Source organism: Macaca nemestrina, chromosome 2, assembly GCF_043159975.1.
Source record: "Macaca nemestrina isolate mMacNem1 chromosome 2, mMacNem.hap1, whole genome shotgun sequence".
NCBI lineage: Eukaryota > Metazoa > Chordata > Mammalia > Primates > Cercopithecidae > Macaca > Macaca nemestrina.
In genome coordinates this window covers 183,439,932-183,881,046 of record NC_092126.1, presented here as the reverse complement: position 1 = coordinate 183,881,046, position 441,115 = coordinate 183,439,932, and the positions used below count along the sequence as shown (strand labels likewise).

Below are 441,115 nucleotides of genomic sequence, written 5' to 3'. Positions count from 1 at the left end.
AATACCATATATATTTGTAGTGTTGCAGGGGGTCTTCCTCAGGGGGATCCAGATTCTTTTTAATTGATGAGCTCTGAGTTTCCAAACTGGCTCACATCTGGAAACCCGTCCAGAGATCATACTATTCCATTTTGGCAGTTGACATGTGCCTTCTGTTCACCAGCTCAAGTTCACTGTTATTGCTGTTATATAATTCAATCAACACTTTCATTAGCTTTCTACCTATCTTGCCCCTAAAAATATCATAGTCTATGGAACACCACAGATATCCTGAATATCAAGGACCTCTGACTGTAATTACATCCATTTTGCTTCTGATGATTCCGCGCTGCCAAATGCCTTTGCTATTCTAGGATTCTATGGTACCTATTGATACTAGAGCATCTCCTGCTATCATTCCTAGCCTGCACAGGACAGTCGCCATTAAGACTCTCAGCCAAGTTGGTGCTCAATCACTACTGCAATCTTATTGCTTTAGCAGAAAGATTGTCCTCTGGCCCTCCCAGGGGACACAGTGAGCTGACAGGTTCTTTGGTCTTAAAAAACAAATACATTCTAAAAAAAAGTCCAGGGCTCTGAGCCTTCTGACTCTTTCCCTAATAACTTGCCAAGGCAGTTCTGACGTCTCCATCTCATTTACCATACATCACCACTGTGCCTAAGCTTCAAGTTACCTCACAAAATTGTTGGTTCTTGCTGACATAGAGAAAACCTATAGCTTTTCTCATGAATAAGTAATTTTCTCCTGTAGTAAGCACTATATTTTCCACTCCATCTACGCTGAGATTTAACGCTAGTTCTTGGTGAAGAGGAAATTTAGAGAGGTGAAAGCAGATCCTAAGACAACAAAAGCATCATGTTTGTGAGGTGCTCAGAGACGGAAGCTATCAGCATGATGGAAATGGTCAATCACAGCTGCAGAGGAGCTCAGACACGGGTCAAAGGAAAATGGAGCAGGTTATCAACAGTATTGAAAGTCATAATGAAAGAAGAGGGTGGTATTAAAAAAAAGAGGATTTTAACAGAATCCAAATCTTTACATACATACAAATACATGTAAATCTTTACATACACATACAAATCTTTCCAGGAAATTCCACCAAGCAACCAGAATTGAGAACCATTGTCCTAAATTATTGGGTTTCAAAATTCATAGAGAAAATAGAAGTCACAAGACAGGAATAGCTTCATCGTCCTGCCATCTCAGGAATCTTCTTAAAATGAAGTGACCCTGCTTCTATCAGATGGCATCTCCTGCATGTGTCTCTGAATTTCCATCTGTTTCCCCTTTGCAAGAACCTGACTCTTGCAATTATCCCCCTTTCCTTGACTCTCAGCAGTGCACCCTTGTCTCTGGACTACTCTTCTCTCTTGATTTGAAGGGATCATATTTGCCTCGCTCTCCTCTTCCCTCTGACTATTTTCTCCTGGCTCTTTGGCCTCTCCTCCTCCACCTGACATCTAAATAGTGGAAGCCCAGGAACTCTTTTCTGCTCTCTACACTATCTCCCTAAGTAATCTCATCCAGTCCCACTTCTCTTCATTTCCATTTCTACTATCAAATTCCAAGACACTGCTATCTTGCTTTGATGACTGCAAGAGCCTCCAACCCAGTCTTTCTGTTTGTACTATTCCTACACATCACCCAGCTTAAAAAACATAAGCAGATCTCACAGCCTAAAAATTGCCCAATGGTTTCCTGCTTGAAATCCTTATGATTGCTGAGAGGCTCTTTCAGGTATGGCCCCCATCTACTTCTCCATCCTCATCTCTTGCCACAGTCCTCCACTAACCCTCCCACCTAGGTCACAATTGCTATGTAGTTCCTTTATAGCACTTTTATCTTTTAGCTGAACTTATCATTTTTATCTGAATTTATTTATTCATTTACTTGTTTTTTGTCTATTTTGTCCTTATTGTTTATGGCCTGTTTTGTCCTTGTCTAATGCCTACCTCATCATTTTATCCCCTAAACTGTTCCTTCCTCCTTTTACTACTCCCATCTATGATGTTATGTTATTTTATTTTTTTAGTTTTTAAGATATGAACCTATAGTTTTTTTGACTTCTGTTTTCCTCACCATCCTATTTCCAAAACATTAGCACAAATTGGTGGTAATGCTCCTCACTTTGGCTCTTCCTTTTTTTCTATACTATTGTTACCCTAGTCCAGTGAGTGTGGGTCATTTTGGGGACACAGACCACATTGAGAGTGCTGTGAAGGTCATGGGGCAGACGGGAAATCACTTACTAGTAACTCAGCAAGTTACTTAATTCTCTGTGCCTTAGTTTCATCATCTACAAAATGGAAAGAAAAACGGTATAAACCTGGAGCAGATGCTTTCTATGCCCCTTTGCTCACTTTCAAATTGGCTCAGCCACGGAGGAAAGCTCTGGGCACACTGTCATCATCCCACCTCAAGTGAGCTGAAGTGTGACCGCTCTACTCTTCTGCCTCAGGGCTTTCTCCAACAGCCTGGGAATATCTGCCAATTCATATCCCTGGCAACAACCCTCACTCAATAGTGGATGACAGTCAGTGGTAAGTGTCCTAGCCTTCTGTCCTTTTGAAAATGCTATGTTGTCTGGGGTGTATACCCTGGGATTCATTGATGTGCACCAGGAAAATGTAGGACCTGGGCACACACGAGGAGTTTAGGAGCATACGTTTAACAGGCAGAAGAGAAGAGAAAGAGGTCTCTTCTTTACATAGAGAAAGGGGTCTCCCTGCGGAAAAGACTGGCTGGTGGCAAATGTGCCGAATTTTCTAGTCCAGTTTGAGGAGGCGGTGTCTGATTTACATAGGGCTCATAGATTGGTTCGACCAGCTATGATGTTTACGTAGCACACGGGGAAGGCCCGTCACTCCACCCTAATCTTATTATGCAAATGGACTTTCCAGTTGATCAGTGCCATCTTGTCTGCTCCTTGCAGTACACGTGGCTGGCAGAGACGGGAAGATGGAGGTGCCATTTGAACATGTCTAGTCCTTAGTTCCTGCCAGCATTCATTCGTGCAGGCTCCCAGCTTGCAGGCTGCTCTTTGTTAGAAAATGATTTGGGGCTGCTTTTCATTAAAAAGAAAAGCCTTACTGAGGACTCCCATACCCTTACTATCTATCTAAGTAATTTCTTCTTAACTCCTGTATCACTTTGTGAGGCTAATTCTGGGGTATATCCTATTTTTTTCAGAGGGTCTCCAACAGGATAAAGAGCCAGCTATTGTCTATATCAAAACCAGTTTAATATCAATCCTCCTTCCTTGTCTCACTCTCTCTGCCTTTATTCCTGCATCCAGGGATCACCTCCCAAATAAACTACTTGCACCCAAGCCTTTGTCACAGGCTCTGCTTTGAGGGGAATCCTAAGTAGGCAGTGATTTTATCAGTTGGGGTCCTACCATGCAAAAGATGACCCATTTAAGTTGGAAAACTAAAAAGAATTTAGTAAGGGGAGTATTTCTGAACATGAGGTAGGGTTAGGGAAATGAAACATGGTGTAGAACCCCAGGACTAGTAATGGTGGGGAGCACTTACCACTCCTAAGTCTGAAGAGGCAAAGGCAATAAGTAGTTACTAGACTCAGAAGAAAGAATTGAGGAGAGCTGCTGAACTAGAGCTGTGGCCTTCAGTAAAGGGACCAGCATCAGGACTCAAGTGAGACAAGCATTTTCAGGTTGGTGTCGGTGTCAGCCTGAGAGTGACTGCCTCCTTAAATCCGGTGTCCTAGGTCTCTGCTTGCCTCACCCTAGTCCCAGCACAGCATCTCATGGAGTTATGATTAGATGAATTACGATATAAAAGGCATAGAGAGGTACCTAGAACATGCTATTGTTGATATTGTTACTACCATTATTGTCTACATGATGCAAAAGTTTGAATACATTATGAAGTACACTTATAGGCTGGGCTTATTGACTAAGAACCTCTGCACTGATTAAGACCTTTTCATTGTGTGGTGAACATTCGCAAAACAGCCTTCAAACTTTATCGCTCTCTTACTAATTCAGTTCTTGCCAACCTTTCACATCATGGCATCCACAGAAAATGGTGATATTTGTACAACACTAGAGTGAAGATGATGGTCCCCTCAACCTGAGGCAACTGCCCCAAGGTCACTGCTTCCTCCAAAGGCTGTGGGGTCGGTCTCCGGCCCACCCACGCCAGGTGGGAAGCTCTGCTCAAATCCATTATCCATCCTGCACAGTAATACCAATCTAGCTTTCCTAAAACAATACTTCTAGAATGTCCTTTGCCTCTAATAACAATGATAAAAATCCAGAATTCTTGGTCTGATACTCAAGATCAAGACATGGAGTTGGAAGAGACCACAGGAATCATGAAATCTCTCCCCTTTATTTTACAGACTCACAAATAAAGGCCCAGTAAAGTTTAATAACCTATTCAAAGCAACATTCCAATCTTTCTGCCAAGGAACTATTATTTACCCTATCCATTTTTGCCCACAGACATCCATGGTCAAGTGCTACCTCCCAGTTCACCCCACTGGGAAATGAATGTTTCCTCCTTTAAACTCTGATAATACTCATTCAGATACTGAACAGTAAGAGGGAGCAGAAAAAGACCTAATAGTTATTTCAGCCTGAGCTTCCCTGTGTTAGATGATACGATCAGATACTGGAGAGTATGGTTTAACAATACACTGATTTATAAACCAGGATGCCTATTCACTAATAACCAATTCACTAATAACAAATAGAACAGAAATGAATGCTACAACTTAGGTTGGCTATTCAATATAATCTGGGGTCAGTAAACTTATTTCTGTAAAGTTAGAGCAAATACATGAGGGAATAAATAATAAATAGTACATATATGAGGGCTACAGTCTGCTGCATATCTTTACCTTTTTTTTTTTTTTTTTTTGGTTGTTTTGTTCTGTTTCTTACAATGCTTTAAAAATGTAAAAAATGGCTGAACACAGTGGCTTAGGCCTCCAGTACCAACACTTTGGGAGGCTGGAGTGGGAGGACTGCTTGAAGCCAGGTGTTTAAGACCAGCCTGGGCAGCAAAATGAAACACGGTCTCTACAAAAAAAAACCAAAAAGAACAACAAAATAACTAAGCATGGTGGCACGTGCCTGTAGTCCCAGCTACTCGGGAGGCTGAGGCGAGGTGGAATATAATGTAAGACCATTCATAGTTCATGGTACTAAACAGGCATCAGTGCCCATTGATGCATAAACGTTCCATAATTTAGTATTGCCAGACTTCTTCTTCCTTTTTTTTTTTTTTTTTTTTTTTTTGAGATGGAGTTTCCCTTTTGTCAGCCAGGCTGGAGTGCAATGGCACCATCTCGGCTCACTGCAACCTCCACTTCTCGGGTTTAAGAGATTCTCCTGCCTCAGTCTCTCAAGTAGCTGGGATTACAGGCGCCCGCCACCACGCCCGGCTAATTTTTGTATTTTCAATAGAGATGGGTTTCGCCATTTTGGCCAGGCTGGTCTGGAACTCCTGACCTCAGGTGATCCACTCACCTCGGCCTCCCAAAGTGTTGGAATTACAGGCGTGAGCCACCGCGCCCGGTCCATACCTCTTAATTTTGTGATTTATTGCCTGAAAAACCGTCTCGCTGTGGTGTTTTTTGTATTTCCCAGATTAATAATCAGACTGAACATATTTTCATATTTATTAGCCATAGCACTTCCTCCTCCACACTGGCATTTCTTACCTTTCTTTTTCAATAATCTATTAATCACGAAAATCTCCTGTCATCTACATTTCTTCACAAAAGTCACATTGTTTTTTATCTTTATAGATTATTTTACATTTGCCATATTTATACATAATATCTTCCCTTTTGGGGCATTTAGAGTGTGCTGACAAAGTCTAGGCAGCAATGCATTTATAAAACACCTATGAGCTGGGTGCACACGGGGTAATTTTCCACATATGGCTAATCCCGTCCTCATCAGATTAAGGTTCCCTGTCTTGTCATTTCTGAGGATGTATCCTATTAGAAGCCTAGCCCTTTATTCTTACACATTACACTTCCACTACTGTAGGGTGACATCTGAATGGACTCATCTTACTATTCCATGCATAGTACCAGGCACGTTGCGTGCTTTTAATACATTCTGTATAATTTTTACCTCTGTGTTTGACGTCCTGAAAAATACCGTCCACAATTACTTCACAGGTAGCCCCAACACTTGGTGCCCAGCGCGTTTTCCTAGTCCCTCCCTGCCACTTCACGTTGGGAATGGGACAAGAGGCACTGTGGGTCTCTTACCTATAGTTACGAAGCAACGGGCTCCCTTATACTTCGTTTCCCAAATAGGGGGTGGGATACACAACCGAGGGAGTACGGGCAAAACAACTTTCAGGTCTTTGGCCACTTGCGTCTTACTGTGGGCGAGCCTTTCCAGACCAATTACATTTTCTTTACTCATATTGCATAAATAGCAGAACTACATTTACTACAAAGGCCAGACATTCATGGTCATGGATCCTTGTGCATGTTATTCTAAGAGCAAACTGTACAAACACATAAACTCTGAAACATTGACGCACAAGCGAAAACACACGCACGTGTTTGTGTCTTCTCCCGCGGCCCAAGTTCTTTGAAACTGAGCGGAGAAAAATCGTCTTCGCATCGCGTCTCACACTTTCGACACAATCTTATCGGGAAACAGAACACCTAAACAAAAATTTTTTAAATACGTTTTTCAAAAACGATGACAATTCCTTTCGTCTTATGTTCCTTTTTGTCTTTAAGCTTTGGAAAGATTTATTTTGCGTTTCCAAACTGCTTCTGCCTGTCGGCGCCTGTGTGAAAACTGCGACGAGTCTGGAAGTAGCTGCCGGAGAGGCGGGGCGGAGGTGTGACGTCATCGCCGCGGGGCGGAGGCGACAGTGTCTAGCCGGGGCTCCGCGTGTACCTACGCCGACAGAACTGGCTTTGAGACAGCGTGATTCTCCGCAGCTGGCCGCCTCCCCGTGGTGTTCAGCCCACGTCGAATCCTGAGCTGAGATGGCAGACGATCTCGGAGACGAGTGGTGGGAGAACCAGCCAACTGGAGCAGACAGCAGCCCAGGTACCCACTCTGTACCCGCGCTCCTACGGGGCCTCTCCCGGAGCCCTTCCGTGCGCCTCAGCCCTGATCGCTTCTGGCGGTCGCGGTGTCAGCCCGACAGGGGCGCGCACAGCCGTGGGAGGGAGCGCGCAAGCATCTCGGGGAAAGTGGTGCAAGAGACTTTTTAACACGTGAAACAGACAACGTGACATTAACTCAGATCTGTCTGCCAGCCAGGAAGGATCCTTTCCCAAGCTTTCTCTTTTCATTATTTCTTGAGAATGGATAAGACAGTTTTTGTGACGAGAAGCAACTTTGTGTGATGGGTAAGGGTGACCCATGAACTGCTTCAATTCAGGGTTACCCTTCAGACTGAGGTCAGAAGCAGGGGTTACTGGTTCAGACTGCTTCCATTCAAATCACGACTGCAGTATTCTGATACTGTTTAGCCTCTTTTTTCTCATGTAAAATAATGATAACAATAATGTCTACTTCATAAAGTTGTGAAGACAGTACAATAATGCAATTTAGCGTGGTGCTTGACATATAATAGATATGCGGTAAATATAAGTTACTGTATTTCTTGTGGTTATGATCCTTATCATGTAATTTGGAATATTAGAACTGGAAGGAGGCTTAAATAGAGATCATCCTTTGAACTCACTTATTTTACAGATGAGAAACGTAACCTAAAGATGTCAAGTAACTTGACAAGTTCACAAAGCTAACTCCTTTGGGAAACAATACTAGAATTCAATTAACACAATTTGAATAGTTTCTGCTATGCTTTGCTATGTTTACCGACTTCTGACGGGCATTTTATCCCCAAGTAGAGTAGCATTAAGTAACCCCCCATGTCAGGCTGGCCTTGAACTTTTTAAGTTCCATCACACCTACCATGCAATTATTGGTTGGTTGGTTGGTTTTTATCACTCCTCAAGGTCTGTCTCCCTTCTCTACTAGAGAAGACAGGTCCAAAGTTGGATTCATACTTCTGTTATCTACAGGGCCCTGCACGTTAGACACTTGATACCTATTTGCTGCAAACAGTCTTGAAATATTAGTTGTGAAATATCCATTAAAAATAACCAACTTTAGTTGTTGCATTGTTTCCAGAAGGACAAGCCTTCAGGTACAAACTAAGCAGATGTCATTTTTAGAAAGGTAGCCAATACAATATTTCCTTGATTAAACTTCCTGACTCTTTTGCAGCCCTGTGGTGTTCCACATTTACTTTAATAACTACCCCTACCAACTCAGGTGTTAAAAAGCTCTATTTTATGATATGACTGAAGACGAATAGTGGCCATTTAAGAAATAGTTGAATTCTGTTTGAGTGGTAAAGGGGATCTCTTGGTTCTAGTCCTCACTAGCTGTGTGACTTTCAAGTTATTCATCCCTTGAAAGAAAGGCAATCAACATGTTTTGAGTATCTATTATGTGACAAATGTCGTCATAAATATGAATTGATTTAGCCTTCATAACATCCCTAAAAGGTAAGTATTCTCTTCGTTTGTATAGGTGGAGAAACAGAAAAAAGTTAAGTCGTGTTCTTAGGAACACACATTGAAGAAGAGGTCTGGGAAGAGTTAAGTGTGATTGATTTTGAAAGTCATACTTTTCCCACTACTACTATGTGACTTCTCTGGGCTTTTGTATCATAATCTGTAAAGAGCCCTTAAAGATCATCTTTTTTAGGGTTTTACCAACCAACAGTTTTAAACACTGAATCTAGTAAAACTTTAAATTGCTACAGCCTCCTTCATCTAAGTTGCCAGAATTCCCATGAAGACAATGTGTTGGAGTGCCTAAGATTACTCTACTTCTTAAATTCCTTCTAGCCATAAGACTAAGCTTTTTTTTTTTTTTTTTTTTTTTGAAGCACAGTCTCGCTCTTGTCCCCCAGGCTGGAGTGCAATGGCGCGATCTCAGCTCACTGCAACCTCCACCTCCCGGGTTCACGCAATTCTCCTGCCTCAGCCTCCCGAGTAGCTGGGATTACAGGAGTCTGCCATCACGCCTGGCTAATTTTTGTTTTTAGTAGAGACGGGGTTTCACCACGTTGGCCAGGCTGGTCTCGAACTCCTGACCTGAAGTGATCTGCCCGCATTGGCCTCCCAGATTGCTGGGGTTACAGGTGTGAACCACCGCACCCGGCCAAGAGTAAGCTTTGAAAATTGCTGACATTAAATTTATCATAGGCCTTTGCTTTGTTCGCTGCTCCTAAGCAAAGTAAATATATGCATTTGTTTGAAATCTCCTTGAGTATTCACTGGCAATTTGCCTAACTGTAATCTGTACACTGTTTCTAATTCAAAAGGAATCACAGCTGAACCATTTCAGATTTCCTGATTCTTCTTATGTTGATGGGATCTAGCCTTGATCCTAGAGCACAAGGCTTATTTACCTGGCTGCCTTCTTGAAGTCTTAAGTTATTTGACAGGGATGTCAGATGTATTCAATTGTTATTTCAGCCTAAAATATGTGAATTATGTTTTGTTTCAAAAGTCAAAGGAGAAATAATACGTTAAATCACAGAAAGGAAAGATAGTTGTATTGGTGCTTTTATTCCTATTGTGGATTATGCTACTTGCCTATAAAAAAAAACATCTTTCGCTATCACGTGTTCCCACTTCACATCCATGGTAGCAAGGCAGTGGAACATTTCAGTCACTTACAAGTATTTGTTGGTTATACATGGTTTATAACATCTAATGTAGCTGTCTGTTTGTTGTCTGTCTAAGGAACTGTACTATTTTTTGGCTGTTCTCTTGTCTTCTTAGATGTGGTATGTAACACAACGTTTTTATGGCTCTTTAAAACCTGTCATTTTTGTGCTAGAGTCCTGCATTGCACTGGAGCTCACCATGGGTCCTGGCACTTATTCGGTGTTTGGTGTATGTTAGCAGAATAAATGTGTGTGTGTATGCATGTTACCTGCTACAGAGTATGTAGGTAGACATATAATTTCTCATCCAATCTAGAAACTTTTGTGAGTGGAAGGCTATGAATTTAGAATTTTGCAGGGACTCTCCTGGTCCTTAGGGGATGTCTAGTCACTCCATTGGTGGCAACTGGAGTCATGACCCAACATAAGGCAGCTGGGAGTCGCAGTGCTGAGTGTGCAGCCCAGGATGCCTTAGGCATAAGATCCCAGGAATCATCTAATGACATCTTATATTTGATTTATTTCCTTATTCCCTGTAAACCTTCAGAAACTGTTTGAAGTGACTTATAGTAAGTAATACATTCAGTAGAATAACGATTTGAAAGGCCGGGCACGGTGGCTCAAGCCTGTAATCCCAGCACTTTGGGAGGCCGAGGCGGGCGGATCACGAGGTCAGGAGATCGAGACCATCCTGGCTAACACAATGAAACCCCGTCTCCACTAAAAATACAAAAAAATTAGCCGGGCGTGGTGGCGGCGCCTGTAGTCCCAGCTACTCGGGAGGCTGAGGCAGGAGAATGGCGGGAACCCAGGAGGCAGAGCTTGCAGTGAGCCGAGATCGCGCCACTGCACTCCAGCCTGGGCAACAGAGCGAGACTCCGCCTCAAAAAAAAAATAAATAAAATAATGATTTGAAAATATTAATGCTGAAATGAGTAGATACAATGCCTGAGATTTTAATGTAGTTGACCAGTCTGGGTACTTTCTCAGTGTGAAGGTGAAAACTGAGAGAATGTCAATTATAGCATGGATTTTGTGACTTATGGAAGGGAGTCGAGAGATTCTGCAGTTCAAAATGTCACTTGAGGGCCCGTCATCCCAGCACTTTGGGAGGCCGAGGCGGGCAGATCACCTGAGTCCAGGAATTCGAGACCAACCTGGCCAACATGGAGAAAACCTGTCTCTACTAAAAAGACAAAAATTAGCCAGGTGTAGTAGTAGGCACTTGTAGTCCCAGCTACTCAGGAGGCTGAGGCAGGAGAATCACTTGAACCCAGGAGGCAGAGCTTGCAGCAAGCCAAGATCGCACCACTGCACTCCAGCCTGTGCTACAGAGTGACACTCTGTCTCAAAAAAAAAAAAGAAAGAAAAGAAAAAAGAAAATGTTACTCGATCATCTCCTTACAGAAGATGAAGAGAATACTGATTGCTTTCCCTTTTTATTTCAATGATATACCTATTAAATTACCAAGTCGAGTACCCAGTAGGCAGCTAAGTATGTGAGTCTGGAGCTCCAGGGCCAGATCCAGGCTGAGATGCAGATTTAGGAATAACTGGCATACAGATAGCTTATTATTATTATTATTATTATTATTTTTTTTTTGAGACGGAGTCTCGCTCTGTCGCCCAGGCTGGAGTGCAGTGGCGCTATCTCGGCTCACTGCAAGCTCCGCCTCCCGGGTTTACGCCATTCTCCTGCCTCAGCCTCCCGAGTAGCTGGGACTACAGGCGCCCGCCACCTCGCCCGGCTAATTTTTTTGTATTTTTAGTAGAGACGGGGTTTCATTGTGTTAGCCAGGATGGTCTCGATCTCCTGACCTCGTGATCCGCCCGTCTCGGCCTCCCAAAGTGCTGGGATTACAGGCTTGAGCCACCGCGCCCGGCCAGCTTATTTTTAAAGAGCATGTTCTTAGCAGTCTGTAACATTGAGCCTCCATGTCTTTTAAGGAGGGTCTTTCATATGCTTCCCCACCTCATTCTGAATCTTTGATGCCATCTCTTCCCAAGCATCTAACTAGAAAACTGAAGTGTTAAGACACTTCTGTGTACAATGCCAGGAGACTGCAGGTGATAATACCAGCTTGCGGCCGGGCGCAGTGGCTCACACCTGTAATCCCTACACTTTGGGAGGCCGAGGCAGGTGGATCACCTGAGGTCAGGAGTTCAAGACAAGCCTGGCCAACGTGATGAAACCCTGTCTTTACTAAAAATGCAAAAAATTAGCTGGGCTTGGTGGCACGCGCCTATAATCCCAGCTACTCAGGAGGCTGAGGCAGGAGAATTGCTTGAACCCAGGAGGCGGAGGTTGCAGTGAGCCGAGATCGTGCCACTGCACTCCAGCCTAGGCAATGACAGCAAAACTCCGTCTCAAAAAAAAATAATAATAATAATATACCAGCTGGCATTTGTTGAGCGCTTACTACCTGCCAGATACTGTTTTCATTGCTTTACACATTCTAGTTAATTTAATCTTCATAAGTACACCAGGGGTAGTTACTGTTGTTATCTTTGCTGATGAGGAATTTGAGATACTGAGAAATTAAGTGATTTACCTAATACTATTTACTTTACTTTACCCAATACTATCTATTTAATTGGTAAATGGGGGAGCTGTGATTCATATGCAGGCAGTCTGAAACCAGAGCCTGTGTGCTTATATTTCGCATTCTAATTATCAGTGGTAAGAATGTCATCTCTAAAGGAATAATCTGTTGTCGGTTTAAAGAGACTCATAATTTAGAAACTCTTTTGTTTATATATCATTATCAAATTGTGTCTGTTAGTCTTCCAAAGTTTACTCTTTTAAAGAACACTGGTTACTTGGAGCTACAAATAAGCAGCTTTTCCATTTGGGCTTTGAGAACCATTTCTGCCAGTAACTCAAACCTGATCCTGGAGCTCAAGGCTTAACATATATGGCTGCCTTCTTTAGATCTTTAGTTATTTAATAGGGATGTCAAATATAGACAAGACCCAGCTACTGAATTACTCTCCAAACATGCTTTTTCTCCAGACTTTCCTGTCTCCATAAATTAAACCACCAACCACCTAATTTCACAAAGGCCTAGCAGTATTCTGATTTATTTATTTTTTTCACCCCTATATCTCATCCATCAAGTCCTGTTGTCACTACCTCCAAAACGTATCCTGAATCTTTCTTTGCATTTTTCTTCTCTCTGCCTCCATTGGAGTATACGTTGCCTTAACCACTGCAGTAAGCTTCTAACAGGGCTCAGAGTTTCTACCTTGTCCCCCACTCACCAGCTAAAGGTCTTTTTAAAAGAAGTCAGGCCACTCTCCTGCTTAAACCCTCCAATAGCTTTTTCCCTGGCACATAGAATGAAATTCAGATTACTTACCATGGCTGGTGGCCACCAGGTCTTCTACTATTTACTCCCCTATAGTTTATGCTGTCCCACCCACTCCAGCCTTCATTCTGTTCCTCAGTAGGCCACACTCATTCTGTCCTAGCCCTTTGCCTTAGCTGTTTCTTTTCCTTTCTGTCCTGTCCTTCTGATTGGCTGGTTTTCTTTTTTTTTTGAAATGGAGTCTCGCCCTGTCGCCCAGGCTGGAGTGCAATGGCGTGATCTCAGCTCCTGGCTTCAAATGATTCTCCTGCCTCAGCCTTCCAAGTAGCTGGGATTATAGGCGCCTGCCACCACGCCCAACTAATTTTTGTATATTTAGTAGAGATGTGGTTTCACCATGTTGGCCAGTCTGGTCTCAAACTCCTGACCTCTTGATCCGCCCGCCTCAGCCTCCCAAAGTGCTGGGATTATAGGCATGAGCCACCAGGCCTGGCCAGCTGGCTCTGTCTTAACATTAAGTACTCAATTCAAACATCACCTACTCAGAGCGGCACTTCCTGATCAGGCAGTCTAGAGTAACTAGGTGTTCTGTTACATTATCACAATATCTATTAAATTATTATGTTATTGTAATCCTCAGCAGAGCCCTTAGCACCAACTACTATTTTTCCTTGTTAAATTATTACTTTTTCCCAACACTAGACTGTAAGAGCTCCATGTGAGTGGATATTTTGTTTGTCTTGTTTGCCTTAGCTTCAGGGCCTAGAGTAGTATCTGGGTACAGAGTAGGCACTCATTAAGTATTTGTTAGTTAACTAATTAGTTCTTAATATTTCATAGTCACACCTTGAAGACCTCAACCTAGGAGATCTTTATCAGAAGGACCTCGATCTGCTAGCAGAGTTGTCAAACTCCTGTCCAGGCTTTTGACAGATTTGGCAAATGCCACTTTTCTCTTTTCAAAATTACATTAGTAGTCCTTGTAAAACTGTGTCTTACTAACATTTTATTGTAACCATATTTGGATTTAATTATATAAATTACCTTTGGAAAAAGGACAACAGACTCTTCGTAAATAAGCCTGTAATGTTTACTGGTGACAACTTTTGTCACCTAGAATCTATGTGCTTATTCTTTTTGAGATTGCTGAAATGAGCTTTGTAAATATTTTCGTTGTAATATCATTTTATGGTATATTCTTCAAATTATATTGCTTTATCCATGCTGAATTCCTTCTGGAAATGGAGTAGGGGAGCACCTTGGATCTTTTCTTTAAACCCAAATACCCAGGCTTTTTTTTGTTTTGTGTTTTTTCTTTTTTCACACTGAAGTTAAACCTTTACAGTATTAGTTTTACATATAGACAGTCACGCATTGTAGATGTTGTAAGGCATTGTCTCTACATATAAAATTCAGACTTGGAATATTTATAGGCGATGTTAATAAAACACAAAAGAGGATTGACTTCTGGGCATGTTGTTTTCAAAATCATTTGTCAAGCTCTCGTGCTTAGCCTTGTTTTAGACACTGTACCAGAATTAGAGGGAAAAACATAATCAGCTTATATTATAGGATTTACACATTGATGTGGTTCAGTCAAAATGCAGGTAGTATTGACAGATATTCAAGGGCAAAACACAGGGGCAAGATGAATTTAAAAGGCAAGGGGAAGGAAAGAAGAAAGAGGAGGGAGAAAAATGACTATGTTATTTGTCATTGTTCTATACTTGAAGGCTGTAACAGATGGACCCTTAGATAACCTTCATGGTCTGGTTTAATTTACTGCATATAATTTCTGCAATTCTTGCAAATGATTAAATGAGTGGTTCTTGACAACAATTATGAACATTTAAAGGTGGAGATTTATGCATATTTCCCTAAATTGCATGTCAGGTAGTTCCTGCTGTAATTTTGCTAAATGTTCATGAATCTCTTGAAAAATACTACTGATAAATGTGGAAAGCCTATACATAACTTCTATTTCTTCCATCAGATTCAATAATAATATGTTATTTTGTGGCACAAATCTTTTTTTTTTTTTTTTTTTTTTTTGAGACAGAGTTTTGCTCTTGTCCCCCAGGCTGGAGTGCAATGGCGCAGTCTTGGCACACTGCAACCTCTACCTTCTGGGTTCAAGCGATTCTCCTGCCTCAGCCTCCCAAGTAACTGGGACTACAGGCACGTGCCACCACGCCTGGCTAATTTTTTTCTTTTTAGTAGTGAGGGGGTTTCACTGTGTTAGGCAGGATGGTCTCGATCTCCTGTCCTCATGATTCGCCTGCCTCAGCCTCCCAAATTGCTAGGATTACAGGTGTGAGCCACAGAGCCCGGCCTGACACAAATCTTTTATCTGTTGTTCATCTGATGTTCTTTAGTTGAACACTTCAGATGCATTCATAAAATTATACATTTTACTAAATATATCACAGCTTGAAATATAGTTTCCCCATTTTTATAAGATTTCATAGAGTTCTTAATTGATTTTTAAATGGCTAATATTGCTTATAAAAATTAGTTGATGAAGCTCTTAAATTCTTATTTCTGGGTTCCTTGTTCTAGTTCATACTAGACCAGAGGTCAGCAAACTTTTTTCATATAAATCCAGATAATAAATATTTTAGGTTTTGCAGGCCCAGTCATCACTGTCATAACTCTGCTGTTGCAGTGTAAAAGCAGTAATAGAAAATAAATATGTAAACGAATGAGTATGGCTGTGTTCCAGTAAAACTTTATTTATGGACAACAACATTTGAATTATATGTAATTTTCACATCACAAAATAGTCTTATTTTGATTGTTTTTCAACATTCACAGTGGGTCAAATCTGGCCTGTGAACCACAGTTTGCAAACCCTGCCCCAAACTCAGTCACATCCTGAATTGTATGTCACCTGTCTTCAGGAGAAGACATTTGAAACAAATCCAGAGAGAATTGTGTTACTCTATTACTTAGTAATTATCAGCCATGCATTAGACCAGTCACATGTCTGTTAAAATCAGATATTTGATTCTAAAAAATCTCAAGATTAGTTCAGAAACCTTGAAGGTAAGTAAGTGAAGGACCAGGAAAATACTTCAGCTTGAAAGTATCAGGTTGTTGACATTTTTGTTACAAATTGGATTTGTTTTCACTCACTTGGATTTTTATCTGCTTACTTTAAAACATTTCATCAAGTGAAATCACTCTAGAATTATTAGGTCAGCTTCTATTTTCATTGTTCGTCAGAGGCCACACTTTTGCGGAAACAGGATGCTCAGGAGGCAATATTCTTTATGTGTCAGTTGTGTTACATATAGGTCAGACATTACTGTTTTGAACTCCAAATAGTATTCTCACTCTTTAGTTGTATTTGCATTTTTATTATATTATTATTACATATTGCTTGAAATAAGCATGGTTTTTGGTTGTTAATCCTTTTGTTAAAATATAACTTTATTATTATTATTTTGAGACAGAGTCTCACTCTGTCACCAAGGCTAGAGTGCAGTGGCGTGATCTTGGCCCACCGCACCCTCCGCCTCCCAGACTCAAGTGATTCTCATGCCTCAGCCTCCCGAGTAGCTGGGATTACAGTCATGCACCACCAAGCCCAGCTAATTTTTGTGTATTTAATAGAGATGGAGTTTTGCCATGTTGACCAGACTGGCCTCAAACTCCTGGCCTCATGTGATCTGCCCACCTTGGCCTCCCAAAGTGCTGGGATTACAGGTGTTAGTCACCACAGCTGGCCAATACAACTTTACTTTGAAGACTTTTGTCTTAATGGGATTAGAACTGCTTTACCACTGAAAGATGAGTTTCTGCTGGTTCCCATAGAAGTGTCGACATTTTTCTACCCAATTTTTTTTTGGGGGGGACGGAGTTTTGCTCTTGTTGCCCAGGCTGGAGTGCAATGGCGTGATCTCAGCTCACTGCAACCTCCACCTCCTGGGTTCAAGCAGATTCTCCTGCTTCAGCCTCCCGAGTAGCTGGGATTAGAGGCCTGTGCCACCATACCCGGCTAATTTTGCGTTTTTAGTAGAGACGAGGTTTCTCTGTGTTGGTCGAGCTGGTCTCAAACTCCTGACCTCAGGTAATCCACCCGCCTTGGCCTCCCAAAGTGCTGGAATTACAGGCGTGAGCCACCACGCCTGGCTTCCACCCAAATTTTTAGTAGTTTGTATACTATGTTGTCCCTCTTTTTGTGCTTCCTCTTAAACTTAGGCCAGCTTGGATAAAAATGTACTTTAGGGAGTCTCCTGACATGGGAGAAAACAATTTTGAAATCTTCAATATACAACATGTTTTGTGCTTCTCTTCTGAGTAAAATTTCTCCCAAGATATTTTGTTTTTTTCTGGGACTATTGTTAGTGCATGTTGTTTTTCCTGTTTATGCTTCTTTTCAACCTGTTTGGTTTTCACTATAGGGATTCCAATGAGTTTTTTTCTATTAGCATAATTACCAATGTTGAATGTCACCTGGGCATAACTACTTTTCCTAATCCTGTCATACACTATTGCTATCTCTTAGTGTATTTTCTCAAGTGAGAAAATGTCTTGACTGAATGACCTTCTCTTCTTCATTTACTCATTCTCTATTCACTCAAGATTTATCAAATACCTGCTGTATGTCAGGCACAGTACTAAACACTCTGTACATACATTTTTTTTTTTTTTTAATGTCAGAGCTTCATCACCCCCCCCACTTTTTTTTTTTTTTTTTTTTTTAAACAAACAAGATGTTGCTCTGTCAGTCAGACTGGAGTGCAGTGGTGTGATCATGCTCACTGGAGCCTCGGACTTGTGGGCTCAAACAGTCCTCTTGCCTCTGCCTCCTAAGTAGCTAGGACTACAGGTGTGCACCACCACACCTGGCTTTTTCTTTCTTTTTGGAGAGACAAAGTCTTGCCAAGACGGGTCTTGAGCTCCTGACCTCAAGCAGTCCTCTCACCTCAGCCTCCCAAAGTGCTGGGGTTACTGGTGTGAGCCATCATGCCCAGTCTTCACCTTCTTTTGCAGTCCATCCCCTTCTGCTGTTCTCTTCCTGCTTTTCTTTCACTTAGACTTTTCCACTTCAGGCTTTTAATTAATTTGACTTCCCCCTACTGCCGTCTGCCACTTGCCTGCTGGGATTGCTGCCCATCATCCCTCTTAATGCTGCCCATCATCCCTCTCAATGTGCCCATCATCCCTCTCAATGCTGCCATCATCCCTCTCAATGCTGTCCATCATCCCTCTCAATGCGCCCATCATCCCTCTCAATGCTGCCTATCATCCCTCTCAATGCACCCATCATCCCTGTCAATGCTGCCCATCATCCCTGTCAATGCTGCCCATCATCCCTGTCAATGCTGCCCATCATCCCCTCAATGCTGCCCATCATCCCTCTCAATGCTGCCCATCATCCCTCTCAATGCTGCCCATCATCCCTCTCAATGCTGCCTATCATCCCTCTCAATGCGCCCATCATCCCTCTCAATGCTGCCCATCATCCTTCTCAATGCTGCCCATCATCCCTCTCAATGCTGCCCAGGCCTCTAGCCCCTCCTCCTCCTTGAAATTGCAGGGGCCTGGGGGTGTTTGTACAGTGGCGTTAGTGCAATGAGGCGGACTTAGTTAGATAAGTATGGGGAATGGCAGTTTCTTTGCTCTTGCTCTGCTGGCTCCAACCCAGGACACCTGGCTAAAGCAGTCCTTAACCATGAAGATTTCTTCTGGGGTCATGCTTCCAGTTTTTAGTGAAGGATCACAAAAAATATTTAGTGTCGTTCCATTGATTTTTTTTCCCCCCCTCGATTGAAGCTTTTTGAAATGTTTTTTGAATGGCCTTTTGTGTCAAACATGCCTTGTCTTAAAATGTCCTGTATTACTCTGTCCACACTGAATTACAGGCTCACCTTTCTCTCAATTCAATGAGAGAGTTTTCAGTGTGATGAAAAGAATTACTTTAGCTTTCTCCCAGGGGCTCTGTCTGACCTTATAGAATTCAACATTTTGTCTCAATAGTTGGGCATGCTCATAGCTTATCGGAACTGGAAGGGACCTGAGGAATTATTTCACTTTCCTGTTTTACATATGGAAACTCAAGGCTTAGATTGATGAATGCAAAGCTCGGTGTCACATGAGTGAAAATCTAGGATTGGAATTTGAGTCTCCTAACCCCAAGCTTTTGTTGAATCAACTGATTTTGTATAGTGTTTATTCAGGGAAGAGATATGAATAAACAGTGTCCTATGAGATGATAAATTGTGTATTTTTTCGAGCACCTGGAACATTGATTCATCTCTCCCTAAAAGATCTCAATGTTACCTTTGATTCAGATATGTCCTTATTGCTACTGAAAGCAACAATACCAATCTAAAATTTTTGTTAGTTTTACAAGCTTAGCAATATGATTCTGAGGCCTGGTTTATACAGAAGCGGAAACATACTGGAAAAATGGGATAGGAGACTAAGTGTCAGTAGTAAGGTATGCTCACTACACTGGTGATTGTCAGATATTCTACACAAAGGACATATTCAGCTGTTACTCACTTTTGTTATGCTTTTCCTCCTTGTAACTAAGAATTATCACTTTGTTTTTTTCCTCCTGGACATAAAGAAATCATAGTTTTAGACCTTAAAGTGTGATTTTAATTGTCCTGCCACCTTGACGGAAATAATCTGATTTTCTTGACTCAGATTAGGAATTTTTGCTATCACCTTTTCTTAGCAAAATATGATTAATTAGCAAAGTTCTATAGAATGAATAATTACGTCTGTGTTCATCAGAAAACTCTTGAATTGTTCTAGTGAATTTAGTCCTATATCAGGTTGACTGTAGATAGTCCATCTTTGGGTTAGATATATGAGATATATGTCGGATGAGGAAATGGGTAGATTTGGGTTTAGGCCTGTGAGCGTGTGTATGTGCATATATACATATAGAAGTAAAATAATTGTAGATGTGCTGCTTTTTTTGGGATGATCTTCATTAGGTCCACCAAGCTGCCTCACCGTTTCCTGGAGAGATGGTCCTTTGACCTTTCATAGTGGTAATTTTAGCTTTCCACATATTTCTGTAGATGAATGTATCCAGGCAGTGCATTGATGTGAGTTACCTTCTCCCTCCCATGTGGAGGAAAGTGTTGGAGGTGACAGTTCTTACGATGTGTAGCTTCTCAAGGCCATTTTTGTAAATAGGCTTATCCATAGGCACTGTGGGGGCTTTAGTGGAAATCTTGGTGATGCCTGTAGGTTTTGGTTTAGGGATCCGTGTTGGGATTCTCTGCTTGCATACCTCCTTGATCTTGAATTAAACAAGAGAACAAAAGGTAATTAATGGTACAGTTGGTGGAGAAGCAGTCACTTCCAGCCTCCTTAGACTCCATTGTTTAGGACATGGAGTCAGTTTGGAGGATTTGGCTTTGAAAGTACCAGTTTCTGGGGATATATCAGATTAAAGATTGTCAGGTTGAAGAAAACAATGTCAGGAAGTAATCAGGTGTGTGTTGAATATGTGCTGTGTGCACAGTTCTTGATAAAGATAGTGGTAGATACGGAGATTAATAGATATTTGGCAATCACAGTGTAGTGAGACATAAAAAAGAGTAGTGTCCCAAATTAATCTCAGCAAAGAGCCATGAGATTGCCAGAGCAAGGTTAATTTCAAATGAGATTGTCTTTAAGAGTGCTTCATGAAGAATATAGCATTTGACTTGGGCCTTTAGACTTTTAGAAGTTTTCGCAGTATGATTTTGCTGGGATGGGCAGCTCCAATGATGATTAGGGGAACAGCTTGGTAGTATGTATCAAGAACCTTATGAATCTTTTCTAGGATGTAGAGAAGCAGGCAAGGATATTTGATTTTAGCATTGTTTATAACGATGAAAAATGGACAGCTAAATGGATAGTATGTGTTAAATGAATTATAGTATAATTTTGACAATATGCTATGTTAATGAGGCCAAAGCATCAGGAGAATGTTTACTTAGAAATGTTAAAAGTAGAATTTAAAACTGTATACATGCTTTAATTATTTACACACGAAAAGAAAATGCCAAAAGAAAATGCACCCATGCTATTGGTGGTTAACCCTGATTAGTGGACTTTTTATTTTTCTTACATTTTCTGTGTTCTCCACATATTTTATAGTAAATATGCTATGAGAAAAAGCAACACTAAATTGTTTTAAGAGATAAGAAAGGAAGGAAACAACTCAGAGATCAGGACATTTCTGTGAACAACTGTATTATCCAAGCCATGAGCAGTAGAAGGTGCAGTTGAAGTCAGTGACGGACTAATCAAGTCTGCTAATATTGTGACTGTAGCATTAATAATAGCCTTCCCAAGATAGGTTTCTGTGATGTCCTGTAACTTTATCAAGATTTAGATTGGTTCTCCAATTTAGTGTACAAAAATGTATGTTGGGATCCTTTTTAAATTGTAGATTTCTGAATCTTACACTATACGTTGTAATTCACTGGTTTGTGGATAGGTCCAGGAATGCACATTTTTAATAAACTCTCAGAGTGATTTCTTTGACTCAGGTGGTCGGCCTACCACACTTGGAAAAGTACTGCCATAATTGAACTTCCTTTAAATGTAAGCTTTATGTTTTCTTCACCTGAAACTCTGGCCTACCTGGGTATGCATAGTTCAATACTGTGAAAGGCCAGGACAGATTGGTATGACACACAGTATTGGTGGATCTCGGTTTTTTTGAGCAACACTGATATGTGTTGGTGAAGAAAATGTGTCTTGGAACGGTGGTCACTGATAACTTTCAGGCCCAGCTGACTGAAAGTTACTGGGCTACTACTTGTTTCCACACCATTGATGTGCAAGCTTTTGTTTTTTAGGTAACTCTTAATTTCATTACATAGTTTTTACCTCTAGATGGCAGCAAAGGCTTGTTATTTTATCAGAACACCCCAAATTGTCATTACCAAATCTTAAAAAAAAAAAAAAATGAGCCTAGGGCAGTGGCTCTTGCCTGTAAGCCCAGCACTTTGCAAGGCCGAGGTGGGCGAATCACTTGAGGTTGGTTGTTTAAGACCAGCCTGGGCAACATAGTGAAACCCTGTCCCTACTGAAAATACAAAACAGCCGGGCGTCATGGCGTGCTCCTGTAATCCCAGCTACTTGGGAGGCTGAGGCAGGAGAACCACTTGAACCCGCAAGGCGGAGGTTGCAGTGAGCCGAGATTGCAGCATTGCACTCCAGCCTGGGCCACAGAGCCAGACTCTGTCTCAAAAAAAAAAAAAAAAGTGTTTTTTTTTTTTCTTGGACATGTTTCAGTAAATGAGGTATGGAGCATTAAAATGTGTCATCTCTTGGATCATTTTTATACAGCATTATGTCAAATAGCTCCAAGAAAGTTTTGTCCAAATTTGGAATGCATATTACAAGAGAACTCCATGCATCTAGCTCTTTTAAAAAGACCACACAGTGAATGTTCTACTCAGAGTTGGAGGCTCCTGGGTTTCATCAGAAAGCAGATGTCCTGGAGGAGATTAAGCAAGTTGGAAAACTCATTCATAGAAGAAAACGATTTTTTAAAAAACGCTTAACCCAGTTCAACATGAAGACTGGGATTTGGAATGGATTAAAAGTCTGAAGGATGTTGAGTTCAATGAGGCAAAAGAAGTGGTTCCACCTAGGGAGCAGTAGAAAGAAGAGGAGTATATTTGTGGAATATATTAAATTTCAAAGGTGCTAGTTTGTTTTATCCATAGATTCTCAAAAGAAAACTAGCAATCGGCCGGGCGCAGTGGCTCACGCCTGTAATCCCAGCACTTTGGGAGGCCGAGGCGGGCGGATCACGAGGTCAGGAGATGGAGACCATCCTGGCTAACACGGTGAAACCCCGTCTCCACTAAAAATGCAAAAATTTAGCCGGGCGTGGTGGCGGGCGCCTGTAGTCCCAGCTACTTGGGAGGCTGAGGCAGGAGAACAGCGGGAACCCGGGAGGCGGAGCTTGCAGTGAGCAGAGATCAGGCCACTGCACTCCAGCCTGGGTGACAGAGCAAGATTCCATATGAAAAAAGAAAAACAGAGGAGAAAAGAAAAGAGGAAGGGAGGAAGGGAAGAAGGAAAAAGACTTAGCAATCTAGAAGACTCCCTGTTTATAGAGAGTCATTAGGAGGCATTGAGTCATAATGATCAAAAGAAGTATGGAAAGGTGAAGTGTTTTCAGTTGTATTCAAAGTCTCAGATCGATAGCCCAATTTCTACATGACTCTTTTGTTCTTTCACATTATCATGGAGCGCAAATGTACCAGAACAAAATCAACGTTTATGGAGAAACTATCAGATCTCAGACAGCTGGAGTCAGGATGTTTCATTTTCTGTAAATGAAATTAATTTTGTAAGTGCTTTGAACTTTTTGAACTGTATTGGCAACATGTTGTGTAGAAAGCAGTGTTTTCTCAGGAGTGGTCCTGACTCCAGGGACTGCATCACACTTTAGCTCTAGAGGTTGAGAAGTTGAAGACTCCCAGAGACCTCTGGTCATTTTGATATGTGGTAATTCAGGTGGCGTGGGACGGTGGTTGGATTCAGGGCTGCTTACTCCCTCGGGGACTCAGCTGTGGAATGCTTGGCCAAGGCCGTGTGTTATCAGAATTGACAGTGTTTTTGTAGTTTTGTTTTTATCTCAGTGTTTAATGGGAAAGTATATAAGTAATGATGATGGATATGGTGATGAAAAGGAGGAAGTGCTAAACTGAAGAAAAATATATTTGAAATATGATTGCCTTCTTTTCTTTTGTCTTTTATATTATTTGACAAATCACTGCTAATTTATGGGGAGTGGTGGAATGGAAATAAGAGATAATCTGGCAGCTAGCCCAAAATTTCATAATGATGCTTTGGCTTTTTTCTCTTGATTTTCTCAGAGCTCCCCCATTAAACAATAAAACTTATCAGTACAAGTTTTACACTTTATACAGGAAAGGGTCTTTCAAAGGGAAGCCCTTTGATTTGATTAGCTCATTCTCGTTAACCTCTTATGAGAGATCATTTGGTTTTAAATAGTGTTCTACTGCTGTGGTTTATATTAAAGAGTTGTCCAGTATCTGATGCAAAGGTTAGAGTAAATAGGTGCCTTTATTCTATAATGTATCATGATTTGTGGTTGTACCTAGTCACCTCCCAATCTCTCTTTCTGTGGAAATTATTCATTCGGCAGTGGGGGCAATCCAAGAATAAACATTGAAATAAAGTTTTCAAAATCCCTCCAAACCCCGTTGCCCCCACTTTGTGTCAGACCAAGCATCAGATGTAGCAATACTTTGTTAAAATAAAATATACTAACCTTTAATACTTGTCTTCCTCATTTGTCCTCTTTTTATCCATCTGTGAACTTTTTTCCTTTTACCTCAGCTTTTCTTTTTTTGTATCCTTTCCTCCCTCCCCTCTCCTATTACTTCCTCATTTCTTCATTTGCACCGATTTAATTGTTTTAGTCATTATCAGGGTTACATCTTATAACAGCCTTTGGGCAGTATCTACAGCACAAGCAGTGGAGCCAGTCTTGGGTCTTAATTCTAGTTTTGGCACTAACTTGCTGTGTCTCTTTGAGCAAACACTTTACCCATGTAAACCTCAGTTTCCTCATCTGTAATCTTCATCTGGGGATTAAAATACCTACTTGTAAGTTTTCTTTGGGGAGTAGAGACATTGTGTAGTAAAGTCCCTGGCCCATCTAAAGTTTCGGGTAAGTGTTAGTCGTTCCTGTTGTGATCATCATCGTCATCATCTTTGTCTTTTTCCTTATATCACTTCTTAAGATGCCTATTTCTTGGTCATAATCCTAACTTCTTTGATGGTTTTTACCTTTCTTGTTTTCCTGCTTTATCTCTTAACTATCCTCTCTCTAATTATTTATGGGCAATATGTTACTAAGGGTAGAAATTAAGGCAGCTGAATAAGCAGCACTGATTGCTGGGCTGTACTTCTAACCACCTTTGACCCAGAAATGGCCCCCTCACATGTCCTTTACTCTCCTTACGCTACTTTGTCTGGTCCTTGTGAATCTTTCTTTTTTAGAGTTCACCTAGAGACATTATCTGTTCTTTCCTGTTTTCATGTCTTTTGTTTGAAAAATGCAGTAGTTCTATTAGATCACCTATAAAGTCCTTTGGCCTTGACATTCTGTGATTCTGTGAAAAGAACAAATGCAGGCCAGCTATGGCTACCAGGTGCCTTATTAGCCATATGAGCCTTTGTTGAGCACCTACTGTGAGCACTATTTAAGTCCTGGATAGTATAGGACTGTCTTAAATTTTATATGCCCAGAGAGCCTGTTAGGATGCAGAATCCCTGCAGTGGGAATTAATAGGTCTGGGAATGTGAAATTCTGCAAAGTCATATGTGTTTCTGATGAAAGTGGTCAATGACTGCATTTTAAGAAACACTGATATAAGGAGTTAAAAAATAAATGATAACTAATTCTTGCTTTTGAGATGATAGTGTAGGAGGGGTAACAAATAATTATGAGGCAGAATGATGTGCAATAATAGAATTACAGACAGCAGTTTTGGAAACTCAGTGGAAAACTAAAAAGTAAGGAAGATTTTCCATAGGAAGTGACACATGAGGGATGAGTGGGATTTTAGTATGAGGTACAAAGGAAGAAGAGTATTTCAGCCCTACAACCAGCATGATCAAAGGTAAGAAAGCCCAGTAGTATGTGGGAGGATAGTTAGTATGTTGTCCTGGTGAAGGTGTGGGGATATGTCTAGAGTTTCAAAGGGAGATGAAACGAAAGATGAAGGCCATGATAGAAGGTTTGGACTTTGGGTACTAAGCAATTTTAAGTACTATTTTCTGGGAGGCTGGAGAATTGCCAGGATCAGAATGGTATTTAAGGCTGGATTATAGAGGTGAGGATTTAAATGTAGTAGATTAACTATCTTATAGTACTATCTGTCCTAAAGTCTGAACTTGGGGAGTAGTAGTACAAATAAGCGGGGAGGACAGAGGAGGAAATAATATGACAGAGAGGAGGATAAGCAGAGAAGTGGGGAATAGTTCCCAGATGTTGAACCTGAGCAGTGGGGAAGGTGATGGACCATCATTAGAGGTGAGACAAAAAACAGTTCAAGAAAGATAGTAGATTGGGTTATGGGCATCTGCTAAGTTTGAAGTGTATAGTTGGGCCTTCCATGTGGAACTGTTTGGTAGAGTTGAAATATTGAAGATGTTGCTTTGAGGATCATGATAGAGAAATTGTTGATACTATTCAAGTGTCTGAGACAGCCAGAGAGAGAAATGTAATTCCCACTCAACTGCCGCTCTTTTCTTCTCCCACCATAGGTACTTCTACATCCCTTTCCCAGAGCCTGAGATGAATTTTGTGGGATCCTCCCATGTGCCCACATCCTCTGCACAAGGCCACTTTATCTTACTGATAAGAATGTAACTAGTTCTGAGAACAGCCACCTAAGGAGGCATTTCTTCCCACTACTTGAACAGTGCATGGTGATTGAACCATTATCCAGGCACTGATTGGCTTGCTAGGGGAAAGGAAATCCTGCACCTCTCTTCCAGTAACCTGGCTGGCCCCTCGGCCATTGTGTCTGATCCAAGCAGACAGATTACCTAAACTTGTACTCTCAGAAGGGTTTGCCACTTTGTGGCACAGAGCCATGCAGTAAGGACAGGATAGCCTCCCCAAAGCATATTTACTTCCTCATTGGCAGTCTGAGAAAAACCTGGAATAGGACCATATTTGATAAGTTTGGCCTAAAAAAATAGTAATCGTCCGTTGTTCTCCCTAGTCTTCTCATTGTCCTTAGAAGCTATAATCAGCAGCCTCAGAAGCATTTATATTTTTCAGTTTCTGTAATTAATATATACTCTTATAATCAGAAAATTTCATATGAAATAAATGGGCTGCTTATGTAAATTACTATGAGAGCTGTTCTCAGGATGATCCCTACTCACTGATTTCCTCCCTGTTGTCCTAAAGGAATAACTGTCTGTCTCTTGTGTTATGGAACTTTTGAGGACCTCTTGCAGTTTTTAGTTAGCTCCTGTTTATATAAAACAGTGGTTTTCTAAGGCTTAAAAAATGACTGATCTCAGGCATAGTGAATTCAGGCAAGAACACCATGAAAAGGCATAAGAATAGAAAAAGAATAGCTTTTTCTTGTTAAAGAGAAGAGAGGAAATAAAAACAGAACAAAACAGCCAAACCACTAATTGTAAAGGATAGTAATGCATTTTTAAGGAATTACTTTGAGTTGTTCGAAGAGTGTCTGTGTTGATGCAGATTCTTGTATGGTGAGGGGAGACATAGGAGCCAACTTGACAACTTTCCTTTGCCATGGCAGTTTTTACTTGGGATGCTTCCTTGGTTTGCAATTTTGTACTCCTGAATTTGGAGACTGACAAGGTTGAACCCTAACACTTCTCCTTCTGACCTGGGAAGATACATAGTGATTATTTCTAAAAAATGATTCTGAGAGTGCCAGTCTTTCCTTATTAAGTTACAGTGTTCCTTGAGAAATAGAAATCCAGATTTAGAGTGTACCATCTGGGAAAATTTTCTGTTTCTGCAATGGCAGAATCACACCAAATGTGGCCTAAGTTGGTGGTGCTAGTCTTTATAATGGCTGGACCTTGACCCCTTGATTGCCTTTTCTGAAAGTCTTGGGTCATTATCAGGATTGTCAAGGCAGCCACCTGCTTATGAGCTTAGGTGTGCAATGGTTGTGATGCTCCTTCCATGAGTCATTTTCACTCACTTCTGATGCTTTTCTCTCCCATCATCTCTGAGGCTGATCAGGTACCTCCTGCTCTGCACATATTGATGTTCTTCATGCTTGGCATTTGTGCCCTTTGCTTACAGAATCTTGCCTTAGGATAGAGTGAACACTGACTGCACCTTTTGTGTTCTGAGAACAGTGTCCTAATGAGAACATGAGCTTCTCTTTGGACTTGCTTTCTCACATCTCCTATCCCAAGTGCCACCACCAGGTCAGTCTTCTCCGTGCCTGCCCATTTGTGTGGGGCTTGGCTTCTCACATTCATTATCTCTTGTCACCCTAACAGTGGCTTCAGGGAGGCAGGTGGAGTTGGAAGGAGAGGCCAATCACTATTGGCTATGGTGATCATGGAAGGTTTCAGAAGAGGCGAGCATTGATACAGACCTTTCAGTGTGGGTCTTATTTCACTTGACAAGAGATGAAAATTGTGTCCATGTAGAGAAGTGGGGAGGAGAAAGGGGAAAGCCCTGCATATGTTTAGGGACATTCTGAGTGTTCTGGCTGAAGTGGCAGATTTGTGAGGTGTAGCACAAGGAGGCAACATTAGACAACCTGTCTATCACCACAGAGAGTGGAAAGGATCAAATTCAACTTATAATGAATTTAAAACCCCTTGCAACTCAGTGTGTTGCCATGGAAAGAGAATGGGGCAACAGAATCAGACCTGTTTTCACTCCTCAGTTTTGTGACGTACTAACAGAATGACCTGGAACAGCTTTCCTTATGTGTCAGAGTTTTAATCTACTTATCTCTAAAGTTGTCATAATACCCACTTTCTAAGGTTGTTGTATAATAAAATAATGTTATATAATGGATTTGTTTTTTGCCCTCTCTTTTTTAATGTTACCTCACTACGCAGAAGCCTTCTGTGAAGACAGAGACTCCCTAGTGCTGTATTCATGGTTCTTCACAATCTAACCGGTCTGTGCCCTTTAAGCCTTACCCTGCCCCAACCATCTCAACTTCATCCATATTGCACTGCTCACTGTTCCTTGAATGTTGATTATCTGCCCTCCTGCCTGCCCCCACACCTTTACTTTGTGGGCACCTCTTTGGAGCACCTTTCTTTCTTCTCTGTATCCTAGTCCTCCCCATCCTCCATCCCCTGCTCAATCCTCCTCTGTTTCTGAAGCCTGATCCCCAAATGCCACCTGAGAGTAACCTGCTCTTCCTCTAAATTCCTGTAGTACTTACTGTCTATACAGTTCCTTCTCTGTGTTGAGCTCTTAGTTACCTTTTAAGCTACCCCTTAACTCCTGCCTTTTATTCCAAACTTGAATGTCTGCATAGCTGCCTAGCACAACAACGAGCAGTATTGCGTGCTTCATAAATGTTTGTTGGTTCATTCTTGTAGGTGAATGGTTGAGGAATGAAGGAAGCCTGTATCCTAATAGAAGACGTTAATGCCTGTAGTGGTTATAAGCTAATAATACAGAGGGAATTGCAGCTTCTCAGAGAGGACCTTTTAGAACGGTCTAAACAGTAGAGAATTATCTCTTCAGTTCTTGGGATTCCTGCTGAAAACTAATTCCCTTCTCCCCCAACTCCATTTAAAGCCGGGGTGGTTGATTTCTAGACTCTTATTTCTCCCAAGGGCACATGAGAAATGGAAAGCTCTAGTTGAACTGAAAATTCTAGTTTAGAATTCAGGTATCTTTGAAAGAGACAGAAGTACAAAATACTGTAATAAATGTTCAAGTATGAACATGCTCTTGGGCCAATCTGTCAAGTAAGTGGAAACAATTATGCAACAAAACTCTTCAGTATAGGTTTTTAAAGTTGCTTTGAGGCTTATGTTTAGTCAGATTCAAGGTTCTCATCTCTAGACACCAGACATGAGTTTTCATATGAGTTGTCAAATTTTTCCCGCAGTAAGTTATGTAAGAGTGGAACTGGCTTATAGAGTCACTTGGTCCATCTCTTTAATGTGGTGATTTTTAACCAGAGGGCAATTTTGCCCTCCAGGGAACATTTAGCCATGTCTGGAGACATTATTATCACAGTTGGGGGATGCTACATGTTGTGTAAGTAGAAGCCAGGAGTGTTCCTAAACATCATACCGTGCATAAACACCTCCTGCTTCCCCACAACAAAGAGTTCCTGGGCTGAAACCATTAATAGTCCTGAAGTTGAAAAAATGCTCTAATGGGGAGAAAAAGCTGATATGATTAGGGGTAAAAAATTAATTTGTAGAATCTGGTTTTTTTTTTTTTTTGAGACAGAATCTCAACAGAGCTGTGAAGCTCTGTTGCCCAGACTGGAGCGCAGTGGCACAATCTTGGCTTACTGCAACCTCTGCCTCCCAGGTTGAAGTGATTCTCCTGCCTCAGCCTCCCAAGTAGCTAGGATTACAGGTGCCCGCCACCATGCCTGGCTAATTTTTGTATTTTTAGTAGAAACGGGGTTTTACCATGTTGGCCAGACTGGTCGTGAACTCCTCACCTCGTGATCTGTCCGCCTTGGCCTCCCAAAGTGCTGGGATTACAGGCATGAGCCACCATGCCCAGCCAATTCATAGAATCTTAGAGAAAGAAACATCTACTAGTTTTGACACCTATAAGTGAAAAAATGAGGAAGAAGTTTAATTTCTGGAGGAAAAAAACTCATGTAGGTTGTTGGCTTATTTATGCCCCGACCTTATTTCCCAAAAGGAATTTTAAATGATTTAAGGAGGGTGGCAAGATTTCAAATTCAGAAGTCACTGGAAGTTAGAACCAAATGTGATCTTAAAGATCACCAAGTTCAATTCACTTATTTCAATTCATAAAGGTTAAATGACTTGTCCAGGGCCTCACAACTGACTAGAAAAGGCATAAACCAGAGCCTGATCTATTTGCCTGCCTCCAGTGCTCCTTCGCCTAACCACTTCACTTAACTGAGTCTTCCTCTGTGAAGCTTTCTAATCTACTGTAGCCTTCCTTAATCTCCAGTTTATTGGTAGAGATTGACAGTTTCTCACTTGATTAAATGTTGTCTGATACTCTTGTTTCTTGTTTCATTTCTTGCCCAGGTTAATAAGCTCTTCAAGGGCAGTGAATCTTTCATCTCCATAATATCTGCCCCAGTGGCAAGTAAGAGGTACACAGTTTAGTGTGTCATGATCAGTGGATTGATTGTGTACATGTGATGCTTTGAAGAAAACATATTGCACACTAAGATGCTGTGCATGTCACTGAGACACAAGTTTTGTTGCATAAGGATCATTTCTACTCACTTGATTGACAGATTGGTCCAGAGCATGTGCACATTTGAACATTTATATTTGTGTTAATACCTTGTACCTTTGTCTCTTTCAAAGATATCCTATTATAAACTAGAGTTTTCAGATAAACTGGAGCTTTCCATTTCTACTATGTCTGTGGCAGAAAAAGAGTCTAGACAACCAACCACCTTTACCTTTTGCCAGAACAGCAGATAACTCCCTCTACAGACCTTTCTAAAAGATCCTTTCTGAGAAGTCTCAATTCCCTATGTCTTAGCTTGTAACCACCACAGGCATGAATGTTCATTAGTAACCTACCCTCCACCTATCCGAAAACCTCAGGAATGGCTGAGGACGAGGTGTAGGCTTTGTAGGTCTCTAGGGTTTATATTTGTATATCGTAGTTGTCCAAACATGGCTAGCCTTTAAAGAGCTAAACAGAGGCACAATCCTATCATAAAAATGGACTAAGGACATGAATAGACAATTCTCAAAAGAAGATATACAAATAGCAAACATATATAAAAAAATGCTCAACATCACTAATTACCAGGAAAATGCAAATCAAAACCACAGTGCGATACCACCTTACTCCTGCAAGAATGGTCATAATCAAAAAATTAAAAAATAATAGATGTTGGCGTGGATGTGGTGAAAGGGGAACACTTCTACACTGTTGGTGAGAATGTAAACTATTAGTACATCCAGTATGGAAAACTGTGGAGATTCCATAAAGAACTAAAAGTAGATCTATCATTTGATCCAGCAATCCCATTCCTGGGTATCTACCCAGAGGAAAAGAAGTCATTATATGAAAAAGGTATTTGCACATGCATGTTTATGGCAGCACAATTCGCAATTGCAAAAATATGGAACAAGCTCAAATGCCCATCAATCAATGAGTGGCTATAGAAAATGTGGTATATATACATGGTGGAATACTACTCAGCCATGAAAAGGAATGAAATAATGGCATTCGTAGCAACTTGGATGGAACTGGAGACCATTGTTCTAAGTGAAGTAACTCAGGAATGGAAAACCAAACATTGTATATTCTCACTCATAAGCGGGAGCTAAGCTATGAGGACACAGAGGCGTAAGAATGAGACAGTGAACTTTGGGGACTCAGGGGAAAGAGTGGGAGGGGTGTGAGGGATAAAAGACTACACATTGGGTACAGTGCAAGTGATGGTTGTACCAGAATCTCAGAAATCACAACTAAAGAACTTACTCATGTAACCAATCACCACTTGTTCCCCCAAAAGCTATCGAAATAAATAAATAAAAACAGAGGCAAAAAAAAAAAAAAAAAAAAAAAAAAAAAGATGGTCTCAGGTAGCCCCTTAGATATCATACCAGGACCGTTTGGCTGTGGGGAGGAAGAATAACTCACTAAAATAAGAAAACTAGTTTCAGTTTTTCAAAACAGATTGCCTCAAATAATAAGATAAGTTTTATTTATCTTGATCAACAGCTTTGACAATGAAATTTTAAATGATGTCACAAGTGATTATCCCTGGGATGGCTGACTGCAATGCCAAAGGTTATTCCTGAATACATTTTTATGGCAGCATTCTAAGTGTAAAACCTGGTACCTGATGGAATGTTGACAGATTTGTAAGTGCTCCCATGTAAATGGTGTTAATTCATTATCAAATTATGAAGTACTTAGAGGTGTTGGCCAGTTAACTCACTATACTCCCTCAAGATTCCTTAACCTACAGTGTTGCCTTTGAGGGATGCCTGCTCTGATGTATTGACTGCCCAAAAGCTTTACCCTTCTTGATGTACCTTGAGGAATGGAAAGGTCCATCTGCTGGAAAGGAAAGGGCTTGGAGTTTAAGTAAAATGAATTTAAGTGGGGTTTAAGGTTTGAGAACCTTAGCAAACTACTTGTCTTCCTTGCTCTTTCTTGTATTTGCTTCACTGTGCCATAAGTTGAATGGAGTCCTTTGTTTTGGTTCATCTAACTGCCGTATTTAATGTGTGTTCTGGACCCTTCCCAAAAAATGCTACAGAGTTAAGTTGAGGGCCTGGGATCTGAGAGAGAAACAGACCTTGTAGGTGTCAGACAGCCTGCTGCAGCTCAGCCAAAGATTTAGGCATCTATGCTTTGCTACAGTTATAAAACTGGGAATCTTCCCACCCAATAAAATGGGAGTTTTTATTGAGCTTTCCTTTTAAATAAAAAGAAAACGTGGAGAATAAGCCTTCTGTTTGTCATGCCAGCCACTAGAGGGTAGAATAGCCACACTTGCTAGGACAGGTGTAATTTAAACAGAGGGACTGTGGTCAGAACACATTTGCCAGTGCTTGTCAATACAGATGCTTTTTGACTTATGATAGGGTTAAAACCACATAAACCCACTGTGAGTTGAAAATATTAAAAGTTGAAAATATGTTTAATACACCTAACCTACTGAATATCATAGCTTAGCCTAGCCCACCTTAAACATGCTCAGAGAACACTTTCATAAATCTACAATTGGCCAGAATCGTCCAGCAGCACAGCACACTGTAGAACAGGGGCCCCTAAAAAACAAGCCATGGACTGCTACCAGTCCGTGGCCCGTTAGGAGCCGAGTGGCACGCAGAAGGTGAGTGGCAGGCAAGCGAGCATTATTGCCTGACCTCTGCCTCCTGTCAGAACCAGTGTGGCATTAGATTCTCATAGGAGCACGAACCCTATTGTGAACTGCACATGCGAGGGATCTAGGCTGAGCACTCCTTATGAGAATCTAGCTAATGCCTAATGATCTGAGTGGACAGTTTCATCCTGAAACCTTCCACCCAACCCCCCGGCCATGGAAAAATTATCTTCCATGAAAACAGTCCCTTGTGCCAAATTGGGAACTACTGCTGTACAGTATTGGTTGTTTACCCCCATGATTGTGTGGCTGACTGGGAGCTGTAGCTCCCTGCCACTACCCAGCACTGGGAGAGAGTATCTTACAGCATATTGCTAGCCCAGAAAAAGATCAAAATTTGAAGTACAGTTTTAGGGTACAACTAACCAGCAGAAGAGTTTGTTAAAATGCAGCTTTCTGGGCCTCTGCCCCCAGAGGTTCTGATTTGATAGCTCTGAGTAGAACTTAATATCAAGGGATTCTCATACAGATATCTTGGATTTTACTTTGAGACACGCTGATCTGTAAGAGTTTTGGGGCATGCATTTTTTCCTGACTATCTTTTCTCTTGGGATTACAAAGCAAAATGATTATCTGGAGGAAAAAAATCTGAACAATAACAGAAACCAGGGTATAGGAAAAAGCTAGAGTGTTGGTTAATTTAAAGGTCTTTCCCTGCCTTTGTTTAACGTATTTTAAAAGAGACTTACTTTGTAAATATTCAGAATCAAAGAAACTACTAAAACGTTTTTATTGGGAGTTTTACTTCAACCAGTAAAGACCATGGAATCCTTAGACTACAAATCTCTAAACATTTTTGATAAAATATCCCTTCTATGACCATCTCACAGCTCCCCTAATTTTATCCTTTATGGGTTATGTGGTTTGGCTCTGTGTCCTCACTCAAATCTCCTACCTGTAATCCCCATGTGTCAAGGGAAGGACCTGGTAGGAGGTGATTGGATCGTGGGGCGGTTTCCCCTGCTGTTCCCGTGCTGTTCTTGTGATACTAAGGGAGTTCACATGAGACCTGATGGTTTAAAAGTGGCAGTTTCCCCTGTGCAGTCTCTGGCTCTCTTGCTGCCTGGTAAGATGTGTCTTGGCTTTGCTTTGCCTCCTGCCATGATTGTAAGTTTCCCGAGGCCTTCCCCAGCCATGAGGAACTATGAGTCAATAAAACTTTTCTTCTTGATAAATTACCCAGTCTCAGGTATTCTTTATAGCAGTATAAAAATGGACTAATAAAAATGGATGTCATGAAGACCCCAAGCCTAATGTCTTAGCATTGTAAAATATAGTTGTGGAGACCTTACAAAGAGTGTATGTAATTTTATCATGATCTTGATTGAACAAGTATTGCAATTCTTTCTTATGTGTAAAGAGTAAAGATTCAAGTGTAGTAATGCACAATGTCCTTCTAGTAAGGATGACAATTTTATTTTTGTCAGTGCCCCTAGAGAGCAGTGGCATCCTCTCGGGGAAACTTTTGCCATTACTTTTAAATAGAAAAAACATGATAAAATCATTCAAATCTGTGATAGGATTCTACCATTTAAAGAGTTAAAGAGTTAGTGGGAATGTGAGTAAAATGAAACTTGGTTCTGAAGCCAGGACTTAGACTAATGAAAGGTTGGTATGAGTTTTTCAGAGAGACGAAAAAACAGTCTGTCTTCTGTGAGCACTCATGGACCAAAGAATACAACCCTCCACCCCCACATATTTCATATGAAGATTTCTGAAGATTTTCCAGTGTCACTTCCTGTTTCCTTCCTGGTTTTTGGGGGAGTTCTATGATTATATGTTAATGAAAAAGGAAGTTCTGTAATCTTCCAATCTCTTCTCTCTCTCTCTCTTCTCTCACACGCACACAAAAAAATATAAGAAACCTTTTTAAAATTAAAGGCCAGATATCTACAGTGTGTCATTTTAGGTGAAATTCTATAGAAAAAAAGATGTTTTGCAGAAATTATGCTGCTGTTATGATGATCTTTAATTAGTAACACTTGTAATAATGTACACGTTATTAATCTGTCTTCTAAAATTTATTTTGATGCTGATACAAATTATTATACTAAAGGAATCCTCCCAGTAGAGGTACTTCTGAAAAAGAGGTGTTCCTTGAAGGTTTGGTGAATCTCCAGTTATGTTAGATTAACTACTTAGGAAGCCTCTATATAGTTAAAATCTGGAACAAATGATTAAATGAGAATTTGTGCATTATAATAATAGAACACAGGACTTACGGTGTTAACTTTATTATAGAGAATTGCTGTGGCTCACATAAGAAATTGAACCCTTTCAAAATGGGTGGGCTGATGAATAGCCCAAATTTGGCTCCCAAACTCTATTAGTTACAAGTGTGCCAAGAATGGATTTCTACCCTCCTCTCATCCCCCACCAGCACTTGGAGCAGCCAAGAGGAACCTGGGGTGATGGGAATCCCTTGGCTGGTTATCTCTGCCTCTTTATCTGTTTCCCCCAGTGCCACCCAAGCATGTGTTTTGTTTATGCCATTATGTGACAAAGTTGGGAAGACTTTGTTCTTAAATTCTTTGTGATTTCCATTGTTCATAATTTTATGACTAGTTGATTGATGCCTTCCAAAATATTACATGTACCCGCCCTCAGTAACTAGAAAAAGATCTCATGAAGCAGCAGCATTATCATTGTCTGTTTTGAAAGAGCTAAAATTAAGTTGGCCATTCCTTCTAGAGTTCTGGCCCAAGGTGACTTAAAAATAGTTTTAATAAACATTTAGACCATCTTGTATTTTGTAATACAGTTGGGTCACTGCTGATTCCTAAGATAAATGTGTTTAAACAGAAGCTTTCTCATTCATCAGCAACCTCAGCTTTCATCCAAATTTATTTAATGATGATGCAAGCCCATAGCGTTGGTGTTGCAGTTCGTCACCATGGAAGTGTTTCTGTCAACAAATCCTCGCTTTACCATCATGAAATTGATTTTGCAGGGGAAAGGAGGATGATTGTGAAAGCTTTCTTCTACTCTTAAAGATCTTCACAGTTTGCCTGGATGTCTAAATGAATTGTATTTAAAATCAATAACTGGCAATAAAATTAACCACACTGAATTAACAGTTATGAGGTTAGAAAAAGGGAAATGGCAATAAGCTACTTGGTCTGAAATCGTCTTTTTGGAATGTGACTTGGAGACCACACTTGTAAGTTAAAATGTTCCCTGAAAGCTATTGTTCTCTGCTCAGAAGTATAGATTATCCCCAGGGAGTCCCGTGAAGCAGATATCAGAATTTCTAGGATGATTTGGCTGAGTTTTTCTCATCTATATTATAAATGGCATAATAATCACAGAAGAAATTCACACTATATTACTTCTTTCAACTAATATACTGTATTTTTTTTTAAATATGCCTTTTCTATAACTTATGTCATAACTATCTTTGGCTTTTATGTGCTTGTTTAAAAAAAAACTGTAAAAGTTAAAAAAAAAAAAAAACCTATAAGCTTCTGAATACAGGCCCTTTATGAGCAGGGTAGGTAGCACCTACATTAAGTAATTCAGACTATTTTGGGAACCACATAGGTAAGAAACAAGAATGACATTTTCTTTTTTTTCTTTTGCTTTGAAGCAGAGTGTTCAGGAGTTTATGTCACAGTGGCTGGTTCCAGATTTGGTTGCAGACATATGTGTTCTGTGGGAGTTTTGATCTCTGGTAGAAATACAGTCGACTCTTGATTGTCAAGGTTAACTACATTTCCAAATGTACTTTCTCTGGCTTTCTATCACATGTCAGAGCTTTTAAATTTTACCATCTGCTTATATGTGCTCATGAAAACCAAAATTATTCAGTAGTATTTTATTTCATTATTATCATAAACATTTAAGTTCCTAATGTAGTCTAAGCACTGTGTTGGGCTCTAGAGATACTGAGATACATCCCAAGCATGAAGTTATGTTTGCTTCTGAAAGATCTTATAGTTCACTTTGAAATCAAAGAGATGTAATTTTTATTTATTTGAACCACTTTTCCCTCTTCTAATATGTGATTAGAAGTTGACCGTAAATGAGACATAGGTCCTGTTTGTTTTTAAGGAAGAATTAATAGAGACTATAAGCAAAAGACAAAATTCTATTGTACATGCAGAAATATAACACAGAATGACCAAAAGAAAATTCAGCAAGCAATGGTAAAAATAACAAATTATTTACTGTTTTATAATGTTAAAGTATTTTGCCAAGACAAGTTGCAGTCAAATTAAAGTGAGTTATGGAAAATGAAATACATAAAGATGTATTTATACAAGTGCAGACTAAATATATTTTCCATACAAGTTTGTAAATGAAAAGATACACAGTAAGTGCACACTCGATATGACTATGCAGGCAACAGTTAGTTTCAGATACTCTTGTATAGTTCATGCACAAACCTTCCCAAAGTACGAGTTCAGTCAGTCTTGGGGGATATGGAGGGATGATTAAAAAAGGATTGAGTTCCTTGCAAAAATATCAGTATGGACTGGATGAGGGTGAGCGTGGTCAGTTATATATATTACTTACTGTAATTTGTGATTGTCGAGGAAGAGGTGTGGCTGTTGGTGTGATAGTAATACTGCTGGTGACTTTATTGGTTGTTTTGTTTAGTGCCCCGTTAATTAAGCCTTGAGTTCGGTTATCCTGCAGTGGTGCTGAAGGGCTGGCAGGTCTCACAGGGCTGGCTACAGCTTGCATGTAAGGACTTCCTAAGTGAATGTGGATTTTATTATCCTCAGTAGTTATCACACTTGAACTATTACTGTTTGAACGCTGAAACTGCCATGATGACTGCCGGTCCGGGGAGACTCTGAATATCGCATGCTTGGCACTGATTTCTATTGGTTCTGGAGAGCGTCCCTGCTCAGGAGAGCTAGCTGAACCAGTCACAGCCAAAACCTGAATAGGGGACATTGTCCTTTCTGGAGTTAGAGAACCACAAGACTCTGGGGTCTGTGCTCTGGCAAAAGTTGCCATGGTAATTGGGGACATGCCTTGTTCTAAATTCATGAGGTCTTCGGTAGAGGTTTTGGATTTTACTGGTGTTATGGAGGCATTTTGGAGGATGGTTATCCTTTGCTTTGGCGTGCCACAGTTCGGTATCACTGCAGTACTCGTGTAAGAGTGAGGACTCTCTGTAGTCGGGCTTGTGATTTCAAGAGTGGCTGTGTTTTGTACATGGTCTGGAGTAACCTTTATATGAAGTGGCTGCCCAGGTGTGTGGCTTAGGACTAGATCTCCAGGTTGCACAAAGTTGGCATTGGGTTTAGTTTGTATTTTTCCATTCTGAGGATGGCCCTCCTTGGATTTCATCCAGGGAATCCATAGCTTTCTGTTAACAGGACATGGAGTAGACTGGCTGCATTTGAAGGACAGCACAGATCCCTCATCATTAGGGTCCTCGTCTTGATCCTCACTCTCCTCATATAACTGACCATTGATGACTGCACGTTCCAGAGGAATGAGGCTCTTGTAATCAGGTGGTTCATTGTCTACTGCTTCTGTCTGAACTTCTTTAGAAAATACTTGAGTATCGGAAATTCTTCTTCCATTGAGACTAGGCCTGAGGCTCTTACTGAAATGCCGGTACCTCTCTAACTCCTTAGTGAGGTTTTCAATCTCTCTTCCTAAATCTCTGTTCCTGTTTTCTTGTTGATTTAGTTTTTTTTGCAGGACTGAGTGATCTCCCTGGAGGTGACATATTAGGTCTTCAGTTGCCATGTATTCATGAATTTTCTCTTTTAATGCATCCACTTCTCTTGAGAGGTGCCCTGACTTAGCTTCTTCTTCTTGAAGCCTTTTGAAAAGCCATTGTTCATGGCTGGTCTCTGTCTTTTCTGCTAATTTGTACTTAGTAAGTTCCATTTTAACATGCTCCAGCTCTTTAGATAAAAATTGAGCTTTGTCTCTTTCATTAGCGTACCTTCGTTCTAGAGTCTCATATTCATCTTCTGTTTTCATGAGGTCGTCCTCAATGGCTTTCATGTCCTTTAGCTTCAGTTTCAGTCTTTCCACTTCTTGAGAGAGCTCCTTAATCTTATTGTTTTCTTGGTGTAATGCTGTTGTGGATTTCCCAGAGTCTTGATTTAATTTGTTTTTTGGGAAATCTTTCTCAATTGCTTCCAGTGATTGAAGCCTATTTTTCAACATATTAACTCTTGACAGGAGATCATTTCCTTTCTCTTCTTCCGCTTTCAATTTGTTTTTTAAATCATCTCTCTCCTTGGTTACGCTGTACATCTTTTCTTCTACATCAGTTTTGGACTTGAGCGCCCTTTTAGTTTCCTCAATTAACTTCTCAGTAACTGTTGTTACTTTATTTTGCTCCACTTGAAGCTGAGAAGCAGCAGCTTGTAATTTATCTTCAGTTTTCTTTAATTTTTCACTCATTGTTTTGCGTTCATCTACAAACATCACAGTTAATGTTTTCAGTTTAGTTAAATCCTCTTTTAGAGTGAATTCTGTCTTTTCTAGCCGACTTTCAATGGCTTCTAGCTCTTTAATCCTTCCTTTTAAACTCTCCAGTTCTTGAGACAACTGTTTTGTGGTCATCCTTTCTTTTTCTAAATTGCATTTCAGAGAGTAGCATTCTTGTTTGCTTTTGTTGAAAGCGTCTTCTAACTTTTCCAGAGCCATAATTCTTTTACTGAGTTTTTCAACCTCTAGTTTAAAGTCTTTACTCTGTAACGTCTCCTTTTCAAGCCTCTTATTGAGATCTCTGCACTGCTCTTCCATTTTTATGAGCTCTTCATCTTTCCCTTCCATATCTAGCACACGTTTCCTGAGCTCTTCCACTTCAGCCATGATACCAGCGTTTCCATATTCTCCCTTACTGATTTTTTCTTTTATATCCTGCAGCTCCTCTTCTGCTTTTCGTAAAGACCTGTTTGTCTCTTCTAACTCATCAATCTGCCGGCTGAGTGCTGCCAGCTTTTGTTGAAGCTGGCGATTTTGACTGTCCTCATTGGTGAGCTTCGCCATAATTGTGTGTTGGTCCTGGTGAAACTTTGTGGTCTGTGTTTGCAGTTCCTTCTCTAGTCTGGTTGCCTTCTGCTCTTCCTCCTGAACTCTGGCTTCAGCAAGGGCTAGTTTGGTATGTGTTTCCTTTGCATTTGTGGTCAGCTCTTGGATTTTCTGTCTTTGAAGGGTGAGCTGTGCCGTCAGCCTTTGTTGTTCATCCACCACCATCAAAGCAAAAGACTTCAGCTTGGTCAGCTCCTCTTTCAGGGTGGTGACCCTTTTCTCCTTTTCTTGCTCCTTCTCCTCCTGAGACTTGATTTCTTGATCAATTAGCTTCTTTAATCTGAAAAATGTAAAGTGCATTTTGTGATTGATGCTTTAGTAACTCATCGACTGTAATTAAATATATATGTAACTTAGAAATTATGTAATTGTATGAACTGTGTCAGTTCATATACAATATGCAAAAGAGTTCCTGAATTTGATGACAGAGGAAAATCTTGATAAACAGTTATCTTGCTTTTTTACTTGACTACTATTGATCAGTAACAGCTGCATTTCACCAGGAGCCTTAGTAAAAGAGTAAAGGCAAGAATATTTAGTTTAAATTGCTTGGGTAACATATAATTATTAGGCAGTCTGGCCTGAAGACTATGAAAATAGGCACAAGCTTGAGATGATGCAGTTAGACCTGGCTGCAAGACTGACCCTAATCTTACCAACTAATTGATCTGGGCAGTTATTTAACATCTCTGAACCTCAATTTCCTCAATGAAAAATGGGGGCAATAATTATATTTACTTCAGGGGCTTTTTATGAAAATTAAATGAGATGATTCATCTAAGATTCTCATTGTCCTGACACATGGCAAGCATTTGGTATTAGTTCTTGCTGCTGTTCTTTTTTTATTAATAGGGTTATTATATTTATCAAATAGTTTGCTTGAACCAAAGTATGTGGTGCATTAATGTTTGATGTTCAACTCCTTCATTCTTAGTTAAGAAAAATTGTATTCCCATTGCTTAGAAGTTATGCACTTCACTGATAGACATCTGTGCCAATTAAAACTTGGTTTGCACTGGCACAACATTATTCTGAGAACCACTTCACATATACCTTATCCTCATAGTGGACAACAGTTAAGTGAGGAGAATTGAGAGGCATCTGTTTGGGTTTGGTGTTTTCATAACATTTGAGAAGAGCTTGGGGTTTGGTAGGAAAGTGCTTATTGATGAGAGTCTGATGCTAGACATGATGGAAGAGAAACTCTTATCAGGAACATAATCCCTCTTAAATGACGACTACTGTGACATGCTGTTTTCTTCTTTTATGTTTTAAATTTGTCTGCATAACAGGAGGATATTTTACATGTAGTATAAACTGTCTCTTCCACCTCAGTAGTGAGGTCAAAGCTTTAAATTTGTGGCACTCTCAGTTACATTGTGAATGGGCTGATTATAGAGGATGTAATTACAGCTTTGCAGTTAAACAGAAGCTAAAATAGAATGGAATCCCTGAGGAATTGAACTAAAGGACTTGTCATGGATGAAGTTATGAATATTTACATTCTGGTAGGTATAGATAATTCATAATACTTTAATGTATCTTTTCTCTTAGGGATGAGTTAACTATCAAATGCATGTCTATCATCCTTATCATAGAACTTACTTTTTGAAAGTTGTGTAAGGATTTGAGAGAACTTATTATTTATTTTATTTTATTTTAATTTATTTTTTGAAACGGAGTCTCACTGTCACCAGGCTGGAGTGCAGTGGGGCGATCTTGGCTGCAACCTCTGACTGCCTGGTTCAAGTGATTCTCCTGTCTCAGCCTCCCTAGTAGCTGGGATTATAGGCATGTGCCACCACGCCCAGCTAATTTTTGTATTTTTAGTAGAGACAGGGTTTCACCATGTTGGCCAGGATGGTCTCAATCTCCTGATCTCGTGATCCGCCCGCCTTGGCCTCCCAAAGCGCTGGGATTACAGGTGTGAGTCACTGTGCCGGCTGAGAGAACACTTTAAAAGGAAACTAATTTAGGGTCATCTTCTTGGAAATTGAGTCCTTCTTTTTGAGATTCTAATCTGCTCTTTTCTGTAATTTTCTGTAATTACATTACACAGGAGGAACATGTTTAAAATAATCATATAAGAATTCTCCATCTTTTTTGTGGGAATCCACTTTTAGTTTTTTCTGTTTTGAGGACTTAACAGGAGGCTGGCCCAAGGGCTGTGGCTTGTAAAATTCAGAAGATGCTCGGCGGGATGCTGGGGTGTGGTTGATGATGATCTCATCCAAGGTCTTGGCAAAAGGCTTGCCCATGGTTTCTGGCCATGCCCCATCCCTATTTGAGACACGTGAGAGCCTGAAAAGATAAGCATGGCAGCTTCTTCTCGAATGGTCATGGGACTTCTCAACCCAGTGGCAGCGTCCACGGGTAAACTGCTTTGGTGGTGAAATAGTTAAAAAGAACTTTGGCAAAGTGCTTCCTCCTCCTGCCTTAGCATTAGAATTCATTCGATTTAATGGTTTTGACAATGCCTTGAGCATAATTACAGTGAAATATTTTTCCCCTCTCTACACCACAGTTCTTACAGTTTTATTAGAGAGCAGTTTCACAAAAACTTTTAAGTATTTATTTTCAGTTTATTAAATTATAGCATGTGCTATTTCAGTTTCATGAGAAGGGGGTATGTTTTCTTAGGATATGAGGGAGGGAAGACTGTTTCACAGTATAATTAAAAGAGTATTAAAAGGGAATGGTGATTAGTGAGTGCAGTGCAGTAACCTGCAAAAAAGGTTTAGAAGAAAATTCAGTTGCTTCCATTTTGTTCAGTGTTTTTGGAGCAGACATGATGCATATTTTTCAGCCTGGGGCATGATGCATATTTTTCAGCATGATGCAAACATAAGCATCTTTTTCATGGTTTTTGCAATTTGGTTGCATCCCCATCTGTTCCCCAAGCTCTGTCTGATTTTTTTTTTTTTTTTTTTTTTTTTTTTTTTTTTTTGAGACGGAGTCTCGCTCTGTCGCCCAGGCTGGAGTGCAGTGGCCGGATCTCAGCTCACTGCAAGCTCCGCCCCCCGGGTTTACGCCATTCTCCTGCCTCAGCCTCCCGAGTAGCTGGGACTACAGGCGCCCGCCACCTCGCCCGGCTAGTTTTTTGTATTTTTAGTAGAGACGGGGTTTCACCGTGTTAGCCAGGATGTTCTCGATCTCCTGACCTCGTGATCCGCCCGACTCGGCCTCCCAAAGTGCTGGGATTACAGGCTTGAGCCACCGCGCCCGGCCTCTGTCTGATTATTTGAATGCATTTTCTCTAAGCATTTCCTTACTACTTGTTTTCCAATAACCTGCTGTTTCCTTGGGCCACTCTCATGAGCACACCATAAGACAGTCAGCTGTCTAGTCTGGAAAAGCCTGTCGGGGAGGTAAACAGGAATTTATTTGCAGAAAAAACTGTACCCATAGCCATCAACCTGGAGCGCAGGACAAGGATCCAGTGAGAACTGTGAGCAGGAGGCCCTGATGGAATTGTTTCAGACCCAGTTGGATGCGTGTAATGCTGTTACACGTTGTGTGGTCGTGTACATGTGTGTGAGAGAGGGAAAGAGAGCTGGTTATGCTACTGAGTTTGAAGGAATTAGCACTTCTCATAGTGATGAATGGGCCACTCTAAATCATTATTTCTTGCCTGATATCCAGGAGCATTTGAAGGTTGAAGTTTGAGGCTACTTTTTAGTCTTGAAGAAAGTATAGGGTGAGGAGGGTGTGGAGTTGAGCCTCCTAAGCCGGCTTCCTACTTTGAGTAGGAATGGACTTTAGACAACACAGTCACTTAATTTTCTGTCTGCATTATTTTTCTTTGCATATTAACAGGATTTAGCATTGATACTTGCATTATATGCTAATGCAGGTTATCATGAACTCTAGGTTTGCTAGCCAAAGCAGATAAATGATTTTGATTGCTTTTAACCAGGGTTTTTATAATCTTCAAAATAGCATAGATCTTGAGGTGCAGAACTCTGCAGATCTAAAATTCATTCCCTAAAAGCTGTGTAGTCAAATTATGACTCCTTTTTCCATTAATAGTTACAGTTTAGGTGCCTTTATGCAGGAATAACCTATGTTAGGGTTTCTCCATCTTCAGCATTATTGATATTTGGGGCCAGATAATTTTTTCATTGTGGAGGTCTTCTTGTGCACTACAGGATGTTTAGCGGCATCCCTTTGTTGTGAATTAAGAATGTTTCCAGACATTGCCAGATGTCTCCTAGGGGGCAGTCACCTCCAATTGAGAACTACTGATCTGTGCATGTGTATGTTTGTGGCATGTGTGTATGTCAGTCTGTCAGTAGAAGCTGGACTCCATCATTTTGCCTTACTCAGCTTTAATTAAACAGGTGCAACAGAGAGCTCCCACCTAAATTACACGTACACTTGGTGATTTGATCTTCCCTGCTAGTGGCCTATTCTTTACCAGTGCTTCTCACAGTGTAAAGTGCATTTGAATCACATAGGAATCTTGTTAAACTGCAGACTCCAATTCAGTAGGTCTGGGGTGGGCCTCACAATTTGCATTATAACAAACTCTCAGATGATGCCAAGTCTGCTGGCCCTCAGACTGACTGTGGGTAACAAGGCTTTACCATTTACATGTCAGATGTTTCCTGGAGTATTAACTCTGCCAATTGTTGTTTGTTATTGATTTATACCCAATCTGCAGTACCACAGGCTGTATTCCTGACCTACATGACCACCCACTTTTTTCAAAGAAGGTATCAGGTGAGAGAATATGACTAAATTAACTAAAATCTGTTCCCCACATTTCTGGGGAACAAAATGACTCGAAATGCATACCATAGTTGGTGGGTCAGTAGCTACATTTTCATGCAAAAAGAGCACTAAATGATTTTAGCTCCAATTTGTGTTTTTTCTCACAAGCACAAAGACTAAAATATAGGAGACTATATAATAGCTGCCATTCTTTACTTAGTGCCAGTGATGTGTTGCCAAGCACTGAGCTGAGTCTGTACATCTGTCGGTTCTAATTCTCATGATAAATTTACAGGGTTTGGGATTATCTCCATTTTACAGCTGTGAAAATTGAGGCTCAGAAAGGTCAAGAAGGAGCAAGGCTGTGCTACTGTGCTATTTCCCCACATTACATTGCAAAGAACACAAACCATTGCATAGGGCTGGTCCACACAGAAGGATTTTTATCAAGAACACTCTGAATGGAGAACTATCAGCTTAAAAAATCTTACTTATCATTGCGTTTGTATTCTTTTTAAAAAGTGTGTATCTCTCAGAGCAGGGGTTTTTAAATGTTTGTTCTTGTATCTGCTAAAAGAATGTTGAAGAACTAAGTACTTCTTTTCACATTTTTTAACTAGCATCTAGATTTTTTCATTCAATGTTTAAATAGTTGTAAAAGGATATATTTTAACATTTGCCATCTAATCTGAAAGTCCTCATTAACAAATTGGACAGCCAAACCAGTCATTCAGGAAAAGTCTGACTTCATTTTTCAACCTAACGAAATGTGTAAATACACATCCCTCTGGTACCCATCTCATTTCTAAAAGATAAGGCATGAGGACTTGCCCTGCATTGTCCCCAGATGAAGAAACAAGGCACTGCTTCATCCATTGTTTGGTTCTAAACCTGTTGCTGCTGCTGCTCTTGCTGCTCTGCTCTGCTCTTTTCTCATAGGACTCTCAGGATTAAAGCTTTCTATAGTCATCCCTTTGTCTGATGCCCCAGAGGGGTTTCCAACCCAGGAAGAGCCACTTGATAAGAGTTTGCTAAGAAGTTTGTTTTGAAAATGTTGTTAGAAAAGGAGAACTCATAGAACACAAAGAGTATATGTATGAATGGTGGACACAGACGTTGATCCCTTAAATCTCTCCATGCCTGTACCCATAGGAAGTCTTTATGTACCCTCAGGGGTACATGTACCCCAGTTTAAAAGACTACTGTCTTGGAGTACTCATATTCATGTTCTAGTACTGACACCACAGCATTATAGGAACATTCATTGAATCCTCGCCAATAAAAACGGGTTTTGGAAGCTGGTTTTATGGACACAAAAGTGAGGTAATTAAATCCAAACTGGCTTAAAGCAGTATCTTATTACAGCTTTTCGTTAGAGTTTTTATTATGGCTCAGAATTGTTATAACTTACTGTGGTTTATCACTATTATTATGTGCAATACCAGTTCCTTGTTTTTTCAGAAACATCACATCTGTCATCTTCAGTATTCTTTGGTACTAACCATAATTCTGGTTCTTCGTTACAAAGGATACACTCAGAGGGTTTTTTCAGTTTTTATTTGCAGACACATATGTCAGCACAGATGTGCACCTACACTTTATCTCCTCTGTGAGACACTGAGTGTCAGTAATAATGCAGCATATAATACACATATGAAACACATGGTATGTCTAAATGCTATAACACCAGTCATACCTATAATAATTTATATTATAATTCTTACCATTTTTGATTTTGTTATTTTTGTACATTACAGTCAACCCTACTAAAATACAGACTTCTTGAGAACAGGATGAGTATCAGTGATTCATTTGTGTGTCCTACAGTGTCTACCACAAAGCCCTTACATGTAGAGGGAGCCACATGAATATCTTTTGAATAAATTAAAGAATGAACAAATACTCCCTTTTGTGAAAAATACTGTAGCACTGTCCTAAGTAGTTTTGTTCATTTTTTAAGAAAATGCTCTAATATTTACCATGTACATGTTTTTAGGCATTTAAGAAAATGAGGTATGAGTGGGTTTCCCATCAGTGTTCTCCAAGAACATTATTTTCTCTATTTCATAGCTACAGAGCCTCTAGAAAGAATCAAGACTGTTGGAACAGGTCCTTTTCTCCTTTCTTCAGATCCCTGCATTAGAACTGTATGTGCTTGTTTGTTTGAGGAGAACAGGGTTAGGTGGTAAACTAACCCTGGCTAGGATGTCCATATCCTAGCCCATCAGTCTCCTTTGGCTGTATCAACTCTGCTAACAAAGGAGTGACTATTTTATGTCTTCCTCAGAGTCCAGAGATCTACTGGACGAATATGTTTGTTTATTACATAAGCAACATTATATCAACAGCAGTGACAGTGGAAAAGAAATATCTATAATCTGACCACCCTAAAACATCAATTATGTTTCTGTTTTCGCAGATCGTTTTGCAGTTTTTCAGATGCTTGGTCCATAGAAATAAACTTAGGGTGATCATCAAGCAATAAAACCAATTCCACAAGCCATTAATGGTACTGTATTGTTTCTATTAGTTCCAGAAATCAGCCTGTAAATAGAGAATAACTTCAGAGTCAGCTTAGCTTCTCATCTATCACTTTAAGGAAACCAATTTTTCACTGTATTCACTATGTAAATCTTGAATTTAATGTTTTTGATGTTATGAATATGGCAAGACTTTTGTCCATTTAATTTACAAACAACAAAGACTATCATTAATACTAAGGCTATCCTGAGATGAACAGGGGATACAAGATCCTGTTTTCAAAGTGTTTATAGGCTATTAGGAAAGAATGAGGAGACAGTTCCAGCACAATTCAGTAAAGGCTTCAGAGCAATAGTTCTCAACCTTTTAGGTCTCATGACCTCTTTACACTCAAAAAATTTTGAGGACCCTAAAGAGCTTTTGAGTGTATGGGCTTTATCTATCTCTTTACTGTATTAGAAATTTGAACTAAGATTTTAAAAATACTCATTCGTGCTTACGCTTGTAGTCCCAGCACTTTGGGAGGCCGAGGAAGGTGGATCACAAGGTCAGGAGATCAAGACCATCCTGGCTACTAACATGGTGAAATCCCGTCTCTACTAAAAATACAAAAAATTAGCCAGGCATGGTGGCACATGCCTGTAGTCCTAGCTACTTGGGAGGCTGAGGCAGGAGAATCGCTTGAACCCAGGAGGCAGAGGTTGCAGTGAGCTGAGATCACACCATTGCACTCCAGCCTGGGCAACAGAGCGAGACTCTGTCTCAAAAATAAAATTAAAAAAAAATCATTTGTTAAAAATAATAAATAATAAATCCATCATCTGTTAATTTAAATAACATATTTTTATGAAAAAATACTTTTATAAACAAAATTATTTAGTGAGAAGAGTTACATTGTTTTACATTTTTTGCAACTAATGTCTGGCTCAGATCTGTTTCACACATTCCATTAGCTGTCAGAGAAATATCATCATACATCATGGAGCCTCTGGAAAACTCCATATACACTTCTGAGAGAATGAGACAGAAAAAGGTTGTGTTATTGTGAAGATATCTTTTTCACTCTCATAGGGGGCCACACTTTAAGAACCATTACTCCAGAGGATAGACAGTTGTAACATCAGTGGCAAATTTGTCTTTCTCTGGAAAAGCATCTGGTTTGGGCTGTCACCATGTGCTTCTTCAGGCTGGTCAGCCTTTTGCTTCATCCTGATGAAGCCCCCAAATTCACTGGCTTAGTCACTGCTTTGATGTTTCCATCATTAATAAAGCCAGTCATTTGCTAACCATCAAACATAGATGGGAGATTCTCTGCCTTCAAATTTTCTGTCTCTCAGTCCATAGAAAAGTCCTAAATGACAAAACCGTTTTCATAAGACATTGTATTTTGTTTGAAACCCCAATTTGAAATAAGGGTATGGAAACCACTAAGTTGCCTGGTTTTTATAAATGGTTCCATCCATAGTGCTATGCAGTTCAGCTGACATTTAATTCATTTCAGACCTTGATGAGACAAATACAGTGACAGCTACTATGTTCTAGGCACCGTACTTGTTGTCAGTTCTTTTTTCCCCCAAACTTGCCTGTATTCTTGCACAGATCAACCTGATCATAACTTACAGTATTCTCCCAGTAACAACCAAAGCTGGTTTGGTCTTAAGATGTTTGAAACAGTGTAACAGTCACCCTAGTCCTAAGTATGTAACTTCATTTTGATGGGCTTAAATTCCTGTATTTGTTCTCATTATTCCAGAGCTAGTTGAATACATTACTTTTTCTTCCTGATTTATATGTTGATTACTAAACAGAAAACTGCATACATCACACTCCTTTATTTATTTTTATATCTGCTCTCACAGCTAGACTTTGATAGCCTGGTTATGATTATATCCCATTTTATCTTTTAGCAATTCTTGTCTAATACATAATTTTAATTGTGTTGCATTGATAGCAGCTGTGTTCATGGTCAAATAACCATGGATTTCTGGCAGTTTGTAGAGTAATTACATGGAATTTATTGGAAAGCTTCTTTATTTGAGATAGATTTTGGTAATTAGGCCTATAATTTATGTTTCCTTGCTTTCCTCCCTGCTTTTTCAATGGGACTTTTCACTGTTTAGTCTAAATTTTAGGAGCACTCATAAAAATAGCTATGACCGGTCTTTTTTATTCTGTGTATGCTGCTTCCTTTTATTTCTCTCACAAGTCAAAGGTTTTCTAAAAATTACAGCTACAGCATACCATAGCCATAATGTAATGTACAATTCATTTGACTTGGTCAGCAAGATCAGTAGAACAGTAACACTTTTTTTGGCATCTGCTAGTTGAATGAGTGTACATCTGTGTCTGCTTTATGTCCTTGTTACTGAAGATCCTGTCATCATCATTGAGATCCTTTAGAGACACTATAAATGGGTCCAGACCCAGCAATTTGGGTTAATACTATTTTCCTTCATTGTGAAAGAAGAATTAGGGCATGAAGTTACAGAGGAAGCTTTAGCTTGGTGTCAGAGGAATATATGGTAAAAATGGGACACTGTTAGTCAGGACTCTTCATCACCTGAACTATTAATCTTACTAGGCTCCCCAGAGGTCAGGAGAAGTGAAATAAGATGCAAATAGTCAAATGACCCATTACTTATAAGGAGCTTGGGAGCTTTTAGCAGAGAAGTAGGATTCTAAAAAAAGAGTTACTGAAATCCTCAAATTGAGCCCAAGGACTGGAATTGGGGCAAGTCTCACTCTTTTAAGAGCAGAAAAAGGAGCAAAGTAACTGAGAAAAAGGGTCTCCGAAAGGTGAGGTTCCAGAACCAATAAAAGGCCAGTCTGGGAGTCCATAGGCACAGAGCTTGGGTAGTTAGGCAGCTAAAAGGAGAATATTTTCATCTTGAGAACAAAGGAGGTGCCCATGAATCTGGGCTAGAAAAGACACTGTCCATGCCCCTGTGAAAGGGCCAGGTGGAGACTTGAAAGGGTGCTCAGGCTAGGCCTGGAAGAAGAAATTGAACTGACAGGGGAGTGACAACAAGTACAGCACATGTAAATCTGTACCAGGGTAATTATCACCTAAATAATGTGTTTTGACTTCTGCAATACTATATTGTTAGGGAGCTTTCTAGTAAGAGCCTTTGGACAATGGATGTTCATTTAATACCATGAATATTGTGCCTCTCCTATCACTCTTTTAATTTTTCTTATTAAAAATACCTACTCAAATGAATTTTTCTTTATGCCATTTACTCAGATGATATCTATCAACAAGGAACTTTTAAAAAGTTAATTACTGTGAATACACTGCTGTGCTAAATAGAAAGCCCACTCATTTTTCTCACTTTTCTTTTTGTTCCCCCCCTCCGCCCGCTCCCACCACCACTCTGAATTGGGGTTCTTGCGTATTTAGAAAAGCTTCCTTAAATCAAAGTTTCTTGTTTTGCATACTTTCCATTTTGATTGCTAATACACCCCCCACCCTCCCAAAAAAAAATGCCTGTCTTCCAACAGACTAAGACTTTAGGTCTTTGTCAGACTAACAGTTTCAGGTAGATGTCCCTTAATCCTCCAAAGCCTACCTGGGCCTTCTACAGCCATGATGCCTTCCCCTGGCTGCCCTGTCCCTCTAGGGAGAAGTATTCAAAAAGCCACTCAGCATGTGATGCCTTGTATTATCACAGATGTATGTATATTCCTGAAAGTGCCTCCTGGTTCATGGCATGCAGAGCTGCCTTTACATGTAACGTGGTGATGGTGCTCCTGGGCTTGTCCTCAGGTTCCTAATACTTTCATTATGTCTCATTGTCTCCATTCCTTCTTCCCTCTCTCTGCAGTTGATTTTGTACTCTGTGATCTACATTCTTCTGTATCTCGTCTGTTTGCCCAAGGTAGCCTTCTTTAAGGCAGGACTGATGTCTTCCCTACTGCCTGTTCCCTATTACCCCAGCAAGAGATTGCAGTAAACAGTACAGGTGGCAGAGGGCAGGTGGAATGACTGACAGCATGTACACTCTCCAGCACTGAAGCACCAATAGGAGTAAGACAGTAGAAAACTATGAGAGGCAGGGCAGGGCAGTACAGAGCAAGAAATTCAGACTCTGGAGTTCAGTTTTTGCAGTTGAATCCTGGCTTTCCAACTTCTATCTAGTGTGACTTGAGCAAGCAATTTAACCTCCCTACAAGTCTCATTTTCTTCATCTGTAGAATGGGGATAATATTAGAGCCTCCCTCACAATAGGGTTGTTCTGAGGATTAATAAAAAACAATCCATACAAAAAGTCCTTATCATACTGCCTGGCACAATACATGTCAGTTCTCATTAGGAGTAGGATGGTGAGTACTAAAAGAGTAGGTTTTAGATGTTCTCACCACAAAAAAATGATAAGTATGTAAGGTAACAAATACGTTAATTAGCTTGATTTAGCCATTCCATGATGTCTAGATATATAAAAACATCATGTTGAAGGCCCTAAATATAGTTCTAATTTTCATTTAAAAAATCAAATAAAACTTTTTAAAAATAAAAGTGCTACTTGCTTGCCATATTGGAAAAAAAAGTAGGACAGTGAGACAACACAGATGAGCACATCGGTCACAATGTGCTGGCCTAAAGTAGGGGTCAGCTGGGGGAAAATAGCACAAATCACATTGGAATGAAAGATATGACTACATAATGTTTATTGCGATCTATTTTAAGGCTTTTCGTGGATCTTTTCAGCTATGCACATGGTTAGTCATAATGATTGTCATTTTAAGTCAGGGTTTTTCAGCCTTAGCATTGTTGACATTTTGGTTAATTCTTTGTTGTGGGGGCTGTCCTGTGCACTGTAGGATGTTTAGCAGCATCCCTGGTCTCTACCTACCAAATGCCAGGAGTAACATAGTATCTCCAACTCAGTTGTGACAACTACTGAATGTCTCCAGATATTGTGAAGAAATTGAGTCTGTTTGAGAAGTCACTATTTCAGGGGATAATTTTTGGGTAGACTTAAGATTCTTTGTATTCATTGTCTCTGGCCTGTATAACTCTTAATTATCTGCTACTCAAATGTATTTGGGATCAGCCACTGTCTTCCATTTCTCTTTTGCTCATAGATCTACTCCACAGCTCTTCTCCCTTCCTGGAAGAGAACGATGCTGTGAATGTTCAATATCCAATGAAATGCCAGCATATCAAAATGGATGCTAATAGTTGACCTTCCCAAAGCCTCACTGATGCTCTGCTCATCTTACTCCTGCTCTTCATTTTTTGGATGTGAATATGTACTTTGTCTGCTGGATTTAGATACTCACAGACATGGTCTACTTGGGCAGCAGTCCCTCAACCTTTTTGGCACCAGGGACCAGTTTTGTCAAACACAGTTTTTCCATGGACTTGGGGGAGGGTGGTGGTGGATGGTTTGGGGATGAAATTGTCCCACTTTAGATCATCAGGCATTAGATTCTCATACGGAGCATGCAACCTAGATTCCTCACCTGTGCAGTTAACAATAGGGTTCACACTCCTATGAGAACCTAATGCTGCTGCTGATCTGACAGGAGGCAAAGTTCAGGCAGTAATGCTGCCTCATCCTGCTGCTCACCTCCTGCTATGTGACCCAATAATAGGCCTCAGACTGGTATACTGGTCTTCGGCCCTAGGGTTGGGGACTCCTGTACTTGGGGACTCAAAGTCAGGCTGGGTTGACTGGGTTAGTACACTGTATATACTATTCCTGAGCTTGGTTTCCATAGTCAAAAATGTCAGGAAGACTATGAAGGATATTTTATAATGCTTTTTTGAGCTCTTCAGAAGAAAATACAAAGCAACAGATTGAAAGATACCCTAGTTGTCTGAGAAATAGGTCATTTGGGGTTTTCATATTGTTGGATAATTAATTTTGCAGTTTATTTTGTGTACTTTTAACTCTTTAAATTTCAATTGTGGATTTTTAGATTAAATTAGTATTCCTAAATATTTGATACATATTTCAAAATGTGTGTATTAAAAGATATACTAGGAACAGTCTTCCTCTTACCACATCATTTATCTCCCCAACTGTAACCACTGATATTAGTTTCTCTTATGTACTTGTAGAGTTTCTTTATGAGTAAATAAGCAAATATAAATAAAGATTCTTATGCTCTCCCCTTTTTACACAAAAGTAGCTTACAAACACTGTTCCTCAGCATCTTGTTTTTTGCAGCCAAACATTTGTTGGAGATCTTTCCATTAGATCAGTGTTCTTAAGCAGGGGCATGAAAAGGGAATAAAAATAAACGTGATTGCTAAATACATATTTACAACTTCATGCTAAAGAAATTAAACTTTGTAGGATCTATTTTTAATGGAATTAATATGTAGGAGGTATGGGAGACATATACTTTTGCTGTTTTGAAATTATTAAGATAGATTGTAACAGTAAGATTATTTTCTATCTTTATAATGTCTGTGTATAGCACCTGCATTTATTTTCTTAGTTGAAAAACTGAGGCCCAGGCAGATTAAATACCAAGCAAGGCCATCATTATGGTGGCCCCGGAACTGGAACTAGAGTGTAGACTCCAATTCCCAGTGTGAGACTTGGCTTATAAAGAGAAGGAAGTAAGCATATTGAAGGGCTACTCTGTGCCACTAGATCTCACTTAATACTTATAGCAACTTTATAAGGTAAGTATTACTATTCTCATTTTGCACATGGAGGAGAAACCAAACAACTAAAATTTATAGAGGTTAAATAATTTTCCAAACAGTACAGGTAACAGACCAGAATAAAAATGCACTGGCTGCAAAGTCTGTGTTCTTTCTACCTAACCACAAGGTTATATGCTAGAACCCCAGACAAAACAATGTTGACCTCAGAAGAGTTTCCTCTTATCCCATACCATGTTTTTGGTGTTCATTTGTTCATTCCCATGCTTTCTGCTCCACCCACTTGACTCCCTGACCCCTTCCACTATTCTCCTCTTTGCTCACTCTGCTCCTCTGCCCACTCACCAGCTTCCTTGCTGTTCCTCAAACAGAACGCAGCATGGTGTGCTTTTGTGCTCGCTGTCTCCCCAGGAGCACTGGACTCCCCTCACCTCATTAGTACCATCTGGCATACTATATTTTATGTATTTATTGATTACTGACTGTCTCTCCTACTAGAATATAAACTTCATGCAGGTAGCGGTGTGTGTATGTGTGCACACACGCATCTTATTCAATGATTAGTCAATCATTGGTCTGTTTTATTCAATACTATATTTCTGGTAGGGAGCAGTACCTGGTACTTAATTGGGGTTCAATAAATATTTGAAAAAATACTTCTTCTATTTTTGAAATAGGTACCATATTTGAAAGTATGGGTATAACTAAGCAATAGACATATAGTAGGCCCTCCTCTCTATAGTCTACGAATAACAGCTGGTTGAACAATTTTTATATACCATATACCATGTTAGTCCTGGAAACAGTCATAGGAGGCAGGTATTACTGTCTTCTTATTTTACAAATAAGAACTGAGGCTCAAAAAAGTTAATTTGCCACAGGTCCTGGTAGTAATTGGCACAGCCAGAATGCCAGTGTAGATTTTACTCCAAATCCTGTTTCTCACCCCATTACATGTACATTCACACTTCCTATCTCATACATTATATCTCATGAGCCATCCTCTCCAGTGAAATTTGTGTGTTGTAATATTCTGCCTGTCAAAGATCCCAAATCACCACCACTAGCAATCCAGTATTGTGTCACAGTATTTCCTGTAGGTTTATGGCTACTTTGAGCCTTGATCTTGAGACATTAGCAAATATTCTCTTAGTCATTATAATAATATAGCAAGTTTCGTCATTTGGCATAAATTCATAATTATTTTTGGATGGTTTAAAAAATTGTGACTTTGCCAGTAATAACATCTCATGTTCCCCAGAGGAGGTGGGTTTGTCATAAATACTATTTCTATAGAACATTTCAAGGAACCTAAAGTTCTTGGAAAATATTTTTAACAGGCAGCCATTTCTCAGACAGACTTCAAGGGCATAATACTGTATATATATATCTCCTTAGAAATATGTGTGTATGTATTTTATTAAGAATATATTTTTTTATTGCTCACAATCCATTTATATTTCAATGATCCTTTTGTATTTTAGCAGATTAAAGAATCCAGGAATGATTCTTTAGAAAATCATTCCAATGTAGCTGTTAAATTTTGTTTTTAACCTCCATTAGTCCCTTTTTTCTCTTCCCAGGTCACAGGTTATTTTCATTCAGATATTGCATATGGGTATTTTGGAGGATTTAGTATGATTCCTTCTCTTAATCCTTACTCTTCAGTGGGCTGCTTTTCTTTCCTTTATTCTCTCCTTTTTAAAAAGTAGATTACAAAGCGTGTATCCTTTTCGAGAACTTATTCTGAACAAAAAGTTAAAACTTTTTTAAGCTTCTGTTTTGTTGTTGTTGTTTTTTTAAAAAGGGCTTTCCTTTTTTACGTGGCTTTCTTACCTTAATTGTTGTTGAGTTCACCATATTTAATAAAAAGCCAAAAGAGGGACCAGTCATGTGCCAGAATGGATAAGTTCACTGGTTTTCACCTCCTTGTACTCTGGCTGCCTACACAGAGGCAGTGGCTAAAGTGGTATGCTTGGGAAACCAAACGTTTCCTAACTTGTTAGTGGGAAATTCAAACTTCAGAAATTTAGAAACCACAACAACAGATGCCTGTGTTTTACTGTGACTACTGAAGTCACAGTTTGCCATAGAAACAGGATAGATAGCAGTCTGAAGAGTATAAGATGTGAAACATTTTGATCCCTAGAGGACTTTTTTGGGTCCTCCAGTTTTGCTGTCATAAGTCAGTAAACAAGGAACAAGGAAAATAGGGAAATTTAATACATTTAAGAGTACTTAGAGGTTCAGGCAGTTAGAGGATGAGGGTTAATGTGTGGCTTGGCTTCCTGCTGAGCAAACAATTAGATCATGAGCCACAGTGAGTATCCTACTTCTACCTTTACCTACTCTTCCTAGTTCCTGCGGATGATTGGTTTAAATCTCGTCCATGATATTTTTAAAGCTGGAGTTTGGGCCCTATGCAATCTCTAATTACAGACAGGTGGAAAAGTTTTTATTCTGTAATCTGCTGGAACATGAATGACCATTTTTCTTGTGGTCTCTGTTTTGCTTGTCCTCTTGCATGCTTTGTACAAATTAAAATTATTTTGGTTATCTGAGCCTTGTTTAATTTTCCCTTGACTGTAAGTCCAGAGCATTTGGGTTATGTTTTCCTTTTCAGCAAGTTCTGAATACTGAGAAGACAGAATGCATAAACAGTCTGATCGTACTTCCTTTCCTGTAAGTTGGGTTCTTTTAAGATGAACGTGTTTTAGAGGATATTAAGCTTGCATAGCAAGGAGTAATTCCATCAAAATAATGACAGTGGTCAACAGCATATCTGCTAGAGGTGAGAGCAATGACTTTATACCCCACTTCTCTTGGCCCTGGGTCTGCTGCTTATGCTGTCCCTAAGCAGGAGTTTCCTACATTTAGTTTATGTGAGAAATGTTGTTTGTGGCAGTTAAAGAAATGGCTATAGTATACCTCATGTGTGTGCTATTTGAATACCATCCATGATTGCCCTGACCATATCTTACCTTGTGATTTGAATTTTAAGAGAAGGCAAACTATCTCAGGTTTGAGTAGCTGAAAAAAAAAAGGGTTTTTGAAAAAATCTCTGGCTTCACTATTCATCACTTTTTAAAGTTTACTAATTCACAGCTACAAACAAAGAAAGCAGAACCTCAGGTGTTAAACATTTGAAAAGCCACATATCTGATGGCCAGGAAATCTTGGACCAAAATCTGCTAGTGACTTAACTATCTGACCGTGCCTCATCTGCTTGTCACCTTAGCTGCAACATGGGGAGAGCAGTGCAATTTTGACTCTAAGGTCTACAAAGCCTTTGGCAATCTTCAAATCTCAGTTCCACAAAATAAATACTCCCAACAACTTTTAAAGTCCTTTCCTCCCTTCTTTCCTATATAACACCGTATACAGATTCACATGTCAAGAGATTTTATGGTTCATCAAGTCTCAATGGTTCAAAAGAATGGAAAACTGTAATTGGAATTCCATGGGATTCAAGTTTATTTGCATCGGTTGTAGTTCACAAGTTGTAAGTATGCTGTAAAAGCAAATAAGTACTTAAAATGTTATACTAAACTGAAAGGACAATTAAACTGAAAAATTAACACTTGGACAAAAAGTATTTACATTGTTAATTTCAAAAGGGACTCTATTGTTTGTGGCTAGGATCTGATATAAGCCATTTAGCCCAAATTGTAAGATTTGTCTTACAGATTTGTTTTTTGTGGGTGCATGGTAAAACAGGGAGATTCCAAACTAGCTTTTAAGCCTTTTGTAGTCACCAGCTCTCTTTGGTCCTTTACCTGTTCAGGAAGTTGTTTCTTACTTCAGATGAGTAAGACATTTTTAGGAAAGTTCTTGTGGGTTTCTGATAGGGGGGACTGCCTTGTAAGCAGGGAAATCAAGGTAAAGGGTAACCTCTCTGTAAAGAGTGGCTAAGGTTAGGCACTCTAGAGACAGATCTTCAACAAGCTTAATCCTTTACTCCACTTCACAGCTGGGTGTCTGAGAACAGGAATTCTTCATGACTGCATCCTACAAAGCACCTCCTCTTTGGCCTGAGACAGTCCCTATATGTCAGTCTGGCGGCACCAGATGATGAAGGAGCATCATCCCTAAGGATAGACTGGCATAACTAGAAGAGTAACAGTATCTGCTATGGGTCTGGCACTGTACCAACTGCTTCATCACATTTAAACTTCAGGTTAAATTGATGTTACCTTAAGCTGCCTTCCTTTCTGTGTAAGTCCAGGTTGTTCTGAAGGCTAAATAATGGGCTGGGTATTCTGATCTTGGCACAAACCTTATTTCTCTTTTAGCCTCAGGTTGTCCTTTCATAGTAGACTTCTGAAGAATAAGTCTGCCATCTTTTTTGAAATGCTGCATTCAGTCATCTCCATTTACATTTCAGTTCCCATCTTTTCCATGAGTGTTTCTGAACTTGTCTAACCCTGGCTGATTTTCCTTTTCTAAGTCCCCACAGCCCTTACAGCTTTATTACCTAAATAGTCTATATTATTTTGTACTGCTTTCTAATTTGTTTTAGTACATTACTTTTGCCGTTAAGCCAACTGTAAACTCCTTAAAGGAATGATATCTCTGTATCCCTCATATGGGTTTGAACTCTGTACATACTTAACCAAATGATTGAGAGGTAAAAAGAACCACTTCCTAGGGGAGTAGAACCATCCCTTAGGCTGAGTAGTACCTAAAGTTCTCAGAATTACTTGTTATTAGAATGGAAGATGGACAAGTAGAGTTTTGTTCCTCTTGTTCTTGTCACTTCTGGAAGGAGAACCATTTGGTGAAGTGAAGAATTCACTTGGAGACAAATTTAATTAAAGTCCAGATGGGGGAAATTGGCCAGAGAATCTTAACTCTGCCTGTGATTCTTTGCATCTGTGTTCAGCCTAATGAATTTTATTGAACTGTAAAAATAATCTTATGGGGCAGAATTTGGGGGAGCCCCAAATTACTTGACAAAGTTACTGTCACTTTTATTTGAAAGCCTCAAGAATAATATGCAACTTCAAACATAATGTATTTATTTTAATAACATGAGTGTTTGAAAAGTAGTTAATCTTCTTTTTAGCAGGAGTGGATTCATTTTCACAAAATTCCACAGAATAATTCACTTCTTCTGCCATGCCCAATTAACAGACTAACAAGTTAAGACTAAGGGACTTCCACAGTATCTCACTGCATGGGTGTTTGTCTTCAGCAAGAAACCAGCAACTCTCCCTAGGCTCCTAGACCAAGCAACTCCTTCCTTTTCTTCAAATTTAACAGGCAGACACTTAAGTCTTGCCAGCCCAAATGTGATGTTTTACATTCCACTTATGATCTCTGCTCAGAGATTTGTTTTTGTTTTGATTCACATAAAAATGAATTTTAAAAGGAAAGAGAAAAACTTATTTCACCTTTAAACTTTTGTTCCAGGACTGGTGGGCCATGAGACACAATAAATCTGGCAGATTTGCTTCTGTCAGGGGAGCCCATCTTAGAGGACTGACCTTATCTTTGAGGCTGCTCTAGATACAGTGATTTGGAGCTCTCACAAGCCCAAGTGCTACAGCCATGTTCATCTTTTCTCCATTTACATGTGGACTCTTTTCCTCAAATTACCCTCATTTTCTTCAGCTAATTTGTCTCTGTAGTGATATAATCAGTAGCTTGTATTTTTATATTGTCTCTTCTCTACTTGATCAGAGTTCCCATGGGGGTTATTGCTCATTATTCAATCTTTATTGGGAACTGAGAAATACTTGGGGTGGATGACATTGTTCCCTTTTTTGTAGTTTGTAGAAACCAAGGGAACAGGAGTCTCACCCATTAAATGGATGGCAGAGCTAAGAAGAGTGGAACTCTGATTTATCGACCCATTATTCTTACTCTTTTAGTCTCACCATTGAGACACCAACATTCATCCATGTCAGTTCAGTGTCACTATTCAGCAAGGTTGACCATTGACTATATTCTGTTGAAGTTTTTATAAGCACTCTCCCACACTGTTTATCTTTACTTAGTTTTTATGTGTAGCTGATCTCTCTTACCCGCATTGCATTACCAGTCCGTTAAAAAAGAGCAGGGATGGGACCATAATTGAAGTTGTTGTCCAAGAGCTGCTAGTGATCTTAGTCCTTGTCATTAATGTGGTACCAGTCCATGCTAGTAGCTATAGCTGGGTTAGTGACACGGTATGGTGTGTGGTGAACTTAGTTGCTGGGCCTGTTGTCATGCCTTGTGCTTAAGCTCAGTAAATGTTCGCTACTGCTGAGGAGAATTACGAGCCCTAGGCTAGCTTCACAGGTTGACACTGGAGTAATCTAACTTTGAAATTAAAGAAAAATCACTCTTCTGTAAAATCTGGGAGATACACTGGGTTACCCACAGAAACTTTGGAATTAGGTACATGCTTGGGAAAGGCAGTCTGCTGCATGGCAAAGATAAGCCATTTGTGCCCCATAAATGCATCTTCACCTGAAGCACAGAGATTAGAGAAATTCAGAAGAGTCCACCCTTCATTAACCACTGCACTGTGTTCTTCCATATTTTGCTTGAAGGCCATTCCATGCCCCAGGGTGACTCACCTGGTACTCCTTCACCATGTATACAAAGTCTTATCTTATTGGGGAGGGAGTTAAACTGCGGTAGATGAAGGTGGGCAGAAAAGCATCTGACTTAGTCTACCTATATAACACATACTGCCGTACAAAGCAGATTTCACTGCCTTGACTTAATCTGAGCCTAACTTGGTTTCTGGTTTTTCTGACTTAACCTGAGCCTAACTTGGTTTCTAGTTAAGTCACTGCCTTGACTTAACCTGAGCCTAACTGATTTCTGTAAGTCACTTCCATATGGTTGCTTTAAGTAGTGGCTGAGATTTGTTTTCGGCTCCTAAACAAAATCTAGAAGAAGGGGCCCTCCACAGCCCATTGTTTGCAGAAACACTTTTTTTTTTTTTTTTTTGGTATCAAATAAGCATCTTCTAGGTTGTAATATGTTCGTATATTTATCCAACACCTTTTTTGTCCCAGCAACACACCTACTAATTGTACCTGGGTACCTTCCTAGGCACTGGAGGTAAAGCTGGTTGTAAAACTGACCCTGAATGAGTTTATAGTCCAAGAGACAGAAAATAAGCAAAAAATCATTAATGAGTAATTTAATGTCACATCACAGTGCACAGTTTGAAGGAAAATAAAGCAGGGTAGGTATCACCAGGAGCTTATAGCCTTTATAGGTGACTTCCTCTGCAGTTTTTGGGGAGGTTGTTTTGAAGGCACTGAGTCACTTTGAATTTTGAAAGGGATCCTGCTAACTGGGGACATCTGAGGAATGCAAAATGCTTAGCTGTAAGATAGTAATAGAAGGTGATTTGTCAAGTTAGTGGTTCAGACCTAAATGTCTTTGACCACAGAGTACATAGTCTTTCCAAGGCACCTCTCACCTTCCAAGTAGAGTGGGATTTGCCAGCCGGAGGACCTTTAAATACACTTATTTTTTGTTTTCTCTTTCCTCCCTTTATCACCTCCCTTCTGTTGTAGCCTGATTAAATTGTATTGATTTTCACAATGCTTCCTTATCCTTTGCTTTTTTATTGCTTATACTTAAGAACTTTGAACCTTTCTACTTTCTTTTTTTAATGGATTTTATATCTAAATTAACACCTACAGTACGGAGGCTTTTTCTGGGGCTTCTGTTCTCCTCTCTTCCTAGCATTAATTAAGGAAAAACTACTGGTGAGCTGTAGCCCAAGAATGCAGGGAGCCCTGGCCCTACTTCTGCATAGCTGTGTCTCTGGGTCAAGTCACACTGTGGACATCAGTTTCTTCTGTAAAGGGAGGCATTTGGATCAGATGACCTCCATTGCCCCTTCCAGCTGTAAAATTCTGTGTATATTCTGTGCCAGGACTCTCTGTGTGTGTGTGTGACTCTGGGGCCTGGGGTATCCCATTTTCCATATAGTAAAGTACCTTATCAAGGTACTTCTCAAATTCATAGTTGAATGTTTGCTGTTTTGATGTAATATATGCTCTCTTTTGCTGATAATAACTCCTTTAGGCTAGAATAAGTAGTTATCATAAACAGACACAAGGAGTTGAGGTATGTCTGCATCCTGTTTGTCCCAATCATACACTTTCCTATCTACTCTACTTGCCTCCCTACTGCTCCCCCGCCTGCCCCCACAAACACATCATTCCCTAAGCTTGTTAAAAAAAAAAAAAAATCTATACTTAACAATTAATCATATTTTGGAGCCAGTAGAGCATAGAAATGTGAGGATGGTCAGACTGGAAAAAAGAATACTGCTAATGTGTTCTCGTTCTTGGGCTCAGACTTAAAACTGCTGCTGTCCTATCTTAATCTGCTAAAGCATCTCAGAGAACAAGCATGAAGAGGGAGTGTTTCTCTCATATCTGAAAAAGAAACAAGGGACTTTCCTTGGCGAGCCTTCCCATCTTTCTTTGCCCAGCTTTCCCAGGCAGAGACGATGTTAGTGCAGATGAAGGTCAAGGAGAATCTCACTTTTTTTTTTTTAAAAAAAAAAAAAGAGGGATGTGCAAGGGCTTATAAGTGTTGGTGATAATCTGCTAGGAATTAGTGCACCTAACAAAGTGATTCAAAACATGAATGTCCCACCTCATTTTAAGTAGAAAATGATCAGCCAGCCAGAGGAGGTTCTAAAAGTCATTGCAGCACACTTTAAGCATATGTGACTTGATCGGTGGCTAGAAAATGCTGTAGTGATGACAGCAGCAACCACAGAAATACTGCTTTGAAGGTTTGTGATGCTGGCTGCATATGCAGTGTCTCTCCATCTTTAAATCCTTATTTAAATATAATTTACAGAAACTAAACAATCAGTTTAAATTGAAGCTGAATTCATAGTCAAATACAAATTAAATGGACCCTAAAAATCATGTAAAATTAATATGTCCAACAGATAAGGTAGGGTGTATTAGATTTTTTCAAAGATGACAGGCTCTGTGAACAACAGATGGGGCCATTTCAGTTCCTGAAGCAGGTTGAGACCAATATTGCTTTACATCCACAATATCCAGTCTTTTATAAACAGTTCTCTTCTTGCCCCCCTTCCTTTTTCCTTTAAATAGGAGAGGCTGTATTTTTTTTTTTCTATTCACCTTGTAAAATGTTCACTTTGCCCTGAAGCACTAGACATGGACAGAACATGACCTAGGAAGAATTATTGGAATCTTATTCTTCCTCATACATTTTCACTTTTTTTCTTAAATCTCAAAATGCATTTATTACCAAAGGCACTTTTTTGGAGGGGAAGGTACAGCAGAGAACCCTTAAACAAAATTTACAGCCTTTTGAGAAGGCAAATTAATGGGAACTGCAAGAGAACTGGAAAGTTAAGTCAAGGCTTGATTTGTGTTTTCATACTGGCTGTTACTATAGTCTCCATCACAGCATTAGGAAAGTAGCACAAAAATACCGGGGCTTAACAGTTAAGGTTAAACACCACAAAAGGGCAAATGAACTTACTAAGCGTAAAATTATTATGTGCTTTATTTGGAAGTGTAGAAATTCACATTCATTCTATCAAAAACATTTTTCCATCATACAGATTGTCCCAAGGACTAAGAAATGCTCACCCAAAGAGCCCACTGTGAGATAATGTATCCATGATAAATCATACTTAGCTTTCAGTTTTAAAAGAGGTCTTAATATGCGATTGTTCTTTGAACCATGCTTTAATAAATGGGAAAAAGTGTGAAATATTAAAAAGTGTTATTTTAAAATTTTTAAAAATGGATGCTTGCCTGCTTTAAAAAAATAAAAGGCAGACACTGGAAACACAGCTGTTAAGAGTTTTGATGGAAGTTACGATTTTCAACAGTTGAGTTATAGTTTATGGTACAGATGGTACCCTGGGTATAGCTGGAACAATAATTGATGGTTTCTGTTTGTCTTTTCCTCTGTTAGATTCAGAAGAGCAAAATATCTTTTTTCCAACGCAGGAATTTTTCAGTTTCCAATTACTGCTTATATCAAATAAACAACTCTTCCACTGCATATTCTGTACTTCTCCACGGTGACATGGGTGTTGGCCCCGCGCTTCTCATTATGGTAGGCTTCCCTCGGTTAGAAATAATAGTTTGTGGAAAATCCTACTTCTCAGTACTAACCTGCAGTTTATGTAGCCTTATCCTCAGGCCAAATAACATACAATTTTTCTTTTAAAATGTGAAAACCAAAGTCTTGCATTGCTCCACACAAAATTAGCAAAAACAAAAAAACTCCTATGAGGCAAAAATGATAGGCACCAACGTCATATACTTTTAAAAACCCTCCAATAGAAATTATTAGAAATACACAGATATAACCCACATTTTGAGTATTTTTTTTAATGCTGTGTTTCAGTGATAAATCTGGGATCTGACATTTTCTTCTGACAATTAAATATTAAAAACACGAATTTGTGACACACACATACACCTCAGTGGTTATAGTGTGCTGCTCCTCTGTTAAACTTTTACTGTATCTCTAGTTATCTTATATGGTCATTTTAGTGCCAACTAAAATGCCGGCATTTTTATATCTTGAAGTAAATATAAATGGCAGCCTGTGAATTCTGAGTTTGAATTGTATATACTCATAAAACATAGAGACTGTTTTAAAAGGGACAATTCTGTCACACAGTTGTTAACATTTTATTTTACAATATATGTTTAGACTAGATAAGGTTTGAATGATGAATCAGTTTTTCATCTCCTATTCCAGTGTTCTAAAGTTGACATAACCTTTTATTTTTAATTCCTCTGTTGACTTTTAGTTGGAAAAAATGAAGTGAAATATTATGAAGATTTTTCTGCCAAGTGTTCAGTTACCATACTGTAAGAGTTCACTAGTAGCAATAGCCTCTTCAGGATTTAGATGTAACTAATTATGGTTTAAAATGCTACTGATTAATACAGTTATTCTATAAGTTTTACCTTTTAAATTGGCATTTTTTACATAATATACTACTATATACTACTATCCAAAATATTACTCTAGAAATGATAACTGTGAGGTTTGTCATTTTTCCAGTATCTGCACTTGAAGCAGAAAGTTGGAACTCAAAACTATGATAGTTGCTTCCTTGTACAAATTGACATATGCTTTTAAGACAAAATAGCATTTATACGATTTTTTGAAGTTTAAAAAGATTTTACTTTTTAAGTTAGGTTCGTCTTAATTCCAAGATGTATTCCTAACCGTGTTTTTCTAGTCACTTATATTAACATTTACAAAAAGAGGGGAAAACCTGGCACTAACAAATTTTCACATTCTGCTCATGTAAGACAAGCGAGTTTGAGTCCGGGGGAGAGAGGATCAAGAGATAGGGTTGCTGCCATACAATATAAGTCTCCCCCACCCTTTCCCCAAAGATTTCTCAATATGGGCAGAATTCAATGTGTAGCTCACTTGGAAAGCGTATGTAATACAGTCAGCTCCCACCTCTCAACATTTAAAATTAAATCTCTAATCTGTTTTCTCCGCCGGAGAAAACTTTTACTTTCAAGTTTTGTGTGAGTTGGAAATGGTTTTGAACCTCGAATTCATTGGATGCGCTTTGTGAAACCTGTCTGCAGTTTGTGATGCTGAGACAGCTTTAACAGCCACCCACAGACTTGCTACCTGGCTCTCTGACAGCAGTGCCCCTTGGTGGAGCGGAGTTGTTCTCCCGGGCTTACCTGAGCTGCCTGCGCCGGGGCGGGCGGGGGCCTGGCCGGGCCGCTGTGGTGCCGCGCTGCTAGCCGGCTGTGCGCGCTCCAGGAGTCGCCCGAACAATGCGAGCGGGGCGCAGAGCGCGCCCGGCCTATGGGCCTTACGTCACTGCTCCGCCTTATAAGGCGCTCCGCGTGTGCGGTGCGGTCGGCGGGGGCGCCGGTGACCGCGAGACCCGCGGCCGCCGCAGCGCAGCAACGCGCCCCGACTCCTGCGGACGTTCCGGCCGTGTGAATGGACCGTGGTTCCCGGCTCCCACCGGAGGGAATGAGCGGTGGGCCGGAATGAGCGGTGGGCCGGGACGCCGGCGCCCGCCTGTAGTGCTAACCAAGTCATTGGGAGGCAGGGTCGATCTGCTTGTAACTTTTCTCCCTCTGGGTCCCTAAAGCTGTTACTGCTCCAGGGACTTCAATACACATCCTGTTATTCTTATGTAAACTTTTGTAAATTCATTATACTTTTTTTTTGGTTGCTGGGGGTAGGCGGGAGAGGGAAAGGAGAAGTGTGGGGTTTTGTGGAGACATCTCTGGGGGTAATTTAGACTTCAAACCGTCTCTTTCCTCTTTGTAATGAGTAGGGGTCCTCAGAGGATACTGTTTTATTTCCTGATGATCTAACTACCAAACAATTCTTCAAGTGATGATGGGAAGGCCAGATGAAATCTTATTTTTTTTTCAGTGTTTTTCCTGAAAGAACCTCCTCTTTCCCCATTTCTGCATGCCTGTGTTTTAACGAAAGCAGTTAAAACTAATCATTTTTTGGCAGGGAAAAAAAATTAAAGAAATTAAATGTTTTGTGCTGTACTTTCAACACAATGTATAAAATTATAACTTTAGAGCCAGTTTTAATGTTTGTTCTCTTCTACGGGCAAACAAAATAAAGACAAAAATAACCATGTGAAGAAAAAAGAAATTAGCCAAATATGATTGAATTAAGCATATTATCCTCTAGTCTGGGGTAGATTCACTTGTACAAATCCTATTTCTTGTGAATGAGAATTCACCTCTGAATTATAAGAGAAGTCATACCTAAAGTTCTAGCCCAACTATATGAATCTGCTAAATAAATTAGGGACGTGGCATTCTTGTTTGCAAGCTTCAGATGAGTAATTTTAGTAGCTTCAGTCCTTTTAAAACCTCTTTTAAAATTACATTAAAATAGGATTGCTTCCTATTATGATGTACATATGTCTGTAGAATTATTGTTTCCATATGTTTTGTCAAACTGGAACGATGAAAATAGTCTGCTTGCTTCATTTTCTTAGTGTGGAGTGGAGAAAGGATGTTTGCAGAGTTGTTAGTGGAAATGGTGTGGAATAAAGATGCAGGGCACAACATTAAATGTATGTCCTCTTCGCTAAATTGGGAGTTCACTTTATCATTATTCTAGATCACTCTGAGTACCTACTGAGAAACCTAAAGTAAACTCACTCTTGCTTTTCATATACATTGTGGTATTTTAAGAGAAGTGAGTTACACATACTCTTCAGCTGAACTTAAAATTTAATATTTGATTTGCAGTTGTGTACTAACATTTTGGATGTTGAGTTTGTTAGTTTTGTTAGTTTTAACTCTCTGCCCTATATTTGTGAATTGCATTGTAATCTTTTTAGTCTCCTGTGCCTACCTCATACTTATTAAACATCCTTTTTGAGATTTTTGTGCTACATTTTTTATTACAAATGAGATTAAATGACTTTTATGAAAGTTGTATGATGCATAAACACCTGAATCTCAGCCCCAAACTGATAGCATACTTTTACCCCAGAGCTAACAGTTTTGTAGCTTGTTTTGCATCTTTTTCCCTCTGATAGGCAAATACATTTCCTAACATTTAACACTGCCATTTGTTTCTTTCTCACATGTCCATCCTCAAGTATTGCATTTATTTTCACTCTTTTGACTTGCTGGTTCCCCATGAAAAATGTTAGTTTTATTTCCTCCTTTTCTTTAGCTCTATTCTGAAGAATAGAAAAAAGAGGATTAGGGCTTCTACTCCTTGTATGCCCTTGCCTGGTACACTACTTGCCTGGTTACATTACTAATGTGTTACTCCTGAAACATCGGTCTCTTGACCCAGCTATGACTCAGCTTTCCAAGTGAGGTCATAGTTATGTGACCACTGTCTTCAGGAACCAATATTAATAGCCCTCATTTGTTGAGCTTTTAGATCATACCTACCACCATAGTTAGTGATCTACAAGCATTTCATCATTTAATCTTCACAACACATTTTGATGTGATATGATCCATGCTTTTCAGATAAAGACGTTTAGAAAGCTAAAGTGGCTTGACCAAGGTCACACTGCTACTAAAGTAATGATGCAGGGATTTAAAGCAATGTTTACATATATAGCCTTCTTGTACATATATAGTCTTCTCTTAATGGTTTGCTCAGAATCTCTCAGAGGTGTATTTGGTAAAGGAGTGTTCAGATTTAACTGAGAAGTTTCTCTCTATTTTCTAGACTGAATCTTGAACTGGGAAAGCCAAGAGTCATCCTATTTTTTTGTGGATTTGTGGATTTACTGACAGTTTTCTGGAAGGTGGCAGCAATGTATCTTGTTCTAGTAAAATTAGAATATCATGACCATTTCACTTCAAATGAACGTCAAGGGTTTTGAGGGAGCAGGACCTTTATCTGATACAAGAGTACCCTGGGTGGTGTATTGCAAACTCCAACCAGCTGTTGGCATTGTGCGCCATTGACCACATAAGTAGATGAGTAGACTTTTATTTCCTTCCCTCTTTCAACCAAAATTCTTTCTGAGATGTAATTTTTATTCTCTTGGTTTCTGAAATTCTCTTCATTTGTGAAATTCTCTTAGTTTCTATTTGTGAAAATAGTAGAGTTATGATCACTGCGCCTCAAAATTGGTTGAGAGAGTTTTACTTCCTAACCTTGTTCTGTCCAATTACTGTGTGACTTTCTTTTCATTTCATAATCAAGAATTTCCTACAAATAAGCATACTTAGACACTAAGGTCCTTTCTACAATTAGTAATCTGAATTTATGATCTAAATCAAATTACTAGCTTTAAGCTGTTATTTAGAAATGATACAAAGAAATTTTTCTAGCAAATTCATTGCTTTCTAATGTGGGAGAAGGGGTTTGTAGGTAACAAGGCTAGAAACAAGGAGGTATCAACTAGATTTAGCCATATTATATTATGTCAAAAACAGCTTAATATCACCAGTTTCCCTGGTTCAGGCTAATTGTCAGGAGGCCATTACAATGACCACAGTAACAGGTGTTATTAGTGAAGTCAATTGCTACTGACCATAATTACAACATCATCATTATTTAACTTTTAAAAAATACCATTAATGTACTGCTAATCACATCAAGCCAGTTCCTCTTTTTGAAGTAACTGCTCTTATTTTCTTTCATGTCTTCTCTCCCTACCTTTGTTTCTTCTTTTGACTGGTCAAGTCTTTCAGTCGTCCAAATATAGTAAGTGCCAAAGAAGAAGCAATAATTAATGGGATGTTTCTTGCAGCTGCCCACAATTTTCACTGCTGGTTCTTTGATCAGTTAAGCAGTGGTGTGCTCTGCTCCCTAGGAGCTCTGCTTTGAGCTATGAGATGGTAATGCTAACTTTGTATATGACATGTTGCTTCTTTGCCTCTGTGAGATAGTATATGTGGAAACACTGTCATGTACAAAGAAAAACAGCAATTATTATGGACCTGGTCCTGTATGAGAAGCTGAACAGAGTGGGAACAGACCCAGGATTGCATAAGGAAAGATAGAGCTCCATGGTCCTGCACTGCTTCAGACTACAGTTGGATTGGCCAGAATATGAGCTTTCGGTGTTTATTCCACCCCACGCTACCTTCTACTACCTTACCCACAGCCTTCTTGCAAAGCAGCTTTGCCACTGAGCACTGGATAACCTTGCTGTAGATCCGATCGTGTGCTTGTCCCTTCTCCTCTGCTGCTGCACAACTTAGGATGAAGGCTGAAGGGATATGTAGGCAACTGTGAATGTGGAGCCAACGGGAATGTCTGCAGTAAAAGCACCTTCTCTCCATGCCCTAGACAGTCGTTTTTCTAATCAACCTCATTTCTTCACTCTTTCAGTTCTTTGGGTGCCACCTATCTGACTCTGTACATGTAGATACCCACATGAAATACATCACATCTCCGCACTTAAACTGTATTTTAAGAGCCTTTAACCAGCAGTTAACTGGTTAAATCTTAATATACATACGAACTGCAGTAACTGAATATACATATGAACTGCAGGTCTATATATATAGACTGTCTTTACTTTTATCTGTAGCCTGAATCTCTGGTCCCAGGCCTATAGTCCGCAAAGTCTCCAGAACCCTTGCAATTATTCTGCTCACACTTCAGCTGACTATGACTCTAGAATAGTGACCCTTGAGAACTGATTACAGCAGTAGTGTCCATGTGATGCTAGGGTATGGAAAGTCCTTTATTATTACAACATTAAAATGATGATATTTTGTGGTTTTAAAATTAATTTTAAAATTTTTAATTTTATTTTATTTTTTATTTTATTTATTTATTTATTTTTTTGAGACGGAGTCTTGCTCTGTCGCCCCCAGTGGCACAATCTCGGCTCACTGCAAGCTCCGCTTCCCAGGTTCACGCCATTCTCCCGCCTCAGCCTCTGGAGTAGCTGGGACTACAGGCGCCTGCCACCACGCCCGGCTAATTTCTTTTTTTTTTTTTTTTTTGTATTTTTAGTAGAGACGGGGTTTCACCATGTTAGCCAGAATGGTCTCGATCTCCTGACTTCGTGATCCACCTGCCTCGGCCTCCCAAAGTGCTGGGATTACAGGCTTGAGCCACCGCACCCAGCCAAAATTTTTTTATTTTAAAATTAATAGGCACCCTTCATAATTTGGAAAATGCATAAAAGTAAAAAATTTTACATGTAGTCCTACCACACGAATACTGCCAACTATTAATAATTCAATGTACGGTGTTTCTTATAGTCTTTTTCTGAGCATTTGTAAAGCATCATTTTCATAATGTGGATGAACCCTGTATATGTATGTATATGTGTGTGTATATATTATGTTTCTTTTTGCCTTTATTATATATTTCTGAATCATGTTAGTGGCTTTTCTGTAGACACTGGGTTATTTAAAAGCACATATTTACATATTCTCCCTAGCATTGGTGTTCACAAAGCCAACCACTGCCTGTTGGCCCCCTAACATTGCCACGGTCTTGTTCCTCATCAAACAAAGCAAGGAAGTCTGTTTAGTAAGGAATCATCTGTTGCAAGAGACTTCCTACCCTTGGTTTACAGGGAATACCATAAGTTGGCTATGTACTCTAGTGAGCATACTAGTAGGTGAGTAGAATGACTTAGAGAGAATGAAGAATTGATAATGTGACGCCACCATAAGATTATTAAATGGGAAGCAGGAAAAGTCTGTTATTTAGGTCCAGTCCATTTGCTTATTTATTCCTACAAACATTTTGTGTTTCCTTGGTAACTAATAATAGTTTTGAGAAAATGTTGAACTCACAAGTATTACTGCAGAAGTGAAAAAAACCCTCAAATCACAGAAATTAGAGATGGAAAAGACCTATTAGGTCATCTTCCCTGTCCCTTGCCAGTACAGATTGTTCTCAGTGCTTTGTTCAGTCCATTTTTTAAAGGGCCCTTGTCATATAATTTGTAGCCCATCTCTTTTTTTTTTTTTTTTTTCCTTGAGACACAGTCTCACTGTGTTGCCCAGATTGGAGTACAGTGGTGCAATCTTGGCTCATTGCAACCTCCACCCCCTGGGTTCAAGCAATTCTCCTGCCTCAGCCTCCCTAGTAGCTGGGATTATACATGTGTGCTACCAAGCCTGGCTGATTTTTGTATTTTTAGTAAAGACGGGGTTTCACCATGTTGGCCAGGCTGGTCTTGAACTCCAGACTTCAGATGATCTGCCCGCCTCGGCCTTCCAAAGCGCTGGGATTACAGGTGCGAGCCACCACACCTGGCCCATCTCTTTTTTAAGTAATACATTTTTAAAGAAACCACTGACAGATTTTCCCATGTAGATGTGGAGCTTGATTTCAGGGTAAATACTTGCAGAGAAAGACCTGTGGATTCAAAGTACAGTTGAACAAGTTTTATTAGTTGGAAGTCATTGGAATAGTTTAGGATGTCTTTGGAATAGTTGACCAACTAAGAGTAGAACAGTTGGGTAAATTGGATTTATATGTTTTCTTTTATCTTTGGAACTCAAATAGAGCAATTCCTGAGCATAAATTTTAATTATAAACTTCTAGACTCATTGAAATGGGCTTAGAAAACCTGAGAAAATAAAGCATCCAGGAAGTAAAAAAGTAAGAGTAAAACTATTCTAAGATAATTTTTATAAAAATTACATTTTATAATATCCCTTTCTGTTCCAAATTCTGCTTTTTCCATTATTTACATAGTCAATTGATTGATATGAAGGTGGCTTCTAATTGTAAAATCCTTTATTTTGTCCAGCAACTTCTTCTAGACTCTAGAAGGACAGAATAAAACTGTCTCATAGAAGCAGTCAGTGGTGGTGGTAAGACTAAATCTTCCACTTCCTCATGTAATGGCTGGAAATGTCTTCACTGAGAAAAATGAACAAATTAAGAGTAAAAAATGTGCTTAGAGTTTTATTAAGAAGAATGATCCTTTCATAAAATCATATTTTAGAGTATAAAAGGCCTTAGAAAACATCTGATCTTCTTATTGCCACTCTCTGTTCCCAATTTTTAAATAAATGAGATAACTGGAGCTCAGAGAGGTTAAGGGACTTGCCCCAAGGTCACACAGTAAATTGGTGACCCAGTCACTGTGTTTTCTGGGACTGAATGTTTCTTTTGGGAAACATGAAAAAATGGCATAAACAGTATGATTATTTTCTGAAATCCCAATTAATAATCGAGTAATTTACCTAGCTTATACTAACTGCAAAACTAATTTAGAACATTAATGAGCTAGTTATCTACTTTATGGATTAGAAATGTTATCTTTTGTTGCATTTGTTTTAAATTGGAGATTTATAGGTTGCTGCTTATCATCTCAGGCCACCAAGATTGGCCACATGTCAAAAACCTAATGGAGATGTCTGAACTTTTAATATAAATTTCTGTGTTATCAAGGAACACCATTATTTTGCATGCTTGCCAATTGGTGGTTCTGTACATGAGAAATTCTATTATAATTTATGTCACTAAGCATCCAGTCTACATCATAAATTGTAGATTTGGAAGATATGTCAAAAATCTTGTGTCTACCCTTAGATTGAATTCTCTCTCAGAACTTCAGTGTTTTGTCCAAGAATTGGTACATGCACAGTCTAGTTGTCATTAATCAGTGCCAAACAGCTCCAGAGATTTTTCACTTCCCCAACAAGTCCATTCCATTCCAAACTGAAGACTGGCTGCTTCTAACTTCCATTTATTGTTCTTCATCTTTCCATGACGCCATGTTGAACAAATGCATTGCTTTGACATAAAAGCCTTTTAAATATTTGAAAAGTTTGTCTTGAATCTTCAGTTATTCCTATATTATATCATTTTAGTCTTTTCACACCCTGTGTCCAAATGGTTGGTGCTTCGAATGAACAAATTATTTCATCATGATTATTTTAGCATTATCAGAGTTATCCTCCCCTTTTATAGGCTATGTGAATGTGTGTGGGTGGGGGGTTGTGTAAACAGATTTTCTTACCATTTTAGACAACCATATCACACTGTTGAGTCAAAGAGCTTACTGATCATCAGTCTTCTAATGAACAACCACACACCCAAATATTGTCGTCATGTACTGCTTGTATGATAATCTAGGATAATCACTTCTATACTGATTTTGTTTGTGTGACTGCATTGTTATAATAATAACAAAAACAATAATAGGTGACACATTTAATGTTTAATAGATGTCAGACACTACACGCTTTACAAATAATAACAACTTAGATCCACATAATAACCCTATGGGATAGATAGATAACTGAGGAACAGAGAAGTTAGGTAATTTGTCTAAGATCACAGAGCTAGGGAATGATGGCACCAGAGTTTGAACTGCATACTGACTCCAGCAACTTATGGGGAAAATCACACTCAGTGTTTTGTGGTAAGATTTGGATTTAGGGGGTAAACAGTACTAACAGAGAGTTACAGAACTTTGTTCTTCTCTCATCTGCCATTTGATTCATTGGACTTGAACTATGGACTAGGAGAGTGAGAATGAATTTTGGAGATTATCTAGTTAGCAACCCTTATACTTCATGGAACTAAGACCCAGGCTGTGCAGTAGCCTGTTCAGGGATATGCAGATGGGAAGAGCTCAAGCCAGAATGGAGTGCTTTTTTACTGAAGAATTCTAAAATGTTTCTGCTTCATATAATATCCTCTCTGTCTTTTTCCCCTTCTTTCTCCTTGTCTTCTCTCCATTTTTATTTATGGTGCTGTTAGTGTTAAAGTAAGTTTCATAGCTCAAATATGGGACCTCTATAAAGAAGTTCCCGGAGTGATAAGGGAAGGGAAAGGAATCACTATCATTTATTAAGAGCCTACTGTATGTCAATCACTCTGCCTACCTGCTGTCTCTGATGTCTCAAACTTCCTTCCCACTTTATGGGATTCTGTAGGAGGACCAGCACAATACCCTGCACAAAGTGAGCATTCTGCAACCGTAAAGAATGAGGAAATGAATGAAAGGAAGTGCTTTGAATTCAGCAGAAGAAAGAGGTAACAATCATGTGCGAACTACTCCCACCTATTGCCGATTGACTGTTAGCTTTCAGTTCATTTTTGTACAATTTAACCATTGAGGCAAATGTGTATACTGGATACCATGGAATGCTGTTTACAGTTAGAGATTTTGGTTCTTTTACTTTTGAAGCAGCTGAATACTGATAAGGCTTGGGTCCAGAAACTATTTTTTTCCTTCATTTAATCAGGTTTCTTTACTTCCTTGACCACAAATATTATTTGCTAAGGAAATTTCTTCTTTGGAGTGGTATTTAACCATGCAAGTAGGGAAAATTGTGCTATGATACTGCTCTCACAGCCTGTAGGAATAAAAACTGCAGGAGCAGAGTTTCCTTTCAGCAGTCAACTGTAGGCTCAGTCACTTCTCGACAAAACATAAGTTAAAATAGTGCTGATTTCTTTTTAAACAATCAATTCTAATGGAAACTGTTCCAGCTGAGTTTGGAAACACACAGAAGCAGCCTTCAGTTACCATTAAGGCTATTGCCCTAGTAATACCAAAGAGACTCTTTCAGCCCACTTATTTATATTGGATGCTTGTAGGGCTATTTCATGGAGACCTGATGTTGACTCTCAGCAACTTCCACTTTGACTCAGATTTATCTCCAAATGCTGATGCATTCTAAGATTTATAGAAGCACAAGCTTATCTTATTATTGCTAATTTGTCCCATTATTAGACTATGCCCCTTAGAGTTGTAATTACTTCATGACTAGCCCAGTTATATTTTATTGTGCACTTTTTTGGCAAATAAAATTTCTTTGTTAAACTCAAGGATTTAAAATTTAGCACAAGTTCATAAACTTATTCTGATACTTCTTCACTTCCTTTTTAAAAATACATTAGTAGACTCAAAATATAAAAGTGGCTTAGGGCTCACTTGACCTCTGAAAGGTGCTGACTAACTTTTAGTTAAAAACAATATTTGTCTGTCTATATCTCTGTCATCTATTTGTGGCTATTATGTGTTGAAACTTTGTGGAACAAATATCTTTCTCCCTTCTTCCTCCCTCCTCTCTGCCCAAAACAGACACACATACACACACACACACGTACACACAGAGACTTGAAGGCTTTTGTGTACATTTACCAACTACAACAAGAAGAAATGAAGAACAATACAACTCAACTCGGTAGGTCTAGAATGGGGAATCTACTTCCCAAAGGCTGTATGCAATATCTTTTCACTGAGTCATGGTAGCCTCCAACAACTAGTAGCACTCTTTGTGCATGAGTTTGTTTCTGATTAAAAATCCACCTTTATTGATAATGTTTGTTCACTGTAAAGGAATTGAGTGGATAAAAGAGGTATTACATTTTCCTTTCTAAATCAAGGAAGGTGGACTATTCAAACAGAACGCTCTGTATGTGTGCACACATGCACATGGACGTGAGTGAGAGATGATTTATATATATATAAGAGTTAGTCCTACTGTATTATTTTAAGAGGTATTCAGCAACTATTTGTTGAATACCTTCTGTGTGTCTATCACTATGCTGAGTTCCTGGTGAGAGGGGAATGAGTGTAAAGCAGGAGTGTCTAATCTTTTGCCTTCCCTGGGCCACACTGGAAGAAGAATTCTCTTGTACCACACATAAAATACACAAACACTAATGATACCTGATGAGAAAAAAAAAAAATCGGAAAAAAAACTCACGTTTTAAGAAAGTTTATGAATTTGTGTGGGGCTACATTCAAAGCTATCTTGGGCCACCTGCAATGCATGGACTACAACTTGGACAGGTTTGGTGTATAGCATATTCCTGCCCCGATTTTGCAGAGGTGGATAGAACAAACAAATGAACAAAGACCAAAAAAAAAAAAAAAACAAAAAGTTAACATTAAATTAAGATATTGAGTTGGGTGAAGTAAGAATATTTTTAAAGTATCAGGCGGCCAGTGTGGTGGCTCGTGCCTTTAATCCTAGCACTTTGGGAGGCTGAGGTGGGCAGATCACTTGAGGTCAGGAGTTCGAGACCAGCTTGGCCAACATGGTGAAAACTGTCTCTACTAGAAACCAGTGTCTACTAAAAATACAAAAATTAGCCAGGCATGGTGGTGGGCACCTGTAATCCCAGCTACACAGGAGGCTGAGGCAGGAGAATCGCTTGAACCTGGGATGCAAAGGTTGCAGTGAGCCAAGATCATGCAACTGCACTCCAGCCTGGGCAGCAGAGGGAGATTCCATCTCAAAAAAAAAAAAAAAAAGTATCGGCCAGGCATGGTGGTTCATGCCTGTAATCCCAGCACTTTGGGAGGCCGAGGTGGGCGAATCGCCTGAGATTGGGAGTTTGAGACCAGCCTGACCAACATGGAGAAACCCCATCTCTACTAAAAATACAAAATTAGCCGGGAATGGTGGCATGCCTGTAATCCCAGCTACTCAAGAGGCTAACAGGAGAATCACTTGAATCCAGGAGGTGGAGGTTGCAGTTAGCCGAGATCAAGCCATTGCACTCCAGCCTGGGTAACAACAGCAAAACTCCGTATCAAAAAAAAAGTATCAGGCCTCAAAATATCTGGTAGATCTTCATCAGAAGTTAAAGTTCATTTGGACCTTGAAGGGTGAGTAGGGCATTCCAGGAAGGAGAATGGCAGAACAAGCGAACCATGGATTGGCTCTCATGGAGCAGAACTGGGCCTCTACAGGCAGTTGTGCATGTGGTGGATATCACAGCCATGGTTGAGAGATCACATAAGATGGGTCCAGGCTACGAATAGATCTTAAAATTCAAGTAGTGGGGTCTGGGCTTTAACTTCATGTTATAGACAGTCGGGTGCCATCAGCAGCTTTTAAGCAGTTGAATAACATATTGAAAGCAGTTTTCAATGAATCATGGCATTGTTAGAAAATTCTTTTTCAATTGCTTATATAAGTGCAATATATTCATATGAAATGGAAATGGGAATACCCAGATATATATATATACTATAGATATGGATATACACGTAGATGTTGAGACGGCCTCATTCTGTCACCCAGGCTAGAGTGCAGTGGCACAATCACGGGTCACTGCAACCTTGACCTCTTGGGCTCAATTCATACTCCCTACTCCCATCTCAGCCTCTCAAGTAGCTGGGACTACTGGTGTGCACCACCACATCTGGCTAATTATTTTTTTCCCCCGTAAAGATGGGATTTTGCCATCTTGCCCAGGCTCATCTTGAACACCTGGGAAGATTCAAGCAATCCACCCACCTCGGCCTCCCAAAGTACTGGGATTACAGGCATGAGCCACCATGCCTGGCCTCCTATTGTGTATTAATGCTTGTCTTAGGTACCATCTTCAGACAAGCGGTGATGTGGAGCAGCATCTATTGAAAAATTTTAAACGTCTGCTCTGAGAATAAAAATAAAATGGGTCTATGACATTGTAATTCAATAGGAGACTTTATTTTAGACTTATTAAATATTAGAATAGCTGCCAGAGGGCCAGGCACTATGTTGTGCACCTGTTGCTACTTGGGAGGCTGAGGTGGGAGGATCACTTGAACTTGGAAGTTTGAAGCTACAGGGAGCCATGATCATGCCACTGCACTTCAGCCTGGGCAACGGAGTGAGACCCTTTACTTGATAAATAATTATGATTTACCAAAGGTTCTTCCCAGAGAAAAGTTGGTGGCTGGGTAAAGATCTCCCAGACTACAAGAAACAAAACAAAACAAAAGCACCTCCGAATATTAATGAATTGGTTCGTTGGTTGGTTTTGTAGAGGTGCCTGTTTGATCCATCACTGAAAATAGAGAGAGGCTCTTTATGTTTTAGGTATACCCTCTTAACTCCTTCCTGTGAACAATTTTATATACTGGCTGTGGAAGGTAAAGCAGAGAAAAGAATCTTCTTAGACTGCTTTTTGTGGAGATATAAACACTTTATCTTTGTTTTTCTCTCTTCCAGTGAAAGAAATTCTGTAACCATCTTTGTTGATTCATTTTGATGTTTCATAAATTTCATTGCAAAAAAATAACTCTGCTAAGAACTTTAGATTGTCTCTTTTCTCTCCATGATCTTATTGGGCTTTCATCTCTTTACTTAGTTACTTAGAATTGTGCTTCTTAATTTTTTTTTTTTTTTTTTGAGACGGAGTCTCGCTCTGTCGCCCAGGCTGGAGTGCAGTGGCACGGTCTCTGCTCACTGCAAGCTTCGCCCCCCGGGTTCACGCCATTCTCCTGCCTCAGCCTCCCGTGTAGCTGGGACTACAGGTGCCTACCACCACGCCCGGCTGATTTTTGTTTTGTATTTTTAGTAGAGACGGGGTTTCACCGTGTTAGCCAGGATGGTCTTGATTTCCTGACCTCGTGATCCGCCGGTCTCGGCCTCCCAAAGTGCTGGGATTACAGGCGTGAGCCACAATGCCCGGCCAATTTTTAAACACATATTTTTAGGTAGAGAAAGAACATCTTTTTTGTCATTGATTATGTTCTATTCAGAGAATATGATCAGTATGTTATCTATCCTTTGACATTAACGTTTGTTTCATGGCCCCACTACATGGTGACTTTTTGCTCAGGTTCTCTATCTGCTTGAAGAGAATTTATGTTTTGTGAAACTTAACAGTTTTGTTTATATAAATAAAGCTTGTTAATTGTGTGGTTAAGATCTTCTGTAACTTTACTGGTTTTTGTCTGCTTGGTTTATTAATAACTAACAAGGATGTGCTATAATCTTCCACTGTGATGGTGGATTAGTTTGTCCTTGTGTTTCTGGCAATTGTTGCTTTACATATTTTTAGATGCACACAAATTCAAACTGTTCCTAGGAAATGGAATCTCTTCACATTATATAATAACCCTTTATAGATGTTTTTAACTTTAAAGTTCACTTTGTTTGATATTAACATAGCTACACAGGCCGGGCGCGGTGGCTCAAGCCTGTAATCCCAGCACTTTGGGAGGCCGAGACGGGCCGATCACAAGGTCAGGAGATCGAGACCAGCCTGGCTAATACGGTGAAACCCCGTCTCTACTAAAAAATACAAAAAACTAGCCGGGCGAGGTGGCGGGCGCCTGTAGTCCCAGCTACTCGGGAGGCTGAGGCAGGAGAATGGTGTAGACCCGGGAGGCGGAGCTTGCAGTGAGCTGAGATGCGGCCACTGCACTCCAGCCTGGGCGACAGAGCGACACTCCGTCTCAAAAAAAAACAAAAAACAAAAAACATAGCTACACAATCTTTCTTTTAATTAGTAGTTACTAATGTCTTTTCTGACCTTTTACTTTCAGCTTTACCATACCCTTATGTTCTGGTGAGTCTCATAAATAACGTATAGCAGGAATTATAATTGTTAAAATTGCTTTAATCTAGTTTTACGATTTTTGTCTTTTAACAGGATCATTTTGTCTATATTGTAATTATTTGCCATCTTATTTGATAATTCCCGTACCACCTTTTTGTTGCTTTTATCTCACTTCTTGACTTCTTTTGAATTTTGTTTTTATCCATTTTCTCTCTCTCTACCTTGTAATACACACTGTATTCCTGTTCTATTAGGGATTAATAACCCTATGAATTCCATCTCGCAAGTTAAATTCTCAAAGTCGAAAGCTACTCAGTGTCTTAATCCTCCTCCAAAAAAAATCTAAGGACTCAAAACACTTTTAATTCTGAGCATACCCTCCCAGTTTTCATATTATTGTTATTATATATTTTAGTTCTATCTTTAATTCCATAGGACATTATAATCTATTATTGTTCTATTAGTCAATTATTGGTTTAGATATACCAATATATTTAACACTTTCCTTGCCTCTTATTTCTTCTTTTATTCCAAACTTCTCTCTGGGACCACTTTCCTTCAATCTAAATGCATCCTTTTGACGTTCTGTTAGTGGAAGTCTGCTCTTTGCACACTCTATTTGAATCTGTCTTTATTTCACCATCATTCTTGAGGATTTTTACTGGATATAGAATGCTTGGTTGAGACTTGTTTTCTGTCAGTACATTGAAGATATTATTCCACCAACTTCTGGTTTCCCATTTTACTGTTAAAAAATCATCTATCTAATTGTCATTCCTTTTTTCTCTGGCTGTTTTTATGATCTTCCCTTTGTCTTTGATATTATACTATTTCATTTGTATATACTTAAGTGCAGATTTCTTTTATTTTGTCCTTCCCAGGTTTCATTGAGATTCCTGAGTCTGTAGATTAGTGTCTTTCTTCAGTTCTAGAAAATTCTTAATTTATATTAATATTTCAAATATGGCTTCTGAACAGTTTTTTCTCTCCTTAATCTCTTATAACCTAGATTAGACACAAGTTAGACTTTCTCTGTCTTCACATCCCTTAACTAGTCTTCAGTTATTCCATCTGTTTGGCTTTCCAGACTATATTCTGTATAATTTCTTTGAATTTTTCTTCCAGTTTACTAATTGTCATTCCTTGATCTGCAGTTGTTACCTATTTCATTTCCCAAAGTTTCTCTGTTTTTCTAGTTTAACCATTTTCTATAGTCTTTTACTTTTTAAACTAGAAATATCAATCCCCTGTTTGTTTGTTTGTTTTTAACATATTAAATATGTCTTACATGCTGTGTGATTATTTAAATATCTGAGGTCTTTGCAGCTCTGATTCTGCCATTTTATGTCACTCACTGGCTTTCAGTAATTGTATATTATTTTCTCTATGGTTTCAGATTTTTTATATGAACTCACGTATCTTAGAATTTTATATGTAGGAATTCTTTGAACCCAGAGTTTAAGGTAGTTTCCTCTAGAGAGGATTTCCATTTGTGCCAGATGCCAAGGGGTATTTTCAGCCTAAAATCTTTTTAAACTAAATTTTTTGACCTGGGATCTTTGGGATTTTTTTCTTTTGTTTTGTTTTTGTTTTTTGCAGACCACCCAGTTAGTATGAATCTGCAAATTCTCATGTGGGCTAGCTTGCTGGTATATCTTCTCAGTGGAGTTTATTTCCCTCTAACTCCCAATGCCATAGTTCATGGAAAGCAGTTTTCCTTGCAGTCCTGTAGAGGTTGATTTTGTTTCTAAATTACCCTTTCATCTGGGTAATGTGGGTACTTCCATCTGGGCATTCTGACAGGTTAGCTCTTTGAAGTCTCAGCTTTATGTGGGGCTGGGAGGACCCTGGGCTTTGTACTCTGTCTACATGCCCTATGATGTCATGAAAACTAAAATTTAAGTTTATAGAGTTTAACAAAACATTCTCAAAGCAAAAACCAGCTTTGGTGCTTTGCTTACCTTTCCAGGTTTTCACTTTTATTCAGTCTTTGGCCTTAAATATTCCTAATATTACTTGCCATCTTATGGATGTATTTTTTAAAATATTGTATATATTTTATTTTGCTTTTTAATATGTGTTGGGTTTTTTGTTTGTTTGTTTTGTTTTGTTTTGTTGGTGATACAATAGCTTAGGGTAGCTAATCCATTTCACCATCAGCAATGGACATTAGAACAATAATAATCTCATACTGAAAATCAGCCTGAAAACTGTCTAAAAGGAAATATATCAAATTAAGAAATGGAGTTTTAGCTTAACCCGGTAAAGATTTACATCACAGCATTTCCATTCATTGCTCAGCTTACTAATAAGCCACCAGTGATTTTTCAGTTGCCTAATTATATAAACATTGTGTCTAATATAAGGTCCAATTATTAACAAAACTACACTTTTTAGGTTCTAGTCTTTCTTAGGTCTACATATTAATAGAAGAATCAGTCTGCTATCTAGAATAGCTATGATTCACTAATACTTATTAGCTAAATTTATATTAAATATAATAATTTTTCTGATTTTTCACAGTTGTTACTTCTCAGTTCAGGCAGACACATTAGTCAGAGCCTGATGTAAAGAGCAATGGTCTAAGAGCTTCTGCTATGCTTTTACCAAACCTCTGTGAAAAATAGAATATCACTGGAGTCTCATTCCAGGTACTTCAAAGGGAAACTGTTCTCATGTGAATGATGCCACTTTGAGAACTGCATCTTGAATTAAGAAGTTTTTCATAGTGCACTAGGCAAGTCTCCAGTTTTGTATAGAGAACCATGTAATGTGAGGGCTTCACATCTTTGAAGAATTCCCACCATTGGCCTTCACTGAGAACTGTCATGAAAATGGTGCCCTGGCTTCTCCAAGTGGTCTGGAAGGTGAGTAACCAAAAAATTATACTTTGGCTAGGAAGTGTCCAACTATAATCATCCAAAAACCTGAACTCCCATTGGCTCAAACAATAGTGAAATATATCACCACACAGTAAAAAATCCAGCCTTGCGGCAGGTTCTAGACATACCATGTTGCCTCTGACTCCCTGGTTCTTGTGGCTTTGATCTCTTCCCTTTGATGGCTTCATTGTCACACTGATAGCAAGACGACCTTGGTAGTTCCAGGCATCTCATCCAAACCTGCAACACCCAGAGGTGGAGAAGGTACCATCTCTTCTGGTGTCTCTTTAGGAGCCAGGAAGCCTTTCCCATAAGCTCTCCCCCAATTCCCTACTCCATCTCATCCACCCTCAAAGACTTGTCCTTATGCCTTATTGTCTGGAACTGCCAAAGGGAAAGAGAGTAACATAACTAGCTTATATATCAATCAGATTTTATCCCTGATCTAACCATGGGTCTAGTTCATGTCAATCATGTGGGCTCAACTGATTATTCTGTTATCTTTTACATAAATTCTAATTATACTATTGGCCTGTATTTTTCTTCACAAAGAAGATGAGGCCCCTGTTGGTGCTGATCCCCCAAAACAGAGCTGAATTAGAAATGATCAGGACAGTGACTGGAGGAGGAGTGGCAATGTCTTGCTAAGATGAAAGCAAGATGCTCTGTGTGTCTGTTCTCTCAGGTGTTACTGGGAGGAAATCTGGGGATTTTTAGAAGACATCTTTCTGCTTTCAGGTATCTATTTCCAGTAACAAAATTGGCATCTAGACATTTTTTAATAGGCATTTAGTAACAGTGAAAAATATTATTGTTCATTTTATAGAATTTGAAGTCTTCTCAATCTAAGACTAGATTTTGGTTTTTTAAGGTATGAGGTTTTATGGATCTTTTTGCTGTCATGTAGATATCTAAGAATTATGTCATTTGACAAATGCAGATAGCTAATTCCTTTAAAGTTATCAAAGTTAGCTATTTTAAAGTAACCTTCAATTGCTTTAATCTCCAATCATTTATGCTCTACAGATAATTTATTTTTCTGTGATGAACAGAAATAGAGTTTCATGCTGATTGAGAATGATTTTTGTTTGCCAGCATCCCTTTATCAAATATATAGATACTTAAAAATATCTTTAGGTTATACTTCTCTCCATCCCAACCCAAGACATTTTGAAGGTAAAAAATCTGGCTACCCCTTTGCCAAATCCATAAATATTTCTGTGAGTTGCTCTACAGTTTTCTTCTTTTTGAAGCTGGGTGTCAAGATATTCAGTATTCATTTGTTAAGGACCTGCTATGTTAAGTGAGATACATTTTGGAGGAGGAAAGCCAGTTAACATGGAACCAGCATATAATAAGCTTCAGTAAATTTTCTTTCCTCTTTGCTATGATACTCAAAGCTTTTTTGTGATGTTGCAGAAAGGAAGACAAATCTCCTGCTTTAGGACAATTACAGCTAGGAGTTGGTTGGAGAGGTATTAATAGAAAAGGAAATAGGATGGTTAAAAACTAAGTAGATTCCACAAGATACATAAATAAAGTACTCTTTCATTGCTGAGGGAGAAGATCTGTATCTGAAAAGGTGTAAGAGAAGGTGGCACTTAGCAGTTCAGGTGAAGGTCTGCCCCATTTGTTCATCTGTTGTGGATGCCTAACAGGAGCTAGTCAGGTGCCGGGTCTGGCCAGAGGTGGATTCACTGGCCCCGTTAGTTTTGTGTGCTGGTGTGCTATTTTCTTGTTTCCACTTTTAGTTATCACCTTTTTGTTTTGAGTTTGTTTTTTGATACTTTTAAAGTCTGTGTTGCTTATGATGATTTCTTTTGCTCAACATAGGATAATGCTGAATTTACTCTGAATATAGATCTTAGGGCAATCTGCTTTCTTATAGCAAGGAGGAAAGTGATTACTTTAATTTTTTAAATGTAGGAAGTTTACCATCTTGCAGAAAGACTATTTCAAAGGTTCATTTGTAAGATATTTCCTCATAAAAATGATATTATTAATCAGGGAGTTGATTCCCAGACTAGCACAAGGAGGCTTACTCAACCCATAATAAAGCTGAAAACCTACATTTAGGTAACTGATAATATGGTGATTTTATAGCACTATAATAGCACCATTCATAAGGTTTATATGTACTCTTATTATTACAGTATGGAGTAGAGAACAATATTCTTGCAAATGTATAGACTTCAAGCCCTATTTGGGTCAGCTAGCTTTTTGTGGACTAGCTGGGAGCCTATGTGTTACATGAAACATGATATTTAATTAGCAAATGTGTTCCAGGTTCCCACTTTGGATTCTAGGTGAATACCTCCCTGTCACATTCGTGGCAGCCTCAGGCCAACTAACCTGAAGAAAATTCAGTAGCTCTGGAAATACTCTTGCCCTCCAGGTGCCATCCTTCGAGCAGGATGTAGGCTGGCTTTTTAAATAGAGAGAATGTTCACTAGTCAGGTGTTCATAACTCAGAGAATGCTTATATATATATTATGTGGCCAGGATGGTTAAACTTAACTGTATTTTATTCTTAGCTGTCTCAGGTTCAAGCATGATTGCATGTTGTTTTAGGCAACTTGCAGTCACTCATGTTCACTGCTGGAAAAGTGGAAAATATCTCCCTTTAAAGAATGAATCATAATCCAACTAGCTCTGTAGTTGGTCTCATATATGTAGCGAGCTTTCAGTCAGCAGGACTTTTTTTTTTTTTTTTTTTTTTTTTTTACTATGTATCCCACAACCTATGAATGGTAATGTTTGTGGGTTATTCAAGGTACTATATTTCCTTCTGCTCATGGACAAGAGCTTATTTTTTGGCTGATCTCCTTTTGCAGAAGAGGCCAAGTTCCTGGTGGTGTTTGCTGGATTTAGTTTAGGAACTTAGTTCATAATAGCATAACTATGAACCATGGTAATTTTTTTTAACCTATAGATTGGTTTTCATAAACCAAAAGGGGATGATCAATGCAGATCAAAATAAACATTCATTTCTTATTGTTGTACATGTAACACCACACTTCCACATGTTGTCTTCCTTAATCTCCTTCATCTTTGATGAAAAACCTCTTCCTTTTAAGTACTCTCCATCATGTTTTCTCTTGACTCGGGACAATACCCTAGCAGCCTGCACCCATAGAACAGGTGCCTCCTTAAAAGACTGTGGGTTAAATGTTGGCTAAACTCTAGCAGTGATTGCTAGAAAATAAAACAATGTTAATGTTTGGTGAGGATTGGACAAAGCAACCCATCACCTATGTTTGGTCAAGCTGTAAGCTGTAAAGATAGTCTTCTGTAGAGGAGACATGTGGCTCACTGGAGGAGGGAACCATTCGCTTCTGCAGGGAATTGCCACAGTTCCATATTATAAAGCATGAGTCATGGAGGTCTTTGTGATTACACATCCTTAACATATGCGGAATAAACTTTTAGAAAAAAAAAAAGGAAGTTAAGGGAAAACAGAAGTGTGAATAACTGCTAATGGTGCTCTCACTGGCTCCATTCCGTCTGCTATTTCATGATACATAAAGGGAGTAGGTCAGAGATTCCTTTCCTGGCAAGTAAGTGGCAACATATGTTTGAAACAGTGAATGGAAACTATAGGAGGAAAATGACAGGCATATGCAAAAGGAAGGCAAGGGAAAATTTGTTGCCCTAATGTTAGCCACATAATTGGTATGCTTTTCTATAGAGGGGCTGTTTCATTTTAAACCGTCTGCATGCCCCATTAGTACAGCATTTCTGTGTGTGAAATGTGTATATTTTCTAGGCTTTGGGGATTTTGGTTTTTTTCATGAATGGTAGTCACCTTAAGCTACTGAGGCTTCATACAGAATCCTTGAGAGAAAGGTTCCCAAAAGAGAACCTAGTTAGGAAGTGAGACCCTTTATTAAAGTAGTAAGAACAAAAAGAGAGGAAGTAGTTAACACCAACTATTTTGATGGGCCAAGAACAAAGGAACAGGCACCAAATTACTATCTTCTGGAGTGCTCTTCATTTAAATTATAATTCTACAATGATAGTGTTAATGATTCATTTGTTGCCATAGCAACTGAACCTTTGTTCTGTAGAGTTTTGAGATTCTACAAGGTTCCAAAGGACTAGGGTTTAACGGTTTTTGTTCCACAATATATTCATAAGCAATGTTACCTAATAATCAGTTGAAAGCACAGTGATTTTCTTTGAAAAAATAATTTTCATAACAAATCACTGTATACAACAGGTGCTGAAGTCCATTTCCACTTACCTGTCACATACATGGCTAATAAATAAAAATTGTGTTTTAAGTCGCAAAATTTAATTATGGCCAATTGGAGAAAAGTGCTAGAGAGAAACATGGTTTCTCAGAACAAATTTTTTTTCTTTATTTGCTTAGAAATGAGTGTGATTAAGAATATTATCAACTTTTGGCCGGGCATGGTGGCTCATGCCTATGATCTCAGCACTTTGGGAGGCAGAGGCGGGTGGATCACTTGAGGCCAGAAGTTCGAGACCAGCCTGACCAACATAGTGAAACCCAATCTCTACTAAAAATACAAAAATTAAACGGTGTTGCGGTGCACACCAGCTACTTGGGAGGCTGAGGCAGGAGAATCGCTGAAACCCAGGAGGCCTCCTTGGGAGGAGGTTGCAGTGAGCCAAGATTGCGTCATTGCACTCCAGCCTGGGGGACAAGAGTGAGACTTCGTCTCAAAAAAAGAAAAAAAAAAGTTGGCTGACTTGTTCTATACCTTTGACAGTAAATAGAGTTCAAAACAAAGCAAAGAAAAACAACTGAAAGTTTCCATTATATATCTCAACTAATTTGTGTTAATTTGCCTGACACCAAATTTTGAATTTTCTTTACTAGTTACATTTTAGATCTTGAGTAGTCTATATTCTCTAAGGCTTAATATTATTGCCAAGACAATGGGATGCCTTATGATGGAGTGCTGGGGTATTGTGGTGTATTTGAGGAGAAATCCAGAATACTGAAAGTAGAAAACCAAAATTGTGTTTTTGAGATTTGGGAAGCAATGAGGTTCTGAGCTGGTTAGTTTATTATATTTTTTGTCATACCACTATCTCATATTTTACCTTGACCAGATGGGGATGTCCAGGATGGGTGATGGTGGTCATAGAGGGTTCTGTAAGAGAACTCCACTACAGAGAACCCCCTATAATGTGTCAAAGCTTTCTGCTTAAATACAGGTGGGAAAACAAATGACCATGAATATGTCCATTGTTCTTGGTTAAATGAAGTTTTCCTTGTTTCTAATCACCATGAATAATTGAGAACCAACTCTATTAAGAAAAGATATCCTACCTCCATTTCTGATTCCTCATACTAATGTTACATTTAATTTTCTCACATTGGTTTTTTTTCTCCAGTTAGTCATCAAAATGTATTTATTTCTCAATAGGCTTATCTAAGTTATTAGACTCTCAAGGAAACTTTCAAAAGCGGGTAGGCTTGATTTAAATGTAGCTTATTTGAGGGTTTAGGTATGATACTATATTTTTGTTGCATATTTTGACATTTTTGGAAGTTTATTAGGAAAAAGGTATATCTTTATATTGTAGGTGGCATTATTTTTAGAGCTGTATTGTAGGTATATGGAATGAAAGATTGCAAACAAATTATACTATATGGAATTGCACAATGACCAGGGCCTGTGTTTGCCTTGATTCTTTATGCCCAACTTCATCCTATCCAATCTCTTCCATTATAAATAGAAACCCAGAAAGATCAGCTAAATAAAAATTACATTTCATGGTGACAGATTTCCATCTGGAATTATGACATGCACCCACTCACACATTAAAAATGTATGTGCAAGTCAGGCACGTTGACTCACGCCTATAATCCCAGCACTTTGGGAGGCCAAGGCGGGTGGATCACCTGAGGTCAGGAGTTCAAGACCAGCCTGGCCAACGTGGTGAAACCCTGTCTCTACAAAAATACAAAAATTAGCTGGGCACGATGGCGGGTGCCTGTAATCCCAGCCACTCAGGACGCTGAGGCAGGAGAATCACTTGAACCCAGGAGGCGGAGGTTACAGTGAGCCAAGATCATGCCATTGCACTCCAACCTCAGCAACAGAGCTAGACTCCGTCAAAAAAAAAAAAAGTGCATTTTTCACATCATCCTAGTAGTTTTGTTTTTGCTTTGTTTTAATAAGGTTTGAACTGTTATATATGAATATCACAGGAAGGTAAAATTCAGTGAGATATATTGTATGAACACTGAGTCTGAAGCTCTAATGGAAGTTTAATTTTATTTCAAGTTGCTCTCTTATTAGATACTTATTAATACCAATCAAATTTCTATTGCTAGTTTCATCACCTGAGAAGGCCGGAACACACATACTTTAAAAACATGTGGTTATTCCTTCTTGCTAGGACCTCAAAAACAGCTACAGTGAATGTGCTTTGGTTATATTAGATGGAGATTTTATGTGTGCATTTATTTAGAGACTTACACTGGGAACTCATTTCTTTTTATCTGAAAATATCTTTTAAAAGAATGTAGTTTCTGATGTTTGTTGATCTTTATTTTGCATCGTATAAAGAGCCTGCTCAGTTTTATTTTGAACAGGACATTTGGTTATAATTTTCAAAAGCAGATTTTTGGTTTCCAATACCAAGTTATTACACTTTATGGGTGTTTTGGTCATTTCTTATAATGATGCATTCCTTTAGCCTTCATGAGCATTACTAATGCACTAGAGTTAAAAGTAGAAATCACATATTTTAAGGTCATATTGGACATCTTCTACCTAAATCTTTTTACAAAGTTTTCCATGAATTATATTAATTACACAATTAAACAAGTTATTGTATATAAAGGATTTAGTTTTTTTGTGAGATCTAAATGGTAGCTGTTGTGATTGCTGTTGTTGCTTTTTTCTAGCAGTTTCCTAACCCCTGTTGCATTCTTCAACAAACTATTTCTAGGACAAAGTACTAGGAATCTCACATAAAGTACACTGTTCCTGAAATTGTTATGATAGATGCTTTACTCCCACCTCCTTGATTATGTTTCCATTATGGTCCACCTTCAGGGCATCTTTTCTTAACACACGTTAATTCCCAGGGTGATGAACCAGTCTCCCTGAGTTTGAATTGCATAACTTCTCTGTGCCACTGTTTTCTCATCTGTAAAATGGGGATGGTGAGAGTACCTTCCTCATAGGGTTGTTGTATATAAATGAGTTGTAACCTTTAAGAGCTTAGAGTAGGGCTTACACATAGTAAGTATTCAACTACTTAGCTGTTATTAGTACATTCCTAAGGTGCTAAATGTGGTGTTCTGGTTGTACTGGATATTTGAAACCATATAATTCTGAGGTCAGAAGCAACTTGTCAGGATTTTAGGATGAAATATATATAAATGTATGTGAAAGCTTTTTGAAAAGTTAGTATGTAACATATCTAGAACAGTATTTCACACATAGTAGGTATTCAGTAAATATGTATTAGATGAATTAATTTAAAAATTAAAAATATTATACATGTATAATGGTGATATCATTAGTAAAATTTATGACTACAGGATGGAAGTCAAAACCACTCAACCTCCTTGAGTTTAAGACAGAATATTCAACTCATCTACGCTGATGAGATACAAAAAACAAAGATGGTGATAATGAGGATATTAATAACAACTAACACATACCTGGTGCTTCCTGTATGTTAAACACTATTTTTAACCCTTTATATTGATAGAAATTAACTCATTTAATCTTTACATCAACCCTATAAGGGTTATCCCCATTGAATAGATGAAGAAACTGAGTCTCTAAGAGGTCATAAGTAACCAGATTTCAGACGAGATAGAGTGCATTCAGGGTGGTGTGGCCATAGACAAGATTTCAAACCCAAGAAGTTTAGCCCCAGATGCCATACCTTTAGCCCTATGTTATAACTAAGGTGTAATTTCATAGAAGTTATTTGTTCCAACCATTTCTTAACACACTTAATATTCATCAGAACTTCCATAAAGTACCAAATGGGCTGATCATTGTGTAATCTTCCCTCTTTCTTCTCTTCCATGCAAGTCTAAAATGCTGATACTCAAACTGAGCTGCACATTGGAACTACCTGGTGTGAGCTTTCAGCACAGTTGATGCTTCGACCTCAGAGATTCTGACCTAATTGATGTGCCCCAGGTATCAAGTTTTTTAAAAGCTTCTCTGGTGATTCTTATATGTAGCAAAGTGTTAGAAGCACTGATCTAAAGGAAAATGAAATTGGCCTAGGCCCTAGAGTGTGCCTGAGGGGAAGGGGCATGATGGTGGTAGGATCTGGACCCTGGAGAATCCAGGAGTTGAAACTCAAGTCAGTTTCCTTTGCTTCTTATTGATAATTATGAAGGCAGGCAGGGAATACTGGGTGGAAATACTGGATAACATTTGGTGTAGAATTTACCAAAGGATTAAAATGTATACAACATTCTTTTAACTTGTTATTTAATACAAATCAAGTAAGCTTTAGTATTGCTTTAAGGACTGGGTCTTAGATGATCATTACAAATCTTAAGGAAAGTGTTGTTTAGAAAAACAAAATGGCTACACGTTGAAATAGGATAGTGCCTTCCTTTAGAGATGCCAACTTAATTGCTCCAATGAGAAGAGTAGTCTCCCTTTACTAAACTGTTTAGGAAAATTGATATTTATTTCTAATGTTTATGGTTTATTGTCTCAGAAGATTAATGCCAAATGCTCAAAAATGTAGTGACGAGCGATGACTCATTTTAGCTCATGTCAAAACAATGCGCTTTTGTAATTTTCCTGTCCCTGGAGAAGCTATTAAACACTAAACAAAATGCCTCAGAATGAAACTGATTGAGTGTTTCAAATTATGTACTTTTGCTTGGCTATTAGCCAGATGTTCGTCGGGAAAGCTCACTGTACATCAAAGCCTATGATTTGTGCTGACAATAATATTACACAGTTTACACTGCTTAACTATCAGTGATGTGTATTCTAAAGCTAAATAGTCAAACACAGTTCAGTCTCTTTGCATAATCAAGTTGTGTAACTCTGCTCTCAGCCAAGTGATTTTTCCTTTGTTAACTCTGGACGGGATGTACCTAATGGGTAAGGTATTTTTGTCTGCATTATCTTGTTGATAAATAGCACAGATTCCAGCTAGCTTAGGAAGAGAGTCACACACACACATACACACACATTTTTAAGATTTATACATTTGGTTTTTTTTGTGAGTGGTACCACCTGTCTTGTCCCTAGTAGAGCTCAGCATAATGTTTTATGTGTAGTAGGTACACAAAATATGTGTTGCTGATAATGATGCCAATAAACAAAACAAAACACAAAGTGTTTTTTTCATTAATTTCCTATAATCTGTCTGCCAGTAATATATGAGGTGTTATAAGAATCAGTGTTAAGTCAACTATGTTTTATTTTTTAGGGACAAAATATTTAAATGATTGGCTTGCTTTCACTGACCTCCTAAGTAATAGAAATATTTATGATGTTATATTAGACATTTGTAGAAGACAATAAAATTAGTGTAACTGACTCTTAGTATTCAAGACATTCTTAGTACCATGTGACATTTTTTTGAGTTGGAATTTGGGGCATAGTCTCTTGACAACCAAAAGTATGAGGTTACTTATAACAGTTTCTGTTACACCCAGCACCTGAGAAAGAGTCAGTGCTGAGTAGATACCTGTTGAAATGAACTGAATTGAACAGATATTCAACTCATTCTCATTTGCTTATATTTTACAAGAAACAGTTTCTCAGATGCATTTCCATGGAGGATGTGGAAAAAGGTAGTGAAAATGAAATACCTTCTGATTCTATGGCATGGTAATAGGAAGTTATCTTGATATATAAGGGTATCTAGCTGTTAGCCCATTCTAAGAAAATGGTGTGAAGGGTAGTAATTCAAACTATTTCTGAAAACTACAGTTTTGGTCCAGGGAAGAAACTTTGGATTATAGTTCATTGTTACCAGTAGACACTGGACAACCAAAAAGATTAACAAGTCAACAAAATGCTTGTCAGGAAGAGATTCACACTAAATCAATAGTGTGATCTTATTTTTTATTAAAAATGGGGCATATCCATGTTATGCTTTCTACTATTCTAGTTCCCTGTCATGGAAAAGGTTTAACAGAATTTGGAGGCTACACAGACAGAATGGTAATGGGGTAACTTCAATGTGAAGATAGTCTGAAATTTAGATGATAAATTGATAGATTAAAGAGAAAAAAAATCTATGAAAGTGATTTATTTAAAGCAACTAAAATCTATAAAATCATAAGCAGTATGGCAGGACAAATACTCTATTCACCTAAACCTAAAACTATTAGATTCAGAGGTTTGATGATAAAGGATGTAAACACATGGTCAAACTGCTGGGTTTGATTCCTTTCCTGCCCATTTATAGTTCTGTGTCCCTAGGTACCTTATTTATCATCTCAGGCCTCAGTTTCTTCATCTGCAAAATGCTGCTTATAATAGTAACTCTCTCATAGGGTTGTTATAAGGATTAAAGTTTAAGAAAGAAGCACTTAAAACAGTAGCTGGCACATCGTAAGTCTGTGTATATTCATACATATATGTACATATATAGACATATGCATGTTTTAAAGAATTTTCCATATTGGTTAGGTGGACCAAAAAAAAGTAGATTTAGAAGAATTTTGATTGATTTATGGGTGATTCCAAAAATTGGCTATTAGGAGTAATTCATCTTTTAGGCTTGCATCTTCACAGTACCCTACACAACATCCTTGTAGCCACCATGAGAAACTGAGACCCTGGGCTGGTTGGATCAGACGTGGCCCCCAAAAAAGTATGTTTCTCTTTTTACTGAGATGCTTCATATAGAAAACTACACAATGCTTTTTTCTTATTTTTGAGGCGGAAATAATAATAGAGCTATCATCCCCTGCTGCTTCATGTAATGGTACTAAATTGTCCTAAATAAAAAACTCTTCATTTGGTAATAGAAAAATATGGCTTCAAGTAATAGAAACAAGCCCAAGCTAACTGAGTTAAGCAAGATCTCTGGCCAGGAAGAGTAACTGTTGAGATATGCATGTTGTTTTTCTAAGCAAATGCTCCTACTTCAGAATCTGGTTGGACCTTAATCTGCTTACCTGGTTTAAGCTGCCCAATTTTCAGACACGTAGTTTACATTTCTGGCAATAGTGAGTGTGATGAATGTTTTGGTTATTATTGCTCTTAATAATAAGTATATGGCTTTCATTACAATAAACAAAGGTCTATAAGGGCCATAGACCAGACTGTTTCACCATTAGAATGTGCTTATTTTATTTTCATCATTTGCTAGTATTTTTGTTCCTAATTTTGGAAGAGATCTTTCAGTAGGGAGAGAAAACATTGCTTTCCAATCAAGTATTTGTAACCATTTTAAGTAGTAGAATCTGCCTGGTAAAAAATTATTTGGTTTCTATGAAGGCAGTGTTTTTAGCACTGGCATTTTTGAACTATCAAATTAAAATAGAGCTTTTTAAATATATATTTACCATGCTCCTTTAGCATAGGATATTCTGTTAAAATGAGGTCAAAGAGCTTCCAAACATGAATTTTCATTATTTTGACATCTTTTTATTTCAAACATAGCCTTGAGGTTTCTGTACTTTTCTCGTTTGTTTGTTTGTTTTTACTTTTCTTTATGGATGCTTGTTGCCTTCCAGTCAACCTTAGATTCATGCTAATTGTACCCCCTCATCACTGTAGCAACTACCTCCTCCTTGCCTCCCACACCCACTTCTCTTCTGTGAGACTTTGTTCTATCCATCCTCTTTTGCTCTAGAATCTTCATTCTCAGTTGGCTTTTCCCCCTAATCTCACTGTTTCTGCAAGTGACCAGCCTCTCTCTTTTCTTCCAGTCCTTGGCAAACCTCTTGGAGAAGTATTATTACACTCTTTACGTCTACGTCCTTACCACCCTCTTTGGGTCCTTGAAGTCTGGTTTCAGTGTCTACCATTCTGAAGAAATTGTTCTTTCAGAGGTCATTGGTGACATCCTCAGACCCAAAAGCCTTCACTCTGACTTCATCCTCTGCCACTGCTTCATGCCAGTTAACGTACTTGACTGCCTGGTGACTCCCTGAAATTCTGTTTTTGGCTTCTAAGACACTGGTCTTTCCAAGTTCTCTTTCTGTTTGATAGACTGCTTCTTGTCTACCTTGCTAGATAGCTTATCCCCCTTTGAATGTAGACATTTGCCAGGACAGGCCAACTCCTTGCTTTCCACACTATTTCTCCACTGGGACTTTCATCTACTACTGTTTCAACTTCCCTTCTTTGCTGAAACTCCCAAATTTTTACCTTTAGCCAATGCTGGCCTGAGTTCCATCTAGTCCCATGTATGCGCTTACTCCTAGATATCTCACCAGATCCTCAAGCACAGGATTCCAAAGCCAAACTCTCTTGTCCTCTACCAGTCTTCTGATTGCTCTTATTAGGACTAATCTTCTTGTCATCAGGGCCCACAACAATTGCTGGTCTAGTCATTGTATGTCTTGCATCTTTAGAACATGTAACATACTCCACTTTACATCTTATAGCATAATCATTATTTCTTCATTTTTCTCATTTATTGAGGTGTAATTTATTTTTACTAAATGTGCACAAATATTAAGCATACAGATTGATACATTTTACATATGTATATATCTATATAATCTCTATCCAGATCAAGTTATAGATTTCCAACTCTGCCACTGGCCTGCTTTGTGCCACATTCCAGTTGATATCCACTTTCTTACTGAGAGGTTACCACCATTTGATGTCTATTACTGTAGATTAATTCTGTCTGTTTTGGACTGCATGCATGTGGACTCTCATATTAATGGAAATGCAACTTCATATAAATAGAATTTACATTGCCATCAGAAATGTATGCAAACTCTAGTTGCTTCACTTCTTTAACATTTGGTAATGTCTTTTCATTTTAGCCTTTCTGGCCAGGCACAGTGGCTCACGCCTATAATCCCAGCACCTTTGGGAGGCCGAGGCGGGCGAATCACTTGAACTTAGAAGTTCAAGGCCCGCCTAGACAACATGGAAAAACCCTGTCTCTACAAAAAATACAAACATTAGCTGGGCGTGGTGGTGCATGCCTGTGGTCCCAACTACCTGGGGGGCTGAGGTGGGAGAATCACTTGAGCCCAGGAGGCAGAGATGGCAGTGAGTGAAGATCATACCATAGTACTCCATCCAGAGTGGGTGACAAGGCCAAGACCTTGTCTCTAAATAAATAAATAAATATTAGCCTTTCTGGTAGGGCTGTAGTACTCCCTCATTGTAAATTTAATTTGTATTTCCCTGATGATTTATAATGTTGAAACTCCCTTTCACATGCTCATTTGCATATTCTCTTTAAGGCCCCTTGAAGTCTGTTTCTTTTATATTGGGTTGTCAGTCTTATTTTTTATTTAATTATTGCTTTGTAGGAGTTCTTCATGTATTCTGTATGTATTGCTTGGTTATACGTAAGCAAATATCTTCTCCCAACCCGTAACTTGCCTTTTCATCCCATTGTGTATTTTGATTAACATAACTTATTTACTTCAATAAAGTCTTAATTTTTTAACCTTTTATGGTTGGTGACTTTTGTGTTCTTTTCAAGAAATTTTTACCTTCTTCAAGGTCATGAAGATAAAACTGAAACACAGAAAGGTTAAGTGGTTTGCACTAAGATTGTGGCAGACTGAGTTGTCCTCAAAACTTTAATTGTCCCCATCTTCCTGGGTATATGGATGCCCAACCAGACATTTCTAGCTTTTCCAGTACTGAGAAGTGGCTATGTGAGTTTGGATTGCATCAGTGAAATATAAATAGAAGACATGGTCATCCCTAACTTGAAAGCAAGACACTTTTCATGTATTTTGCCATTTTCCCCACCCACCCCCTAACTCCCTACCATGCACTATAACAGAGATATGGTAGAGTTTCAGTATTGATCATGTGGATGAAGACAACGCTGAATGGTCTCATGGAGCGGAAAGATTTTTAACTTTATTTAGATAATATTTAAGGTTATTTAAATAATGTTTAGATAATTTAAAACTTGTTTGAATAATTAGAGTATATTTAAGCCTAAATAAACACATTTTGGGGACTCTTACTGTTATTTAGACTTAACAAATATACAGTTGGTTAGCGTATAGTGGAAGCAGCCCTTCAACTCAGATCTTCAGCTTCTTGTACTCTTAATACTTTGTCATATTATCATAATGCTGATGGAATGGTGTGGAATAGTTAAGTACCTATTACCTATTTATTTATCTATCTATTTATTTATTTATTTATTTATTTATTTTGAGACAGAGTCTTGCTCTGTCACCCAGGCTGGAGGGCAGTGGCACAGTCTCAGCTCACTGCAAGCTCCGCCCCCTGGGTTTTTTTTTTTTTTTTTTTTTTTTTTTTTTGAGACGGAGTCTCGCTCTGTCGCCCAGGCTGGAGTGCAGTGGCTGGATCTCAGCTCACTGCAAGCTCCGCCTCCTGGGTTCATGCCATTCTCCTGCCTCAGCCTCCAGAGTAGCTGGGACTACAGGCGCCCGCCACCTCGCCCGGCTAGTTTTTTGTATTTTTTTTAGTAGAGACGGGGTTTCACCGTGTTAGCCAGGATGGTCTCGATCTCCTGACCTCGTGATCCGCCCGTCTCGGCCTCCCAAAGTGCTGGGATTACAGGCTTGAGCCACCGCGCCCGGCCGCCCCCTGGGTTTATGTCATTCTCCTGCCTCAGCCTCCCCAGTAGCTGGGACTACAGGCGCCTACCACACCCGACTAATTTTTTGTATTTTTAGTAGAGACGGGGTTTCACTGTGTTAGCCAGGATGGTCTCGATCTCCTGACCTCATGATCTGTCTGCCTCGGCCTCCCAAAGTGCTAGAATTACAGGAGTGAGCCACCGCGCCTGGCATACCCCTTTAATTTGACATCTGCAGCTCTTTGTTTGCTGAACCTAACATTGCACCCATAGCTTCCACTGTTTTTTCACATTATGTGTACTTAAGCCAAACCATGCTCCTTGCTTTTTCCTGAATTTGATTGCTCTTTTTGCAATAATCTCCTTCCCTTATGCTATTAAGTCCACCTATAATGATTTTTGTTTTCCCTTCTCTTTTTCTCCTTGTCTGAACTATGTCTATCTTTTAATATGCAACTCTAATGCTACCTTGACCCATTAGGGGATCAAGCCATTCCTCATCCCCTAATCAGCGATCACTTCTTTTTCCACCACCTGAATGCTTTTCTCCTCCTGAGGTCAAGGGCCATATGTGTGATCCAGTGCCTGGCACATGGAAGGAACTCAGTAAGCATTTTGAAGTGAATGAATAAATGAACTAGATGATAAGTGAATTTTTCAGGTACTGAAACTGTGTGTTGAATATTTGTAAATATTGATCTGGCTATGCAATGAGTATGGCCAAGGATTTTTAAACTGTCCAGTTGGTTTTGTGTCTTCTCTATCAGTGAAGTTCTGACTCGGCAGTTCTGAATCAGCAGAATTTCTGTGCTGTATCACTTTCATCTTCCATAACATAGCCCATGCAGCCGGGTAAGTCAGTACAAATTACTGACATAGTATGACCATGACCTCATTTGACCTTTTAGCAAATAAGACTTTTCTATTATAAAGTGAGAAGACATGTACGTGGAAAAAGAGGTGCTATTTTCTATTCAAGGCAGATGATTTGACTTAGAGAACTGTGTGACAACTGGCTTCACTCGTGTTCTCTTGGCATCTTAACAGAACATTTGAGCCATATTTGAAATACCATTATGTTCCTATCTGCAAGTTCCACTGTTGGAGATTCTCATTCGGTATGTTTGGGGTTGGGCCCAGGAATCCATACTTTTAAGTATCTCCCCAGACAACAATGATGATCACTTAGATTTGGGAACCACTGGCAGAGAAGGGTTAAGATCTCAGATATGAGAGTCCTTGAGTCCTAATTCTCCTCTCTAGTTACTAGCAATGTGATCTTGGGAAAGTTACTGTCTTTGAGCTTCTTCAGGATCATTATCTGAATATTATGTGGACAATAATATTACCTCCTTTAAAAGGTTGTTAGGATTAAATGAGATAATCTACTGCACTTAACACAGTGTTTGACAGTAAATATTTAATTAAATGTAATTGTTATTATTATCACTAATTATCAAGTTCTTTACAAGGGACCTTTCTTTGTATTTTTTGTATAGAATATACAAAGTAGAAACTAACATCTACAAAAACAATTCCTATTGTGTGTGTGTGTGTGTGTGTGTGTGTGTGTGTGTGTCCTTTCTTTTAATGGGAATCTTAATTTAGCTTCAGGGGTTTAGTTAAAATTCTATGTGAGATTACTCTGACCCCATTTACTCTTCATGAATAATTTGCCAGTTAGCAACTCTATACTTAAAAAAATTATTGGAGAACTTTAGTGTGTATGTGTATGTGCATGTGTGTCTGTGTGTGTGTGTGTGTGTGTGTGTGTGCGCGCGTGCGTGCACAGGCTATCAAAGGAATGCTTACCCGGAAAATGTAAGACCAGATGTTCTAGTGCAGCATTTCTTGAACAAGTAGATGGCTAAAGTGTCATAATTTAGGAGCTACAAGTTGAGGCTGTGGGTGAAAGACATGCAGGGAGACACCTATTTCGAGTTCTGGCCTCTTCTCATAAAATTAATTTTTTCTCTGATCCAGTATCAAACAGAAAATGGAGCAGAGGTACTCTGAGCTAGGGTTTGGTGGTGCTACCTGCAAAATAAATTGAATTTTGATTGTATGTATACACTGTACCATGTGCTTGTGTATGTTTCATGTATCCATGGAGGAATGATGTGGAAGCCTTGGGTCAGGTGAGGGGGGCTGGGGTGTGGGTGGAGTCATGGTATCAAAAGGATTTAGAGCCACCCCTGGTACAATAGCTACTTGTTAACAAACTTACTCCCAAGAGTCACAGTGAATAATGGAAAGTCAGATTTTCATGCAGAAATACTTATTCATGGCAGGGCAAGATTTCTTTTAGGTGAAGCAGAAACTCTCTAGAGTAAGAGAATGAGTAAATTTATTTGAAAAATCTTCTTTGCATAAAGAAATAATATGGCTAATAATGGGGTATGAAGTATGTCATGTTTTTCATCTGTATAGATTAAAAAGTCCATCACACTGCTAATTTTAACTCATAATAACTTAAAGTTGCTATCAGTTCTAGTTAATTTAGATAACCTCAGTGTATATTTTGCCACATTTTTATTCCATTTCCATTCAACTGCCTATTGAATTCTCAAATTGCATGGAGAGTAGGTGATGAGAGTCGTAGTCTGCAACCCCTTTCCTGTTCTTTCACTTGAGTGAACCCTTCATATTCAGAGTTCATTTATCATTGTCAACAAGAGCTGTTGTCATCTGACCAGAACAAATGAGAAATTTCAGTTCTTGGGGCAAAACGCATATTCAGAGCTGAAATTTTGATTAAGTACAAGGCTGATTGGTTAACGGTGAAGGGCTTCAGTGTGGGGTCAGCTCACCCTTATTGCACATTCAAGTACAATATTAGGTATTCTTAGATGTCCAGAACCTGTGAAATTCTTAATAGAGTTGGTTTATACATTGGTTTGACTTATAAGAACTTAAATCTTGTCTAAAAACCTATATGGATTTCAAAGACTTAGAGAGGATTAAAAGGCTATAAAAATTTAAATAACTTCATCCAGTGAGTATGTTTACCTAAATGTGTCATCAACCTTCTCAGTTTTCTGGTTAGAAAACTGGTTTGGGACACACTGACTCACACTGTCGACTGATAGAATGCAAACACATTCAGAATTCTCCTGGCAAGACTAATGTAACAAAAACAGGGTTCTGGGAGCTTTTAGAGGTGAAATGTTTCATTTCTTCAATAAATCTTCCTATCACTAAGAGCTTTTAAAGTAAACAAACACATGTCTTCACAGTTGTTAGGTGCTGGGTGAAGTGGCAGATGCATATTGTCATATCCAGTACCCCTTGCCACTTTCCAAGGAAACAATTTTTATAGGTGACCTGGGGAGTATTATGTTTTAGCCCTTAGATTGACAAAAAGTAATACCCTATAATTCTAACTATTATCTCCATATGTAAATAAACATTTTATGGGGTTTATATTTTCCCTTTGGCCTATAGATGTCAAATTCTTTGCCCAAATAATTACCTATACTCTTCTCAGGACCCTCATGCAAAAAAGTAGATAACTAGAATATTTTTACCCATTTTGTAGATGGAAACATCAACACACAACTAGTGTTATTTTTCTTAATGTTGCCCAACCAACTTGGGCCCAAACTCAAATAATGGCCCAAGACAGTTATATTCTCTAAGTAAGGTTAGCTGAGCAACTCTTTTCAAGAGATGGAGACTGGACTGTCTTCTTGGCAGAGCTCAGGGTACAGTTAAAATAAATAGACGCTCCTGTTTCTTTCTCTTTTCCAGTTGGTTATATCTCATTGCCGTTTGTTCATTCACATGTTGCTGTAATTAGCCAATTTTAGGCTAGGCAAAGGGATTAGGTAGCGCATTACACACCCACATCTCCCTTTCTGGGATTTAGGATGAAATGAGATTTATTTTTCCATTTGCTTCATCCGAATGGAAATGTATTTCTTCAATCCTATTTGGCTGTAAAGTAAGTTTTTATCAGGAAGTTGTACAATAATGGATAATGTGAAATCCATTTCTCTTGGGTGTTTTGCTCATAAGAGTTTTCTGGTTGTTGTTGTTTTTGTTATTGTTATATATTATATAATAACGTATATATTATATATTATTATAACAAAATAATAATTGTTATTATTAAGTTGTTTCCAAATTTGACTCTAGACACACCTAACACAAGGCCTGTATACACTAACAAATTGCCAGTGGTGGGTTGAGATTTTTCTGCATGACAAATGTCTCATGGTCTCAGGATAAAGGGGAAATCCAAAGTTGTGGCATACAGGGTCTGTATGCCCTGGCTGTAACATACTCATCCTCAACAGAGGCTTAGCTCCACAAATTTATCTTTTTAATGTACCTGTGAGTGCATTTCTCTGCCTGCTAAGTCTACTCAGCCTTGAAGCTAATTGCTGCCTGCTGAAACCTTCACATTCCCTCCATGCAGAACTAATCCATCTTTCTAATCAGATCCTTGAGCACTTTTGTACGTGCCTTTGTTACAGCTCACAATTAATTACCTCATACTACTTACGTTTCCACCTGGGCCTCAAAGACAGGATCCACGTCTTCATTTTTTTTCCCTAGTTCCTAGTTCCAAGCATAGTGTTAAGTTAAATGAATGAATGGATAATAAATATCCCCATTTTCTCTCTTTTCATATATAACCTAAATGTTCGTTCTTTTTTTTTTTTTTTTTTTCCAGCAAATAATCATTTTCTTTACGTTATTTCTTTTTGGTATATCTTCATTTACCTTTTTCCAAGTCTTTATTCTTTGCTTCTTAATAACATTAAAAGTTTTAACTTTTAAAGTGTTAAGAGGCCGGGCGCGGTGGCTCAAACCTGTAATCCCAGCACTTTGGGAGACCGAGGCAGGTGGATCACGAGGTCAGGAGATCGTGACCATCCTGGCTAACATGGTGAAACCCTGTCTCTACTAAAAATACAAAAAACTAGCCGGGCGAGGTGGCGGGCGCCTGTAGTCCCAACTACTCGGAGGCTGAGGCAGGAGAATGGCGTGAACCCGGGAGGCGGAGCTTGCAGTGAGCCGAGATCGCACCACTGCACTCCAGCCTGGGTGACAGAGTGAGACTCCGTCTCAAAAAAAAAAAAAAAAAAAAGTGTTAAGAACACAGCGAAACTTTATCTCATGCCCAATCTACATTATCATTAATAGTTTTATTATCTATCTTGGTCATTTAAATCAACCAAGTTACACATCCATCCTGACTTTTTTGGTTTTATTCAGCCATAAAAAGGAATGAAGTGTACTGATACATGTTACAACATGTCTGAACCCTGAAAACATTATTTTAAGTGAAAGAAACCAGGGACAAATAGCGACATCTTGTATGATTCCATTTATATGAAATGTCCAGAATAGGCAAAACCATAGCAACAGAAAGGAGATCAGTGGTTTCTAGTGGCTGTAGTGTCACTGCTTAATGGGCACAGGACTGCTGCTTCTTTTTTCTTTTTTTCTTTTGAGACAGGGTCTTGTTTTGTTTCCCAGGCTGGAGTATAATGGCGTGATCTCGGCTTCCTGCAGCCTTGACCTCCCTGGACTCAGGTGATCCTCCTACCTCAGCCACCCAAGTAGCTGGGACTGCAGGTGCATGCCACTCCACCCAGCTAAATTTTGTACTTTTTGTAGAGATGAGGCTTTGCCATGTTGCCCAGGCTGCTCTCAAACTCCTGGGCTCAAGCAGTCCACCTGCCTCAGCCTCCCAAAGTGCTGGGATTACAGGCATGAGCCACCGCACCTGGCCCACAGAGCTTCTTTTTAATTGACAAGTAGTATTCCGTTACATGGATATACCACAGTTTTGTTTATCCTGGGATTACAGGCATGAGCCACCGCACCTGGCCCACAGAGCTTCTTTTTAATTGACAAGTAGTATTCCGTTACATGGATATACCACAGTTTTGTTTATCCTGGGATTACAGGCATGAGCCACCGCACCTGGCCCACAGAGCTTCTTTTTAATTGACAAGTAGTATTCCGTTACATGGATATACCACAGTTTTGTTTATCCATGCCTCAGTTGATGGACATTTCGGTTGTTTTTACTTCTTGACTATCATGAATAATGCTGCTGTGAATATTTGTGTACAGATTTTTGTGGACATGTGTTTTCATCTTCTTAGCTCTATACCTAAGAATAGAATTGCTGAGTTGTATGGTAACTGCAATGGATTGAATATTTGTGTCCCCCCAAACTCTTATGTTGAAATCATCAGTGTGATGGTATTAGGAAGTGGAGCCTTTGGGAAATAATTAGGTTTTGAGGGTAGAGGAGCATTCATGAATGGGATTAGTGGCCCTTGTAAGAACTTTCTCACCCACTTTCCATCATATGAGGAAACAAGGAGAAGACAGCAGTCTACAACCCCAGAAGAGGAGGGACCTTACCAGAATACTGCTAGCACCCTCATCTCCAATTTCCACCTTCCAGAACTGTGAGAAATAAACTTCTGTTGTTTACAAGCCACCCAGTCTCTGGTATTTTGTCTTCATAGCCCCAGCTGACTAAGGCAATAATTCTACACTTAACTTTTTGAGGAACTGCTAGACTATTTTCCAGTGCACCATTTTACATTACTACACAGCAGCATATGAGGGTTCCAGTTTCACATCCTTGTCAATACTTGTTATTATCTTTTTGATTAAAGTTATCCTAGTGGATATGAAGTGGTATCTCTTTGTTACCAGTGATTAACCCATTTCTAAAGGAAAATAGAAAGTAAGAGGCATTTGAAGTTATTAAGAGTCAGTTAACCAAAGAATGTTGAATAGGAAATAAAAATAATACAATCTAAAGCTCATAAGGTGGCCTGGCTAAATGACTTGCATCTATAAATTTGAATAATATGGAACCACTTAAAAAAAGAATAGGAAAAGTATTATATGATCTTCATGAATTGCTGATGTATGCTTGTAATAATCTTTTTAAACATAAATACGAGAAACCATTCACGGTGGATTATCTTTGAGGAGTAGGAAGTGAGAGGAGGGCTATATGTGGGACCCTGAAACATATATTCAAGATATAGAGTGAAAAAGCTTGAATTGGAAATTACTTATTTTTAAGAAAAGAAAAAACATAGAAAACACATATTCAGTCTTATGAATCTTGCTAATGCATTTCTTCTGAAACATCTTCTGAAGCTTCAAGTTACCTGTTTGTCAGGTATCTTGGATATTTCAGAGTGTTATTGAGAAAATCATGGAAATAAATGGAGTGTATGTGTATGATAAGTAGGGAGGAAATACAAAGAAGTGAGGATTGGCAAGTAGAAATTAAGTTAAATAGGAAACTAATGTAGAATTCTCAAACACTCCAAACTAACTGAATTTAAATTAGAGAGAGAATTTGGTAAAGTGGGCCTTAGATCCCACTATTTTCAACAAATCAGACTTTTCAGGACCATGTAGGGCCAGTACTAAGTGTTGTGAACTGTTGCCAAATATGTCATGTGGTGAGAAAGGTGAGCCAGGATCGTGGATTTGGACTCTAAGGCTTGATACAGGATATATGAAGGAGGAAGCCTCAGACATTTCAGAGAATGAGCAACGGAAATTTTTTATTTTTGGAAGACCAGTGATGCTAGGCTATGAGAACCTGAATTTGAAAGAGAAAAGGAAATATACTGAAATTATATTGACAAGGTGAAAAAACTCTTTCAATAAAGTGTTGTAATCTTTAAGTGTTTTTTTTGATATGTTAAGATTTTTTTTTCCAGAAGCAACACATCTCTAAACAAAGCCCAAGTCAGTGGGAAAGTCTGATTCATGTCATTAACATTCACTTTATACTCTTTATAACATCATATCATGTTTAAATTGAGGTCAGATTCAAGATTAGTCTCAGGTAGAGTTATAAAGTAAGAAATTGGCTCTCTTCTTCATTGTTAGTAATGGTATAAATATCTTTTACAACAGGCAGTTTAGCTATAGGTTTTATAATCCTTAAATAGGTTCATAACTTTTGACTTAGCAATTTCATATATAAGAATTCTAAAACAGGGCCAGGCACAGTGGCTCATGCCTGTAATCCCAGCACTTTGGGAGGCTGACGCAGGCGGATCACGAGGTCAGGAGATCGAGACCATCCTGGCTAACACAGTGAAACCCCGTCTCTACTAAAAATACAAAAATTAGCCGGGCGTGGTGGTGGCGCCTGTAGTCCCAGCTACCTGGGAGGCTGAGGCAGAAGAATGGCGTGAAGCTGGGAGGCGGAGCTTGCAGTGAGCAGAGATCGTGCCACTGCACTCCATCCTGGGTGACAGAGCGATGCTCCGTCTCAAAAAAAAAAAAAAAAAAAGAATTCTAAAACAATAATCAGAAAGGCATAAAAATTAATTGGAATATGAGGCCATTCAGGATAGTGTTCTTTATAATAGTGACAAAGGAGGAATAGAAATGCCCACAATAGAGAATTTGTTACATAAGTTGTGATGCATCTGTGTGATACAGTAGTATTCATCTACTTTAATTGTGATGTAGAGTAGTTGGTGATTTGGAAAAATGGTCATGATGTTTTTGTTAGTGAAAAAATATTGAATATAAAAACTACAAAGTATGAGTTGAGTGAGTTGCTTTTAGTGATGAGTTATTGTCTCTGATGTGTTTAATCTTAAAATCCCCTTTTAGGATCATTTTTTTATTCTAGCTCCATGGTAAGAGCACCATACACTCTTACTTCTGCCTTTTTGGGGGTAGCTCTCAAGCTCATTCTGCTTTCCTCATCAAAATGGGCTTGTCTTGTATCCCATTCTCCCATGACCATGCTAACCAAAGGGAATGAATCCAGAAGCTAATTCATGATGAGAGATTAATGGAAAATAATAGATTAAAATGTAGCCAACTTTTCCTACATTTCATTCATTCACTCATTCAAAAAAATATTTGTTTTACCTCTCCCATGTTCTTGGTCCCGTAGAAGGGGCTGTGTAACAAAATATATCAAAAGTAAGCCCACTTGCCTTAGAGTGGGGAATATTTGATTTTTCACAATAACTTTAGACAAGAAGATGCAATTAGTGTGAGGATTTTTGACAGTGGCAAGTCAGAGGAGCACTGGAGTCTTTGGATGTACTTAAAAACCCTCACTTTGGTTCAGTCTTGATTTCGCATATTTGGAAGGCTACGTTTTTCATAATAACCACCAAACTAACATTTCTGTTTCTCTAAGTAGATTGATTTACCAAAAAGAAGAAATGAGTCTTAATGGTTAAAAAAAAAAAAAAAATTCACAGAGCACTGTCTTGCCCAGCTCAGTGTTATACAGTGTTAGATCATTAGGACATTCAGTAATTCTCCTACACTAAAGAAAATAGGATACAACCATGCCTTGGTTATGAGCCCTTATTTGTGCCTCCTCTGTATCCTTTGTTGTCATTAGCCTGCAACTTTGCATTGCACTTACTTGATTTTGTGTCTATCTCCCCTACACTAAACAATATGCCCCTTGAAAGCTCTTATTAATTGTCACATTATTAGAACCCAGTATAGGGTCTACTTAAATGCTTTCTTGGCAATTCAAAAAAATGTGCCCATTGGTATCATGCAGAGTACGTAAGTAAACTACTTTGAAGAAAGGCAAATTTGAAGAAAGATACGTATAATGGTTAATTTTATGTGTCAACTTGACTGGGCCATGGGATGTCTGAATAGCTGGTTAAACATTATTTTGAGGTGTATCTGTGAGAGTGTTTCCAAAGAGGTTAGCATTTTAGTTGGTAGACTGCCCTCCCCAGTGTGAGTAGACATCCTGCAATCTGTTGAGAGCCAGAATGGAACAGAAAACTGAAGGCAGGTTGAATTAACTGACTGGATTAATTGCGCTGGAACATCAATCTTCTGTCCTCTTGCCACTACTGATTCTCAGGGCTTTAGATTGGGAATAGAATCTATACCATTGACTTTCTAGCTTTCAGGTCTTTCGGCTACATGACTGGCTTTCTTGAGTCTCCAGTTTGTAGACAGCAGCTCATGGGACTGCCCAGCCTTCAGGATCATGTGAGCCAATACTTTATAATAATGGTTTATACACACACACTCACACACACACACACACACACATATTCTGTTTCTCTGGGGGACCCTGACAAATACAGTGCTAATGCTCACTGAGTGCTTTGTATGTGCTAGACACCATACTTAGCACTTGCTGTGCATTATATGATTAGTAATCACAAGAACCTATGAGATCTCCATCATTTTTTAAACAGATGGTGAATTGGAGACTTAACAAGATTAAAGGCTTTGCCCAAGGTCAAATAGCCAGTAGGATCAGATGAGAGGATGGGACCATGCTTTATGGTCCATGCTCCATGTTTGTTGTTCTAACTCGAGTCTATGCTTTTAACTCTGATACCCTATGCTCTTCCATAAGGCCTTTCTGTTCAGTGATAGTCACTCATCACTTGTGCCAGCCATCATCTTCATGGCTGGCCAAGGCTGTTTGGCTTCATCTTCTCATCTGAGGAATTAATACACTTGCCAGGAAAGCTTACCTGTGAGTTGCAAATTCAGGATACAGTTTAATTCTAATATCCCACCTTGATTTTCACTTATGAGGCAAAAATTTCCATTTTGATATGATTTAATGGCTCTTTTTCCTCTTTATATTTTTTAGTCCAGATGGAACAGAAGTTTGAGGTTGCCTTTCCACATTCAGTTTTTGGCTACCTGTTTTATAGGGTTGTTAAACTAGTAACCACCAGCCAGTTAGTAGATGTATTTATAGAGTATTTACTGTATGTCCTGCATTCTCCTAGGGCTGTGCGGGCTGTTGGATAATTGCTGTCTTTAATCTCCTTTTTGCCTGATCTTCCACAGTGTTGCAACAGTGGTGTCTGTGCCACAGAACGGACACCTGCATTCTTCCTAAATTATCTGCAGATTATTTTGAGCGTCTTGTCTTTTCAACTGTATTTTAGTTGTGTATTAGATTTATCTTGGACCTCCCGTAACACCAAGCACATGGTTTGAGTACCTAGGAATGATTCTAGGGAGAATAGCATCAAATATATTGTCAGGAGAACTGGCTTCTGGTCTGGCTCTGCAACTATTTCGCTGGAAGATTTGGTGACTTTTTTTATCTTGGACTTGATAGGCCTCACTTTTCTCAATTCAAAAAATCAAAGCATTGGTCTACATTGCTAGGTCTTTTCTAGCTTAAATTATTGACTTCTGAGATTTCTATAATTTTTTATAGTTATCTGATAGATTGATTCATGGTGGTTGTATTAACAGGAATAAAAAGGTTGTGAGTAGACTTCGATGTGCAAAGGTGATATTAGGTTCAGTTCCAAATATGTGGAAGCAGTAGGGTATACCGAAATCTAGATGTCCTTTAAGAATGGACACACAGATTTGGATTTAAAGTTTTGGTGGTAGTCACTGTCATTCTCACTGACCTCTTTTGGTAGTGGAGTTAGAATCCTAGACTTGAGGTAAAAGGTACTTGTTCATGACAGTCACATAATCACAAATTTTTAGGTGTGAAAGAGACACAGAAATCATATAGCCTGCCCTTGTTTTTTTTGTTGTTTTGTTTTGTTTTGAGACAGAGTCTTGCTCTGTTGCCCAGGCTGGAGTGCAGTGGTGCGATCTCGGCTCACTGCAACCTCAGCCTCCCGGGTTCAAGTTATTCTCCTGCCTCAACCTCCTGAGTAGCTGGGATTACAGGCGTGCGGCACCACACCCAGCTAATTTTTGTAGTTTTAGTAGAGACAGGGTTTCATCATTTCGGCCAGGCTGGTCTCGAACTCCTGACCCCATTATGTCCCCGCCTTGGCCTCCCAAAGTGCTGGGATTACAGACGTGAGCCACCGCGCCCGGCTCCTTGTTTTATATACAAGAAAACTAAAGATTTTAGGAATGGAATTTGCCAAAAGTTATACATAGCTGCAGATCAGGTCTGCAGACCAGACTCCCGCTATCTCTAAGCTCTCGGTTCATCCCTCACTAGGCTTGTTAGTGTTTTCTTTTTAGCGTTCATAGTATTCTTTTGTAAGCAATAAATTCACTATCGTGTACATTCAAATACACATTCAAAATTATTTATAAAATTTAGTTCAAAAAACTAAATTTCTGGGTAGGAAAAGCAATCAGGTAGTATTGTCACTCTATGTGAATTTTGACCTCTGAAATTAAAAGGCATTGTATGGAAACCGCTGAATTGTGCAGTTTTAAGAGTATGGTTTTGTGACATCTGTTGAAAGTTAAGTCATCATGTACCATCCTAAATGGTTTTTTAGTACCCACATGAGGTAATTAATCTCTCTGCATCCCTTTTTAGATCCTGTGTTAGGTCTAGCATGTATCCCACAAGGCTGATCGTGTTGTAATTCTGTATAGAATTACAATAACAAAATATGTGTTTGTGGTGGATCTCCATTTTGTTCTGGTAAAGAACTAGATACCCATGACAAAGGTCAAGTGGAGATCTGGCATCCATTTCAATGCTTGCAAGACATAGTCTTGAGAATATGTAATACAAATAACTCCTTGCCAAAAAAACTGAAAGGAAATGATTGCATTTGAGTACAATGTATTCTACAACAATAGTTTAGTGTGTATGAAAATTTAAAACTGCTGGCTTTCAAAATATTTTTTTAAGTAGACTTTATTTTTTTTAAAGCTTTGTACCCACTGTGTATTGCTTTGTGGGATATCCTTAAAAGCTGAGATTTAAGACCCAAGAAGCTGAAAATCTTAATGGCACGATATTGAATTCTCTAGTAAAGTACTTTAGTTTAATGTGTTTATTGATTTCTCCTGAATGTTCTGTCTTCATGAGCATTAATGTTATTACATTAGTTTACCATAGTGGTGCCTTTTTTTCTACCCGTCATGAACTCGTAATGCCTTAGAAGAATCAGTATCAGGTCTTAAAGCCGGCAGTGGTGTCTTTGTTTTACATAATGAACAAATATTCAGGATTGTATGTAGGTGAGGACTATATCTACCTTATTCGCCCAGTATCTAGTATGGGACCTGGCTTGCAGTAGACATATATATTTAATCAATTATTGTTTTTGTTTTGTTTTATTTTGTTTCAGTTAATGAATGGCAAGTAGCACTAGCTCCAAACTAATGAGTTTAACCTAAAAATTGGAGAAATTAACTCATTCATTTACGTATTTCAAAGGAGTATCCAAATCCTCTAGAAAGAAAATTTGATGTTTTTGAGAGAAGCCTTTAAAAGTGGTCTGATTTACTCAGTTAACAGTAGGGTCAAATATGGCTCAAGCAGTGTTTTAGTCACCTTGTCTGATGGCAGTCTGGAAAAATAGGCCTGTCATAATAGAAAAGGATTGATGGTGAAAATACTTGTTTATAAAGTTGTTTCAGACAAAGGGAGAGATGGAAGTGCTTTGTTCTTCATTAAAACTTAACAGCAAAGAACTTCCCAGGGTGTGGTCAAGGCAACAACACTTGAAGCTGGACCCCTGGTGACTTTCCTCTAAAGGGCTCTAAGGCCTCTGCACCACTGTTCAATCCAGTCAAACTTGGACAGAAAAAGGAACAATAGATTAATTCTACCTTGACTCCTTTCTTTGTGGCTTTTGAGAAGCTACCATTTGAACTTCTGATTTACAAAGTTGAACTATCAGTGCTAACCTACTTGGCCAAGATTTTATGAAAAGTGATTTAAGGCTTTAACAAAATCCATGGTTGAAGCCACAGTTTTATACAGAGCTGTCATAACAATATTTGTTTCCTGCTTTAGTTGTTGTTTCAAGACCAGAAATGCAGCAACATATATGGGTAGCATACATAGTTTGTTTTAGTATTCTAAGAAAGAATGCATGGTTTAAAAAAAAAAACAACTTTTTTTTTTTTTTTTCCTTCAGAGCCTTTTCCTCCATTGAAACTGAAAAAGAAAAAAAAATATGCAAGCTTTTTTGAAAGTACAGGCAAAATTGGCATTTCACTTATGGGAAAATTTTGCAAAATTACATTGACTAAAAGTGACTTTTGTTTTGGCTTTCCTGTGAAGCCATACAGAAAGGCCAAAAATTATTGGCATTGCTTTTGTGTAAAAAACCTTTTACATAGACTCCACCTGTAATTCAGCCAAGTACATAATTCAGGTCATTGGTGACACAAGTATCCACATGTTGGAGCTGGTCAGTGAAAGCTGTCATGAAACGTGGATAGAATATTACCATATGGACAGACCAAACCGCACAGATTACAGCTAAGGAAACTTTGCATTAACATGCTTGGGAACAGGCTTTCCTGAGCGGATCCCTGCCCCCACCCACCCTCAGTGGGAAAGCCAATTGCTTACTGATTACGACAGCGACATCACTTGGCAAACATTTTGGCCTGAGCTCAATGTGTGACATCAGTCTCCTTTAGGGTTTTCCACATAAAACAAATTCTCCAAAGAAAACACAGAAATTGAACCTTAATTTGAAATCCATTATTACATCCTCTGAGGTCTCATTAACTACCTCAATCATGTATTTCTTAATTTTTGTATTATTTGCAGGTAGATACAAACCAACAGAATGTGAGCACAAAACCTTTACCGTGTTTATTTCAGAGTTTCAACCAGATAGCCCTTTGTATCTGTTTTCAACCAACCTCCCTTTTACTGGGGTTATGATATCTTTGTTTCACTGCTGGGAGGGTTGCTACTTTGGGAGTGGTTTACAACACTTTGTTTGAGGAAGGAAGTAAACATTGTTTTTTGACCCTTCAGGATAAGTTAGCCTCACTTTTGTGCTAGGCAGCTGTGTGCTTGAGAGAAAGCACTCTCAGTGAAGTTGGAAGGACTCAATCATGGTGTGTTTTGCCATGTCACTTGAAAGCAAGGCACGCTACAGGTATTTCACAGTCTTGTGTGTAAGCACCTCCTCTGAGCATTTATTTACCTGAAGTCATTAGTTTCTCCCACTTCCTGTTTCGTTAGATAGTATTCATTTAATACTACTTTGATGCACATGGCTTTAAAGCAGGTAGAAGTCAGTTATGCCTTATGAGGCCTGCAGTCTCCCAGCAGAAGGCAGGAGAGCAGGAAGGGTGGGTGTGAATGGGCCCACAGTACCAAGATACGGGAATTGTGATGTTGTTCAGGCAAAGCAAGGGAAGTCACATTTGCATCAAGTGAGTTGAGAATAAATTTAATATTGTCACATTCAAAGAATTCCATCTGGAAGCTGTTCCTTGGCATATAGAAACAGATGAATATTCTCATATCTTCTGGAATGGCTAAACAGAGAGTGATAGACACTTTTTCCTACTTCTTGTTAATTGCATGTTCATTTTAATTATTCTTCAAGGCAAAGAATCCTATAAAGGAAACTTTATATCCTATAAAGCAAATCTCTTAAATTCTTTCTCTTAAATTCATTTTATATATTTAGAAATATATTCTTCATATATCGATTCAGTGGTATACACTTTATATTTTTCTCACAATTTTTCTTTTCCTCCAGCCCATGGCCTTTATTCCCACTGATCTTTTGTTCCCATTTATCAGTGTTGTTCCTCCTTGCTCTCTTGGTTTAAATAATCTTTGCCATCTGCCTCCCAACATTCCAGTATAACTTCAGGATAGCCCCCTCCCAGCCTTCCTCCAGAAGATAGTAGAGATACACAGTGAATATCAGAACTCTCCTCCAATAGCCCTTCACATTCCCACCATAAATCTGTATCATCTTGCCTTTTCATTAATGTGGTAAGCCCCCTGGGCAGGGACAGCCTGTACCTCTTTGTTCTATGCCAGGCAACACTCTGACCGTGGTCAGTAAATGTTCATAATAATGAAAGATGAAAGAAAGTATCTGTGTTCAGCAAGTTAGTGCCAAATAAGTATGGCGGCCAAATGAGGCCACTAGTGCCAAACCACAGAGGTTCAAAATAACGTTTAATATAACATTGTCTCATTGAATAACAAATCTTATATTGTAATGTCTGAGTCAAATCTTTCTTTGGTGTCAGATTTCTTGTGCTCCTTTAATCTGCCCCTGTAGATATTTCAGAGTTCATGAGGAGCAAGTTATTAAGACCTTTCCCCTGCCCCCTCTCTGCCATGTAGTGAAAAATAAACCTCCTGGAAAAAATAGAGTGAGTATAAGTGCCATGGTTTCTCTGGCACTCTGAACAAATGTCTACCATAAAGTATGTGGAAAATAAATGAAAGTTTGCTATTAGCCTGGATATTGAGGTAACTAACTTAAGTTCCCTAGCTGAAGTATGAATTGGAAGTAGTTGAATAAGCCATTTGAGATTGGTTACTTTCCATTTTTTCAGTATCAATAGAGAGGGTTAATTGTCCTTTCAATTTCATATGGATGCTTATACTGTCTACAGTGGTTCAGAATAGAGGGTCAAAGTAGAACAAAATAATCTACCCTACATATGATTAGAAAATACTTACCAACCAAACTCTCCTTTTTTTCAGCCGTACTTCTCAAAATACTAGTTCACATTTTAAGTTTCTACATTCTTGTTTCTTATTTTGTTTTTCAAAGCATTGCAATTTGGCTTCTGCCCTTACCGCTTTATTGAAATGGCTCATTAAGTTCCTCAGTATCTTCTTCATTGCCAAATCCTGGGACATTTCATTCTTTTCTGCATTATGTGGTGCTATTTGACTGTTCACTCTCTTTTTAAAGTCTTTGCTTGCTTCATTTCATTGCCTTCTTTAGTCTTCTGGTTCTTCTAAGCTTCCACCATTTTTTTTTTCAGCTTCCATTTTCAACCCCTTTTTCTTCCAGAAAACTGCCAAGCCTTGAGGTATTCTAAGGTTCCCTTTCAACATTCTCTCTTCTCACCACATCAACACCCACAGTTTCACCTATCACCTACTGCGGATCCATATCACCAGCCCATCCTTTTACAGACCTTTTATTTCTGACCATGGATTGACTTTATACATATTATTCTTTACACCAGATACTGTAATATACCAAGGTACCTTACACTCAAGGACTAAACCAGGACTCATCTCCTACCCACTCACCAAGTATAAACCATCCTGCCTGATCAAAATCCTGCAATACAGAAAACTGTGCCCCATTCCTGTATTTCATATGTTCCTGAATAGCCAGGAGTGCGTCTCAGTAGCTCCTTGTTTCCCTTGCTCTTCTCTCCAGTCTAACCAGTCACTAATTCATATTGACTAAACATCATAAGTAGTTCTGCGCACACCCCCTCCTAACCTCATGGCCATTGGAACACATCCCCTTGTCTTTCTCATCTGGATATTTGCCTCCTATGTGAGTTTCCTGTGCCCAGTCTAAAGCTCCTCCAGTTGTTCCTCCATGTTCCCTTAACTGTTCTTTAGGAAAGCGTAACTGATCTCTTATTTTCCCTTTCACAATTTTCCATTTGCTCCTTCAGGCCAACAGTATAAAGTCCAGCTGCTCAAGGCAAGCCTTTCCTTTTCTCATCCTACAATCATGCCCTTTGCTGTAGCCATGTGAAAAGCTTGAGTTCCCTCAAAATGCAGGTTCTTTTCCCACTTCTATACTAACATACTTATTTCACCCCTTCCCATGAATATAGTTTCCATTCTTGTTTGCCTAGGGACTAGATCCCTATTGCATGGTCTTTGCAGCCTTCACAGGGCACTCCCTTCAAGAGTTAGGGGCCCAACATTTATGGTTCCACAGTCCTTATCACACATCTGGTTACCCATACGTTGTACTGATAATGTCTTCAAACATATCCTTTTCCTCACCCTGGACTATGAGATCTTTGAGAACAGAGACTGTATCATATTTACCTTTGTATCCCTGACACCTGGTACAGTGGCCAGCTCATAGATTGCAGAATGGGACACTGTTTTGTCCAAAGCAGCCTTACCTTTCACATTCCTGTTCTAGTAAGCATATGAATTCATCACTCTTCTCCATATATTCTTTATGTTTTCTCTTTTCTTCCTCCAACTCCAATATGGTTTGCCTATGGGATTTTTCTACCACTAAAAGCTGTCCCAGGATTCGTCTGTAAGATTCTTTATGTTTTTCCACAACTTTGTCCAACTACGAAAGAAAACACATTTATAGCCTGTTAACAAATTGTTTATATACAGCCATCTTTCAGTCTTTTAGAAATGTCCCTGTTTTGATTAATTCAGCAATGGGTTTTTCTGTTTTTTCGTTTGTTTGTTTTGAAACAGTTTCACTCTTGTTGCCCAGGCTGGAGTGCAATGGTGCGATCTTGACTCACTGCAACCTCCGCCTCCCGGGTTTAGGCGATCCTTCTGCCTCAGCCTCCCAAGTAGCTGGGATTACAGCCATGCACCACCATGCCCAGCTAATTTTTTTTTTTGTATTTTTAGTAGAGACAGGGTTTCTCCACATTGGTCAGGCTGGTCTTGAACTCGTGACCTCAGGTGATCTGCCTGCTTCGGCCTCCCAAAGTGTTGGGATTACAGGCGTGAGCCATGGGAGCCACAGCGCCTGGCCAGCAATGGGTTTTTTATCTCCTTGTTTAGTGTTTATTCTCTTTTAATTGATACTTTTGGGTGCATTTCAACATAAATGTAGTCTTTTTATTGTAATCAAATTTTTCTTGAGAGAATAATCTGTGTCCCTGTGGGTATCAACAATTTCCACATAACCTCTTTCTGGCACTCTTATGTCTCTGTCCCGAGGAGCTACATTAAAGGAATGGCAGGAAGTTAGAGAATCCTTGCACAGTGTTGGATTCGCAGCTGCCCTAGCTGATCTTTCTGCCCCAGCCCACCCTATAGTTCTCTCTACCAGTATATGCCTCTTGTATCGCTCTGCCAGGACATGCTCATGATTTTCATTTTATTATACATCAAAGTATTTCCATTAAAATAGATATATGGATAGATAATCTGTTATGCGTTGGTGTAGTGTGAATGTCACCAAATGTAAGCACTAAGTCTTTTCTGATTTTCACAGCACCATACTTACATCTTTTTTACAAAATGATCAACCTGTGCCTCTGTGCCTGATATACGTGTTTGTCTCCCCTGCTAGACTGTGAACTCCCTGAAAGCAGGGCCTACATCCTTTGTATTTATTTATTTTATTTTTAATCCTTGGTGTCTAACAGAGTGCCTTGCTTATAAGAGGTGCCCCGTTTACAGATTGAAAACAAAACAAGCAAGCAAGGAAACTGGGATTTATTTATTTATTTATTTATTTATTTTTGTTATGCATCTGCCTTTATTGTGAGCAGCATGTGGGACACTTCCAGCAGTAGTTTAAAAAATTTTTTTTTGATTAGCAAAAGTAGGGATTCAGAGAAGCTGTCCAGTTGATACCCTTAGGAGCTTATCCATGGATGCTTAGCCACAGCAGCAGGACAGGACTCCATAGCCTAGGAAGAGTGAGACCCCCAAGGACATGAGGAGCGCGTGGCAGATATCCCAGGTGCACAGGACTCCATAACCAGGAAGAGTGAGACCACCGAGGACATGAGAAGCGCGTGGCAGATATCCCAGGTGCGCTTGGTGGAGATGGAGGTGACCTCATAAATGAAGAACCAGGCAGTAAAGAACATGCCAGCGGCCAAAAGCATCACAGTCAGATGGAGTTAGACAGCCAGGCTCATTGGGCTGGTTTATCAGCTCCTGGCCTTGAGCTCCATTTTTGTCTGGCACAGGGTAAGCTGCCACCAGAAAAACATGTTGGCAAGAGCTAACTCAGGATCTTTTGCTAGTGATAAATTAAGATCTATTAAGAACTTGGTTTTGAAAACACCCGACTTTCTAGATTAATATAGATGCAGTAACTGATAATGTTGATTGATTTTTACAGTTTGCATTTGTCATAAAAGATTTAGAATGTGTGACTCAGTGTGAATTTAAAACCAATTTAAGTTGTGTATCCTAAAGAGCATGTGTTTGACTAGAAATGTACTTGACTAGAAATCTGGGGCACAAAATGACCTAATCATTTCAGAAAAAGAATACAACTGAGGTGTCCCAGCATATAGGACCCAATCGTTTCTCTCTGACTTCTAAATGCTTAAATTCACAAAATACGTGATTATGCCACACTACTGTTGATGATTTTTAATAAATGTAGCCAGTCCTTTTGTGAAAGCTGACACTGCTATGTTGTATTGCCTGCTGGCAGAGGCATCTTCTGAGAGGGGGGCTCTTGTATTGATTGTCATGGAAGTGTGTCTCCAACCACTGCAGCCCTCTGAAAATTTTATCTTCAGTTGCCCAAACATTAGAGTCCATTGTAAGGAAAATTCAAATCAACTCCTTTTGCAATTTGAGAGTGAAATAGTGATAGGATCAGCTTTACTTTAGGGAAGTTATTAGTTGACTTAGAAAATACATTCAATTTAATTTGTCACAAGATTGACCTTAGAATTAATATATGAATAATTATAGTAGGTATTCAGTAAAGCATAAATGAATTACTAAAAGAGGCTTTTCTAAATCCAAAAACAGTATTTCCTTGGAAAGCTTGTTGTAATTGTCAAGATATGTATATTAAACTTTATTCAAACCAAAGAGAGAAAATAGAAGGTTTATTTAACCCACTCTTGCTTTCCATTGTGTTTTTTTTTCCCTGTATATGTTGGTGGTTGTTTGAAGGGAATGGGAAGGAAGGCTAGAAGGAATCAGTGCCCTTCATTTATTCTGTGACCCCTTAAGTGGTCTCCCTTCCTCTAGCCTCACCTCCTTGCAGTCTGTCCTCATCACTGACAGCATGATTTTTCACCAGTGGGACTTCACTCTCCTGTTCAAGGCCAAAAGACCCTTCACCATCTGAACCTCCTGCCACCTTGGCCCCGTCTTCACTCCATATCTTCCCACCGATCCTACCCAACTTTCAGCCACACTGGACTTCAGGCAATTCTTAGAACTCACCATGGTGCTTCAAGACTACTTTTTCAATGCCAAGACCTGGAAACCTTTTTTCCTCTTTCACCAAAACTTTTCCTATACATGAGCTTTTCAATGCATATTAACTAACTAGATGAATGAAATTAAACTTAAAAGTTTAATTATACCATTGCTTAAAGTAAGTATTTTAAGATTTGCCCTAGGTTATGCTAGTAATACTGAGACTCTTTTATTATAGTGCCTTGGTAAATCCAAAATGTTGTTTTTATATATATATATATATATATATATATATTTTTTTTTTTTTTTTGAGACGGAGTTTCACTCTTGTTGTCCAGGCTGAAGTGCAGTGGCTTGATCTCGGCTCGTCGCAATCTCCGCCTCCTGGGTTCAAGTGATTCTCCTGCCTCAGCCTCCCAAGTAGCTGGGATTCCAGGCATGTGCCACCACGCCTGGATAATTTTGTATTTTTAGTAGAAATGGGCTTTCTTCATGTTGGTCAGGCTGATCTCAAATTCCCAACCACAGGTGATCCACCTGCCTCAGCCTCCCAAAGTGCTGGGATTACAGGCCTGAGCCACGTGCCTGGCCCATATTTTCTGTAACATATTTTTTGGAAGAACTAAGAATACCTTAGGCTATTAATTTTTTTAAGGTAAATTCTGTTATAGAACCCTAGGCTGGAAAGGAATAGGAAGTCGAAACTCTTGTGGACTGAGTCCTTGACTCTTCCCTCCCTCTTGACCACACCTCTGCTCCTAGCCCCAGCCCCAGCCATGTTCCAGCTCACAGGCTTCCACCAGTTTTTCATCTTAAGTCAGTGTTCCTGTCGTGTCATGTAACTAAGAGCAGTTTGTTCTTCTAAATTATTTTGCCTTAAGAATTAGATAAATCACCTCTAGTTTACCCTAGACATGATTGAGATTTTTTAGATTTTTCAAAAAGAACATTATGAGGAAAATAAAACGGTGAAGGGGCTGTTAACACTTCAAGATGGGGGAATGCAAAAGAAGAATAACTTTAGCATGCAAGATGCTTATTCTCATGTAATTAGGGTACAGTCACAGCTGGTCTCAGCGGGAACACTGCCCTCTCTCCCTTTATTTTCTTCCGCCCTATTTAGGAAAATCCTAGGCAGAATTCCCCTTTACTGTTTATTTTCTAGGCATTCCCCTCTCACCTAGTACTTCCTAGACCGAGGAAAAGGATAGACAACTGAGTTGTGTGTGTGGAGTTATTTTGGCTTCAAGGAATTGCATAAACTGATAGCTGAGGAAAGAGAAATCCATAAGGGGGAAGTAGAGGAAAGAGAGGAAAATTGATAAATTATGGAGGTGGGAATGTGAGAGATGTATGTGTATAGGGCTGTCTGTTGGAGGAGTAATCAAAAAAGGTTGGACTTGTAAAGCAGGGCCAGATTGTGGGTCATTTTCAGGGGCACATTACAGAGCTAGGATTGCAAGCATTTGTAGAAAGGGGATATTTCCAGTTTTGCATGTGCACAATAGAATTATTTTGTAATTAAAGTTTTTTCCACTGATTTCAACATAAGTTTGGAATCAAACTGTTTCATTTCACACTTAAGTGTTGAGGGGTTATGCCATTTATAGAGTTTTGTTAGGGTTATGTTCAGAGATCATTAATTTGCATTTGAGCTCACAGGGGCTGGGGAATTTGTGCCTGACACTGTTTCATAGTTAATATGTTGGGAGCCAGTTTACAGTTTTAACAGTATTCACTTGAATGCAGCTCTGGTTCCTTTTGTTTAAAATTTGGATTAAAGTGCAAGTCAACAGACTTTGGGTGGTCTCATCCTTACCCCTTAGAGAAGCAGATCCATATGACCAAACTCCTTCACTATTTGGCAAGACAGTAGTCTCTTCTCTCATGAGACACCAAAGACGAGAATAGCAAGGACATTAGAGGTCAGTCCTGAGGTAGGTTGCCAGTTTATTTGAGTTTATTTGAGGGAAATTTGTCTGAAACTTGCTTTCACTCTCCAGCCTCAACTCATGTTCCTAGTTCTTTCTTTTCTATAAAAATGAAAAATTATGAAATTTTCCATGAAGTTCTCAGAGGAAAATAGAAGAATAAAATAATAATTCCAAAGGGTTTCAGAATGTCAGCAAGTGAAAGAGCAAGCAGTACTGCCTTTTCCCCAGTGGTGGCCGTGTTGGGACTGCCCACCTTTGCGATTGTAATTGCTAGGCACACTTGGTGGGGGAAAGGTCTTTGCTGTCATTAAACTTTGAAGGAAAAAGAAGGTATGCACTCATCTAAAATATATGTTTTTAAAACCTCTATTTCTTGGACAGTTCTTCAGATTATTTCCATTCATGCTCAAAATTTCTATGACATAATACCTCAGCGTTTTCAAAAAATTAACCTCTATGGTTGAACTTTATCTGTTTTTTATTACAGCCTGGGTACCCTGCAAGTTCCCAGAGGGTGTGTGTGTCTGTTTGTGTGTGCACATGTATGTGTGTGCATGTGTGTGGTTGTGTGTCTGTGTGTGTGTGTGTCTGCACATGCATGTGAAGGGGGGAGCATTCTCTGGCATTTGGTAGATTTTTGTTGAATTCAAGAAACAAACCTAGTGAATGCATCCTGTCTATGATTCATTCTTTTCAACTTTCCTGTTGAACTTGTTGTATTTCTCTATTTTGTGTAGGCTTTAAGTGCGTTAGAAAGTAAAACTGTAAGGAATCAAAGAGGAGTTACAGATCGTGCTCATCTGCAGGGCTAGTGCTTGGCTGCCTCCCAGGTACACACCCCTGATGTGGTACATACCTCATTCATTGGTTTCTCATAGATGTCCTCCTGCCAAGGGGCAGATTTCGCTTGAAAAGCATCTCTCTGGAGAGCCTCTAACACCTTTTTTGGAGTGACAAACCCATACTGAGCTTCCAGCAAAGCCAGGTCCATTTTTTCAGCCTTTAAAATGCCTATGACCTCATCTCGAGCCTGTAGGAACAAAAAGTATTTCAGAAAGCCTGCTGTCTCTACTAGCGGTCTCAGCAAGTGATTTTTGTGATAGCTGGCAGTGCTTTCTCTTCTCTTTCAAATATAAATGAATCATATTTCATTTTGACACTTCTGTAAAAAGTATCAAAACTATATCCCTTCATCCTTCTTGTAGTCTAATAACACAATGTTTTAAAAAGTGATTACTATACAACATTGGAGGACTACATTTTTTTATTGTGTTTGATGCAGCTATCATGATATCCGTCAATGTACTAGCATTTGGATTTTCAGGGGGTAGGAAGTAAAATTCTCCTATATGTGTATCAGCTGTTTTTAGATTTTCATGTAGGTTAATAATGCCAGGGCAAGTCTAGGAGCCAGTTCACTTGGGGTACGAAAGCACCTATTGCTTAAACCAATCCCGAAGTCATCTGGCATTGTTGCTGTTGATGCATGCACGTGCACTGAAGCTTCTGAGCAGCATGGGCAGAGGGCGTGACCTTTCACAACCTGTACGCCAATCACATGTCATCGTGACAGCCCCTTTAGATGGGATTAACTGCACTTTGAGTTGGCAGAGGAGAATTATTTGTATATGTACTTATGCTTTGCTTTTGTGTACACACACGTACGAACCACAGATGAACCACAGATATCTATTTCTGAGGCAGCAGGAACACCAAATTCACAAGCAGCCTTCTGTTTGAAGCATGATGGGGATAACTACAACCCAGCTGACCTGCAGTTCTCCCTCCAGAATGCTGAGGAGAAATAACAGGTCATCTCTTGATAGGTCTTCTGCTTGGTGGCCATTACCACTGTGTGGCTTCTCTGCCTTGGGACATGGAACTATTACATCCGACTCACTGGGGGGGTCTTTGTCTTGCTGTCTGTGCTTCATGTTTTGAGGCCCTTGGAAACTGTGGCCTTTAGTATGTCTTGGAAATTTCTTGTGGGTTGAGCCCTCGGTGTCACTGCCTCTGGAACGCATTCTGTAAAGCCTGGAAGGAGGGAAGACAATTTGTAACGCTTAATGGAAATGGGGTTTTAATAAGAGTACCTATTACTGCTTTAACAAGTCTGCATTCTTGTTATATTTACCACAGCCCCAAACTCAATTTTTTTGATGTCTACAGCAGAGAAGGGTATTAGCAGATTCATAAATCACAGTCTTATTTACACTTTTGCTTTTAAAGCAAACATTTTAAAAAATGTGTTCTGCTTTGATTAAGGCCACTTATGTCTGTGGGTAAACAGGCCGTGTTTGAACTTCATCCCCCGAGCATTCCACCTCCGGAACCCAGGTCAGACCTCCAACCATGGCCTAAGTGCTTGCTTAAGATGTACTTAACATAATTATAATATTGTAAAATGGTGACTTTGCTAATTCTTCTGACTTTCTTCAGATTTACTTTATAGTATTTCCTTTAAAAATTGTTGGGGGTTTTTATGGGGTTTTTTGTTTTGTTTTTAAAATTTGTTAGCCTTTAAAAGTGCATTAGGACAGAAATGGCAGGATTACTGCTACAGAATTACTGCGTTACTTTGTTTTGAAGGCCAAGTCTAGTATTAAAGGAATGAAGGCTTGGTCCCTGGCTATATTCCTGTATTCCTGACATTCTTCTAAAATTCTAGATCTGTCCTTGGGTAAGCTAAGGGCTTATATTTAGGACCCTCATCTTCAAAGCAGAGACACTGCTACCTAATGTAGTTGGCCATTCTGGAAACAATATAAAATAAATTAATATTTAAAGGACACATTAGCTCCGCATCTGATTATATAATCAACCAAATGAATTTATAATAGGAAGAAAAATTCTTCCACTGTTGAGGTTTCTAACTAGAAGAGAAAATATCAGTTGAACTTATAATTGACTCCGTGGCATATAAGCAGATTATTAATTTTACTCTTTGTCCTTACAAATCATGAAACTTTCACCATCGCCAGTACCTTCCTTTTAGTTTGTAGTATTTCTTTAAAAATCTGAAAAACTCAAGTGTCCAGAAAAGTGTAGAACTATAACGAACTGCTACATGCTACCACACAAATTTATAAAATTTTAATAATTTACTATATATTAGAAAACAGTTTTTAAGTACTGTATTATAGATGTATTATAACGTATGTATCTCTTCTGAAACCCGTTCTCCTCCCTTCCCACTCCAGAAGTAACCATGTACTCTTGAATTTGGTATTTATCATCCCCCTGCATGTTTCATACTTTTTAAAAGCGTGTATATATTGCTGAACAATGTATAGTATTGCATGTTTTCAAACCTTATTTGTAAACAGCATATTGAATGTATCTTTCTAAAACTTGCTTTTTCATCCTAGATTATATTTTTGAGATTCTTCCTTGTTCCATTTTACTGTAGTTTATGTATTTTGATTGCTGTAAGAGTATTTCATTATATAGTACATCATTTACTTGTTCATTTTACTGTTTTTGAATACTTTTTTTTTCAGTATTCAAAAAAATGCTATTTCAAACATTCTTGCACATTTTTTCCCCTTGTGTTAGGTGATAAGAATTCTGTCACAAATCAGCTGTGGAACTTAATTAAGACACTGACCCATTGCCAGGCACAATGGCTCACGCCTGTAATCCCAGCATTTTGGGAGACTGAGGCGGGCAGATTACCCGAGGTCAGGAGTTCAAGACCAGCCTGGCCAATGTGGCGAAATCCCATCTCTACTAAAAATACAAAAAATTAGCTGAGTGTGATGGCACACGCCTGTAATCCCAGCTACTCAGGAGGCTGAGGCCCAGGAATCACTTCAATGCAGGAGGCGGAGGTTGCATTGAGCCAGGATCGCGCCCTTCACTCCAGCCTGGGTGACAGAGTAAGACTCTGTCTCAAAAAAAAAAAAAAAGACATTGACCCTCTTTAGGTCCAATGACCTGATCTGGAATTAAGGGAGCACTTATTATGTGTGCTAAGCATTCTTCTCAGCATTTTCCATGTATTAGCTCATTCAAGTCTCACAACAACACTGTAAGGTAAGGAATATTACTATCTCCATTTTACAATGAACAAATGGAAGCACGAGAAACTTACTGAAGGTTGCATAGCTAGTAAGTGACAAAACTGGGATCTGAGTCTAGGAAACCTGGCTCAGGGACTCACACTCTTAAAAATCATGCCGTAATGCCATTATGCTGTATTGCCTAAGACAAATGCATATATACACTGGTATAAACACCTTGTCCGAAAAATGCCTATAGCCTTACTGAAGAGACTCTTTACAAATACAGTATGGATGGACAATGATGTGTGACAGTAGTTGTCACTGGCTCTTCCCTAGGTAGCCAGGGAAGGGCTCATTTATTGGAGAAAAGCAAAGGCATAGAAGGGATATTTTTGTGTAGGAATGGGAAGTTGGGGATGTGTAAGAGATAAGATTGGGAGAAACCTCATTGTGTGTATATTTATTTATTTATAAAAATATTCATGTACTACCACAGTATATTATGTGCTCTATAAAAGCATTCAAAAAAAGAAAAAAATGAAAAATTATACATAAATAGGATTTCTAATGATCTTTCCCCACCCCCATTGTATTTTCTTGAACACCTAGGAATATCCTTACTCTGGGCTATAGAAATAATGGAAGGTTGTTACATAAATATATTTAATATAGGTAAATATTACATTCTGCTTTATTTATAGATATATTCACACATGAATGATAGGGTCATCTATGTCCTTTGTCTTATATTTTTAAGACAAATGTATTCTTCATTCACATCTCCCATGGTGTATCTGACCTGGTGCTCCACACATAAAGGGCATGCGTTAGGGTGACTGGCTTGCTCCTTTTACTTTGTGCCCAACTGTCTCAGGTACATTTTAGTGTTTAACAAATAACCCCAAAACTTGGATGGAAGCTAAATAACAATGGCTCAGAATTCTCTGGGTTACTCCACAGCTTCAGCTTTCTTACAGCAATTCTGGGCATGGATGGTCTAAGATGGGCTCCCACGTATCTGACTGTTGGTTAGTTGGACTAGGAGAGCCTCAGCTGGGTCCTCTTATCTCAGCAGTATGTGGACTCTCATCCTCCCCACATGGTGGTCTCAGGACAACATTCCAAGAACATGAGAGTTGAAACTCCAACGTCTCATTTGTGAAAGAATGTCACAATGTCAGCCCAGATTCAAGATTGAGGAAATAAATTCCACCTCTACATGGAAGAAGATAAAAGGCCACATTGCAAAGGAATGGAAGGAATTAACTGCAGCCATCTTTGAAAAAGTTCGCCACACCCACAGATTCAGATTTCTGTGAAAATCTAATAAAAGCCTAGTTTAAAAGAGGAGCGAAATATATTTGGTTCTTTACTTCTTTTCATTTTCTGAAAGTAACACAGGGTTTGATTTTTGTTTTTTCATTTTTACATGATGAATTCCTATGCTTTCCTCTTGCCCACACAGTCCTGTGTGGAACAATAGCCTACTGATAAGAATCAACTTGTATCCTGCTGCTAATCAATGAGAATTTCTCTGCCCTCATCACCTTAATCTAGGATATCCCTTCCAGAATACCAAGATAATGTAAGCTTTTATTTAGCAGGGTAATTTGCTGAACATTGTTCATAAGTAGTGCCCTTTTAGCTTAAGGCAGCCCTGAGCTACAACAGAAGACTGAATGGAGCTCTATATACATTCTAGCTTCCTCATCTCACTCTTAAAGTGGGTTAGATGAAATCTGACAGGAGAGCATAGATCATTTGCCAGTGATGATATTCATAAGTAGTAAAAAAAGGAATGACCTGAAACATTTTTATACTGTGTTTGTTATTCTTTTAAAGAGATTAGAGTTTTACTGAGACCACCAATTCTCTTTGGAGGCTGGGGATAGTAGCATCAACATTCTCACTGATTAATGAAGTGGTGCTCACACTGGATTTGTGAACAGACCCATCATGTGCAGACTTGTGGTCTACTGAGGAGCATATGTCTCTTCATGTTTACAGTGGTGGAGTTTCCTTGCCCCTCTGCCAGTAACCGCAAAATGATCAGTAATGAGAAGTAATTAAGTATCTAGAGGAAGCAAACAAAGACATGAATTTCATGATACTCTCATGCTTTGTATTATCAGTGACTTCATTGTTTCTCTTGGCAAATTTTTAATGCATCTGTGCTTGGCCCAGGGGTGCATAGTAGTGTAAAGAAAAATTTTGTAATAGCAACAGTGGTTTGGGATTTTCAGGGTACCAAAAAAAAAAAAAAAAGGAAAGTTGCTTTTGTGTATACCAAATAATGATGCTTTATTCTTTATAAAGTGCTGACATAGTACCTGGTGAGTTTGCAAGGGAAGAAAACCTGCTTAGTTGTCAGTTTAACACAGCCTAATGTGTTGTTATCTGTGACTGTCATAACCATAGAATGATGACCTTCAGGAGTGTAGCCTGGGAATCAGGAAACCCAGCCTCTGATCCCAGCTCTGCCTTTAATTAGCCAGGGTCTGTGTTGTTGCTTATAAAATGAGAATATTGGGATAGGTTGGCCCCATGAGGTCATTCAGGCTGGAACAAGGACCAAGGATTGTTTCCCTTGACCTCTACCCTGTTCCTCACCCGCTAATGGATTCCCCTGACAGCAGGGTTAGGACCTGAGACTAGAAGATCTTTGAAGTCCCGGGATTTCCCGCTTTAGAATTCTGGGATTCTCTGTTGTCTTGTATCTATGGATACAAATACAGTGCAGTTGGCAGTAAGAAGTAGATCCTGCTTTGTTTTCCTATGTAGTTCCTTTAGTCAGTTTTACTTGGGCTTAAGTTAGTTGAAATCATGGTGGATCTTGGTAAGGATGTGTCCATACAAGAGGACTAGAAGAGAGTTTGTAATTATTTACTTAATTTATTTACAGGAAATGGCCAAATGTAAATAGAGGTCTATTCTACTCATTACCTTCCTCCAGCAGCCCCCCCAGCCAATTCCTTATTATAAAAGTTAAATTTTAAAAATCATTCTTTATTAATGTTGTATATTAAAAATTACTCTACATAGTTAGGTGCTATTTAGACATACTTTTTAGTCTTCATTTTCCTACTCATTTTTGTTTTAGAATTGTGGATGTGACTAGAGGATATTTTTGCTTGTATCAAGTAATTGAAAAGCCTCAATAAAAGAAATCATTTTTGGTCTTGGTCATTTAATATGATATTGAGGTAGCCAAGCAAAACTACTCCAATTTAGAGAAAGAAAATAATAATAATAATGATAGCTAGCATGTATTCATTCCTGATCATATACAAGCCCATCCTAAATGCCTTCCTTTGATTAACTCATTTAATCCTCTCAAAAAACATTTCTTATTACCTCATTTTGCAGAGGAAGAAATTGAAGCTTGAAGCCTTTTTTTTTGCGGGGGGGGACAGATCCCACACTGTCGCCCAGGCTGGAATGCAGTGGTACGATCTCATGTCACTGCAACCTCCGCCTCCCAGGTTCAAGGGATTCTCCTGCTTCAGCCTCCTGAGTAGCTGGGACTACAGGCGCATGCCACCACACCCAGCTAATTTTTATATTTTTACTAGAGGCGGGGTTTCACGGTGTTGGCCAGGAGGGTCTCGATCTCGACCTCATGATCCGCCTGCCTCGGCCTCCCAATGTGCTGGGATTACAGGCATGAGCCACCTGCGCTCGGCCCGCTTGAAGCCTTTTTAAATAACTTGCCAAAGGTCATACTGCTAAAAAGTGGCAGAGTCAGAGTCAGGCCATAATTTAGGCAGTCTGGCTTCAGAGCCTACTAAATCACTATGCTGTATCTACTTAGGTCTTATAAAAAGGTATACATAGTAAAGGAAAAATCCTGGTTTAACATTAATTTATTCAACAAACATTTATGAAATGAAGCCCCTACTATGTCAAGTACTGTGCTAGACAATTTTGTTTTAACTAGCTCTTCTTTTCTTTTCTTTTCTTTTCTTTTCCTTTCTTTCCTTCCTTCCTTCCTTTCTTCCTTCCTCCCTCGCTCCCTCCTTTCTTTCCTTCCTTCCTTCCTTCCTTTCTTTCTTTCTTTCTTTCTTTCTTTCTTTCTTTCTTTCTTTCTTTCTTTCTTTCTTTTCTTTCTTTTCTTTCTTCACTTTTGCTCTTGTTACCCACGCTGTAGTGCAATGGCATGATCTTGGCTCACTGCACCCTCTGTCTCCAGGGTTCAAGCAATTTTCCTGCCTCAGCCTCCCAAGTAGCTGGGATTACAGGCACCTGCCACAATACGGCTAATTTTTTTGTATTTTTAGTAGAGACAGGGTTTCACCATCTTGGCCAGGCTGGTCTCGAACTCCTGACCACAGGTGATCCACCCACCTCAGCCTCCCAAAGTGCTGGGATTACAGGTATGAGCCACCGTGCCCGGCCTACCTTATTTTCATATCTGGACCAATCTCCAATTTGTTGAATTCTGAGTATCCAGAATTGCACAAAAATGTGAGTAACGTAAATTCACAAACCCCTAGCCTTTGAGTCTATTCAGTAAAGTTACTCTGTTTTCATATATTGTTTATGTGCAAAACCTATATATTTGAATATGTAGTTATTTTTAAGTTTTCATGTGCTTTTCTCAACCACTGCTATCATCTTGAAGTGGCAGGAGACATGTCTTAATAGAAAGACTATGAGACTGTGGAATCAAATAAAACTGTTCTTAAATCACAGCTCCAACATTGGGCGTCTGTGAGCCTTTAAATGTAAAATGGAGATAATGGTACTTGCTAATGGGTTTATTATTAATATTTGGTGAGCACAGGGCCCCTGTTGTTCATGTCTGTATCCCCATGTCCTACAGAGTTGGACCTCAGCAGGGATTTTTTGAGTGATTGAATCGTGCAGTCCTCAGCAGAGCTGGTTGGCTCTGAATAGGAGCTGCCTCATGGTAAAGATGATTCATTTGTGAACCACTGGCTAGAAATTTAGAAAAAGGGTACTGAGAACCTACTGAAGTAGCTGTGTATAGACCTCTTACCACATGCCAGACACTGTTTTAAGCGCTTCAGTTCATTTATCTTATTTATCTTAAAGAATTTTAGCCTGAAGTAAATGAAAAAAAAAAAAAAAACCCTGTAGGAAGAGGGTTGGTAAAGGTGAATTAAGCGTGGAGACTCTCATAAGAGATAGCAAAGACAAATGAATTAATATCAATTTCAGGGCAGCACTGGTGGCTATAAAAATCTCAGGAAGTGTGTGTGTGAGTGTGAGTGTGTGCACACGCACACTCATGCTGGGTGGGGAAGAAATGTTAGATCCACGTAACTTACTGGAAATCTCCATTCAATTTCACTGAATTTTGTAAACTTTTGATCATAAATACCCTGATCTGCTATCCCTCACCCCCAGCCCTCTCACAGACACCCTCACATGCATGAAATGAACTGAGTATGCACTATACTACTTTTTTTTTAAATTGACAGCACCATTAACCATCATTAGTTCTGTTTTTAAGCATGTAACACTTTATTAAGGCAGTGTCGTTTAAACTTGGTGTAGGGGGAAATTTTAGACATAACTTGTTTGTTTTGATGGCAAGAAGACTGCGTAACACAGAGTGAGTCTGTGCTAACTGTAGGACACTCATGGCCAAGGAACAAAGCTGGGAGTGATCCAAAGCTTTAAGTTTGAATATATTTAACACCCCATACTTTGCTGAGTTTAGAGGGCAGACTGTCTGTTGTCTTTACATTTGCACTTGCATTTCCCCCTATCTTTACACAGAACCTTTAAGCTAAGATTTAGTTCCCTGAAAGGAGAATGGAAAGAGATGTATTAAGATTATGGGGTTCTCAGCAGAGCTGGTTGGCCCCTTTAATATTAACTGACGTATGGTAAATGTGATTCATCTATGAAAATAGTGGCTATAAATAGATGTTAATAGTGCTCAGTTGCAGAACGGCCAGGTTGTGCTCACATGGCCAGATTAGGGGAAAAAATCCTGTTGGGTATTTTATGTGGTCTTTCAAAAAAAAAAAAAGTTTCCTTTTATTGCCCTAGTCACCCACATTTGAAGACACTAAACTCAGCCAGCTGCAGTAAAGCTATCTGATGGCTAAAAAAAGACAAATTGACAACAAGATAACCTAATTTAGCAATAGGCCTCCTTGATCTTTTTTCTCCCATTTTCAGTAAAAATCATTGAAACATTTTCTTAGTGATATTTTTCGTTGTAAGGCATAGACAATTCTTTAGACAAGGGATTGGAAAGTGGGGATGTATATGATTCAGGTTCATATTCCCAAGGATTCTGAGTCCTAAGAGAAAGTCAAAGCCACAGAGAGAAAATCAAGAGCTTCAGAAGGTGGTGCAGTAGTCATCTCATCCATCACCCAGAGTATCAGGCACTCAGTATTTTCCATCATCACCTGCTCACTTGTTATATACCTGGGAGTGTCCCAAAGTGCTTCCTTGTTGTGAGCTGAAATCCAGCTCCCAGGAACTTTGGTTCATGTATCCTGGTTCTACCTCCGGAGCTAAAGCAAGCCAAGCTACTCTTCTTGCCACAGTGTAGTCCTTTAACCAAAAGGACTCTATTCTTCTTTATTCCAAATGAAACACTCAGTTTCTTTATCCATTTCTTATACCACCTAGTTTCAGTCTCCTCCACCCACAACTCACAAACACGTTTTGATTGTGCCCCTTCAGCCCAGGGTCTTTCTTAAAGATATGCGTGGGGGCAGTTCCAAGATGGCCGAGTAGGAACAGCTCCAGCCTCCAGCTCCCAGCATGAGTGACACAGAAGATGGGTGATTTCTACATTTCCAACTGAGGTACCAGGTTCATCTCACTGGGGTGTGTTGGACAGTGGCTGCAGGATTGTGGGTGCAGCCCACCGAGCGAGAGCCTAAGCAGGGCGAGGCATCACCTCACCTGGGAAGCACAAAGGGGAAGGGAATTCCCTTTCCTAGCCAAGGGAAACCGTGACACACAATACCTGGAAAATCGGGTCACTCCCACCCTAATACTGCACTTTACCAAGGGTCTTAGCAAATGTCACACTAGGAGATTATATCCTGTGCCTGGCTCAGAGGGTCCCACGCCCACGGAGCCTCCCTCAGTGCTAGCACAGCAGTCTGAAATCTAACTGCAAGGCGGCAGCGAGGCTGGGGATCTGAAGTTCCTCTTCAAGGAGAACTACAAACCACTGCTCAGTGAAATAAAAGAGGACACAAACAAATGGAAGAACATTCCATGCTCAAGGATAAGAAGAATCAATATCGTGAAAATGGCCATACTACCCAAGGTGATTTATAGATTCAATGCCATCCCCATTAAGCTACCAAGGACTTTCTTCACAGAATTGGAAAAAAACTAAAGTTCATATGGAACCAAAAAACAGCCCGCATTGCCAAGACAATCCTAAGCCAAAAGAACAAAGCTGGAGGCATCACACTACCTGACTTCAAACTATACTACAAGGCTACAGTAACCAAAACAGCATGGTACTGGTACCAAAACAGAGATATAGACCAATGGAACAGAACAGAGCCCTCAGAAATAATACCACACATCTACAACCCTCTGATCTTTGACAAACCTGACACAAACAAGAAATGAGGAGAGGATTCCCTATTGAATAAATGGTGCTGGGAAAACTGACTAGCCATAAGTAGAAAACTGAAACTGGATCCCTTCCTTACACCTTATACAAAAATTAATTCAAGGTGGATTAAAGACTTAAATGTTAGACCTAAAACCATAAAAACCCTAAAAGAAAACCTAGGCAATGCCATTCAGGACATAGGCATGGGCAGGGACTTCATGTCTAAAACACCAAAAGTAATGGCAACAAAAGCCAAAATCAACAAATGGGATCTAATTAAACTAAAGAACTTCTGCACAGCAAAAGAAACTACCATCAGAGTGAACAGACAGCCTACAGAATGGGAGAAAATTTTTGCAATCTACTCATCTGACAAAGGGCTAATACCAAGAACATACAAAGAACTCAAACAAATTTACAATAAAAAAACAAACAACCCCATCAAAAAGTGGGCAAACAATATGAACAGACACTTCTCAAAAGAAGACATTCATGCAGCCAACACACACATGAAAAAATGCTCCTCATCACTGGCCATCAGAGAAATACAAATCAAAACCACAATGAGATACCATCTCACACCAGTTAGAATGACGATCATTAAAAAGTCAGGAAACAACAGGTGCTGAAGAGGATGTGGAGAAGTAGGAACACTTTTACACTGTTGGTGGGATTGTGAACTAGTTCAACCATTGTGGAAGACAGTGTGGCGATTCCTCAAGGATCTAGAACTAGAAATACCATTTGACCCAGCCATCCCATTACTGGGTATATACCCAAAGGATTATAAGTCATGCTGCTATAAAGACACATGCACACGTATGTTTATTGCTGCACTATTCACAATAGCAAAGACTTGGAACCAATCCAAATGTCCATCAATGACAGACTGGATTAAGAAAATATGGCACATATACACCATGGAATACTATGCAGCCATAAAAAGGATGGGTTCATGTCCTTTGTAGGGACATGGATGCAGCTGGAAACCATCATTCTCAGCAAACTATCACAAGAACAGAAAACCAAACACTGCATGTTCTCACTCATAGATGGGAATTGAATAATGAGAACACTTGGACACAGGAAGGGGAACATCACACACCGAGGCCTGTTGTGAGGTGGGGGGATGGGGCAGGGATAGCATTAGGAGGAATACCTAATGTCAATGAAGAGTTAATGGGTGCAGCACACCAACATGGCGCATGTATACATGCGGGATATAACAAACCTGCACGTTGTGCACATGTACCCTAGAACTTAAAGTATAATTAAAAAAAGAGAGAGAATTAAGAAGCCATTGAAGTAATTACTATAAAGCGTTGACAATATTGTGGGAAAATATGAATGATATAGTACTAACTGAGGAAAACATGATCCAAATTGCCTGTACATTATGATTTTAACTATATAAAATGTACATATGTGTATATAAAGGCAAGGAAAGATGGAAAAGTGAAGTCAGTTGATATTTGAATAAACTGAATTATGTTTCTCCTTTAACTTTTTTTCAAGATTAGCCTGGTGTTGTTATATAATGCATTTTAAAACAAATGAGTAAATAATACAAAAAAGATATGAGTGGAATTGGGTATAATTTCCCAGATATTAAACACAACTAAAGCAGTGAATTGGTGAAAGTATATACTCAGGGAAGATCTTAGCAGCTTTTCTGATAGTGGTTCTGTTGGAATTTTAAGTATGGATCCAAAAATTTGATAGTAGGTGTTTAATGAAAACTTCTTGCAGTTTACATTATCAGGTGAATGTTTGTAATGATATCTTTCACTTGTGTGTTTCTTGATACGTCAGGAGACAGGATATTATTTCCCCAGTTTGCAGCGTCCTCATCTGCAAGATTCAGGAATCTTCAACAACTTTACCTTATAAACAATGGACTAGAGATAAAACGCTAGGTATTCTGACTCTTTTTTTCTCTATGCTCATGCTAAATTAATTGACATTTACACTCTTTTTGGTTTGGAAGTGTTCTTTGGTTTCTTGTTTTCTAAGTGCTGCAGTCAGAGAAGCTGCTGCGCTGTAGATACAGAATAAACAGCCGCTGATGAAGTCCAGTAGGGCAGACTTACATCATGGCTTTTCTTAGCTGTGTGTTGTGAAGAAAGGACAAAAAGAAATATAAAAATCTTCAAGTATAAATAGTGATTTATCCAAGTTTTCCATTACAAATCAGTGACTCTTTAAAGATTCTTTTCTCATTTAAGGTTGAAACAGGACTGAGAATGTTTTCCAGATCTTTGTGGAATACAGCAGAAAAAGGAAATTATTTTTATGTAGTCCAAGTTAGGTTTAAATTCATTTTTAAATGCCACACTTCCAACCCTAGATCAGAGCTCTTGAAAATCATATGATTCTTTTAACAGTTTTCAAACTACATCACTTTCCCTGTTTCTTCCAACTCCATGCTCTGGTTTTTCTTAGAAGTACAGTGATATTGAGCCAGTCACTTAACTTTTCTATTTTCTTTGAATTTTTGTCCATTTGGACCTTAGAGCCAGTTTTGTCCAATCCCCTTATACTGTAACCAAATCCCAGCAAGGTTAACTGATGTGCCTATGGTCATGCCCTGAGCCAACACCAGAAGGCAGGTCTCTTGCCTACATCTCTGTTGCTCTTTCCATTGCATCACTTCTTGTTCATAGGCCAACCCCTGTTTCCTCCAGCTCTAAGAAGATGTGAATCCTAAAAGATAAAAATGCACCTTTCAGAGCACCTGAAGTTTCCTACAAATTTTTATTTTTGTGAACCATCTTCTTCACCTTTTAGGTAACAATAGGTCACCCTGAGTGCCTTTTGGCCTCCTCTTGCCTAGGCCAACCCAGCATAATAAGGACCTTGCGGTAAACAGTTGATTCAGAGGAGCTCAAGCGTTTTCATCTTTACATTCCAATATGAGGTCTTCCCTTTCTTTCATCTAAGGAACTGTGACTAGAATAGAGATGGGTCGTTGTAGAGAAGATGTTGCAACCCTTAAAGTGCCTTGGGCAAACCCCGACTTCTAAGCCATTTGGCTCCCCTTTCCCAGCATCTCAGGTATACTCCATTTATCTTCCTATAACTGGCAGAAAGTTTAATAACTTCTTGCCTCTGAAGCATATAAGTTTAGTCTGAAACATTTACACTTTCTCTTTTTAGGGGAAGAGAGGGAAACTAACTTTTGTAAAGCTTCTGTTTTGTGCCAAATAACATGATTCATGCTTCCTATTCCTTACGTCTTTTTTTTAAGACACATGGAGTTGATATTATTCTCTTCATTCTACCAGTGAAAAAACTGAAGTATTGTAAAGCTCACAGCTTATTATATTAATAGTAGAAATACAGGTTCACAAATAAATACAAAACATTAGAAAATACTGTAAATAATGTTCAATGCACAAAGTGTTTTGGGAGGATTTGAGAAAGAATGACTAATTCTGCCCAAGGGCCTTAGCACAGCCATCTCAGAGATAAGCTTTATCTTGGAGAATGAAAAAGGGTGCCCAGGTCATATGAGTAGGTAGCAGGTGGATGAAAAACACAGTAAGTGAGGAATATCAAATTGTCCCTTTGCCGAAGCACAGGAGGTATTCAGTGATGAAAGGTGAGGGCAGAAAGGTCAACTGTGGGTAGTATGTATCACAGGGCTGTTTATAATAAGTGAGATGAAACAACCATGTATCCAGCAAATAGTGGGGAATAATTAAATGGATCTTAGAATATCTGTGCACATATTCTGTGGCCAGTGAAGCAGCCAGTAAAAGTCAAGTTTTCAAGGAATATTTAATAATGTAGGAAAATATTCATAATTTGTAATAAGTTTTAAAATTTGGAAAAAAATTTATTTATCTATTACGTTGTTTTCACATTTGTGAGGTATTTTTCAGAAGAGAAAAGGGGATGAATGAAATAAAACCTTGAAATTTATCAACAATGCAATAGCATGTTGCCTTGATAGCAGCTGGTTTGATTATCCATGAGGTGAGAAAAGAAGACTAAGGAAATTGGAATGTAGACTATAAATTAGATGATATTAAGAAGTTATTGTTAATCTTATTAGATGTGTTAATGGCATTGTGTTTATGTGAAGAATGTGCTTTTTATTTTTCCAGATGCATAATGAAGTATTTAAATGTGAAATGACATGTTCTCCTGGGATTTACTTTTAAATACCCCAGAAAAAAATAATGGCAGGTGATAGAGGTGAAATAAGTATGGCAAAATATTGAGGATTGCTGAAGATGGGTAAAGAGTACATGGGTTTTATTCTTCTTTCTACTTTTTGTATATTTGGAAATATTCATAATAAAAGATTTAAAAGAAAGCACTAGACACGTAGTATTGGATACATAAACATTTTAAGAAGTGGTTTTCTTGGCCGGGCGTGGTGGCTCACTCCTGTAATCCCAGCACTTTGGGAGGCCGAGGCAGGCGGATCACCTGAGGTCAGGAGTTCAAGACCAGCCTGGCCAAGATGGTGAAACCCTGTCTCTACTAAAAATACAAAAAAATTAGCCGCATGGTGGTGGACGCCTGTAATCCCAGCTACTCGGGAGGCTGAGGCAGGAGAATCGCTTGAACCCAGGAGACGGAGGTTGCAGTGAGCCGACACAGTGCCACTGCACTCCAGCCTCGGCAACAGAGTGAGACTCTGTCTCAAAAAAAAAAAAAAGAAACAAGACGTGGTTTTCTTAAAAAGAAGAAAAACAAAGTGCCATGGGGGAAAGGGGAGAAAAGAAGGAAGGCACCAAGCTTGGATATCAGGCATACACAGAGAAGCAGGAGAGTAAACTATGTCCCAGGAGCCAAGAGAGAATTATTTCAAGGAGCATAGAACTGCTGTGACCTCATTTTAACAACATTACCACTGCTTAGAACAACTTTGGAACTCCACTTTTGGAGTCATCTGCTTTGAAATATCCCTCAGCTGGGACAAAGCCTGGTTCTTTAAAGGCGAACTCAATTTCTGACAATAAGAACAGGTTCCTTAAAACCAAATCTAGTGAATCTAGTGGTCAGCTCATGCCTATTTTGGTCAAAAGAACCAATTGTGACCTTTAAATAACGGGACTGGCTTTTATGTGTGACCTTCAAAGGAGGTTTGAAGACATTTCCAAAATATGTCAGCCCTGACACTTTTTCAGAATAAGCTTCATAAGATAAAACCTTTGATAACATTACACATTTGGATTAATAACTCAGGGCTTTTGTTTTTCATATTCCATCTACTTTGGTTAAATGTTAAATCTTGCCGGGTGTGGTGGCTCATGCCTGTAATCCCAACACTTTGGGAGGCCGAGGCTGGTGGATCATCTGAGGTCAGGAGTTTGAGACCAGCCTGACGAATATGGTGAAACCTCTTCTCTACTAAAATGACAAAACTTAGCCAGGCGTGGTGGCATGTGCCTGTAGTCCTGCTCAGGAGGCTGAGGCAGGAGAATCGCTTGAACCTGGGAGGCGGAGCTTACAGTGAGCCAAGATCACGCCACTGAACTCCAGCCTGGGCAACAGAGTGAGACTCCATCTAAAAAAAAAGTTACATCTTTGGTGTCTTGGAGCTTCAGTCTATTTTCTATAATCCAAATAAGCAAAGCAGTAAGAAACAGCATGGTGGACAGCAGGGGAAAGAGCACAGGCTCTGGAGTCAGCCTGGCCGAGCTATAATCTTGCTTCCCTCACAACTTCTGCTGTCCAAATTGGGTCAAACTACTTCATTTCTTCAGGATTCAGTGTTTTACAGGTTATTGGGAGGATTAGAGATGACATATGTAAGATGCTGTGCCTGGTACCTCGAACAGGATAGGAACTCATAACTTATCCTGATGGAGATGTCATAATGATACAACTTTATCTCCTGGTTCAGCAGACATGCCTTCCCTCTTGGAACATCGAATGAGATAAGAAAATAACTAGTGGATTTTTAGCATCACAAGGGGAGTACAATACTCAGGCCCTACCTCACCAAAGGGAGGGAGTTCTTCTAGTCAGTGCTAAACAAGTATTTTAAGAGCGTGTGTTATTTTGTGCCTAACTGAGATGGAGATTGGCAAGCTGAAGAAATTGGGATTTGACCAAGAACCGGTGCTTGTTGTTTAGTAGAGAGGTGATAGGGAACTATGATCCTGCTAGTTTGGAGGGACTTAACATGAAATGACTGCTTGGTCCAAGCTGGCTACAGCTGTTCCAACAAAGATGACGAAGGCTACTGATTCAGAGGGGGATACTCACCCAGGCTGTCACTGGTCTCTCTCTTCCACCAAGCAAGACTGTTTTAATCCTTCTCTAACACAACAGCAACACAAAATTTACTGTCTGCAGGCACAATGCTCAGGCACTTTGTGTACACTAAATCGTTAGGCACTGAAAACAACCCTGTAAGGTAGATACTGTGATTCATCTGCACTTCATGGGTTAAAGTAACCTAAACCTAAAGAGGTTAAGTTAATCTGCCCCAAGCCACAGAGCTGGCAAGTGGCAGAACAGGAATTCAAACTGGCTTCAGAGCCCACCCAGTCTTTGCAAGCCTACTTTCTAATGCCTGAATTCCTTCTCTTCAGGAAGAATGATCTGTGTAAAGTTGGGAGAGACATCTCAGCAATTATGGTACACCATTGACTATATCAGTAAAATTGAAGCAGCCAGTGTCTTGCACCAAAGACCTGCATCACGAAGTGGTGAGAAGAGAAAAAAACATAGATCACCAGGGAGAAGGAAAAAAGCCTGGCTTTGCTCAAATCTGCGATTAAGGCACAGAGTGAATTAAATTCAAGCTTCTTCATTACTGTTCATTATTCAGCTCATTCTAGGCAGTAGGGAGGGAGTTATTATAAAGCAGGAGCTTATAACAGCTTTTAGACTCTGCTTAAGTCAAAAATCATCAAGAATCATCAAAAAGCATCAAGGAAAATACATAGAGCAAACAGTCACCCTGCTGTGCTTTTCTTGATGCTTTTTGGTGGTAATGTGACTGTGACTAGACCCTATGAATTTGGGTTAAGTCCTGGGTTCTTCAAACTGATAAAAGGTTTCTTCTCATGTCTTCCTCTAAGAAGGGCCATCTCCACCCTTTCCAAAGTCCCACTCATCGCTACGAAGGAGTGCTTTCCCCATGCTCCCTCATGAGGTGAGGTTGGCTCACCCAGAGTACTTCCCAGGCTTGTTGCATAGATCTGGACCTCAGACTCTCTGAGGTCTGTGGGAATGGGGATAGATTGAGCTTGGGGGTTCTACTCACTGTGTATGGTTCCATACAGCCCTTTGTTAGAAAGTACCCAGGGCAGCCAAGAGTGTGTGTTGACTAAGGAGGGTGGCTGCTGCTAGGAACTATAAGTAAATAAGTGGATGTCAGAAGCTTACAATTAAGGGGGGAAACAAAGAATCATTACTCTCCCTTAAGCATGTTGCTTTGGATGTTTTAGCAATGATTATGAAGCGTTTACACACAGACTAAACTAAGCTCTTTGTGTTCCTTGCAAGGTAGAGAGCCTGCCAAGTCAATTTCAGCATGCAAAACCCAGACAATTATTCTTTTGGCATTTAGGAGCCGCCACTGTTTTTGCTAGGGGTGGGGGATGGCAGCCTGTTGACACAGGAAGCCTTCATGAGGAAAGAGAAGTCAACTTTAACCCCAATTTTTTAAAAAAGAGAAATCCTGTCAGGGTTCTCACATTCCCACCTCTTATGCTAAACCTCTTGTCACAGAGCCAGTGGGAGAAGCCTTTGGGCTCAGAAGTGCCACACACGCTTTGATGCCCACAGCGTGCAACTCATTCATAGCTGTTTTCATATCCTCTTCCTAGCAGCTCATTTGTGAGTGTGTGCATGCAGACAGTTGGTAGATGTATTTCTAGTAATAACCAATGAAAAGATAAGTTCTTGAGATTATGGTTTGGTTCATCACATAATGTATGCTTTATCATAGTTGTTCTCAACCTGTAAGCCCAGAACTCCTGGGAGCTTTCAGAGTTGACAAAAGGGGACCTGCAATCCATATAGCAAAAGCATTGTGAGAAATGAGTATGTCTATTATGTCTTCAGAATAGCCCTGGATACTATTGTGATTGATAGCTTATAAGCTGCTTTAAAGTTTTCTGAATTTGTTTTAGGCTTTTATGACTATGTCTTCACTCAGCCAATGAATAGAAAAAGCTACAACTATCAATGGAGAATTTGGAAATTTTTTGTTACAGAAAAGGAGTTTTCATCCTAGAAAGGGTGTGTAAGCAGTATCCAAAGGTCTTTTCTGTGTGGCTGCTAAACAAAAGACTCCTTTCTTATTATTGAAATTTTGGTGGTGTTTTCTGACGCAAATGATTTCATGTCTGTATCAGAACTGCCCTGTTGATGTAGCTGCAGCTAAAGAATGGGCTGAAGGCATTTGGTCTTACAGACTGTTAATCTGGAAAAAGTAAATGATGTAGTTTTTTTTTTTTTTTTTTTTTTTAATGTTATTAAAGACTTTATGCATCTAACCCACTCTCTTCAGTACAAGTTACCATGCACATCATAATTACTTGCAGGTATTTGAGAGATGATTGTAGTTTAACATGGTGGTGGCTACATCTGGAGGCCTGAATCCAAAGTATTCTTATTTTTAGCCTTTAATAGGGACTGCTTCTTCCGGTATGTTGGCTACGGTATTTAAAGTAGAGATTTGCTGGCTCTATACTACAAAGGACCAAATCACCAATAGGCACTTGCTCCATCAGGGATACAGTCATTTGTTGCACAGATGCTAACAGAGGCGGGCAGATCACCTGAGGTCCAGAGTTCAAGACCAGCCTGACCAACATGGCGAAACCCACTCTCTACTAAAAAAAAATACAAAAATTAGCACGGCGTGGGGGCAGGTGCCTGTAATCCCAGATACTCTGGAGGCTGAGGCAGGGAGAATCACTTGAAACTGGGAGGTAGAGGTTGCAATGAGCCGAGATCGCGCCACTGCACTCCAGCCTGGGTGACAGAGCAAGACTCTGTCTCAAAAAAAAAAAAAAAAAAAAAAAAGTAATAATATATTCAGCACTGAAAATGGGGAAGCAAGCACAAAGAATTTTTAAAATTTACCTTTAATTCAGTCATGCAGAGATTTATACCCTTGACCTTTTGTATAGTTTCCCATAGACTTTCTTCTCTTTGTATCTGTTATACTATGCATATTGCTTAGGGAACATTAGCTATTGTCATAAATCTTCCATACCATGATATTTGATAGCTGCATAGTATTTCATTGTATGGACATGCCATTATTTATGTAACCATTCTCCTATTATTGGATATTTAGTTAACCACTCTGCAATCCTTCCTGCCCCACCCTTTCACCTTAGTGGCCTTTACCCTATGGATCCAGAAGGGACCCAAAGCTAAAAAGAAACTTTGACCTTGTCTGGACTTTACAAAACTGGCAGGAGTCCATGAAAACTGTCCTTGGCTCAGAAAAATATCTGTTTGTTGTTTTAAAGTCATGATTACAGTGTCTGCAGGATTTAATCACAACTCATAATCATTATTCTACCTCCCCTCTAAATTCTTTTTCCCTTACCAAATAAAAATATAACATTGTTTTGAATACTTTTAATAAGGTAAAAAGAAAAATAGAAGGCATGGATACTGCTGGGGTAGACCACTATACTACCTTTCTAGGCCCTGAAAGTTGAGAATTTGAAAATGAAATAAGAATTTAGAATATCTGTCCAAATAATTCATTTTTAACAATAGAAGGGCATTTATTTGCACATTTTTTCCCTTCATGGAGGAAGTTGTTACTATATTTACAGATTACCTCATCATATAGAATTGAATAAAAAATATGAGAATCAGACCTGGAGAGTATATTTCAAACAAAATTAAAAGCAGAACTGTGTAGACAATGGTGGTGGTAAGATAATAAATATTTTTTATTCTAAAGCTATATAACATTCCGTTTCTGATTTGTAGAGTGAGTATGTCATCATTTTAATGCTGTCTTATGTCCAAAAAATAAGTACTTAACAATAGTGCATTAGAAACATGGTTACCAAACAGTATACCAAAACTAAAACATTGCATGGTATAGGACATGGAGAGAAGAACCAAAGTTTGTTTAGAAAAGAGAGTCTCGGGCCAGGCATGGTATCTCACATCTGACCGCTTGAGTCCAGGAGTTTGAGATCAGCCTTAGCAACATAGTGAGACTGTCTCTCCAAAAAATAAAAATAAAAATAAATAAATAAATAAATAAAAATTTAAAAAGAAAGAAAATAAAATTAGCTGGGCAGGGTGATGCATGCCTGTAGTCCCATCTACTTATGAGGCTGAGGCAGAAGGATCGGGATAACCTGAGTCCAAGAGTTGGAGGCTATAGTGAGCTATGATTGTATCATCACTGCACTTCAGCCTGTGGCGGGGCAGGGGGAAGGAGATGGGGAGAAGAAGAAGGGGAACGGGAAGGGGAAGGGGAAGAAGAGGAAGAAGAGGGGAGGGGAAGGGAGAGAGAAGAAGAAGAAGGAGGAGGAGGAAGGAGAGAGAAAGAGGGGAAGGGAAGGGAGAGAGAGAGAAGAAGGAAGAGGAGGAAGGAGAGAGAAAGAGACGGAAGGGGAAGGCAAAGGGAAGTGGAAGGGAAGGAAAGGAAAAAAGAGGAAAAGGAAAGGAAGAAGGAAAGAAAAAGAGAGAAAGGAAGAAAAGAAAGAAGGAAAGAAAAGAAAGAAGAGAGCCTCAGAATCATAAGACATCATTAGGGTTGGAAGGATCTGGAGATGGATTTGCCCCACTCCCTCTCAGCAGGACTTAGAGACTGGACACCCTCATTGTAAACTGCACCCTGTAACCAGCACACATCCATACTATGAGGGGTCTTTTTGCATAACTGTGTGGTCTTAAAAATGTGGCCAATTCTTTCAAGATATATCCAGAATCCTTTAGCCATTTTATTTCCTAGCACACGGCTGTTAGTTGAATGCCACCTGACATAAATTTTGATGAGTAAATTCCAAAAACATTGGGAGGAAGATTTCCTAAATGTGAAAGCAGGATAAAATTCCCAAAAACCTGTGAGCAAGTGACCAGAGTGATTTATTGTTAAGACTATAACTAAAGAAAAACTTGCCTTGTAACCTCCTGGTTCGAAAAATGCTGAGTCTAGGCCTACAAAAAAACTTTAGGCTGGTTTCCTCAATTTTTATTTTGACATAGTTGTGTGATTCAGTTTGTTTGTTTTTAATAGATAAATTTAAGTAAAACCCTTCATAGTTGGCAACTGGCTTCTTGCTTAAATATTTAAATATACTTAGGATTTTTGTTCTTCAGCTCTGTCTAAAAAGTCAGTTGTATAGCAGTTCTTTACTTGGGGAAGTCAGGAATGCATAACTCTCTGTGCTTCCACATATAGTCCCACCTTCAACAGGCAATTTTACTCTCAGTACCTTTTATCAGTTGAAAGAAGGAAAAACAAACAACTCTATAGCAACCTTGGAATCTTTCTCAGGGCACTAACATGGCTGTATTTCAAAGTACTTAATATTTTCCTAAGAGAGACAAAGAAGTACATGGTGCTTACATTATAATTTCCTAATCAGAAAGGTACAACAACACTTAAAAAGTGATTATAGTTGCACAATGAAACATTTGTGTGGTTCTTTTAGCCATTATGTATCTAAAGTAGAATTTTTTACTTTTTGGTCTTCTAAGTTCTGAGAATCAGAATGAGACTTACGTTAGAATAATTCTTTCCTTTGATTTGTTCATATTTTCCTTAAAATCAATCACAATTATTACCAAGGACATTCTTAATCAGCTGTGTGTGCATGTTAGGGAGGTATCAGGCTGAGTTGTTCCGTTGCTGATTTATGCATATTCTTAATTAATGATATGTATTTCCCAGAATAACCTTTACTTTCATAATCAAAGGTATGCTTCTACCTTCAACTTTATATATATTTTTTGCTACTTGCTAAGGAGAATTGGGGATAAGGTCATTTTAAGGTGTCACTTAGTCTCTTGGAACCATTAGGTTAGAGAACAAAAGTAGTTAAAGTTTACAAAGCACAAGGAGCCACCTATTATAACTGTAGATAAGACTTTTTTCTCATTTACTTCCTTATCTATATTTTCTCTTGCTACTTGCTCTGGTTTCTCTGTCCATGCTATGCATCGGAAATAGACTATATTACTGGAAAAGGAAGACAGTTATACCAGAGCTCCTACTAAATGTTATAAATTTTTACAGCATCTCATTTAATCCTAACAATTCTGTGGTGGATGCCTGATTATTCTCAGTTCTATAGGTAGGGAAATCAGAACTTAGAAAAGTTAAGTAAGTTGCCCAAAGCCACAAAGTTAGTAAGTGGCAGGGTCATGATGCACATGTCCTATTCCTGAGATTTTTTCACTTATTTATATTATTTTCTGTTTTCACTAGTCTCCCCTGGTGACCTTCCTTTTTTTTTCAGCTACAAAATTTCATTTATCAGATAGTATACTTGAAGTTTTAAAATGTGCTATTCCTAGCAGGAAGCGGCCCATGGCTATATGAATATTCCTCCCCACTCACCATTTCCAGTATTTGCCTCCCCAGACAGAAAGAGGAAGGGAGGCAGCCCACATGATTCTCTTGAAATGTTTCATATGTTCAGAAAAAGCTGTGTGTTAAATTCTTTGTTATGTTTTCCTTTTTGCTTTGTGCTCATTGAATATGATGCTGGAGATTTAGGTAAATATTCAAAACAGAGCTATGTATTTGCCCCAGGAGTAAAAGGAGAGGAGAAAGAAAAGAAAAGGAAAAAGAGAAAGAAAGAGGGAAAGAGGGAGGGAGGGAGAGAAGGAGGGAGGGAAGGAAGGAAGGAAGGAAGGAAGGGAGGGAGGGAGGGAGGGAGGGAGGGAGGAAGGAAGGAAGGAAGGAAGGAAGGAAGGAAGGAAGGAAGGAAGGAAGGAAGGAAGGAAGGAGAGGGAAAAAGAGAAAAACTGATCACGGAGACAGTAGTAGCTGGAGGAAGGGGAAGGCTGTCACCCAGGGATTATTGGGTTTGACTGCCCTTGGAATAACTCAAAACTTGTTAAAAGGGATCCAAGCCCTGCTTGGTTTGGCCCACAGTTTCACCTCATGCCCCTCCCTTCGTCACTCTTTCTGCACCTAACGTGCTGGCCTTGAGTTAAGTCACTTACACTTACCATTTTCTCTCTCACTTCTAGGCCTTTGCCTGTGCTGTGCTCACTGCTTCGGCCTCTTCCCTCAGCTGTTCACCCAGCTTACTCCCACTTAGCCCTCAGCCCTCAGCTTTAGTGATACTTCCTGGAGAAGTCCTCCCTGACTTCATAACCACATTATACACTCTAGTAGCACTACGACCTCCTTTTTATAACAGTAATTACAGTAGCTGTTTTACTTACATCTATATTATTACCTAAAGAATTTCAACCTTCCCCACTGACCCCTTAGTCCTGTGGGCACAAGACGTTGTCTGTTTGCTCACTGATACCTTGTGCATAGTATGTACTCTGTCAAATGAATGAATGAATGAATGAATGAATGAATGAATGAATGAGGTTGTCTTGAAAGTCATCAAATGACTAGATTTTGTTTTAGTTCAGTCTCCCTGGTAAAAATCACATGGACTTGACCTGGTAGAGCTTATATATTTGCAACTCTGTGAGATAATAGACTAAGAAAGATGAGAAATAGTGATGAAGCAAGTGTTTTTGTACTACCATTGCTGCCTGACCATAAGTAAGTCAATCTGAAAGAATACTTGCCCATACACCCTTAGTTGAAATTTATTCAAAAAATTACTGTTTGTTCCAGCAGACCATATGTAACTGCACATATGACCTAGGGCCAACTCTGAAGCTGAGAATATATAGATTTGGCACAGGCATCACCAGAGGTTATAAGAGTCACATAGACCACAGTCTCTTATAGATGTGTGTGTGTGTGTGTGTTTTGACTTAATAAGGGTCAATTTCTATTTGAGATCTGATATACTCTCTGATCACAAAATTTGTTTCCTAAATCAAATTAGGGCAGTTTCAATGGGATTATTTTGGCTTAAGCTAGACATCTGAAGTATTTTCATAATGAGCAAATTATCACTATACAATTCAAACATTTTCCTCAGCTGTTCTTCTGCCAGTCATTTTGTCTGTTCAAGTTGAGGAAACAGAATAATGTTCTGGCTGATCTTACCTCAGCCCAAAAAATTCCAACTCTGAGAACCACTATAAAGAATTCAGGATCTGTGTGGCGTTCATTCATGGTTGGCTTAGTCATTGTGGAATAGAAGCCACAAGGAATGGATCATTTACGTTCTCAGTACATTAAACTTCTGGTGCTAGAAAACACTGTGCTTTGGTTCTTATAGGCAAATGGTTCTTATAGGCATAGATACACGGCTTTTAAACACATACACACAGAGAGAAAGAGAGCTGTTCTAGAAGCATGAATTCCCTCTTTCTACCCTATATTTTTAAATAATATCTATAGTTTACTAGTTTTGAGTGAAGGGAAAAAAAGAGAAACAGTTATTATTAAATTGCTCATGAATATTCCTAAGAAAAACAAGAAAACTTGTCTTACAGATTTTATTTGAATTAGTTAAGGATAATTTCAAATGTATATGTTGGATTGTTTTTCTGCATAATGAAAAAAAGAATACTATAGAGGTATACCCCCAAAATGGGCAATGGATTGTAGATAGTTTTGGAAATAACCCAGAATAGCCTCTCATTGATTTGGTTTTTGTCACTGAACTGAGTGGTCTGTGAAGGTGGATTTTCTAATGACTGTCCTTTACTCGGAAGTGCCAGAACTTTTTAAAAATTTGTCATCTTGATAAAAATATATTTTAAAGTAATTCATACTTAGCTGCATACTTAAAGGTCAATGCTATGTATATGAACAGCATTTGAAGTATTAAATAATATCTTTTTGTATTTCATTTTCTACCTCCTCTGTGTTGTCACCAATCATTTATTTATATTGGTTAAGTTACTGGTTAAGCTATAACCGATCATTTCTTTGTTCCTCTCACTTTCTACCCTATGTGTAGTTTTTGCTTCTAATCTACCATAGACTGAGAGATAACCAATGAGATTCTAAGGAAGTGAAGTACTTCAGAGGTTCTGAGGGTGCAGTTTGAGGTACAGATGGCTTTATGTCATTTTGTCTGGATTGGAGTTGTATAATGATTATGTCCTAGGAAGGTGGCAGTTGATCTGTCTCTATTTCATGCCACAGTGGACCATTTTACCTTTGAATGGGGTCCTAAATCCTTGCATTTTTAAAAAACTCAATAAAATCCAACCAATCTTTTCTAAGATTACTCTAAGATGACTTTGTGAGGGCTGTTCCTATTGTCTTGCTCATAGAAAGATGCTATAAATATGTTTGAAACATTGATTTCTTGTCATTTCCACTGGAATGTGCTTTTCATAGCTAATGAAACCACAGTGATGGCCTCACCTAAAACTCAGTCTATACTGACAGAGAACTGCCCAAAGAGTCCACATAGGCAATTAGCCAGCTTATTCAGTTGTGCCCTTTCATGGGGAATCCTGTCTTCCTTGATGCATAAATAGTCTGCCCATGCTGGAGGCAGAAGGCACCAAGGCATACCTCCCACACTGACCTGCTCTGTGGTTGACCAGTGCCTCCCTTCCCACATTGTAAGTCTCTTAAAACTCCCCTGCAGTCTTCTTAGAAGTTGCATTCTCTATTTTTGTTGCACCCTTAAGAGAGTTACTTTGTTGTACATGTGACCCTCAAGGAGGAGAAGGAGGTAGTATCTCAGTTTGTAGCAGCCTTAGACTAAGCAAGCTGTATGAGGGCTCATCTCACTTAACCCTTCAGTAACTGTGAGGTACAAATACTGGTCTTCATATTTCACCGGTGATGAACTCGAAGGTGAGAAAGCTGAAGTCCATGCCCAACATCACATAGCTAAGAAGTAGTAGAGCTGGACTTTGAGCCCAGGTCATCTAATTCCACAGCCCAGGTTCTCTCTAATACCCCATCCTGCTGCCAAGAGGGTAATAGCATATTCATGCTAGACACACTTTGGGCCAGTATCTCACATAATAATCCAACCACACTGTGAGATAGGTATCATAATGGCTCCCAGTTTACACACAAACAAGGGACATTAGGAAACTTGATGACAGTCACTCATCATTTAATGGCAAAACCTGAAAAAGAACTCAACCTCTGACTCTCAGTTTCTCTAAGCCACAATTTCCTCATTATAAAATAAGAATAATTGGGCTGGGCACGGTGGCTCACGCCTGTAATCCCAGCACTTTGGGAGGTGGAGGTGGGTGGATTACTTAAGGTCACGAGTTCGAGACCAGCCTGGCCAACATGGTGAAACCCCATCTCTACTAAAAATACAAAAATTAGCCAAACATGGTGGTGCCCACCTGTAATCCCAGCTACTTGGGAGACTGAGGAAGGAGAATCGCTTGAACCTGGGAGGCGGAGGTTGCGGTGAGCCGAGATTGCACCACTGCACTCCAGCCTGAGCCACAGAGCAAGACTCTGTCTCATTAAAAACAAAAACAAAAACAAAAAAAAAAAACAGACTATTAAGATTATTGTTAGGACAAAATGAAATAATTTTTGTGAAGTGCTAAGCACCATGTCTGGCATAAAATAAGCCCACAATAAATGTTAGCAAAGGCAAAATCACTTTGAATAGAAAAATCCTGCCATTCTCCTCTCATCTGTTTTGACTCTTACAAAGATTCCATTATATAATGGTAAATGAAAGGGTATCTTCTCTCACTTAAAACAGAAAATTAGATCAAGTGCTGGGTAATTTGTCCTTCATCACCTAAGTGATTACACAAGTGGTTTCAAGGCCCCTTTCAGTTCTGTGGCTATATCATTCTAGCAATGGGGTGCTGTTTTTCCTATTAAGAAATTGCAGGTCAGAACTCACGTCTTCTCTGTAGTAATAAAGTGGCATGCTCACACAGAGGATGGAACAGAGCCCATTATCAAAACTTAGTAAAGACTTTGATTTTCACAGTTGTAAATGACGAGGAGTATAAACAGAGACCTACGGAATATTTGTTTCTCATGGAAAGATAAGATACCTACAACGTTTTTAAAAGGTGAAAACAAAGGCTAGATCATTGATTTTTTTTTTTTTCAGCAAAGGCATTTAAGAAAATATTTGCTTTGTGCTTGGCTCTGGGAGATAATAGAAGTAATTATTAAACCAGAATTTAGTGGCCCAAGTTGAATCAGGAAGCCAGTTCCTCAAAACAGTTCCCAGCAATGCTTGAGGACTCTAACAAGATATACAGCCAAAGCCAGACACTTTTTTACTTGTGAAAGACTGTGAAAAAACATTAATCATATTTTCCTGGAGCTCCGTTAGTCCTGCCTATCAAACTCTTTCATGATAATAAAATTACATCCTGGAGAATTAATGATTAAGATCCTTCAGTGCCAATGTACTGAATTGCTTGATTTTACATAGAGTATGGTTATATACCTTCCATATTAGTGTATCCTGGAAGGAAATAAGATGGAATTTCAAGTGGCCCATTCTCCATTTTTGCAGACTACAGATAGGCTTCAGAAACTCCCCCTCCAGGAAAGTACATCGCATCCCACCTTCGAATTAAACACATCATCTCTGTTCTCCCATATAGCCTATGTAGACTTCTAACGTAGCACGTACCACACTGTTATGACATATTTACTTGCCTAACTCCCAGACTTGACCTTGGAGTCCTTGGCTAGGTTGTAAGGTGCCTGGCACTTCAGAGTTATTCAGTAAGTGTTCACTGACTGACTGACTGACACGTTTTTAAGTTTTCAGCTTCAAACGGGCCCTTACTGTCAATAACAGATTTATTCATTCCTTATTGCCTCTGTCTCATTGCTAAACCATGATTCCAAAGCTTTAACACTCTTTTCATGCCCTTTCTTCCACTTATTCCCTAACCACTCTCACCCTTCACAAACACCTTCACCTTCCTTACCCTTCTTCTTTGTTGCTTTCCTTCCTCTGCCCCCAACACCTCTTCACATCTTTACACATGTTCTCCTTTTCCTGTCTTTAGAAGTATTGCTCTTGGTTTCCAATTCTGTCCCCTCCATCTAAGTTTGTTTGTTTTTGTGAGATGGAGTCTTGCTCTGTCACCTAGGCTGGAGTGCCCTGGCATGATCTTGGCTCACTGCAAACTCTGCCTCCTGGGTTCAAGTGATTCTTGTGTCTCAACTTCTCTAGTAGCTGGGATTACAGGAGCCTACTACCACATTCGGCTCATTTTGGCCAGACTGTTCTCGAATTCTTGACCTCAGGTGATCCACCTGCCTCGGCCTTCCAAAGTGCTGGGATTACAGGCGTGAGCCACCACGCCCAGCCACTTCCATGTAAGCTTTGGATCATAAGCATCGCCTCTTAAATCTTGCCCATCAAATACCCCCTTCCCTTCTGTAGCCTAATTTCTTTCTCACTGTTGGTTCTTTTTCCACAACTTTGTAACATGCCCAGTGGTCCCACTTTCTAATAAAATCTCCACTTTCCCTGCTTCCCACTCTGCCAATTTCTCTTCCATCTTCACATTGCCTGAATTCATTGTACTCATCTCCTAACTTCCCACCCCCAACTTACAGTCCAGATTCGGCCCTCACCAATGGCTTCCTAATTTCCAAATCCAGGAACATCTTCTTAAAGAGGTCTTCCTACCTATTTCTGTCCAGGACTCTAGCTGGATTTAATAATGCTGTCTTTTTCCCAGCTGCCCAGGCTAGAAATCTTGGCGCTATTTTCTACCTCCTCTTAACCCTGCTTAACATTCTGTAAGAATAAAAATACTTGTGTTTATGTTTGTACATTTATTTTTTATTTGGTATACAGCAAAAAAATACTGTATGAAGTAGAGGAGTGATGAAACATTCATCAGGGTGATCTGCTTTGGCAGTGAAAGGGCCAAGCTGGTGATAAAGCATGGAAAGTAGTAAAAGCAGTGAATGAACCACATGCATTGTATGCATAGCAGCTATTAAGAATTCTGATTTCCACATATTCTAAGCACTAACAGAAGGTATTTAGCTGGGCCAGGCGCGGTGGCTCATGCCTGTAATCCCAGCACTTTGGGAGGCTGAGACGGGCGGATCACGAGGTCAGGAGATCGAGACCACCCTGGCTAACATGGTGAAACCCCGTCTCTACTAAAAATACAAAAATTAGTCGGGCGCGGTGGTGGGCGCCTGTAGTCCCAGCTACACTGGAGGCTGAGGCAGGAGAATGGCGTGAACCTGGGAGGCGGAGCTTGCAGTGAGTGCAGATCGCACCACTGCACTCTAGCATGGGCGACAGAGCGAGACTCCGTCTCAAAAAAAAAAAAAAAAGAAAAAAAGAAAGTATTTAGTTGAAGAAAGCCAACCCAACCAAGACTTGAAGCCAGAATGTTGTTTTTTTCACAAATAGTTGTGATATTTTTGAAATGCTAACACAAAATTATGTATCTACACATATATGTGTGTCTATATATAGAGAGACATGAAAGATCCTCTTTAGGTTTCTATGTGGTAATATCATCAGACATCTTTTAAGGAACAAAACAATGCTCTTAATCACTTCTTTTTTTTTTCATATCTTCTTTTTTTAATTATTATTATTATACTTTAAGTTCTAGGGTACATGTGCATAACGTGCAGGTTTGTTACATATGTATACTTGTGCCATGTTGGTGTGCTGCACCCATCAACTCATCAGCACCCATCAACCAGTCATTTACATCAGGTATAACTCCCAATGCAATCCCCCTCCACGCCCTCCCCATAATAGGCCCTGGTGTATGATGTTCCCCTTCCCAAGTCCAAGTGATCTCATTGTTCAGTTCCCACCTATGAGTGAGAACATGCGGTGTTTGGTTTTCTGTTCTTGCGATAGTTTGCTGACAATGATGGTTTCCAGCTGCATCCATGTCCCTACAAAGGACATAAACTCATCTTTTTTTATGGCTACATAGTATTCCATGGTGTATATGTGCCGTATTTTCTTAATCCAGTCTGTCACTGATGGACATTTGGGTTGATTCCAAGTCTTTGCTATTGTGAATAGTGCTGCAATGAACATACGTGTGCATGTGTCTTTATAGCAGCATGATTTATAATCCTTTGGGTATATACCCAGTAATGGGATGGCTGGGTCATATGGTACTTCTAGTTCTAGATCCTTGAGGAATCGCCATACTGTTTTCCATAATGGTTGAACTAGTTTACAATCCCACCAACAGTGTAAAAGTGTTCCTATTTCTCCACATCCTCTCCAGCACCTGTTGTTTCCTGACTTTTTAATGATTGCCATTCTAACTGGTGTGAGATGGTATCTCATTGTGGTTTTGATTTGCATTTCTCTGATGGCCAGTGATGAGGAGCATTTTTTCATGTGTGTGTTGGCTGCATGAATGTCTTCTTTTGAGAAGTGTCTGTTCATATTGTTTGCCCACTTTTTGATGGGGTTGTTTGTTTTTTTATTGTAAATTTGTTTGAGTTCTTTGTATGTTCTTGGTATTAGCCCTTTGTCAGATGAGTAGATTGCAAAAATTTTCTCCCATTCTGTAGGCTGTCTGTTCACTCTGATGGTAGTTTCTTTTGCTGTGCAGAAGTTCTTTAGTTTAATGAGATCCCATTTGTCAATTTTGGCTTTTGTTGCCATTGCTCTTGGTGTTTTAGACATGAAGTCCTTGCCTATGCCTATGTCCTGAATGGTATTACCTAGGTTTTCTTCTAGGGTTTTTTATGGTATTAGGTCTAACATTTAAGTCTCTAATCCATCTTGAATTAATTTTCACATAAGGAGTAAGGAAAGGATCCAGTTTCAGCTTTCTACTTATGGCTAGCCAATTTTCCCATAACCATTTATTAAATAGGGAATCCTTTCCCCATTTCTTGTTTTTGTCAGGTTTGTCAAAGATCAGATGGCTGTAGATGTGTAGTATTATTTCTGAGGACTCTGTTCTGTTCCATTGGTCTATATCTCTGTTTTGGTACCAGTACCATGCTGTTTTGGTTACTGTAGCCTTGTAGTATAGTTTGAAGTCAGGTAGCATGATGCCTCCAGCTTTGTTCTTTTGACTTAGGAATGTCTTGGCAATGCAGGCTGTTTTTTGGTTCCATATGAACTTTAAAGCAGTTTTTTCCAGTTCTGTGAAGAAACTCATTGGTAGCTTGATGGGGATGGCATTGAATCTATAAATTACCTTGGGCAGTTTGGCCATTAAATCACTTCTTTAATACCATAAATAGTTGGAATTTTCATACTCTGCAGAGTAGTTCAGCCCTCAGACTAGAAATTAAGCTAATCAGTAGTTACTTGCTTGACACTCCCCCTCCCCCTTTTCTTTTTTCTTTCTTTCTTTTTTTTTTTTTTTTTTTTTTTGGTGTGTGTGTTTGTTTGGAACCTGTTTAATGAAAACACAGGTTCCATTCAGTGATATAAAACAGCACATCACAAAGCTTTTTCACACATAGCTTGTTTTTAGTTCTTAGGCCTGGATATTTGTGTGTTCTTAATATAGGCCTAATAACTGCTGAAATGTCATTTTTTAGATTCAACAAAATGTGTGTTTTGAAGCTGTTTAATGAAAACACAGGTTTCATTCAGTGATATAAAACAGCACATCACAAAGCATTTTTCAAGATAGCCTCTTTTTATTTATTAGGGCTGGATATCTGAGCCCATTGAGCCTTTATATAAATATGAATATGTCACTTCTTTTTTTGTTTTCAATTTAATTTAATTTTAATTTCCAGGATACATGTGCAGGACGTGCAGGTTTGTTACATAGGTAAACCTGGGCTGTGGTGGTTTGCTGCACCTATCAACCCATCACCTAGGTATTAAGCCCTGCATGCATTATTATTTTTATTATTATTATCATTATTTGAAGGTAAGATGGAGGTTTAGTTTGAATTTAAGAGAACAGTAACAGAAAGGGAAAAAACCAGCCACCCAGGGTCTATTTTTAACTGCCACGGCTTGAGCAAAGCCATGAAGAGAGAGAACTAGGGCCTGTTAATGCCAGCCATGAAAAAGCTGCTACAGTGGCAATGTGTGACAGAGCCTAGCAGGAAAGTGCTTACATAGCACTCAGGCCCACCTTTCAAGGGCCTTGCAAAGAAAGGAGACATTTAAGAGCCAACAGGAATTATAACATGTATGTGCCACAGAAGGGTAGGAGGAATTCCACGGGTAAATGGTCACATGGGTCTACAGTTAGTAGAATTAGACAACATTTCACCATACACTTCCAGTGAAGCTTGGTTTGAATCTTGGTACTCTTGCAAGAGAAGAAGAGAGCTGGGGGCAGAGCAGGCAGTGTGAGGCATAGAGGCATGAGCCAGCAGGGCTTGTTCAGGGAACAGCAGTGTAGATCATGAGGCTAGAGCCTGAGGTTGTGGGGAGGCTCATGATGGAGTAGAAGAGGCAGAGAAGGGACCAGAGGAGATGTCAAAATGAACTGGAGATAGCTGTACTAGTTTGGCATCTTAAAGAATTTTGGCTTTACACTTAGGCAGTGGGAAGCTATTAGTTGTTTCTAAGCAAGTTTTCTTATCTGTAAAATGGAAATAATGAGCTCTGTACCACTGGATTCTTGTGCGTAAAAACATAGCAAATTGTCATCCCTTGGTAACTATTTGTTCCTTCATTTTTTTAATCTGATAATTGAAATAGGTTATAAATGTAACAGAATTTGAAAGCACATCAGGATATGATGGTAATTTAAAAAAAATTCATTGCATAAATGTTCAAGTAGTTTCCATTTTCCCCAAACTTTATTTGTTTATTTTATTTTATTTTATTTTATTTTATCTTATTTTTTGAGTCAGAATCTCACTCTCTTGCCCAGGTTAGAGTATAGCAGCACAACCTCGGCTCACTGCAACCTCCAGCTCCCAGCTTACAAGCGATTCTTATGCCTCAGCCTCCTGAGTAGCTGGGATTACAGACGTGCACCACTGTGCCCAGCAATTTTTGTATTTTTAGCAGTGGCAGGGTTTCGCCATGTTGGCCACGCTGGTCTTGAACTCCTGGCCTCTTGTGATCTGCCTCACTCAGACTCCCAAAGTGCTGGGATTACAGGTGTGAGCCACCGGGCCTGGCCATTTTCCTCAAATTTTAAATATTTTATTTTCTATATAAATATTAAAAAGAAGAGGAATTAAGTCATTTAATTTGTCTGTAACTCTAATTCATTACATGGTTTGTATCCATTTTCTGGACTTTTCTGAGCCTTAATTTTTCATGTGTGTAATTTCTTTTGCAGTCGGATAAATTGAATTTAGTAATCTGTAGACCAAAATGCTATAGCCTTTTAGAGATGGAACAAAATTAGTTGTTATAAAAATGTTTATTTTCTAACAGACTCCAATAAATAGAACGATAATGAGTCTCCATTCACATTAGCTCCCAGAGGACATGGGATAATTGTATAGAAAACAATTAAAGGAAGGGATTGTACTAATGTAATTTTTTTAGAATTACCCAACAGTAAGATTATGAGCATGGTTCTTGACTGAGCCCCCAGCCCACTCAGTGTAGGAGGACTAAAACTCAGACCACTCCCATTGTACAAAGGAGTTGTGTTCAGAATGCATTCAGATGGCTAACATCTGTCACTTGCAGAAAAAAAAGGTGTGAGTTAGGCCTAGCTGTTCCTTTCACCTTTCCTCCTTTCCTGCCTCCTTCATTTATAAATTGTCTGAAGTGTGTATAGCATTATGCCTCCCAATAGTTATAATGATTGGCTCCATCGCAACCTGGGCTAAGTTTAACATTGAAAAATTAGTGGTAGCTCACAACCTGCCAAGTACCAGAGAGAAGTAGTTCTTTTCTGTCCAAACAGACAAATCAGTGGCGGTTTCTGTATGTTTTTCTAGTTAGAGTAGCCACCTTTACACACCTAGTTTTAGTTATTCCTCTCAACAACACTCTGAGGTAGGTTTTAGGATCCCCATTTTACAGATGAGGCAAACGAGGGCTCGGAAAAGTTAAGTGGCAGAACCTGGATGTCAGGTCAAAGACTGTAACTTCCAGCCCAGCCCTCTTGCCACAACTGCGCCTCAATTAGGCAGCCCAGGTGTTTGTCCCTACCCACAGGGGAAAAATCAAAGATTGCGAACACTAGTAGAAGCAACATTCCGATTAGGAATATAAAAGATTACAGCATGAAGTCAAATAATCTCCCTCCTCACCTCCTGTAGGTCTTGCCCAAATCGTTATTTAGCCTCTTCTTCTATCCCTGCCTCCTACAGTCTTTTTGCCTGCTTCCTAATCATTAGATTGACATGTCAAGGTAGGGGAGAAGTAGGGGAGTCCGGAGTCCTGGTACTGGGATTAAGGGGAGGAACACTTTCACTTTCAGGGCTATTGTTCTTGCTTCCCTTTGGAGGAAGTAGTATTTTCTGTTATTCATTTTACATTTACTTACTGTCTGAATTGAATACTGTTAATTTATGTGCCCTTTGGCTCTAAACCTCTGGTTATATATTTTTGTGTTGTTAATATTTTTAATTGGTGTTTCTAAAGTAAATGTACTCTGTGTGTTTGGCAGACCAACAAAGTGAAATGTAAAAAGAGTCTATTTTTAAAAGTCACCATATAAGGTGAAAAGGCCCTTTTTGTGTGGGTGTGTGCGTGCGTGTGTGCAGATCGCAGGTTTTATCAGGAACATATTCGTTACTATTTATTGTCACAGTTTACAGTGTGCCCCTTGAGTCCCTCTGGATTATGCACAGCCCAAATGACGTAACCTTGGAAAATGCAATAAATCTAAAGTTGGAAACCACTTCTAATGGGAAGTTTCTTGAAAGTTGTAAAGTTAAATTGCCTCTTCCAGGATGAGGGAGGTGGTGCGGAGAATGCCCGAGGGGATCCGGACTTGCCTCTTGCGGGTGTTATCCCCTGTGTTGGAATGCTGGGTTTGTGGGTTGGATTATTTTGTTTTGTTTTGTTTGAAATCCTCTGAGTATTTTTTAACCCCAACACTCCATGGGGTGGCAAGCTTATAGATATGTATACCTTAAAATGTAACCTTTGATCATCCTTTTATGTATCTAGAATGACTCTTATGCTGTATATGCATACCCAGGAGCCCAGAAGCATAATTCATCAGAATCTTAACTTTGCAAGGAGACAGGCATTATGTAGTTCATTTTGCCAGCCCATATTTGAACCCATCCAGTGCTGTGCAGCCAAATACCAGTCAAAGTATCCCATGTTTTACATTTTAGGACATTCTTTGCCATATTATTTTGGGGAGCTGGAAAGGCTCCTATACCTTTGGCCCTGGTGTCTCTTTTTGAAGCTACATGGAATATTCTCTTATAAGTGATTTAGTCTAAAAAATTTGTTTAAGAATATTTATCTCCTTCCAAGACATTTGTAGATATTTAAAGATAATGGCAGTGATCTTGCCTTTCCCCCTTTCTAGATGCCAAACATCTTTAGGTCTGCCAACCTATTTTCTTATGTCATAGCTCATTTGTACATTTGTAGAGCACAACCCATGTATATATTGACACAGCTAGAAACTAGGGAAGCACTGAGGACCAATTAGGCTGTGATTCCGCCCTTCAGGAACTTCTGATCTATTAATAGCAGAGTGGCAAGGGCTATTATAGGGGCCCCAAATTTAGACTTGGTGATTGGGGGTTAGGGATGTCAAGGAAATTTTTCTGCAGGACACATCACACAAGTGAAGTCCTGAAGAGAGAGTACTATGAGTTACCCGAGGAAGCGACATCAATGAGGAGAGGAAGGTATTCCAGGAAGGACTGGCTTGCTGGAAAGGCTGAAGGTGAGGGGATGCATGGTGAGTTCAGGGAAGTGAGGGTGGTTCATTGTGGTTGAGGCACTAAGTGGGAGATGAGGAGTAGGGAAAACATGCAGAAATGCTAGAGCAGAAACCAGGGCTAACAGTGGGGAGATGAGGTCACATGTGAGGGGAGCGTGGAAGATGATGGGCAGTCCTCATCAGGAAGGATATTTATTGTTCTCTTGGGTACATAATTACTATGGGCAACATAAAAGGTTCTGCATGAGGTCATTTAGGTTTAGGAATATTTTGTATATTATCTTTTGTTTTTAGAGAAAGGATGTATTCAGTCGTTAGGGTTAGACAGATACAGCTGTTTCAGTAGCATGACCATTTCTCCAGCAACAATATGTTTGGAGAAAGAAGAGGAAGAGATAATATTGTTTTAACATTCTTATGACTGTGAGAAAGTTTGGTGGCTTCAATACACAAGATTATAATTAATAATAACAACAACAGCAACAAACACATATAGCACTATAGGCCTGGTCCTGTTACAGTAAGAAATATAATGTCCACATTAACTCTATGAGGGAGGTATTGTCCCCAGATACAGTTAGTTTAAATAACTTACCCAAAGTTAGAAAGCTAAGTGGGAGAGCTAGGATTTGGCTGCAGCCCCTAAGAACAAATGGGGAAAGATTTAAGTCATAGATGAAGTACTCTGAGGATGCCTTAAGACATGGCTCTAGCCTGCTGTTTATGGTCACAACTACATACTCACTGGAATGTTCATGACCGAGATAAATAAAGCAAGTATTCATCCATATTTCACATTTTACTCACACACATTGCTACATGGAAGAGATTGCTCTCTTGATGGCTTTTAGGAGCTAGCCTGGGTTTTACCAGCAGTTGAGGTTGCTTGCAGCCTTAGTTTCTCTCCCTGCCTCCTGCCACTGTCAAAGAGGATTTAGCCTGCCTACGGAGGGTAAAATAATTAGGATAACAGTGCAGCAGAGAAAATTCAAAATGCTCTTACTCTTAGGGAGACCTTTCCAGATCAAGCCACTTAATGCTAGCAACCATGAAGGTATAGTTGCCCCAGAACAGTGTGTGGTTTTCCACCAGCAGTGATTTTGCCCTAGCGTTGACTGATCCCATGTGGTGGATATATGTAGGTAAGTCTTGGGAACAGAAGGGATGAAGATAAATAAGAGAAAGTTTGAAGTGATGATCCGTGGAGCCTGTGCTATATAGGAAAAAAAGTAAAAATAAGAGTGGGCTGTGATATAAGGATATAGCACAGAAGTAAGGGGATGAGGGTCTCTGTGGGTCCAAAAAGAAGTGAAGTGGGAGCAACTGCTTGAAAGTATTAGAAGGACAGCAAAGAATGTTGAGTGAGCAGGATATTTACATTTTGTATCAGAGAAGACTTTTAGCACTACTCCTTGCCTTAGTGTTACCTGAATATGTATCCTTTATTATTATTATTGTTTTTGAGACAGATTCTCGCTCTGTAGCCCAGGCTGGAGTGCAGTGACGTGATCTCGGCTCACTGCAACCTCCACCTCCTGGGTCCTGGTTCAAGCAGTCCTCCTGTCTCAGCTTCCTGAATAGCTGGGGATTACAGGCACACGCCAACATGCTCAGCTAATTTTTGTATTTTTAGTAGAGATGGGATTTCACCATGTTGGCCAAGCTGGTCCTGAACTCCTTACCTCATGATCCACCCGCCTCAGCCTCCCAAAGTGCTGGGATTACAGGCGTGAGCCACCGCGCCCTCATCCATTTGTTAATGATTTAATTAAAATGTATCGTAGCAAAAATGTTCAATAGGCCAGGCTGGAGCTCCCAGGTACAACCAAGGTGAAGCTGATTTCACATGACTTAATAATCTTCAAGCCCATGTTTGAATATTTGAACATAATGATTGTTGTGTGATTAAATAAAAACAGAGGTCGTAGACTCATTCTGTGGTGCAAATTTACCCTATAGATTTATATGCTTAGTAGGAAGTACATTGAGTTATTATAAGCAGTGATAATTCTATCTTCAAAATCCATTATGCTTCAGTTAGATTTAATTTTTACTTATCAATATTTATCTTGATTAATGATCTTACCTCTAGCTAGCTTACAGGTTCCATGAGAATAGGGACAGTGTCTGTGTCTAGTTTCTCCCATGTTACCTAGCCCAGTACAAGGCATATGGTACTCAGAGACTTAGGGGTACCATATGCCTTGTACTGGGCTAGATGATGTTTAGGATGGGTCCTTAAACAGGATCAAGGCCAAACCATTTATATTAGAGTGAGGCAGTCAAGGTCCTGACAGGTAAGTGATCTGCTCAGGGCTCAGAGCCTGTGCCAGAACCCAAATCTCATTCCTCACTCTGTTCTTTGTACCATATCACTTTGACATTGAATCAAGTTCTTATAGTGATATTCTCTGTGTGTGTCTAGGGCCAAAAGGAAATATGTTCCCTAAGCTAGAGCTTCCCAACCTGTTTCTCAGTATGACTCACAGAGAAATTGGGGATATTTGTCTAGAACAGTATGGTGAACAAAGGAGGCTTCGGAAGGCAGCTGAAGAAAGAGGTCCCCTAGGACACTAATGCCCAGAAACCTCCAGGCTACCCCAGGGGGATCATACCTTCACAAACCTCTTATCCACTATGCTCCCTGTAACTGTTAGAAAACTCTTTCTAAGTTAATATTAGATCACTTGAACATCAGTCCCATAGTGCACAGATACAATAGTTTCCCAGGCTTTAAGACTGTATAAAAATTGTTCTTCAAACCAAAAAGAAACATGATCCTTTTCATTGTATTTCTTGAAGTACCTGATATACTTAGATACTGCTGTATCTGTAAATAAATTATGATACCTTATAAATTTTTAAAGGAAATTTACAAATGTTATTTTCTAGTAATTACCTTGAAAGATTCCATTGGTCCAGGAAAATGTTTTCTGAAGCAATGTTAATCCTGCTAGCCAAACATATCACTTAGTCCCCACTGTGAAATGAGGGATATGTGCTTAAATTGTGAAACAAATATATGAGTCAGGTATTTTTCCTTTGAGTCTAAGTGGTTTATGACTTCCTTTCCTGTTCTTTGTATATGTGGGAGTTCTATAATTTTTTATCAAGATGAAAGGTTGTCCTATGTTCTTACTGGTGCAGGCTGTCACATTTCTCTCTGTTGCCCAGTCAGGTGCTATGGCATGTGCTGCTTCTGGCATAGTGTACTCTGTGGATGTACCAGCATGTTCTTCAGGGTCGTGACTGATTTTCCAGACCTTTGGAATTGAGATAAATATTAAATTTGTAGCTGTCTCTGAATGTCTTCCAGATACTTTTCTTCATTTGTTTGTTTGTAGGGTAAACATACCTGATAGCAGCAATTTAAGCATACCTTTAGAATGACCCTGTATGGCCAGTGCACCTGAATGTGTGTTCCAAGGTAGGGAATCCAGGAATGGCCAACCCGGAGATTCGTTCCTTACTATAATAAATATCTGAGCCCCCTGCTCATCCTGTGGAACATGGGCTTATTGGGAATTGCGGCCCTGAGTTTTAGGTTAAATGAAGGTTGCCAGATGGAGGTCATTAGGGGGAGGGTGTTAAATGAAAATTCTCTGTGAACTGCACGCTCTTTACAAGCAGTTGTGGTTTTCCTGCCGAGCCCGCAGCCACTGGGCCATGCAATTATATTGTCCAGCCTGCTGCCACTGGACCATTTCTATACATAAGGCGGTTCTCCTGTCCAGCCTGCCACCACGTCTCCACTCTCTCCCCGTACGTAAGCCCCTAGTAAACCCCTGTCTCATTTGCTGCCTCTGGGTCTTTTCTTCAGCCTCTCTAACCTAGTGCCTTCCCTTCTGAGGTTAATAGGGGTTCAGCACAACAGTGTTTTAACAGAGAAAGTGATATTTACAGGGATACATCTCACAATATCTCTTAGGAAAGGTAAATAAAATGTTCACAACTTGTAGGTGAATAATTCCTTAGATAAATTGTTTCTTAACTTGGGAGGAGTTTGGGAAGGGACCTAAGCAGGCTGCAGAGGCTGGGCGTAGGAGCTTGTAATGAATGGCTGGAAGTTGAAATGGTCAACTCCAGGCAGATCTCCTGGGGTGAAGCAGCTTCTGCCACCAGTAGCCCTTCCTTTCTGTTCCTTTCATAGCCCCACTGCTCTATCTGAAGCCCGCACCCTTCCAGAAAATTGATGGGTAGATTTTTTTTTTTTTTTGGCTATATACAGTTTTAGAGCTTAGAACTAGATGTAATTCAGTCTAGCATATTTCTCCTTCCCCAGAAATGATTGTTTTTGTGCAGAGCCCCATCACAATAGTATGGAGACTTAGACTGAGTTCACTCATCACTAACAATTAACTTTATAAACATTCAACAAGTAGGACAACTGTTATTACTGTTACTCAGAACCCTTCGCTCTGTATCTACAATTTGATTTAAGATGCCACATTTACATGGCATTTTCAACCTTCAAACTCTAGCAGATTTTAAAACTAGGTGGATGAGAATAGAATCATTCTAGTAAATGTAGTGTGACAGATGTGAAAAATCATTTGGTGAGCAGGATCTCTGTGAAGTTATATGGGCCATGTGTACAAGACGTAACTGAAGAAAATTAATTCAACAGAGTATGCTGTACTTGAACGACACAGAGATTTACTCGAACTGAACTAACTTAACCTGGCAGAACTCTGAGCAGTGTTGATTGTAAAGCCTGGATGAAAATAGATGGAGTATGCCTGACTGAACCTCTGTACTGCCCCACATGCTACACATGTGGGGGACTGGATGGCTGTTAGGTGATCATTGCATTCTCTTTTGGATCCCTATTGAGAAGAAATGATAAGAGAGGGAAAGGAGATGGGGCAAGAACAGTCTGAAAAAAAAAAGGATAAAGTTCTCAGACTCTCTTCAGACTCTAAGAAGAACTTTCTGAAAAGCTTGGATTAGGTCTGGCAATGGATATAAGCAAAGGACTCTTGGAGTGTATTCTTGGCTCTTAGCCCCACCTCTGACTTTGAGCAAATCAGCTGACTTCTCTGTCTATAAAATAATAATCCCTCTGACATTAATACTTACCTCATGAGGTTATCTAGAGGATAGTGTTGGTAATAATGTCTTGTGTTTACATTATTCCTTTCACAGAGAGCTCAAAGCACTTTACATACATTGAGAGTGAAGCTTCTTGTGAGGAGTGAATAGAAGTGTTCACTTTCTGGAAATGAACTTAGGCCATAAGAGCCCGAATTTAATGCATTGCAGGAAGAAATATGGTACATAGTGATCCAGTGGGCCAAATGAATTTTTTATTCCACGAAGATTCCCATCCTGCCTCCTTATTTTGTGAATTGAGGAAATATGGTGAGTCCATACACCTGGATGGGAGATCCCACATATGCAATTAGAATGGTCTCTCATGACACATGCAGAGATTGAAGAACAGTCTGGACATTTTTTGATAACGTTCTTTGGGCCTTGGTAGTAACTGAAAGGCACCTGGGAAATCTTAGCTCAGAGCTACAGAAAGACACTAATGGATCCCAGAAATAAAAATGTAGATATGGAGTGTTTTATCTATTTATTTCACCTCAATTCAACCAATATTCCTTGAGTGCCTTTTATATACATGATTTTGAGGGATGTGGAGAATGAAAGAGACACAGCATGCTCAGGAAAGTTAACCTGGTATTAGCAAGGAGAAGGAGTAAGATTTACAAATAGTTAAGTGCAGCAGTATGCGGGAGTGTCAGAAAAGCATCACAGTACTTCAGTACATCTACTTGGGCAATCTCAAACATGTATTACTCATGTACCAAGCAGTATGCTCTTCACAGAGAGGTATAATCTCTGACTTAGGGATCCTTGGGGAAAACATGTGCAAAGAGATAGTTTTAGCACATTCTAGTAAAGGCAGTGATCAAGGGCACCTAGCCTTACATGGCAATTTAGGGAAGGTACCTTGGAGGATGAGACTTCTCCTAAAGTCTTAAGAATTGAAAAGAACATGGGAAGGGAATTCCAGGCTAGGAGAGTAGTATGTTCATAGGCCCTCAGTGTTTAGCCTTCTTTGAACAAAAAATGGCAAACTACAGACAGTTTGGTCTTATTATAGCCTAAATTGTACTTAGGGTTATGAGTGAGAAACAGGGATTAAGATAAAGGAGCTGTTTTGCTGTATTGTTTACTGTTGAATAGTAGTACGAAGTAGGTCCTGAAAAAAAAAATGTTTTTGGAAAAAAAAACAAAAACAAAAAAAACTGAATGATATGTTGGCTTTAAGTCCTTGCAGCCAGGCTATCCAGGCAAATAAACATGGAAGGTGATGGCAGGTAATCAGGGCTGGAAATACAGATTTGGGAGTCACCCCATATCAGTGGCATTTAAAATCAAGAGCAAATGAAATTGCACAAGGAGAATGTACAGAATGAACAAATTACCAAGAGTGAAGCCTTGAGTAATATAGACGTTTAAGAAGCAAACAAAAGAAGAAGAACCCATGGGGAAACTGGAAAGGAAAAAACAGAGAAATAAGAAAAAATGAGAGGAGAGAATTGATACATGTTCTTCAGGTATGGCATTATGGAGTTCACTGGTGTCTCATCAGAGACGTTTCAGTGCAGTGGCCAGGGCAGAATTGACATTGTGTCTTGCTTTAAGGTAAATGGATAGAGTGAGAAAGTTGAGAAGAGTTAGCACAGACCTCTCTTTCAAGTCACTTGGCTTAGAAGAGAAGGAAGAGTATGGTTTGTGGGGTGCAACCCAGGTTCAAGAAGCAAAAAGAAAAAAATTCATTTGATAAAAGATTTAAATGGGTTTCTGGGTTTAGAGGAAAGAGTAAATAGGCACTGAGAATTTAAAGATTTAGGAAGTAAAGGGGATAATTAATGGAGCTTGGTCCTGGGAGTGCTGAAAAGGGGGGCCATGTGTGGAGGGCAGGATCTTGACCTGGAGTAAGAATACCTCATCCTCTAATTGAAAGAAAGTGCACAAGGACAGGTCCAGGCATATCTAAAAAGGGGAGGGGAACAATATTGGGATAATGTATGTATAATTGTCTTATTGAAGTAGAAAAATGATGTCATCTGCAGAGAAGGATGTAGCCTTGTTTGGGGTCTTGAGCAATATGACAGTTTGGAAACATTGCTTAGTAAAATAAGAGCAAGCTAAGCAAGAATGAGTAGGAGGTTGAGCCAAGTTGATGGCCTATTTGTGACTGAGGAATGCAGATTTATATAGTTGCGTCAGTCTGAAAGCTGACTTTTTCTTCCAGCTGAGCTCAGCAGCTTGGTCACAGAAATATAGAAGTCTGTGTTTGAATTGATTATAAAGATATTAGTGAAAGAATGGTTTCAGTAATGAGCCATGCTATCCCAAATGGGTAAAGCAGTGAGGCCAGGAAAGAGGTCAAGGAACTATGGTTTTCCAGAGATTGGAGAGCAGAGGTAGTGAGAGCAAAGGCATGGGGGGCCTGGAAGGATCAGAGATTGTGGTCATCTTCACATAATGGATAGGAGGCAGCCCCACTAGATGATTAGTTGCAGGGTATGACCTTGGAAATCCATGACCATGGAGATGAAGGAGGTGAGGAATTTATAGATTGTTGGATGGCTTGTCTAGATGGATACTGAAGTCACTCAGGATGGTGAGAGGACAAAGGATATGTTAAAGGTTGTTGCCAAGTGCCCTAGTCATGAATAAGTGTTGTGGAGGGACCAAGATATTAGTAAGGGGACATCAATGAGAAAAGATAATTGGATAACATGAAATGCAACAAATGAGTCTGTTACATCAGAGGCATTAGGGAGTAATGGTTTAGAAGCATTATAAAAAGGAATAATCAGTTAGGCATTGTCTTAAAATTTGGTTGAGCCATATAAACTTGTTGATATTGGAGTATTTTGACATATAAAAATAGTAATTTCATGTGGTTCGACCTCATACTTTGTGTGCATTAAATCATTCATTCTCACAACTACCTTCTGAAATGGTTTATCATTTTGCAGCTGAGAAAGTGGAGGCACAGAAATAATAAGTAATTTGCCCAAAGTCATCTGATAAGTTTTTGAGCTCAGTTTCAGACCCAGGCGTTCTGGCTTTAGAGACTACAATTGCTCTCTGAATAGGGAATGCCCACCTTCCCCGCACTGCCCTTCAGGCCTTATGGTGTGTGAGGTGGATGAGACCGAACTCCTCTTAAGCATGTAATAAACTGAGATAAATGCTGTAAAGGAAATGAATGTAAAGTAAATGTAAAGGTTCACTAGTCAGTTTTGAAGTCTCATCTCACATACTCTGTGCTTCCCCACCCCATCTGTGTTCGCTTTCACTCCGAAACTTCTACCTAATTGCAGAACACTTTCTCTACATTTTGCCTAACTGAAACTTAGCATATCCCTGCTTTTCTTGTAGTTCACTAGTAGATAAGTAGGAAACAGTTCTAGACATTGCATGTACAGGGTCACAAGAGTTTAAAAAGAGCAAGGAAAACAATTCATTCAGTAAATGACAAGACATTCTGTATATGGGATATGAACTGGGCTGGGAGAGAGGTAGAGTACTTAAGAGAGAGTGCTAGGATAGACCTCAAAGGATTTTTTTTACCATTTTAAATACCTTAAACATTATACTATCTGCTACAGCTAGCCATGGAAAGATTTTAAGAAGCAAATGTTGTGAGGGAAAAAGACTAGAGGTGGGAAGATGGGTTAGGAAGCTGTTGCCGTCATTCATGTGAAGGAATAGGATTTGGCAGTGCTCCTACCTGTGTGATTGAAGAGGAGGGGCTGTATTCACAAGATATTTGACAGCAAGGATTGGCAAGTTTTGGTGTCTCTTAAGAGAATATGGGATGCTGGAACCCATAAATGAGATCACCGCACAAGGAAAGAAGTCCGTTTGAAAGGAGAGATGAGGAGTCCTCTTTTCTACATGTTGAATATGAGATGTCTGTAGAATCCGGGTAGAAATACTGGTATGGGACTCAGGAATGAGGTCTCACAGGAGATGCAGATGAAAATATATTAGTATCGCTTAACCTCTCTGAGTCTCACTTCAAAATTCCCACTTCCCCCATCAGCTTCTGTCTTGCAGCCACTCTCTGATCTAAGTTGGTACTAGAGTATAGGGACAGAGACCTGGGTGAACTGTGGCTTTAGACCTGCTTTCATCAGGACCTCACACTGTGGAATCACAGGAGTCTGTATGGTGGGGTCTAGGATACACACTGACCCTCAAACTTTTGAAAGGAGTCCTCTCCCTGCAACACCATTCCCATAAAAGAGAACAGAATTGGTTCCTAGCATGAATTAATGAATGAATAATCACGTTGGGGCCTCTGGATATAGATCATTCTAAAAAGCACCTATACACTCTTTTGGTAGGATTTGGTACAGGTAAGATTATGTAAACCTGGTTGCTGACCTGGATATATGTAGTCTTGATGGGAAATATGGATTAGTCATAAAATTAGCACACTGACATGGAGTATAGTCAGCAAATGGATAAGATTAACCATATATAGTTTGACTAAGCAGTAAGTGAATCGGTACGAATATTAGTGAGAGGAACCTGGTTCTGACAGATAGAGGGTAGTGATATTGCAGACATATAAAAATAGAGACTAATATGCAAAGTGTGGGGAAAGATGTCATTCAACCAGTCTTTTTATGGGCTTAATAAATTTGATAAGGGAATAGGAAGACAGCTAGTCATCTCTTTCCCTTAGGTTGAAATAAACTTGACCCAATAGAGTACCCTAGTTTTGTTCATTTGCCGAATTGACTTAGATTAGAAATTAGAAACGAATTCCATGGCAGGATTACTAGGCTGTAAATTCATTAAGAAGTCTGATGATATCATAAACTGCGAGAAGCCTCTGTCTTACAGCCGCATCGGAAACCTCCGCATTTGAGTAAGTGCTGGTAATCCATTTTATTTCTCTCCATTAGTTATTATAATAATAACACATTGGCGACACAGTCTCGTTTTCTGCCTCTAGTGCTGTCTACTGCTGGGCACAGCTGCTCCCAGTCATTCTTTCCAGAGTAAATAACGGTTCATGTTTCCACAGGCTGTCGCGAGAGCTTTCTATGCTTATGAAATGTGCCCATGTCACCACCCTGTTGGGAAAGATTGAAGGTATGGGCAAAGCCAAGGAACTGCATGGGAAAGCCAGAGCTTTACCCCTACCCTAAGATATGTTTTTTGCTCTTGAAGACATTTAGATTAACTGGGTGTTAATGATGTGAACTTCCATAAGTGTGAGGCAAGAAAATTCCATCACTTGCATCTGTCTGATGCAGGCCTTTTGCTTTGGAACTTTTTCTTTCATGTTAGATGTAAATAATGAACTCCTTTGTTGTGAGACGGTTTGTTATAAGGAGGTAAACACGTCAGCAGAGAGCATCTTTTGATCTTCACGCCTTTGGCAATAAAAGCTGAGAGCAGAAATAGGCCAGAGAATTTGGGACAGAAACCACTAAAAGCTCTCCTTTTATCTATTCACAAAATTAGGTGCAGAACTATAGGAATAATGGATAGAATGACAATTATTAAGAAAGATGAAGGGCAAAATGAGGCCACCTAAATAATAAAAGCCAAGGTTTAGATTTTATGATCTGCTTTAAAAGTCAGTGAATTCTCTGAAAAACTAGGAGCATTATATGGAAACATCATAAACAAAATGAATAAAAATGTTTTTTTCTCTCTCTTCCTGCGATCTCATTAGTGGATGTTAAAAAATGTTAAATACTCATTTGAGAATACATGTTATAAGAACACTGATTTTCTGTGTGTGTGCAAAATTGCAAAAACTGGTATGTTTTAATGCCTTAATTCTGTGAATCTTGTCTCATGATTGTTAATCTAGTCTTCTTCTAAATATTAAACCACATATTCATATAAAGTAGAAATCTAAAATATGCAGTTATAAATACATATGAAAATTCTTCTTTTTTTCCCTTATTTTGAAAGTTTAAGCTTTATTGCCAGGTTTTATTGGTAGAAATCTAATGTTGCTTTACTTCATGAAACTTATCAACATCCTCCCTTCAGCTCTTATAGAATTTATACTCACATCCTATAGGTAAGTAAATAGATTGAGGAGGAAAACCACTTCTGTAAGAAGAATAATAAATACACTTCAAACATGATGAAAAATAAATGGATCTGCACTCAAAAACCTGTTTAAGCTCACTTTTTCCCCAGTTTGGGTAGCTTTATAATGAAGGCAGAGATTGGGATGCAGGTATCATGTTACATGTTAAATACCTCTATTCTTAGGCCTGGTGTTCGTTGTTGGTGGCAGGTGGAGGGATGGTTGCTCTAAGTTTTAGGTGTTCTTGATAGACAATATATAATTGATAAGTAACTTTTCAAAGATCTTGCATTGTTTTCTATTTTATTCCACTGTTTCCTGTAACCCACAGTACCAAATAGCTGGCTCAATTGCTGTGTGATAAAAGGAAATCTGAGACTATGTACCAATTCCTTCCAAGTTTAAGAACAAGAAGGTTTTCTGAATATTTTTCAGAGGCAGACTGGGGAACTGTTTCTTTTTAATGGTCTTTTAATTTGAAAGTTAAACTAAATCCTTCTAATTGCTTGTAGGTATTGGACAATATGAGTATTTCCATTGGATAACATGGAAAGGACAATTTATCATTGAAGGACTTGTTGTTTTTATCTTAGCTGAATGGGGTGCCAGTATATACAGTTCGTGCTTTCAAGCACAGGTTGATTTATTATGGTTTGGACCTGCAGTTTTTAGAAGGGATCACAAACAGGATTTTTCTTTTTAAATTTAGTAAAGCCCATTTCTTACCTTGTTGACTGTCACTATCAGGTCAAACAACTTAGCAGGAATAAAAACTCATATTTGGGCCGGGTGCAGTGGCTCACGCCTGTAATCACAGCACTTTGGGAGGCCGAGGCGGGTGGATCAGCTGAGGTCGAGAGTTCGAGACCAACCTGACCAACATGGAGAAATCCTGTCTTTACTAAAAATACAAAATTAGCTGGGTGTGGTGGCGGGTGCCTGTAATCCCAGCTACTAGGGAGGCTGAGGCAGGAGAATCGCTTGAACCCAGGAGGCGGAGGTTGTGGTGAGCCAAGGTCATGCCGTTGCACTCTAGCCTGGGCAACAAGATTGAAACTCTGTCTCAAAAAAAAAAAAACAAAACCAAAAAAAAAAACAAAAAACAAAAAAACACAAAAATTTATGTTTGGAGGGGAAAAAAACCTGTTGTTTTATGACATGTAGTTAAAATTAATTTACTTGTATTCATATAAAGATAATAATTTAGTCCTCAGGAGATGAACATTTCTATATTCTCTTTCCCACCCCTTGGCATGGGCTCTTGTGTTTGCCATACCTAGGTGGATCACTCCAAACTCTGTAAACCTGGGGGTGTTATTTGACCTTTTTGAATGTGCAAAGCCAGAAAATAATACCATTTTCACAAGTTCATTAAGACACATTTATGACAAAAGAGCAACAGTCATTAATTACAATCAGTAATTCTGAGTGTCTGCTAATGTTCCAGGGACCGTACTGAGCATCTTAGATTATCTAGATTAAGCCCAGTGAAGTACCTTTCACCTAGCAGGAATTCAACTTCCGCCTGCTTCTGTTCCTCCCCACTCCAATCTACCAGATTCCTCAGGTGAAAGGAATTTCTGTTTGTTGACATATTACTTTGTCCTTCATTCATGCATCCATTCAACAAATACATACTAAATTCCTTCTAGTTCCAGGAACTGTTAAGTGCTGTGGATATAGCAATGACCAGGAGAGACACAGTTCCAATGGTCAAATGTTCTAGTACAGGAGACTGACAACAGACAGGCATTGAATATGTAATATGATACTTCAGGCTGGGTACAGTGGCTCATGCCTATAATCCCATCACTTTGGAAGGCTGAGATGGGTGGATCACCTGAGGTCAGGAGTTCAAGACCAGCATGACCAACATGGTGAAACCCCATCTCTACTAAAAATACAAAAATTAGCCAGACATGGTGGCGGGCGCCTGTAATCCCAGCTACTCGGGAGGCTGAGGCAGGAGAATTGCTTGAACCCAGGAGGCGGAGGTTGTAGTGAGCCGAGATCGCGCCATTGTACTCCAGCCTGGACAGCAGAGTGAGACTCCGTCTCAAAAACAAAAGGATACTTCATGTGGAAATAAGTGCTATGAAAAAGAGAAACTAGGGTAAACAACAGAACTGAGAAACATAGAGGAAGAGAGGATTCTGTTTTAGAGTGGTCTAGGAAAGGGACATCTCAGCAGAGTCCTGAGTATATACTCATATCTAGGTCATTCTAATAGTGACATTCTTACTCAAATTGAGAAGTCATATATATATTGAGTTGTAGAAGGAAAGTTTAGAAAAATCAACAGCATCCATTATTGCATATTTTCTTTGGGCTAGCAAGCAAACAGTAATAAAATGTCTCTTTTTGTTGTTGTTATTAGACAAAGTCACGCTCTGTTGTCCAGGCTGTAGTGCAGTGGCACCATCTTGGCTCACTGCAACCTCCGCCTCCCGTGTCCCAGCGATTCTCCTGCCTCAGCCTCTCGAGTATTTGGGACTACAGGCGCATGCCACTATGCCCAGCTAATTTTTGTATTTTTAGTAGAGACAAGGTTTCTCCTTGTTTTCCAGGCTGGTCTTGAACTTTTGACCTCAGGTGATTTGCCCGCCTCAGCCTCCCAAAGTACCCATGAGCCACCGCGCCTGGCCCAGTGTCTGTTTTAATAGATATAAAGCACTTAGTAAGTGGAACATAGTAAGGCTGTATAGTATATTACTCTACTTGAGGAGAGTAAAAAGATACTGTGGGCTATATACTATGCGTTATTGCTTATAACCAAATAATTATATAGAATTCATACATAAAGAATTAAATTGGATAAGGATGTCTATTTTTATTGGATGTTGTAGGTAAGTTATTAAACTATGTCCAAAAGAAATTCATAAATATCATGAACTTGGAAACTAACCCCCCAAGAGAACTGCAGCCAAACTACTACTAGTAGGACCCATGGTGGACCTGCATGTTACTCCAGTAACTAGCAGTCTAGTCCAGTGGTTTTTCTTTCACCATGGTAAAGATACCACTTCATTTTCTCGTGACTTGCATGATTTGCAGCAAGAAGTTTGCCATAATTTTTATCTTTTTTCCTCTGCATATGCATCTTTTAAAAAAAAAAAAAACTGGCTACCTTCAAGATTTATTCTTTATTTTTAATTTTCAGTAGTTTGAATATGATATGATTTTATTATCTTATTTTATTGTTGTTACTTACCCTACTCAGAGTTCTTTGGGTTTCTCGGACCTGTGGTTTGATGTCTTTGATTATTTTTTAGCAGATGTTTGACCATTATCTCTTCAAATATTTCTTCTGTTCTTTCCTCCTGCTCAGTAATTTTCTCTGGCTTCCTACCTTGCCCCCAGTCTTTCTAATGAGTGCCTGATGTAGGTCCAAGGAGAAGAGTCTGTGAGTGAGTTTGAAACTCCCTGTGTGAGTGCACCTCGCAGGAGTTCTATCCTCTTATTCTAGCCTATGATCACCCTTTAGCAAGTACTTAGATACATAGGGGAATCCTTCTTAACTACTAATAGCACCTAGTATCTGTATGTTAGGATTTGCTGCTTTTTCTTGTCTTTTGGATAGAACAGCACGAACATTGTCATGGAGGGATGAAGCAACCTGGCATGCACTATACACAATTCCCTTGTAAGAGGCATAAGGCTGGAGGAACAGGCAGGCAGCACAGCCTGGAAAGAAAGGCTGTATCACAATGGAGCTGATGCCTCATTCCAGGAGCAACGGGGAAGCCAGAAAAGAGACTTAGACCAGGAAAGAACATTAACAGCTTAGAAAGTTTGATCTGGTAGCTGAATGAAGGACAAATTAGGAGAATAGAGAGATCTGAAGCAGGGAAACAAAGTAAGGGTATTTCTGTGGTTCAGAAAGGTATGCTGGGGGCCTATGGGCAATAGAAGTGGAGTCAGAGTTGGATAGAGTAGCTATGAGAGATGTCAAGGAAGATAGCCATTATACCTAAATTACTTGTTTTCCTGGGAATGTAAGCAAGTAATTACCTCCAAAAAGAATAAAATTATTTTAGTGTCTCCATGAAATAAATTTCAACAACAAAAAATTAGTTGATTTTTTTTAGCATACAGGCCCTAAAATGTGTAGCACAAACAGTATAATATCTTAACCAAGGTTATTTAAATTCTAAATTTTATCAGAAAAATAAGAGAATGGAATCATTTGGATGCAGCATGACACTGCTGAGATCAGGACTACTGGATCAGTTCCTTCATAAACTAGTTAACTTACTTTGTCTGATGGCCTAAACCTAGGCAGTCGTTTACAAGTATGGATCCAATAAGAAAAATCTGTTACCATTACTAGGAAGCTAGTTCAAAGCACATAATATGCATATATACATCATTAACCTAAAAGAAAAAACTGCAGGAAAAATAGAAACAGGCCCAAATTTCCATGTGCAAATTATTATGCCAGATGGTCCTCTTTAAGATTAATATTCTGTTTTGAAGTTCCTCATAATTCCACCTGAAGTCATTCTTTACATAAAACAAGAAATGAAGATTTCAAAAGAAAACATTTTTAAAGCTCTACCTCTGGAAAGTATTATAAATAAAATTTTAATAGTAAAGCATTTAGAATTTATAGACTAAGAATAGTATATAAAAATAAAATGTCATCTTCAGTGATTCCCTCATGGAAGCAAAAAATTTCAAATCCAACCATCTCCAAAAAACCATTTAAGTTTTTTAAAAAATGAATCTAGCAATCCCACTACTGGATATGTATCCAAGGGAAAAGAAATCAATATGCCAAAGAGACATCTACACTCCCAGGCTTATTGCAGCACTATTCACAATAGCCAAAATATGGAATCAACCTAAGTATTCATCAGTAGATGAATGGATAAAGAAAATGTGGTATATCTACACAATGGAATACTAGTCAGCCATAAAAAAGAATGAAATCTTGTCATTTGAGGCCACATGGATGAGCCTTAAGTTAAATAAGCCAGGCAGAGAAGGATGAACACCACATATTCTCATTCATATGTGGAAGCTAAAAAAGTTTATCTCATAGAAGTAGGGAGTAGAGACTGGACACCAGGGCTCTCCCCTGTAATCCCAGGACTTTGGGAGGCCAAAGTGGGTGAATCACATGAGGCCAGGAGATCAATACCAACCTGGCTAACATGGCGAAACCCTGCCTATTCTAAAAATAGAAAAATTAACCATGCAGGCCTGTCATCCTAGCTACTTGGGAGGCTGAGACACGAGGGTCACTTGAACCCAGGAGGCGGAGGCTACAGTGAGCTGAGATTGCACCACTGCACTCCAACCTGGGTGACAGAGCAAGACTTTTGTCTAAAAAACAACAACAACAAAAAACAGAAGTCGGGAGTAGAACAGTGGTTACTGGAGGCTGGGAGGAAAGGGAGGTGGATATGGAGAGGTTGGTTAACAGATAGAAAATTACAGCTAGATAGAAGGAATAAGTTCTAGTGTCTGTAGCACTGTAGGGCAACTAGAGGGTATACTTAACAATTTATTGTATATTTTCAAACAGCTAGAAGATAAGATTTCTAACATTCCCAACACAAAGAAATGATAAATGTTTGAGGTGATTACCCTGATTTGATCATTACACACTGTATACCTATATCAGAATATCACACTGTACCCCATAAATATATACAGTTATCTATCAGTTTTAAATAAATAAATTTTTCAAAAAACAATATTTTTTAAAATGAGACTCTACCTAAAATTTTATTATGTTCTCTCTTTGTGGCCTTCTTCTGGGCAACACTAAAAAGATAAAAAGCTTGTCTATATATATGGCTCAGAGTTAAGAGATGTTAACCAAACGTATGTTCACTTTTCTAATGAAGCAATTTCTGTGTGGGAGCTAAATTTTGAAGATGATAAACCAGCATTGGAGTCAGGTTGTTCATACGTAGAAATGGTTTATTTTTCTTTCCCAGATTTTTTTTTAAGACTTGGTCTAATGAGAAACAGGGTAAAACTCCTTTATGAAAATTCGACTAGAAAATGTTTTTTAAAGAAAAAATGAAACCTGTTACTACATGAGTGTTAAATATTACCTCTGTATGTCAATACAAAAATCATTAATTAAAATATCATTAGCTTTTTATTCTTACACCAACATTTATGGAACAATGATAATATTCGTGGCATTGCTCTAGAATTGTAAGGATATAAAGAGGAGTGGGACAGGGTCCCTCCCAATTCTTACAGAGGGCACAATTTAGTTGGGAGACAAGATGAGTTCACACATAGCTATAATATGAATTTTGTGTATTGTCTTAGAGAGCGAGACAAAGTGCTGTGAAGGGTGAGGTAGGAGAATAATTTGTGGTTAAGGACATTAAGAACATTATTTTGAAGGAGGTGGTATGTAAGTTGAGCTTTAAAAGATGGACAGAAATTATTAAAGCAGCACTGCGGGGAAAGAATTCTAAGCAAAGTTTACTTAGAAGTTGGAAAGTAGAGGGTGTGTCTTAGAAATGATGAGAAGCCTAATTCAGGGCAGTACAGTAAGGACTATATAGCGAGACATGCAGTAGTACCGTAAGCTCTCTTTGGAGTAGTTTATTGGACACTTGGAGCAAGTTTAGCTAAATGGTTAAGAGTCTAGGAGCTGGTGCCAAACTGACCTGGGTTTGAGACCTGGATCTATTAATCTTACCTCTGTGACTTTGGACAAGTTACTTAACCTCTCTGTATCTCAGTTTGCTCACCCATAATCTCTGAAGTCTTGCATCAGATGTTTTGAAATTCAGAATTTTTCAGTTTGGGGAAAGGAATATTGTATAGTACATCAGATATGTTAGATAACGGCCCCACCAAGGTCTGAGGCAGTTCCTCATAACCAGCATATTTTTATTTCCACAGAAACCGTATGGGAATTTACAATAAGTAGAATAAACATGATACACACTTTTTTATACATTCAGTTCAGGTTTTATCCAAATGAGTTTATTACAAACTTAAGAAAAATTGCTGGCTTTCAGCAGTTTTTAGATTCCAGAATTGTGAATAAGGAATTGAGGACTTAGAGTAGTATCATTTTTATAAGATTGTTGTGAGAATCAAACGGGACAGCGTATTTGCAGAGCTTGCACCCTGCCTAGCACTTGGTAAGTTCTCACTATTACCCTTTGTGCATTATTATTAGTTACAGGTGTGACTTGTTTGAAACGAGCCAGAGAGAGAGAGTGAGTGACGTGTTCTAGCTATTCAGCAGCAGAACAGGACAGGAGCCTCCTAGACCAGTGCTTCTTCCTTTAACATTATGCTAAGTTTGAGTCGGGTAGTTGAAACCCTTCAATACTGGCTACGTACCATGTTTGCTGGACAATTGGGACTCATTTAACCAAATAAGGCACAATGAAGATGGGAGCTTTGGTAGAATGACAATAAAGAGACAATTGGGCTTGCTAGTGAAATGTGGGAGTGAGGGAAGAGGCAAAGGTTTTGGAAACAAAGGACCTCTCACGTTCATGTGGGATTACATGCTCCCACTCTGTCTAAACATTGTGCCACTGAGCCTCACAAACACCCTGTGCTGGGATGTGATGCCAATGTTCTTTGACACCTGACTTTTGTTATTTTATACCTTCCAACTTTTAACTGTGCTGTTTCCACTGCCCCAATGCTAAACTTGTCCCTGACCTCCTGGCAAACTCCTACTTAATCCTCAGGACTAAGCTCTAATGTCACATCTTAAGCAAAGCCTTCCTGAAATGACTTAGGAAGAGTCAGGCCCTCCACCCCTCTGGCTTCTGTGGGATCCATGTCTGTCACAGCATCCAACACTTTGCTATAGTTCCTTATTTGCATGTCCTGTTTCCCTGGCCACTCTTATTAGTATTCCTAGCACTCACGATAATTCATGATAAATGATACAATGATACATGACAAATGTTTGAGGTGATTACCCTGATTTGATCATTATACAGTGTATATCTATATACCTATATACAAATATGGTATTTAATGCAGATTTAGTGTATGTATGAATCCCTGTTTTACAAGTGGAAAATTGAGAGTTTCAATAACTTGTCTAACATTGTGCCTTCAGCACCATTTGAAAAAAATTAGTTGGAATTGGTGTTTAAACAAGGTCTGCCTGATTCCAAATTGCATTCTATTTTCTCATCTTTACCCAAAAGAGGAAGAAATGTGTATAGGTGTTTATTCACACATGCATATATGTAAATATTGGTGAAGGTTCGTGAGACAACATTGCAGAGCCAAGCATGGCCAGGTATGGTGGCTCACACCTGTAATCCCAGCAAGGCGGGAGGATCGCTTGAGCGATCAGCCTGGTAACATAAGCAGCCTGGGTACCACGACCAGCCTGGGTAACATGAGATCCTGCCTCTACAAAAAATTAAACAACAAATAAAAGCCAAGCATAATCATTTTTGTATTTTATTTTTCTGATAAACATATGCTCTTTTAGTTGTTTATAAATATACATAAATAGAAGTTTATACTTTTGTGACAGTTGTTAGTCTTGTTTTTGTATAATGTTATCATTAGTTTAAAAAAACTAGAACAATATAAATGGTATATATTTTGATATATGTACTTTAGTATATGTTTTTCAATAGTATTGTCTGTATGCATGCATTTCTTCATCTCTTTGTATCATATCTTTTTTTATGCCTGTCATGCTTATACATTTTGCATCCACCAGTTTAATCTGGGGCTGTGTATTTACGAGTGAAGAGCAAACTTTCATTCAGCATTAGGCAATTTTTCTTTTTTTTGTTTTGGAGACAGGGTCTCACTCTTTCAACCAGGCTAGTGTGTAGTGGCGCATTCATGGCTCAAACACACCGTCAGCCTCCTGGGCTCAAGCGATCCTCCCACCTCAGCCTCCTGAGTGGCTGGGACTACAGGCACATGCCACCATGCCCAGCTAATTTTTTAATTTTTTTTATAGAATAAGAATCTCTTCACTCTGTTGCCCAGGCTGGTCTTGCACCCCTGGGCTCAAGCATTCCACCTGCCTCAGCCTCCCAAAGTGCCAGGATTACAGGCATGAGCCACTGTGCCTGGCCCATTCAGCTAATTTTTTAAAGTATTTTTGAATCACTGAAGTGCTTAATCATGGAAGTAACGAGACCACCATTCATTTGCATGATTCTGTTAATTCCATATGTAGTATTTCATAGAATGATCCTTCTTCATTTTTCAAAAATGTGCTTATAAAATTTGTGATGACAATTGAACAGCCCAACCCTATGAAATGGTAATTTATGCAGCAATAAAAAATAAATAAATTCATATAATGTAGGCTTGCAACTGAAGACAGCTGTGTTAACAACATGTTTTCTAGTCTCTTACATCAAAGTAATACATACAGTGCTGTATGAAAATGTGTAGGGTGGATGTCTTTGAGGTGCCCACATATTAGCGGTGCTTTTGTACCCACTGGGTGAATATGAGGGAAGTCATTGTTCTGTGGCTATCAGGAATAATACATGCAATGATGGAAATATTAAAACTGCCTTTCTTTGAGATGGTGCAGAGTCTTTTTACAGCTATTATCTCACTTGCCTTCAGCGCCATTTGAAAAAATTTCTCAGGGACATTGTTCTCTAACTTCTTTGAATTATTGAAGTAGCCAAGAAACCTCTCTAGCACTGATATAAAGAAATAGAAGTACCAGCTGGGCGCAGTGACTCATGCCTGTAACCCTAACACTTTGGGAGGCCGAGGCAGGCGGATCACCTGAGGTCAGGAGTTTAAGACCAGCCTGGCCAACATGGTGAAACCCTGTCTCTACTAAAACAAAAAAAAACACAAAAAATTACACGAGTGTGGTGGCAGGTGCCTGTAATCCCAGCTACTTGCGAAGTTGAGGCAAGAGAATTGCTTGAACCCAAGAGGTGGAGGTTGCCTTGAGCTGAGATCACGCCACTGCACTTCAGCCTGAGCAACTGAGCAACAATCAGTCTCAAAAAAAAAGAAATGGGAAGTACCACATTATTTACCTAAAATCTCTGTTTCCAACTGTTCAGACCCCAATATTCCATGTAACTCTACCTGTAGCTGACAAGAAAAGTAAAATCAGAGGATGAAAGCAAAGGAGAATGGACCATCTGATGAAATAATCTCATAATGTGGAATAACTTGCCGAAAGAAGTAACAGCACAGATTTGGTTGCAAAACGGGCTAGAGGAAGGCCAAGAGAGGAAAACGTCCTATACCACAAGATATAAATCAGTTAACTAATAGATTTTCATTGTTTTGTTTTATTGATTAATCTCCTAACTTCTGTGATATGTTAATTAGCATGAAAAAAGGATGTGTATGTATGTGTGTGTGTATGTGTATTCAGCTACAAAGGTAAAAGAATATCAGGTGCTCAGGTTTGAAATAATTGATCCATAGTTCTGGAAATACATCACAAATTGACTGAAGCAGAATTTTTAAAAAGTGAAATTGGAATGTGATTGTTTGAGAGCCAAAACTGCATTCTTTGAGTATAATTTTACTAGTAGCCATTCATTTATTTATTATGTAGAGTGTCCTGTCAAACCAAATTAAAGGCTATATTTTGTCTTCTCCACATGTAATCTAGAGCCAAGAATGGAAACCACATAATATATTTTTAGGATTAAACCATTTATTACTGATAGATAATGACAGAGCAGAAACGGGAGGCACCAGTTAGTCTGCATTAGCTCATGAGCCTGGATAACTTTTTTGTGAACTCTAAAGATTTATGAAATTCTATCATTTGCATTAACTTTCTGATAAATTTCTGATGTGGTCAGTGGTTCTGTAGCCCCTGGTCACTGAAGCTCATTCTGCACACTGCCATGAGGCATCTACCCTTAGAAGATCTTTGCCCAAACTTTCCCCCTTCAAGTGCTTTTTAGAAACAATGAACACCTTTGCCAAATCTACCAAGCTTCCTCTCTGGCCAATTACTTTGGCTACTGTGGGGGAGGGAATCCTAGCATGTAGGAAGATGTGTAGTACGAATAGAAAGATCTATGTTTTACTCAGCATTCTGCCTGGTTGAGAAGGTAAGATAACTGTATGATAAAACCAAGGATCATATTCAGCTAATATTTATTGAGTACATTCTTTGTTGCTAAACATCAGCCCCAAAGCACAGTATATAGATATTAACAAATGCAAGATTACGTTAGTAAGGAATTTGGACAACTGGAATTCCCAGGTTAAATAAACTGAGGATATTGCTCTTAGAAGAAAAGATTTAGTGGAAATGAGATAACTTGTGTTAAAAATAAATACTTAAAGGGGTTGCCATGAGGAAGGTATAAGGGGTGGGGTACAAGGTATGTATGGTTAGAAATTGCATATTCTACCTGTCCTTTTTTAATTTAAAACACAGACTACTAGAAATAAAGTTCAGAAGTTAATTGGAGTAAAGAGAAGATTGAACGAAAAATCATCCTAGGGGGTCAAAGGCTGTTTTAAAAGGTTGAGAAAACTGCAGTTGGTTCTCTAAAATTAGTCTCAAGAAAGTGAGCTAGGGCCCATCATGGTGGCTCACTTCTGTAATTCCAGAACTTTGGTAGGCTGAGGTGGGCAGATTGCATGAGCCCAGAAGTTCAAGACCAGCCCGGGCAACATGGCAAAACCTCATCTCTACAACAAATAGAAAAATTAGCCGGGCATGGTGGTGCACGCCTGTGGTACTAGGGAGGTTGAGGTGGGAGGATTGCTTGAGCGAAGATCATACCACTACACTTCATCCTGGGTGACAGCAAGACCCTGTCTCAAAAAGCCAAGGTGAACTTGCCAACCCATACTTTTAAAATTAAAGTCTGATAATTTCTCTTCGATCTTGTGAATTTCTTTTGTAATCATGAGAAAAGCTTTTTTTTTTTTTTTTTTTTTTTTTTTTTTTTTTTTTTTGAGATGGAGTCTTGCTCTGTTGCCCAGGCTGGAGTGCAATGGCATGATCTCGGCTCACTGCAACCTCTGTCTCCCAGGTTCAGGCATTTCTCCTGCCTCAGCATCCTAAGTAGATGGGATCACAAGCACCTGCTACCATGCCCAGCTAGTTTTTGTATTTTTGGTAGAGATGGGGTTTCCCCACGTTGGCCAGGCTGTTCTCGAACTCCTGACCTCAGGTGATCCACCCACCTCGGCCTCCCAAAGTACTGAGATTACAGGTGTGAGCCACCACGCTGGGCCTGAGAAAAGCTTTTTAAAGTTCTGTTGGATATATCCATAAAACACATTGGAGGTTAAAGTCGGTATGACCACAGAACACATTTGTATCACAATACTTTGATACTAATAGGACTTCATAAGATACAGTTTGCACATGGACCCAAGTCAATAGCAAGAAGTTTATTCACAGATGAATTAATGTCTATAAGATATTAAAATGTATTTCACTTGTGTTTTAATTGTTATGAGGACAAAAGATAGAAAATCTAAATTGTTTTTATTTTAATAAGAACCAGATATTTCAAATATGTTCAAATTATAAGATGTAAAGATAGCTTACATCAATAGAATGGTTGGTAGATGTTGCTCTGCATCAATCTGTAAATTGAATGGGATGTGTCCCAGGAACAGGTGTTCTTTCATGAAGCTTGTGGCATTCGATATGCCCTCAACTCCACTGCCATAAAGACATATCATTGTAAAATAAACAGAATAGTATATGTGCTTCAGGGGGCTTAGAATATATTTTAAATAAAGAAAAACTATATCACTGGCATACATTATTTTTAACAACACAGTTTTAGACATACTAGTGACAATTAGTTTTTCTGAAAGTTGGTAGTGAAAGAAATAGAACAGGAGTTACAGGGCTTATATGAGGTTGGTAGGTGTATTTTTATTTTTTTAATGGGGAGAATTAAGATACTTGTTTGTCAAAGAGAATTACCAACTGCACATGGAGAGAAGAAATTGACGAAGATTACATGAGGTGGTGATGGGTGTGGGCCTAAGAACTCAAGCAGAAGGAGGACAATGGTTCTTCCTCTAGTCTAGTGGCCCTAAGCAGGGGATTCTTTTGCCCCACCCCCAGGGGATGGTAGGAAGTATTATGGCATCTAGTGAGTAGAAGCCAGGGATTCTGCTAAATATCTGCAGTGCACAGGACAACCCTCCACAGCAAAGAATTATTCAGACCAAAATGTCTATAGTGCCAAGGTAGAGAAACCCTGATCTAGTTAGGACAAGAAAATATTAGGAGAGTATACAAAGAAATATTTAGGCCAGGGACCGTGGCTCATGCCTATAATCTCAGCCCTTTGGGAGGCTGAGGTAGGAGGACTGCTTGAGCCCAGGAGTTCAAGACCAGCCTGGGCAACACAGTGACACCCCATCACTACAAAAAAATACAAAAATTAGTCAACCGTGGTGGCATGCACCTGCAGTCCCACCTACTCAGGAGGCTGAGGCAGGAGGATCACTTAAGCCCAGGAAGTTGAGGCTGCAGTGAGCCAAGGCCATGCCACTGCACTCTGGCCTGGGGGACAGAGCAAGACCCTGTCTCTTAAGAAAAAAAAAAGGCGAGGCACAGTAGCTCACTCCTGTAATCCCAGCATTTTGGGAGACTGAGGTGGGTGGATCATTTGAGGTCAGGATTTCGAGACCAGCCTGGGCAAGATGGTGAAACCCTGCCTCTACTAAAAATACAGAAATTAGCCGGGCCTGATGGCATACACCTGTTATCCCAGCTACTCGGGAGGCTGAGATAGGAGAATCTCTTGAACCTGGGAGGCAGAGGTTGCAGTGAGCCGAGATTGTGCCACTGCACTCCAGCCTGGGTGACAGAGTGAGATTCTGTCTCAAAAAATATATATATATATTTAAGAATATTTAAGTGCAAGAGATTATTTAAACTAAGGAAGTTTGAACCCTCTGGCCTTAATCTTATTAAAATAGAAAGCCACATGTCTGACAAGACTAAGAATTCTGTTATTAACATGACGCAAAGTCAGAATTAGTTTAGCACAGTCCCAAGACCGCAGTTATTTTCTTCACAGGTGCATGTAATGAAACTTTTTTGAAATTCCATTTTAAATTGCATGCATATGTCCAATGAGCAAATCAGCAAAAAGAAATGTTTTTATTAACTATAACATTCTAGCAGTAAACATTTCATTAACTTGATCTGGCAAACAATAATGCATATAGTTCTAGAACAGAGCTGCCAGTCTCATCGTGTTGAATTCCTGAAAGATGTTGAGGATAGTGTCTTCCAGGCCATCATTCTGTTTCTTAAGAATAGCTCTTTCTTTTTTTCTAATCAAATGAAAGTAAAAAAGAAGCTGGTACACCAAAATATAAGGATAAGCTGTAATTTCATTGCTTGTCAATACATACTTCTTAAGAATCTTGTTTTTATATTCTTCAGTTTCGATAATTTTTTCTCTATAAGTGAACAAAAACTAAAAGAATTGTAGGATCTTTTGTCTTTATTTTAATTCAACCCATACATTCTTTTTAGAAAATCTGAAATTTGGCTGGGCACAGTGCCTCACACCTGTAATCCCAGCACTTTGGGAGGCCTAGGCAGGCAGATCACAAGGTTGAGAGATGGAGACCATCCTGGCTAACATGGCAAAACCCCACCTCTACTAAAAAATACCAAGAAAAAAAAAAATTAGCTGGGCGTGGGGTGGCACGTGCCTGTAGTCCCAGCTACTCAGGAAGCTGAGACAGGAGAATTGCTTGAACGCGGGAGACAGAGTTTGCAGTGAGCCGAGATCACGCCACTGCACTTCAGCCTGGGTGACAGAGCGAGACTCCATCTCAAACAAACAAAAAAAAAGAAAGTCTAAAATTTATCTTCAATTCTATAGGTTTCTCTTATAAGAAAAGCTTTGTTTTAAAGGCCATTTCGAAAGTCCCATTGTATTTTCTTGGTTTGATTCTGAACTGGCAGTTAGATGGTGCAAACAAAAAAGAAATTAACCCTTTCTGTTTCCTTTAAACATAAAAAAAAAAAAAAAAGCATTGTCTGGATTGCCTCTATAATTTTTACAGAAACATATAATAACACTTAAACTTCCACCATTGGCCCATTGTTCTTGGGCTGTTCTTTCATTGGTAATTTTTATTCCAAATCTGGCAGATGCCTTCATTCGCCTGGCTTCTGCCTTGATTTCTATTAAAGCTTCTTTCAGCATTCAGAGTAATTGGAAACTTTCTGTTTTCAAATTTCTGTATGGAATTATTAGAAGTGTAGTGTGACTGTGTCTATACCTTTAGAGCAGGTACATTTTTTATGGACTGCAAGGGAAAAATTAGAAATTATTTTTCTCAACAAATTCTTCCATCTCATAAACTTATTTAGCATTTGTCTTGTGATTCACTCACAGTTCATAGGGTGCTTTCATAGACATTATCTTATTTGGACCTAGCAACAACTGTATGACGTGGGTATTATTATAATTTTCTTGGAGATAAATTAAATGTAAGTTTAGTGAGGCTTATGACTGCAAAGTTCACAAAGCCAACCTCTGTTCTGATTCCTGCTTTATCTGCTCTGGTCTGTTCTGCTGTACCTTCTCAGGGGCTCTTGACTGCATAGGATTCTAGGTACTAAATGTAGAGGTGGGGGTGAGGTAAGAGGCGGGAAACAGGAAAATCCCCCAGACAAGAAGACTATCACTTTCCATTCTAGTATCTAATAACCCAGTTACTGTGTCCCCCACATTTTCTGGAGACCCAACACTACAGCACTCTGTCTGGATGTTTTCCTCAGTGGACTCCAACCCTTCACTCCATTTCCTTATTGGAGCTGTGACATTGCTATCTTAGTCCTCCTGTTCCTGCAGTTTCACTGCTCTTGCAAGCTACTCTGCCTTTATTTTGAAATATTTTCAGATAGTGGAAGCGTTACATTCAAAGCAATTTTTTCAAAATACTCAATTTAGTATCTTTATATATATATTATATATACTAAATATATATATTATATATATATTTTTTTTTTTGGCAGAAAAATACCTAAGGAACAAATACCTAAGGTAATCCTATTTAGTATGCTAATATGTTATTGACATGTTAATATTAAAAGTTAGACATTGGGCCGGGCGAGGTGACTCACGCCTGTAATCCCAGCACTTTGGGAGGCCGAGGCGGGTGGATCACGAGGTCAGGAGATTGAGACCATCCTCGCTAACACGGTGAAAACCCGTCTTTACTAAAAATACAAAAAATTAGCCGGGCATGGTGGCTGGTGCCTGTAATCCCAGCTACTCGGGAGGCTGTGGCAGGAGAATGACCTGAACCCGGGAGGCGGAGCTTGCAGTGAGCCGAGATCGCGCCACTGCACTCCAGCCTGGGCGACAGAGCGAGACTCCGTCTCAAAAAAAAAAAAAAAAAAAACAGTTAGACGTTGATTTGATATAAAGGAAAATAGAAATAAATTTTTACTCAAATCAGTTTCATAAAATCTCATTACTGAAAAAGGTAGTCAATGTTAAGATTTCAAGAGGATTTTAAAACTGGAGTAGTTCTTTCCTTAGTTCCAAAACACCCGGTATGTGCTTAAGAGTGCAAGACAGAATTATACCCACCAAAAGCAATAATGCCAGTGGTTTATTTCTGACTGTAATATTAAGAAGTATGAGTCTTTAAATCCCATAAAATGACTATTTTTGCAATTCTCTATTTGCCTCTGTTTGTTTGAGAAAGAGAAATATATTGAACTTCTGTTTACCCAGCAGCTATTGTATGCCAGATATTGCCTAAGCTCTAGAAATAAAATAATGAACAAAACAGAAAGGCTAGTCCTAACAGAATTGTCATTGGGTGGTAGTCAAAAGAAGAGAGAGAGGCAAAGATAGACAGAAAGAGATAGATATTCTGTTTCTATATCAGGACTTGAACCAGAAGCCACAGATTGCCAACTGCACAATGGCACCCAGCCATCAGAGAACTTAATGTTAATCCATTCATCTATCTATTCACAGCTTACATTGAGAGCCTTATGCCCTTGGGTACTTGCTGAGTGCTGAGGACATAACAAAGTGAACACTACATGTTCAGCCCCCAGCCCTGATTACACCTCCTCTCAACTTAAAGTCAAACTAACAAATGTGTGTTCAATGAATATCTGTTATGTGTTCCAATGGTGGTTTTCAGTCATGGCCACAATTAGAATTACTGGAGAGCCTTTAAATAATACCATTTCTTGTGCTTCACTTAAAACCAATTAAATCAGAATCTTAGAGATGATATCTGGCATCAGTATCATTCCAAAGCCTCCTGGTATAATTCTGATATGCAGCCAAAGTTGAAAACCCATTTCCTATCAGGTGCCCACGGGAGGAAAAAAGAAATGTAAGACAAAAAAATTACCTATATTTGTTTAAAAAAAAAAAAAAAACCTTTCTGGAATTCCATAAAGAAGGTGGAAGAAGCAAACATTTAATTTCCCTTCATGTTTTCTCCAACAGATAAATATTTGTTGACTCCATCTGTGCGGAGAGCAAATGAAAAAAGCATAAAGTCTGCCCCTTCCCTCAAGTAGCTTAAACTTTGGTTGGAAATAAAAGGCAGAGACTTTTGGGAATTAAATAAAAATACAGGTGCTCTAGAAATATCCTCCAATTACAAAGATGCCCATAATCTGGTCCGTGAGTTCCCAGAAGGACAGGTGTCACTGGGGGTCAGTCCTGATATAAGACCAAAAAATTTCTTCCCATCTCCCCCCATAATGGTCTATAACAGGAAATATGCCCTTTCTCATTCAATTTGTAGTAGAAAATGCCCACTAATTTACAAATAAGCAGCCTGTTCTTCTTTAAGGAGAGAATGTTCTCATTAGAAATGTATGACCATTTCAAATGGCCGATGTACCTATTTGTGAAGTATGAGACCTACCTGCAGGGGCACACACCCTTCCAAAGGTTTTAAAACAGTCAGTGAACGTCCCTTGTGAGGTTTTAGGAGTAATAATAGTAATTGTTCCAAGGCATATTCCTATTGTTGAAAATATGTGAAGTGATTTTATAATTTTTTAATTCAATTGATTTTAAATTTCTCTTTTTTGTGTTTATATATTTAGGAGGTACAAATGTACATTTCTGACATGCATATATTGCATCATGGTCAAGTCTGGGCTTTTAGTGTACCCATCACCTGAATCACAGACATTGTACCCAGTAGTTTTTCAACCCTCACCACCTGCCACCCTCCCACCTTTTGTAGTCTCCAGTGTCTGTTATTCTACTCTGTATGTCCATGTGTATCCATTGGGTAGCTCCCACTTATAAGTCAGAACATGCTGTATTGACTGTTTCTGTGTTATTTCACTGAGGATAATGGCCTCCATTTCTATCTATGTTGCTGCAAAAAGACATTTCATTCTTTTTTTATAGCCAGTAAATAGTATTCCATGGTGTATATATACATATATACACACACATATATATACACATATACACACATATATATACACCATATACATATATACAGGTATATATGTACACATATATACGTATATATACACATATACATGTGTTTATATATATACACACATATAAGTGGGATTTAATGTATACACACATATAAGTGGTGTATATATACGTATATATATACATATACATGTATGTATATGTATACACACTTACTACTTTTTCTTTACATAGTCCTCCATTAATGGACACTTAGGTTAATTCCATAGCTTTGCTATTGTGAATTGTGCTGTGATAAAAATACAAGTGCAGGTATCTTTTTGATATAATGATTTCTTTCCCTTTGGATATATATCCCAGTGGTGAAATTGCTGAATCAAATGGTAGTTCTATTTTTAGCTATTTGAGAAACCTCCACACTGTTTTTCATAAAGGTTATACTAATTTACATTCCCATCAACAGTATATAAGTGTTTCCTTTTTTCTACATCCTTGCCAACATCTGTTGTTTTTAGACTTTTTGATAATAGCCATTCTGACTGATACAAGGGAGTATCTCATTATGGTTTTAATTTGCATTTCTCTGATAATTAGTAATGTTGAGACCTTTTTCATGTTTGTTAACTGCCTGTATGTCTTCTTTTGAAAAATGTCTATGTTTTTTGCCTACTTTTAAATGGAGTTTTTTGGTTTTTTTCTTGTTTCTTGTAGATTCTGGATATTAGCCCTTTGTCAGCTGCATAGTTTGCAAATATTTTTTCCCATTCTATAGATGGTCTGTTTACTTCGTTGATTGTTTCTTTTGGTGTACACAAGCTTTTTAGTTTAATTAAATCCAATTTGTCTAGTTTTGTTTTTGTTGCATTTGCTTTTGAGGACTTGGTCATAAATTATTTGCCCAGGCCAATGTCTACAAGAGTTTTTCTTAGGTTTTGTTCTAAGATTTTTATGGTTTCTGATCGTACATTTAGATCTTTAATCCATCTTGGGTTAATTTTTGTATATGGTAAGAAGTATGAACCCAGTTTCATTCTTTTGCATGTGACTATCCAATTTTCCCAGCACCATTTATTGAACAGGTTGTCATTTCCCAATATACATTTTTGCTGACCTTGTCAAAGATCACTTGGTTGTAGGTATGTGGCCTTATTTCTGAGCTCTCTCTTCTGTTCCATTGATCTGTATAACTATTTTTATACCATTGCCATGTTATTTTGGTTACTATAGTCTTGTATAATTTGAGTAAGGTAATGTGATACCTCCAGCTTTGTTCTTTTTGCTTAGGATTTCTTTGGCTATTTGAGCTCTTTTTGGATTCCATGTGAATTTTAGGATTTTTTTTCTACTTTGGTGAAAAATGACATTGGTGATCTGATAGAGATTACACTGAATCTATAGACTGCTTTGGGCAGTGTAGTCATTTTAATAATATTGATTCTTCAATCCATGAGCATGGAATGTTTTTCCATTTGTTTATATCATCTACAACTTATTTCAGTTTTGTAGCTTGGAACTTTACTAGTTCATTTGTTAAATCTAAGAGTTTTTTGGTGGAGTCTTTAGGGTTTTCTAGATATAAGATCATATCAGCAGCTAACAGGAAAAATTTGTTTTCCTCTTTTCCAATTTGAATGCCTCTTACTTCTTTCTCTTACCTGACTGCTCTGATGAGGACTTTGATACTATGTTGAATAGGTGTGGTAAAAGTGGGCATCCTTGTCTTGTTCCAGTTCTTAGAGGGAATGCTTTCAACTTTTCCTCATTAAGTATGATATTGGGTGTGGGTTTGTCATATATGGTCTTTATTATGTTAATGTATGTTCCTTCTCTGCCTAGTTTGTTGAGGATTTTTATCATAAAGGGATGCCGAATTTTTCAAATGCTTTTTCTACATCTATTGAGATAATATGGTTTTTGTCCTTAATTCTGTTGATGTGACATACCATGTTTATTGATTTATGTGTGTTGAACCATCCTTGCATCCCTGGGATAAATCCTACTTGATCGTGATATATTATCTTTCTGATGTATTCTTTGATTTGATTTACTAGTATTTTGTTGATTATTTTTGTGTCTGTGTTAATCAGGGATATTGGTTTATAGTTTTCAGTGTGTGTCCTTGTCTGATTTTGGCATCAGGGTGATACTGGCCTCATAGAATAAGTTAGGGAGAATTCCTTCCACCTTGATTTTTTGGACAATTTCAGGAATATTGGATTTTGCTCTTTGTGTATTTGGTAGAATTCAGCTGTGAATCCATTTGATCTTGTGCTTTTTGTTGTTGTTTTTTGGGGGAGATTTTTTATTACTGATTCAATGTTGCTACTCATTATTGGTCTGTTCAGGAGTACTATTTCTTCCTGGCTCAGTCTTAGTAGGTTTTGTGTTTCCAGCATTCAGATTCAGAAAACAAAGATTACTAGACTTAAAGAAAGAGATAGATGGCAATACAATAATAGTAGCGGACTTTATTTTGCCACTCACAGCACTAGACAGATCATCAAGTCAGAAAATTAACAAAGAAATATTGGACTTAAATTGGACTTTAAATCAAATGAACTTAACAGACATTTACAACAAATTCTTCCCAATAACTACAGAATTATATTATTTTCATCAGCAAATAGAAAATTCTCTGAGGTCAATCACATGTTAGGCCACAAAGCAAGTCTTAGCAAATTTTTAAAAATCAAAATTATATCAAATATCTCCTCAGCACACAGTGGAAAAAGGCTAGAAATCAATACAAGAGGAACTTTGGAACCTATATAAATACATGGAAATTAAACAGCACATTCCTGAACAATCACTGGGTGTATCAGTCCATTTCACACTGCTGATAAAGACATACCTGAGACTGGAAAGAAAAAGAGGTGTGATTCGACTTACAGTTCCAAGTGGCTGAGGAGGCCTCAGAATCATGGTGGGAGGCAAAAGGCACTTCTTACATGGGGGTGGCAAGAGAAAATGAGGAAGATGCAAAAGCAGAAACCCCTGATAAAACCATCACATCTCATGAGACTTATTCACTGCCATGAGAACAGTATGGGAGAAACTGCCCTCATGATTCAAATTATCTGCCACTGGGTCCCTCCCACAACACATGGGAATTATGGGAATACAATTCAAGATGAGATTTGGGTGGGGACACAGCCAAACCATATCATTCCGCCCCTGGCACCTCCAAATCTCATGTCCTCACATTTCAAAACCAATTACACCTTCCCAACAGTCCCCCAAAGTCTTAACTCATTTCAGCATTAACCCAAAAGTCCACAGTCCAAAGTCTCATCTGAGACAAGGCAAGTCCCTTCCATCTTTGAGCCAGTAAAATCAAAAGCAAGCTAGTTACTTCCTAGATACAATGGGAGTACAGGTATTGGGTAAATACAGCTGTTCCAAATGGGAGAAATTGGCCAACACAAAGGGGCTACAGAGCCCATGCAAGTCTGAAATTCAGTGGGGCAGTCAAATGTTAGAGCTCCAAAATGATCTCCTTTAACCCCAGGTCTCACATCCAGGTCACACTGATAAAAGAGGTGGGTTCCCATGGTCTTGGGCAGCTCCACCCCTGTGGCTTTGCGAGCTACAACCTCCCTCCCAGCTGCTTTCATGGGCTGGCCTTGAGTGTCTGCCACTTTTCCAGGAACATGGTGCAAGCTGTGGGTGGATCTTCCATTCTGGGATCTGGAGGGTGGTGACCCTCTTCTCACAGCTCCACTAGGCAATGCCCAAGTAGGGACTCTGGGGTCTCCAACCGCACATTTCCCTTCCACACTGCCCTAGCAGTGGTTCTGTATGAGCGCCCTTCCCCTGCAGCAAACTTCTCCCTGGGCATCCAGGCATTTCCATACATCTTCTGACATCTAGGCAGAGGTTCCCAAACCCCAATTCTTGACTTCTGTGCACTCACAGACTCAATACCATGTGGAAGCTGCAAAGGCACGGGTCTTGTACCCTCTGAAGCCACAGCCCAAGCTCTACGTTGGCCCCTTTCAGCTGTAGCCAGAGTGACTGGGACACAGGGCACCAAGTCCCTGGGCTGTACACAGCATGGGGATCTTGGGCCCAGCCCAGGAAACCATTTTCTCCTAGGCCTCTGGGCTGGTGAGGGGAGGGGCTTCTGTGAAGACCTCTGACATGCCCTTGAGACATTTTCCCCATTGTCTTGGGGATTAACATTCAGCTCCTCGTTACTTATGTAAATTTATGCAGCCAGCTTGAATTTCTTCTCAGAAAATGGGTTCTTCTTTTCTATCACATTGTCAGGCTGCAAAATTTCCAAAATTTTATGCTCTGCTTCCCTTATAAAACTGAATGCCTATGACAGCACCCAAGTCACCTCTTGAATGCTTTGCCACTTAGAAATTTCTTCACCAGATACCCTAAATTATCTCTCTCAAGTTCAAAGTTCCACACATCTCTAGGGCAGGGCAAAATGCCACCAATATCTTTGCTAAAACATAACAAGAGTCACCTTTGCTCCAGTTACCAACAGGTTCCTCATTTCCATCTGAGACTACGTCAGCCTGGACCTTATTGTCCATATCACTCACAGGCCTTTGGTCAAAGCCATTCAGCAAGTCTCTAGGAAGTTCCAACTTTCCCACATTTTCCTGTCTTCTTCTGAGCCCTCCAAACTGTTCCAACCTCTGCCTGTTACCCAGTTCCAAAGCCACTTCCCCATTTTTGGGTATCTTTTCAGCAACACTCCACTCTATTGATACCAATTGACTGTATTAGTCAGTTTTCATGCTGCTGATAAAGATACACCCAAGACTGGGAAGAAAAAGAGGTTTAATTTGACTTACACTTCCATATGTTGGGGGAAGCCTCAGAATCATGGTGGGAGGCAAAAGGTGCTTCTTACATGGGGGTGGCAAGAGAAAATGAGGAAGATGCAAAAGCAGAAACCCCTGATAAAACCATCAGATCTCGTGAGACTTATTCACTACCATGACAACAGTATGGGGAGAACCGTCCCCATGATTTAAATTATCTCCCACCAGGTCCCTCCCACAACACATGGGAATTATGGGAGTACAATTCAAGATGAGATTTGGGTGGGGACAAAGCCAAACCATATCACTGGGTCAATGAAGAAATTACAATGGACGTTTGAAATTTTTTCAAGACAAATGAAAATGAAAACACAACATGCTTTAACCTGTGAGATACATCACAAGCAGTGCTAAGTGGAAAGTTTATAGCATTAAATGCATACATCAATAAAATAAAAGATCTGAAATTAACAACCTAACATCACACCTCAAGATACTAGAAAAAGAATAAACCAAACCCAAAGTTAGCAGAAGAAAAGAAACAGCAAAGATCAGAGCAGAACTAAATGGAATAGAAACAAGAAAAACAGTACAAAGATGGACAAAATGAAAAGTTGGTTCTTTGAAAGGATAAACAAAATTGATAAACTGCTTGCTAGACTAACCAAGAAGAAAGTCCAAATAAAAATCAAATGATAAAAGGAGGCATTTTTTACAACTGATACCAAGAAATATAAAAGATCACCAGAGACTATTATGAACAACTATACGCTCACAAACTGGAAAACGTAGAGGAAATGGCTGCATGTTATCTTTTTAATCCTCACAATTGTATTATTGAGAAAATGAGTCACATGTCACCATTAAGTGACAAATCCAGACTTTGAGCCTAAGTCTTCCAAGTCCACTGTTCTTTCTGATACCCCACTGGTTCTCAATCTTGGCTACACATTAGAATACGTAGGAAGCTTTTTCAATTTTGCCAGAGCCTGACTCACCAGTAATATTCACAATAGATGGTGGGGGCGGGGTGGGGAGGATAGCAGAGAAACCAACAAAAGTGCTTCCAGAAAAAAGTAAGAAGAATATTTCAGTGATCTATACTGTTACTTCCTCTGAAGTGAATAATTGAGCAGATTTATTAGTAGTTTAAAACTTTGTACACAGAGCTATGAAAATAAAGAATATTATGAAAAGATAAAATAAGAATAGCATGAAGTAATAGAGTTTTGATTTCCCTCAAATACCAAATATCTGGCAATTTAACTTGTAAGTCACTGTCTTATTACACAAACCTTAATAAAATGTAAACTAAAGTATAATGCATTTTGAAGATAATCTGCTTTAAAAATATAAGCTCAGGATTTCTACATCAAGAATCAAGATTAAATTGAATAAAATTATCCAGAAGAGTCATTTCAGGTTCTTGCTAGAGCATAGAGCTAAAACCAGTTAACTGGTATGGAAAACTTGTGGAAACGCAAGTTAACTAGTGTTTAGTTTAACTTGTGAGTTAAAACTAGTTAACTGGTGTGGAAATTCAGAATCATAGTGTACTACTGAAAGGTTTTTTGTTGTTGTTGTTTTGTTTTTTGAGATGGAGTCTCGCTCTGTCACCCAGGCTGGAGTGCAGTGGCGCAATCTCGGCTCACTGCAAGCTCCGCCTCCTGGGTTCACACCATTCTCCTGCCTCAGCCTCCTGAGTAGCTGGGACTACAGGCGCCCACCACCACACCCGCCTAATTTTTTTTTTTTTTTTTTTTTTTTTGAGACGGAGTCTCGCTCTGTAGCCCAGGCTGGAGTGCAGTGGTCGGATCTCAGCTCACTGCAAGCTCCGCCTCCCGGGTTCACGCCATTCTCCGGCCTCAGCCTCCCGAGTAGCTGGGACTACAGGCGCTGCCACCTCGCCCGGCTATTTTTTGTATTTCTTAGTAGAGACGGGGTTTCACCGTGTTAGCCAGGATGGTCTCGATCTCCTGACCTCGTGATACACCCGCCTGGGCCTCCCAAAGTGCTGGGATTACAGGCGTGAGCCACCGCCCCCGGCCTTCTGAAAAAGTTTTTAATCCCAGCAAGATCTGTTATCATCTGAAAAGTTATTAATGGCAAAAACTGCAATTATTTTGCACCCACCTAATACTTAGTTCTATAAATTAGTAACTATTTGTAAAGGATAAATCTATCCTAAATATCCCTAATTTAGATCTGAAAGTGTCTTTCTTGGAATATTTTCTAACTACAGGGTAGCCCATTGGAAACATCTTTAAGTAGAGTGAGTTTAAATGTTTGGTGTAGCAACCCATTTTGCATGTGTTTAAATGTTTGTATACCAACACATTCTTTGAGTGGGGTAAACTATAAGTACTCAAAGAATGTACATTTTTGAGATTAGATTTTTACCAAACACAGTTACCAAGGGAAGTAGGACTTGTGGGTTGTGCCACTTTCATAGGAGAAAAATGCAGGTATTTTGGAGCTAATTAAAGAAAGACAAAACTCAAAACTTAGTCTTTCTAATAACCACTTGGTGTCCCATTTCCAGAGAAAGAAGAGTTCCTTCTCCTTCCTAGGGTGAATTTACTTCATCTGTAATCCATCTTAATTCCATGACTGCTGATTTCCTCTAGAACAGACATCTGTAAGTGGGCCCTCTATACTATGTATATTCAGTCTCCCCTTTTCTCTTCACCATCTCCCCCTCAATCTAAAAACATGCTCAGATTTCCCACTTTGACAAGGGTAGGTGAGAGGTGAGCGCCCTCATCACCCCTCTGCCTCCATTCAATTTCCCCGCTAGCCATTTCCCTGTATCTTCCCTTTCATTCCTCCAATGGGATCTGTTCCCTGTCCACTGCCCATTAATTCCTCACCCATGCTTGGCCTCCCACCACTCCACATTCTTTTGTGATTATTACTGTGTTTCTTTCCCACTGGAATGGGAGGCATGTGTATTCCCTGCATCGTAGTTGTAAGTATAGAGAAGGTGTGCACTAGTAGTTGTATGTTGGATGGATGGATGGATGGATGGATGGATGGATGGATGGATGGATGAGTGGGTGGGTGAATGGATGGAAGTTCATCGCCATCACAAAGGTTACCTCCAACATCCTCATAGTCACTCCATGGACACTTTTCTACTTTCATTTATCTCATTCCACCTTTCAACAGCATTTAACACCAGAGGCCAGTTTATCCATCTTGAAATTAATTCCTTGTAGGCTTCTATGACCCCTTTTGTTTCTGTTTTTTCTCTATTCTTATGACTGTTGTTTCTCAAGCTCCCTTTGCTGGCTCACCTTGTTTCCATCTCTTAAATGTCCATACTTCCCTGGATTTTGTTCCCAGTTCTCTTTACTTTTCATTTTGTTGCTGGATAATTTTGTTCACCCTTGGTTTCAGTCAGCAGTGTGTTGGAGCCAGCTCCTAAAAACCAGTTGTGCATATCTCTTCTCAACTATTTCTTCAATGGTCCTTGTGTCAGTAGCTTGAAACTGACCAAGGTGGGAGTATTTACACCATGGAAATCAACAAAAGCTGTATATTAGAGCCTTAGTTATGTATTTATTCATTTTTTTCTGAGTGCTAGTTTAAGGGCACACCACTAGCCTCATCAATGACATATATGTCTCCAGTTCCTCAACTTGTGTTTCACATTTTCTGAGCTCTATTCATTATTTCCAGCTGATTCCTAACAAGCTCCTCTTGAATGCCTAAATTGAACTCATTATCTTCTGCCTAAGCAGCCCTCTCCTGCACTAGTCTATGGTTTGGCTAATGGCCCCTCCTGTCATTCTTGCAGAAAGCTAAAATTTCTCTCTCCCTCTTCCACTGTATCTAATTGACTGGTATGTATATGTCTCCACCTTGTTTCACAGAAGATTTGTTATCTTAACAATACACATAATGGAACAGGACAGAATAATTTCTCTCACAGTGACAGTAAAGGAGGGGATCTGAGTACAGGAGAAATAAGTTCAAGAAGAATAAATGAACTCTGGGTCCACCTTCGCTAGCAGCTGTAGTATCTTAGTCTACATGTCCTAGCTTACTTACTTTTCCCCACACTCACATCATTCACTTTCCACAGTGCTTCCAGAGAGATGAATCTTTTTTTTTTTTTTTTTTTTTTTTTTTTGAGACAGAGTCTGGCTCTGTTGCCCAGGCTGGAGTGCAGTGGCGCGATCTCGGCTCACTGCAAGCTCCACCTCCGGAGTTCACGCCATTCTCCTGCCTTAGCCTCCCCAGTAGCTGGAACTACAGGCACATGCCACCACGCCCCAGCTAATTTTTTGTTTTTGTACTTTTAGTAGAGACGGGGTTTCACCGTGTTAGCCGTGATGGTCACGATCTCCTGACCTCGTGATCCACCTGCCTCGGCCTCCCAAAGTGCTGGGATTACAGATGTGAGCCACAGCGCCCTGCCACAGTTCTTAAACTGTAACCTAATCTCTTCCCCCAACTAGAAACTTTCAGTAGTTCTCCACTTCCTTTGGCATAAAGTTCAAGCACATACCCAGAGAAAACCTCCACCACAAGATTTTTGGGTTATTCTTTAAGACTTAGCTTCGACATTGCTACTCTGTGAAGCCTTCTGTGCCTCCCATAGGCACTTGTACTGTTTATGTATATCCTTCATATATATCTCAGTTACTGATTCAATTTACAGTTGTTGAATGCCAGTTTTATGCCATGAATTGTATGTAGTTTTGAAGATACTGAGTAAAGCAGTCTTTATTTTTTAAGGATCTCTAGGTAAGGAAGCATATTTAAGCAAATTTTAGAAAGTGTGATAAGCTGTCACTGTGGCAGGGAGGAAAAAGAGGGGCACTGTCTCATAGCACATATCACATTCTTTTGTGATTATTACTGTGTTTCTCTCCCACTGGAATGGAAGGTGTGTATATTCCCTGCATCGTAGTTGTAAGTATAGAGTGAGTGTGCAATAGTAGTCATATGTTGGATGGATGGATAGGTGGATGAGTGGATGGAAGGAAATTGCAACAACTGCCTAAAATTGTTTAGAAGATTATCAACAGACTTTATTTAGAGTTGGGTAAGGGAGGTGCATGAATATGGGAACATATATATCCTTACACTGGATAGGCTAAATCCTTGCCTTGGGAACTTCTCCTTGTGGTTCAGTGAGTCTTTAATCTGTTAGTCTGGAATCTGTTAGAGAGGATCTCAGGGTGTAGGCTTTTCAGTCAGCCCTTTGCTAAACACATCAAAGAAGTCTGTCACTTGATGGTTCATTGCTTTATGATTTGCCAGAGGTTCAGGCAAAAGGTCCCAATTAAAAGCTCTGGGTTGTATCTCATGGTCTCTTGCTCAATGGCAAGGGGAGAGTCCTCAGGGCTTCATCACAGTGCAACCAGTTAATCTGCTAGATTAAAAAAGAAAAAAATGCCATGCTAAAATTTAATAGTTCAGTTTCACACATAGTCCAATTCCCTCCATATTAGACTATGGGCCTCTGTTTGTGTTGATATAAAGATATCTCTAGACTCTAGAACAGTGATTCTCAGTCCTGACTTAAAAACAAAAAGAAAAGAAATACCAGACTCCACCTCCAGAGTATTATTTGCTTGCAACGGGGCCCAAGCATCTCTATTTTTTGGAAGTGCCCAAGTTGATTCTAATGTATAATCAGGACTGGAAAAACTGGCCTAGAGTCAAGACCAGAAAACTTTACAATTAGCCTGGAATTTGTTCCACAAAAATTTCTTCCTGCCTTCTTCTGATCCTTCAGGTCTCTATCTAATTATCACCTCCTCAGTAATATTGTCCGGTGACCTTGCTTTTTGTAGGAAGAAAGTCATCCAGAGGGGCTGCTCTATCACCTTGTCCCTCAAAGTATTTACTACAACCTGAAAATAACTTGTGTATTTATTTGTTTTCTTGTTTGTTATGCATCCCTCCTAGTAAGTGAGGAATATCATATATTTATTGGCAGCTGCTGTTGCGTGAATATTGTCAGCTGTAGATCTAGTAATATGTGTGACTGCTGCTAGGCCAAATTAAGGAAGGGGAGAAGGAGCTGGAAAAAACAGTAAAAACAGGTAAAAATTTGATGGGAAATGAAAATTCAGACAATACTCCTAAAAGTGAACATTCTGACCAGACACAGTAGCTTATGACTGTAATTCCAGCACTTTGGGAGGCCAAGGCAGGAGGATTGCTTGGGTCCAGGAGTTCAAGGCCACAGCGAGCTATGATTGTGCTATTGCACTCCATCCTAGGCGATAGCGCAAGACTCTGTCTCTTAGAAAAAAATTAATAAACACTCTAACCCCCATTCCCCAGGAGTAACCACTGTTTACAGTTTGGTGTTTATCATTTGAAGCATATTGAAATGTGTACACAAATAACATACAGATTGGTTTACAAATAATTGAACACTTTAACAAATGTGTTACTCAGTAACTATGTTGTATATAAATGTGTAGTCACAGCCTGTAGTTGCCCTATGGCAAGACACTTGTAAGAGTAGCTCCTTGATTTAATGCCAGCTATGTTTGCCATAAGATAGCCTAGTTACTGGGTGATAGACTTTTTAAAACTGTTCAGTTTCCTTTGAATTATTCTATATTTCACACACACACACACTCTTCCCAAAAATATCTTATTGTGCCTACTTATTAATGCAGTTTAGTTATTTTAGAGGTTAGCCATCCTCCCAGAATTGACTTAGATTTAAATAGGGTTAAGTGGTGATAAATTTGGTAGTACTAGCCATACCCTCTCACTTTATCTCAGTTCACCTATTTGATAGCATACTATGGCCAGTAGATCAAATCAGACCCTTAATCTGTTTTTGTAAGTAAAGTTTTATTGGGACATAGCTATACTCCTTTATTTACATATTATCTATCGCTGCTTCTGTGATGCAATGTCAGAGGTGAGTAGCTGCAACAGAGACCACATAGCCCACAAAATCTGAAACATTACTATCTGACTTTTTAGGGAAAAAGTTGGCTGACCACTGCCCTAGTTGATCAAAAAGATTATACCATCAATAACCAATCAGAACAAACCAACTGAGCCCAGTGTATGAGAATGTATTGGTGGTTCTGGGATTTTACGTATTTAAAACTCTGGGTCTGATTGCTTTTCGTAGGGAGAAAGTCAGCCAGAACATTGTTAAATGACAGGGTGGGGAGGGAGTGGGGAGACGTGTTCCATCTAGTTGGGTCTTGTCTTCCTGTCAGGCAGGTCACATCTTCTCCCTTTCTCTTCTTTCCCCTCCCAAAAGAAGCAGTACACATTGCAGATGTGGCCAAGGTTTTCAAAATACCTGTAGGTTGGATCCTTTGAATTTAAACCAGTCTGTCGTGTCTTTGCTGCCAAACCTCATAAATCATTTGGCTGAATAATTAAAGGGCTGGGTGTCTTGTTGAATGCTGCACCAGGTGTGGTGAGGCAACTTACCCTCCCCTGAGCTGCTCAGCATGGAAGGTCGGGGACCCTACACGGTGTCGGCTATGAGGGAAGCACAACGAGATATTTGGTTTTCATCTCTAATGGGCTTGTCCATTCCCCCCCCCCCCCCCCATTCTAAAGCTTTGTTGGAAATGCCCCTCTCTGGAGATTCCATCACAAATCTGCCGGTGATGTGTGTCTGGAAAGGTGCGGTGCCACTGCAAGTGGAAAACATGCCCAAAGCTCACTGGGACTGACCACCTCCTGTACAGGCCTGTGTCTCTAATGAATTCTTTCTTTGGAGCTGATAGTGTTGTACTCAAAAGCTGCTGGGTAAGTCATGCACAGACTGATCATGATTTTGGTTTAGAGTTAGGGTCAGATCATCTCTTTTAAGTTATGAATGATCAATTTTTTGTACCTTCAAAACTTCTTGTTGTTCAAAACATTGTCCATACAGAAGATAGGTCTTAATACATTATATCCCATGATACACATTGGCTTTTAAGCTTCTGTGGCTTAGACTGGAGTATCTCTATAATCTCAGGTGTGAATATTCACATTGCCTAGAACCACCAGTTTCTGCCTGCCACTGCTTGCTTACTTTTGCAAGATTTGTACATAGGTAAACACTTCTAGTAATTCAGAGTAGGATGGAAGTAGCCTAAAATTTGAGTGACCTAGATAACTGAGAAAAACTAAAGCTGATTTTGTGCCTAGCTTTTAAAACCGAATGCATATCTGTCCATCATATGGGTGTGATTGACCTGAATTTGTAATGATGAAATTACACAGCTGAAAAAGACCTTGAAGCTCATCTAATTGTACATGTGGAAATGGAGCCTGTGGACCTGGAGTGACTTGTCCAAAATGATGAAGCCTAATCCCTTAGGCCTTAGACCAGGTGGCTTGATCTCTAGTTATACATCCCACCCCTACGACTTCCCCTCTAAAGCATGATTTAAACAAAAGGAAATAGCGGGAACTTCAGTTTGGGTTCATATTGCCTTCTCTGATGAGTATGTGTGTGTTCTGAAGCTCTCTCTGCTGTTTGCAAATCAGACATTCTTGCTGGGTTGCATCAGAGTCCAGGCGACAAGACTGATGAAGAAAGGGCAGAGGAGGGATGACGTAATAGATTGTGCAGCATTTACCTGCGAATTATCTCTAGCTATGTACTGCTTGATGTCTGTGTGACTCACATACTGAGGTACTGCCATCCCTGTTATTCAGCACTGTAGCCTCACACTTACCTCACCCTATGTTTCTCTCCTTTTCCTGCCAAATCTGATTAGAAGTACTTTTGTTGTAAGCCCATGTTTATGAAGCCATAAGTGGACTTCGTACCAATGACCATGTGGAGAAAATAAAAGAATGTTAGAACTGGCAAGTTACATATTGACTCAGTCAAACCAGCTTGATGTCTGTCTCAATGTAGTTCAGTAAATACTTACATAGCACCTGCCATATGCCCAGCACTGTCAGTGTTTTCTTCCCTTACGTGGTTGTTTTGTCTTCTCAGCTTCAGTTTAACAGATTCACATAGAATAAACCTGTAGCAAGTGCCTACCATGTGCAAGTGACTATGATAGATGCATTCACATGCATTTTTTCTTTTGAAAACAAAACAACCCTGTGAAGCAGTTACTCTCTGTATCCATTTTGTAGATGGCGTAAGTGACTTAACTAATGTGTGTCAGAATTGGAATTAGAATCTCAGTCCCTTGACACTAAGTACAGTGTTTCTTCCGGTGCCTCACAAGTATCTTTGATTTGTGTACTCAAGAAGTTTTTGCAAGAAAACTAACAGTTTTCTTAAGGTCATCTTCATACTTGATCTATGATCTTCATACTTGATCTAGTGTCTGCCTCTGTTGTTCGTTTGCCCTTCAGATGCTAAAAGTCAACAGCATAGACATATGTTTATTTATTGAACAATAACCATTAAGTTCTATGTTGAAGTTGTATCATACAAACACTAACTTTGCATGAATTCAACTACACCTGCTCAGCAAATTAATATAAAGAGAGAAGGCATAAAAATTTGCATTGTGCAAACAAGTCTTCTCAGGTTGTATTCAGTGAGTCTATGCCTGGGAATGAACCTGAAATGGAAGGTGTATATTGATTTTTCTGTACATGTCTGGTCCCACATGCCTCTCTCAGGGTAAGCATCTTGCCTTACTCAGATGATTACCAAAACTGGAGGCAAAATCCACCTTGATTGGGCCTACTGAGAGACAGTATATTGGCTTCCTGTATGATGACTTCCTAGGGGATTTATTTGCAAGATAATTTTGACATAAATTGAGGGTTTTTCCCCGTCACATATTCTCCAAGAAACCTAAACCCCAAGTAAAATGCAGCTTCCGAAGGATGATACTGGGTTGCATATAATCAAGGAGGGGATTTTTCTTTAGAGTGAACTGAAACTGTCTTGGGCTCAAGAACATTGTGTATAATGGTAGCTGAACATATCTTGTATTCTCTGTGTATTATGCCAGGTTGGAAGGATTAATACTGAGCAGATCAAATATTCCTTGTGTTCATAAGAGAACTGTGTTACCACTGAAACCAAGGGAGGAGAACCAACAGAAGGAAAAATCCAATGAGGTCACCCATCAGAGTGGTAGAGAAAAAGAATAAGAAAATCCCATAAAATTTAGCTGCAGGTGATGTTTGAAAGAATAGTTGTAGTCAGTTATAAGGTCAAAAGCAAGATACAAGGAATTAAGAAAAATCATCATCATCAGAACAGAGTAGCCAACCAAAAGAGGAGGGCTACATGAAGAGAGAGCACCATAGGTGGGGATTGAGGACTGAGAACTGAGACTGGGTACTGATAGTACCTAACAGATAGGATTGATGGGTTTAAAAGTGGAAGCACGTAATGTCATCAAAATGAATTCTGGCTTCTGAGCTTGACTGAGATTCTTAATGTTTGAGTTTCCCCCTATGGGGCAGGTGGGGAAAATCTAGCCACTGAGAGATTAGAGGCAGGAGAATTATTGGTGTCTGTTGGCAAGCAGATTCTCATAGCCTCATACCCATTAGATATTAGATTTCACTTTTATTACTTTTCTAAGTAGTTAGGTTCTAATTTTCTTGCAATTTGAGAAATCAAGGCTGGCTCTACAAGGCTATCATCATGCTGGGAAAGGGGGTGCCAGAATGCAGCAGGACATAACCAGAAAGCCAGTAAAGGTTCAACTCTTATGAATAGGAAAGCCAACTAATTCATTCATAATACCAAACCTTGTCTTATTCAAGGAAGTGGAGTTATAACCAGGAAACCTCCCTTTCTTTCCTGTATTTGTATAGCACCTTGTATTGTTTAAGGTTGTTGGTGATAATTTTCTTTTTCTCAGATTGCTCACTTTGTGTTTTTGGCTCAATATTCAGTGTGACTGCTTGACTACTGTCACTCAAACAGGCTGTCTTGAAAAAGGTGAAGCTGAGAGGTTAGGGGGCTCAGATTAGAATGGGATCTCAAAATGGGGTCCCTCTACCTCCACCATATAGGCATCTCCTTGGGTGCTTATTAAAAATGTAGACTCCAGGGTTCCACCTAAGACCTACTAAATATGAATCCATATTTATAGTATTTATAGCATCCCTGAGGATTCTTATGAAGTCTAGATTTTAAGAACCCTGGTTTAGGAAATGTGAGTGTAGTATAATAAACCAAATTTTAGAAGAATAACCTTTTAACAAATTGAATTCCAATCATTCTAAAGTTAAATTGTATTTATAAAATATAGCCAGAAATATGTGTTTTAATGAAAATTTTTAAGGCTCTTTGAAACTCTTAGAAAAATCTAAATGCAAGGCACACAGAAAATGTAAGCAGTCATAATAAACACACTTGGTTATGAGGAAGAGTGTTGTGAATTCAGAAGGTTTGTGTGTTTTGTGGAATTTCTATTATTGCCCAAGAAAGGAAAGGACTGAAAGGAGAGAACTTGGAAGAAGCTTTCCTTGGCTTCCAAGATCCTAATCCTCCAAAATGCAGCTGCTTCCTACCCACCATCTCTTTGCCACAGACCAGCTGTGTCCCCATTCATTCCCACCTCCACTGTTGCTTTTTCAATCCACACATGCCAGAACCAGAATGGAGAATGGTAGAGAAGGGAAAGGCAGTTTGATAGGAAGTAGAATAGAAGTTTTATAGAAAAGAGGTTTCTGGAAAGCCCTAAAGCATTAGACCAGAAAGCCCTTAGCCATAGACCTCTGGGTCAAGTTTGTTGTAGTTATAAAACTGTGTGGGATACAGGTAGGTATACTGGTGGTTTCTGGGGGTTGGGGCAGTAAGACAGGCTGACCCCATTAAGATAAGCTCAGAAACTAACCCAAACTCTTTTCCCCAGCCCTCATCTGATCTTTGACTCTTATTTAAATTTTGTTTTTGTTGTCTTTGAATTGTTTCCTTTGTACAACTATTTCCCTAAATAATCCCCAGATTTCTTCATGACTGGAATAGTTAGGTACTTCTTTTGAATACTTTGCCAACACCCTTTTTTCCTCCTTCCCCATAATTATCATAACTACTACCCACAAATGGATATATTTGGTTCCGATTTTTCACTCCTTTTCATGAGGTTATCATCTAAAATTTTCTGCCCCAGAATCTCTTTTGAAAAAAAGTATTTTTTCTATATAGTCATGAAGGCTATCATTCAAATCCCAGAAGTTGTAGTTTTACCCTTTTTGTTTAGTGCTATTAAAACTCAGCTTTGGAATGATGAGAATTCAGCTCATTTATCTTACATCTTTTCTTTCTAAAAAAAAAAAAATTCAGCTTGGGTTGCACTCAGCCCTTAGCATAGTGACTCCCAGAGTTTGCTACTTAAGTTAAGAAATTAAAACTAAGATCTTACTCTGTTTTGAATCAGATAATTAAATTAATAATTGCGGCATGTCAGCCAAAGTAAACAAGCATTCTTGATGGGTAGAACCATGCGTTGTCTTAAGCTATTTGATTACTAAACCACTGCAAGCTTTTAAAATTGAACTATCTCTAATGTGCATTGAGAAGGATAAAAAATAACTTGTTTTAAAAAGTATTTTTGTTTGGTCTTGTTCTGTGTACTCTTTGTCCAACACTAGAGCATATTCATCTTTATAAATCTTTCATTACTTACTGGCTTTCTTAGTGCCTTAGCTGGTATTTTCCACATGAGGTTTACACCATCTTGTGGCCTGCAGTTTTCTGACTCGCTTTTTCTTGCATCCTTGGCATTCATTAGCCTATTGGTAAATGCTTGAAATGGGAAGAAAAGGAGAAATCACCTGTCATTTTCTGCTCTTAAGGCTTTTATTACTTTTACTGTTTTCTCTTCATGACCATGAGAGTCAATTATTTGAGACATACCCTTTTTATCTTTTATTTTTTGAGATGAAAATATCTTATTTCCTGAAATTTTTAATTTGACTAGAAAGCTAGTCCATGTAGAGGAGAGCTTTGGTGATGTGTCTGCCCACAAAACTGATTTTTGCCATGGCTCACTAATGCATTTTGTGTGAAATACCAAATTCTGGAAATCCTTGCTTGTGTATCTCCCACCACAAAAAAAAAAAAAAAAGTGAAGATGAAATGAGAGAAATCAAATCATGAAAGATGCAAAAGTCTAGTCAGGAGAAACCAGTAGGAGATCCATTATGTAATGAAGAAGAGAGTCAGGGACAAAACCAACTCTCAGTTAGGTGGCTGAGGCACAGAGAGGCCCAGAACTGGCCCAAAAAGTATACAGATTTTGCTCTAATTGCATTTGAAGTTCAACCTTTAAAGTGCCTTAAACCAAAAAAGTGTCACTGATGGAAGCTAGAGTATTGTGTAGGCAAAATGGGCCTTGTTGCTTTGACTGCCACTGTTAGGAATTGTGATGTAGTACTGATAGAAAAAATATATTAGTTATCTAGTGGCAACAGGGAATTGGCCACTGCCAGCCACTGAGGTGGCTACTGGTGTCTGCTAGTGAACAGATTCTTACAGTCTCTCACCCACTGGGTACTGCATTGCATATAGTTATTAGTTTTTGAAATAGTTAACTTCTAATTTTCTTGCAAATTTGGAAACTGAGGGCTCCCTGGGAATTATAGGTTATGGTTGTTTTCCCCAGCCCAACCTTGCCTGGGACCTATACACAAAGTGTTTCCCTCCTCCACTAAGTTGCCGTAACATTTTCCACCTTCCTGATGTTTGTACTAACATAATTACAATAAATTGCCGCTGCTCTTGGAGACATTCTCTTTTCTCACATCTGGGTTTAAAGCTTTCAGTAAGGCTACTAAGCAGTGGGAAGGAAGGAGCCTTTCCATAACTTTAAGGTCATTCCTGATAAAGGTAACTACTCCACCCCTCCTTCCCAATTAGATTCCCTGCCAGCAATAGCATAGACTTGAACCAGTGCCAGATGTTTTAATACCATAAGGACTTGCTTGATAAAGGCTATGCATGGCAAAGAAAAAAAACAGCCAAAGTTTCCCAAACTAAAATTTTCCAGGATTTTCATATGAGTTGCAGCCAGGGTACCCTTCATCTAAGTGTTACCATGTGTTTGCTGTAGTCATTGGTATCCTGCAATTCTCATTCTCCGGGACTTCTAGAGATTAGAATTTAGAGGAAGTGCTGGTGATGTCAAGACGGAAATCTACTCTAGCTGCAAAGAATATAGTCTTTGACAAAAAGAAGGACAATAGCAAAGACAGGGAACAATGGTGGGGTTAATACTATAATCTTTCCAAATAATTACTAAATAATTATAAGTCTATTACACAGCAGCATTCAGCATTGTACTTCATTGTTCCATTAACGTTTTGCATATGTTTGCTGGCCTTGCTTCTCTTACTGTTATAAACTCTAGACTAGGAGGAGTATTGTCTTGCTCTGGCCCTTGTATTTTGCATGGAGAAATAACATAATGTGATCAATAGACAGTTGTTGGTTTTCTGACTAGATTCAGCAAAGTGATTTTATTCCTGGGCATGGGTGGGATTCATTAATAATTACAAAGTGCCTACATAGTTCAGAAACTTGGAACACCTATAAATATAGGAAAGAAATTTTTTCTGTTTGACATTGATTTTCAGATTTCATTTGTAATGATAGTTTTAGCCTCAACATCCACTCAAACCTTTATCATAGTTGTTAATGAATAATAAAAATGACTGGTTTGCAGTAGACTCAAAAGAAAAAATAAAACCTCTTTGGCCTTTAAATATTAGAATATTCCCAAATGAGAATTCAAATTGAGTGCAGGTGACTGAACTTACTGAGGCCTGTTTCAATTTGATCACTCAAAGCTTTGCCTCCTGTTTGAAGAAATTCTTGGATTTTAACCTACAGTATTACCAAGAATATAAGATCTATCTTCAGTTCAATTTATTTTCCTGTTGTCCTAAAACAAATGGCAGCCAATATAAATTTCCCCATAATTTCACTGAAGGAGTTAGAGTTCGCAGTAGTAGTAATAATAATGATAGCATTAAAGGCAGAAACAAGATTGTCTGCTCCTGTTAGCAACCTGAGCAGTCAAAGACATTAATGGACCATGAAGACTGGATGGCTGTGGTGACTGTGGGTCAGAGCTAATGTACATAGGCAAGCACAGTGTAGGGGAAACTTTCGTCACCTCCACTACACTAGCCTTTTCACTTGATAGACCAAGCTCTTAATTTCCCCAGGTTGTTAATCTGGCACCTTTCATGAACATCAGTGTTCACTTTGGAAAATAAAAACGCAAACAGCCAAAACATGTAAGTGTTAAGGGGAAAGAAAATCAACAGAGGAAATTACAGTAGCACATGATACACTGGCACCTTTTACTTGAGTCATAGGAGGCAAAGATATTTGAAAGTCTGCAGCTTTGACCGTCTCTTCGTAACCAGAGGTCTTGAGAAAGAGGGTGCAATGCATGGTTTAGCTGTAGCCCTGATATGTATACGTGTCCACATTTTCAAAACTGACCCCTTAAAATACGTATGAGAGCCAAGTGGTTTGAAAGTAAATACCACTTTCTTTCACCATTGCTTTTGCTCCATGTTTACCATTTCCTTTCTAACATCAGTAACTGTTTCTAAAGGAATTGGTGTTTCCTGATCTGGTGTAGTTTCTGTTTGTTTTGGATTGTCCATCAGTTGTTAAGATATCTACCATATGTTTTAGAAACTAGTATATTGAGGGTTGAGTACCACACCAAGTTCTCACTTTTTTCTTTCTGTCTCTCTTATTTTTAGGTAAGTCATCTGATTGGAGCCACATTTCATTTGATGGAATTTTCCATTTGGTAAAGTATTGCTATTCTTATCAAATGATGTAAACTGTCGTTTTTGTGATTTGTCAGTATGTTTTTTTCCCACAACATTGTCCTTAGTAGTATACTGTGTTCTGTATGGAAGGAAGAAAAATCAGTTGGGGAGCAGGGAGATTTGGAAACAAGAGAAAAGGCATATAACTGAGTATATTTACGTGTCGAAAAACACTTGTGAAAGAAACCTGCCTCTTTATAGCTATTGTCCTCAATTTTGCCTTTTAGAGCTCCAAGAAGTAGAGAAGTTATTACTTTTAATGGTATTTAGAAAGGGCCATGCTTACTTCAGAGAATCCAACTAAGAGCAGCGACTTCCAGCTGTGTTTGGTGACAATCTGGCATTCCTCAACATGTTGCTATACATGTTGGCTAAAGCATTCTATATCATCTGAGAGTTTTTCTTTTGCATCATAGTTTAAGTCTACAAATAATTGCCCCTTTTAAAACACAGTTATTTAATAGAAGAAATAGAAAAATACACAATTTAGGAAGTACAAACCCAGGATTCTGTGGTGCAAGGATGGTACCAGGGCTTGTGGTCTGTGGTAATAGAAGATTGAAGCTTCTGATACTGAGCATGACAGAGACAAAGGAGACACTTCATGACAGCAAATTACTTTTCTCTAATGGTTCTGGATCTTTCATTAGCAAGAAGGATGTCTGTATTTGATATACTTTCTGTAAAAGTGAGGTAGGTTATGAATCTAGGAATTCTGTTTTCCTCAGGGAAATGTTTCTTTTTCTGTAGAACTCAACACATGTTGATCTATTGAGTAACAAGCAACCAAAACCTAAAAACCTCCTCCCAGCATCGTACCATGCCCAGCGTGTTTCTTGAGTAGTACTTGCATTGTATGTTTTCTTTAAAAGAGACTAACTTAATAAAAAGATATAATTTAAAATACCCAGAGGAATAGTTGGATGCCATATTCCTCCAAAATGGAGTTGGACTCCATTTTCTCTTCCTTCCCTCCATTTTTAATTTTATAAACTAAATACCTGACCATTTATATCTGTAAAGCCTGTTGAGATCATCGAATGTTGGCATTTATTGTGGCTGATTGAGGGAAGACTCAAAATTCTTGAATATTGGATGAAGCAGTGGATAGGATGTCATTGATGTTCTGCCAAAAAAGTTCATATATTAAACCAAAGTTCCTTCTTGGATAGAAGACTGTCCCATCTCTACCCATAGGCTCCACTTCACGGGTCCAAGAGCCCATCAGGTAGGGAAGATCTCTGCTCTGTAAAACACTGTGTTTTGGTTGAATGAATGAATAGAATGATGAGTGGCTGAATTGTTTAATACATAGATACTCTTATCAGACTATTAAAATTCAAGTTTTAGTATCATAATATTAAAAACTTTTAAAAACGGAGAACTTCCACTTTTAGTCACAGTTACCTTGTTTGGCAGTATAAGAGATTATGTAGCTGCTTTCTCGTATTTTGATTCTGATAATTCCCATATCAATTATCATTTACCTGAATTAGATTTCTTTTGAAAACCTTTGTGAGGGAGATGGTATGTGGGAAGCAAGGGATGAATATCATCACTGAGCTCAAAGTATTCAAAAAGCAACCTTAAAAATGTAAAATGAAATATTGTTTAATTCTAAACTTGAGTGGGATTTATAATGTCTTTATCTGTCTTTTATATTCCAAAAGGATAAAATATCTAAAATTATTTCTTCTTTTATATCTTTACACTAGAAAGGAGATTGGTAGGATTATTATTTTGTCAACCAATCAGAAGGCCTGCCAGATATGAGATGTATAAAAATAATTTCAGTGCTGTTTTCCCATTTTCTTTCCTGAGAATCTCTAATTTTCTCATCATATCATTAAAAGCCCAAAACCAAACAAAATATTCTTTGTATTTTTCAAAAAATTGATCATCCAGGGGAAACTCCAGCTTTCTAGTGTAGTATTTTCGAACTTTGGGGGAAATCGGGAGCCTTGTAAAGGGTGGAAACTTCTGGGAATAAGAATTTTCTCTAATATTGGGAAGGCTGGGAAAGGTTCTAGTGCTTCAGGAGGATTTCAGATTCCCCCACCGTGGGCCTAATTATTTCATAGACTCAGTTCAGCTAAACTACTGTGATAAAAGGCAGACATACATGGTTGCCCCAATTATAAAATCAGTTAACATCAAGTTTTCCAGATTAAATCACTAGTAATGGATTGATTGCTAGATCCAGGAAGCATATTCTTTATTTTATTATTATTATTATTATTATTATTTTTTAGGCAGGTTCTCTCTCTCTTGCCAAGACTGGAGTGCAATAGCATGATCTTAGCTCACTGCAGCTTCCACCTCCTGGGCTCAAGCAGTCCTCCCATCTCAGTCTCCTGAGTAGCTAGGATTACAGACTGTGCCACCACACCCAGCCAAATTTTTTTTTGCGGGGGGAGAGACAGGGTTTTGTCATGTTGTCAGGTCTGATCTTGAACTCCTGGGCTCCAGCAGTCCACCCACCTTGGCCTCCTAAAGTGCTGGGATTATTGGCGTGAGCTACTGTGCCCAACTGCATATTCTAACAGCAGACCATTTCAAGGCCAATGAGGTCGTGGTGGTGGTGGTGGTGGTGGTGGTGGTGTTTGAGATGGAGTCTTGCTCTTGTCACCCAGGCTGGAGTGCAGTGGTGCGATCTCAGCTCACTGAATCCTCCACTTCCCAGGTTCAAGTGATTCTCCTGCCTTGGCCTTCTGAGTAGCTGGGATTACAGGCACATACCACCACGCCCAATTAATTTTTGTATTTTTAGTAGAGACGGGGTTTCACCATGTTGGTCAGACTGGTCTTGAACTCCTGACCTCAGGTGGTCCGCCCACCTCGGCCTCCCAAAGTGCTGGGATTAAAGGCGTGAGCCATCACACCTGGCCGGCCACTAAGTTTTATTAGATAGAAAGTATGTAGAGAATGTTTGAAATTATATTTAGCAGAAAATGGAATGACCATATTCATTTGTTTTCTTTGTAAAATAAGCTCTTTCTGAACAGTGAAACGATATTTTTTCCTAGTTTTATTAAGGTTTAGTTGGCAAATAAAAATTGTGTACATTGACCGTGTACAATGTGATGTTTGATGTATGTATACCTTGTGAAATGATAAAATCCAACGAATAAACATATTCATCATCTCACATATTTTGTGGTGAGAAAATTTAAAATCTGCTATTTTAGCAATTTTCAAGTGTACAGTATGTTGTTATTATTAACTATAGTCACTATGCTTCACAATAGATCAACAGAATTCCTGTCTAACTGAAACTGTGTACCCTTTGAACAACATCTCCCCATGTTCCTCTGTCCTGCCCCCTCCCCACTGCCCCTTGCTCCTGGCAACTGCCACTCTACTGTTTGCTGCTATGAGTTTGATTTTTTAAGGTTCCACATATAAGTGAGATAATACAATATTTGTCTTTCTGTCCCTGGCTTATTTCATTTAACATAAGGTCCTCCAGGTTCATCCACATTGTTGAAAATGATAGGATTTCTTTCTTTGTAAACCCTGAATAGTAGTATTACACTGTATATGTGTATATATATATCACATTTTCTTTATCCATTCATCTGTCAATGGACACTTGATTCCACATCTTGACTGTTATGAATAATGCTGCAATGAACATGGGAATGTAGATATCTTTTCAGGATACTTATTTCATTTCTTTTGGCTATATACCCAAAAATGGGATTGTTGCATCATATGGTAGTTCTATTTTTTATCTTTTTTTAGAAACCTGCATACTTATTTTCTATGTTCGCTATTCTAATTTACATTCCCACCAACAGTGTACAAGAGTTCCCTTTCTCCACATCCTCACCAACACTTTTCTTTTGTCTGTTTGATAATAACCATTCTAACAGATGTGAGGTGATATTGTGGTTTTAAATTGCATTTTCCTGATGTCTAGTGATGTTAAACATTTTTTCATATACCTGTTGGCCATTTGGATGTCTTCTTTTGAGAAATGACTTTTCAGGTTCCTTGCCCATTTTCAATTGGGTTATTTATTTTCTTGCTATTGAGTTTTTTGAGTTCCCTATGTGTTTTGGATATTGGATATTAACCCTTTATCAGATTATTGGTTCACAAACGTTTTCTCTCATTCCATAGGTTGCCTCTTCATTCTATTGTTTTCTTTGCTGTGTCAAAACTTTTTATCTGATGCAACCCCGTTTGTCTTTTCCTTTTTTCTTCCTTTTTTTTTCTCTTTTTGTTCCTGTTGCTTGTGTTTTGGGGGTCATATCCAAAAATTATTTCCCAGACTAATATCAAGAAGCTTTTTCCCCATGTTTTTTCATCTAATAGTTTTATAGTTTCAGGTTTTATGTTTAAGGCCTTAATCTATCTTGAGTTGAATTTTGTGTATGGTATGAGATAAGGGTCTAATTTCTTTCTTCTGTATGTAAGTATCCAGTTTTCCCTGTACCATTTATTAAAGACACTGTCCTTTCCCTGTTGTGCATTTTTGGCACCTTTGTTGAAGCTCAGTTGACCCTAAAGATGTGGATTAATTTCTGGGCTCTCTGTTATGTTCCCTTGCACTATATGTTTGTTTTCATGACAGTACCATGCTGTTTTGATTACTATAGCTTTATAGTATATTTTTAAATCAAGTAGTATGATGCTTCAATCTTTATTCTTTTTGCTCAAGATTGAAGTATTTGAGGTGGTTTCATAAGAATTTTAGGACTGTTTTTTCTATTTCTGTGAAAAATCTCATTGGAATTTTTATAGGTATTGCATTGAACCTATAAATTGCTGTGGGTGGTATGGAAATTTTAACAGTATTAATTTTTCTGATTCATGAACACAGGATATCTTTCCATTTATTTGTGGGATAATACTTTTTACAGATTCTTGGTTTCAAGTTCATTGCTTCTAGAATTCTGATGGTCCTTGAAACCAAATGCTAAGATTATTGAGTAAAAGTTGCTACAGCTATGACTGAAATTACAGAAGAGAAACTTGTTCTTAAGTTTTCTGTGCCTCAGTGTCTTCATCTTTTTTGCTTTCATCGAGCTGCAAGTTCCTTGAAGTTAGGGACTGTGTCTCTGCTTTTGCCCATTTTTATACCTGTAGCACTTGTCACATGGCCTGGTACACAGGAGGCATTCATTGAATATCTGATAAATGAGAGGAGGGACTACTGAATGTAAAATAATCTCTATCACATATGATCATTGTAGGGAATAATGAATGAGGTGTTGTATATGCATGGAGAACCCAAAAATACTTGCTCAAAAATTGTTTTTTTAAAAACCTGATTCATGCTAATCAAATTCACAAAAAGACAGATTGCCTTATTTTTTTTTATTTGCTAAAATATTTTCATTGCTTTTATGTTAAAAGAACATGTGCTGACCATAATTTAACCTTTTTCGGATAACCCAAGATTATTATTCACAACACTTCATTTCAGCAAGCGTGATCATCCTTGCAGGCCCTTTTGTGGATTTAGAGGTCTCTTTACCACTCTCCTCGACAGTTTCTGAATGCTGAGCATTGGGGCTATTGAGTCAGCTTTTTTTTTTTTTTTTTTTTTTTTTGAGATGCAGTTTTGCTCTTGTTGCCCAGGCTGGAGTGCAGTGGCGTGATCTCGGCTCACTGCAACCTCCGCCTCCTGGGTTCAAGCGATTCTCCTGCCTCAGCCTCCCTAGTAGCTGGGATTACAGGCACCCGCCACCACACCCAGCTAATTTTGTATTTTTAGTAAAGACAGGGTTTCTCCATGTTGGTCAGGCTGGTCTCAAACTCCCAACCTCAGGTGATCCACCCACTTTGGCCCCCCAAAGTGCTAGGATTAGAGGCGTGAGCCACCGCACACAGCTGGGTCAGCTTTTTGTAGCTTTTCTGATTTCTTGGCTGTGAAGACTGGCAGACTTCTGTGAGGTGCCTTCCCGAACCTTCCTCCCTGATGTGAATGCTCCTAATCTTCTGTGACCTTGAAACTAAAATGCTTTGCCATATGAATATGCATATAAAATAAGAGTACACTAGGAAGCTCTTTCACATGTAAAGTCTGTGCAATTCATAAATTGGCTGCTCTTGAATCCTTTTTATCCTTTCGCTTATTTCTTGAATCTGAGTTGTTGTAACATTTTAGATATGCGCAAAGTTGCTATAAACTTATAAAGCAGACATTTCCTTTATCTCTTCTAATAGTGCTTCCAGGAACAGATGCAGATTTCATGACTCCTTAGTCTATGTTATCTAATGGCGAAGCAAGAATTAGTTGTGTCCAAAATATCAATCAGAATATTTCCATCTAATTATAGTTCACAGCTTCCTTATGAATCATTTTATATTTACATAAGATTTGCTTTAATTTTGTTGAACAGTAATGGAGACTTTTAAATGGGTTTTTGTTAGTTGTTCAAATTCCCCAGTTTCTCATATGTGTGTATAATTCTTCATAAAGACTTTTATTGCAGCCTCGTTTTGATATTTCCCTTGTCAAAATGATATTTCCTGAAAATGTTTATCATCAAAAATCAGTATTTATAAAATATGTGATCAGTTGTATGTCTGTATCTGATTATCAATTAAGCTGAAAATGAATTGAGTGCTGGAGAAGAGTCCCATCCAGTTGGTCCATTATACAGCGTGGAAAGCACTAACATGTTACATCAGCAAAGTTTTTGGGGCTCCAATGTAGATTGGAGCAGTGAAGTTAGAAGAGACTTGTAGCACCTCCCGATGACCATGCTGACCAGTCCACTACCACAGTTAACTCTCCCATTAGGAGTAACTGTTAGCTCATCACATTTCTTCAGCACCACTTTATCCTCTTTAATCCTCTGTCCTATTTATGTACTCAGACCTACCTGGCACCCACCTACCAAATAAGAGTAAGCACCATAGTAACCAAAGAGTAAAATTCTTGTATATATGCCTTGTGCTGTCGGCAACATGTATCCTGAGATCTTTGCTGAAAAGTCAGTTAATGAAATTTGAGTGTCCTTGGATTATCTGACATGTAAAGTTGTGAGCCAGATGTGGTGGCATGCACCTGTAGCCCCAGCACTTTGGGACGAGCAGCAGGGAGGATCCCTTGAGCCCAAGAGTTCAAAATCAGCCAAGGCAGCAAAGCGAGACCCTGTCTCTTAAAAAAAAATACGAAAACAAAAGAAACATTGATCTTCTTCAGCCGTCGGTGCTCCTGGTTTTCAGGTCTTCAGATCCAGACTGGAATCTCTACCATCAGCTCTCTATTTCTCAAGCCCATAACTACATCATCAATTTTCCTGGATCTGTAGCTTGCAAATTGCAGATTGTGGAACTTCTCAGCCACCATAATTGCCTTGAGTTTCCCAGGCAAAGACTTTGAAACTCTGAGAAATGTATTCAGGAGGATTTTTAAGTTGTGCACAGTGACCAATATGTATGAAAGGTGAAGGCTGGGCGTGGGGGCTCATGCCTGTAATCTCAGCACTTTGGGAGGCCGAGGTGGGCAGATCACGAGGTCAAGAGATCAAGACCATCCTGGCCAACATGGTGAAACCCCGTCTCTACTAAAAATACAAAAATTAGCCAGGTGTGGTGGCATGTGCCTATAATCCCAGCTACTCGGGAGGCTGAGACAGGAAAATTGCTTGAACCCAGAAGGCAGAGGTTACAGTGAGCTGAGATCGTGCCATTGCACTCCAGCCTAGGGGACAAGAGCGAAACTCTGTCTCAAAACAGAAAAAAAGAAAGAAAGGTGAAGCAAGCAGAATTAAAGTGTGAGAAATTAAAATGCACTGTTGTGGCCACAAAGCGTCAGCATATTTTGTAGGTGCTCTGGAGTTGAGAGGGCCCTTCAAAGTCAGATGAGGCTCATTTGTGTTGTCAAAAATGGATAGCCACATGCAGAAGAATGAAATTTGACCTTTGTCTCACTCCATATACAAAAATCAACTTGAAATGAATTAGAGACTAAAACTTAAGGCTGAAATCATAAAACTGCTAATAGAAAACAAAAAAAAATGTTTCTTGACATGAGTCTAGGTAGGGATTTTTTGGATATGATATCAAAGCACAGGCGACAAAAGCAAGAATAGATGAATGAAATTACATCAAACTTAAAAGTTTCTGCATAGCAAAAACAAAAAATCAACAGAGTGAAAAGGCAATCTATGAAATGGAAGAGTATATTTGCAAACCATATATCAGGTAAGGGGTTAATATATAAGACTGTCCTACAGCTCAATAACAAAAAACAAATAAGCTCATTAAAAAATCATCAAAGGCCCTAAATAGACATCTCTCAGAAGAAGATAAATAGCCAAAAGGTATATAAAAAGGTGTTGAACCCCACTAATAATCAAGGAAATATTAATCAAAACCACAGTGAAACATCACTCACAGCTGTTAGAATGACTGTTATCAAAAAGATCAAAGATAAGTGTTGGCAAAGTGTGAGGAAAAGAGAACACTTGTACATTGTTCAAGGGAATGCAAATTAATACAACATTATGGAGAACAGTATGGAGGTTCCTCAAAAAATAAAAATAGATCTACCTTACTATCCATCAATTCCACTTCTGGGCATATATCCAAAAGAAAATCAGTGTCAAAGCAAAAATTCGCCTGGTATGGTGGCACATGTCTATAGTTTCAGCTGCTAAGGAGGCTGAGGCAGGAGGATCTCTTCAGCCCAGGAGACTGAGGCTACAGTAAGCTATGATCATGCCATTGCACTCCAGCCTGGGTAACACAGCCAAGGGCTAAAAGTCATAAAAATATGAACTGACAGGAGAGTAACCTCTCAAATCTTACCCTTACCAAAAGGAATAGCAGGAGATTGAAAATTAATAATAACTGATGACATTTAAAAAATAGTCTTTAAGTTCTTTAAAAGTATACTTTTAGTGATTTAATTTCTAGAAAGATTTTTAAAGTAATTTTCTAAAAGAGAGAAAAGTAAATAAGTAAAATTGTTGTATTTTCATGTACTTAAAGACAGTAGTAGATACTTTTTTCCTCTAAAATTGTTTCTAGATATCTTGACTATTGCTGTTGACTATCTTTCCATTCCTTTTCTACTTAAAATTCTTCTGTTTTTAAGCAGTATGAATGTAAGCTGATGTATGTTTGTGTAAAACTGTGATTCACGTTCTACAGAACTATCATCTTTCAAACTATTATATCAAAATTAAGGAGTAAGATAATTTTTCATCTTATTGTCATCCAACTTCATGACTTATTTTCTTTTTTTAATGTACTTGGAATGTATAGAAGAAAATTCCAGAAAGCTACAGTGACTCCTTTTTTTCACATAAAGGAAGTGGCTAGAATGAGATTGAGGGCAGGGAGGAATGTGGCACAAGGAAACTGGCTTGAAAGCTCTATGTATTATGTGCAATTTTATTTTCTGAGTAATATCACTGATTCAGTAATTACCCTGGGTAGTAACCATACAAGTTTTCTTGTTCCCTGGAAAGCCTTACTATAATCCAGAACTTTGCTAGCATATCATATACCTTGTAATTTTATTTTCTAAAATTAAGTGGCATTTAATGTCTTAATTTCCCCATGTAACCTTTTAAAAGCCTTGTATCTTCATTTATTTTATTGCTCCCACGCCCTCTTTCTGTTTCACGTAATTCTTTGCAATTCACTTCACTATTCTGCAAATAAATCGTTTGCAGATTTTCTAAAAACTGGATTCTCGCATTTAGGACTTGGTGCCGTGGTTTCTTAGTAGAATACAACTTTACAACCGGAAGTTGCAAGTTCCCCAAGTTCAAAATCTGTACATGTTTGCACTAGAAAGCCAAAATATTCCCTCTGTAGTCACTGAACTTCCAAAAGAAAATAGATGCTGTCAGCCTAGATAGAATTGATTCATTTAGGCTCTAATCATTTTGAAGGCCTCAGATAGGTAGGGCATGCGAGACTTAGCATTGCTTTGGCCATTCTCTTTTGAGGACTACAATTGGGTTATATCTTTTGCCATAAGCTAAAAGACAAAAACATGAATTGACAGGATAGTAACCTCTCTCACCTTACTGTTACCAAAAGGAACAGCAGCAGATTGAAAATGAATAATAATTGATAACATTTTAAAAATAGTCTTAAAGTTCTTAAAAGTGTTGACTTTTAGTGTTGACTTTTAGTGATGTAATTTAAAAATTGCAAAGCGAGTATACATGTTACTATTAACTAAGAACTATTTTATTAGAAAGTAATGAATAATTTTTCTTTTTTTTCTTTTTCTTTTTTTTTTTTTTTTTGAAACAGAGTCTCGCTCTGTTGCCAGGCTGGAATGCAGTGCCACGATCTCAGCTCACTGTAACCTCCGCCCCCCAGGTTCAAGTGATTCTCCTGCCTCAGCCTCCCAAGTAGCTGGGACTACAGGCATGCACCACCACCCCCAGCTAATTTTTGTATTTTTAGTAGAGACGGGGTTTCACCATCTTGGCCAGATGGTCTTGATCTCTTGACCTCGTGATCCACCTGCCTCAGCCTCCCAAAGTGTTGGGATTACAGGCATGAGCCACTGCGCCCAGCCTAATTTTGAATTTTCTTAGTGCCAGTGTGCTGTACTTTTCAAGGCCCGTCAATTGTCTAAGACCTCAAATCCTGATGCAAAATTCCCCAGCTTACTGCTCTCACGTAGAACACACTTGTACCGATGTCACTGCTTTTCCAGGCATCAAGCAAAACCATTGGAGGTAGTTGAATTTCTAATGACACCCTGTAGAGCTCTCCTTATACATAATAAGTTTATTCTTCTTTGGAGTTGTTAAAAAGTGAGGCTCAAGTTTTTGTGCCCTCAACTTTATCCCCCTTGCTTTATTGCTACCTTCCAAGTTCAGCATCTTCAGCATTTTTACTTCAAGAAATAAGCTTATGATGCACAGCATTAAGCAAGATGCTTTGGGAGAGGAGGACCCCTTCCCAGAATTTCAGAACTGTCCCCTTGTAGAGAAAATTCCTGTAATGTTTTCTTTTACTTCCAAAATCTGAGTGCCAGAAAGAACAAAAGAGTCGAGAAAGGAGCTATCGTGAGCTCTTGAATTTGAAGCAAAATCTGTACTGTGACCCCATTTTAGAAGATCACTGGCCCTCCATAGAGCACTACTTTGAACAAATCAGTGAATTTTAAATCAAGTGTCTTGGTTGCTTATATTTTTTAAATCTCAAAAGATCTAAATTCAGATGCCAGTGAAAGCTTTGTAAAGGGAACCTCCCCTTCCTCAGCCTACCCTTTCCTTGCATTCTAGGAACTTCTGGGGGCTTTAGATATTCCCTAAATGATTAAAGAATAGATTATAATTCAATAGAACAGTGATTTGCTGATTAAATGAAGAATAGCTGATACTTTATGAAACTGTTCTTAGAAGAGCTGGGATGCTAGGTCCCTTTGTGTTTCTGTGTGTGTGTGTGTGTGTGAGAGAGAGAGAGAGAGAGAGAGAGAGAGAGAGAGAGAGAGAGAAAGAGAGAGAGAGAGATGAAGGGGGCACCAAGACAGACATAGTTATACCCATCTCCTTTTTCCACAAAGCATTTGCAGTAGCTTGTAACCAGCACACATTATAAAATTTACATAGGGATTTTTAAATTTTTAAATAAAAATAGAGTGAAACCTATAGAAAAGAAATGGTATTAGAATAACGTTGAGTCTCTTGGGAATCCTACAAGTCTTTTGCTTCAGATGCAATTGCAGTAGCATTAAGAGAGAAGTCAAACGTCAAACACAGTTCTATCCTGAAGAAAAGGAGCAAACCTTCCATTGGCCCTCCACTCCACTGCCACCCCAAGTTGAGCCAATGCCAAGTCCAATATCAGCCCTTGGGCTTCACCTGGCCTGTGCATTCATTCTAGTTCCACCATCTCTGCCTTCATGCTTGTTACGGCACAACTCTGCTAGAGTATTCATTCCATTTCTTTGAAAAGACCTGCAGTTCAACAATTGCACATCCCATTACAGAAACAGCATTGAGCATGATTTTGGAAAAATCACACATGCATCTTCTATTGGACCTGAGTATTCAAGACAGTTTCAGACACCTTTGGTTTATTATTCTCTTGGCTTCACACGTACATTCATGGAATGGACATAGATGAAGGATACCCAGAAACTGGCCAGGCACAGGGGAAAAGAAAGTGAGGGAGATTCCATTCTGCCTGACTCAGCCGGGATAGGTAGAAAACCTAAGGATCTTTTTCTTCAGCAGTCATCATATGTTTCCATCATTTGTTCCCATGGTTATTTTCCACTGCCCAGTTGTTATTTGCACTTCTTTTAAAACATCAGTGCATGGGCCTCAAGAGGCAAAGAGAATTGAGGTCCTACACTAGAGTCAGAATATTCAAAGTTTTGGACTGAGGTATCACCTCTGAGCTCATGCTTTTTTATTGCACTACATTTGGCTGAAGATCTGACACTAGATGCACCATAACCATCGCAAAGGCCATGCAATCTCTTGCTTTTTAGATTTCCACTGACATTTTTGCTTGCTGTTAGAGTAACCACACCTCTCCATGAGTTTCAGGTGTTTAACCATTTAGGAAAAAGAAGGAAGGGAGAAAGAAACGAATCAGTAGTAAAGAGATGGTGCCTGAGAATGGAAAGATCACAGATGAAAGTGGAGTATGTGCTACCCTCTGGCCCAGGCCAGGTGGCTGGGTGTGGATGGACGTTTTGTGTATCCCCAATGCAGTAACCCTTACAGAGATAATTCTCCCAGTTTAGCCACCACAAAGTATTGTTCTTTGTTTTTCTATAGTGCTTGTCAAAATGCTATGACAACTGACTGGTTTTATGCAAACAGAGCCTGGCTCTCAAGAGACAGTGTGTCTGAAAGTCAAACATGGATGGCAGCCATTGGCACACAGAGGAGTCAGAAACCACAGATTGTTTTCTCGTTGGATGAACAGCTTAAAGCAACGTAAAGTTAATTGAAGAATTCCTTGAAAGTGAAGTCAGACTAAAAGAAATGCTCCGAGTCTATAATTTACTAAATGTGAAAGAACTGTAAGTGGTATGAGACTAAAATAGTTTTTTCGGGGGAAAGAACATTTTTGTAAACAGATCTGGCTTTTATTTTTGCTTGGGCTGTTTTAATTATTTGCTCTAATAATGTAGATCTCCAGAAGAATCTCTAATTAGGTAAGGCTTGATTTATGGAGTTGGCCTCATATAAACCATGATGTCATGGTATGCTGCAGAAAATTACAGGCCTGGTCTCGCCATTGACAACTAGTATTTCTACCTAGAACTACTCTTGCTCTGCATGTCTTACTCTCAGGAAAGCAAAGCATTCTATGTTCTCCTTCACAGTGCACATTGCCCAGGTAAACTCAACATGTAGTATTACTCATCAAATAATTGTATCAAACATTTTAAACACTTAGGAGGGAGGAGTAGAAGAAAAACACTAGAAGTTAAAGAAATCTTTACTTCCTGGGAACCTAGTAGATACCAGCCTATGTTTCTCAGTAGAAGTGGGTTCAGTCCCTCTTCAGCTTACAGATTGGTGAGGATATGCCAGACTATCGAGAGTAGTGTCTGTGTGTGCCTTCCTCCCACAACTCTTCCACACTCCCTCTCCAGCTCCTTCCCGGAAAGGTCTTTCAGTGTCATGGTCGCGTGTTTCATCTGGTTTTAAATAAGAGCCATGGGGCCTCTGTAACATTTCAACATGGTTCTTACTCCCTTTCCCATTGCAGTAGAAACCTTGGTGTAGGGCCAAGGCCTTTTCTTTGATTATAGGTCTGCCAATTACAATTTCCTAACATTTTTCTCACATTAATTATACCTTAGTGATTGCATTTTCTATGATTTCCCATTTCAATTTTGTTAAATTTTGACTCCTATAGAGCAGGCTGTAGAAGGAATCCCTCTAGATTTTTACAAATTGTTTTCCTGTCTTCCACAATTGTCTCATTTACATCTGCCCTGATAGTCAGTTTAAGTCACCTGCCTTTATCAGGTCTTCTTAGACTATTCAATGTACTTTTCAAAGAAAGCAACTCTTTTCTTTCATGATTATATTTCACCAGTTTACATCATATTTAATTAAATTATGTAATTATAGTAACAAATCCAATAGGCACAAGCAGGTTTGGGAACAAATACAACTCTAAGCCGTTTGAAGAAATGCATGGGATATACTAGCGAATGACCTTGTAGCCTCTTATTCAGCATGTGTGGGCTCAGTCCTGGTTGAAACACAGGGATAGAATTGGTTAAGTGGAGCTCAGTTATGGAGGCTTCTGAATCTGTGCTCTCCACGCTGCCTTCATTTTATGGAGGGGGTCCAGGGTGGTTACAAGGCTTGCCCAAGGTCAGAAACAAATTTGTAGCCAAGCAGGGTATCCTGACTTTCAAGACAGGGTTTTCTCAGGGCACCAGAGCAGGACTGATATCCTGGGCTTTTAATATGCTTGTCTGACTGCTGCCAAAGGTAAAAAATGCAAGTTTATCGAGTTTTATTTATTACCACAAAATATCTGTCTTGATGCTTACTTTACCCATAGTTTTTGTGTTACTAATTAACACGCATTTTTCTTTGAATTCTTCCTGATAGTAAAACAGACTCTTTGTTGTTACAGGGAGTTAATCAAGGCCATAAGATTTCCCAATTCTGTCAATGACCATACTTAGCTAAAAGACAGAAAGGCTGAGTGGAAGAATTTTCCTATGCCTATAGTAGGGCTTGTCCTTCTTGCCACTACACAGCCCCATACTGTTTGTGGCTATTTTTGTTGCTCTAAAGGGCACAGGCCTCTGAAACAAAACTGCTTTTGGGTTTGAGCCAGATTATTAGGTTTGTATTTATTTGATCACGTTCACAACCCATATTTGCTGACTTTCCTAACACCAACTTGGGAAGATTTTTTTTAAATCACTTTCCTTCTTCTCTTCCTTCCTTCCAGTGTTTTCTTCCTTCTCCACCCGCTTTCAGAAAGGATTTGATATTGCCTAGGGTTAAAATAGATAAATAAAATCAAAACCATTAGGATGAATATGAAGGAACGGGGAAAGATGTTATACTCGACTCCCTGAGGTATGGCTTTGCTGTTATATTGAGCAATGCATTTGGCTCTGAGCTTCCTGGTAGACAAAGTGAAACAAGTCTTTGGGTTCATGTTATTTCTATTTGCTGAGAAGAAACATATCAGGTCGTCCACAGAGACATTGTTACCAGGCACTTTATTCTAAGCCAGTGATTTTCATGTAAGTGAAGCTAAATAATCATTTATAACAGGGGATTCATATATACATTAGAGTTTGAGAAGCTCTGCTGTAGTCCACCTCCATTTTTTGTTGATAAGCCCAGGGAAGATAAATAATTTGCCTGTTACCAGGCTTGGCAATCATAACACAGGCTTAGAGCCAGTTTGTCTTGGTACCAGCCTGGGCCTCAGAGCTCCTTTGTTTAGAAAGCACAGGTGTAGTGAGATGCCATATTAGCGCTGGTGTGGTCAAGTACCTTACCTCGCTCCCAGGCAGTATGGACACAGACTATGACATGAGTCTTGGGATTTAGACTTAATGAAATCAGAATATGTGAAAGAGGAGTTTTTTTCAAGAAGCTTTTCTTTTTACCACAAGGCTGGACCTCTGTATCAGGATGCTGTCAAATTGCCATGGAGGAGAAATCTAGAAGAGTAGGCCATAGCAGGTGTCCTTTTTATGGCCTGTTTTAAAATACTTTGTCAAAAATGCCCTTCGTTTAGTCAAAATTGTGGGCAAATTTATGTTATATTTTTGCTGCCATGAGTATATGGTGGAACTTTGGGCAGGGGTCCTAAACTCAAGCTGTCTGCAGGAGACAGACAGGCATAGACAGCTATTTATTATTCAGAAGGCCAGACATAAAACAAGGAGCAAGGTCTATAGTGAACCAAAGGGCCAGTGTCCTGTCTCAATGGGGCAACTGCTTCTCAGCTCCTGTTCATTTTTTATCATGTGAAAAATGCAGGTATGTGGACGAGCAGATCTTCCAGTATTTTGAGAGGAGCTGGAAGTCTGGATTATTAAATAAAATCTCCTGATTTTAAATGTTGGCAACTCTTTTCTTCCACTTGTTCAAGGCAGAAACCTTGGAGTTGTCCTTGACTCCTGTCTTCCTTTCAAAACCCACATCTAACTCATCAGGAAATCCTGTTGGCTCTACCCTCAAAATATATTCAGAATCTGATCACTTCTTACGGATCTCTATTGCACTACTGTGGTCCAAACCACCACTGTCGCTCTCCAAGATTGTTGCAGTAGCCTCCTAACTGGTCTCACTGCTTCCATTCTTTCTCTCCTGCAGCCAGAAGTATTAAGTCAGATCACATTGCCCCTCTGCCCACAATCCTCCAAAGTCTCCTCATCTTACTCAGTGTGAAAGCCAAGATCCCCCCAATAACCCATGAGACTCTCTGACCTCATCTCTGCAGCTACATTGGCCTCCTGTCTGTTCCTCACATATACCAGCTCATTTCCTTGTGGCCTTTGTCCTTGCTGTTCCTTATTTTTCCAGGTATCTCTATGGCCCATTCATCCCCTGCATCCCTTTGCTTAAATGTCATCTTCTCAGTGAGACCTGCCTTGGACACACTATCTAAACTTACATACACGAATACACACATCCTTCCTCTCCTTCTCTGCTTTGTTTTCCTCCCTACCACATATCATGGTCTAGTATACTCCATCAGTTTCTCTTTTATTACCTGTTTTCTGCACTAGAATGTAGATTCCACATGGATAGGTACTTTATATGATTTTGTGTTTGTTCACTGCTGTTTACATCTGGAAATGAACCTCACACATGGTAGGTGTTCAATAAATGTTTGATGAATGAATGAATCTTAAAAACAATTTTTTTTAACTTTGGGCCAAATAAAACTCTTCAATCGGCCAAACCTGGGCTGTACTTCTTTTGGCCTAGAGTCAACAAGAAGGACGAGTGCTTCTCCAGCAGCTCCTTGTAGCTTGGGAACAGACTTTATGAATGCATCATGATGCCTGCCCTGCTCAGGAAACCACAGATGAGTTCTTCCCTTGCATTCCCACATGTACCCTCCTACTTCCACACTGCTCAACTTCAATACATGCTTATTGTTTTGTGGCTCAACATTGTTTTTCCCAAGGCACTGCTGTTTAGAATGTGGAAAATGTTGTGTGAATTATTTCAGCCTCCTGAGTGCACTTTCAAATCTCTGAAGGTAGCACACATTTGAACAGTTTGACTTACTTTCGGCAACACAGAGTTTAGGACTGGGCAAGCAATAAGTGAGAGGAAGACTGTCACAGAGGGAAAAGCATGTGTAAAGACAAGTGTAAAAATACCCATGATGCTTAGGAAGAGAACAAGTGAAACTAGAGTGGGGAGTGAGAGGGAAAGTGGTTAGAAAAGATGTTGAAGAGTAGACAGGGCCACTTGCAGACCATGGTAAGGAGTTTGAACGCTATTGTTATATCCAATGGGAAGCTGTTAAAGAATTTCCAAGTATTGAAATGATGGGGTTGGATTTATATTGATTAAATTTTACTCTGGCTATTCTGGGAATTTAGGAGACCAATAATAATAATGACAAAGCAAATGCAACTAACATTTATTAAACACTGATGCCAGGCAGCATTCTAATTGCTTTATACAGATTATTTTAGTTAATTCTTACATCATTCTATTGAGTTAAATGATATTATTATCCCAGTTTTGCAGATGAGGAAACTGAGATACACTGAAGCTAAGTAATTTGCCTGAAGTCACAGAGCTAACCTATCGAACCCAGGCTGTCATTTTTCTGCCTTTGCTCTTACTTAGCCCTTAACCTTTACTTCTTTGACTCTTCTTCCAATCCTGAATTCAAAATGAGCATTTAGGAGGTTATTGCTATATTCCAGGCAACAGCTGGTGGTTGCTTGGCCTTTCTGCTAAGGTGGTTTTTCTATCGTTCCTTATAAGTTTAATATTCATTCTTACAGATGGAGTATGATTTAATTCATGTTGGATAATAGGCCTTAGCAAAGACTGAGGTAATACATTTTATTACTAATTATAAAATGTTTCATTGAATGTTTTTTAAAATACTGTGCATTTACCTAGTAGGCACTTAATAAATAAATCTAAATTATAAAATATCAGGCTAAAAGAGACAATGATGGAATAGCATTTATTCCCATTGATGGAAATATTTATAATTTATCCAGTTAGAAAATAATCTCTAGTTCCTTGTCAATGATAACAGCACATTTCTAGGAGTCAGTTCTTATTTTCTTAAGAAGAGTTGACTCTGGTAAGCTGCCATACCAACTGTACTAGATTCCAAACTCATTACTGTGAACTATTCAGTGGTCATTTGTTTCAATATGCCTTTTTACTGAGATGTATAACACACACAAAGACACCTGCACATATAAACATATACATACAGATATATATCCTGTTGATGTTTTGCCAGCACATCAGTCCATTGTTAGCAGTTACTTGAGCACCTAAACTCAATTCAGTTATTTTTCTTTAAAAAAATATTTTTGAGCCCGGAATGGTGGTGCATGCCTATTGTCCCAAGCTACCCTGGGGGCTGAGGCAGGAGGATTGCTTGAGCTCAGGAGTTCCAGGCCAGCCTGGGCAACATAGCAAGAGCTTGTCTTTAAAAAATAAGTAAATAAAAACTTAAAAATTTTTTCAGACTTATTTGTCTAAAAAGAAATATTTTTTATTTTCACATGTATAAATAAAATATTAAAATTAATTTTAAAATATATTACAAAAAATAAATTTACTTATTTGTACAGAAAAGCGTTGTTTTAGTCACATAACACTATTGATTTTGGTTATGATAATTGTTCAATAAAGTCCCCTAGGCACGGTCTTCTTAATTGTATCCACTTTAGTTACATAAATAAAAAGCTAAATAGTCATTCATTTTACTGTTGCATTTGCAACCTTTGCCAAGTTACTATCACATTAAATAGTGGTTTTGTTTCTAAAAATATAGCCTATATATACATAGACCATACCAGTGTGCATTAATTGGAGTTTATGAAAGACATAGCTTTTATTTGAGCTCAAGGTTTATTCCACCCTAAATAGTCTAATCATTAAAATAAAAAAGCAAATACTGAGCAGTTTACTGACATTCCATAGAAGATAGAATAAGACTCAGTGTGTGAGAGCACTACAACATTTCTGATGGTTTCTTTTTTAAAATAAAAAACAGCAACTTCAAAACTTGAAGTTTTGGTACAACTTCAAGTTGTACCAAAATGAAAATTCAAAATTCTGCTAGACAAACTGATACTAAGAGGGCTTTTGTAGCTTAGCCTGTCACTAGGCTAAGTGACCAAAAGGGCAGGTTCTGAGTCATGATAACATTCCAGGAGATGTCAACAGTCAAAATAAAATCAAACTATATGTCATCTGGAAAGCTGAGATAAAGACCAAGGGATCTTGGAACATTTAGAAGCAGCCCAGGTGTGACATGAGTGAGGACTCTAAGAAGAAAAACTTCACAGCTGTTTGTAACTTTCTCACAACTGTGTCACATTTCTCTAGTGTGGAATGGAAACTATAGAAATGGAGAAATTCAGAACTGGAAAGGACCTCAGAACCCTTGTTTTACAGATAAGGAAATGGAGGCCCAACAAGCACCAAACACTTGCATAAAGTCACACAACTAGAGTTAACAATCGGACTGAAATTGGAATTTAAAACTCCTATTTTCTAGTTTAATATTATTTTCTCTACTCTTTTGGGGCATTTTTACTGTATAGTCATTCGAGTTGTACCAAAATGAAAAGAGCTGGCTTGGGTGAGAAAAGGATCTCTGCCACCAGAAGTCAGTGATTAGGCCAAAGCTAGACAGTGGCTCCCAGACATGCATGTTGGTTTTCCATGAAAGAGGACATGGACTCATTGTCCTCTAAGAGCTTTTCCAACTCTAATTGTAATAAGTATTGATAATTTTTATCATATGTGTAATAGGGTAATGATTCGTCCTCCCTCCTTAAGGCATTATTGCTCATTCTCATTCATGCATGTCTCATCTACTCTAGTCTTTTCTCAGAACCTGTTTTCCTGTTGAGAGCACCTGTTCCAAAGTTGCTTAGTAAGGCAGTGTGACTAAAAAAGCAGGCTAAGACTCCAAGCTCTGTTCACCATTTGGAATCATGAGTAATCATTGTCCCCACAACTAATTTAACCTTGTATATTAAACCAGTATTCAATAACTGCTGCTTTTCCTCTACCATATAAATACAAATCAGCTATATAGTTAGCAAAAGGGAGACTGGTACAGTGAAATCAATCCATTTTCCCTCCCTGCAGCAAGGATGTGGTATGGTAAAAGCTTTGGTCAATTTATAACCTAATAAGGTATAAATGGTTTTTAAAGTACACTGTGGTAAAATGTTCTTTACTGTGCAACTATATAGCTATTCTTGGCTTAGGAATTAAAAATGTATAGATTTGCATTACAAGATAAACTCTATGAGATATGAAGTCTGATTAGAACTATATTTACCACCTGATAATATCTGTGTGAATATAAACATCTCTGTTACTCTCTTCCTAATATAAAATGATCTTTGCCCATTCTGCCCGTATCCCTTTCTCCAGCTCTCAGATTCTATTCTTTTCTGCTATGTTTTAGAATGTATTTTCCCAGGCATCAACATTTTTAGACTATGTACTTAAATGTCATATTTATAATAGGGAATTTCCAGAAAACAAGTGATTCAGTCTCATATGCCTAAAGTACCCCATTCTCCAGTGGAAAGCAGGAAGAGTTATTCATTGTATTAGTTATGTGGTCACAATGGAGGCCTGTCTCCATAGGTTTAAAACAATAGGTTTTAAATTTTCATCTAGCAGTCCAATAGAAATGTTTCCAAAATTCCTATTACCTTTGTTTCCACTGATCCTGGATTGATTTGGGAAGTGGGGTGAGGAAGGAGTTGGTGGTAGGGTTCACGTTATTATCATGGTGATCTAGTGAGTGAGTGAAGGATTCCTTTTTTCAAATATAAAGGAAATTGAGAGCCCAACAAGAAAGAAGCCATGTTACAGAACTAGAAAAGTAATTGTCCAGACCTAGCATTAAAACCCAACACCCAAACATGACCTGAGACCCGCATCCCTTGGCTCCTCCTATGTTCTTTTTTTTTTTTTTTTTTTTTTTAACTAACCTATTCTCTCCCCTTAAGGAAAAGTCAAGTTAAGCCAATTTTCCTTCTAAGTCTGAGGATCTGGGACAAGAAGGCAAAGACAGGGAGGGAGGACATTGTATCTTACATGTATTTGCCTCACTTTCTCCCAAGGGAAACATCCCACTAGGGCAGTGTCAACAAACTTTCTTTATAAATGTAAAAATAGTAAATATTTTAGGCCTTGCTGGCCGTGTGGTCTGTGTAGCAACTACTAAACTAGATCAGAATCAGCCAAAGACAATACATAAATTAATGAGCATGGCCGTGTTTCGATAAAACTATATTTTGGACAGTTAAATTTGAATTTTATGTATTTTTTTTGCATCACGAAAAATTATTCTAATTTTTAATTTTTTCAGCCATTTAAAAATGTAAAAATCATGCTTACAGGTTTTATAAAGACAGGCTACAGACCAGATCTAGCCCATTAGCCACAGTTTGCTAACCCCTGCCCTATGGGAATAAATAATGAAATGTGAGGAAGATTGTAGGTGTTAAAACATGGAGAAAAATATGATACTTGAAGGACAATTATTTAAATGTGGTAAGGGAAATTACTGATATGTATGCCTCTTTCAGGGAGAGCAGATGGTTGCCTTGGTCCTTGATTCTGTTTTAGGTAATCTTAGTTGGTACTAGGTCAAATTCCAGATTGATTATTTTGATTTACTCTCTTAAGATTTATGAAAGGCAGGTTATAGCTGGCTTTAGAGAAGAAAAGTGGAAATAAGAAGAGGACATGTGACTTAGAGCTTGCCATAAGGTATGCAGAGCCAACAGAACATTTTATTCGAAATGGCAGCTGGTGGTTTCTGTTATCTGTGAATCATTGTGAAGTCTGTCTGAGGCAGAGAGGAGACAGCTAGCCGAATTCCCCTTTAGCAAAAACGATTCATAACATTGTAAAGCTCACAGAAAATGCATTTTATATCACAAGAACACATAAAAATCTCTATTTTTTGACATACAGGCTATACCGACAAACTTTAAAATAAAAAGAACCTGTAAACATAAAACCATAAAGAAACATTTTTAAAAATATATGAATCATTTATGGGCAGTTGAATACAGCTTTTGTTGCTTTGCAGGTAACTCACTTACAACTATTGCATAAATGGTAATGCAGTTGTCTGTAACAAAGGACCATTAATTATGACACTGATGACAATGATAACATAATTAACTATTTTTTGAGCTGCTACTATTTGCTGCCACCTAACATACATTAGTACATTTATTCCCTGCAACAAGCCTGCAAGGTAGGTATTATTCTCCTGTTGAAAATGATGCTGAAGTTCAGTCACACAAACACAAAGTACCAGGGCCAAATTGCAGTCCATATCCCCCTGACATGAAAGTTCGTGTGGTTTCCACTCTACTATTACGATTGATGAGACATGGTAACCAAAAAAAAAAAAAAAAAAAAAAGAATTTAGGAAAACTGTCTTCAACTATATTGCTGGATAGCATTACTTTATAAATATTAATTTTACTCTATGATTACTGTATGGTAATGGAATTATTTTGGCCCCTTAAAACCTTAGAAAAAAATCAAACTAATCGTGCCTTATAACATTTGTGGTTTGTGTGTCCATTGACTGTTTGCAATTTCCAGGCAGGCTGCATCCTTGAACTATTCACTGTCTGAACTTGCCCTCAAAGAATTCTTCCTCCTGCCTCACCTCTATGGAGTGGCAGCCAATGAAAAACCCACAAGCTCGGCAGCTGCAGCTCTGGAAGGCTTCCATCAAACCCTCATTCCCAAATCCCCTTTGAAAATCACAGCTCCTAGAGCTTTGTGTTATCTTCTTGAAGGTCTTGACTAATGTTTGTAACATTGTAAAACTTAAGCAAACACTGTCTTCAAGACCAGGATTCCTGAACTTGGACTCTGTGTTAAGTTGCCGGCACCAAATCATTTACTGCCCCTCAACTGCACTGTCTTAAATTCTTACCCTGGAAAGTAGCCTGAAAAGCAGATATTAGGATGGGGGCTTTTTAAATGGTCAGTAGGAAATTAGAAAGCTTAATTCGTTTCAGAGAGTGCCTATTTGACAATTCAGAATTGAATTAAAAAAAAAAAAAAAAAAAAAAAACCTGATATATTGAGAATATGTGGTGACTCAGCCCTGTTCTTGTTCCTGTAAATTTTATTCTTTCCATGAATTGTTTTTAGGATTCAGAGGTCAAGTATCCAGTATACCTGTCTCAGAGGAAACAATATTATTTTCCTAAGTGAACATCTAGTACCAAAGTAGCTGTTTTATGTATAACTGAGCAGTACCAAAATCCCGTTCTTAGCCAGCCTTTTTATATATGAATCATATTATTTAATCCAGATTTATTTGAAACCACAACCAGACACACAATATGGTTATTTGATTGAAGAAACGTGGACGCTATTATTCACCCCACTATGCGTTATTTTGCTTACATTAGTGACCCATTAATACACTTAAGAAAATAAGTAGTTTGCATCATCATCCATTGAAATTGACAAGACTGGATGCTGGTGATTATGGACAGTAAATTCCATTGGGGGAAAAGTTCCTGATCTCTGTGTAGCACAAGATTGGTTTTTCTAGACTGTCTCAAAAGTATATCCAGGAACTCAGAAGTGGGGGAAAAGCTGCAGCCAGGAGACAAATATGTGCTAATGTACCACTTACTGTCTGGAGAAAATGTACACTCATGGCAGCAGTAAGAAGTTATTTGGTCTGTATTTATTTACAATGTGCAGGCTGCAGAATGTTAGCATTCTGATTATGGCCAGATGTAATGGAAAGAATTCACTAGCATTTTCACACTGGCTTTAGTAAGGAATGCACTTTTTGAATCAACATTGGTTAAAAGGTAGCCATTTCGTTCCAGTGATCCAAAAGGTTCTTTGTGTTGCCTAAATAATAGAGGAAATTATTAGGGGCCTCAAATACCATCTGAATTGACTGCTTTTGGTCACTTAAACATGCTTTCTTATCAGTCAAACTGAGTAGACACATTTTTTTAAAAATTTAATAGGAAATGTCTAGTATTTAGGTAAGACAGTGAGTTTAGATTTATGATAGGAAACCCTCAAGAGTTCAAAGAGCACTTGCTTGAAATAATGTTGATAAAGAATATTAGAGTCAGTTTTCCTAATGGGAAGGAGGGGCATGCTTTAAACCCAGACTTTCTATGAAATATGCAACCTCAAGAGAATATCCACTGTGCTCAGTAAACAGTATATACATATGAATATATTTGTGGTATTTTTTTCCCAGTAGAATATCTCAATCACTGCAGTGGTCCACTTTCCTATTTTAATGTTTGACTATCAGTTGTTTCAGTATCAAAAAACAACTTGGGATGTCAAGGAAAAGCCGTTTTGCTATCTCCATGTAGCCAGCAAAATGCTAGGGGGTTTTCTCCAGATAGCTTGAAGACCTGTTTATCTTATGTTATTTTTTAGGGGTTGATCTGATATCATAAATATATATTCAAAATTGTTATCCAAATTGTATGTGTTTCAAGTTTGTGCTTTCTAGGATGATTAGCAATTTGATGATGAAAGCCATCTACATTTTCAAGTCCCTTAAATCAAATCTATTTTAAACAATTAAATTCATAAATGAATGACCAGACTATGATCATATTCCTCCTTAAATTATTATTATTATTATTATTATTTGAGACAAGAGTCTCACTCTGTCACCCAGGCTGGAGTGCAATGGCGCAATCTTGGCTCACTGCAACCCCTGCCTCTTGGGTTCAAGCAATTCTCCTGCCTCAGCCTCTGGAGTAGCTGGGACTACATGCGCACACCACCACACCCAGCTAATTTTGTATTTTTAGTAGAGACAGGGTTTCACCATGTTGGCCAGGCTGGTCTCAAACTCCTGATCCACCCGCCTCAGCCTCCTGAAGTGCTGCGATGTGAGCCACTGCACGGAGCCAAATTATCTACTTGAATTTTTTAATGCCCTCTGGTTCCTGGTAATCAAATACTTTGACCTTTTTCACCCCACCAAACTATTAAATAAATTGAACCATAGAAGAGGCAGAAACTTTTATCATTCTGATATGCGGGTGTTTCTTGATTACCTTTAAATTTATTTTATTATAATAGAAAAATTCAAATGTAGAGAGAAGTGGAAAAAAAAGAACCCCCATGTGCTCATCACGAGCTACAGCAGTCATTGACTCATGGCCAGCTTTGTTACATCTTTATTCCTTTCCCCCTACATTGGATTCTTTGGAAGCACATCACATACATGTAATTTCTATGGATTGTCTATTATGTGATATGAACTTTGTTGGGCTCTGAGGATAAAAAGATGAATGAGACATAGTCCTTGTTCTCAGGGATCTCATCAGATTCATCTGGGATAATAATGTTTAGTAGCCAATGTAATTATAAGTCCATTGTAACATAGAACCAAAAACTAAAAACCCTTGTACCATCTCTACACATTGCATAAACTTAATATAAAAGGAATTATGGTATAATATGAGTTCCTAAATTCAGTTTTATGAAGGCCTTTTAAGGCATGAAAAATTTCCTAGCTCTGTCAACTAAAAGGGTCTAGAATCAATGACACCTTGTAGCAATGAACACATGCAACACATAAAGCTTCTACATCTCATTTCCCACTAAGAGGATCAGAGGCTTCTTGGAGAAGTAGCTGACTGCAGGGCTGTTGGAGGAAAAAAATGATGAGCCTGGAACATCTTTTCATGCCAGGATGTTAGGAAGTCTCAAAAAATGATGAGGACATGTCAGAAGGACACCAGAGTTAGCTTGAAAGGACTCCCACTGGCCTAATCTGAAACAACCTGAACAGCAAAATGATTATAAAATGGAAGGTGACCCCTTGAATAAAATAAGAATTCATGAATTTGTTCATGGTGATAATAGGTAGATACTACATGTGTAAGAAAGAAAAGTTATTCTTTACGGTAGAATGCCGACTAATAAATGTAGAAGAAATATAGATTAGAAAACCACCATTTTGCAACCATCATAGTTGCAAATAGTTACCTGAATAGTTACCTGATTCAGGCAGGAAGTATCAATGGCTGCTGAAACCATTTTTTAAAAGTTCAGTGAGGAGCAGGATATTTATATATCTCAAAGAATTTTCCACAAAGTACTTATTAATAATCATGGGAAATAGTAGTTTTGGAGTAGAGAAGCCTGGTAGTGACACTTTAACCAAGTGATGAAAGTTACTATCATCAATAGTGGAACAAATTGACATCTTGTGCTTCTTGATGTTATGCAGTGAGAAAGATACATTACTTCTATGGTATTCCTGCCCCAAATATGCATAATTAATTTAATGTTAAGGAAATATCAGAAAAACCTAAACTAAAAGATACTCTTCAAAAATATTAGTATCCTGAAACACATAAATAAAGCTGAGCGATTTCAGATTAAAAGAAACCAAAGAGACATAAAAACTAAATGAGTGGGTTCTTCCGGTTGGATCCTGTCAAGAGGAGGAAATGCAAACAGAACAGTATTGGGACAATTGGTAAAATCTGAATAAAATGTGGGGATGAAACATAATATTGTGCTTACATACATTTCCTGATTTTGATCATTGTATTGTCACTAGGTAAGTGAATTTCTTTATTCTTAGGAAAATACGTTGTAATATTTAGAGGCAAAGGGACATGATGTCTGCAACTTACTCAGATGGTTTAGAAAAACAAATGTGTGTGTATGTAGAAAGATAATAAAATGCAAAAGTGGTAAAAATTTTAACAACTGGTGAATATGGGTGAAGGGTAAAAGATTTTTTGTAGTATTCTTGCAACTTTTCTCTTAAGTTTGAAGTTATTTTAAAATTTAACAAAAGATTAAAACAAAGCAAACAGACACACACACACATTGTTGTCTTCACTTTAAGTAAAGCCAACGCAACATGTAGAAATCTGAAAATCATACCCTAAGACAAACTGAGGAATACAAAATTTTTGTCTCCCAACAAAGTTGCTACAGAAATCCTTTTAGCAGTCTTTATGTTCAAATCATAAAATTTATAAATAACATAGAAATAGTGTCCCAAATCCCCTTCTGTAAATTGAGGCACACCTGCATTTGTTTTAGCTCTGTCCTGGTAAGTTTCTCTATGCATCTTGCTTACTTTGGGAAGCTCATTGCATAAAGCTGTGTATAAGTGAATGTTTAAATGCTTTTGAAGAAAATGACAGTGATGATAACTTGACCCCCGGTACAGATTAAGACCTTTAAAAAACTAAAGCTCTACTAATTTATTCCTCACAATTACCTGAGTAGCTTTACAGCCACACTAACTGGCTGTGAATCTCTAGGTTTTCCTTTTTAATTGCGTTTCTTTTCTTTCTTTTTTTCTTTTTTTTGGAAACAGAGTCTCGAATCTTGCTCTGTCGCCCAGGCTGGAGTGCAGTAGCACAATCTTGGCTCACTGCAACCTCCACCTCCCAGGTTCAAGCAATTCTCCTTGCCTCAGCCTCCTGAGTAGCTGGGATTACAGGCACCTGCCACCATGCCTGGCTAATTTTTGTATATTTAGTAGAGACAGGGTTTCACCATATTGGCCAGGCTGGTCTTGAACTCCTGACTTCAGGTGATCCACCCGCCCTGGCCTCCCAAACTGCTGTGATTACAGGCATGAACCACCATGCCCGGCCTCTCTTTTCTTCTCATTAAAATATAACTCTTAATAATAAGAAGAAAAGTAATGAAGTAATGAGTCTATTATTTTGAGCCTATCCAAAAAAAAATTGCTTAACTGACAACAGGTAGAAAAATAAATTATTGAATTATCCGAACGCTGATTAGCCAAATTCTTTTTTCACCATTTTTTTTGCTTATAGAGAATTCGAGTAGGGAATGCAAACAGGCAATACTAGTCAATCAGTTGTAGTGTCTTACTGACTGTTTGGTTTAATTTCAAAATTAACAAACATTGTAATTGCAAAAGATTGGAAATAACCTAAATGTACTTCTGTAGGGACTGGAAGTAAATAGGATTATCCATTTATCCAATACTATGCTTCCATAACAAAAACTGGAAAGCTATTTATCAGTTTTGTTGGTTTGTTTCTTTTTAAAGGACATGATCTCAGTCCATGTCCTCCATAGTAGCCTCTAACTCCTGGGCTCAAGCGATCCTCCCACCTCAGCCCCCCAAGTAGCTGAGATTACAGGTGCCAAGCCACGGTGCCCAGCTGCTCCTTATATACTAATAGAGAAAGATCTCCCAGGTGTATTGTTGAGTCCAAAAAGCACAGTACAGAACGTATTGTCTATATTGTATGCTACCATTTGCATGTAATAAAAAGAGGAAAGAATGAATGTGCATGTTTGCCTGCATATGTATAAAATGTCTTTGAAAAATGCACACACAATATTGCTTGCCTAATAAGAATTTTGTGTTGGGAGACAATAATTTTGCGTTAATTCAGCAATAACAGATGTTGGGAAAACTCCTAAATTTAATGCTTATTTATAAAAAGAATGGGAAATTCTGCTTTTCACCAGTGTTGTACTGGTATTGAAATTATCATCATCTAATAATAGTTCATCAAACATAGAGACATTCCCAGACCTTTCACTGTAGTAGTGAAAACCATTATGCATTTTATCTAATTCAGTTAATCTGCTTTACTTATTAACTTGACCTCAAAAAACTGAGCAACTTTTCTAAGTGGCCTTGGTCACAGTAGTACAGCCGGTGAAGTACATAAGAAGTACAGCCAAGACTCACCTGCTACAGGAATATCAAAGAGCAGATGAAATATAATCTATGATTATATTTCACAGTATAAAGATTCACAGTATAAAGATTTCAGTAGAGTTCTACCAAAATACCAACTTGGTTTAATACCTAATTGAAAGGAAAAGAGTAATATTTATTTCAAATTAGATAGTGTAAGATTCAGTCTTACAATATGCGGGATACCAGGAGTACCTTGGAAAAGCCAGATACCAAATAAGATCTAGGAAATTTTTAGGAATCCAAAACAGTCTAGAAGAGCATCGTCCCTGGAGTTGATATTTTAATATATCACCAAATCATTTTGCATTCACGATCCCAATGCTTCCCTTAAATTAGATATTAAATGGCATGTTGGCATGTTGTAATTTCCCCCCAATGGTTTTCTTCATAGTTAACAACTGTCTCTTTTTTTTCTTTTCTTTTTTTTTTTTTTTTTTTTTTGAGACAGAGTCTCGCTCTGTTGCCCAGGCTGGAGTGCAGTGGCGCGGTCTCGGCTCACTGCAAGCTCCGCCTCCCGGGTTTACGCCATTCTCCTGCCTCAGCCTCCTCAGTAACTGGGACTACAGGCGCCCGCCACCATGCCCGGCTAATTTTTTTTTTTTTTTTTTTGTATTTTTAGTAGAGACAGGGTTTCACTGTGTTAGGCAGGATGGTCTCAATCTCCTGACCTCATGATCTGCCCACCTCGGCCTTCCAAAGTTTTGGGATTACAGGCCTGAGCCACCACGTCCGGCCTCATAGTTAACAACTTTCTTGATCAATCTACCTTCATTTTATAATTGGATACATGAATTAATCCAACCTGTCTAAATATTTCTTTTTCTTTCTGCACCCACAAAAGTCAGTGAGAAGTAGGAACCTAAGACAATCTCTGGAACAGGTAACCATCTCTTATCACTTACAACGTAAGATTAAACAAAGAGTTCTCTCTTGTGGCTTATTTGCATAATTCTCATCTAACTCCCTCTTTAAAAAGTATTGATTATTCAAATAAATACTATTTATCCAGGCCATAAACAGTATATTAAAGTTCTCTCCCCGAGAATTATTTATATAGTTCCAGATAATAGCGTTCCATTTTATTATAGATGAGTACACAGATGTGACGATGGTTTTAGAAACAGTTTAGGTAGCATCAAGAAACATCTGCACATTTTCCCAGCAGCCTGAGTAACTAGTAGTGATTTGTACAGACTTCTCTGCATCCGCTCTTTACCCCCTTCCTTTTTTCAGCACATCTAGATGATTAATAGACTGAACAGTCCCTTATATATGCATTCTTAGAGCCATTAGGACAATCTTGGTTGACAATACACACATAAGCCAATGTTGTTATCATGAAACACTTCATTTGAATGACTATTACAGGCTGAACAGGATGTCCTATGCCAAGAGGTTGTGACATTTTGAGAGGGTGGTGCTGGGAGCCATGTGGGACTCTTTTCCCATCACAGCCAAGTTAATATTTTCTCAGGTCGTAGGATCATTAGGGCTGCAGAGGGAGAAACTTTGAGTCAGTGGCTGGGTAGATGTCCCTTGAGTCTGGATTATGCATTTGAAAAAATGATTTCTTTGCCTTAGGGAAGAGAGTCTCATTTTAAAAAGAAAAAAAGTTTTTATAACGAGTTCATTTATTCCACTATGAATTTTGCTGAAAACTCTGTCCTGAAGTGTGTCTTTGCTGCCAAATCCCACGCTTTACAGTTAAGCAAAGTTGACTGTATGACCTGTTACATTTTCCTTAGACAGTCAGATGTGATCACAGAAGGGTGGTTGCCAGAGTTTTATTTCAGCTCAGATATAGCTAAATGCAAGAAATCACTTCCTGACACCTTTCTTCTGCCTGTCCCACCCTAAATCACCATTTTTCAAACAAGCTATGGGATCTACAAAATGGCCTACCTGCGTTCCAAGTTAATTTTGAGAATGGCTTTTTATGGCTGGTTTGCAATCTCTTTAGAAAGTCTAAATTATGATGGAAATTCTATGACATCCTAAGCTGTAAGCACTTGAAGATGAATGTAACTTCAGGTCTGTGAAACTAAATGTTTACCTTCCACATGATTTACTGCATCTTTGTACCTTTCCACACTGAGCTTTTTCTTTATGTACATCCCTTCATCTCCAATCTACTTTTTAGTAGCCCTGTTATATCAGTGTTTTGTGATGTTACAAAAAAGCAAAGAATGTGAGGTCAAATTTTCCATTACATACTTCAACAGGAATGCCAGGGAACTTAGCCAAACTAAGGCTACAAAAAAAAAAAGTAATAAAAATTACAGGAAAGATGATTCATTAATCAACAATTGCCTTACCAAGAAAATATAATTACTTGTATGTATTTGGTTTGGGGAAGGGGGATGAGTGTAGATAGCCTGGCTGTGGGTGAAATGGAGGTGTTTTATGTCTACGTAGCATGGTTTTAGACCTACCAGAGATCTTTTAAACAGTAAAATTCAGGAGAAAGAATAACTCACGTTGTGCCTTGATTTATCTCACCTTTTTCTTCTTTCAACATGAAAGTATATCACATGCTGACCCCAACTACAATTTTATTTAAAAAAATAATGCCAGCTGAAAACTAGGATAGAAAGGCACAGGCTGCACCTCAGGAACAGTGAGAACAGGGACCATGGCCATTCCTTCCTCTTTCCTCAGCTATATGATCTAAGTCCCTTTTTATTTCATGTAGGTCCCCTTCTGCTCCCTTTCTCTTTATTTTGCCATAAGCTCTCGGTCATGGTCCCTCCCTAAAACATTGTAATATTAATAGAAATGCTGGAATTTGCCCTTTAAATATAGTCATTGTTACATATTAAAGGATCTACAAAGGGCAAAAATTGTGGCACTAGATGAAAACAATAGCCACTGAAATTTTTTTAAGTCCTCAAGCTCATAAGATTCCTCTTAAACAGAATGATCCAATCACAGAGCTTAGTGCTGTAAAAGTCAAACTCAATATAAACTGATTTTTTTTGTATTCTAATAAGAAGACGAGCCAGTAACAAAAAACATTGGTTCTATGACCAACCAATACCAGATACAGTGAAATCTGTTATCTGATGTTTCGTTAGCTAGCCTGTGAGCACCATCTTGTAATAAAATTCTCTAAACTGTGATTCATGGTGCTACAAGATCTTTGTGCACCTTTTGACTAATCAAAGACAAATCATATCAGGCTCTTGGATTATTTTATTACTGAGTATATTTTATTTTAATTCTCTGGAAATTGGTAATCCATGTATGGTTCAGACATTGTTAACCAGAGTACATAATTAATCAGAACAATTCCAGCCATGCCGGATGATACTATATTTACTGAAGAATTTTATTGCCTTTTATGGAGAACATGAGGGAGGAATAGAGAACAGGTTTTTTTTCTTTTCTTTTGCCACATAGCTGATAACCCAGTTGCTATAACCGTTTCTTCCACACAAAGGGACAATGACATGAGAAATAAACATTTTAAAGTTCCTAACAATCGAGTACTACTTATGTGAACCTGAGACAGTTCAAGAAAAGAAATGGATTGAAGGAGAGGAGTAGAACCAAAGTTCCCAGACCTTGACAACTAGGGCAAATGTAACAAATCCATATTCATCATGGAAAAATGTAAAGTCCTGCATGTTTGTGGAAGAAAATGACTGCATTTGCAGAACAAGAGTGATAATGGGCTAACATAACCTGTGCTGGTCACAGCCTTCTTTGCTCATCTCTCTTTACCTCAATGTGAAGGTCAGTGACGGACTCCCCTCCCCCACCCCCAGCAGGGAATGTTTTTTGAATTACAATGGTGGAGACAAGTATCGTGTGTCTCAAATTGACAAAAATTAATCCCCAGTCCTCAAAGCCCAGAGAGGCTTTCTTCAGGCATATCCAGTATTTCATTCTTTACTGTGTTGTGCCTCTTCTGCACTCTGTACATACAAGTAAGGAAAAGAGAAAATATATGCAGAAAATCATGTCCAATAGGTTTTCTTCCCCTTTGAAAGATTATATTTTGTCTTTTCAAAGTCTCTCTGCCTCTGTTCTTTTCAGCTGTATTAAATATTTGTTTCCTTCATTCTTGAATCTCATTTTCTTGAGGCTTATAGCAGCTCAGCAGTCTCTAAGTTCTCTTTTCCCTCATCCATACTGTGACTTCTCTATTTTTGACAACTTTTGCAGGCCAGTGGGTATTCATTATGTCTCATTTGCTGTGGGAGACAGGCTCCACCCCATCCTACCATACTCCCAGATTTTATTCCTTTTAACCATCTAACTAGCCATCCATTTGAGTCAGTAAGGACTTGGAGACTTGAGAAATTTACATCCCTGGAAGGTGATTATGATATGTTGAATTTATTTTTTAAAACTTTTTTTTACAAGATGACAAAAAATTGTGTATATTTAGGGGGTACAATGTGATATTTTAATCTATGTATACATTATAGAAAGAGTCAATCAAGCTAGTTATATCCATCACTTCACCAACTTATTTTATTGTGACAAGAACATTAAAAATCTATTCTTTTAGCACTTGTGAAATATGCAGTGTATTATTTTGAATAACTGTAGTCATTATGCAGTGCAATAGAGATCAGCTTTTTAAATTCTACATACAAATGAGATCATACATACTTGTCTTTCTGTGCCTAGCTTCATTTCACTTAGCATGATGTCCTCCAGTTCCATCCATGTTGTTGGAAGGACAGAATTTCCTTCTGTTTGAAGGGTAGCTAGTAGTTCATTGTGTGTATATACCAAATTTCTATGATAAACTCAGTCCTGCTTTGCAAGATTTTAAAAGGCAATGTGCTTTAGAACAAGACTCGTTGAGATTTGGGTTCAAATCCTGTGACCTTGAGCCAGTTACTTGCCTCATTTATTCATTTAACAAATTTTGATTGAGCATCTTCTATATGCCAGGCATTGTGATGGGCACAAGAGATGCAGTTGTTTACAAGACTGACATGGTCTTTGCCCTAAAGAAGTTTATATTCTAGTTAGGGAAACCAATGAAAAATAAATATTTAAATAAGCATTTACATCATAGTATAAAGAAGAAGTAACACAGGGGTAATCTATCAAGAGGAGCAGTGAAAACTATTTTTGAAACAATAGGTAAGCTGAGGCTCAAATAATGAGTAGAGTTAGCCAAACAGAGAGTATATAAGAGCACCACAGGCTAAAGGACAGCCTGCTGCAAGACCCCAAGTAAGGAAGGAACTTGAAACAAAAGAGGAACTGAAAAAAGGCAAGCTAGACTAGAGCCCAGTGAAAGAGAGGGAAGTAAAAAGATACAGAGCTACAGTAGTGAAGCCAGATTATACAGGGCCTTATAGGCACTGGCAAGAATCTTGGTCTTTTCTAAGAGCAATGAGTAGCCATTGAAAGATTTTTTTAATGAGGTAAAAACTTGATTTGTATTTAAATCACTCTGATTATTGTACTTCATCACACAGTAGATGAGAGAAGGAAACCAATGTGAAAAAGGCTGGTGCCCTTTTTCAGGTGAGAGATGATAGTGGCACTCAATGGAGTTCAATGGTTCCAAAACAGATTTAGGAGGTAGAGCTGGCAGGACTTAGTGGCTCTGCTTTGGTGACATTGCAGAATAGGAGTGTTTTTGATGACTTCCATTTTTCTGATGTGAGGTGCTGTTTACTGAAGTTAAGAATGTTTAGAGGAGAGCCTAGCCTGGGCGTGGAGAGGACTAGATCCTAAGCTCAGTTTGGAACATGTTTGATCTGAGATGCTTGTGATATGTCCAAGGGGAGATGAGATGGTATGCAGGTAATTGTAAAAACAGATCTGGAGCTCACAAGAGATGTAGGCTAGAAATATAAATTGGGTAACAGTTTATAGATTATATTTAAAGCTGTGAATATGACCTCTCTAAGCCTTAGTTGTTGCGTCTATAACTTGGAAGTAATGATCTAGCTGTGCAAAGAGGTCGAAAAGGATGCTTACAGCACATAGTGCAGTATCTAGCTAATACTAAGCACTCAGTATATGGTAATTGCCATTGTTATTATGTCTAGAAAAATCTCACAGCTTTGTTCTCTTGAGTTGGCACTAAATGACAAAGAGGAGAGTGGAAAAGAGTGAATAAAGGAATGAACATAAATCTGTGGAAAATATGTGTATAAAATCAAGATAAAACCATTAGCTTTCATTGTGCTGCTGTGTTAGAATTTTTTTTTTCTAATTTTTAATTCCCAGGCACCCCTCCTCTCACAAACACCTCCTATAATTCTCCCCCTGAAAAATCAGGGGACTTCATTTATCTTAAATGGGACATTTGGACCCAAATGATTTCTGAGGCTGCCACCAGGTTCTTCATCTTGGTGGGTTCTCATCACTGCTGCTGCAGTGACTGATTGATTTGTTGAGAAATATCTGTCTAGATATTCTTCTGGTAACATTATTTTTAGGAAAGCAAAGCCTTTACATTTCCAGACAGCAGCTTTGCTGTGAATGTGGGGAAACCACAGAAAGCTGTAACACATTGCACATGTCAGCAAGGCCTTCTGGGCTTCTTGGCATTCCTAATGATGATAATGATCCCACTTGGTGGAGGCTGACCCTCCCTGCAGCTGGTGTCCTTTCTGCGCAGGGATGAGGTCATTGGGGAAGGGGGAGGAGATGGAGCTGGGGTAGATGAGAGAAGAGAAGGGGAAGAAGCTGTCACATCTGCATTCTTGGTGGAAAAATGGAAACATGTTTGCCACATGCTTGCTTTGTTTATTTTTTTTTTAAGGAAAGGATATGGAGAGGCAAGAGAATAGTGAGGAATTGTAACATGATGACGGCTTGGTTTTCCCCCAAGGCTGCACAGCTATCTGTATTCTCAGTAACAGGCTCATCAAATTTCCCAGGGCACTGATAACCCTATGAATCTAATCTTGAATACTTGAAACTGATCAGAGCCAGGATATTCCAGCTGTTTAGATCTTTACAGTTATGAAAATTCCTAATTCTAGATAGTCCACTCCTCCTTATGCCTTAGATATGTCTTAAAAAGGTAAATTCAGAATTTTCAGAATTATTTTTATATTTGGCAATGTAGTTAAAACTATCAGGTTGTTCATCGATTTCTCAAAGTTGTCACTGAAGGTAAACAACCTTTTTTTTTTTTTAATTTCCTAATAGTAGCCTAACTAGTAGACCATAGTTTTATCTCTAGAGCTTGTATATACAGAGATTATAAATCTAGAATTCCCCAACTCCCCCCAGGATTTGGGCTTGTGGTTACAATTGGTTGTTGTTGATGTTTTTGTGAGGAGAGAGGGTAGCAAAAGATGGGTCCCGTTGGCATTACAGGGAATGACCTGGCCTGGGCACAATCACAACTAACCACTTGGCCATCTCAGCTCCAGGTAAGTCAATGCTGACAGAATTGAGAAAAATACTCGAAATGCTCTCAGGATGGTTTTGAACCCTTCAAACCTGATAAGGCCAGGTCTGATTAGCCTTCGAATCTTCAATGCTTCAGCCAGGGCCTGATGCATAGTAAGTGCTCAGTGAGTAGTGAGTGGCCAAGTAACCCAGTTTTCCCATTTTCCATGGTTTAGGACTACTGTTGGTAGCCAGAACAAATGACCATGAGTAATTAGCTGGAGGGAAAAAAATATTTCCTCCTAAATCCTGGAGAAAGAGGCTGTTATTTAAGTAAATGTAATAGTTGACTATCAACAGTGCTCCCGACTTGAGTTTTCAAGATATAATGTAAAGGGTACTGTCCTCAGGTTTTGAAAGTCCAAAACTGCTAAATGTTTAGCCATTAAAGTTTTTAACCTTAATTTCCTTGTTGGTAAAATGGGTATAATACTTTCTCTGCCTACCTTTCTAGAGTTATTTTCAGGATTAAATGTTTTTAAGGAAGTGAAACTAGTAAGAACTATCAGAGGTAAGTGTTGTTATTGGCTTCGTTTGAGAAAAATATATCTTTAAACATTTTTAGAAGAAAAAAATGGTTTTGAATTCCTTGAAAAAAAGGTGCTTCCAAAGCATATTTATTGATGCTATTATTGTAAATCCCTCTTTAAGCTTCATGTATTTAAAAATTAATGACAACTCTCTCTTCCTTTCTGGAAAACTTTTATGACTTAACTCCAAATTCTGTGGGTTTTAAAAAACTAAAGTATCTTGTCCTCCTTAAAGAATACCATTATTATTCATAACCTCTGAAACCAGCGAGGGTCATAAAGCTACTGACTGCAAATGATTAAGTGGCCACAAATAAAAGACTGGTATTACCACATGTAAATTCTTCCCCTGCAGTTTGTGCCTCCACAAACAGTGATTCAACTGCAGGTGTCTGTCAAGAGACAGTAGAGTTTTGTCCTTCTGGAAGTCTCACTGTATATGAAGTCAAAAAACAATGCCCCTGCCACTGTCTAGCTATAGCCTCAATCAAATCATTTCACCTCTCTTAGCCTCTGCTTCCTCTTTTCTTAACTGAGAGAGCATTCAGTGGCTGTGCATCTGGGCCTCACTGCTCTCCCCAGGAGGCATTTGAAAAAAAAAAAAAAAAAAAAAAAGGAAGGCATTTTTGGTTGTCAAAATGACAGGGTGGGCAAAAAATGATAGGATGGAGGTAGCTTCTGGCACTTAGTAGGCAAATTTTCTATGGTGAGCTGAGCATACTCACGAAAGAACGAACTGTACCCCCTATAGTGTAAATATACCCTCCAAGAAACGCTGGACCATAGCTTGTGAAAGTGAAAGGGTTCACAATTAATAGTAAGGTGCTGTCCCAGGCAAGCTGGCATATAGGGACCAACCAGCCACAATCCAAGTCCACTTGTGCTTGCATTGTCTTCCTGCATTCTGGCCCTGTTTGCCCCACAGATAACCAGGTCCAAAGCTCTGGTAAACAGCCCTCAGGGAAGGGGAGAGATAGGTCCAGACAAAATCCTTCCATTGTCTTTATTTTACTGGGAAAACTAGCAATAGAGTTAAAGTTAGATCACTTGTTTAATCCCTTAATTTGGTTATGCTTTAGTCCCAGAGCCCCCTCATTTCTCCCCTTTCCAGACCTTCAGAGCCTTCGGCACTGCCAGCCCTCAAGTATGGCAGCTGCTTGAAGCATTTGTTTGCGGTGGGTTGGGGCAAGAGGAGGAAGAGTAGAGCCAGCTCTTCCCTGCAGCTGTGGCTAACCGAGGCAAGCTGTGACACGGGAGCTCACTCCATCTCAGTCAGGGCCCACCCTGAAGCCATATCTGTGGGTGCAAAGTTATTGTGACACATCGCACCACGCAGTGTCAGGGGAGAAACTGAGCATGGTCATTGAGGTGCCAGGTGATTCTTGCACCACTTTTTTGGACTGCTATTTAGAGAGGGAAAATAAAAGCCAAATCAGGAATCATTTCCACTCTGCTGACATCTCACTAAAGGAAGCAATCAAGTCCGGGTGGGTTTTATGTTTCCCAGCCCCTGTACATGGACAAAGGCTGGAATTCCAGATTTTCCTGACTAGCCCTAGGTTTTTCTCCAGTCCATTTTCTTTCTGCTTCTAAAATTGTATTTTACTCTTTAAGAAAAAAAATCTGTTGTGCAGAATTATATAAGGTTGATATGATGGCCTAGACTAATTGCTTAAATATGGGCTCGGACAGTTATGGAAAAGCACTTTTGTTTGTGTCATGGAATTAAAGTTACCACACACACAATAGTCTATTTTCAAACCTAATGGATTACATCTTATATGAATAAAAGAGTATAGCAAAAAAAAGGGGCATAAATTTTTTATGCCGAAAACAAAGTCGATGTCTGAATGTAACTAGAAAAAAACTGTAGAAATGTGTGTCTGACAATTGCAAACAGTTTTCTTTCCTTGTTTTTTCTTTTACCTTCTCTCCTTACTATTTGAAGTTATACCTTTGGGAACACATAGCTTCTCTATGTTATAGAAAAGTGGCAACTATAAATCATGGTAACAAACTATTGTTTCATTTATCATCTCTTTTTGAGGTTTGAGCACACTCAACAAAGATTAGAGGTTAGGCTATTGCTCTTCTAACTTGTTATGAAACCCTAGAGTCTTACCGAACTTACCAAAGGATGAAGGATTAATTTGGGGAGAGCTTTTTAAAAAATCGCTCAGCGTTATAAGGGAGGTTAATATGGCACTAGAGTGTCACAGTTTTAAGAGAGAGTCTTCTTTTTATTGATTAATCTATTTATACCTCACTTCCAAAATATATGCAGTATAGAAAATTAAAATAATTCATTGAGGTAATAAAAATGATTAAAATATAAAGCCAGAGATAATAGTGAGAAACAGGAATAAGTTGACCTTTGAACAACATGGGTTGGAACTCTGTCGACCTCTGCCATTCCTGAGACAGCAAGAGTCCCTTCTTCCTCCCTGTTCTCAGCCTACTTGAAGAATAATGCATAGTAAATATATTTTCTTAACAAATAGTAAATATACTTTCTCTTCCTTATGATTGTCTTCTAACGTTTTCTTTTGTCTGGCTCACTTTTTTGTAAGACTATAGTTTATAATATATATACAACATACAAAATAGTTGTTAATTGACTTTTTATGTTATCAGTAAGGCTTCTGGTCAACAGTAAGCTATTAGTAGTTAAGTTTGAGGGGAGTCAAAAGTTATATGCAATTTTCAACTGCACAGAGGGTCAGTGACCCTAACTTCTGAGTTGTTCAAAGGACCATATACTATGTGATTCTTTACTGTTATTAGAAGTAAATCACAATTTAGCTCTAAGCTTCGTAGTGGCCTAAGTGAAAAGGAACATGCTTTTTTAACCACACAGACTCACCTGTGGAATGAATCTATTAAGGGCATCATGGGGAAGTGTTTGGGGCAAATTTTTTAAATTTGTTTATTTACCAGCATATCTGGTAGTTCAGTTTCATAGATGAATAAATAAAAAGAAGAACCCTCTTAAAAATATGACACTCTGGTGCCATATTAACCTCCCTTATAACTCCGAGTGATTTTTAAATGTGCCCTCTAATGAGTCAGGAACTTATACTGAGAGACAGTTGGAGCAATATCCAGAGAAAGGCATATCTTTTTTAGATTTATGTGAAATGCTCAGTATGAAAATTTTAAATCTCTTAAAATTGATTATAAACATGTTTTAATGCTAAAATATAATGCTTATCTGATTATGGTAAGATCCAAATTAGATCATAGTCATTTTCATTATTTTCTGTTTTTTTAGAGAAGTCTCTGTAAATTCTCACAATTTGTTTGTTTGTTTGTTTGCTTTGAGACAGAGTCTCATTCTATCACCCAGGCTGGAATGCAGTGGTGCAATCTCAGCTCTCTACAACCTCCGCCTCCCAGGTTCCAGCGATTCTCCTGCCTCAGCCTCCTGAGTAGCTGGGATTACAGGTGTGCACCACCTCGCCTGGCTAGTTTTTGTATTTTTAGTACAGACGGGGTTTCGCCACGTTGGCCAGGCTGGTCTCAAACTCCTGACTTCAAGTGATCCACCCACCTTGACCTCCCAAAGTGGTGGGATTACAGGCATGAACCACCGCACCCAGTCTCCCCCAGGTTTTGTTAAATGAGCCGCTTTAACTTTAGAAGATAACTCTGTGAGACACATTCTTTGGGAGCATGGAAGTGACTCCTTGTGGAAGAGTCTTCAAGAATTTGATCCAAAAGTGAGCTCTATAATGGCCTCTACCAAACTTATTTTCAAATGTTTAGGTAGCGGTTTCTTCTTGCAAACAATCTTATGCCAACCCTCAATAGAGAAATCACATAAAAGTGATATTTTATTAGTGTAAATTTATTTTTAAACCATCATTTGAATAATATATATTTATTATAAAGACAGTTGTTGAAATCAGTGAAACCCTTTCCATAAGTCAGAAATTTAAATAGATCACAATTCTTCTCTGTCAGTATAGCTTCTTATTTTTTCCCACATTCTGTTTTGTTACAGGTTTTTAAAACTTATTTGGACACCCACCTCAATATATGCTATGTAATTAGATTAATCCAGAAGATTGAAAAAGGAGTAGTAAATAATTTTATTTCAAAATTTAATAATATAAACCAATGGCTTATGTTTCTAAAAACATACATTTTAATATATATATTTTATATAGTATAAGTATGTAATTTAATGTAATATATTTTATATGTCGTATTTATTAATGTGTTATTAAATATATATTTATAATATGAAGTATATTATAAAATATTTTATGTATTTATACATAAATATAAATGTGATAAATATAAAATATGTCAAGCAGGAAACACATGCAATTTACCAACTCACCCTTAAATGATCTATATTGTTATGTCGTATGTGTTATTTGTCACATGTTATTTAGGCTACTAATGGGCATAATTTGTGGTCTGAGAGTTTAGTTCCTTCAGAACTGACTAGGACCCCATGATGCACACTTATAATAGGCAAATGTGTTCAAGCTTTTCTTGACATGTAATTGACTATGGCATATGTGGGCTATACTAATACACTCCATTGGAGTTTATTAAGTGAACTTCTAAGTGAAACTGATGAAGGCTCTCCTCCATTTTCTTGGGCATAGATTAGCAATTCGAGGCTAGTATAGGAAAGAGGAGGGCCTGAGACATGAAGATAACCAAGGAGCAAGTATTAACACTGAGAATCCATGGGTAAGTTAATGCAGTGTTTCTTTCTATAACCAAATTTTAAAATAATTACATTCTAAAATTTTACAAAGGCAAAATGGAAAGTACCTTCCCCAACCTCATGTAAACCAGTTGTTTAAGTATATACTGTATAAGGTTTAAACTTTCTGGATGTGATACGAGATACAGTTATAAATAAATTCATATTTTAAATATGTAAATATCCTTAAATGCCTTGTTATTATTTTCTAGGATTTGTTTTTTCACAGGAATTTTTAAAACCTGTAATATATAATTTCCCCTAAGTAAAATGAAATTTAGTTCATCCCTGGGATAAATGCTATATATATATCTGTGGAGTTGTTCTCCTGCTCTCCCTTTGGTTACCAGTCATTATTTCTTATTTCCATTCTCTCCTGAAACAAGGGTGCTCCTACTCTGTTGACAGTATGCTTCCTGTGCCTTTATCTCTTAAAGCCTATATATTACTCCAATTTGGGGCATAGTTGTAAGTCATTGTATAGTTCACCATAGCAAGCCTTCTGCCCCAGAAGTGTCTTGAAAAGACACAGTTTCCTAGGACTGCCATAACAGATTACCACAAATTGGATGATTTATAGTAACAAGAATATATACTCTCACAGTTCTCGAGGCTAGAAGTTTGAAATCAAAGTGTCAGCAGGGCTATGCTTCCTTCAAAGGCTGTAGAGAAGAATACTTTCTTACTTTTTCTAGCTTCTGGTGCTTGCCAGCAGTCCTTGGCATTCCTTGGCTTGTGGCAGCATAACTCCCAAATCTGCCGCTGTCTTTACATAGCTGTCTTCCCTCATTGTGTCTATATCCAAATTTCTCTCTTCTCATAAGGATACCAGTCATTGGATTGGGGCCCACCCTAATCCAATTTGATCTCATCTTAACTTGATTACATCTGCCAAGACCCTATTTCCAAATACAGTCACATTCACAGGTTTTGCCAGGTGCATAAATTTTGGGGAGTGGGGAAAATGGGTATTCAACCTGGTACAGGCAGTAAGAATCTTACTACACTCTCTCATTTCCCTGAGCATTTAGGGGTCTACACTGGAGCATTCTATTTGTTTTCACTGTGTTATCTTTCTTACCTGGAAATCTATCCAAAGCCACGGAAACCCTAACTAATCAATTCTTTAGTGACTGCCACAACACATGCTGAGTCTGTATTATTTTATAAAACTGCCTCTTGGGGCCAGATTTTGTTCTCCATTATTCGTGTGCAACTTCCTACTAGAATCAAACTAAATTGCATCCAAGTGTTTCCAAGCATTGACTCTGGCCCACAATTAACTTCTTCCCAAATTCTATACTTTGTTCTTTGTATATCCGGACATTAGGTTTACTTAAAAGTATGTAATATTTTCCTCAAGGCTTTGAAGAGCTACATTATTTCCAAATCTTTTACCACTTGGGCTTCCCTAGTATTGTAAAAGCTGGCCAAGGGTCCCAAACATTTGTGTGCTTTCAAGATAGCAAGTAGTGTTTAACCTTAACTTTAACCTTAACCAATGTTGCCATTGTAGTGTGAAGGAGGTTCAGAGCAGAGGTCACAAACTAACCCAGACATCACATTCCCCCTTTCCTCTTGATATGTTCTCTTTGACTTGCATGATGGTTTTTTGAAAGAACATGAGTTCCTAATAATAGCAAATTTCACAAAGAAATTGAGATATCTGACTTTTCTTGAAAGCTCAGATCTGGAAAACCCAGTCCCACATTCTTGCAGCTGGCCAGAGCTGGTAGTGGCCGTCCCATCAGGCAGAGCATGTATTCTTGCCTGCACCATGAGCCAGTTTGACCTGCTTTGTTCATTATGTTATGTTATGTTATGTTATGTTATGTTATGTTATGTTATATTATGTTATGTTATGTTATGTTACCTGCCTGCCCCTGTTGGCATTTGAGCTATCCACTCCTGGCCCAGGACTTGGGAATACAGCGTGAATAATCTTGCAGATGTGGCTCAGAGAAACCATGCTGGACAGTTGGATCAAAGGAGGGCAGATCACTGATTTCCCTTCCCTCTAGGCTGCACTGTCTTTTAGCAGTTCCTACCAATAACCTCAAGCCTTGGGATGAGATGCATACCTTCTATCACCATGCCTCTGGATCCCATAACCTTGCCCCCTTTCTGTCACCGTCACTGGTGTCACAGTTGAGTTCAGATGCAAAAACTGAAATGTTCAGAAGTATGAGGTCATTTCAAATTCAGTCTCATGTTATTCTGTTAAGCTTGGATTTCATTAATCACAACATAGTCCCTTCCAGAAACTTCTGAATGCCCTTTCCCAGCTTGCAGAGCCTCTTTTGGGCCTTCTTGCTGATCATCTCTGCTTCCATGCTTTACCCTTTACCTCCTGGCCCATAGTATTTTGTTGTCAGGTCACAGTTGTCTTTCTGGAAGTCTCCTGCCTCAGACTCTTACCAAAGTCCTCATGGCCTGCCCTTCAGAACATTCTCAGCAGCTCCTATCCCAATTCAGGTCTCCCAGTTCTCCTTGTCCTGCTCTTATCAATTTCTTCTTGTATGCATAGGGTTTCCAGTACAGGACTATCATCTCAAGCACTGAGGATCCTGAACAACATCTCTGTTGCTTTCCTTAGTATCTTTAGCATTACTGAACACCTCTTAGTTCTGTTATCCCCAACATCACGGGCACACTCAATCCATCCAGGCGATAGAAAATCATGTTGACTGTATGATCCATGTGGCCACATGCTGTTCTCGGGAATTCCTAGGACATGTTATCACATTGTGACAATCACTATCTAACGCTAGAAAAAAACTGATTTATCTCTCCGTATATATTTGTAAATACTAAAGACTGTCTTTACCTTTATTTTAGAGTTTATAAGAGTAGCCCGTGTTCATTGAATGTGGAAAATATACAAAGATGCAAAGATAAAAATATAAATTACCCATTGCTATACCACCTAGATTAAAAACAACAGCCAGCATTTTGATATGCGCATTTTCACATTTATATTTTAATCTCTTCCTCTCCCTGTTCTTTAGTAGTCAAACATTCTTGAGAGAAGAGTAATTTTTGTGATTACTCTTAAATTTAGCCTTAAATTTCAGAATGTTTTTAATATTATACATATTCTTTCTTGTTTATATTAAATTACCCTTCTACAATATGAAGGGTAGATAGGAAGTTTTTTATAACTACCTTCAAGGAGTCCAAAGATTATCTGTATAGTACCCTCATTTTTCTCATAGGATAGATTGTATTGTGGACAACACAAGTGTGTGGAGTCCAAGCTTAGTCTTAGGCATTTGGAGAAGGATAGCCTACTTGATCTGGTTGGGGAAATAAGACACAGATAAAAGAAGATTCATATTTGCTCAAAGTAGCATGAAAGTGCGAGCTATGGTATACCAAGGTCTTAAGCTGGGGCTTGAAGGGAGGAGAAGGCAGGGAGTAGAGAAGAAAGCTACGTAGGTGCATTTTACATTACAAAAATGGTGGGATACCAAATATTATTACCAGCTGAGGGTGTGGCAAGACTCTGGCTAGGAATCAAGTCTGACTCTCAGCTCTGGGATTCCCCCACATCTCCAGCTGATAAACTGACAAGTCTCCAATGCATCCTTCCATAAACATTGTTACATATTCCAGACCTCCCATCTACTTTTTAAATTTTTATGGGAGGCTTTTTAGAAACTTATAGCCTAGAAATATTTATTTTAAACAAAAGTTATTTCATATTAAAATAAATTTCAGTGGCTGAATGCTTACTACCTGGTGATACAAAGATAACAAAAGTTTATAATCTGCTCTTGTTGAGCTAAATAGAGATATCATTAACATTTTAGCCTCTAGGTCAGAAATGCTTCCAGCACTTACTGGCTTTATCTGCTTGTGATTAACAAGTTTGTCATAATATAATTAACACAGCTAATGTTGAGTTTCTAGGAAGCTGAAACAACCAGGTAGCAGCTCCAGACTATTAAAAAAAAAAAAAAATGGGGCCAGGCGTGATGGCTCACTCCTATAATCCCAGCACTTTGGGAGGCCGAGGCGGGCGGATCACGAGGTCAGGAGATCGAGACCATCCTGGCTAACACGGTGAAACTAAAACACGGTCTCTACTAAAAACACACACAAAAAAAAAATTAGCCGGGCGTCGTGGCGGGCTCCTATGGTCCCAACTACTCGGGTGGCTGAGGCAGAAGAATGGCGCGAACCCAGGAGGGCTTGTAGTGAGCTGGGATCGTGCTACTGCACTCCAGCGAGACTCTGTCTCAGAAAAGAAAACAAAAACAAAAAAAAAGAAAAATGGGCAAGTGATTTTTCCCACAGCTTTGGGGTAGCTCTGTAAGAGAACTAATGATTGGCTGGCTAGGGCAGCAGATTTTAGTGGAAAGCCCTGGACCTGGAGTCTGAGAAGCTCTGGTGCTGACAGAGCCAGGATTTAGCTGTATAATCTTTGCCTGCCACGTGGCTTCTCTGCCCCTCCAGTGGACTAGGTGACTAAAGACCCTTCCCATTCTAATATTCTGTGACTATGTTCTCCAAGTGTCTAATCTTTCTACAGGAAACCAGAAATGCAGTGAGATGTTACTTTAAGGAAAGATAGCATGATCTCTAGGCCAAGCTTCTTGCCCAGCCTTAGGCATGTCAGCTTCAAATAGTCATTACATCATCAAGGAAAAAGGCTAATAAAAGCCCAGACCTCTCAAGCTATAGAATCTGCTCATAAATTGGAATGGACAGAGTAGCTGCGGTTTCTCTAAACTCTGAAACATTACATGTTCTCGAGTAACACTAAAATGCATTTTGTGTTCTGCATCTCATTAAAGGTCTCGTGATATGTCTCTGTAAAAGTCTGCTCACCTCCTGCCAACAGGGAATGTCCAGTTGGTTATCTGTCACCAGTTAGTTCAGTTGGTTGAAATCCAAGGCTGTGGGATCAGGCCCCATATGGGACAGTTGGTTTCATGCAGAGAAGCCCCCTGCTTGCCCAGGTGTTTCATAAATGCATGCATTTGGTCACAGAAAGTATAGATGTGAGCATGGCTGGCTCAGCATAACCTATCCCTGCTCCTGGAAAAATCACTCAAACCCTACGTTTTTTTAACAGGGTCACTGCCCTCATCCTTGTTTAGAATTAACAACTGTGAGCACAATGCCGGGCCAACTTCTATGCATTCCTCAAAGATCCTGATGACCTTTAACCCAACTGACCATCTAAATCTTTCGACATTGTGAGAGTCTGATGACAATAGCTAGTTATTAGAGGCCGACTCTCTGTGAGGTACTATGCTAAGTGTTTTGTGTCCATTCTCCCACTCATGCCTCAGAGTAATCCCAGGCAATATGTACAGTTTTTAATTTTCTTTTTGCAGTTGAGGAAACTGGCTAGGGAAGTTACCTAACATTTCTAGGGCTCCACATTTACTGACTGGCAGAACCAAGACTGAGACCCCTATCTATCTGACTCTAGAGCCCATGCTATTACTCTCTATACCCTGCTGCCTCTCTCAGGCAGAAAATTAAGAGGCATCTGAATGGTGTTCTGTGTTCAAGGCACTGAACAGAATTGGGGATTTTAGAAACTGTGATGAGCTCCAACTTACGGAATGAAACTTTGTACAATCAGATGCTTATAAATGGGTATGATTTTCCATTGTTATTCTTTGGAATGAAAAATGAGGTCACCTCTGAAGGCAGGCAGAGAAAACTTGACACATAGTCAAGTGAGGCACATGTCTGTTCTTGGATGCTTCTCCAAGCTTCCCGTTGATGAACTCCTCTCCCCGGCAGCTTGAGATACTCACATCCCCAATCTAAAGCTTTGCTCAGCTTTTGCTCCTCCAACTTTCATTTCAAACACAAATCCCTTGGTGGACAAACTGAGAAGTTTCTCTCCACTTTTTTTCTCCTCTGAATTCCCAAGCACCTCACCACAAACTGACTTCATTTTACACCCTCAAACCCAGAAGCATCAACAGACCACAGGGCCCGTTTTTCCTGACTGTCCCACTCAGAGGCTTTTCAGTAGAAGGAGGATGCTGTATAACGTCCTTTGTTAGAACATTGAGTTAAGCCATGGCTTCTCTTCTGGAGCCAGTTTCATATGTGAAGTTTAAAATAAAGTTTAGTAGTTGAGTGATGTGTTTAGTATTCTAGAACCCTTTTCTTTCTGATCTTCTAACTTGCATTTGAGCGCAAAGGGGCGGTTTGGACAGCATGGACAAGGCATTTGGTGCAAACTCAGGAAAGGGTCCTTGGTAACATCCATCTCTTCTAGTGTTTTTCTTTTTAGATTTTGTAGATAGACTTGAAATGAAGGCTGTCTTTAGGGTAATTTCTCTTTTACCTGGTCCGCACTACAAAGTAAAGCTTAAAGTTTCATGGTTTTCCTTAAAAGAAAGAACAGATTGACTCACTTCACTGTTGACGCAAAAACATATACTTGGAGTTGAAGAGCTTCATTAGATACTCTCGTTTGTTTCTGTCCAGTTTCTGGGAAGCTATCATTTTAAAAATACAATGCCTCTTAATTTTCTCTTTTTCCTTAAAGGGCTTTATAAATCTCTGACATTTGAGGCTGTAATGGGACAAGCCTTCCCTGTGACATCTTTTTTGAGACAATAAAAAATGCTTCACGCCGGTGTCCTTGTCTATGGTTTTCTTTTAGCCTCATCTTCGTGATCATCTGCTTTCATCTGCTTCTTCATTCTAGCCTTTCTTCCATTCATTCAGGAAGCATTTTTTTTTTAGCCCCTGTTAGTAAATAATGGTGTGCTAGGCCCTGAGGAGGTGAGGAGATGAAGACAAAGGCTCTGCCCTCCCAGGGTAGAGGATGCAGTTCGGAGGCTGAAGATTCAAACAGCGTTAAGAGCCAGGAAGGTTTATGAGCGAGCAGGAGGGGGCCAGGTGCAGGACAGAGTAGTGATTGGGACTGTACGGTAATGAAAAGGACCCGTCATGCCGGAAGAACTCAGTCTTTACACAACTCCATCTGATTGGAACCATCCATATGTGCCGGCCTAGAATTGTCAGAGCTTCCAGTTTGTCAAGAGAAATCAGAAATCCAGATTTCTGTGTGTATGTGTCATCTCTCGATTTTTAAAACATGCTGACAACTAATTCGTATTCTTCAAAAACATCATGTAGGCCAAACAAAACATGCATGTGGACTGGATTCAACCTCTGAGCCTCCAGCTTGGGGAGTTCTGGCCTGGTTAGTGAGGTAAATCACACATGTATGAAATGATTAATTTAAAATGTAGCCCATATGACTAAGGGTCGCCCAGGCAGTTTTCCTGCTGGAGGAGTGTGGGAAAGGAGGAGGAGGAGGGCTGGGGAAATGGGGGGAAGATGGGCTCCAGGTACATGTGCCCTCAGCTGTGCCAGGCATGGTAAAGGGATTTGAGGAAACTGGAGGTGTGTGTCTCATGGTGGGTGGGCTCCGGTGCCAGACTGAAGATGTTGAGATTTAATTTCTATGTCATGAAGAGCCACTAAAGGTTTTTTGATCTACTATTTGAGAAAATAAAATCTATTGCAAGGTAAAGGAGTGAAATACCATGCAAGGAGAAACCATGAGGAAACTCTTGCCTTAGCAGTTCAACTGTTTCCCACTCCACCTCTTTCCATCCCTTTACACCACATCCAAAACCTGTCTTCCTGATGCCCTTCTAAGAGAAGGCGGCTCCCTGGCCTAGCAAGGTAGCTTTAAAGTATGCCAATGCCCTGAACGAAAACAAGAAAATGAAATCAGAGCACAATAGAATAGCATCTCCACCCAAGGCAAAAAAAAAATACATAAAAACTCTTAGCTACCACGTCTCACTGAGCAAAAACCACCACCTAAGAAGCAAATAGGGGCTCGGCGCAGTGGCTCACACCTGTAATCCCAGCACTTTGGGAAGCTGAAGCAGACAGATAGCTTGAGCTCACAAATTTGAGACCAGCCTGGGCAATATAGTGAAACCCCGTCTCCACAAAAAATACAAGATTTAGCCAGGCATAGGGTGTGTGCCTGTAGTCCCAGCTACTCTGGAAGCTGAGGTGGGAGGATAGCTTGAGCCTGGGAGGCGGAGGTTGCAGTGAGCCAAGATCACACACCACTGCACTCCATCCTGGGCAATAGAGCCAGATCTTGTCTTGAAAAAATAAAAAACAAATAGGGCATCTGCTTGAGCCATGCAGATCTATCAGTGGCCTGTATGCCTTTGAAATGGAGGTGCAAGCTGCAGAACCACGTCCTCATTAACCACACGAGGTGATGAGATGCAGCATAGCAATAGCCACACCCAGAAACCACACGCTTTGCCCCAAGATTTATTAGCAGGGCTTTCTCTCTTACGTGGCCAGTAGATGTGCACATAGAAGGTGACCTTGCATTCTAATCAAGGCAGAAAGGCACTGTTAAAATTTAAAAAAAAAAAAAAATTTAAAAATAGGAAGGCAGTATACAATTTTTGGATTTTAAAAACTATACTATCTTCCAAATAAACCTAAAATACCAAAAACAAGTGATCCCTCTGTACACAGTGAGTATGTTTGTGCAATGAGAGACTCCTCATCTCTAGACAGCCAGATGCGGTGAGTCCAAGTTGGGGCCAAGCACGTGACTTTCCAGAATCTTCACAGGTGATTGAAGACCCTACACAGTTTTGCTTCGAGATTAAAACTTAAATGTTTGGCCGACGTAGGCAATTCTTGGTTATTCCACGGTGTTAATTTTCCCAGGCCCTTGTTTTACTTTCTTCCTCCTTCTACCCACATTTTCACTATTTTTTTTCTTATCAATACCTCCTGCAGAGAAGGAGAAGAAGAAGAGAAAGAAGCTGGAACTTTTTTAAAAAATTGCTTTACCTCATAATAAGAGCAGTACTAATAATTGCAACACCATTCACAACCACTAGCATTCTTGGGCCTTTATTGCATTCTAGGTGCTGTTCTAAGTGCTTTACGCGTATGAATTCATTTAATCCTCACTACATCCGAGGTATGTACGTGCCGTTATCCTCCCATTCTGAGGTGAGAAAACTGAAGCACAGAGAAGTTAGTGCAATACCCAACTCACAGCTAGGAAATATCAGAGGCAAGATTTGAAGCCAAGAAGACTGATTCCAGAGACTTCACTTTTTTTTTTCATTTATTCATTTATTGTGGTAAAATATATATAATACAAAATCTGTCATTTTAACTGTTGCTAACTGTTCAGTTTAATAGCATTAAGAACATTCACATTGTTATGCAACCAAGACTACTACTCATCTCCACACACTTTTTCATCTTCCCAAATTGATAGCCTTTATTCTTAACCACCGCTCTATATTACTTCCCCAGTAATACTTAGAGATCTGGAAATATCCACTTGTGGTTATCCTGTCTTCTTTTAACAGAAGATTTTGAGCCCTTTAAGCCTTAGCTTCGTTACTTCTCCATTAGTCCCCTGTGTTTTGCATGCCTTGCAGCCAGTCCCCCATACCGGGGTCAGTCACACCAACCTCTCCAGGCTCTGAAGTGCTTCAGTCTTTTCCAAAAGAGCTGTGTGTTGACACATGTGTGGGCAATTAGAGCTACATCACCTCTGCTGCTTCCCTTTTAACATTGATTCTAAGCTGCATACTAATTTCAAAAATCTCAAAACCATAAAAGAAATTTAAAAGCCATATATCTTAGGCTTAAAGAAATAAACTCTTCCTCCAGGCTGAGATGTCATTGTGAAAAAGCTTTGTTCTGGTTCCTCAGCATTCGCCCTATACCGGTCTGGCCCAAGCCTCCTCCCCTCCAGCCTGGATTACTGTGATAACTAGTCCCCCAACTCTCAGTTGCTTGTACAAAGTGGACATCAGGAGACCTGGTTCTAGTCCTATAACCTTGAGCAGCTTGCTTAATCTCTCTGAGCCAGCAGACCTTTTGTTCAGCATGAAAGGAGGATAGAAATGACACATAAAGGCAAAATTTCTAGGACTTCTCAGGCATCCTCAAGATGGCATTTGGAGTTCATTGAGGCCAAAGTCAGACGAACTTTGAACTATATTAAATGCCTCTTTGTCATTATTTTACCACTTGGCACCCTGTTTTGTTTTGTTTCGTTTTTACTGCTGAGGTATCAGTACCTTCACCCACTACTTGTTGTCCATTTAAAATCTGCTTGCCCCAGAACTTCACCTCTGGCTCACTTGTTCCCAGATAAGCCCTGGTACTGCTTCTCATTTTTCCCTTTCTCCTCAGTTTAAAAATAAAATTTTAACAGAAAATTTAAAAATTGGTTCCACATTCAGTATTATAATGATCTCAACCAACCATTGAAGGGTCTGAATGACTTATTACTATGTATCTGAATTATTGTATTTTCTTAGTGTAATTATTATTATAGTATTATTATCTGAATAGCTTTTTACTGTAACTCAAAGAATGATGGCCTTAATTTTCTCCAGGTGAATTTACTTAAAAAAAAAAAAGAAAGAAAAAGAAACTTTATAAATCAAATTTAAAGACTCCTAAGCTTCTCTCCCACCCTGCATAATTAGCAACTAATGTGCAGATCTGAATACTTTCTCATCCAGAGTTTGATAGTCTTTTAAAAGTTATTTTAAGGATTATTTTAATCTGGGGACTTGACTTTTCATTAAATACCACTTTTTAACTGGTTAGTGAATTGCGTGTGTTAGTTTTTTTTCTAGTATGCAAAGTTGCAAGAAAAAAAGTCAACCTGAATAAAATTTCATCAGAACTCTGGACTTCAGTGTACAGAGGAAAACTAATTTTTAAAGCATCTAATTTCTTCTCTCTGTAAAGAGGATTCCATTAAAGAAATAAACTGATTTGTTCTTTGAAGTATAGAGAAAAACCTAATTAAATGTTAAAATCTCGCCACATGTTTACCCCCAAGACTGTCAGGAATACATACTGTCAGCCAAACCCGTTGGTGCCAGTATTGAATGTTCACACTTCAGGTTGGAAAAGTTGCTTCTAGTTCTCCTTTCAAACCTCAACTTTCTGGACCTCTAGAAGCAGGTGGAAGAGTTCTTGTTTTGTTCGGTCTTTGTTTTGTTGCTTCTGGTTTCAGAGAACCCAGAAGAATGGAGATTTTGAAAGTGAATTTGAGGTCTGCTGTAAACCTTCAAGGGCTCTTTCCTGTTAGGATTGTGGGGTTGTCTTCTGGGAATGTATTTAAGATGTGTGGTGGTTTGGGAAAGGGGAGGATGTATCAAAGTAAACATTTCATGAGCTTCTGTTTTGCAGTTTAACTTACTAATAGACAAAACTTCTGACCATTTCCTGTGTATCCTAAAGGACCAATTTGCCACCAGCTCCCCAGTCCCACGGCCTCTCTTTTTCCAGCTAATCCTGACTCCCCCTCCCGCAACACCTTTTTTTTTTTTTTTTTTTTTAACATTAAAGCCACTCATTCAATGTGCAACGGTGTTTGTGTTTGCCAGCACCTTACTGCATTAAGTGTGCTGTGACTTTTTGGCTTAATTTATGGGGTAGCTGGTTTTCATGCTTTATGTTTTGACAAATGCCACCCACTATTATATGCAGAGAACTTAAAGATCCTTTGGCTCTCCAGAGGATAGAAGGCCCTGGAGCAGAGGAAGGGAGACTGGCAAAAGGGCTTGAAAGATGCCTACAGACCTGTTGGAACTTTTGATTTCCACTTGCTGATTTTCTTTAGCTTCAGATTCATTAAGGGCATGTTGGCAAATCATACTTATCTGTAAGAACACTCTAATAAGTTCCGTGTTGCTGTCTACTACATGAGAGTCAATTTGACAAACAGCTAATTTTTTTAAGGAATTCAGCAGTTGGATTTCCACACAGTAAAAAGATCAGTAGAGGGCAGAGATTTGGCTGGGGGCCTGGGGGCAGGGTGGTGGGGCAGGGGGACTAACAAACATGTATTCCTGTTGCTGTCTATGCAATGTATATCTACCAACATACGTTAAACACACACACACATACACGTGTGCATAGCAAAACACTGCGAGGCATTATGTGTGAGATGAGGAACAAGACACAGTTCTTGCTTTAGGGTCAGTCTCATAAGATTGTAAACTACGAGCCCAAATGCCTGAATTATAAGACAGAGTATGAAATGTATATATAATTAATATATACACTGGGCAATCTACTTAGTGTAATGTAACAATGCGGGTTCCCAGGCCCCACTCCAGACTCACTGAATCTGAATCTCTGGGAGTACAATCCAGCAATCCATGTTTTAATAAGCTCCTATGTTTTAACAAGAATATCCAGATAATTCTTTTTCCTGCTATAGTTTGAGAACCGTTGCTCTAAATTGCAATTCTCAGGCCAGTCTAACCTTCATGATAGGCATTATTATCCAACTCACAGGTAAGGAAATGGAGAGTCAGAGGGATTAAGTAACTTTGCCTAATATCATCCTGCTAACATTATGGCAGTCTAGATCCAATCCCAGTTCTATTGAACCACATATTGTCTGCATCCTCCATCTACCCCTGGCTGCCTCATCCTAGAAACTACTGTCAACCACATATAAGCCATTTTTCTAAGATTTCGTTCTTGGTCTTCCACTTTTCATCTTACTCTTTCTGCCTAATGAAAAAAGTATTCACTTTAACCATTTTACCACTGCCACAGTGCCCCATAGTTGTCACCATTATAAAGCTGAGGTGCCAATGACACTTGATTTGTTTTCCTTGCTATGTCATCACCAGTCAGTCAATATCACCAGCGGTATTCTTGTATCTAATTAGTCCAAGAGCCTCTCAGTTCATATTCAGATTCAAGGTGAAGAATAAAACGTTATATTTCAATATGAATTCAATTCCATCAGTAAATGTTTATTGCCCGGTATCATTTACCTAATACTGTGTTCTATGCTGTAAGGTAGTGGTGCTCAAATGTGGCCCCTGGATCAACAGTATCACCTGGGGACTTTTTAGATATGTAAAGTATTGGGCCCCACACTGGACCTTCTGAATCAGAAACTCTGGGAATGTGGCCCAGCAATATGTACTTTTAAAACCCTTCCAGATTATTCTAATGCACATTAAAGTTTGAGAGCCACTGCTATAATGGCTAAGAGAAGTTAGAGACATGGTCTTTACTCTTCAAGAGATTACCATCTATTTTCCCTTGCCCACCTGTCAGTGTCTGAATTCAAACTGGAATTTCTGATAGCTAAGAGCTGACAGCGATATAATGATTTTGTTTTACCATGTCTGCTAGATTCAGAAATGCCTCCTGCAGCTCTTTGTGGGATCTTTTCTTGTTATTATTTTAATGAGAGTCAATCACTCATTTATAAAACCTCTTACAGAAATTAAAGTGTGTTTCAGTTGACAATTACACTTTTTTATTTCTCCAGGGGTCTCATTTGCAAAGAATTCTTATGGAACTGAATTGTTTTGTTTGTGTAGGCAGTCATTTGCCATGTGGTGATCTTGAAAACAGACTAAATAAATGGTTTGGATGGTGATGTCATGGATAGTGGTGATTAAAGCAAGGATAATGTGGAAGGCTGTACTTCTTAAACCACCCAGGGACCAGACCAACTCCTGAAATCCTGGGTCATAGTTTAAAGATTTTTACATGACCATACCATATTTATAGCCAGTCATTACTTGTTTTCTCACAGGATACTCTGTCTCAAAAGAATATTTGTCTTCTTCAGAAGACACATAAAAATGTGTGTCCCATACACATATTGAGTGAGATTCCTCAGTCAAGTGTGCTTTGTATACAGAAGGGCAAACATAGACTGTGATTAGGTTAACTGTCACAGGGCCACTGAGATGCATATTCCCAGGGCACCAGTCACCTAGAATACAGGAGCTTTGCAACTCTGAAGCCCTGGCTACGTTTCTGATCTTGTTTGTTGGTTGGTTGATTGGTTGGTTGGTTGGTTGGTTGGTTGGTTGGTTGGTTGGTTGGTTTTAAATAGGGAAATTTTAGCTTCACAGTTGAACTAAACTAAGATATCCCTATTCAAACTGAATTATCATGACCCTTTCTCTCTTCTTGCCTTTCTTGGCATTTATACAAGTTATTCTGGCCTCCCTGTGGCGCAGGTGAAAGTCTAGAAACTCATACCTTGGAAAGCAGGTAACTAAGCACCCTGGTGAAGGTTGTATATATAAGAAAGGTGGAGGCTTTTGGAATGTCTGTTGAATCCCTGGCTCTGATTCTTCCCATTCCTCCATTAGTATACATGATTGAGGATAGTGAGTGATTTTCAGGTAAATTCACATCATCTAAAATGCTGTCAAATCATCTGAATTTTGCAGATTTGATTCAGATACAAGTTTATTTAATGTAAATATAAGCCCTTAGGGGGAAGGAAGAGCAAGTAGGATTCACAAGATTATCTAGATGATTCAATTTTCAGTAGTATACTGGTTTGATAATAAACTGATTAATGATTAACTAGCTTAAAAACTGTACTGCACACTGAGTAGGTGCTAAATATATACCACACGACTTTGAAATAGTCTCTGTGGTCTCTATCCAACCCTTGAGTGAAGTGGGCTGACATTTCATAGAGGCTTTAATGGCCACCCAGGAGGACTCTGGGTATAGTGCAATAGAGAAGCACAGTAGAGAAGCACAATATTAGTAAACAGATGCAATCAAAACTGTCCCTACCCTACCACCCGGGCAAGTCATTCATGTCCTTGTGTCAGTCTGTGTCCCAAAGACCCAAGGCACCTCCAAGAACCTTTTTAAGTGCCTCCACAGCATACGCTTTAAAGTCAAGCCACCCTGAATCCACCATTAATGATGGGAATTTAGGAATAACTACTTCATAAAATTGTGAAAGATTACATGGAGCATATGTAAAACTCCAAGGCAATCAGAGAAATGCACGTTTAATCAAAGAAGTACCATTTTTTTTGCGTGTCAAACTGGCAAATTTTTTAATGGTGATACCTGGTATTGACAAAGATACAGTGAATGAGGAGGTGTACTTGCACACTGCTAGTAGATGTGTAAATGGCCTTTAAGGCAGTTTTGCCATGTTATTATAAACCTGGATGGAGGCATAGTGAGATAAACATGAATGATGAAAGAGCCCCTGTGTGTGTGTGTGTGTCTGTGTGTGTGTGTGTGTCAGAGAGACAGATATAGTATCTTTTGACTCAGTAAACACATTTAACTACAAAACATCATCTGAACTAACACACAAGTCTATCTAGATTCTTTAACAGTTTAAATATTCATATATCTTGATACAGGAATATTAATGTTGGATTAGTGGGTACTGCCAAATAACCCACTGCAAGTTTCATATCATACATAGTATAAGTATCAGTTTACTTTTCTAAAACATGAAAAATTCTGAAACAATAGTTTTTTGTTTTTTTGAGACTGAGTCTTGCTCTGTTGCCCAGGCTGGAATGCAGTTGCACCATCTCGGCTCACTGCAACCTCCATCTCCCAGGTTCAAGCAATTCTCCTGCCTCAGCCTCCCAAGTAGCTGGGATTACAGGCACCCACCACCATGGCTGGCTAATTTTTGTATTTTTAGTAGAGACGGAGTTCCACCATGTTGACCAGGCTGGTCTTGAAGATGTTTCTTCTCTTTGTGATTTCAGAGGTTATTTTGTGAATTCACAGGTACCACTCCCAAGAAACTTCAGCTTGCTCTCACCCTCGCCCAGCAGGTGGCACTGTGAAATAGAGGGACGTGACAGTGCAGGGAGCTGCCGTTCTGCTCCACAAACCCAGATAGAATGTTAGCAAGTACCCACATGATTTGGGCACTTCATAATAGATCAGTTGACATACTTGAAAGCCTCATACAAGTCTAGTGCCTCAAACAAGTTTTGTTCATTTAGTTTCATGTATTCTGTAAGCTCCTGCTTCCTTTAAGGCTCAGCAGCGTCAAGTGCTCACATAGTGAGCATTAGCACAGTACTCTTCCAGCATCAGCAGGACCACCTAGGTCCTTCAAAAAGGTGCAATTCTATTTCTGCACGTGGATGTTAGCTGCATTCTTTCTATCATTTGTAGGGAAAGCCACACTCTCCTCATCCTGGTGTAGGCATTATTACCCCTCCTGCTTGGGAAAAGATCTATTAACTTCTTGAATAAATTACCTAATTTGTGCAGCCAGCGTTAACTGAGCCAGCCATTAGCTGCCCACATAATGCTCAGCTGCTGTGTTCTAAGCAGGCAAGTGGTTAAGAGAAAGGAAATCGCTGGTTGTGTGTTCCAGGCCTTTCTTTTTGGAAAGACACTTTTTCTTCTTCTCTGATAGTGGTGTTTTGGATTTCTGATACAGCAGCCAGTGGAATCAATGTCACAGTCTAAAAACTAGTGGTTCCTTCAGGCTTTAGTCTCCTGGGACACCAGTTTATACTCATAAGAACTTTCACTGCTTCTCACAGACATTAATAGTTTCCTGGCACTGCCTATCAGGAAATGTCGTCATGGTCTGGAGGAACCAATAAAAATACAAGTAACCTGTTTTGACAGATCTCTTTTCTGCCAGAAATTTCAGAATTTGTGGTAAGAGGAGGTGGCAGAGTGGAGGACCAGTCCATTTGTGAGGGCATAAGCAGAAGTATTTGCCTTACGAGAGGGAGCTGATATCTACCGCTGGATGTGAGAAACAGAAGACTCACACTATCCAGTTCATTTTGTTGGAAACTTTAAAAAAAAAAATCTGGTTTCATAGGGTAATTCAAATCTATAGTACATTAAGATATTTTTCTTTTTTTTCCTTCTTATTTCAAACATAATTCTTAACTTGTTTGATCCTCAAATAAAAAACTCATGCATTAAAAATTAACAGTATTTGATTAAGGATGTACACGTGGCACTGTCATAAGGTATGCAGAAAGAAGCCGTGGATTTCGACAGTGATACCAAACAGCTAACATGAAGTTCTCTATGCTCACTCCTGTTACAGCCAGAGCATGATTCTGAATTCCTTTAATGTGAGAAACACTGAGTATCATCCCTTGTTAACTGAAGTTAGATTTTGAGGGGAGGTCAGTTGTTTCTGCCTTGCAAGTTTGCAGGGAAAATTGATCACCATAATACTTGAAAAAGAGTGTGATTAGAGTAAAACTAATAGAGATATCTGAAATGATTGTTTGATCTCTTTTAACCAATGAAATTTTAAAGAAAATTTTATACTAGTGCCAATTTTGAGTATTCTGCTTTTACTTAGGACTTGAGTATTAAATAATGTTGATTTATTCTCCCCATCAGTTTAGTTTTCAACTCAAGTACATTTTAAGGTATAAAACTTAAAGATAAACCTTGTGCCAATTTAAGTGGATGTATGGGGTTGTAATAAGATACTGCCCATCCCCATCAAAAGTTGTCTGTGAATAAAGACTTCATATCATTGTGAGTTTTGGGTTTCTTTTTTTTTTTCTTTTTTTGAGACGGAGTTTCGCTCCTTTGGCCCAGGCTGGAGTGCAGTGGTGCGATCTCGGCTCACTGCAACCTCCGCCTGCCAGGTTCAAGCAATTCTCCTGCCTCAGCCTCCCAAGTAGCTGGGATTACAGGTGCCCGCCACCACGCCTGGCTAATTTTATATTTTTAGTAGAGACCGGGTCTCACCATGCTGGCCAGATAGTCATGAACTCCTGACTTCAGGTGATCTGCCCGCCTTGGTCTCCCAAAGTGCTGGGATTATAGGCATGAGCCACCACACCTGGCCTGTGGTTTTCTTTGTGTATGATTTTCCTTATTAAATTCTTACTATGTGATGCCCTTTTTTTGTTTTGCTTTAAAGCTGTTCAGTTATACAGAAAAAATTAAGCCAAGTTCTTTTTCTGTTTTTTTTTTTTTTTTTTTTTAAGTTCTAAGGTACATGTGCACAACGTGCAGGTTTGTTACATATGTATACATGTGCCATGTTGGTGTGCTGCACTCATTAACTCGTCATTTACATTAAGTCTATCTCCTAATGCTATCCCTCTCCACTCCCCCGACCCCACAACAGGCCCCAATGTGTGATGTTCCCCTTCCTGTGTCCAAGTGTTCTCATTGTTCAGTTCCCACCTGTGAGTGGGAACATGCGGTGTTTGGTTTTTTTGTCCTTCCAATAGTTTGCTGAGAATGATGGTTTCCAGCTTCATCCATGTCTCTACAAAGGACATGAACTCATCCTTTTTCATGGCTGCATAGTATTCCATGGTGTATATGTGCCACATTTTCTTAATCCAGTCTATCATTGATGGACATTTGGGTTGGTTCCAAGTCTTTGCTATTGTGAATAGTGCCACAATAAACATACGTGTGCATGTGTCTTTATAGCAGCATGATTTATAATCCTTTGGGTATATCCCCAGTAATGGGATGGCTGGGTCAAATGGTATTTCTAGTTCTAGATCCTTGAGGAGTCGCCACACTGTCTTCCACAATGGTTGAACTAGTTTACAGTCCCACCAACAGTGTAAAAGTGTTCCTGTTTCTCCACATCCTCTCCAGCACCTGTTGTTTCCTGACTTTTTAATGTTTGCCATTCTAACTGGTGTGAGATGGTATCTCATTGTGGTTTTGATTTGCATTTCTCTGATGGCCAGATGATGAGCATTTTTTCATGTGTCTGTTGGCTGTATAAATGTCTTCTTTTGAGAAGTGTCTGTTCATATCCTTTACCCACTTTTTGATGGGGTTGTTTGTTCTTTTCTTGTAAATTTCTTTGAGTTCTTTGTAGATTTTGGATATTAGCCCTTTGTCAAATGAGTAGATTGCAAAAATTTTCTCCCATTCTGTAGGTTGCCTGTTCACTCTGATGGTAGTTTCTTTTGCTGTGCAGAAGCTCTTTAATTTAATTAGATCCCATTTGTCAATTTTGGCTTTTGTTGCCATTGCTTTTGGTGTTTTAGACATGAAACCCTTGCCCATGCCTATGTCCTGAATGGTATTGCCTAGGTTTTCTTCTAGGGTTTTTATGGTTTTAGGTCTAACATTTAAGTCTTTAATCCATCTTGAATTAATTTTTGTATAAGGTGTAAGGAAGGGATCCAGTTTCAGCTTTCTACTTATGGCTAGCCAGTTTTCCCAGCACCATTTACTAAATAGGGAATCCTTTCCCCATTTCTTGTTTGTGTCAGGTTTGTCAAAGATCAGACGGTTGTAGATGTGTGGTATTATTTCTGAGGGCTCTATTCTGTTCCATTGGTCTATATCTCTGTTTTGGTACCAGTACCATGTTGTTTTGGTTACTGTAGCCTTGTAGTATAGTTTGAAGTCAGGTAGTGTGATGCCTCCAGCTTTTTTCTTTTGGCTTAGGATTGTCTTGGCAACGTGGGCTCTTTTTTGGTTCCATGTGAACTTTAAAATAGTTTTTTCCAATTTTGTGAAGAAAGTCATTGCTACCTTGATGGGGATGGCATTGAATCTATAAATTACCTTGGGCAGTATGGCCATTTTCATGATATTGATTCTTCCTATCCATGAGCGTGGAATGTTCTTCCATTTGTTTGTGTCCTCTTTTATTTCGTTGAGCATGGTTTGTAGTTCTCCTTGAAGAGGTCCTTCACATCCCTTGTAAGTTGTATTCCTAGGTATTTTATTCTTTTTGAAGCAATTGTGAATGGGAGTTCACTCATGATTTGGCTCTCTGTTTGTTATTGGTGTATAACAATGCTTGTGATTTTTGCACATTGATTTTGTATCCTGAGACTTTGCTGAAGTTGCTTATCAGCTTAAGGAGATTTTGGGCTGAGACAATGGAGTTTTATAAATATATAGACATGTCATCTGCAAACAGGGACAATTTGACTTTCTCTTTTCCTAATTGAATACCCTTTATTTCTTTTTCCTGCCTGATTGCCCTGGCCAGAACTTCCAACACTGTGTTGAATAGGAGTGGTGAGAGAGGGCATCCCTGTCTTGTGCCAGTTTTCAAAGGGAATGCTTCCAGTTTTTGCCCATTCAGTATGATATTGGCTGTGGGTTTGTCATAAATAGCTCTTATTATTTTAAGATACGTCCCATCAATACCTAATTTGTTGAGAGTTTTTAGCATGAAGCGCTGTTGAATTTTGTCAAAGGCCTTTTCTGCATCTACGGAGATAATCATGTGGTTTTTGTCTTTGGTTCTGTTTATATGCTGGATTATGTTTATTGATTTGCATATGTGGAAGCAGCCTTGCATCCCCGGAATGAAACCCACTTGATCATGATGGATAAGCTTTTTGATGTGCTGCTGGATTCGGTTTGCCAGTATTTTATTGAGGATTTTTGCATCGATGTTCATCAGGGATATTGGCCTGAAATTTTCTTTTTTTGTTGTGTCTCTGCAAGGCTTTGGTATCAGGATGATGCTGGCCTCATAAAATGAGTTAGGGAGGATTCCGTCTTTTTCTATTGATTGGAATAGTTTCAGAAGGAATGGTACCAGCTCCTCCTTGTACCTCTGGTAGAATTCGGCTGTGAATCCATCTGGTCCTGGACTTTTTTTGGTTGGTATGCTATTAATTATTTCCTCAATTTCAGAATCTGTTATTGGTCTATGCAGGGATTCAACTTCTTCCTGGTTTAGTCTTGGGAGCCCTCCCACGTAGCTGGGATTACAGGCACCCGCCTGTGTATGTGTCCAGGAATTTATCCATTTCTTCTAGATTTTCTAGTTTATTGCATAGAGGTGTTTATAGTATTCTCTGATGGTAGTTTGTATTCCCATGGGATCGGTGGTGATATCCCCCTTATCATTTTTTGTTGCATCTATTTGATTCTTCTATCTTTTCTTCTTTATTAGTCTTGCTAGTGGTCTATCAATTTTGTTGATCTTTTCAAAAAACCAGCTCCTGGATTCATTGATTTTTTGATGGGTTTTTTTGTGTCTCTATCTCCTTCAGTTCTGCTCTGATCTTAGTTATTTCTTGCCTTCTGCTAGCTTTTGAATGTGTTTGCTCTTGCTTCTCTAGTTCTTTTAATTGTGATGTTAGGTTGTCAATTTTAGATCTTTCCTGCTTTCTCTTGTGGGCATTTAGTGCTATAAAGTTCCCTGTACACACTGCTTTAAATGTGTCCCAGAGATTCTGGTATGTTGTGTCTTTGTTCTCATTGGTTTCAAAGAACATCTTTATTTCTGCCTTTATTTCATTATGTACCCAGTAGTCATTCAGGAGCAGATTGTTCAGTTTCCATGTAGTTGAGTGGTTTTGAGTGAGTTTCTTAGTCCTGAGTTCTAGATTGATTGCACTGTGGTCTGAGAGACAGTTTGTTATAATTTCCGTTATTTTACATTTGCTGGGGAATGCTTTACTTCCAACTATGTGATCAATTTTGGAATAAGTGCAATGTGGTGCTGAGGCGAATGTATATTCTGTTGATTTGGAGTGGAGGGTTCTTTAGATGTCTATTAGGTCCACTTGGTGCAGAACTGAATTCAATTCCTGGATATCCTTGTTAACTATCTGTCTCAATGATCTGTCTAATGTTGACAGTGGGGTGTTGAAGTCTCCCATTATTATTGTGTGGGAGTCTAAGTCTCTTTCTAAGTCTCTGAGGACTCCCTTTATGAATCTGGGTGCTCCTGTATTGGGTGCATATATATTTAAGATAGCTCTTCTTGTAAAATAAAGGGATGGAGGAAGATCTACCAAGCAAATGGAAAACAAACAAAGGCAGGGGTTGCAATCCTAGTCTCTGAGAAAACAGACTTTAAACGATCAAAGATCAAAAGAGACAAAGAAGGCCATACATAAAGCCAAGTCCTTTTTCTAAAAGAAAGGGGTTTGTTTGTTTGTTTTTAAGATACTCTCTTTTTTTTTGGATGGATTAGCATTTCCAAACTTTCTTTTTAAGTTTTTGTAATTACCCCCATTTCAGACATATCACTATCAATCTATGCTGGGGAAGTAGAGAAAAGAAGTTAGATTTTATCCTGATTTTCTCTTACTCACTTCATCTCCTGAGAGCTGCATTTGCTACATAACTTGCTGGGTAAGATGGAGAAACTTGTACGTCAAGAAGACAGTAAGGGACAGGGACTGTGACCTCCTGTGTTCTGTGGGGAAGAACTGCCTCAGTAATGCTCAGTTCCTGCCGAGACTGCCATCCTCCCCATCTTACTGTAGCCTGGCCTTCACCTGAGAAAGACAGTCAAAGTAGATACTGTTTCCTCTTCCTGAGCCTGCCTGGATTTCAAAGCATTCACTAAAATTTACATGGGAGAAGAGTGGGGGGCAGAGTTCAGAAAAGCCCAAGGTGTGGGTCTTCTCCTCCTGGTTCCAGTCAGAGCCAAGCCCCATTTTTGATGTCCTTGGGTGAGTGTTGGAAGTCAACTTGTGGACACATCTTTATCCTGGACAGATCTTCCTTGGTCCATTCTCGGGTCTTTCTTTTATTCTGCTCCAAAATTGCTCTTTCCTGGCCAAGACTGCTCCTCCCCAGATGAACCTTGTCTGGCGCTCCCTCCTGACTTTTCACCCCTTACTCTCTTCTTCCTGCCCTGGTCCCTTTTCCTGTCAGCTCTCAAGGCTTACACTTATTGGGCACCCAACTTCATTATTTCCCAAGTGTGAACCAGTGGCCCATCAACCAGGTGTCTTCAGGGAGACTTTGCCATATCACCTAATTACATTTTTACAATTTGGTGTCTTGTTCGGTAGACTGAAACTGAAGTATAATGAACTCTCATCTGCAGCAGTTCAGAGGACCATTTGTCTCTGTGGCAAACTAATTAGCACATGTTAGGATAAAACTGTCATCTTTGATGGACTTAAAACTGTCATTCTTCCAGAAGAGAAAGATGGACTCATCACCCACTTTAGTTTGACATGGACCTCATTTTAAGACCAAACACTAGGCAATAAGCTGTGAACTAAAGGTCTACTGATCTTGGCCACTCTAATCTCATGTGCCAAAATCTTTCAGCTCTATCTCCCCAAGCCCAGACCCAAGGATTATTCGCTCAGAAATGGAATGTATGTAAAATTGACAGGGGATTATTTTCTCATTGGCCTCCTACCCTGGTTCATTCTGTGCATTTCCAAATCTGAGCTCAAACTTGAACAGGACTCTGAGAGCTCTCCTTGATTCAGGCTTGGAGCTCAAGAAACAGTTGTCTCTGGCTGACTTCCTGGATTCCCCCCTTTCTAGATGGCCCTTAATGGTGTCTGATTTTCTCTTATGACTGATTTCATCAACTGAGGCATTTCAATGGTGCAATATCTTGCATTGCTTTGTAAAGTTGTGACTCCTTCTCTGGCGTCCAGTTGCAGCATTTTAACTGTCAACCGACCATCACACCCCACTTCCAACCCCCAGCTGGTACAGTCTTCTTTGCAACAATTAGGAAATCTGGGTTGCCTTCCAAAAATATGGGCTTGCTTGAACACAGCCAAAATACAGAATATGTACTGGACAGAGGTGATGAGGACTTATCACCTGATCTCACTTGATAATGTATTGTTATTTATTTTGGACAGCTTGCTAAAGAACAGAGGTTCTCAAATTCTAGGGACTCATGAATCACTTCAATATGAGAAATAATCCTCTGCTTCCACCATAAACTACCCACTTCCTCTAACTTGTCACTGAAAACCTCGCCAGAGGAGTGAATATTGAGGCTGCTTTTGTCACAGGGTAGTGAGAATAAATGATGATAGCATATGTTTGAAGAGCACTTTTAAAAGTTTTTTTTATGTCCACTTCCTTAACATATATCTTGATTAATATCAGAGGCAAAACATAATTAGTTTATGTGTATGTTCATAATAAAATGGAAACCATCATGTTTCTTTCATCTGCCCACCACTTTTTAAGTATGCTGTTATATTATAGAACAGGGGAGAACTAGTACCAGGAGTCACAAATTATAGCCTGTGGGCCAAATCTGGTCTGCCACCTGTTTTTATAAATAAAGTTTTATTGGAACTCCACCATACTCATTTATTTGTGTGTTATCTGACTATTTTCATCCTACAACAGGAAAGTTGAGTTCTTGTGATAGAGATTGCATGGCCTACAGAGGTTGAAATATTTACTATCAAGTCCTTCACAAAAAAAGTTTGCTGGCCCAGGACAGCAAAATGAAGCAAGCTATCCTGTCATGAAAGTATACATTTAAATACAAACGGGGTAAATGTTGTCTACAGCTTCCTAGAAAAGATTGGGGTAGAGGAGATTGTGGGGACTTTTAGGCTTAGGTCAAGAAAACAGAAATCTTGAGGTTTTCTCTTCAGATCCAAAATCAAATAAGGAACTTGGGTCCAGGAAGCAAGAGAAGGAATTCTATGAGTAAATATCTTCATTTAGCACATTTTGTTAGTGCTCCTCAAAGAAGGCCAGGAAGTTTTCCATGCCAGTAATAAATCTTGAGGGAGCCTAAGAAATAACCTAGTGATCTGTCTTCTAACATGACAGCCAGTGTTCACTCTACATTCAAATAAAGAGCAGGGTGCGTACTGGGCAAGACCTGTTTGATTCCTCTGTGGGTCTTGGCACCAGGAGGGCTTTATTAAGAACCTTTCCAGTAACTCTTTTTAAGCTTATGTCCCTTTCCTTTTAAAACACCAGAGTTCAACATTCATTACCTTTCTTCCCTTTGATTGCCCACTGAAGTTTTCACAGAAGAAGTAATGGTTTTCCTGTTTCCTTTCCGTGGGGCCATTTTGCACGCCATGGTTCTCCTTCCCTTTTTTCAGTCTTGCATGCAAGTAAAAGCAAGTTGTCTTCTACTGTTAACTGCGGGAAAAGGTTTGTGGGGGCCTTTTTTTTCCCTTCCCTCCTCCACAACTGGAAAATATGAGGCAGATCCTGTTTATGTATGCTGTAACCTCAAAAAGAGCTGATACACTGTTGTCATTAAAGAAGAATCCCAAGCTGTTTATCCTGCAGTGAGTACCAGAGCTGTAAATCTGACAGCCCCCCTGGGCCCTCCAGGCAGACTGTGGAGAGCTCTTCACTGCTTTCCCAGGCCATCTCCGAAATGCAAGGCAAAGGTTTCTGTTGCTGAATCCCTACACTCTGGGAACAGACAAGATGTCAAATGTTGTGGCTTTATTAAAAATCAGGGGCTTTCTTCCCTTGTATTAACTTGTTCTTTGAAATCTGTTTTCCAGAGGGCTTTTCTACTCTAAACTGTAACTTCAATACCTATCTTTATGCTACTTTTTTCTCTGTGGATCTCTTATCATGTTCCAGAAATCATTTTGCAAATTTATTCTATAGCCAGTATGTTTGGCAAAATTATAATAAAATAAGCTTTCTTATTTGTCTAAAAACTAGTAAAAACTATGCTTTAGAAATACATCTTTCTGTCGAAGTTTCGTTCCCAATTTTTGTTAATCTTATTTTCTATTCATGTGCAACATTTGACCTTTTTTTTTTTTTTTTTTTTTTTTGAGACAAAGTCTCGCTCTGTCATCCAGGCTAGAGTACAATGCCACGATTTCGGCTCACTGCAACCTCTGCCTCCTGGGTTCATGCGATTTTCTTGCCTCAGCCTCCAGAGTAGCTGGGATTCCAGGCGCGCATGACCACGCCTGGCTAATTTTTGTCTTTTTAATAGAGACAGGGTTTCACCGTGTTGGCCAGGCTGGTCTCGAACTCCTGACCTGAAGTGATCCACTGGCCTCATCCTCCCAAAGTGCTGGGATTATAGGCATGGGCCAACACACCTGGCCTGATTTTCTTTTATAATAATGATTTTTTATAAAGCTATGTTTGTATAAAGCTATTTTAATTGCTTATTTTTTTAGGATTTATTTTATTTGTCTATGTTAGTTCCCTTTGTTTTGGTTTATCCTGGGGTCAAACCCAGATTCTCCTTACAAGGATTACATTAGATAGAGATCGTCAAAACCAGAAATGATCAACCTGAAATACTTCCTGGTCAGCTTTTGCTAAAAGAAGATATATCGATGCAATATGATTACCTTTCAAATAATGGACATCTAATGACACAAGAGAACAATCTAGAGCGTGCTAGTTGCTGCCACAGAAACGGATACAGAGACAACCCACAGTCTGGTTCTCATCCTTGTGTCCTTTACCTTACAGGAGAGAAGGGCTTATGATAATGAGCAGAGATTTCACTTTTTTTTTAGGAAGCTTAGGAGTTAGGAAGACCGTAATTTGTTCTTTAAACATCTGTTGCATTTTTATAAGTTCTCTTACCTTCGAAGCTTCGGGTTTTTGCTTTTTACTTTTTTAACTGTCTCCTATACCCGCTGATGGCAGACTCTGTTTTCTTTTATCCTCTTTTCCTTAATACACAAGAATTAAATGAAGCAGTGTCTATAATATAAATTCTTGGAAAAATTACACAACATGATAACAACTAATTATAAAGGCAATTTGTAGATTTAGGGAGAATTTCATCCCACAGTGATAGCAACATCGTTGGACCTGAAACCAGGACCTATTGATGACTGACCTGGGGCAATTTATCTCTGAGCCTCTGACTTTCCTTATCTATAAACTTATCTTAAACTCTGCAAGCTTCTTGAGCTAATCCTTCTTGGGTATTAAGATTCAGTTCAGGAGAGCTGAGTTGGAGCCTAGAAATCTTCATTTCTGATAAGCTCTCCAGCCAGTAGGCCCTCAGACCTCACTCTGAAGACACAAAACTATATAATCTCTAAGATCCTTTCCTGCCTAAAATTCTGTGATTCTGAGTCTTCTTTCAACTACATGGCTTTGGGCAGGCCTGATGCTTCCTGGAAATTCACTGTTTCATCTGCCATATGTATAATTAAGAAATATATTTTTTCGTTATCTTGCCCGGAAAACCCTTAAAAATGTAAACAATAATTTTGATCAGAATTAAGTACCTCTTTTTGTCACTGCTCAGTGGAGGCTTGTCTGTTTCATTCCTTTAATCTCTCATCATATGCTTATCTCTGTAAATATATTTTTCCTCTCTAAAGGCCTCTCAGATGCTTTTCATCTTTCTGAAAGAATGTTTAAAGCCAAAGTCCAGGTGCTTACACTTTTGGACTTAATAACTGAGCTGTTTTTACTCACCGCCCCCCCACCACCCTTCTTTTTCTTTTATCATTGTCAGCATGTGCTGAGCCCCTCTGATGGCCAGCTTCACATCTACTTTATGCTTTGCTATTTCTGTTATATTGCAAAATCCTATCTAATCTGTGGGTTACAATATCTATCCAGTTGCTTTTGACATGCTTTCGAGGTTTCATCCCCACTGAATGTCAGTCTTCTGAGTTATTTTTTCCTGGATACTTGTACTTCATTGTATTTTGCCAGACTGAACTAACGGTGTACTTTACTGTTCACTTTTCTAATCTCCAGGGATCCATGAATATTGTTTGACCTCACCTCTGTTTCTTCTACCATCTCCACCTTTAGTGCCATCTGAGGAACTTATTAATGTAACTTCTCAGATTTCCAGGTCATTAATAAAGTTGTTTAATAAGACCTTTTTATGCAGCCTGGGAATTATTCAGACTTACTCAGTTTTTACAGCTCTGCTATCATTTCTTGCCCACTATTATGTCCTGTATAGTTAAGGATGCAATAGAGAGAAAGATTACTTTTCAAATTACAGCTCCTGCAAGAGATGTCTCTTCCCAGAAGACCCTTTACTGTTCCACATAAGAAATCAAAACTCTCATTTAATTAGAGAGGGCTTTCGGAACAAGGCTGGCCAGGGTACGCTTACATAAGCTTGTTTGCAGATTCCAGTTAGGTCTCCCAAGGTCACAGACAGCTGTGTTTTGCATTTAGCATCCTTTGAAAGAAGAGTGGATGCTTGGATAGCTTATACTTGACATGCAGAGAACTTAGGGACTGCATACTTTCACATGTTGCTCATAGGTTCCAAGCAAATGGCAACACACCATCATGCAGAAACTCTCTATCTGCCGTTATCCTGTGAGCTCCCAATCAGTGATGCATGGTGTTCTTAAGAAGTAGACTCAGGGAACAACCAAAGTCATTTCTTTCTCTTACAATCTGAGAAGCAAGTATGTTTGTACTTCACTGAGAGTGTTTCAGGACAGCAACCAGATTTAAAAATAAGAGTAGTTACACACGAAAAAGGTGGTTAGCTGTTAAGCCATGGCTGGATTTAGCCTTCAAGGAATTTATAGTACAAAAAGTTAATGCATGGCAGTGTGTATTTAAGATAAGGAGGATTTAAGGAAATGTAGAGGGGAGAAGAGTAACATTCCAGAGAGTGGAATTACAAGATAGCCTTCATCCCCACAAGAATTAACATAGAAAGTAAAACAGTACAGAATTTGATAAATTCAGTAAAAATAATAAGGAATTGGCTGTGCCCAGTGGCTCACACCTATAATCCCAGTGAGGCGGGACAATGAATTGAGCCTAGTAGTTCAAGACCAGCCTGGCAGCATGGCAAGACCCTGTCTCTACAAGAAATAGAAAAATTAGCCAAGCATGGCCGTGCATGTCTGTAGTCCCGCTACTGGGAGGCTGAGACTAGAGGATCGCTTGAGCCCAGGAGGTAGAGGCTACAGTGAGCTGTGTTCGCATCACTACACTCCAACGTGGGTGACAGAATAAGACCCTGTCTCAAAAAAAAATAAGAATAATAAGGAATTATTAAAATAGAAATTTAGGACACCCAGTTTCACTTACTCAGACTCTAAAATGGAATGTCAATAGTTTAACAGCCAGCTAAAACATTATTGTACTAACAATATTGAGTTATCCTATTTATAAGTTAGAATTGGGCTTGCTTTTAAAAAAAAAATGATAACAATACATTCTGGTTTGATAACAATTTCATGTCAGTATTTTCGTATACAAACATCACATTGGTGCTAATATATTTAGCCCCACTCAGTTAGAACAACTAAAGAAAAGTAAATTAACTTTTCAAAGTCTTGAAATATATAGGAGGGAAAGTAACAGTAGTTATTGAAATGAAACACCCTCTAGAAATAGAACCTTTACTACCAACCTACTTGCATTTTAACCAATAATTGATAAATCCAGAGAAAATGTAGAACTTTGCCTAGTTTTTTTCTGTTACAGTTCTTACATGTAGAACAATGACATAACACATACGTAATATAAAACATAATGGTTGTCTTAATTATCTATTGCTGCATAACAAACCACTCCAAAATGTAGTTGTTTAAAACAGCAACAATTTATTTTTTATTGACTAGGTCAAGGGTGTCCAATCTTTGGCTTCCCTGGGCCACATTGCAAGAAAAATTGTCTTGGGCCACACATAAAATACACTAACACTAATGATAGCTGATGAGCTAAAGAAAAAAAAGTTGGCCTGGCATAGTGGCTCACACCTGTAATCCCAGCACTTTGGGAGGCCGAGGCAGGCAGATCACTTGAAGTCAGGAGTTCAAGACCAGCCTAGCCAACATGGCGAAATCCCATCGCTACTAAAAATACAAAAATTAGCTGAGCATGGTAGCGGGTGCCTATAATCCAAGCTACTCAGGAGGCTAAGGCCAGAAAATCACTTGAACCTGGGAGGTGGAGGCTGCAGTGAACCGACATCACACCACTGCACTCCAGCCTAAGCAACAGAGTGAGACTCCATCTCAAAAAAAAAAAAAAAAACAAAAAATATTGCAAAAAATCTCATAATATTTTAAGAAAGCTTACTAATTTGTGTTGGGCCACATTCAGAGCTGTCCTGGGCCACATGTGGCCCACGTTGGACAAGCTTGGACTAGGTTCAACTAGATGGCTCTCTTTTCCAAATGAGGTGGCCAAGACCTCTGCAGTAGCATTCAGCTGAAGCTGAAATGCACAAAACGACCCCTCATGATCCGGGGCCTCTCTCCCCAGTCCTCTCAGCATTAGCAGTCTAGTACAGACTCCTTTACAGCATGGTTACTGGTTTACGAGAATGCAGAGGTGAGAGTCGCCAGGCCATTTTGAGGCTTGTTTACACCCCAAAGTGGTAAAGGGTTATTATCGGTGCTTTCTGTCGGTCAAAGTATTCGAAAAGCCAGCCTAGATTCAAGGTAGAGGATATAGCCTTCACCTCTTGACAGGATGAATGGCAAAGAATTTGTAACCATCTTTAATTTCCATATAGTTTCTTGGTAAATATTTGTTGACTGATAGTATGAATATTGCATTTGAACTTCTTTATGTCCTTGGTTGCACTGAAGTGATGTTTATGTTATTATTTTGTAGAAGAGTTTGCTTCACAGTTCATGAAAAATCAAGAGTTATTTTATCATGTCAGCAAAAAAGTAGATTTTTTTATTTTTGGATAGATACAGCCAGTGTCACTTTTGGTTATTAAAAATCTTTGTAAGGGTGTGGAATCAGAGCCCTCTTTCAGATCCTTCTGATTTTCAATTCATTGTGAGGTTTCATTATTTTATGAGATTATATGAATGCTCCAAACATTACATACCTGTATTCACACTTTAGAACAAAAATTAATCCCACAGCAAATCCCAGGTTTGGGGAGTTACTGCCATTTTACAATTTCTATGCCTCAATTACTCTCATGATAACCAAAAAAAAAAAAAAAAATCAAGGTTTGATATCTGTATTATTTAAAAAAGAACTCACATAAAATAAACATAGATGTTGGGATTTTTTCTTTTTCTTAAAGTTTAAATAATTCATATATGGGTAATGTAATCTCTAACAAAGGTTTTCATGGCATGTTGAGAAACAGTGGTTTGGAGTGGCTAGATCAAGCAACTCAGAATTCACCATATGAGAAATTAAATGCTTCACAAAATTAACAGTGTAACATTGGGTCTTCTGCAGACTCTTTTAACTTTTACTCCATCCCTCTGCTGAAATAAGCTAGCTATTTTTCTTTTCTTTTTTCAATTAATAAAAAATTAAAAATTTCTATTTTTTTAATAGAGACAGGGATCTCCCTATATTGCCCAGGCTGGCCTCAAACTCCTGAGCTAAACCATCCACCTGCCTCGGCCTCCCAAAGTGTTGGGATTACAAGCATGAACCACTGTGCCCGGCCATCATTTTTCTTAAAGCTCTCATAACCTAGCTAAGAGGAGGGAAAAAAAATTTAATAACTCTAGGGTTCTGACTTCCCCTGAACAAACTATCCCTTTACAGAGGGTTTCTCAAACTTTAGTGAGCATAAAAATCACCCAGGGAACATGTTAAAATGTAGATTTGGGGGCATACCCTGGACAATTTCAATTTTATAGTAAGAGATGGGGCCCAGGATCTGAATTTAGTACGTGGGGCGATGCAGATATAGGTGATCTGTGGACCACATTTTGAGAAATCCAGCTTAGATTTCCTCCTGCCAGTCTCAGAAAGGCTGAAAGTGGTTAGATATGAAGGAGTGATGCCTTGTTCTCTTCTCCCCACAGCAAGAGGCAGTGAGGATGGCAGAAAGACTTATGTGGGTTCATCAGATGATTAGAATCGATGTCATTTCTTGGTCATATCAGCTAATTCTTTATTTGCATTGGAACTGGAAGGCTTGTGAGAACAGATATGGAATGCTTCATCAGTTAGTTATTACCCGAATAAGGCAAGGACTGCCTTTTCTTGCATAGTCCTATTTTAGGATGGATGTGTACACTTTTCCTGCCATGGTTACCAAAGCAATCCCTCTGAAACAAGCCCATGGTGCTGTCCTAAAGGATGAGTTGAGAATATTAATTGGTTTGAGGTCTGTGTTTGCAGAAGATAAAAAGGAGTCACATATTTATGTCATTATTTATTTAAGAAATATCTGTTGAGCATCTTGTATAATGAAGGTGTTATTTTAGACACTCTCAACAGCCAGTGTTATATCCATTAGTCTTGCTGATATTTCTAGCCCCTTATTTGATGAGCCTTAATTTTTGAAAAGAATTGCAGGACTTCAGACCACCTCCATGGTTCATAATCCTCTCTCAAGACAGGACTTCACCTAAACCACCCAAGAGTCCTTCTAATCTTAACATTTTCAAGAGATAAATCATCTTTTATCTCTCTCTCTCTTTTTTTTTTTTTTTTTCCCAGCAATAAAGATGGAGAACAAATCACCTTTCATGTAAAACAAATTGTATACCATGGTTTATTATTATCTCGCAGATACCCTGATGGTCAGTTTATGCTTTTGGAAACCCAGCAGAATTCTTTGAAATCCCACTGTCATACTCTTAAGCAAACTTTAATCTTGTTTGTCAATGCTAGTCTCTTTGAGGAATCTGATTATACTTGACAACCCTTATCTTCCATGTATACTCATGTGTAGAAAGATCTCTCTGTGGATAGCTTAGGGATTAACGACTCATGAAGATTCTTTGGTTGGGAATAACATCTTGTAGTTTGGCCTCTGCACCCTAATTGTTGCCACCTTGAAGTCTGCATGCCAGTATAGTGTGATTATATGAGAGTGTAACAATCATAAAAAGTTCTCTAGGAAGGGATTTTTTAAAATATATCCATCAATACAGGCAAATAATAAATGTTACAATGATACATCACATCTTTTATTATTTTTATTATTAATGTCTTTTCTTAGTTGTTTTAGAGCCGGGTTTCTCATTCTGTTCTGGGTAAGTCTTAGTTGCAGAGGGCTGTCCTGTGCATTGCAGGATGTTTAACAGCATCCTTGGCGTCTACCATGCCAGTAGCACCCTCTGAGTTGTGACAATCAAAAATGTCTCCAGACACTGTCAGATGTCTTCCCAAGACAACATTGCCTTCAATCGCTAACTGTTTTAGAGTAGGAGGCATGGTGTAGTTAGACTTTAGGCTATCTGAGGAAAAACTGTTCCAGTATCTTATGGTATTCCTTCCCCATCTTCCTAAAAGTGCTACATGAGCCTCTGAAAATATTGGCATGTTCCTAGACATTTTTAGTTCAATTCAGTCTTTAAAATGGAATTGCAAAATACAAACAACTCTTTATTTTCCCATTATGTTGTTTATAACAAACCAAGAACATCGTTGCTAAAAAGTCATATATCATAAAGTGTGCTGCATAGAATTCCTAGAATAGAATCTATTTAACATACTGACCTAAGCTGCACGTGTAAAAAGTAAATACTACTTATTACTCATATAACTCCATAGGCAAGAATTTACAAATACAGTATAACAAAAACTTAAAAGGAACTCCTCTGTACTGCTGGGGAGGGAAGTCAAAATTTTTTGTCATCACAGATAAGAAAATTCACTGTTATCATAACTTACAGCTTTAAGACTGGTAGTTAGTTAATGGTTTCTATTTTCTTCTATCAGTGAGAAATTATTCATTTCCAGGAATCTCTTGGAGAAGACAGCCCGTAATATCTGAATGAGGAATGAGCCAGCTTTGAAGACCCTAAACAGCAGTGTGGCATTCATATTTCTGGTCAGAAGAATGCAGCTCTGGGAAACGGGGTCCCACGGGGTAACTATTTTTTGGTTATAGTTGAGCGCCAACAAATTTTATTTAGGAAGACTTTATAGATGCCACACAAACACACCCATTTTTTATACCCTTACTTAAATGTACTATTACCTGTTTCTGTTTCTGTGAGGTCCATGCATGTCACAAAATCTGTTTGTCAGCATGGTAGTCAAAGACACCTTTGTCGACTTAAGACAGCACCTAGTTTGAAGAGATATAATTCACCCCTTGGGTTCATTTTGTGAGAATGGCCTATTGTACATTCCACAATCTGTAGAATTAGCTCTCCTCTGGTTTTGAAAAAAGAACAAATTGAGAACTCTTGCCCTTGTGGTTTTATTTAATGTTTAGAAAACTTCAGGTTTAATCTAGTACTTTGGGATGTATATATTCTACTGGCTATATTTATGAAATTACAATTATTTTGCAGCAATTTCCAGCTCTAAATAAAATCGTGTATGGATTTTATTGTTTAGGGTCAGACATGTTGGCAGTCAGTACCTGACGGGGTCACAGTGAGAGTTTTTTTACTTAATGCCTCAGGATATTCAACATAGGACTCTCCAAAATATTCAACATGAGAATTAACTAAATAGTTTTACTTTATCTCAGGCTTGCTTGCACCTGTAACTGTTTGTTTGTTTTTATCTCGACCAACTAGTTAATTGCCAAAGGATTATTTTAGATAAGTAGCCCTTAAAGTATGTTGTGTGGAACGGCGGCATCAGCATTACCTGGGAACTTGCAAGAAATGAACTTCCTAGATCCAACCCCAGGCCTACTGAATCAGAAACTCTAGGGGTGGAGCCCAGTGATCTGTATTTTAGCAAGCTCTCCAGCTAATTCTAATGCACAGCAAGATTTGAGAACCATTGTTTCAGATCATAATCATTGTGACATTTTCCCCTCTTATCTCTGATGCCATGAAAAGCAAATGATTTTTGCTTAGAAACGAATACTAGTTGTTTAGTGCATGCTTCTTTATCTTGTTTGAAATATGAGGCCTACATTTAGTGTCACATTTTTTAAAGTGTTAATCAGTCTTAACTGAATTGTGTTTTCAACTTCATAAAAATTTTTTTAACATCACCATTTCTTTGTTTGTTTGTTTGTTTAGAGAAGGGGGTCTCCCTATGTTGCCCAGGTGAGTTTCAAATTTCTGGGCTCAAGCAGTCCTCCCACCTTGGCCTCCCAAAGTGCTAGTATTAAGGCATAAGCCACTGTGCCCGGCCTGATTCTTGCCATTAGAAGTTCCATGGTAGCTTTTGGTCAAAAGTACTAAGGTTGAGCATAATTATCAAAATAAAATTTATGTAAGCTGAAGTTGACAGCTGAATTACAAAGAGCATTTCTCCATTGTAGTTAATTTGTGTTATTTCTTCCTTTCATAAAATAATAATAATGCTTGTATTAAAATCTGGCTATTCTGCTACCCCCATGCCAGCAGAAAGGAGCTCCGATTTGTAAAGTAAAGCCTCAGCCACGAGACCCATGTCATTTGCTGCATGTCCAGGCTTCTAGATTCTGCATTTGTGCCCCAGGTAACCAAAAGCTCCATATTGTTATTTCATGTACACGTGTAAATAACTTTAATGGCAGCCTTTGGAATGGCTCATTTTAAAAGTCCCTTTTATCTCCTACCGGCTATTTTTCACTAGCCCATTGAGTAGAGGGGTTTTTCATGCTACCCACATAAAAATATGCAAACATTTATAAGCTTAGGTTCACCAAACTAGTTAATTTGTACCTAAATATGAATCTTGATCAAGGCTGCTTGCAAATTCACATTTTGGGCTCACTTTCAGATTTCAGATATATGGAAAAACTCAAAGAAAATGAATAAAGCCTTTCGATGCTTTGAAGATTTGTTTAGAAGGAATAGCCACTAAAAACGGGAAAACAATACAGTATTATGGGAAGTAAGAACCTTATGATAGCCATGTCTCTTAAACGGAGCTTTATGAAGAGGAACTGATGTGGTTTTACTATGTCTATGCAAGGGATTTGACTGTAAAGCCCTAAGTTAGAGAAATCGTCACTTACGTATAAGCATGAGCATATGGATATTACAGATCAACCTCCCTTTTTCCACTTATTTGTGTTCCTAAAACTGAATATTTATAAATCGCATCATAGTTTTCACTTGGTTCATATTATCATCTCAGAGCTGTAGCTTCTTTTTCACTTGCCTAGGTGGAATTTGGCTGCTAAAATACCTATCCCCAATCAGTCCCAGCCTCGCATCAAGTTAGGGAATTATAAATGAAGTAGCCACTATGTAAAGGTAATGTAATGAATCCAAGAGTTATCTCATAATGCAGAAACTCATTCCCTGTCGATGTCGTTAGCTTCAGATTTTTCTGTCATTTGTTGAATTGTGGCCCACTTTTAAATATGTATTTATGGTGCAGATCTCTGCTGAATCTCCTAAACTAAGCCATATCCCCTAAAGTGATGGTTTCCAGCCCAGGCTGCTCAATAGAATCACAAGAGAAACAGTCCTGATCAGTTGAATTAGAATCCCTGGAATATGGAATTGTTTTAAAAGTATCTAAGGTGATTCTGCTGTATAACCAGAGTTGATAACCTGAAGTTTGCCAGAAGAGAACATTAATATTTTAGAGCAGCTTATTATGGTAGATAGTGTGATTATAAACTAGTTAAAATGTTTCACACCAAGAGGACTGATGTTTCATATCTTCCCTTCTCCTTAAAGAATTCATTTCTTTCTGCTTCCTCACGTAGGGAAAAATGACTGACTTTTACTTTAATAGCAGGGTCTTTTTATACAAATGTTGCCCATTTGGGACTATGCTTTCTCTAAGTACTTGTAATTTCTCAAAACCATACATTAATCCAAAGTTTCTTTCCTCTTTTGTCTCAGAAGCAAAAATATCCCCATTTCTTCCTCTCTTATCAACGAAGGCCCCTCTGTGTTCCTCTTTCATCCTTCATCTCAGCACAGCTATAAGATGCAGGCAAATAACATCCTCAAACTTACAGGCTTTCCATCTCTCATGAGGGAACAAAGTGCCTTTCCTCCAACTGAAATATTTCTGAAGTACTCTTCAGCCACTGCAGTGTTCTGTCATTTTTGTCTGTCACCTGGGAATCAGAGCTATGCATGTGGATGATGACCCCCTCCTAAGTGGCCAAATAAAAGAAGTTACATATGTCTTTTATTCACTGTGTTTCTCTGGAGACCTCCACTAGCAGGAAAAGAGGTGGTTACGTTTTCATGAAGAGTAATATACTCCCACGTTGCATTTTAATGGATAACTTAGCTCTGGGTTAGATTCTTCGGCATAAAGGTCACCACTTTTAATATAGAGGACCATGAGTTTAGTCATTGGACAAGTTAATCAACTGGCTGCTGTAGTTCAAAAGTACATCTGCATTTGAATAAAATATGATTCGTGTTAGAGAGCTAAACTTGACGTTTGGTTTCCTCCAGGTAATAAAATAGCTTTTAATGAAATAAACATGTACCTTTCTGCAGCAAACCTGCATAAAGAGCATAGAACAGTTGCATTTCCTTTCTGGCAGTGGTAGAGAGTCTTTGACCTGCCATGGGCTGCTTTATTTTATTCAGTCTCAAGTAGTTAACCTGCTGAGCTGATTAGAAAACAACTCCAAGTCATTCAGTACCGCAGAAGAAAGGGACAGAAAAGCCACGAAGTTAGTTGTACTTGTTTGGACATCAAGATCATTGATTATATCATTCCAAGTATTACTACTGAGAAATGTCTTGGAATCAGCTGACCCCCTCTAGTTCTAATACCATAAAGGAAAAAAAAAATCCAGGTTCTACTCTTATCTGTGCTTTATCACTTATAACAGTACCTAACTCCTAGTTGATACTCAAATACTTTTTTTACAAATTTTTTTTAGCCCTAAGCTGTGTACCCAGATCAAATACCTTTTTAAGAAAAATTAAAGTGATATTTATTACCCACCAGGCTAAAGTCCAAAATATGTGTCTTCCTATAAATCATTGCAGCAATTTAGTGTAGAGCCTCTTAAAATTTTTGATAAAAATCATTGGAGAGTTGGGAGCAATGGCTAACCCATTTTTTCACTTTTTAAAATTTACATATGGTAAAATTCACTTTTGTGTCTAGGACAGGTCTGTAATTCAGACAAATGCATACAGTAGTGTGATCACCACCATAATCAAAATACAAAACACTTCCATCACCCCCAAAAATCCTTCAGGCTCCCTTTTTAATCAGTCCTTCTCTCTATTCTCAACCTGTAGCAACCGCTGATTTTTTTTTTCTATTCCTCTAATTTCACCTTTTCCTGAATGTCATATAAATGGAATCATAGAACTTTGAATCTGGTTTCTTTCACTTAGCAGAATGTACTTGAGATAATATCCAAATTGTCATGTGTACCACTAGTTTGTTCCTTTTTGCTGCTGTTTAATATGCTATCATACAGCCGTACCATAGTTTGCTAATCCATTTACCAGTTGAAGGACATTTGGGTTATTTTCTGTTTGGGGCAATTATGAATAAAGCCACTATTAATGTTCACGTACAGGTTTTAAGTGAATGTAGCTTTCTTGTGAGTGTTTCTCTAGAGTGGACTTACTGGGCTTTGTTGTAAATGAATGTTTAGCATTTTACAAAGAACTGCCAAACTGTTTTCCAAAGTGATTGTACTGTTTTGTATTCCCCCCAACAGTGTATGAGAAATTGCAGTTGCTCAGCAACTTCACCAGCAATTGGTATTGTCAGTGGCTTAGTTTGGTTTTGTTTTTGGTTGATGGGGTTTTGTTTTCTTTTGTTTGGTTGGTTTTTTGTTTGTTTGTTTGTTTGTTTGTTTGTTGGTCATTCTAATAGTGGTATCTCCTTGTGGTTTTAATTTGTATTTCCACAATGACTAATGGTGTTGAGCATCTTTTCATAGACCTATTTTGCATCCAAGTATAGTCTTTAGTGAGGTATCTTTTAAAACCTTTTGCCTTTTTTTTGTTTTATTGTTTTCTTGTTATTGAGTTTTGAGATTTATTTATGTATTCTGAATACAAGACTTTTTCAGATATATGACTTGCAGTTTTTTCCCCCAGTCTTTGGTTTGCCATTTCATTATATTAATAATGTCTTTCACAAAGGAAAAGTTTTTGGAGAAGTCCAATTTATCAGTGTTCTCTTACGGACTCTGCTTCTGGTGTTGTACCTAAGGAATCTTTCCCTAACACAAACTCACAAAGATTTTCTCCTATTGTTTCAACTATAGTTGTGTTTTTTTTTTTTGGTTTTGTTGTTTTTTTTTTTTTTTTTTTTTTTTTTTTTTTTTTTGAGTCTCGTTGTGTCACCCATGCTGGAGTACAGTGGCAAGATCTCGACTCACTGCAACCTCCACCTCCGGGGTTCAAGCGATTCTCCTGCTTCAGCCTCTCGAGTAGCTGGGATTACAGGTGCCTGCCACCGTGCCTGGCTAATTTTTGTATTTGTAGTAGATATGTGGTTTCATCATGTTGGCCAGGCTGGTCAGGAACTCCTGACCTGAAGTGATCTGCCTGCCTCAGCCTCCCAAAGTGCTGGGATTACAGGCATGAGCCACTGCACCTGGCCCCAACTATAATTTTTTAAACTACTTTTGTAGGTTTTTAAAGTGAAATTTGGGAGCTTGCTGGAATGGAAAAGGCAATGAAAGAGAAAAGTTCTCATATGTGTCCCTTAGACATTCCTTGCCTAAACCAAAAGCTTAAATTGATACAGAAAAAAAAAGTTTCATTTCAGAAGTTAATATAGGTTTTCAGTGTAACACTCAGACATTATGGAATAAAGATACCTAGATCCCCCAAAACTAAAAATAAGGCAAAAAAGTAAGTTATTATTGTCAGAGGAAATATATCAAGACATAGCTAATATATGGATAACTAAATAATTCATTTTCTGATTGAAATTAACTTTTAAAACCTAAATCATTTCAAAATCTTTATATTTGTAGAAAACGAATATTCTGCACATTGATAATTCATAATAAATTGCTGAGAAAACGATTACATTTTCAAAAGTGTCAAAGCACACCATTTTCCTCAGTCTTACACAGACGTCAAGTTCTTGCTCTTTCCTTTCTCTGCTTCTCTGCAGTTTTCTCTCTTCTTTTTCTCCTCATCACTCCCTTGAGTCTCCCATTTTTCTTGCTAATCCTGACTTATATCTTCTCGTCCTTGTGCCTTGTAATTTCTTTTTCTTCATATTTTCCTCTCTCGTCTCTATCTGCCCCACTTTTTTGTATCTTTTAACTCACTACAATATGAAACCAGTTTCTTTCTCTGGGTAGTATTTATTTAGTGAGCTCTTTTTGTCCTTTTTGTGATTTTAATGTTTTTTTGTTTTTTTGTTTTTTTGTTTTGTCCTTCTGACTCAGAAATTTTTTAGAAGCACTAAGTAAGTCACTGTTTGCATGTATTTGAATCACTCATGGTTTACACTCTCCAGAGAGAAAGTATCCTTTGATGAAATGAGGACATTTCCCACCTCTGCTCTGTAAAGCGCCAGTATTAGAAAGCATCAGTAAGGATCATTTTATCCATTTCCCTACCAGTGAAGTATCCAGGAGTAAAAGTTATATAATATAGTTAACATGAAGTGTCTAGACATAGCTACTTTGCTAATACATTCCAACGTCTAGGTCTCGTTTTCAGCGGCTTAAAGAAATGTAGTAATCTTATTGATCTGCTTTCCAATTTTTCTGGCTGTATTTGCCCTACAGGAAGTATTTTATTAATTAGAGTTCAGTTGCATTTTCAAATATTACTACATGCATATCCACACGCGAAACCATCCAGAGATTTACTTGGTTTTCCTGCTCTTTCCTACTTAATAATGCTAGCTAATACTCTTCGAAATTAAATATTTTCTTTGGTTTTACTAACTTTATGCAAGTAATGGATTAACTGAATTTAAAGCCCTAAAGAGCAGATGGAGATGAAGATATGAAGATTTTTCTGCATCCACCTATAAGTCAAAGCCTCATGTCAAGCAAAAAGGATAGGAAGCAGAAATATTTCTAAAACTGAACAATTTAGTTTAACAGACTAGAACTACACATTTCCCATTATGGTTCTTTACATGATATTTGATAACTGAATCACTTTACTGATGTCTTATCTTTGAGTGAAAAGGTAGTATAATATAAATAAAAATTTCATAGGCATGTGTATGAAGTAAGAATTCATTGCTTGTTAATAATCTGGAAAAGAAGACACCTGTGGCTAACGGAGGAAGATTTAGCCAGGCTTTTTAAGTAGCATGTCATACTAGGAACAATTGGATTCTAGTCTCCATTTTTGCCACCTACTAGTTCAGTGACCTGGAGCAAGTCTTGTCTTCTGTTTCCCAGGCTGCGAAATGTAGGAATTGACTCAGATGATCTCTAAGACCTCCTCTAGTACTGAACAAAATTGAGGGAGGAAATAATACACTCATCTTCCCTACTCCAGCCCCGTCCCAAAGCCAGCTAGCTTTTCTCCTGATAGGAGTGTGTGGAGCCACAGAAAGCTTCACTGACATTTTCTCAAAGCTCATTGCTCCACTGTCTGCGGCTGCCCCTTTTGAGCTCCTTCCGTGGAGGGCTTGTTCCAAGAGCAGTCCCTCCCTGAACTATGAAGCACTCTGTGAATGCCCCTTCTGGTAAGGCCCCAGGCATCTTTGTCCACGTGGGTCCATTGTGCAGCTGTTTGCTATTGTTTTCTTCAAGATTCAAATTTAACTGTCCCAATCTTCTAAGTCTTTAAGATAGTCAAGGGAACATTAGCTCACTGAAAATAATTGAAAACACCTTTTGGAAAAGTGCAGCTGGGAGCGCAAGCATGGGATTCAATCACACTGGTCGTGATTTTTCAGGGAAGAGATTATTCCTCTACCTTATAACATTTTCTAAGAAATTTAGAGAAAGCAATTCCACCTCAGATTTTCTGAGTCATAGTGTTTGAGAGCAAGACTAGGCCACAGAGATGCGTGACTTGCCCAGGACCTCCCAGTGGTAGGTTATGAAACTGTTCTGCGATCCCCTGCCTGGGCTCTTCCTCTGCAACACTAGCCTCCGCCTTTCCAAAGCCAGACAGACCATCCTGGGGTTGCAGTCATGTTCTCTGTAGCATTTCCCATTGCCTTTGACCCTGAGTCACTCCTCTCATGAAATAAGGCTGTAATTAGGACACCCAAATGCTCAAGAAAACCTCTCCATCAGAACTGCACAACTTGTCTCATCACCACTGTCCTAGGAGCTCTCTGCAGGTATGCCAGTGCTGACAGGCTGACTGGCCTCAGGAATGTGGTATCTCCTATTCTCCCTAGAGCTTGCCTGCTTCATTCCATCCCATGTAGTCTAAAGTGTATTTTAAGAAAACTTGAAATGAGTGCAGAGGTTAAACATTTCAAAGTAGCTTGGGATTACAAGTAATTTTAACCCAAGGTCATTTGGAAAATGTCACTCTTGAAACCGTACCTTTAAGGGGTGTGCATGTATGTGTGTGTGTCCATGTTCACCTTCTTCTTCTAAAACAAAATGTTTTAATAAATGAACTTGGTGGAATTTGATTGGAAAGATTCATGTTTTGTAAGGGAAGAAGCAGTGTAAGAAATTAGGTAACAAGAGCAGCCAGTTTTAAATATGCTGATAAATGCTTTGCAGCACAAGTCTTCTACCCTGTCCCCAGCCATAAGCATCATGAGTTACTCTGTCATCAGAAGTGTAGCCATGTTCTAACTTACGTGCCTGACTTATATTACAAAAGCATACTAGCTCCTCAATTTCCCACATAATCTTTGTGTCTGAAGCCACTTGAGTATCCCAAATTCCTGTTTCTGCCATATCTGACAAGAACAAAAATAATATTGGAAAACTAACCGTTTTCTACCAGTATCATTAGGCAGAAGTGAAATCCTTTTTCTAGACATATTTCCAGTATTTTCCTTAAGACAGGATTATTTCCTCAGTGTCTCCTCTCGTGATTCGCAGGTACATTGTTTTCATTCCGTGTTGGGCCTGAGTAAATATTAATTGAAACTGTAAAGGCAGTATATAGCATGGTAGTTAAGAACTCAGGTTCTAGGGTCAGATTTCTCAGGTTAGAATCTTAATGCTGGTCTTTACCAGCAAGTTGCTTGATCTCTCTGGACCTATTTGTGCCACATCTGTAAAATGGGGTTGCAGATATTAATATCTATTTCATAGGGCTATTATGAGCAGTGGCCCTCAAAAATGTACTCTGTAAAGAACTTAGAAAAAATGCATACTTCCTCACACATTTTTAAGCTGGATCTAAAACTTTTTATCATGGTTTTCAAAGTTTATTTTTGTTAGTAGGAGGTAGAAAAGAGTAAATATTCTATAACATTATTAAATAAGAATTTATTGTGATTGAAAATAGTTGGCATGCTGGCTAAAGATATCCTGATTAAAGCACGTGTCCCTGAAACCAGTTGTATTTCCCGTCATAGCATATTTTGGATTCCAGGAGTCTGTTTACCCCAAAGACAACAGTATACAAGACAATGAACTATAATAAGATTTGTTATGGGTGAAAAGTTTGGCTTTTTTTTTTTTTAACATGAAAAAGCCGGTATGAATGTAGTTGGATTCTCAGGCAGCTAAAAAATAAAGTACAAGTGGAAGTTAAGGTCTAAAGACAAATATCCTTAAAATACCCTTGCATGTGCATATCTTGTATTTGCATGCCCAGTATGCTTACCCCAGTTGGAAAGCCACTAGTTATGAGGGTTAAATGAGTCAATGCATGTTAAGCTCCTAGAATAATGCCTGGTATGTAGTATGCACTAAGCAAACATACATTATTGCTATTATTATTTTAGGTTCTCTCTTTAGAAAAAAAATATTCATACTTACTCTGAGGCCCTACCTTGTCCTCATGTCTTATCTCCCTGCATTCAGCATCCTTTAGAATTAAGTGACTAAGAATCAGAAGAATCTATTACCTCTGTATTAGGATCATGGTTCTATTCTTCTCACAAGACAAACTCATTCCAGGAGTTAACAGCAGGGACTTTCTGGTCAAATTCCATTCAGTTTGACTATCTATAAATATGACATTCTCCTGGATACACATAACTTTCACTACCTATGGATCCAACCTGATGCTAAAGGTTCCATAAATTGAGAATTTATGGAGTTTCATAAATATTTTGAAGGAGTAGAGGTTACTGGATAACTGCAGAAATAGAATACAGAATGGAAAAAATTGAAGTGTAAAATTTTGAAAGAAAAGGGTAGCTCATTTTAAACATACTCTATGCACTGGTCATCAGACACTTAGAAATCTCAAAATCAAAACAGGGACCCCTGGCCTAACATATTACCAGATATGCTGAGTTGAGCAGCTTATGTCATTAGATATTAGTTCTGTGTTTTTATAGCTGATGTCTTCTGTAACTTTTTAGTTACCAAAACAATGTATGTTCATTTTAGAAAAAGTCAGATAATCCCGAAGGAGAAAATGAAAATCACTGATTTACTACCACCTAGGGATAAAGATTTTGATACATATCTTCTTGTTATTTTTCTTAAACAAAAAATATATGCTTTTAATTTTTTAAGTAAACTTTTTACTTTGAGATAATTGTGATTCACATGCATTTGTAAGGAACAATGCAGAGTGATTCCACATACTCTTCAACCAGTTTCCTCCAGTGGTAACAGCTTACAGGACTATAGTGGAATGTCACAACCAGTATATTGACATTGATACAGCTTAGAAAACATTTCTGTCACCACAAGGATCCCTCATGTTCACCTTTTATAGCTACAACCGTTTTACTCCCACCCCCTACTCTCTCCTGAAACCCTGGCAATCACTACTCTGTTCTCCGTTTATATAATTTTGTCACTTCGAAAACAGTATATAAATAGAATCATACAACATGTAACCTTTTAGGATTAACTTTCTTTTCACTTATCACTTAGCACAATTTTCTGAAGATTTATCTAGGACATCTGAGTTTTTTCTAGTTTTTGGCTATTACAAATAAAACCACCATAAAGATTTGTGTACAGGTTGTTGTGTGAACATAAGTTTTCATTTCCCTGGGATGAATGCCCAGGAGTGCAGTTGCTGGGTTCATACGGTAGTTTTATAGAGTGACTGTACCAACTTACATTCCTACCAGCAATGTATGAGTGATCTAATTTCCCTGCATCCATGCCAACATCTGGTGTCATCACTATTTTTTTTATTTTAGCAATTCTGATAGATGTGTAGTGATATTTCATTTTGATTTTCATTTGCATTTCCCTAGCAGTTAATGATGTGGGACATCTTTTCATCACTTGTCATCTGTATATCCACTTGGATGAAATGCTGGCTCATGTCTTTTGCCCATTTTCTAATTGAATTGATTAGATTGTTCTTTATTGTTAAGTTTTAAGAGTTCTTTATATTTTTTAAATGGTTATCCTTTCTCACATATGTAGTTTGGTATATTTTCTCCCAGTATCAAGATATTATTTTCATTCCCTTAACAGGGTCTTTCATGGGGCAAAAGTCTTTTGTTTTGATACAGTTTAACTTACCAATTTTTTTTATGGATTATACTTTTGGTGTTAAGTATAAAAACCTCTGTGTCCAGGCTAAGATCCCAAAGATTTTCTCTTATTTTCTAAGAGTTTTAATTTTACATTTTACATTTAGCTTCATGATCCATTTTGAATTCATTTTTGTTTAAGGTGGTAGACTTGAGTTCGGATTCATTTTTTTCCTACGGATGTCCAATTTCTCCAGCACCATTTGTTGAAAAAGCTGTCTTTTTTTTTTTTTTTCTTTTGAGACAGAGTCTCTCTCTGTCACCCAAGCTGGAGTGCAGTGGCGCGATCTCGGTTCACTGCAAGTTCTGCCTCCCAGGTTCACACCCTTCTCCTGCCTCAGCCTCCTGGGTAGCTGGGACTACATGCCCCCACCACCACAACCGGCAATTTTGTGTGTGTGTGTGTGTTTTTTTAGTAGAGACGGGGTTTTATCGTATTATCCAGGATCGTCTTGATCTCCTGACCTCATGATCTGTCCACCTCAGCCTCCCAAAGTGCTGGGATTACAAGCGTGAGCCACCGCACCTGGCCAAAAGCTATCTTTTGTTGGTTGAGTTGCTTTTGCACTGTTGTCAAAAACCAGGCAGGCATATGTGCATGGTCTGTTCATAGATTCTCTGTTCTTTTTCATTGATCTATGTGACTTATCTATCCCTTTACCAGTACATACAGTCTCGATTACTATAGTTAGTCTTGAAATAGGTACACTGATTCCTCCCACTTTCTCTTCTTTTTCAACACTGTTTTAGTTATTCTATTTACCTTTCCCTTTCCATATACATTTTAGGATCATCTTGCCTATATCTACAAAAATCTTGCGGAGGTTTTAGTTGGAATTCCATTAACACTATATATCAATTAGGGATAAATCGATGTATTTGCTGTGTTAAGCACAGTTGGCCCTTCGTACCCTTGGGTTCTGTATCCGTGAATTCAACCAACTACGTATCAAGAATATTTTTTAAAATACTATTAAAAAAATTAAAAATAATACATATTTAAAACCAATATACTACAGTGAATTCATTTTTGACAAACATACCAAGAACATGCATTGAAGAAAGGACAGTCTCTCCAATAAATGGTGCTAGGAAAACTGGACATTTATATGCAGAAGAATGAAACTTGATCCCTATCTCTTACCTAATACAAAAATTAAACCAAAATGGATTAAAGACTTAAATATAAGACTTCAGACTATGAAACTGAAACAGGAAAACATTGGAGAAACTTTTCATGACATTGGTCTGGGCAAAAATTTATTGAGCAATACCCCCCCAGCACAGGCAACCAAAGCAAAAATGGACAAATGGGATCACATCAACTTGAAAAGCTTCTGCACAGCAAAGGAAACAATCAACAAAGTGAAGATAAACCCATAGAATGGGAGAAAATATTTGCAAACTACCCATCTGACAATGGATTAATAACCACAGTATATAAGGAGCTCAAACAACTACATAAGAAAAAGTTGAATAATCCAATTTTAAAAATAGGCATAAGATTTGTATGTCTTCAAAAGAAGACATACAGATGACAAACAGGCATATGAAAAGGTGCTCAAAATCATTGATCATCAGAAAACTGCACATCAAAACTGTAGTGAGATATCATCTTACCCCAGTTAAAATGACTTATCCAAAAGACAGGCTGGAAAGGATGTGGAGAAAAGGGAACTCTCATACACTGCTGGTGGGAATGAAAATTGGTACAGCCACTGTGGACAACAGTTTGGAGGTTCCTCAGATAACTAAAATTAGGACTACCATATGATCCAGCAATCCCACTACTAGGTACATACCCAAAAGAAATGAAATCAGTATAGCAAAGAGAGATCTACACTCCCATGTTCATTGCAGCACTGTTCACAATAGCCAAGATTTGGAAGCAACCTAAGGTCCATCAACAGATGAATAGATAAAGAAAATGTGGTACTTACACACAATGGATACTATTCAGCCATAAAAAATAATGAGATCCTATCATTTACAACAACATGGATGGAACTAGGGGTCATTATGTTAAGTGAAATAAGCCAGGCACAAAAAGACAAACATCACATGTTCTTACTTATTTGTAGGATGTAGAAATCAAAATAATTGAACACATGTTGATGGAGGGTTGAAGGATGGTTACCAGAGTCTGGGAAGAATCGTAGGGGGTGGGGAGGAGATGGGGGTAGTTAAGGAATACAAAAAAAAAAATAGAAAGAATGAATAACACCTAGTATTTGATAACACAACAGAGTGACTATAGTCAAAATAATTTAATTGTACATTTCTAAATAACTAAAAGAGCATAATTGGATTGTTTATAACACAAATGAAAAATTCTTGAGGGAATGGATACCTTATTTCCCATGATGTGATTATTATACGTTGCTTTCCTGTATCCAAATATCTCTCATACCCCATAAATACATACACCTACTCTGTACCCACAGAAAGTAAAAAATAAAAAAATTTTTAATGAAAGCCAATGCAGTATAACAGCTATTTACATAGCATTTATATTGCATCACAGGGGCTCCCAATCCCTGGGCCACAGATCATACCAGTCTGTGGCCTGTTAGGAACCGGGCCACAAAGCAGGAGGTGAGCAGCAGGCAAGCCAGCATTACTGTCATTGCTCCGCTTCCTGTCAGATCAGCAGCATTAGATTATCATAAGAGCACGGAACCTATTGTGAACTGCAGAACTGCACATGCGAGGGAACTAGGTTACATGCTCCTTATGAGAAAGACTCTAATTCCAGATGCCCTGCAATGAACCGTTTCATCCCCAAACCACCAACCACCCTATCCGTGGAAAAATTGTCTTCCACAAAACCAGTCCCTGGTGCCTAAAAGGTTGGGAACCGCTGTTGTATTAGATACTGTAAGTAATCTAGACATTTTTTAAAGGACGTAGGAGGATCTGCATGGATTATATGCAAATATTGTACTATTTTATATCACTGACTTGAACATCCTCAGATTTTGGTATCTGAAAGGGAGTCCTGGGACCAGTCTTCTGTGGATACGGAGGGACAACCCAGGGTTCCAATCCATGAACACAGTGTCTCTCTCGATTTTTAGATATTTGATGTCTTTCATGAGCACTTTGTAGTTTTCAGTATACAAGTCTATATATATACACGTTTTGTTGGATTTATGTCTAAAAGTGAGATTGCACTCTGTTTTTAAAGCTACGTATTTGTGAACATGTACATCATGAATATTTTCTAAACTATTAGGTTACTTTCAGCACCATTAACAGACTCTAATAATTAGTTCTGGATTTGAATATTCTTCATTATTCAGCAAATATCACAAAGACTACTTGGTTATTAAATTTTTCCCAGCCCAGGATTAGGCCTCCGTTTCAACAAAATACTCAGCTAGGATACTTGCTACCTTCTAACTTGCAATGCCTTTGTTGCACTTTTTCTGAATAGCTTTGTGTAATATTTTTACTCAGCAGAAACTCTTATCATTTATTTCATTGGTTTTTTAAAATTTTATCAACAGTGGCATATCTGGCAAGGTAATAGTGATTTTTAATGTTTAGCTAGGCATAGTAATGGTACGTGCCACATTGCTGTTTGAAAAATCTAGTAAAACAAGAATAGCAACAAGACCTTAGGTCAGGGACTACTTTGACTCTTGGCTGTGCTGTAATTTGTTATTGCCAACCCACTGGAGTCTGTACTGCTTGCAACACAGCCGGCTGAAAGCGTCCCTGTGATTCCCTCACCAGTTAGCAGATTCACATTTTATGACAGATAAAAAAACAAACTACACGGTACCTGTGTTGGTGATGATAAGCTTCAGTAGAAGGAGGCAACGAGATGTAAAGGAACAAGCACTGTGTTTTAGAGTGAAAAACCCTGTATTTGAATGCCATTTCCACCATTTAACCAGCTCTTTGACCTTAGGCCAGTTACTGAACTTCTTTCAGGCTAAACTTTCTCATCTGTAACATGACAGCTAGAATGCCTACCTCACAGGATTCTTGGAATTAAATAAGTTAGTATATTAAAGTATTCAGCATGGGTACCAGGCAGATAGCAAGCACTCAAGAATTGTTAGCTATATAGTTAACTGACTCTATAAGCTTTATTTGTATTATTCATAATTGACCTTTGGCTCTTTTTGCTAATCAATACCAGTACATGCAATGAAGTTATTTTTGTGCATATATTTCTTCCCTACTGGAGTATAATTACCTACAACCCTGAAAACTTTACATGCCTCAGTGTGTAGCATATCCGTGCCTTCCAAAGAATGTTGAATGTCATTGCCATATACAGAGGTGGGAACTCACCATGAAAACAAACCATTAGCAAGAATCTGTTTTTAAAAATGCCTTCCTTAAACTAGGAAAACATTTCAGGGATCTCAAATGGCTTCCTTAAACTAGGAAAACATTTTTAAAGATTCTAACTGATAAGAAAGACTTTTCATTCATTGCCTGGAACTAGATACTTCTCAATTTGGGATTATAAATAATTCCAGTTCAGATGGTGTTGGATTCAGCCATGCATGGGATGTGGAGTAGAGTGGTTCAGGAAGCAGGTTTTTGCTTTCCCAATTGCAGGACTCTTCTTTATATATTAAAAGGGAGTTTTCAAATTTCTGCCAATGATCATTTTTCATTTGTAACCCAGAGGAATTTTGAACTGTCATTCTGCAGGCTTTTTCAGGAAGCTTACATGCAGGATTGAATTAATCAGAGGATACAATATTGGATTTCTGCATTTCTTAGTTTTGAAATTGACTTAATGTGGGTAAAAGACTGAACTTTTATCATCTTAGTACACACACTAGGAGCAATCAAATATAACATTACATAGTTCCTTTGAAAAGATACCAAGAGTCTCTTATCGGTACACCCTTTAAAGCACAGAGATGCATAATCCTATCAGAATTATTCATATGTGCATTAAAAGGTAAGCTATCATCTTTCCAAATTTTTTGATAAGATTTTGTAAGAAACAAGCATACAAGGGTAAGGAAGGTAGAGGAAGAAGAGAGCTGGTCTTGTAGTTAGGATGGTAGGAGAAGCCCCTGCCAGCCTCTAGGTGATATAAAATGTAAGTATTTATTGAGGTCTAATTATGTATCCTTAACTAAGTCATTTAACTTTTCTGAGCCTCATTTCCCTATTTACACAGAGGAATTATAATAATGTTTCTGTCTTCCTAAGGTGATGAGCAAATAAGATTACCTCTAGAAAACTATATAAATGTACCATGTTATTCATTCTGTAAATATTTATTAAATACCCACTGTGTACCAGACCCTGTCCTAGGGATAAGGTTAAAACCTCTCATAAGATATGTTCTGTAGCAGTGGGAACCTAACGGGCCACCAAGGAGAGCCAGACATTTGAACCACTTAAGTATGGTAAAGTGTCATAAGTATGCAGAGGTAGAACATTCCAGGTGTGGTTATGGAACTGAGTTGCTGAGAGTGGGCAGAGGGTTTTGGAGTTGAATTCTGAAGCCACAGTGTTGTAAAGATCATCCATGTTCAAGTTGAGACAAACCACAACTGGGAGGGAATTAGGAGGGAAAAAAGTTTGACCCAGTTGTCGAAGTCCTTATTAAAGAAAGTGCAATGATGAGGAGAGGCCAGTAGGTGGCAGAACTGAGGAGTGGGCAAGTGTGGCGTGAGCCGTGAGAGCAGAGGTATTTTGATAACAAGAGAATGGAAAGGAATTGCCTGGAAGCCGCATGGTGGGCTAGGACAGTGCTGCCACTCAGATTTTGGTGTGTGGGCTCTTGAGGCACAAGTAGCCTTCTCTTGAGATGCTCAAGGGTTGTACATCCTGCGGAAAGGGTTGGACAAGAAATAGAACAGGACTTAGAATGAGCAGTCTGTGAAAAGGGTAAATGTAAGAGTCCCAAAATAGCAATATTTGTCATTTGTTGAACACGTATAATGTACCATGTACTGTACTTGACTGTCTTATGCATTATAATATTACCAGACCCTGCAAAGTAATTACTATCATCTGGATTTTATAGATTAGTTCATAAAGCACAGTGAGGCCATATGCATTTAAGGTACACAGCAAGTCCACATTTGAATCATTAAATCCAGTTCTGCCTGGCCGAAAAGCTGTGCTTTTGCATGGTTCCACGTGTCTTCAGAGAGATTCAGAGCACACCATGGGAAGGATTTGGAGGCAAGTCAGAGAGGAAGGGAAGAATCAGAGGGAAGAATGCAAAATTATACAGGAGTGAAAATACAGTAAGTGAGGGGACTATTGACCCTTGAGGCTTCCATTTTTGCTGGTAGCTGAGAATAGCAAGATAATGAGAAATAGCATCACTGAGATATCTGGTGGAGTGTGAGACCTCGCAAGGTTAGTATCGACTTGCTGTATATTCAGGTGAAGTGCTGTGGAGAAGGTGTCCTGGTGTCTTTTGAAGAGAATTCTTTGAGGCAGTTCATGAGGAAGATCAGCTTTTCCTGATTCTTCCATTCCTGGTGGAGTGGTTGACCAAGATTTAGCTTCCTTGTGTGTTATGGGTCAGTTTTTTATCCCAGGTATATAGAGAACAGAGAAGAAAGTGTGTGATGACACTGGCATCTCACTTGCATGCATGTAGGATAGCAGCCAACAGATTTTGAATACCTTGACCACTTTTGTACTTGGAGGCCTCTGGAGCTGCGTGTTACATACTGGAATTGTCATTAGACTATAGTGAAAAATAAACATATGTATTAGCCTCTCCTGAGTGGTGGTAACCAGTTACTTTCTGAGACAGCATTATACTAAGGCTGAGAAAGAATCCCAGGCACAGGTAATGTCCTACTTTCCTTTACTGAGGGACAGTTAATACTACAGCTAAAACGACAGCTCCCCACTGCCTATGAGCTATGAGGAGGAGTGCATTGACTTCACTGACCGAGGACACAGACCAGGACCAGAGACTTTTGTGGGAAGAAGCTTCGATATTTGGTGGGAGGAGCAGTCCAGCTCTGCAGGCGGGTAACAGTGACCTCAGGTAAAGTAGATCGGGTTAGAAGAAGCAAAGACAACCGAAGAGACTCTCACAACCTTGCTTTCAGTGAAGTACTTCCACTGGAATTCTTGATTGTGGTCGAAATAAATATACCCTTCAAAGTGACACATGCACTGTCTGATCCAGTCCAACACAGGAGGGGTTGGGGTGTTAAGAGGATAGCTAAATATCCTTGGAAAGGGGATAATAAGGAAAGAGAAGTGAAAGTAGCCTAAGATGTTCACAGAAGAAATTGGATCCTCATCAGTGTGATTTCTGCTTCTCCACAGGTGTGAAATCTCTCTTTTCTTCAAATCACTCCAGTACTTTATCTGTACCTCTGTTGTGACACTTTTCATATTCCGTATTGTTTTATATTTTTTGTGTTTTTCCTACTTCCATTACTAAATTGATAATTCTTTGAAGGCAAGGATGATGCCAGGCTGCATTCTGTGTCCTCCGCCATGCTTTGCATTCAGCAGCTACTCCGTGTTTGACTAAATTCATGACCCCAGGGACACTGTGCTTCCTCTGGGTTTGTTCATTTACTTGGCTATGAAAGACAATAATTTGCAAAGCCAACTTTCTCCTTTTTCTGAGGTCAGCGACTAAATGATTTTAAAAGTATTTTGCAGTGCTGTAAGTATATAGGAGAGAGGTTTTCTGTTTAGGGAATGTTGCTAAGCCCTCGCATCAAAAATAGCCTTTCCATCTACCACCAAGTTCTGCCAGGGCGGAGCAGATTGGCAAGAGCAGGTCAAAGGAAAAAGCAATGTAATGCCCTCTGCTCATGGCATTACAGGTGCCAGTGGAGGAAAAAAGTGTGAGGTTGAGGCTTGGAAGGCTGAGTGCTGTAAAAATGAAGCAGACCGACTGTGGGGGCAGAGATCTAGTCTTTGTGAAAGACCTTCCCTGCCTTTTGTATATTTCTGTGCACCCTTTGACTGTAGGCCAGGGGTCTTTAATAGGAAACTGGTGATTGAAGTCTCCCCACATAAGCAGACCAAGCAGCTTTTTGAAAGGAGCCTACTCAGACCGTGGAGAAGGCAGCAGCTCACAATGGCAGCAAGAGCTATGGGACAGCGAGAGTCAGCCAGACGCACACATGCAGAACCCGAAGTCTTGAGCACAGCAGGAAGTTGGGCAAAGCTGCTCCATTCTAAAGGTTATTATGGCCCCACTGGGGGCTGCCACACAAGTATTGGCATGAAAGCAAACCAGTGATGGGATAGCTGTTTTAATATTTGCAAAATCTACTCTAGGTGTGAGTTCCTTTATGTGACTGAAGATCTAGAGTCTTTAGGAGTTTGTTCCTCAAAACTTGAATCAGGTTTTTTCTAGGCAAGTTGGAAGCACGGATTAGGCAGGTAACAACAACCGTTCTTCATGTTGAGCAAAAAGGAGGTGTGGGCAGTTAAGGGCCAAAGTTGACATGGAGGAGAGAATATTGGTTGGCAGCACTGCGCTGTATTAGAAACCATAGAATGGTCCTTTCCAGCAGCTATTACAAACTGCCCCCAGGAAATTCAAACAAGAAAACCTTTGGGTTTCTCTTCACTGGCCTTGCAATAAACATGTTTGTTCAAATAACAAATTGTTGCATTAAGATAGATCTGTCTGTGTTGTCCTAAAGAAAAGAGTCTATGTCCTGTGTGTTGGCAGGATTATCAGTGAACAGCTGATATTTATGTAAATATCAGCCTTATTAATAAGAATCGTGAGCACGGGTCTGCCAAGGTTCGTGACAGCTTGCTTAATCAGCCGCATTAACTCAGAGGTTTTCAGTTATTAGAAGCGTCCTCTAACACGCCTTATTTGCTTAAAGGCCCGGGGCCATGTCACCAAATTGGGGCCTCTAGCCATCCACTGAGGAGAGATGGTTTTCATTTCTCTGAAGTGAAGACAACCGCTGTCTGTATGTGTTTGGGTTGGAGAGCACAGATAAGTGTCCTCTCCAACACATTTGCATCTCCAACACTCTACAATGAGAGTGGCCCTCTCTCACCCCCACCGCCATTGCCAGTCATGCCAAGTTACAGGGTAGGGGCTGCAAAGAAGCTTGCTCAGGCAAAGCAACTAGATGGGCTGACTGGTAGGAGGTCCCTTTGCTGGATGGCTCACCCTGACCTCTGCCCGAAGCTGGAATCAAGACCAAGATGACATAGCTGTGGTCACACAAAGCCTGTTAACTACATCAATTGTCTTTATTTATTCAATAACTCTGAGCTACACTTTTTTTTTAACAAGAAATGTGAACCACACTTTGTTTGGGATACTCCAGAAAGATGTAGCAATGTGGTTACCGTTTTATAAACTTTTAAATAAAACTGTTAGCAGTTCACAACTTTGTTTAAAGAACAATGGCTTGGAACATAGGCCTGTGTTCCCAAGACCCAGAGGCCAGTGACCAAGGCAGAGAAGAGCCCAGTACAGATCCGGCTGACTAAGGCCTGCTTTGCATGCCCAGGAATCTAAAAGTTCAGCTCTAGGGCCTTTTCCTGTTTTGCAGGAGTAGCAGTGAATTTGACCCCATTGCTTTGGTGATTTGCATTGATGTTCTCAGCTTGTTAGCTTTCATCAAGAAAAACTTTCATCAAGAGAAACTCAGGGAAAGCAGGGATGAAAACAATCACCCCTGTTATTTTCCCTTACCCCCAAAACTGGCTGAGAATCACCATTTATAGCTTAGCTAGCTCAATATCTAGCTATTGCCATCCTTGTTTCTTCACTTCCATGTTTTTCTACCTCTATAGTTTATTCTCCCTCTAACAGCCAAAACCTCACCTATGCTTTAACTCTAATCTTTCTGTAAAAGTATCTGCCTTTATTTAAGTTTCTGCTCATGGCATGATTTATGTATATAAGAGTCTTCATTTACAGATTGTTTCTTTTACTATACTTAGGTGTAGCTATTGTTCTCTTGGCCTAGTCTTGGAAAGGGTGTTCACAAGTAAGCATTGTTTAAGTCTCATACACTTTCCTCTAAGAGCATACAAACATTTATGCCTATATAGATTTTTCTGGCCTGTTGACAAGGCTGATTTAGTAGATAATGTATTCTCCTACCAGAGCTTAAAGTTGAAATAACCTATAATACTGATTTGGGAGTGGCAACATTTGGTTCGTAAGTACTCAGGAAAGACATGAGAAATAGGAATTTAGACTAGTAATATCTTTTTAGACACATGTTTCTCACAACTCAGTTTAGCTCCCTGGAAGACATTTCTTTTGGATCGACTACAATTCATATCTAACAATTTCATAGCTTACAAGTAAGACTATTATTAAAATGTTAACTAATTCTGGGGCAAAAGGGACTTCCAGGAAGGTTCAGTAATCATTGAACAGGTTGGTTAAAGGGCTATAAGATTAACCAAAAACATAGCACTTCTCATGTACCCTTTAAGCAGAATTGACAAGGTATTTCCTAGAGATTAATGACTGTCTGAGTTAATAGGCTGAGGGAAGGTCATTAATCCTTACACAAAGGTAGTCTGGAAAGTAGAAATGAAAAACAACTGGTCGGTCAAGCTGATGCAATCCCAGGAGACATTTCAGAAGACCAGTCCCCTTTTCAGAAGCCCATGCTTATTACTGTTGTCACTCTCCTTCTCCACATGGCATACTTCATACTCAGGCTGTTAACCTCCTGGGATGCAAGTAGTTTTTTGAAAGGAGCTTGTAAGTTCTCCTTTTATCAAACAAAAATTTTTTTTTTAATCAACGAACTTTCTTTTCTCACTTCAAACTTAGAAACATCATCATGGAAGTCATTCAAATCACGTAGCTTCTCACCATCAGACAGTGTGGACAGAAAGTTGTGCCTGGGAGTCTGGAAGTCAGGCAGTCAGATTATACCTCCTAGGGGTTTCAATTAGATAAAATATCCATACGTGCTGTGTATAGCATATGGAGAAAATATGAAATGACTGTCAATAGTAGACTAGGATTGATGGAACAATCAGATACAGATACCACATAGTAAATCAGAAGAGGTTGACTTATCAAATGGACACAGCAACAAGTCAGTACAGTCAGGATACCATTATAAGCGGAGGTACAAGCTTCCAGCTGTGGAATACTCTCCAGGGATTTACGCTTGCAGATGATAATGTCAGACTGAAAGCTGGGTCCTCTTCCAGACCAGCCTAGGCATGACTGATTCTACATGTAACCTAATCTGGATCTGTTCCAAGGACCCCCCACCCCCGCATCTAGCCAGATTTATTAATCTCAGGATTATACAAGATATATTTTGGCCTCAGGGGCAAGAAGGACTCCAGCAGAAATGGGGGTAATGGTGGCAGATGATCTGGAGCCACCCATCTGGAACCTGCACCAAGAAACCCCACTTTGACTCTTTACCCAAAGAAAGGTTGAGAGCTGGAGAATGATTTCTTAGTTGAAAAAGATCTGCCTTCATGTATGGGCATCATTTCTCTAACTGTGTGTCCCTGGTAAGGGCTGTAGGATCCAGAAGCATGTGCATGCTTACCTGGCCTAAAGCATGTTGCCCACCTTCCTGCTGTAAATGTAAGCTTCCTTTTGAATGCTTTAGATGAGTTATACCCCATCTGATTCACTCAAATGGTGTCTGACTGGTGGTTGTACTACTCCTAACCTAACGCTCTGATCCCTGTAGTATGTTTTCATACGTCTGGAAAATTTAAGATGCCAGAGGTTATATTGCTGCTTTTTAAAAATATGCAGAAAGTTAATGAGATAACAGAAGTATGCTAAGGGAAACTCTGAGAAAAATGTTTTCTGGTCAGTAGATGAAGGGAGCCCCACTACAGTGGTGACTGGCATTTTGCCACCAGTGTGTATCTGATCTAAGTCTCAAAGAATAAATACTTGTGGATTTTGTTACACAGCCAAGAGATATAAATTTGGAGCTACCAGTTCAAAATGCTTAGTGCTGCAGGTGCAGGTGAAAATCTTTATATTCTTCCATACAGTTAAAAAAAAAAAAATCCTTGTTTCACATACAGATTAATTCCACTAGACCTAGCTGGACCTTTTGAGTTTCTTTACAACTGAAATTGCCTTTTAGAGAGGAACTATCCAGATGTAGATGGGAATAGAATAGAATTCTGTGCTGAAGAAACTAGGTTATTTAGGTCATGATTGCCGTTTTATGATGCCATCTGGGAAAATAACAAAGTGCATGTGGGTTTTAAGTAAACTAAAGTTTTTCTCCCTTCAGTGAGCATTATAGCCTCTTTTGACACTTTGTTGGTAGAATTTCTGAACACTTTGTTTACTTTGAGAGTGGTGAATCCACGGGTGTGTCATGATTTGGATTGGAGCTTTCCTTCCGCACATTTGGCAGGTATGTAATGCATCAGTACAGTCTTTCTGAAACTGACCTAACCACGTAACGATAGGCTAGTAAAACTTGCAGTCTTGTGAGTATAAATGCTGTCTTTTTAAATTAGGAAAAAACAAATAAAACCCTGTTGGAAATTCCTTGTTTTAAAAGGAGTAATTTAATGCTCTGCTGTTAACATTCTCCCAAGGTACTATTACATAAATAACTACTGCTAGACAGGAAGAGTCATTTCCCATTCTGGAATAATTTGCATGTTTAGAAATTTCATTGTCTCCTCAGAATCCTGTGGACTGTGAGGCCAGAAATTAACACTTTTTTGATTATGGAACTTTCATTACATGATTTAAATGTTATGGTAGAAGAGAGCAAGAGAATTTAAAAAAAAAAAAAAAAATTACTTGCTTAGGGCCAGGAAACCTCAGGGAAGGGAAAAGGACGTTTCTACCTTTTTAACATCGGTCAAGAAAATTTCTGGTTTACATTAATAATCAATTTTCTGGGATTTTTCTTAATTCCAAAATCATGAAATGAGGCATTTTAAATTCATACCTGTCCATGGATGTGTAGTCTAGAGCATTGGTTCTTAACTTAGGGGCCCAAAGAAAATACATGATTCAAATGCCAGTTCCTTTTATTTCTAGATGACGTTTCTAGCCCGTGGCTTCTTAATTTGGTCCAGGGAATCCAAAGTTTTGTGTTTGTGTGCAATCTAAGTAGGTCTTATAGCATTTATCAGCCTTTCAGAAGGAACTGACCACATTGTCAAGGCTGATTTTTTTTTTTTTTAGACCCAGTGTATAGCACCATGGTGGGAGTTTTCTATATTAACGATAATGATAATAACAGCCTCTCATTATTGACCACTTATGTGCCACTAACTGTGCTTATTACTTATCAAGGCAGGTACAATTCTTATCTGCATTTTATGGCTGAGGAAACATGAGGCTTTAGAGGGTAACTTGTTGAGGAACACACAGAAATGGAATTAGAAGCCAGTTATGCCATCTGGGAAAATCTGTGCCCTTAGGCATTAAATGCATTGTGGTACATTCTGGTTTTGACTCTGATTTTGTTTGATATTCACGTATTCAATTCAAACAGTCCTCACTGTATTCTAGTGGTTGGGCATTGCTCTGTATCTAGATGCTACTGTGTTACAATTCCGAGATCAGCATTGGATTATAGGACCCACGACAGTGTCTGGCACTCGTTTGTTTGTTACATAACTAAGTAAGCAAATGAACAAATGTATGCCTCTTCCAAACATGGCTTGGGTCTTCTTTTGTGATACACCGCATGCTCAGCACAGTGTGTGGTTGTGGTGGCTGTTGTTTTTGACAAATAGTAGGCTTGCTATAATGTCTATCCGAATACTAAAATCAGATCATATTCCCTTGTAACTGTATATCTGTCAGAAGCCAGCAGCTTCTGGCCAGTTTCGCAACATGACATTTGGAAGGCAGGTACTTGGAGTTGATTGCGTAGTTTTTGGTCCCATGGCTTTTTCAATGCAGTTTGACAGTCAGTGTTATACAAGAACAGAGTTGAGTTTTCTGGGTTCTACAGGATGATCATTTTTAACTGTCTCTTAAAGAAAAAAAAAAAAAAAAAACACCTATTTCTCTGCCACTAACTTTCTCAGGCATCAATTCTTCATCTGTAAATCAAGATGGTTGGACTCTATTAGTCATTTTTTAAGGGTTCTTTTTCTTTTGTGTGTTTCAATATCCTAAAAAAATTTTTTTCAATGAAAATCTGCAAGAATTCCATCCAACACCAAAGCAGAATACGCTGGTTGAAGTTTGAAGTGGGATTCTCTCAATATATAGAGCCACACAATAAGGTATGCTTTACATATCGTAAAATTACCTCTTATATAATGTACAATTCTGCATATTTTGACAAGCTCATGCAATTATGTAACCACCGTTATAGTCAAGACATAAAGCAGTTCCATCACCCAAGATGTTCCTGCTCACGCTATTGGAGTCGGTTCCTCCCCTCAGTGTCAACTGTTGACAAACACTGATGTGTTTTCTGTCCCTATAGTTTTTGGGGTTTTTTCCCACAATGTTGTATAAATGAAGTCATTCAGGATGTAGCTTTTTGAGTCTGGGTTCTTTCAGTTAGCATAATGCAATTGAGTTCATCCATATTGTTGTGTGTTTCATTGGTATTGCTGAGTAATTCATAGTGTTGATATACTATAGTTTGATTATTCATTCACCAATTGAACGGCACTGGAGTTGCTTCCAGGTTTTTGCAATTATGAATGAAGCCACTGTAAATATTGTTACCTAACATTCTAAGGTTAATGATATATAAGTTAGCTGCTAAAGTAGATTAAAAAGCATCAAACTCAGGAATCACTGAGGGAAGAGATAGGCACTGCAATCTGCATCTGCAAATGTTTCTTTTATGACCCCCCCAGTGCCCCCCCCAAAGAATCCTTAGTAACTTCTCTACCCATACCCACTCTTCAAACTGTTGGCAACCATTTTTGTTCTTGTTTGAAGAAGAAAGATTAGGAGATGTCATCTGAGATAGAACCAGCCCCAAGATAAATCAAGTCACTAATACACCCCTGGTGGCTTTGGGAATATAATATTTTTACATTGATTGGAAGGAAATGCAGTAATAAGTTTTAAAATTTGAACTACTAACTGTACCTGCTTAGAATCTAAAACTGAAGTGGAAAACATAAAGCTTAACCCCACATGCTCCCTGATCAAATGCAAAGGTTCTTAAAATAGCTTCATTTAAAAATGTTAGTAGCAGCTGAAACAAGGAGCTGGTGTCCCTAGTCACAACCTGTCCGTTTAATATCGTGGCTCAGAAGCAGCTGCCTCTGTATTTTTTTGTTTCAGGGCCAGCAACTCTAAGGAGAAGCACAGAAGCAGCTTTATCTAGCTTGCTATCCTCCCCTGAATTCCAGTTTCCTGGTCAAGTGATTGTCCCTAGATCCATCATGAAGATACATGTCATCCATTTCAAGCCACAAATAGAGAAAAAAGTAGCTAAAAGCCTCCAAGGAATTACAACAAACTTTAAATACATGTACAGGAAGTTCCAGGAAGAATGTAAAAAAAAAGAAAGAAAGTCGTGTATTTGCTTGGTCATAGCTAATAATAGACAGTACTAGCTATGTGGCTTAACTCTCAAAATCCATCAGAAAAACCTTCTCTGTTCACTGCTCTGCTCAGCTCTGTATAACTCTCCATTTCCTGTGCTTACCATTTTTCCATGTAGAGTATTTTTTCTTGTGAATTTTTCCTCTTACCCACGATAAACTGCTTCTTCACAACAGCCTACTTATGCTTGCACCGGAAGCAGGATCTGGACTGGGTGGACAATGGTCTGATCTGATGTGACAAGTGTTTTATGTTGCCAGGCTGGTGGCACTAATAGCAATGTAAAATTCCATTTGCATTTTGCATGTAGGTGGATATACTAATATACTATACTGTTCCTGTCCTAAACAGTCACAAACTTTTTAAAATCTTATCACTCAGAATAATTTTTTATTTCATTACAATAATATTAGGAGTCAGTTCAGAGCTTTACAGCCCAGTTTGCCATATTCTACTTCATCATTCCACCCAAAAAGAAGAAGAAAAAGGTAGCAGCTTATATCTCTTTAAGCAACTAAACTGATTTTTGAAGGGCCAGAAGGAAAAACTCTAGGGTAAGGACCTAGAAAGGCAATGGAGGCAGGAAGAGGGTGGTGGGGGGAGGCATGAAACGTTCCTGTATCTACATGGTTTCCTGTTTGCTAATACCACTTTCAAACAATAGGTCAGGGCTATGAGTACTCATGTTGAAAACACAGAATTTTTCTAGTCCTTTATTTAAGAGATTACCCCATGAGGCTGTGCATTAGAGAAAACATTAGCTGGGCTAGTCCCTTAAATATCTAAAACTTAGTTTGTCCATCTGCTGAACAGGGAACAGTAATACCTGCCTTTCCTACAACATAGGGTCAAGTGAGTAATTGACAATGCGAGTTTCATACACAGTATAAAACACCTTGTAGGTATAAAATGACGTTGTAATAAAAGTCTCCTCAACCAAGATGAGAAGCACAATAGGCCTGCTTTTTCAGTGTGGGCCCCAGTGATTGACTGTCAGATTAAACAGAAAATCTTGAACTACTGTCAGATTTGAACCCTAGACTTCTAAGAGGCTATAATACAAATTTTCTTCTGTCTTCTTTAGACTTCCTGTCCGATCCAATTCTGAAGAAGCAGACGGTATTAGTATGTGAGTTTTTTGTCTAACATCTATAGCTTGCACTGAAATGTCAAATCCCTCAAAGAAGGCTCAAGTATTTACACTCAAATGTGTTTTCCAATTCAATTATTTGATGCTGAGATGGTATCTAAAATTGTCTCCATATCTATGTTGAACAACATGTACAATATACAGATTCAGATCACTAGTAATCAGACTCTCTGTGCAGATTCCTACACTCAGGGCATCTGGAGACCATGTTTGCCTCATTCACTGTTATGGTCCCAGTAATCAGAACAGGGCCTAGCACAGAGTAGGCATTCTAAATAGTTGATGAATGCATGAACAAATGAGCAAACAAACTAAGCTATTACTATAAAAGTGTTCCCCTAATATAACTAAACAAACTTATTGTGTGTTGTTGGTAGGCACTAGTTCTACCCTAAGGAAAATAAAAGCTACTAGCACTTTTTCTTTAAATGTTTTTTAAAGTAACATATTAGAAAGGTGAAGCGGGTATTATTACATTGGTAATGAAAATTTTGCTTTAGGTTAGGACATAGAATAATATGGTCTGTAACCGGAAGAAAAGAAAATAGAGCCCCTTACTTTTAGGTTTGTTGCATCCTTTGACCTGCCTAACTTTTGGCAAGTTGCAATGGCAGTCTCCTACAATAATGCTCTATTAAAGGCACCATCATTTCGATGGCACAATAAAATATCTTCATCTCTATTGCCAGCGCCACTACCTAAGACCAAGTCTTGACTAAATTTATTACTTAAATTTATTGCTAATTTATTGCTTAAATAAAGTTTAAGCAAAAAAGACAATTACACATGAACTTTAATAGAAGGTACACTCTAAAAATAAATTGTCACTCACTTTTTAAATAATGAATGCTTTTCTTTGCTGCAGAACTTTTACAGAGTATCTTTGTATTGGTTAGTTTAAGAACCCAAACCCCACATTGCTTTGGGAAATTACTTAGAAAATTCTCATTAGAGTAGACTTTAATTACCCAGGTGGAAAGAGCCCATGAATATTATTGCTGCCTTTAGAAATTTTTATTAACAAACAGCTCTTACAGTATTTATGCTGATTTTTAATTAAGCATAATGAGAGTTTCATAATAGTGTCAACTGATAAACATAGAGAAATGTTTACTTGGAATATTTGGCTTTGGGAGATAGCAGATTGATAAATCAGAAAATGTCATCACAGGAAAAACATGTTTAACTGTAGCTAAAGGAACATTGCCGTAATTTCAATGCATTCTCTAGTATTAACTACACCATGTTCTCCTTTATGCAAATCTAATACACATGTGGAATATGGTAGTGTAAACAGTGTATTTGTTGCACCTCTTCTATTCCTTCCTGAGATATGAACAGATAATGAATAAAGAAAGAGATGTAATCATTAATTGGTATGGAAAGAAAAAAGAATAACTGAATATGTCACAACCATTTTAACTGAACACATACCCTCTTCAATGGAGCTCCTATATACACAATTGTGCAGCCACCCTAAACATTGAATAATCCTCCCATCGAGGAGTACAGTGAGCAGAATTTTCTGTGATATCATTTGGCAGCAGCCTAGTGTCATTTCCCATTTGTATCTGGATGTGATGTGCCCATGGATATCCAGTCATCTTCTGTGGGGTGTTACAGAACAAGCTCTTGATAGGTATCTCCCAAGATCTCTCAAAAACCTTACCTCAGAAACCTGCTTCTGTTCTCTGGCTCTCATTCATTAAATCTTAACATCAACAGAAGGTAAACAAACAAAAGAAGAAAGATACAATCTAGTTGCCATTTGAAGATGTTAGTTTCTTCCGCTAATCTTTCCATGAAAAGAGAAATCTTCCTCTGCAATTTAACCTATTCAGTATACTTCTCCATTTTCAACACATTGTGATGATTTTGACATGGCATATTGATCATTCACATCGGCTTACAAAATCAGGCTATTAAGAAGGAAAGCATTTATCCAAACATACTTTTCCTTTAATCTTTGACTATTCATCTTACTCTTAACAGGATAACAATTTAAAGTTTCATTTTGGCTTCCTTTCATGTGTATCACTTTAGTAAAACTTACCTACTGTCAGGATAGTTCCTCTATTTTGCAAGCAACTCTTAGTCATTTTAGCCTAAAAGTCATCATCTGTCATGAGCTCTTAATCATACTACATTCCCTTGCATAATATTCACAAGATCCTACTTCTGGAGAGTGGTGTTGGCCACTCCTAGCTGTTGAAGAACACAGAAACATCCCATCTTCTCAGCAAGGATGGGGACACTTAGCTTACCGTGCAGGTACCGTTGTTGATCACGCCTGGTAATTCCTTCTTCTCATCCCCGCCAAAATCCAACAGTGGAACCCAGGACCAACAACAGCGTTTTCTTCTTCTCTTTTTGGACACCCTCTCAGTTTTTGTTTTGTAGGCTTGAAAGCCACCGAGAGTTTGCACCCGGGGGCCAGTGATAGCTCTGCAAAGGAGAGGCAGTGGAGAGCCCAACAACAAGTGGGCCCAAACACTAAATATTGCCCTCTTTCCTCTCCGGGCAGTGTCCTTCATGCTCTGAAGACAGGCAGCCTTACCAAAACCCTTACCCCACAGCTTGCCAGTCTCTGTGGAAGAAAGGGTCTAACTGGACTGGGCTGCAGGATGAGGTGACCCAAAAGCCAGGAACCATCTGCCCAGAGCAGACAAGTAGAGACACGCACAGGCTGCGTGAGCACGTCTGTGTGTGTGTGTGTGTCTGTGTGTGTGTGTGTGTGTTTGCATGTTTGTGCCCAGCAGCTGCTCTCCAGATTAGAAGACACCACTCTTTGGCCAGCAACTCTGAAACACCCTCTTGGGTAATTTTAAATTCATGTGCACATCTTGGCTGAGAGTAGAAACTTCCCAGGCACAACTTGGGTCCCTTTCTTTGCTGTGTTGCTACCCCAGATATACCGTGAACCACAGACAGCAGTGCTAGCACCTGAGGAACAGATGCCCAGATGGACATTAAATTGCACCTCATTTTGTACCCTGCAGCCATGAACCGATGGAAGCCTTGTTTGAGATTTAAGTAACAAGGGCATGACCCCTTCTTTGACACCCATACCTCAAGGCACTGTAAACATTCGCTATTATTAACACTGTGTTGGACTCAAACTGGAATGCCTGCCTGTTCCATTTAGTGTCACGGAGACATGAGGGCAAAGTGCTGAGGAAACTCTAGAGCAACATCAGAATGCATGGTGGTATGTTTATTATTTTTTATTATTATTTGACATTTTGTTTTATATTATTCAAGTGTTAAGAAAAACTTCATGCTTTGGATTGCTAAAATTTGAAGCATCTAATTTTCTTCTTTAAGTAGCATCACTTGTTCAGATTGAGGGGTTGGAGAGAAGGGAGGAGTTTGTTCATTTATTCAACAAATGTCTATTTTGGCATCCCTTATGTATCAGATTATCTACCAGACATGCCTACCACCTGCCCAGTGCTCAAGTCATGCGTTATCTAATTTAATCCTCACAGCATCCCTTTAAATTAGTCCTACTCCTGGTGATCAAATGAGAAAACCAAAGATCAGAATAATTTCATAACTTCCTAGGGTCTCACAGATGATAGATAGAAGACTGAGAATTCAAAATGGAATCTGAGTTACTCCAAAGCCCATGCTCTTTATTTTTAATTTTTAACATCAAAATAATTTCAGACTTATAGAAAAGATACAAGAATAACAAAGAATTTCCATATGCTCTTCACTCAGGTTCTCCAATGTTTAACATTTTACACTGGTTGTATTCTCTCTCTCTGTCTCTCTGTCTTTCTGTCTCTCTCTCGCTCTCTCTGTGTCTCTCTGTCTCTCTGTCTCTCTCTCTCTCTCTCTCTCTCTCTGTTTCTCTCTCTCCCTCTCTCTCTCTCATCCTCCTTTCTACCCCTGTGAGTTTATTTTGGTGTGTGTATATATTTTTCTGAATTAATTTATATACTTTAGTGTGATTATCTTAAAAATATAAGTATACTCTTCTCCATAACCACAGTATAACAATTACATTCAGTAAATCAACTTTACTTTCTAATCCATAGATCCCATTCAGCTTTTCACCAAATGTCTCAATAATATCCTTTATAGAAAAAAAATGTTTTTTTCTTTTGGCCCACGATTATGTGTTGCATTTAGTTGTCTTGTCTCTGCTTTCCTTCAATCTTGAACAGTTCTGTAGTTTTCCTTTTTTTGTGTGTGACCTTCACATTTTTGAAGAGTACATTTTGTAGAATGTTTCTCAGTTTAGATTTGTGTGATGTTTCCTCATTGTAAGATTGAAATTGTGTATTTTTGTGGCAGGAATACTACAGAAACAATGCTGTATTCTTCTTAATCATATCAGGAGTCACATAAATGGAGTTAGTCTTGTAAGCAAACCCACTTGCTTAAGGTGATATCTGTTACATTTAGTCACTGTAAAATTATAGTTTTTCCTTTTGCAGTTAATAAATATTTTGTGGGAAGATACTTGGAGACTAGGTAAACATTCTTAGTGTGAAGAAGAGCATTCCCTTCTCCCCGCTTATTTTTTTGTTTCTATCAACATGAGCTCATAAATTGCTGTTTTATTGAATGAGTTATAACTCACTAATATCATTATTTATTTTAATGCTCAAATGATGTCAGATGTGGCCCTCATGTTTTCCTGAGTACTTTCTTACCTTCTGGTAATAAAATGTTCCATAAGCATGTTGTACTTTCTCTGCCCAACTCTGGAATTAGCCATATCTTCAAGAAGACCTCCATCCATTATGGAAAATGGTATTTAGAAACCAAGATCTGGGGATTGTGTGAGCTCATTGCTTCCAGGCCCTTTCAGGTAATAGGCTAGGAAACACACACACATACACACACATGCACACACACACACACACACACACACACGCCTATATCTATTGCTCTATTTATATTAAAGACTATGAGATCACACTGATTGCTCTATTTCCAATCTAACACCATAGAGGCAATCTAGCTTTTAACCCTTTCCATATTTGTAACTCCCTTCCCCAACAGTGAGAATAAGGTGGTTTCTGTTATCTGTTATCCTCAGACTACTTATATATTTGCTTATTGCCCCTGTGGGTAAGGGCCCCTTTGGCCCTTGGTCTTTTTGGCCCTATCATCCCTGATTTCTTAAGGAAAAGGAAAGGAAGTAGTCAAAATTTTTTGAATAAAAAAGAAAAGGAAATGATGAGAGTAAGAGTTTCATGTTCTTTCTATACCATAAATTATCTGTCTTCATGGCAAGGTAGGTATTAGAAATCATCATGTAATCTCTGTGAAGGTGTAAAGATGTCATGGAAACGAAAGTTTAATATAAAGACTGAGGGAAGAGTTCAATTATTTATTCACATAAATAAATAATTGCCATGTGTCAGGCACACTGAAAGATAGACATAGCCCTTGCCCATGTGAACCTATAATCTAGTGGATTATTTTTATTATAGTTGCTATTTATTATGTCACACTTTGGCAACACTACATTAAGTACATTAAGCACTTTATTTATGTTATTTTATTTTAATTCAGACAGAACCCTATGGGAGAAATAGTCTTTTTTTCCAACTTTACAAAAAACAGAACTGAGGTTTTGAAAGATTAAGTAATCCTTCCAACATCACTGAGCTAATTAGTAAGAGACTGGGATCTGCATTCAGTTTAGTCTGACTTCCAAGGCCCAACTCTAAACACTAGGGCTATGTGAGAAAAAAATAAGGTGAAATTATTCATCATGGTGGCATCCAGAAGGAATCATGATTTATAAAATCTTGAATGCAAACTCTCCTATAGAACTGTGCTATCCAGTACATTAACTACTAACCACATATGGTTATTAAGAGCCTAAAGTGTGGCTAATTCAAATGGATATATGCTGTAATTATGAAATACACAGCAGATCTCAAAGACATTAGAAAACAACTAATGTAAAATATCTCAGTAATAATTTGTATATTGATTACAGGTTGAAATGATAATACTTTGGATATATTGGGTAAAACAGATACACTATTTTTTTTTCTACCTTCACAATAGCCAAAAGGTGGAAACAACCCAAATGTCCATCAATGGATAGATAAACTGCAGTATATATATATATACACAATGGAGTATTAGCCAGGCTTAAAGAAGATTGAAATTCTGATACATCCTACAATATGGATGAACCATGAAGACATGTTAAGTGAAATAAATTAGGCACAAAAGGACAGATACTGTTATGATTCCACTTATATAAAGTACCCAGATTGTCGAATTCATAGAAATAGAAAGTAGAATAGGGTTATCAACAGCTGGTGGGAAGGAATGATGGGGAGAATTGTTTAATGGGTATAGAATTTCATTTAGGGATGATGGGAAAGTTCTGGAAATAGATAGTAGTGATGGTTGCATACCAGTGTAGTTGTACTTTATTTCACTGAATTGCACACATGAAAAGGGTTAAAATGGTAATATGTTCTGTATATTTACTATGATTTTTAAAAATTGGTTTTACCATTTCTAGAAAATTTAACCTAACATACATGGCTTATATCTCTATTAGATAGCATTGCTATAGTATTGTATTATTAATATAGAAAAATTAGTTATTTCTTAAACTCTTCCCTTTTCACATGGCATATTTAAGAGCCTTTGAGATATTAAATGATCCTAAATTAGACTTTTCACCTCTGATCAGTCAGCTTTGAAAGAGTTACAGGACAGCTTTTCACTGACAGTTGTATTAGTGACATAGACTTTTGAAATGAACTTTATGAAACACTAGCCATTTGTTGTTTTAATAGTTCATTTTCCAGTTGCAGAGTATCCATGCAGCCTCTGTTCAAGCACTAACATAATTGTCTCAGCCTATGTAGATCCTAAAATACAATTACCTTAAAATTCCATCTGTTTAAGCTTCCTTGGGTCTATGGATTGATATTAGTTCATCAGTTAACTTTCAAAAGTTGACCCTAGGACAGATGCTCTTTCCCCTTCCTGTGGCCTTTCTGTCACAGCATCTACCCAAAACCGGTATCTGTATGGGGAGGAAATGAGGGACTGTATTGGACTGACTTGTAGGTATCGTCCTATAGATAATTGAAAGAATTGTGAGTCCATAAGCAGAACACATTCTCTAAAGATGTCTTAGTCCCACCCGCTCAAAGGTGACCAAGCAACCAAGCAAAGAAGGGAAATATCAAGAAAAACATTTCTAATCTTTTGGTGATTGTGTTGTTGTTTGTTTGTTTGCTTGCTTTGCTTTGTTTTGTTTTTTGTTGACTCTCTGAGCTTCAGTTTCCTCCTCTGTGAAGGTATTGCACTGAAAAAGATGTCTTGGTTCTATTTTAGTACTAACATTATGTGAGTCTGTGAATTAATGACTTTAAAATGATTCAGGAAAGCCTAATACTGTGCTTTTTGCTAGATTTTACAAACAATTATTACTGCACATACCTGCAAGGTGTTGACAGATATATATTGCTAATTCTAGAAAATATGAGGTATAAATTAATTTGTCTATTTATTTTGTTTCTATGAATTATAAAGGAAAAGTGAATTCTTGTAGCAGAGCTAGATCACAGGACATCAGTTTCCCCCAGGCATGCCTACTTTTTCTTGATTCACATCCCAAATCCCATCCTTCCCACTGTCCCCTCTGTATGCTGGGTGGATCATGTAATCCTCCATAGTGCTCCCAAGGCACCCAGAGTTTAACCACACTTTACCTTCAATCCCATGTTACTGCAATTGCCAAGCATACTTGTCTCTCCCCCACTAATGGGAAGTTCTTGGAGTGCAGAGTGCACCTTCCACCTTTGCAGTTGCAGCCTCTGGCACATAGTCAATACACAACACATCATAGAATTGATGCATCTTTGAATGGATGAAGCATCTGACCTCTTTAGCCAAGTGAACAAAAGATGACAGTAGCAGCCCTAGAGGAAAGCAACTTCAGAACAGCATCTCACTGAGCTAGAAGGTAAAAAAAATAAGAAAATTACACATATTAAACCAATTAGTCATTTTTCAATTCCAGGGTTGTAAACTTTTGTCCTAACAGACATTTTACTAACAGCAAAATTGACAGTTAGAATTTCACGTATTATCCTGTTCTTAATGTTCCTTAAGGGTGGGATTATTTATATGTAAAAGTGAAAGGTCTGGATAATCTATAAAATAGAGAAATATCTCCAAGTTTACAGGTTTATTTAGGAACTGGTATAATGAGGGGAGCTTCTCTCTTCCTTTGATGCCTACCTATAGGCAGTGTTTAGGTATTAGACATTTTAGAGCATCATAGTTTTCTCCAGTGAAAATGATAATAAGAGGTTAACTTTTTTTAAAAATGAGGAAAACATGTTCTTGACCTCTGAAAATTGTTGTTGCAAATAATCTGTACTCTCCAGTTTCCAGGGACTATCTCTTCATGTTCCTCAATAATGCCAAAATACCAGGTGACAGCTGTTTTAGCTCTAAGACATTCCTCGAGTGTCCTATTTTGATGTCATTATGTAATGCTTTTCTTTGGCATAGCTATCATCGTTCAGTAGCCTTGTTGATATATATCACTGCATCGCTTTCTTCCTTGTGTGCCCATATTACTTTTCCAAATAGACACTGGTTCTCTGAAATGTAGAGAAAAAGAGAGGGAAGGGATAATTCTAGCAACATCTCAAATTGGACCAATGTCCAAAGACTGCTCCTTTTGAACAGGAAAATACACGAGTTTGAAGTCTTTTTCCCCCTCTCAGCCTCCTTCTGTCTAAAAATGTTATTTCATTCTAATCCTGTTTTCTGTATTAATTGTACATCTTATAAAGAGGTATTACACCAACCATGCTAGGTGTGGCACCTAGCACTGTGCTAGGCCTTGGTCCTTTAAAGACAAAATAAAATGTTGTCCCGTCTCTGTCACTCAGGAACTCATAGTCTAATAGGAGAGGCAGTATGAAATTCTCATTTTAATAGGCTGGGTGTTCTAACGTAGGGCTGAGTAGCCTGTTTTCTGAGTCTTCCTGAGGTGGAGGTCAGGGAGGCCTCACGGGGTAGGGGTGGGGATGCACCTGTTTGAACTGGACACCTTGGGCAAGGAGCAGTAGGTTTCTGGCAGGAAAAGAGTAAGAAGGAGGGCATCCTAGGCAGAGGACACAGAGTCAACCCAGGCAGCCTGGCAGCTGCCCCTGTGCCTCAAGGACAGGGCTATGGCATCCAGCTTTGTACTCATGAAAATTGTGTGGCTCAGCTTTAACTTTGATACTCCTGCGTGCCCTGTATTTGATATAAAGCCTTAGATAAACCACTTCAGTCACAGCTTCCCCAAAGTGATCCCTGAATTCAAGCAAACTTTTTTTTTTTTTCTTTTAATACTTTAAGTTCTGGGCTACATGTGCAGAACGTTCTGTTTTGTTACATAGGTATACACGTGTCATGGTGGTTAGATGCACCCATCAACCCATCACCTACATTAGGTATTTCTCCTAATGTTATCCCTCCCCTAGCCCCCCACCCCCAACAGGCCCCCATGTGTGATGTTCCCCTCCCTGTGTCCGTGTGTTCTCATTGTTCAACTCCCACTTATGAGTAAGAACATGTGGTGTTGGGTTTTCTGATCTTGTGATAGTTTGTTCCAGCTTCATCCATGTCCCTGCAAAGGACATGAACTCATCCTTTTTTATGGCTGCATAGTATTCTATTGTGTATATGTGCCACATTTTCTTAATCCAGTCTGTCATTGAGGGAACATTTGGGTTGGTTCCAAGTCTTTGCTATTGTGAATAGTGCCACAATAAACATATGTGTACACGTGATGCTATTGTGAATAGTGCTGCATTAAACATACGTGTGCATGTATCTTTATCATAGAATGATTTACAATCTTTTGGGTATATGTCCAGTAATGGGATTGATGGGTCAAATGGTATTTCTAGTTCTAGATCCTTGAGGAATCACCACACTGTCTTCCACAATGGTTGAACTAATTTACACTCCCACCTCAAGCAAACTTATCCTGGTGCTCTGAGGGGGCCCCTGGTGTCACCTCAATGCATGTTTGTTGATGAAGGATGCTGGGACCTCAGAGGCTGGCCTCCCGGAGGGGCTAGAAATAGGTGAGGCTGCTCTCAGAAGCAGAACCAGTAGCATATGTTACAAGTGAGATATTTCAACACTGCAAGGAGAATCTCGGCAGGTGGCTGCAGCACAATTCCAGGTGTGCTACCTGGGTTGGGACCTGATCCCAAGCAGCAGATAGCAAGAGATATGGAAAGATAAGAATTATGCAAGGAAGCAGAACCCCATGCAAATAAACTAGGTGCTGAGCGGAGCTATATTCCTAACAGAGAAATTAAATGCATGGAGGAAACCAAGGAAAAGTTTGGGCCTATCCCTTGAGCAAATCAGGAGGTGACTGGAGAAAGACTGCTGTTCATGCTGTGTACAAGTACCCAGGACCCACTGCAGGGCTTCTAGAGATCTTCCCTAGGCAGTAAGACAATTCTAGACCTCCCTTTCTCGTGTGGGTGGGCTTCTGGTAACCTACAAGATTTGGTTTTGCTGGCTGAAGAACCACACAGGACACAGTGTGAAGACTCAAGATCTTCCATTTTAGCCACTGGGCATAGTTGGAAACACAAGACTGGCACCCAGGGTACTTCTTAGTTTCCAACAACTCCATGATTTGGCAGCCTAGGCCAGAGCCAAATGGCAAAGTGACAAGGGTATTCCCCCTTAGGCCAGCTTCACAATAGCTCCCCAGGAATATACTGTGCTATTCATTCTTAGTGTGCTGGTGCTTCATGTTAAGTTTCTTTGTAATTTTTCTTGAGTTAAGGAACATCATGCCACGTACATAATAGGAACTCTGCTCTCAACCACAAATAGCTTTAAATTAGAAGGACTAACCCCTCTCCCCCTTATTCAAAATGCATTGTGTGCCAAACCTAGTGTTTTAAAGCAATCGTTTTGAAACGTCCTAATTGCAGCTATACATCAGCTCTCCATTCTCTCAGCTTCTCAAGTCCAGTCAGGGTGGTCCTGGTTAAAATGAATACATGAAAAACCTCTAATAGTAATCCGGATTTATGGTAGTACAATAGTATTTATGGTAGTAAAAACATAAAATATAAAGATGCCCTTCTTTATAAAACATTTATTATTTGCAATTATATTCATTTCATTCATCTATTCAACAATTATTTATTACATGTCCACTATGTCCAGGCATATCTTGAATACTGGGGAGATGATATTTAAAAAGCAGATGTTATTGGTCCGTCCTATCTTGGAATGTAAAGTCTATGGGAAGGATCAAATAAAAACAAGGTAACAAATCAGATAATAAGTACATCTTGTGATAGTGCTGCAACAGAAAGGAAGAGAAAATCGTGGCAGAGAATTGGGGGAGGGAACGAACCTCAGATGTCAGAGGAGACCTCTCTCTGAAGAGGCGCCATTTAACCTGAGATGGGAGTGATGTGAAGGAGCTAGAGGAGGAAGGATTCAGGTCTGAGAACAATAAGCGTGAAGGCTCTGGGGCAAGAAAGGAGTTTGCATGTTCTAGCACTCCAGGAGGTCAGCATGGTTGGGGTATTGTGGGCCAAAGAGGAGGCAGTGGGATTGAAGGAGGAAGTAGGGTCCCGGTTGGGGGAGCCCTGGGGGTGGTACTAGGGAGTATGGATGTTATTTTAAGTATAAAAGCAAACTGCTGTGGAGTTTTAACCTGGATGGTTACATGATCCTATTTACCTTTGGGAAAGATCTTTTTGGCCCTCATGTGGAGAATGGAAGGGTCCAAGTGGTTGCTGGGGGTCTAAGTACTGCCTGAACAGGCTACTCCCAGGCTGTGCTCTGGGTGGTCCCAAGGATAGTGACCTGGGAATTCATGGACTGTAGGCAGCCTATCATTAATTTTCCTTCACACGGCTCTTCCTCTAAAGGCCAAAAGTACTTCTCTCTGCCTGATGGTTAACAGAAGAAAAAGTGTCAGAAATGCTGTCTTTCAGATGGGCCAGTAAGGTAGGTCCTGGCCCTAACACTTTGTACGGATGTCCTAAACCTGCTATCATTTTCACTTTGCAGGTTGGTTAAATTTATGCCAACTTCCCAGTGTTCTTCACCTTTGTTCCTGGTACAAAGAAGGTATTCAGTAAATATTCATTACATTAATTTCACTTGGATTTCTAGTGGTCTGGGTAGAGAGGGAGAATTAGAGATAGCACTGGGCTCCTCTTTACCTCCTATGTGGAGAGGATGTATTTGTCAGGTGGTTACCATGGCTCTTGAAGTATTAGTATTTTCAGTCTATGGCGGATACAGTTCAGAACTGAACAACATGACTCTCCGCTAGAATAAAAGGTGCTGTGTACATACAAAAAGTTTTCTAAGAGCATCTGGTTAGAGTTTAATGTGGCTGAAAATACTGCTTTTTTTTTCCTGTTTCAGTTACTCGAATGTGGCTAAAAGTGTGCTTTGGAGAGTTTCCAAAATAAAAATTCTGAGGTGAGAGATATTTCAACCCCAACAATAACTTGAAAATTGGAAGTTGGACTAGCAACCATTTCTTCAACTGTCTTAACTCTGTCACCAGCACTATGATGATTCAATTACATGTGAGAAGTCTAGTTTCTGACCATTTAACTGCACACTTCAGCTACAGGCATCAGTCTTTCCCTTCTTTTCTTTCACAGTGAGTAGATTTAGGGGCAGAAATGAGAATGATGAGAGAAAGCAAGAGGCTGGGGAGTACAGGCCTTTCCACTGGCCCCAAGGTCACAGCTGGTGACCCTGACCTTCTTAGCAGCCTCATGTGATTAGGAGCCTGCAGCAAACCAGTCACAGGGTAGGTCCTGGTTCCCTCCCTGTCCTCACAGTCCTCACCACCCAGCACCAATAGCCTTGCTTGAACATCAAGGACATCCTAGAAGAGGAAACACATCCCCAAATGGCAAAAGGCCACATGGACCCATGTGAGAAGAAAGGGAACAGCACTCCTCAGCGAGGTAGTAGACACAAGGCTCTAGGGACAGGACCTGGCACTGTGTGCTGTCTAGTAGCAGCAGCTGCTGCTGCTGCTCTTTTTATTATTGATGTCAATGGTTTGTAAATTGATTAGATGTATATGTGTTCACATGTCAGGTGCTAACTCTCAGATCCCCCTGTTTTCACTCTGTACCTCATCCCCACCAGCCACTCCTGCACAACCCCTCAGGCACTGCTTGATGCTGCCCTTTAAGGAAGGGCTGTTTATTCTCTGTATTTTAGAGCTGCCCCTGTTCACAGAACTTGCGTTATTCCAATATCTCCATTCGGCAATTGCCATTTCTTCTTAGTGCCACTCCAAATCTCTTTACTGGGAGAGGTCAGTCTTTGGAAGTGAAAGAAATATATAAATGCATCATTCTAGCCACACCATTTATTCCCTGGCTTCCTCCTCTTTCCCATAGGGAAGGTGGTTTTATTATCATGTTACTCTAGTGCTTCTCATGACAGAACGTAACTCAATTTCTTCAGTCATCTTTTGCACTTCACTGAAGAGTCTGTGATCTCAGGTGCTTCGTTTTGTTGGAAAGGGAAGAGGGGGACACATCTGATCCCTCACTCAGAAAAGCAGGAAATAATCATTTTAGTTAGGGGCCTGGGAGACACATCTGTTTGCAAAAGGAAGGAGTTGCTGTTTCTCTGGCTGTCTGCTTCCTTCCATCTATCCCAAGCCCACCCTTGGAAGTCATAGCTGAGCATCTCTCAGTGAAATAAATGTTGTAGTAGGTCAAGTAATCAGCAGGCAGAATTATGTTTGGGCTGTAACCTAACTCTAATCGCTGACCTCAGAGAATTAATTTCATATGACATAACACCTTAGCTGTGTGCTGGCTTAAAAGTTTCCACTTGTCTCTCTCTCTTAGCTAGATTGCATTTTCTATTTCTGGATTTGTCATGTTGATGAGTCAGGTGGCCCCAGACTCTTCTGTGGATGAAAGGGACATCCTGACTTGGACGTATTTTCTACATAGGTAAATTACAAAAAGGAAAACTCTGTGTCCTTTTTTTGGCATAAAAGTAAGGGAAACTGGAGGGTTGAGTGAGGAAGGTATAAACTAGCCAGTGTAAATAAACTCTAGCCCTAGGGCATGAATGCAGCAAGATGTACAACAGAGAAAATGGTGCTCCGGAATAATGCTTTTCTATATTAACAACAGCCATTATAAGGAACTTGTGGTATAATGGATCATGTTAATATTTGCCACCAAGTTAAAAAATTTTACAAAATAAGATATAACATCTGAATGATGAGCTGTGTATTCCTGTGCCACAGTGAGTGGCTTTATCTCTTCCCCTGTAGTACATGTGGAAATTGTCACTCTACCCACATCCCTGAGTCCAAGAACAGTTCCTACAACTAGTGGGCTCACTGGGGTCTCACCTGCTTTGACTTCCGTAATGGAATTTGCTACGTGAGTTCAGAGAGATGGTATGCTTTTCATGTTTTTTTAAAATTCACAGTGAATTATCTTGTATACTAAAAAGACAGTTGAAAACCAAAATCACCTTTGAAGACCTAGTTTTGTTTAATAATCAAAGGAAGCTAGTGTGCATTATGCCAAGTTGTAATTATTATGAACCTAAAATAGTTGTACTTCTCTTGAGTAACTGATTGTTTTGTCATTGTCATTTTAGCTTATGCATACTATGAATAGTGACCAGGTTTCCTTTTTCACATGGGTTCCTACAAATGTAGAATCAAATTTGTGCCCCATCAGTAGCAAATGTCTAGGCCATTATGTCTTTATCAGAAGTCTTGGATTCATTTCAGGTCCAATTCTTATTTTTCTTTCATATTCACTCCCACTTTTAATTTATACAGTCTTCTTTTTTTTTTTTTTTTTTTTTTTGTAACCTTGTAAGCTGCCTTAAATTTTTTTCTAGAATAAAATGATGTATAGTTAACTAAGAGCTAGATATTGAAAACATGAAAGAAGAAAGTTGGGCAGAGAGAGAACTAAGGAAGGAAAGCAGACAGGCAGGCAGCTATGCATGTCTCAGTCACTTAACCTTCCTAAGTCTCAGTTTCAAATCTGTAAATTGCTGACATCCAGCATATTTGTGGGACTCACAGTCATTTTTAAATAATGAACATGAACACACTTTATAATAGAGCTCTGTGTAGCTTTGTTGTGATTATTTTAAAGCCATTTTCAATTGAGGCAATTCTCCATTGCCAAACCCTTGGCCTAATCCTCATTCATCTCTGTCCAGTGGAAAGCACTTCCCTAGAGAGCAGGGCCCACGCTCTTCTGAGAGCTTTCCATGGGTCCAGCCAAGAACCAAAATCCTTACAGCACGTAGAGACAATGTCGTCTCTCCCAGGATGGCTCTAAAACCTCCGAGCCTGACAGAGTTCTGTACCTTAGCTGTTCCAGGGCTAGGAAATCTAATTATCTAGCTGCAAAATAGCTAGCCAGCAAATCCTGTTTACCTCAGAGGACATCTGCACAAAATTCCCCAGTCAGGGACCTTCCACCCCATATATAGTTCCCACTGGGATTTGGGGACCCCAAGAGCATCCCATCTCCCACTTAGAAACTTAAAGGGCCATCATCTCACTGCTTACCTAATCCCACAATTAGAACCTCTTGACAAAGGAGTCTGTGGAATGGAGGGCGTAGAGACAGATCTTGGTGATCACTGTTCAGCTGCTGTTACTAGTGATCTTGTTAGAAATAGTTCTGCTTTCAGGTGAAGGGAAGCAGGAAGAAAGACTGGTAAGTACAGCCAAATGATCCATTATTGTCAGTCTAGCTATCTTCTTAAAGTAGATTCTGATCAGGTAGAAGCCTCTCTTAGGTCCCATCAGTGCCATGATTAAAGCCAGACACCCCAGCATGACAGGAGATAGCACATGAAGGAAGACAAGAATGAGAGTCTGCACTATCTGTGTGAGAATGCTTGCTCTGCCTGCATGACAGCCGAGGAACCTGGACCAGGCCCCGTGCCTTGTCAAGCCTGGGCTATGAAACATGGAGATAATAATGAGGATTAAACTGTCCAGGCAAAGTGCATAGCACAATGCCAGCCCTTCTCACATCTGTGACTTTGCACATGTTGTTCTGGAATGTTCTTTTCCTGGTCTGTGCACTGAAGTTCTACCCTTCAACATCCTCTTGAGACTTGCCTCTTTCTTGCCTTTCCTAAAATACAGCAACAGATCCTCACCCCAGCAGAATGTAGAGTTCTATCCTTCTCTGCACATTTTAATTATTAATTATCTTTGTCATAATATTTATTATTAGATATTATATTTACTTCATTAAGACACCAAAAAAATCAAATTGATCCTAAAAATAAACTGATAACATATGGTAGAGAGATTGTTAATGTTTTTTGCAATTTTAAACACCATTAGAAATGTTATGCTGTGAAAGACAAGCCAATAGCTAAATGCATATTTTTAATTTAGTTAGAATTTACATTTATTGAGGTACTCACATCTTAAGTGTACTGTTCAATCAGTTTTGACCCAGACCTAGAACACTTTCATCACACCTAAAAGTTCCCTAAGATCCCTTCCCAATCAACCCCACCCTACCCCGCTACTCATACACACAGAAGCAACAACTGATCTGATTTCTATCAGCATATGTTAATGTTGCCTACTCTAGAAGTTCCTATAAATGAAATCATACAGAATGTACTTCATCCTATGTGCTCCTTTCACCCAGTAATGCTTTTGAGATTAATCCATGTTGTTGCATTTGTCAGCAATCTAATCCTTTTATTACTCAGTAGTGTCTACTGTATGAATATGCCATTGTTTATCCATTCTCTCTTGTTGATAGGCATCTATCAGAATTTTTTTATTTTAACTTTTAAGTATCATAGAGTAAAATTGGCCTTTTTTTCTTTTGGCATACAACTATGAATTTTAATACATGTACAGATTTGTGTGGGTGCCACCACAATCAGTATGCAGACAGTCCCATGAAATAACTCCCTGGTGCTTCCTTTTATAGTACCCCTACCACCCCTAGCCCCTACCTCACACCTGTTCTCCATCACTGTAGTATCACATTGCATTTTAATTGCTTAGACATGTGTCTGTCTTTCCCCCTATATTGTCAGCTTCTCAGAGTAAGAACCACATCTTCTTCATCTTTCTTCCTCAGGGCTTAGCACAGTGCCTAGTACATAGTAGGTGCTCATTAGATTTTCGAGGGATAAATGAATGAATGTCCATGTGACCACATAATGAGTCCTTTCATAATTTCTAGTAGGGAAGGGGAAGAAGAAGGTTGAAGGAAACCAACATTACCTTTGCTCTTTTAAAGAAAAATTTAGGTTCTTTTTTCACAGCAATAATGATTTTATGATTTTAAGAAATTTTAAAGAGTACTCTCTGGTAATTGCTACTTGAGAGGATATGTTAAGTGACACAAAATAGTAATCTCTCCGTAAAAGGAGTTCAGCAAATATTTATACTAAAAATATTACTGCTGATTAAGTTTGGGCTTGAAAATTAAAAAGGAAAAATTTAAACATGCTTCTTTGTCTATTACCTGTTTCTAGCTATGTTCCAGAAGCCTAAAATTCTCCCCCAGAGTCTTTAACATATTTTTCAGCTACCCCTAGCTCTATAAAGATCCTTTACACTGTATTTAGAGAAACTGAATACTCACACTGTTACTTTTGACTGAGGTTTTGGTTTTCTTATTTTTCCCTAAACCAGTGTCATCTTTATCTAAAATTTGTTTTACTAAAGTCATTATTACTATAAGTGATACTTGGTTCTTATAGTGTCTTCCCTAGAGCATATTCAGTTCTTTTCAGCTTCAACTTTACTTTTCTTTTCTTCCTTTCAGTGTTTATTACTGTTTCCTTTTTCATTAATCACAATGCTGAAATGACTTGGTATATATTCTTCTTATCCTCTTAATTTCACCCACCAGGATATTATCTCTTACAAACCGAGCCCTTTGCCAACTCCATGTCACATTTTCTTTAAGCAAATAAATTTTCTCCATATGCTTAGCATATACCCCAGAGCCCTATAGCCTATTTCCCCTTTTAAAACAGAAATGGGGAAACAGCTGTTCCATTCCTATAAAGTGTGTCCTGTTTTATAGATAACCCTGAACAGCTCTATTTTGATGTCTGCAATATTACTTGGTCCTTGAAATTGTGAGTTTCCTGGACCTGAATTTCCCGCTCACATTTGGGAAAGAAAAATTAATTCTACTGGATGTTTCAGTGCACTACGCAGGCCATGAGGTCTTCTCTAAAAGTTTGTTTTGGTAGCTACTGAAGGTCTCATTTCTTCCCTGTAGCACAACAGACTTTTAAGCTGTAAACACTCATATTATGTGGCCATGTCATTGAGTATTTTAGCAGAAGTTGATTGTATATATCTGCTGGATTCTATGCTGCCTCCAGAACATCCTAGGATGAAAGGACACATTGCCCTAAGGTAGCCCACAGCCCAGTAGGGAGGACAGATGCAATGTGATGAGTTTTCGAATACCTGAGCTGAAACAACCACCTAGAGTAGGAACCAGCAGACTATGGCATGTGGGCCAGCTGCCTGTTTTTGTATGGCTTGTTTTGTTGTGATATAGCTATGCATACTCCTTTACATATTCTCAATGGCTTACATGTTATACAATGTGTAGTTGTGATAGAGATCATATGGCCCACAAGCTTAAAATATTTATCTGGTTCTTGAACTTAAAAAATTGCCATCTCCTAGCTTAGAAGAAGGACCATCAAGAAAGTGTATGGTTGGTCACCAAAGAATAGGATAGTAGAGGACATCCTGGAGGATGACAGCATTTTAAGGGGTAGGTGAAAGAAGAAAGTACATGAAGTGATGGGTTGGGAACCAAATCACAGTGTTCCAGAAGACAAAGGAGGACAGTGTCAAAAAGTTGAGAGTTAACATCAGTACCAAATGCCCCAGGGTAATCAAGTGATGTAATGGTTATGATGACCATTTTGTGAGAATTTACTTGTGTGCCAGACTGTGTGTTAAGTAACTTACATTCATTATATCAGGACTCCATGTAACAACCCTGTGAAGTAGGTACTATTATATAGTTTTATAGATGAGGAACTAAGGCACAAAAAAAGCAACTAATTTTTCCAAGCTCACACAGCTCATAAATGACAGAGGTAAGGTTCCAGTCTAGGCATCCTGATTCTAGGGAGCTTATAATTTTAATCCCCATGCTATAGTAATTTACAGTGGCAGGATGGCAGTGGAAGATAGCTTCCAATGAGTGATAATGATGTCTACCACGGGCAATACACTATTCTGAGTGTTTCTCCCTATCTCATTTAATCCTCTCAACAACTTCACTTTATATTTTAGGAAACCAAAGCACACAAAGAGGAACTAACTTGCCCAAAGCCAGCTATTAAGTGGCAGAGGTGTGATGTGAACCAGGGCATTCTGGAAGGACACAGCTTGGTACCTGCCTTAGCCTAACCGCCCTACCTACATCTCTACTGACCCCCATCCAGCCTCAGGCCTTTCCCAGTTCTCTTGGAGATTTTGGCCTAAATCTGGTTCTCACTTCCTTTCTACTCCCTGCACCCCAATGTGATAGCCATTTAGGAAAATAAAAAAGAAGAAAGCTCAGTGTGTTTTTTAATAACATTAAGGTGTAGTAGCAATAGAAAACTCATAGGCAGAGCAATGGAATTATACCATAGCATATGTATAATTTGTGTTTTGATTAAAAGAGTCATGACAAAGTGAGGAAGGGAAGACTCATTTGGCAAGACATTGGGACAACTGATTATATATTTTAAAAGGTAACAGAGTTAGGGCCTCACATTATACTTAACAAAATCTATTCCATATGGATTTAAGTTACATGCTTTTTTTAAAGATTAAATTATTTTAAACACTAGATTATGTACTTTGAAATAGAGATAATTTTTCTAAGCATAACTGCAATGAGAAAATGATATATTTGATCTCATTATAATTTAAAACATCTGTAAATCAAAAGTAATTATAAAAATTAAAAGATTAGGCAGCATTAAAAATTAATCTTGGCTGGGTATGGTGACTCACGCCTGTAATCACAGTGCTTTGGGAGGCCAAGGCAGATTGCTTGAGGCCAGGAGCTCAAGACCAGCCTGAGCAACAAAGCAAGACCCCATCTCTAAAAAAGTTTAAAAAATTAGCCAGACATAGTGGCATGTAGCTGTAGTTCTGGCAACTCAAGAGGCTGAGGCAGGCGGATAACTTGAGCCCAGCAGTTCAAGGCTATAGTGATCTATGATGGCACCATGGCACTGCAGCCTGGGCAACAGAATGAGAGCCTGTCTCTAAAAATGAATACATAAATAATTTGTTAAGATTAACCTTAAAATCAATAGAGCCATACAAGATGATAAGGAAAACATTAAAACTTTCCTTGACAAATGAACAGTTAAGAACATTCTATGCATATAAGAAAATAAAAAGTAAAATATTTAGTCTCATCAAATGATTGCAAATTAGTAAAATGCTATATTATTTTTTACCTATTTACAATATTAGAAAGGCACTATTCAGTGTTTGCTGGGGTGTGATAAAACATACACAGTGTTATACAGTGTTGATGACTTATAAATTGACCCAAACGCTTGCAGAATAGAGTTTAGAAGTTGTTAAGACCTTTTAAAAACATGTATACCTTTTTACAATGCAATTGCTCTTCTGGAAATCTAAACAGAAATATATAAAATGTTACATATAATGATGTTTATTATACTATATTTGCAAAGCCAAATTTTTGAAATAATCTAAATAATGATAGAAGAACAAAGAAATATATTGTAGACAAACCATGGTTTACTATACAGCCACTAAAAATGTTTTTCAAGACTAATGACATGGGGAAATACTCATAATATTAAAGGATAAAACATTTGCATACGATACATAATTCCAGACATGTAAAGCTATGTGTATATATACATAGTCTTACTCATATACACACAGAGACACACAAAAGTAAATACCAAAATTGGAATGCTGGATATCTTTTACAGTACGATTGTCTTTTTATAGTGGAACCAAATTTTTTTTTTTTTTTTTTTTTTTTTTTACTTTTCTGCATTTTCTAAAATCTCCACAATGAATATGTACCATTTTTATATGAAGGAAAAGGGTAAAAAAAGGTTTTTAAAAATTATGATGCTATCAAATCTGTAGTATGGTATTGATAAACCAAGTCTTATTTTACTCTCTCCTGTTTGTTTACTCCATTAGACTTACATCTCAGCGATATCTCACCCCATCATGTAAGACTTTAGGGTTGTGGTTCTCAAAGATCAACCCAAACACAAATCATTATGTGAATATTTTTCATATAGTTGGTAGTAAGTTGATAGACTAATTCCTTAAGCCCAGTTTATCAATAAGAAATTTGAAGGATGAAGCAAAGAAGGACGTTGTCCTAAGCTATACCAAAAAACGCTGTAAGAAAAGGCTTTTTCCCTTGAGAAGCTGGGTGAGAAAATTAAGCATTCTGAGGCAGGGCAGGTGAGCATTATACTTACCTTGAATGATTTACATTCAGGGATACATTATGTATTAATAGTATAATAGGTAGTTGAAGTCTCTGTGAATGCCAGAGCTTGCAGTGAGCCGAGATCGTGCCACTGCACTCCAGCCTGGGCAACAGCGTGAGACTCCGTCTCAAAAAAAAAGAAAAAAAAAAACAGAAATACTGTGTTTTTCCATCGTAACACTTCTCTTCCTTGGGGTTCCACTCTATAACAAGGGTGAGTGGATAGCAGGTCTAGATGTCGCCTCATAGGCTTTTTTCTTATGAAATTTCTGTTCAGGGGAAATTATGTAACTCACATACCCACATGTGGGCCACATTCACCTATATTTTTTTAATGTTACCCTATTCCTCTGTACTTCAGCATTCCACCTCAGTCTGGAAATTTTGACGCATCCAGGGTATATAGCGTTCTTAACAGAAGTTGGCCCGAACCAGAAGAGAATCATAAATCACAGCAGTATGACATCATCAATCCACAATTAAGAAAACTGTGGCATAAAGTGGTTTGCTCAAGATCACAAAAATTAAAGCTAAAATGTAGGCCTCTCTATCACTGTTCTGGGAGCTGTTAACAGGTGTTCTGCAGTGAGGGGTTTGGGGATCAAATAAATTCGAGGATGGCCTCATCTCCATTTCCTTACTTGGACTGTAGTAATCCATATTAATATATTAAAGAATCTCTGCAATAAGACAGATAATATTAACAAAATAGATGAGATATAGGGAAAACAAGTATAAACCAGCACTAGCCAAGGCGAACCAGGATATATTTTCTCCCTAGCTTAAAGATAGGATGGGGGTGGAGGGAGTGGTAGAGAGTTACTGACAGATATCTGAACTCAGTTAGGTTTGGGTTTTTTTGGAGGAGGGAGGCTGCCTGCCACATGTAGATGAATGTTAGTTAAATAGAACATACATTATTATATGAAACTGGGCTCTACCCATAAAGCCCAGTGGATTCTAATAACCTGCTTAAAGACCAGTGCCACCAGCAAGCTACTTGATTTGCCTTCTAAGTTTGAGGGCCAATATTGTAAAGAGCAGACTTTGAATCAATATTGTGTAGGTCCAAATCCTGGCTCTCTTTTCTTATTAATGTTGAGCAGGTGCCTCCATTTCTACCTCTGTAAAACAGATTATAACAACAGTACCCATCTCATAAGATTGATATGGGAATTACATGAGTTATTTACAAAGAGCATTTAGAACAGTGCCTTGTACAGAATAAGGGTTATATAAGAGCTGTTATCATTAGAATTGGTTTCTATTCCAAGAGTGAAGAATTTATATAGTAATGCTTCCAAATGTACAAGTATTCAGACCCAAAATGCCACCACCAGCATCCATGGCTCTATTCATTTAACTGTAAAAGTTGGGTAGAAAAGATTGAATTGAAATTGCTCATAGCTTGAAAACTGCCCCCAAATATATAAATGTTCAAACATTTCAAACAAACTAGAAAGGAGGAAGGATTGGGAGCTTTAATACTTGCCTGAAGTTCAGGTCATGTCACCTAGCCCCTGATGTAGACTGATGATTCCTGAGGAGCCTTTCCTCTGTGTGTGTGTGTGTGTGTGTGTGTGTGTGTGTGTGTGTGTGTGTGTGTGCGCGCGCCAGGCTGCTCACTGCCTTCACTGCCTTTTCCTCCTCTTCCCTTCCCTGTGATCTGTGTTGCTGGCATGGCCTCACGGCCTTCACAGAGTTCAGTCTCAGGGTCCTGTTCTTTGGATATGGGAATTGTGTTCTTTCTCAGTGATGCTGGTGGGAGTCTCTTAATGAGCTGGGAACATGGTTCTTGAAGAGTAGTTCCCAGCCCTGGCCAAATAAAACATTCTGGCTCCTAGGGATTGAGTAATTTTAGCAAAACACTTTAGACTGTTTAAGTACAGCTGTGTATCCAGCATTACTTTTCAGTGTGTATAATGTAGCTTTCCCAGAGAACAGCTGATGACCTCTAGAAATATAGAACTTCCCCCACAAAATGATACCGAACTAAATAAAATGGATTTTTAAAAATAGAGCCACAACATGATGATAAAAGGAACAGTTCTACAGGAAGTCATAACAATTCTAAACTTGCATGCGCCTAAGACAGCTATGAAATATGTAAATAAAAATTGGTAGAATTACTATAAAACATTGACAAGCTCAAAATGAGAGGGGCAGATGTTAATACACACCCCAATAATTGATAGATAAAACAGATTAAAATTCATAAGCATGTAACTTTTTTTTTTTTTTTTTTTTTTTTTTTTTTTTTTTTTTTTTAGACAGAGTCTTGCTTTGTTGCCCAGGTTGGAGTGCAGTGGCATGATCTCGGCTCACTGCAAGCTCTGCCTCCTGGGTTCATGCCATTCTCCTGCCCCAGCCTCCCAAGTAGCTGAGACTACAGGTGCCCGCCACCACACTGTTGTTGTAGAGACGGGATTTCACCACGTTAGCCAGGATGGTCTCGATTTCCTGACCTCGTGTTCTGCTCGCCTCAGCCTTCCAAAGTCTTGGGATTACAGGCTGAGCCACCATGCCCAGCCAGCATGTAACATTTTTTAAAACACAAGTTTATGATCACACATAGACATCTGTACCTAACAATTAGAAACTATATACTCAGAAACAGGCTACAGTAATCAAAACAGCATGGTACTGGTACAAACACAGACATATAGACCAATGGGACAGAACAGCGACCTCAGAAATACAACCACACACCTAAAACCATCTGATCTTCGACAAACCTGACAAAAACAAGCAATGGGGAAATGATCTCCATAAATGGTGCTGGGAAAACTGGCTAGCCATATGCAGAAAACTGAAACTGGACCCCTTCCTTACAATTATACAAAGATTTACTCAAGATAGATTAATGTCTTAAATGTAAAACCCAAAACCATAAACACCCTAGAAGAAAACCTAGGCAGTACCACTCAGGACACAGGCACGGGCAAAGACTTCATGATTAAAATTCCAAAAGCAATTCCAACACAAGCCAAAATTGACAAAATAGATCTAATTAAAGTGAAGAGCTTATACATAGCAAAGGAAACTATCATCAGAGTGAACAGACAACCTATAGATTGGGAGAAAAATTTTGCAATCTACCCATCTGACAAAGGCCTAATATCCAGAATTTACAAGGAACTTAAACAAATTTACAAGAAAAAAACAACCCCATCAAAAAGTGGGCGAAGGATATGAACAGACACTTCTCAAAAGAAGACATTTATGTGACCAACAGACATATGAAAAAAAGCTCAACTCACTGATCATTAGAGAAATGCAAATCAAAACCACAATGAGATACCATCTCACGCCAGTCAGAATGGCAATTATTAAAAAGTCAAGAAACAACAGATGCTGGCAAGACTGTCGAGAAATAAAAACGCTTTTACACTGTTGGTGGGAATGTAAATTACTTCAGCCATTGTGGGAGACAGTATGGAAATTCCTCAAGGATCTAGAACCAGAAATACCATTTGACCCAGCAGTCCCATCACTGGGTATATACCCAAAGAAATATAAATCATTCTACTCTGAAGACGCATGCACACATGTTTATTGCAGCACTGTTTACAACAGCAAAGTCATGGAACCAACCCAAAAGCCCATCAATGATAGACTGCATGAAGAGAATGTGGTACATATATACCATGGAATACTACGCAGCCACAAAATGAATGAGATCATGTCCTTTGGAGGGACATGGATGAAGCTGGAAGCCATCATCCTCAGCAAACTAACCCAGGAACAGAAAACCAAACATCACATGTTCTCACTCATAAGTGGGAGTTGAACAATGAGAACACATGGACACAGGGAGGGGAACATCACACACCAAGGCCTGTTGTTGGGTGAGGGGTGAGGGGAGGGAATTTAGGGGATGGGTCAATAGATGCAGCAAACCACCATGGCACATGTATACCTATGTAACAAACCTGCACATTCTGCACATGGATCCTGGAACTTGAAGTAAAATAAAATAAAATGAAAAGTTTAAACTCTTAAAAAAAACCCTTGAAACATTTTTTTAATTGATTAAAAATCCAGCCCAGAGACTAGACACAGTGGCTCACACCTATAATCCCAGCACTTTGGGAGGCTGAAGTGAGTGGATCACCTGAGGTCAGGAGTTTGAGACCAGCCGGGTCAACATGGTGAAACCCCGTCTCTACTAAAAAAAAAATATATATATATACACACACACACACACACACACACACACACATATGTGTGTGTATATATACATATGTATTTATGCATACATATATGTGTGTATACATATACGTGTATATATACACACATATATAGGTATACACACACACACACACATATATTAGCCGGGCATGGTGGTGGGCACCTGTAATCCCAGCTACTCAGGAGGCTGAGGCAGGAGAATCGCTTGAACCCAGGAGCTGGAGGTTAGCTGAGATCGAGCCATTGCACTCCAGTCTGGGCGACAAGAGTGAAGCTCCATCTCAAAAAAAAAAAAAAAAAAAAGAAAAAGAAATCCAGCCAGGACAAGTTTCTATAAATAAAGTTCATCAGAACACTGCCATTTCCATTTGTTATACACTGCCTAGGGCAGTGTATAACTAGAACAGCAGAGTTGAGTAGTTATCAGTAATGTTCATATTACTCTGCAAACCCAACACCTACTTATCCTGTGTCCTTTACCTTAAAAGTATGCTGATCCCACTGGGTGCAGTTACACAACTGTATGCATAATCCATAGAACTGTTCAGTAAGTTATTTTTAGTATATGTAAAATATTCCTCAATAAACCTTACTTTAAAAAATAATGATTGAAGCCAACTTCCATTAATTCGTAACACTTGCCCAACATCACACAACTAATAATTGCTGAAGCTGAGATTTGAACCCCAGATATTTTAATCCCACAATCCATAATCCCCCACACTATCCTTGCTTCAAAAGAAGCTGCTTTCAGCTTCATGAAATTTCCTTCTATTCCTCTGTTGTTTTGCTAAGAGGTCTCTTTGATGCTTTTATTTTTAAATCACCCCCCACAAGTCCCCTACTTCCAGTCTCTGGTCACTACTGATCCTTTTTCTGCCTCTATAGTTTTGCCCTTTCTAGAATGTCAAAATAAATCAAATCATGCATTACATAACTTCTTGGGCCTGACTTCTTTTGCTTAGCATCATGCTGTTGAAATTCATCCATATTATGTTTTCTGTTCTTTTTCTTTCTTTTTTAGAAATGCAGTCTCACTATGTTGCCCAGGCTGGTCTTGAACTCGCGGCTTCAAGGGATTCTCCTGCCTCAGCCTCCCTGAGCACTGGGATTATAGGCATGAGCCACAACCCCTAACCTGTTGTTCTTTTCCTAACTATGAGAACTAATAAAGACAGAGGAGCAAGGTTGTTCGCCAGGGCAGATACAGGTTTTTCTGAGGCCTGAGCTTATGCAATGTCATGGGCCCTGTCTTAGAAAAAGAATGCAAAATTCCTGATACAAAATTAAGTATAAAAGAAAAAGAAAAAAAACAAAATTTAAAAATTAGGTATGAAACAAGTTATTTTAAATAAGAAAAAAAACAAACAAACAATGCTGCCCCAACCACAGCAATTCTGAAAATTTGTATTTTACTCATCCTCATCAAATAAATAAAAAACATATGGTTTCTTTTCAGTCATATACAGTGCACCATCTACTATATGTCTCCTACAGGAGAGACGTTCAATTTCAAATAGGTAAAAATGAGAACCTAATTCTCTGCTTACAGTTTTATATTTTTTATGATTAGAAGAATCTTCCACTGACTAGTTTCAGGTTTCCTATATTCCAAACCTGGTTCCTCCTCCACTTCCCACATGGTTCTAGGGACTGATGCTCTAGGCACATCTGTGTCATGATCTACACCCTCTGGCCTTGCCCACTTTATGTCAGAATGTCTGGTGAGTTAGCACAGGGTATCTAGTGCAGGAAGCCAGCACTAGAACAGCTAGCAATCATTTGATCATAGACAAAAGTGATTGCAAACCACATAAAACTCCCATTAAATTCAAACTAAATGTATGTGCAACTAGCTTCCTCTAAATGGATCCCCAAAAATGCTCCCAGCCATCCAGCACTACTCCCTGGGAGATATGTGGCAGGAGAATTCTGAGTGGAAACAGACAATGGTCTTAACATATTGTGGTGAAGACAGCGGTCTTCACATACTCTTGCACATTTTAAAGAACAATTGACTGTATGATCCCATTGCCAGGGCCCCTCCCAGGGTCTTCAAGGGTTTATGCAAGCAAGTACCTAAAAACCTAAGGAAAATGATGGGAAACTGGATTTCAGATACTTAACCAAAAAGAAGATGAAGGTAGGGATTGAGGGAAAGAGAAGATGGGCAGCCTTCTATTTTCATTTGCTGTTGTTGCCAGGGGTTGAAAAAGGACAGTGTACTTGATGACTCTTCTTTTGGAATAACTTAACCAGTCCCATCTGGCAGTGTCTTTTTTTTAAGTAGACTCTTCAGGGAGTTGGGGAAGAGGCAATGCAGTCTCAGTGACTCCACTTAACTGGCTGAATCAACCACTGGGACTGAGTGGCACAGGCCCAGCTTAGCCTCCTCAAATCCCAGCAGTCCTGGAGGAACCTGAGTACTGGAGCCAACCTGGCTAGATTGGGTCCCCATACTTTTCTTTCAGTATTCTCTTAATGGAAATCACAGAACTAGCCTCCTTCCTTCAGAAAAGCAGTTTTCTCTTTTGGAATCAAAAAACATCACAGACTAAGGAAACAACTACATTATACAATTCACAGTGATATAAGATGATCTCATTTAATATGTTAAAAGGTATCAGATAAAGTAACTTTTTGGAACAAGAAGTAACTCAGATTTAGAGCATTTTATTAGCAAGGCATTTTAATCTTTCTCATAGTTTTTGTTGCATAAGTGTCACATACCTTTAAAACTATGTTACAGTCAGCCCTCCATATCCAGGAGCTCCACATATGTAGATTTCACCAACCACAGATCAAAAATATTTGAAAAAAAAAATGTGTCTTTACTGAGTATGTACAGACTTTTTTCTCTTGTCATTATTCCCTAAACAATACAGTATAGCAACTCTATACATAGCATTTATATTGTATTAGGTATTATAAGTAATCTAGAGATAATTTAAAGTATACGGGAGAATGTACATAGGTTGTATGCAAATACTACATCATTTTATATCAGGAACTTGAGCATCTGTGGATTTTGGTAGGTGAAACAGGTCCTGGAACCAGTCCCCTCAGATACCAAGGGACTACTGTATTTATTTTCAACTAGATTGCTTAAATATAGACTGTGTTCTTCAGCTAGCAGATTCTGAGGAATGGAGGAAAACAGAGTTTATATTTTTTTAAGATAATTCATTGATTTTTAAACATTTATGGAGCTGATCCTGGCAATTATTTATTTGTAGGTCATTCTTTTTACTTCAAAGGATTTTTATGAGGATATGAGGAAATTTGGATTAAATGCTTTACATAGAGAATATATGTTACTTCATAATAAAAATGTAAATAAAGCAATAGGTATGGGGAGTCCTTTTTATTTTTAGTCAACACTGGGTCAAGTACTTTGGGTACTCATATGTACTCTCAGAGAGTTTACAGTTCAGATGGAAAGAAAACCTAACGTTTATGCAACACCAGTACACATTGTAAGACAAGGTAAAATTATGTGCCTATTTACAAGGTACAGGCTACCAACAATGTAGAAAGAAGTACAGAGGCAAAAGGAAGAAGGAGAGACATAGTTTCCCGTAAGGATCCCAGATGAAGATGGGTTGGAGAATATTGAGAGAAAGGAGCCCCCATTGATAGAAGCCAATATAAGAATTTTCACAGAACTAGGGGTAGCCTTTAGATTTCTTGGGATTTTTTATGTACACAATCATGTTGTCTGCAAATGGAGGCAGTTTGCTATCTTCCTTTCTAATGTATATGCCTTTTATTTCCTTTTCTTATGATATTGCACTGGTTAAAAGTTCTAGCACTGTGTCAAATAAGACTGGTAAGACCTGACATCTTTGCCTTGTTCCCAACCAGGAGCAAAGCTTTGGCCTTTCATTATTAGCCATAATGTTGCTGAAAGCTTTTTTACATGCTGTTTATCAATTTCAATTCTTTTAAAATTTGTTGACGTTTTATGACCTAGAATATAGTCTGCCTTGGTATACCTTCTGTGACACTTGAAAAGAGTATGTATTCTGCCGTTGTTGATTGGATTGTTCTATAAATGTTGATTATATCCTATTGCTTGATAGTGCCACTCAGTTCTATATCTTTGCCGATTTTCTATCTAGTCATTCTCTCAATTTTTAAGAGACGACTGTTAAAGTTTACAAGTCAATTGTGGATTTATCTATTTCCCATTTTATTTCTACCAGTTTTTGCTTCACATGCTTTGTAGTTCTACAAAGCGTGTAGAGCCTGCTGTTTGGTGCATACACATTTAGGATTGCTATGTCTTCTTGACAGATTACCCTTTATCATTATATAATGTCTATCTCATTCTCTGGTAATTGTCTTTGCTCTGAAGTCTGCTTTCCCTGAAATTAATATAGCCACTCCTGCTTTCCATTGACCAATATTTTCATATTATGTCTTTTTTCATCCCTTTGCTTTCAATTTGCCTGTATCATATTTGAAGTAAGTTTCTTATAACAGCATATAGTTCGGCCATCTTTTTAAATTCATTCTGTCAATCTCTGTCTTGAAATTGGTATGTTTGGGCTATTTACATTTAATATATTCATTGATACGTTGGGGGTTTAAATCTGTGTATGTGTTTTTTTTTTGTTGTTGTTCACTAATTTTTGCAGCTCTGTGCAGGGGAGGAGCAGGGTTTGGTCCTCTATCTTCCTATGGATTACTTGAACATATTGTAGAATCCCACTTTGATTTATCTTGGTGTTTTTGAGTGCATCTCTCTATATGGCCTTTTTAATGGTTACTGAAACTATTAGTGTGGATTTGGCCTCATTACTGCTGGGTGATGTAGAAAGTCCTAACTCTCCACTAAGCCTCCTCTGACACCATCCCAGTGGGAGAGGAAAGATATAATTCATTACAGCCAGGAGGGGATGGAAGTCCAGGCTTCTCATGTGGTCACCACTGATACTGCAGTGGTGGTGGTGGTGGTGGTGGCAGTGGGGGATGGATGAGGGCTCATTACCACCCTCTGGGGATAAAAATCCCAGCTCCCAGTTTGTCTCTGACATCACCCTGGTAGGAGATGGAGCCTTGAGGGGTCCATCATGGGATGCCTCATTACACTCTGTCAAGGGTAGAAGTCTAGGCTCCCCATTCTGTCTTTGGTGGTAAGGATGAGGTCGTAGTTTTTTCTGTGGTGGTGGCTGCAGTCAAGTGGTTATTGTCTGAAAGGTTTTAGTCTTACTAGGCTTCCTCTTTCTTGGTCATTTTGGTAGAGAGAGCAGACTTTTATTGGGGCTTTTTTGGTCTGCTTCCATTGGCATTTCCAGGTAGCTGCCTTCTTCAGCTCTTAGTCTGGGATAATGGGGCAAAGAGATAACCCAGGGAGTTTGCCATGGAATTATTCTTGGTCCCTAAAATCCCTAGCTGGTCTGCTATCTTCTCTCCACCTGTCAGAGTCTTTCTATTTTTCAAAATACGTAATGTCTAGGATTTTTCACTGTACTTCGCCAGAGGGAGAGGGAACAGTGTAACTACTACAGCTATCTTCCTAGAAGCAAAGATCCTATAAATATTATTTAATTAATGACAATTTAATTGTTCATTTTCAAAGGCCCTGTTAATCTGCCTGCTATTTTTCAGTACCCCATTGGGTAGGCTTTTTTCCTCATGCTGCACACTTAAAAGTATACATATTAGGCTGGGTGCCGTGGCTCACGCCTGTAATCCTAGCACCTTGGGAGGCCGAGGCAGGTGGATCACCTGAGGTCAGGAGTTCAAAACCAGCCTGGCCAACATGGCAAATCCCCATCTCTACTAAAAATACAAAAATTAGGCAGGCATGGTGGTGGGTGCTTGTGATCCCACCTACTCAGGAGGCTGAAGCAGGAGAATTGCTTGAACCTGGGAGGTGGAGGTTGCAGTGAGCTGAGATTGTACCATTGCACTCCAGCCTGGGCAACAGAGAGAGACTCTGTCTCAAAAAAAAAAAAAAAAGTACACATATTAGTCAGGGTTCTCCAGAGAAACAGAACCAACAGGATTATATAAAGAAAGAGATTTAGTCTAAGGAATTGGCTCATGTGATTATGGAGGCTAGCCAGCCCAGCCCTAAGATCTTCATGGCGAGTTGGCAAACTGGAGATCCAGGAGAGCTGATAGTTTAGTGCTAGTCCAAAGGCCTTAGAACTAGAGAAGATGATACAGTTTTAGTCTAAACATGATAGGCCTGAGATCCAGGAAGAGCTGATGTTTCAGTTCAAGTCGAAAGGCAGGAATAATTCTCCCTTATTCAAGGATGGGTCAGTGCTTTTATTTCAACCACTTGGATGAGGCCCACTCACACTATGGAAATTAATCTGCTCTATTCAGTCTATCAATTTAAAAGTTAATCTCTCTAAAAACACCCTCACAGCAACACCCAGAATGTATGACCAAATATTAGGGCACCCCATGGCCCAGTCAAGTTGACATATAAGATTTACCATCACAGTATGCAAACATTTAAAAGCTCGGGCCTACCAAACTGGTTAAGTTGGACCTAAATATGAACTCTGACAGAACATGTTCACAAATTCACATTTGAGGCTCACTTTGAGATATACAGAGAAACTCAAGGGAATGAGTAAAGTCTTTGATAGATCAAAAATTTGTTTAAAGGAAGCAAACACTAAAACCTGAAAGGCAGTGTGATATTAGGAGAAATAAGAACCTTCTGGTCACCGTGTTTCTTCAGGAGAGCTTTATAAACAGGAAAACTGTTAAAACTTTTATTTTTCCTGATTCTTAGGGTAAGAATTTATTTTTTCTATTGTGGAAAGGTTAAAAAATTCTCACTAGGAATTTCTCATGACCTGTAATCCCTTTGTCACAATCTTAACATGTCCCCCTGGGGCCAGCATCTAATGTGAAGGCCTGGCTGGTTCTGGGTGCAGGCATCACTTGCTGGGGATAGCTTCGGACTCAAATAGACTTTAGTTCCCAGGCGTGTGACCTTGGGTAAATGGCTTTACCTCTCTAAACAGCAGTCTTTTTATCTAAGAATAGAGGGATTTCATATCTGTAATCAATAGTTATACTGTAAGAATTAAATAAAATAACGTCTATGAAGCGTAGTGTTGAACATGTAGTAGCCACTCAATAATTCTCGCCCTGACCACTTCTTATTATCATCATAAGACAGCCTTTTGTCATTGTAAACTCTTAATAAATACCATTTTTTAAAGGCTGCAAAACGTCCTCTTGTATGAGTATTCTATAATAAAACATTCCCTCCTAAGGTGACACATCTAAGTAATCTTTAATTTTCCAGTTTTATAAATGAGATTGCCATCTTGGTGCTTAAATATCTGTTTCACTTTGGATCATTTCCTTAAGTGCAGCTTCTTTGAGGCAGAATTAAAAAGTGAAGAGACAGAACCTTCTAGAAAGGTGGTACCAAGATTGCACTAGCAATGAGAGAGAGAGAGAGACTTTTCTGATTTTCAAACTTTATGTTTTCTAGAAGCATCAGATGGTGAAGGAGGAGGAGACACAGAAGTGATGCAGCAGGAGACAGTTCCAGTTCCTGTACCCTCAGAGGAAACCAAACAGGTGAGGGGTCACTGTGGGAGAGCCACCGCTGTTAAATTCTGAAATCAGCCTTTTCCTCCTCTCTGTTGTTGAACTCCCCGTGTCCTAATATCGGTGGTTGGTGGAATTTAAGAGAGCCTTTTACTTTCTTTCCGTTTGAAAAGGCCATGGGCCATGCTTCCTTCATTGTAAACCAGCAAGGTCTGTTTTTTGCTCTAATTCTTTTTCCTCCCCCCCCCCTTTTTTTTTTTTTTTTTTGAGACAGGAACTTGCTTTATCACCTGGGCTGTAGTACAGTGGCACAATCATGGCTCACTGCAACCTTGACCTTCTGGGCTCAAGCAATCCTCCCACCTCAGCCTCCCAAGTAGCTGGGACACCACAGGCATGCGCCACCACACCCAGCTAATTTTTTTGTTTTGTAGAGATGAGGTTTCTCCGTGTTGCCCAGGCTGGTCTCAAACTCCTGAGCTCAAGCAATCTACTTGCCTTGGCCTCCCAAAGTGCTGGGATTACAGGTGTGAGCCACTGCTCCTGGTTCCTAATGTTTTTTAACTATATAAATGTATTTCACAATAATGATATCTTAGATTCTTACATCACATTTTTGCCAAAAATTCAGCCTTATGCTTTTGGGTACAATTCCTAAAAGGAGACAAATAGCATAGATAGAGAAGATTATCACACACTCGAGTGCATGATTACAGCACCAGGCCATGCTGCCAGCAGGCTCCTGGGACCTTATTTCTACCCAGCATTATGGTCTGTCATATGCATTCTTAACAGGGGATCTGTAGTCTTTGCATTATCAGAATTGGCCATTTGGATAATCTTTTTTCCTAAACCTGTGACCTTTTACTGCCTTTTAAATCTTCCTACTGATGTGAGTAATGCTACTCACATCCATTTGTAGCTTTTTCTCCTTGGGTTTCCATCAAACCTGATTGGTATTTAGTTTGGTGCAAAAGTAATTGTGGTTTTTGCCATTACTTTTAATTTAAAAAAATTACTTTTGCACCAACCTAATAAATCTGTGTGATTTGGGCTTTTTGGGGTTTTGTTTGTTTGTTTGTTTTTGAGATAGAGTCTTGCTCTGTTGCCCAGGCTAGGGGACAGTGGCACAATCATGGCTTACTGCAAGCTCAACCTCCCAAACTCATGTGATCCTCCCACCTCAGTCTCCTGAGCAGCTGGGACCACACTAGCTAATTTCTTTATTTTTTTGTGGAGATGAGGTCTCACTATGTTACCCAGGCTGGTCTCGAACTTCTGGGCTCAAGTGATCCTCTTTCCCTTGGCCTCCTAAAGTGCTGGGATTACAGGCATGAGCCACAGTGCCTGGCTTATGTGTGAATTTTTAAAGGACTGTCTACTACCAGTCCAAAGTTACTGTATTTTTCATTGCAACAATTTGGGGTCTTATTCTTATTGTAGGTGCTTTAAACTCATTACACCAGAGTGTTATTCTACCCAAAGTTTGTGACCCAGCTTAGGATAACTGTAAGAAGCAATTTAGTGTAATGTTGCTTAACTTGCCCACCCAAGTGGGCAAGTTAAATTTCTCTGTGACTCAGTCAATGGTAAATGGTAATAATTATGTCTTCCTCACAGAGTTGTAATGATGATTAAATGAGTTGGTATTTGATAAGCACTTCAAACTGGTTATCAAAGAGAATCACTGAAGTGTTAATTATTATAGTTATAGTTAATAATTATAATCTTTTTTATTTTGCCCATTATTTTTTCTTCCTGGGAAGGGATATGCAGAAAGGTATACGTGTTTAATATATAATCATCTTGGTTTTTTTCTCCAACCATTAAATATTTTGCTAAAAGGCCCTATACTGGTTTTAATTTTAATCATTCTTCTGGAAACCTACAGGGTAACACATCCTTAGCTTTTCAGTTTATTTCCTCAAGGTGGGGTTTAATTTTTCCGTAGCTTATCCCACTAATCATACCATAGCCATGCCCTCTTTGACTTTTGCCTCTAATCAATGTCTGCCTACAGGACTTATTTGCACGTATTCTTCTTTATACTCCATTGGCTTTCGTTTTTTCTTGGTTTCCCCTTGATTTTCTTCTTGTTTGTTCCTTGCTCTTTCTGGACCCATTGGTAAAACAAAAAAAGACCTTTTATTGAGCAGTTAATACTGTCACTGTATAAAGCACACTGTACCATATAATCCTGACAGCATCCCTAGGAGGTAGGTGACACCCACTTTACAAGAGAGACAGGTTCTGGGGGTCACAGCCCATCTGGTTGGCTGTGAGCCAGGCTACGAGGATACTGTTGCTTTCACTTCCCTTTTTACCTGTCCTTTCTCTTTCAGCTGAGGAAAATTGGATTAACTATGTTCTAATGTGTTTTGTTGGTCACATGCCATTGCTATTTTCTGCCAAGCAAAAAAAAATTACAAAATCTTAAGCTGTTACTGCCCATTTTAATCACCTTTCTCTTGCTTTAATTTCTTTCACCACCAAATTGCTTTGAAGAGTCCAAGTCCTTGGTAAGCAAAATGCCCTAACCCCTTTCTCCAACCCTATCCTAATTTCCCTGGCCAGAGAAATATCCTTTTTCTCTGAATTGACATGAGAATCTGCGTGTGCCCCTCTGCTTCATATGAGTGTTGCCCATCTTGGTCCCTGCTTATCCCCAGAAGGCTCACCTCAAGGACAGATTTTATCTGTGCGTCTCCAGAGCGCCTGGCATGGAACTTTGCCCTTAATTGGCACTCATTATTTGTGAATGAAGGAATGAATGACCATACCGGTATCCCAGTTTTCTCATGACTCTTCCCAGCTCAGCCCTTTGTCCAGCTGTGAGCCATCAGCTCCCTGACACAGCTGCCTGCAGAGGTCTTTTGGGGCCTTGTGATGCCCTATCCCTCCTCCAGCCACATCCCTGATTTCCCAAAACAATTCCCTCCTTGAAAGGCTCCTCCACCTTGACATTCAGGGCTGGAGTCTGTCCTCTCCATCCCTGCCTGCCCACACAGTCACCCAGCTCCCCTGTGGCCTCCTTCGTCCTCTCTCTGCCACTGCTCTTCTCCCTCTGGAACTTATCCCACCACCCCAAGGATGACTTACTTGTCAGGCATACTGTCTGTCCTTTCAGGAGTCCTTCTCTAATTGTTTACACTCAGAACTTGAGTCTCCAGCTGGTTCATAAGTCCCTTGGGCCAGGGTTTCTTTTGTGTCCACTATAGTACCTAACACAGTTTGGGGCTCTTATTTGGCAGATATGGCCAGATGTGTGTTTTCTAAATATAACTGCATTTTTTCTGGATCAATTTTTTAAAAATTTTATGCTGTATTTAAATTTTAGATTTGTTTCAGATTGTTTAAGACTGTGCTGTTCTTTCAGTTTGTCTTTATGCTTGTACAGGAACCACTTGGCATGATGCTGTCAGCTGTAATACACATTTAGGCTTTAATATCACCAGGCAAGAGCATCTGTCAAGATAGATGATGTTCCCTCCTTTGCCGTAGCTGGGCCTCACATTTGTGTCACTGAATACATTATTGCCTCTAGTTTGTTCATATTTTAGGCAGCAGATTTATAACTTTAAAGTTTTTAAATCCATGCAACTACCTCATCTCTAGCAACCATTTCACATCTAAATAATCATCCTTGGCCTGCTTAATAATGTGAGTATAAAGATCTGCCAACAGTTCTTTTTTCCCTAGTAATCACTTCCAAAATAAATGATGAGTTCCCTACTCCTAGAGATTGCATCACCCTCTTCCCTCTTCAACATCAGTCATTTCAGAGCCAGCCCTAGTGACTTTGTAATTATGGTTCCCAGAATATAAACCCTTACAAAGGATTTTGTGACTTTTCCTTGATGCTTCCATGATGTCAGTAGCATTTCAGTGGTTCCATGACCCATCTTCTCCTGCTCAGAGACCACAGTGGACTTCTTTTTTCTTCGCTGTCCTTTTGTTTATCTCCTTTAATCATAAAGGAATCTTCAGCAAGAGTGTTTCTCCCTTTCCCTTCTTACTTTCCTTTCTCTACTGTTGTATTTTCTTGCTACTGCTTTATTTGAGCATTGGTCATTTCATATTTCTTCCACTCTTTATCTCCAAGATTATGCTTATCTATTGTTGAAAGAAAACAGGACTATGTCCTATTCATTCTCTGATTCACCTTTTTCCTTTTCATTATGTTTTCTCAGTTCTGTTCTTTGTATTAATCTATTGTTTCATTGACAAATTGCCCAAAACTTAGCAGCTTAAAATAAAACAAAAACATTTAGCATCTCTTATCAGGTACCAGCCAAGTTGTGGGCTGGGGCTGGAGGCTCATGGGGAGAGTTTACCTTGCAGCTCGCTTGTGTAGTTATTGGCACGTCTCAATCTCTCACCATTTGAGCCTCTCCACAGGGTTGCCTCACAGCATTGCAGTTGCCTTTCCCCAGGCCGAGTGATCCAAGAGGGAACCAGTAAAAGCACCCAAGACAGAAACCACAATCTTTTTATAGTTTATTCTGAGTTAACACCTCGTCACTTCTGCCATATTAAGCAAGTTAGTAAATCCAGGCCACATTCATGGGGAAGAGATTACAAAGAGATTACCAAGAGATCGAGATCTTGAGGAGCTATCCTGGAATCTGGCTACCACACTCTTCCTCTGGCCCCTCAATGACTTACATCCCTTCAATGTGCAGAATATCCTCACCCCTCCAAGGATTGCAAAGTCTCATCCCATTGCAGTGTGAGCTAAATATCCAAAATCTCGTCATCTAAATCAGGTCCAGGTGCAGTTGGGGCTCCTCAGTTTTAATTCCTTAAGTACAGCGCTTTGAATACATTTCTTCTCAACCTATGAAACTAAAGAGACAAGTTACCTCTCCCACATGCTCAACACACAGTGGTGGGACAAGTGTAGGATAACCTTTATTGACATTTCTATTCAAAAGGCGGCAAATAGGAGGCACATGGAGTCATTGGTACACAGCATTCTGAAGGCCATCCAAGCAAGTATCAGTTTATTTATTAAGGGTCGAGGCCTAAGAGTAATTCTCTGTGGTTCTTGGCTCTGCCCTTTTAATTATCCTTCTTTTTCTTCTTTTTCTATGAAAAGCAGCATGTGTTTGCAACTGAGCATCTAATGCAGCCTGCTTCTTGACAGAATTCTCCATGTCCAAAGGCCTCTGCTCTCATTGTTCTCTGACTCTCTCAGCCCAAACTAGTGGTATTTCTACATATATACCTCCTTTAAAAACTGTGGGTGTCACCTGTGATGCTTCTGGGTGTTTACTCCATTAGGCAGAAGTCATACCCGTAATCTCTTCTCTACCTTGGGCCCTTGCTGAGAGAATATGAGGCAATATCCCTTAAGCTTCCTAGAGGCATCTTGTTTGAGAAAATCTGTGAGCACACCCCTAATTTCTTTAAAGTGCTCCTGTGTGACTGAATAGTATTCTGAGGCACCATCTTTGTTTCTTCTGAGGTCTTAACAAATGGTTTTAAGTCGCACCCTTGATTTCATCTTTAATAGTCCTCTCAATTTAACTCCTTCCTTTTTCATTCTACTGTAAGAGCCAAGAAGAAATCAGGTGTCCCCTTCAACAGTATTTGAAAATCTCCTTACCTAGATTCCCCATGCCAGTAGACACATTTTCCATATAATTTCAGAGAACTGTATTGCTAAACTTTCTACCACTGCATAACAAAGAGTCCCTTTCCTTCAGTTTTCAGTAAGATTCTTCTTTCTTCAAGCCCTCACCTTCCATGTCTTCAAAGTCCAAAATTTCATAAAGTGTTGTTCAAGCACATTCTTCATCAATCACTTTACTTTTGACACATTTCAGAGTAGTTTGCAAAATCAGTACACTCACCCCAGATACTTCAGCATGCCTATCAATGACTAATGTTTAATATTTGTCTTAAAGTTTGTGTATTTTCTTTTGAGGTAAAGTTAATATACAATAAATGTACAAATGTCAAATATACCATTCAATGAATTTTGACAAATAAATACAACTGTGTAACCCAAAGCCCAATCTGGATTAAAAAAAACCAGGATCATCACCCCCAGAATCCTTTCATGCCACCTGGGTCAATCACCATGCTAAATTCCTTGCCCCAGAGTCAACAACTGTTCCGATTTTTTTTCTAAAAAATTAATTTTGCCTGTTGTAAAATGTCATAGAAATGGAATCATACAGTTACATGCTCTTTTGTTTAAGGCTTCTTTCATTCAACACAGTATTATTTAGATTCCTCCATGTCAGTGTATAGTATTTCATTCCTTTTTATTGCTGAGCACATTAAGTCTGCTAGGGCTGCCATAACAAAATACCACAGACTGGGTGACTGAAACAACAGTTCTGAAAGCTGGAACTCCATAATCAAGAGGTCTACAGGTGTGGTTTCTCCTGAGGCCTCTCCCTTCACTTGCAGATGGCCTTCTCACTGTGTCTTCACATGGTCTTTTCTCTGTCTATCCATATCCCTGCTGTCTCACTGTGTCTTCACATGGTCTTTTCTCTGTCTACGCATATCCCTGCTGTCTCACTGTGTCTTCACATGGTCTTTTCTCTATCTACGCATATCCCTGCTATCTCACTGTGTCTTCACAGGGTCTTTTCTCTATCTACACATATCCCTGCTGTCTCACTGTGTCTTCACATGGTCTTTGCTCTATCTACGCATATCCCTGCTGTCTCACTGTGTCTTCACATGGTCTTTTCTCTGTCTACGCATATCCCTGCTGTCTCACTGTGTCTTCACGTGGTCTTTTCTCTGTCTACGCATATCCCTGCTGTCTCACTGTGTCTTCACGTGGTCTTTTCTCCGTCTATCCATATCCCTGCTGTCTCACTGTGTCTTCACGTGGTCTTTTCTCTGTCTACGCATATCCCTGCTGTCTCACTGTGTCTTCACGTGGTCTTTTCTCTGTCTACGCATATCCCTGCTGTCTCACTGTGTCTTCACATGGTCTTTTCTCTATCTACACATAGTCTCACTGTGTCTTCACATGGTCTTTTCTCTGTCTATGCATATCCCTGCTGTTTCACTGTGTCTTCACATGGTCTTTTCTCTATCTACGCATATCCCTGCTATCTCACTGTGTCTTCACATGGTCTTCTCTCTATCTACACATATCCCTGCTGTCTCACTGTGTCTTCACATGGTCTTTTCTCTGTCTACGCATATCCCTGCTGTCTCACTGTGTCTTCACATGGTCTTTTCTCTGTCTATGCATATCCCTGCTGTCTCACTGTGTCTTCACATGGTCTTTTCTCTGTCTATGCATATCCCTGCTGTCTCTTCTTCTTATCAAGACACCAGTCACATTGAATTGAGGCTCTACCCTTATGACACCTCATTTAACCTTAGTTGCCTCTTTAAAGGCCCTATATCCAAATATAGTCACATTGGAGGTTAGGGTTTTAACATATGACTTTCTAGGCAACACAATTCAGTTTAGAACACTGAGTAGTAGTCACTTATGCAAATGTACCATTTTGTTTATCCATTCTTCTATTGATGGACACCTGAGGCTATTTCTTTTTTTTTTTCTTTCTTTCTTTTTTTTTTTCAAGATGGAGTCTTGCTATGTCGCCCAGGCTGGAGTGCAGTGATGCGATTCCCGGCTCACTGCAGCCTCTGCCTCCTGAATTCGAGCGATTCTCCCACCTCAGCCACCCGACTAGCTGGGATTACAGGCATTCGCCATCAGGCCCGGCCAATTTTTGTATTTTTGTAGAGATGGGATTTCACCATGTTGGCGAGGCTGGTCTTGAACTCCTGACCTCAGGTGATCCATCCACCTGGGCCTCCCAAAGTGCTGGGATTACAGGCGTGAGCCCCCCCAGCCTAGAGCTATTTCTTGTTTGGGACTATTATGAATAAATCCACCACGAATATTCACATATAAGTTTCTTGGGGAATAGTTTTTAAGCTTTTTATTGTATTTTACATTTTTAATTGACACGTAATAATTCTGCATATTTCTGGGGTACACAGTGATGTCTGTATAGTGTTCACATCAGGGCAGAACATAAATTTTTATTTCTCTTTAGTAAATACATGACACTTGCTGAGTCATCTTCAGTTTCATAAAAAAAACTGCCAGATCTTTTTCCTAAATGATTGTACCATTTTGCACCCCCACCATCAGTGTGTGAGAGTTTTGGTTGCTGTATATTCTTGTCAACATTTGGAGTTATTGGCCTTTTAATTTTGGACATTTTGGTAAGTGTGTATTGAATAACTTTTACCATGTCCAAAAGAAACTAAAAGCCACTTCTAAGTTGTTTTTATCTTAATAATGAACATGCTTGTTTTGTTATAAAATGGCAATGTAAATTTTTTTATTCTTACCAACCTAATAATCATACATATCTTTTTTAAAAATACCAGCTGGGCATGGTGGCTCATGCCTCTAATCCCAGCACTTTGGGAGGCTGACGCGGGCAGATCACTTGAGGTCAGGAATTCAAGACAAGCCTGGCCAATGTGGTGAAACCCTGTCTCTACAAAAAATACAAAAATTAGCTAGGCATGGAGGCACACGCCTGTAATCCCAGCTACTCAGGAGGTTGAGGCAGGAGAATCACTTGAACCCGGGAGGCGGAGGTTGCAGTGAGCTGAGATCATGCCACTGTACTCCAGCCTAGGCAGTCTCAAAAATAAAAATTTTAAAAATTTAAAAATCAAACAATATTACTTATTTACTAAGAGAAAAATTCAGCTTCTCTAGCTTTTTTCCTTACTTTTCTGCCTTATAGTTTACACTGGTATTTCTTGACTTAGCAATGTCTGATGTAATCTACTGACATCCTGACTTAGCATATGAGGACATAGTTCTCCCATCTGTTATACTTCCTATTCCCTCACCAACTGCTACCTCCCCTGCCAACAAGATACCACATTTTGGTCAAAACAGTTGTCACTATTACATCATTATGATGATGGAAATATTGTTCAATGCTGAGAGAAAGAAGCTATAACCATCCCTCCTTTCTTATACAACTCTTTATTTTCATGGCATTAATAGTTGCTTCATTTCTTTATTTGCATGGCTTTCTGTGTTCCTATTGTTAATTGTTTTCATATGTTCCAACATCTCTTCCACATGCCCATGAATAATATTTTCCATATGTTCAAATAGGCCAGTCATTTTGTTTTGTTTTGTTTTCCTGCAAAACTCCGTATTTCTATTTCACTCCAAATTGGTTATTCTCCAGGCCCACTAAACAATTGAGACCTCTTAACTGTCATCCTAGGATGCCCCTTCAGCGCCCTCCTGGGCTGGACTCCTTTTTAGCTAAATCCCATAGCTTCCTTTTGTTTGGTTTCACCCTTTGTATTCTGAAATACAGCCTTCAGTATCTGCAGGTAGGATGTAAATTTTTTGAGACTTCATATATCTGAATATGTCTTTATTCTACTCTTACACTTGATTGATACTTTGGCTGGGTATAAAAGTTTAATTTGCAAATAAACTTTCTTCATAATTTTGAAAGCATCATTCCATTAAGTTCTAATATCCATTATTGCTTTTTAGAGATCTTGGCACTATTCTTTTTTCTGATCCTTTGTATTTTGTATGTTATATTTTGGAGGGGAATATTTTAGAATCTTCTTTGCCCATAATTTTCTGAAATTTTATAGTGATGCTCCTTGGAATGGGTATTTTTCATATTCATTGTACCCTATACCTAATGGGCTTTCAATTTGGAGTTTCATGTTCAAAATTTCCTTCAGGCAGCACAAGTTTGTCACATATTACTTCTTTTTTTTTTTTTTTTAATTTTATTTTGTCATGTGTTATTTCCTTGATGACTCCTTTTTAGAGACAAGGGTCTTACTTAGTCACTCATGCTGGAGTGCAGTGGTGCAATCATAGCTCACTGCAACATTGAATTCCTGGGCTCAAGAGGTCCTCCTGCCTCAGTCTTCCACGTAGCTAGGAGCACAGGTATGCACCACCACACAAGCTAATTTTTTGTGTATGTGAGGCGGAGTCCCACTCTGTCACCCAGGCTGGAGTGCAGCGACACAATCTTGGCTCACTGCAACCTCTGCTTCCCGGGTTCAAGCGATTCTCCTGCCTCAGCCCCCTAAGTAGCTGGGATTGCAGGTGTGCACCACCATGCCGAGCTAATTTTTGTATTTTTAGTAGAGAAGGGGTTTCACCATGTTGGTCAGGCTGGTCTTTTTTTTTTTTTTTTTTTTTGAGACGGAGTCTCACTCTGTCACCCAGGCTGAAGTGCAGTGGCGCGATCTCCACTCACTGCAAGCTCCGCCTCCCGGGTTCATGCCATTCTCCTGCCTCAGCCTCCCGAGTAGCTGGGACTACAGGCGCCCGCCACCGCGCCCGGCTAATTTTTGTATTTTTAGTAGAGACGGGGTTTCACCATGTTAGTCAGGATGGTCTCGATCTCCAGTCAGGCTGGTCTTGTACTCCTGACCTCGTGATCCGCTCTCCTCAGCCTCCCAAAGTGCTGGGATTACAGGCGTGAGCCACCATGCCCAGCCTTTTTGTTTGTTTGTTTTTTGTTTTTTTGGTGAGACGGTCTCGCTATGTAACCAGGGCTGGTCTCAAACTCCTGGCCTCAAGCAGTCCTCCCACCTTGGCCCCACAAAGCACTAGGTTTACAGGCATGAGACACCATGCCAAGCCCCCTGCTGTTTTATGTCACCTCTTTTTCTATAATACTATTTATTGGAAAATTGAATCTCTTGGGGTGGTTCTCTGATTTTCTCACCACTTTTTTCTTTTCATTTTTCATCGCTTTCTGGGAGATTGCCTCTACTTTATCTTCATGCCTTCCTCATATATATATATATATGTATATATTTTTTTTTTTTTTTTGAGACGGAGTCTTGCTCTGTGGCCCAGGCTGGAGTGCAGTGGCTGGATCTCAGCTCACTGCAAGCTCCGCCTCCCAGGTTCACGCCATTCTCCTGCCTCAGCCTCCCGAGTAGCTGGAACTACAGGGGCCCGCCACCTCGCCCGGCTGGTTTTTTTTTTTTTGTATTTTTTAGTAGAGACGGGGTTTCACCGTGTTAGCCAGGATGGTCTCGATCTCCTGACCTCATGATCCACCCGTCTCAGCCTCCCAAAGTGCTGGGATTACAGACTTGAGCCACCACACCCGACTCCTCGTATATTTTTATCCCACCTTTCTTATTTGTTTTAATGCTTAACTGTCTTTCCCATTTTTACAGCATCTTGTTCTTGTTTCATAGTTGCAAAATCTTCCCTTATCTCTCTGAGGATATTAATTATCATTATTTTGAGGTACCATCCCACTTTTCTCTAGGTTCATTTTTCTTTTTGTTATTTATTTGCTCTTGTGTTGGAGACTTTCCTTAGATGACTGATGAATCTTAGCTATCCATTCTTATTGAAGAGAGATACACTGAAACATTGATGAGTGGGGTTTGTCGATTAGTGTATTCATGGTAGGATGATAGGATAACAAGATGGATTTTTTACTATGGAACTCCCAAATGTCACTCTCTGATGGTATTTCTTTTAGGCCATTACATTTTTCCGAAGAGGCATTCAGTAGTCTCCTGCCTGCAATATATAAGCATGGAATAGGGGCAGGAAATGGAGACAAGCCTCTGCCTCTGCCCTTTCTCCCCTGGCCCAGCCTTGATCCTCTTGATCTCTTAAGAGAATAGATCTCCAGTTGGCTGGCAGGACAGGCAAGGTGAAAGGAAGCAGTAATGGGATAGTTGCTTGGCTACCAGGGTAGGAGATACCACCTAGTAGGGGACGGGGGTAGCTAATCATTCTAAATATAAACTTTCAGCCAATCTCTTTCTTTTTAACCCTTCACTCTCTGTAGTACTTTGTGCCTCCAAATACTGGACCTTCTCAGAGTTCAGCGAGTCAAAGACTCACTTATTGTTAGCTTCTACCCCTTCTGAAACCCAGATGCTAGCTTTCCCTCTGTGCCAAGTCACTTTTCTCCAGCTCCAGCCACTTTCCATTTTCCAAAAAGTTGTTGAAATCTCTCCATTACTGTTGTTCTTTCTCCTGGTTTCTTGGGTTTTACATAGATCCTGCTCAACAGGTCCTTTTCAATGCCCTTTATTTTCAGTTTACTGGCATTTTGAGGTTCATTTGCCATGTTTAACCAGGAGAATCATTCTTAAAGTAATTTTTGATAATTTAAGGAATTGAAAATATGCTCTAGTTGCTTCCCTTAAAAGCCACATTTTTTTTAGGGGAGTGTGATTCTTCAGACTGTGTATTTAAAATTGCTACATTTCATATAAAGAAATGACATTGCTTATCAACTGTCAAAGTCACACAGTTTTGGAATTGATTTCCAGAAATGCTTAGTGGCTTGGCTGGATTCTTCCTACCCAGCCTCCCTGAGGTAAACAGCAGCATTCATAAGGCAGTTAACTAAATGTAAGAATTTTCAATACTGTGGATTTGAATTTCTCCATAAAGTCATCTTACCTCTATGGAAATTGACCCCATAAAATTGGCCTCTTCACTGGCACCCTACCACAGCCAGCTAAAGTAACTAGTCTCCAAAACCAAAGATTATTTTGCATTTCCTTTAGGATGATGTAAGAATTTGAACCTGTCATTTACCTGAAGCAATATCATGGCTAAAGCAGTTCATCGAGCATGTTTGTTTTTCCTTTGCATGATTCAGAATTACATTTTTCTTTTTTCTCCCAGAATTAAAGAGTCCATATTCTTAAAATTGAGCTTATTTCTAGATTTATGTCATGTTTTAGTTAATTGGCTTTGTAAACCTAGCACAAATACAACCAGTACACTAAACTGGGTTCCTCGAGAACACCTCCATACGCTAAATAAGAAGATGAAACAGGTTTCTAAATACGCTTCCCAAAAACCTTGATACTGGTGGAGATAATACAGTATAGTTTAAGGGATCTGCTAATCATATCCCGGCCTTTGCCTTAGGAACATGAGCTGAGCACTGGCCTGGTTTGTAATTGTACTCTTATGGCCATCTGGCAGCTTCTGTGACATATTAGTGGCCTTGGCACAGTTTCTAATTGGCATGTACCAGCATCAAATTGGCATGTATCAACATTCACAAGGCAGTTTAACTTTCTAAATAAAAGAAGCCATATCTCTCTTTTCTTTAGCTATGATGCAATTGCTCTTTGCAGGTTTTTTTGTTTTATCTGAAAGGAAACTAAAATTTCAAGATTTCCCATGTCACTTTAATCCTGAACTTTTTAAATCTATTTCTGTAATAACTAAAAGCGAATCTTGAAACTGCTGGTCTTTGGCCCCATGTCTTGAAGAAATTATGTAGTATTATATCTTTCTCTCTGACTTCAGGCCATAGACATTCTCAATCTGCAGGCTGTCTGCAAGCTTTCATAGAAAGATTCATCTGTAATCATTTTAACAGAGCCAGTGGAGACAGGATTGCTTCAGTTAGTAGCTTATCAGTTTAAACTGCATATTCTGTGGTTGGAATGGAAAGTTAATCAAGGAAAACTCAGAATAAGTTTTCACTTACATTTTATATCTTACTTGGCAACTTGTTTGACAATGTTGCATAAAAGATCCAGCACAGGAAACATTTTATACTCCTGCTTATGATTAATAAATATGGAATCTGGGGCATTCTATTTTATAAATCAAGGTCTTAGTCCAAATTTCCTGTTTTTCTACATTAGAAAAAACCCTCAGGGTAAAAATAGCACTAAACTGTATCGGGTACTCAGGGGTCAAGGCAACAGGCAGAACAGATTACTGTAGATACTGTGGTGCTGAGACTGTTATCAGACTAGTAGCAAAGACATTCATTTTGTCGTCATTATAGTAAAGGCATTTGATGCAGCTGGTTTATAAAAACGTAAGTTAATATATCCCACTTTGGATTTTCTATGCTTATTGAAAAGAGGAAAGGAATGAATAATACAAACCAATAAACCAGTGACTTGGAAATGTAGGCTCACACACAGCTAGTTCATGGAAAACCCTCGTCACTCTAGTCAAAGACTGTCTTACCACATCTTAATTGTAATCACATCGATTTCTGCTGTATTATACAAGCTCAGTCACTGTCTTCAATCTCCAATACCCTGCACTTCCACACCAAGCACACATATATACTCACTCACACATATATCTTTGTTCAAAGATTTTCCAGTCTTAAGTCATCTGCACTTTGACTTTCTCAAATTCTCTCACCCCAGCTGCTGCATAGTAACCTACAGTAGATCTTCCAGCATCTCTCTTTCTGTAGAATATTACCAAGATACTCTGAAGAATACATGCATGGCAGAAAGTACTTTGGGGTTCATACCACTAATTGACACTTTATCATGAAAAGATTAAAATGTTCTCATTTGTATTTCTTAATAGCCTAAAGAATGTTTTTTGATACAACCAAAGGAAAGAAAAGAGAATACCACCAAGACCAGGAAGAGGAGAAAGGTAATATTAATAATTTCTTAAATTTGTATGGCCCCACATGGTTTCCATCACATTTTTATATGTCATACTTCCATGAGGCAACTATTGTAATCCCCACCTAAGAGATGCAGACATTGTAAGATTCCTTGAGGTTTGGTGACTTTCCGAAGGTCACTACTAATAAGTGTTTCTGTTGGAGCTAAGAATAAATTCTTCTGACTCCTATTTCGGTCTTGTGGAGTGCCAAATATCTTTGTTACCCACCCTATGTTTTCAGTGTGGTCAGATGTCAGACATAGGTTTCTAATTCTAGAAGGAGTCCAGAGCTATCCTCCCCCAGCCCTTCTGGCTCTGTCCATGAAAAAAAATATACCAACCTCCTTTTTGTACTCATTCCAGATTTGAAGACCTTATACCTTAAAGTATGACTAAAAAGAAAATAGTAAGCAGATGAAGGTAGTATGAGGCACTTCTGACTAATTTGGAACCATAAATTAAGTCAAAAAAGCTCCCCTCCTCTTGCATTTTGATATTTGCCAGTGAGCATAGGAAAGACTTTCTCCTATACAAACTTTTTTATGGCTCAGCCTTGGAGAAAGTATGGTTAGCTATGACCTTCTCCCACAGTTGTGAAAACAGCGGTGTAATTCTCTCCCTGCCAAGAGGGGTCTACTCCTGAAGTCAGCCGAGGAAATACGATTGGGATTAGAGGAAAGAAGATGGACTCAAACCAATTACTTAACAGCAAGCTTTTAGAAAACTAAGAGTGTGTGTGCATATGTTTTCTTTTCTTACAAATGGTCAAATAGCAAGATGGGAGATGCCAAATTGGCTGAGGTTTGGCAAGTCCTTAAAGAAGTGACTTTAACTTCTCTTTGATAATTTGTACACTAATGGCCTTCAGGAGTGTTAAGTTCTTGGTGGCTCAAGGTCAAAACTCTAGCTAGATAGTTTATCCTTGACTGAGGTCACGCTAAAATGTGCTCACTGATGACATATTTTTAAAAGTTAATTCCTTTGACAGAGCCTTGACCATTCTTGACAAGTGTATAGAAACGAGGATATTGTAGAAGGAGGGGAAAAAGTTGGGATCAGGGGTGGGGAACGCTCCTTCTGGATCTTTGATGGAACATTAGAAGAAAGTGAGAAGGGAAGCTTATGATGGAAATAAATGAATGATTGTGGGTTTCTACTACACTGCAGGCATTCAATACATGCTACACAAATGAATCCAAATCAAAATCGATGTTGGAAAGTATTTCCTGTAATATTTTTTTCTACTTTCCATAGGGCCACTTTAATACTGTCAGCTATCCAAGACCTGAGAATCAAGGGTGTTAAGTCCCCTCCTCAGTAGGCTCCTATGCTCAGATTCCTACTGTAGGTTTTACACTAATGCCAGAAATCCAAACTAAGACTCAGCACCTCACAAAGCAGGTTAGGCAAGAAATTCTTAAAATTCTAATCCTACAGGAATATAAATCATCTAGGGCTAAAAGAGAGCTTTCCATAGCAATGAGATTTCTTTACTTTTAACAGAAAATAATACCCTAGTATGGAGACGCCTGCAAAAACGTAGTTCTCCTGGAAGTCATAGACCAAGAGTTGCAGGAAGCTTTCTAGATCATTTTTTTCATTTTTCAAAGCAATAGTTATATCCAAGAAGTATTTAGTGAATTTTCTCAAATGTATTTATTAACACCCACATTCACACTTGGCTAACATCAAAAGCTATGTGCAGTTTAAATGCCAGAGGAATTAACCTATTCCAACCAAATGCCATTTTAAAGTATGTCCTCCCATTTTTCTTCCTTCTCATATCTTAGAAGAAAATTACTGATGTTCTTGCAAAATCAGAACCAAAACCAGGGTTACCTGAAGACCTACAGAAGCTGATGAAGGACTATTATAGCAGCAGACGCTCAGTGATTGAATTAGAAGAACTGAACCTGCCAGGTATAGCCAAGCTTCAATTTTCCTAATGACAAGGAGCAAAACATAACGGTCTATTATGGTTAGGTGTCTCAAGCAGTCAATTAACATATTTTCTGGCGGGTGTGGTGGCTCATGCCTGTAATCCCGGCACTTTGGGAGGCCGAGGCTAGAGGATTGCTTGAGCTTGGGTGTTTGAAACCAGCCTGGGCAATATAGTGAGAAGTCATCGCTATTAAAAATAATAATAATAATAATTGTTTAAAGAGACATATTTTCAGGCTGGGCATAGTGGCTCACGCCTATAATCTGAGCACTCTGGGAGGCTGAGGCGGGTGGATCACTTGAGGTCAAGAGTTCGAGACCAGCCTGGCTAACATAGTGAAACCCATCTCTACTTAAAATACAAAAATTAGCTGGGCGTGGTAGCACACACCTGTAATCCCACCTACTTGGGAGGCTGACGCAGAAGAATCACTTGAACCCGGGAGGCCGAGGTTACAGTGAGCCAAGATCGCACCATTGCACTCCAGCCTGGGGAACAGAGTGAGACTCCATCTCAAAAAAAACACATAATACTTCTTTCCTCAATCTAATAGTTTTAACTGATAGATTATATCAAATAGTTTTAGCTGATACATTATATCCTTACTGGATGCTAAACAGTATTTTTCAAATCTAATACTAAGATTTGTGATAGTATTTTTTTTTTCAAAAGGCTAATTGTTGGGTGTGCATTTTTTTTAACAGACTATTCAACGAGTAGGAATTCGTCATGAGGATAGAAGTTAAAGTACACATTTAAAAGTATAGTTGTGAAACACTGATTTACTCAACTCTTATAGACAAGAGCTTTAGCCTTAATAAGTAATTTAGTTTTGTTGTTGCTCTTATCATGGATTTCTAGTCATGGTTTTTAGAATAGTATTTTGGGTTGCAGGCCAGACTCTTTCAAGCAAACTATCAAAAGGTAGGAACAAAATTCTGCATGTTTTGCAAGGCTGACACTTTGCCTCAAGGGATTCTTCAGCCTACTAGAGTTTTAGATCCTCTGCCTTGGTGTATTTATAATTAAGCTAAAAGATACTGCAAGATGTAAACAGCTAATTTTAAAAAAATATGTATTTATTTTAGAGACAGTGTCTTGTTGTCTCATCCAGGTTGGAGTGCAGTGGCACCCTCGTAGTTCACTGCAGCCTCGAACTCCTGGGCTTAAGTGGATCCTCTCACCTCAGCCTCCTGAGTAGCTGGGAATATAGCCATGTGCCACCACACCCAGCGTAAACAACTACTTTTAATTAATTTCAAAATTATGATGCATCCTTTAACTCTTTTAGGCAGGCATGGGAGAAATAGATGTTGTCATAAAATCAAACCATAAAAAGTTTGGGTACAACTGCTTCAGATGAGCTATTTATAGACTACTAGGGATATCTAATATTGCTTTTGGAAAAAGTAGAGGGTGGCTTGATTTCCTTTTTCCATTACAATTTTATGCTTTCTAGAAGCTTGAGAAGCTGAAAAACAATCTGTTCCCTGAATTTTTATAATTCTTTTGTGATATCCTTTTTTAAAAACACACATTGGGTCTGGAGACATGAGTGCCCTGTCTGTTTGTTTTCCAAGGAGATTACCCTTTAGGGAATTAAAGGAGTGCATTTGCACATGAGCAGGATCCGGACTTTTAGACTTACTAAGCCCAGACAGTTCCAACAGCAGTTAGAATCCACTCTTCTGAGCACACCACTGCCTCTGCTGTGAAAACTGTGTCCTGACTGCACTATCACAGGAACTATTCTAACAAAACCACTTTTGAAGCTTTAACTGAAGTTTGATTTTTACTGTGACTCAATGGTCAGTTTTCCATTCTAGTTCTTTGTTAGAGCAACTGAACTTACGAAGGATTTGTGAGCAGTGGGACCACTGCTGTTCTGTAACCTCATGGAACATCATAAACCTTGCTCCTCTCTAGAGTTATAGGGAGTCAAAGCTCAGAAGAAACTTTTAAGGAGTCATTTGAGTTCCATAGTGAATTTGTTTGATATTATTGTTTTATTAGAGTTCAGTAATATAGTTAGGCAAGAATGTGTGGTCATGGGTTGGTTGGGGAGGAAAGAAAATATGTTTGAAATAATGTTATAACCAAAAAGGACAGGTTTTTATTTTTAGTTTAAAAAATTAGGCCATTTAAGACACAATAAACTGAGACATCAGAGGAAGGTTTGGGAGAACAGGCACTGGTCACTACACTGATGAGACCAAGAACAGAGAGGAGATTTAAGCTAGATGTGGGGAAGGAGATACAGTGGGTTATTTAGAATAGGCTCAAAGAGGGACATAAATACCCTTATATATACACATATAAAGTAGATATAAATAATAACATATTGTTCCTATTTAGTTTGTCGAGCTTCTAACTTGGTTTTGATTTGAGGTTGTTTGTGTCTGTAGGGCACGAACATGTCTTTTCAATTAATATTGTGCACTGTACATTGTTAATGTCACACACACGGGCACTGAATTAGGATTTCAAGGCTGGAGTCACCTGGAGCTAATTAACCTCTCTGCTGTCTCCTGAGAGCTGCAGTGTGGTTTAGATTAGTGATTCCTAAATGCCTATAGGCTAGCTGCAACTGAATCACCCAGGAACTTAAACATCAGATCCCCAGGCCCATCAAGAGATTCTAATTCACTATGCAAAAGAGACTCCATCCCAGGAATCTGTACCTTCAGTTCTCCAGGTGAGTCTGATCATATCCAGACTTGGGACATTATAAAGACCACCAAAGGCTCCACAACAATACAGGAGAAAACAGCTTTGAATTACTCACTTAATGAGTTATATGTGCTGGGTCACAACATAAATTTCATTTTGGTCAGTCCAGCCCCTGTTTTATTTTAATGTGTTATATTGTTTTTTATTGTATTGTTATGTCGTGTTGTATTTTGAGACATTATTACCATTCTTCCCTAATCCAAACTCTATTTTCATATGATAGGCATTTTAAAATATATATATATATATTCTTATAAAATATGTCATCCTGTGTATGTATATACATATTAAAGTGTATCTAAAATGGCTCTGTGCTAATGCTTTCATTCTGTTTCTTTCTTCATTTGACACTTTTTCCAGATAGGACTCTGTAGTTTTATGCATGTCTAGTTCATTGCTTCTAAATGCAACATAATATTCCAGCGTTTCCATCTGTCACATATACTCATCCATTTTCCCAGGTATGGACACTTAGGTTGCCTCAAGCACCCTGGTATCACAAATAATGCCAAGATGCATATCCTTGTGTGTGTACCTTAATAGACCACGCAAGAATTTCTTTCTATTATTTACTTTGAGTTGAAGTGATAGAATTATAGGGTATATACATATTAACATTATTACTTTCCAGAATATCTATACCAGTTTACACTTCCACTTACAGTTCACAAGAGTTTCCATCACTTTGCATTCTCAACACCACTTGGTATTATACATCTTGCTAATAGTTGCCATTCTAATGAGTGTGTAAAGTGTGATCTCATTATATTAACATGCACTTCTCTGATAACTAGTGAGTTTGAACATCTTTACATAGATTTGTTAGCCACTTCATTTTGCATTTGTGTAGTCCCCATTTTATGGATTTGGAAAATAAAGGTGCTTCATTAATCTGCTGAGTGATATAAGAAGCTCCTATACTGCTCTAAGAAATTACGGGCAGCTCCGTGACAGGTTAAAAGTTTACTTGTTGCTGCTGCTGTTATTTTAAATATAGGCAACACTTTAAGATATATAATGGGCCCCAATTCACTAATATTTTACAACCTTATACATCACTCATAACTCACATATAATCTATTTTGATTGTGTGTGTGCATTTACAAAATTCTCTGTATACCATGTTTATCATATTTCTAGACTCCTGTTTCCTCAAGGCCAATGATTTGACTCACAGTCTTTCCTCATACCTAAAAGAAAGTAAGTAAACTCTGATTTTAATCTATTTAAATTTATCCTTATTTTGCTCTGGCTTTGGAAATTTAGGTTTTGGTCTCGTTTTTGTTTTATAATACATTAGGCCATTGTTGCTCCAGGAATCCAAAGAATGGTGTTCTAGTCCCAGGTCCCCCACCAATTTGCTGTTTGACTTGAGATGAGTCACTGAGTACTCCCCTGGACTTAATTTGTTATCTGAAAAATAGGGAAGATGGACTATGTGATATGTGTTCCATCTGTGAGATTCTGAAATTCTATTTGCATGTTTAGAACTCAGACCATGGCTATAGTGAAGCCAATCTAATTCTATCTTTTCAAAATGTATTTTTTGGGAGACTGGAGAAGGACAGGGTCTCACTCTGTCTCCCAGGCTGGAGTGCAGTGGTCTGGTCATAGCTCAGTGGAGCCTCAACCTCCTGGGTTCTGACGATCCTCCTGTCTCAGCCTCCCAAGTAGCTGGGACTACAGTTGTATGTCACCACAAGCAGCTAATTTTTTTTTTTTTTTTTTTTTTTGATTATTTTTGGTAGAGACAGAGTCTTCCTATGTTGCCCAGGCTGGTCTCAAACTCCTGGGCTCAAGAGATCCTCCGCCCTCTGCCTCCCAAAGTGCTGAGATTACAGGCGTGAGCTACTGTGTCTGGCCCTTCAATATGTATTATATGTAGCCAGCAATAACTAAATTATTCATATCAACTGGTCATTTATTTATGGCCAGCAATGAAACAGTTTAGATATAGAAAGTTTCCATTCTTCTTTCAAACTACAAGCAATTCTGATGACACTAAACTTGAGTTCATAAACCTTTCTTAGTGTCAAATTCAGAAAATGTAAATCTAGGTAATAATAGAATCAACCTCACTAGATTATGAGAACTAAAAAGAAAATCTATGTAAAGTGCTTAGCACCATGTCAGTATTTAGTAAGTGTTTGCTGTTTTTAAATGTTTGTTCCATTTTATATCTTATGTTGAATTTCCCTTTAAAATTTAACATGACTGAATCAGAATTCATTTCCTATTTAATCAACATTGTGAAGTATCAAACATAAATTAAAATATCAAAAATGTAATATTCCAAATTTTTTTACTTAATTTTAAAATTAGTCACATTTAGGGACTTGGCATGTTTGTTTTGTGTTATAAATTAATGATACTTCATTTTAATCTAATATTTACAATAACCAGAAAATTGAATTATAATTGTAATTATAATGAACCATGCTCACTGTATTTTATTTTGCTTAAACACTCAACAAAGAAGAAATACTCAACTTGGGAGGTGGACCCTGTTTTGCCATTTTTCAAATAATTGTTTTGTGGTCTTTTTTCCAGTCTGTCCTAAGTGGGTAAAACTTAGGAAAAACCACAGTGAGAAGAAATCGGTCCTGATGCTGATCATCTGCAGCTCAGCCATCCGAGCCCTGGAGCTCATTAGGTTGGAAGGTTCACCTATTCCGTATCATAAATGTTTTCTGAATAACTGATATATGCCAAACTATTACGTTCTATGTGCTGGAGATGTAGCAATAAACAAAACAGAGTCCCTGCCCTCATGGAATTTATATTTCAGTGGGGGAGACAGATAATAAACAAGTGAAGATACATCATAACATCAGGTACACCTATATGTAAGGAAAAAATCAAGCATGGCAAAGGGATATAAGTAGATCAGGACTACTTTTAAAAGGGTGGTCACAGAAAGCTTCTCTAAGGAGATGACAATTTGATCAGAGACTTGAACAAAGTGAAGAAGAAAGCCCAGCAGCTATCGGAAGAAAGCATTCCAGGTAGAGGGGAGAGTAAGCACAAAAGACCCCAAAGATAGGATGCCATTGTAGGATTTTGAGGAGTTACTTGATCTGAATCATCATTTTAAAGGTTCCCTTTGGCTGCTGTGTGGAGAGCACACATTATAGAGAGCACAGGTAAAGCAAGGAGATCATACCCCAAACAACCAGTTAGAAGAAAATATCTGACTTAAAATAGTAACAAGAAAAGACAGAAGCCAGGCACAGCAGCTCATGCCTACAATCCTGTCACTTTGGGAGGCTGAGATGGGAGGACTCCTTGAGCCCTGGAGTTTGAGACCAGCCTGGGCAACATAATAAGACCCCATCTCCATTATAAATTTAAAAAAAAAGAAGAAGAAAAGAAAGAAAGAAAAAAGATAGAATACCATGGAATACACTTATCAAAACTTATATACAGACAGTATCATCTAAGGGATGCAGAAAACTTGAACAAACAAAAATGTATACCATATTCTTGAATAGGAAAACTCAATATTGTAAGCATGTCTGTTTTACTTAGGATAGCCTACAGATTTCACACATTCCTAGTTAAACTCCAATAGAGTTGTTTTTTTTTTTTAAACTGGTTAAACGAGTTCTGAATTCTTATGGGATAATATACAACTAAAAATAGGCAAAGAAATTCTGAAAAATAATACTAATGAGAGGATTATATCACTAGAGATTACAAATTATATATACATATATATATACACACACACTCTCTGAAGTCTCAATAATTAACAGTATGGAACTGGCACATGCATGACAGATCAGACGAGTGGAATAGAATTGAAAGTTCAGGAACAGACCCAAATGCATATGAAAATGTAGCACATGCCTAAGGTGACAAATCAGAAATCAGTAGGGAAAGATGGATTGTTTAATAAACGGTGTTGAACAACTGAGTAGCCATCTGGAAAAGCAAAGTTGGATTCATATCTCACTGCTTATAACAAGATAAATCCAAATGGAACAAAAATTTAAAGGTAAACATTATGTTTTAGGCTGGGCGCGGTGGCTCACACCTGTAATCCCAGCACTTTGGGAGACCAAGGCGGGCGGATCATGAGGTCAGGAGATCGAGACCATCCTGGCTAACACAGTGAAACCCCATCTCTACTAAAAATACAAAAAAAATTGCTGGGCACGGTGGCAGGCGCCTGTAGTCCCAGCTACTCGGGAGGCTGAGGCAGGAGAATGGCGTGAACCCAGGAGGCGGAGCTTGCAGTGAGCTGAGATCACACCACTCACTCCAGCCTGGGTGACAGAGCGAGCCTCCCTCTCAAAAAAAAAAAAAAGATTATGTTTTAAAGATAATTTGTCAGTGCTTTACTAAGTGCTTTCATGTACTTTTTCATTTACTGTAGTTTTTGTAGAATAAACAAAAAGGCTACCACTGGTCAGTGGTAACATTCAGCTTTCAGAGAAGAGCCGTGAGAGTCAGACGGGATTTGCTAGGACCAGCTCTCTCTGAGAGCCTGGCTCTGGGTCAGGCTTTGACAAGAGACAAAACAAAGGAAAATCCAAGTCATGAAGAAAGAGGAACTTGGTCAAATAGACTAAGGTGCAAATCTAGACACTCAATAGTTATTTACATCTGTTTTTTCTAAATGAACTAATGTAATCACGAATTTAGAAAAGTAGTTGTTAAACTTTAATAGTCCTTCAAACCCTCCTTTCTCCACTGAAGTGGAGACACACATTAAATTGTATCACATTGTGCACATACATTAACTTGTAGCATATAATCTCCCAGTGAAACACTTGTGTTTCTTTCCATTTTTTCTGCTCTAAACATAATTGATCTTGAAGATTCCAACTGCTTCCGGGCAGCTGTATTACCAGTCCTAAAATCATGGGAATTCACATTGACTTTTCAGTGCTTTAAAAACTACCTCATTTCAGCTTCAGATGCTAAGGGCAAAGAGTTTGGCCTGGAGGTGGACTCTTAAAATAAAGCTATCAAATTGATTCGAGCTTTTGTTGTACATAAATTCCTTACTGAGGACATAAAAGTACTATGTTGTCACACTTCATTTACCAATTTGCAATATTTTTTTGTGTCCCCAGTAATACTGTGATCCATTTCAAGGTTAGGTGATTTGCAGAAGGTGATTTCTGAGTAGGCACAACAAGCCCTACTCATAAAGACTAACATTTAAGAATTCGAACTTTTGTGAGAACATCTGTTCTACTGAGAGCCATGACTTACTTTAAATTGTCTTCCTGGTTAACCTTGCCATGGAGAAAGCTTATGTGTAAGTAAAAACTTGAGGCAACAGAACTTGTAGAGCATGATTCACTATTTTGCAAACTCATATGTTTTTACTGGTCAATATTTCTCAAAATATAATAACGATATATGAAGGAAACTAGTAAACCCATGTTAGGTCATCCTCAAATATAGGTGATATATAGAAATACGTTCAACAAATGAAAAACAGGTTGTGAAAACAGAAGCAAGGAAAAAGTAAAGAACAGAAAATTAGGTGAAGCCAGCTAGAAATGGTGCTCCAACTCACGTCCATAAAGCCCCGTTCAGTTGCAACAGTGGCCCCAACTGGGGGCCTGCACTTTCCAACAGCCAGGATCTGTTGGGAAATACTATCAGTTGTCAGATTGATGGCATTCTGTGGGTTTAAGAAGAAAAAAAAAAGTTCCCTGAGAAATACAGTTTTTCCCTCTGTGACATAGTGATAGCAGCATTCTCAGTGTCATCTGTACAACAAGAATCCTGGACAGATAATGTTATGTGGCTGTTTATAGAACAGCTGTTGGTGCCAGCTGAGGACCTGATGCCACAGTAGAGGTAGAAAGGCAGGCATGTCAGGTGCCACCAGCGTCGTCTCCACCCTCAGAGCTGGTGGTCTGGATTGATGTGGATAGATCTAGCTTCTTGACTACCTAGAAACTAAGTGGACTGCCTGTCCTGCTGGTGTAAGCCAGAGACTGTAAAGCGACAACTCAAAGGCTGAGTTTACCCCACAAGTATTTGGCACCTAAAAAATTTTTGAATGACTTGCCCATATTTAAAATCAGATTGCACATATAAAAATCTAAATTTCTGGCTTCTCTAAAAATCAGAGGATCTTAGGCCCATAATCTCACATCCTCATAACTGGCAGAGCTGAGCACTAGTTGACCCCTGTACGGGGGGCATCACTCTCGAGTGCCCCTCAGTCCTCACACCCACCTCCCAGATCACCTCATTTACAATAACCCCTGCCCTCATAGCTTTAATTCCACCAGTCCTTTGTGTCAGTGGTTTCTTCTTACTTTTTTTCCTTCCTTCTTTGCTTCCTCTTTCCCTTCTTTCCTTCCTTCTTTTCTTTCTTTTGGCTGAAGCTCCATTTCCACCTATAAAATTTTATAGAGAAGTTTAGTCTACAAAGTAGATAAGAAAGGACAGCTCTGACAGAAGGATAGAAACCCGCCTTCTTCCCCCTTTCCATCTCATCCCCCGGCTTTCCTCATGGCCACCACAGGCAGACCTTTGTAGATGCCCTTGGCTCCACAGAGAATGGGCTGACATCACCGCTCTGAGATATCTCTTGCAACCAAATTTTGTATGAGAACTGCACTGCACAGTTGGAAGATGAATTTTCTGCCAGGGACCTGAAATACTGGAATTCTGTATTACAAGTGAAAGGCAGATCATGTGTTTCAGTAATCAAGGAAACCTAAGTAAGGTTGACCTTGTGTATGGCAGTGTGAAGCCAACACAGATAAGTACCTGAATAAAAGGCTACCCCACTCTCATTGCAAATGCTGGCTAACCTGCAAATCTCAGAATTTGTGTGTACATATGTGCATATATACACACATATGCACACATCCTTTGAATAAAGCAAGACATAATACTTAAGTAGTCATCGTGGCCTAGAATGAGTTGGTTTTCTTAAGCATTCACCTACTTCTTTTCTTTAGGTCGATGACAGCATTCAGAGGAGACAGCAAAGTTATAAAATTATTTGCAAAGCACATAAAGGTAAGCAAGGGCCTGTGATCCCTAAAGGCCTCTCCCAGACCTCAGCTTTTTCCTTTCAACCTCTTCTCCTAATCTCCTTAGCAAGTATTTTATTGAGTTCCTTCCTTATGTAACATTTAACCACTTTTCTAGTTTTTTAAATTCTATGCCTCCACATATCTACCTCCCCCCTACAGCAGTTGCTTCTGCCATGCTCCGTCCCTGAGGCTTGACCCTTTGATTCCTTGAAGATTTAACTTTGAGATAAAGTTAAGAAATTGGTGTAAAATTGCACTTTCTTAATGACTTCCTTTTTTTCTCTTTCCTCTTGGAACAGGTCCAGGAGCAGGTAAAGCTGCTGGAGAAGCGTGTGGTGCACCTGGGTGTAGGAACTCCAGGGAGAATTAAAGAACTTGTTAAACAAGGTATGACAAGAGGGCAGCGATACTCTTGCCCAGGGCTGGGAGTTTGCCTTACCCACATGTGAGTCTCAGAAACTAAATTCAGGATATACAGAAACCAGACCTCTGTGTTAATTCAGGAAGTGGAAACTTAGCCTTTAATCTCTGAAGCCAACCAGCAAGTATAGCACATTAGGGAATGATAAGGGCTGTGGCAAACTGAAGTACATGTGCCCACCTAAACAGAGTCCAATTCCAGCTGCTACAAGCAGGTTAGTGGGTCACATGGCCTTCATTCCACCAGTGCGCGGCCACTGCTTCAGTTGAGTATTCCCGCTCACTCCACAGAGTCTCGGGGAGACTCCCATTTTGAGGGCTGGTATATAAAACATACTAAAACAAAACGTAGTTTCCGTGAATGTAATGCGGGCATTCCATAATTGTTCTTCCCAAATGTGTTTCTCTTTGAGTGCTTTACAGAAAGTATTCTAGACAATATCCACTGGTGAGTTTTTCTAGTTTGCCGACTTTCTCAAAGCCAGTAACCTGAGAACCTGCTAACCTGCCAATTATCTTATTACCTCTTCTACCTACCAGGCACATTCAATGATTTCTTTTCAATACTTATTTCCAAATTACTTATGTATTATCTAATAGAGGTTTTTTTTAAATAACTGTCTGGAGCTATTCTCAGATTATTTTATATACCTAAAAGTAATGTGCTCATCAGTGTAGTAACTCATTATAGAGATGGTCATTTGCCAGGGAGCAACCAAAAGCTAAAACTACTATTGTTTCTCTCCAGATGAAAATCATCCAGGGTTACTTGAACCCACTATATGCAGAGTTTTGTACAAATACCAACAAGTAACAAATTTGGCTGCCCCTGACAAGGAAGGGAAACAACACTTTTGAGTTCCTACTTGTACGCAGTGCTATGCTTGACACCCTTACATATGTTATCTCATTTAGCACTCACAGCATCCTTACAGGCCAGCCATTTTATTTCTTATGAGAGAGAACTGAAGCTCAGAGGGTTATGTCACCCTCCCCAAGGTCTATCACTCCCAGCTTTCCTGGTTCTACAGCCTTTTCTCCTCAGGGAGCTCCTGATCCAGCTGAAGAACCAAATGTACATAGACTGAGATCGATAGCATGAGGCAGTAAATGCCAAGAGCCAAATGAGCACTTCTAAGTGGTACAGGAGTTGAAATGAGAAAGAGATAGTTATGCTGGCCTGAATCTGCAGAGCAGGGTCTTTAACTGATCTTTGAAATGTGGAGAGGATTGAAATAGGCCGGGAGGGTCAGGGGAAGCATCCATGAATGGGAGAACAGCCCAGTGAGATTCTCAGAAAGCAGGCACATACACATGTTATATCACAAGGAATTAGGAGGAGGCAAAACAGTGTTGCAGTTAAGAGCCCCTGTGATGGACTCAGACCTCCAGATTCAAATCTTAGGTCTAGCAACTTACCAGCTCTGTAACCTTGGCAAGTTACTTAACCCTTCTCAGCCTGTTTCTTTGTACGAATGACCGGGATTGTAATAGTAGCTACTTTAAGGTTTGTTATAAAAACAAAATGCCAATAAAGAGCTCAGCGCACTGTCACACCCTAAACACTTAGCAAATATTAGTTATTTATTAAAGAGACCAACTTTCTTGCTTGGAGACTTTGTGGGCTATAGTAGCAGTTGATGCAATTGGAAAGAAATTTGAGGAAAGCCCTTGAACAGTAAGCCAAGGAGTTTGGATTTTTGTCTTGTGGACATCCTATGGCATTTGAAAGTTAAGAGGCACCAAGGCCTTCTATGAGACACAGATTTGGGAGTGATTGACTGGGTATCAGGAGAAGCTAAGGATGGACTCTCAGGTTGGTTCCTGTCTCCCTAGCAGCTTTTAGCTAAAGATTCACCACCAGTCCCTCCTGGCATCCAGATTTTTTTATGTGTCACCAGACTTCCCCAATCCCCACCCCATGCAACAGGATTACTCTTCTCTGTATTTAAAAGAAAGAGAGGAAGAGAAAAAGCAGAGCTATCCAGACTATTGAAATCAGATCTCTACAGAGTTGTGAGACCTCAATATGCAGGCTTATTTCAGGTGGAAAAATCATTTAAAGGGCGATGTATTTTTACAATATTAATGAAAATAATTTTTACTTCTGATTCTAATTGGATGAATGGTTTAATATTCATTAACCACAGGTCTTTGGCTACATACAAAGTGTTTAAAGAGAATAGTCCCAGCACCCTAAAAATGGGAAATCTAACAGAGTGACACCAGTAGCACATATGTAGCTGTTTATGACTTAATAAGATGTTTATATGTTTATATATAAGGAGAGTTTTCAGACATTGAACAATATCCCATGACATTGGTATGTATACAATTACAGACAATTGTATTGTTTTAATTTAGTAATGAAGGGGATTTTCTGACTGTAGGAGCCTTTGGAAAATGCAAAAATGTACAGAGAAGAAAACAAGTCACTTTAGAGGCAATCTCTTGTTAATAATGAATATATTTCCTTTCAGTCTTTTTTCTATACATTTGTATGTTTATTTTTATATAGCAGAGATTGATTATACTGCATTTCATAACTTTATAACCTACCTTTTTCACTTGCTATATCTCATGAGGACTTTACTTTCCTTGTCATGAAGCACGTTTAATTTTTCATTTGTATAGCTACGCTATTTACAATATTCTATTGTAAATTTATTTTTTTGCAATTCTATTATGGTAGACTTTGGGTTGTTTCTAAATTTTTGCTATTATAAATAATATGGCAATGATCATTTTTGCAAGTAGCTATGTTTATGTTTCTGATGCTTCATTGGGATTGGTCATAGAAGGAAATTTATTTTATCAAATACAAGCATTTTGGCCAGGCACCGTGGCTCACGCCTATAATCCCGGCACTTTGGGATGCTGAGATGGGCAGATCACTTGAGGTCAGGAATTCGAGATCAAATAAAAGCATTTTGAAGCTGTTATATTATGCTCAGTTTCATTCCAGAGAGGCTGTACCTATTGCTTTCCTGCCAGCAGTTATATTAAGGGAAGACTGATGATCAACTCATTGTCTTTTCCAGTTCACCATTTTTATTTTAATTTTGCAGAATGTTTTTAATAACAGGCATTTGAATTATAAACAGCATGAACAAGTATTAGGGGCAAAGAGGAAAATATTTAAATACCATGAGGAAAAGCTGAGGGGAAGTGCCGCGGGAGAGGAAGGCTGTAGGTACTGTTAACACGAGAGACGTGGAACAGTTTGGAGCAGAGGCAAGAACTGACTGTATGCCCAACTGTGAGACATCTGAGGACCAGACAATCCCTGAGGTCCCCTGCAGCCCTCACAGTCCATAATTGTCTTGTAGACAGACAGGAAAACAGTGAATGGAGTAATTAAGTGATTTACCAACCTCATCAAAGGATAGCTGAATAGAGCCTATTCATCTCAACTTCCTTTTCTGCCTAAAATGAACCACCCAGCCCTGTCCTCATCTTTCTCCCCACTCACCTCCTCAGAGCCATGCAGACTCCGTGGACTCAACTCCTCTGAAAGGCAACTACCCAAAACTGCAGGATTTAGCTTAGCAAATGCCTGTCAGGAATGAGACTACAGCCTCTGGGTCTTCGTGAAATGGAGGCTTGGCCAGCATGTGAGCATTTGAGGAGCTTAGCAAGAGCAGCTTGTCTGCTTTCCTCAGAAGCAGTGATGAGTTGATAAGAAGAGCACGTCTCAGAGTGCTGCGTTTGTTTCCATCAGGGAAGGGCAGCACTTAATGTGCAGAGATGAGTTACTGGGGGAGAGGACAACATATGGGACAAAAAGTAACCCAGAGAATAAAAAATCATTTTAATAAGCTTATGTCATGAGGTCTTTACTGCAGCAACTCTCTCCCTGTCTCTTTCAGGTGGCTTTAATTTGAACCCCTTAAAATTTCTGGTTTTTGACTGGAACTGGAGAGATCAGAAGTTGAGGAGAATGATGGACATTCCCGAGGTACCACGTAACCAGCAGTTGCTTTTAATCATTTTTTCTCTATTTGAACTTGAGTTCAAACACAGTAATAAAGTCTTTGACATGAGGAGCCAGCACATTTTAGATTTTGAAATGATTTCTATCTTTTCTAACTCTGAGCTAACTATAATTATAGAGGCCACCTCCTCCCCTTACACATAACTGTATCCTTTCCATGTGTTTCATGGGAATCGGCTCTGTTGCTCCTTAAATGACCAATGGCCTCTCCTCACTAGGGACCATTTTGAGAAACAAGAAGATCTGAAGGACCTGCACTTTTCCTGTGCCTTTCTTTGTAGACACACTTGTCTTTGTCTTTCATTCTTCTATGTGCACTTTTGGCTCGGGTTGGGGAAGCAGGGGTACAAACTTGCCTCTTTGCCAGCATCTCCACATCCCCAATAACCCACTTACTTAATTTAGAAAGATATTTTGATTTCATGGGGTGGGGAAATTTTTTGATGTCTCAGTGGATTACAATTGAATGACTGAATGCCTTTATGGGCACAGTATTAGCTCATTATATATTTTTAAAAGCAATCCATTATCATCATAATGTGAAAAATTGACCTTGCCACCTACCATGCTGTCATGGGGCTAATTTTTCAGTCTAGCCTGATGCTTCACAGTAGCTGTTAGAAAAAAAAAAAAAAATGGTTACCAGTCACCAACCAAGAACAAATCATGGCAGTAACTATCAAAGAGGCTTGGAAATACTCTTCCAAACATGCTGAATGAATTAATTTATCACGTAAAACTGTATCTCCAGTTGACGAAACCTGATTATAATTCATCAGTGAGTTATTTCAGACATCAGTTCAGGTTAAAAAACAGTTTGCTCAGTTACACACACACACACACACGCACACACACATACACAGTTGTGCATTTTGTCCCCTGAATTGACTGGTTTCTTAAAACTGGTTTAACAACTTTGATATCAGGCATGAGGCCACAGTTGATTATTTCAGTTATAATATTAAACTGACTAATCTACTAAGTTTCTAATTCTAATAATGAGAAATATCCAAAAACATCTTTTCACCCATAGTTATTTTTATTCTGTTGCTGTCATTCTTAGCAGTTATCCTAAGGCAATAAAATCCTATACTGAACTATCGTATATAATATTGTTTACAGAAAGCACACTGTGGAGTCCTTGAAACACCTTTATATAGCATTTTATTTTGAATGGCTGCACTTTAATGAACCTAATGTTTTATATAGTACCTCTTCCTTCATTTATATAGTACCTCTTCTTTCATTTATATAAGTATTTTAATTCTGCCAGGCATGGCGACACACACCTGTAATCCTAGCCCTTTGGGAGGCTGAGGTGGGAGGATTACTTGAAGCCAGGAGTTCGAGACCAGCCTGGGCAACAAAGCAAGACCCTGTCTCTACAAAACAATAATAATAATAGGCCAGGCGCAGTGACTCACACCAGTAATCCCAGCACTTTGGGAGGCCAAGGCAGGCAGATCACTTGAGGCCAAGAGCTCAAGACCAGACTGGCCAATATGGCAAAACCCTGTCTCTACTAAAAATACAAAAGTTAGCTAGGTATCATGGCACATGCTTCTAATCCAAGCTACTCAGAAGGCTGAAGCATGAGAATCACTTGAACCCGGGAGGCAGAGATAGCAGTTAGCCAAGATCACGCCACTGCACTCCAGCATGGGCAACAGAATGGGACTCTGTCTCAAAATAATAATAATAATTTTTAAAATTTCAACTCGAAATCAAATGTGTGTTAGGACTTTTGCCCTCTCTGATTCTGGCCATAACAGCTGGGTAAATACCAGGGAGTCCTGATGGTTGAATTTATTCACCAAGACCATTTTTGCTTGATCTTAATCTTTTTTTTTTTTCCTTTTCTCTCATTTAGATAAGAAAGGAGGTATTCGAACTTCTGGAAATGGGAGTGCTCAGTCTGTGCAAGTCAGAATCTTTGAAACTGGGCCTTTTCTAAGTCTGTGTCTTAATGAAGATTCCAGTCTTCACAGTAGAAGTTGCATCTTATTTAATGACTCTGATATATTACAAGCACTCAGTAAATATCAGCAAATAGTTTATGTTAACTGTGTCAGCAGATAGATCGCTGGAATGTGGGGATTCTGAAACAGGAATGAATCTGTCCTTTTGACAACTCTCTTATTTAATAAAGTATCACCGGCTTGTGTGTGATCCTTGTTGAGCAGACCGAGTTTTTCTGTCACCAACTGGCTTCTGATGTAACTGTTCAGGAGAAAGGAAAGAGCAGCTGGGTGACCTCAGGCAAGCCCCTTACCTCTCTGAGCCCCATCTCATCAGCTCAAAGTGGGAATGTCTCACAGCAGTGTTGAGGGTTCCAGGAGATGGTACATGGGGAGCAGATTTGTAAACTCTGAGGCATGGTCCCAGCAAAAAGGGTGGCAAGTATATTAGTCCATTCTCACATTGCTATAAGTAACTACCTGAGACTGGGTAGATTATAAAGAAAAGAGGTTTGACTCACAGTTTCACAGGCTGTATAGGAGGCATGGCTGAGAGGCCTCAAGAAACTTACAATCACAGCAGAAGGTGAAGGGGAAACAAGCACATCTTCACATGGTGACAAGAGAGCAAGAGAGTGAAGGGGGAAATGCTACACACTTTTAAACGACTAGATCTTGTGAGAACTCACTCCGTATCATGAGAACAGCTTAAGAGCAAGGGGGAAATCTGCCCCCATGATCCAATCACCTTCCACCAGGTCCCTCCCCCAACAATGGGAATTATAATTCAACATAAGATTTGGGTGGAGACACAAAGCCAAACCATATCATTCAACCCTGGCCTCTTCCAAATTTCATTTCCTTCTCACATTTCAAAACACAATCATGCCTTCCCAACAGTCCCCCAAAGTCTTAACTCATTCCAGCATTAACTCAAAAGTCCAACTCCAAAGTCTGATCTGAGACAAGGCAAGTTCCTTCCACCTATGAGCCTGTAAAATAAGAAACAAGTTAGTTACTTCCAAGATACAATGGAGGTACAGGCAATGGGTAAATGCTCCCATTCCAAGTGGGAGAAACTGGTCCAAACAAAGGAGCTAAAGGCCCCATGCAAGTCCAAAACCCAGCAGGGCACTCATTGAATCTTAAAGCTCCAAAATAATCTTTGACTCCATGTCTCATATCCAGGCCACGCTGATGCAAGGAATGGGCTCCCAAGGCCTTAGGCAGCTCTACCTCTGTGGCTCTGCAGGGTACAGTCCCCATGGTTACTTTCACAGGCTAGTGTTGAGTGCCTAAGCATATCCAGGTACACAGTGTAAGCTGTCAGTGGATCTACCATTCTGGGGTCTGGAGGATGGTGGCCCTCTTTTTACAGCTCCACTAGGCGGTGCCCCAGTGGGGACTGTGTAGGGGCTCCAACCCCACATTTCCCCTCTGCACTGCCCTATAGAGGCTCTCCATGAGGGCTTCACCCCTGTAGCAGACTTTTGCCTGGACATCAAGGCATTTCCATACATCCTCTGAAATTGAGGTAGAAGCTCCCAAACCTCAACTCTTGCCTTCTGCACACCCATAAGCCCAATAGCACGTGGAAGCTGCCAAGGCTTGGGGCTTGCACCCTCTGAAGCAATGGTTCAAGCTGTACCTTGGCCCCTTTTAGCCACAGCTGGAACTGGGCAGCTGGGAAGTAGGGTGCCATGTCCTAAGGCTACACAGAGCAGCTGGGCCCAGGGCCTAGCCCACGAAACCATTTTTCCCTCCTAGGCCTCTGAGCCTGTGTGGCAGGGGGATGCTGCCACAAAGGTCTCTGAAGTGCCCTGGAGGCATTTTCTCCATTGTTTTGGCTATTAATATTCAGCTCCTCTTGTGCAAACTTCTGCAGCTAGCTTGAATTTCTCCTCAGAAATTGGGTTTTTCTTTTCTACCACATGGCCAGGCTGCAAATTTTCAAACTTTTGTGCTCTGCTTTGCTTTTAAATATAAGTTATCTTTCCTTATGCAAATGAGCATAGGCTTTTAGAAGCAGCCACATCACCTCTTGAACACTTTGCTGCTTAGAAATTTCTTCTGCCAGATACCCTAAGTCATCTCTCCCAAGTTCAAAGTTACACAGATCCCTAAAGCAGGGGCACAATGCCACCAGTCTCTTTGCTAAAGCACAGCAAGAGTGACCTTTGCTCCAGTTCCCAATAAGTTCCTCATCTCCATCTGAGAACACCTCAGCCAGGACTTCATTGTCCATATCACTATCAGCATTTTGGTCAAAACTGTTCAAGTCTCTAGGAGTTTCCAAACATTCCCTCATATTCCTGACTTCTTCTGATCCCTCCAAACTGTTGCAACTTCTGCCCATTACCCAGTTTCAAAGTTGCTTCCACATTTTTAGGTATCTTTATAGCAATGTCCCACTTCTCTGGTACCAATTTTCTGTATTCCTCCATTTTTACATGGCTATGATGAACTACCTGAGACTGGGTAGTTTATAATGAAAAGAGGTTTAATTGACTTCCAGTTCCACAGGCTGTAAAGGAGGATGGCTGGGGAGGCCTCAGGAAACTTAAAATCATGGCAGAAGATGAAAGGGAAGCAAGCACATCTTCACGTGGCAACAAGACAGCGAGAGAGTGAAGGGGGAAGTGCTACACACTTTTAAACAACCAGATCTTACTATCTGAGATCTCACTATCTGAGAACTCACTATCTGAGAACTCACTATCTGAGAACTCACTATCTGAGAACAGCAAGGGGGAAATCCGTCCCCATGATCCAATCACCTCCCACCTGGTCCCTCCCCCAACACTGGGAATTACAGTTCCACATGAAATTTGGGTGGGGACACACAGCCAAACCACATCAGCAGGATAGTGGTAGAAAGAGCATCAGGTGAATTTGGCACTTTGTAAACATATAAAAAGACAACAATATAATCACAGTTATCTTACTCATTTTTTTTTTTTAATTTTCTATTTTGAAACTTCAGGCTTAATAGAAAAGTTTAAAAAATGGAGAATTCCCGTATCCCCTTCCCTGAGCTTTCCCAGTGTTAACTTCTTATATAACCATAATAGAGTTATCAAAACTAAGAAGTCATCACTGGTACCGTATAATTAACTAAACTACAGAGTTTATTTGGATTTCTCCAAATAAACTGATGTCCTTGTTCTATTCCAGGATTCATTTTAGGATCCCACATTGCACTTACTTAGTTGTTGTGTCTCTTTGGTTTCTTGAGACCACTGACAGTTCCTCAGTATTTCCCTGTCTTTTCATGACCTTCATACTTTTTTGAAGAGTATCCATCGTGTATTTTGTAGAATGTCCCTCAATTTGTATTTGTCTGTAATGTTCTCATGATTTGATTGAAGTTACACATTTTTTGACCAGAATACTACAGAAGCGAGTATGTCCTTCTGGATTTATTATATCAGGGGTACATAATGTTAATATGTCTTATTACCAGTGATGTCAACCTTGATCACCTGGCTAAGGTGGTATCTGCCAGTTTTTTCTACTATAAAGTTATTATTTTCCCTTTGTAATTAATATCCATTTTAGGGGCAATACTTTGAGGCTATACAAACATCTGTTTTTCCTCAAACTTTTGCCTGCTAATTCTAGCAAACATTGGTATTTCTTGCCTGCGACAGCCATTACTGTAATGGTTTTTCTATTTTTCTCATTCCTTCAACATGTGTTACATTTATTACAGAATTCCTCTTTAAGAAATAATTATCTCTTTTCCCCCATTTACTTGTTTGTTCAATTATTTATTTACATCAGTATGGACTCGTTGATACTCATTTTATTCTATGAGTTATAAGGTAATAGTATTGTTTTTTATTTGTTGCTCAAATTCACTTACTTTTCTTACTCATTTAAATAATGTTGATTGGTTACCCACTCTGTGCCAAGCACTGTGTTTACAACTTTCATTTATATATAAGCTGTCATGTTTAATCACTGAAATAGTCCCAAAGGAAAAAGTGTTATAAGTCACATTGTATAGACAATGAAACTAAATCTGAGAAGGGACATATACTAGTTTAAGTAGCAGAACCAGAAGTCAGACCCAGGTCTCCCATATCCACTTCAAGACACCCAACTTATCTGGAGACTGAAGCGTATACAGCAAACAAGAGATAAGAAAGCAAACAGATGCCAGTACTGATATATAAAATTCAAATTTTGTGAAATTGTAAATGAGCCTAACAGGCTAGCAAGTCAAAGTCCAGGAAATCACACAGGCCTGCACACCAACAACTTGTTGCTCATGCACTTTGCACCTCTGTGGTCCAAAAGCCAGAATACTGAGAGGGACTCAGAGGAAAGAGGAGTAGGTTCCATTCTGCAGGATTCCCACTAGAGCCCAATAAGTTATAAGAAAAACAACTACTACAGAATGAACATTTAAGCTATCGCTAAACTTAACTCTATCATTTTCATCCCTTTAGCCCTAAGAAGTGAGATATTCTTGGGCGATGGTAAGAAAGAAAATGGACCACATACCTTCTCAATAGAGGCATTTAACTTCCTGTCAAGTGACATGTCCTAGATTAATATGGGGAAAAAAAGCCATCAGGTATGATTATTATCAGAAGAGAGATCTGCAAATTAAGACACTGCAGTCTGTGCTGTCAGAATTCAGACCAATCTGCCAAGCTGCTATGAATTCACCAAAACATGAGACTATCGTGAATATTACATGTGTATATCCATATAATGTATGTGTATATTTAATATATATTTTTATATTTAGCATATATATTTTCATCCCAGCAGTTAATAGGAAAGACAATGAAATATAAGGCAACCCCAAATATGCAAATGTCTGCTAATGCCTGAGAAGGCTATTTAAATGAAGACAAGTTAGAAATCACTTCAAAATTTTCCTTTTTTTCCTTTTTTTTTAAAAAAAAAAGATGGGATCTTGCTCTGTCTCCCAAGCTGAAGTGCAGTGGTGCCATCATAGGTCACTGCAGCCTCAAACTCCTGGGCTCAAGTGATCCTCCCACCTCAGCCTCCCAAAGTGCTGGGATTACAGGCATGAGCCACTGCACCTAGACTTTGACATTTCTAGTGATACCACAGTATAACTGCTGTTAACAAATTGCTGTATTGGTATCAATCTAGAACAGTGATTCTCAAACATGGGCAATAGAGGCCAGGGATGCAACTAAACATTTTACAATCTTACAGGACAGCCTTCACAACAAAGAAACATCTGGCCCAAGATGTCAGTAGTGCTGAGAAAAAGAACCCTGTTCTGGAAATATCGAAAGGCAATGCATATAAGGTATATTTGCACATTGAAAGTAGATTTATTTAGAAGAGGGAAATAGATGAATATAAAAGTACCTGGAGAATGTATATCTAGCTGTCTCTCAAGAATATTGTCCCAGAAATATTTGTACTTATTACCTGTGATGGCTAATTTTAATGTGGCAACTTGGCTAGGCCATAGGATACCCAGATAGTTGGTTAAACATTATTCTGGGTGTTCTGTGATGGTATATTTGCATGAGATTAACATTTAAATTGGTAGACCTGAGCAAAGAGGATTGCCCTTCATAATGCGAGAGGGCCTCGTCCTGTCAGTTGAAGGCCTGAATAGAACAAAAGACTGACTCTCCCCAACCCCCCAAGAGAATTCTACCTGACTGCCTTCTAACTGAAACATTGGCTCTTCCTGGCTCTATGGCAGCCTGGTGGCCTTCAGACTTGCATTGGGACATCAGCTCTGCAGATTTTGGGGTTGTCAGCCTCCATAATCATGTGAGCCAATTCCTTATAATATACACATATGGTCATATAATCTCCTACTGGTTCTGTTTCTGTGGTGAACCCTGAGTACTACACCACCTGTGAAGCTCCTTTTAGTCTGGGATTTGGGTTAGTTGGTTTTGTTGTTTTATAAACTGTCTAAGAAATACTATTCTCATTGGTTTTTTGCTGTAATTACCCTCTTGCTAGGCATTATGTAATATAATCCCATCCAATCCAATGTTGGAATAAGTATTTGAATCACAAACATACCCCAATGTTGTGTAGGTCAACCCTGTTCTTATAATCTAATCTCATAGCTTTTTACTGCCTTTTAAACCCAAGCTCTTGACCATGTTTATTTAGTAAAACAAATGGTAAATGTTAACGAGAAGTGTTCACTGCCATCTTCTCACACAAGGCTGTCTGACACCAACAACCGTACTAGTTGCCACCTCCAAATTAGATTCAAATGTCATGCTGAAAATTTCCCATTGGTATTTTGCTCTTTACACAGTTTGTAAGTGGAAAGGTTTAACTCTGAATTGGAAACTTCCTAATGTAAGCATTTGCATCAATTTTGTATTCTTTCAAACCAGGTACATTTGCCAAAGTCATTACTTTCTTTGATACAAAAATAGTCCAGGATGGCTTCTCTGTCTAACAAGGGAAAAAACCCAAAACCAGACCTAATACTGTACTTCAATGTTGAACATCTCACTGATTATCTTCCTCTTCCTTTCTCTTGCCTCATTCAGGCTACTCCAAAGCATGCACTTAAGAGAGGTTAGGAGGAGATGTTTTTAATCTGCATTTTCTACTAGAGTCTTTTTTATGGATGAAAAAAAATTGGAAGCTGCTGAAATGAGACATCTGTGTTCTACAATTCCCTGTTTGCTGCTCTCTTCCTCATTATCACAAATAGCAAAGTTAGCTATGATCTGAGAGCATTTTTCCAATTTAGTTTATATTCATGTTAAGCCACAGCCACATTTGGAGAAAAGCTGACAGCCCTAACTTTTATTTTTTTGTATTAATCTCCAAGGATCTAGGCAAGTTCCTAAAGATAAATCCATTTCCACCTCTCAGGAAGGGCTTGCCTTGAATTACTCACCAAATCCCAGAAATAGCCCATCGTGATTGCTTCCTAGTGTCACCAGATGTTGGTTTCTGCAGACCTTGCCGGGGACTATCCATCCTAGGCATGACATTTAGCACAAGAACCTTTTTAAGCCTAAGTCAGTTATACTCAGTAATGGCTGGTTGGAGAGAACTGAGCTCCCGTTAAATACCAGGTCTGGTTAAGGAATAATCCAGGAAGCAGAAAGACTTTGCAACTTCAAAGGAAGGGTTCACATAATTCATTTCACATTACCATTATGTGGTATGACTATGAGTAAAAATGTTCTAAATGTCCCAAAAGTATCTGAGTCACCTGCAGGACCAAAATGGAGGAGACACCACAGCATTGCCTGTCCAGATTGCCAGACAACTCTGCCCTGAAGCAGCAGGAGTTACCCGCCCACCGGCTGTATTTCACGGCCAGGAGAGTCCTCTTTGTCTTTTTCACAACAGGAATATTCTGCCTTTGTATGGGCATCATCCTTATATTGTCTGCAAGGAGCACTCAGGAAATAGAGGTTTGTCCCATCTTACGTTCTGAATGCAGTTTCTGAGAATGTTCAGCTTTGGCACCATATGTGAGTATGGTCAGTTTGAGAACACAGCCCCTCAAGAGCGTCTGTATAAGACGGGAACATCCCTCTTTCTGCTGGCAGTCACAGATGGTGACAGAGTCCATGTAGAGTGGCTTCGTTCATCCCTGCTCCCTCTTGAGGGCAGTTACTCTCATGCCAGTGAGCTCAGACATATTTGTGTACAAGGGACTGACAAAATTAGAAGCTTTTTTTTTTTCTTTTTTTTTGAGATGGAGTCTTGCTCTGTTACCCAGGTTGCCGTGCAGTGGCACAACCTTGGCTCACTGCAACCTCCACCTCCCGTGTTCAAGCAATTCTACTGCCTCAGCCTCCCTAGTAGCTGGGATTACAGGCACCTGCCACCACACCTGGCTAATTTTTTTGTATTTTTATTAGAGATGGGATTTCACCATGTTGGCCAGGCTGGTCTTGAACTCCTGACCTCATGATCCACCTACCTCGGTCTCCTGAAGTGCTGGGATTACAGGCGTGAGCCACCGCGCCTGGCTGAAGCTTTTTTCTTATGCTGGCAGGGAAGAGAGCAAGTGACTAATAGGGGCAGAAGGAGAGTCAAGGCCACATGACTGCCAGAGACCCATGAGTCATATTGATAAAAAGAGCAGTGTCCAAGATACAGATCTTCAATAATGCCTCATTTTCAAGCATTGTGTCTTTCCCTTTGCAGATGAACTCCCTCTGAGATCCAGGAAAGACAAAAGCCCAAGTCTTTCTGGCATCTTAAGGATATTTAGCAAAACTAAGTTCTACTCAGAGTGAGAAAAGCTGATGCTGAGGGCAGACCTCTCAGGAACAAGCCTTTTGCCAATTTAACAACCTGTTTGAGGATGAGAATCCCCGAAGCTGGTCTAGAGAGGGAAGACAAGAGCTAGTCTAAGGCTTGATTGGCCATGCCCATATTCAATCTAATGAATTAAGTATATGTTTCATCCATATCAACTCCAGGCAGATTTCTGGACATCCCAGACCACATGAGCTCCACTCTGAAAGAAGTAACCATGGAAAGCTGATCTATTCCCTCTCCCCACATGGCTACTGGCAAAATTAAGATGAAGGCCAAGTCTACCAACATTAGTTTACAATTTTTGAGTGTCAGCTGGGTGCGGTGGCTCATGCCTGTAATCCCAGCACTTTGGAAGGCTAAGGCGGGTGGATCACCTGAGGTCAGGAGATCAAGACCAGTCTGGCCAACATGGTGAAATCCTGTCTCTACTAAAAATACAAAAATTAGCCAAGCGTGGTGGTGCATGCCTGTAATTCCAGCTACTCAGGAGGCTGAGGCAGGAGAATCACTTGAACCTGGGAGGCAGAGGTTGCAGTGAACAAAGATTGCACCTCCGCACTCCAGCCTGGGTGACACAGCGAGACTCCATCTCAAAATAAAATAAAATTTATGAGTATCTGAAGGTGCCTAAGGGTTCTGTTGACTATGCAGAAGAGTAAGATGAGGAAGAATGGATTCGTGCCCTCAATGAGCTGAGAACAGAATAGGTAAAATAGTATGTAGTAAGAACAGAGAGCTTAGCTATGGCTGGCTGTTTACTGCATCACCACCCGCTTCCTTGCACATTGCCCAGTATGTGATAGGCACACACTTATTGAAAGAATGGATTAGGGCAGATAGTGCAGAACCCAAAGAGGAAAAAGTATTTTCAGGCTCTACTCCTCCTCCCAAAGCACACTGCTCTGTTGCCTCTCTACTTAACATTTTTTCCTCCCCACTTCCAGCTCCCAGAGCTTATCTCCCTGGGAATTAAATGACAGCCAGACCTCCAGTGTTACATGTAAACCCCCACCAGCCTCCACCATGTGGCAAAGGCAAAATGGCAGGAGGAGATGAACCTTACCTTGCTGAAGGGGATAGCAAAGGAATGGGCTTACAACGTTGATGTCCATTTCCGCAGAGTTCATGCAATTTACTTTTCTACTTTCTTCCTCACCAATCCCTTTCATTCTGGTTCTTCCTTCCCATGTCATTCTTTCTTCCTCCCTTGCAACCCTGCCCCCCACCCACCCATTGTGGAGTGCAGCCTTCACTAAGAGGTACCCATGCATGAGAAGGTGACCTCATTCCATACCAACTATTGGCCATGGCCACTCCGCAAACAGAATGCTTTTATCTCATGAAATCTACAGGCATTTTCCAACTAACTTTGTTTCTTTAGTTGCTTCAGATAGGACTGCTTCTGACACTTCACTTTTATACTCAAAAACCAGTGTTTCATTTTATTGGGTGATAATATAGAGTACACACTCCAGGCCAATGTGATCAGGCACAGACATCATAGAAAAGACTTCTGAGCCTTTCTTCTCACTTAGCCCTGGGGCACAAGGATGTTCTCTCTCTGCAGTTCACTTTAAACAAGAATAATTTCTGCCTCTCCAAAATTCTATGAGAAGCAGACTGATCATTGCTCCATCTCATAGCTATTCATGTACAAGTCCACTCAAGCAGCAAACTGAGGATACTGTCATTGCATAGACAATAGATAAGGGATATTTTTTAGGCAAAAAAGCACCATGGATATCAACTACTCAAAAATTATTTGATCATGAAATATTTTCTTGAGTACTACATGGACAGAACTCACAAGAGGAATTCATGAAGTAGCATGTATACTACTACAGTGACCTCACAGATCAATTAATTGCTGCATGAAATGATGTTGATGGGCAAAATGTGGGCCCTAGAGGTTAAGCACTTAACTCAAGGTCAGAGATTGGCTGAACTAGAACCCCAGTTTCCTCAGACACCATTCAGTATGCTGTCTCTCCATTGGGATACGGCCCTGTTCTTTAATGCTTTTTATAAATTGAAATGTAGTCCACCAACAGAAATGGCATAAATATTTTCAAAATAATAGTTCAAGTCTTGCTGTGTATTTAAAGAATGATTTTTCCCAGCACTTTGGGAGGCCGAGGCGGGTGGATCACGAGGTCAGGAGATCGAGACTATCCTGGCTAACATGGTGAAACCCCGTCTCTACTAAAAATACAAAAAACTAGCCGGGCGTGGTGGTGGGCGCCTGTAGTCTCAGCTACTTGGGAGGCTGAGGCGGGAGAATGGCGTGAACCCGGGAGGCGGAGCTTGCAGTGAGCCGAGATCACGCCACTGCACTCCAGCCTGGGAGACACAGCGAGACTCCGTCTCAAAAAAAAAAAAAAAAAAGAATGATTTAGCTACATATAAGCATCTAAGTACAATGAAGTGTAGCATTTTCACTAATCTTCAATTTAGTGTTCACACTTCACCTTTGGGCTTCAAAACCCTTAGTAGCTTTACAAGTATGCAAAATTCCTTCTGTCTTCCTTGTCTTCCCTTCAAAGGAATCCTAACTTCTACTAGCACCTTACCAAGGAGAAAGCTACTCCCTTGCTTCCCTGCTCCTCACACTCCCATAATCGTCTAATCACTCCTCAACACAGTGAGGGCAAGGCAGAAGCAGCCCACTGCAGCACCCAGGACAGCCCCAGGGCCCTTGAGATGAACATTCTTGCAGATCAGGCAGAAGTACAGCCCCGTGCACACCCTCCGGAGCCTCTCCTCCTTACTCTTCTAGCTGCATCTTCACAGAACTCAGTGCCTCAGCCAGAGCTCACAGGAGCCACCCATTTGGGACATACTACCCTTTTTTTTTTTTTTTTTCCTTTTTTTAGAGACTCCATTAAACTATTTTTCACAGAATTTTACTTTTAAAAAACAGAATGCAACAGCATTTTAGGACCAGAATAATTCAACATATGTCAATAATCTTACATTTTGGAAACACTTCTTTTTCTGTTTGGTCATTTTTAATAACTTCCTCTGGATGCCATGTAGAATAATTCACTAGTATAAATATTTTCCATACAATAGAATGGAAAAACAGTGAAGTGACTTCCCCATAAAGTTGATTAGACTCAGGCTGTAAGCCTAGTTCTCATGAGTCATTGACTAATACCTTCCTAGCAACTGACACCTCTTTATGATCGGGGGTAAAGCTTCATCACAACAGGTTATATAAATATGCAACAGAAACACTGAACTCTGGGCCAGTGGCAAAATGCTGCCAGTCCCCAGATAAAAGACTGTGGGAAGGCCCACACCTCCTGAACATCCCCAGAAACACCGGCCCTACACATGGGCTGCCGCATTCATGTCCCAGACTATGTGCCTGACCCAGACAGGCGGAGACTTGGGTGGACTCCAGATTTGAATTTTAAGATATGTACCCATGTAACTTTTTAATTAATCATTTTTTTCCTTGCCTGACAGATTAATTACACAAGAATATGTGCAAATTGTGCAAAACTGCGGGAAAATGCCTCTAATTTTGACAAAGAATGCACCTGCTCTATTCCCTTTTACCTTTCAGGAAAAATGATGGTAGGTGAAATTCAAGAAACTTCAGTTGACTTTACACTGATCTATTCCTATGTAACACTTAGAAGTAAGTTCACAATTTCCATGAAATGCTTTCCAAAACTGAAAATATAAAAAATAAAGCAGGATGGTGGTGGTGAATCCGAAAGAGTGTTAAGTTCATATCCCCTCCCTCCTTTTTGAGTATTATTCTCCTCCTTTGTTTCTTTGTTTCTAAGTTGCACAATTCTTTACCTTTCCAACTTTGTAACATAAATCTTATCTACCAAACAGGTTTTACTCTAAATATCAGCACAGGGACTGTGTGTGAATTTACATTGAATTGAACCACAAATTTTATAGTGAGAAAATTAATGGGCTAAGAGGTGAAGTAACTTGGCTAAGGTCACACAGTAGGTTGGTGTCAGGGGTCACACACTTGGAGAAACCTTCCCTGGGTCTCCCCAAGTCATTCCACATGTGCAATTACCTAATTCCCAAGGGGACAGTCTGGTTGTCAGGCACTGTGAGAAATACCAAAGAAATACTGAGAGAAGTCCCCACTCACGGGTTGATTTACGTCTCATGTTAGTCAAGTCCTCTGAGAAGCAGATGCCAAGACAGGGTTAGACATCCGAGAGATTTACTGGGCAAAGCCTCTGAGGGGAAATGGGGAAGGAGCAGGAGGAGGTTGGGAGAGCGCTGATCCTTAGAAAGGGGAGGGGAGGGGAAGAGAGAAGGAAGGAGGGAGGGGAGGAGAGAAGTGAGGAATATTTTTCAGGAGGTGATGAGTCTGGTTTGGAACCAGCTGAATTTGAGGTGGGAGCAGGGCTTGAGGTAGAATGCTCAGTGAGCAGCTCAAGAGAAGGCCACCCTGTACCTAGATTCAGCCCATGTAGAGTCACTTATGAAGGGGAAGGATGGGGGACCAGGTCTGTGTGGAGGATGCTGCAGGGGGAAAGGTGCAGAGTCCAGAAACAGAACAGGACCTTAAAGTACATTTGAAGAGTTGAAGGAAATCAAATTTTTCATTTGATTAAGTCTTGACTAACAAGTAAGACTGTGAAGGCCATGAAAAGGCTCCTCTCAGATCTACTGCAGGGAGTGTAATTGAGGGATATCACCAGCTGCTGTGCTCTGAAATCACTGTGTGTTTGCACCAAGGTCATGCTTCCACGGCCACCTCAGCCAGTGGCTGAGCACAGCAGGGACATCAAGGTAGGTTCTTTCCTGGGAGTGGGGACTCTTCTGATGGATGTCTTTGGGGATTTCCTGTCAGCCTTGCTGAAACTTTAAGAATGCATTGCAGTCTTGGCCCTTCCTCCCTCACTCTCTTCACCCTCTCTCACTACCCTCCTTCCTTCCTTTCTTCTTTCCTCTCTCCTTTTGTCTTGAGGGCTCAGAATGCTAAAGTTTTTGGAAAAAAAAAAAAATCCAAAAGGGCTTCAATTCCCATCTGTCAGTGTCCTTCAAAACTAAAACAGCAAATGAAGTGTTACCAGCTGCTAACCATTCCCTTCAGGCAGAGCCTTCTCATAAAAACCCAACTAAACTACTTAGAGCAATCACAGGGCCTTCAGCTCGGCAGCTACCATGCATGACACTGGGGAACCACAGCAATGAATCCACGCACACTCTGTCTTAAAATAAGCAAAGAAACCCTGCACCAAGTGCCACTGAATTTAAAGAGAAGAAACACCATAAAGTGAATTGTGCCTCCAGGGACCATCAAGAAGATGATCCTGGAGGCCTCGTTCAGCTAAATCTTGGACAAAGAATCACTGAAAAGAGGTTATGGAAACGCCCCAGTCCCTAGTGTGCCGAGTATTCTGTGCCTGTTTATTTTGTCATTTACGTGAACATATAACTCTGATTAAGTAGAATTCTCTTTTTAGCTTCCAAGAAAATGTATGGTAAGTTCCATTCTGTGGATTTCATATTTCCTATCGTCATGGGTCAACAATAGAGGTTCCTGCTTTGGATGAGGAAACGTAATGGGTCCTTCCCACTAAGCCTGGCTTGCTTGCCTTCATGCCAACACTCCCTGTTGACTACGATGCAGCCTGCTTCTTCGCCATGGCCCAGCATCTCTTTTTTCAGTGTTCCAGAAATTATTCTTTTACAAGTGACTGAGCTCTTCAGCCTTTCTTGCATTCTAAAGCTGGCCACATTTACCATGACTTTCCTTCCCTATTTACCATGGGTACCACCTCCCATTTTCCATACTCATCTTAAAGAAGATGCTCTTAAGGTCCTTAGGAAATAAGGCCAAAGCCTTTCCAAAATGCTGTTTTTGCACAGGGTAAAAGAATCAATGGACTCAGGGACTTATAAAGGAATGCTTTTGTACTTCTAGCACTGAATATAGCACCTAACACATGGGAAGCACTTAATAAAAGTTAGGCTTTTATATTTTTGGATTCAGGTCTTCATTATTTTGGAGGTATGGAGTGTATTCATTTTAAACAGCTACATGGGACATTTCTATATGTGCTGTTAGTAAAATCTATGAATATGTTAAATCCATATGGATATTTCCATATGTGCTATTAATAAAATCTGTATCAAGTCTGTCTGGAGAATTTCCAGGGCCTTAATATATTACCATAAAGGTAGAACCATGGTGGTAGGTAGTGGCTGGGCAGCCTTACTTACATGGCAGCATACGTGAAAGACACCTCTCTCCTGACAACAAGGCTACTTATTGCTAGGGTGAAAATCACCTTCTTTCTTTTGGATCAGTGAATTATTCCATCTTTTTCTCTATAACAAATAGTTCACCATTTCTTAAGCAAGTATTATGTGCCAGGTACTGCATTAGATCCTAGAGATTTAAAAAAACAAAAATTCTAGGCCGGGCGTGGTGACTCACGCCTGTAATCCCAGCACTTTGGGAGGCTGAGGCTGGTGGATCATGAGATCAGGAGATGGAGACCATCCTGGCTAAGGCGGTGAAACCTCGTTTCTACTAAAAATACAAAAAATTAGCAGGGTACGGTGGCAGGTACCTGTGGTCCCAGCTGCTTGGGAGGCTGAGGCAGGAGAATAGCATGAACCCAGGAGGCAGAGCTTGCAGTGAGCCGAGATGGCGCCACTGCACTCCAGCCTGGGCGACAGAGTGAGACTCCATCTCAAAAAAAAATAAATTAAAAATAAATAAATAAATAAATAAATAAATTCCTAGAGTGGGACTGCAAGGAGCTTCCAGTCTCATGCCTTTCACAGGCTCAGTGTACAGATGCACCTAAATATGCTCAATGGCTTGAATTTTAAATTCTTTTTCACGGATTTGCTGTAAAATCACGTGATTTTTGCTGTCAACCACAACCTCTAAGCAAAGCATTTTTCCTCATATTTCTGGGAAATGACGACATTTATAAAACCAAATTTTATGTATTGAAAATATGCTTGATTATAAAAATTTTTCAAAGAAAAGAATGTAGCAGCCCTTAAAAAAACATGCAAAAATAGTTGTTTAGTTATTCCAACAATTCTGTATAGACCAGGATTTCCCACTGTAATTTTTTTCCTTTTTTTTTTTTTTTGAGATAGGGTCTCAGTCTGTCACCCAGGCTAGAGTGCAATGACATGATCATAGCTCACTGTAACTTTGAATTTCTGGGCTCAAAGGATCCTCTCCTCAGCCTCTGGAGTAGCTGGAACTACAGGCACATGCCACACCGGCCTAATTTTTCTTCTTTTCTTTTACTATAGAGACAGGGTTTTGCTACATTGCCCAGCCTGGTCTCAAACCCCTGGCCTCAAGTGATTCTCCTGCCTTGGCCTCCCAAAGCACGGGGATTATAGGCGTGAGCCACTGTGCCCAGTCCCAAAATTGATTTTTTTTAAATGATTTATTGGGTTTCTATTTCCCATAAATAGGCTTTGAGTTTCTATCAATTTTTTTCTGTGCTTTTATTTTAAAATTTCCTGTCCATGTTTATTAATATTCGTTAATTTTTCTTACTCTCCTCTTACTTCTTTTCTTCCACACAGGGTAATGTTTATATGTACTACAAATTGTATGGCTTCTATCAGAACCTGTATCGATATGTTCGATCCAGAAGTAATAGACAACTGGTGGGCAAAGATGTAAAAGTAAGGCTTGATTTAATCTGGTATAATATTCTTTCTTTTTTTTAAACCAAGTGGATTTTTCAGTCTAAAAGAAGAGACGGAAGATAAACTCAAATGCTACAAAACAGAAATGCTGATTTCATTCTTGTGTAAACTGAAGGGACTGGGTATTCAGGATAACTGTTATTGAAAAGTAGCACTTTCCCTCTTTAGAGCAGTGATGTGAATCTTGTCCAACTGAATGGTGATCCTTTCATGCACCATTTTGATAGCAACCTTGAGTAGTTAGTCTCAGCGTGGCTGAGCCTAACTACCATTGTCCTTCCTGTCATTGGGGCCTTCAATCCAGCCTACTTTAAGGAAATTAGTTTCTATTCGATTGAGTAAAAGCCTTTTGCTTTAATCGAATACATTTTAAAACCTATGATTATACATTTTTACTCTTGGTAGATGATACTCAGCGTGCGTAAGAAAAGCTAGAATGAAATTTTTTTCCATAGCAACATTATTATACTAAAGTGATTTTTAGCAACCACTCTTTTAAAAATGTATTTGGTAGTTGTGTGGATGGATTCCCTGTGATAAGTCATCTAGTTGTAGACTCAAGATTTTTATACTTTTCTGAATGTAATACTTCAATATTGCCGAGGCCCTGAGTGATTGTGTGGAACAAAGTCCCCCCCACCTCCACAACCCCATTAGATAGTGATACAAATGAAAAGTAAGTTGTTACTGTTTTAACCACTAAAATAAAATAAGCTACATGTCAATAAAAAGAGGTTTTTAAAGTGCACTTCATTATAGGTTTAGCGTGATATATAGCACAGCCAGTAAGGTAAAGTTCCTTCTTGCAGACATTTTAGGTATGCTATGTATTATTAATGAGGAAAAAACACAGAGACACACATCCACACACATACGTATCTCCAAAACACAAAAATTTCCCAGTCTAAGGAAATTTCCCAGCCTAGGAAAACCAGGCAGCAGTCTGTAATCTTAGTCACTGCCAATAAGTCATTGGGGGGGTGATTTACATTGCCAATGTTCTCACTTTTAACATTCTAAGAGAGTTTACCAAAAGCATGTCTCATTGCTGTATCCTCTTGCATCCAGGCTGTTGAGGACTGTGCCCCATTTAAAATGTCCGACAATAAGACCCCCATCGTTCCTTGTGGTGCTATTGCCAACAGCATGTTCAATGGTAGGTGACTTTTCCTATCTCCATGGTGTACCCTTTCATGAGTGTGTAACAACCTAAATGTCCAGAAATTCACCTCTGAAGCTAACTGGCAGCTTTTTGTTTTGTTCCATTTTAATTCGGTAAACATCATCTGGACTAAGTCAGAGCACTGACTTACAGTATGTCATTTGCAAATAATTCCTCTCTTGCCAAACATCTGAAGGAATAGTCAAGGAACATGAGTTAAATGGAGCTTAAGGGTATTTTTCAATAATTGGCTCAATTTTGGCAGGAAAAAGAATGGTCTTGTGATTCCAGCATCCATGGCATGTAGGCGTGTTGAGAGTCTGCAAAATCCCTGATTTGTCAGCTGTGTCTGGTTCTGCATTTCAAAGGGTGGCAAAATTGCTAGACTGCATCTCTAACATAATTTTTAATTTCCTTACAGACACCATAATTCTTTCACACAACATTAATTCATCTGTACAAATCAAAGTGCCAATGCTAAAGAGTGGACTTACGTGGTGGACAGATAAGTATGTCAAATTTCAGAATCCAAGTTCCAAGAATCTTGCTGATGAATTTAGAGGTAAGATCCATACAGTAGCTCAATATACTTATCTCTTAATGAAAACTTTGTTTCTTACATGTGGAGAAATGTTTATGAATCCTCCTTCTTTATCTCCTTGTTGACTCCTTTTTGTTCTAACTCTCCCTACCACGAACATCTCTAATGCACACCTATCAAAAACATGAAAAGATTGATGCCCTGGTTTCTTCCAGTTTTCATTAGGGAATAGACAATGGTTTAAGACACTTACTGCTTCAGCTATAATAAGGATGAACATGTAATTTGTTGTCCAAACTGGTACCCTTTAGAGAGTGAAAGGGGGCACTTGAATAGCTATATACTTACTTAAAATTTTTATATCTCAATCAATAAATTGACATAATATTGATGGACTTATAATCCAATTAAAAACTATTTTCTTAGGAGGCCAAGATAGGCAGATCACCTGAGGTCAGGAGTTTGAGATTAGCCTGGCCAAGACTGTGAAACTCTGTCTCTACTAAAAATACAAAAAATTAGCCGGGTGTGGTGGTGCATGCCTGTAGTCCCAGCTACTTGAGAGGATGAGGCTGGAGAATTGCTTGAATCTGAGAGGTGGAGGTTGCAGCAAGCCAGGATTGCGCCACTGCATTCCAGCCTGGGTGACAGAGTAAGACTCTTACAAAAAAAAAAAAATTCAAAAATCAAAATAGCATATACATTAAACCCACTTGAAAAAAAACTACTCCAGTTATTATCTTAACATTAAAAGATAACATAAGCTGAGTCCTGGGGGGGGGGGGCTTCAAGATGGCTGACTAGATGTGTCTGGTACTTGCTTCTTCCACAGACAGGAACCACAGAGAGTGAGTAGGTAATCACTCTTGGAACTTGCAAGAGAATACTAGAATTCAACAGAGAAGTGATGGGAGGCGTTACCAGTGGTGAATCTACAGGGGTCTGCAGCAACTTGATTGTTGCCTCCTCTAAGGAAAGAATTTGGCCAAGGGGCATAAGGCAGAGGGAGAGACCAAGGCGGCAAGTTTTAGAGCAGGAGTGAACGTTTATTAAAAAGTTTTAGTGCAGGAATGAAAGGAAGTAAAGTACCCTTGAAAAAGGGCCAAGCACGCGACTCAAGAGATCCAAGTGCCCTATTCAGCCTTTGACTTGGGGTATATATACATTGGTGTGGTTCTGGAATTTGCATCTCTCCTCCCTTGATTTTCCCTTGGGGTGAGCTGTCTGCACGCACAATGGCCTGCCAGCATTTGGCGGGGTTAGACGGTGGGGTGGGGGCACACGCACCATGGGTTTACTAAAGTTGTGCATATGCTCATTTGAGGCTTTTTTTCCCTTACCAGTCAAATGTTCCCAGAGGAAAATCAGGTATCAGTTAAACGCCTCCATTTTGCCTCTTAGTGCACATGCTTGAGCCTGCTCACCCAACTCCTGAGATTTTATTGAGAAGCTGATGATCACCAGCTTCAGGTGTTGTCTACTAGGAGCCTGCTGGTCCCTGGCGCCAGCTGCAACCGATTATTATTTTACAGAGACAGTTTAACAACCACCTGACTATCACCTGATGGTCACCTGACATTCCTGGGTTGGGTGCCTCTCCTGCCCTGCCCTTGCCTGCCTAACTACCTACTCTAACAGATGCACCAAAAGCAAGGAAGGAGAGAAAGAAAGGCCACCTGTTTGGCTGGGATCAGTTGAAAGTCTGGGGAGGCCTCCTAGTGAGGGAAAAGAGTAACTGGGAGATCTCCAGCAGTTCATATTCCCACTGCTGACTCCTACAACCCTAGCCATGGGAGAGTCCCTTGACCTTCACGGCCATGAGACTAACACAGGGAGCTCCCTGGAAACCACGTGAAGGCATTACCCCAGAAAGAGAACTCATGCTGGGTCCCACCAACTCCAACGTCCTAAGCAGCTGCAGCACAGCACCATTTTGAGAGCTCAGCCCATACCAGACTGCATCCTGGGCAGCTGCCTGAGCCTGCTGCCTGGACAGCAACAGGAGCCACAGGTAGCAATCTGCCCCAGCAGAGGGGCAGCCATGTGTTTTCAAAGCCTGGATGACAAAGAAAAACAGGCCAGGTGCAGTGGCTCATGCCTGTAATCCCAGCACTTTGGGAGGCTGAGGTGGGTGTATCACAAGGTCAGGAGTTCAAGACCAGCCTGGCCAATATAGTGAAACCCCACCTCTACTAAAAATATAAAAAGTAGCCGGGCATGGTGGCGGATGCATGTAATCCCAGGTACTCGGGAGGCTGAGGCAGGAGAATCGTTTGAACCCGGGAGGTAGAGGTTGCAGTGAGCCAAGATCACACCACTGCACTCCAGCTTGGGCAGAGTGAGACTTCATCTCAAAAAACAAACAAAACAGAAAAAAACAACTCTGCCTTCATCACTAGAAAGGCTACAGCCCAACATATGGCCTTGGGGTCACTCCACTCTGGCCCACTGCAGTCAGCATCTGCCTGTACCACTGGGGAACCTGAGGGCATTGCCCAGCCTGGCTACAACCCCTGCAATACCTGAGCACATCATCCAGGAGCCTGGGAACCGCAGAGCCCAGCCCACCACCAGTGGCACATGAGTACTCCTCCCAGCATCTGAGGTTAGGCCCACACAACCTGTTGCTACCACCACAGCTGGCACCCACCCACATATGCCACCTACACCTCTGGCAACTGACTTGCCCAACCCATGCTAGCTACCACCAACACCAGCAAGGACCACTGGGGTCCCAGAGGGTTGTCCCACCACTGCTACTGCCATTGTCCACATCACATCCACTGCCTAGACACTCAAGAACCCATCAATCCACCTGGCCCACCACTGCCATTCCTGGCACCCGAGCAAGCCTTCTGGAGACCCAAGCAGCAGCCTGCCGGGCTTCCTAATACTAGTCACAGTGTACATCATGGGGTCCAAGGACCCCCATGCTCAGTTCACTGCTGCCACCACTGGGGCCCAAACACTGGCCTACCTGGTGCCCTAGTTCCCAGCAAAACTTCACCACAGCCTCCACTAACAACCACACTCTGAGCCACAGAAGAAATCACTGATACCATGGATGCTGTTTAAAGCCAAAGAAATCAAACACTGTAACTGCCCAAAGGGTCTTCCTGCCCTTCCATAAACAAAATTGACTCACTGAGACCATGTCATTGCAGTAAAGCAAGATTTTAGTTGATCTGAGGCCGGCCACACCGCACGGGAAATGGAGTTATTACTCAACTCAATCTCCATGAAGGCTCGGAGGTTAGGGGTTAGATGGTTTGGTAGGGGTAGGTAGGGTAGGGGACATACTGATTGGTTGGGTCAGAGATAAAACCATAGGGAATCAAAGCTGCCCTCTTGTGCTGGGTCAGTTCCGGGATGAGGGCCACAGGACGGTGTGGCAGGTCCAGGTGCGGCCATCCAGTTGTCAGAAATGCAAAAACCTGAAAAGACATCTCAAAAGGCCAACCTCAGGTTCCACAATAGTGATGTTATCTGCAAGTAACTGGGGAAGTTGCAAATCTTATGACTTCCAAATAATGGCTGGTAATTATTTAGAATTCAAGCCCCTCTCATCCTCCTAACTTGGCAGTCTTTCATTAGTTTTGTAAGTACAGTTTAATTTTGAGAAAGGACTATTATCACTCAAACTATAAACTTCTCCCAAAGTTAACTTGGCCTACGCCCAGGAATGAGCTGGGGCAGCCAACCTGTGGGGCTAGAGGCAAGATAGAGTCAGCCATGTCAGATTTCTCTTACTGTTATAATTTTGCAAAGGAGGTTTCAAAACTATCCTACTGCATGCACCCAGAATCAACGCCAAAGTGCCCTACCCAACCAACACCATAGACATATCTTTTAAAAAAATCCTCCCCCATAAAAGCAAAATTTAAAAATTGGAAGACGTGACTGTTATATCAAATGCACAGATTATCAATGGAAGGATACAGAAAACATGAAAAACCAAGGAAATAGGATACCTCCAAAGAAACACAATAATTCTCCAGCAATAGATCCCAATCAAAAAGAAATGTGTTCAGGAGTATGTTAATTTGTACAGTTTCAAGAGTTCCTCTTGGAACTGATTTCTAGTCTTATTCCACTGTGGTCTAGGAAGATACCTGGTATGATTTCAGTTTTTAAACGTTTATTGAGATTTGTTGTGTGGAAGAGACAAAAACAATTGATAAATCACTAGCTGGACTAACCAAGAAAAGAAGAGAGATGCTCCAAATAAGCGAAATCAGAAACGCAAAAGGAGACATTACAACTGATACCACAAGGAAAGAAAAGATCATCTAAGACTATTGCGAACAGCTAACAAACTTTTATGCTAGCAAACTGGAAAACCTAGAGGAAATGAATTCCTGGAAACATACAACCTTGTTTGAACTAAGTTTCAATAAAGATTCAAACTTGTTCAAGTTTGAACTAAGTTGAATTAGGAAAAAATAGAAAACCTGAGCAGACAAATAATGAGGAGCAAGACTGAGTCAGTAATAAAAAATCTTCCAACAAAGAAAGAGCCAGGATTGGATGGATTTACTGCAATATCCTACCAAATGTATAAAGAATAACTAATACCAATCCTCCTCAAACTATTCCAAAAAACTGAAGATGAGGGAACTTTCTATAACTCTCTAATTCTGCAAGACTAGCATTATTACTCTGATACCAAAACCAGACAAGGATCGAACAAAATAAATGGAAACTATCGGCCAATATCCCTGATGAACATGAATGCAAAAATCCTCAACAAAATACTAGCAAATCAAATCCAGTGGCACATCAAAAAAAAAAAAAAATACACCATGATCATTACACATTCTATGCATGTAACAAAATTTCACATGCACCTCATAAATATGTACAAATATATCAAAAACAAATAAGTAAAATGTAAATCTTATTTTTATTTTTTATTTTTAGTTACCAGCTCTTACACAGAAAAAGGTGAATTTTTACAAATTTAAAAAATAAAAGTAAATCTAAAAAAGGGATAACAAGCAGAATAATTATTATTCATACATACCCACATGCTTTAATGAGTTTATTGGCCATATCTGTCTTCATTACGTACCTGTGTATTTTTCTAATGAATTTATATATTTTTACCAAGGCCTTATTAATTTTTTCACAAAATTGTAACTTTTTTTTTTTTTTTTTGAGACAGGGTCTCACTTGGTTGCCCAGGCTAAAGTGCAGTGGCTCAATGACCACTCACTGCAGCTTTGACCTTCTAAGCTCAAGCTTCCTCCCACTCAGCAGCCACCCCAAGTCGCCGGGACTACAGGAACATGCTGCCACATCCAGCTAATTTTTTTTTTCCAGACAGAGTCTTGCTCCATCGCCCAGGCTGGAGTGCAGTGGCAGGATCTTGGCTCACTGCAACCTCCACCTCCCGGGTTCAAGCAATTCTCCTGTCTCAGCCTCCTAAGTAGCTGGGAGTACAGGCACATGCCACCACCGCATGCCACCACCACACCTGGCTAATTTTTGTATTTTTAGTAGAAACAAGGTTTCACCATTTGATCAGGCTGGTCTCGAACACCTGACCTCAGGCACCCACCTCTGCCTCCCAAAGTGCTGGGATTACAGGCATGAGCCACCACACCCAGCCCCCACCCAGCTAATTTTTAAATTTTGTGTAGAGACAGGGTCTCACTATGTTGCCAAGGCTGGTCTTGAACTCCTGGCCTCAAATAATGCTCCTGAGACAAGGATTTGAATGTAATAAATAAATAAATAAATAAATAAATAAATAAATAAATAAATAAGCAATCCTCCTGACTCAGTCTCTCAAAGTGCTGGGATTACAGTCATGAGCCCCCATGCCTTGCCTGTAATCTTTTTTAAAGTCTCATTTAATGGTTAATCAATTGGAAATTGTTTACATCTTTAGCTGATTCTTTTCCTTTGACCCTAACTTCCTTTATTGAGAAATGTTTATGGCCAATTTTACTAAATGGAGGATATTCTCAATTCTAATTTTTTTATGGAAGTATGTTACTATTTTAACCCAAATATTGACATAAGCACTGTCTTTTTGACTTCCCGTAAGTTTTTTTTCTCATTTTGGTTCTTTGGAGTGCACCATGAAATGTAGATAAAATCCTGCACCTTCTCAATATAATATCATTCTGACACAGAAAATTTTGTCCAATTGGAAGTACAGCCAAGTGCAGGGGCTCGTGTCTGTAATCCCAACACTTTGGGAGGCAAAGGCAGGAAGATTGCTTGAAGCCAGAAGTTTGATACTGGCCTGGGAAACGCTGTAAGATCCTGTTTCTATAAAAACAATAAATAAATAAGAGCACTATCAAAAGAGTCTTCACATACGTCGAGATATTCCAAAGCATAATTACAGAATTTTAAAATTAAATCTTATACATATTTTGAACTCCCATTATGTAGTATATTCAATAATTCCCTTGCTCTTTTAGGGGTAAATTTCAATGCCTTCTTGTTTGCAAGTGTGGTTTTCAATAATTACAATTCTCTAAATCTTCTAAAACTAGAGTTTTTGGTATTCCATATTTCAGATACTTTGTTTAAAGATTTTCAACTACTTTGAACAAAATGCAACCAAAGTTAGAGGGCTTATTTACAGAAAAATCTCAGGGTTGTGGTAGGACACATGGTTTGATACAGAAAAAAGTTATTTAGAGGTTCAAACCCTTCTAAAATTCTGTCTGGTTGATGATGCCCAACAATGAGAGACCGCATATAATACCACATTGAAGTATTTGTTTAATTTAACATGTGTCATTACAAAAATTTTGCAAAGGAAAATTCAGTTTTTTGGCCAGATGCGGTGGCTCGTGCCTGTAATCCCAGCACTTTGGGAGGCTGGGGGGGGGGGGGGCAGACCACAAGGTCAGGAGTTCGAGACCAGCCTGGACAATATGGTGAAACCCCGTCTCTACTAAAAATATAAAAATTAGCCGGGCATGGTGGTGGGTGCCTGTAGTCCCAGCTACTTGGGAGGCTGAGGCAGGAGAATCGCTTGAACCCGAGAGGCGGAGGTTGCAGTGAGCCAAGATTGCGCCACTGCCCTCCAGCCTGGGCCACAGAGTGAGACTCCATCACAAAAAAAAGAAAAAGAAAAAAATTCAGTTTTTCTAACTGTTAATATACAAAAATACTTGAATTTGTACAACTACAGCTCTTCTTTTGATTAACAAAATATTGTAGCCTGTTTGGATACAATTGTGAATTATGTATGTACCATGACTAATTTTAAGTATATTTCTTCTCTGTCAATTTCTCAATTTACTAACAGCATTATCTTTACTCTGATGTTGTGCTCCACCAAATTTGCAGTTATGTTGTCTCTACAGAACCAAACAATTTAAACCTGACTGTTGAATTCTGTTTAAGGGGTTTTGGTTTTTGGTTTTTGGGGTTTTTTTGAGGCAGAGTCTCTGTCTGTTGCCCAGGCTAGAGTGCAGTGACACAATCTCAGCTCACTGCAACCTCCACCTCCCTGGCTCAAGCTATCCTCCCACCTCAGCCTCCTGAGTAGTTGGGACTAGAGGTGCGTGCTACCACACCCAGCTAACTTGTTTGGGGGTTTTTTGTTTGTTTTTTATAGAGATGGGATTTCACCATATTGCCCAGCCTGGTATCAAACTCTTGGGCTCAAGTGGCCCACCCTCCCTGACCTCCCAAAATGCTGGGATTATAGGCATGAGCCACTACACCTGGCCAATTGTTGAATTTTGTAACTGAACTTATAGTAACATTTATAATAATGTCAGAGTTTTCATCATCAAAGATTGAACTTCTAAAAGGTTTGCTTTGACTTCATGAGGAATCAAACCAAAAATCAAATCGTTATTATAATTAACCTATTTGATTTTTCTATTTGAAGTATCTGAATACATTCATATAAAATTGACCTCATTTAACTATTTACAAATTATTTTTGCACTAAGCCAACACATTAAAAGCTGCTCTTTGACCACAAAAAAAGAAAACATCAACAACCTGTAGCCAGGCACAGCTGTGCACACCTGCAATCCCTGCTCTCGAGAAGGAGGTTGGGGAGGAGGGTCGCTTGAACCCAGGAGTTCCAGTCCAGCCTGGGCAACATGGCAACACCCCATCTCTAAACAAACAAAACAAAACAAAATGTCATAAAAAAGTGAAACTAGAAGGATATTCATTTGATCTAAATGAAAAGTCATGCTCACACAATGACATATAAGTGCAATTTCTACAGATTGTTGTCTTTGGACACAATCTTTAAAAAATAAGCATAAACTTTTGAAGTAGATTCTAATGTTCTTTGGCAGATGTGTATCTTTTGATTTTCACATGGTCATTTGAGACCACTACGGTGCCCATGGTGGGGGGTAAATATCAACCAATATTGCAAGTATAACGTTCAATCATCTTAAAAAACTGTACTGAACTTTACACGAAATACGTGTTTTCCATTTTTTAGCTCTTCACAGTGAAAATGAATTATTAGCAAATAAGAAACTGTTACCAAATACAATAGTTATATAGTCACACCATATAGTAAGTAACAAGGCCAGGTGCAGTGGCTCACCCCTGTAATCCTAGCACTTTGGGAGGCCAAGGTGGGTGGATCACCTGAGGTCAAGAGTTCGAGACCAGCCTGGCCAACGTGGTGAAACCCCATCTCTACTAAAAATACAAAAATTAGCCAGGCATGGGGGCAGGCACCTATAATCCCAACTACTCAGGAGGCTGAGGCAGGAGAATTGCTTGAACCTGGAGGGCGGAGGTTGGAGTGAGCCAACTTCACCCCAGCCTGGACGAAAGAACAAAACTTCATCTCAAAATAAATAAATATAAAACAAAATAAAGTAACAGAACCACTGTTGCAAGAGAGTTCAAACTACTCTCAGCAGGACTGCTCAGTATCTAGTTCCCACACATGCATCATGTATCCATAACCTAACCCATAATTTTCCACGTTTCTCACTGACCCCATTGATTTGCAGCCTGGCAGCTTCGCACATCTCATAGGCTAACACAGAAAGAAACTATTGCCTAACTGGCTGGAATGCTTAACAGCTTGCATGGGTTACAGGGATATGTTTTATTATGTTTTGACTGGAAGGGTCTCTGGTTGACTTTCATGTATAATCATATGTAAAAGTAAGCATTCCATTCACTGCACATGGACATCTCACACATTACTAGCTAAGATCATGGCTGGATGCTGGAAGGATGAAATTATATGTACCTTGTGTGGGATACAAGCTAAATCAGATGAGATAATGAACAACAGACATAAACTGGGACTGTGCTAGGCAAACTGATATATATGGTCACTGTATCTATAATTGAATTACTGTTTTCAAAAGGGACTTGGCCACATTCTGTAGCATTTTCTTACCACATAACCATAGGCCTATACACGAAGGGTCCTTAGCTTTCTCTCATCTCCTGCTGCACTTTGTTCTTACCTCTATTGTAAGAGTTACCACATTATACTCTAATTATCTGTTTATATACCTGTCATGCCCACAGCCTGTAATCCTTGAAGAAAGAGATTGGGTCTTTTGCAGTTTTGTATAAGACATGCTTAGGAACATAGATTCAGGCCATCTTGAATCTATGCTCCCAAGAAAAAAATAATTTTATTAAAAAAAGAAATGCTTATAGATGAATAAATGGATCAATACAAATGACCCGAATGAACTTAGAAAATGAAGTTGATGTCTCTTAGACCATACTTTTCATACTCTCTGAAGACATGGGATGGCATAGAAGTAGGAGTTGGTAGGGGAGGACATGCTTGAACCTGCATTTTTAACAAGCCCCCTGGGTGATTCTGATGTCAGTGGCTCATAGGACACACTGCCTTCAGTCGTGAGCTCAGGCCAAAGTAGACAGAAGGTGAAGTCCACGGTGCAGGTGCCAAAGGCAATTTCAATTTTGATCAAAATTCTTCTAGCATCAGTGATTGAGGTCTTGGGAAGAGCCAAAATAAGTAGACTGTACAATATTTGCAGAAGATGCTCCAGCAGAGGATTATTTCTCAAGGGAATATAAGTGTAGAAACATATGTCAGCAGATTAACCCAACAACACTCCACATATACTTTTACAAGCATCACAGCCCAAGCTTAGAAAACAGGTCTGGGTTTCTTTTAGAACATAGTTTAGTCAGTAGTCAGAGTTGAGAAAGAGTGACTCCCTATTTAGCATTCTAGCATCCTACAAATAGTAGAACTGGCTTTATGGAAGTACAACTTTCATTAAGCAATTTACTCTTTCTGGCTAGCTCTTTACAATTCTTAATGGTTTTTGTCATCAGATTTAACTGGAACCTTTCATCCCTTTATCAAGCACGTATTTAATACCTACTATGGGCCAGGCACTAGACTCAATGCTAATGAAAACGCAGATGAGGATGACACTGTTCTCAGGTCTCCTATAGAGTGGGAGAGACAAACATGCCTCCTGCTGTAAAGTGGGAAGTGTGAGAATGACGGTAAACCCAACGGCTCATCTCCTGGAACCACCCTCCACCCTGTGCTTCCAACAGTTCTGCAGCTCCCAAACCTACCAGGCTTCCTGGCTTGAGAACAGGCTCACAATGCCTTTGCTTTCCACTTCCTCCCACTTACCAATTTCTCCTCTCTCCTTCCAGCTTTAGCTCTTAGATGTAGTGCTGCAGTGAACATCTATGTAACCCAGTCTTCATGCCATGATTATTTCCTTAGAATACATTCCTAGAAACAGAATTTCTGGGCCAAAATGTATGCAAAATATTAAAGCATTCAATGCATGTTCCTAGATTGCCGAAGAAGTTAGTGCACCTATCTGCTCTGTACAAGAGTTCTCATTTCTACTGCCTCTTCAATGGTTGTCACTTTTTTGTTGTTAAATATTAACCAACTTTTAGATGAAAATGGTATCTTGGTTTAATTTGCACTCCTTAGATTACTAGTAAAATTAAATAAAATATATTTCCCAATAAAAGTTTTAAAGAGGTATTTCCTATGTTTATCACTGAATGCAACCACCATGATCATTTTGTTCTATTTTTTTAAATGCTTTATATGTATTGAATGTAGTTGAAGACACAGTATGCATATAATTTGATAGTCCGCTCTTTTTTTTTTTTTTTTTTTTTTCTTTTTTGAGACAGAGTCTTACTCACTCTGTCGCCCAGGTTGGAATGCAATGGTGCGATCTCGGCTCACTGCTATCTTCACCTTCCAGGTTCAAGCGATTCTCCTGCCTCACCCTCCCAAGTAGCTGAGATTACAGGAGTGCACCACCATGCCCAGCTAATTTTTGTATTTTTAGTAGAAATAGGTTTCACCATGTTGGCCAGGCTGGTCTTGAACTCCTGACCTCAAGTGATTCACCCACCTGGGCCTCCCAAAGTGTTGGGACTACAGGCATGAGCCCCCACACCCAGCCAATATTCTGCTCTTTATTAACTTAATGAAAATATCATGATCATTCCTTTAGAATCTTTAAAGCCATTATTTTTCATGGTTGCACACTCAGGTAGCTAACACACACACACACACTTTTTTTAAAAGTATAATTTCTATTTCTATTTCCTCAAGAATGCAGAAGTTCTTTCATTCTCTACATTCTAAAGAAAGCTGAAGAGAATAGATGATTTTTTTTCTCTATCATATCACTTATTTTCTTCCCACAGGAACCACAAAGCCTCCAAACTGGCCCAAGCCTATCTATGACTTGGATAAAAAGGATCCAAGAAACAACGGCTTCCTCAATGATGACTTCATTGTGTGGATGCGGGCAGCTGCCTTTCCCACTTTCAAAAAACTGTATGGTCGACTCAATCGAACACACCATTTTATAGAAGGCTTGCCTGCTGGTAATTACAGTTTCAACATAACCTATAGTATCCTTTCATACCACTTTTCTTTCTGGAGATGAAAGAAAACCTGGCTGCTGGTTGTTGAGATTCTATACTTTTCTATTTTCCAATCAAATCTGTATACCAAAAAAAAAAAAAACCAAACATGTGTAAGGGAGGATAAAATTCTCCTATTCCCTCCCAGGGGTTAAAGCTGGGACTGACAGATTAACAACAGAAAAGCATATGAATGTTATGCCTTTACATGTACATGTGAGCCCTTACAAGAAAAATGGAGACTAAAAAAAGAAGTGACTAAGTCTAAGTGCTCATATGCTAGGCTGAACAAAGAATGGCAATTGTAGAAACATAACTAGGAAGATAAAGGTTAGTTTAGCAAGGCTTTGTTTGTTTGTTTTTTTGTTTTTGGTTTTGGTTTTGCTTTTGTTTTTGTTTTTGTTTTTGTAGAATTCTCTCAGTCTCGACTCTCTGGGAGGCCGCGGCAGGCAGATCATGAGGTCAGGAGTTTGAGACCAGCCTGACCAACATGGTGAAACCCGGTCTCTACTGAAAATACAAAAAAAATTGCCAGGCATGGTGGCACACGCTTGTAATCCCAGCTACTCAGGAGGATGAGGCAGGAGAATCGCTTGAACCTGGGAGGTGGAGGTTGCAGTGAGCCGAGGTCGCACCATTGCAGTCCAGCCTGGGTGACAGACTGAGACTGTCTCAAAAAAAAAAAAGAAAGAAAGAAAGATTAAATAATACCAGGCCTAGAGATCTGTTAAAAAAAAACTGTGAGAAGCATGCCAGATAGGATGGGAGGAGATGGAAGACTATGAAAATAGGAGTTTGATAAGTAAATATAGACTAAAAATTACTAAAACTGAGCCTACAGAACCTTTTATTCTAGGGAAAAGTATCACAGACCACAGGAGCTCTGGACTCAAGGGACAGGTCCAGTTCATCCAAATCCACGTGAAGTGTGCGACAGGCTCTACACTGAAGACGCCATGTTCCTCCCTCCCTTAGGCACAAAGCCAGCATGTGGGAGATGGTGCCCTAACGATTAGGGATATATGGTCCAACTTAGGAGACATATGCTTATTTTTACTTTTATTTACATATTTACTTTTGAGACAGGGTCTTGCTCTGTTGCCCAGGCCAGAGTACAGTGGTGCAGTCACATCTCATTGCAGTATTGACCTCCTGGCTTCAAGTGATCTTCCCACCTCAGTCTCTCAAGTAGCTTGGACTACAGGCACTCACCACCGTGCCCAGCTAATTCTCTCTCTCTCTCTTTTTTCTTTTTTTTTTTTAAGAGATGGTGTCTCCCTTGCTGCCCAAGCTGACACATGCTTAAATATGAGTCTGAATTTTTTCACTTAATGTAAAAATACAAATGTAGCTCTTGATTTGAGAACAAACAGAATTTAACTTTAGCATGGCACCAAACACTACCTTTAAGAAATTATATATTTAAATGCAATTTACACTAACTCTGTTCTTTAGATTGAATTTTAAAGTCTCCTCCTGATTCTCCCTGAGGTAGCATTCTCTGGAGGCGGAATCATTCCAGGGCTTTTACATGACTTTGAAATTGCAGCCCAGTTAGCACCGCTGTGTTCATCCTCCCCAGGCTCCTGGCTCGTTGTTCAATGGGACCCCTAATGGGTCAATTTTAACACAAAATTGTCCACCTCCTTAGTTTCTTTACCTTTCAGGGAGGCTGAATAAGAAATTCTTGGGGAGAAGGGAATGACAGCATGTGCTCCAGTTCCCTGCTCCAACTTTTATTCCTTTCCATCCTAGAACAGGTGTGTGGACATCTCCATCCGGACAGGGAAGTGGGCGCATTTCTCAGTCAGAAAGGCCCCCACTGATGAGATGCCATCTCTGCCTCTCAACTTTTTGTCTTCTTTTGTTTACTGACCAGGTGGAGCTATGCCTTCAGTTAGTTCCTTTAGCAGGGTGTCTAATTCTGTGAAAATGAAAATGAAAGCCACAAATTGCCTCTCGTGGAGCATTATAGGTACAGATCAAAGAGTAAACTCTTTGAATAAGAATTTCAGCAAACTCCTCTCTCCCTCAAAATTATTATTATTATTATTTTATTTATTTATTTTTTTGAGATGGAGTCTCGCCTATGGCCCAGGCTGGAGTGCAGTGGCGAGATCTCGGCTCACTGCAAGGTCCGCTTCCCGGGTTCACGCCATCCTTCCTGCCTCCTCCTGAGTAGCTGGGACTACAGGCGCCGCCACCACGACCGGCTAATTTTTTTTGTATTTTTAGTAAAGACGGGGTTTCACCGTGTTAGCCAGGGTGGTCTCGATCTCCCAACCTTGTGATCCACCCGCCTCGACCTCCCAAAATGCTGGGATTACAGGCGTGAGCCACCGCGCCCGGCCTCCTTCAAAAAAATTTAAGCAGAGGTTGAAAGTTGCTTAAAACTAGTCTCTCAAGTTAGGCCTTCTGATTCTGTCAATTTTGGGGCTGCCTTACCATTAAAGCAGTTATGGGTGCATTCAAGGAGCAGGAAGAAAACTTCATGCACTGCTATACCACAATGCGTTAGGATGACTTTGGGGTTGGGAGGATGAGGGAGGGGCATGTTCCCAATAACAGAGACATTCTGTTTCTCCTCTCTGGACATGCTCTCCCTGGGTGACTACATTCACAGTCATGTCTTCATGCTAATCCCTCTCAAATGAAAATCTGTGTACGTAGAACTTCAATGCTAAGCTTCAGGACTATACCTGCACTACCTGGGTAGAGCTCTGGTGTGAGTATCATCCAACCAGACTAAGAAAGTGCCTACCACTTCTAAGGGGAAAAAAGATGTTCTGTGTATGAGGAGAAGACCCTCTCATAGAGAACTGAGGGAGGGAGAAAACAGGCAGATGGGTTGAGGTGGCACCCAAGAACCTGGTGACAAGGAGGAATTCTGACGGAAAAGGAGAGACAGAACTAGTTCTCTACTAATTTTCCTTGTGCCTTTAAATAGCACGTTGCCAAGTGATTTGAGGCCCTTTAATAGCTTTGCTGGGAAATGCCTCTGTCCTGTGCCGTTGCTATGAGAAGCCTTTCTTTGTTTATTAGTTTGGTTTACAAAAGGCACCAGATGTTTTAAAACCTCAGGCCACATGTATAATCAAAATGACATCATTAGAATGCTAACGATAGCAAACCCACTTCAAACACTTTCTCCCCAGCATGGGGATACTGGCCTTGCCAAAACCCAAATGAATGTACCACCTTTAGTTCGACCACCAAAAATGTTTTGTGATCTTTTTGTTTGTTTGTTTGTTCTTCACTCCCCTTAAAGAATTTTCCCTGAGGTAGGAATTCAAACCTTAGCCTATTAAAGGACTATAGCCTGCCTGGGTCTCCTGATTCATATTTAAAAATTTACGTTTGTATTCTTTTAATTTCCTTGGGTTTGCCAAAGGAAATTAAATATATTTGTTCATTATTCAGTTGTCTGTAAGTCATTCAGATCTGTGTCAGAATCTCTTTTGTAGCTTACAACTATGTAGAGGGAAGGCTTGTTTTCATTTTCATTCCAGCAAGATACAGGGCAGTGCTTGGTAAAGATTAAGTTGCACCATATGAGATTAAATATTTCACCATTTTTTACCAACAAAAAAGCGCAATTTTATATACGTCAACCTAATATATTCAGTATACGCAATACTACAAATGTGAAGTGTTGAGACAGATCCTTAACAGGTCTTCTTAGACTTCCCAGTGACCAGGTTCCAAGGAGAAAAATCAGTTGTTCTCTCCACCCTGACATGGTGTGGGGGTAATAGCCTTTTCTTAGGTCTTGCCTACACAGTGACAGGAGCTATAACATGGTTGGCCTCCTTTGCCATGATGGCAATTCACATCACACTGAAAAACAAGCAAATGTCCTTCTTCCATCAGTAAAGTCAAGCTTTAAAAAGAAAAGGAGGAAACAAAAATGGACAGTGAAGTAACAGAACCAAAGATGTCTGAAAGGCTTGAAATGACTGGAATGTTTCAACAAGGGGAACTAGATTGACTGAACTAAAATCAATTTGAAATAGATAATGAAGAGAATTTTAGAGTTAAAAAGAAGAAGGAGGAAGAAGAGGGGAGGCATAATTATATGTAGTAAAATGTCCTTGGTATGGGGAGAATAAATCACTCTTGAGCTCTAGACCAGTTCTCCAGTATTTATTTGAAGTCCTTGAGCCTAAAGGCAGGTGAACTCCGTAAGAGAGTGCCATCACCAGAAAAGAGCAAGCAACCTGGGGTGCCCACGTTTAGGTGAGTCCTAACCATCAGATCAGGCTCAAACCATGAGTCTTCACTGGCTATCTGAAACTTTCTTTTTTCTTTTTTTTTCTTTTGAGATGGAGTCTAACCCCGTCACCCAGGCTGGAGTACAGTGGCACAATCTTGGCTCACTGCAACTTCTGCCTCCCAGGCTCAAGTGATCCTCCTGCCTCAGCCTCCTGATTAGCTAGGATTATAGGCGTGTGCCACCATACCCGGCTAATTTTTGTTATTTTATTTATCTATTTATTTGTTTGTTTGAGACAGAGTCTTGCTCTGTCACCCATGCTGGAGTGCAGTGGCGTGATCTCAGCTCACTGTAACCTCTATCTCCCAGGTTTAAGCAGTTCTCCTGCCTCAGCCTCCCGAGTAACTGGGATTACAGGTGCATGCCACCACGCCTGGCTAATTTTTGTCATTTTAGTAAAGACGGGGTTTTTCACCATGTTGGCTAGGCTGGTCTCGAACTCCTGACCTCAGGTGATCCACCCGCATCACCCTCCCAAAGTGCTGGGATTACAGGCTTGAGCCACCGTGCCCGGCCTAATTTTTATAATTTTAGTAGAGTCAGGGTTTCACCATGTTGGCCAGGCTGGTCTCAAACTCCTGACCTCAAGTGATCCACCCGCCTTCCAAAGTGCTGAGATTACAGGTGTGAGCCACCGCACCCGGCCTGAAATTATTGTAGCCACCCCAACAATTGTTGAACTAAATTGAGCATCAGGATGATTTTTGAAAACTGATTTTTTTAATGCTCTCCCTTTTCTATAGAGTTAAGTCTTGTTTTTTCCACTAAGAACAGACCAAGCAAAGGTTATGACAATATGCTTAGCACTCAAAATACAGCCATGCACCAAAAAGAAGGGCCAGAAACTTTCCTAAAGTTGGCCAAGAGGGAAGCATTGAAAGTGACTGATTCTCAAAACTGTACTCAGCATGTTGAAGGCACAACAATTCTAGAACTTATGTTGGGATGACGTGTTCTAGAATACAAATGATGGTGTAGATTTATGATACTTGAATTAATATTTTGAGGAAGGTTCTCAGGGTCTCTCTTAAAAGGCTTTAATTCCTGCCAAAGGTCCCTTATGGGAGACTGGATGGAATGCTTAGTGAATCTGTCAGGACATGAAATCCCACATATTTGTGTACCTAGCTGGCCACAATATTATACTTTTTAAGACATTTTTATGTTAATTTTTTAGAGACGGGGGAAGATTTACTCTGATGATTCTAGGAGCAGAATTGTCATTGTTAAATAAAAATATAGTACCAACACATGTCCACCTCTTTAGGAGCCAAGAAAGCATTTCTTTGTTGCAAATTTCTGCATTTGTCACATAATCAAGCACTTTTCTAAAATATAAAATAATTTTAGGTACCAACTATGAAATTTTAGAATCCTTCCCCTATCTCACCTTCCATCTGTAACCAATTACCTCTGACCAGGTATGGTAGGTAGAATAATCGCCCCTGCCCACCACCGATGATGTCCACGTCCTAATCCCCGGAATGTGTAAATGTTGTATTAAATGTCCAAAGATACTTTGCAGATATGAATAAGGACACTGACAGAAGGAGATGATCCTGGGTGACTGGGGTGGGCCCACTGCAATCACAAGGGCCTTATAAGAGGGAGGCAGGAGATAAAAGGAGTAGCAGGAGACACAACAACAGAAGCAGGAGGTTGGAGTGATGTGAGGAAGCGGCCATGATCCAAAGAATGTAAGTGGCCTCCGGAAGCTGAAAAAAGCAAGAAACAGATTGTTTGCTGAAGCCTTCAGATGCCCTGCTGACACTTTGATCTGATCTGCAGAAATGTAAGAGAATAAATTTACCTTGTTTCAAGCATGGAGTGTATGGTAATTTGTTACAATGGCAATAGAAAATGAACACATCAGAGGCTGGCAATGCTTTAGTCATCTGAGTAATTGCTTCTGGAGCTTAGGTAATCTATCCAGGGCAGAGCACTAGGAAGGGACAAGGCTCACACATCACCTAGGCCCACTGACTTATGATCCTGGGCTCATGGCCTCTTAGTCCACACTCCTCAGTTATGGTACTGGTTAGGAAAGGCAAGAGCACATTTGTTACCTCTCAGCCTTGCTTGTCAGCTTAGGGGATGCTGGATTAGTCAGAGTTCTACAGAGAAGCAGAATCAATAAAGTGCAGACAGGTGTATGGACAGGATAGATGATAGATAGATAGATAGATAGATAGATAGATAGATAGATAGATAGATAGATAGATTTTAAGATATTGTGGAGGCTGGCAAGTCCAAAATCTGATGGGAGAGGCCTCTCAGGAAAGACTTGCAGTCCAAATCCAAGGCAGTCTGCTGGACAAGCAGGAAGAGCCAATGTAGATGAAGTCTACAGGCAGTCTGCTGGGGAGTTCCCTCTTGCTCTGAGGTCAGCCTTTTGTTCTATTTAGGCTTTCAGCAGATTGGATGAGGCCCACCCACATTACGGAGGGCCATCTGCTATACCCAAAGTCCACTGATTTAAGCGCAAATCTTATCCAAAAATACCTTCACAGAAACATCCAGAATAATGTTTGACCAAGTATCGGGGCGCCCCATGGCCCAGCCAAGTTGACATAAAAAATTAACCATCACAGCTGCCAAGAAGGCATCTGCATCCACCAAGTGGTCTAACATTTTCCCAACAAAGCATTTGTCATTTAACTTTATGCTAGAATCAGCTTAATGAAAAGGAGCTATACAAAAACACAAGTCATATCCATGAGAAGCTAAACTCTTCAAGAAAAATGCATGGCCAGAATTTATGACAGAATGTAGATTGTTCCACTCCTTTTTTCTCCTTCTCCACAAGTCAGTGCATCCAAAGCAGTTTATCTTTGCAGGACTCTCACTCTGCTGTGCAATCTGGGAGTCATCCTCCTTAACCCTGATAGAGGAAAAGCACTGTCATTCACAGTTCACTCCCTACCTACAATGGGAAGCTTAACTTCTCTGGTTTTCTTTCTCGCCTATTCTTTCTCTTCTCTTCCCCTCTCCCATCATCTTGCTCTTGTCTCCTTCCTTTTTTTTTTTTTTTTTTTTTCTGAGACAGGGTCTCACTGTGTCACCCAGGTTAGAATGCAGTGGTGGGTTCATCGCTCACTGCAGCTTTGACCTCCCAGGCTCAAACAATCCTCCCACCTCAGCCTCCTGAGTAGCTGGGACTACGGGCATCCACCACCACACCCAGCCAATTTTTTCTTCTTTTTTTTTTTTTTTTGGTAGAGATGGGGTCTTTCTGTGTTGTTCAGGCTGGTCTTGAACTCCTTGGCTCAAGCGATCCTTCTGCCTCAACTTCCCAAAGTGTTAGAATTACAGGTGTGAGCCACTGCACCAGGTCCTCCCTCCACTTTTCTAATTCTTCATCCTTGTGCTTTTGTGAACTGGTTGGTGAAAATTTGGAAAAATCAAAAAAGTAAGTGCTATTCTACCCTTTCTCCAACTCCGGCAACAATGCTGGAGATGAAGAGATACAAAGTGAGTGTGAGATTGAGAGAGAACGAGAATCAGTGAGAGATTCTGAACGTGTAAGTGTGTGTGTCAGCGTGTGACTGGTTAGAAACTCATTGGGGTTTTGAGGTGCTTTTATTTTGGTGTATATTTTAAGTGCAAGGGCAAAGGCAGTAAGATATAAAATGGGGCAGGATGAAATTACAGGTGAATGAAAGTGTAGACTTGACCTTTACTTGAATTGTACTTACTAAATCCCTACCTTGTGTGACAAGTGCACTATGTTAAGGATACCAAAATGAGCCACCTGGGCCCCTGTTTGGAAGGTACTCCTCATCTCACACCAACCTTTGTGTCCTTTTGAATCCACTCGTACTCAGCCCACACAGTTGTGCATGATTCCATACCCTCCTCACACAGGTTTCTCTCAGTTTCCCATATGTCAGTCTGCTCCCACTCCCAAAGACAGAAAAGGGAATGCGCTCACAGGGTAGCACCAGGCTTCCAACTCCCTCTGTATTATCCCAGAGCAACGAAGTCCATGCAGAGGTGTTCAAGTGGATAGAAACCTCTGACTTGGACAAAACAGTATCTTTCCCAGCCTGCAATAAGCCCTTCTTGAGGACGGCTGGTTTTTCATCTGGTGTGTTTCATGGAACAGGCTTTATTAACCAAATTTTAATAAGAGAAAACCAGCTTCAGACAGCTGCTGGTGGTTTTCCTTTGCAACGTGTCCAACAGAATTGCACAGTGCTGTGGCCTGTGGCTGTCAACATTGTTGTCTCCGGATGTTCGGAAGTGAAAGGGCTGCACAGCAGATTTCTGCTGGCTTTTCCACTGGGTTAGAGAGAGGGAAGCCCATGTCTGAGAAGGGGGTTTCTCAGAGCCCGAAAATCACTCAGGCACTCAGCCCAGGGTCACCTTCATTAGGACTGTCTCATGATTCCATTGCTAAATCTGCTTTGGTTTGGCAAATATGAAGTATTTATCACTACTAAGCAAGTTCCTGAAAACTTCATTCTCCATTACCTGGTGACAGTGTCGATATTTCATTAGAACTTCTTAGTTAAATGTATTTTAGGGCGTTATGGCCCCTTTAAAAACATATGCATGCCTGCCCCCCCTTAAAGCTGCTATCTGGTAAAATGATTAGAAGAGAAGGAGATGAAATTATGAGATTTGGATTGCAGTGACTCAGAGAGTAGCAAAGCAGCTCATTTAGAAGGGGAAAAAAGCTTAAACTTCACTGCAAAGGGTCAGGCTTGTACAATACCCCCATTCTAATTCTGCGGTGGCTGTGAAGTGATTCAGAGCTACTCTGACAAATGTAGGAACTTTCAAAGTCTGGGGAGTGAAATATTGTCTAATAATGAATCTTCCTTTTTTGATTAGTGTGGAACCTGTATCCTGCTTCCAGAGGCAGGACTCAGTTTTCTTATTCATTTTCACCACAGTTGGAATGGAAAAATTGAAATCATTGCTCTAATGGCAAGAAACATCTTATGGTGCTCAGAGCCAGCAATCAGTACAGACAGGCACAGACAGGGGCGCCTTTTGCTCCTTTTTTGGATGGAAAGAGCTTCACTCCACCGAAATAGATGATTTTCTAGTGGAGGCTAACATTGTAATAATAACATACTCTGATGGGCTTTTTTCTTTTTTCTTTATAAGGATTTCTCAGTTTTATGTCTATAATTGACATCTATGGACCAGCTATAAAAATGTATTCCTCAGCCTAAGGTGAGGGACTTTCGAGAGGTCCAGCAGATCCCAATTGGTTTGTGGAAACTCAAGCTGCAGAACTCCAAGAAGTAGGCGAGGGTGGGAGAGACAAGCAGGGCCTTTATCTAGGGAAGGTCAGCAAAACTTTTGGATTTCCATATTTCTCCTAAAGGTGAAAAATGAGGTAAGAAAACTGAAGGGGAGAAGGGAGACATGAAACAAAAAGAATTAATGAGGATTGAGCCCTTTATGTGCCAGCCCAATTAGAGGTGCTTTACCCACATTACTGCATTTAATCCTCACAAGGGAGTGAGGCAAATCTGTTGCCTCTCCAGGAGTCACTGTCCTCACCTTCCATCCCTCCTGTCCCAGCCCATGTCACATGATAACAGTTAACTGCTAGAGAGCCACTTGGCCTTCATGTCAACAAATGGCCAAGGGACCCAGTTCTGACTATGGGACATAACACTAAGTCTGTTGGGGGAATTTGGAAAACAAGCTTTCCTTCAAGACCAAAAAAAAAAAAAAAAAAAAAAAAAAAACAAGCACACATGAGAAGAGCTCTCTTGTCACCTGAGCTGCTCCCGGCTCCCTACATAGCGATGCAATTGTCTAAGGACCCAGTACTTGGAGCTGTAGCAGCCCATCTTGCAAGTAAGACACCAAAAGTTTTCATGTGAGGACAGTGGAATGGAGGATGAAAAAAACCTTTATTCGGGCCGGGAACGGTGGCTCACGCCTGTAATCCCAGCACTTTGGGAGGCCGACGCGGGTGGATCATGAGGTCAGGAGATCGAGACCATCCTGGCTAACACAGTTAAACCCCGTCTCTACTAAAAACACAAAAAATTAGCCGGGCGCGGTGGCGGCGCCTGTAGTCCCAGCTAGTCCGGAGGCTGAGGCAGGAGAATGGTGTGAACCCGGGAGGCGGAGCTTGCAGTGAGCCGAGATCGCGCCACTCACTCCAGCCTGGGCGACAGAGCGAGACTCCGTCTCAACAACAACAAAAAAAGCTTCATTCTTCATGACATTCTTGAGACCACTGATTCAGCCCTAGAGCCATCTACTTCTGGATGTCTTTTTGTGTGAGATAATAAATCTCCTCATTATTTCAGTCACTTTTAGCTGGATATTCTACTGCTTGCATTCAAAAGCATTCTAATTAACACAATATGACTATTTCCATTTTACTAAATTTGTTTCATCCAACAAACCAAGAAAATTAATTCATTGACCACCAGAGTAGAAGCAAAAGACAGTTGGTTTATAATTTCTCTGAAATAATATCTGTACAGTCCTTTAGTTTTTAGCTTACTACATTTCGTCCTCACTGTCCTTCATGTATAGATAACACATGATGGTCATGAAATGACCATGTACCACAGATGGTAACCTTATTTCCTATTATTTCTTGTGGCATAGGTGCTAAAAGCTTAATCCCAATCATCAACCACTAGCCTTAGAATGTGGCCAACACCCTTCTCCACTGAGAAGTTAAGAGACAGAAGTTTAGAGGCTTGTACTGTGAGGCCAGTCTAACATATGAACCTTTGATTATGACCTCCTACCATGATGATTATGATATCAGGTTCACAGTTCGGGACAATTCTGCAGAACAAGAAGGATGTTGCTCAAAATGGTTCTTAGCAAAATCATCAGTCATATTTAAGCTTTTAGTCACAGATATATTACACACTATATGACATTTTCAAAAAGACAAATGAAGAAGATTAGTGGTTGCCAGAGGCTCAAGGTAGGAGGAGGATGTGACAAGAAAGAAATGGCAGGCAGGAGTTTTTTGGGAGTAATAGAACTGTATCCTGATTGTGCAGCAGTTACGTGAATCTACACATGTTTATTCCTTGAACTGTATACCAAAAAGAAGTCAATCTATTGTAAGATTTTTTAAAATAAAACTAAATTCATTCCATAAAACCTGGCTCCTAGGCATTTGTTAATTAGTCCAAATTGATTTATTTTTTTCCTTCAATTGTTAGCAAGAACGAAGGGAATAGTATAGTTAGTTACTGCTGGGCTTAAGAACACAGTAGACAGGTCAGGGAAGGAAAATATCTAGCAATATCAATTGCTGCAATTGACAAGTGTTTGGATTCACCAATAGGCATGGAAGAGAATAGGGTTTCATGAAACAAAACTGTAACTTTTAAATTGCTAGGGCCTCGTCCAATAACTTTTTGGGTTGGGAATTAGAGCCATTTCCTGGTTATAGAAAAGCTCAGGGTTTGTGATCATCTCAACTGATGCAGAAAAAGCATTTGACAAAATTCAGCCTCTTTCATGATTAAAAACAACAACAACACAACAAATTAGAAATAGAGGAAAACTATCTCCACACAATAAAGACCATATATTAAAAACCCACAGCTAACATCATACTCCACAGTGAAAGACCAAAAGTATTTCCTCTACGATCAGGCACAAGAAAAGGATATCCATTTTCACCACTTCTAATCCTAGAAGTCCTAGCCAGAGCAATTAGGCAAGAAAAAGAAAAACATCTGAATTGGAAAAGAGGTAAAACTCTCTCTGTTCACAGGTGACAAGATCTTATATGTAGAAAAGCCTAAAGAACTCACTGAAAAAAACTGTTTAAACTAATAAATTCAGCAAAGTTGCAAAATACAAAATCAATACACAGAAATCAGCTGTGTTTCTCTACACTAAGGATGAACAATCCAAAAAGAATATTCAGACAACAATTCAACTTACAATAGCATAAAAAACAATTGGGGTCCCAGGTGTGGTGACTCACACCTATAATTCCAGTCCTTTGGGAGTTGAAGCCTGGGAGTTCAAGATCAGCCTGGGCAACATAGAGATACCCTGTCTCTACAAAAATTTTAAAAAATAGCTGGAGGGCTGGGCACAGTGGCTCACGCTTATAATCTCAGCACTTTGGGAGGCTGAGGTGGGTGGATCCCTTGAGGTCGGGAGTTTGAGACCAGCCTGGCCAACATGGTGAAACTCCATCTCTACTAAAAATACAAAAATTAGCCAGGTGTGGTGGTGCATGCCTGTAGTCCCAGCTACTCAGGAGGCTGAGGCACAAGAATCGCTTGAGCCTGGGAGGTGGAGGTTGCAGTGAGCTGAGATTGTGCCACTGTACTCCAGCCTGGGCAACAGAGCGAGACTCTGTCTAAAAAAAAAAAGGAAAAAAAAATTAACTGGGCATGCTGGTGGTGGCACACTCCTGTGGTCCCACCTATTCAGGAGACTGAGGTGAGAGGATCACTTGAGCCCAGGAGGTTGAATCTGCAGTGAGCCATGATCCTGCCACTGCACTCCAGCCTGGGCAATAGAGCAAGATCCTATCCCTTCCCCCCACCAAAATATATATATATATATATATACACATACACACACACACACACACACACACACATAATATAGACACATATCTAATATACACAAACACATATATATATAAATAATAATTTTGAGTAAAGTTAACAAAAAAGGGGAAAGACTTTTACATTGGAAACTATAAAATGTTGCTGAAAGAAACTAAAGAAGACATCAATAAATGGAAAGAAATTCCATGTTATGGACTGAAAGGCTTAATATTGTTAAGATGTTAATACTACCCAAAGCAATCTACAGATTCAATGCAATGCCTATCAGCATCTCAATGGCTTTTTAATTTTTGTAGAAATGGAAAAATCTATCCCAAAATTCATAATCTATCCCAAATAACAAAAATAATCTAAAAAAAGAAGAACAAAGTTGGAAATCTCATATTCCTGATTTCAAAACTTACTACAAAGCTATAGTAATTAGAACAGTGTGGTACTGGCATAAAGATAGACATATAGACCAATTGAATAGAATACAGAACCCATAAATAAACTCTGGCATATATGATCAAATTAATTTGTGACAAGGGCCAAAACCATTCAGTGGTGAAAGAACAGTCTTTCAACAAATGACATCATGAACATCATGAAAACTGGATCTCCAGATGCAAGAAAAAAAAAAAAGAAGAAGAAGTAGTTGGATCCTTACCTTATACCAAATACAAAAATTATCTCACAATGTACCTAAACATCAGATGTGAAAGGATGAAACTCTTAGAAAACTCTGGTAAAAGCTTCACTACATTGGATTTGGCAATGATTTCTTGGATATAACACTAAAGGCAGAAGCAAAAAAAGAAAAAATAGACAAACTGGATATCATTATAATTTACAAATCTTGTGCATCAAAAGATACTATCATCACTCCCAACAAAAGTGGATTCCATCCATTGTACAGGTTCAACAAAACAAGATGTACACTGAGCCTGACTCCCTGTGGTGAGCATGAAAGATGGTGTCATTTTCTTGTGGGCAACAGCTATAAAAGCACTTCCTTCATTATAACCCAAAGTCCTAGAATTTCAAAATAATGATCACCTGCAACTCTCAAACAACAAAACCATTAATGATTTCCCAAACAATGAATAGATAAAATGTGCAGTACTTCTTAGAGGACAAAATAATATTACATTGATTATGCTACTTAAATTTTCAATAATCTCTACAATCTGATTTTTGCTTTTAAGAATTTACATTCTTCTTGAAAGCAGATTTGAATTCAAAATTTCTATATTATTCAGTCAAACAAATTCTTCCTACAGAAATAAAAGAAACGGTAACTTTAAGCACTTTTCAGCTACTGAGACAAGATAAAATATCCAGAGGATACAAAATATTTTACATGTACTTCCTGCATTTGTAGAGACCCTCATCCTTCAATACTTGTGAAATGGTGATGGGGTCAATAGGAAAGAGTTCTCGAGGTAAATTCTGGAATTCTGTATGACATAATTCAAATGTATCCATTTGTCAGAATCAACTCTCTGCATTTTCAGACAAAATTCAGTTAACGTCAAGTTGAGGCAAGTGCTAAACCTCGGCAATTTAAATTTTGAAAAATATTCCCAGCCAGATGCGGTGGCTTACACCTGTAATCCCAGCACTTTGGAAGGCCAAGGCAGGCGGATCACTTGAGGCCAAGAGTTCAAGACCAGCCTGGGCAACATAGCGAAATCCTGTCTCTACTAAAAATACAAAAAATTAGCTGGGAGTGATAGCACGCACCAGTAATCCCAGCTACTCAGAAGGCTGAGGCAGGGGAATTGCTTAAATCCAGGAGGTGGAGGTCTCAAAAAAAAAAAAAAGAAAGAAGAGAAGAGAAGAGAAAAAGAAAAAAAGAAAAGGAAAAGAAAAGAAAAGAAAGAAAAGAAAAAAAATACTCCTGCCTTGGGGAATCAGGATGAGGTAGGAAAGTACAGTTATTAAGTCCGTAGGTTCTCAGCACAGACTGCCCAAGTTCAAATCCCAGCCCTGCCATTTATTATACAAACTATGTGACCTTCAAGAAGTTATTTCTCACTAAACCACAGTTTTAAAAGGTAACAACAGCACAGTACAATAGTCCTCCTTATCTGCATGGCACATGTTCCAAAGCCCCCAGTGGATGCCTGAGACCACAGATAGTACTGGACCCAACTGCTGTCATTTGGAGCGTGTTTCAGTTCATGTCTTCCACTCACAAATTTAATGCCTTTTCCATCTTAGGTAAGCACTTATCACATACTGTGGCCATAACTTTTGCAGTCTGAGGTGCAACAGCAAAACTAACACACATTTCTCTTTCTTTTCTCTTGACAAAAATGGATAAAATTCTTACTGTGGATTTTAGCAACCTCCGCATACTATTTTTTTCGTTTCCTTATTTAGTTGAGAATATTCAGCTTTTCATTTAAAGCAAACACTTTACAGCTTCTCTTTGGCATATCCGAACTGCCAGCATCACTACTCTTGGACTTTGAGGTGATTATTAAGTAAAATAAGGGTTACTTGAACACAAGCACTGTTGATACTGCGACAGTCAATCTGATAACCTAGAGGGCTCCAAGTCACTGTCACTAATGGGTGTGTAGCACGGACAGCGTGGAGATGCTGGACAAAGGGATGGTTCACATCCCCAGCAGGATGGAGCAGGATGACCTAAGATTTTGTCACACTACTTAAAATGGCCTGCATTTAAAACTTACGAATTATTTCTGGAATTTTCTATTAATATTTTCAGACCACAGTTGACCTCAGGTAACAGGAACCATGGAAATTGAAAACCATGGATGAAGGGGAACTATGATAACTGTCTCACAGAATTGCTAGAAAGGTGAGAAATGCACCCGAAGCACTTAGTGTCAGAGTAAATGACATCTAGAAAGGGCTCAACACATACCAGCAATTATTACTTACCTGGATACTTTTCCATGACCTTTTGTAAACCATGTTGCCTATAAATTGCACTAGAGATATCCATTGCATATCCCATTGCCTCATACAATTTCAATTGCTAGTCAAGCCCACATTTAATCCTATAATGACAAACAAATATGAAGTTCGATTTTCTTTAAATAAAATCACATCACAAAAGCAGAATTATTACTAAAACAACTCAGCCTCTGGCATAATATTTTACAGATTTTCATAGGCTTTTCCCAAGGTAAATTGGTAATTCTTCATCATAAAAGCAGTCGCTATAGCAATACTTCAACTGACTCCTGCATGACTGAAAGAGACCTTGAAAATAAAATAGCAAAATAGCAACAATTTAAAAAAATCTAGCTGCCTATTAATGGTAAAGTTCAGGTCTATATCGTGACTACTTCTACTCAGATAAATCCTCTGCCTCTGAAATATGACCAATGGTGTAGGGGAAAAAAGACACAATCAACTGAGTAAAAACGCGACTCACAGAACAGGAGAAAATGTGCACAAACCATGTATCTCATAAAACATTAATAGCCAGAATATATTTTTTAAAATTCCTACAACTCAACAACAAAAACCAAAACACCCAGTTGAAAATGAGCAAAAGGACTTGAAAAAAAATCTCCAAAGAAGTACAAACTGGCCAATAAACACCTGAAAAGATGGTCAGCATCTAATGATAAGAGAAATGCACATCAAAATCGCTATTAAATGCAATTTCACATCAATTAGGATGACTGTTATTTAAAAAAACAAAAATAACAACTTTTGGCAAAGATGTGGAGTAACTGGAACCCTTGTGCATTGCTGGTAGGAATGTAAAATGGTGCCGCCACTAGGGAGAACAGTATAACAGTTCCTCCAAAACTTGAAAATGGAACTACCATATTATTCAAGAATTTCATCCCTATGTATATACCTGCTCATGTTCACAGCAGCGCTATTTACAATAGCCAAAAGGTAGAGACAACCCCAGTATCCACTGAGAGATGGCTGGATAAACAAAATGGGGCATATACATACAAAGGTCTATTATTCAGCCTTAAAAAGGAAGTAAATTTTGACACATGCTACAGCAGCACGGATGAACCTTAAGAACATTTTGCTAAGTGAAATAAGCCAGTCACATAAAAACAAATGCTATACAATGCCACTTATATGAGGTACCCTAAAATTCATAGAGAAAGAAAGTGGGACAGAGATGATTACCAGGGGCAGAGGAAGGGGAGAATGAAGAGTTGTTTAACGGATGTAAAGTTTCAGTTTTGCAAGCTGAAAACAGTTTGAAGGTGGACAATGGTGATGGTTGTACAACCATGTGAATATACTTAATGCCACTGAACTCTACACGTAAAAATGGTGAAAGCGGTCCTGGGCTGCGGTGGCGCGGTGGTCGCCGTGATGGTCACAGGACTTGGCGGCTGACCCCCGGGCTAGGAGAGGGCCCAGTGCCCCAGATCTCGGTGGCCACTGCTGGAGCGCGGCCTGCACCATGGCCACCTCCGCCGCCTCCTCGGAGCATTTCAAGAAGCTGTAGATCTTCCACGGCCTCCACGAAGACCTATAAGGGGTGCCCGAGCGGCTGCTGGGAACGGCGGGGACCGGAGAGAAGAAGGAGTTAATCAGGGATTTTGATGAAAAGCAACGGGAAGCAAATGAAACGCTGGCAGAGATAGAGGAGGAGCTACGTTATGCACCTGTCTTTCTGTAACCCCATGATATCTAAGTTTCAAAACTACCAGAAGGACCTCGCCAAACTCCATGGGGAGGTGAGCAGCACACCTTTGACAGCCACACCTGGAGGCCGAAGAGACACGAAATATGGCATATATGCTGTAGAGAATGAGCATATGAATCGGCTACAGTCTCAAAGGGCAACGCTTCCTCAAGGCACTGAAAGTCTGAACTAGGCCACCCACAGTATTGAATGTTCTCATCGGATTGCCACGGAGACTGACCAGCTTGGCTCAGAAATCACAGAAGAGCTGGGCGAACAATGAGACCAGTTAGAATGCACCAAGAGTAGACTGGTAAACACAAGTGAAAACTTGAGCAACAGTCGAAAGATTCTCCGTTCAATGTCCAGAAAAGTGACAACCAACAAACTGTTGCTTTCCATCATCATCTTACTTTTGCTCGCCATCCTGGGACGTCTGGTTTACTACAAATTATTTCATAACCATTGAACTTCCTATAGGGAAGGGTTTGTGGACCAGCACTTTGACTTTGTGAATGCATGATGTTAGGGATGTGGATGGAATAAGCATACTGCTGCTGTGGCCTAACAGTTCAGGGATGCACTGTGTAGCTGGACTGTGAGAGAAGGGAGGAAAGATGGAAAGCCACTTAAATGTGAAGGAACAGCAACAAGACCAGTATGATATACCAAGATAATAAATGCTGTTTATGACTTCTTTAAAATAAATGGTTAACGTGGGAAATTTACATACTTACCACTTAAACCATTTTTATGTGTAGAGCTTAACCGTTTAGTACTTTAACCTCCGACAGACACTCAAGTTCAATGTGCCATGCCTGGAGTTTGGAATGGCAGATATGAAAAACCCTTTCTGAGTGGGTAATTACATGTGCACTAACCATTTGAACAAGCCAAATATCAGTAAAGAAGATGGCAGGATGATGGCTGCAGCTGAAAGCGGCAGCATCTTCTAAAAAGTTAGGACAGCATGCTTGTTTATGTGAGGTTCCTGTCTTGCTAGTTTCACTGGAAATGAATCGTCTCCCTATCAATGGAGAGTTTTATTAACTTGGGTTTATTCGGTTCACTAAAATAGTTCCATTATTTAAGCACTCAAAAAGTTCTTTAGCCAGAGACATCTTATGTCACTACATCACCGAACAGAACTCTGTCAAGGATGCTCTGTAGATAACTTTTTAGCACAAGGAATTCATTCTCCTAAACACATGGGAGCCTCCACATGGCCCTTTAAAAGACACTGACCTCTTTGAAATTAGGACTGCAAGATCTATGAACTGGGGGCAACTCCCAGTTGCACAGATTCCTCTGAACTCTGGTTCTCAGAAAGACTAAATGAAGGAATCATCGGAAGACTCAAAATAGAATCTGTCACATACCAATCCTATGAGATAATGCATGATCTTGCAGAGGCACTAAGAAGAAGGAAGATGGATAATCTGAGGCTGTGTTTAACGTGGTTTATTGGCTTCTATGGACTCAAAGACCATGGAAACAATCTTCTTCTTCCATAAGAATTTACTTCATATATATGTATTTATTAACCTGAAAATAATGGTTAAATCCTAGGATCAGGACTAGTACCAGTAGAATGAAGGAGTTCCTGACTACCTGACTTCCTTCCAGCCAGATGAGATACTATCAGTCTCTCAGCCAACACAGAAACAGTCTGCATTTCAAGATGTTCATCTTTGACCTCTTTTGCATTGTCAGGGATTTTTAGACAGCCCATAGCTTCATGCAGGCTTCTTTGGCTCACACTAGTGAGAGTTTCCCATATGGACTAAGGTCAGTTTTTGACCTCTGGAATCCTCAATATGCTATTCTCAAGGCAGCTGCCTTCTTCCTAGTGTCTTATAAATTAGCTGTGTATTTTCTGGGATCAACCATATCCTTGGAAAACTGACTGCAGCTCATCCAGAGACAGCTGTGTGAAGATTTCAGGAGCAATAACTCAAGACAAAGGGTCCTCAGTGGTCACCAGAGCCCCAAATTTGGATAAGGTTTCACTTGAATATTCATTGGTTTTAGCAGCTTGGCAAAAGTAGGAAAGAACTCCTAATTCCATGGGGTTAAATATCCTCCCTGAAACTAAAATGGAAAAGATTAACTGCCTCATGGAAAGGATTCTGTGATAAATCTGATGTCCTGGGGTCACTTTCCTAATAGCACCTCCTCTTCTCATCACTCATCTCCCCTGTGTGTCTCTTGAATAATATCACTCTCGAGGATTTAATAAAGATTTCTCTGTCAGCAGCCCAAGTCAAAGCCTCTAGAGAAGCTGGTATATTGTTTGAAAAATCCTGGTCCCTCAGTCCCGATGAAGTATAGGAATAAAGAGAATGTAAGGGAAAAGACGTCTACTGGGGGCACCCTGAAGCCAATAGTATTATGTGTTTAGAAAGGATTATGAGACATCAGACCAAGAGAGATATTTAAATAGACTAGGAGTTAGATGCTATTAGCAATTATTGTTAATTTGGTGTGATAATCGCATTGTGGTTATAGTAGTATTTTTATAGTTTTTAATTAGCGATAGATAAAGGGATAACTAGTTTCAATGCATTCCACTTTACTGACATTAGCAGATATTGAGCTTTTTATAAATTGAAGGTTTGTGGCAATTCTGCATGGAGCAAGTCTATCAGCGCCATTTTTCCAACAGCAGGCACTCCCTTGATGTCTCTGTGTCACCTTTTGGTAATTCTCACAATATTTCAAGCTTTTTCATGATTATTGTATCTGTTATGATGATCTGTGATCAGCCATTTTTGATGTGACTATTGTAGTTGCTTTGGGGCAACACAAACCATGCCCACGTGACAGTGAACTTATTGAATAAACGTTGTGTGTATTCTATCTGCTCCCCCAGTTGGCCATTCCCTCATCTCTCTCCCTCTTCTCAGGCCTCCCTATTCCCGAGACATAACAATAATGAAGTTAGGCCAATTAATAACTCTACAATGGCTTCTAAGTGTTCAAGTAAAAGGGAGAGTTACATGATTCTCACTTTAACTCAAAAGCTAGAAATGATTAAGCCTAGTGAGAAAGGCATATTGAAAGCAGAGATACACTGAAAACTAGGCCTCTTGTGCCAGTTAGCCAAGTTGTGAATGCAAAGGAAAGTTCTTGAAGGAAATTAAAAGTGCTACTCCGGTGAACACATGACTGATAAGAAAATGTAATAGTCTTACTGCTGACAGGGAGAAAGTTTTAGTGGTTTTGATAGAAGATCAAACCAGCCAGGACATTCCCTTAAGCCAAAACCTAATCCAGTGCAAGGTCCCAACTCTCTTCAACTCTGTGAAGGCTGAGAGAGGTGAGGAAGCTGCAGAAGAAAAGCCTGAAGCTAGCAGAGGTTGGTTCATGAGGTTTAAGGAAAGAAGCTGCCAGGCGTGGTGGCTCACACCTGTAATCCCAGCACTTTGGGAGGCTGAGGCAGGCGGATTGCTTGAGCTCAGGAGTTTGAGACCAGTCTGAGCAACATGGAGAGACTTCTTCTCTACAAAAAAATAAAAAATTAGCTGGATGTGCTGGCACATGCCTGTAGTTCCAACTACTCAAGAGGCTGAGGTAGGAGGATGGCTTAAGCCCAGGAGGTGGAGGTTGCAGTAAACCAAGATTGTGCCACTGCACTCCAGCCTGGGTAACACAGCCTGACACTTGTGAAAGAAAGAAGAAAAGAAACAAGCAAGCAAGCAAGCAAGAGAGAAAGAGAGAGAGAAAGAAAGAGAGAGAGAAAGAGAGAGAAAGGAAGGAAAGGGAAGGAAGAAGGGAAGGGGGAAGGGAAGGGGGAAGGGAAAGAGGAAGGGAAGGGGGAAGGGAAGGGAAGGGGAAAGGAGCCATGTTCAGAACATAAAAGTGCAAGGTGAAGCAGGAAGTGCTGATGTAGAAGCTGCAGCAAGTTATCCAGAAGGTCTAGTTAAGATAATGGATGAAAGTGGCTACACTAAACAACAAATTTTCAGCATAGATAAAACAGCCTTCTATTAGAAGAAGACACTGTCCAGGACTTTCATAGGTAGACAAGAGAAATCAATACCTAGGTTCAAAGTGTCAAAGGACTAGCTGGCTCTCTTGTTAAGGGCTAATGCAGCTGATGACTTTTTTTTTTTGTTTTTGAGATGGAGTCTCACTCTTTTGTCCAGGCTGGAGTGCAGTGGCATGATCTCGGCTCACTGCAACCTCTGCCTCCTGGGTTCAAGTGATTCTCCTCCCTCAGCCTCCCAAGTAGTGGGGATTATAGGTGCCTGCCACCACACCCAACTAATTTTTGTATTTTTAGTAGAGATGGGGTTTCGCCATATTGGCCAGGCTGGTCTCAAACCCCTGATCTCAGGTGATCCACCTGCTTAAGTTGAAGCCAATATTCACTTATCATTCTGAAAATTTTAGTGCCTTTAAGAATTATCCCAAATCTATTCCGCCTGTGCTGTATAGATGAAACAAAAGACCTACATGACAGCACCTCTGTTTACAGCATGGTTTACTGAATCTTTAAAGCCCACTGTTGAGACCTACTCAGAAAAAAAAATCACTTTCAAAATGTTATTGCTCATTGATCAATGCTGCTGATCACCCAAGAGCTCTGATGGACATGTACAGAGATTAATGTTGTTTTCATGCCTGCTAACACAAACTCCATTCTGCAGTCCATGAATCAAGGAGTAATTTTGACTTTCAAGTCTTATTATTTAGGAAATACATTTTGTGACCAGGCACAGTAGCTCACGCCCGTAATCCCAGCACTTTGAAAGGTTGATATGAGCAGAGTGTTTGAGCTCAGGAGTTCAAGACAAGCCTGGGCAACGTGGTGAAATCCTGTCTCTACTAAAAATACAAAAACTAGCTTGGTGTGGTTGCATGCACCTGTAGTCGCAGCTATTTGGGTGGCTGAGGTGGGAGGATAACCTGAACCTCAGAGGTTGAGGCTGCAGTGAGCCATGATGGTGCCACTGCATTCCAGCCTGGATGACAGGAGTTAGACCCTGTCTCAAAAAAAAAAAAAAAAAAAAAAAAAAAAAAAAAAAAAAAAAAAAAAAATTTGTAAGGCTATAGCTATCATAGATAGCAATTCCTCTGATGGATATGGGCAAAGTAAATCAAAATCCTTCTGGAAAGAATTTACCATTCTAGATGCCATTAAGAACATGTATGATTCATGGGAGAAGATTAAAATATCAACCTTAACAGGAATTTGGAAGAAGCTGATTCCAGCCTTCACAGACGACTTCAGTGGAGGAAGTAAAGGAAGATGTGGTAGAAATAGCAAGAGAACTATAATTAGAAGTGGAATCTGAAGACATAACTGAATTGCTCCTGTCTCATGATAAAACTTGAATGGATGATGAATTGCTTCCTATGGTGAGCAAAGACAATGTTTCTTGAGATGGAATCTACCCCTGGTGAAGGTGCTGTTAACATTGTTGAAATGACAATAGAGGAGCTAGAATATTACCTACACTTAGTTGATAAAATAGTAGCAGGATTTGAGAAGACTGACTCCAATTTTGAAAGAACTTATACTGTGAGTAAAATGGTATCAAACAGCATCACATGTTTTTCATGAAAGGAAGAGTTCATTGATGCGGCAAACTTCTTTGTCATCTTCTTTTAAAAAATTGTGACAGCTGCTGGGTGCGGTGGCTCATGCCTGTAATCCCAGCACTGTGGGAGGTCGAGGCGGGCAGATCACGAGGTCAGGAGTTCAAGACAAGCCTGGCCTGTATAGTGAAACCCTGTCTCTAGTAAAAATACAAAAACTAGCCTGGCATGGTGGCACATGCCTGTAGTCCCTGATACTCGGGAGGCTGAGGCAGAAGAATCGCTTGAACCTGGGAGGCAGAGGTTGCAGTGAGCTGAGATCACGCCATTGCACTTGAGCCTAGGCAACAGAGCAAGACTCTGTCTAAAAAAAAAAAAAAAAAAATTGTGACAGTAACCCCAACCTTCAGCAACCACCACCCTGATCAGTCTTCAGTCACCAACATGGAGGCAAGACCCTCCACCAGAAAAGAGTATGACTTGCTGAAGGGTGAGATGATTGTTAGCATTTTTTTGCAATCAAGTATTTTTTAGTTAAGGTATATACATTTTTAGACATTGTGCTGTTGCATACTTATAGATCACAGTATAGCACAAAAATAACTTTTGTATGCAATGGGAAACCAAAAAAGGTGTGTGACTCATTTTATTGTGATATTTGCTTTATTGCAGTGGTCCGGAACCAAATATGCACTATTTCCGAGGTGTGCTTGTACTGAAATATTAATGGCGAAATGATGACATTTAGAATTTGCTTTACAAAACTGCAGCAGGCCGGGTGCCGTGGCTCATGCCTGTAATCCCAGCACTTTGGGAGGCTGAGGAGGGTGGATCACTTGAGATCAGGAGTTTGAGACCAGCCTGACCAACATAGTGAATGAAACCCCGTCTCTGCTAAAAGTACAAAAATTAGCCAGGTGTGGTGACAGGCGCCTATAATCCCAGCTAATTGAGAGGCTGAGGAAGGAGAATCGCTTAAACCCAGGAAGCAGAAGTTGCAGTGAGTCGAGATGGTGCCACTGCACTCCAGCCTGGGCAACAGAGCAAGACTCCGTCTCAAAAAAATAAATAAATAAAAATTTCAGAAAAAACAAACAAATAGAGAAATGCTGGTAGGGTAATTGATGAAATACAATTGGCAAAATGTTGAGACTTTTTGAAGGTGGACTATTGTTACCTGGGGGTTCATTATACTATTTTTCCCCCATTTTTGTATGTGTTTTAAATTTTCTATTATAAAAAGTAGGAGGGAAAAGTTGGAGGAGAAGAGGGTGCCAGCAATGCTAAATTCACTCAGTATTTCACTTTGAAAAGAACAGCTTCACAAAAATTAACTCAAAATGTATCGTAGACCTAAATGCAAAATGGAATACTATAAAACTCATGTAAGATAGCATAGGAAAAAATCTAAGTGACCTTGGGTTTAGTGGTGATAAATTTTTAGACACAACATCAGATCACGATCCATGAAAAAATATTGATAGTTGGACTTCATTAAAATCTAAAACTGCTGTCCAGGCATGGTGACACATGCAGCTGAAGCGGGAGGATTACTTTAGCTCAGGAGTTCGAGACCAGCCTGGGCAACATGGTGAAGCTCCATCTCAAAAAAAAAAAAAAGGATGCTCAACATCAGATGTCATCAGGGAATTTTAAATTAAAACAACAATGAGATGTGACTATATAACTCAGAATGGCTAACCAAAAGCACTATGCAACCAGATGCTGGAGAGCATGCGGAGCAACAGGAACTCTCATTCATTGTTGGTCAGAATGCAAAATGTTACAACCCCTTTGGAAGACAGTTTGGCAGTTTCCTACAAAACTAATCTCACCATACTACCCGGCAGTTGTGCTCCTTGGTTGCCTAAATGAGTTGAAAACTTATGTCCACACAAAAACCTGCACATGAATGCATATAGCTGCTTTAGCCATAATTGCCAACACTTGGAAACACCAAGATGTCCTTCAATAGGTGAACTGATCAACTGCGGCACATTCATACAATGGAATATTACTCGTTCCATTTATTCCAATTCAGTAATAAAAAGAAACGAGCTATCAAACCATGAAAAGACACAAAATAAACTTAAATGCATATTGCTAAATGTAAGAAGCCAATCTGAATAGGCTGCATCCTGTATAACTCCAACTATGTGACATTCTGAAAAAGACAAAACTATGGAGACAGTAAAAAGATTAGTGATTGCCAGGGCTTTGGGGGAGGGAAGAAAGATGAATAGGTACAGCATAGGAGATTTTTTAAGCAGTCTAGGAACCCTCTGTATTTTCCATTCAATTTTTCTATAAATATAAAACTTCTCTAAAAAATAAAGTATATTAATTTTAAAAGGAAAAAAAGCTGCTGGTAATGCCTGTCTGCATGAAGAAAGGGGCCAGGGACAGATTTGCCTCCTCTCAATGCTGTACATTACATGTGTGGCCATTAAGTGGGAATACATTAGAGGGTTTACAGCACATTGAAGTTTCTCAAAATTAGGTCCAAGAACTACATCTATCAGAAGCAATTGAGTTGCTTGTTAAATGCAGATTCCTAGGCCCTGGGCCAGAGCTACTGAATCAAAATCTCTAAGAACAAGGCCTGGAAATCTGCCTTTAGAATACCCCAGTGATTCCTATGCACGTTAAGGTTTGAGACTCATTAGTATACACTCTACCAATCTGCTCAACTGTTAGTCTTTTATTTTTGCACACATGGAGGAATAAAGAGAAAATGTCCACTAAATTCTTCTCAAATACACGCAACAAGCATATGAACAGGAGGGCTTAGGATGGAAAGAGTAGGATGGACACACCACAGGCTGATAAACAACCGGCTTGGAGAAGCTTCTGAGCCTAAGTGGAGAAGGAGGACAAGAACTAGAGGTAAGCTATTCACTCTCCACACCATGTGACAGCTAGGTTCATTTGAAACAGCAATTAAGCAATACAGAAGATCAGACAACATTAACTAAGTTGGAAAACAAAGGCATATGAACGAAAGTCTTTCAGAAATAAGTGCAAGGTGTTAGAAGTCATCTAGATTGAAGACAGAGAAAAAGTGACAAGAAATATTTCAACTGATTCTTAGGAAGGCTGCTCTGCAGAAGCAAAACAAAATAAACAAATCCAAAAAGGTAAGGCATGCCAAAAAATAGAAAGGAAGGAAGGAAGGAAGGAAGGAAGGAAGGAAGGAAGGAAGGAAGGAAGGAAGGAAGAGAGGGAAGATAAAAAGGAAACAAGGGGAAAAACCTGAAGGAGAAACCCTGAAAAGGCAAAAGTTGAGCCTGATGGAAATGATGTATCAGAAATGACTGAGGCCAGGTGTGGTGGCTCACCCTTGTAATCCCAGCCCTTTGGGAGGCTGAGGTGGGAGGATTGCTTGAGCCCAGGAGTCCAAAGCTGCAGTGAGCTATGCTCAATCACACCACTGCATTCCAGTCTGGGTGACAGAGTGAGACCCTGTCTCAAACAAACAAACAGAAAAGAAGTGAACCCAAGTAGGAGATAGCTCATGAGCTTTGAATATAGGAATCATCAGTGATTTTCAGAAAGAACTGTGAAAACAGGCCAAAAAATTTTTTTTTCTAAAAACTAAAACAAATACCCAAAGCAAAGAAACAAGAATATAAAAGACGAGCATTTTCTATAATAGATACTACACTCATATATTTTCCAGATTATGGTTTTCTTTCCACTTAAATAACTATAATTGTAACCTGAGACTGAGGTAACAAAATAAAATCAAACTGCAGAGAGAGGGAGAATGAAGTATCTTTCTCCTCATTGTGCTATATCCACTTGTATAACAAAGTTCTTTTATGTTTATACAATGCTTTATTAGAGCTATTTTAGCACTTATAGCCAGATATGTATATATCTGACTCTTTCACTAGCCTGTGAACTATTTAAAGGCAGACTGGCTCTTACTTACCTCTGAGTTCCCTTTCTCGGGTACATAAAAGGTATTTTGTGAACATGTTTTGTTAATTAATTAAACAAGACCTCAGAGTCACACTCTCTGATGGAAGTAGGGTTCTATAAATGAGGGTAACAGAGCAAAATCCCATCAACTTAAAGCAAGTGGAAGGGGAGACTGAGGCAGTAAGGAAGATTAGGGTCAGCAGCTGCAGAGAGTGAAGAGGAAAATGACATGTGGTCATTAGAATTCCCAGCATTTCATCATTTTTGTCTGATTAGCAGAACAGATCCAGAACTGTACTTGGTCCGCTAATAACCACAGCCATTTTTAGTACAGACTTTTCCCTTCCTGTCTTCTAGCCAACATTTATCTTATTCGCACCCCTTCCCACCAAAACAAACAAACCAACACACCATCTAGAGTAGAACTACTTAAAAGATTCCATACAGTCAGGTGTAAACAAGTTAGGCAGTAGACATAAAAAGAAATCAGATGAATTCTGTTCTAAGTGTTTAGGTAACTAACTGCATAGGAAATGAGATTTGCATTTCAAGTGAGTATATATGCTGCTTGCTAAATTTTCCTGGCCTGTGTTAGAGCTTCTCCAAGTTCTATGAATTAGAATTTTCTTTCTGTTGTCTATAGAACTAAAGAGCATAATTAATATTTCTGCAAAACACTTAAGTAACATTAGAAAATTTTAATTTGACCTGTCTATTAGGCTTACTTTTACTTAGACTAAGAAAGGCATAGTTTGGTTAAGGCCACCCCAGAGGGTAACAGCAATCTGAAGAAAAGCTGCAAGTAGTGAAGCTTTTGTCATCTTAAGTTACTTTGTCATCTTAAGTTACCTTGAAAAAGACAAAGACATTAGGAAAATAAAATTGGAAAATACTGTGCATTTGAAGATTTTTCGTTTACCAAATTATTTTGTGTATATTAAATCTCAACAGAGAAAATACCAAGTGTTGGCAAAGTACATAGCAAACAGATATCTCATACATCACTTGTGGGAGTATTAACTGGACCATCTATTTTGAATAATTGTTTGGTGATATCTACTAAAGCCAAACATATGTACAAGCCATGATTATGCAATCCCACTTATAGGTATATATCCAAAAAAAGGCATATATTTATTTTTTAATTCATAAAGCCAGAAGGGAAAACTATTTAAATGCCTATCAACAGAGAAGCTGAAAAATCGATTATTGTATTTTCATAAAATTGAATACTATACAGCAAGAAAAAGGAACAATCTATAACTGCACAGAACAATATGGTTAATCTCACAAACATAATGTTGAGCAAAAGAAGTCAGGTATAAAAGAGTACATACTGTGTGAGTCCATTATATAAAGTTCAAACACCAACAAGATCTATAGTGGCAGAGACTGGGATACAGAATACGCTTTTGGCAGGGGATTAGTGATTTGAAGGGGTATGAGGGAGGTTTCTGGGATGCGGAAACATTCTCTTTCTTGTCCTATGCCTTCATTATATGGGCATGTTCAATTTTTGAAAATTCATCAAGCTGGTCACTTCTGATGTGTATACTTTTCTCTAAAGTATAGGCCAAAGATATCTTGTTTTAGTCTCAGTTGCTACACAAATCCTAGGAGGTTGTCAAGAAAGCTACAATGATATCTCCATTTTATACAAGAAAACGGTGAGGTAAACACAAGATAAATGACTATTTCAGAGTACTTATTTTTCACATTGTTGCCCAGCTGTAAAACAGATCTTTATCCACTTGAGATCAAGAAATGTTATGCTTTGTATTAATTGTACATTTCTCCCCCTTTGCAGCAAGCAGTGCTTTAGAATAATAAATTACTAATTACACTAACATCTCATACACTTCACCTCCTGGTTCAGATAAGCCTCCCACCTCAGCCTCCCAAGTACCTTGGAGTTTATGTGCTATGATGTCTGACTCATTTTATTTATTTATTTATTTATTTATTTATTTATTTATTTTTTGTAGAGACAGGGTCTTGCTTTGTTGCCAGACTGTCTTGAACTCCCGGCTTCAAAAGATCCTCCTGCCTTGACCTCTCAACATGCTGGGATTACAGGCATGAGCCACCGTGCCCTGAACATTCTAGTCTTTAAAATGTCTCTTTTGTCACTGAAAAGCCAGTAATAAGTAAAATCATGTTTTGGGGCCAGATGCAGTAACTCATGCCTATAATCCCAGCACTTGGGAAGCCAAGGAAGAAGAATTGCTTCAGACCAGGAGTCCCAGACCAGCCTGGTCAACATAGTGAGACTTTCGTGATGAAAGAAAATGACGAACTCAGGGATTCTAACTCCCGGCTTCAGAAGCAGATACTGAGCCTCAAATCTTCTAAGATTGCCCTGATTCAGAGTCTTATCCCCTTTAGAGAAAGAGCTGAAAAAATAAAATTAAAAAAATAAAAAATTAGCCAGGCATGGTCGCACACACACATCAGTAGTCCCACCTACTAGGGAGGCTAAGGCAGGAGGATCCCTTGGGCCTAGGAGTTCTAGCCTAAGGTGAGCTATGATCATACCACTGCAATCCAGCCTGGGTGACAGAGTAAGACTCTGTCTCAAAAAAAAAGTTCTAAAAATTTTAAACAACTGTGTGATAGTTAACACTGAGTGTCAACTTGACTGGATTGAAGGATGTAAAGTATTGATCCTGAGTGTGTCTGTGAGGGTGTTACCAATGGAGATTAACATTTGAGTCAGTGGGCTGGGGAAGGCAGACCTACTCTTAATCTGGGTGAGCACCATCTAATCTGCTGCCAGCAAATATAAAGTGGTCAGAAAACTGTGAAAAGGCTAGACTGGTTTAGCCTTGCAGCCTACATCTTTCTCCCATGCCGGATGCTTCCTGCCCTTGAACATCGGACTCTAAGTTCTTCAGATTTGGGACTCGGCCTGGCTTCCTTCCTCCTCAGCTTGCAGACAGGCTATGGTGGGACCTTATGATCATGCGAGTTACTACTACTTAATAAACTCCCCTTTATATCCTATTGTATATATCTGCATTTAATGTTGCAGCTCGGGGAGTTAAAAAAGGTTCTAACAGTTTATTTGCTTGGTTAGCTGAAATATGGATGAAAAGGTGGCCCACTGTGAATGAGCTGGAAATGCCTGATCTCCCTTACTTTAATGTAGAGGAAGGGATCCAAAGGTTTAGGGAGATTGGGATGGTGGAGTATATTAGTTACTGGTGAAGATATACCCTTCACCAGTGCTTTGCAAAATAGCTTTGTGAGGGCAGCACCTGCATTTCTGAACAGCCCTGTAATTGCTGTTCTCTGTATGTCAGATCTAACAATGGGAACCTCAGTCACTCAACTAAAAAATTTAAATACAATGGAAATAATTGGATGCCAAGATGGCAGGGGCCAAATGGTGGCACTCAACTGTCAAAGGCAAGGTGGGCATAGCTACTGTAATGAACAGCAGAGGCAAAGCAGCAATCAGAATAGTCTGACTCATGTAGAGCTCTGCATTGGCTGATAAGTCATGGTGTTCCTAGAAGTGAAATTGATAGGAAGCCTACTGCATGCCTACTTAATTTATATAAGCAGGAAACTTCTAGGTCGAATGGACAAAAGACTAATTTGAATTATGAAAACAGCGAATCATGGCTCCTCAATCAATTTCCAGACTTCAGGCAGTTTACAAGCCCAGAACCTCTCGAATAAATGGGAGGCTGGTCCCCTTGAAGAAGGACCTCACTACACTACTGACTATTTATGCTGTTAATCTTTCTCCCATCCTTCCCCAAGGAGACCTCTGGGCTTTTTCCAGGGTAACTATGTATTGGGGAAAGGGAAATGATCAGACACTTCGCGGACTACTGGACATTGGCTGAGGTGATGTTGATTCCAAGGGACCCAAAACGTCATTGTGGTTCTCCAGTTAAAGTAGAGGCTTATGGAAGTCAGGTCACTGATGGAGTCTTAGCTCAGGTTCAACTTATGGTGGGCCAGTGGGTCTCTGGACTCATCCTGTGGTCACTTCCCCAGTGCCAGAATGCATAATTGGGATAGACATACTTAGCAGCTGGCAGGACCCCCATATTGGCCCCCTGACTGGTAGAGTGAGAGCTATTATGGTGAGAAAGGCCAAATGGAAGCCATGAGAGCTGCCTCTACCTAGAAAAATAGTAAATTAAAAACAATGTCATATCCCTGGAGGGATTGTGGAGATTAGTGCTACCATCAAGGACTTGAAAGATATAAGGGTGGTGATTCCCACCATATCCCCATTCAACTCTCCTATTTGACCTGTGCAGAAGACAGATGGATCTTGAACAATGACAGTGGATTATCATAAGCTTAACCAAGTGGTGATTTCAACTGCAGCTGCTGTACCAGATGTAGCTTCATTGCTTGAGCAAATTAACACATCTCCTTGTACCTGGTGTGCAGCCACTGACTTGGCAAATGCCTTTTTCTCCATTTCTGTCCATAAAACCCACCACAAGCAATTTGCCATCAGCTGGCAAGGCCAGCAATATACCTTTACTGTCCTACCTCAGGGGTATATCAACTTTCTGGCTTTGTGTCATAATCTTATTCGGAGAGACCTTGATTACTTTTGACTTCCACAAGCTATCACACTGGTCTATTACACTGATGACATTATGCTGATTAGACCTGGTGAGCAAGAAGTAGCAAACATGCTGGACTTATTGGTGAGAAATTTGCATGCCAGAGGATGGGAAATAAATCTGACTAAAATTTAGGGAGCTTCTACCTCAGTAAAATTGCTAGGAGTTCAGTGGTGTGGGGCCTGTTGAGATATTCCTTCCAAAGTGAAGGATGAGTTGCTGCATTTGGCCCCTCCTACAACCATGAAAGAGGCACAATGCCTAGTGGGCCTATTTGGATTTTGGAGGCAACACATTCCTCCTTTGGGTGTGTCACATTTACTGAGTGACCTGAAAGGCTGCCAGTTTCAAGTGGGGTCTAGAACAGGAGAAGGCTCTGCAATAGGTCCAGGCTGCTGTGCAAGCTGCTCTGCTACTTGAGCCATATGACCCAGCAGATCCAATGTTGCTTGAATTGTCAGTGGCAGACAGGGAGGCTGTTTGGAGCCCCTGGCAGGCCCCCATAGGTGACTCACGGTGGAGGCCTCTAGGATTTTGGAGCAAGGCCCTGCCATCTTCTGCAGATAACTACTCTCCTTTGGAGAGACAGCTCTTGACGTGTTACTGGGCTTTGGTGGAAACTGAACGTTTGACTATGGGTCATCAAGTCACCATGCAACCTGAACTGCTATCAGGAGCTGGGTGCTTTCTGACCCATCTAGCCATAAAGTGGGTCGTGCACAGCAGCATTCCATCATCAAATGGAAGTGGTATACACATGATCGGGCTCGAGCAGGTCCCATAGGCACAAGTAAGTTACATGAGGAAGCGGCTCCAATGCCCATGGTCTCCACTCCTGCCACCCTGCCTGCACCGACGGCCTCATGGGGAGTTCCCTATGATCAGTTGACAAAGGAAGAGAAGACTAGGGCCTGGTTCACAGATGTTTCTGCACGATATGCAGGCACCACCCGGAAGTGGACAGCTGCAGCACTACAGCCCCTTTCTAAGACATCCCTGAAGGACAGCGCTGAAGGGAAATCCTCCCAGTGGGCAGAACTTCTAGCAGTACACCTGGTTGTGTACTTCGCATGGAAGGAGAAATGGCCAGACTTGTGATTATATACTGATTCATGGGCTGTGGCCAGTGATTTGGCTGGATGGTCAGGGACTTGGAAGAAGCATGATTGGAAAATTGGTAACAAAGAAATCTGGGGAAGAGGTATGTGGATGGACCTCTCTGAGTGGTCAAAAGCAATGAAGATATTTGTACCCCATGTGAGTGCTCACCAACAGATGACCTCAGCAGAGGAGGATTTTAATAATCAAGTGGATAGGATGACCTGTTCTGTGGATACCACTCAGCCTCTATCCCCAGCCACCCCTGTCTTCGCCCAGTGGGCCCATGAACAAAGTGACCATGGTGGCAAGGGTGGAGGTTACACATGGACTCAGCAACATGGACTCCCACTCAGCAAGGCTGACCTGGCTACGGCCACTGCTGAGTGCCCAGTTTGTCAGCAGCAGAGACCAACCCTGAGCCCTCGATATGGCACCAATCCTCAGGGTGATCAGCCAGCTACCTGATGGCAGGTTGATTTTATTGGACCTCTTACATCATGGAAATGGCAGAGGTTTGTCCTCACTGGAATAAACACTTACTCCAGATATGGGTTTGCCTATCCTGCACTCAATGCTTCTGCCAAGGCTACCATCCATGGACTCAGGGAACGCCTTATCCACCATCATGGTATTCCACACAGCGTTGTCTCTGACCAAGGCAATCACTTTATGGCTAAAGAAATGAAGTAGTGGGCTCATGCTCATGAAATTCACTGCTCTTACCATGTTCCCCATCATCCTGAAGCAGCTGGATTGATAGAAAGGTGGAATGGCCTTTTGAAGTCACAATTACAATGCCAACTAGGTGACAATACTTGCAGGGCTGGGGCAAATTTCTCCAGAAGGCCAAGTATGCTCGGAATCAGCATCCAATACATAATACTGTTTCTCCCATAGCCAGGCTTCACGGGTCCAGGAATCAAGGGGTGGAAGTGGAAGTGGCACCACTCACCATCACCCCTAGTGATCCACTAGCAAAACTTTTGCTCCTGAGATCGTACATAATCTTCAAATAAAGACAATAATAAGGTCATAATTACACCTAACATAATACAACTATCCTTCATACAACTGGAGATGCATCAATCCCCAATCCAAATACTATTACATAAAGTTAGCAGTACTTAAATGCTGATATGAAGTCTATAAATCTTATGTCACACGATAAAGAAAAAGGAAATTAAATGAAGATATTTTCTTAGTACAAGTGTATACATGCATAAACAGGTTTTTAACAAAAGGAGGAGGAAATACTCATGACAGTTACAGTCCTCGTTTCTGCAGCTGGTCACATGGTTGTAACTGGTATTGATGACTACTTTCTTCTACTACCCACTCTGTATTCCCTTTGCCTTCAGCAAGTACCTCAATAGGCCATGGTTTTTTTTCCTGATGGAGTGACCCAAACCTTCACTCCTAAAGGGTCTGGGTAGTCCTGCCTGGATTGGGCTGTTGTAGTTTCCCATTGACCTTAATCACAGGGTATGGTAATACTAAGAGACACCCTAATGGTCTCCTGTATTCCATGCATACTCTTCCTTACCTCCATTGTGGCGTAGTGGACGGATTTCATCTTAACAGACCGGGTAAATCACCCCAGCTAACACGGTAACTCCCTTCTTAGCCTGTTGGCTTAAAGGTAGGAGGAGCTGTGTATAGGTTCAAGTTGACAAGGGGTGGACTTGTGATGGTTAATACTGAGTGGCAACTTGATTGGATTGAAGGACACAGAGTATTGATCCTGGGTGTGTCTGTGAGGGTGCTGCCAACGGAGATTAACATTCGAGTCAGTGGGCTGGGGAAGGCAGACCTGCCCTTAATCTAGGTGAACACCATCTAATCAACTGCCAGCAAATATAAAGGGGGCGGAAAACCATGAAAAGGCTAGACTGGCTTAGCCTCGCAGCCTACATCTTTCTCCCCTGTTGGATGCTTCCTGCCCTTGAACACTGGACTCCAAATTCTTCAGCTTTGGGACTTGGACTGGCTTCCTTGCTTCTCAGCTTACAGATGGCCTATTGTGGGACCTTGTGATCATGTGAGTTAATACTACTTAATAAACTCTCATATGTATATTAGTTCTATTAGTTCTGCCTATTAGTTCTATTAGTTCAGTCCCTCTAGAGAACCGTAATACAAACTGTAAACTCACAGTAACACAGTAACTATTTTCATATTATATTCCAGGTGAATTAGTATGTTTATGTCACGGTAATCCTAAAATAGGTACTTTTAGGGTGACATTTTATTTATTTTTAAATGAAAATAGCAATATTATACATGCTGAAATATTTTTAATAGAAGTATATAAAGTAAAAGGAAAAGTACTATACCTTTCACATCCATTCAAGAGTAATCACTGTTGGCTAGATGCAGTGGCTCACACCTGTAATCCCAGTACTTTGGGAGACTGAGGTGGGTGGATCATTTGAGGTCAGGAGTTCGAAACTAGCCTGGCCAACACGGTGAAACCTCGTCTCTACTAAAAATACAAAAAGTAGCTGGTCCTGGTGGCACATGCCTGTAATCCCACCTACTTGGGAGGCTGAGGCAGGAGAATGCCTTGAACCTGGGAGGTGGAGGTTGCTGTAAGCTGAGATC

The 441,115-nt window shown here is 39.3% G+C and overlaps 3 protein-coding genes, 1 long non-coding RNA gene and 1 pseudogene across 13 annotated transcripts; 3 read left to right on the top strand and 2 right to left on the bottom strand.

The window, feature by feature from the left end:
* The first annotated feature begins 6,854 nt into the window (after positions 1-6,854).
* On the top strand, positions 6,855-376,605 carry LOC105477475 (cms1 ribosomal small subunit homolog). 6 transcript variants are annotated; one of them, XM_071092521.1, is made up of 12 exons: positions 6,880-7,055; positions 282,343-282,472; positions 283,920-284,013; positions 343,839-343,927; positions 358,248-358,319; positions 360,125-360,254; positions 364,147-364,206; positions 365,557-365,659; positions 369,945-370,005; positions 370,322-370,409; positions 374,312-374,400; positions 376,307-376,605. In XM_071092521.1, the coding sequence occupies exons 2-12, from the start codon at positions 282,377-282,379 to the stop codon at positions 376,388-376,390; spliced, it is 966 nt and encodes a 321-aa protein (XP_070948622.1). In that variant the 5' UTR covers positions 6,880-7,055; positions 282,343-282,376; the 3' UTR covers positions 376,391-376,605. The 6 variants fall into 6 exon arrangements, with proteins under 6 accessions (XP_011732284.2, XP_070948622.1, XP_070948623.1 ...); XM_071092522.1 differs by lacking the exons at positions 282,343-282,472; positions 283,920-284,013 and adding exons at positions 91,027-91,137; positions 207,655-207,704 and having other exon boundaries at positions 6,917-7,055; XM_071092523.1 differs by lacking the exons at positions 282,343-282,472; positions 283,920-284,013 and adding an exon at positions 91,027-91,137 and having other exon boundaries at positions 6,917-7,055.
* LOC105477476 (filamin A interacting protein 1 like) lies at positions 15,723-313,346 on the bottom strand. Of its 5 annotated transcripts, XM_024791455.2 has the most exons (7): positions 312,902-313,327; positions 204,561-204,679; positions 122,176-122,437; positions 121,260-121,433; positions 115,493-115,671; positions 38,108-40,883; positions 15,723-20,277 (listed from the first exon to the last, which is right to left on the bottom strand). In XM_024791455.2, the coding sequence occupies exons 3-7, from the start codon at positions 122,425-122,427 to the stop codon at positions 20,086-20,088; spliced, it is 3,573 nt and encodes a 1,190-aa protein (XP_024647223.2). In that variant the 5' UTR covers positions 122,428-122,437; positions 204,561-204,679; positions 312,902-313,327; the 3' UTR covers positions 15,723-20,085. The 5 variants fall into 5 exon arrangements, with proteins under 5 accessions (XP_024647223.2, XP_011732289.2, XP_011732290.2 ...); XM_011733987.3 differs by lacking the exon at positions 204,561-204,679 and having other exon boundaries at positions 312,902-313,346; XM_011733988.3 differs by lacking the exons at positions 204,561-204,679; positions 312,902-313,327 and having other exon boundaries at positions 122,304-122,392.
* Positions 365,655-382,002, bottom strand: LOC139362083 (uncharacterized). Its single transcript, XR_011620396.1, has 5 exons — positions 381,753-382,002; positions 380,904-380,945; positions 375,001-375,050; positions 369,294-369,374; positions 365,655-368,647 (listed from the first exon to the last, which is right to left on the bottom strand). It is a non-coding gene; the product is annotated as an uncharacterized lncRNA (long non-coding RNA).
* A 40-nt stretch (positions 382,003-382,042) lies between these two features.
* Positions 382,043-410,038, top strand: LOC105477474 (cell cycle control protein 50C). The gene is made up of 8 exons (XM_011733981.2): positions 382,043-382,169; positions 383,581-383,797; positions 388,128-388,238; positions 392,211-392,312; positions 393,405-393,492; positions 393,920-394,060; positions 405,689-405,898; positions 409,593-410,038. The coding sequence occupies exons 2-8, from the start codon at positions 383,606-383,608 to the stop codon at positions 409,781-409,783; spliced, it is 1,035 nt and encodes a 344-aa protein (XP_011732283.1). The 5' UTR covers positions 382,043-382,169; positions 383,581-383,605; the 3' UTR covers positions 409,784-410,038.
* Positions 410,039-423,125: 13,087 nt separating this feature from the next.
* LOC139362082 (vesicle transport through interaction with t-SNAREs homolog 1B pseudogene) lies at positions 423,126-423,819 on the top strand (annotated as a pseudogene).
* Positions 423,820-441,115: the final 17,296 nt, after the last annotated feature.

Bases quoted from the DNA above. Each gene is read 5' to 3' on its own strand.
- LOC105477474 (XM_011733981.2), top strand. From the start codon at position 383,606: ATGGAGGAGACACCACAGCATTGCCTGTCCAGATTGCCAGACAACTCT. The intron at 392,313-393,404 runs GTAAGGCTTGAT...TCTTGCATCCAG, and splicing joins TGGTGGGCAAAGATGTAAAA to GCTGTTGAGGACTGTGCCCC. The intron at 405,899-409,592 runs GTATCCTTTCAT...AGGTCTTCTTAG, and splicing joins CAGTTTCAACATAACCTATA to ACTTCCCAGTGACCAGGTTC.
- LOC105477476 (XM_011733987.3), bottom strand. From the start codon at position 122,427: ATGCGTTCCAGAGGCAGTGACACCGAGGGCTCAACCCACAAGAAATTT. The intron at 40,884-115,492 runs GTAAGGCTGCTT...TACATTTTTCAG, and splicing joins CTAGAACAGGAATGTGAAAG to ATTAAAGAAGCTAATTGATC. The intron at 20,278-38,107 runs GTAAGTAATATA...GTTTAATTCAAG, and splicing joins CTCGACAATCACAAATTACA to ATCAAGGAGGTATGCAAGCA.
- LOC105477475 (XM_071092521.1), top strand. From the start codon at position 282,377: ATGAGGAATGAGCCAGCTTTGAAGACCCTAAACAGCAGTGTGGCATTC. The intron at 282,473-283,919 runs GTAACTATTTTT...CCATGCCAGCAG, and splicing joins GGGAAACGGGGTCCCACGGG to AAAGGAGCTCCGATTTGTAA. The intron at 365,660-369,944 runs GTTGGAAGGTTC...TCTTTTCTTTAG, and splicing joins CGAGCCCTGGAGCTCATTAG to GTCGATGACAGCATTCAGAG.